This window comes from Mauremys mutica, chromosome 6 (genome assembly GCF_020497125.1).
Source record: "Mauremys mutica isolate MM-2020 ecotype Southern chromosome 6, ASM2049712v1, whole genome shotgun sequence".
NCBI classification, from domain to species: Eukaryota; Metazoa; Chordata; order Testudines; family Geoemydidae; genus Mauremys; species Mauremys mutica.
The window spans coordinates 89298400-89875115 of NC_059077.1; the positions used below are offsets into that span (position 1 = coordinate 89298400).

At 42.6% G+C, this 576716-nt stretch overlaps 1 protein-coding gene and 2 long non-coding RNA genes across 10 annotated transcripts; 2 read left to right on the forward strand and 1 right to left on the reverse strand.

Moving 5' to 3' along the window:
- Positions 1–137903: 137903 nt before the first annotated feature.
- LOC123372310 lies at positions 137904–158530 on the forward strand. Of its 2 annotated transcripts, none has more exons than XR_006580206.1 (3): positions 137904–138519; positions 138966–139184; positions 158164–158530. It is a non-coding gene; the product is annotated as an uncharacterized LOC123372310 (long non-coding RNA). The 2 variants fall into 2 exon arrangements; XR_006580205.1 differs by having other exon boundaries at positions 137909–138519; positions 158187–158530.
- A 33526-nt stretch (positions 158531–192056) lies between these two features.
- SMARCA2 (SWI/SNF related, matrix associated, actin dependent regulator of chromatin, subfamily a, member 2) lies at positions 192057–366454 on the reverse strand. Of its 5 annotated transcripts, none has more exons than XM_045020794.1 (34): positions 366319–366454; positions 349577–349837; positions 341606–341735; positions 328260–328589; positions 326651–326758; positions 323845–324094; positions 309195–309321; positions 307542–307715; positions 307107–307280; positions 303537–303707; positions 298164–298217; positions 296605–296735; positions 296342–296402; positions 294121–294221; positions 293793–293940; positions 290621–290784; positions 288798–288864; positions 288052–288162; positions 280619–280861; positions 280173–280286; positions 276166–276273; positions 275042–275128; positions 274301–274347; positions 269913–270079; positions 263924–264087; positions 260374–260601; positions 252829–252906; positions 239825–240043; positions 224719–224936; positions 202121–202226; positions 200932–201033; positions 195409–195541; positions 193761–193903; positions 192057–192991 (listed from the first exon to the last, which is right to left on the reverse strand). In XM_045020794.1, exons 2-34 carry the CDS (start codon positions 349799–349801, stop codon positions 192956–192958), a joined length of 4719 nt encoding a protein of 1572 aa, XP_044876729.1. In that variant the 5' UTR covers positions 349802–349837; positions 366319–366454; the 3' UTR covers positions 192057–192955. The 5 variants fall into 5 exon arrangements, with proteins under 5 accessions (XP_044876729.1, XP_044876730.1, XP_044876728.1 ...); XM_045020795.1 differs by lacking the exon at positions 366319–366454 and adding an exon at positions 364408–364575 and having other exon boundaries at positions 326651–326752; XM_045020793.1 differs by lacking the exon at positions 366319–366454 and adding an exon at positions 364408–364575.
- LOC123372591 lies at positions 342221–431147 on the forward strand. Of its 3 annotated transcripts, XR_006580358.1 has the most exons (5): positions 342221–342340; positions 343267–343393; positions 373991–374099; positions 427301–427494; positions 431021–431147. It is a non-coding gene; the product is annotated as an uncharacterized LOC123372591 (long non-coding RNA). The 3 variants fall into 3 exon arrangements; XR_006580357.1 differs by lacking the exons at positions 427301–427494; positions 431021–431147 and adding an exon at positions 375096–375528; XR_006580359.1 differs by lacking the exons at positions 427301–427494; positions 431021–431147 and adding an exon at positions 374924–375065.
- Positions 431148–576716: the final 145569 nt, after the last annotated feature.

The following is a 576716-nucleotide window of genomic DNA, read 5'->3' on the forward strand; positions in this document are numbered from 1 at the left end:
TGATGATGGAAGTTGTCCACTTTACTACAGATTAGGTACATCACAGGTAGTGACACTGCATACTTCCCTCACACTGCACTACTGCATGATCTGTAAGGAGCACATCCAGGGGTGAAGAGTAGTGCAATGCCATTCAGTCCTCGGGCTCCCTGCTGAGAAGGACGGCAGTTAATGTCTGTTGGATGCTGGTGTTTGTTATTAATCTTATGTGGAGACATTTCGATAGTGCTCATGACCATACTATACCTCACCAGTGTTAGTTAATTAAGGCTCACAAGCCTCCTGTGGACCAGAGTAGCATGTCTAGATAGGGAACTGAGGAGCAGACATGTTACTGAAGGTGTGTTGATTCTGAGGGAACAGGATACTGGTGCTTGCTTGGGGTGAGGGGTGGCCACTTTCTGCTGCATCACTGCCTCTCAAACTGCCCAGTATTATCTTATGTGTTCCCTCCCTCCTCACATTCTGGAAACCTCTTTAGGGTGAAGTTGGGGCAGCAGCTGGCAGGGGCTCCTTAGGGAACAGGCCTGGGAAGCAGAGTGAAGAAACAGGCCTTTTTACAAGTGCTCCAGGTCGCTATGGACACCCTGAAATTTGTGATTCTTCCCTGCCAATCTCAGGGTATCTGGGTTTTGAGGACCAAGCCTCATGCCTGCTTTGTGAGGGGGTGAGGTGGTAAGCTCCACCCACTGATGGAACAATATGAAGAAAACTGTGAGAGTTAATCCCTTATGTAAATGTTTCCTGGCCCTAGCTTACAACCTTGTTAAGAAACCATGCTATAGACCAGTGGTTCCCAAACTTGCGGCCACTGGGAGCCACGATCGGCCGAACCTGCGGACGCGGCAGGTAAACAAACCAGCCCAGCCTGCCAGGGGCTTTCCCTGCACAAGCGGCGGAACAAGTTTGGGAACCACTGCTATAGACAGTCAACAGCATGATTTTTGCTGCTGGTATGTTAGTTAACAACAAAAAACACACAAACCCCCAAACTGGTCAAAATTTTCAAACCTAGATGCTTAAAGTTAAGCTTCGAACGTCATATTTTGAATTCTAAATAAAAGTGTCCTGTGGCTCACAATGAAGGCCAAATAGGTTTAGGAGCCTAACTCTGGTTTGACAAATGTGTCCATATTCCCTATCCACCATGACAGTAACTCAGCTAGCGACAACTCCGTTCAGAATTGATTGTCAAATATTGTTTTTCCAAACTCATGCTTGGCAATTGAATATAGTTTGCAAGCATGGTTCTGCTCTCAGATTGGACAAGGCTGAAATGGCTGAAGGCTTTCTTCTCTGGGAAGCCTTAGTTATTTGCCAAAGGCATTATGTTAAACTCTGAGTTAGTAACTGAGGAAATAATCAAGTTGTCATTTTGTTAGCCGATTACAATTTTACAATAAACTTAAAAAGGGGGTTAGCAATGGCTTTAGACCATTATTTTAACAAAAAACTTGTAAGTATCAGTAAATTGAATCTTTGTGTAGGAGTAAAGCCAATAGCTGGTTGGTAAAATTCTCTTCAAATGATATAATATCAACTGTGCTGTATTATCAGGAGATGAATCAGCTAGACTGACTCCTTCATTTTTAAAGGGAACACTGCTAGTTTAGAATATCTTTTTCTTCATTGTTTGCAGTACTTCTTAGTGACTACATTCCCCATACTAATTTTGTTTGCATTTGGAAAACATTATTTCTTGTGTTTTCAATGGACCTGAAAAATAAATAAGCAAATTAGTATATTATGTTATTTATTTGTATTTGCTTATTTATTTGTTGTCTCTGTAGTGGCAAAGTACAAAACATATAGGTTCAAAAGTGAAACTCAGGTCTCTGCACAAAAATAAACATTCTTATAAACAATGGAAATTTGCACACAAATTATCTATTTGCATCAGACATTTTTATGAAGGTACTTAAATACCCTTTTGTCACCTTCTCCTGGTATGGTCTTTTGAGGAGGTCTCTACTTCTCCTGACTGATCCTCCTTAGTTTTCTCTCAGTTAGGGCAGTTCTTAGACACTCACCTTTAATCAAGTCTAGCCATCTGCTTCAGTCTCCTGGCTGTGTTCCTGGAGGGAGCCTGGTGCAAGGATGTCACCCCTCTGCTGTTCCAGACCTTTCTACCTCCCCTTCCATCTCTACTCTCCCCTTTATAGCAGGGCTTGTTTCCTCTATTGGCTGCAGCAGTGCGTGCCTGCTTCCAGTGCTGGATTAACACAGGGGCTTTAGGGGCTGCCTGCATACCGTGGCCCCATGCTGCTCCTGGAAGCAGCCGGCGGCTGGCACATCTCTGTGGCCCCTGGCAGGAACTGGCCAATGGGAACCGCGGGGGCGGCACTTGCGGGCGTGGGCAGTGCATGGAGACATGCTATCCTCCTCCCCCCTAGGGGCACATAGAGACATGTCAGAAGCCGTCCGCTTCTGGGAGAAGTGTGGGGCTATGGCTGGCAGGCAGGCAGCCTGCCTGAACCCTGCTGTGCCGCCGGCCAGGAGCCGCCTCTGGTAAGCGCCTCCCAGATGGAGCTTGCACCTCGCACTCCCCTCCTGCACCCCAACCCACTGCCACAGGTCAGAATCCCCTCCTGTACCCAAACTCCTTCCCCGACCCCGCACACCTCACCCTCTCCTGCACCCCAACACTGCCCCAGCCTGGAGCCCCCTCCTGCACCCAAACATCCTCCCAGAAAGAAACTAATATAACAACTATTCTACGGTAAGAAGTAGGCTATTTTAAATTAACTTAACTATATTCTACATGTTTTAAGACTGAAATGTAACCACAGAACAGCTTTATGTTAATTAAAAGGCAAGTGTAGTACAGCGTTAATAGCCTCAATGCCGTAATTGTGATCATTTTGTTTTAAATTAGGAAAAAGATTTTTATACAAGGGCCCCACAAAATCTAATAGCCCCAGGCCCACAGAAGAGGTAATCCGGCCCTGCCTGCCTCCATGATTGGCAACTCCGGCAGTTGCGTTGGGGTGTGATCAAGCTGATTGCTTGTGAACAGGAGAGACTCTCCTTCCCACTCCATCTGTGCTCAGCATGGGGTTTGTAGACTCCCTGACACCTTTTACATGATTTTGTTACAAAGGCCCCAGTTCAGCAAGCTGCACATGCCTAACTTTAAAGATGTGAGTAATCCTAGTGAAGTCAGTGTCACTACTCACACAATTAGTAGGCATGCACTGAAGTGCCTTGCTGCAGTGGGACCTAAGAAAGGAAAACAAAAGTTTGTAGGCCCTGTGGAAGACGTGTGTTTTAAGTAAGAGTTAAATGAGGAGAGGAACCAGAGACTCATAGACCTTGAGGCCAAAGGGGACCGTCATGATCATCTAATCAGACCTCCTGCACATCGCAGGCCACAGAACCTCACCCACCACTCTTGTAGTAGGCCCATAACCTCTAGCTGAGTTACTGAAGTCCTCAGATAATGATTTAAAGACTTCAAATTACAGAGAATCCAGCATTTACTCTAGTTCAAACCAGCAAGTGACCTTGGCCCCACGTGGCAGGGGAAGGCGAAAACCCCCAAGGGTCTCTGCCAAATCTCACCTGGGGAAAATTCCTTCCCAACCTCAAATATGGCGATCAGTTAGACACTGACGATGTGGGCAAGACGCACAAGCCAGGCACCTGGGAAAGAATTCTCTGTAGTAATTTGGAGCCCTCCCCATCTAGTGTCACATTTTAACTCAACAGATCTACTCCTTCTGGGTGAAATACACTGCATCATACCGGTAAAATTCACGGGGGAGCTGGGCGTGAAATCTACCACCCACACCCAACCTGGGGCCAGGGCGCAGTGCTTCTGTGATCGCAGTCTGGCTTATTGGCTGGAATAGCAGCATCTGTCGGTCCATGCTGTGTGTGCTCGCATGGTATTAGTCCCCTCTCCAGACTTGCTCCACCTGCAGCTCCCAACACAGCTGGGAGAGAGTGAGCTGAATTCTATTAATTGTTAACAGGTTTCAAATTCAGGGCAAAATTCTCCACTCCGTTACACCTGTGCAATTCTAGCAGCAGCGATGATGAAGTCATATGATAGTTGTTGTTGCAGGAAACTCATCAGCTCCTACATCACAATTTTGGGGGCGCTGGGTGGGACCTACATAATCACAGATGTACTACCCACATCCTATTTTACCACAAATCTCCTGCTGCACAGGACACCCTCAGGTGAGATGCGGAACCTCTTCAGAAGTTCCCCAAATCCTTCCCTCCACAATCAGTAGAACTGCCCCAGTTCCAAGTGGTTCAAGGTCCTTGTGGGGACAAGATTTTCTGTTAGAGTTCTTGAGCTTGCTCAAACTTGAGTATCCAAAACTGCATGTGCAGCTACTTGGCTGCACAGTTTTAAAGGCTAGATATGGAGGTCGCTAAAATGTAGTCCAATAAGTTCTCTTTTTTTTTTCCTCAGAAGGAATACCGAGTCTTTACTTTGGATGGCTAGTTGTGGTAGGGATGGTGAGTTAGGTCCTGGATGTACACATGCCTGCCCAAAGTTTTGCTTAGCAAAATTCATTATCAAGACAGTAGATTCCACCGTTACTGTGAATATTTTTATACTAAGAAGGAAATATTTCTGTCAGCACTTGACATTTTAAAATCGTGTGTTGTATTTACATTTCCTTTATTAGATAATTGGATGTAACAGTATAGCATTCTCTTTCAACCTGAATTGCACAGACTGTGTTATCAGTAATAGAATTGCACTGGAATGTATGTGATATGAGAACAATAGTTCCATTATGACCTACTAACATGCTAATCTAGTTTGAGTTTAAAAAAAACAAAAAAAACTTGTATAGTAAATGCAGCACAGTGAAATGGCTCAATTAGAGTTGAATTAGTTTCTGTAATACCAAAAACTGTGATCTGTGACCTCTTTCTTTTAAAAAGTAAAAGAATTCCAATAGTATTTATATTGCCATTTCTAATTAGCATAGAGTTTCAGTATCTTACTCAATTTTTTTTACTTGCATTGCTTAGCTTTTAAACTAGCCAGTTACAGAATATTCCGCCCCCACTCCTCCCTTTTGAACATTGAGGACAAGTCTTATGACATTTTAGTAACACCCTATTCACGTTAAGGAAATGTAGTGTGACTACAATGGTCAGTTCCCCCCCCCCAAATCACTGGGGCATCAGAGCACATCACAATCTTTTATGTATTTATCCTCTCCTTTGAAGTAGGGAAATGCTATTGTTCACATATGGGGAACCAAAGCACCAAGAGGCTGACTTGGCCAAGGTCATACAGGAAGTCTGTGGCAGAGCAAGGCATCAAACCTGAGCCTCATAAGTCCCAGGCTAGTACCTTAACCGCTCGACTGTCCTTCCTCTGTCAATGATGTAGCCAAAATGGCATCCAGCAGGGTTTACATCGATGCAGTTTATTCTGGTATGTTACCAGATGAACTATACTTCCATAAATCCTGCTTTGTGTTAATGCAGTGCATTTACATTAGGGATTTTCACAGGTGTAACTATATTGATGTATTTGCACTGATGTGAATTTCCTTAACATAGACAAGGCCTAAGAGTGCCTCTTAGTAAAAAATGCAATGGTACTGTGTGAACCTTGCAAGCAATATAAAGGATATGATGTAACATACGTACACACTCAGGACCTGATCTGGAGTCCATTGATTTCAGTGGGTCTTGGATTAGATCCACACTGTTTTAAGGCCTGATCCTTCTCTCATTGCCCCTTTACAGCCAAATTTTCAAAGATATTTAGGAGCCTAAAGATGCAGATAGATGTGTAGTAGGATTTTCAAAAGTCTCTAGGCAGGTTAGCTTAGCTCCCGTTGAAATCAGTATAGGCTCGTAAGTCACTTAGGCCCTTTAAAAATGTACTCCTTGTCTGTTTTAGTGAAAACTTAATACCTTTTCTTGCTAATTTAATGTATCAATTGCTGCTAGATCATATGTTATTTCCACTGTCAGAGAGAAAAAGATATTGATTGTTTCCTTTCCTCTACTGGATCCTGGGTAACTGAGCTGTCTCCTTCACTGCAGGGAAACCACATTTACTCATTAATTTCAGCTGCTTAATTAAATCAGTTGAAGGTTTCTAATTTCGTTGTGTCCATTCAAATGCTTAAATACATTTATTGTGCCAGTAGAATTGTTCCAGCTGTTTAAGGATACATTAGTATTGGCACTCTTAAAATAAAGAGTTTTTGCTTAGTATATCTGGTTTATGAGTCACACTTTCTAACTCAATTTAAAATAATTGGCATCACATTAAAAAGTAAGCATCTCTTAATATTGTATAGATACTGTGTAGGATATGTATAGCGTAGTTCCATAAATCGAGTGGAAAAGTTGTTGAACTTCATGAAGGCATATTGGATATGTATCTGTGAAATACACTTCGCACTCAAAAACAAAAGATATCATACACGAGAGTTGCCAGATAGACATGAGTTAACAAGAACACCTGTTTAGTTTTAAGATGTTGTATTCATAAACAGATGCTACATTGGTGTATCCATTTTCAGGTTTGTACCCAACCTATAAAAACAGTGGGCCTAGTTTGTCACTGCCTTGCATCTTCTGTAATCATTTAACACCTGTGCACAGTATGTGTAAAATACACCCATGTTGCTCTCAGCTTGCACAAGTACAAATGACTGCACAGGCAGTGAAGAATAAAGCCTTATCAATAGTGCTGGGAGGTAGAGAGACAGGGAAGTTAAATTCCAATCATACATAAAGAAATATAAGTAATAAAAATAAACCATTAGAGTATTGAAGGCCAAAAACCTCTACATTGAGAATTAAGTTTTAAAAATATATACAACAACTATGGTAATACATGTTTAAGGTTCTTCTAATCTTCCATGCACTCCATAAAGGAGTCACAGATTGTCAAGGATTCAAATAAATCATGTCAAATAACTCCAGAATTACCCATCTCTACTTTCCCAAAATATGCTCAGAGGAGAATATAAGTTATCACTCAGAACATCTGAAAAAACTAAACTTGGAGTCGACCAATCCATTTTTGACATATGACATTCTAAAAAAAAGGTTAGAAGCATTTCACATTCTCTACGTTTCCTAACTCCCAGGTCTCATGAATGCCTTTTCTGATAACCCTCAAACTTTCCTCCAAAAAATTCCTTTGGCAGAAGACCAAGTATGAGAAATATCAGTCAGCTGGATTCTGTTCTGAATTAAAAGGGAGTGTTTGTCCATATCAACTTTAACTGTGAGCTACTTCTGTGGTATCAAAAGTGCCTAGAGACTTCTGTTTAAGCCTGTTCCCTAATTCATGGGTATGCTAAGTGATATGCAAATCAGGCACCATATACTGTTACAATTACTATTACAATTGACAGAATAGGATTTAGTTCAATAAAAATATCCCTTGAGAAGTAGGAGATGAAGCAAAACTAGAATTTTTGTAGATTTTAGCTATAATTTATCTGTAAATAGGCTACTGATTAAAATGAAAAAAAAAGAGCACCTATTAAAGCTGCTGTCAATGTCAGTGGGAACAGAAATGGATCGTAGTTCTGTATAAACTCAAGAAGAATGAAATTTGCAACACATAGTAGCATCAGAGTAGTGTCCCAGATTCCATATCAGCATCAGTGCCCCAGATTCCACATCAGGTTCTTTTTCTAACTAGGTTTGAGTTTCTACTGTGATTCTCAATCTAATGTCATGTATATTTATAATACACTGAAGCAAAAAGACATGATTAGTCACGTGTATATGGATATTGATTTGTCTCAAGTAGCGAATCGGACTGACTCTGACAACCCTTGACATGCCCACATACATAAAAATACCTGGGGCCTGATTTTCATTTACATAAAGGGTAGGTCTGCAATGAAAAGAAAAATCCATGGTGCCATGTCTCAGAGCCTGGGTCAATTGACTTGGGCTCCTGTGGCTCAGGCTGAGGGGCTAAAAATAGCAATGTAGATGTTCCTGCTCAGGCTGGAGCGCAAGCTCTGGGACTCGGTGCTGTGGATTTTTCTTTGTGGTGTAGATATACCTTTAGGCCCCTTTACACGACTGTGACAGTGTAAAGTGTGTGTACATTACATTAAAAGTAAGGCTGTCAAGCGATTAAAAATATTAATTGTTTTTAACTGTGCTGTTAAATAATAGAATATCATTTATTTAAATATTTTAGAGGTTTTCTATATTTTCAAGTATATTAATTTCAATTACAACACAGAATACAAAGTGTACAGTGCTCACTTTGTATTTATTTTTTATTACAAATATTTGCACTGTAAAAAAAAAAGTATTTTTCAATTCACCTAATACAACTATTGTAGTACAAGCTCTTTATCCTTAAAGTTGAACTTATAAATGTAGTCTTATGTACAAAAAAAATGCATTAAAAAATAAAAACAAACTTTGGAGCCTACAAGTCCACTCAGTCCTACTTCTCGTTGAACCAATTGCTCAGACAAACAAGGTTGGTTACAATTTGCAGGGGATAATGCTGGCTGCTTCTTGTTTACAATGTCACCTGAAAATGAGAACAGGCGTTCACATGGGACTGTTGTAGCCAGCATCGCAAGATATTTCTGTGCCAGATGCACTAAAGATTCATATATCCCTTCATGCTTCAACCACCATTCCAGAGGACGTGTCCACACTGATGACAGGTTCTGCTCGATAACAATCCAAAGCAGAGCGAACCGACGCATGTTCATTTTCATCATCTGAGTCAGATGCCTCCAGAAGATTGATTTTCTTTTTGGTGGTTCGGGTTCTTTAGTTTCCGTATCTGAGTGTTGCTTTTTTAAGACTTCTGAAAGCATGCTCCACACCTCGTCCCTCTCAGATTTTGGACGGAACTTCAGATTCTTAAACCTTGGATTGACTGCTGAAGCGATTTTTAGAAATCTCACATTGGTACCTTCTTTGCCTTTTGTCAAATCTGCTGTGAAAGTGTTCTTAAAATGAACATGTGCTGGGTCATCATCCGAGACTGCTATAACATGAAATATATGGCAGAAAGTGGGTAAAACAGAGCAGGGGACATACAAGTCTCCCCTCAGAGTTCAGCCACAAATTTAATTAATGCATTATTTTTGTAATGAGCATCATCATCATGAAAGCATGTCCTCTGGAATGGTGGCCGAAGCATGAAGGGGCATATGAATGTTTAGCATATCTGGCATGCACATACCTTGCAGTGCTACAAAGGTGCCATGTGAATGCCTGTTCTCACTTTCAGGTGACATTGTAAACAAGAAGCAGCCAGCATTATCTCCTGTAAATATAAACAAACTTGTTTGTCTTAGCAATTGGCTGAACAAGAAGTAGGACTGAGTGGACTTGTAAAACTTTAGAGCCTACATTGTTTTGTTTTTGAGTGAAGTTATGTAACAAAAAAAATCTACATTTGTAAGTTATGCTTTCATGATAAAGAGATTGCACTACAGTACTTGTATTGAAAAATACTATTTTTTAATAATTTTTACAGTGCAAATATTTGTAATAAAAACAATAATATAAAGTGAGCACTGTACACTTTGTATTCTGTGTTGTAATAGAAATCAATATATTTGAAAATGCAAAAAAAAATCCAAAAATATGTAATAAATTTCAATAGGTATTATATTGTTTAACAGTGCAATTAATCATGATTAATTTTTTTAATCGCGATTACTTTTTTTGAGTTAATCACAAGAGTTAACTGCGATTAATTGACAGTCTTCATTTAAAGTTAATTAAATTACATTTACACGCATTTTAAGGCACATTTATGTTGCCAGAGCAGTGTAAAGAGGTCTTGGTTTGAAGAAGAATAAGGCTCACTGAGAAGAAATAAAATGCCCCAAAGGAAGGGGTGGAGAATGGGAGGGATATTAGCAATTGCCCACAACAACTAAAACACTGATTAATTTAGCAGTTAGACATTTGGTCAACACTTGGAACATGTACTGCATTAAGTTGCATACTGACCAATAGTGAGCTCATATCAAATTGAACTAAAAACAGTATCACAAACAGTAAACCTTAATTCTAATATCAAACACTATTGAAAAATCAGAAGGGAGAATGTAGAAGACTTTAAAAAAAACACTAAAGGTCTGATTCTACAGTGTTAAGCTTTGTTATTAGTTTAAGTGCAATGTTCTTTTATTGTCACAACATTTTGTTCCAGTATGGATTAATCAGAAAATATTTTGTACCTACCTAAAGTGCAGGCTATGCTTTCTACACAAGCAGTGTTGAAAATACGTCTAAGTCTACACATTTGATTAGAAAAATAATGATTAAAGGTCAAAATGCTGGCACTCTCCACTGGCTAAACATACACAATTTCTATTAAGATTAATGGGAGTTATGAAAGACCATTATGAATGAGGATGAGGAACTAGACCCTATAAAATGATTTTGTAAATATATATATAACTCCAGAGATCACATTCTGATGTGATGACTGCTAGGCAGGAAAAGGCATTGGTGACTAAACTCAGAGAATACACAGCAAAAATTTTAGATTACTAAAAGCTTTGAAAAATAACTATTTAGAACAAGCACATGAGATATAATCTTACTAGCATATATGTAGACATGTCATTCATAGTGTGGTCTTCAAAATCCAATGTAAAGTTTGAAATATAAGAACAGATGGTTTGATGTTCCACACTGGAATATTAGTTCAAATCTAGTGTCCAGCATTCAGCAATACTCAATGTCTGATGCTTTTGAGAAAGGTAACCACACTGGCCTACCAAAATGCATAGTTAATTGTGCAATATGTGTATATAGGAGGAAAAAGTCCTTCCTGAGCCACATGATAAGTTTATTCCGTGAAGCAAAAAATTTGATCACACTTATCATCATTTTAGCTTGCATGAACAATTTAGAGATTGCAATTTGGTGTTATCTCCCTGGAAGGAGAAGAGTAAGCTAAATAAAACCTATAACTAGCTTTATTACTATTCTTTAGTATCGGTATAGAAATAGAAAAAAAACAAACACTAAATAAGGGGCCTAATTCAAGTTGAGTTAAAGTCAATGGGAGTCTTTCCATTGAAACACCATATTAAATGTTCCACCAGGAGGCATTAAATGTTCCACCATCTCTGGAACAGACAATTAGATTGAGCTGGATAACTAAAATAATAATATTTTAATAGACAAATGTAAAATACATACTTTTTGTATTTAAGAACTCCACATGGTCTCCTCCCACCACCACCTTCACTACCACTCTCAAACAGGAAAAATACAAAGAATTTTCTCCTGTCTGTTGTATTTAATTCATCATCCCTTTTTTCTCCTTTGGTACAAGCTGATTCCATATTACTTTCAGGGGATGTGATTCTTCCACGAAACCCCTGGGGCATAGAATGGTTATGCAGGCTGAACCACTTTCATGTAGAATGATTGTTAAACTAGGAAACAGAGGAGTGAAAACAAACGCTGGCTTCCTTACTTTGGCTTTGAACTTGCACTGTGGTGACTATCTTGCTAGATGGAACCCACAGTTAATTGGGTGGTTGGCTTAGTGGCCTAAGCATCAAGTATGAAATACTTGCATTTAAAGAAACTCCAGATTTGAATGTTCCATAATCTTTCATTCTCCCAAGGTGATAAATTGAGTATCACAAAGTTTACTTAGTTGAGTCTTTTGGGCAATGGGGTTTTGCCTGCTGTCTTTGGACATTAAAGACTCTGAGGTATTTTAGTAAAAGCAGTAGCTTATCCTGATGTCCTTGCTCAAGAATTTCTCTTTCAACTTATTTTCTGTTCATCTTGGTGAGCACTGGGTGCCCATCCATCCATCTGCCTTTCTCCATCCCAAAGGTGGCTCCATTTTAGTGTTTCCTCCATGTATATAAAGGGCGAACTTCTGGTAGGATGACTGCCTGAAAATCCACGTACTTTGGAGAAGGATTAGAGCAACGGTTTCCACTCCCATTAAAAACCTACAACGAGGCTGCTCTAAAGGTCGTCTAACACAGGAACTAAGGAAGGGCATATCTGGCAGGGTTCTAGGATTTACTTGATGTATGTACTTCCCCTGGCCTGCAATAGAACCAATGCATACTGCCACACAAGCGGGATGATTCCTTCTCAGGGCAGGAATACTCTGCATGTGAGGACCTATCTGCCCAGAATACTGTTGAGATGAGTTCCTGTCTGCATCCTGTAGAACTTGCCCATTCCGGTATTGCCCTGGCCTCTTCTTTTGTCATTCAGTGTTGAACGCATTCTAAGACAATATGCATTTCCTCACCTTTTGGGGGCAAAGCCAGACTTTAAGGCACCTGCTCCCCTACATGGTGTTAACTTCGCTTGTGCCAATCAGAAACGAACACAAACAGGTTTTGGGCCCCGTCCCCTATGACACTTCTATGATGTCATAGTGGGTACTTTATGGCCTGCCTGCCATGTGCAGGCAGGGAGAGGAGAAAGAAAAACGAATCCTGTGTATACCCGTGTATCCTGTGTATACCCGTGTATCCTGTGTATGCCCGTAACCGAGCCTGATCACCTCGAAGCCTCTCTCTCAGCTCACGTGTTTCAAACAGAGCTTCTACATTTGCCGGTCGCTATGTGTTGGTTTGTATTTGTAAGAATCAGTTATTACTAAATGCTGCATCTTTGTTTATAAATATTGTTAGTAGATATTTTAGTCATTGTGTGTTTTAAGTTTCATTAACTCTATTAGCTAATCATACACTGCTCCCTTACCTCTTGTAATTATCCCCAATAAAACTTTTAAATTGATTAAGTTTAGTGTGTGTGTGTGTGTCTGCAGTTTGCATCGTGACCCACACTCTCCTTGCATCCCTTACCAATATAGTCTGTTGCCACGTGCAGCCTGGTAAATAACAGGCCTGCATTTTCTTTCGCCCCTGCGAGCCCGTGGCAATCCACAAATACATTCACACTTCATGGCTACTTTTGCAGTATATGGTGGCATTGATGCATTAGGCTGAAACTTGGTTCATGGTTTGTAAAATGCTTGTTATTTTTAGGGTAGAGGATACTATATACATTTAAGATGCTATCAGTACTGTTTATTACCTGTAACTTAAAGTCTCTGAATTTTTTCTTACACAGATCCTCGTCTTCACCGTGTCTCAAAGATCCAGAAGCTGTTAAAGCAGTTGACACTAAAAAAGGCTTGCAAACTTTTACATATTTGCCACAGTCATGCTGTGGTTCCATCAGTATGAGGCGGGGCTACTAATGAACTCGGCCTCAGAATTTATCCCCCGCACCTGCCTAGTAGTAGAGAGTTGTGAAAGCTCCTGAAGAGAAGGAAGAGGGAGAGCGTAACCATCCAGGAGAGAAATTCAGAGCTCTTATTGCAAGTGAGTAATAATAGTTTCTGTCACAAGCTACTTTGAACACAGCACATGACAAAGCAAGATAAAATATCGGTGCATGTTATGAATGCATGTGACTCTCTAGTCAACTCTTTCCTGAAGGATACCATCCCTGGGTTCATTCAATGATGTAAAATTATAAATTACTCATGTCCCCGGCTCACTGAATAGGCAGTGTGTATACCATCCACCTAGCAGACTTCGGCGCCATTATGACCTATGAAGTGAAAGTTGGTAACAAAATCAAAGTTTTTACAGTATGGCTAAAATCTTGGCACTAAATCTAGCCCAGGCCTATGCAAGTTGAAAGCAAATGTATATATCTTAAATGTATTTCTCCAACAGCAGTGTACATGGTGTTTGGGTTAATATAGGTTTGTTCACTCTGCAGAAACATTTATGCATGGGCTTAAAGACATAAGGTGAAATTCTGGCCCCCAGAAGTCAATGGGAGCTTTGCCATCAACTTCAATAGGGCCAGGATTTCACATTTGGTCACATGGGAAAGGGGAAAAATTACCCTAAAAGTGACCAGCAGCCACACCAACCACATGCAAGCTGCCATGAGAGAAGCTGCAGGAACTTGCATCATGCTGAATGATGTGATGACTCTGAGCCAGCCCAACTCATGTGGTCTTGGCCTATGACAACAGGATGTCTATTGCACTGGATACAGCTAATACAAAAGCAAAGTACATGTTGCTGCCTGCACCAAACAGGCTTTGTGCGATATTACCAGGATTTGGTGAGTAGCTGAGACAGTTGCATATTCAGTAAGTGACTTCATATTTAGACGAGTACTTGGTACTTACATCTCCCTCATTTAGGCCCAATTCAGCAAAGCGCTTAAGCACAGACTTAATGTTTACCTTTGTTGAATAGGGATGAGATTACTCAAATGCTAGAAGTCATGCATGTGTTTTAATTTACTTAGATTATAAGGTCTTTGGGGCCATGGCTGTATTTTTGTTCTGTGTTTGTACAGCACCTAGCACAATAGGGCCCTGCTCCATGACTAGAGCTCCTAGGCACTAGGGTAATAAAAATAATAAATAATATTAAAAATAATAATTTATAGGTGCTCTAGCTGAAGCATTCCACAGGGATAGAATCTCCAGGCAACAGGCCCCCACAGCAAGGGATAGGAGAGTCATCAGGATTGCCATAATTGAAATTAACTGTGTGTTGTTTCAATTAATTGTTCCAATTAGTTTCTGTTTCTTTTCAGTTATGCTTTCCTACAACAATGTCACCTGGGATGCTGCTGGAAATTGAAAATGCTTTAACGGCCAGGCGCTCTTCAATTAAAACTCTTACTATTGCTAATTAGCTCCCTGCCATGTTTTCATTGTAACACTGAGAAGTGTTATAGGTGGAATGGATGGGGAGTTGTCATCATTACAAGAATGGCATTGCATTTAGAAATTCCATTATTACAGTGGCAAAAAGGAAAAATTAATAGAAAAAAGAACTAAACTGGTGTGTTTTTAGCTGGTGAAACTTTCTGGCTCTCTTATATTATCTCAGCACAATGGTATGATATTTGGGTTGCAAACAATGCAGGAGAACTTTAAACCCTTGGTCCCTCCATCCACCCCAGCAAACAGCCAGCCAAACCAAACAAGTCCAAAAACTCTTTTCAGTAGTCCAGATCCTGAGATCCCATCTCAGTTTTTTACTCAAATAGACTGAGTAAGGGAAGGCAGGGTCTTCGCCCAGTTAAAATAAATCAGTGTTTACTAGATACTTATTTTTGTGTGTTTATGTACAAAATCTAAATTTGAGGACTACTTTCAAATTCAACTTTTTTTTTTCCTGCATCTCAAAGCAAATTTACACAGGAAATGGATACATTACTGAAATAGTTTTTAGTCAAGAGTCCCCCAGAGTTGATGCTGAAAATGGGAAAGAACAGAAAAACTTTGCCTAATGCTGTGGAAGCATGTGGTTGAAACTGGATGCTTTGAGCCAAAACTTACAGGTATTCATAAATCCAGGTATCCATTCCACAATGTCATTTACATTGCAAGGCCAAGAAGCACCAACATTTCAAGAGAATCTGACTTGTTGCTACATCTCATCTTCAAGTTCAGCAGACACCTCAGAACTAAGTTTAGTTCATGAAAGAATGTGTCTGCCTGAATGACAAGAGGTTGCTTTCAACTGCTAGCATTGCATAAGAAGCAGACATTTTTCTTCATCCTCTCCACTAGGAACCCAGACCCACATTCTCAAAGATAGTCAGGCACTTATCTCCCATTGAAACCAAGAGGAGTTAGTCGCTTAAACACCTTTGCGGGTCTGGGCCCCATGCTTTGGTCTTCTGTCCCTGCACCTTGATCTGAAATAGCCCATATCCATTGACCTTTAATCCATTGACATTATAAAGGTCACTTCTATTCCTATGCTTTTGGGCAGTTTAGGATGCATAGGGGCTGGGATTGGTGGTTTGGATGTCTTTTTTTCCCATCCTGGTATTGGGAAGGCTGCTGCATTTGTATGTTTGAGTGTGATTGTGTTTTTTAATATCTGGCAAAGGCATGGAGGTGTTTAACATTTTATATAAATTCAAATGAATAATAGTATTACAACATGAATGTGTGGTTGTGCAGAGCGTGTCGACAGCTGAGCTTTCTCAACCATGGGATGCTGTTCTGGGAAGGAGGACAGCTTAAAAGGGATGGTCTCCGCCTCACCATGAAAGAGAAGAACATCTGCACGTACCAACTCACCAACCTAGTGAGGAGTGTTTTAAACCAGGATCAAAGGGGGGCAGGTGACAAAATTCCATAGGTAAGCATAAAAAAAAGATGACCTTAACAGAGTGCTAAATATTGGGGAGGACATGGAAAATTACAGCAGGGTCGTAGGAGCAACAAGAGAGAAATCAGTGGAGGAATCGCCCCAACATTTTAGATGTCTATGCACCTTTGGAGGACACTTTGCATACACTTTGGAGGACAACACGAGAATTCAAAATGACCGTGACAAATTAGATAATTGGTCTGAAATCAATACGATGAAATTAAATAAAGACAAGTGCAAAGTACTAAGGAAAGAAAAATCAAATGCCCAGCTACCACATAGGGAATATCTGGCTAGGTGTTAGTATTGCTGAAAAGGATCCGGGGGTTATAGTGGATCACAAACGGAATATAAACCAATAATGAGTTGCAGTTCTCTAAAAGGCTAATATCATTCTGTGGTGTATTAACAGGAGTGTCATATGTAAGACCTGGGAGGTAATCCATCCTGCACTGCTTGGCACTGGTGAGGCCTCAGCTGGAGTACTGACCCCGATTCTGGGTGCCACAGTTCAGGAAAGATGTGGATAGTAGAGAGAGTCCAGAGGAGAGGAACAAAAATGATAAAAGTTTAGAAAACCTGATCTCTGAGTAAAGGTTAAATAAACTGGGCATGTTTAGTCTTGAGAAAAGAAGACAGAGGGGAAATGAAAATAATTGTCAAATATGTTAAAGGCTGTTATATAGAGAACTGTGATCAATGGTTCTCCATGTCCACGGTATGTAAGACAAGAAACAATGGACTTCATCTGCGCCAAGGGAGATTTAGGTTAGATATTAGGAAAAACTTTCTAATGATATGGGTAGTTAAACTCTGAAATAAGCTTACAAGGGAGTTGTGGAATCCCCATCATTGAAGGTTTATAAGAACAAGTTGAATAAACATCTCTTAGGGATGGTCTAAGTTTACTTGGTCCTGCCTCAGCACAGTGGTTGGACTAGATGATCTTTTGAGGTCCCTCCCGGCCCTACATTTGTATGGTATCCCTAGCCTCTGTTTGCCAGAAGCTGGGATTGGGTGACAGGTCATGGATCACTTGATGATAACCTGGGTGTTAAATCACTTTGGGGCCACTGTCAGAGGACAGGATACTGGACTTGATGGACCTTTTGTCTGACCCAGTATGGCCGTTCTTATGTTCTTATTATCCGTTTATGAATTAAACTAAAATTGGTACTGACACTATTCATTCACCACATGAACTGTTAAAAATGTATACACATGCATGAGAGTTAGGGGATGATCCTGAGAGGGGACTGAACATCTGCAGCTTCCCCTGACTTCTAAGAGAGTCACATGGCTTTGAATTCAGGGCATGATCATGTGAATTACACACCCTTAGAGTGAAGTGTACAACTCCAGGCAGCAGAATTCTGTGGGGCCAGTCAGCTAAGTTCTGTTTGAGCAAGGACAGAGCATCACCTCCATTTAGCTCAAGGCCAGAGGGTTGCCTGCAAGTTGTGGAGAGGGGTAGGGCTTGTGATCTCATTCCATTCAGTAGCTGCTTATATAACTCACTGCAGGGTGGGATGCTCAATAATGCTACCGTGCAGATCTTCAGGAATGATAGGAGAGGCAGCCTTTGTTACCCCTCCTTCTCATTCTCTGTCTGGTTATTGATGGCAACAGTAGCCACAACATATTGAAGCCCTAACTGAAGAACAACATTGGCTAAATATCCATATTATTTCCCTCACAGCCATTGCTTATGATGTTGTATCATAGCAACATTGTTTATGGCATTTATATAAACCCCAGTTAATCAACCTTCAGTTAACCAAAATTCCTGGTGAACTAAGGATCAGTCATGCTTCTCTATCCTAAACCCTTTTTCCCTAAAGGTTTCTCATGCCTCTGAAACCCTTAGGAAAAACAGGGCTATACTGTGCTTGAAATAAACAGTTTTTGCAGTTGATCAAACATCTGATCTTTGCTTTAATGAGCCTCAAGCACTGTTTATTGCTCTGTTTCAGTGCTGTTAATGTGATCCATGGAATAGCGTCAATCACTGATGAAACAGCAGCGTCAAAATGACCTTCGTCATGTGTTATCACAGTAAATAAGACTTTTTTTGGTCTTATTCATATTTCCAACACACTACCAAAATATTTTGGTTTTTTCCCATCCATTGAGGTGAAAAGAGCCTGTAGGCAAAAGTGCTCCAAAGGTTGAATGCTATAATGGGAATTTCCTGAGAGGAGGAGCTGTCCTATTGGTGAAGATATTTTTTAAGGGGATACCTTGCTGCCCGTGAGATATGTAGAAGACAACCCTACCACCCACTAGTCCAACATATACACCAGGAGTCAGCAACCTTTCAGAAGTGGTGTGCCGAGTCTTCATTTATTCACTCTAATTTAAGGTTTTGCGTGCCAGTAACACATTTTAACATTTTTAGAAGGTCTCTTTCTATAAGTCTATAATATATAACTAAACTATTGTTGTATGTAAAGTAAATAATGTTTTTAAAATGTTTAAGAAACTTCATTTAAAATTAAATTAAGATGCAGAGCCCCCCAGACCGGTGGCCAGGACCCAGGCAGTGTGAGTGCCACTGAAAATCAGCTTGTGTGCCGCCTTCGGCATGCGTGCCATAGGTTGCCTACCCCTGATATACACACATCACTTAGTAATTTTCTTGTCTTTGTGGAAAAGCCTGCAACAGGAAAAGGCAGTATTTGACAAATAATACACACTACCTGCACGCAAAACCATTGTCAACACCCCTCTATTTGCCTACAAACTACTCCTAGAAATACAGTACAGTGGTCCCATCAATAATTAGTGATAAGGATAAAAAATGAAAACTCTAACAGTAGAGAGAGCCAAATCTTCACTCAACTACTGTATTTGCAACATCTCCCATTCTCCCACCCTGTTGGCGAGTAGACGTTACAGAAAAAAAAAGCTGGACATGTGGTGTCTTATGTCACTAGATCCTGTTGTTCCCTTCCCATTTCATTTCCTTCCCTCACAATTCCTAAATGGATTTAATTGCCAGTGCTACTCCCACTCTGTGCAGAAGTTCCTCAACTGATCCTGCTGTTTCCTCTGTACCATGCTATCCATATCCTAAAGCTCTGATGGCTTCCATTACTCCAGGCTTCCATTGTTTCGTTCCTTCCTTGCCCTGAAATTCTTTCAGTTCCCACTCCATCTGCAGCTTCCATCCCTCACTGAACCTATTGCATGAAATGGGACTTGCCCAGCCGTCGTTATCAGGGATGGAGAAAAGGTGGGGTAAAACTTGTACAAGTCAGCATTCTATGGAAAATAAGTTCACGTGGGGGATGGGAAACAAAGGCTTCATGTAATGTAGAACTTCAAAACCTTAGATCTCTGCAAGTATTACAGATCAATGGCCAAAGTGCACACTGGTATGAGAGAGAAAGGGCAGAGATAACATCCTTTACCATAACAGTGTCTAGGTTCTTTGGTATACTTATTTACCATTGAGGTCTCCTTTAAACCTCACGTGCATGCCTCATTTAGAGATTGTGCTGTTTTGTACATGAGCTAGAGACCTTACAATGTGTACATTTTGATAAATCGTTAAATAAATACTGTTTCAAAAAGAAGTACTCATTATTTGCAGAATGTTTAGTATTGTGTGTCCTGATCCAAAACACTATAGACTAAAGCCCAGATCCTCAAAGGTATTTAGATACCTAACTCCCATGTAAATCAGTGGGAGTTAAGGGCCTAAATATCTTTCATAATCTGAGCCTAAAATGTCAAAAGACTCTCCTAAACTCCACCTGCAATAACCATACCCATAGAACAGTTCACTGCATGCATAATGCTTGTTTGTGTGCACCAAGCTGATCTTTTGTACATGCAGATGTAATACCATACGTGCCTTTCTCACAGCTCTTTGTCTCAGGTTGCTGGTGAGCTTGGTGTGCTGGAACACACTCATTATTTTTAAAATTCAAGGTTATATGGTGTCCCCTGGAGGCTCAGCATTGAGTAAGATCTTTCAGGGGACGTGATTCTTCCACGAAACCCTTGGGGCACAGAACGGTTGTGCAGGCTGAACCACTTTCATGTTGAGTGGGGCAATGGTTCTGCCTCCTAAACCTCTTTGGGATGATTTAGGGCACAGGTAGGGAACAGTCCCTGTGCTTCCTGGGTCAGACACTGCAATTGTGACTAGCCTGGGTGCAGAATATACAAAAATGGGAGGTTCCAAGAACCCTCCTATACACACGACACATGCTACCCTCCCAGCAGACATGAGCTAGATAATAATAAGAATCTAAGATATTTTTAAAATTAAACTGAACTAAATTTGTAATAAATTAGCAACATACACTAATAATTGCATTCATTAAGGTTTAAAATATAAGTTGACTCTTACAGTCACTCCATGTGCTGTGAAAGGGCCAGAGCTAAGTGCCACCCAAAAGCTTTTGCTGAGCAGCAGCACCATATGGTGGAAACTGGCTTCCTATTCCAAAGCACGTGGGGCCAAGTTCTGCTCTCAGTTACTCTGGTATCATTAAGATCAGTTTGGCTTACAGAAAAGCCACTCTGCAGACGTTCTGCAACAGGAGTCTTGGTTCTAATTCTAAGTTCTAATTAAATTTTAATACTTGGTCCTGCCACGAGTGCAGGGGACTGGACTAGAAGAGATCTTGAGGTCCCTTTCAGTCCTACGATTCTATGAGTCTATGATTCTTGGGGGCATTGGGTGAGGTTCTTAAGGGAATGTCTTTGGACTGAGCACTCGTCTCTGAGAATGCATCCAGGCATAGATTATTCCTGTGTGTTGGTGGGGAAAGGATGGGCTATGTGTGGGGCTGCTGTTGGCGAGGATACAGGACACATACTAATGCTGTTTTCACCATATACTGTTTGTGTGCCCGTTCTGAGCACCTTTTCATGTAGTTCCAGAAACTGCCCCTTGATTTAAAATATAAAAGTTGGCAAGTGATTATAACGTACTCTAATGGCTTTGAATATTTCCTTGGGAAGCAGCGGCCAAATTGCTTTAAATTATTTTACCCGTAATCTCGAGAACAGTACATCATTACAGTGAGTGCCTGATAATGCCTGTCTCAGCTAACCCAGGTGTTTCATTACAGCCTTCTCTTTTCACATCATAACTTTTTGAAAAACTCTCCTTCCTGGCTGGAAGTTTGCATGCTTGCTGTCAGCCCAAAGGAGAACTCTTTCTTTTCCTTTTTAAAATTTGTAGTAAATAAACTTTAATATGTGAAGTTGATACTTTTGGAATAAGGTTCTTAAGGCTTTCAACTTAGTCAGAGGACTTGGTATGGAGGCACACACTGGTATTCATTGCACATGCTGGACTTCAGCTAGCTCAAAGTTAAAAGTTCAACAATTCTTTGTTCAAGAAGAAGTGCAAATAGTGAGGCAGAAAGCAAAGATTCTAATTAAATTTTACAGAAGAGGTACTTGAAGAACTGGTATTGTGGCCACAACATGGCTGAGAAGGGTTACGGTATACCTACCTCAAACCAGAGCAAAGGAACCTGCACCAATGCCATTTTACCCTGCATTTCAGACTATACACATAGGCTGCCTGCATATCCAGTTTGGTCATATTGGCTACAGACTAAATGTTTCTTCTGAACTTGTTAATGTTTTTAGGAGCGCTGTAAAACTGCATTATTGCTCCTCAGCCCAAGACTGTGAAATCACCCCCGCTTTTAAAACTGGATCGTCCATGCACATCTCCCACCGAGGAGAAAGGGATGCCACAACTGCAGAAGCTAGTACTGACTTGGTTGTATTAGCAGTTGCAGAACAGCTCTGCTGAACCTAGCCCCAACCTCCTTGATCACAACTTACTCATCTTCTGCTGTTTGAAATGCACACAGTGCATTTATTCAGCTTGTGTGCAAAGACTAGGATTTGGCCCTGACTGAAGACTCAGGCTCTTTCTAAAATGAGAGAAGGCAGAAGAGGTTGGACCTTTGTAGAGGTTGTGATGAAGCCAGAGTTGGTTGGAGAATGTATTGTGGTGGGTGATCCTAGAGGCGGGGTAGGACTGTTTTAAAGTCATTGAACATGCTGGGTTATCTCAGCCATTGATTTTGCTGTTTTAATATTGGTTACAACTGTAGCAGGCTGCTGAGAGCAAACTGGCCATTTTTTTCAAACTATTAACTGAAGAAGAGAACACACCCCTCCTAATCTGTTGTCTTGAATATTCTTATCTCCATCAGACAACACTCTGAAAGAGTTCAGCACTAAGCATGTTAAAAACCTGGAAGAGAGCCATCTAAAACGGTCGTTCAAGAGTGAAAATATATACAGCACTCACCTAGGCCATTAGCTAGAGATCACTCATTCTTTGCAGATTCACATTTTTAATGTGCCTGCTGTATATCGGAACCGTTTGGGCCAGTTCCTCAGCCCCAGCTCCATACCCTTTGTACTGCTCCCATGATGCAAGAGGTATAGATATATGACCAAATAGAAGTAGGGACTCTTCTTGCATGGGAGAATCTCTGGATGGGGTATGGCTGATGTACCAGACTCTACACCCCACACTTTTAGCCTCCCTGGACTATAGGGTGTTCTTGGTTCGCCATGGGTAGAAGGGGGCATGGCCAGAACATGCTGCACTCTAGGTATCCTGGGCTAGCAGAAAATCACAAATTAGGGAAGCCTTCAGGGTACTTTAATTTGCACTGGGGTGGAGGTAAAAAGTGGGCCCCCACTGACCTCAGGATAGGGAGCAGGAGGAGAGTTGAGGAAAAACCAGCTATACTCTCTCCTTAGGTGCACCCAGTGGAGCATGGGTGCATCTGAGGATCTGGTCCATAGGATCTGATTCTCATGCATCTACTGGGCTAAATCCAGAGTTAAGTTCATGTATATTAACTGAGTTGGAGTGGCATGAAATTACTTTGTCTGAAAGGAGAATCAGGCCTAGACTCTTCACACTGTATTAAATATATTGCTCTGCGCGTTTGTGAATATATAAGAGTGGTGCTATTGCATCCATCCATTATAAACTGCTTTCAGGGGGTTATATACCAGACAAAGGTATATATTTCAGCTTGGAAGTTATTGGTCCTGCAAATTTTAGCTCCAGAATTTTGGTTTTAATTTTCTTTGTTTGTTTGGTATGGTGGTTTTTGTTTTATTTTGCTTTTAGTTAGAAGTAATCTTTAAAATTAAAATATTAAAAGTATTTAAAAGAACTTTGCTAGCAAGCTGTGAAAATTAGAGCCTGCAGGCACTGTGACTTTTTCATGACATTACTTAGTCTACATGTATTAACATCTTGCTGGCTGTGCAATGTGTTATGCACTGACGTAATACACAGTATGAGCTACAGCACTTGTTAGAATAGGAGATGGGCAGGATGGGAGAGTTTATAAAACACAATAATGGAAGCCTAAAGTCTTAACACAAGGAAAAAGACAGCACCAAGTCAAAATATAAGGAAACATTTAAAAAAATTGTGCTGAAGGAAGGGCAACTTGAAAGAATTGAAACAAAAATTAAATTGAAAATAGAAGAAAGGGGAGATTGGAAGGACTAGATATAGGCCAAGCACCAAGGAATGCGGACATACAAAAAGGGAGTTAAAAAAGCAAAAGGAAATAGTGCTAGCTAAGGAGTGAAAGGCAGAAAGAAAAGTAAAACATTCAGCTCCTGAGCACTCTGCTTCTAGATGTGCCATCTTGCACATGAGACGTAAAACCAAGGTCCTGACCACTCATGGCCATCAAAGATGCTATAGTTTGTAAGAGCAGGAGTGTGATGCAATATCAAATGCTTTTGTAACTTTTTTCTTTTTAATTGTATCTAGATTGAGAAATTAAATGTTACATCTAATTTGGTTTCTGATCTCAGACAAAGAGATATAAGGCTGAGCATAGGCCTTGGCAGGGGAGGTTTGGCTCCACTGTGGGGAAGGGGTTTCAGGTACCACCTCCACAGACATCTGACCAAGAAGATAGTGCTCTCAAGAAGTCTGACATTATCTCCGCCTCTAACTGTTGTGTAGCACCACTGAGTTTGTAACATGCAGACAGAAGGGCAAGAACTCCCTTAATGACAGGTCCCTGTCTGGGGCTTGAGATGAAAATTCTTTGTAGACTTCCTGGATGGACGGAGGAGACTGGCTTATGATGTAACCTTCCTCAAGCCCATGGAAAAGGTATCTACAGACTCCCTCATAAAGCTGTAAATGCCAGTTGAGGAATGTAAAAAGTCTGCCAGGTCAGGCAGTCAGGGGTTTGGACAATCTTACCCTGGAGAGAGCATAGGGCATAGCTTTGTAGAGTTAGGAATGTGAGTGGGGCAGGCCACCATCCTCAAGCATACCCCTTTGTGGCCCTGCAGGTTCACAGTCCTGAGCTCCCACTGGATGCTTACAGTCGTTTACTCAGACCCACATACTGAGAGCAAGATACTCTAGGTGGGGTGCCATTTATTAACTCTTTCTACGGAGTACAAAAAATGCTCCTCATTAGGCTGACAAGTATCCTCTTGACAAGTATCCTTGGACAAGTATCCAAGTTCAGCAGTCCCCAGCCTCCCACCCACCGCTATAATACAAACAAGCTCTTTCTCCTTAGCTCAGGAGTGCACAAGCTCAGGAGTGCTCCTGGAGCTGTGTTATAGTTCAAAAGACTCAATTCCTGACATCTGGAGCCTACTTTCTGGAGCTGGGCTATAATTCAGGCCAGCTGCACCCCAGCTCGCCCCTTTTAACTCAGTCCTTTCACCTACCAGTTTAGCCAGACCCCAGCTTCCTCCTGTTGTTGGTGTGTCTCTGTTATAAGGGAGGACGCAGCATATATGCTGTCTTCCACTTCAGGATTTGTCCCAGCTGTCTAGGAGAGAGAGAAGTACTGCACCCACTCTGCACTAAAAAGATCCTGGTCCTAGACCCTTAAAGGGACAGTATCATGGGTTTTCCCCCAAGCACTAATTATTCCCCTGGGACCACTTCCTCTCTCCTAGTATCTGCCTCTGTCCCTTCCTACAATTCATGTATATCCAAACCCTCAAAACCTTAAAGGGCATGGGCGGCAGGTTATATATGTTTGTGGTGCCCGGGCTCCATGAATATTCAGGACTGGGTGCCCTGCTCCAGCAATATTTGGAGCTGGGTCTCTCCCCCGGCCCTGCCTGGATCAGGCTCCGGCCCCCGCGGGTCTCCCCACCCCCTGTCGTGTCCCTGCCTGGAGCAGGTCCCAGCCCCTGCCTGCCACCCTCCCCCTGCGTGTCCCCCGCCCCCCGCCGCGCCCCGTCCCTGCCTGACAGAAAGCAGTGTGCGCCTCTCCCCTGCCTGCTTCCGCTGTCAGAGATCGGCCCTGAGCCCCCGCACATCCTCAGCCCCACAGCCTTCACCCCACACCCCAACCCTCTGCCCTAGCCCTGAGCCCTCTCCTGCATCATGAACCCCTCATCCTCAGCCCCACAGCCCTCACTCCTGTACTCCCTCCTATCCCCAAACTCCCTCCCAGAGCCTGCACCCCTCACCCCTTCCTATGCCCCCACCCCCAGCCCAGAGCCTGCACCCAAACTCCATCCCAAAGCCTGCACCCCTCACCCCCTCCTGCACACCCACCTCCTGCCCCAGCCCGGAGCCTGCACCCAGCACCCAAACTCCATTCCAAAGCCTGCACCCTGCACCCCTCCTGCACCCTAATCCCCAGCCCAGGACCTGCACCCCAGACCTCCCTGCCCCCGAAACCCCGCCCAGAGCCTTAGGCAGGTGGGGGCAGAGTTTGGGGGGGCGGATCCTGGGCACCACCAAAATTTCTACAAACTTGCCACCCATGTTAAAGGGCCATGCCATGGAACAGGGGTTGGCTGACCCTTAGTCCCCACTGGCCTTAAAGGGGATGGACCATCCCTGTCACAGTGAGATAAAAGGGTCAGAGTCAGTCACTATGAGTTACTCACACAGACTCCTGCATGTCTGCAAGCTCCTCAGGCTAGGATCTCTAAGAATCCTAATTCTTTTTGTGAAGAATAGCTCATGTGTTGCAAATGCATCCATTGTAAGGGTGTATCCACTCAGAGCATCTCCTAGCCCTAGAGGCACATTAGCCAAGAAACAACCTGCATTTTCTGGTTCAGTCCCATTAGCTGTGCAGATAGGAACTTAGTTGAGTCATAGATGTTGGCACATAGCTAAACCCTTGGTCTCAAGAAACTGTAGCAGAGGGGTGCTGTTGTGGGTGTCTCAAAGTTTTAGACTGCATCATAAGGCTGATCTTGCATGATACTGAGTGCCTTCAAGGCATAATATCTCAGAGGCTTGGCTCATATATTGGCTAGCCCTGGATGTTCAAACCACTGAGTATTGGGGCAAGGAGACTGTAACAATGTGCTAGATGTATCCCAATGTAGATAATTATATTCTACCCTCCTATATTTGTTCAGCCCTTCTAAAATTGTCCATGAAGTTTCAACTAGTCAGGTTTCCTTCCTGAAAAACCCCTGTAGTATTACTAGTACAAAATAGCTGCCACTTTCCATTTCAGAGGTGACGGCATTTTGGGATGTAAAGGGCTTTGGGATGTTTTTGAATGAAAGATGCTATATAAATATTAGGCCTAATTCTCATTTACACTAAGTGCATTTTATACCACTCTAGTAGTGAAGGTTTTGCAGTGTTGCCTAAAAGCGGTCAGTCTCTGGATTCACCTACCTTCTTCTGGCAATTTATTCCATAGCCAGATCTCCTCAGCTGAGAATGCTTTTCTCCCAGCTCTCACACACTTTCTCTTGGCCTTAGTGATCTGCATTGTCCTAGAGAAATGCGGCTATCTCAGAAGTTCAGAGACTGAAATTTGTTCTTTAATGAAGCTGGGGCTTGATCCATTAATTGCTTTGATACACAGGACCAAGGTCTTTAACTGGCACCTGAAACTGACTGGGATCCAATGGAGGGACTTGAGCATGGGCATGAGATGCTCACCGCAACCTAGACCATGAAGAAAGTGGGCAGCCACACTCTGTAGCAGCTGGAGCTGTGCATCGTCTTCATATTTGGCTTTAGATAGTGAATTACAGTAATCAGTCTGGAGGTGATACGTGCATGGATTATTGTGGGCAGGCCCTTGTCTGGGAAGAAGGGATAATGTTTCCTAGTGAGCTGGAAGTGAAAGAGGCATTTTTAGAAATTGATGCTACCTGGTCATTCAAGTGTAATGAGGAGTCAAACAGGACTCCAAGGCTTTGTTCTGCTTTGATGAATGGCAGCTTCGTGCCATCAGTGGAACAGTATCTTGGTTCATTTTTAAAAGCAGCACCCCTTTCTGACCAGCATCACCTGGGTTCAGCTTGAAGAGCTGGTCTCTTGCAGGCATTCTGACATCTTGGTAGAGGCGGCAGTTGCAAGTTGGTGAATGAGATATATAATTGGGGCGCATCTGCCAATGAGAATCAGGCCCATTTCGCTCAGTTGTTCCTTGGCCTATACAAAGGTGAATAAAAACACCTTGTGATGGGTTGTCACCCCCGGGATGCAGTCTGGGAGGTGGTGGAACTGTTGTGCCCTCTAACCATTCAGCTGGGCTGGCCTCTCTCACACTGCTCTGATGGTGACACAGCCAGCCTCACCAGGCCCTGTTATCACTCAACATGACAACAGGTGGTGCCCCACACTCAACTGAGCTACCTGAGAACTTTACCTAAGCCGCTCAAGGACAAACAGGAAACAACAGCCAATTTCCCAGCTTCCCAGCCTTGCACTCTTGCTGGAATATAAACCCAGAATTATACCGTCTTGCACTGCACAAGCATCTGTACAATACAAGCTCATTAATAGGTAGCTTTCCCCTCACTGGGGAAAGATATGCACACAAGCCTGTGTTAACCAAACGGAGATGTCCCAGACCCTGCACTTAAAGACACACTGATTAAGTTAAAACATAAAATAAGTTTATGAACTACAGAAAGATGGATTTTAAGTGATTATAAGTAAGGCTATATTTATGTGACGGAGGTCATGGAGGTCATGGAACCTATGACCTCCAGAGACTGCAGTGACATTCTCTGCTTCAGCCCCAGGGGCTGCAGGACTCTGGAGCTAACAGCCAATGGGGCCCTGGCAAGGTTCCAGCGACAGGCAACAGCAGCGACAATCAACAGGGGGCCCCCTGCAAAGTTCCAGCGACAGGTGACAGACTCCTGAAGGGACCCGCCTCACTAAGGATTCCAGCGATGGGCGACAGCCTTGTGGCGGGAGGAGGGGAAAGGGGGATGCCTTGGGCGAGGGGCTTGGGTGTCCCATTTTCTCTTTGGGAAATATGGTCACCCTGCAGCTCCCAGCCACCAGGGGCAGAGGGGGAACCCTGCAGCGGTGGTGGGGGAAAGCATGGAGCCGTAGCAGCAAAAGTCACAGACAGACCATGGCTTCCGTGAATTTTTGTTTATTGCCCATGACCTGTCCATGACTTTTACTAAAAATAACCATGACAAAATCTTAACCTTAATTATAAGTGATAGCAAACAGATCAAAGCAGATTACCTAGCAAATACACAAAAATGCAAACTAAGCCTAATATACTGGATAGATAAGATCTGAATTGGTAATCTCTCACCCTGACTGATGATATAAGCAGTCCACCAAGTTTTCATACACAGGCTAGAAATCCCTTTAGCCTGGGACCAGCACTTCCCCCAGTTCAGTCTTTATTCCTCAGGTATTTCCAGGCACTCTCTTGTGTGGGGAGTGAGGTCAAGAGATGATGTCACTCCCCACCTTATACAGTGTTATCACATGGTGGGAACCCTTTGTTCCAAGCTAAATTCCCAGGCCAGTTAATGGGAAAATGCAGGTACCAAAATGGAGTTCTGTGTCATGTGGTCTTACCTGCCCTTACATGCCCTTACCTGCCTTGTTGAGTCATAGCAATCATTATCTATAGGCTGTCTGGAGCATTATCGGGAAGGCTTACCAGGTGGGGGAAGCTTCTCCTAAGGCCTTTTGTTTCCCTTCACAACCAGCTGTCTAGACTGGAAGCATCTTGCCTAGTGGGTGTCACCCAGGTGTAACCACATTTGAAATACAGATACATAGTCAATATGATAACCAGATACAAAAATGATACATGCACAGAAATAGGATAAGCATATTCAGCAAATCATAACTTTTTCATAGACAGCTCACATGACACATTTTGCATAAAATGTATCATAATTAATTATATTATAATGATACCATTATGATGAATATGGGGTGCAGTGTCACACCTGCTTTGCTCCTGCTTGGGATACCCCAATCTTAGGCACACAGGGGGAAGCAGATACTGGATGATAGCGACTCCCCACAAAGCCCTGGTTCTGGCTCCTCCCAAACTGCTGGCCACTAGAGCAGATCAAGTTCAGATAGGGTAATAATTTGCTAGTGATCAGGACCAGCAGCAAAATACTATCCCCTGGAGCAAATAGGGAAAGCCTTGCTGAGACATGATTCCTTCCCTGTGGTGCTCCTAGGGCAGAGTAGCTCCATGGTGCCCCTTATGTTGGCCAGGTGGCAAAGCCACCATCTAGCATATTGACATTATTGGTTATAAAAATATATTTTAAAACAAATCATACTACACCATCATGTTCTCTCTCTCCCCTCATAAACATTATCTATAGATATATCTCACACATACAGTTGTAAGCATGAAAGGGGATCAATTTATCAATTTGCAACAGTGCCAGTTAGATTTTAAAGCTGAAATCTAACAAACTAGGTTAGCCAATACATAAGAGAATCCAATAGGATAACCCCTTTTTATTGAGTGTATGGAGCATTCACTTACTAGTTTTAACACTGGATTCTCCTCAGGGCATCTTTTAACTTGAACAGTATTTCTCAAATCAGAACATTTGCTTATTCTTACCCACCCAGCAATTTATTAATTCACTCAGAATCGCATTAATATATAAACACCAGTTCACCACTCAAATGTAGACACTGTCAATGTGTCTACAGTGTGACACTGTCAATGTCTCTCTCTCTCACACACACATACACACACGTCTTATCACAGATTAGAGTTGAGACTCAGCCGTTATATCAAGGTACAATGCAAATTACCAGGACTTATTACATTTACTTATGATGATCACTTTTCCATTCTTTAATACCTATCATATTCATCATACTTCCAAGGATGTACTTGTCTTCCAGGCACTTTGAAGAGTGAGGTTAGTACAGTTTGAATGGATTGGTCCAAAAGGGACAAGTTTAGAATATTAAAAGCAATTGGTTAAAACAATTATTTTCAATCTCTTAGACCAATTTTATTGGAGTTATAAAGGCACTAAAATCTAAAATACATAACTTGAGGTCTCCCTAAAGAGCATAGGCTCAGCAAAATAGCCTATTGTTATTTATATTAAAGAATAGAAGGGGAAATACAAGCTTTGAAATTAAATCTCACCACTCCTTATTATTATCTTAACCCTTGGATGAGGGAAAGTCCTTTCCACATAGCTGGTCCAGGCATCAGTTGCACTTAGGATTCTACAGCTTCTTGTTGGGTTCAGTTGATCAACTCTATTGCACACATGGTGACTTCAGTGTATATACCCTAGTTTCAGGACTTGTAGGAGGGGACCACCCTATTATTTCCATTGGACACATGCCAAGTGAGTGCTTAGGTTTTAGCTCTTTCAGTTTCACTGCTGCTTCCACTGGTACCCAATAAATGATATTGGTGTATAACAAATTTCTTCAATCCTTTTATTATCAGAGGCTTTTAAAGTTTGATTTGTTTCAAACACTGTATTTCATTATTTGCCCCTACTATCAAATGGGATCCCCCATTTTAAACCATTTCTCTTGATATCCCAAGGTTATACCCTGGTTTATATTTTTTAACATTTCTTCTTCCTTGTGCCAGATAATTCCTGTTACTTCTAGAGTGCAACAATTAACAAAAACCAACAAAATCCTTAGAATCTTCTAAATTTGGAGGACATATTCCATACCTTCTTTGGGTACATAAGCATTTCGCCTTATTTAGGACTTACAATAGAACAAGAGACATTTTTTTCACATATAGAATATGTAGATCTTACTGCCAAGGCCAACAAATGTGTAGATTCTAAGTTAGAGTGAAAGATTATTCAGTGTATATTTGATTTACAGGAACATAATATACAGTTTATACTTTGGGGGTGAAAACACTTCACATAAAAAAGCAGCATGTGACCCTTGCTTGGGAACTTGGGGTTCTTTTTTAGCTAGGTTGGGAGGGAGAAAGAGGTTTAATCCATATGCAAACTATGAGAGATTCTTGCCTAGGTGATTAACAGTACCCTCATTTAGCCATTTTAGTTTCTATAGTTTCTATTCTTGGGGAGAGGAACTCCCAACCTTGGCAGATCTGTAGTTCCTAAAAGTGTCTCATGTGAACCATTTTCTTACTGTCTTTATTTCTTAGGTGGATCCTATTTTGGGATAAACAGAGGTGAACAGCTTTTCTAATTTTACCTGGGCCAGTAGGAATCAGTAGCTATTAATCATTCAAGGCATATCTGTTTCATATAACCTTTACACAGCGGTGTCATCAGCATTTCAATATTCACCACCCCATGTACATACAGTTACCAGGGGTGCCATTCTGTACTTACGAAAGGCGCTAATGCAGGACAGTGATTATTGCAAATCTTGTGTTTTGAAGAGAGTTCACTGTGCAGTTCAGATCACTGGCATTCTGCAGTTGTTGCAGCACATGTTGCACCTTCTGCTGCTGGCTTGTATTGCAATACATTGTCTTTCAGCATATTTTTAGTAGTGATCTTCATAACACTGTTTTCGATTTTGGAGGTGAAGAGCTAAAAATGAAAATACTGGATTTCCCCAAAGAAAGTGGCAGATTTCCTCATTTCCAGGTAATATAATTTTTATTGTCATAGGACCTGCATGGCTGCTGGACAAAGAGAACTGATTCTAGCATGCAGAAAACAAAGGATATGAATGAAATATTAGATGTGGGAATGAAAGAATTATTCACCTAATAAAATCTGATTGCTAAAAAAGGTCTTCATTAAATCCTGTCCTAAAAAATTCATTTAAAAAACATATTTTGTAGCAAGTGGATGCCCTTTCATTAAACACATACAATTCTGTCTGAAGCATTTAACAAACCACTAAAACATACAATCAATATGTCTTAGAGAAACGCTGTCTTTCTTTTTTACCGAGAAGGTGGCATTTACTCATGTCTTTCAACTGTAACCAGAGGATCAAATACATGAAACAAATTTGATGATTTCAGCAAAATGTATTGATTCCTGCAGGTCCTTGGAAAAAGTGCATTGTTTTATTTTCCATACAGATGCTTCTTACTGCATATTACTGCAAGTTAGCATGAGCATCCTATGTATATGGTATGACTGCACTGCAGAAAAAAAAGGAGGAGAGGATTTTTGTTTTTCCCAAATATGGAAAAAAACCTAGGTCTCAAAACATTTACATTACACAACAAATGGAGTCAAAAAGGAAACTGGACAAAAGTATCTTTTCTATTTTGTAAAAGAATTATTACAATAAGGTGCCATTTAAGTAGTATTCTGTATGTTATATCTGTCTCTCTAGCAATGTCACATATAAAACATACAATCTATGATCCCCCACTTTATGTAACATCATATGTTTGGTAAGAATTGGACCTCATACAAAGGAGTCCAAAGATAATGAAAAATAACACAACAATGAAAGGGTAGATACATTTCTAAAATACTTCAATCCTGGACTTTCTCCCATCAGTTATCATGGCTTATTTCATGGAGGAGAAGGAGAGTGTTCATTACTGCTCCACAACTATTATCAACGCATTCCCCATCTGCCCAATGGGAGGGAATCACCACAGGGGAATCCTCACAGAGATTTCCTCACAGAAAGTCCCTCTTGCAGCTTTTAACACAGATGGAGACATTGTAGCCTGTTAAAAAATTGTCCTCCTGTTATATTTTTTCAACTGAAACTCCTAATTAAGAGGAAAAATAGGTCTCAGGGGAGTTAAATTTTGGTAATTCTTTATACAGCACAGGCTACATGCTGGATTATAATAAAGCTCCACCAAATATGTAAGACGGTACCAATATTAACACAATTACACCAACATCTATTGGAGGGCAAATCATATATATTCTCAATGGAGTCCCTAAGTGGCCCCTCAAGGATTGAACTCACAATGCTGGGTTTAGCAGGCAAATGCTCAAACCACTGAGCTATCCCTCCCCCAAAATCATAGGTGCCAACCTCCTCTGTTCCTGGGGGTGCTTGCCTCTGCTCTGCCCCAGGCCCTACACCTACCCCACCTCTTCCTGCCCCCATTCCACCCCCTCGCCCTACCTCCACTCCTCTTCTTCCTCCCCAGAGCTTCCTGCATGCTGCCAAACAGCTGATCATGGTGGGTGGGAGGTGCTGGGAGGGAGGAGGAGGCACTGATCCACAGGGTTGCCGGAGGTTGCTGAACACCCACTATTTTTCCCCTGGAGCACCCATGGAGTTGGTGCCTATGAGTCAAACGCGTAGATACATAAATGTATAATAGCTTTCCTGGATTAAAGAAGAGTTTGGTTTTCTCCATACAACTCTCCATTGTATATTTATGAATGGGGTTTCTAATTATGTATCCCATATATTAATATTTTTCTCTTTGTAGATTAGAAAACCTATAGTGGATATGATAATAGCATATTGTATCTTTGGGAGATTATTTTCTGCTAACTGGACTGAGGATCAACAGAGTTTCAAAATCACAGACACTTCTCTTAGCCTGAGAACAAATTTTAGGGTAATCTGATTATGATGAAAGATTTTGGCTTAACTTTTGCAAGTGATTGTGAGCGCCCAATTTGGGACACCTTAAATTGGGATTTTCAGACGGCAGGTACTTAGCATTTTCTGAAAACCAGGCCTCCCGAAGTTGTCTCAGGTTGGGCACTAAAAATCACTCATCACTGTTGCTGAACATTTATTTAGGTCTTTAAATCCAGAGAGGGAAATGTAATTTTAATAATTTCCTGAGGTGCAGAAAATCATGAATTTCCTATAAAAGTTTCCACTGATTTAGTCCCACCCTTTCCCAGAGTTTTTTACTTTAATATTCAATTCCTTGACTAATGCAGGAAGCAAGGGAGAGAGGTAGCCTTGCTCCACCCCTTAATACTCTTGGTAACCCAGTTAACCCTATTATGACCACTTTACTACAAGGAATATATTCTGAAAACTCACCTTTTGTACCAGTATAACTATCTAAGTCAGCAGTATGATTTTTTTTTTTAAATCAAAATAGTTATACCATACAATCTGTAGTGCGGCTGCAGTTATATTGGTATAAAGGTGCCTTATACCAGTATATTTTATTCCCATTCCCAAACAGGAATAGCTATACTGATATAAAGCTTCTTTATACCAATATAACTGCATCCACACTAGGTGGGTTGTACCATTTTAACTAATCTGGTATAATTAAAGCAGTGCACCTTTTGTGGGGTGTCAAGCCCTTACTTAATTTGATGAATGTGAAAGAAAAAGGAAATGTAGTGATGAGTCCTTTGATTGATGAGCCCTATTTATTCCACTGAAAGCCTGACTCCGATCAATGATTGTGTATATGATGAAGAGATGTATGGCTTTTTAGGAGCCCAAATCAAAGAATTTGAAAACACATCTCTTAAGGCATTATGTTCCATCTAAACCCAGGGAGTGTGGGAGTTTCACCTCCTGCCACAGAAAATCTTGTAGGGCTGGATCCTGGAGGAAGGAAACTCTGGAAGTTCTATTTGGTGGATGGGTTTGTTGTGTAAAAGTGCCTATTACATGTGTATATGTGCACTGGGATGCAGGGACGTAGTTTGCCTCTCCATGTCTGGGTTGCTCCTCCGTCTTAGCCAGCTGATTTGTCTCTGACTTCTTTATTGCCTACATGAGCCAGGCTGTTCTCTACGGACCCAATTTCTGAAGCAGAATGAATTTATGGAATAAAATAAGAACTGGCTTGAACTTTTGCCTGAAATTGACCCGAGCCTCAATTGTTTGAGCATTGAAAAACTGAGCATAGCTTTTAATTCCTTCCGTTTGCATGGGTTGACAATACATTGCACTTAATGAAAGTCTCAAAGTAAGGTGGGATTTGCAGCTGCTGTTTAAAGTCATTCTTATAAGAAAATGAAGATAGGGTAGTTAATTAGCCACAGTATGTAGCTTGACATTTCAAGAGAATTGTCCTTCATACCTACCCGGGAGGGTGATTGAGAAACTGAGAAACCCGAGAAAAAACCTGAAAGAAACTGAGAAACCTGAGAAAAAACAGACAAACAAAAAAACTTAGATTCATTAAAGGGTGAATAGGTCAGCTGGTGATTATGTAAATATTACTCACTGAAATTAAACATATTTAAGACAGTATATAAGCATGAAATTGTGTATTGAAGGCAGTGGAGATGGCGGTGGGGAATGTCAGGTCTGTAAAATAAATGATTAATTATGCATCCTCTTGCAGCCTGGTGATATGACCCAGGATATGAACCAAATGATTAAATCAAGTCACTTCTCACTAGACGGGAAACTGAAAATAAAACATATTGGCTCAGATCAACCGCTCATATGGAAAGAAATGCAGAAGGGAAACCACCACAATCATCCCATTTCCAGAGTTCCTCACATAGCTTCCTGTCAGAGGCTGCAGCGCTGTCCTCTCAAAGAATTGGCCTCAGTGCCCATCCACTAAACTGGCAGTCCCCCTGAGATCTGTGGAATCCCAGAGAGCCATCCATATGGAGGCTCTGTGACTCTGCGGCAGCTCTGCCATTCAATAGGCCTCCAATTCTAGGCACCACTGCTCCTGTGTTGTGGCTACCTCTTGGACACCCGGGAGCTCTTCAGAGAATATAGCAAAGGCTGTGGAGCTGGGGGTGGCTACCCCGGCTGTCGCCTGATCGCTTTTTGGCTGGGCCAAACCTGAGCTGTGCTGTGACTCCTTGTGCCAGGTCACATTACCATGCACACAATTTTTAAGGGGGTGGATGTATGGGCTCATGGGCCAGGGGGGACAGGCTGCACCTGGGAGAATGGGTGCATCTCACAGGGGAAGAGGAGGGTCAGGTGATGGGGGTTTCTGGCTGTGTTATCTTTTGGGAGGATTCTCCATAGGGGCAGAGGGAAGACAATATGCACCAGCCTCTCCCATTCCTGCCCTATATCTGCCCCTTCCCCATACATGGGCAGGACTCAGCTTATCTCACAAGGCAGGGTATTGTATTTACTAGTTAATTCTCTCAGTGCCATAGTGAAGTCTGGTTGAGCACAGATTAGGAGTGGAGAGGAAACGTTGTACCTATAACAAGAGAGTGGTAGGACTGGTCTACATGCAGATTTTGTACCAGTGTAGTTATTTCAGACAGTGGTGTGATTTTTTTTACTGAAATACCGAGAACCCAGACTGTGAATGCAATTACAGTAACTCCTCACTTGAAGTCGTCCCAGTTAATGTTGTTTTGTTGTTATGTTGCTGATCAATTAGGAACATGCTCATTTAAAGTTGTGCAATGTTCCCTTATAACGTTGAAGCAGCAAAGAATCCTGTGGCACCTTATAGACTAACAGACGTTTTGCAGCATGAGCTTTCGTGGGTGAATACCCACTTCTTCGGATGCCTTTTAGCCTTCGGATGCCATTTAGCCTTATAACGTTGTTTGGCAGCTGCCTGCTTTGTCCACTGCTTACAGAAAGAGCAGCCCGTTGGAGCTAGCTGGTGGGGGCTTGGAACCAGGGTGGACCGGCAGCCCCCCATCAGCTCCCTTAAGTTCCCTGTACAGCAGCCGCCCAGCAGGCTATCAATTACCGGCAGTTCAGGTATCCCTCCTCCCACTGCCGTGTGCTTCTCCTGCCCTCTGCCTTGAAGCTGCTCTCGGGAGCCTCCTGCTTGCTGTGCAGGGGGTGCAGCGGAAGAGGGGGGCTAATGTCAGGGTGTCCCCTTCCCCTTGCCCCCCACTCCTGTACCTTATCTTCACAGAGCAGGGGGGGACACGACAGGGCTCAGGACCGAGGGAGATTGCTGGCAGCAGCTGCTGTCTCAACTTGTTGATCTACTTAAAAAGGCAATGTACTTAGAGTGGGCTCAGAGTACTTAAAGGGGCAATGCTTGTCTCTCTCACACACACGGTGTGTCTCTCTGTCTCTCTTTGCCATGCTGTCTCCCCTCCCTCCATTCATGCTGCCTTGTAGAGTGTGAGGATACATTAACAACAATGTGTTAACCCTTGAGAGCTCAGCCGAGTGCTAGTTCATCATTTAGCAGTAAGGAATTCCCTGGGAAATATCCCAATCTCTTCCACCCTCTGACTTCACCACCTCAACCAAACTTCATAATCATCATTGCTGTGTACAGTATTAAATTGTTTGTTTAAAACTTATACTGTGTGTGTATATAATAGTCTTTTGTGTGGCAAAATTTTTTTCCCTGGAACCTAATTCCCCCTATTTACATTAATGCTTAGGGGGAAATTGGATTTGCTTAACATTGTTTTGCTTAAAGTAGCATTTTTCAGGAACATTAAGTGAGGAGTTCCTGTATAAGGGTATAAAGGTACCTTATTTTGCTATAGATTATTCCCTTTCCCATTTGGGAATAGCTATACCAATGTAAAGTCAATGGGACCCCTACCACAAGCGCGGCCGTGGTCCGCCTGACATTTGGGCAGTGCTGCGCCTGCACTGGTTGGTGCCCAGTGCTGCCCCCAGCACCCTTAGTTCCAGCACTCCTGAGTCAGGGCCCAGGATATGTGGTATCAAAAAGATGACCGCATGTACTTGAACCATGAGGCAGGTTCTAGAGTCATGAAGATGGTCTGATCTATCAGCCACCTACTACTTTGAAGGCAAATGTTAAAATTGGAACTGTTATTTTATGATTCTCAAATGAGGATTCATCCTGTATCATTGACTTCAATGATAATTTTACCAGTTAATTTGATGGAAGCAGTAACACACCACCAAAAAAGCACTCTTCTGCTGCTACCTTCAGTGATCATACATTACAGTGAACCCAGAACAATCAGGGAACTCATATTTTGAAGATGACATACTGCGTTCTATCTTTGTCAACAGGTCTGGCTCTACTGATGTGAAAAGCTACTGCCAAACAATTAAGTATACTGCAGAAAAAAAACATATTGGATATCACTTCTTTACCGCTGACTATTTAAGAGTCATAGAATGGGGTCCTGGCCCATACCTAGGGCTCCTAGACACAACAGTAACACCAATAAAATAATAATAATTGCTACCTCTTCACACTATAACCTTTAGTATTACCCTTGCACCTAAAAATTCTGCAGGAACTGTAAAACTCATTCTGTGTTTCAAAGCAATTTTATCTGAGCTGCATAATCACAGCAAAGGGAGTCAACTCTCTTCCTCCCTCCCACCCCAACCCTGCCCTTGTTACATCAACACCAAGTATGAACTTGCTCCTTGGAACCAGAGTGTCTCTTGATTTCAAGATTGTGCAATTAGCTTTTCTAAAAGGCCTGTTTCTCCCTTTCAAAGATGGTTTTATTGTCCAGAGTCACGAAATACAAACTCACTTATGCTCAGCTCTTCTAACAGACTTTCTAAAACTATCAGGTCTTTTCTCAAGCAATTTTTTTTTTAAACAAAAATCTGCATTGTGTTGTAATTAGAGGATTTGCAAGATAAAGACGATTTTGCCTGGAACTGAAGTTAGCTGCCTGCTCTTGAAACATACAAAAGAAAAAAAGAAAAAGAGTTAACCAGTCAGAAGCTGTTTTTCTCCCACTTTCTACCTAGTAGGGAAGGATATCTAATACCAGATGATACCAAGAAGGCTGAGGTGTTTCATGCCTATTTTTCTTCAGTCTTTTGCTATTAAAATTAATTGTAACTGAATGCTTAACAGCAAGGGGAAAGGAACACAAGTAGAATAAGGAAAGAACTGGTTAAATAATATGTAGAATATCTGTGTCAATCCCAGGATATTAGAGCGACAAGGTGGGTGAGGTAATATCTTTTATCTTTAATCAATAAAAGGTATTACCTCACCCACCTTATCTCTCAGGATAAATAACATGTAGATAAGTTAGATGAATTCTAGTTGGCAGGTCCTGATGAAATTCAGCCTAGGATACTTGAGGAACAAGCTGAAGTAATCTCGAAACCATTAGCAATTATCTCTGAGAACTCATGGAAGATGGGTGAGGTCCCAGAGGACTGGAGAAGGGCAAATATTGTATCTTTTAAAGGCAGCCTATCTTTTAAAAGGCAGACAAAGAGGGCCTGGGGAATTATAGACCAATCAGCCTAACTTTGCTTCCTGGAAAGACTGGAATAAATTATAAAACTATCAATTTGTAAGCACATAGAAGATAGCAGGGTGATAAGTAGGGCTGCAGATTTATCACAGCATTTTTAAATAAAAAAGCATGGAACAGTTGCAGTACATTTAATAAAAGTCACAGGTTTCATGGTTTTTGATAAAAATGCTATGACAAATGAAATTCAACTATACCTCATTAAAATCATAGGCCAGTGTCATCATCATCCTCTGCTGCTGACTTGTCCTTGCCCTGCCAAGGAAGCATGGACCACGGGGCCTGGCACCCAACCCTAATTCCAACCTGATGACAAGGAGAGGCCATGGGTGTGGGGTGCAAGCCCACCCCACACTCACATCATAGCAGAAGCTCCTGTGTCCCCAGGGGTTGCCCCAGGTCTCCCACTCCAGGCACTGCAACCTGGCACACCAAGTTGTGGTGCTGCTCAGAGTGGCTGGGCCAAAAATGAGTGAATGTTACTGTGACCCCATGCACAGGCTTGAAATTAGATAAAGAGTTCTTCTGATGGTTAGAAATAAGTTCTGGAACAGTCTTCCAAGGAGAGTAGTGGGGGCAAAAAATCTAACTTGTTTTAAGACTGAGCTTAATATGTTATGGAGGAGATGTTATGATGAGGTTGCCTACAATGGCATATGGCCCATGTGCAACTGCTATTAGCAAATATCTCCAGTGACTAAAGATGGGCACTAGATGGGGAAGGCTCTGAGTTACTACGGAGAAGTATTTCCCAGGTGTCTGGCTGCTGGGTCTTGACCGCATGTTCAAGGTCTAACTGATCACCACTTTTGGGTCGGAAAGTAATTTTTCCTCAGAGATCCTGAGAGGTTTTTTTCCCTTCTTCTGCAGTATGTGGTGCAGGTCACTTGCTGGTTTGAACTAGAGTAAATGGTGGAATCTCTGTAACTTGAAGTCTTTAAATCAAGATTTGAGGACTTCAGAGGTTATGGGCCTATTGCAAGAGTGGGTGGGTGAAGTTCTGTGGCCTGTGATGTGCAGGAGGTCAGACGAGATGATGGTCCCTTCTGGCCTTAAAGTCTGAGAGTCTATGTGATTAATCGTGCTTGTAGTAAAGCTTTTGTTACTGTCCCAAACTAGGGAAATGTGGTTAAGACGAAATTATTATGAGGTAGGTACTCAACTGGTTAAAAAAACATACCCAAAGAGTAGTGATCAATGGTTCACTGTCAGACTGGAAGGACATATCTAGAGGAATTGCACTGGGATCTGTTCTGGCTCCATTACTATTCAAAATTTTCATTTATTTCATGAGTATGCTTATAAAATTTGCTTATGACACTAAACTGGGAGGGGTTGGAGAATTGGCTTGAACTTTGTGACAGGTTGTCCCCTTTTAAGATGCTGTCTGATGTGCTGAGATACCACTGAGACTGCCTGTTCTGCCAGCCTGGGCCCCCTTTAAACTGTCTTGCTGAGACAGGATCTTAAACCCCCGCTATCACACAGGCAGTGCCATATCTCGCTGCAGAAAGACACAGACACTGAGATCAGCTCTGAGAAGACTCAGCTTAATTATAGATTCATAGACTCTAGGACTGGAAGGGACCTCGAGAGGTCATCGAGTCCAGTCCCCTGCCCTCATGGCAGGACCAAATACTGTCTAGACCATCCCTGATAGACATTTATCTAACCTACTCTTAAATATCTCCAGAGATGGAGATTCCACAACTTCCCTGGGCAGTTTATTCCAATGTTTAACCACCCTGACAGTTAGCAACTTTTTCCTAATGTCCAACCTAAACCTCCCTTGCTGCAGTTTAAGCCCATTGCTTCTTGTTCTATCCTTAGAGGCTAAAATGAACAAGTTTTCTCCCTCCTCCTTATGACACCCTTTTAGATACCTGAAAACTGCTATCACGTCCCCTCTCAGTCTTCTCTTTTCCAAACTAAACAAACCCAATTCTTTTAGCCTTCCTTCATAGGTCATGTTCTCTAGTCCTTTAATCATTCTTGTTGCTCTTCTCTGGAGCAATTCCTCCACATCTTTCTTGAAATGCGGTGCCCAGAACTGGACACAATACTCCAGCTGAGGCCTGACCAGCGCAAAGTAGAGCGGAAGAATGACTTCTCATGTCTTGCTCACAACACACCTGTTAATGCATCCCAGAATCACGTTTGCTTTTTTTGCAACAGCATCACACTGTTGACTCATATTTAGCTTGTGGTCCACTATAACCCCTAGATCCCTTTCTGCCGTACTCCTTCCTAGACAGTCTCTTCCCGTTCTGTATGTGTGAAACTGATTGTTCCTTCCTAAGTGGAGCACTTTGCATTTGTCTTTATTAAACATCATCCTGTTTATCTCAGACCATTTCTCCAATTTGTCCAGATAATTTTGAATTTTGACACTATCCTCCAAAGCAGTTGCAATCCCTCACAGTTTGGTATCATCTGCAAACTTAATAAGCGTACTTTCTATGCCAATATCTAAGTCGTTGATGAAGATATTGAACAGAGCCGGTCCCAAAACAGATCCCTGCAGAACCCCACTTGTTATACCTTTCCAGCAGGATTGGGAACTATTAATAACTACTCTCTGAGTACGGTTATCCAGCCAGTTATGCACCCACTTTATAGTAGCCCCATCTAAGTTGTATTTGCCTAGTTTATCAATAAGAATATCATGCTAGACCATATCAAATGCCTTACTAAAGTCTAGGTATACCACATCCACCGCTTCTCCCTTATCCACAAGACTTGTTATCCTATCAAAGAAAGCGATCAGATTGGTTTGACATGATTTGTTCTTTACAAAACCATGCTGGCTGTTCCCTATCACCTTACCACCTTCCAAGTGTTTGCAGATGATTTCCTTAATTACTTGCTCCATTATTACACAGTCCATATTCCTAACTTTTGATACAGAAATGATACATGCATACAAATTGGATAATCACATGCAGTAAATCATAACCTTTCCAATGATATCTCACATGAGCCATCTTGCATAAAGTATATCTCAGTTATGTCATATCCAAATCATAAGGATATTTCCATAAAGAATATGGAGTGTAACATCACAAACTTAGCAAGCTGAAATTCAATAAAGAAAAGTGAAAAGTACTTCACTTAGGATGGAAAAATCAAATGCACAGCTACAAAATGGAGAGTAACTGGCTAGGTGATAGTATTGCAGAAAAGCATCTGAGGATTATAATGGATCACAGTTTGTATATGAGCCAACAATGTTAATCAGTTGCAAAAAAGGCTATTATCCTTCAGTGGTATATTAACAGAAGTGCCATATATAAGGCCATGTCTACACTATCACTTATGCTGGCAAAGCTTATGTTGCTCAGGGGTGTGAAAAAACCACACCCTTGAGCAACATAAATTTTGTTGGCATAAGTGGCAGTGTGCACAGCGCTATGTGGTCAGGAAAGCTTCTCCTGATGACATAGCTACCACCACTCATTGGGGGTGGCTTAATTATGTCGATGGGAGAGCTCTCTCCTATCAGCATTGAGTGGCTACATGAGCGATGTTACAGCAGTAAGCTCATGAGTGTAGACATGGCCTAAGACATGGGAGGTGATTGTCCCGCTCTAATTGGCACTGGTGAGGCCTCAGCTGGATTATTGTATCCATTTTTGGGCACCACACTTTCAGAAAGATGTGGACAAATTGAAGAAAGTCCAGAGAAGAGCAATAACAATGATAGAGTTTACAAAACCTGACCTATGAGTAAAGGTTAAAAAACTAGATATGTTGAGTCTTGAAAAAAGAAGACTGAGGTGGGGACCTGATAACTGTCTTTAAATAGGATTTGTGGAATTAGATTTTTTATCATTTTGACAGATCGGATTAATGTTTATTTTTAAGCATTTTTATCATTTTTATTTATTTAAATTTTCATGGTTGTGCAAAATTATGGGAGGAGGGGAGATCAGATTATTATTTAATGTCTGTTGACATTGAGATTCAAGAAATTATTTTAGCTCATAAAACACAAATTGTCAACATCACAACATGTTTTATACACATTAAGGTGGGACTCAAGTTCTCAAGCAGCATTTTTCTTACTTTGCCTGTCTGTAAATGTTTATCATCAGTGGAAATATTTTTCATTGTTTTGTGTGTGTACAGTGAAATCAACATTAACCAGAAAAAATCAAATCTTTCTAAGCCTATCTTTAAATATGTTAAGGGCTTTATAAAAAGGATGATCAGTGGTTCTCCATGTCTACTGAAGGTTACGGGCTTCGTCTACAGCATGTGAAATTTAGGTTAGATATTAGGAAAAACTTTCTAACTAAAGATCGTTAAGTGCTGGAATAGGTTACCAAGGGAGGTTGTATAATCCCTGTTGTTGGAAGTTTTTAAGGACAGGTTAGATGAACACCTGCCAGAGATGGTTTTGGTATACTTTGTCCTGCCACAGTGCAGAGAAATGGACTAGATGATCTATTGAGGACCTGTCCAGTCCTACATGTCTATTATTCTGTGATTCCACCAAACACACCAGCACTACTTTACAGATCAAAATGAAGATGCAATCACTGATGGATAAGTGGTGAAAGGTACTCAGATATTGTGAAGGCAAGTGGAGGACCCAAATCCCAAGGCTTATCCATATTTAGAGCCTTGCATGGATACAAAATTTGTATTTGATCTGCGATTTGCAAAAATGGTTCATGGATATCCGCATCTGAGAATACGGATATCCACAGATATAAAGCAGATATCCACAGAATTGCAGGACTTTATCCATATGGTGTAAAGCTTCCACATCCAGCTATATGCAGAGAGGAGCCCAATGCAAAAAAGTAAACAAACCACTAAAGGAACTGGAAAAATTTTCTGAGGTGTAAGGGGAGACTAGCCAGAGAGAGTCCTGAGAAATGGAAGCAAGGAGCTGGAGGAGCTAGTCAAACTACTTGTAAATCAAAGACCATGGGGTGGTATGAAAACATGAGACCAACAGGCTCCAAAAGGAAGAAAGGTGCATTAAAATCATATTTGATTTGAATATGCACCCATGTCCTAATTGCTAAAAAGGATATTGTGATATAATGTACTGTAGGGTAATTTCATGAAGTTCTCTTTCTTTCTTTCTTTCAATCTGGGGGGGGAATTATATAATTTATATAATTATAATTATACAAGGAAAACTAGAAGGAGAAAATCTTTAAAAGGGACAAGTTGAAAAATCAAGTATTTAAAAACAAATTCCAGACGGTGTAACTAAAAAGAACATAGATTATTACAATGGAAAGCTTTTTATTTTTAAACTAATTTACTTTTCATGACTAATGTAGTTTGATTACTTTTTACCTTTCACTCAGCTCAAAAATGGATTAACCATTTTCACTTTTATAGGCAACAGTTTTCAGCATCACTTTCCAATTATGATGCATTAGCACAGTCCTGCCACATTTGGATTGTAAGCTTTTGCTTGCACTATAAACTCCCGGGGTATGGGCTGTCTTTTTATTGGGACTGCACAGAATCTAGCACAATGGGGCCACCAATTCCTTACTGGGGCCTCTAAGCACTATGGTAATACAAATAATGATTACCGGTAATAATACAAAGGGGAATATTTCAGTCCAAAACACAGAGGTTTTATTTACATTTTACTTAAATCCCAGGAAAATATTGTTTTAAAATTAGGATTTGGACTCCCCCAATTTTGAATATTTGGGGCAAAACTACCTCACGTTCTTCCTTTAACAGTCTTTACAATTACCTTTGTACATGTAAAACCCAAATGTGTTTAAGCTAAATGAGCAGCTAGATTTGCGCTGATGAGCTTTGCAGTCACAGAAAAGAGACAAGCTGAAAACTGATCCCCAGAGTTGTGGGTATTGTGTTTGTATGCTGCAGATTATATAATCCCGTTAAAAACTAAAATTTCATCAGCTTTATGGGAAACTGTAAAATAAACATAGTGGCCCAGAGTTGAAACAAATGCATTATCTTCTTTTCACTCTGTTGCCTTCTGGGCTTGCATACATACCACTATCAAGTACTGAGCCCAACTTTCAAACGTGACTGTCTAATTTGATTACATTTTCACATGCAGCCTGGCACTTCAGGAAGGTAAAATCAGTAATTACTTGCCTGAATGCCCAGTTGTATATATAAATCCCAGATTTGCATAATTTAGGCATCTGCTTTGGAGAATTGGGCCAATTATGTGTATCCCAAATACCTAAAAATCTAAGTGGGTGGGTATCAGTTTGGGGACTTGACATGGTACAGACTGGAGGATGGCACAAGGAGCCTCCATGCACCCTACGCAAGGGCAGCATAACTGGGGGAGTGCAGCGATGGCTCCTTTCATTCACTCCTAAGTGTATACATCAGCCCATTGGTAGCAGAGTGGACATGAGGGCCCATTCCTCCTCTCTGTTTTGGGTACACTGAGCGTTGGAGATGGGGAGGAATAGGTTGTACCTCTCCAAACTCCTTATGGCACAAACTGGCCAGATGTGAACAGCAGTTGGGTTTGGCTTCTGAGACTCTTTCTATGAGACCCAGACATATGGAAAGGGTATCTCCACACAAAAAGGGGCACTCGATGCTTGAAAGCATTTTGGATACTTATCACTCAATCCTGCCATTGTCATGTGTGCAGAACAGGGACCAAATCTTGCAGAGTGCTGAGCACCCTAAGTTCCCATTGCTTTTAATGGGAGTTGCAGTTGGTGTGCAGTATTTTACAGGATTATGTCCCTAATGTGTTCAGTAGGGATTATGGCTGAGGATTGATGGTAGTATCAGGATCAAATATTTGTGCAATAGGGAACCACCAAGGATTTCCCTCTTGCATCAGATTCAGCACTGGTGCCAGCAGCTCTGATTCCAATCACTAAACCCAAAGGCAGATTGATCTTGTCCTCCAGCTCCTCCTTCATTTGATAAGAGGTTTGTTTACTCAGTTTAATATCTTTAATTAGACTCCATTGTTACAGGACTGTTGCCATGGATTGCATTACAGATTCTCCAAGATTGGTAAGTGAATACATTTTCTTCAAGTGTTTACTGCTCTCTGTGCTTTGTATTACATTCACATCTCCTGGGGCTCTGCACAAAAATAACTGTCGAAGAATGAAGCCGAAGAATATTGGCTTTTAATTGGGCTCGGCACTTTGTTTCCATGATCAGTTTTGACCAGCTGCCTACTCCCCCCACCCCCCGTCTGCACGATCACAGTTCAGATATAGCTCACAGAAACAACTGCTTCCAGCAGTTTTATATTAATAATAAATTGAAAGGCATATCCGCATCTGATCTGCCCTTCTATTCTTAAGGAATAGGATTATTATAAACTTTGAGCATCCCTTTGATTCCACCAGTTTTTGAGCATGGGCCCTTGAGATATACAACCAAGACTTATAGGAATGTAGTAGCATTTTTCTGAGACAAATAAAAGTGCTTCTAGTTCTTCTATGAACCCCAAAGGAGTCTAGAAAATATTTCTTCTGTCTACCAAGCAAGCTCTACTTAAAAATAAAGTTTCCAGACTAACATTGTAGTCAGTGTATTAAAGAGGGAAATGTCTTTTTAGGTCAAGTAATTTAGACCAATGCAGTATTGTTACCAGCAATATATTTTTCAGCTTTTTTCCCTAGTCTAGGGATGAAGCTTCTACATTTCTTTTCGGAAACTATTCCACAGTAAGAAGAACAGGAGTACTTGTGGCACCTTAGAGACTAACAAATTTATTTCAGCATAAGCTTTCGTGGGCTACAGCCCACTTCTTCGGATGCATAGAATGGAACACACAGACAGGAGATATTTATACATACAGAGTCTGTCAACCCCTATAGACAGACTCCTAACTATTTTTGTTGTTCTTTGAATTCCATCCCAGCTAGTGAACATCTTTATGGCACTGGGCTGACCAGAACTAAACACAGTACTCTAGATTTGTGCTTCCTACAGCTGTATACAAAGAGGGACACTGATGTGTTTGGGAAGATGCTCGGCTTATGCATTCCCAAATTGTACAGGCTTTTGTTGTTGTTGTTGTCATATCCCATTGCAAACTTGCACCTAATTCACTGTAGCCACCCTTAGATCTCTTTCAGCATTACTGCTTTCCAGCTGCTTCCCATTAAACACAGTATCTGTATTCCAGATTATTTTTATCCTGATGAGTATTATTAGCTTTCATATTTCCAAACTGGATCTCATTTTACTTCCTGCCTGTACTTCTAATCTCTCTTGGTCCTATGCATTATTTTCTCTATCCTCACAACATCTGCCAATTTAGCATCAGCTGTGAACTCCCCTCCCTTTTGCAGTCCATTAATGCAAATGTTAAATGAGACTACTGGGTCTCCTGTTATCCCTGTTACATTTGACTGTATACCTCCCCACAAGATGATACACTGACATTTATCATTATCCTGGGTTTACAGTCCTTCAGCCAGTTTGCAATCCATTTGACAGCACTCATTTCCAAGCCAATTTGAATTAATTAATGTGTCTCTGTGTGGAGATGCTTCATAATACTTAACACAAAATTATCAAAATCAAAACAAAAGCTCCTAGGGTTGTTGAAAGTTCATTTTACATGGGAAAAAAGCAGGATGAGGTAGTTAATTATTCATAATAGCTCTTGAGAGATCAAGAGACTAACCCTTCACACCTGGTGAGGGAGACTGAAATGAGGAGCTGGGGAACCTGGTAAACAATTTAGGTCCACATCAAAGGAGTGAATAGGCCACATTTGCTGGAAATATCAATCTGATGTCTGCACTCAGAAAGGTTTCAGGTTGCATTCTGAGAAAGCATCTGCCTATAAACTCCACTACATGTTGAAGATACAATTGTAATCAAAGAGGTCAGGAATTTCTTCTGAAGTTCAAAGAGATTTAACATACAATACAATAGTCATGCAATTATGTGCGATGTGTTTGACTAGGGCAGGAGTTCTCAACCTTTAATCTTTCTGAGGTCCCACCTGTGCCACAACTGTTTTTCTGCATAAAAGCCAAGGCCGGCATTAGGGGGGTAGCAAGCAAGGCAATTGCCACAGGGGGGCCCACAAAGCCCCGGGCTTCAGCACCATGCGGTGGGGCTTTGGCGTTCTGCCCTGGACCCCAGGAAAACTAATGCCGGCCTTGCTTGGTGGACCCTCGGTAACCTGCTCGTGGCCTCCCAGGGTTCCCCAGGCCCCTGGCTGAGAACCACTGCACTTGGGAAAATGGTCTGATGTGTTGCATATTGGCAACTTAAGTAATGAACTACTATGGAAATTTAAGAACAACGGGTGCAATCTACAAAAGGACTCAGGTGTTGCAATGCTAAACGTCATAAGGATCTAGAAAATCACAGGAACAACACTATGATCCAAAAAGCTGGGTTAGGCATAGGGGCGGCTCTAAGTTTTTGGCCGCCCCAAGCAGTCATGCCCGGGAGGCGCCCTGGAGCCGCGGGAGCAGCGGACCTCCCGTGGGCATGACTGCGGAGGGTCCGCTGGTCGCGCGGCTCGGCTGGACCTCCCGCAGCTGCGGACGGTTCGCAGGTCCGGTGGCTCTGCTTGAGCTGCCGCAGGCATGCCTGCAGGAGGTCCAGCGGAGCCGCGGGACCAGCGAACCGTCCGCAGTCATGCCTGCGGCAGGTCCGGTCGTCCCGGGGCTCCGGTGGACCTCCCGCAGGCATGACTGCGGCAGGTCCGCCGGCCCAGCCTGCCGCCCCTCCCCCGGGAAAGGGCCGCCCCACGCGCGTGCTTGCCGCGCTGGGGTCTAGAGCCGGCCCTGGTTAGGCAGGAGGAATGAAGGAGGGGACAAACAGATTAGGGGAAGCAGAGATTAGGAACAGCATAGAGGAGCTAGTGGGACAAGGAACGGAGGCAGCATGGCTGTAGCAGAAACTTAGGGGAGATGATGGAGGGGAGAGAGAGTGTAGTGTGAAGGGATTTGGGGAGGGAGAGTTGACAGAGTCAGAAGGTTTTTGGGGAGGTAGAAAAGAGTGAGAGGAAAGAGGGGTTGGGATAGGGAAAAGAGATTAAGGATGGTTATCAGGGAGAGGTAGGAGATCCTGGGCTACTGGTGGGCAGCGAGGAGAGTGAGGTAGTTTCGGGAGGGAAAAGATACTGTGGGACTTGGTGGGGGAAGAAGAGAGTGATGGGATTTGGAGGACACATGGGAAGGAAGGCAGTGAGAGGAGGACAGTACGAGGGAAATTTAATGGATGTATTTATAATGACTGAGAAGAGAAGTTCTCAGAGACTATAAGCACCAGACAAATTCTGCCGCTGGGGAAGCCTGGGGGGAAGTGCCTGGGGGAACACAGAAGGGAATCTGTCCAGATATGACTAGGGAGCCTGAAGGGGTCAAAGCCAAACTAAGTCCCACCTACCCCTAAATTCAGATCAAAATGACTCCCCGCCCTGGTCTCCCCAAAAGTTTCTTGGTGACTGTGCCAATGGAGCTTTTCTCCTACCATGGTTGGCAGAAAGATACTGACTTGGCTAGATTAACAATAAACTATCAAAGGTATCCATCGGATAAATGGGTATATTACTAATGTTCAAACCATCAGACTTTGGGGTCATAAGTCAAATCAAAAACCTTACTTCAATGCTAGGAAAAAGTACATTTCAAATGACATACCAGGGCTTTGAACTTGCTGTAGTCTTGGAAGAGTTCAAGCCCGACTATTCACACATTCAGAGCCCCCTGTCAATACTGTAAATACTCTGAACAATCTGATAATTTTTGGATTTCTATTTTTAGGATTTCTTAAAGTCTGTTAGTATATTACATTCCATTGATATGATAATGAAACTTGATTTCTACAAACTATTGTTTGCCTGTAGATGCTGCCTGCTGTGAAAATGCAATTGTTAATTGTGTCAAAATAGTTTTTCAGGGGGAATAGGGGCTAAAGGAAAATACAATAGGTTTCCCTAAGAAAAACAACATAAGAAATTGTTCTGAAAGGAACTTTATTTCAGTTTGCCACAATCAAACCTCTTCATCTGGGGTGAAACTCACCCTGTTGCAGCAGAGAACCAGCATACCACTTAAATTACACTTATGCCCTACTTTGAAGATTGAAGTTGTACTATATCTCTAAACAGAACTTTACTCTAAGGGCTTAACTGCACTTGAGTGATGTATAGGAATTGAAGCTGGTCTTCTGCACAGGGGTGAATTTCACCTACTGATTTCTACGGATCACAGAAAGGAGTTTCCAAAAGCCTGGAGATTCCAATGCTAACCTTGTGTAAAGATCACCCATTTGGCTACACCTCTGCATTGCTGATGGGATTACTTCTGCAACAGGGTAAAAAGAGGTTTTAACTCTTGCGCATTTTGATTTTGTTTCAATTTCTAGGGACTTAGGTACCAAGACAACAAATGTCATTTCTAAACCTTGAAATAAAGAGGAAGTGTACACTGATCAGACTGCCTTTGGGAAGGCAAAAATGGATAGCTGGGAGATTTAGCTTCTTTTGACACTTGCTGTCTAATAGCTGTAAAGTAGATTATACAAATTGGTGTTAAAATCTTTAGATAATAAGAAGATAGTAGTTTTCTGTCTGGTGCCTTTTGCTGACTCTGTTCTGTGTGACTCTGTATGGCATTCCAGAAAGATTTACCAGCCTCTCTTGACATGATAAACTGGATCTGATAAGATTAATGTAGACTCTGACTACAAAACCCATCATGACTTAGCCCTCCTGAGACTTCAGATCCTTTTAAATAACAAATTATTGCTAATTTGGTTTTAAAAGGCCATCCAGCATTACTATTAATAATAAGGGAGCAAGAAATTAGGGCACCAATTCTGCAATTTGTTGCATATGGGTGGACTGTTGCATTTGTGCAGAGCCCAGTTTCTCTTGGTGGGGCTTAGTGGGGTGCAAGCAGTCTGTAAGTATGCAAAAAACTGCAGGATTGAGGCCTAGGTTTGGTTCATGGAGATTGAATTAATTGCTTTGGGCTGAGAAATGTGGGAAATTCCTTTTGCTGTGGTGGTAGGGTTTTTTGTAAATATGAACTAAAAAGACTTAATCAAGAACCTGACTTGTGCATTTCAACCCAGGAGAGCAGACTGGCAGAGAGGCATTGCCTCACGTCTTTCCCTCTATTTTCGGTGTTCTGATCTCATCAATGGTATTTTAAGAGACAGATGCAGTCCTTAAATTGTTTGGAAGGTTACACTGTAGTTATCAAAACCCACCCTGTATCACATGCAGGAGTGTCTGTATAAAGACTTATTATCACCAATATTCCACTGACTTATTTCAAAAGAGAAGGAGAAAAATGGTTAATGTTACTTCATCAAAATGAACAAGTATTGAAAAATACAGCACAGGGAATTCCCACTGTGCATGCAGCATGTCAGAATCTGTAGATGATTGCTACAAAATAAAATGAAGCTAGTTCCCCATGGTTACAGGTGTCCTAAAATATTGGCAGAGAGATGTCAATTACAGCAGATCTCTCTCAAAACCAATTTACCCTTTTCCTTTCCTCTCCATCTGCTCATTAATCTGCAGTAAACCCAGGGAAGAGCCCAGTGAGATTCAGCTGCCACTACTGTGGTATTTCAGCAAGGAATTACAGGTCAAAATATATTCAGCGCAAAAATCTATGTTAATGCAATGCTATGATTGAGGACTGAAGCACACAAGGACCCGATTCTCACTTACCCCAATGTCCCTTTACACTAACCAGAGTGATACAAAAGAACCTTAGTGTAAATGAGAATCAGGTCCACAAAAGTCAGGGAACTGAAAGTTATGATTCCCATTGCAATTTATCACATTGTGTTTATAAGAAACTAAGAGCAGCCATACTGGATCAGACCAGTGGTTCATCTGGCCCAGTATCCCGTCTTCTGACAGTGGCTAGTGCCAGATGCTTCAGAGGGAATGATCAGAGCACAATGATCAAGTGATTCATCCCCTGTCATCCAATCCCAGCTTTTGGCAGTCAGACTTAGGGACACCCAGAGCATAGGTTTATGTCCCTGACCATCTTGGGTAATAGCCGTTGATGGACCTGTCCTCCATGAACTTTTATCATTCTTTTTTGAACCCAGTTATACTTTTGGCCTTCACAACATCCTCTGGTAAGGAGTTCCACAGGCTGACTGTGTGTTTGTATGAAGAAATACTTCTTGTGTTTTGTTTTAAGCTTGCAGTCTATTAATTTTATTGGGTGCCCCCTGGTTCTCATGTTATGTGAAGTGCTAAATAACACTTCTTTATTCACTCTCTCCACACCATTCATGATTTTATAGATTTCTACCATATCTTATGTTAGTTGTCTTTTTTCTAAGCTGAGCAGCACCAAGTCTTTTTAAATCTCTTCTCATATGGAAGTGATTCCATGCCCCTAATAATTTTTGTTGCCCTTCTCTGTTATCTTTTCCAATTCTAATATTTTTTTTGAGATAGGGTGACCAGAACTGCATGCAGTATTCAATATGTTGGCATACCAGGGATTTAAATAGTGGCATTATGATATTTTCTGTCTTATCTATCCTTTTTCTAATAGTTCCTAACTTGCAGGGCCGGCCAGAGGATTCAGGGGGCCTGGGGCAAAGCAATTTTGGGGGGCCTCTTCCATTAAAAAAAAGTTGCAATATTATAGAATACTATATTCTCGTGGGGGGGCCCCTGCGGTGTCCAGGGCCTGGGGCAAATTGCCCCACTTCCCCGCCCCCCCACAGGCGGCCCTGCTAATTTGTTAGCTTTTTTTTACTGCCACTGCACATTGAGCAGATGTTTTCATAAAACTCTCCACAATGACTCCAAATTCACTTTCTTGAGTGGCACCAGCTAATTAGACCCCATCATTTTGTATATATAGTTGAGATTATGTTGTCCAATGTGCATTACTTTGCATTTATCAACCCTGAATTTCATCTGCCATTTTTTTGATGAGACGCCAGTTTTGTGAGATCTCTTTGTAAATCTTCTCAGTCAGCTTTCAACTTAACTATCTTGAATAATTGAGTGTTGTCTGCAAACTTTGCCACCTCACCGTTTACCCCTTTTTCCAGATCATTTATGAATATGTTGAACAGCACTGGTCCCAGTACAGATCCTTGGAGAACTCCTCTATTTACCTGTTTCCATTGTGAAAACTGACCATTTATTCCTACCCTTTGTTTCCTATCTTTTAACCAGTTACTGAGCCATGAGAGAATCTTTCCTCTTATCCCATGACAATTTTGTTTAAGAGCTTGTGGTGCGGAACCTTGTCAAAGGCTTTCTGAAAGTCCAAGTACTCTATATCCACTATATCACCCTTCTCCACATGCTTGTTGACAACCTCAGTGAATTCTAATAGATTGGTGAGGCATGATTTCTCTTTACAAAAGCTGTGTTGACCCTTCCCCAACATATTATGTTCATCTATGGATCATATATTCTTTCTTCACTATATCAAGGGGTAGCCATGTTAGTCTGTATCCACAAAAACAACGAGGAGTCCGGTGGCACCTTAAAGACTAACAGATTTATTTTGGCATAAGCTTTTGTGAGTAAAAAACATGAGTTAAGCCCAAAGCTTATGCCCAAATAAATCTGTTAGTCTTTAAGGTGCCACCAGACTCCTTGTTGTTCTTCACTATAGTTTGTCTGGTGCTGTAGTTAGGTTTACCAACCTGTAGTTGCAAGGATCACCTCTGGGCTCTTTAAAAAAAATTGGCTACCCTCCAGTCATCTGGTACCGAGGTTGTTTTAAGTGACAGGTTAGGAGTTCTGCAATTTCATATTTGAGTTCCCTCAGAACTCTTGGTTCCTGGTGGCTTATTACTGTTTAATTTATTAATTTGTTCCAAAATCTCCTCTACTGACACTCAGTCTGGGACAGTTCCTCAGATTGTCACCTAAAAAGAATGTCTCAGGTGTGGGAATCTCCCTTACATCCTCTGCAGTAAAGACTGAGGCAAAGAATTCATTTAAGCTTCTCCGCAACCGCCTTATCTTCCTTGAGTGCTCCTTTAGCACCTTGATTGTCCAGTGGCCCCACTGATTGTTTGGCAGACTTCCTGCTTCTGATGTATTGAAAACATTTTTTTGCTGTTAGTTTTTGTGTCTTTTGCTAGCTGCTCTTCAAATTATTGTTTGGCCTGCCTAATTATATCTTTACTCTTGACTTGCCAAAGTTTATGGTCCTTTTTATTTTCCTCAGTAGCATTGACTAATATATGCTGGCTTATATATATATATATATATTTATATATATATATATATATAAAATGTGTATTATCCTCACCATATAATTAGTATGCATTAAGCACCAATAACAGTAAGCACAAGTTCTGTAACAGTGATATAGCCTAAAATAGCTTATACCATAATCCTGTTCACTTATGCTAAGTACCCCATGACACCTTGCATTTGCTGAAGTAAACATTTGCCATAAGCAGATAGGAAACTTGTCAAAATCAAGATATATTCATTCTATATCTAAGTACAAGCTACGGAACTACCTTCACAGACCAGTACCTGAAATGCTAGTAACCAAAACAAAGATAAAGGAGGAACAGAACCAACAAGTTAGGGAACTGGGACAAACGGGTTGAATATCAGTGACATGTAAAGAGATGTGTAACTTGTAAAATCATCATATAAAAAGACCAGCTGAAATGTGTAACTTTGGGAGTACAACTACTGCATAAGGTGAATGTGACAATGCTGCTTGAGATGGCTTTCCAGATCATATGGAACCTTTTTCCTGTCCTCTATTATTATTGGCTCACAGCAATAAACCTGACTGAGATTAGTTATTTGGCCTCTTGAATATATTTCATAACAAACCTAAAGTGTGGCCAAGCAATTGACTATACAATTTATCAACAGTAGGATTTGACTTCCAATTTTTAAAGGATTTTTTTTTGCCTCTAACTTCCTCTTTTACTTTGCTGGTTAGCCATGATGGGATTTTTTTGGTCCTCTTGATTTTTTTTTTTTTTAATTTATTTGTAGTATACACCTCAGGAATGGAGTTGGTCTGTGACTCTGAAATGGTCCATAACTCTGAACAAGATGTTATGGACTTCAGCCATGGGTGAGTTGAGGCTGCAGCCATGGGGGTGGAGGGGCGGGTGTTAGGGCTCCAGGCGAGGGGGAGTTGGGGCTTCTGACCCTAGGGACCATCAGGACTCCCAGCAGGCGGTTCAGGCCTTCTGCCCCCTGGGAGCACCAGGGCTAGGGTGACTAGCTGTCCTGATTTTACAGGGACAGTCCAGATATTCAGGGTTTTGTCTTATATAGGTGCCTATTACTCCCCAGCCCTTGTCCCGATTTTTCACACTTGCCGTCTGGTCACCCTAACCAGGGCTCAGGGCTTTAGACCTGGGGGGAGCGCTGGGGCTTGGGGCTTCAGCCTCATGTCTCCGCTCCTGGTTTTAGTCTCACGGGGTGTGGGGCCAAGCCTGCTCCTGTCCATATCCCTTCTGTAGTGCGGGGACAAAAACTGGATGCAATACTCCAGGTGTAGCCTCACCAGTGTCAAATAGAGGGGAATAATCACTTCCCTCGATCTGCTGGCAATGTTCTACTAATACAGCCCAATATGCCATTGGCCTTCTTGGTAATGAGGGCACACTGTTGACTCATATCCAGCTTCTCATCCACTGTAACCCCTAGGTCCTTTTCTGCAGAACTGCTGCTTAGCCAGTCGGTCCCCAGCTTATAGCGGTGCATGGGATTCTTTCTTCCTAAGTGTAGGACTCTGCACTTGTCCTTGTTGAACCTCATCAGATTTCTTTTGGCCCAATCCTCCAATTTGTATAGGTCACTCTGGACCCTATCCCTACCCTCTAGCATATCTACCTCTCCCCCCAGCCTAGTGTCATTTGCAAACTTGCTGAGGGTGCAATTAATCCCATCATCCAGATAATAAATAAAGATGTTGAACAAAACTGGCCCCAGGACTGACCCCTGGGGCACACCACTTGACACCGGCTAGACATCAAGCCATTGATCACTACCCATTGAGCCCGACAATCTAGCTAGCTTTCTATCCACCTTATAGTCCATTCATCCAATCCATACTTTTTTAACTTGCTGGCAAGAATACTGTGGGAGACCATATCAAAAGCTTTGCTAAAGTCAAGATACATCATGTCCACTGCTTTTCCCATATCCACAGAGCCAGTTATCTCATCTTAGAAGGCAATCAGGTTGGTCAGGCATGACTTGCCCTTGGTGAATCCATGTGGACTATTCCTGATCACCTTCCTCTCCTCCAAGTGCTTCAAAATGGATTCCTTGAGTACCTGCTCCATGATTTTGCCAGGGACTGAAGTAAGGCTGACTGGTCTGTAGTTCCCCGGGTTCTCTTTCTTCCCTTTTTAAAATATGGCCACTATATTTGCCTTTTTCCAATTGTCCGGGATCTTCCCTGATCGCCACGAATTTTCAAAGATGGACCTTTGGTCTGGCCCAGTATGGCCATTCTTATGTACTCCCCTGTTTGCTAGCTCCTCTGGTTTCTTAAGGGGCTGACATTTTAAACTCCTGTTCTCCTTGAGTTGGCCCTGCCTCCTTATCAAGGGATCCTAAAGGGATTAGGAATCAAAAGATAGCAGGCTAGAACCTTGTTATATTAAAGTCTCAGCCTAGCCTAGCCTAGCAGGCCGCTTGCTTAGCACACAGCCCCCAGAACAGACCACAGTATAAACTTCAAGCAAGCACACAACCAACCAACAGACAACAAACTCACTCCCAGGGTCACATAGTTTTTCCTCCTTCCCCTGGAGAACTCCCTTGCAAAACTCTGGTTTGCTGCTCCTGTTTACTATACATAGCTTACGTATACAGAGAGATCACTTCATCCAACATGGAAATGCCTTGAAGGTGGAAGTTGGTGGCAGCCTTACAGAGCAACACTACACACCAGTCCAGGTTTAAAAGCATTTAATCCAAATTAAATTAGAAGAATTTTTAAGTAGGTAGATAGCAATCTGCTAGCTGGAGTTTAGCCAGGACACGGGGGCTGCCACTAATATATAAACAAAGTAGGCAAACAGTGCCATGGAACTGCAATGCAGGTATCACTTGACAGCACCATGTAACCCAAATGCACAGTAATATGAACATTGCTAGGTGTAAGTGATAAATACTGTAAACAAATGACCCCATAACTGTGTTTGAAAAAATGAACAGGCAAGAAAGATTGGATACTTGTTGAATTGCAGGTGCAAGTTTATATACAAAGTACTTTGCACGCACACACATAGTCTGAGGGTTTCCTTACACTTCAGATAAAAAAAATCAAATTCATAACAGTTAAAGTAATTAACCATTGCAAGAATTTACCGAGGGTCATGGTGGATTCTTCATCACTGACAATTTTAAAATCAAGAGTGGAGGTTTTTTCAAAAGATTGGCTCTAGGAATTATTTTGGGGAAGTTCTATGGCCTGTGTTATACAAGAGGTCAGACTAGATCAGTGGTCCCCAACCTTTTTGTGGCAAGTAGCACATTCATGTTTTCAGAAGAGTGTGGCGGGCGCCAACAATTACTCACATACAGGGCCGGCTCCAGGCACCAATGGAGCAAGCATGTGCCTAGGGCAGCACATGCTATGGGGCGGCATTCCGTCCATTCTGCAGAGTCAGAGCGGGTTTTTTTGTTTTTGTTTTTTGTTTTTTTTTGGCGCCAGTTCTGGGCAGTGCAGAGAGAAGCTGGAGAGAAGCCAGGAGGACAGAGAACACTGGCGCCCGCAGCCTGCAGCCCAGGAGTTCTCTGTCCCCGGCAGGCATGGGGCCGCGACTTCTCTCCAGCTTAAGCCACAGCCCCACGCCTGCCATTTGGACTCTATGGGGAAAAAAAACAGGGGCAGATCTTCAGCTAGTATAAATGGTCATAGCTCCATATCTGGATCTGCCCCCAAGATACGGAAGAGTGCATGAGCTAACCACGAGAACCTCCTTACACAATATGTTCACTGCCCATTAGCATTTGTCAGTGTGGCCATTTGCTCATGCAAATAGAATCTGAGCTCTCAAGAACACTGTTCTTGTAGAGTCTAGTGAGAGGTGACATAAGAAAACACATACCAACCATGGAAGAACTTGCTTGTCAAACTCTCTTTTGCAAAGAAATGCTAACCAAAGACGAGCTTTTAAAATCAGTCCTCAATAAAGAAACAGAGATAATAGGTTCTGGGTATTTAATTTTAGCTGAATAAATCAGCTTTCAATTGTTACCATACTTTAGTAAAATGCTGAGCATTCTAACGTAAGCAGAATTCAAACTATGGTGGAGATTTTCAAAGGCACAAAGGGCAGGTAGGTGTCCAGTTTCCACTGAAAGTATCTTTGTGCCTTTGACAATCCACATTCCCTCCTCCCCACTCTTACTTCTGTACTTTGAAACCGAAGGAATAAAACAGAATGTAATTTTATGGCTCATGTGTTTTCTTAAGGGTTTCCCAAAGCATTTAACAAACCAGTAAGGTGCATCCTGGTAGCATCGTAAGTAAATATGTAAGCCAATGTGGCCACTGATGATGTGCTCAGCAAAGGCTTTCTTGCAGCCACTGCTTTATTCCTTGCATTGCAATAGTAGACCCTAAGCATATCAACGTTCATCCTCCTAATGAGAAATTAAATTGAGGTCATTTCTGATTATCTCGGACTCCATGTGAAAGGTAAAGAGTCAATGATGCATTCTGTAGAGAAAAGGGGGGGTCTTTAACTTCCACCTGGGAAACTACAGCTTGACATTATGAAGAAACAAAAAACAGCACTAGAATACTTAGGGAAAAAAGATTGCTTTGAATGCTATGGAAATTACTGATACAGGAAGGCCCTAAAATTTTTCCTGCCTTGGCTGTATCTTGGTTTAATGCCTGTTCGAATACCTTGGCACCCCTATAGTTATTGTTGTTTATTGCTTATTTCTCTTTGTGCCCAATTATGCTACTGGGAGCTGCTTTCAATCAGAGAAGGGGTGGGAACCATCCTTACACTATGAAACTCAGATTGTAAAGGTTTGTACTGTATGGCTCAGTCAGCACGGAGCATGACACCAAGGTTTGGAAAAGGCTCTGACCTCTCACAGAATTTCCTGGCCCACAGGTGATAATGCTACCAAATAAATAATACCTAAAAAAAAAATGTGAACCTTTTTCTGTGCTCCCCCACTCCTAGCTGGAGACAGACAGGCCTGTCAGTCCAAGTTTCCATACGGAAACCTGTTTCCCAGTACTTCTTTCAAGCTGAGTGCTGCTCCTTTATCTCCCTCTTTAACTGACTTTTTCTGAGCCTGACCAGGAGCAGATTGGAATGCTTAATGATGATGAATCCAGAAGTCTTCCCCCTCTGCCCCCACCACACACAAGAGGGGAGTAATCCAAAGAACTCTAGCAAGTCAAAAGTCTCGTTTGCTTGGCTGAAGTTGTCAATGGCTTTTATTTAAGGGGACTGGAAGACTGCAGGGATTAAAGTTGGCATACAGACCCTTTGACCTCCAGTGATTAAACTCCAGCCTCTATCAATAGTTGTTGTCAGATGGCTGTTCAGTGGCTTGTGTGAAAAATGTGGTTGTTTTAGTCCAGTTCCTAGTGGACAAGGGTCAACATTACAAAAGCTGCCATCACTATTAGCATCTGTGTTAAGAGGCCAAGGAGTGAATGGGAATGGAAAGTGAACTACCCTGTCACTCCAGAGGTGATTCATTCAGGTCAGGATTGACATTTATTGGCAGGACAATGGAGGGAATCTTGTACTGCTTGTGTTTTACTTCTTCCATGGCTGAATAAAGGAATTTAGGTTCCAAGTCTGTAAATCCTGCAATCTTCAGACACACTAAATTCACCTAAAACAATAATAAAATCTCTCATTTCCAACCCATGTCTTAGCTTACATGTAATTCATAGAGCCCAGGAAGGATCACATGTATGAGAAAGCACAACATCAGAAAACAGACAGCAGCCTGAGCTGCTAATTGCTGTTTCTGTATAACTAAAAATAGGCAAGGATGGCAGTGAGCCACATTTGCACAAAATGACAGCCATGGTGCAACAATAATCACATAATAAGGAACACTTAAAAGTCAAACTGAGTTCTTACTTGAAGTAGGATTTTCTGGTTTGCCCTATACCCCTGGTGATATCCTCACCTGCTCACAAGTTTTAGTACAATTTTTTTTCTTTGTATTTCAGTAGTGCCAGGCAAGATCAATGCCCTGTTGTGCTAGGCGCTCTATGTACACAAAGTAAGATTGTAAACTCTTTGGGATAGGGGCTATTTAAATAGACAAGACAGAGAAAGTTTGTGAGAAAAGTATTATCCCCATTTTACAGATGGGGAATTGAGGCAGAGAGTGACTAAGGCCAAGATTTTTTTTTAAATGGTGCCTCAGGTTTGGCTATAAATCCTTTTTTAAATAACTAAATAAATGGCCTAATTTTCAAAAGTGCTGAGCGCCCAAGTGCTCCCATTAAAGTCAATAGTGCTTTTGAAAAGCTGGCCCTTTATTTAGATGCCTCAATAAGAATTAACTTAGTAGCCTGATTTTAGATACTCAGTTTTGAATATCAAAGCCCAAGCTGACACCGAAAGTCCATGCTGGAACTAAGAATTGGGCTAAGATCTCTTGTGCTGCAGACCAGCACCTTAATCGCAGGACCATCCTGTCATCTATTTGAGTTATAAAGCCTTGACTGTGAACAATATGATGTTTGCAAGAGTGATACACTCAAGTTGTCAAACATAAATCCAGAGGAAGCACTGTTGGGAATGAATTCAGAGATAACCCTGGTGTCTTCAGGTATCAGGCTGTGTAATCCCCCAAACAAATTGCATTTAAAAACCTGGAGTTTAAATAATAATAATAAATAATAATAATAATGATAAAATTTCTCCATCCCTCACCAAAAAGAATCTGGTGGGAAAGCAGCACAGAAGACAGAACTTCTGTGCATCAGCAGAAGATCTGACAGTAAAACATTATGCTTTTTTATTTTTTATTTCCTTCTCTCAAGATGGTTGCAGTCAAGATGGTTTATTTTCACTCTAGTATGAGTGAATTTTATGTCCTGGGACTCAGGCAATGCCCCCAAATAAGGATGTGGGGGCTTCCAGGAAATGGAAGTGAAAGTGGTTTTCTCCTCTACCCTGTTGAAAATGTAATCATTGCATTTTTTGCAGTAGCAAGAATCTTTTCTTCCTGCTGTTAGGCTGGCAGCAGTCTGAGTGGGAATAAGCTTTGCCAAGGTAATAATAATATATAGGTTGTTATGTCCATAGACATCACTCAGAGAGGTTCTTGGGAATCTATTCTGATTTCCCTCCCCCTAGTTTAGCTGCAATCTATCCATTACATAAACTTACATCTCATCTCTAAACTACACAGATAGTGGCTACTAGTTCCTCTTTTTTTACACACAATCATATGTTATTTCAGCACTGGCAACTTAGAGAGATAAATGCCAGCCAGAAGCAGGTCATTGGGGGTGGAAGTATGTGTGTGCATGTGCAGAACTGACTGGTAGGTTCTATGAATCCCATGGCCATGGGCCTCCCCTGTTTTGGAGGACTAAAATGTTAGGGCTAAATTTAGTTTTCATCAGATGAAGAATCAGTTTGTAGTTTCCCCCACCCTTGATGAGACAATATTGTACATGTAAACCTGATTTCTAGGGTTGAAAGTTAATCTTGCATTGAAATTTGCTGATTGAGTTTCTCATCTTCCCCTCCCCACATACAGCCTTTGGGGACCCACATAAACCTGTCAATTGATTTTGAGAGGCCCCTAGATCGATTTGCACCTATGGGGGGAATGCAGCTGGACTAGTAGACTCAGGGGCGGCTCTAGGCATTTTGCCGCCCCAAGCATGGCAGGCAGGCTGCCTTCGGCGGCTTGCCTGCGGGAGGTCCCTGGTCCCGCGAATTCGGCGGCAGCCTGCAGGAGGTCTGCCGAAGCCACGGGACCAGTGGACCCTCCGCAGGCATGCCGCTGAAGGCAGCCTGCCTGCTGCCCTCGCGGCGACTGGCAGAGCGCCCCCCGTGGCTTGCCGCCCCAAGCACACGCTTGGCGTGCTGGGGCCTGGAGCCGCCCCTGTGTAGACTAGACATGGGATTGAGAACAATGGACTCCCATTCTTATCCGGACCTTGACACTCCTTCCTTGGCCTTGGTCAAGGCACTTAAACATACATAGTAGTACAGTTACCACTGAAATCAGTACTGACTGTGCCTCAGAAATTAACTCTGGTGCGCTCTGTGGTTCATAGAGCACTGTGGAGATAAGGCTATACCATGAAGTTCTAAATATAATCCCTGTAATTTAGCCTACCTAGTACAAGTGCAAATATTCTGATTTGTATGTGTATTTCTTTTTTGGCATCTTGCTAAATTGCTTTTGCACAATAACATCTTGCAGAAATGCGTTCCACAAGTTATTTATACAGGCATTAGAAAAGTATTTAATTTTAAAGTACTTGCCTTTTAATCTAATCCAGTGCACATAAGAGCTCCCATGCTGGGTCAGACCATGGTTCACCTTGCCCAGTATTCAGTGTCTGATAGTGGCCTATATCAGAGCTTCACTGGCAGTGTACACAACAGGGCAATTATGGAGAAATCCACCCCTATCTTCCACTCTCAGCTTCTGGTAGCCAGAGGTTAGAGTCGCAACCCCTGACCACTGTGGCTAATAGCCATTGATGCACCCTAGTTCTTGAATCATGGAATGCTATTCTTCATTGCCAAGCTGACACCCTCAGCATCACCATTGTCACTGCAGTCCTGGAATATTTTCATTTGAAGATATCCTGAAGTAATACGGTACTGAACCCCATCATAATAATTCAGCCACCAGAGAAGAAATCCTTTTCCGAGGATACTGAGGAGGAACAGGAAAATGTCCTTTAGAGGTGGCTATGGCAGGGCCAGATCCCTGGCTGGCTCTACTGAAGTCAATAGATTTAAGATAACTACATCAAATGAGGATGTGGTCTGAGAAATGTGTCTAATTTTTACTACCAAAGAACCACTAACATGTATAAGGTTAATGCCTGTGAATATGAACTTTGTGTTTGATTTTTGTATGCTGCACTGGGCTATAGGTCACAAGAAATGTTCAACAGTTTTATTTGCATAGGCTGCTTAATCTTTTATAGAGCCTGCAAGAACCCACGTCTTCTCCCAATGAAATGAAGTGTTCTGACTCGGGTTCCAGCTGGTGAATGAAAGTCCTCACTAGAATTAGAAGAATTATTCATGGCATTTATCTTCACAAGCAATAAGCAGGTGGTCCTGTAACATACACAAAGCAATTACAGTATGTCTCTCTTCTGGGACGGGCTGAAAATAAACCATGTCACTTGTAATGCACTTGGAATTTTCTCTAATAGTTTGGGGGGAAATGCTTATTAAAACCACAGTTTCAATCTTAGAGGCTGCATACAGATTATTGCCTGTTTAAGAGTCAGGCATCTCCTCGTAGAGGGCTAAGACAAGTCAGTACAATGTGGCTTTCAATCTAGGTTGCATTCAGATGACCTAACTTCCACTCTTGGCTGATCTCGATCATAGAAATCTTCTCCTTTAACCATCAAGTTTTGTCCCCAACTAATCATAGTGTAATTCCAACACCAGTAATTACAAATATGTTAAAAGCAAATCTAGGCAACCCGCTCCGGATTAGTGAAAACCTTGGTTAAAAGATCATGAAACCTTCCTGGTTTTGAATGGTGCTCTTCCATTTTTTATCAGCTCTGATTTATCATTAAACGGGATTGTTTTGATAAATCTCTCAACACCTACATCTCAGATGTTTGCTCTGTAGAGGATTATAGCAGCAGCCCTATGCCTTGGATAGGTTTCACTTTTAGGTGACATGCTTAGCAATCTAGCACTTATCTTAGGTTCATCACTTCAGATCCCGGTCAAAAAAGCATTCAAGCATGTGGTTCCATTGCCAGAGAGTTTTGCCATTGACTTCAATAGGACCAGGACTAGGCCTTAAGCATTCGGTCCTGCAAACATTATGCACGTGAGTAGGGTTACTCACATAAGCTGTTGAATGGGACAGTTCATGTGAATAAGGTTATGAGCATAAAGGTTTTACAGTGTCAAGGCTTCATATACCTTTACTCTGCTCTCTACATCACAGAGGCCCTGGCCCTCTTCCATTCTGTTGCCAGCCTTAATAGCAGCGATCTCTATAAAAGCTTGTTTTTGAACTAACAAATTCAGGATGTGTCAAGACTCAGGCTTTTGCTGAATGACCAGTTCTTATAAATAGCATTCTAACTTCTTTGACCTCTCACTGAGACATAGGCCAGGTTAGTTCCAGAGTACTCAGCGGTACTACATTACCAATCAGTACCACTGTAAGGACAGGAAGAGGGTGTTCCCTTTTATCACCCCACCTTGTTCCCCAAATGATAACTGGGTTCTTAAATTGATTAGTTTACTTCTATAGCTCTGCAAATATCCTTCCATATATGTATATGCTATAGAAGAGGTTGAGCAAACACTCAGTCCAACTAGATTTCCAATATAGTATTTGATTAATTACATTCTGTGAACTACAGAAAGACTTCCCCAGCAGGAGCTCCTGGATACTATCCCTCAGCCAAGTTCATTGCAATCAGTATATAATATTTGGATGGGGTGAATGTGACAAAGGGACTAATAACGCATTAAAATGCAAGTAATAAACAAAATGGGAAATCCAAATTGAGAAGCAAATATGCTTGCTTGTAGTCTCTTAGGCCACGTCTACCCGTAGCTATGCCTCTGTAACCCTGAAACATAGACACACACTACAGCGACAAAAGGGTTTTTTCCATTGCTATAGGAACTCCACTTCCCTAAATGATTGTAGCTAGGTTGACGGAAGCATTCTTCCAGCAGCCTACCTGTGTCTGAACCAGAGGTTAGGTCAACATAGCTAGAGCATTCTGGGGTGTGGAATTCTCACACCCTTGAGCACCGTAACTATGTTGACATAAGTTTCAAGTGCAGACCAGGCCTTATACCTTATTTAATTACACTCCACCTTGCTCCAATGAGCCATACAATAATGCTCCAGTTAAATGAACAGGAGTGCTCTACAAGCGCGCACACTCATCCAAATAATGTGTTTGCATCTTTCTAATCTTTAGGTTGGAGGAAGAAGGATGTTCTTGTGGCTAAGGCACTGGGCTCGGGCGATTTAGGTTCAGTTCCAGACTCTGTTAGGCTTAGGGTGACCAGATGTCCCAATTTTATAGGGACAGTCCTGATTTTTGGGTCTTTTTCTTATATAGGCTCCTATTATCCCCCACCCTCATCCTAATTTTTCACATTTGCTCTCTAGTCACTCTAGTTAAGACTTCTTGTGAGAGCTTTGGGCAAATCTCTTAATCAGTCTGTGCCCAGTTTCCTACCTGTAAAATGTGGATAAGACTTTCACTCTCCCATCACTTTAAAGGTGTCCTTTTTAAAGGATATTCCTCTAATAAATTAGTATTTTAATGGAAGGAGAGATGAGGGGGATTTTTCTGCCTGTGATGGATTGTAGTTCGCTCTCTGGATACTACCAAAGCATCCCTGCCAGAGCTTACTCTTACCCCTGGCTCACACAGATCCTGGACTTCTAAAGAGAAACTTTTTTGTACTTAAAGTTCACAGATGGCTTATTTTAAAAAAAAACTATTTGCCCAAACATTTCCAGTGGGAGCCTTTTTTCCTGAGTAATGACTACAAAATGTGTAAAGGGGATTACTATCCTTCAAGGGGGTAGGCATTAAAAATTCTGCATTTACCAATAGCAAGACAAACGCCAAGACATTTTTCATCAATATTCAGTCAAAACTAGAACTGCACTCCCTACATGCTCCCTTTTTATGTTTTCTAAATAATATCCTAGTGCATGAGTTCATAGGCAGAAATTCATGGCAACAGCAAATTTTAACTGACTATATCAAAATTGGTTTTTGAACTTGTAAATGTATTTGTTCCAGAAACACCATCCCACAAGTTAACAGGAATAACAACATACATTCCATATGACCAATTAAAACCCAAACTTTTAATTTTGGATTTCCAATAGAGTAATTGTAAAAAACTGCTGCAGAACAATTTACACATCAATAAATACCTGAAGTAACTATTCAATAGATAATTTCAAATTCACCTAAGATATAAATATCTACAGATAACTTGTAAGTAGAGTGAGAGGCTAATTTTTTCATCTAGATGATTTCTTTGCTCAGCTCTGGGTACCACACAGTAGTATCTGAGATCCCAATGAGAGTTTTGCATGGCTTGGCCTTTAATATGTAGGAATCAGTCATTCACACTAAAATGCAGCCATTCCTGGAATGAAGTATAGCACCTGTTTAACAGCACCCAGAAACACTACCCAACATATTAGGGCAGAAAGTAAAGAACTCTGGGCTTGATTCTGATCTAATTTACTCTGGTGTAAATCAACTGTAACTCAACTGACATTATACCAGTGTAAAAATAGAAGTGAGATGAGAATAAGTCATAGGGTGTCCAGTACAAACTACATATGGAATTTTGGTGATCAGGTTCCAGCCTGCCTCTGTTATTGGGGCTAACACCCAACTCTCTTGCAAAAAGTGTCAGATCTTTAATCACCAAAGTAGTTTAGACCTCAGTTTTATATCTCACTTTGATGATGAAGGACCCATCACTTTGGCATCTCCTAACAGGAAGCTGAAGCACAGGCTAAGTACTAATTTAGAGAAAAGAGTGCCACCTACTGCGTCAACAATGCCACAAATAGATAAAAACATGTACACATAATTATATACTGAAACAGGATAATATAGTGATATGAACTGTGGACTCAGAAATGCATCTGCAGTTCCTGTGGCAATAAAAGCTATGCTTGCAAATCTGAGGGATGGATTTAACCCGCACATCATGGCATTTACTAAAGTGTGTATTGGTTACATAAGGAATGAATTTCCCTCTTCTCTCAGTTGTGTGCCTCCTTTCAGTTTCATACCTATAAGGTGCAATAATTGCATGTGTACATTTGCACCGGCGAATGTGGATTAATAGATGTGAATCATGCATACTCATTAGTTAAGTGCATGTGCAAATGAGTACTTGGGCACCTACCCATTGCTTTGTACACACAGTTACCTCATTTCCACATATAATTGTGGTAAATTTGTGTGCAGTTGCAGGGACACTTATGTATGTGGACTTCAGGTTCCCTTTTTTGGAACTGTGGTCCCGTAGCAAGAGACTATTTCAAACAGATGCTACGTTACATTCTGCTTCCATTGGGTAAAAATGTAATGGGCACTTATGCTGTAATCCTTATTCTTGTGAGTAGTCTACCTGTGTCAGTAAAGGCTATTGATTACTCACATGAGTAAGGGTTGTTTCATGGAGTTGAAAGCTAAATACAACACATTATAAAACTAGGCAGTCTTCCATCCTTCTTTACTTCTTGTGGGGGAGGGAGATGGGGAGGCAGGAAATCTAATGGGTTTTTTAAAATCTGTTTAAACTATTCACTCCCACTTCTTTACACCTAAAATACCCAGGTGACTTGGGTGTCGTTTTAAAGCTCAGAATCTAAATTTTAAAATGGTGCCTACCTGTTACAAGTGGCTGAAAGGAAATTGGGCGCTGGGGCAAGCCCAGTATGGTAGGTCTGAGGGTGCAACCTGCTTTCTCAACATGTCTGAGCTGTAGCCTGTGCACTATACACTACTAGGAGAACGCACAGGGTACAATTCAAGTATAGTGAGAAACTCCAGCACAGCTTTCTTGTGCCTATCCAGACACAATCCCTCCAGTGTTTGCCCCAGGGTCATGCTGTTCCATACTACCTTCTAGTTACAGCTGTGTGCAAATTGCACAATATGCCCCATCATTAACAAATGGATCATTCTTTGAAACGTGCTTTTACAAAAGTTAATTTTCATTTTATATAAACATATAAAAATAACTAGTCGGGTTCAATAATGAAACATTTCTTATTAATATTTCTAGTCATTCAAAAAGTTTCTGGCTAGTTCATCTATCTAGTCTATCTTCTGCATTTTCCATACTGCCTATCCCCGTGGTACATAGGCCAAAATTAATGAGTGCAAAAGCCCAGAACAGAGAGGCATCTTTCTCTTTCCATTCTTCTACAACACAAGCACTGGTGTGTGTGCAGCATTTCTTTAAGATCATCATTTCTGCTAACGGCTTTATTGAACAGGTGCATTGGGCACACTAAACCGAGCACTATAAGACTTGAAGAATTAATGATCAATAATTGCATGTTTTGTTTCAGGCCTGCGGAGTCTATTTTCTGTTAATACACTATGAGGAATACTTTTAGACTATATCAGAAAAATATGTAAGTGCCAGGCAAGGCAAGTGATTCAGGATACTATGCTATGCTTAGCTGCATCACCCCCAACTACACAATTTAAAATAAGTTTGTTGTTCAGTGAACAAACACAGGAAGGAGGGTCTGAGAAACAAATGAAGGAAGAGATGGAGAAACCAAGAATGAGTTTACAAGAAGGTAAATGCATGAAGGAGGAAAAAGGGATGAGATGGGAAGAAAGAGAGAAGACTGGGATAAAGAAGCCTAAGAAATCTGAATTTCTCCTGGCTTAGAAGTGATCACAACAGTCCTGCTCATGTTTAAGTCATGTTTGCTCATCGGGGTGTTTATATTGAGTCTTACAATATGCCTAATCCCTTTATCCTATGAGAGTAAAAGATTAGCTTTTCAGATCTAGCAAAGATTGATCCCTTCTGACAGACACATCACAATCCCTCCAGCAGAAGTAAACTCCTCTCCCCTACACAGACAGGTTTCATCTTGCAGTGACATCCTCTGGTAGCCTGGCCACAGAGCAGGTGAATCTCTCCCAGCCTGTATGAATAAAGATGGATCTGAGGTTGTGACTTGGCAGGCACTGAGTGGAGCAAAAGAAACTCACTGTGTTGCTGTTAACTCTTGGTCTGGCACCAAGATGTTTAACCTTCTCATTCAAAGAGAATTTGAAGGTCACAGCACAGAACAGCCTAGTGACATTGCATTTTGGCAAAATGAAACAAGAAAATAACATATTTGAAGAGAAATTCTGAGAGAGTGAAATCACTGAAAAATTTGAACTTTCAATCCACCCCTCCCTAAACTGGAGTTGGGAAGAATGTACCATACTTGGACCAGAAAGAAATAAAAAAAACATGTACATTGGCTGGAAGTTCTACAACACACCCTCTAGGGTCCTACCCTCCTCATTTTACAGGTCTTCACTTCATAGCAGTGTGCGTGCTGTGAAATCTGCTCTGGATGTAGTTGTCCAATGCACTACAACAGCCAAAATTTACATTAAACATCTGCATGTTTTGGTGATTGGATTAAACTTGTAAATGGCAAAGTTTTGGAAATATAGTTTTAATAGAAAATGTGAACTGAAGAAGAGTTTGGTGGAAGCTCGAAACCTTGTCTCTTTCACCAGCAGAAGTAAAAGACATTACCTCATCTACCTTGTTTTTCTCTTCTCACAAGATCACAGCCTAAATACATTAAAAACGCAAACTGCAAGATAAACATTATAAACAAGCTGCTTCTGGATAATGGTTAGAATTTTAATGCAACACATGTGATTTCTAAGAAATCAAACTACATTTACTAATTCTCTTGTGAACTGTTGAGCATGTTCTTTCTGGAAAATGTTTTCAAAATGTTTAGTCTTAATATTTTATGTGTATGTGTGTACACACACACACACACACACACACACACACACACACAGAGTATAAAGAATAATGGGGAGGTTTGTTATGAAGATGGTACAAACTTGTTGGACTAGTTCCTGCCAAGGCTGGCACCGAAAAGGGAGGCCATCAAAATAACAGAGAATTGAAACATTGAAAACAAACTGTTTAGAACATATCTTTGTGTCAATTTAATCAGGTCAAGTTGGCATCCTGGCAATTGTGAAGAAACAAAAATACTAAAATGTAGCAACAGCAGCATCAGGATTTGTCCACACTACAGAGCACTATATCACCATAGCTTTGCCAACATAACCCCACAGTGTAGACATAGACTACATCAACAGAAGGGTTTTTTCCCACTAGTGCAGGAACACCACCTCCCCAGTCAATGGAAGCTGTGTTAATGAAAAAATTCTTCTGCTGACATAGCTGCATCTACACTGCAGTTAGGTCAGCATAGCTTTGCTGATCAGGGGTGTAATTTTTTCATACCCCAGACCAACGTAGCTATGTCAACCTCATTTTTAAGTCTAGACCAAATTTCAGGCAGTGCAATGCTCTAAGTGCATTGAGCTTTTATCTTATCCATTTATTTTAGTGCCTAATCCTAAACATACAATTTGGCATATGGCTTACTGTCATGAGGACTGCCAGTGAGTTCAACAACAGTAGTCCTGCTAGTAAGAATTATGCCTAGTAACGTTTACTGGATTGGAGCCACTGATATTTATAAAGTGCCTATAAATATGGTGTCTAAGCACTAGTCCCACTGAAGTCAATGAGATTTCGCAATTGACTTGAGCGAGTCCAGGATTTGGCTCATTGCATGTATCTAAATGCTAGACACATACAGTTGTGCTGACTTGTATAAGTAGTAACTTTCCAGAGATATACATTATTTTTACTATCCCCAGTCAAAACACACTTTCTGCATTTATAACCTTGTTAGAATGATTCAGCTGAGCTGAGCAGACCTTGAACAGAGAGAAATGACAAAAATAAAATTATGCTGAAAAATTAAAAATTGCTCATGGCATACAGATTTGATGACTGGGGCACTCAGAACTATGATGTCAACATCTTACTTCAGGTAGCCTTTAAATGTATTTCTGTGTCTGTGGATCCCTTATTGGGAGTACAAGTCAGTTGGAAAATACACTCCAGTACTACTTTATCTCAAGAGACCTAGAATCATCTGGGTCCCTCTCTCTGGCCTGGTCTGGACATCTCTCAGGATCAGGACAGTGAAGGCACAATGCTGAATTCTGGGGTCCCAGGAGACGGTGGGCGTGGCAGCTATGAGAAGCTTGCTTCTTCCCCTTCTTTAAGTCAGCCAGTGTCATGATTATTTGCTGCTGGCATAAGCTTCAGAAAAATGCTAACCCCTCCCCACCTCTTAATGTGCTCCTGAAGCAAGGGGGAAGCAGAGAATGAATTGCGCTTCAGATGTGGGCCTCTAAGGATACATCTACATTTAATCTGGGAGGTGTGATTCCCAGCTTGCATAGACATACCCACGTTAGCTCTGCTCATGCTAGCACCTAAAAATAGCAGTGTCCATGGCAATATGGCTGGCATCTCCGGCTAGCCACTCGAGGATGTACCCAGGGATTGCACTCTGACAGTTAGCTCAAGCGGACAACCCGTGCCGCGGTGGACACACTTAGTTTTTAGACCTTAGCCCAAGCAGAGCTACAGCAGGTACATCTGTGAATGGGAACCACATCTCCCAGCTCAAATGTAGATGCATCATAGTCACAGTTCCTTCCTGAGTTATTCCTAGGTTGGTGGAACTCATTCACCATCCTGTGCTCAGGACTGGCCCAGAGGCACAAGGTAGTCCTTGTCACCTCCTTCTGTGTGTTTAATTTTCCATATTTGCATTAGGCAAATAATTTTAAACATAAAAATAGGAGTTATTCAGAAGAATCTATAGTAAGATTAAATAATATTTCTACTTGAACTTGAAGCCTTTTCATTTTTGGAAGACAGAGCAGCCATTTCTGGAAGCACTTGCCGCTTTAAATAATGATGGTTTCACCTTTTGACTTATTCCTTTGGAAACTTTTTTTTTAAAGCTACTGAATGGTTAGTACTAGAAAATGACAGGCATACTATCTCTTGTATTGCAGTGATTGTTCAATATCATTCATGTACAATATGCTGTCTTAAAAAAAGGAAACAAACCACTTGGGAACTATATACCAACCTAAAACAGCAATGTAGTGGATGAAACAGGAAAAAAGTTCATTTACAAGAACCGAAAGTGTGTCATAGGCTAGGCAACATAGAGAAACAAACCACCCCTCTCTGCTCAAATCCCATTATTCCTATTCTTTCAAATTACCTCATTAGTTTAGCAGACACCCTAATACCTTATTGGTTCATCTAGTAATAGGACAACGTGCTGGGATTTGACTTACTCTGTTACACTCTCAACCAGCTCAATCAGTTTGCTAATGAGATTTGGCATGAAAAAGAAAAGCAAAGAAACAAATGTAATTTTACATCACATGTGCAATTGGTAATTTACACACCAATAAGTGGCATGTGCCTATAGCAGCTGATAATCTATTTCTGACAATTATTTGAAACAGATAATTTTCTGCATTCGAGACAAGTGGATAGAAACGAGGTAACAAAGAGGGAAAGGTAGGGCAATGGACTGTCAGAAGGAGATAGCCATTCTTGGGAATCCACACATTGTACAGTATTGCCTTGATGTCACTCTGACCTTTTGCCTCTAGATTTTTTTTAAGTGTGGTTTAGCACAAAGCTGCCACAGATCATCCTTGTTCATTATAGCCAGAAGTGAAACAAGGTCACGTGTGCTGAAGAGCAGATATCCCCCAGTGCTTTAAGCCATCAAGAGCTGGGCTGTCAGAGCTTCGAACAAGAAATGCTTCTGTCATGTTTATACAGCTCAGCCCCAAGGCTTCTGTAAAGGAAAAAGCCATCACTTCATTCCCCTCCCACAACTCTGCCCGTTGGCATGTGAACAATACTTTTAAGGCTAAATTAATGCAAACACTGTGTGCAATGGCTTGCTATGAAATGTGGAAAACAACAAGAACTTACTGTACTACAGCTGTACTTTTATATGTAACAGACTTAAGGTGTACTGAAAGCACGTGAGAGAATATTGCTGTCTCCCATAAACAGTGTCCCATAAACTACTGCCAGTGTTGAGAATACTATAGATTGCAGTAAGCTTAGTTGTGTTTTTTTACTGTTACTATAGAATGCTGTAGCATCAATGTCTGGTAGGTAGGGCTCTGCACTAGGACTCAGGAGATGTGGATTCTGTTCCTGCCTCTGGCACTGAGCTGCTATGTGACCTAGGTAAGTCACTTCACCTCTTTGTACCTGTGCTTCCCCTCCCACTCTTACAATCTGAATAGACCAGGCAGACTACACTCATGAGCTGAGATTGCCTCACTGTACTCTGTGTGTACTCTGATCTCAGTTGGGGCCTCTAGGAGCTCTTGAAATACAAATAATTAATAGCTGTGAAGAACAATTATTCTCATGAGGTTCATAGGAATGGCTGCAGTCAAGCCCAAGGTAGCTTACAGACCCACCATAAAAAGTGATAGCCATATCTGTCCCCTGGCTTTAGAAATGCTTTCAGTACACAGAGCTGAAAGTCACTGCACTTAAGACCTTTCTTTGGGTGCAAGATCTGTCTGTCATTCCACAAGTGAGGAGGATTCCCTGGCAGCCTAATCCATACTACTGTTCTGCATAAAGGGGCAAGATTTGATGAGGAGACACACACCTCCAGCGCAGCATGCAATATACCCCTTTCCCACTGTGCCCATGTACAGCCACTCATTGATGGCATGGAGAATCTGTCTTTTATCGCACGGCATGCCACTGAAATCAGTTCGAGACATGGCATAATGAACCAGAGCTAAGGGGAAACATAGGATTTCTTTGCCCTTGTGAAAGTTAAGGTGTCCACTCTTTTTGGATGTTTCTCATACAGAGCACCCCAAACTGAGCCACCTGTAATTAGTGAAATTTGGGCTTACATCTTTTCTGTATTAATCTGACATTTCTACATCCCAACTGTCAACCTCCACTCTTCAGTAGGGGAGCCCTATGGCCAGTTTCACACCAGTAAAACTCTACAGTTACAGTCTGATTGTGAGGTCTCCCTGATATTTCAAACGCAGCAAGTTTGAATTCTGTATTTATCCAAGAGAAGTGGTAGTAGGCAACTCTCTTGCATTTGCAGGATAAAGGACAAGATGGCCTAATGCTGTAGATCTTTCCTATCTCTAATTACCACAGGAAAAACACAATTTTTTACTGCCAATAACTGTAGCATGACAGTGCTTTATTTTAATTTCTTAAATGTTAACTTGCTTCCTTTAACTAAGGCCTTGTCTACACTACAGGACTATTTCGAATCTACTTAATTCGAATTTGTGGATTCGACCTTATGAAGTCGAATTTGTGTATCCATACTAAATACACTAATTCGAACTTCTGAGTCCACATTAACGGGGCCGGCGTCGACTTTCGAAGCGGTGCACTGTGGGAAGCTATCCCACAGTTCCCGCAGTCCCCGCTGCCCATTGGAATGCTGGGTAGAGCCCCCAATGCCTGCTGGGGGAAAAAATGTGTCGAGGGTGGTTTTGGGTAACTGTCGTCATTGAACCGTCAATCACGCCCTCACTCCCTCCCTCCCTGAAAGCGCCTGCGGGCAATCTGTTCGTGCACTTTTCTGGTCAGTGACAGCGTGGACGCCACAGCACTGCAAGCATGGAGCCCGCTGCGATCCTCGCCGTTTTCTCCTCCTCGCACTTTATCGTCCACCTCTTCCACATTCAGCTGCTGAGAAATTGGGCTACTTTTCAATGGTTCTGCAAGCACTGGGGGACCATAGGGGCCTTTTTACCAACATGAACGTCGTATGGCCGGGCAAGGTTCCTGATGCGTGTGTTCTCAGGAACTGTGGGCTGCTCAGATGCCTGCTGGAAGGTAGTTTCTTCCCGTACCACGAAATAACTGTTGTGGATGTGCATTTGCCTATAGTGATCCTCGGTGACCCAGCCTGCCCGCTAATGCACTTGCTCATGAAGCCCTATACAGGCGCCTGGGACAGCGACAAGGAACTCTTTAAATACCAGCGAGCAGCGAGCAGCGTGACCTGTGACTGTTCAGTTTCTTTACAGAGAAGCTGAACCTGCCCCTGTTTCTTTACCCAGTTACTGTTGACTCTCTTCGGTTAAATACCCCGTTCTCCCCGTTTCCTCCACTTCCAAGACACGTGTAAAAATAAAATACATGTCACACTGTTACTGAGGAGAGGTTTCTTTATTCATGACTTTTCGTTAAAGGGTCGAAACTGGAACGCAGAAAAACGGTGGGTAGGGTGTGCGCTGATGTAAAGACCGCCTCTAAACTCAAGGAATGACAGGCTCCTGCTCCTACAGCGGTCCGCATTGCCGGACTGCTTGTTTCAACGGAGCCTGCCATCCCTCCTTTTTGGGATTCTGTGTGCGGGGGGCTATGTGGCCTTGTGGCGGAGGAGGACGGATACAGATTCCTCTGCTGCGTGACTCAGCGGTCCAGGACAAGGACCGCTGTATAAGATCTGTAACCGCCCTCCCCCGCTAAAAAGTCACATCCCCACCGCCCACACAGAACCTGGAAACCACCTCCCATACCGACCACGGTGCCTGCTGACTGCACTGTGTGTGTTACCCGCTGCTGATCCGGCCCCCGTGTCTGTACCCTGGGAAAGGTGCCTGTCCTATGCAATTAGCAACGCACTTCCCCACGCACCCCATTCAAACACAGTCTTCAGTGAAAAAAACATGACGGAAACAGTACTTAACAGCAAAGTATTTTTATTACTTAAGTACACAGTTATGGGATGGGACTGGGATTGGGACTTGTTTGAGTCCGGAAGGGAAGGACTTATGCAAACGTAGGGTATGAGAGCTTTTGGTTACTTGAGCACTCTGCTGGGGTGCAGTGACAGTATTCACGGCCCAGGGCGGGCATCCTCCTGGTTATTTAGGGTGAGGGGGGTATGTGACTTTGTGGCGGGGGAGGGCGGTTGCAGAGATACTGCCGGGGGCTCTGTCCTCCAGCGGTCCTGCAGAACATACACAAGTCGCCGGAGCGTGTCCGTTTGCTCCCTCACTAGTACAAGCATTGCTTGAGTCGCCTGCTTGTGTTCCTTACGCCACCTCTCCTCCCATTCGCTGTGTGAGCGCTGGTACAGAGAGACTTTCTCCCTCCACTGCCTCTGCTGGTCCGCCTCGGCTAGGTAGCAGCCCACACATTCATCGAAAATCGTGTCCCTTGTCTTTTTCTTTCGCCGCCTAATCTTCGCCAGCCTCTGCGAGGTGGATGCTGTGGAAGGTCTGGAGACAGTGGAAGCTATGAGATGGGAAACAGTTAGTGCATTCCTTGCAATGATACTTTTTTGCGAACAATTAACTGAGTCTAGGCTGTCTCTGTGAATTTTTTGTTGAGACCCCTGTGCCAGCTGTTGCACAAATCATTTGCGCGGTGGATTCTGGGTAAATGTCGCCAGTCATTCCTTCCTCCGGGAAAGCAACGGCAGACAATCATTTCGAGCACGTTTTCCATGAAATGCCCTGGCACACGCCATAGCGTGGCAACAATGGACCCTATTTTGCCTTTTGTGTATGTCACCGTATGTGTACTGGATGCTGCTGACAGAGGCGGACCAGCAGCGCTACACAGCAGCATGCTTTTGCTTTTGCATGACAGCAGCGATGGTTACCAGGCATACTGCACCGTCTACCATACCATGAACTGGTAAGAAGACGGTAATAAGATGGTCATGGTTACCTGTCCTTTTGCACTGCGCCATTTGGTGCTGTCATAAGTGCCCCTGGTCGATCAGCCAGGGGCGCAAAAGCAAAATTTGGGAATGACTCCCCGAGTCAATCCCTCCTTTTTGGGTATCTAAAAATAGAATCAGTCCTGCCTAGAATATGGGCAACTGTACTAGAGAACCACTGTATCATAGAACCAGAGACCACAGCTGCTCTCTGTCCAATCCTGCATAAATTTTTAGCTGAACGCTATTCACAGGGTGTGCTCCTGAAACAACCCCAGCTGTTCATTCCGTTCTTCCCCCAGCCTTCCTGGGTTCCAATACCATTGTCCCCCACTTGTGTGATGAAGTAATATAGAATGCATGAATAAGACACAGGTAGTCGTTTGTGAGAAATGAGTGGAAGGAAGCCTCCAGCTGCAATGATAGTCCAGAGATGACATTAAGGGGTGTGGAGGAGGGAGCCACTCATCCCTCTGCTAGTCCAGGGGCAATTGAATCTTTTCTTTACAATGAAGGGTGGGGGCTGATGGAGCTCAGCCCCCTGTTGCAATGATGAGGACGGTTACCAGCCATACTGCACCATCTACCATGAAAAATTAGCACCAGGCGGCCTTGACCGACCTGTCCCAAGCAAGTTGGTATGGTTGTTATGGTTACCAGTCCTTTTGCACTGCCCCATGTGCCAATAGGCTGATGATGAGGATGGATTTCCATCTTATTGTACCATCAGCCATCCATAGCGTGGGGGGAGCAAGGATGTTGGTGTTGAGTGCTGCACCATCGCGTCTATCTGCAGCATTCAGTACAGATACGGTGACATGTAAAAGAGTCAACATAGGATTGTTTTCCCTTTAACTTCTGGGGGTCGGGGGGGGGTGCGTAAATTGCCGAGCTATGCCCCGACCCACCGCGGACACTGTGTTTGACCCTAGAAGCATTTGGAGATCAGCCAAGAATGCAAATGCTTTTCGGAGACAGCAGGAACTGTGGGATACCTTGCGTCCTCGTTCCCCCCTCCCTCCATGAGCGTCCATTTGATTCTTTGGCTTTCCGTTACGCTCGTCACGCAGCTGCGTGCTGAGTCTGTGCTATGCCGTCTGTCCGTTTATTTATTAAAAATACTTTGGACCAGGCGTAACGTAACATTTCTTCCCTACTTAGATGCAGGAGTCTCCCAGCGAGATAACCGTGAGGACGGGCACTGAAGGAGATAGAGAGCGCATGCTGCGTGAAATCTAGCACGAACCACGGACCTATGCAGCCGTGCTCTGGGAGGCAGTGCTCCCTGAATACCGCATGAAAGCCTCGCGCGGAAAAGTGTGCTATCACGGAGCACCCAATAAGGCAGCTCTCCCCAGGAACCTCCTGCTGATGCTTATCGATTAACGGCAGGAGAGCTTCGTGGAGTTCTCCCAGGAGAATTTCTGTTCTATCACCATATATACAGAGACCTCCTTTTCACACACTTCAGATTCCTGTTATATTAAGAATAAAAGTTAACATGGTTAAAGCACTTACCGACTGATCCTACCCCTGATTCAGGATCCGGGTTCCTGGCCGGGGAGGGTTGGTAGGGGATCTCCGTGACGGTGATGAAGAGATCCTGGCTGTCGGGGAAACCAGCGTTGTAAGCGCTATCGCCTGCCTCATCCTCCACAAACCCTTCCTCATCTTCCCCGTCCGTGAACATCGTCGAGGAACTGTCCGTCGACACTGTCCCATCATCAGAGTCCATGGTCACTGGTGGGGCAGTGGTGGCAGGCTCCGTAGCGTCCGTTGGCCGCTTTGATTTTTTGGTAGGCTTGTCTGGGGTCCTTGATTTTCACGCGGCACTGCGTTGCATGACGGCTGTATCCTCTGTCTGTATCATGGCTTTGGAGACCTTCTTGTAGGTCTTTGCATTCCGTTTGTTGGAGCGCAGCTCCGAAAGCACAGACTACTCGCCCCCCACACCGATCAGATCAAATTGTTCCCGGTCTATGCCGGGTCCCTCTTTCTATTCAGAGATTACATGAACTCCTCTGCTGGAGAGCTCTGCATTGCTGCCGGTGCTGCTGAGCTCGCCCCGATGTCCAACCACAAAATGAGATTCTAACTGTCCAGAAAGGAAAAGGAATTCAAATTTTCCCGGGTCGTTTCCTGTGTGGCTGGTCAGAGCATCGAAGCTCGGACTGCTGTCCAGAGCGTCAACAGAGTGGTGCACTGTGGGATAGCTCCCGGAGCTACTAAGTTCGATTTGCATCCACACCTAGCCTAATTCGAGCTAGCCGTGTCGAATTTAGCGTTACTCCACCTGTCGGGGTGGAGTACCAAATTCGAACTAAAGAGCCCTCTAGTTCGAATTAAATGGTTTCCTGGTGTGGACGGTTGAGCGGTTAGTTCGAATTAACGCTGCTAAATTCGAATTAAAGTCCTAGTGTACCAGGCCTAAGAGGCAAGCATTTTCTGGAGGAACAGGATGGGAGGGAGGGGAATGGGACTCTCTTTCTATTTCATACTATTCTGGCTAGTAATCAGAGTCAGTCTGATAGAGAACAGCTGCTAACCTGCATTGCATCCAGGGCCGGCTCTAGGTTTTTTGCCGCCCCAAGCAAAAAATTTTTTGGCTGTCCTCCCCCCACCCCCAGACATGAGGCCCCCCGCCCACCAGTACCCCCCACTCACACCCCCTGTTGCCCCAGCACTGGCCTCCCCCCCAAATGTGGGATCCGCTACCAGCACACTGCAGCCGAGCCCTGGCCCAGCTGCGACTCTGTCCCCATGCGGGTGGAGCTGCTGGGCGGCGCGGAGCGGGAGTACTTCCAGGTGGTGGCACGGCTACGGGGTGGCGCAAAGAACACGGCCCCCTCCCTGGGCTTCGCAGCACTGCTGGTGGCCAAGGTGGATCAGTTCGTGCTCACCGCCCTCACCCTCGACATGCTGGCGGCCAAAGACCTGGAGAGCCCCCTGGACCTGCTGCTCTTCAGCCTCACGGTGCCCTGGCCCAGCCCTGGCAGGAGGGAAGGCAAGGATCTCCGGCTGCGGGGCTACCTGCTCAGCACCGACGAGCCCAGCCGGCCGCTCACCTCCTCACACACTCCAGGAGCCCCTCGCCACCATCGCAGCCCGGGCTTGGCTCCAGGGGACCCCGTTTCCCTCCCTCCCCGGCTCCTCACACACACTGGGTAGGGCCGCCCAGAGGATTCAGGGCAAAGCAATTTTGGGGGCCCCTTCCATAAAAAAAAGTTGCAATACTATAGTAACATGTATTTGGAAATGTAAAAAATAACTAGTGAAAATTAATTTGTAATAATTTGAAAATACACCAAATACATTATTTAAAAACATTAAATGCTTTACTGGTCTGTCTACATTTGCAATTACAAAATGGGCTGTTGCTGGGTGATGGTTGGTGCCAATGGGCTGTCACTGCCTGGAGGTGGTGCTGCTGTTGCCCAGGGCTGGGTGGGGAGCTGGGCTCTGGGGGGTGCCCAGCTCACAGGGGCTGGGCTCAGGACTGTGAGGAGATGGGGTCAGAGGTTGTCTGGCTCAGAGGGGCTCGCCTCAGAGCAGGGGGTCTGGGGTGGGGGGATGGAGCCGGAGGGTGCCCACCTCAGAGCAGCTGGGCTCAGAGCTGGGGGTCAGGGCAGTGGGGGATGGGGTCGGGGGTGTCCGGATCAGAGGGGCTGGGCTCAGAGCTAGGGGTCAGGGCTGTGGGGGGAATGGGGTCAGGGAGGTGTCCGGATCAGAGGGGCTGGGCTCGGAGCTGGGGGTCAGGGCTGTGAGGGGAATGGGGTGAGGGGGGTGTCTGGATCAGAGGGGCTGGGCTCGGAGCTGGGGGTCAGGGCTGTGGGGGGAATGGGGTGAGGGGGGTGTCTGGATCAGAGGGGCTGGGCTCAGAGCTGGGGGTCAGGGCTGTGGGGGGAATGGGGTCAGGGGGGTGCCCAGCTCAGAGGGGCTGGGCTCAGAGCTGGGGGTCAGGGCTGTGGGGGGAATGGGGTCAGGGGGGTGTCTGGATCAGAGGGGCTGGGCTCGGAGCTGGGAGTCAGGGCTGTGGGGGGAATGGGGTCAGGGGGGTGTCTGGATCAGAGGGGCTGGGCTCGGAGCTGGGGGTCAGGGCTGTGGGGGGAATGGGGTCAGGGGGGTGCCCAGCTCAGAGGGGCTGGGCTCAGAGCTGGGGGTCAGGGCTGTGGGGGGAATGGGGTCGGGGGGTGTCCGGATCAGAGGGGCTGGGCTCGGAGCTGGGAGTCAGGGCTGTGGAGGGAATGGGGTGAGGGGGGTGTCCGGATCAGAGGGGCTGGGCTCGGAGCTGGGGGTCAGGGCTGTGGGGGGAATGGGGTGAGGGGGGTGTCTGGATCAGAGGGGCTGGGCTCGGAGCTGGGAGTCAGGGCTGTGGAGGGAATGGGGTGAGGGGGGTGTCTGGATCAGAGGGGCTGGGCTCAGAGCTGGGGGTCAGGGCTGTGGGGGGAATGGGGTCAGGGGGGTGTCTGGATCAGAGGGGCTGGGCTTGGAGCTGGGGGTCAGGGCTGGGCCTGGGGGGTAATGGGGTCAGGGGGTGCCTGACAAACACCTCCCTGAGACCCCCCCAATCCAACCCCCCTTCCCTGGCCCCTGACCGCCCCCCCCCACAGAACCTGTGCCCCCTCCCTGCCCCCGGGACTCCCTGCCCCTTAGCCACCCCCGCCCCGGCTGCTTACCCCCGGCTCACCGCGCGGCAGCCGCATGGCTCCGGAGGGGGCTGAGCTCTTCCCCGCTCAGAGCCGCGTGGGGAGGGGGCGGGGCCGCGAGCTCCAGGCTGAGCTCAGCTGTCTCCGCTCGGCCCGGAGCTTGTAGCCCCGCCCCCTGACCACGCAGCTCTGAGCGGGGCGGGGCTCAGCCCCGCCCCCCCCCCCGCCAAGCTGCTGCCGAGCTGTTTAGGACCCGGGGAACAAGCGGAGGAGGAGCGGCCCGTCCCCTGCAGCCAGGCGGGGCCGCGCTACCGGTAAGGGGCCCCCCCTCTCCCCCAAGCGGAGCCGGTAGCGCGGCCCTGCCCGGCTGCAGGGGACGGGCCGCTCCTCGGCTCGCAGCGGCAGGATGAGCTGGGGCCCCAGCCCCAGCCTTTTGCCGCTCCCTATATTTTGCCGCCCTAGGCAGCAGCTTGTTTTGCTGGTGCCTAGAGCCGCCCCTGATTGCATCCTAGTAGTTCTGTGTCAAATACCTAGAAAAGCCCATGGAAATTAAAGGTCCTATTGTCAAGTTGAATAATGCTTTGCCTAATTAGGGAGAGGACAGCCAATCTTCAAAGTGAAAAACAATATTCACACTACAATCCAGAACAGTGGAGGTGATTTCCATTCTATTTAAGCTCTCATCATGCTGGATAGTTACACAATACAGTGTACTTAATGCTCCCTGCATGTGGCAATCCCCCTGCGGGTACTTCCAGACATTTTAGGGATGTAAACAGAAACTACTCCTCAGTGAATTTTTACTGTTTGTGCTTTTCTGGGATTGTGTTGCTTTATGCACAGTATCAGCAGCATCTCAGTGAGCAGCATAATGCTGTACCCTTCTTCTTTCTCTATTATTATAACAACCAGAGACTACCTGCTCTATTAACTGTGCAACAGGGGAGAACTGTTTCTGTGCATCTCACAACGTGCCAAGGCACTACCATGATACAAATATTAGCAGCCAACTGCCAAGCAAGAGGTTTTTTCCCTTCTCTCTCTCCTGTTGTTGGCTTTGCATTTGACCGAAAGAGTTATAGGCTTACAACGGAGTAATATGCCAGTCTTCCTCTGTCCAGCTGGCAGGATAGAGTGAGAGCATCACAGACCCATTGACAGGCCCTATTGCAAGCCAAATAACTGGTGCCCCTTTTGTCTGGTAAAAATGACAACTGGGATGAAGCAACATAAGCAGCTAAGACCAGAATACTGATCTACACTGATGACATTCGACTACTGCATTGTGCTCATCATGCCTACATAGTACAATACTTTGGTGAAATCTAGGGGGAATGCTAATACTGTAAAAATTAACTTGTAATAATATACTGGCTTCTTGACTTATGTGAAATGGAACAATGATCACAGTCTTGTTCCTAGTGGACAGGTGGTACAGGTTGGCCCTAACTGCCATCCTTAGCTGGCAGTGTCAGTAGAAAGTCTAATGAAATACACGGAAACTGAAATACCCTCTTAGCCCCAGAGGTGATCCCTCCAGATGAGGATCAAGACATTTTGTCAGGGGAAGCTTACACTGCCAGTGCCCAGGCTATCCCCTGTTCAGTCCTCAGTGTGCTCTGTCCTTCTCAAGCACTAACTTTTATTTTAAAATTGAATAAAATAAAGGGACATTTTCAGATTTTTTTTTTACACACTCCATTGCATGTAAAGTTGTGTTTTTCAGTTTCTAAGTACAAGTTAAGGCCAGATCCTGCAAACGGAACCATGTGTGGACCCCTGTGACAATGTGGGGACCCACTGCCTTCATTGGGTATCCATGCAGATGGATGCTTGTACGGACGTGGATCTGATGGCAGGACTGGGGCTCAAGGGCTCATTTGTCCCTTAGAGCTACAGCCTTGCACTGAGGGAAGTACAGAGCTGCACTGGTGGGTGCTCTAGGAGAGCACCTCTTGGAACCTCTCTGCATGCAGGGGGTGCATGGCTACTGCTACCTATCTTACGGGGTTATGAGATGCTCCCTCCATGTGGCCTGCCAGCTCTGGGTGCTCCGTAGCACAGTGCAGAATTGGGCTCTTGGTAAATTATATATTCAGGTGCAATTCAGCTCAGTCCACCTGTTTATATCCAAATAGTGTGAATGCGAACTCATGCACAATTGCACATTTTGTCATTTCAGAAGACGTCCCTTTTCAGATATTAATATAAATGTTATTGCTTGTAAATTAGCCTACGTGTGTTTTGTGATGTGTTTATAAATAATGGATTAAGGAATTCTCAAAAGGGAAAACAACATAATTTACCTAAAAGAATGCTGTCAAAATGTGGGATACCTTTAAGCTGTCTCCCTACCTTCCCCTCCTGTCTTATAGGGCTTATAGTCCTCATTTTTCCATTGTTGCTTGTCTGCAAACAAACCCTTCAAGGAACTAAAGATTTAAAATTAAGTAGGTAAACAAACATATTTGTGACTCACTTTAGATCTTAACATGCACCCAAACCATATGCATGGATGGTTTGCAAACTACTATGTGAAAATCTATTCTTGTGGTACTTCTGGGTCGACTAAAAACATTAAAAAATAAAAATCATAGAGAGCCTCTTGTGATGAAATGGTTAGAACACAGGACTTGGATTCTGTTTCCAGCGCGGTCACATATTTCCTGTATGACTTTAGGAAAGGCATTGAGCCTTTTGGTCCTCTGTTTCTACATATGTAAAATGAAAATAACGCTTCCCTCCTTTACAGGGATGTAGCGTAGGTTAAGCAATGTTAGATGGGGCAGTGTGGTCCAGCAAAAAGGCACTGATCTAGCACTTCGGAGACTTCACTTCTATTCCTGCCTCTGCTGTGTGATATAGGCACAGAGATTTGGCTAAAGTCTCTCTGCTGTGTCACTTCCAACATTTTTTCTATAAGCTTTTCGTGCCCGGGGCTATTACTATGTGTCTGTACAGTGTCTTTCACAATAGGAGCCCAACTTGTTTGATGTAACTAGGCAGTATAAATATTGTTTATTATTTGCATATCTGTGGTGTGGCCTGAGATCAAATGTAAGGTGGTGTAATAATCCAGAGTATTGTATTATGGCTATTTTCAACTGAAAACATACAGAGGTTTACACATTTAATTGTAAAGCAGAGCTGGAATTATAGCATATAAGGAACTGTGTGCTAGAAAAGAGATCACAGTTGTTCATTCAGAAATTTAGCTGTTAAGGCTAATTACAACCTGGGCTCAGGTCTAGCAAGGTTTAAAAAATCTTTACAGATATTTTGTAAAATATCTTTGAAAGCACTCAGACAAATAGATTCAATGTTATACAATAAAACATTCAAGAAAAACTGCCCTGTACCCCTGACAGCCTGGCCAGCGAGTGGCCGAAGGACTGGCTAAAACAGGGGTCGGCAACCTTTCAGAAGTGGTGTGCCGAGTCTTCATTTAATCACTCTAATTTAAGGTTTTGCGTGCCAGTAATACATTAATGTTTTTAGAAGGTCTCTTTCTATAAGTGTATAATATATAACTAAACTATTGTTGTATATAAAGTAAATAAGGATTTTAATTTTAAATGACGCTTCTTAAATATTTTAAATTAAAATGCAGAGCCCCTTGGACCGGTGGCCAGGACCTGGGCAGTGTGAGTGCCACTGAAAATCAGCTCGGTACCAGAACTTGGTACAATTTTTGCAGCACCCTGCAATGCTATTCTACAGTTTCAGACAGGAAGTGAAATAGAATATTGCATGCAACTGAAATTGCAGATAAATATTCATAGTAAGACAAAAGTTTTATGGTTCTTTTGTTAGGGGGAACAAAAATCACATTTACCTTAAAGCTGAACAAAAGGGCCCAGTTGTGAAATCACTGCGAGTTGTGCACATAGTGAAATGTCTAATAATATGATAAGCTGTTATAGAGAAGAAAAGCTGATAGAAAATTGTGCAAATTGGGGACATTGCAGAAAAAATAAGCCACTATATGCTATTTGTTCAGTCATCCATAAATCACTGCATGTCATTCCTCACATAGTTCCTCTGTTCTATGTCTGACATTGATCCCATACTAAGGGACAGCCCTTGGGTTTTTAAAAGCAAACAGAGGGTCCAGAATCCAACATCCCATTCATATTTAATTTGTTTATCTAGTAAAGTTAATAATAATTGGAGAACTGGAAGGGACCCTGAAGGGTCATTGAGTCCAGCCCCCTGCCTTCACTAGCAGGACCAAGTACTGATTTTGCCCCAGATCCCTAAGTGGTCCCCTCAAGGATTGAACTCACAGCCCTGGGTTTAGCAGGCCAATGCTCAAACCACTCATATTATATCGAAGTATAATGATTATACACTGCCTTGTTACTTCATATGTAATGTACAACATAGTAATTATGAGCATTTTCAGCCTTGCTAACAAAACTTAGCTAATGACAGAAGTGAAAAATCTGAGTAGCATTTATTATTTATTTATCATAAATACTTGCAAGATAAGTTAGAAGCAAATCATTATATCTGTTCCACCTATCCTGCGGTAGTAAAAATATTACTGAGAGAAACCAAAAGGATAAATGAACAGTCTGAAATCTGCACTTTCAGTACAAAATCTATTGTCTACGTAATGCACGAACATCAGGAGATGCTCTGTTTTCAGCATTAGCAAGCTGCATGTAGTCCTGTATCTCTACAAAATAATTGTGCTGGATTTATTCATCCCTGAACACAGTGCTTTTTTCATGATGGGATACCATGGTAGTTCAGTGAAAGGTTAATTTCATCTCACCCTGAAGCTGTGAAGCCCTAAAAAACTCCCATGTCAGTCAATGTCACCACGTTCACAGGAACTGCCTATTGTAAGGCATGTCTTCTACACAATAAGGCCAATGTCTGTGTTTTGCTAAATCTTACATAACAGACAGAAAAATCTCTAGCATGATTTCATTGATGACTGTTTTCTGTACCTCTAGTAGACATTTAATGATCCCCAGACTCATCATTCCTACTGTTCACCTCTCCCACTCCTGTGCTTGTGCCTTCTTCCATGCCATCCCCTGTTCCTAAAAGAACCTGCCAACCCCAGTGTGCCAGGCTCCCTCACTCCTTGCACTGAAATCTTTCTCAAGAGGTCACTTCTGAAAATGCTAGCCTTTGTCGACACTATCCCAGTTAAAAATAAAAGTGTGTCCTGCAATGTGAAATTCTGGCCTTACTGAAGTCAATGGGAGCTTTGTCATTCACCTCAGTAGGGCCAGGATTTCATCCTAAGTCTTTAGTTGTGTCTTGTACAATGCCAAGCTCAACATCAGTGTATACACAGTGCACAGCTTTGCTTTCTCTACATTCCACCCAAGCTACTTTCCTGACCTGTCCTTTCATTCAGTTTCCCACTGAGTTGCTCATTTCTGACTTGATGCCTCTTACATACCATGATGTATATGGCCAGGTAGGCACCTAAGTAACCCTTTGGTGTATGAAAATTACTGAATTCAGATACCCATTGGAAACTGTGACCCAATAGCAATAACTTACATTGATTAAAGTCGGGAGCGCCGCCAGCTTTTTTGCCGCCCTAGGTGGCAGAAGATCCCGCCCCCAAAATGCCGCCCCCAGCAGAGGCGGTGGAAGGTCTGGCTGCCGCGGTCACCACCCCCCAAATGTTAGCACCCTAGGCGACTGCCTAGGTCACCTAATGGGTTGCGCCAGCCCTGATTAAAGTATAGTGCCTTTCATCCAACAGGATCCCAAAGCACATCACCACCTTAACATATACAGGATTCATTTAATCATTGTGAAAAATAAGGTGTCCCTGGGATGGAAAGTGGCAACTCTTACTGGGTTCTGTTAAACCCTACACAACAGTTCAGAACAGGAGGTAAATATTGCATCCAAATTAAACGGCAGATAAATTTTGCAAGGTGGGCAGTGCCTTCTGCCAGTCAATGGCAGTTAAAGGTGCTGCGCTTTGCTTCATGCAGTACTGGGCCTCATAGATTTTATGGAGAACTAGGTGCCTAATTACCTTTGAGGATCTGGCTGTAAAGCCCAGTGAGTCTTAAACCCAGGCCTGCAGAATTGACAGGCAGGTAACATCTCCAACACTGCCACCCAGCAGCAGTTGTAACCAGCTCATGCTCCCCTACCCACAACCTGCTACAGGCACAGACCACAGGAAGTCTCATCTCAAGGGGTTCAACAAACTGCAGCCCTATGGTGCCTGGCTAACTCTCTGCCCTATATAAACCCAAGGGGCATTTCAGGAACTGTCCATACAACAACACGGATCACTAGCTAGCTGCCACGACCACCTTGCATTCTCTGTTCCTGAACTCCTGGTATTGACCTCAGCTCTGACTTGAACTTGACTCCCATTTGAACCCAAGGAATACCCACATGGACCCTGATACCTAGTATTAACTTAGCCTGATCCCCTACCTGCCCAGCTCTGCCCTTCAGCCTGATCATTGACTTTGATACTGACTCCAAACCTTGGTGTTTGTTCCTGCCACTAGTCCCAGCTCCCACCTACATTCACCCAGGATCCTGACACTGGGCCCTAACACACATTGAAGTCAATGGCAAAACTCACAGGCTTCATTCTTTGCAGAACTAGGCCTACATGAGGGAGACAAAACTGTTGCACTGAAATGCAAAACAAATCCTCAGAAGAGTTATTTTACCTTAACATTAGGAACAGGAAATAAGTGTGCATGGGGAAAAATTAAGGATCATGAGATAGGGACTCTCAACTATTTCTGCTGTATTCTAAATAGTCTATAAATGCTAAAGTTTCATTTTAAAAAAAAATTTGGCAAACATTTCCAGAAGTGGACACTGTTTCGGGGATGCCTCTCTCTGGCCCTAAATCTCTATCCTTCATTGTAATGGTGCAGTCATCGTAACATAAATCTAAAGCTGTCTCCAGCCAGATACTAGTAATAAAGATGAGAATTCACCTCTCTGTACCCCATTCATCTCAGGGAAGTCTGAATTTTGATGAGCAAAAACCATCTGAGATTTAACACTGCATCTGCTGTGACTCTTACCCCAGAAGCAGTTCAGTTATTCAGAGCTGAACAACTTTTATCCCAAATTGGAAAATATTTAAAAACAAGAAACACTTGCCTCTATTTCTGAGGTGAGGCAGGCTGGATTTACTAGGCAATCTCCTACCTGGAACGGTTCTGCTGATTGATACTGCTGGGACAGAAAAGAAAACTCTCTTTACCTCTATCACAGCCATGGCATGTTAAACCAACCCTGCCTGGGATTAATTTGATCCCTGGCTCTGGCTGTCTTTTATATTAATGTCCCCATTCGACCACGGAAAACTTTCATTTAAAAAAGTATTAGATTAGCAGTTTTGGTTGCTTTCATTGGAACAACTTTCACTAAGAATCGAAATGACTTGGGACTGCTGCAAAACATGCCAGCCACTTGTTAGCCATTGCAGAATCCATTTCTCTTCCTCTGAGTAGTCAGTGGACTACAACAACCAGATTTTTTGTGAGTGACAGTGCCTCTGCAGTACAGTGCAGTGACTGGCTTTAGGACAAGAGGAGTCAAGGTGTGGGTCCTTTCGCCTTTCCTGGCTCCCTTCACAAGCATCTCTCTCTCTCATTTTAAGTCCATGTGGCAATCCTCTTTAGTAGACAGGGACTAAAGAGATTTTTTCCCTCCAGTTTCGTGTCTAGATTTCGGCAGAGATTAACACCGTTTACTGTAGGTGTAATAAATAGCAACATTTTACTTTTCAAAATCTACCAGATTAAATCAAACGGCACATTATCAAAAAACCCTCTTGAGACATGGACATCCTGTACTCCACCTTCACAAAAAGGTGTTACACCCCACTTAGGTCCAAACACCTACCTGCCTCTCTTAGTATAGACTAGGGTTCACGTTCAAGATTGACTCAGGGCTAGGATTTGGATTCAGGTTCAACATCAGCAGCCTCTTTTTATGAGCAACCCATTTTGTGAGATTTTTGGCCGCATCAAAACCTGATCCAGGAAAGAGGCCCTTTTTGGATCCATTCAGAAAGTGAAGCTGCTGGTGCTGGTTGGATCTGGGGATTTGGATCTGAATTCCCCACATGCCCACCCACAAATCAAAGAGGTTTGGATTAGAGATTTCAGTAGTGGCCCATCACTAATTACATATTGTACAGAATCTTCAATCCAAAACTTTATTCCCCGTCAGGCAAAATTACTCAATGCACTCACTGACAAGAGAAACCAGACACTAAACATGCTGTTTGCCAACTGAGGAGGCGTTTACTCTGCACAGAAATCAATCGGACTACTTGCAGAGAAAGATGCTATCAAAGTGGGTAGGGTTACCAGAATCTCAATATGATTAGTTCCAGTGAAATACATGGGACCCTTTGTGGAGTCATAAGGAAACAATAAGTAGCCAGATTGTTAGTTGATAACACATATTAAGAAGACTGAGCTCCAGCCGGACAGACGAAGTTAGAGAGAGACAAGCTTTTGAGCTACACAGAGCTCTTCTCAGACCTGAAGAGCTCTGTGTAGCTCAAAAGCGTGTCTCTTTCACCAACAGAAGTTGGTCCAACAAAAGATATTAACCTCACCCTCCTTGTCTTTCTAATAGGAAGTTGGAGATGGAGCATCAGGAAAAGTCCATAGCTCTTTTTATTTATGTGCTGCATTTTTTCTATTTAATTAATTTGATTTAATTTCATTTGAACATTCATGTAGCACCTTTTTTGCCAGTTCCAGCTCTCTACAGGTATCCAAAACATCCCCTTTGTCTTTGGCTGCAGCTTCTTGTGTCTTTGGATGAAACTCTGATCATCCCTATAGCAACCTGCAGGGAACTTGGAGGGAGGAGCACAGGCTGCAGAAGGTAAGAGTTTGGAAGAGGCACCAGGAAGTTGGTCGTTATGTATATGGCTGGAATGCTAGCCCTAGCTGCAGCATCTTTGTAAATATTCTGTTAATAAAAGAGCTAGTTTAATTTTACAAGCATTCAGTTCTCTTGTTATTACCCAGCACACGGCACATGAAACCTTCATATACTACGATTGAGACATTTTGATGTGTCATAATTCTAAAAGGAAATTTGCCTAATCATTAAAATGCGGGTCCTCGGGGATCTCACAGCTGCCTAATTAATATCAAAGAACTTTTTTTAAAAATCAGGTATTTTGCAAATATACCTCATAAGTAAAATTACAGCAAAGCTTCATTTAAGATTTGAGTATTAAATATGAAATTGTTGCTGTCCACAAAGATCATATAGCTAAATAAATATGGACACCTCTGATGGCCAAACTAAAATTACACAGAGCATGTTATGTGCATATGTAAGTGTGAAAGTAATTTAATATATTTTAAAACTTTGAAGCATTTTGTAGCCCTCTCACTCTCCTCCCATTTTTTTTCTTTTTAACTATTTCATGCCATTTTCATACGCTTGGTTTATGCTCAGGACATTGGATTTTTATACATATCATACTCATGTATTACATTTTTTCTGTTATATAATCAGTTTAAAAGCCAATACAATATGGATCAAAAATGAGATTCCTACAGATATATGTGTTTTGTACAACTGGATACAATTTCCCCAAGTTATAACTAAAATCAATGTATTTTGCTAGGACATGGAACAGCGCCCCCCCCAGGGCTTTCTTGTAGGTAATATATTGAGAAAGACTGCAGTGCTTGGAATCAACTACTTATCCTGCTGGATATCATAATATCAGAGAGAGAGAGAGAGAGTCTATTTCAGTAGATAAACAAGCTTTCAAAGTACATCAAAGTAAAACTGAGGTAGAAGTAGGATGACCAGATAGCAAGTATGAAAAAATCAGGACAGAGTGTGGGGGGTAATAGGACCTATATAAGAAAAATCCTCAAATATCAGGACTGTCCCTATAAAATCGGGACATCTGGTCACCCTGGGTAGAAGATATAGTAAATAACTATCTCACCAGTCAGACCTGGTGGTAAACAAGAGACCTCAGTACTAGACTTAATTTTGTGGCAAAACGTGTGTATCCCTGAGGCCAAGTCTCTCATCAGAATTCCACAGACCAGCTGCTTTGATCCATGAGTTAAAGCCATGAAAGAAATGGACAAGCCAATTTAGATCACTGAACAACCCTTGAATATTCATCCTGCCAAATCCTGGCGCAATTATGGGGGCAGAAGAACAGGAGAAAGGAGATGCAGCATTGTCTATTAGTTAAAGTTGGGAGCTAATGGTCAAAATGCCTGGAATCCATACCCAGCTCATCTGGACTATGTCTCAGTTTATCTGTCAGTAAAATGACTATTTTATCTACCTCACAGGGATGTGTTAAGGCTTCATTTATTAATGTTTATGAAGTGCCTGAATCCTGAACACACTGGATGAAGATATGAATACCGTACCTTTTGTCAATGTGTTACTGCATAAAAAATAAGGCAATATGTAATGAGAAACCAAGTCTCTTGGTTCTTACCACAGGGAATATTGATATTTTACCTCATACTAGTTCTTGGAGTCTTTGTTGTCATTTCACTGCAGCTCAATGTCTGGCCCAAGCAGACAGCTTGAAAAACTGGTCTGTGCTCTGGGGAGATCTTTGGGGGAAGGAGGAAAGGAATCATTTCCCAAAGCCACTACTACAGCCTGTAATAGCCCCTGTGGCTGGTGTGTTTCAAAAGGGGGAACTATACAAAAATGAGGGGGTTAGTTAGACAAAAGTTAAAAGGTACAGTGACTAAAGTGAAATCCCTGCAAGTTGCGTGGGCCCTTTTTAAAGACACCATAATAGAGGCCCAACTTCAATGTATACCCCAAATTAAGAAAAACAGTAAAAGAACTAAAAAAGAGCCACCGTGGCTTAACAACCATGTAAAAGAAGCAGTGAGAGATAAAAAGACTTCCTTTAAAAGGTGGAAGTCAAATCCTAGTGAGGCAAATAGAGAGGAACACAAACACTGCCAACTTAAGTGCAAGAGTGTAATAAGAAAAGCCAAAGAGGAGTTTGAAGAATGACTAGCCAAAAACTCTAAAGGTAATAACAAAATGTTTTTAAGTACATCAGAAGCAGGAAGCCTGCTAAAAAAACAGTGGGGCCCCTTGACGATCAAAATACAAAAGGAGCGTTTAAAGACGATAAAGTCATTGCGGAGAAACTAAATGGATTCTTTGCTTCAGTCTTCACGGCTGAGGATGTTAGGGAGATTCCCAAACCTGAGCTGGCTTTTGTAGGTGACAAATCTGAGGAACTGTCACAGATTGAAGTGTCACTAGAGGAGGTTTTGGAATTAATTGATAAACTCAACATTAACAAGTCACCGGGACCAGATGGCATTCACCCAAGAGTTCTGAAAGAACTCAAATGTGAAGTTGCGGAACTATTAACTAAGGTTTGTAACCTGTCCTTTAAATCGGCTTCGGTACCCAATGACTGGAAGTTAGCTAATGTAACGCCAATATTTAAAAAGGGCTCTAGGGGTGATCCCAGCAATAACAGACCGGTAAGTCTAACGTCGGTACCAGGCAAATTAGTTGAAACAATAGTTAAGAATAAAATTGTCAGACACACAGAAAAACATAAACTGTTGAGCAATAGTCAACATGGTTTCTGTAAAGGGAAATCGTGTCTTACTAATCTATTAGAGTTCTTTGAAGGGGTCAACAAACATGTGGACAAGGGGGATCCGGTGGACATAGTGTACTTAGATTTCCAGAAAGCCTTTGACAAGGTCCCTCACCAAAGGCTCTTACGTAAATTAAGCTGTCATGGGATAAAAGGGAAGGTCCTTTCATGGACTGAGAACTGGTTAAAGGACAGGGAACAAAGGGTAGGAATTAATGGTAAATTCTCAGAATGGAGAGGGGTAACTAGTGGTGTTCCCCAGGGGTCAGTCCTAGGACCAATCCTATTCAATTTATTCATAAATGATCTGGAGAAAGGGGTAAACAGTGAGGTGGCCAAGTTTGCAGATGATACTAAACTGCTCAAGATAGTTAAGACCAAAGCAGATTGTGAAGAACTTCAAAAAGATCTCACAAAACTAACTGATTGGGCAACAAAATGACAAATGAAATTTAATGTGGATAAATGTAAAGTAATGCACATTGGAAAAAATAACCCCAACTATACATACAACATGATGGGGGCTAATTTAGCTACAACGAGTCAGGAAAAAGATCTTGGAGTCATCGTGGACAGTTCTCTGAAGATGTCCACGCAGTGTGCAGAGGCGGTCAAAAAAGCAAACAGGATGTTAGGAATCATTAAAAAGGGGATAGAAAATAAGACTGAGAATATATTATTGCCCTTATATAAATCCATGGTACGCCCACATCTCGAATACTGTGTACAGATGTGGTCTCCTCACCTCAAAAAAGATATTCTAGCACTAGAAAAGGTTCAGAAAAGGGCAACTAAAATGATTAGGGGTTTGGAGAGGGTCCCATACAAGGAAAGATTAAAGAGACTAGGACTCTTCAGCTTGGAAAAGAGAAGACTAAGCAGGGATATGATAGAGGTATATAAAATCATGAGTGATGTCGAGAAAGTGGATAAGGAAAAGTTATTTACTTATTCCCATAATACAAGAACTAGGGGTCACCAAATGAAATTAATAGGCAGCAGGTTTAAAACAAATAAAAGGAAGTTCTTCACGCAGCGCACAGTCAACTTGTGGAACTCCTTACCTGAGGAGGTTGTGAAGGCTAGGACTATAACAATGTTTAAAAGGGGACTGGATAAATTCATGGTGGCTAAGTCCATAAATGGCTATTAGCTAGGATGGGTAAAAATGGTGTCCCTAGCCTCTGTTCGTCAGAGGATGGAGATGGATGGCAGGAGAGAGATCACTTGATCATTGCCTGTTAGGTTCACTCCCTCTGGGGCACCTGGCATTGGCCACTGTCGGTAGACAGATACTGGGCTAGATGGACCTTTGGTCTGACCCGGTACGGCCATTCTTATGTTCTTATGTCCCCTCTGCAGGCAGAGATGGCCAGTAAGGCCAGATAGTCACACACCAACCAAGCTTTCCTCTGTGCTGCATGCAGGACGTTCCTGAAGAATTATGTTAGGTTGACATTCATCACTCGGCAGATGAGTCTAACAAATATTTATTAAGGTAAAACACCTATAAGTAATGGTCAGTTACTTACAAATGGGAAGCACATCAAGATGAACTCACCAGTCACCTTCAGCAGTGGACAATCCACAGTTTCAGCTTCCCTTTGTTAGGCTGACATACATATATCTTTTTTGTTATCTTTTCTTATAAATATGTATTAGTCTCTCATTTCCCTATCAATTCTCCACACCTGTCAGTACAAGGTTTGTGCTAACTCTAACTGTTTCTTTTTAGCTCTGTAATTTAGGGTTGTCAGCCCTTCAGGATTGTCCTGGAGCCTCCAGGTATTAAAGATTCACCTTTAATTAAAGATTATGTCATGTGATGAAACCTCCAGGAATACATCCAACCAAAATTAGCAACCCTACTGTAGTTGCTAGCATCTTCTGTTTTCCTCACAAACGTAATTGCTCTGCATCTTTCTTACATAACTCTGTGCAACACTACTTATGCTTAAGCTGTAAAAGTGTTAAATCACAGCAGGCTTCTGTCAGGCCTAACTATGCCTTTGCTCCCAACATATTTGCTCCCAAGTACATAATAGATTGTTACAAGGAGGAGGGAGAATAAATGTTCTTCGTAACCTCTGAGGATAGGACAAGAAGCAATGGGCTTAAACTGCAGCAAGGGAAGTTTAAGTTGGACATTAGGAAAAACTTCCTAACTGTCAAGGTGGTTAAGCACTGGAATAAATTGCTTAGAGAGGTTGCGGAATCTCCCTCATTGGGGATTTTTAAGAGCGGATTAGACAAACACCTGTCAGGGATGGTCTAGATAATACTCAGTTCTGCCTTGAGTGCAGGGGACCGGACTAGATGACCTCTCAAGGTCCCTTCCAGTCCTATGATTCTATGATATTGGATCCCGAGCACTCTGAAGAGTGCAAGTCCCATGGGCAGACATCTCACAAACTGTCCCACATCATTTCTGCTGTATGCAGTACCCAGCACACCTTGGAAGGGGGAGGAGCAGAATTTGCTCCACATGAGTAATTTACTCTCTACAGTTCAAACCTAGCTCTCAGTAGTCAGCGTTGGTAGTATTAATAATCCAGAATGAAAGGGATATTTCCAAGAGCCCAATATACACTTGTAGTTTGCATCTATCCATCAGTGTTTTCTCAGAGGAATGCATACAAGGCAGATTAGGCAGAAATACCAGCCACATCTGCGACATTTCCACTCATCCCATCTGCTTTTTATTTCCTCAGCTGGGAAAGCACAGCTCTAGTCATCTCACAAGACCATTTTATAGGGATTAGTGTGGATAATTTAGAACTGAGAGGAGGAAAAAATGTATCCTGCTTGGCCAGATGTTTTTAAAATGTATTTCTACTGGATTTAATTACAGTTTAAAGACTTGTTTATCATTGTTGCCAAGACATTGTAATAGATACAAGCTGCATTTAAGCATCCTCATACCTATTTTGCCTAAACCAGTTTTTTTAGACCACAATATTAATAAACATTAACAAAATCTGGATCTCTGTAATGTGACATGGGTCTAATTTCTTGCACTTCCACTTCAGGCCAATGAAAGTATCACTAGCAGATTGAGGAGGGAACCCAGGAGGGAAGGTGTATAAGGAGATAGAGTTTAGTGACATGTCTGTTATTTTTCTGTTTTAAATGGTGATGGCTCAAGCATATAAGGTAAAGAAGTTCAACAACCCAGAGACTCTCTGCCCCCACCATGCAACTGGAAAGAAAAATACTGTGAAGAGAGAAGGCCTAGAATCCAGACTGATTCCATGGAGGCCAACTTCATCACCTGAGAGCAGGAGGAAATACTACTGAGTTTCTCAGAGCAGGAGGGACACTGATCACATGATAAAAATACTAGGAGGGAGTGAAGAAGTATGTGGAAATTATGGCTTCACATTTGCTAAAGGTGATTTATTGTATGTTTTGTGAAATCATAACCAAAAATGTTAACTTCTAACTTACTAGTTTTATTAAATCTAAATGGCCACATCTCATTTCCTCCTTTGGCTATTATGACTGTGCAACAGTGAGATAACAATTGTTACAGAAAGTTATGGCAGAGCAGGGAGGGATACTCCTACATTGGATTAAGCTAATGGTACTCTCTAAATTGTCACTATATAGATTTAATTGTTCCCTTGCTTAATTTTTACCTGCATCCCCAAGACGAGGACTTTGATAGTTGGCCAATAGGTAAACTGTGTTTTTTAGATGGTATAATTCTATTTTTCTGTGAGATAAAAATTGAGGGATTCTAGTTATTGCACCTGCATCTGTCAGTCTAAGCTTATGGGTCATGTATAACTTGGAACCATAACTAAAATAGAGAGAGACAGATTGTCCCCTCCTCCTCTGCATGTGGAAGGGGAAAACCCCAGTGGATGCCTTGTGATATGGGACAGTGCTGCCTTTTCAGCACTATTCCAGGTTCTTCTGACCTTATTGAAGGTTCTGCAGGGATCTGTATCCAGGTGTGAGGAGGGAATGGGCAATTGGGGGAGGGAGTGCAGCAGAAATGGCTATTCGCCATGGCATTATATCACACAAGCCTGTGGAAATTCTACATCAAAATTAATGCTAGAGTTCACTTAGGTGTTGTCTCCCTATATATATGCTGTGGGATAAATCCATGTGTGGGTTTCAGAGACAACTGACTGGAGGGGAAGTCTTAAGACCGTGGCTTCATTGGAGCTATGCAGCTAAGGGGCTGGTGGAGGGCTATAAGGGTCTGGAAGGCCGCAAAGATGCTCAGGGCCTCTGTAGGATGTCTCTTGCAGATCATCCTCAAGATACATGGGATCTCAGGCAATCTACAGATAGGAGATGCAGCCTCTGCCCATTCCAGATGGTATCAAACATTATGGAGTTTCTTGACCCATACAACTTATTCTCATCGAGGGGATGATTTGGCCAAAGTTATGTAATACTTTAAAAAGTTTGTTTGTATACAGTGTACACACAGATCTGAACCCATTTGCTTACAGCTAAATAAATGAGTTGGTTAAAAACCCATAGATAACCAGTAAGAATTGTAGTCATCTTCTGCCACCATAGTTACTGGAGTTCAAACATGGCCTGAGGGAAAATGTACCTAGGCATCCATTAGGTCTATGTAATGATTCTGTATTTTTATAAGGACTCCGATACAGATTCTATAAATAGCATGTAATTTTAAGCAGTAGTGACTATGTAGTGGAATTTTACAGAGCTTTAGTTGAAGGAAACTAGGTGGGAATGGAAAGCCTTTTTTTTTTTTTTTAAGTATAGGTAGGTCATGAAGTGGGCAAAAGGGAAAAGGAATGTTTCTTGTTAACTGTTTGCCATTCAAGCTATATATAGAAATAAAACAAAATGGTACTGTATCCTGCAAAGACTCCGAGCTGCGGGGTGACTGGGTTCGTCTGTATTGACGTTAGTTAGCAGCTGCAATGAGAGCCTGCGGATTGTCAGCCGTAGGAAATACTTCGCAACTGGGGTACACACTGACAAAACACAAGTTTTAACAAGTACATAATTCAAAAACCAAATGCTGAAATGGGTCTGTTCTGCCTCTCAATTTGTTGCACTTTCGGCTGCTTTTCCAGAATTAAAGCACATCATTTCTATGGAAATGGGGGAACTTTTGGAAGTCAAAGCATGGAATCACAGTTTAAATCTATGCCTCACTCCTGCCTTCTGAAACATTAAAATTAACTACAGTGCTGACAGTCACTGCTATTTCACGGTTCTGGCTGCATAAGAGGATAAAACCTGTATTAGTTTAATCTCTAATGCTGAAGTCCTCCATATAATACAATTAATAGAATCCAATAGGATTTGGTTTTATATAGCTGCCAGAGAGAAACTGGGGAATCAGGATGGGGGGAAAGGTAATCCATGAAAGAATCTTCCTTAAGAAGTGATTCACAAAATGAAAGTGTTTAGAAACTACTGGCGATAATACTACACTCTACATAGCACCTTTCATAATAGGACCTTAAAGCCCTTTGCATTATAAATAGTATATTAAGCCTTACAAATCCCCTTTGAGGTACATATTTTATTCTACAAATGAGTAAACTGAGGCAGAAAAATATTAAGTGGCTGGCTGAAGGTCACTGCAGTGAGTCAGTTCCAGAGTCTGGGCTAGAACCCAGAAGTCTTGTTTTTCATTTTCTAGCTGTCACCACTAAACGACACTTTCTACATAATATTAATCACTGTAGTGGTCTGCAAGCGTGCACCATATTTTTACTGTAAAAGCAAACTGGTTATTGGCTCATCTATTTATCTGACAATTAGGTAAAAATCTTACTTTTTTCTTATCCTAAAACTTGCTTCAATAGCATTCCATTGGGATATTAACTACCCTAGTTTATATTTTGCCTCCCTTGTGTTTGCATTTCACTGTGTTTTAAGTATTTGATGAGTGAAACTCAGCAGTGGAGGAACCTCCAAAAGTTCAGATCCCTGCTTTGGATAGTGATTTAATATTATGATTTAATATTAAATTGTGCCTTTCCTCCCACAGGGTCTCCAAGCCTCTCACAAACTTAACACAGTCTGTACTTCATCCATCACTGGGGTGAAATGCAGCTACAGTTTACAGGAACATTATGTAAAGATTTCGGACAGGAAGAGGAGAATAGCTTTTCCGCCCCAAATTGTGGGAGAGGCTGGGAGTGAAGGCAGAGTTAGGTCTGATAGAAACTTGCAGTGATTTTTAAGGGTTTTATAGCTTAGCATATGTGGTGTTGCACATGTGAGAAATTGCAAAGGAATCATGTTTGTGGGGAAAACAAAAGATAAAGTAACCAGAAAGCTAAAAAAAAACAAAAAAAACAGCACCCAGTTTGAATTAGTTACAGGGGTGGAGAATTGATATGAAAATGAGAAACTAAGACACATGCATGAGAAAAGATGATAAAAGCTATAAATGAGTAACCTAATAAAAGGAAGCTGAAACCATGTATTGTCCAATACTGGAGGCAACTATGAGAGGCCCTCCCAATGAGCTTCCCACTTGTAAGTAACTGATCATTACTTGCTGAGTGTTTTGCCTTAATAAAGATTTGTTAGACCCATCTTCTGAGTGGTGAATTTCAGTCCATCATGGGAGGGTGGGGCTAAGTATGGAAAAATGTAATAATTCCTATCAAATGTGTTATGGGATCTTTAGTGACCAGTTTTACATCACATCTGATGGTACCTCAAAAACAGCTTTTTGTCAATGAGTGGGATATCTGTGCCTATATTGGGGGCAACTGGCACAAAAAGTAGTTTGATTTTATACAAATATGTTTGCTGATCATCCTGACTGAGATTTTCAAAGTCCCCTAAAGGTCTTTGATGTGCAGTTCTCACTAGCAATTAATGGGAATTGGACCCTCTAGGCAGCTTTGAAAATCCAGCTCTGCAGCCTTTAACTAAAGCACTTAACTTAACAGCTCCACTTTCTGCTAAGAGATTCTTTGAATTGTAAATCAACTAATATGCAGAGTAGGGCTGGAAGAATCCTTTGAATGAGCTGAGAACCTGACACTTCCTGAAGCACCAGCATTCTGGTTACTGAACCTAAACCGAGCTTTAGAGGTTTGGTTTGGTAGAGGTGTACATAGCTACATGAGTATGGCAGGATACAGCCAGCTGCATACATCCCCCTCCCTCCCAGTAGTTCCTCCTGCCCTGGAGCATAGCTGACAGGAGACAATTGTTTGGGGTGAGGGGGAGAGGAAGATCTTGTGCGTAAGGCATTGAACTGGCATTTAGGATATTTGGGTTCTATTCCTAACTCTGCCATGGACTTTCTGGTTCAAATTCATCAGTTCTGAATGTTCCCTTTGTGCCCGATGTACAGCAATCAAAGGGATAGCAGCCACCCCTCCTCCCTCCCGCCACACACACATGGATACCAAAAGTGCAGGGGGAATCTCAACTAGCTGCAGAGGTAACTATAAACTTCCCCCACAGGATTCCCTGTGGAGGGCATGGCCTGGTTTGCTGCTGCAAAACCTGTAGAAGCTGCCTCACCAGCCCCTTGTTTGTGCAGAGGTCAATTCAGCTGCCTGCATGACCTTGGGCATGTAACAATCTCCCTGTTACACAATCTAACGGCTGGAAGTTGAAGCTAGACTAATTCAGACTAGAAAAAAAGTATATATATTAATACTGAGAGCAATTGTCATTGGAATGATTTACAAGGGTTGATGTAGATTCTCCATCACTGACAATTGTTAACTCAAGATTGGATGGTTTTTCTAAAAGATCTGCTCAAGGAATTATTTTGGGGAAGCCCTATGGCCTGGGTTATACAGGAGGCCGAACGAAAGGACCACACTGATCACTTCTGGCCTTGAAATCCATTAATCTATGTATCTCAACTCCTAATATGTAAAATGAGGATAATACTGAGCTCCCTTGTGAAGTTAATGAGTGGTGATGAGTGCCATAGAAAAACTTCAAAGAGTCCTATGGCACCTTATAGACTAACAGATGTTTTGGAGCATGAGCTTTTGTGGGTGAATACCCACTTCGTATAGAAAAGCTTGTGACTGAAGCCCTTGCCTCTTCCCCATTCTTTTGAGGATTCTCTCCCCTTAGCATGCTCCGGGAGCCTATTCCTGGATGGCAGGAAGAAGCTGGCCCCGGAGAAGCAACTGGTCCTCTCCGTGGACCACAGGGAAGATTTCAGGTTTAGGCTGAGATTTATTGAATTTTATAGTGAACAGCCCAGTTTGTCCAGATTCCTCTATGAGTAATGCAGTGTCTTACTACTATTTTGCTTGCATAAACACATTGTGGCCAATATTGGCAGACCATCATGTAAAATATGTACACTGTGCTATGTTTTGTGGTGTGATAACAGCTGGAACGGAAGCTAATGCAACAAAACTTGATCAATTACAATGTTTCTACAAGGCTTTTCCAAACCCTAAATTTGGGAGTGGGAAATTTTGCCTGCTTAATAAACTGGAGTTAGCACTTGGTATAGTTAACTATCAGCATGGAGTTTTTGAGAAAAGCAGATATGAATAGGTTCAGCGGCTGTGAAGGGATACAATGGGAAACAAAGATCATTTTTGCAGTTTCAGTCTCTTTGCTTGTGTCTATGGTAGCTTAAAAAATGGCTTCAGTACAAACAGTGCAAAGTCCAAATAATATGCAGTCATTTAACACAGCCCTGATTTTTAGGATTTAATACCCTAGGCTCTGATCCTCAAAGGTATTAGGCTCCTATCTTCCATTGAAATCAACATGGAGAGTCGTGGCCTAACTTTAAGGTGCCTAGAAAAAAATCACAGGAACAACACTTCAATCCACAGAGCTGAGTTAGCATCTAGGCTCCTACACAATGGGAAGATATAGGTACCTCAGGAGGTACACCTAGGGTGACCAGATGTCCCAATTTTATAGGGACAGTCCCAATTTTGGGGGCTTTTTCTTATATAGGCACCTATTACCCCCCCCACCCCCTGTCCTGATTTTTTACACTTGCTATCTGGTCACCCTAGGTACACCTACACGGCGTGCTTTTTTCAGGGGTGAAGAGCATTCATACTTGTGTAGCCTCCTTTGTACAAGTATAAAAAATAGCAGTGTAGAACATGAGGCTCAATTTAGGAGAATAAAGCCATGCCTGAAGGGTGTGGGTATGCAATCGAGTACATACTCTCCATGTATCTCTACGTGCCCAAGCCATGCCTCCCCAGCTACACTGTTATTTTTAGCCGGGTGAGGTCTTCCTGCCTCCTCACTGATGCAGTCCTTTCCTGCTGCACAAAAAGGCTCCGGCAGCCGGGAGGCGGCAGAGGAAAAAGTGTCTACAGCTCCCTGCTGCTGGAGCCCAGGGAAAGCAGAGCCTTTTCCCCCTGCCAGGGCCCTAGGCGTGTCTGTTTGTCCCTTCTAGCAGGGGCTTGGCAGGCCAGCCAGCAAGCGAGCTCAAAACTCTAGTAGGATTCAACCAGAGTTTTCTCGCATAAAGAGAAGCTGAGCTCTGCTCTCCTTCCTGGGCAGCTATGAACTCCACCTTTTAATTCCACTCTCCAGGCCTGCTATTTGCTGTATGTTTAGCAAGGCGAGGCAAATTGGGGGTCTACAAGCTTTCATGAACCCTTTCATTGCCAGTGTGGGGCTTCTCACAAGGTTTTTCTGAACTATCCTATAGAGTTTATCAGAGAACTATATCCCAACAATAGAAGGACTCAAAAACTATACAAAGATCATTCTCTATTTATAAGTTCTATTGGTCTTTATTATACATTACAGATTCTTATTAAATGTCTATAGAACATTATGGGGTTCAGCCCTTTGGTACAGGATTTTTCCATAAAGAGCAAAGTTTCCAAGCCTGTGTAGTCAGCGCTAAGCCATTTGCTTTAGGATCTGGAATGGTGTTATGGATGCAGGATGCTACTCCCCACCCCTGTGACACAGCAAAGAGCCTCTCTGGAGATTTCCAGAGGCACAGAGGGTAGGACTCCCTCTCGGTCTCTGACCCAATGATTGCAAACATTTATCCACAATGGAACAGACACCGGGCTGGAGAGAGACTCTATAGTCCATTGGTTAGGGCATCTACCTGGGAGATGGGGGACCCTGGGTCCAGTCCCTCTTTTATTATTTATCCACAGTGGAATAGTTTCAACAGGCCAAACCGAGGGAGCTCTGCATCAGAATACCCCATAGGCCCAGTTGTTAGAGTACTCACCTGAGAAATGGGAGACTCTTGTTCAAATCCTTCCCCCACAGAGAAGAGAGTGTGGGGGAATTGATCCTAGGTCTCTCACATTCCAGGCATGTGCTCTAACCACTGGGCTACAAGTTAGAAGGTGGAAACTTCCTTCTCCTGCTGGATTTCAAATGAGACCCTATCCGGTATGTGGCTTCTGAGCACTTACCGGATCAGGCCCTGCACACAACTTAAGTAGCCCGAATAATTATCTTCCCTGGTTCGTGGATTGCTCTGGGGTTTAGAGGGGAGATAAGCATCTAGATGGAGACAGGACATGCCCAGAGGCAGAAACAATAGCATCTAGGGCACGTTTACTTTGAAAAGTTAGGCACTGAGTGAGTGTAGGTGCCTACAGGGTTTGGCAGGAGTTTTGTGGATCACAGTGGAGCCAAAACAGGGACTTAGCCACCTAAGTACCTTTTGGGATCTGGGCCAGAGTCTGTTTGCATGGGTTCTCTACTGCCTGGCTGACTACAGCAGCATGAATACACCATTTCTACCATGTTTGGGCTTTATGCAGATGCACCCTTCAGGCTTTTGTTCATTGGGAGCAGACAGTAGGAAGATGTTCTTGAACCTGTAATCCTATTTACATTCCTGTTCATTCATATTCATATTTCCTGCAAGGTCTGAGATCCTATAATCCTATGAGAGAGCTCTGCTGGTTTTCAGATTAAACAGCAACAAAACTATCTGAGATCCTTTCAAAACAAAAACAAACTACACAAGGTGCCATTTCTATCGTGCCACTTGTCTGATTATAACATCTAACCTGGAGTTTGCTTCAGGTAACCAACCCACCTGACCAAATTTGTGTGAATTTTTTTGGGTAAAAAAAAATCACACTGATAATTTTGCATCTAGTACTGCCTGGTACAGAAGTAGCATAAGAACAGCTTTGCTTAGGGTACTTTGACTTTTACATTTCACATCCTGGCCAAAACTAAGAAGTGCAAGATTGGAAAGGAGCGAACTAAACTTAACCAAAACTCAAAGAATAAAAAAGGTTTTGTTAATGGCTTGGGTGAAGGTTCAGGTGAGTCTTATGGATCGCTGATCCACTACAGGTAAAACAGCAGCTTTATTCTCTTTAGCATGGGTCATTGAGACTTTTGATATTTTAAAACAATGTTTTGAAATGGCAACAGTATATACTAACCTGCATTTACACAGAGCCTTTCATCCTGAAGGATTTCCAAATGCTACACTTCATTTATATGAGAACTTACCCACCACTGATATGCTACCACCTCTTGTGTATAATGCAGCATCAGTTTTGTACCAGTAATGCTACATTTATGGTGAAGGAGACTAGCTTCTGCAATTGAAAATACAAAGGGAATTTGAGATAGTGAGTATTAATTACCCAATTTGCAATATGGCTAGGTGCTAACCATTATTACTCTTGTTAAAAAGGTCACCGGATGTTATAGCCACAGGAAATTATGGCCTTGAGTTTATATTTCTTCTGAAAGGTGGTGAGGCAAATTCTGCTGTCAGTCACACCAGAGTAATTCCATTGTAGTTACTCTGGATTTATACCAATGTAACTGACGATAGAATTTAGGCCTGAACCTTCTTCAGAGTGCTCTCTAGCACAATGCTGGGACATTGATTAAGTACCTACTCAGAAAACGGTGCCAACAACCGTCAAAACTACATATAGTTCCTGTTTATATTCAGTTTCACATCCAAGTGGCCAAGCCTTAGCTCAGCTTATTTTGAACACAAAAAAAGATCACAACCCAGACTAGAATAGCTGCAGGCCATGTTTTTATTGTTACTAATTAATACCAGATTGCTATGCAATCATATGTCATAAAAATGTCTGTCTTATGAAATATGCAAAATCAGATTTAAATTAATAGAATACTTGAGTGCATGAAAAGGATGTTTGTTTCTCTTTATAACGCATGCTACATTCTGCTCCTTTATCCCCTCTGAAATGCACATGGACAGATCCCTGTTCCTTATGCTAGCTTTCATCTAAAACAGCAATACTCCCTAGAGAGGCCTTTCAGTTTTTTGAGCTACACCCATTCAGTTTACAGCTTGTCAACAGTTGTATTTGGTAGATGCTCATGATATTCAAGAAGAGAATTACCTGTATGTTTTTCAACTGGTTCTCTACAACAGCCACCATCCTTACAGCTAAGGGACTGGATGGGATGCTACTAAGAGTCCATGAACACTACTTTTCAACTAACTGAAGGTCACTGTTAAATAAGAGAAAACCTTCCCTCATACTAAAGGCTAAGCGTGGTGCTTCTTCAGTTCTCCCAAAAAACCCACCAGGAAACATCAATAAGAGATCAAATTAGGGCTGCATTGATTAACTGAATTATTGACATATTTTGTGACAAATGTTATATCAATTAGAAAATATCTAACAGTTGAACATTCAGGAAAGAATCCAAGATAACAAACCCTGCAGGAAATATTACTAAAAAGGACACAAAGATATCAAGCAAAAGATTTTTTTTTTAAATGAAGGGTGCAAGTGAAGGCCAATAGTTTTATACATCACAGGCCAATGATCAGCCAATTAATTGCTCTATTGCATACTAGTCCAATGGAGTATTGAAAGACAAATATTGCTGACCTTCACTATCTTTGCTGGCATTCATAATCTTTTTTTCAATGTTCGTTGTCAGTTTATGGTTGTCTCTTCCTCTGTCCTTTCCCTCCCTGCTACCCTCCTTTAATGCCTGAAGAAACTGAGGCGAACACAAATAATGTCAATGCTAATGTATGGAAAGGATCACACAAAAAGCTGCCCTAGTTAAGAGGGTGATTTGACTTGCAAACTCTGATGGCTAGACTCAGAGAGAAGATACAAGCCAGCACCCTTGTAGTCCTTTTGGCAGTTGCTAGCTGAGCAAGAGAGCCTGCCTATGGCTGAGCCAGTAGGTACTGACTGTGCTCAGCCAGGCCTTTCTCAGTAAGAAGCTGCTCTTTACATTTTTTTGTGCATAAATGTGTCATCCTTTCCCACTTCATAATGCTAGAACAGGCAGCTGAAGAAGAAACAATCTTGCTTTATTTTCAGAGCTGTGGAGGTAGCCATATTTTTAAACAAGCAGCCTTAGTTTGTAAAATCCTGAAGATCAAAATCAACGTACAAAACTAGTCCCATTAACTCTATTCACACGTTTTCATACCATGAGACCAGGTAACAAAAGAACAAAGTTACAGGATCTCACTCCATATTAACTAGAAAGGAAAGGTGGTTGCAACCCTCGGAAGCCTGTTTATTACCCGTGGGGGGTCATGCCTCCAGGATGAAAAGCAATGGATAAGTAAGACAAGCAGGCATCAGGGCCCACCATTCTCTCACAGAACCCAACAGCGGTTCCATCATTCACTTCAGTGGGAGTAATATCAGGACATCAACCTTCAGACGTTCAGCTGTTAGAAGTAGAAGAAGGTAATGTCCCATACAAACCTTTGCTTAGGGTGGCCACCTTTAATCTCTGTCAGAGGCTCCACAGGAGCAGCATCAACAAAGGAATCAGTGGATACACATTGAAACAGCATGTTCCCAACTGTCCTAGTTACACCTGTGACACTCTGTGCTTCAAAATAGCACCCTGGAACCCCCATATTCACCACTGCCATATAACTATGATATGTTTTGTACAAAATATGCCTTGTGAGGTGGTATTTTTAAAGTCTTGATCCATTGAACATTAATATCCTATTGGATTGTATGTGCTATCATTGTATGTGAAGTAATGAGGTTTGGCTTTGTATGTGTTACTGAAATATGCTGTGAGGTTAGGAACACCCACAACCAGCCTTTCAGGTACACTAATGGAGGAGCCAGATGCACTGACGGCCCATTCAAGGAATCTACACTTGCAAGGACTATCCCAGGAACTGGGACAATAGAGACTTCCCAGACATAGCAAAGGAGACTGCTTGACCCATGTCATAGCCAAGGATCTTTCCAGCACGGTCGAAGTGGCATCATTACTTGGCCTCACTCTCCCCACAACTCAACACCTGGAAACACATTTGGAGGACAAAGACTTTGAACTGGGGAAGTGGCCCCAGGCTGGAGGAGAGTTCCAGCCTGTGTATTGAAGATCTGTGACCTGTTTGTACTATCATGGTGAGACACTGCTTGATTCAAATCCTGTTTAGTTTATAGAACTTAGACTGCAAATTTATTTTATTTCTTAGGTGACCAACATTGATCTCTACACTCACTGCTTATAATCACTTAAAAATCTATCTTTCTGGAGTTAATAAATCTGTTTTATATTTTACCTAAAACAGTGTGTTTTGGTTGAAGTGCTTGGGAAATCTGTTCAGGTTACAAAGGCTGGTGCACGTCCACTTTCCTTTGTAGAGGGGGTGGTCTTAATGTACTTAATCTGGTCAGGCTTCTGACTAGTGCAAGATGGTACAGCTCTGGGGTACAAGGCTGAGGAGCTCGGGGAAATTGACTGGGGCTTCTCTATTGTTAGTTCATGAATGGCTGGGAGAAGCATTCATGTCACTCAGTTGGGTGTGTCCCTACCTGTGGATGTCTGTGTAAGTACAATTCCTGACAGAGGTTTGTGGCTTAGCAACAGCATCACAGTGTGAGAGGGAGCCCAGGTTGGTGGGACAGAGGGCTCAGCGGTCCCACAATTCAGGTTGCACCCTGGGAAAACCCATCACAACACCCCCTCCTCAATCAACACAGCCCACTTGTGGGGCAATGCTGTGCATCTGCAAATGGTACATTAAGGGTATCTTGTACTGCACCCATTGCCCTGAGCAAACTTTCTGCTGCTAGGGCCCTTCGCTAGTATCTACACTGGCATCAGCTCTAGGCTGCATTTGGTTCATTGTCTAAGGGATGCTGCAATAATTTTCCTTTTCATAAACGCAGGCACATTTCTAGGAAGTTAATGAACCTTATATTTAGGAACCCTGCAACCTCCCAAAATGACAAAATGAAGAGTTTATTCTGCAAATTATTTGCAGCACTGCTCAGTAACTGATAGTCATTAAGTACCGATCATTTCATTTAGGGCCATTCTGCCATTGTTCTGTGCACAGAATTCCCATTGAAATCAATGAACATTCTCGTAGATCAATGGCATTATATAGCCTTCAGAGCTTGACCCTATACCCACTGAAGTTAATGGAAAAACTCCTAATGACTTCAGTGGTGCAGAAGCAGGCCCTAGGTCAGCAATATAATCCGTTTGTGTGGGGCATTTATTGCCATCTTCTCATTAAAAACTCTAATGATTTTTCAATAAAAAAGGCATGTACAAAGACTAAGGATTCTAAACAGCCTGAGGCAATACAAAAAACAAATGTACAGAGCAAACTAACTTTTAAAAAAAGTCTAATTTATCATTTTTAAATATACAGATTTACACAATGGGCTGAATCAGCTCATTGGAAGACAAGACTTCAACCACTGAAGAAAATAATATAGAAACATATATTTCAGTGTGTTAGACCAAATACCCAGTCATGGACAGTAAGAAAAAAACTGGACTCATCCCATAGCCAGCATATCGATACAAAAAACATTTAAAATATGATCAATTCTAAATGAAGCTGTGACTCGTTCAGAAATGAGGAAGACATGAATATTTAATAGTTTCAGAATCATTTATCTGATCAAATGTTTATGGCACAAGTGAAATTTGAGAGGGTAGCTTAGAAGACAAAGCTTCATCATCATTTCAAAAGCTATAGATTTTTTAGAATTGTAAATAAGTGTGTGGCAAATTGAGCATCAGTTTTCATAACGTCTCTTTTCAAAGATTTAAATGGCTTGATGTCCTTGATATAAATTGAATGTTTTTTGCAATCACCAAGAAAATGAATGCAAATCAGAAGAATCCTACAGATTTCTTACTCTTGATACTTCCCTGTCTCAAAAGATTAGAAAGACACACAACTGAAAACCCCTTTGTATGGATAATTCAGGGTCAAAACGTTTCCACCTAACAAGTGGAATAATTTTGGCAATAAATAAAGATCATCATCTCCCCCAGCACCTCTTTTAACCCTATTACACAGAAGTTGGAGGCACTGGACTTATTTTCCAGAGTCTCCAAACAGCATTGCAATATGGCTTTACCTTGTAATGTTATTCAGTAATAATCAGCACTATTTAAATCCAGCTTATATTGATCTTGACCAATAATTATCTTTTTTTTTAATTCTTTTCCTTCTGTTCTACTGAAATGTCCAGCTTTTGACATTTAGCACAAATAGTATTCACCTTTTCAAGGATAGCTAGCCTAACAAATGTTTGTTAAGAGTGGATATAAAGTATTGAAAATGTTCTCTCCTGCTAACATACAGAAATCAAACTTACAGATGCACTAGATCTACATGGGAAAATCTGTCTCACAGGAAATGTTGGCCTCTGAGGAATGTCTGCTTTCCTTGCTAATGTTAGACATATATATGTGTCTCTAAGGTCCAGTTTGCAAGGTCCAGCTTTGCAAGGCCTAAGTGATATAGACGGCTAATTCACAGTTTCAGAAGTGACTTAGAAGCCTATGTCCCATTGATTTTCAACAAGACTTAGGTTCCTAGAAGCCAGACTTTCAAAGGTATTTAGGCACTTAAAGATGCAGATGGGCACGTAGTGCAATTTTCAAAAGCACCTAAGCATGTTAGGCACCTAAGATCCATTAGTTTCAATAGGAGTTAGAAAACTAGGTACTTCTAAAAATCCCAGTAGGCACCTGTCTGTACCTTTAGATGCATAAATACTTTGGAAATCTGGCTCTAACTACTTAAGTCACTTTTGAAAATGGGACTTAGGCCCAGATCCTCAAAAGTTATTGAAAGTGGGTGTCAGGAACCTGCATATCTTTGAGGACCATGGCCTTGCACGGCTGAGTGGAGCAATGCCTAAATTCCTTTAAAAACCTGGGCCTAAATCATTTCTGATGTCTTGAGCAACCTACATTTCTTTGCTTCCATGATATCGCAGAATCCAGTATTGAGAAGCATCACCCAAGAAGCTGCAAAACAATGCCTGGATAGAACACTAATAAAAATAATGGAATAGCCATATATTAAAAACATTTCCTAACAGTTGTGCTATGGAGATTTTTAAAAAATCATAAACCAGAACTTGTTACACATTACATTTTCAATTGATCAAAAAAAAGTTCATATTTATAGTTTCTCCTCCTGCTGCCTTCACCAAGATCATCATCAAGGTCAAGGCTCCAACCACAATGTCAGATTCCAGCTCTAAAGCTACTTTTGCAAAAAAAATGTTGCTCCCACAGGTGATGTCTGCAAGGGTGGGGGTCTTAGGAGCAGAGTTCCCAGGCAGCCCAAACGAGAAGTTTGATAGGAGACGAAGAGCAATGTTTATTCACAGGCATTGACAATTTCAGCAGTTTCATATGAGGATACAAAAAGAAGAGAATTTGAAAGAGGAAGAACACTAAATAAGAAAAATGGAATTAACTTTTGTATCTAAAACATGGATATCAAGTACTCTCAATTTTGTAATCTATATACTATTTTCTCATAGCTAGCTGTCTGTGTTAAGGGTATGACCCATTCTCTTTTTGCTGTCATTATTTCAAAATTCTGAAATTTATCCCTGATGTAACTATTAAAGACAGTGGAATTACTACAGGGGTGAATTTAGCCCTCAATAGCACTGCTTTATCAGCTATTAGACTTATTAATATTTATCCCTATATAATACAATACATGACTTTCCAGCTGTGGCCGAGTTTTTGCATCCGATATCCAGTGACATATGGCTATAGGGAGAAGTATCTCCTACACTTGGCTACACTTGAGAGTTACAGCGCTGGTGGTGGCTTTACAGCGCTGTAACTTACTCCCCGTCCACACTGGCAAGGCACATACAGCGCTGTATGTCCCTGGCTACAGTGCTGGCTGTACTCCACCTCAGCCTGGGGAATAATGACTATAGCGCTGCTCTTGCAGCACTAGGGTGCCAGTGTAAACAGTGATTAACTTTACTACGCTGTAACTGACCTCCGGAACCTTCCCATAATGCTTTTTAAGTAAAGATAACACTCTTTGTTTTGTTGTGATGCCTCTCTTTGTTTTGTTGTGAACTCGGGGCTCCCAGAGCTGCTTATCTAAAAAACAAACACAGCTACTGTTTGCTCCAGCAGAGGCAGGCACACTGCAGCGCTTTCCCTACACAGCTGTACGAAGACAGCTTTAACTCCCAGCGCTGTACAGCTGCTAGTGTAGCCAAACTCTTAGAAGTATCTGCCACTGAAGTATCCTCCTCTGATTTTCTGCAAGAGACATAGCAAGTACCTGATTTTGGGGACTATTCTACATTTGACCCTAATTACATTTCAGTCTCCTGAAATTGAGTCAATGATGTCTCATAAAAAGAAGACATCAGGGACATCACTGAAAATCAGTGAGTGGCAACTGAAGGGACACAAAGGAAGTTGACAGAGACCTGGAGAAACTATTGAAGAGAGGAGCTCAAAGGGGCTAGATAAGTGCCATTCTAGGCCTTGTCCTAATTAAAGGTTATGAGGGGAAAAATATGAATGTGGGGTTTTGCTTCTTTATGATGTATCAAGAAAGCCTGGATATCTATTTTAATTCTGCTCATTTTTCACCTAATAGCCTCAGCAGAGATTCAGGCTGATAAGGTGGAGAGAGGACTGCAAAGATGACGTTTAAGTCAACATTGCATCCCCCTGAGCTCATGTTGGCTGTGTGCCAATCCAGTCCCCCAGAGCAAGTTAGAACTGCTCTAAATTATACTACCTGCCATCACTCCCTTCAAATAAGGGAGATCCACGGTCTTTAAAACCAAAAGGTAACATGGACTTTATTACTTTTGTCAAGTAACTAAAAACTTAAAAGTAATTTCCAGAAATATTTATTCCTTTTTAAGAAATTGTTATTGAATAACAGCTTAACAATAATTACTAAAACAAAAATGAGCCATGTCATAGCTGAAGGCAAATTCTGGCTAATCTTCGAGGTGGGAGATCTATGTGTCCATTCCAATAGGGTGGTCCTGGAAACATGCACCCACATCAAGTGGTGTCAGTGTTCAGTCACTGTTTTGGCATTCAGATTTATTTCTCAGGGTGACCAGGGTAATCAAACCATCAGAACATGTGCTATAACAACAATTTGGAAACAGGTGATATTGAGGGATATTGTTATTGATAAAGGCAGTAAAGGAGAGGTAATGAATTTCTAAAGTAGATTATATATTCTTATTTTGAGTAGGGGTTGGAAAATATAGCTATAGGCCTCAGTTGGGGAGACTACTCCAAGATGCTCAGGGTTGGTGAAGGCATCCTGGCCTGCCTGGTAAATGGCTTGTGTTTGTGCCAGGTAGGGAACAATTATATTAATCATCTACTGCACATGCTTCTTCTACTCACTGATAGGTCCAACCCGCTCCTGCTGTCTGCCTCCTCTTTGTGCTGCCAGCATCCAGCATGCTACTGCACTGTGAGCTGTGGTGAGTGAGTGACTCCTTACGCTAAGCTGGGGTGGTGGAAGTATCCCACCCCCATCTGAGGAGGTGAGTGGATGGGGGTCTCTAAAGGGAGAAGGATCTATATTAAAGAGGAAAATCTACACAGAGGAGAAGGAAGAGAGGGGGCCGGAGGTCTGCACTGCAGAGAAGAATAGAAGTCTGCACTAGGGAAGAGGCACATCTGCTATGGACTGCGTTTGTCACATCAGATTCTAGTCTATAACCCACCCAGTCTGTTCCAGCAAAAGCATTTCATTATTGCTTTGGCTCCAGCTCTTGAATGCAAGCTCACCTTGTGGTGTTCTGCTGCTCATTGAAAGGTCAGATTCTGCCTTTTTTCTTTTTTTGGGGGGGGGGGGGCAGGATCCTTTCACAAGTTTATACAAGGTCATATACATTTTTCTGATTTTTATAACAACAACCAGTGCTTACACTGTGCTTTTCATTATAGCACTTTATAAAGGAAGTCACAATCATTATCCCCATTTTACAAGTGGGGAAACTGAGGCACAGAGAGGTGAAATGACTTGCCTGAGATCATCCAGCAATGGCAGAACTGGGACCAGGAATCCAGGTCTCCTGAGCCCCAGCCCAGCGCTCTATCCAGTAGGCAAAACTGTCTCCCCATTAAAAGTATCCTCTTTCCATTTCAGGTGGACTGTTGTAATCTCTTAACCAAATAATGAAGGGCCCAATTTTTTTAATCTTGTGTTCAGTAGTACTTTATTCTGTACACAGTCCCTCTGAGTTCAGTAAAGCTGCTTATGGCATAAAATACCGCTTGGTGGTAGAATGTGGCCCAAAGTTACTAACCCTCAGGTACCAACAGAAAAACACAAAGGGCTAGATTGAAAGTTTGTTCTTAGCCCTGTGTAATGGGCAGCATGTAGATGCAGCTGTCTAGAAGGAGCTCCAGAAAGGAATCATGAATCAGAGATATCCCTGAGTAAAAACTCCTCTGGAATGCCTGTTTTATGCAGGGTGGGGGAGTACGTTGCATTGGCCCATTACCAGACATAGCTACTCCCTGCTCATGTCCAGACAACTTTGCTGCACAGAACCATGGCTCTGCCAACTCCTTGCCTGTCTCAGACATCTCCCCACTCCCTGGGGGCAAGGGGGTGGGGTATCAGGCACCGCAGTTCTTGATCTTCCCCCTCCCTTATGTCCAAACACATGGGCCAGGAAAGCCATGGGCAGGGCTCAGCCACAACTGATCCATAAAGCAGCATTTATTAGATTGGCTAATAGACAAAATGGAGTAGCAAAGAGGACATGCAGATATTAAGGCATGTCTAAACTACAATCTTAAATCAACCTTGGTTAGGTTGACTTACAGCCACCACACTATTGATGTCCACACTATTCTCCTTCTATTGGTAATCCATGTGCCCACCAGGAGCACTTCCACCGACTGAAGAGAGGCAGTGTGGGGGGGCTGAAAGCCAGGGCTCTCAGTTCTGTGCAGCTTCCTGCTGGGATCCCACCTGCCCCCCAAAGCTTCTCGCCTTCCTGCTCCCAACTGGGAGCAGGGGGGAAGCCACCAGGGCTTCTTGCCTCTGGCGGGGAGACCTGTGCCGGGAGTCCACTCAGCTGCTGTGCTGCTGGGGGGGAACCGAGAGTCAGGGGGCGGGGCACAGTAGCCAGGCTCCGAGCTGGGAGCCTCAGTGCAGCCCAGCTCCTTGCCAGGAGCTGAGATCCTGGGGGAACAGAAAGGGGGCTGCAGGACTCCCAGTGGAGAGCCCAGGCAGCAGCCCAAGCTGGGAGCCTGCATGCCAGCCTGGCTTGGAGTGGAGACCTTGCAGCAGCCCAGCGGGGGAGCTGAGCTTTCTTGTTAATTTTATAATACATGTGGTCCTAGTGGTTTCTAGGTCCCCCAGTAGTGAATGGGTTAAAAATATTTATTTTCCTGTAACAATTATCAACAAACCCTAGAAACTGTGCGCCCATCTCAAGTCAATGCTTTAGCAGAAGCTTTAAATAGAAGCAAGCCAATAACAAACCACAACCTGTTCTGTAACAAGCTCTGCAGTAAAGCAGGAACAAGGATATACTAGTTAGAGCTAGTCAAAAAATTTCTGATGGGACTTTTTCAGTTGGAAAATGCTGTTTTTAAAACTTTCTGCAGGAAAGTGCTGATTGTGATAAAACTTTGTTTAGAAAGAAAATGAAAAGGCATTTTGTTGTGGTTGGAATAGAACACTGATTTTTCATTTTGAAAGGACTTTTGTTTCCAAGTCTACTCTATATTATAAATTAATATCAAATAAAAATTTGAAATGGTAACAAAATGTTTAGATTTTATAAAAACAGAACATTTTGATTGGCCTGAAATTAAAAAAAAATCAGAAGTTTTATTTAGCAGGAAATTTGAAGGTTTTTGTTCTCAAAAACAAAATTTTAAAATGACAGTAATGGGAAATTCTGAGTTTCCACCAGTTCTTATACTAGTATATTACTCATTTTTCCATTCAAACAGATACTATGGGCCTGGTCTTCATTTCAAATTGGTGTATGTAGCTGAATGGAAAATCAGGGCCACGGAGTCTTATTGGTATTACAGCTTTAAGTCTAAATGGGCTCAAACATGGAACTGTGTGGCAATGATTCAAAATGAGGAATGCTAACTACAAGAGAAGCCAATGGTACTTCAAGAACTAGGGCCTGATCCAGTTCCCATGAAGTCACTGGGAGCCCACTGACCTTAAAGGAATTGAATTAAGCTCTTAGTTGAGGAGAAAGAAAACTGGATGGAATTCTCTCAACACATCTAGCTGCTTTGCATTGCATACTTATTAACCTCAGAAGACACTCATTGGATCTAATTTAGAACCCTGCTTTCCCAGCTTCTGCTTTTCTAACCACACGAGTACAATTGGTAATGCTTTGGATGCTGAGTATATTTTATTGTATTTCCAGCCAGAGAGGTATGAAGCTAACTAAACGTTTTGTATCTGATGGGTGAAAGCATCATCATCATCCATATTCATATCTTTTAGCTGGGGTGCTCAACTGGGATTTGCAGAGATCTCCTGTTTGCAAGCACTTGAATTCTGGCAAAGGATGAATCCTGCAGAGAATAAATAGAGGCTGGAGTGGGGATTGGGAAAGAAACAAAACAGAGAGAACTCATTTTGGTAGTTTATACGCTGCTTTCTGGAGAATGGATACAGCCACATTTGAGCCAACTACAGCAGTCAAAATGTTAAAAAAAAAAAAAAAAAACACCCTGTGAGCTTTATTCACCAAAATGATTCCTCTTGTGGCATGTACAGCTCACATTAGAAACAAAGTTAGTACATAAATCAGGGCGGAAGGGTGGTCTTGTCACTAAAGCACAGGACTAGGACATAAGAATTTTGGATTCTGTTCCCAGCTCTGCAACAGACTTGCTGAGAGCCTTTAGCCAGGTCATTTAGGGCTTGATTGTGATTTGGACTAAATACACATGAACATAGGGTGACCAGATGACAAAGATGAAATATTGGGAAGCGGGGGAGGAGGGGGCCCGGCGGAGAAAAAAAAACAAAAAGTCACTGGAGTGCCCCCCTGCCGCCGCCGCCACTGCTGCCACAAGCCAGACTGGAGCAGTTCGCAGGGTGAGTGCTGGGCGGGGGCCACCCCCTCCCTCCAGGCTTGCGCTGATCAGCTGTATGGCGGCGGGAGGGAGGAGAAATGCTGCGTGCTTGGGGAAGGGGCGGGGTTAGGGCAGAGATTTGGGGAGGGATCCAATGGGGCAGTGAGGGGCCGGGGTCCAATGGGGGAAGGAGGGGGCGGGGTTGGGGGTGAGAGCCCCCCAGGGCTCTGTCTGTGCCGGAGCAGGGGGCAAAATTGCTTGTTTGTCCCGTGTCCAAACAAGCAAATGTCGGGACGTCTGGTCACCCTACGTGAGCATGAATAAGAATCTCCTTCCTTATACCTTGGATCCAGGCATGCCCACTTCTCCCTCCCTGGGGGAGTGAGAGAGCCAAGGAATGAGTGAAAACTTTACCCTCACCCCTATTTCCCCACACCAGCCAGCTTGCTGGAGCCACAGCCCAACAGAAAATGACATAGCAAGAGGAGGCAGAGAGGGGATTGTGTCTCGGAATGTTGTTGGATGCCGCCTCTGAGGGCTAGAGTGTAACCTACACTCCTTTGGATGCTCAGGGCTGTGCCTAAAGACCTAGCTCCCACAGAATGCAGGGGGTTTGCTCAGGCATTCTGAGAATCCCGCTCTTTATTTAGGTGTCTAAATTTAGGACAAAAGTTAGAAACTTGGTGTGACCGGGGTCCCAGTGGGGAGCCAGCCGAGGTCACTCAATTAGGGTCAACTGCAAAGAATGGGGCAGACAAACCCCAAAGATGGTGGATAATTCAATACTTAGATTTACTAAGCCAGCATAAACCAGCTTCTTTATTACCTCACTGGTTTTCCAAAAAAACAACCACACAGTTCCCTCAAAGCAACCCAGCCTCAGGCCTCCATCCAGGTACTCAAGTTAAATATGATGAAGATTCCTGAATATCTTATTTCATCATATAAAAGAAAAGTTTCTACTAATCCCAAAGGATCAGACACACTACATCCCAGGTTAATGAATATTCCAAATCTTACCCAATTACATGCATACAGCTAATTCTTATTAACTAAACTAAAATTTATTTAAAAAAAAAGAGAGTATTGTTAAAAGTTCAATATACATACAGACAGGAGTTCAATTCTTGAGGTTCAGATACATAGCAGAGATAGTGAGCTTTGTAGTTACAAAGAGTTCTTTCAGACATAGTTCATAGGTTATAGTCCAATGTCATTGCAGGGTGTTCTAGCTTAGTCTCAGCCCTTATGGCTTATGCTTCCCCAGTATGAAGCCTCAAGCAGATTTGAGATGACAAATCAGGACCCAATGGTCTTTTACACAGTTTTTTCTAGCATCCTCTTGACCCTATAGTCCCGGGTAAACAATAGGCTTTTGATGTAACTTTCTGTTTTCTAAACACCACCAGTAATTAGTTACACAAATTAACATAGGGCAATTTATCCATTAGGCAGTCAATTACAAACTTTAAAGAGACATATAGACAATGACATTACTTCACCCAAGATTCATCTAAATGTTAATATTCCCTTTTGATCGCTGAATTAGTAGTTATAGTGACAGACAGGAACTGTTTACATGGGTAGCATTTAAGATAGAAGTAATACTAATTGTGTGTAACGATATAGATTTGCATTTCAAAGTTCTAGCCTATTTAGCATGAATGGCCCCAATTACCATTAACATGACTTTAACTGTGGGCTTTGGGTCATTCAGCCTGCAAGCTGTTTAACCCTTTCTGGCCATGAGTTGTATTTTGTATAAGATTTGCTGCAAGTATACAGCAGTGGTAGCCACAATGGTTTGCATGGTTATACTTCAATTAGACAACATCACACTTGGGTGGCTTAAACTACTGTGCCACAATTTCCCCATGTGTAAGAAGGAAATAATACTGTGGGGAACTGTAAGTTTCTGATTTATTTTTATGAACAATGTGTGGCTCAGGTTTTCCCGTCTCACCTTATATTGCTGCCCATTGAGTGTGAAGGGGTTAATTTCTTTCTTGGACCAGATCAAGCAATGCAGTGTCTTGGGGAAGTCACCTAAGCATGGATGAAATTACAGGAACTAAATTCCCGGGGGGGGGGGGGGGAGAGAGAGTGTGTGTGTAATTTTTGTATAAAGAACCCAGCCTGATATAGAGGAGGAGTCACTCCCACTTGATCCAAGAACTGAGCGAGCCTGTAACCAGGAGGGACAGGCTCTGCTGAAAGGGTTTTTGGAGGACTTTGAAACATACCAGCATCTCTGTGCAGAAGGTGGGTAAGATGGGCATGCATAGAAGTGGTTTTGTTTTCAAGATAAAGTTCTCTGTCGTGCTTTTGTTCAGAATAAATACTGTGCTTTCTGAAGGCTGGCAGGTCACTGGTAAGCACTGTCATTGCTTCAGAGAGCTGCACAGCAGGTGCTGAACTAAACTCAGACTTACAAAGGTGATGACAGGCAGTGGCAAGAGGAATTGCAGCCTAAATCCCCAGTCTAGGGGGAAGAGGAATATAGGTTCTTGCCCCACAAGGGATGACAGCTAGAGGCCTGAGATCTGAGTGGGGATGTCTTCAAGGAGTACATCAATGCATCAGAGGTGCAATTACCTGGGATTTGTGAAACACTATTTGAGCTAGCCTGTGATGTGTATACTCATATTTATAAAGTGTTGTGGGAGCCTAAATCATGCCTAGTCAGTCTGATAGTATACTATGCTCCTAAACAAGTTAAGTACATCCACTGTCATTTAATCTCTTTCTGGGTGGGCTGAGGCAACTTTTCTTTAATGCAAATAGGTTACTGTTAAATGGCAATGTTTCTCTGACTCCTACTAATGATATGGTCTAGCTGATCAAACCATTGAGCTTTATGTATCCAACCTGGCCTCCTATTATCCACTTCTGGAGAAACCCTGCAGGAGGAGTAAGACTATTCAGGAAACTCCATGTATGGGGTTTTCACTGCATTATCCTCCCAAGGGAGAAGGGTGGGCAAATCTGACTGGTGGCATGGTCCTCTAGCTACACATATGCCCAAGTTCTACTGGCAATTTCTTTTCCATCCCTGCCTAATACTGAGGCACCTGCATGCAGACCCAGTCCTTCTGTGCCATGCCCTTTATTCCCCCAGTAGCATGTTTCCACTCTTCATATTGGCAGCATGTCTCCTTCCCTTCCAGTCCTTCTCCACTGGGAGACCAGCTGTGGCTCTGAAGTAACTGCTGCCTTCAGCAATAGTTAAAGATTTTCTGCTCTGATCAACATTAACTTCCAGTGGGATTTCTTTTGCAAACAGTGCAGATTTTCCAGAGGATAATGCTGGCACTCACACACAGGGCTTGGGGGAACAATTCTACCTTGGCTTCACTTCCACCTTCCAAATCTACCAGCATCATTTGACTAGTACCTATGCTTCCTCCCCTACCATTCCTCTCCATGAAGGGGATGACTTGGCCCAGTGTAGACAAAAGGGAATTGGAATGTAAGCTGATGTACCACAGATAATTGCCTAGCATGCCAATTCTTTCATCATTTCAAGAAGGAAGAGAGAGGGATCAAGAGAACAATGAAAAATGTAACTTCTAGCTACTATTTCATATTTGATTTGCAAGTGTCTGTCAACTGTGTGGAGAAAGCCAAATGGCTCCATTTTTCCAAGCACACATCATCTGTTAGTCTTTTATCAAACTTTAACACAAGTTAACAATCCCACAAGTTCATAGAGTGTCATTTTTAACAATACATCCCAGTCATCTGAGACCTAAACAACTTCCTGGGAATTCACAGCCTTTGTTAAGATGAAGAAAACATGAGTATCTGCATTGGCAGCAGGAGATGCTATTCAACATGAGGCCACTAAAACAATAAGAACAATATGTTGCCAGAAGTTGCTGCCGGCACCAAATAGCCAGAGCAAGAAACTCTATACACTGTTAATGTGTTGCTATTGATTCTCCATTTTGGAGCTAGAGATTAGTGCACGTGACATATATTATAACATCATCCACTGAGCTCCAGCCTTAGAAGCAAGTAACAGTTTGAATTAAGGGCAGAATTCACCTTCGTTTTTGAATTTCCTTGCTTTTGACGACAGCCTTAAGATTACTTAACCAATGGATTTATTTCCCTTCCCTTTGTTTGAAGTGAAGCAAACAAAGCACAACAAGTGCCCTCACTGGTTAGCTTGCTGCTGAACCGCCTCTCAGCCTTGGAGGGGGTACACAGAGAAGGCTCGACTATGCAATCTTTACTGTGCACAGTAGAGCTGGCTGGAATATTTTTGACCAGGCCTTTTTTGTTTGGTCTAAATATGCTGTTTTGTCCAAGCCTAAACAATTCACAGTGTTGACGAAGTTTTCAGTGGGAAGGTTTCTGAGGTCTAGGGTTGACTCTCCAGTGACAGAGACCTGAATCAATAGCAACATTGCTTCCATCCTTTCTCTCTCACGCTGATCTGCAGGGCAATGTAGCAGTAGGACCATGGTCTCTCACCTTAACTTCACCTTTCTGAATTACTTGCTTCCTGCCAACCAATACCTGCTCAAAAGGGATTGCTATAGTTATCTGCCCTTAGGTAGGCTGTAAAGGGGGGTGGGAATTCTCTGGCTCCCTTATTCTCCCTCCACACCTGCATAGGTCCAAGCCTGGTTCACAACACAGCTGGGTCTCATTGGAAGGGTATTACGAGTTTTACCAGTACTACATTTTAAAAGTCAATTTCAGAAAGGATCCCAATATTAGGGTTTTTTTAAAATTCTGGATAATTTGCAGAGCAGAGCATAAACTTGCTAAGCATGGATTATTGATACACTTGTTTAAATAAAGTTCCTCCCTGTGCACATTTAAGTGGATTTTTAAACATCCCTGGTTCAATACTTTCCTTTGTAGTCTTTTTTAAAGAAATGTCAGCAGAGCATGCATCTTACATGTGAAATAAGAGCAGACCTGATCTGAGCTATACATTAATGATCTGCACATTTTAATTTTAAAAGCAAAGGCTGTTTCTGAGCATTGCAAAACATCATTTAAAATAAGCACAAAAATGTATCTTTAGCACCAAAATATCTTCAGAAGAGAGAGTCACATTTTGGATTAAAAAACCCCCCAAAAATCACAGTTTCATCCAAACTGATCCAAATTTTCAGCTCAGTCATGTGTGCTCTCGACATGTGGAATTACCAATGAAAATCCTGCAACACAAGTGCAAGGCTTTTAGGATTGGTGCCTTAAACTCCAAGATCTAATTCTCCATTGTGTTAAACCAGTTTTATGTCAGTGGGGTTCCACTAGTCATACTAGCATAAAACTGGTGAAAGACAATATAGAATCCGGCCCAGAATCCAGCTGAAAATACAAATTGAGGCAATAGGGCCGTTAATGGGAGGACTCAGCACCTTGCAGGACTGGACCATGCACATAGAACTGTCACAACTATTTAAGTACACTTAATTCTAGTCGTTTAATGGTTCACTGGACTATGCTATAAATGCTATTCATAAAACAATAGGAAAGGGGATGTCTGATTCATTGATCTCCTGTTGAGGCATTTTCTCAATGAAGTGTTCTACAGTCAGCTTTAAGTGAAATGAATGCTAAGGACCAGAGTGCCATTCACTTAGCTGGGTATATTAGCACCTTACTCTAGTCTAAAGATGTCTACACTTCAGCTTGGGAGTTATAATTTTCAGTTTGTACAGACATACATGTGCTGCTAGCTCGGCTTGAGCTAATGTCTACAAATAGCAGCTTGGCCAAATGGCACAAGTGGCAGCTCAGTGCAGCTGCCCGAGTATATACCCCTGGGTTGGGCAAGATTTCTGCCCATGCTGCTGCTGCCACCACATTACTATTTTTAGTGTGCTAGCTTCAGCATGTCTGTCTATTCACACTGGGAATTACAATTCCCAGCTACCGTGCAGACCTACTCGAAGAGTAGTCCCATTTGTTTCACTAGTACTACTCAAGAAGTTAGGTACTATTCAATGTAGTGGATCAGAATCTGGCTTCAGGAATTCAGAAACAAATCAAAGCACTTTCACATCATCTAAAGTTCAGGGTTGGGGTGGGGAGAGGAAAGTATTTTATTAAAATGTTTGTTAAAGATGAATCACCAGGCAACACATTTTTGATTACCCTATTTCCCCAGAATGAGCAGAAGCATCCATTTCGATCGGCCCCTTCTGTGAACTGATCGTTCGTTCTAGTCACGGATTGCCCCATCAACAATCATGTTGCTGGCATTGCTCCTTGCTGTAGACTGCTGCAACATTAATATTTCATGGAGCAGTAATAAAGCAGAGCCAAATGCTGGCTTCTCTAGACAATTAGGGAAGTATTACATTAAACGGATCTGATGCTTAGAGGGAAGCTGATAAACACAGCTAATTCTCTCAGCAGCATTATACTGGGTGCGTGTGTAATGAATTTATTGCACAACTGCCTTTTTTATTTCTTCTATTTTTCCCTCCCTACCATGCAGGATGATTTTTTTTTTATAAAGTTCAGCAGTTTTATTCACACATTAAGGCACTCTTGTGTTCAAAACTGGCTGCTTGCCCATTTTTTCCTGACATTTTGGACTTGGAACATCTTAATCCAAAATCATTGCAGTAATTAATAGGAATAGTAGACTATAGAACAGCCTCTTTCCTGGAGATTTCTCTTTGGGTTTCTTTGCTAAATAAGGCTATGCGAATAGAGGGCCAGATTGTTGCATGTTTGCAATGGGAAGGTGTGTGTGTGGAGAGGGGGCACAGAGGCTACTCCCCACTTGTGCAACCCATGCAAAAGCTAAGGGCAAGCCAAGTCCTTGTACTCAGTGTCCTCAAATCTAAGATCAAACAGGAGGCAGTCTCAGACTTCAGATTATTCAACTTTAAATGTTCATTAAACTACTGAACCAATTTTCTCCAAATCTGACTTATTTTGTAAATCTCCAGCGAGGCATAATCAAGGCAAGACTGCAGACTGAAAGCACTGCACTATCATGTAGTATGTTCAAGTCGGTGTAAGAAATGCTAGCTCGTGTGTGTTGTACATATTAACTGACAAATTATTGGTCATTTAAAATACTATAGGAGAGGTATAAGCATAGAGCTGTCCCTTGGGTACGGCGAATCGGGGTGACCGCTCCTGGCCCCACATTTTCGGGGGCCCCACAGGCCAGTGATTGGCTGGTACGGTTGGTCCTGGAAGTGATGGGTTGGTCCCAGAAGTGACGGATTTGTCACTTCCACCCCGGGTCCTGCACCAGCACAAGGGAACTTTCAATCTTTACTCTGAGTACTCTTGAGTGCTTAGATTTTTCAACCTTAATGTTGCACATATAATAATCCCCTGCCATGGCCCTGCCCCCCAGAGTTAAATATAAATTTGTTATGGAAAGGGAGAACCTTGTAAGCTAGTGCATGACCTCAGTGAACTTTCTCCAGCAGAGATGACTGAGTTGCTAACATATATACAGAGTGACATAGTTTTCTATATTGAGCTCTCTGTAGTATTCTCCTGTGGTTTTACAGCCTAACATTAGTTATTCAAGCTCACTTTGCCTCTGGAATTATAGGCAGAATGGAGTAGCACTAGACATCTCATGTCATCTTAAAAATTGTAACTTTAAAACTTCATCAAACGGGGATGAAAAGATGTATGGTAGATTGCTCAGATAGGAGTCTCAGCATGTCTAAGGCCAGTGGAAAATTGTGTATACAAATTAAGACATCTTTTGGGGCCTCAACTTTTTACAGTCTGAAGGAATCTAAATCATCATCAACACCTTTCTAGCCAAGGCTACTAAAAGGTGGGAAAGAAATGGGTTACACCACATGGTTTGTGAGGCTTTAAAGAAACCCACATTCCCTACCAGGAAATGTGAGAAACCCTATTAAATCTCCAAAAGGTGAGGCATTGGGAGTGCGCCCTACTGCTCTGACACCACTGGCAACGAAGGACTTATTTTAGGCCGTTAACACTCCTCTCTCATGGCTGCCATGGAGAAGGAGGCTGAAAGCAACAGAGGGCAGAGATGGATAGAACTGGGAAAAGCACTGGGGGAAAACAAAGCAAGTGGCACGTAAATATGGATAAATGAGCTCCAAGATTTGCTACTTTTCCCCAGGTAAAGAAATTTTCTCTGTGGCAATTACAGAAGTCAGCTTCACTACACACATCAATGCACAATGAATCAATGTACAGTCAGTGAACAGTGAGATTAGTTCACGGATTCTGTGAAAACCGTCCTATGGAAAGCGTTAGACAAACTTTAGCCTTAGGAAAGGTATAATTATAAATGTGAATAAATGAAAGCATTAAAATGCAAATATTATTAAGATAAAAGGTTAGATCAATCACTTCTCTCCCACCACCCTCTTTTGGCTACTTTGATGTTCAGGCAGGAGTGCTAATAGGGCAGCTGGGGATTTTCCTTGCATTTACTTCAACAGAACTATGCTGATTTACAGCACTTGAGGATCTGGTCCCTTAGCATTATTATGGACAATTCAATGAAAACTTCTGCTCATGGCAATCAAAAATGTAAAAACAAGATATTTTAAGAAAGGGGGAGAGAGACAGTAGTGATGGCATCTTTATGTAGTGATACCATAGTACTGCCAACTCTCATGGATTTATTGTGAATCTGGCAATATTTGGCATTTGGTTTTGAAACCCCAGCTACTGAAAGGGAGAGATTGCATAAGAATCCCAGCTTTCATTTTAAAAAAAGTGAACTTCTAGATCTCATGGTTGCAGAAAATTCATGAAGTGAGTGCACCCTAAAGATTAAAAAAAAAAAAAAGTAGGCAAATAAAAGAACCCAACATTTAAAAACAAAACAAAAACTCCACCAATTGCATGATTTTGGGGGCCTGACATTACTTTTGAATGCTTCAGGTTGGCAATGCTGACTGATGTTGTCCATCCTGTTGTGTGATGAGCAGAACTAGGGAAAGAGGGTCAGGCTTCAGGAGAGATGTGGTTTGGTGTGGCTATAGAGATGCAGGATGCAAGCTGGCCCAGGTTGCTACTAGATAAGTGTGGGCCTCTCAGAACATCTGAGTGGCTTCTAAGCATGTTCAATAAAGATCTCCTTCCTACAGCTGTCTGCCTGCTGCATCGCTTATTACTAATAATGCAAACCCCTCTCCCTGCAGAGGTTGAAGGGAAAGTCTGAGGCGATTATTTTTTTTCTGGATTTATTGTTTGAGGGATTTTTGATTAGTTGGTTTGTTTTTTTCGGGGGGGGGGGAGAAGAGAAAGAGCGGGAGAAATGGTACTTGTTTCTAGACACATTTTACTTGTTTCTAATGGCCTTCTGTTGGGACCTCTTGCTTCCCACACACTCCAGGAACTGGCTGGCTGGATTTAGGCACTGAGATGATGGAAATTAGCAGTGTGCAGTACTAGTTTTTGTGGTTCCTTGTGCGCAGCTTAAAGCTATTTTATGTGTATTTTTGTAGTATTGTTTTACTGCCAATAAAGCCATTTATTAAAACTCAAACACAAACAGGAAGGGGGAAGATGGTATGCCCTCCTTTTGAATACTGTAGTCAGTCTTAGCATCACCCTATTTCAAAAAAGGATAAACAGCAGAAAAGGAAAGGTCCAGAGAAGAGCAATGAAAATAGAGTCCCAGAAAGACTTGTGTGAGCAGCGATTAAAAAGATTAGGATTAGAGAGGAAAAAAACGAGAGCTAACAAAATAGAGAATATAAAGTAATGAATGGTTTTGAGAAGGTTAGCAGGATGCACCTACTTAAGTCTCTCAAAGTGGACCCAGGGTCAACCAATGAAATTAAAAGGCAACAAGTTAAAAAGTGATAAAAGGGTTTATAAAAAATGCATAATTAACCTCTAGAACTCACTACCACAAGGTATCATTGAGTTTAGTAGAATTCAAGGTGGTTTTGGAATTTGTATGAATAAGTGAGAACATCCACAGTTACACTAGCTAAGATAAAAATGTATATACTTATAGTTCAGAGTATAAGATAGCCACCACCTGCCTGGAGTTAGGAAGAAACTTTCCCAATACGATTGTTATTGCATAATTGTTTATTATAGGGACTTCCTCTCAAGCATCTGGTACTGACCACAGTAAGGAGTTGGGACTCCATAAGCTATTGATAGTGGGTCAGACCACAACCCCTATGTTACTATGTTCCTAAAATGTAAATAGCATTTGAAGTGTCTTTTTAAGTTATTAATTTACATTTTCTATATTGGCTTCACCTTTGTTTGCTTCCACTGTACTAGCTGTTGCAGGTCAATGCTTTGTCCTGGGAGAAAGAAGGGCAGATGGAACAAAGCATCAGACCTTCCAGAGTCAGGTACTGTTTCTTTAATTCTGATAAAGTGGAGTCCTCCAAGGATGAGTCCAAGAGGGCCCTAAATGGCAAAATGCTTCTGGCTTGTAGATCAGTTAAGTGGCAAAGATGGAAAATACGAAAATAAGAAGATTGCGGTGGAGGGGGAAACAATAAGACAGTTATGGCCTTTCAGAAATTCAAACAAAGTACATAGGCACGAGGGGAGCCATGAACAACATAATTTATGTTTATAAAGTGTCCTTCATCCTCTTCAGCACTACATGAACCTCCAGATGCAGCAAATCTTGGAATCTCTCACACACACAGAAAGAAATACTGGGTAAAGGTTAAGGTGGACACATTTTTTGTTCTATTACTGAAGATCAGTACAAATTTAAAAGCCTTGGAAGCCAAGATGGATTAGCTGGCTATGGAAGTCCAAGACAGAATCTAGCCCATTAACTCTGTTTTGTGCCACGTGGCTTTACTGAGTAGTGGATTATTCTCCTTAGTAGAGGGAATCCAGCCTCCAGACCAATCTCCTATAACCCCCTTCTTCTGATTGCTGGCATAAGTTTCATGGCTAGAGAGAAGGAGACATAGCCAGGGCTCCTCTTCACCTGGCTGATCCCAGGCTGCCTTCTGTGGGCTACTGGCATCCAGTGTAAGTCAGTATCTTGTATTGAAGACTGGACCAGGGACCAGGCCATTGCCCGCTGGGCCCAGAATCAGAAAACCATGAAAGTCACTACCTTTGTCCCCATCTCTTCCAGACTTGCACTGTAAACAACTTGAATGATCTGGAAGATCTGAGACACAAGCTTGAACTGAGTTCATAGAGCAGAAATGTGACCACCACATATGAAGTATAGGCCCAAGCTATGACAGAAATCAGGTACAGCAATAAATTGTACCTGACTGTAAATTGTACCAATTATGAAAATAATGTTTGCATAATCATAATGAGTTATTAGAGAAACAAGCTTTGACACATTCTCATTCTTCTAGCTAGATGTCTATACTGTGCAAACTTTATGGTGTCTGGGTACCATTGTTCCTGATGTAGAAGGGGACCCCAATGTTTCTGAGCAATAGCTTACAGAAAACTTGAATTCAGACTCCCACTCACTGTAAGTTAATTCTGTCAGCTCTATCAGTTGTAAAAGCTCAAACATTAGAGGAAAAAACTATGATTTTAAAACTGGCTGAAACTGGGGCAGGGCAGAGGGGGAGATTTTAATGGCTGCCCTACCGTTCTGGGATAAAAAGGCCAAAAAGCCTCATCTTCCCCTATTTGGGGTCAACAGCTCATATCAAGAGGAAAGAGTTCCAGTCCATTTATGCATCCGACGAAGTGGATATTCACCCACGAAAGCTCATGCTCCAATACGTCTGTTAGTCTATAAGGTGCCACAGGACTCTTTGCTGCTTTTACAGTCCATTTAAAAACAACAATAAATAAATAAATAATAATAATAATAAAAGCATTCAAGGACCTGAATCACATATGTAGTACTTCTGTACCTGGCTAAGCTTCACATAAGATATAATGCAAAATAGTTAGGGCCTGATTCTCCTCATATCCCCACTTATAAGGAAGTCAATGGGATAGAGTTACTCCTGATATACTTCACTATAAGCCAGAGGAGAATTAAAAGTTTTAGTCTTTTGGGCTTATGAAATCAACTGAAGTGTTGCTGGGTAAAACTGTAGTAAAGAAACAATGCAGAAGAAAGGCTGAACCCATAATTATGGATGTTAATTCATAAGCTATATTTAACTTGTTTAACTTTCATTAATCAGGAGTTGGGGAAATTACACTTTTGTTGTGGAAGGACCCAAGGCAGTTAGATCTTAGTATTTTCTCCTCCCCCTCCATTGCATATGTATTTGCATGTACAATTTGATTTGGTCTGAACAATGTGTGTTACTGACACAGGAGGCAGAAATTAATAAATGAGACTGTTTTCAGAGAAGATTTTTAGCAGGAGACTGTCTTGGCATTGTGCCAGCCTTCCCCCATAAGCAGCAGGCTAACTGTGGAAAGGCATATATTCAAACACTGACAGAACTAGCAACTGGCTTGAGGCTTTTGATTTTTAAATGTGTAACACTAACATTTACAGACTTACAAAATGGATACCCCATTTTACCCAGCCCCACACCTCAAAATCCTACCCCCGTTTTCACTCTGAAAAGAGAGAAGAGCCAGAGGCTGCATAAAGTGCATTAGGGGCCCTTCCACTGCTAATTGATTTTTCCTGGAAGGAGCTCAGATACTTTGCTTTGTACTGCGGTCCATAAGAAAGAGAAGCCGGACAGGGTACTGGTACATATGGATTTCTGGCCTGTGATCTATGGTGAACAGGGTAAACAGTTAATGAGGGTATTGGTGAAATACAGCTGGGTCTCCAGTCTGTAGTGGGATGATGGTTAGAAGGATGTTTTTCTGGTTTACATGTACAGATTAAGATGCATGATGTGATCTCTTACTTTTAGAGAAAAGCTGGCCTGGTAGAGGTTCAGTTCTTTAGCCTGTAACTGGTGGGTTGTTGGTAGTTTTTAGGGCAGTATAGCATGTGAAGATTTGGTAGGGATACTGGGCAGCTGGGGGCTATACTGGAAAGTAAGCTAGTGATCAACATGGGGGGGGGTGGGCTGCTATAGGTAAAGGGTGGGCCAAATAAGCTCTGTGTTAGTATCTCAGTAGCTAATTTCCTGACTATAAAGTGTATTTTTTTAAATTATATATTTAGCTGTAACTGCCTTAAAGCTTTTCTTTGGGAAATTTCTAGGTTGTTGTTCTTCCTCCTCCTCCCTCAGAAAAACAACTGTGCTCAAGAATAGGCTCTGGGAAGGATCAGCTGGTTAGGCTCCAACTACTAATGTGTCAGGTTCAGACTATGTCACTTGTTATTGTGAATGGAAAGCTGGCCAGTAACTCATCATACTAGAGCTGTGGTTAGATTCTGGGAAGTGGTAAAATAGATTTTTGACCAGCATGAGGGGACTTGAATCCAGATAGATTTGTTGGTTTTGAGTGCAGTTACTTCTCCCAACTCTCCCTCATTCACACAACTTCCTCTTCCTGCTTTTTGGAAGTGGGAGGCAAGTTTTCTTGTGGGGTACAGAATTTATGGAGGAAGAGTTACTGGACCTCCAAGAGATCTGAACTTGCAGTCATGTAACCTGTGCTGGTCATCTTAGAATTCAGTCACCTTAGGAAGACACATAGGTAGGTTTGCACTGGGCCACTGGAAATCAGGCATTTACATCCTAGTGGAGCAGAGGGCCCGTTTTGTTTCTTAGGGTACGTCTTCACTACCCGCCGTATCGGCGGGTAGCAATCGATTTATCGGGGATCGATATATCGCGTCTCATCTAGACGCGATATATCGATCCCCGAACGCGCTCCTGTCGACTCCGGAACTCCACCAACCCGAACGGCGGTAGCGGAGTCGACATGGGGAGCCGCAGACATCGATCCCGCACCATGAGGATGGTAGGTAATTCGATATAAGATACTTCGACTTCAGCTACGTTATTCACGTAGCTGAAGTTGCGCATCTTATATCGATTTCCCCCCGTAGTGTAGACCTGCCCTTACAGAGGACGTACATAGACAGCTCGTCTCTGCTCAATTCTCCCTAGACACAACATATGCAGTATGACATCGCAGCACTCGGTTACTGCTCCCTGCTGCTAAGTGTCAGTGATGAGGGCTAACAGCCACGAGAGCAGGCATTTGTGGCCCCTAACCACTTCCACGTGTCTTCTGCATTGAGCTCATCTCACACCCCACTCAGCTATCCACGAGTCTCCCTGTACCATTACAATCTATAGTCACAGTCACCATTGCCTAATGAGGAGCAAGAATCACTCCCCAGGACTGAAGAAGGAATAAAGAGCACTATGGCTTGGATGACTTTTTTTTTTTTTTTTTTTTTTTTTTTAAAAGGAAGACTCCTGGAGTCATGGAGAACTCCTGGAACCAATTATGGGTAAGCAGCTCCTTCCAGTGCCCTGCCTTAGCAACTAAGGCACTTTGCACTGAAAGCAGCTACTAAATCCTCTCTTCACTCCATGGCTGGTAGAGTGAGTGACATGTGTGGGTGACTATGAGGGCATGAGTGAGAGAGTGGCTGTTGGGTAGATCTCAGACAGTGAAATAGATATGGAGTAGAAAAGGAGGAAGAGACTGGAAAAATAGTTAGAAAAAGAAGTAGTCAGAATAAAGCAGAGAAGTTAGGAGAAATTGTTGCAATGAGCAGATGCCAGGAGAGGGACGGAGCAGAAGGGAAAGATTAAAAAAATATGGAAAGGTAGGAGATAAAGAAAAATGCAAGCGAGGATGTGGCAGATGAAAACAGTGAACAAACAAACCCTGAAAGTTAGACTCGAAGAAAAAGTGACGGGAAGGAAGAGAAAGGTAGAAGAACAAAAGCAAGACATACGAAATTGTATTTAAAAATATTTCATAGGAAAATGAATGTCCTCCCCTCCCCAAAATTACATTTAAATCGATGTGATGTTGGATTATATGAAATTCATTCTTTCATTCTCCCCTCTCTGTGGATGCTTTGGACCAAAATATCTACACCATCAGATCAGAGGGGAATTTAAATAAAGGGGTATAGAATTTGGGGGAGCACAACAGACTTGATAAGCACCATCACTATAGTAAGTGAAGTTTGTAGCTTTGGTGAGCCCTGTATTCCCCCCAGATGGTGTTCACAACAGTTGTTGGCAGAATTTGTAACTTCTGCAAAGCTTCAAATGCTGTTTTCATCAGGAGAGCAGTGGAAATTGTCAACTCCACCTGCCTAGCAGGTAATATTACAATCCCCATTGAGGACTTGATGGAGACCTATCATTAGGGAAAACTGATGTTGAGTAGCTATAAAGTTTGGAAACCAAGGTTTGTGATGAAATAAGCATTTCTTTATACATGGATCACAATAATGTGTTTAATATGTGAGCAGAGTGAGATTATGATTCTTCTTTGTTTCTAGGTGCATGGGATTTGTAAATGAAGTACAGTCATCACTTACCAAAATTAACTGGGCTTTTACCTGAACGTGTGTGTTTTTAGATAAAGGGCCAGATTTTCAAGCACTTGACTTTCACAATGGGGGGAGGGGAGAGAGAGAGAAAACCAACCAACAAAAAAACCCTCAGCCACCAACATGCTCTTTTAAAAACCTGGCCCCATGTTGACTATTCTACTCCATTTCCCCCTCCAAATGGACATTGCTCTACAGATATTATGTTACACATACATTAAGCTACCGTATGTAAACAAAGATTTTTCCCCAATGAAAGTAAGTTTTGGGGAAAAAAAACAACCTCAGAATAAAAACAAATCTCCTGGCTAGTCCAATTAAGTTCATATTTTTGGCAAAAAGGCCTCTGGCCTGAACCTAAAGGGGAGATATTTCAGGTCAAAAGGTACTTTTGTGGGAAAATTAAACAGGGGTCTGAACTGAACTCCGAACGGAAATGTTCTCTAACTTCAACTACGTAGTCACTGAGAAATAAGCGTTAGCACGTTCCATCCATAAAGCTCCAAGGTGGGAAAAGAACATTCTTCCTATTTTATAGTTGGGGAAATTAAGGCACAGAGAGAGTAATGTGACTTTCCCCAAGGACACATAAGGCACAGGCAGAGCAAAGAATACCCCTGAGTAATAGCTAGTGGTGGATGTTGCTTTCTGCAACAGTCTAACATTAGACAATGAACATCTCTAGTTAGCACAAGTTGTGGAACTTTGCACTTCTGAAAAAGACTTCAGAGACTTAACTCTTCAGCTCTGCTTTTATTTCTGCACAATAAATCTTAGCTATCAATCTGAGCTAGTAGTGAAAGGCTCCTTATCCCCTTAATCTCCTTGGCTATCTAGTATCAAAAATTTAAAAAAAAAGTTTTACAATGTGAATAACCTATAAAATCTCTTATGCTTTAGTAATTAAGCCATGTCCTTCTGTAGAGATGTTAATTAAGCTGAGGAGTTGATGGCTTGACAGGCTGAAAGTTGTAGTAGTACATACTGTATTTGACCCAGTAACTCACTGCAAAGTGTTACTGACGGTGCTTAAGAGATTGGAAGTGACCTGGGAAACACCTATCTTTGATACATTTTGTATATTAATCAGAACTAAAATTAGCAAGAGCCTCAGGGTCATGCCATTGGTGACTGAGCTGAAAACATTGTGAACACAGATACCAGTACTCTTATTGGCTGAGAGGTAGCCTATCTGGGAACAATCTTCTCAGCAAGGACAACCACTTTGAGATGGTGATCGCACTGTAATGTACACTGCTTGTTTTAAGGTATATTACAGTTAGGGTGACCAGATGTTCTGATTTTATAGGGACAGTCCTGATTTTTGGGACTTTTTCTTATATAGGCTCCTATTACCCACCATCACCCCCTGTCCCAATTTTTCACATTTGCTGTCTGGTCACCCTAATTACAGTCTTCAGAGCCTCAGTGTAACAAATGTCTCCTGAACTAATGAGGGAATTAAGGCATTGGCCATATCCTAAAGGAGTGAATTTCTGTTTCTAATATGAAGCATATTTTGTAAATTGTAGGGTGTAAATTTATATAATCTTACATACATTTGCATAAATCCAGGCACAAGCCATTAGAAGCACGTGCCTTCCCACTTTATGTTGATACTAGAACAAAATTCACTGGTGTTAAATAAATTATTTGCAATAGTATTCCTATTTTACATTGCCAAATCCTTAGAAGGTGAGGGACAATTCTTTTCATGACAACAAATACAAGGAGGTGGGGAAATATAGTGTTTCTCCTGACACTTTTCCAACAGTAGTGTAGAGGTTACTATGATTTCAGTGAGGCTCTGTGTGGGCATAGAGCAGGCCTGCACAACTCGTAAAGCAGCGAGGGCCATATTACTCCAAAGAAAACAGCTGAGGGCCGAACCCCTCCCAGCCCCGCTGACCCCCCCCAGTGCCGCCAAGCCCCCCTGAAACACAACACCCCTCCAGCGCTGCCCAGCCCTCCTGAAATACTCCCCCCGCCCAGCACCACCAGCCCCACGGAAACAAACCTTCTTTCCCCAGTGCAGCCTCACCGAAACAGCGGTATTGAACCTTGGTAATGTGTTATAGTGGGCCCCTAAGGTAGTATAATAAGGTAAAAGAAAAATGTCTTTTTGCTAGAAGTAGAATAAGATCTTCCCCCAATTTTGTAATCAATTGCCCTGTTGAATGAATGAGGTGTGAATGAGGAAGGCGTGGAAAGCAGCACCTCCAGACAGCTGCAACCCTTGAAGAGAGGATGGGAGCCAGACCAGATCAGAAGAACAAGTCAGCCACTGACTCCTCACTCGCCTCCTCAGCCCCACACCCCCCGCAGCTCACCAACTCAGCCCCCACCACTGTCTGCCTGCCCGCTCGCCTCCTCAGCCCCCGCTGCCAACTCACCTGCCCCCACCGCCACTGCCCGCCTGCCTCCTCAGCCTCCCACCCCCTCCCAGCTTGCCTCCTCACCCCCCACAGGCCGCACAGTGAGCCCATGCAGGCCGCATGCGGCCCCCGGGCCACATATTGTGCAAGCCTGGATAAAGGTTTGCCTGAGCATACCTGCTGGCAGAAGCAGCTTTAATGATCACTTAACCTCAGAAATTTCAATGTCATGCCTTTAAAATAAAATACACTCCCCCCCCCCCCCGCGAACTACCTAGTGATATTGTTTAGAAGAAGCAGTAACAGCAGATAAAGTATCATGGAATAAACAGAGTCCAAGTAATTTTTTTTTTCTGCTGAAGAGTTTGTCTTCTCACCTCGGGGGGAAAAAAATCATTTTTTTTTAAATGGAAGAAAAAAAAGTTGTTAATATCAGGGTTCCTTCCCCAATCTGAACTCTAGGGTACAAATGTGGGGACCCAGATGAAAGCCCCCTAAGCTTATTTCTACCTGCTTAGGTTAAAACCTGGTATGTTAAATCATTTGGTAGTGACAGCAAGAAACAGGGAAAGGACCACTTGGAGTTCCTCTTCCCCAAAAATATCCCCCCAAGCCTTTACACCCTCTTTCCTGGGGAGGCTTGAGAATAATATCCTAACCAATTGGTTACAAAGTGATCAAAGACCCAAACCCCTGGGTCTTTGGACAATGGAAAAAAAAATCAGTCAGGTTCTTAAAAGGAGGATTTTATTAAAAAGAAAAGGTAAAAATCATCTCTGTAAAATCAGGATGGAAAATAACTTTACAGGGTAATCAGATTCAAAGAGCCCAGAGGAACCACTCTAGCCTTAGTTTCAAAGTTACAGCAAAACAGGGATACCCCCCTCTAGCAAAGGGGGCATTCACAAGTTGAGAAAAACAAAGATAAACTAATACGCCTTGCCTGGCTATTACTTACAAGTTTGAAATATGAGAGACTTGTTCAATACATGCTCTCCAAATCTTTCTGATGTCTGGTCCCTCTTAGTCCCAAGAGTGAACACCCACCAAAACAAAGAGCACAAACAAAAGCTCCCCCGCCAAGATTTGAAAGTATCTTGTCCCCTTATTGGTCCTTTGGGTCAGGTGTCACAGCCAGGTTACCTGAGCTTCTTAACCCTTTACAGGTAAAAGGATTTTGGTGTCTCTGGCCAGGAGGGATTTTATAGTATTGTACACAGGAGGGTTGTTACCCTTCCCTTTATAGTTATGACAGTTAACATAAGTGAAAATATACTCTGTCCTCACTCATATCCTTTTTCTCTATGCCTGCCTTAGACCAAGTTCCTTGGAGTAGAGATTGTGACTTCTATTTCCTTGGGCACCATGCAAACAGAAAGGAAGATGAGATAAGAAGCAATTCTAGGCCCAATCCAAAGCCCATTGAAATCAAAGACAAAGTGATACCTTCACACTTTGATTGGCTTTGGATCAGCACTCTCTGCCTTCAGATGAAAATTTCTTGATCTCTGCTCACAGCAACCATCACTAGGGAAAGCAACTGGAAAACCCAGTCAGACATGCAGAAAGATCCCAACAGCCATAATCTACTTGGCAGAACTGTAGACTTTGTAAATCTATGGCTGGTGCAGTTGGTTTGTTTTCAGAAAGCATTTCAGGCTTTTCACATTATACCCTTATCAGAGAAGCAGTGACTGAATCTCAGCTGCTTGCACTGATGAGGACTGAAAGATCATATTCAGTATTTGGGGTCGGGGGGGGGGTCCCTCTCTCTGCTGAGATCAGTAGTAAAAGATTTTCAGAGAATAACCTTGGAGTTTGTCTCTTGAAACCATGGCAACTAGCATTTCTTCCTGTAAAATAATTTCTTGTCTCACAGTCAGCCATTACGTCTCCTTCAAACTCTGAAGTTGATTTTCTTTAACAAAAAGCAAAACCTGCTATAGAAAGTAAATCCTCCATTGGTTATTCTTAATGCTAAAGCCTGAATTAATCAATTGAACAACATTACTTGCTAACAGCTAAATAATAAGACATAGACCAGCCTTTACACTATGGTCTCTCATTTTTTCCTAGATTACCATGATTAAGCCTGAAATAAATGCAGACATTCTTGGTGAATGACTGTTTGTCTTTTTAATTAGAATCTGACTGTAGATGGGAAACAGCATTCAAAGGTTACACTGGATGCTTTTGTTGTCTAGTTTGAAAATCATGAACACGGTTATTTCCCTTTTCTTGAAGGCATATGAAGGGGCCAAAGGTTATCTGTTCTTCAGTTAGTCAACCAGTGTAATTCCCAATAGCTTCCCAAACTAAGGGCCATATTGTGCCCTCAACCTATGTGAATAATTCCCATCAGCATCAACAAAGCAGTTGTGCAAGGAAAGAAGGGCCTTGTATGGCCCTAAAAGTTGAAAACTGAGTCTGCAGCAAAGACTCGATAAAGACTGGTACAGTCTAAGCAAGGGACCCGATACACACCACAGAAGGCCAATCTCCTTTCCTGTTTTGATGTACTGCACCTTGAAATGTAATGGAGTCTCCATACCTGCTGCAGGGCAATCTTTGAGGTGTCTGCCATTTTGTGTCACATGCAGAAAGTTACAAAGGAAATCACTGTGCTCTCATGAAGGTTTTATGTTTTTTTATTTCCTTAATCTGAAATAAAGAGTTGTCTAGTGTGAAAAATTACATATTTTGCACTGTTAGGTAAAGACCCTCTCCCCCCCCACCCCCCCCACCTCAAGCCACAGTTTCATACACTCCACATGCACCCAATCACAGTTTCAAACATGCCACCCTGGCCCTTTTGACTCTCACCTAAAATGTGTCTCCTAACCAGAGCAGCCTGTCTTTAATCCCACTCCTCCATGCCAGATGACTCTGCCCCTTGCCTCACCTCCCCACCCAGTTCACTATCTGGTTGGTCTGCCCATTTAACACATCCTAGTGGATGTTAGCCGAGTGGCCACTATCATCTTTGAATCTTCCATCTCCTCCTCCCCATGTAGGAAGGCTTAACAAGTTCTGCTTTGAGTCTTTCTCCACAACATTTGAAAATCCAACCCTTTCCCCAACTGCTAAGATACTTGTCCATGGTTATCTACCAGTTTGGTTACTGCAGCCACCTCCTCTTTGGCCTTCCCAATATTCCTCTTCTCGCTTCCCTATAATCCAGCCAAAGCTCAGGTGCTAAAACTATCTTCCTCACCCAGCCACCAGGTGACACCACTTTTCCCCTCACTCACTCCCTTTGCCAACCATCTCTTCTTTCAAAATGGTTAGGGCCTTGAAGGTAATCTCATTTCTTATTGTGTCCTCCTTTGCCCCTCAAGTCAGCTTGCCAGCACTCACCCTTTTCATTTCTTTTTCTTCTGCTGTCTTCTTTTATACTGCCTTCCAAGCATAGACTGACATGCCATTTCCAGCACACCAGAACCCCACCTGTTGTCATCCAAATCCCTTATGAAGAATCTCTCTAGCCACAAAGCCCATAAACACTAAACCAGGTCAGTCAAATGTCTTTTCCTTCCCAATGTTACCTAGTTGAAGACTGTGGGTTGAGAAGCGGGGGGGGGGGGGGAGAAGAAGAGAAGAGAAATACACTAGCTTAAGTTTTTCTGGGTCTCCCCAGTACATCTTGCCTTATCCATGTCTATCTTTTAGATTGCAAGCTCCTTGGGACAGGAGTTTTATATATTTTTTCCCTCTTGCCCCACTAAGCACATCTTTGGCACTTAAATAATAGTCTGTTAATCCCCTGTTCCAGTGGCCATCATAGGAGCTAGGCAGACAGATGGGACAGCGTCACTCAGAATTTGACATTCCTGCATGTTACCCCAGAATTTAACTGTACAGCAGTCAGCAATTTCGTATGGTTTTCAGCTGGCTGTGGCTGAACAAACATTGCAGACAGGAAAAAAAAAAAAATCTTAGGCCCTGCGAGGCAAGGCCAAACAACAAAACTGCAAACATGCACTTGTTATCCTGTCCTCCCATTCTGATAAGTGAGTGTACTGTGCGAATAGAAGGAATGTTTAGATGGCTGACCTTGGTCTTGAGCACTTCTGACATGTAAGATATTATTGTTTTAATGATAAGAGATAATGAGTAGTCAAAACATTTCTAGTTTTGCTGAAAGTAGAAGAATTGGTGACCTATTAGGGGTTACTATGGTGACTCACTAGGAGTCACTATAGGTTATGTGCTTTGTTTGAAGTTAACTATAAAAGATTAGGTCAAAGAATTTGCTTTGGACCAGTCGGAGGAAGCTTTCTTGGGGCAAGGATCTGACAGCTGAGTTCCCCAGCGGCTAGATGGAAGGTGAGTCCCTCCCTCCCCCACCTCAAAGACCAGCTGCTGAGGCCTTGCAACCATTTCCGAGTTTTTGGATAGCTATAAGTGTTTTGAAATGTTTTAGCCCTACTGTGACAACATGTGTGCCCTAAAATCTAATTAAAAAGTAGTTTTAGATAAATAATTTTGGTACAAGCAGAATGCTTTCATCAGACAAAACGAGCTGTGCCCCCATTGATTTATTCTTGGCAATGCCTGGAGAAAAACAGTAGCGTTGCCACTGCTTTGGGTTCTGAAGACCCTGGGTAACAACAGATGGGAAGTAAAGGTAGTGTCAGGAGCTACCTGACACCTTCTTCACTTCCTGATAGTAGTGGGAGTACTTCTGAAGTCTGGATAAGTGTTTGGACACTTGGTCCACCCAGCATTGCCTTCTTGCCTCATTTCTTCACTTCTACCCCTTTTCTCTGCAGGCCAATCAAAGATAAGAGGAAGGGACATTCCTCAGAGACAGTCTTCTTGCAGCAGCAGAAAAGCTTTTGCAGAACCTTCATACGTACCTGCGCACCACTGGAGTTGCTGACAGTGCCGAGATAAAAATGTATGTTCAGGAGTGCAAGCATGTTGCAAGATCCTTATGGATCAATTTAATTTGCTTTCTTTTATCAGAGAGAAACCTCTCCACAACAGACGTAAGTATGATTCACAGTATTATTAGTGACAATTAAATGCCGTACTTAGACAAAATAAACTTCCATTTTATTGCAAGTGTACCCTCCTGGTGGTTTGGCACTAGTGCTGACTTGTAATGATGATTTAATACAGAAAGGACAAGGCCCGCAGCTAAACAACAAGAGTTATTATCTCAGCACTGGGGCTCCTTATCAAACTTCCAGTGTCTTCAGAGAGAAATGCTATAAATATCCAGTTCTTCCTTCAGGAGGAGAGAAGGGACTAAGACATTAACAGAAAGAAAGAGGTTTGTAATCATTTTCAGGGACACTCGTGTGCTACTACATAATCTAGCCCTGCTTTGAATAGCTACATCGAAACTATTAGACCACCAAGCGACAGTTAAGGCAATGCTGTCAAAGTCACAGCAGCAAGGAGCCCACCAGCGCTCCTGTGATGTTTGCTGCTTGTGGTAGTGTACTGCATTGCGTGGAGAACGTACTGCCTTGTACAGACAGAGCTCTCTAGTGACAATTTTTGCTCTCCAGGGAACTGACCTGCCTCAGCATATATGGTGTCCTTGGCTGGAGCACACCACAGATTCATCCCTCCTCTTTAAACCAGGAGTCTCTCATTCACACCCTTCTCAACCCATCCTCCTTCCCCAGGCTCACATGGTAGGAGGAGAGTCACATGCTGAATCTTAGTTCTTTCCATCAGGGTGGCCTCAACTGAATGGCTTTGCAGAGGGACACAGATTGTTCCTAAGGGCTATTTCTAGCCAACTACGCTATGGTCAATACAGTGACATCAGTGTAAAACTAGCATCAGCAAGGGGAGAATCAGACCCATTGCCTGGACTGTTTGCCCTAGTGACTTTCAAGGAGGGGGATGACTGTTAGCTTATGAATGACACAAAGAGAATCACAAAACACAGTGAAGTCTTCAGGACGACAGATCAGGTAAACACATTTTACCTGGAACGATCACAAAATAAACATCCCCAACATTTTTGGGGTCACCTTAAATGGACTCCAGCAACACAATACTTGAAAATGAAACAGAGCTAGAAAAGAATTTAGAATAGTAGCATGTACAGATGGACGGGTAAAAAACCAAAAGGAGAGCGAGTCAAAAAATACAACATGCAGATATGAAATGAAAAATGGATGTTACAGTGTTATCATGGACAGGTAGAATAATAAAATAAAGATAAACATACGGAGATGAGTAGAATATGTTAAGGAGGGAATGAAGCCAATATGTTCTTTCCCTTGATATCTACTAATTACCAAAGCAGAACAATATAGTATAGTGTGGTTGGTAGGATTATTATGAGAGGTGACAAGAATGGATAAGAAATGGATATAGTAGACTAGGGAGTATGCAGGGGAAGGGGGGAAAAGAGATGAAAATAAATAGATTTAAACTCAAGAAACCAGACTTTACAACAAAAGGAATTATAGTGAATATAATAATAGAGACAGGAAAATATGCTATATTGACTAATCCCCTTCCCCCGCCCAATGTTTTAAAGCACTTTGAAATTATGGGGCGATACAAATATTAAATACAATACAGAATAAGAGAATATATGGGACGAAGCGAATAGGGTAGGTTTTGAGGAAGAGATGGTAAGATAACACAAAAAGAAGAATTTATGACAAGAGGAGAGATGGATGAAAGAACAATACAGCTATGGAGAGTTGACTTTAGTTTTCACATTTACTATCCACTTTTGACCAGCAAATCTTTAAGATGTACAGTGCCTAAAATAATCAGGTCAGTCATCTCTGGACACAGATCAAGCTCTGCTGCACCATATAGTATGTTTCACATGGAGGTCATGAGACTGTATGGCCACTACACGGTCACTGACAGAATTCAGGACAGACTGGGTTGAAATAAACTTCCATCTAGAGAGATGTGGCGCACCCTCAGATGCCACTGAAATTAATGGAAGATGAAAGCACTCGGCATCACCTTGCAGAATCTGATCCCAAGAATCCTCCTCTTATTCATATGAGTTGAGAATTACTGCAGAATTCCATTGACTTCAGTGGCCAACATAAGTTAAGTGTGGTACAATGAGCACTTAGGCCCATTCAAACATATACTCAAGTCCATGTTCAGCAAAGCACTTAAGCATGTTTTCCTTGCGACACAGGTGTAAGTCCCATTGACTTAAAGTTCATATGTCAGTGCTTCTCCGAATAGGGATGGACTGCTGAACCTAGTAATTCCTACCCCTTCCACAAAGCCAAAATATCATTATGTGTTCTTAAAAGAAAATCCTCCAGATTATGTGTCATGCTAAATAGTTTTCTATATATGGAGAAAAAGATTCTTTGGAATCTGCCCTGATTTAGACTGGTGTCAACAAAGAGCAACTCCTCTACAGTCAGTGGCATTATACCAGTGTAAGTAAGGCCTGGTCTACACTAGGACTTTAATTCGAATTTAGCAGCGTTAATTCGAACTAACCGCTCAACCGTCCACACCAGGAAGCCATTTAATTCGAACTAGAGGGCTCTTTAGTTCGAATTTGGTACTCCACCCCGACAGGTGGAGTAATGCTAAATTCGACATGGCTAGCTCGAATTAGGCTAGGTGTGGATGCTAATCGAACTTAGTAGCTCCGGGAGCTATCCCACAGTGCACCACTCTGTTGACACTCTGGACAGCAGTCCGAGCTTGGATGCTCTGACCAGCCACACAGGAAATGACCCGGGAAAATTTGAATTCATTTTCCTGTCTGGGCACTTTGAATCTGACGTCCTGGCTGGACATCGGGGCGAGCTCCGCAGCACCTGCAACGATGCAGAGCTCTCCAGCAGAGGAGTCCGGCCAATCCAAGAATAGAAAGAGGTCCCCAGCATGGACAGACCGGGAAGTCCTGGATCTGATCGGTGTGTGGGGCGAGGAGTCTGTGCTGTCGGAGCTGCGCTCCAGCAAGCGGAATGCAGAGACCTTCGAGAAGGTCTCCAAAGCAATGATAGAGAAAGGATACAGCCGGGATGCAATGCAGTGCCGCGTGAAAATCAAGGACCTGAGACAAGGCTACCAAAAAGTCAGAGCGGCAAACAGACGCTCCGGAGCCCTGCCGCAGACATGCCGCTTCTACGAGGCACTGCATGCCATTCTAGGTGGGTCTGCCACCACTGCCCCACCAGTGACCGTGGACTCAGTGGATGGCATAGTGAACCTGGACAGTTCCTCCTCGATGTTCGCCGATGTGGAAGATGAGGAACGGTCTGTGTAGGACGGCGCAGGCGACAGCGAACACAATACCGCTTTCCCTGACAGCCAGGATCTCTTCATCACCCTCACAGAGATCCCCTACCAACCCTCCCCGGCCGTTAACCCGGACTCTGAATCAGGGGAAGGATCAGGCGGTAAGTGCTATAAACATGTAAACATTCATTTTTTATAAAACAGGTATAAAAAAATAGAAATACTATATATAGTTTTTCATTGAAAATTTTATATGAAAAGTAGGTCCACACATATAGGGATTGAACAATAATCCTCCAGGGACAATTCAAGAAAGGTCTCATTTAGGTCCTCGAAAAGCCTCCGCAGGAGGTTCCTGGGGAGAGGTGCCTTATTGGGTGCTCCATGGAAGCACACTCTTCCGCGCCAGGACATCCTTATGTAGATGGGAATCATCGCCTCCACAAGCATGGCCGCATATGGTCCTGGTCTCTGCAGGGCTTCCCTTAGCATCCGCTCTTTGTGACTCCGAGGGACCCGCATCAGGGTGATCTCGTTCATGAACTGCTGCATCTAATTAGGGCAATTAATGTATTGTTACTGTTGTGAATGGTTGACTTTTACTTTGCATAACAATGACCCTCGCTTAACAGCCACGTGTTGTAGGCCACATAGGAAAAGCATACATTGATCTTTCCCATGCACTGGCGGGAGTGGCTGGAAAAGGGTCAGAGTATATGATTTCCAGATTGCCTTTAGCGGGAGGGCACAGCTATCCATTAACTGATAAGCAGAATGTACTGTAAGGCTTACCAGGACTGTCTGCTAGACGGATTCAGCTGTCTCTTCCCACTTGTCCGCTCTCCTGTGCAATGCCGCAGCCAATGAGAGCGTATTCCGAAATCTCGAACTTGTCCTGAGATCTCGTGAGACTTGTTGCCCTGTATGGTCTTGTTCAGAGAAACTGACTAGACTGTGTTCACTGTTCGCAAACATGTATCTGTTCAAGGAAATCAGTTACTTTTCCCATCACACAGCTTCGGCTCTTTCCCGGACTGCCCCGGCATCCCCCTCGCAGAGGCTGGCGCAGATTAGGCGGCGAAAGAAAAAGACTAGGGACGAGATGTTCGCGGAACTGATGGCTTGCTCCAGAGCCGAGGCGGCAGAGCAGAGACAGTGGAGGGAGACCCTATGTCAACAGCATCGCACACACATCGAACGGGAGGACAGGTGGCGGCAGGAAGACCAGCAGGCGACTCAAACGCTGCTTGGGCTAATGAGGGAGCAAACGGACACGCTCCGGCGCCTTGTTGATGTTATGCAGGACCGCAGGCAGGAGGACAGAGCCCCCCTGCAGTGTATCTGCAACCGCCCTCCCCCGCCAAGAAGTCCTGCCCCCCCCCCACCCAAAAGTACAAGACGGCGGGGCGGTAGGGGCCCTGAGAACTGTCACTGCACCACTGCATAGCGCTAATGTACCACACACCTCTCACGCTATAAATTTGTAGAAGTGCTTCCCTTACAGGCTCACCCAGTCCCAAATCCAAGTTTCATCCCCCCAGTGTGCATTAGATTATTAAAAGCTGTTTGCTGTTATTCACTGTTTCGGTCATGTCTTTCGTGTCAGAGGATTTTTTTGTGTATGGGGGGGGGAGGGGATTTATAATTGCACGGTATAGCCTACATTACCAGGGTACAGACTTGGGGCCATGATCAACTGCAGGGCACACACACACTGCAGTCAGTAGGCACCAGGGTCACTCTGTGTGGTGTATGCTGCCCCGGGTCATTCTGTGATGTGTATGCTTGTCCAGGGTCCTAGCGCCTGCCACCCCCTTAATGTTAAGGCACGCTGCCCTTACCATGCACTCCACCGTAGCAACGAGCCTCTCCGCTGCCCTGAGCCCCAACAAGAGCCCTCATCCACGGACAGATACTCACCCTTCCCCCACACCCCTCACCCCTTCCTTCCTACGCCCAAACCCGCAGCCCACTGCCGTCATCCAAACCCCTATCCAAAGAAGGCACCACTCGCCCCTTCCTGCAAACCCACCCCTTCCTGCAATCCCTCCCCTTCATGCACAACCACTTGCAACCGTCCCCCACCCCAGAGACCTATGTAGGAGCAGGAGGATGTCATTCCTCTATGGAACAAGCGGTCTGTACATCAGTGCACACCGTGCCCAGCACAGTATGCGTCCATGTTTCAACACCTGAACAGAAATGCAAAGTAAAACAAAGATTTATTAATAATGAGTGTTACAATTAATTTGCTTTAAAACGTGCTTTGGAAGTGGGGGAAACTTGGAGAACGGGGTATGTAACCGCAGATCGAAATCGACACATACAGACACAGGCCCAGGGTCAGTTTCTCTTGAAAGCAAGTGGAGAGTCATAGGTTACCCTGCTCTCTGAGGAAACTTGCTTTCAAAGCCTCCCGGATACACAGCGCTTCCCGCTGGGATATTCTCTCGGCACGGGTGTCTGGCTGAGCGTAAACTGCAGCCAGGCGATTTGCCTCAACCTCCCATCCGGACAAAAAGGTCTCGCCCTTGCTCTCACAGAGATTGTGTAGCACACAGCAAGCAGCAATAACTACGGGGATATTCTTTTCGCTGATGTCCGAGCGAGTCAGTAAGTTCCGCCATCTCCCCTTGAGACGTCCGAAAGCACACTCCACCACCATTCTGCACTTGCTCAGCCGGTAGTTGAAGAGTTCCTTCTCTCTGTCCAAGGCGCCTGTATAGGGCTTCATGAGCCAGGGCATTAGCGGGTAGGCTGGGTCCCCGAGGATCACTGTAGGCATCTGCACATCCCCAACCGTTATTTTGTGGTCCGGGAAGAAAGTACCTGCCTGGAGGCGTTTAAACAGACCAGAGTTCCTGAACACACGCGCGTCATGAACCTTGCCCGCCCACCCAACGAAGATGTTGGTAAAACGTCCCCTATGGTCTACCAGTGCTTGCAGCACCATTGAAAAGTAGCCCTTTCGGTTAATGTACTCGCTGGCCTGGTGGGCTGGTGCCAGGATAGGGATGTGAGTCCCATCTATAGCCCCACCGCAGTTTGGGAATCCCATCGCGGCGAAGCCATCTATGATGTCCTGGACGTTTCCGAGAGTCACTACCTTTGAGAGAAGTTGCTCAACGATTGTGTGGGCTACTTGAATCACAGCAACCCCCACGGTAGATTTGCCCACGCCAAAGTGGTTTGCTACTGACCGGTAGCTGTCTGGCGTTGCAAGTTTCCAGAGGGCTATGGCCACTCGCTTCTGCACACTCAGGGCTGCTCGCATCCAGGTGTCCTGGCGCTTCAGGGCAGGGGACAGCAAGTCACAGAGTTCAAGGAAAGTGCCCTTACGCATCCTGAAGTTTCGCAGCCACTGTGATTCATCCCAGACCTGCAGCACTATGCGGTCCCACCAGTCCGTGCTTGTTTCCCGGGCCCAGAATCGCCGTTCCACACCATGAACTGACCCATTGCCACCATGATCTCCACGGCGCGGCGTAACCTGCTTTGTGAGAGGTCTGCGCCACTCTGTGAATTCCTGTCCTCACCGCGCTGCCGGAGCCTCCTCGCCCGATTTCTCAGCAGCTGACTGTGGAAGAGGTGGACGATAAGGTGCGAGGAGTTGACAACGGCCATAAGTGCAGCGATGATCGCAGCGGGCTCCATGCTCGCAGTGCTGTGGCGTACGCGCTGTAACCGACAAGAGAAGGGCGCGAACAGATTTCCCGCCGGAGCTTTCAGGGAGGGAGGGCGTGATTGACGGTTCAATTACAACAGTTACCCAAAAGCACCCTCGACACATTTTTCCCCCAGGAGGCATTGGGAGCTCTACCCAGCATTCCAATGGGCAGCGGGGACTGCGGGATAGCTTCCCACAGTGCACCGCTTCCAAAGTCGACGCTAGCCCCGTTACTGTGGACTCAGAAATTCGAATTAGTGTATTTACTGTGGATACACAAATTCGACTTCATAAGGTCGAATCCACAAATTCGACTTAAGTAGATTCGAAATAGTCTTGTAGTGTAGACAAGGCCTAAGAAGCGAATCGGGCCCTTTCACCTACCGTCTGGAGGATTTGCCCAAGTACATGAATCAAAGGCAAACTGTCAGCCTCACAGATTCATTTTTTCATCCTGAAAGATAATTCAAATCTAGTAGAAGGAAGCAGGTTGAGTTAATATTGGCAGCAATTTTTATTAAAAAAAAAAATGCTGCTACTAGATTTTAAAAATCACTTCACAAAACAGCTACCTCCTGTTAGTGCTACCAGACACCACAAAGCAGCCAGCTACAACCTCCAGCTGCAGTGTCAGACAGCACAACATGGTCCTACTGAGGAGCAATACTATATATCCAGAGCCATCACAGAAACTGTTACTGAAAATAGAAGAGAAAACAATCAATTTTCATTCCCCCCCCACCACCACCATGCGAGATCTACAGGGTTGCCATGGTGTCACTGAGAATCAAGAGGGTTCCCCTGAACACATGGTACAGGACCTGCAGTAATTGGTGTATATGCATTTTTTCCAATGGCTTCATTCTTCTACTATATCAAGGGTGCATTTAAGCTCTGCATCATCGTCTCAGAAGCCACACCATTTATTTCTTCTTTGATTTAAAGTGAGAGGCGAGGAGACTTGCTAGGTAGCAGTAGCACAAAGCAACAGCATGAGTGGAATTTAGATGACGTTTGACACAAAATCATTTCTAAGGATGAACATTCACAGATTTTATCATCGCTATATAGACAGTCCTCTGGTCTTGGATGCAAATTACTCTGAACAAGCTCTATAACATTTATTGAATACAGTGGTCATGGTTAACATTTTCCAGTTTCACCTTAGATTGTGGTACCTCAGCATTTTATATCTTGTCTATTTCAAACATTTCTTAAAGTGCCTAGAGTCAAGGATAGGTGCTTAAATTATAAAATGAAACAAACAAAAAAATAGTATAGGAAATACCTCAGTAATTGCAGTATTTCTGAATTAACATTATTTAGTTATCTAAGACAATTGTCAAGTTTTTATGCTCAGCCTCTGTCATCTGCTTATTTAGAGGAGGGGAACAATATCATACTTTATTATTCACATTCTCCCCCCTCCCTGGTTTATATTAAATATATAAATACTAGTTGTTTAAACATCTTCACTTGTGATCTCAAAGAACTTTACAAAGATTAATAAATTATGCCTCTCAACCACCCTGCTTACTAGGTGAATTTACCTAGTCTGTGAGGTGTGGTAAGGCTGTTTTGAGATCACAAACTGCAGCCACCTCATGAGTGTAACATAACAGCTATTTAACAATGCAAAGCAAAACTACATGACAGTTTAGGACAATAATTGAAGGAGAATGTTGTATCTAACTAAAATCATAGGGGAATTTTGAAAGGTAAAAATGTAATTACCTGAGATGAGAACTTGCCACTACACGGGGGTTAACACCCCTACACATTCAGAATTTGCCATGGATACCTATCTAAAAGATAGCACCTCCAACCCCAGTACTGATTCAGAGGACGTTTGTCACCTACAGACTCACCAGCATTACTTCCTGCAGCAAATGGGTGTTCACTGGAGGTCTCAAAATACTGTTTAAAGATTTGCTGTACCCACTCTGGGACCAACTAGTACCAAAAAGTCTTTCTTGTCCATGAAGCCAGTGACAGATTAAATACCTGTTGTTTTATTTACCATCCATGCTACATAATACTTCATACACCACGGCATTTTTGTTTTAGACCTTAAAAATCATACACAATTGAAGACTAAATCTTCAAACTTGAATTTCAGTGTGATTTTTGAGGCTGCTATTGCAACACCTGATACAAGTAGAAACCAGAGCTTTCATGTAAGTAGAGCCCTGTGCAGATGCAAAATTTGGATCTGTATCCATTCGCAATCTGCAAACATGGTCCGTGGATGTCTGCAGATTTGCAGGGCTCGACATGCAAGATTCATATATTGCATAGTATCTCTACCAGTAACAGCTGGGCTAATGCTGTCTACTAAAATGTCAGAACTGAAGTAGAATAAACCAAGATGCTAAGCAGAGAGAACTAGTTTTTAAATCATGGCTATTCTCTAAATTATAGAAATTTCTTCAATTTGGTTTTTACATTTCAATAGTCCCACCAACAAACAAACAAAAAAAACCCACAACACAAACAATAGCTCAAGGAATGAAGACAATATCAGAGAAACAAAATCTCCCCTTACTTTCTTTGGACCATTACGGATAGTGTCAAGCCCTGACAAGGGAACAGCTTAAGAATTCAATACCTTGCAGGATTGGGGCCTTTATGGGCCCAGTCCCATAGCAGTTCTGTACTGGTGGATCCCTGCACCTATGCAGAGCCCCATCAACTTCAACAGGGTCTGTGAGAGTGCAGGGATTCATCTGCCTGGGGCAATTTGCAGGATTGAGGCCTAAACTAACAACAGAATGGGACTTAAGCAGCCTTTCAGATTTTGATGGGAGAGGGAACCACAGCAAAGACCCAAATATTGGTTATTTAACTTTAAAAAATGCTCAGTATTTCCACATTGTTTAAATAAAATTACTGGAAGTGATTTTGTCACCTGCTCTTGATGATTTGGAAACCCTTTGGTGGGAGCAGAACAAGTATTTGCAGCATGAGTACACTTCTCAAACCTGTGATCAGAAAGAACAAAAAACGATTCAATTATGCTTTCCAGGGCAATGGATGTTTGGTATCTTAACTATGGATCAGCAGGTTGAGGACAAGACAGAAAAATAAGTCATACACTTAAATACTAGGAGAAAAACAGAAATTGTTACCTATCCCTTGAATGCCTCTGCTATTTCTACCCTGAGAGGCTGTTATTAATCTCGCTTCAGTACCTATAAATTCCCTGCCCCTACTCTGCAGCAGGGCTGAAGCAAGGGGAGTAGCCAATCCAAATTTTTGAATTCAGCCCCCTCTGCTTGCAGGGCAGATGTCATGGAACAATTTTTGTGAGGTGTCCAACTGTCTTGCTGCTACCATGGTGCAGGGCTGATATTAACCTCACAGAGCTGTGCCCTATCATGGAGGGCAGCGGCAAAATGCCTTACAATCCATGGGAGCCTGGAAGGGACTTTAACATGCTTATTCACTTAAATTTAAGTCACACTGAACTTTCTGCTTTGGCAATTTGAAATCACATTTTTTCCCTTCAGCTCTGGACCCTGTTTCCAGCTAACCGTACCTTTAACCAAACCCCAAGATGAACAGGTATCTTTTCAACTAAGCAGCCAAATTGTATTGTGCTAGTGTGAGCAGGACTCAGATACTGCCTAAATTTGATGCATTTTCGTGCCTGCTTTGCATCTTACAACTACAAAACCATTATGAGGTATAGTCTCTTTTCGGAGGAAGACAAGTCATATAGGAAGCATAAAGACCCAGAAACGGCTGTAGGAGACTGGATGTGAAAGCAGCAGGCGCAGCTGCTCAGCACACCCAAGAGAGACTTTTAAATATTGTTTTAGGTTAACAGTTTGCTGCCAAAGTTGACAGCAATTTGCTTATATCATGCTAATAAGGGGTTAAGCCCCAGCACTGTTGTTCCCCAAGGTACCATAGCAAATTAGGTGGGCTGCATTTGCAAAGCTGCACATCAAGCATTGAGTTCTCCTGTGGACTTTCCCCTTTCATATAGAGTTATTGACTTTGTGTATTTGAACATCTCCTATTAATTAACTGAACACTCATGCCTGAAAGGGGGCCTCAGAGAGCTTTAACAGCAATCTGAGAGCTAGTCTGCCAAGAGGGTTTTGCCAATCTAGCGTTACTTTAACAATTCCAGGCAATCAAAGTCTAATGGAACTGACAGAAAAGAGTAGGGCTAGAAAAGAAACCCTGGGAGTAATGTACAGTAACTGGCCCCATTTCACTCCACTGCTAGAACCCAGACTGCAGCCCCGGGTGCTGCAATCCAGCCTAGAGGCAGTGAGTAGGGATTACAGCAGCTGGCTTTAGGCACTTGCAGGATGCACTGGAAAGCCTCTGCTAACAGGGCTCCACTGGAGCCCCAGGGGCAGTTTAAAGCTTCTTCCCTTGCAGTCGAATCCCTGGGAGACAGCAGTGAGTCTAGGGGTGCAAATTGAATGCACCTATGTGTGTGTGTGTGTGGGGGGGGAGGTGATAGGGAGGAGGATCAAGAGCTGGATATGGTAAACTGCATTCCTTCAGGCCATCCTGCCCTCTGATACTCATCCGCAACTCCTATCGACTTCAAATAGAAGTTTGAAGAAATTAGTTCAGTTCCCTAAATAAAAATAGTGTGTGAAAACGAAGAGAGAACAATCCACTCAGGGCCAGCTCCAGGCACCGGCTCAGCAAGCAGGTGCTTGAGGTGGCCAAGGGGAAGGGGTGGCAAGTCCCTCGGTCCCTCTTGGAGGGAAGGACCTGCCGCCGAAGAAGAAAGCAGTGTAGCGTAGCTGCCGCCGATCGCGAATTCCCCCCGCGCCGCTCGGGGCGGCAAAAACCCTGGAGCCGATCCTGAATCCACTACATCTTTAATCACAGTCAGACAATACTTAAAGGGTTATAGTGCAATACATTTTTTAAGCCAGAGCCTCAGAAGCTGGAGCATACTGGCATGGCATAGCTTCACTGCAGTCATTAGAAGTACTCTGATTTACATCAGCTGAGAGATTGTGGCCCATTATTTTCCATGTGTTAGAGACTGCTGATGTAAGTGCTAGTAGGTGAAATAAAGCCATAAATGGGACACACCATTTTTCACTCACAACAAGTGGATTATAACCAGCTCCCCTTCCCCAATTTATATAGGTATTCTACACCCCATACTAGAGCTGTAAGATCACACACTGTTATACACCTCACCAACATTTGTTAATAGCATACAAAGTTATTTAAATTTGTGTTCCATAATTTGAATGGAAGAGAATTTAGATTTTTAGAATAGCCCAACCTGTTCCCATTGAAGTCATTAAATTTAAATGGGAGCAGTATTGGGCCTACATTTTTCAAATTAAAAGGGTAGAGATCATGCTACAGTGATTGTACTAAAAACAAAGATTTAAAAAAAAACAAAAAAACCCCAGGGTAATAGCCACTGTCAGGTTATTAAAGTTTATAGACATATTTAGGAGATAATGTTAATAGAACATGCTAGATTAGCACAAAGGAAAAGCTGAAATGTTTATTTTCAAAGCATAAGACACAGATCCTGTGTTATCCAAGGACTGTATTTAAAGCTACAGTAACTTAAAATAGAATCAGTTTTCTGACAGATGCTAGTGCAGCTGAGGGAGATAGAGCATGGGGTGCATCAGACAATAGGGCTATCAGTTTAACCATCTCAGTAAAATCCTAGCACCAGCCAGTAACAATAGATTGTTTCATAGATGTGGTATCATCAGAAGGTTATGCATGAAATGGTGTTTTAATCAAACAAGAGTGCGGTGTGCAAATGGATTCATATTATATTCTGATTGTCAGAGTAGCTACTATTTCTCACCATCCACTAATGGCAATTCCATAAATATTGTGAACTCGAACTAACTATTCCTCCATCCTCTGTTCTTTGAGATGGTAGCATATGACGCTCTGTGTTGCATTGAACTCTGTTAGCCTATTTCATCCCTGATATAACTCAGGGTTTTATATAGTACAACTCAGCTAGTTCCACTCCAGCAAAGAATCTGGTCTAATATTTATCTCCACTTCTCAAAGTGCATATATTTTACATTTGAAAGATGGAAAAAACGTCTGGCTTAATGAAAATAGCATGAAAGTATTTTGGTGCTCCTTTTCATTTTGTTTATGATGGTGAAAATAAAGCATGTTAAATGGATTAAGAACTGACTCACTGACAGATCTCAAAAAGTATTGGGGAATCATCAAATTGGGGTTTTTCTAATGGGTTCTACAGGAATTGGTTCTAGGCCTGACACGATTCAACATTTTCCATCAATGACCTGTGAACAAATATAAAAAACACTGCTGATAAATTCTGCAGATGACCCAAAATTTGGTGGCGTGGTAAAGAATGAGCAGCACTGGTCACTGATGCAGAGTGATCTGGATCACCTGATACACCGGGCCCATTCAAACAAAATGCATTTCAATACAGACAAATGCAAGGTAATCTAGGAACAAAGAGTGCAGACCATACCTACAGAATGCAGGAATGTATCCTGCAAAGCAGTGACTCTGAAAAGCATTTAGAGGTCATAATGGACAAACAACTAAACAAGAGTGCCCAGATGTGATCCAGTGGCAAAAGAGGGGCTAATGCAATCTTTGGAAGTATAAAGAGGGGAATAGCCACTGGGAGGGGAAGAGGTGATTTTACCTATATAGCTTTGGTGAGATCGATACTGGAATACTGCACACAGTTCTGGTGTCCACATTTTTGGGAACGGGGGAGAGAAAAAGGAAAAAAAAAATAAAGGAAAATGTGCAAAGAAGAGACAAAAATTATTCAACAGGGGTAGGGGAAGCCTTACAGTGAAGGACTCTTACTTATACACAGTAATCAGATCACCCCTTTTAAAATGTGATAAGCTAACAGGTTTCAGAGTGGTAGCCATGTTAGTCTGTATCAGCAAAAACAATGAGGAGTGCCACTAGGACTCCTCATTGTTTTTGTGTACAAGTACTTTCACAAAGAGAAAATGCCAGGTACTAAAGGGGCTCCTTTATATAGGCATAACAAGAACGCATGGCTGCAAGTTAAGGCCAGACAATTCAAATTAGAAACCAGGCACATATTTGTAACAGTGAGAGTGGTTAACCATTGGAACAGACCACCAAGAGAAGTGGTCTTTAAATCAAGACTGGATGCCTTTCTGGAAGACATACTTAGTCAAAACACAAATTATTGGGCTCAATACAAAGATAACTGGATGAAATTCTATGGCCTGTGATTTACAGGAGATCAGACAAAATGGTCTCATGGTCCCTTCTGGGCTGAAAAGAAAACAACCTAACAACCCCCGCCCCACCCCCCACCACCCCTCACAAAAATATGAAAACCCTTGGATATCTACCAAAAAGCCATTTCTCCTACAAGGCCCACAAGCACCAATCCACATTGGCCAAATGCTTTCTGTGCCCTAACATCACAGAAGAGAAAAAGAAACAAAAATATCAAAGCTGACCCTCTTCCTCTAGGTCCCTGCCATGAATCTTGATTTATCTGGGTCTATCCTGAAGATTGTAAGCTATGGGAAGCAGGAACTGTGTTTTATTTGTGACCTGTAAAGACCATTCAAGGTACATAAATAAAAATAGCATACGAGTATGCGAGGTTGGCATTGCCATTACTGGACCAGGGACACTAAGAGGATACGAGCTCCCCTGCCCGACTTGTTTTACCTGGATATGTCAGAGATAAATGCACTTGCCAGCATCTGAATTAACTTGATTTATAAATTGGACCCAAACCACCTATAAACATAAAATGCATCAAGTTAATGTATTTTCAGCATGACTGGTGACCTTCAGCTTGCAAACAGAGGTGTGATGAAAACAGTTACTGGGGATTAGGGATCTCCGTGTGCCTGAGGAGCATGTATATGTTGGCCTTACCACTGTAAAGATTACAAAGAAAGGCTTTAGGAATGCATGCTTAGGCCAAATTTTCAAGAGAGGCCACTAATTTGGAATCCTCAGTTTCTGGATCCCCAACTTTAGACACGTGCAGCCTGATTTTCTCAGATACTGGGCACCTGCAGCTCCCACAGACTTCAGCTGGTGTTGGTAGCATCCAGCACCTCTCAGAATCAGGCCTTAAGGGCCAGGTTGTCAAAGGAATTGAGGCACCTAAGCATTCCTCATTTAAAAGATGCTAAGTGCATAACCTGCCTAAGCACTTCTAAAAATCCCATTCAGGACATCTACTCCTCTACAAATGCTAATAGAAATGTACCACCAGAATAAGTAACAAACAGAAAGCATGGCAGAATTTCTGTACTTTCATCTAACATGTAGATGGTATGGAGCTGTCAAAGTCAGTGTATAAATTGCACGATCAGGCATCAAGACACTCATACGAAAGAAACACTTATTGAATCTGTTACATACAGGAGAAGCTGAATTTGGTTTAACTTTCTTTCGTCAATGTTCTGAGCGATTATTTTCCAGCTTCTCTTTCCTCAGTACATGCATCATACAAAACATGCCCATGCCTATAACGTAGCTGACCCAGTGATACTTTAGATGGCTTGATACTCAACTAGAGGGGCTTCCTTGGAGCTCCAGGAATAGCTGAAACAGCCATATACAGGAATTAATCAGAATCAGGAAGCAGAGTAAGCATGGAATCTGATGAAGTTCTACAGGACCCCTGAGGGGAGGAGAGGGCCTGACAGATCTCATTCACACCAATGCAATTTCAATTTAATGATTCAATTCCAGATTTACACGGAAATAACAAATCTGACCTTAGAGGTTCAATGCCCACAACCATCTCTGTGCTTTCCAGCATCGTTCCCCATGCTTGGAACATCTTCCCTAATCAAATAATATCATTCGATCTCCCATTCCCTCCAACAGTGACTTACATGCTTATATCAGCCTAACAACATTTTAGTAATAATTAAAAAACAAAAACAAACAAAAAATCCCCACCTAATATGAACCTTGCAAAAACAACTGCAGGATGTTTTGTGTGAGCCTGGTATAGGGATAGGGGAGGGTTATCTTTATTATGCCACATGCAGCTTAGAATGTAAGCTCACCTTTATATCCGGTCTGATTAGTTGGGAGCTACATGCATTGTTGGGTTTGGGCTGACAGTGAACTTGCAGACATAGGGGACCTCTTCTTTCAACCTTCCATTGGGGTTGGACTCTGGGACAGATGGCATAAAATGGATGATTTTTGCCTAATTAAAAAAAAATGGAGAGAATGCTTAGAGGGATCAGAGGACATGGAAATAGTCTAGAGACATTGGGTCAAATTTACCCAATGCAAATACGAATGAACAAGTGCAATGCCCATTGATATCCTGGATTCAACATTAGTCACATTGGAAATAATAAGTCACACATCAGTTGTAAGGGAGTCAGTGGAGTGGTGTATCTCACAAAATAATGTAACCTGATCAATTTGGCATTCAGTGGGGGTTAACCTCCAAGAAAGGCAGGGATTTCTGGTCCAAGTCAAACCAAATTCTGGTCCCACAGAAGTGAGTGGAACAGGAGTTTATCTTCCCTCTAGCCTGCCTGCCTTCCTCAGGACAGGAAGGTTACCATGGCCTTATGGAATAGACTGACAAAATGCAATAGGGATGAAGACTAAGAACATATAGAGTTTAATAGATTACTAAGCCATCCTACAAAATTCAAATGTGGAGATATAATTCTACATTAAGTTCTATAGAATGTTTAAAAGAAACCTGGCTGAATCTAACCAGCCAACTAGAAGATAACACTGCTAACCCATGCTCTTTTAAATCTTAAAATCCTAAAAAGGACCTTTTCAGACACTGCCAAACTCCTCCAGGTAGCAGAGATAAAACATCGTGAAGATTGTGGTACAACTGAAAATGCCAAAAAATAGAAATCTAGCAGTGTAAGGCTGTTTGACTTTGCCACAGTGGAGGGGTTATTCCATCCTGCAGGACTGACTAAGAGGCAGTGCTCTGCAATGTGGAAAAGTCTAGTGATAGCTCTCCAAGGAGCTGGTGAACATTGAGTATGAAGCCTGATTGGTCACCAAATGCTGTGGTGGCCAAAGAAAAGTGACAATCCCCAAGACCTCTTCTCAGGAAAACCACATGGATGTATCAGAGTCAGAGTCAGGGCAAGGTGGAAGTGAGTCTAAGGGGCAGGGAGGGAAAATAAACTACTTATAACCGAACGCTCATTAGTAAGAAAACCAAGCCCCTACCTATAATACTGAATTGGAAAACCAAGCTTGCAGGAAAGATATGGTGCTACTGTGGGCCCCAGATGAGCTGGAGGGCAAACTCTTAACTGCATTTCTTAATCAGATAATACCTAAAGCTCTCTAGATAAACACCTAAGGCCAACTTTACAGTGAAAGAACCTACAGACCTCCAAGGAAGACTTTCACAGGCACTAAGGGATGGCCAAAACAAGCCACAGTGACTTGATGCAACCAGGAATACCAAAGAAATCCAAACATAAAAAAGAATGGATCTATTTCTTTCCAATAAAGACCACTTAGAGAAAAAGGAGGGCTCCCTTCCCAGTGTCAGCAAACTATTCCAGGAGCTGAATGGTAAGGCCATTTTATTATACCTGACTAAACCTAAAAATAACCTAATACTAAATGAGGCTCGGTGGGAATGCCAGGGTCTGCCTGCACAGATCCGTTGGCACAGTTGTGACCTTAGACAATTGTGTTCTCTTCAGGGTAGAAACTGTGTCTTCACATGTGGTTGCACAGCACCTAGCACAACCTGGCCCCAATTCTGATTGGGGCCTGTGGGCAAAACCACCAATAAACTACATATTATGTAATGTGAAATAAGCAGAGGCATTCAGGAGCAGCCTAGCCACATTAACCCCAAACGTATCAGCCACACTTAGAGAAAGAGCAGCTAGTAGCCTGAGACTAGCCTACGGTTGACATAAGCAGAATGTCTCCCAAATGACACAGGTTCCAAAAATTTGGCCTTTAGCTAAAGCCTGGATTTTAGGACTCTGGCAGCTCCCTACTGCCCACCCTTTCCCTGTCTTTATTTCCATAGAAACAGAAACTAAATCAGTGAACATAAATCATGGGCTTCTGAAAGCTGATGTATTAAAAACAGTGCTCACTTACCTAATTTTGTAGAAAAGAAATAGCTGAATGCAAAGCTCTCCACTATCAGATTCATCTACTTGTGTAGCTGTGAAAATGCTGGCTTCCAAAACTCAGTCTGTAGTTAAGTCTCTAGTATTCATTAAAGAGTTAATTAGGAAAAAGGCAGCTTTCATTAAGCTATTAGAAAGTGTCAGACCTCAAAGCATGATCAGCCAATGAGAGTTTATCACAAATTCTGATAATGCATGATTACTTCCTGCTTGTTTCATTGGTGTAATGTGTTGACACATGATATTCTATGGGGAGTTTGCTTTCTCTTGAAACTCAAATACCCTCCAGCTGTGCAGTTCAATTAAACTTATTAAACTCAGTTTTGTTTTCCCTTACTTCTGGATATATATAATTCTAGAGTAATTATAATTACTCCAACAAGAGCAAACCACCACTGAGGATGTGAGTGCCCAAGGGAGAGAGCTATACAAGGCTTAATGTCAAAAAGTATTTTAATTGTAAAAGTCCCAATGTAAAAAAGGGAAGGAGACCCCAAATGCAGGGTGCACAGAGTGTATTTTCTCCTTCTTCTTATTTCAGAAAGTAGAGACCTGCAAACTTTCTTATCTTGCCTCAGTTTTCGTTGAACCCAGAAGAAGTCAGCAAAGTTTGCTGAGGATCTCCATTTTAAGTCATGAATGAGAAAGCAAAGGCTTGGGAGTGTTGATATTTATATCCTCATACTGCACCAGCTAGTGACAATAATGAAGCACAGGTTTCAGAGGGGTAGCCATGTTAGTCTGTATCAGCAAAAACAATGAGGAGTCCTTGTGGCACCTTAAAGACTAACATTGATTTGGGCGTAAGCTTTAGTGGGCTATAACCCACTTCATCAGATGCGTGGAGTCAAAAATACAGTAGGCAGGTATAAGTATACAGCACATGAAAAAGATGGGAGTTGAAGCACTGCAACTTCTCATTGAGGAGTGGAAATGGCCCAGTACTACTTTGTGTTTTGTTTGTTTCAGCTCTGCTTTGTTCTGGTTTACAGGGGTGGTTGTTGGTGGTGGCTCCTTGACGTCTCACAGCAAGAAGTAGTGAGGTGAGCAAGTGTTTTTAAGTTACAACAAAAAATCAAATACAAAAATGAATGACTCAATCAGTCAATCAAGATCATCATGGTAAAGGACTAGCCAAATCCAAAGAGAAGTGGTATCCAGGGACTACAAAGCGGATCTCGAGCACCTAGGACCTCAGCTCACGTCTGTTGATGCTCTTTTAGACTTACAGCTGGGTCTTATGAAAGCCGTGACTTTATACCTATCTTTTGTTACTGGAAATTTATAAATCAAATTAATAAAGTTTTAAAATAAAGTCTCCCTTTCTTTATACTTAGAACAGACTGCTGTCTTCTTCCGATCCTTCCTTGCTGATTTTTAGACAGCCAACACCTCCGATGCCAGACTAGCAATGTCATGACTCAGTAGTACCTTATGTTCAGAGGTGGGGAAAATGAAAACACACATACAGAGGTTTATTACAAGTTTAATGATTTAAAGCAGGGCCGGCTCCGGCTTTTTTGCCGCCCCAAGGAAAAAAAAAGGGCGGGGCCACCGGAGCAGCAAAGCAGGGGGGGGAAAAAAAAAAGAACGTCGCAGCTGGAGTGGCAAAGCGGCGGGGGGGGGAGAGAAACACGGCATGGCTGGAGCGGCAAAGTCGGGGGGGCGGGGGGAGAAACAACGGTCTGGCCGGCAAAGCAGGGGAAAAACAAAACAAAAAACCCTACAGGGCAGCCGGAGCCAGGGGACTCCCTGTGCTGCAGAGTGCGCGCCGGGTCTAATGGGGGGAAGGGGAGGGAGCGGGGGGGAGAGAGAGAAGGGGGCGGCCAGCACTTCGGTGGGGTGCTCGCCATGCGGTCCCAACCACCACGCCTGCCGGGAGGGCTCCGCTTCGCTCCGGTCAGCGGGGAGGGAAGGACGCGGGCTGCCCTGCTGAGTTTGCTGCAGGGTGCTCCCCTCCTCTGTGCCGCCACCCCGTACAGGGCGGCCGGAGCAGCGAACAAAAAAAAAAAAAAAAAAAAAAAGCGGCCATGCCGCCCTAGGTTTGGGCGGAATGCTGCCCCGTAGAATCTGCCGCCCCAAGCACGAGGTTGCTCAGCTGGTGCCTGGAGCCAGCCCTGATTTAAAAGGAGAAAAAGAGTTCCAACCTGTAAATGTTATACTTCAGATCAGCAGAGCTCCTTTTCAGCTAATCAACTGCCTCCTTACACAATACCAATTATTTATTTAATCTCTTTTTGAGGTTATTGCTGTTTCCAGGTGCTGGGGTATACTGGGATTCAGATTACATTAACATACTTTCATGCACTCAAACAGCAAGAAATAACTCAATTGCTACAGCACGGGTGTGCGCACACGCACAGAACTCAGTAATGGGATAAAGAAAACTGTACAGTTTTGAGCTTCCAGAGAAGGGCTTTAGTTAGGACGTTGTTATAAGTTGTGAAGATTTGCAAATAGCAGTTATTGCTATTTGTATTACCATAGCACCTACAAGCCTTAATAAGGATCATGATTCCATTGTGCTAGGTGCTGTACAAATGCAAAACAAAAAGACAGTCTCTGCCCCAAAGAGTCAATGGCAGCTAACTTCAGGTAAAATGTGTTTCTAGTATTTATCATTTATATTATGGTAACACCCAATCAGGAGTGAGGGGGGCCCCACCAGGGCTAAGTGTTGTACACACATGTCAGAAGAAACACTCCCTGGTCTGCAGAATGCACAAGATAAAATAGATAAAAAACAGATGAAGGGTGAGGGAAGTGGGTAAAACATACAAGCGAAATGCTCACGGGGGTGACAGAAAACATCTTGGTTGTGTGAAAGTAGAATAAATTATATTGTAAAAATAAGAATGGATTAAAGAAATGTTGTATGTACCTTTAAGCAGAAATAAGAAATGTTGAAATACAGGTGCCAGGAAAAGAAACATTAGGCATAAACAATGGTGCTAATGGCAAAACATTAACAGAAGATGGGTAGTAGTTAGTAAGGGAATAAAATATGCATGCCTAACCCAGGTAAACTTATCTGATTCTGCTTCCTTTGTTATCTTGTTAAAATAAGATAGTTTGTGTCTTGCATGGGGCTCACATTATCTGGGTGTTATTAGCAGAAGCGCTGTGCTAATAAAACAGAGTGGTCTGACAAACTGTGAGTCCTGAGTCTAACTTTGACAATTTGGAGGTTCCACCGAGATGGCAACCGTCTTCACTGGGGCTGTGTGATTCCTGACTGTTTTTGTAGGACGACCGTGGAAGCCGGCACCTGGGCATTTGGCCCGAGCGGTCCTCCACCAGAACGGAAAGGTGCACGACCACAGTGAAGTCTACGCCATTGAACCTGTTGGTTCCCACTCTGTTCTGGTAGGGATCCCGGGATCTGACATCAGGAATCTGGTCAGGTAATTATTTCTGTGTTTTGTCCGGACTGAGGACTGTTCTGTCTCTGTGTCTATCCGTCTTCCTGTGGAGTGTTTGAGTCTGGGTGCCATCTCCGTCCGGGGATCGGCCAACCAAGGGGTTCCTGTCCCTGCGGTCTGAGTGAGTGGAATCTGCACAATTGCAGCCGCACCACACTTTGGGTAAATCCCTGGGTGTGAAAGCAAGGGCAATTGAGGCAGTAGCCTGTGGGCTCCTTTTGTGTGTTGCACTGGGCATTGCTCTGACAAACCCGAATTTCCTTCTTGTGCGATTGGTGTGTGAAGTCCTCCTGTATGGGTAACCAGATGTCTAAGTAGGGACAGTTCCCTAAACGAACGCCGGCTCATTTTATGTATTTAGGATGGGTCCGGACTCCTGTAAATTTCTGGAAAAATGGTCTAGGCTAACTCAGGGGGATCCCAAAACTCAGTGGCCACTGTTAAAATCTTGGAACAAAGACCGAGTGGACGTCTTAAAGGACAAACTCGGCCAACCTAAAACTAAATTGGCTAAAGAAGAGGTTAATTGTTTCATTCAGTGGTGGGAAGAGGCAAATCGTAGCTGGACAAAATCAAAAACTCGCCTCTCTCAAATATTCAAATAATAAGTTGAAAGCTTTATTAAAAGCCTCCTCTCCCACCACCAGACCGAGCGCTCCCCTTTACCCCGTTCTCAAAAAAAACCCACCCCGGATCGATCCAACCCCCTTAATACTCCCATCTCATTGTAAAAAGGACAAAAAGCAGGATCGGGCCCAGAAAAGCAGGCAAGCAACAGATAAAAAAAAAACCTGAAAAACAGGTTGGAAGCCCTAAGGGCATAGTGTAAGGAGTAAGAAAAGCAGTAAGTGCAGGCATGAACCCCTGGAACAATACTTAAAATGGTGAAATCTGAGGTGATAAAGGTGTTATTTTGGGAGATAAACGAGTGATTTAAGGAAAGAGAGTGAAAAGTTAACTCTACAAGGGCTGGAGAGAATTAAGCAGTTAAACTTTGTGAAAATGTTAAAAAGGACCACGTTAAAGAGAGAGAATTCTTGGTTTCTTTGCAGCCATTCTGAAGGGAAAATGGGCCCTTTTCCAAAAGAATGCCTGTAAATAATCCAAATATATATAGAGCTATGTAAAAACAAAGCAGTGCAAAGGAATGTTAAGGAAAAGAAAATGTGTATGTATCTAGTTGTCTGTGAAAATATGTAAAGTTCTAAGAATCTAAACCAGCACATCTGGTTTGTAAAACTCCTGTTTTGTAGGTGTAAGATAAATTAGTTTTGTTTTTGTTTTTAATGCCACTAAAAATTCATTTGACTCTTAATTCAAAGTTGCAAAACCGACAGACCTTTTTGCAAGACACAGGTAATTAGTGTTGTTTGGCTTTGGGATTTAGCATTTAACCCTTAAGGGGTAACTTGATTCTTTATAAAATTTAAAATGTTTTTTAAATAAAAACCAAGTCATGGCTGCAATAGGGCAGTCAAAATCAGGAGAATAGGGAGAGATTCTGGAGTCTTTTTGTTTGGTTGGTTGTTTTTGTTTTTTTTTGGTAACAATAGCAGATAAGAGCTGTAGTGAAAGAATTAAAAAAAAAAATATTTTAACAGTGCCCCTCTGAAGCAACAGCAGAGGTGAGGTGCACAAAACAAAAAGAAGCAATGTTAAAAACACTGAGCCTTAAAATGGCTCTGTGTAATCAGACTGTCACTTTTGATAAGGGTACATGAAAACTCTGTAAGAAAAAAAAACCAGTTACATCGTATGTAAAAATTGATATGGCTAATGTTTAAAAAAAAAAGTTGTAATATAGAAGGAATGTGCTTTTTCCCTAGGACATGTGCAGTGTATATTGTAAAAAGGGGTAAAAGAAATACAAATGAAATATGCTACTGAATTAAAATCCTATTAGGGCTCCAAAAAGAGCCGCAATAGACTGTTTTCTTTTTCAGATCTCTGTGTGTTTTGTAAGCAGGAGTTGAAAGTGGAAAGAAATTAAAACTCTGGTGGAAGTTAATTGTGTCCCTTTTAAGACAAAGTCTCTGAGCTCTGCTAATGGCTTTGAATCCACAAGCCAAGCCTGTGTTAATGCAAATTACCTAACTGATAAAGGAAGGTAAAAACTGCCAGCACAGAAGAAATTGCCTAAATAAAAGACATGGTATAACAAGATCCCTTTAAGAGATTTGATGCTAAATGTTATTGTTAATATTAAACATTGAAATAAATTTAATGTTAGTAAGTACCCCTGTAACAACGTATAGTGTGTATGATTTTTGAAAAAAACCTTGAAGGTAATATGGTAATAATGCTTCTCAGCTATTACCTGTGAATAAACTTAAAGCTTAACACAGCAGGAAAAACATTACAAACTTGGTCTGCTATATAAGAAGAAAAACTTTAGTTATTAAATTCATGAGGTGGTATACCTCAACAGTGGAATAATTTCCCCATAACTCTTAAAAAGTAGAACCCATTAAAACCTGGCCTGCCTATAGAACAAAAAAAAACCACAGGAAAATATGGGGGTAATTCCTCTGTTTTGCCTGCAATCAGCAAGGGTATTTGTAAAAGAAAGGAATATTTTAAGCAACAATCAATGCCACCCTGAAAGGGGTAGAAAAATGTTATTTTTGTCTTTCAGAAAATCAGAAAAAGCTAATACCAGCTACAGAACAACCTATTACAAAAACAAATAAGTTAAAAAAAAAAAACATACTGCAATAGCTATGAAATGTACTAAAATGCAGATATTTAGAACATAAGATGTTTTGGGTAATATCAGAAAATATTAAGGTTTTGATGCATCTGTTAAATCAAAGGAAAAGATTATTGTTTAATACCTATCAATATAACTGGATGCAGTATGTCTCCAGTACGGTAAGACAAAATTTGTTAAGTGAAGAAATTGTTGTTAAAATTGCACACCAACAGGCTCTGGAAGCAAAAAAAATGAAAAGTTAGCCCACTCCACAGATTGCACCTGGGATCCTTCTGGCTACCTCAAACCTCAAGCCAGTGGGCTGGGGAGGAAGGGAAACTATTGGACACTAGAGGTTGTACCAAGTGAACTCCTCAAAAGTGGGTATGCTTATCCATGCCTGTTGCTCCAAAGCCCTGTAGTAAAGGCATCTCACTAGGATCCTGTATGTGGGATACAATTAATAATTAGGCCAAAGTATTGTATAACGGGCAATGTGTGTGTTAATTCTTGGAAAGAAGTGTTTTAAAAGAATAAAAGTGTTAGCAACCCACCAGTAGACAAATGTACATGTAATGTAAGTACTGTGTTTACCAATAATCACATTTACTATTTGCCACAACCAAAAAGTCTCAGCTTACTGTAAGCACTGATTTAGCTGAGTTCTCTATCAGTCTTGGCATTAAATGGCAAACAGTTACCCATTATCTGTTTAAAAAGGTAACATAGTTCCTAAAAACAAACAAACAAAACAATGTGGGAAACAGAACCATTCATATTATCTGGATGGTCTCCCACAACTACTGGCATACTAATGTTACTACCCCTAATTGTTTTTGGTTTTAAATTGTATGTGTTTAATTAAAATGTTTAAAATATGCTGGTAAATAAAACAAATGTATGCAAAGCTAAAGCCACAGGCCCAAATCACCTCCCAGTATTTTACTACATAAGAAGTGACACTGGCGATTGATAATCTTAGTGTCAAAAGGGGGATATGTAGGAGCTGGACTTTATAATGTATAATTTGATTTCATCCTACCAGCCACCCTTTTTGAATAGCAGAAAGAAATGACCCTCTGGGACTATAAGATTCTGTTTTCCCATATGCATTACAAATTGGGCCCTCTCTAACTCTTTGTTTTAAGATTTAGGTAGTAAGAGACAGGATTCTCTATTGTGTCTATGTTAAGTAAATTAGAGAAACATTGAAGGCCTGGGTCTCAATGTAAATTGTCTTGGTTAATTGTAAAACTTAGCAAGGTTTAATTTGCAATGCCTTTTTGCTCAATATAAAATACTACTGTTTGTATTCTCAATCTGTTTGTGTGAATGAGGAATGAATGCATCAGGAAAAGATAAGGTGTGAAGGCCATTGTTATAGCCAGAGTCAAGAAAAGAAGCAAAAAGACTTAAAGAGTATCAAAGAATCATCAGGCACTGCTTACTACCCAAACTGCTGTTAAACTGTCTGGCATCCGCAGCATGAATACATGCTTTGCCGTGTAAGAATGCACCACCCCAGCGAACCAATCATCACCTCAGGACCACGCAGAGTCAATTTTGACTCCAGAAGATGACGTAGAGGAACAGCCTGCAATACCTTACAATCTACGTTCTCATAAGGGTTGCCAGAAGCAGACGACTACCTAAAGCAAGGCCCAAGAAAAAGCAGTAGTGAGCCTAGCGCCTGCTGCCTGGTGGACATAAAACTGACTACAGTTCCCTCAGTTGAGGTTGTCAGAACCAGAAGGGCCCTGCCTCCAACATGTGGTGCCTGTTCCTCGGCTGTTGGTGTCTGAAGGTCGGGGGAGTCCACAATGACAATTCTTTTATCCAGCAGCAAGTGTGGATAGCTCAGACCCTTAATATTTCTAAATGCTGGGTCTGCAGCCACATCCCAGCCCACTGTCAAACTGATGTTCCTGTCCTGGCTATCCCACTCAATTCCCCAGACTTCACTGGAGGACCTCGTCCGTTTAATACAATATGGAACAGTAATGACACCTGGGAAGAGACTATTGGCAGTTCCTTTAACCCACTTGGGGGAGTAATACACCGGGCAAAAAGGCTCCTGAGGTTAAAAGAAGTAGTTAAAATAATGGCAAATAAAACTGGAGAAAGTTTTAAGAGCCCTGGCCAAAGAAACAGGGGCGGTCCGACAGGTGGCCCTCCAAAAACGTCAGGCATTGTACATAGTGCTGGCGGCCAAAGGAGGGACCTGTGCTCTCATTAAAAAAAAACAATGTTGTGTGTTTATACCTGACGATACCAATAAGGTAATAGATCACGCTAGCCACTTAGAACAAATCGCATATATTCCCCATAAAAAGCCAAGTTCTTTATGGAAGTGGCTAAGTATTCTGTGGTATAGGAAACTGGTTGTTTCAGGAAGCCCTAACTATCCTGTTTGAAATCCTAATAATTTTTGTATGTTTTCAGTTAGTCTCCTGTTGTACCCAAAATTGTATAAGGCATGCTACTCAGGTAACTGCCCCAGAACAGAGTGCTAATACAATAATTTTAAATATTGCTAATGAACAAAGAGATTAAAAAAAAACGGTTAATATGTAAAACCCAGTAAAATTTTGGTCATGGCGTAAGCTTGACCAAAAGGAGGGATTGTGAAAGTAGAATAAATTATATTGTAAAAATAAGAATGGATTAAAGAAATGTTGTATGTACCTTTAAGCAGAAATAAGAAATGTTGAAATACAGGTGCCAGGAAAAGAAACATTAGGCATAAACAATGGTGCTAATGGCAAAACATTAACAGAAGATGGGTAGTAGTTAGTAAGGGAATAAAATATGCATGCCTAACCCAGGTAAACTTATCTGATTCTGCTTCCTTTGTTATCTTGTTAAAATAAGATAGTTTGTGTCTTGCATGGGGCTCACATTATCTGGGTGTTATTAGCAGAAGCGCTGTGCTAATAAAACAGAGTGGTCTGACAAACTGTGAGTCCTGAGTCTAACTTTGACAGTTGTTTTCCAGTGCATATAAAGCAACTGAAATGTAAATATCTTTTCTTTGCTCACAGGCTGACACTTGTGGTTTATTCCACATTTTCTAGTATTCATTCCCTTCTTGTTGTTGCAGTTCTGCCATGATTCTACTATTTTCTCTTCACCTCTGATAGTCCCTAGTAAGCTGACTTCAGGGCTTTAATATTATTGCATTAAGAAACTGAACTGTCTGACCTATTGATCTCTGTATCAGATCATCCTGGGCTATGGAGCCGCAAAGAATTTCTGGCTGCCTGGGAAAACCTGACACACTGAACCAGCACCTTGTTACCAACTGACTCATAAAGCTGAGAGAGAAAAGCAGATCAATAAACAGCATTAGCCAAGATTTTGACATTTGTAAAAAGTATATGGGAGCCTGAGAAAGGAAATTAAAGGAGAACAACAGGTGGAAGAAAAAAATGAAAGGGGAACCAAAAAGGGACTGTATCTCCTTATAAAGATCCACGATGCAACAGAATGATTCTATTGCTGGTAGACTTGAGAACTTAAAGTATCTTTAGGCAAACAAGTAAGCCAGCTTTCTATGTATGAAATGTAGTTAATATTTTCCTGTCAAAATTATAATAATGTCTTCATTCAGTTCCTTCCAAAAGTGGCTGGAGAGCAGTGCTTTTCCATGAATGCTTTTTCTAACTCTCCGAAAAATCCTGTTAATGCTTTCAAATGTTGAACAAACTTCGGACATGTGCAGAACTGGAGTTTTGGACCAGGCTATTTTAGAAACAAAAGCCAACTGCAAAATCTGGATCCTGATATGAACTACCTCCAACACGGGGTGAGTGTTCAGTAAGGTTTTGGGTTAGTCAGAGCTGGGTTTTGGAGTACATTTCCGGCATGGTTTGGCTGGCCAAACTGTTAGAATTGAGTTAGGCCAAAAGTCCGAACCTTGCCTAATCACAGTTGGTTTAAAAACTGTATATATGGGGCTATAAACAAATGATAAATCCCAAAGAAAGAAAAAAACTATACCTGACATAGCTGCTCAGGTGTGATGTGATTCAAAGAACTAGTAGCTCCACTTCTACATCTTGATACAGTGCCAGGTAGACAATTCTGTTGTGTTTGTCTAAGACCACTGTGCAAACCTGACAGATACAGAAGTTTAATATAAAAGTGTAAACTAGAGATTCAGCTATAGCAAAGTCTAAAAGTTGCAGAAATCCCTTTTAATGTTATAGTACATACTTATTTTGGAGGACTATAGTTGGTAGGCTTCATGGAAGAAGTGTATTTTCAGAAAGGATTTGAATGCATTCCATCTTTCTTCTTTTCCAACATTAGCCTAAGCAGCCCTCCCTTCATCTGTCTCAAGCCTGCCATCAGATCTAATTCTTATTGCTGCCAATACTGCAGAAGTCTTTCCAGCTGTGATGTTGAAGTCCAGACTCCGCCATGCTACATTACTAATGATGTCAGTGTGGAAGCAGCCATTAGGCTGAGAACTGGAGGAAACTATTGTTCAGTAAATACTAAAACAGGAGACTAGGTAGCTCAGAGGATTGGCAATAAGCTATGAAATCCATGACCTATAGGTTGCCAGTTCAAATTTAGCCCAAGTTAGAAGGGACAAAAGTTGAGCTCAGGCAATGCAGACAAGAGTTGTTACCACTGGACATCTGTTTTATCAGCTACATGACCTAACTTGCAGCATAATTGCAGCTTCTAGCGAACAAGTGTCCTCACCATGGACTGAGACAGCCTTGGCATTCTAAAAAGACCAGAGACTGAAGGGGCACAACGGATGTTCTACTCTTTTATCCTATGGGTATGGTTTCTCCAGGTCAGATTTCAGACTCTTTCGTAAAGTGACATGGAGAAGCTGGTTTCTTGACTACCCGTGCTGTACTTGCCAGTGAATAAACAAGATTTCAAGACAATCTGGCATCTTACACAAGCAAATACATTGTCTGCATTTTTTTTCTTTTCAGTAATCTATGCACGCACTATTAATACCTGAATAAACATGTCCCTAGATTTTATTTTGCATTATTTTTGTCCGCCAGTCTCTCAGCTTGGAGTCCCGCAGGCTTTGGAATTCATGCTGGGTTATCCAACAGCATGTGCTACCTGATCTGTCTGTTCCATGGCCTGTTGGATTTACTCCTACCCATCTCCACCCCTGCTATGATAACATAATTCCTTTCTCCAGCACAGAAAACACATAAGTGTGTCAAGAGGAGATGTCCTTTAGTCACTTTGGAGATTAACAGGATTCTTCAGAGGTCAGTGAAGGAATGCGTATTAAACTCATGATTGGTATGAAATAAATCAGTGCCTTACAGATAGTTTGAAATGCTTCAATACAGATTAAAAACAGGATTCTCAGTCATGTAAACAGATATACTATTCCAGTTGTAATATTTTTTTAAACTTCCCATGCATTGATTTTTGTTTTAGTTGAAAAGCCCCTCAGGACTTGCTCTTAAGAAGGTCACATTACCCTGGCCTTGTAAAGTCTTTAAGGCAAAATATACTCTTCAGAAAACAGGTGTCATTTAAGAAACATCTGAAAGGATACTGCTTTTGACATGATTTACTAAATTGTAACCCTTAGTATTGAACACTGAGCATTTCTAAGGCAGAGAGCTAACACATTTAAGTGAAGTAGAGTGGGTCTTGTATGGGTCCACACCACTGAATATGGAAATGCAATAGCTACTGAATGCGTGATCTTTACAAAGCCAGTGAATATTGCCTCCATAAAAGTACATTTTTAATCTCATATTTGAAGAGCAAAATCCACTTTGGTTAAAAATACCCCAAGTAAATCTTCCAGTTTCCTTCTCTTTTTCAGCTACACCCTATGGATGTATTATATATGTCCAACAATGCAACAATCAGATCTCCCTACTGATATCAAGCATATGCAGCCATGTCAACTTTCATGCCCTTTGAGGACACAATCACTTATTGTGTACTAGGTTCAACCTAAGCAGCTAACTAAAGAAGCTACTCTTGCAAATTCAACCGGTCATGACGCTTATTACACAAGTAGTCTCACTGAATTCAATGGGATTATGTACAGTAAAAAGTACTATGATCAGGTGTGTTTGCAGGACTGGATTACAAATGATATGGAATATGAGATGAAGTGGTATAAGGGTTTTACTGGTAAGTCTTAGGGTTAGTAACTTTATTTTGAGTGATGACACTTAGAGTCAGTCATATGAGTCTTCTCAAATGAGGAATCTCCTACTTCCAATGGGATAAAGGTCCCATTTGTGGGCTCACAGAGCTAAGAAAATGTGAACTTTAAAGCTGTGACATTTATATTTACAGAGAAGCTGTCACTCCCCAGGACCGCAGTTTGTTCATCCTGTGCCTGCATAAGTGTAATTGTTGAAGGAGAAGGGGGAAACACTTCTCTAGCAGGCTGATTCTTTTTAAAAATGAGTCTTAGAAGTTGCTCAGGTGTTTGCAATGTCCAAATAAGTCCATGGCTTAACAATTGGTGAGCAGAGGGCAGGTGATATGGTCAAAAGTGAGTAAAAGCATTATTTCATACGTCCCCAATAAATCACACACTTGTGCAATTTATCACTTTGTGACATTCCCCAGGGTACAATCTGGACTGTTGAATAGCTGTGTCCCCTCAATTCTCCAATCTGGGGTGCCTTTCACACTGCTTTGCTGTGAGAACAATCACTCCTGGCCTGTTCACACACAGCCTCTAGCGTGCAAAATCACTCCCAGCTGAATGATGTGAGTGCTCTAGCCAATTACTCCTGAATTATATTGCAGAATGACACCAGCAAATTCCCAGTCCCAGACTTGTCCCCAGAAATTTGTGCCTTGTATTGCCAAGCTCTTTCTCTCTGTGCAGTACAAGCTCATAGAAAGTCCGTCATTTCATTAGTAGAAAATGATATGCACAAACCCTGTTATCTCAAATGGAGTTTGCAGACACTTCAATCCACACACGCGTATTTAGATAAAACAAGTTAATTGACTACAGAAAAATTTTAAGTGATTACAAGTAATGAGGCATAAAATCAGAATTGGTTACAAAGAAATAAAAGGTAAAATGCAAACTAATACCTAACTCAACAAGATAAATGAATTTAAAGCAAAAAGGTTTTTCTCACCACATGATCACAGCAGTCTGGATGGATATTTCCACTATGGCCTACTCCCCCAGTTCGATGATGCTCCTTTTGTCTTTCAAAAGTTGTTGATACCATGATTAGAGATGAGTGGAGAGAGGTGATTTGTGTCCTCTATTCCTCATTTTTATATATTTCCCTCCTCTCTGAGAATCATCTCCAGCTGGGGTTCAGGTGACAGCCACAAGTCTGTCTGCCAAGATGTAAATTTCTCACTCACAGAATGGCTGCTTAACCTGGTAATAATCCACTTGATAATGTTGACACCTGGCTGAGGTGCTGACTAACCTTTTGCCTCTGAGAAACTGGTTGGAGCTGCTTTCCTAGCATGAAGCATGTCTCAGCAATGTCATACCGTAGAATCTTACAACTTTACATACAATGTTGCTACATACATTTTATCAAGACAATAATGTTCAGTAGATGATGAGTTTTCAAATGATACCTTACAAGGCATCCTTAGTACAATATTTATCATGGTCTGTTAAAGTGGTGAACATAAGGGTACAGTCTGTCACAAGTGTATCATGTTCACACGTTATATGTGTCTGTCATTCAAGACCCCAAGTCAGTGACTTAGCAATGCATTGGGGCCAGTAGTATCAAAGATTGCTTACATATTTAAAAGAATCATGAATATCTGTCTACTGTCCATCACAGACAGGAAGTTGCAGCTGTTCTTCTATAGCCCGTGCAAAAGGTAGAATCAAAGAAGTTAGACAGGTTACAAGAGTTGTCTCACCACAACCTTTTCAATAAGCTTTCCCTTTCAAAGGGAAACAATAGTAGTATGACATGTTAGTGCAATCTGTCAGACTTTTATATTTCCTGCTAGTCAATCTCAGTGAAGCTGCCTCTCACAATTTATCTAGGTGCCTATATAGCCCTCATTACTAGAGTATCTCTACATCTAACAGTCATTCCTGGATTGTGCTCTTGACACAGGGGGCATGGATCAGCATTCATGTCGTGCTCCCCATCAGTACCTAACTCAAGCTGGGGAAGCTAATGAGTAAACCAGTGGACCAAATTCGATGATGAATCCTGGTCACGTGCCACCTAAGATAGTTGCGCATACACTCAGAAGAAAACACTTGCAACACCCCTGTGAGATAGGGAAGTATTATCCCCCCTTTACAATTGGGGAACTGAGGTACAGGTCACACAGGAAGTCTGTAGCAAAATCAGGAATAAAACCCTCTTGAGTCCCCCCCGTTCAGTGTGTTATCCACTAGACCATCTCCGTAACCCGCAGCCCTTTACCACCGGTGACTGGATCTGGAAGAAAGCTTCATTAAGCTTTAAGAGGACAGGGGGGATCACACACAAAAAGTTAATGACCAGTGGGTCCCACCTTTCTAGATGCAGCAATGTCTGTGTAAATTGATTCAGTGTGGCCATCCAGTCAGGTCGAGTGTTTCTGCAGAAGTAAGGAGGTCATATTTTGATGAGAGTGTCCCTCATATACAATTGCAATGTATTGCAAAGTTTTAAAGACTTCTTTTAATTACAGTTTCTAAATGTTTATATGTACTGACAGGAGCACTTATAGTTCTACATGCATCTGCAGCATGTCAGACCTGCTCAGCTTCACGGCATTTTTCCTTGACCTTAAGATTTGTTGGAAGGCACTCATAGAACCATGAGTACTCAAGCCTCACTGGAGTTACATCCAACAGAAAGACATTACCACCAAAAGCAATGTGTGCTGGTCTCAGAAAAAAGACGGTTACTCACCGTAGTAACTGTTGTTCTTCGAGATGTGTTGCTCCTATCCATTCCAGTCAGGTGTGCGCGCCGCGCGTGCACGGCTCTTCGGAACATTTTTACCCTAGCAACTCCGGCGGGCCGGCTGGGCGCCCCCTGGAGTGGCGCCGCCATGGCGCTGGATATATACCCCAGCCGGCCCGTCCGCTCCTCAGTTCCTTCTTGCCGGCTACTCCGACAGTGGGGAAGGAGGGCGGGTCTGGAATGGATAGGAGCAACACATCTCGAAGAACAACAGTTACTACGGTGAGTAACCGTCTTTTCTTCTTCGAGTGATTGCTCCTATGCATTCCAGTCAGGTGATTCCCAAGCCTTACCTAGGCGGTGGGGTCGGAGTGAGACGTGGCAGAGTGTAGGACTGCGGAGCCGAAGGCCACATCGTCTCTAGATTGCTGCACCAACGCGTAGTGGGAAGCGAAGGTGTGTACAGAAGACCGGGTGGCCGCTCTACAGATGTCCTGGATAGGAATATGGGCCAGGAAGGCGGCAGACGAGGCCTGCGCTCTTGTCGAGTGAGCAGTGAGGCAGCATGCAGGCATGCGAGCAAGCTCGTAGCATGTCCAGATACATGCCATCACCCAGGAGGAAATCCACTGCGAGGAGACCGGCTCGCCTTTCATGCAGTCGGCAACTGCTACGAACAGCTGGTTCGAACGCCGGAAGGGCTTCGTCCGCTCGATATAAAAAGCGAGAGCCCTGCGGACGTCCAGGGTATGAACCTGTTGCTCCCGAGGGGAGGCGTGCGGCTTCGGGAAGAAGACCGGAAGGAAGATCTCCTGGTTGAGGTGGAAGGCCGACACCACCTTAGGGAGGAAGGCCGGGTGTGGTCGAAGCTACACTTTGTCTGCGTGGAAGACAGTATACGGCGGACCAACCGTGAGGGCACGGAGCTCGGACACCCGTCTTGCCGATGTTATAGTGACGAGGAAAGCCGTCTTCCACGAGAGGTAGAGCAGGGAGCACGTGGCCAAGGGCTCAAAGGGGGCTCCCATAAGCTTGGCCAGAACCAGGTTCAAATCCCAGGCCGGGGTAGGACGTCGTATCGGCGGGTACAACTGGTCCAAGCCCTTAAGGAAGCGGGAAACCATCTGGTTCGAGAAGATGGAACGACCTTCTATGGATGGACGAAAGGCGGACACGGCTGCCAGGTGCACCTTCAAGGAGGAGACCGTGAGTCCTTGTTCCTTAAGGTACCAGAGGTAGTCCAGGATTGTAGAGATAGGGACTAGGAAGGGATTAAGGCCGCGCTGGTCACACCAGAGTGCAAAGCGCTTCCATTTCGCGAGATAGGTGGAGCGAGTGGAAGGCTTTCTGCTTTCAAGCAGGACTTGCTGTACTGCCGCCGAACATTCCCTCTCTGCGTGGGTCAGCCACGCAGGTACCAAGCTGTAAGATGGAGGGACTGTAGGTCCGGGTGGCGGAGTCTGCCGAAGTCCTGCGTGATGAGGTCCGGCCATAATGGAAGGGGAATGGGGATCCCGAACGAGGAGCTCGAGCAGCAGGGTGTACCAATGCTGCCTCGGCCAGGCCGGAGCGACGAGTATTAGGTGGGCCCTGTCCCTCCGAAGCTTGAGTAGCACACGGTGTATGAGTGGGAACGGAGGGAAGGCGTAGAGGAGGTGATCCGTCCATGAGTAAAGGAATGCGTCCGACAGGGAGCCCGGAGAGCGACCCTGGTAGGAGCAGAACTGGTGGCACTTCCTGTTCTCCTTGGAGGCGAACAGGTCTATCTGGGGAAATCCCCACCTTTGGAAAATCGTGTGTACCACATCTGGACGAAGGGACCACTCATGGGCGAGGAACGACCTGCTGAGATGGTTGGCCAGCGTGTTCTGCACTCCTGGAAGAAATGACGCTTCCAGGTGAATCGAGTGGGTCATGCAGAAGTCCCACAGGAGCATCGCTTCCGTGCAGAGGAGGGAGGAGTGGGCTCCGCCCTGCTTGTTCACGTAGAACATTGCCATCGTGTTGTCCGTGAAGACTGCCACGCAGCGGCCCTGCAGACGGGCTCGGAAGGTGTGACACGCCAAACGGATCGCTCGCAGCTCCCGGACGTTGATGTGGAGAGCGAGCTCTTGGGGCGACCAGAGACCCTGGGTGTGAAGGTCGCCCAGGTGAGCCCCCCATCCCAACGCCGAGGCATCCGTGGTCAGGGTGACGGATGGGCGAGGAGGGCGGAACGGGACTCCTGCACACACGACCTCTGGGTTCAGCCACCAGCTGAGCGAAGCGAGTGTGGGTTTTGTGACAGTGACTACCATGTCTATCGAGTCGCGGTGCGGGCGGTATACCAACGCCAGCCAAGATTGAAAAGGGCGAAGGCAGAGCCTCGCGTACGCGGTGACGAACGTACAGGACGCCATGTGGCCCAGGAGGCGCAGGCAGGACCGAACCGTTGTCGTGGGAAAGGTGAGAAGGTCCTGGATGATGGAGACCATCGTCTGGTGCCGAGATCAAGGGAGGCAGGCCCTGGCCAAACTGGAGTCGAGGACCGCTCCAATGAACTCCACCCACTGCGATGGAGCTAGGGTGGACTTCTCGGCATTGATGAGAAGGCCAAGGAACCGAAATAGGGATAGTATCTCTGACATCTGGTCCTTTACCAGCTGTCGGGATGCTCCGCGAACCAGCCAGTCGTCAAGATACGGGTATACGTGTATGCGACGACGGCGGAGGGCTGCGGCAACCACTGCCATGCACTTGGTAAAGACCCTCGGCGCGGTGGACAGGCCGAATGGCAGCACTGCAAACTGGTAGTGCGCGTTGTTGACTACGAACCGCAGGTAGCGTCGATGGGGAGGGTAAATCGCGATATGGAAGTACGCGTCCTTCATATCGAGGGCGGCAAACCAGTCTCCCGGATCCAGGGAGGGAATGATGGTCCCCAGGGTGACCATGCGAAACTTGAGCTTGAGCAGGTACCTGTTGAGCTCCTGGAGGTCCAGTATAGGACGTAGACCTCCTTTCGCCTTGGGGATGAGAAAATATCGGGAATAGAATCCCCTGCCCCGCATGTCGTGAGGCACCTCCTCTATGGCACCCAAGCTCAACAGAGTCTCGACCTCTTGTAGGAGGAATTGCTCGTGAGAGGGGTCCCTGAAGAGGGACAGGGAAGGTGGGTGGGAAGGAGGGGGAGAAACAAATTGAAGGCGGTAACCAGACTGGATTGTACGAAGCACCCAGTTGTCCGTTGTTATTTGGGACCACGCCGGAAGGAAGTGGGAAAGGCGGATGTAAAATAATCGGGAAGGATCCAGTACAGAGTCTGATGGGCCGTCCTCGGGCGTCCCATCAAAAGGCCTGTTTGGGCCCTTGAGGGGCCTTGGAAGGCGCCTGGGTCTGGTTGCGCCTGTTGCCGGACGGTCTACGGCGATTCAGGCCGGGTCGCCGGCTATTATAGGGTCGTGACCTGGGCTGATTAAAGGGCCGGTAGGGTTGCTGCCGGAATGACTTTCGCTGGGTAGCTGGTGTGTGCATACCCAGAGTGCGAATGGCAATTCGACCGTCCTTGAGGGTCTGAATTCTGGAATCCGTCTTTTCCGAAAACAGACCCTGAGTGTCGAAGGGGAGGTCCTGTAAAGTGTACTGCACCTCCGGTGGCAGGGTGGAGGACTGCAGCCAGGAGATGCGCCTCATGGTCACTCCTGAGGCCAGGGTTCTGGCACCCGAGTCCGCCGAGTCCAGAGCGGCCTGGATGGAAGACCTGGAGGATTTCTTGCCCTCTTCCAGGAGGGCCAAGAATTCCTGGCGTGAGGCTGTTGGGATCAGCTCTGAGAACTTCGCCAGGGACACCATGATGTCGAAGGTGTATCGGGCGAGGAGGGCCATCTGGTTGGCGATCTGGAGCTGGAGACCCCCCGCTGAGTAGACCTTTCGGCCCAACAGATCCATGCACCTAGTTTCCTTGGATTTCGGCGCTGGAGCTGGCTGGCCATGTCTCTCCCTGTCGTTGACCGACTGGACCACGAGTGAGTCTGGTGCAGGATGGGTATACAAGTACTCGTACCCCGTGGGGGGAACGGAGTACTTCCTTTCTACACCGCGAGCGGTGGGAGGGACGGATGCCGGTGACTGCCAGATGGTAGTGGCGTTCTTTTGAATGGTGCGGATGAATGGTAAGGCCACCCGCACTGGGGCCTCAGCACCAATTACATTAGTCACCGGGTCATCATCCTCAGCGACCTCCGCCACGGGGAGGTCGATAGCCTTTGCCCCCCGGCGAAGAAGGTCTTGGTGGGCCCTCAAGTCAATAGGTGGAGGGTCCGCTGTCGACACCCCCGCCACAGCCTCATCTGGCGAGGATGACGAGGACCGACCTTGGACCACGGCCTCCGAAGGTGGTTCCTCAATGGGATGGGCAGCTGTCTCGGAGCGCGGATGCTCCGCAGGACCAGGAGGCGACTGGGCCTCACCTGGTGGTGATGGGGGCGGCCTGCTGACTGTGGCCTCCGGCACCCTACGTTCGGAGGCTGGAGTCCGCGGGGGGCAAGGGAGCCCTTGAGTTTCGTACTGGGCCCAGGGGACCCAAAAGCCCCCTGCTGCACACCGTGGACTTGTCCTTGCGGGGCAGCCTGAAGATGGCCATAGCTGTCTGCCCGCGAAGCGACCGAGGAGTGACGAGACGGCCACGGAGGGGCGGAGGCACTCACGGACTGCGCCGTCGATGCTGGCAATCTGTCCCCATACGGTGCCGAGGATCGGTGCCGGTCGTCGCGGTGCCGAGATGGAGAGTGGGACCATCGACTGCTGCGGTGCCGGGAGCTCGACCGGTGCCGGGAGCTCGACCGGGATCTCGACCGGCGGTGCCGGGAGCGGCTTCGGGAGTCACGGTGCCGGGAACGGTGCCGGGAATCGGACCTTCTGCGGTGCCGACGGGCTGGCGACCGGGACCGGGAGCGTCTCCGGGAGTGCGACCAGTACCGCGATGTTGAGCGGTACCGGGACTGCGACCAGCGCCGAGAAGGTGAACGGTACCGCGATGGTGAGCGGTGCCGGGACCTGGAGCGGCGTGACAGTGACCGTCTTCGGGACCGGGATAGAGACCGAGACCTGAAGCGCCGTCTATCCCGTCCGTCAGGGGAAGGAGTCCGCATCATAGCCGGCTTACCCGCTGACTTAACAGCCCGCACCGGCGGTGCCGGGGGCCGGAGGCTCGGTGCCTCTGTGAGCTCGATGAGCTCTCTCGCCGTCGAGAACGTCTCGGGCGTGGACGGGAGCTGTAGCTCGACCGCGGTTGGCACCGGGGAGCAGGGTGGTACCGGACTCAACGGCCCTTGTGGGGCCGGAGTCAACGGTACCGTGCACGGTCTGTGCACCGCCACAGCCGGTACCGGAGGCGTCGGTGGTGGCTGGGCTATTGGTCCCGGAGGATGCGGCTTCGAGGCCGTCTTCGCCGGCTTACATTTCCTCGTTGGGGAGAGGGAACGGTGCCGGGTCGCCGGTGTCGGTTGCAGAGGTCGAGGAGCCTCGGTACCAGAGTGGCTCGGGGCCGCCGGTGCGCTGCGCGCCGATGACGACTTCGGCGCCGCCGGGGTCGGTGCAGGAGGCTGGAGCGTTGCCTCCATAAGGAGCTGCTTTAAACAACTGTCCCGCTCCTTTCTTGTTCTAGGCTTAAAGGCCGTGCAGATAGGACACTTATCTGGACGGTGGGTTTCCCCGAGGCAGCGCAGGCAGGAGTCGTGCGGGTCCCCGACCGGCATGTGCCGCTGGCAAGTCGCACAGGGCTTAAAGCCCGGTGCCTTGGGCATGAGCCCGCACCGGTTGCGGAAGAAGAGGGGTAAACCCCCCTTATTCCCTTATTCTATACTATAGCTAACTAAACTTATTCAACTAAACTAACAACTAAGTAAACTAAACAACTACGTACACTCAAGAGTAGAGAAACGCTAGGGCTGTGGAGGAAAGGGAGCACTCCACTGTTCCAACTGGCCGTCACGGGCGGTAAGAAGGAACTGAGGAGCGGACGGGCCGGCTGGGGTATATATCCAGCGCCATGGCGGCGCCACTCCAGGGGGCGCCCAGCCGGCCCGCCGGAGTTGCTAGGGTAAAAATGTTCCGAAGAGCCGTGCACGCGCGGCACGCACACCTGACTGGAATGCATAGGAGCAATCACTCGAAGAAGAATGATAAATGTTAAGTGAATGGCAAATGGGGGGTGGAGGAGGGGATTTTTTTCCTTCCTCTTCTTCCATTCAGTGGACTGTTAAAAGGACACAGAGCTGCAGGTGTTGTGTGAGGCCGTGCTGAACATTTTGCAGTATTAGCTGTTTAATTTCCAGAAGAACAAAGAGAGTCTAACACCCTTTGACATGTCAGAAGATATGTCTGATAAAAACACACCTACTGTGCTGTTGAAAGTATCAGATATACCCTATGTGTCTCTGATTTCAGTGGATAGAACAAGAGAGAAAAGAACAACAATGCCTAGATCCCTGAAGAGAGAATCCTACAATACATAATAAATCCTACCAATATAACATGAATTGAAAAGGAAATTATTGAATAAAATCAGATTTAAATTGAGCTCAGCCAGAGACTGTTCCATCTGCTGAGAAAGAAAATGAACAGGAGCACTCAGCCAGTTTTATTTCCTTTGTAGTGGACATCACTAGCTATCTACCTGTCTATCTACTGTTTGCTTGTTTGCACTGTTATTGAAGCTGTGTTGGTCCCAGGATATGAGAGAGACAAAGTGGGTGAGGTAGTATCTTTTATTGGACCAACTTCTTTCATGGAAGGGACAAGCTTTAGAGTTTCACAGAGCTCTTCCTCAGGTCTGGAGAAGGCAACCAGTATGTCTAAACTAAGAACATAGTGGGACAGATTGTCAAGCATCAGGGGTTCACACATACCATAGGAGACCACTTAATATAAGTGAGCAGTAAGGGTTAGCAGGCAGTAAGTTGTGTTACGAATTGTTGTAATGAGCCATAAAGACCAGTGTCTCTGTTAAGTCCATGGTTTTTAGTGTCTAGGCAATCTTTAAGTGTGTAAGGTGTGTATCTTGGACATTCTTTTTGAGGTATATTCTGTGGTATCTGAGTGCCTGGCTATAGATAACAGATTTTTTGGTATGTCTGAGGTGGTTACTGGATCTGTGAAGGTAAGTGTTGTGATCCATGGCTTTTTTTGTAAATAGTCATTTGTAAGGTTTCATTATTGAAGCTAATCATGGTGGCCACGAAGATGCTGGAATGTTCTAGAAAGAGTTTGATGGATGGGTGGAGGTTGTTGAAGTTGTGGTGGGAATCTAAGAGGAAGTTGAAATAATCTGTCCAGAAGATGAAAATATCATCAATGTATTTCAGGTATATTGTTGGTTTTGTGGTATATTTTTCCAGAGATTCTTCCTCAAGGTGGCCCAGGAAGATGTTGGCATATTGGGGAGCCATCCTAGTCATAATGCGTGTTCATTTTCTTATCTCCATCTGTTAGTAGGAGGATATAACACCTATTGTCTGGACTGTCACATTTAGATGTGAGAGAAAATGCAACACAGCAGATAATTTGGGATGGCCAAACACAACAGTAGATAAAATAAAGCAACAACAGAGTGTATGCTGAAAGGCACCTGACACTGTATGAAATGGTGGCCTTGAATATCCAATACACATTCAGGCACCAGCTGTTCAGGTCTGGAACAAGTTATCATGGAAATCTATTCCTTCAAGCTGTGGTTTTCCAAACAGACTCTGACTCCTTTGAGGGCTGCAGGATTCCTACATGAGCTCCTTGTGGGTCATTCTTCTCCAACATGCATAGTATCAGGCTGTGTGAAAAAATAATTTGCGGTCTTCAAGCCGAGCAGAATTCTGTTCGCATCATCTCAGGTATGTGGACCCATAGATCAAATAGTTAATTGATAAAATAATAATAATGCAATATAAACATTAACTAATTAATACTCCCAACAAACCTATGAGGTTGGCATTCTGATCCCCTTTTACAGAGAATGTGAGGCACAAGATAAATGATCTTACCCAGCAACAGTGTCAGAGCCAGGCTGAGAATTCTGCTGTACCTTGTTCCTAGTCCAAAACTCAGCCGCCTGGAATATGTCTGTGTGTGTCACAGTATAATGGACATTATATTCTGGTCCGACTCCTACCTAGCTCCAAAAAGCAGTATCACTGGAATATGTAAATAGATTGTTCAAAATATGTTCTCATAACAAAGGGCTTTATGCTAAGTCAGCTATGGAAAAATTTATCAAAGCAGGAAAATTATGAACTGGCAATTGAATGTATCGTGGTCTTCTCTCATCCTGCAATGGAAGAGACACAAAGAGTTATGACTTCACCTAATGGAAGCAAGGAAGCAAAGATAGTTTATTTGTAAACAAGAGCACCTCCCCTTATGGCTCAGCTAATCAAACCCCCCACAAACATATATGTAAGGAAAGAGGCAGGAGATACAGAAGGGAGGACAGAAGAAGAGGGCCTCTGTTACTATATCCTACAATGAAATGGACAGAGACAGCCAGCGGGACAAGCAATAGGACAGAAAAGGGGAGATGAGTTTACCTGGGGCACAGATTGCAGCAGCATCTGGATTAAATCCTCTTGCGACATGAGTGACAGGTCTGCCCAGCAGTGGTTGATGAAGAAATAGGAGAGGTCCGAGTGTCAACACTCATGTTTCAGTTGGTGCCACAGCCCTCCCTGCCTGTGAGGTGTTCGTACCCCTCACAGTATGTCCTCTGATCACCAGAAAGATGATCCTGCAGGCTGTTTGTGTCCTTGATTAATATTGTCTTTGGCCCTATTGATCCTCGACATCTTGGAGCCTGTATCCCTTCTTAGGACCATAAAAGTGGAAAAATTCTTGACTCTCTTTGTTGAGTATGAGTCAAATGACTGCAAAGGTTCAGAATATGAAACCTGCTTGTGCTCAGGTTCCACCTCTTCTGAGTCACAAGTCTCAGAAAAATCCAGATCTGGGGAGTTTGCATTTAACTGCCTGTGACCAGAGACCTTTCACACTAGAATACAGCCTGTCAGGTGCTGAATGGTAAAGCAGATCTCTTGGAGGTGATGGAAGGTTTGACTAGCAGAAGCCACAGAGAATGCAGGAAAGGAGTCTGAGCAGGAAGGGTCTAACTATGGAGCACTGGGTGGTCAGCAACACCAGAGATGGAAAGAGAAGAGGCAAACCTTGCAAGACAGATTGCTTAGCAGCACGCTGAGAATTCAGAAACAGAATCATAGGACTGGAAAGGACCTCGAGAGGATTAAATATTATTTAGACCATTCCGGACAGGTGTTTGTCTAATCTGCTCTTTAAAATCTCCAATAATGGAGATTCCACAACCTTCCTAGGGAATTTATTCCTGACAGTTAGGAAGTATTCCTGACCACCCTGACAGTTAGGAAGTTTTTCCTAATGTCCAATCTAAACCTCCCTTGCTGCAATTTAAGCTGATTGTTTCTTGTCCTATCCTCAGAGGTTAAGAAAAACAAATTTTCTCCCTCCTGCTTGTAACATCCTTTTACGTACTTGAAAACTGTTATGTCCCCTCTCAGTCTTCTCTTTTCCAGTCTAAACAAACCCAATTTTTTCAATGTCCCCTTACAGGCCATGTTTTCTAGACCTTTAATCATTTTTGTTGCTCTTCTCCGGACTCTCTCCAATTTGTCCACATCCTTCCTGAAATGTGGCATCCAGAACTGGACATAATACTCCAGTTGAGGCCTAATCAGAGCAGAGTAGAGCGGAAGAAATTACTTCTCGTGTCTTGTTTACAACATTCCTGCTAATACATCATAGAAGGATGTTCGCTTTTTTTGCAACAGCGTTACACTGTTGGCTCATATTTAGCCTGTGGTCCATTATGACCCCCAGATCCCTTTCTGCAGTACTCCGTCCTAGACAGTCATTTCCCATTTTGTATGTGTGCAACTGATTGTTCCTTCCTAAATGGAGTATTTTGCATTTGTCCTTACTGAATTTCATCCTATTTACTTCAGACCATTTCTCCAGATCATTTTGAATATTAATCCTATCCTCCAAAGCACTTGCAACCCCTCCCAGCTTGGTATCATCTGTAAACTTTGTAAATATACACTCTATATCATTATCTAAATCACTGATGAAGATATAGAACAGAACCAGACCCAGAACTGATCCCTGCGGGACCCCACTCGTTATGTCCTTCCAGCATGACTGAACCACTGATAATTACTCTCTGGGAATGGTTTTCCAACCAGTTTTGTACCCACCTTATAGTAGCTCCATCTAGGTTTCATTTCCCTAATTTGTTTATGAGAAGGGCATGCGAGACAGTATCAAAAGCTTTACTAAAGTCAAGATATACCACATCTACCACTTCTCTCACATCCATAAGGCTTGTTATCCTGTCAAAGAAAGCTATTAGGTTGGTTTGACACTATTTGTTCTTGACAAATCCATGCTGACTGTTACTTACCACCTTATTATCTTCTAGATGTTTGCAAATTGATTGCTTAATTATTTTCTCCATTATCTTTTTGGGTACAGAAGTTAAGCTGACTGGTCTGTAATTCCCTGTCTTGTCCTTATTTCCCTTTTTATAGATGGGCACTATATTTGCCCTTTTCCAGTCTTCTGGAATCTCTTCTATCTTCCATGACTTTTCAAAGGTAATCGGTAATGGTTCAGATTTCTCCTCAGTCAGCTCCTTGAGAACGTGCCAAGCAAAAGCAGCTTAAGAGTGGGGAAGGGAAAGCAAGAGGGAAGTTCCTGAAGTGGCTCTGCCCTCTCTTGGCTAGGAGACAGCACTGTATTCTGGCACAATCCACGGTCCTGAGGGAAAACTGATCAGGGACCAAGAAAGAGGAGGACTCCAGGCTCCAAAGAAACTGCTTAGTTTGCTGGAACAAATACAAAACGTACATGAAGATGGATGGTCAAATGGATCCAGTACAATACTTGCTGTACTGGGCATACATCAGGCTCTCAGGAGTCTTTCTTCCCCACGACTGCGTGGTGCCAGCAGGCCAGACAAGCTAGGCTGCAAGCATTGGTTTCTTCCTCTCCTGCTAACTCTGTGGCTGCTGCCCGCTTCCTGGGAACAAGCAGACAGGTACAGTTTCAAACTAATGATTCCTTGCTTGTTACCTCCGCAAGGCAAACTGTCATGGGGATTTTGTAGTGAGGGAATACTCATCTTCAGTGACATTACACTGAGTATGAATATCATCCTTAATGTATAAAGACTAGAGTGTGAATTCTGGCTGTCCAGGTTCTCCTGCTTACTGTGGTGCCCAGCTCCCACCTCTTCGCTGTAAAGAGGAAAAATCAACTGTCCCGTTTTAATTAGTCCCAAATCATTTCCTTTTAGCTACAGCTTTCTTCTCACTTATTTCCCTTTCTACTTCCATCTAACAATGAGTTTCTGAGTGGGTGGCTTCTAAAGTGCTACAGGCTTTGGCTGCAATGAAATCAACACCACCTCCACCCCCCATGCATGCGTGCGTACACACACACACGCGCGCGCACACACACTTCCTGCCACTCTCCTGAATTTGAAAGGATCTGAATTGGGAGCCTTAAACCAGTGTGAACATAGGCCCTTACAGTAAATGCTAGGGACCTGAACTGGAGGGTGGTTAAAATTTTTTAGGAATTTCAGAAATTAAGTCAGCAGAGGGTGCACAGTCGGGAGGGAGAAAGACAGCTTTAAAATCTCTCCTGTGAACCTTTTCCTCTGTTTCCTCTGATCCTTCTGTTAGGAACTATTTTTAAGGCCCTCTGTTTTCAGTTTTTTTCAAATTTCTCCCCCAAATGACCAGCTTTTGAGAAAGCAACTATTTGGGGTTTGCCAATTTTAAGCTGCATTTTGCAAGAGCGGAAATTCTCCAGACTCAGCTCCCTGCTGGACAGCACAGCGCACCTGCGGGTAACACTGCTGGTTGGTGGCAGCTGCTGCTGCACAGTGTGGGAGCGAGACAGGCTGGGAGCTGGGTTCTGGCATATGAGGGGGACTCTCTGCCCATTCCATTCTCCCTTCACCCAGCTGACTGGGAGCCAGGTGATAGTCCTCATCTGCTTTCCCTGCAGGAGAGAGTCCCCTCCTGACCCTGCCTCTTCCACACTGTGCAGGGGAAGCAGACGGGGCAGTGCTGGAGTGAGATGGTTAGGGAGACCACCCAACTGCTGCAGTGTCAGGCCCACAGGGAGCAGAAGGCTCCCCTCGCCCCCCTCCTGCCACCTCCTGTGAGTACTGGGCACCCGCCCCCCGGCTGGTCCTTTGTTTTCAGTTTTCCTTGATTTTCTCTTTCTTTTTTTTTTTTTAACAATGAAAGCACTGGGAGATTTTAAACAAAATAAAAACTAAAACCCAAAGGGCTGTAACTATTCTGTGCAGCAGAAGGATGCATTACATAACTCCCTTCCCCACCACACAATTGTTCAGAAGATTTCTTTCCCCCATGAATGAGCCATACTCTACTAGTAGTAAATCCCACCTGAGCATACAGTGTGAATAAAGCCATTGGTGCACTTCTCAGGCAGCTGACAGCCTGAAGCAAAGGCATCGGAAGCATGCACCAATAGCCTACTAATTGCACACCATTTTGTGGCTTATTGCTGTATCAGCTGTGCCTTGTGCTTCATAGTGCATGCAAGCTGTCGCAGTATTCACTGTGACACACCCTGTCATGTCTCACCGCCCAAACCCTGTCATGTCTCACCGCCCAATCAACAATATACATTGCCAGCTAGTGAGGAGTAGTGAGTGGAGATTATACTTGGGGGACGTGGGAATCCTTGTAGTCTTAAAGAAAAAAAAAAGGATATAATGACAGAGAAAATGATTGTAGCAAATAGGTATGAAAATGCACATATGAGTCTGAAAAATAATCAAGACATTGCACAGGTGGCTGGACACATTTAAAAAGGAATCTGTTTACATGCATTAAAGCAAATGGTTTTGCATATTCTTTGTTTCTTTGAGAAGGTGTGAGAGAAAGGAGGAATATTAATCTAGGATCTGAAATTTATTAAAGCCTTAGAAACGTTATTCATCTGACCCACTTACCACACTGTCTAGCTCCCAGGAGAGGCAGATGCAAACAGCCAACCTCCTAGCAGTTCTTTCGCTTTGCTTGCCTGCCACAATGCCCAAGCCAAACTGCTTCCAGTTTTATTAAAAAGGTTTGTTTCATACGTTAGACATGGTAACTCAGGCAGGAAATCAGCTAACTTCCTGCCTTTATGGGCTATCTTCTGTGGAAGCAAATGTGTTCTGGATACATGTCTTGATTTCGTACGGGAAAAGGAATGTTACAGGAAGGGTAGACACTGACATGTTCAGCATGAGTTTTTGTTTACTACATACACAAATCAGATTTGCCTCCTCCCTTTTCTATAAAGAACTAGGAGTGTAATATTCGATTATGCTATCCCACGCTAAAACCGGGGCAACTCATTTAATATCTAATTTACTGATGAGAGTTGATTACAGAGAAAAGGTCAGGAGCTGAATAAAGATAATGGGACTTGCATAAAAAAATGGAGAGGTAAGGAGAGAAAAAAAAAACAATGCTGGGGAAAGCACGATCTCAAGTCCCCAGGAGAATGAGCAAGACCAACCCCAAAGGGGATATATGAATGGTTTAAAATGCCAGCAATAATTATGGGTTTTTCTTCAAAGTCCCGAGTGTGTGAAATGGAGATTACTTACTTGTAACGGGAAGTTCTTTGAGCTGTGTGGTCTCTATCTGTATTCCACACGTGGATATGCACGTCCTCCATGCGCCTGAGACTGGAGTTTTGTAGCAAAGTGTCAATTAGTTCAGGCCTGTGCAATTGCCCTCCTTGTGCTCTGAACCAAGGGCGGTCTCTCCAGCTTCTTCTCTTTGTGTGACTCGGATAAAATCTGAAGAAGAGGGGAAGGAGGGCAGGTATACAGATAGAGGCCACACATATTGAAGAACTTCCAATTACAGGTAAATAACCTCAATTTCTTCTTCCAGTACTGGCTCTTATGTAGTATTCAACAAGGGAAGAAAGTGAGCATGCAGTTAGTATGGATGTCTGTAAAACTGCTGTCCCCACAGTTGCATCTGCAGATGAGGTCTGGACTAGAGCGTAATGCTCCCTCAAGGTGTGGATGGAGCTTGAGAGAGCCACCTTACAAATGTCCAGTATAGAACTTCATGAAGAGATGCTGTAGTCCAGGGGTTCTCAATCTTTTTCTTTCTGAGGTCCCTCGAACATACTATAAAAACTCCATGGCCTACCTTTGCCACAATAACTGGTTTTCTGCATATAAAAGCATGGGCCACAGTTAAGGGGTAGCAAGCAGGGCAATTGCCTGGGGCACCATGAAGCTAAGTTGCTCAGGCTTCTGCTTCAGCCCCAGGTGGCAGGGCTCAGGTCCTCAGACTTCAACCCCATGCCGAGGGACTTGGTGTTAAGTTTGCAAATGAATTGTAGCTCTGCAGTTTCTCTTTGAAGTTTGTTTTTGAAGTCTTTTTGTTGAAGGATGGCTACTTTTAAATCTGTTATTGAATGTCCAGGGAGATTGAAGTCTTCTCCTACTGGCTTTACTATGTTACCATTCCTGATGTCTGATTTGTGTCCATTTATCCTTTTACATAGAGACTGTCCAGTTGGCTAATGTACATGGCAGAGGGGCATTGCTGGCACATGATGGCATATATCACATTAGTAGATGTGCAGGTGAATGAGCCTCTGATGGTGTGGCTGGGTCCTATGCAACACCATCAAAGAGAAACTGCAGAGCTACAATTCATTTGCAAACTTAACACCATTATTTTGGGCTTGAATAAGGACTGGGAGTGGCTGGCTCACTACAAAAGCAATTTTCCCTCTCTTGGTATTGACACCTCCTCATCAATTATTGGGAGTGGACCACATCCACCCTGACTGAATTGGCCTTCAACACTGGTTCTCCACTTGTAAGGTAACTCCCCTCGCTTCATGTGCCAATATATATTTATGCCTGTATCTGCATTTTTCACTCCATGCATCTGAAGAAGTGGGTTTTTTACCCACAAACATTTATGCCCAAATAAATCTGTTAGTCTTTAAAGGTGCCACCAGACTCCTCGTTGTTTTTATGGATACAGACTAACATGGCTACCCCTCTGATACTGGGCAGATAATGTTTGTCCACGAGATCGCTTAGCTATAGTGACAAATTGGTTCATGTGAGTCTCAGAAGTTACCGTGGGGATGAATTTTAGTTGGAGGAGAAGGGAGACTTTTTCTCTGTGAAACAGGATGTACAGTGGGCCAGCCATGATTGCTCCCAGTTCATTCACTCATCTTGCTGATGTAATGATGACCTAGACAGCAACCTTTATGGAGAGATACGACATGGAACATATGGCCATCGGTTCAAAGGGTGGTCTGGTAAGAACTAAGAATACCAGGTTGAGGTCCCACTGTGGTGTGGGTTTTGCTATTTGTGGGAAGCTCCTAATGAGATCTTTCAGGAAACAAACTGTGGTTGGGTGAGTGAAGACAGAATGACCTTTCACTGTGGGATGGAAGGCACTGACTGCTGCCAGATGAACCTGCAGTGAACTAAGTCCTGATGTCTTGAGGACAGGAGATAGTTTAAAATAGCAGGCACACCTGCCAATTCTGATAACTGTTTCTGTTGTGTCCAGGCAGAGAAATGCCTCTATTTAGCTATATAGTATTTCCTGGTGGAGAATTTTCTGCTGTTAAGGACATATGGACAACCTCTGAACGTGACCATTCCAGGTCTAATGCCCATCCAAATAACAGGCCGTGAGATGATGAGCGCTTGGGTTGGGTTATCCGATCCTGCCATTCTTTTGAGCTAACAGATCCAGAAAAGGTGAGATATTGATGAGAGGATAGGATGAAATTCATAGGTCTGGAAACCAAAATTGCCTGGTTTCAGGGTACCTTGGCCCTGTCATGGCAAATTTTCTGCAGAATCTGAGGTAGCAAGGGGATGGGAGGAAAGGTGAACCGTAGGTGGTCTGTTCAGGATAACAGAAGTCTTGGCCTAATGCTGCTCTGGAGCAAGAGGATGAATTTCTTGTTTGCTTTGGAGGCGAACAGGTTCCAAGATGGTGTTCCCCACCCAGTGAAAATTTCAATAAAGACAGAATTCTGTATTTCCCACTTGCCATCTGTGGAGTGGTGCCTGCTGAGATAGTCTGCCAGAGTATTCTGCATCCCTGGTAAGTATACTGCCAGGAGTGTATTTGGTTTCTGATGCACCAGTTCCATAAATTCACTGCCTCTATGCATAGAGGAAGAGATTTCACTCCACCCTGTTTATTTACATAAAAGATGGTTGTCATATCTGGAATGATGTGGCTATGACAGAACAGTATTCGGGTAAACTCCAGGAGACTGATATGCATTCTGGCCTCCTGGGAGACCAACTGCCTTGTGCAGTGTGATTGTCCATGTGGGCTCCTGATCTCATGAGGGATGCAGACATAAATATGGTTATGCTGGGTATGGGAAGAAGGAAAGGGCTTTGGGCTTGCACCTGTTCCGGTTCTGTTCACCATATGAGAGAGGTCCTGACCTTTTGGGGAATTGTTACTTTGGTATTCATAATGTCCCTGTGAGTAGTGAGTAGAAAGACTGGAGCCAGCTTTGCAGCAATGGAGACGAAGCCAGCGAACAGTGTTACATATATATATGCAGCCACATGGTCTACCAGAGAAAGGCAGACCTGGACTGTTGTGCAAAGTCTGAAGGTGACTTATGGACTGAAATCTGTCCATAAGATAGGCCTTTGCTGATAAGGAGTCTAACATCATGTTTATGAAATGTATAATTTTCGTGGAAGTCAAAAGTGGACTTTTCATTGTTGACACAGATCCCCAATTATGTCATAAGGTGGAGTAAGAATAGGGTCACTAACTGGGTCTCCTGGATGAAGGGCAGGTCGAAGCACATATGGAAAGACAGTGTAGCTGTTGCATCTCACCTGGGCCGACACCACTGCAATGACCTTTGTGAAGGCCCTGGATGCTGTCACCAGCACAAATGGGAGTACTCTGACCTGGTCGTGCTCTTGTCTTATCTTGAATCTGGGAAACCTTCTGTGTGACTGGGGACTATCCACAGGAAAGTAGGCATCTTTAATGTCAAGAGCTGCAAACCATGTGTTCTCCTCCAGGGAAGGAATTATTGATGCCAGCGTCACCAGGCAAAAATTTGCTTTGTGAATAAAGATATTTACTTGGTGTAGATCAAGACTTGATCTTCAATCTCTGTTTTTCTTGGGAACTATGAAATATGGGGAGTAAAATCTCTTCCCCTGATGTTGGGATGGCACTTATGCTATGGCCACTCACTGAAGGAGAGTCCACCTCTGGATGAAAGATTTCTTCATGACAGTGGTCCCTGAGAAAGGACCAGAAAGGGGGTTTGTGGTGGGGAGGCGAGATAAACTTGATTGTGTAGCCAGAATGGATGATTTTTAGTACACACTTGTCTGTTATTGCCCTGCAGTTGTGTGCAAAGTGGGCAAGATGGCCACCAAAGATTTGGAGGGCATTATGGCATTGCATCAAAACTGGTATGTGGTTCTCGAGAATCCCATCAAAATAAACCCCTGGGTGTTGGGTGGGATTGAGCAGCAGCAGTAGGGATGGAGGAAGCTGCATAAATGGGTCTTTGCATCCTTTGTTGTTTTCATGGGAGTTGGTAAAAAGTCTGGGGGGGAGGGGGAAATGGGGTCTGGACCTGTACATTTGTTTGTAGTGTTTTCTCTTCAAGAATGAGGTGTAAATGCCCACAGAGCAGAGGACTGTCCTAGCGCCCTTAAGAGAGCATAGTGATTCATTAATCTCGTCAGCGAGAAAACCAGACTCAAAGGGCAAGTCCTCGATGGTATTATAGACTTCCCTGGGGAACCTCAAAGAATGAAGTCACGATTTATACCTCACAACTATGGCTGCGATGATGGCTCTAGACACAGTATGGATGCGTCCACTGCTGCCAGGAGTGATGTCTTAACAACCAGACTCTCCGCATCGATAAGGGCTTGGAACTGAGCCCTGTCTGCCTGGGGAAGTTTGTCTCTGAATTCCACAAATTTGGAATCATTTGTGAAATCGGACTTTGCTAACAGTACTGATGATTGGCAATTCTGAACTAGAGGGCCATTCCTCACCAGAAGATCAAGGTGTTTGGCACCCTGGTCAGTTGGAGAAGTCTTATGGTGCTATATCCTGGACTTTTCTGTAGCCATCTGCACCAGTAAGGAGTTGGGTACTGAGTGGGTACATAGGAACTCTGCCCCTCTAGGTGGCATGAAATAGCATTTTTCAGCCCTTTTCAGGGTAGAGGCACAGGAGGCAGAGGTGTGACACATAATACTGGTAAAAACAACAAGGAGTCCTTGTGGCACCTTAGAAACTAACACATTTATTTGGGCATAAGCTTTTGTGGGCTATAACCTACTTCATCAGATTCATGGAGTGAAAAATACAGTAGGAAGGTATAAATATACAGCACATGAAAAGATGGGAGTTGCCTTACCAAGTGTGGGGGTCAGTGCTAATGAGGCCAATTCAATCAGGGTGGATATGGGTTGGGAATAGGCCAACAAGGACTCCTTGTTGCTTTTGCTGCTACAGACTAACACAACTACCACTCTGAAACATAATACTGGTGGGTTCCAAAATGTCCTTGTTCACTGGCAGAGCCACCCTACTAGGGCCAGAGGATTGCAGAATGTCCAAAAGACTATATTGCACATTATGGACTCTGAAGGCCAGCTGCCACCCTCTGCAAAAGAGACTGGTACTGCCAGTGGTCATGAGGTACTGAAGGGATGATGGAGAAACTGCGTCATCAGGTGATGAGGATGATATAACTGACAGAAACCTTGGGGCTGGCTCAAATTCCTCCTCTGCAGGCTCCGACCGAGTCAGCTGGTATCACTTGGGAGAAGAGAAGTGCTCTGATTCCTGCACAGATCCGGGAAGCATGTTTACAGATCCCATGAAGCCCAGTAGAAAGGACCAGACATCTTGGTACCCAATGCCTTGCCCTCCACCGTTTCCTGGGTAGGAGGGAAGCAGCTCCAAGGCCTCCTATGGGATCTGTCTGGGCTTCTTCTCCTTGGGGAACCAGTACCAGTGGAAGAATACTCTAGCTTGTGGCTGTTGTAGAAGAAGATCCTCTTCTTCTTATTTTTGAGGTGTTTTAGTCTGGTGTTGAAACATCTCTGAGGAGGATCAGCCCACACAGAAAAGGGGTGTGTGGATAGGGTAAGGTGAAAATATCCTCCAGTGAGGTAAAAGTTTCAGTCCTTCCCGGAGTTTGACATACGATCTTTAAACTCAAAATCCATAGCTGAAATCTCCAGGTAGTATATGGTGAAGAAAATGGAGAGACATCAACAACTGGATTGATTTCCTAGGAAATCAGCAAATTCTATTTGAACCCACTAGATGCAGGGACATTTTCTAAAAGAAAGGAAGCAGCGTTTTTATTTTATTGGGCAGTATCACTACAAGCTTTGTTGCTTGAGTCCTTGTTAGCGTTTTGAGTTACACTGATGTTTTAGGTTATGGTTTTTAATATACTGTATTTCTTTATACAGATATTTCTGCCTAATGCAAATAAGCGCTCCTGTTACCTGTTTAGAAAAGAGTAGCTTAGGTCTAAATACTAGAGCACTCGTGCAACCATAGTAAAAAGCAAAAAGTCTTGTGGTACCTTATAGACTAACAGACGTACTGGAGCATGAGCTCATGCTCCAGTACGTCTGTTAGTCTATAAGGTACCACAGGACTCTCTGCTGCTTTTACAGATCCAGACTAACACAGCTACCCCTCTGATACATAGTAAAAAGGTATTTTTATGGTTTCCTGCACTCATAACACAAGGCACATATTTACAGAGCTAAATTATTTCTTTATTATGAAAGCACCAACACCACATTCTTCAAAATTACTGGAATTTTATTTGCCTCAGGCTTATGACTTGCAACCAAAGACATTGTGCAAAGAAAGCAAAGATTAAGTACACTTTAGGGAAAAGGTGATAATCCACATTGGTAACATAAAAGGTCAGTTTGATGAAAGAAGCCATCCATTACACTATATAGATTGCAATATTCAATAGCATTTTTTCAACTCAACTTTTTTAAAAATCAAGAGAGAGAAAAGCAAAGTTTACAGTAGACATAAATTTTATAGAATTTGAAAAGCATTTTTTTCTGGAGATAGAGAATAAAGTGAAAAAAATGTATATGGACAGGGTGGGGTGGAGGCTAACTACTGTACATTTATAAGCTTTTAAACAATGTTGCATATATGTACCACAGTGTAAAAAAAAAAACACAGAACAAATAAAAACCTTGAAAACTGCCTGATGAAAAATAAAATAACCAGCAGCTTTTCATGGCTTCTCCTGGTTACCAATGCTACAAAAGACGTATTGTTTCGTCTTTCTGATGCCATTCAAAAGCATCTCATCAAATGATAAAACCAGGCACAATCAAACCATTACCAAGCTAAACCCAAACCCATAGAAATATACTATCAACCCACATTTTTCCATCAAAAGCTTTTTTTTTTTTTTTTAAATCTTTTGAGGCCCATTTGGTCACAATATGTTACAATTTTTTTTCCTTTTTTACACCATGATATCCATATGTTTGTCTGGCACTACCCTAAAGCTAGTTTATAGAAGATGAGACTACAGAAACAACCCAATGTCTATCTGACAAAATGAATTCACTGGGTATAAAATGACAGAAGGGAAGGGGAGAAGAGATTAAACCCTATGGATCACTCATCGTCACTTCCACTTGCTTCTGACTGGTCCTGGAAGCAAGAGACAAAAACAAAAAGGTTAGAGATTCTTTGCCAGTGATTCTTTGGATTGTAATACAATAGGAAGAAGAAAAACAATAGTTAAATGGACAAATCAGGATTGCCTTAGGAAAGGCGCCACAGTGTTTATATTTCTGCTCCATGACATTTCATGAGCATTGCTGTGAGTCTCTTCAGAAAAGGGAAGAGCTGGAGAAAGCACAGTGTCAGGAAACATTAGTTCCTTTCTGTCTGCCCAGCAAACTCGTTAAAAATATTCAGCAAATTTTGCCCTAGTGTGTTGGCATGAATAGAAATATCTATGGTAAATTCATAATACTTAGCATTTTGGGGGTAGCGGTGAAAATGAGAAAATCTTGTGTGCCCCATTTCTGAATTTTAGAAGTGCAAAGAAAGCTTGAACAGCTGAAAAATAAGTTCCGAAACAGCCAGTGTTAAGACACTTCTGTGCCTTCATTATTTAGCACTAACTCCTATTTCCAAAGGCTGGTTAAAAGAAAAGTTGTAAAGGTCTCCTTTGCAAGATTCACAGCAAAGTTCTTTTTCTCACTTCAGAGGTTTTAGTGCAAGTTCTTTGTGGATTTCTTTTAAGTCTTTTTAGCATTCAGGTGGCCCAATCTCTCTCTCTCAAGCACACTTTGATGCACAAGTTTGCTTAATATTTCTATACACAAAGAATCGAAAGTTGTGATTATGGGTAGAATGGGGGAGAAGTGCAATAGCTGCAACTATCTCCACTGCCATAGTGACTAAAACTTACATTTTCATCTTGATCCTCATCACTGTCATCATCGCTCACGACGGGCTTGGCTTTTACCCGGCTTTGTCGCTTCTTGCCTTTCCCTTTGTCCCGGCTTTTCTCATCCTTCTTATTCAGCTTGATTTTCACTTTCACAGATTTTGCTGCAAAAATTGACATGAATGTAACAGCTGTCCTTACAGTAGAACCTCAGAGTTACGAACATCAGAGTTATGAACCTCATTTGGAATTGAAAGTACGCAATCAGGTGAAGTTTAAAAAAAAAAACATTTGACAAAAATAAAGAAACTATTTCAGTGCTTTTTCATTCAAATTAAGATGGTTAAAAGCACCATTTTCTTCTGCATAGTAAAGTTTCAAAGCTGTATTTAGCCAATGTTCAGTAGTAAACTTTTGAAAGAACAACCATAATGTTTTGTTCAGAGTTACGAACAACCTCCATTCCCAAGGCGTTGGTAACACTGAGGTTTACTGTATTTTCTTCTCTCTCCCTTTTCTCAAACAATACAGAAATTAGCTGTCTAGGACCACAACACAGCTTCTTAACACAATCTCTCTGTTCATGAACATTCTCCTCCTGTAACAGCCTGAAAAGATCCCTTCCCCTCTGTGTTCTTTATCATGCCTTTGGAATATCTGAAGTAGAGATATTTGCTTGTACTTGTATTTTCCCTGATAGTTCAATAAAAAATGCCGTTTCCTTGAGCAGATTAGCGTCATCCTCGCTATGCAATTAAAGTGAGTGGGGTGGCTGCAGGCTGCATTTGGTTCTGGTCTCTGAGACCTCCTGTGCAACAAAATACATTTTATTTTCAAAATAATTTTTCTCTGTGGACAGGAAGTATCTGCTTTTAGTTAGAGCCAGGTAGTGCTGCTTTAAATTACACAAATACCAGATAGGGTAATTGGCCATCTTCAGGTAGGTAGCTTTCTGAATGGAGCACTAGGGTTTGACTCCAAAAGATCAGCTCATTTCCATTGTACTGTAAAGTAACTGGTTGTTGCTAAAGGCAATGTGTTCTAAGTAATAAGGGTCTTATATGCTTAGCAGAGCTGTGATTAGAACACGTGAGAAGAGGAGGTTTGTATGCAAGCAGTAGCCACAGGGACATGCCATTACAATGGTCTGCACCAGAAGCTGGCAGTTCACTAATCATTTTGGAAGTCATCCAAAAGTATTTCCGCTGAGAGTTTCAACTCTGCTTGGGTCTTCCAACAGAAGTTCTGGCAAGGAGCATATGTTTACAACCAACTAAACAGAGAAAGAAGAGCGCACAAGAAATACCACAAGGTGGTCAGTCAGTGGCAAGCTGGTTCACTGTATGGGTAAGTCCCCTATGGGCAGGTAGAAAAAAGGAACATTTCTATAATTTTTGTGGGTTTGGGGTTGGTTGGCTGTTGTTTTTTTTTTTTTTGGCCCAGAGATGCTTGAAGTCTTTGGCACAGTTCTAAGAGATGTGGCCAGAACAGAGCAGCCAGCCAACAAAGTCTGGGTTGAGAGAATATGGCAAATTTGGTAACAAACTGCTTGCGTTAAAATGGCCAATGGAAGAACAAAAGTCTGTAACCAGTTTCCACATACAAACTGGAGAGACTGAGTACCAAGTGAAACCCGCTTCCCTCTCTCAGATTTGAACAGGTGACTTACATTCTGACTCTGACTCATCTTCCTCATCATCTTCCTCATCGTCGTTGCTTTCATCCTCGCTCTCATCCTCTTTGGCAATCTTCTGTCGGGCACTCTTGAAGACTGACTGGAGAACAATAGAATCCTCATAAATCTGCAACATGAAAGCAAACCTATGTCAGAACTGAAAGTCAAGCTTCATCAAAAATTCACAGCATGAAACATTATTTTCTATGCAAACCCACAGAGAGGGTGGCCCTTTTTTTCATAACAAGTAACAAAGCTTGTTGCATGAATTTTACAAGAAATGCCAACGTTGAATTTTTCATGATCCAAATGAAGAAGCCTGCCGACAGTGCATCACAAAATGTAAGTCCCTCAATGTATTAACTTTTAAACATCCAATTAAAGGGGAAAAAGTCCATCCTAGCACGCATCCATTTCTCTTTTTATTGTATATTGTCATTACTACTCTAACTACAGTATATTTTCCATTAGATAATAACTATGTTGGGAAGCATTCAGAATGAGTCTTCAAATACAAGCTCCCTAACTATGATCTGGATTATAGTCTAACAGTATATTTAATGGTGACAAATGTACCATCCTGATACTAATTATCTTTAATGGTTAAGAAGTCCAAGCTGACTAATAGAAAGAATCTGTGCTAAGCAGTTTACTCCTTCCTATTGGATACAAAAAGACTAAAACATCAATGCTCATTTTCAAAAGGCTTCGTTATTAACATTTCTGAGGCTGCTAAGCATCTTTGGTCCATCAGCTTTCATCTTAACCTTGTCTAAAGAGCATCTAAGAAAGAGAGGAGTGCTTCTTACTTGTAATATATTGATCAGAGTAACACTACAGAAATATCAATCTAAATGGCTTGCAAAAGAAGCACTGAAACGTCATAATCATCTTTGCAAATGAACTCGTACATGCTGCTACACAGAACTTAGGAGTGATGTATTAGACAACTGAATGTTTATTTCTACACTAGCTTGGATTATTCAGATAGCTCAAAGGTACTTTAGAATCACAAACACATTTATCCTGACTAAACTTAATACCAATTACTATAAGATTATATATACAAACATGTATCGTATTGGATTTCCTAATCATAATGATTGAGAGCCTTAGCACTCTTACTAGTTCACTGTATTATTTAACAAGTCCCTCTGTATTGGACAGGGGCAATTTGCGAGCAAGACAAAGAGCAGACTTTGGCAGCCGTCACAACCTCTACTGTTTACGAACTGCATCACTGCACAAAAGATCACCAAAGCTAGAGAATTCTTCTCTGATGCTTCAAATGGTTCTGATGCCAAGTGGTAAGGATAACCTGGATCATAATCTGTTACATGGAAAGATAAAATTAACCTTGCTTCAAAACAAATGACTACCTTTGGGCCAAATTCTAAATCCCCTAAAGTCAATGGCAAAACTCCCAGGGAGAGAGGAACCAGATTGAGTGATTATAAAGCCAGAAAGGACCAATGTGATCATCTAGTCTGCCCTCTTGTATAACACAGGCCATAGGACTTCCCTGAATTAATTTGTGTTGGAACTAGAATGTATCTTTAGCAAAAGATCCAATTTAAGTATTTCCAGTGATGTAGCATCCACCACAATCCTTGGTAAGTTGTTCCAACAGTTGTCCTCGCTGTTCAAAATGTGTGACCTATTTCGAGTTTGAATACGTCTACCTTCAACATCCAGCCATTTGATTTAGTTTAGACCTGTGACTCCTAAACTGAGGAGCCTTCTATTATCAAATTTCTATTCCCCATGTAGGTGGTTACAAGCTGATCAATCACCCTTTGCCCAGCTCTTGGCTGAGCTCCTTGCGTCTATCATTACAAAGTATGTTTTCCAATACTTCAATCATTTTGGTGGCCCTTCTCTGGACTCTCTCCAATTTATCAACATCTTTCCTGAACTGTGGACACCAGAACTGGACACAGAATTCCAGCAGTGGCCGCATCAGTGCTAAATACAGAAAATACATAACCTTTCTACCCCTTCTCAATATTCCCCTGTTAATACATCCAAGGATCTCATTAGTCCTCTTAACCACAGTATTGCAGTGGGAGCTCATGTTCAGCTGATTCCCATGACCCTCAAATATGTTTTAGTTACTGCTTCCCAGGATAGAGTCCCCCCAACCTGTAAGTATGGCCTGCATTATTTGTTTCTAGATTTAACACTTTACATTTGGCTGTATGGAAATGTATATTGTTTGCTTATGCCCAGTTTACCAAGTGACTAGATCGCTCTGCATCAGTGACCTACCCTCTTCATTATTTATCACTCCCTTAAACCTTGGGCTATCTGCAAATTTTGTCAGTGATGCTTTTATGTTTTCTTCCACGTCACAGATAAAAGTATTAACTAGTGTAGGCCAAGAACTGATCTCTGCAGGACCCCAACTAGAAACATATCTGCTCAGTGGTGATTCCCCATTTACAATTATATTTTGAAACCCGTCAGGTAGCCAGTTTTTAATCCATTTAAAGCGTGCCAGGTTAGACACTACCAAGTCAAATGCCTAAGAGAAGTCTAAGGGCTTGTCTACACTGGCACTTTATAGCGCAGCAACTTTCTTGCTCAGGAGTGTGAAAAAACACCCCCCTGAGAGCTGCAAGTGTCAGTGTAGACAAGCCTTTAGGTAGCTATTCCCCTCGTGGAGGTGTTTTTTTTACAGCGCTGGGAGAGCTCTCTCCCAGCACTATGCCGCGACTACACAAGCCATGCGCTTTAACGTTGCTAGTGAAGATGTGCCCTGAGTGTATTTCATCAATACTATTCATCTTATCAGCCAAACTTGGAATCTCATCAAAAATATATCAGGTTAGTTTGATAAGACCTATTTTCCATAAACCCCTATTGATTTGCATTTATTATATTATATTATATTTATTTAATTCTTTTATTAGTTGAGTCCTGTATCAGCAGTTTCATTATTTTGCCCAAAATTGATGTTAGGCTGACAGGCCTTTAATTACACTGGTCACCCCATTTACCCTTTTAAAATATTGACATAATTTTCTTTCAGTCCTTTAGAACTTCCCCAATTTTCCAAGATTTATTGAAAGTCAACATTAACAGTCCAGGGAGCTCCTTGGCCAGCTCTTTTAAAACTCTTGTATGACAATTATATGGACCTGGTGATTTAAAAATATTTAACTTTAGTAGCTGCTGTTTAACATTCTCCTGAGTTATTGTTGAAATGGAGAGTATTTAATCATCATCGTGACATGAATACATCCTAATTTTTGCCAAAATACAGAACAGAAACATTTATTGAGCACCTTTTCTCTTTTTCTGCATTATTTATCATGGACATTTCTACCATTTCCATACTATTTATGGACCAATTCCATTGTTAGGATTTTGTTCATTCCCAATATACTTAAACTCCTCCTTATTGTCTTTAACTATGCTAGTCACTGAGTCTTCCTTGTGTCCTTTTTTCCATTTGTTGTTATATTATACACACTTTTCCTCTAAGCCAGGATGACTTTTTAACAGAGCAGCCTTCTTTCTTAATTATGGCTTTTTGGGCCTCAGGTAAAATATTCCTGAACAGTTCCCAATTTTTGTACTTTTCTATTTAGATTCTTTCTCCCAGACAATTTGGCACAAATCTGTTGTTAGCTTTGTGAAACTGGCCTTTTACATATATATATTATTGGTTTGGACTTTATTCTGTTTACACAAAACAAATGTCATCAAGTCATGATCACTAGCATCTAAGCACCACTAATGTTTAGATCCGAGATCAATTCCTATTAATTTGTCAAGAATAAGTCTAAGACAGAATTTCCCAGTATTGGATGCAACACTTCTGAGTTAGGAAATTGTCATAATTTTCAGAAATCCCAAGGACATTTTAATGCTGACAACACAAGACATGCAGCATTAGACCCTCACATTGTAATCCCCCATAACAACGCAGCATTCCTCCTTACACACTATAGAGCAGTGGTGGGCAACCTGCAACCCATCAGGGTAATCCACTGGGCAGGCTGCGAGACAGTTTGCGCCGCTTCCCGCAGCTCCCATTGGCCGGGAATGGCGAACCGCAGTCACTGGGAGCTGCGGGCGGCCATGCTAATGTAAACAAATTGTCTGGCAGCTCGTCAGCGTATTACCCGAACGGGCTGCAGAGTGCCCACCACTGTTTTAGACAGACGTTTAAGGAGCCGGTGTGAATTGGTGCCCGACAGCAGACACCAACTTGTACCCCATATTGTGCCTTATCTATTAGGACACTGATTCATAAGCATGCAAGATAATTTGCTTCTGAATTGTCAGTGACTTGGAAACAGGTAATGCTATTTTGACAGAATGCCCTTCTGTCTCCTTTTCTGCCCATTGGATCCTAAATAGGAAATAGCCAGTGATTAAATTTCAGTCATGCAACTCTTGCTGCTAGTTTCAATAATACCAAGAAGGTCAAATTTATGCTCACAAATGAGTAATTCCAGTTCCTCTTGTCTCTTACCCAGGGCCCTACAGTCGGTGTATAGGAGGGAATTAAAAATGTTCTTCTCTTTATGTCTCTTGGTGCCTGGGTTACTTTTCTTCTCAAGATCTTGATTTTGTTGTAAACGAGTGCTCATTTGTTCCCCCCGTTTGGCCCCCCCCCCCTTTGTTGTTTGTTTAATGCCCTCCTGACTAGTCTAGAAAGCCTTATCCCCTAGAAGATTTGGCCCTTATTGTTTTATAAGTGAATCTCACATAGACTTTCTGTATTCTTTCAACTAGGATCACCATTTACCTTTATGTCTTGCATTCATATGGCAGAACACAGACCTACGCATAAATCCACACCCAGCCAAATCCTGCATCCTACACCTGCCTGAGATGAGATACCCATAGAATTGACATAAATGATCTATTCTCTGAACTTTAGCAATTCAGGGGGAATTCATGAATACAATCTTTCAAAATGGATGTCCATCAACCAGCAATACCAGTAAGGGAATATCTACAAAGCACAAATTTACTGCAATGTACAGAGACCACAAAGCACATATCTCCAATGGCACTAAGTGGCCATAAACTGGATTTCCTCAGTAGAAGATTCTTCCACTGGAGGGGCAGGGGATGTAGTGCCAGCTGGCAATGAATCTGCTACTGTACCATTCCTCTGCATCCTCGCTGCACTCTAGTAATCCCAAGGTGATAAAAGGATCCTTAGGGCCACAGCCATTTAGTGTAGATTAGAACAGGCCTGTGACTGTTTTAAACTATGCCAGGGACAGCAAAGAACCATACCTAGAATCAGGGAGCTACAACCAACTCCTTTGTGGCCTTTTCCTCCAGTTGTGTCGAGTGCATACTATATGCAGAAGAGCATTTGGGCCTCTGTGTCTATCACAATTCAAACAGAATTTTAACAGAGGTCTTATACACAGAGTTATCACTGAACAACAATAGAAATTCCATGATAAAGCACTAAAGACAAAGGAAAATAAATGAAAAATACATTTATGCTTAATTTTAACACAAATGCACATGTGGTTTCAATCAGACCTGCGATCCCTCCAAGTTGAATGTCTGAGCATTGTGACACAGCAACATGACATCTTTCTCCAAGTCACCAAGGCTACGGTACTTATGGTTACGAATTCTTTCCTGTTGTGTTTTTTAAAAAGGGGAAGAAAAAGAGACAAACAAAAGACAGGACAATTGGTTAACACTGTGCTGTAATCTTGAATACAAATATGAATGCATTACTATTAGAAATCCCTACTAGAAATGTCATAACTATGTGGAATGACAGATATTGCCTGATTTTATTTATTTATTTTTAGAAAGAAATGTCTAAAACAGGGCACAGTTCTAAGTGTAAGGGCCAAAAGCAAAGTAAAGTTATTCAACTGCTGTGTGGAGCTGAAGGGACAAAAGCAGCAGAGACTCTGCACTGCTTTGTGTAAGAAAAGAGATTAATACCAGGTATTTTCAGCTCACTAGGGAGATGGTAAACAGGGAGGGAATTTGTGGAAGTGCCAGGGGCATGGGATACAGCATAAGGATACAACATGGATCCTCTTGGCCACAGAGGTTCAGTGGGTTGCATACACTATCTCCCCACATACCCAACAGTATCTGAACGTAGCCCAGCTACTCCAGAAGTTGATTCAGATTTAGAAGGATGATATTCCGGAAGGTTGCCAGTGTTCCAGAAGAGGAACAGAGATGGCTGAATGAGAAGGGATGCTGGCTGAGACTGCGAAGCTACAAGAAGCGGGATTATCAAAGAACCCTGAGAGGAGAGACTGTGAAACCCTAGGACAAAGGGTGATCTGAGGAATTGTTTTTGTCTGTAATAGGCTTACGTTTGGACAAATAAACCTACATATAGGAGACCGGGCTTATCAATGAGTGCTTGTTCATCTGAGGAGAAGCCCTGGTGCCTCATGTACGGTGGAGAACACAGGCACCTCAACTGGCCCCTGAAACAAGGGTGAGGTGGATCTTTGGTGCCCAAGGAAGAGGGGGGAACTGAGGAAGGGTGTTGCAGAGCTACCTTTGGCCACAAGGTTTTGGCTACTGTATTAGCTGGCAATTCCATGTTTAAAATCTAGGCCTCAGAACACATGCCAATTTGTAATGTCCAAAAAGATCACAATTTGGTGTTGATTAAATGGACAGCCCCAATATTTCTACGTCCAGAAAGAAAAGGTATGAAGAAACGCCCACTCCCAATTAAGATGTCTACCTTTATTTTTTTGAAGTCCACTGGTTTCCTAATTAACTCATAATATTCTGGTAATTCTTTTCTAGATGGGAGCTGAATGAAGACTTCACTTAGCTGCCGTCCTGAACTGTTGAGAAAAACAAATACACAATGCAGACAATTACTGTAGCTTTGTAGTGAAAGAAAATGTACACAATAGCGATCACCAACCATAAAAAATAAGCACGCTTACTTTTCTTTCAAAGGATCAAGGATAATTGTTCAGAATAATCACCCAGTTCAATCATCACGGATTTGTGATTTGTTACTGTCCAATTTTTAAGTTCTCAGCCATTGTGACTTTACAATTACAAGAGTCCCTGCCCATTGTGATATTAGAGGTAACTCAACCAATCAACACGCTTACTCTACAGCTAATTAAACAATTGAATTTGCTGTACGAGGGAGACTGCACAGATGGTAGATTATTATTTGGCTCAAATGCCTCACCCATGCAACATAAAATATCCTAAACACATGTAGCCCTTTGCCAGGGCCGGCTCCAGACCCCAGCGCGGCAAACACGCGCGTGGGGCGGCCCTTTCCCGGGGGGGCGGCAGGCTGGGCCGGCGGACCTGCCGCAGTCATGCCTGCTGGAGGTCCACCGGAGCCCCCGGACGTGCCGCAGGCATGACTGCGGAGGGGGCGCTCGTCCCGCGGCTCCAGTGGACCTCCCGCAGGCATGACTGCGGCAGCTCAAGCGGAGCCGCCGGACCCGCGAACCGTCCGCAGCTGCGGGAGGTCCAGCTGAGCCGCGCGACCAGCGGACCCTCCGCAGTCATGCCCGCGGGAGGTCCGCTGCTCCTGCGGCTCCGTGGCGCCTCCCGCGCATGACTGCTTGGGGCGGCCAAAAAGGTAGAGCCGCCCCTGCCCTTTGCCATAGCACACACCCTTCATTCGCCACCCACGCAAATCAACACTATCTCCCAGCATCACCCACCCTCACTCCTATTTTCCAGAAAGCCAGAAACTTGAGCAGCAAAGCTGCAAGTCATCACTACTATCTAGTAGCGCTTCTGTAGTTATCTGATAGTGAGGTCAGAGTGGAGCAGCTAGTCTCCATAGGACAGTCTTCTGCTAAACCTGTAGCTATATCCGTCAAACAAGTCCACTGCAAGTCATTCTGTCATGGACCTGGGGGAAGTGACCCAGGGAGGAGGATAGCTGGGGGAGGGGGGGAAGAGGGAAATATCAGGACACTCTCCTCCTGTGATGCCCTGTAACCAATACAGATATATGAACAACTAGGATATCTGTGTTTTTGGGGGTTAGAGGATAGAATCTGTTGGCTAGGGACCTCATGTTCTACAGGAATGATGAGGAGCAAAAAGTTTCTCACCTCTGCTTACTTTTACCACATGGTCCCAGATTTCTTAATCACAGTTTGCTTTCCTCACACCTACTACTCTTGTGTTGTTGCACTGTGACACCCCTCCTCTTTTATATGCTCATTTTGATAGCAAGAAAAAAATAAGAGATATTCCAAGCACTGCTTCTTATACCATGGAAGAGAAAAGAGACCAAGACTCCACCAAGTCTACTAGGAACTTTACCAAGCAGACCTAATTTACCTCAGAAGCACTTAGATACTGCGACAGGCACTACAGAAAATCTTAAAATGGACAGACAGATAATTCTATTCCAAAGTCTTGTTTTGACTTTGGAAGAATAACACTCCCAACAGTTGCATGCTAAAGGGTACTAGTCTCACTGTGATACTCAGGATGGGAGCTCACAGCTCCTAGTACTGACCAGATAATGCATGCACCATCCCCAGAGAGTGAAGGAACATGCTCCAGCCCAGCGGTATGAGGGTGCAGAAGGACATTCCCTGTAATGGCTGTTCCAGGCTGGGTGCTGGAACTGAGAGCAGGGAGGCTGTCCCTTTTGTTCTCTCAATGACCTTCCTGCAGGCACCCAGGCAGCACAGAGGAGGCAGCTGTCTGATTCAAATGCAGAGGGGACAAAAGCTGGACCAGAGGGGAGAGAAAGGAGTATATTGGGACAAGGAGTCTTGAGAGACTGGGAAGTGAATTGGTGGTGATGGTGGTGGGGGAATGGAAACTGCAACTGGGAGTTTGGGGTGTGGGGAAACTGACACTAGCTGGGCAAGGAGATTGGAGCTGGCATGGAAGGCAGGCTGGCTCGGCAAGGAGACTGGGCCTGGGAACTTGATGACCGGGAGGATGACACACTGACATTGGACAAAGAGCTGGAAATGGCTAAGGCAAAGAGACTGGGACAAGGAGCCAGGAAGAGGGAGGGGGAATGGGAGAGACAGATTTGATGAGGAGCGCAGGGAGGGACATTGGGAGCCAGCGTGGGGAAGGGGAAAGAGATTGGACAAGGTGCTTGGAGGAGGAACTAATACTGGGTGGGCAAGGAGACTGAGACAGGTTGGACAAGACAGAGCAAAAGGGGTCAAAGCTTGAGGGAGAATGGGCAGAAGAGTCTGTGCCCCCTAGAGCAGTGCTTCTCAAAGCGGTGGTCTGTGGACCGGTGCCGGTCCGCGAGCCATCAGCTGCTGGTCCGTGGCAAGTTTCCTCATAAGAGCATCGAATAGGATAATAATATGGCACCGGTCCTGGCACACTGGAAAAAAAAATTGCCGGTCCCCCACATCAGATAGCTTGAGAAGCACTGCCCGAGAGCACACTCTCCTCCAGAGCCTAGAATGGAACCCAAGATTCCTGAGTCTCACCAGTCATCTGCTGTGAGCAAGTATTTGTGAACTCCACAGTCAAAGTGACTCATTCCCTCTGGAGCTGGTCCAAACAGAGAATGACAAATTACTATTGCTGTCAGTTACTCCATTAGCTCAAGTGGTAAAGGTCTATGTGGAGGACCTAAAGGTTCCAGCCCTGGTGATGACCCACGGAGGTGTCATTATGATACCACATGATAGAATTTATATTGTTTCCAGTTTGTTTTTATACACATAGAGTACACACACGCAAACTAAGAAATCTTTACAAGTGGCCACAAAAAGTGTATTCCTCATTTTTTGAGTGCTTGACTTAAAATCCTGGTGTTTAATTTACAAAGTGCAAAGCACTCAAAGCTGCAAATGAAATTAGTAATCTTTGAACATATAAAATGCTGTATAATGCTAAATCATGAAAAATCATGACCTAGTGCAGGGATAGTCAATTATTTTTTGTTAAGGTCCAAATTTCTTGGTCAAGGTATAGTCAAAGTCCAGACTCCAGAAAAAAAAATAGCAAAAATGATAATAAGTAAATAAAAAGATTTTAAGGCCCATTCAAAAGCATCTGGCAGTCCAGATTTGGCCTGCGGTCCGCCTACTGACTACCCCTGTCCTAGTGTCTCAAATTGAGCACCCCAAATTAGTACATACTTTTGACCTTAATTAATCTGTGCCAAAAGTTCCCCGTATGTAAAATGGGATAATGCCACTCGTCTCACAGAAGTGTTGTGAAAATCCATTATGTTTGTGAAGCACTAAGATACTACAGTGATGAGCAGCATAGAAAAGCTCATGAAGAAATTAAGAATTCTGTCTTCAAAGCAGGGTTTGAATAGAGTGCAGTAAATAAGGCCTAAGGCCAGACATTAAACAATGAGGATAAAAACAAAATACTGAATAGCTAGCTCATTAATTGAGCATTATCCATCTGGTGCGGAAGAAAAAAAATAGTATATGATTACATAATCAAAGACTATAATAATGCATATGCAAAAGAGGGCTGAATTAAAGTTGCACAGGCAGCCTTAATACTGGCATGTGTGTGCGTGCATGTGTGTGTGCGTGCATGTGTGTATATATATATATCTATATGTGTGTGTGTGTAAAATATATATATATACTACACAGTAGGCTAATTTTCAGAGGATGCAACAAGTTGCTTGCAAAATGGCATGTACACCAGATAAAAAGCAAACAAAAACCTGCAGTTATATGTACAAAATTACTTATTTTGTGTAAACAAGTATGCGTTTTCACAAGCTAACAGATGTGTGCCATTTTACAGACATACTTGTTATATTCTTGTTTTAAAATCTAGCCTTTTCACTTAATTACTTACACAATACATATGGGGAGGGGGGGAGCAGATTCCTTGTTGCAAAACAGTGATAAAAAAGTTAGTAGCGTTAGCATCAGATGCTGTAGTTCACCACAGCCACACAATTACATCATACAGTGAAACACAGCCTTTTAAAGTGCTGAAAAAACCCAAACAGCTATTACTGCTAGCAAAGCATACCTGCTGTTCTGTCATTTAAAAGGTATTGCAATCCAAATTCACAATTCCTACCACTCCTCAAAACTGATTAGCTCCTCAGAAGGAGTGAGTCTCACTGCTATGTTTGAAACTTTAGAAGCTTGTACTTCAATAGAAAAAAAGTCTTTGAGCAGAGGCAATGCAGTCCCGAGTTCAAAGTGAAACATCAAGCTGTTTTCATTGTGGATTGGCCCCAACTGCACTTCAGATTCTGACAGCAATTAAAAACAATTAGTAGTGATATCCTTTAAATATAAAGCAAAAAACTACTGAATAATCTGTGTTCTGTTCCCACTGTAAACCACTCACACTTCTCTCTCTTGCTACTGTATATAAGAAAAGCCCTTCCATGCCTGCATAGCTTTTGTGTGTCATGGCTACACAAGTACACCTCTACCCAGATATAATGCTGTCCTCGGGAGCCAAAAAATCTTACCGCGTTATATCAAACTTGCTTTGATCCACCGGAGTGTGCAGCCCCGCCACCCTGGAGCACTGCTTTACCGCGTTATATCCGAATTCGTGTTATATCGGGGTAGAGGTGTATATACACAGACAGCCTAATATTCTCTAATTATGAAGCTAAATAGTAATACACTAAAATCCAGTATTTTGAAAAACAAGCTGGGGTAGAATTTTATCAATGGCTTTGGTCATAGACTCTATTTATCAAGCTAGAAATGCAACACAAACAATGAATTCCTTTGCAATTTGGCACAACTAATTACTGGCAATTATTTAAAGTTGTGAATAGGAAAAAGCATTAAGATTGGAATATGCAGCAGATACAAAAGACTAACATCTGACTTAGTCTACCTAGATCAATGAGAGCACAGAGTTTTACCGTTTTTTACTGAACCTCCTCTCATAGAAGGATTCCATCTCCTATTCCCTTTGTGCGTGTATATCCATACCATAAATGGACAGGGTTAGAATATATCACAAAACACTTCTTTTCTAGAGAAGTCTCAAATGTCTGTGCTGTGGGTAAACTGGAAGAAAATTGTTAATTACGAATGCGAGACTCCTGTTTTAATCCATATCCCCCCACTTTTATAATTAAAAATAATAACCACGAAGGCTTCCACATAAAAAGCCTGCCCGCAGTAAATCACTCCTGGTTGCCTAGCAACTAGCAGGATACATGCTGAAGAGGAAGAGGGACCTGCATACATTAACAGAATCGACTGTGACAGAAAGAGGAGTGATAGTTCACTACTACTGCACTAGGCCACCCATTTTTGTCCATGTGGACACGCATGCAGATATAGATCACAGATCATTAGAGAAGCGGTTCTCAGACTTCACTGAACCACAATCCCCTTCTGACAACAAACATTACTACATGACCCCATGGGAGGGGATCAAAGCCTGAGCCCGCCCAAGCCCACCCACCCCTGGTGGGGGGCCAAAGCTGAAGCCTAATGGCTTCACCTCCGGGTGTGGTGGACTCTAACCTGAGCCCTGCTGCCCAGGGCTGAAGCCCTCGGGCTTTGACTTTGGCCCTGTGTGGTGGGGCTTGGTCTTGAGTCCCAGGCAATGGGGCTCAGGCTTTGGCTTCAGCCCTGGGTCCCACCAAGTCTAATGCCAGCCCTGGTGACCCCACTTTGAGGTCCCGACCCACAGTTTGAGAATAAACTTTGGCTTAAAAAAAAAAAAGTCTTTCTGCTCACTGGTTGTTTTATTTCCATTTACCTTGGCAGGAGAGTAACCTCCCTTCATTTTTTAAATTGATTGGAGAGGTGTTTGTATGTTTATGTTTGCAGAGTTACATCAAGGAAGAATTCGGTCCTATTTGTATGCATATATTGTGCCAGTTTATTTCTCTTGGCAGTACGGGGTCAAAAGGAACAGGCAATCTCCCTTCACTGACATGAAAGCTAGAAATAGTAAGGTATTGACCTATCAAACTCCTCATCATTTCAGATATTTGAAGTTGAGGAAACCAGAAAGGAAAACAAAAAAGTTGAAACTGCTCATATTTCTTTGAAGAATTTCACACATTGTGACAGAACAGGACAATAATGACATTCTATTCATAGTTGGCAGAATGAGGAGTCCTGAATGCTTGCATTGTACCCTGGAAGACCTCAACATGCAGCACAATGTGATAATTACAGTTCCCTTTCAAGTGTAGCTCTGCTTACAGAGAAGCTGTCTTTATAAAAATAATACTTCATGGTAAGAGTGCTCCTCTGTATTTTATAAACTCCATGCATTAGTCCAGAGAAACAGACTATGCATTTTTGTGAAATATGTTTTAATTATTTCCTTGCAGACTTTGACTTTGCCAATAAACAGTGTGCTTTCATCTATTACCGAATCAGGAAGTACAATTTCTATTAATTTCCATTGTTGTCATTTGAATATTTGGACCACAATCTTGGTCAGAAGAACAGACAAAGTGGTTTGTATTGTATATTTAAAAACTTCAGAATCCAGCATGGCTGATTCTGATTGGCTGTTCACATTACAAAACAGCTATAATTCACTCAAAAACACGTAATTCAAGGAAACTCCTTAAGCGACATGCATGAAGTCTTTCAGTTTAAATACAAAAATTTCTTCTCTCCCTAAGCTGAGTCCTGCTAAAACTGGTGTGCTAAAAGCACTAGCAAATATTTAAATTTTTTTAAAATAAAAAGCGGCAGTGCTAAAATGTTTACCAGGTACCAAACATAGAAAGAGTCCCCAGCACAAGCAGAAACCATGGGCAGTGTGTAGAGACCCTACCTTCCAACTTTCAGATCAGTCTTGATAAATCTGCTTAACAACCCTCTGCTGAGAGAAGGAAGCACTATGAAACTGCCAGCTACAGCCCTGCACTCACTTCTGCCTGAACCGCACAGGCACATCATCAATCACAGGAGCCCACCACTTTATACAATGGATGTGCACTGTAGCAAGCCTTGGTAAGAGTCCATCCCTATTTTCTATGAATCTTCTCCTTCTCTAACATGCTAACACACAGTTTCTGTCCCATCACTAAGTGAACAAAACATCCTGATACAATCTGACAAAAGCAGAAGAAACAAAACAACTAATATCCTTAGCAAACCCCTCCAAAAGTTAATTTGTCTGTAACATGGGCCTGTTTTTCTTCAAGGACAGTCAATGTCAATAACAAGCTCATCATTAAAATGTAAAATAACAGCCCAGGGCAGAGTTTCAGATTCTCATATTTTTTGTTTGTTAATACATAGAACTCACCAACCTTTGCCATTGGCAAAGCAATGTAAGAAAAAAGGGAGAAAAATTGCTCTGAAGCTGTAGTTACTTCTTGGTGACAACACATTTGCGAGATTTTATACAGACTTCCCGTAATGGATCGCCACTTCAGGCACACATGCAAGTTACATAAGCTAGTAACAGATGTGACCAACTCTTAACCACTCAAGGCAGTTAGTGTGGCAGTGAGTTGGAGCATTCATTTTTCATTTGTGAAGATCACGGTTTAACTCTTGTTTTAGATAGCTGGTAAAAAGAAAACTGTAGAGATGTATTAATAAAATAATAATAGTTATAAATAGCAATGATAGGGATAGCCTATTTTCCATTCACCTATATCACGTTTCCACATAATTCAGCAAAACTGTCAGTCTTCATTCAGGCAGGGTCATTGCTGGAACAGGAGAGTGTTCCAGCCTGATAACACCTGTCCTGGGCCATGAGGTCCTCATTTTCAAAAGTTTTAACAGACATGATGGAAAAATTATTTTCTCATTAATACCAGTGTAAATATGGAGTATCTCAGCTGTTACAGTTGTCCTACTAAGAGTTAACTGGTACAACAATGCAGAATTCCCCCTCTCACACACACTTTTTTTTTAAAAAAAATACTCTCTCTGTAACACTAAAAACTAAACATCTTACACATATAATCCTTCATCAAAAGATAGATTAGCTCAAGGATCAGCCTTTCAAAGGTATATAAGTAACAAGTGGCAAAGAGAATGAGGCCTAAGTGAAAAAGGTTTGCCTAATGGCCCATTGCATGAAAAATCCACTTGCCCATAGCAAGAAGAAAGCTTCCCTTGGTGAGTGTCATCCACTTTAGAGAACACTTTCAATTCAAAATAAATAAATAAATAAATCTTCTAGCCCTTATGGTTGCAAAGAAAAAACATTTCAAATGTGAAAAGAGCAGAAACCAGTGCACTGCAATCGTTCCACATCTGCAGACAGACAGCAGCAATGCCTGTGCTGCTGTTCAGAGTCCTGCCAAGCTTCAACAGAGTGAAAAAAGACAGTTACCTTTTCCATAACTGGTGTTCTTCGAGATGTGTTGCTCATGTCTATTCCACAATAGGTGTGCATGCTCGCCACATGCACCGGTGCCGGAAGTTTTTCCTCTAGCAGTACCCGTAGGGGAGCGCCCTAGCGACCCCTGGAGTGGCACCTCCATGGCACGGTATAAGGGGCGCTGCATGCTCCCCCCACCCTAAGTTCCTCTTGCCAGACAATTCTGACAGAGGGGAAGGAGGGTGGGATGTAGAATAGACATGAGCAATATATCTCCAAGAACACCAGTTACGGAAAAAGGTAACTGTCTTTTCTTCTTCGAGTGATTGCTCATGTGTATTCCACAATAGGTGATTCCGAACTATATCTGTTGGAGGTAGGAAGGAGTTCATGAACTCTCAGGACGGAGAATGGCCATGCCAAACCCGGCGTCCTCCCTGGTCTGAGAGACAATTGCATAATACTAGGTGAACGTGTGAACTGAAGACCACATGGCAGCCCTACAAATGTCCTGAATGGGGATATAGGCCAAAAAGGCAGCCGACGAGACCTGTGCCCTAGTCGAGTGCGCCCTCACAATTGGTGGCAGGGGGATTCCCACCAGGTCATAACAGGTACGGCTGCACGAGGTGATCCAGTTGGAGAGCCGCTGAGTGGAGATCGGCCGACCTTTCACGTGCTCGGCTGAGGCGATGAACAGTTGCGAGGATTTTCTGAACGGCTTAGTCCGCTCCAAGTAAAAAGCCAGAGCACGTCGCACATCCAACACATATGAAAGACCGTGTACTGGGGCTCGGAGGTTAGGGCCCTGAGTTCTGATACCCGCCTAGCCGACGTGATCACAACCAGGAAGGCCACCTTCCACAAGAGATCTAACCAGGAGCACGTGGCTACCGGCTCAAATGGGGGCCCTGTGAGATGAGCCAACACCAGGTTTAGGTCCCACTGTGGGACTGGAGGCCTAACATATTTATCATAGATTCCCATAAAGCGTGTTCAGAAGTGATTTCACAATAACCTATAAATATTTTTAGTTGTTCCCTTCAATCTGTTCCCAATCAAATAAAGGCACTAGTCTTCAGTGACAACTATGTCCATGCAGAGTTTCCAACTTGAACTGTAATTTGCCATCGTAGTGTTAAAAAAGGGGGATGGGGGTTGGGAACGTACCTTTCTTACTTCACAGTCCTTCAAAAAACAGCAGAAACAAATTTGCTCAAACTTAACTCCACTGACTTCAGTGCAGTTATACAAGCTGAAATTTGACTCTCACGTGCACACACAAGCACAGGACAACTCAAATATGACATTTCTGTAACAATGCCAATTTTAAGAAATAATAATATTCTGTGTGTGTGGCTGTGATGGGAAGGAAGAGATATACAAATTCTTAAAGCAAGAACACCACAAAGAAAAACAAAAGCTACCTCACAGTTCATTTCTGTTTATGCCAACTGGACCCAGACTGGCTTCATATATTCAAAATACAACTGTACAATATATATGGGGGCTTATATTCAAAGGCTTCAAAATTACCCAGAGCACTTCTAGCCTCCTATTACATCTTTAGCAAGCTCCACTGGATAAGAGATCTGTTTTTTAATACTCTGTCAGGGGACCAATAACATTATTAGAATTTTATTATGCATAAAGCCAGAGGGGAGTATTTGTGCACTACTCACATCACTCATCACTGTAATTAAGATGTTCAAATTCTCAGTCCTGCTACTCTTATTTTGGTTTGGCAGAACGTACAGTGAAGGCAGTTGCCATTGATTCACTTCTGAGATGATACAGTTCATGGCAACTGGAAGCCATTTATATCCAAAGGGAATAATAATTAGAGATATTAAATCCTGCATCCACAGTGAAGAACATGGGGCTTAGTGGGTCTGAGTAGCACAAACATTGAGAACACATACCTGAAAATGTCAGTTGCTTACATGATCCATAACTGTATTGTTGAGTATCTGCCAATATTTTTCTAACAATTTTAAAGTTCAGATTACTCCAAATGGGAAACTATTTTAGATGACAAATACTGCAGTCTGTTACAGTATAGCCTTACTTACCTAGAGGATTTGGGAGACATGCAGTTCCCTTTGAAAAAACAGGGTTTCTGATAAGTTGGTAATGGTCAGAAAACCCAGAACTCAATGGACACGCATGCTCAACAGATAGCTTTATAGAGGTTGTGCTAGTTGCAACTCAATCCCTGTGAAGGCATTAGGCAAAACTTGACAGCACTCTTGTCCAAGTGTCTAAAATCTGTATATTTATACAGCCCCTATAACACAACTGGGATTTATTGGGTATTGGTTGCACAGTTAACTTAGTGAGGGTGCACGTAATGAGACATGGAAATTATGATAACCTGTGTATTCTCTGGTGTCACTTCTCTTCCTTAGCACTGCTCCCTATTGTCTATGTAGTTAAACCAACATTGAAGATGAAAACAGCAGCTCATTTTAGGGAGAATGGGGTGGTTAAAGAGGCACAGAAAGGGAAAAGCAAGTAAGCTAAAGCAACTGATACCTAGTTGTTTTGTAATTCATCTGAGGCTGGATCCCAGCTTTTTCACCCCAAATCCATTAACCGAAGAAAAGACTCTTGGATTATCTTGGGTAGTTAGGTTGCTGCCTGCTCTGGTTAGTTCCGGCTTAAGTGCCATGACTAGGCTTGGATAATGTAAAATAATTTATAGACACCCATAACAGAAGCTAAAGTACAAAACAGGATTTACTGTGTTGAAATTTTTCCAGGTTTTTCTAAATCAAAGAATTCATGCTAACATTTGCCTATGACTTCCACTAAACACTTTGTGTGTTTTGTTATGTAGCAACAGCTAAAATAAACAACAAAAACAAAACATCAAAATGATGTCACCAGGACCTTGAAACAGGAGATGGTGGGATGGTTCTGTCCCTGTATTCCTTCTCTTGGTAATAACGAATTGTTACTCTACATTCTAGATGTGAGAAGGGTTTTGTACATCTATCTCAAAAAATCCTATAGGTCCTGATAATTTCTTATGCCTCAACAGGAACCCAAAAGGGAGGATACACCTATATTGCTAGGTGGGTAAAGGAGTGCATTAGTGAGGCTTAAAGATTAAACCATTCCCTTAGCCATCAGGGCCCCAGCCCATACTACCAGAGCAACAGTGACATCATGGGCAGAAAGGAGATGAACATCCCCACTGGACATTTGTATGGTAGCAAGCTCAGTCTCCCTGTTTACTGTGCAAATCTCTCAAGATACCTTTGTGAAGAAGGCTCTGTATGCTGCACTCAAGTGAATTGTTTTACCACCCTCCAAAGTGCCTCTCAGGGCCTGCTGTGTTAAGTCTGGGGTAAGTTTTGCTTTGAGACGTCCTAGATACTGACCATAAGAAGGTGTATAATAAGAGAAAAGGGAATTTATCACAGATTTAATTTCTCCTAGTCCTTACCAAATCATCTTAGACAAACACCTGAGTAAGGAGGCTGCGAATCACACAACTGCTCCTCACCTGTAGGTTTTCTATTCCTTCCAACCCTCACTTAACCTGCCCTTTTGACTGTCTAGCTTTTAGGACATTTGAACAAGCAGGCAAACATCATAGGTGTTGGTTCCAAAACAAGGTAGGGGGGAAAAAGGCATGCTGCCTTCAATTTCAAAAAGAGGAATATGGCAGAGCAAAAAACAAACAAACAAACCAACCCCCCTGACCCCCAGAAAACCCAACTACAACCAAACCCTAAAATAAATGGCCCAAAGAATAGGAACAGTGTGTACCAAGCGATGAAAAGAGAAGGTGATGATACTGCAAACAATGGAGAGCAGCTTAAAAAACCCCAAACTGATATTTAAATAGCATTTGATAGTGTCTCTTTATTACTGTGGTACCTCTAAGGTGCCACAAGTACTCCTGTTATTTTTGCATTATACACTGCAACTGGCTGTTGTCCAGCTTAAAGAATTGCATTTATTTCCAATTAAGCTCTGCTAACAGCTAAACCTCTTCCCACAAATAGAAAGGTTGGAGAATGCATTCCCTGCAAGAATGGATGGCTGAAAGTAGAAAATTATGAAGACTGCATTTGGTTTGAAGCATAGCAGGCCAAAGGGCACCATTAAGTATTTATAATAGGTGAAGTAAGGGAAGTGACAAAAGAAATTACAGGTGCATGAATGGTATAATTTATGTTAGTATTTCCATTCTATAATCCTCTCACAAAACAGGTTTACAGAACTCAGCCATAAAAACAGTTCTAGGCTAGAAACTGGAATTAGCTGGCCAGTTATTAGTCCATGTGTTATTTAAAAAATAAATCACTTTTATAAAATACCACCCACTCCTTCAAGGAGTTATTGCACTGTGAAGCCTAGAAGAGCATAAGGATATCATTTGAAGTAAACATACTAACGTCTATTCACAATGCCAGCCACAGGTTAATACTGCCTTTCTCCAAATCTGGTAGGTAAATATGCAGAGGTTGGGAATCAGGGAAGGAATCTCAGAAGCCAGTTAATGAAGAGAGCAATAGCTGAAATGGAAAGTATTCTCAGGAAGTCACAGGTTTATCCTCTCAGTGCATATGCTTGACTGTTACTAAATACACTAAAGAAAGATGTATGTGTGGATAAGGCAGAAAACTGACCCTCCCCCCCTTCACTGCCCCACCCCCGTGTACATGCATTACAGTAACACCTAGTCTTGACTTGTTCAATGACATTAATAATATTGAAAAGCCAAACATCACCTTCATTCTGCCTTAACAACCTAAAACATTTTTCAACCTCTTGAAAATATTGTTTTAAAAAAAGATATGAACTACCAGTAAAGATGAATAGCTGAAAGAGAACAAATAATAAAAATTCTGAATTTGAGTTCTAGGGAAGTGTCAGCCACGTGTACAATGGAAGGCCTATTGAAGTAGTTATTACTTAAATACTGAAATTTATCCAAGTTCAGCCTGTTAACTATAGCTGAGGAGCTCTCTGAACCATGGAATAAGAAAAAGCTCATATATCATAAAAACAGCTTTGCAGTCCTGGTAAATGGAGGTACTCCCAAACTCTCCACCTATCTAAGCTGCAATCCTGAATCACAAGCACTGGGAATCAGAGAAGGGGGAAACTGAGAAACTGAGGGTACGTCTACACTACCCACCGATCCGGTGGGTAGTGATCGATCTATCGGGGATTGATTTATTGCGTCTAGTGTAGACGCGACTAGATGCAATAAATCGATCACCGATCGCTCTGCCGTCGAGTCCATAACTCCACCGCGGCGAGAGGCGGAAGCAGAGTCAATGGGGGAGCGGCAGCGGTCAACTCGCTGCCGTACTCACGCCCAGGTAAATCGACCTAAGATACGCTTATTCGCGTAGCTGAAGTTGCGTATCTTAGGACAGGTCCATACTCACTGCGCGGGTCGACGCGGTGAGTTCGACTTCTTGGAGTTCGAACTATCGCGTCTGATCTAGACGCGATAGTTCGAACTCCGGAAGCGCTGCGGTTGACTCCGGTACTCCACCACTGCAAACGGCGGTGGTGGAGTCGACGGGGGAGCCGCGGAGTTCGACCCCGCCACGTCCGGATGGGTGAGTAGTTCGAATTAGGGTACTTCGAATTCAGCTACGCTATTCCCGTAGCTGAATTTGCGTACCCTAATTTGAACCCCCTTTTTAGTGTGGACCAGGCCTCAGGTCAAACACCGCCACTCCACCCCAAGTGTAGACCTAGCCTGAGTGGCAGGTGGAGCAGTCGATTAGCTGGAGTTAGGAGCTGAAGCTGAGTGCTGGCCCACAGGGATTGTGAATGACAAGAAGAGAGGGAGAAGGATCAGAGAACGGTCTGGGTTGGTGCAAACCAAAATTTTTGCACTGAAGGAAACAGCACTACAGATTTAAAACTGACAATTCTTTTCTCTCTCTTTATAAGAGCCATATGAAAAAATGTAGTTAGAATGTCCATTTCAAAACCACTCCTGGAAAGCTCTACACCAAGTGAACCTCTTGTTTTCTTTTTGGGATGGAACTTTTCAACTCCCAGTGTTGAGGATTTATCACTTGTCAAATTTATTCAGAGGGATAAGTAAACTGATTTTGTTTTTCACATTTTAAACGAATGACACTCTTATTAGCAGTTATAAGTTTATAATAAAGTATAGTAACATCCTAAAAGCAACCAAAAGAGCCAGGGCCTGCAGGTGAGGTAAAGAGACAAATTTATTTTGACCCCTGCATGTGCAGATGGAGTTTGGGTGTGTAAACACTATTTGCCCAAATTGATTTGTGCATGCAAATGTTAAGATTTGTGTGCTGATGGAGAAGAACTGAACATTCAGAAATAAAAGCCAGGGTCTGTGAAATAGGTTTTTCATTCCACGCTTCTCTTCCCCTTACCTAGAATGGGGATGGCACTACTCACTTACTTACCCTAAACCCTCTGCAAGGTGGAGGTGCAGTAAAAAGCACCAGGCAGTGGGGGACAGCAAACATGATTCCTGTAACCTAGCTCTGGGGTATCTGACAAAGGCAGGGGGAACTCAACCCAACAGACACAAGACTGACAAAAGCAGTGCTTAATTTGTAATGAAAGAGGTGCGGGGGCTCAAGCAATTTTTTTACATTCATAATTGGTGCAGCAAGCCTAGGGGAGCCAGAGCTATGAACTGTCAAGCTTAGAGGTGCCAGGGCTCAGCCCTGGCACAAATTAAGCCCTGGACAAAGAAAGTATGGATTAGTGGGAGGAGTAGGAACAGGCCTACGGGCAACATTTATTTTGATAGGTTTCAGATGTCTCACTATCTGGAAGACACTAACCCTTCATTGTCCACAGTGAGGCCATGAGCAGAGGGGAGAGAGTAAGGAGCTGGTCAACCATTCATCTAGGGTTTCCTTCACCTTGTACAACAGATTATGCATGCAGTATGTGGATTATGAAAACTGTATGTGCACAGTGTGGTTTCCTGTTAGATGATGCTCCAGCATTAGTTCTTCTCCACCTCTCCCTGTCTAAGTGTTTTCTCCCAAAGGCAAGCAATACTCAAGCCCAGGAAAATCTAATGAAGTTAATATTAAAACCAGCTACCCAATTGGCCCATCCCCCATAGAAACCAATGCTTTCCTTTAGAAAGCAAAACAGACCATAAATGTCCACCTTGGTAGAGAGGAAGAGAGAGGGTATGAAGACAAAAATCAGAAAGAGGAACACATTTTTCTGACAAGTTGGTTAAATAAGTCCATTACACCACACCTCATCTTAAAAGTTGCTGCCACAGAACTAAATAAAAACAGCACACAATGCTACTACACAATCCTGTGACCACATCCACTCATTTTCACATTTCAACAAATAGCTCAAAATAGTTAATAGGAACAGCCAATTATTCTTTAATACTTGGGAGACTACTCATTTTCTCCCTGTTATGGTTCTGACCCAATGTTTCTCCTTATACATAGAGCTCTGTTGCAGGTTCAGATAAATTCTTCTGAGCTAAAACTGCCAAAGGTAATACAGCATGTCAAACTAGACAGGTAATTTTTTTTTATAAGAACAGTTATCCACTGGAAAACAAGCTGAGACTGTACTGTAATCTTAATAACCTTAAAACTATGTCCGATTGTTACCCAAGCAGAACTACACCCGATGCCCCCAAAATTCAGTTCATTTAATTTATCACAACATTGCAGCCCAGATGTTTCCCAAAATATTCATTTTACCATATGGGCATTATAATATACTGAAAATGGACCTCTTGGATAAGAAATTGACTTCTTCAATCTTCTAGTACTTTATTCTGGCTTTTCTATTTATATTTTTGAAAACGTAAGGGGACAATATTAAAGCTAGGCATACAGTGTTAGCCAGGTAGGATGACAGTGATGAATGATTATGAAACAGTGGGAGATTCACTGGATAACTTAACTGCACACTGCCAAACATTCTAAAAAAACACTTACCTGCCTGTACTGTAAACTGCTGTTCTTTGAAATGTGGGGGCTGATGTGTATTGCACTCAGGTGTGAATACACTCAGCACACTGAAGGTGGAGATCTTTGCTCTGCAGTACCCATGAGGAGGTACTTGTGCCCCTCTGGGCCTGTAGTCCCTCCCATAGTCATTTAAGGGCAGTGCTGCCCCATCCCACCTCAGCTCCTTCAGAACAATGTCAAGAGTTGAGACCCTGATGCAGAGGGGATGGATGGTGGGTCATGGAATATACATTTGCACTCACATCTCAAAGAACAACAGTTACAGTACAACCAGGTAACAGTTTGATTCTTTGAGTGGTTACAGACATGTATTCCATGCAGGGCCGCCCAGAGGATTCAGGGGGCCTGGGGCAAAGCGGGGGAGCTGCGGCACTTGTACTCACTCGGCAGTGGTCCGGGTCTTCGGTGGCATTTTGGTGGCAGTGGGCCCTTCAGTCTCTCCGCGTCTTCGGTAGCACTGACGGGACCCCTGCTGCCAAAACGCTGCCGCAGACCTGGAGTGACTGAAGGGCCCCCCGCCACCGAAATGCTGCTGAAGACCCAGCCCGCCACCGGGCCGGGGCTCACGGAGCCCGTGGGACCCGGGGCAAATTGCCCCACTTGCCCCTCCGCCCCCGGGCGGCCCTGATTCCACTCAGATGATTCACAAGCTGTAGTGGTAAGAGGTGGGGTTCAGAATCTACTTAAAGAATGGCAAAACTGCCTTTCCAAAATTTGCATCTGATTTAGACACAGCTGTAACAGCTTAGTGGCATAGAAAGGACAGAGAACAGGTTGCCAAGGGCTCAAACAGAGATCCCACAAGGGCAGCCAGCACAATATAGAGATCCCACCAAAGAACTGCCTCTTTCACTGGTGAAAAGAGACAAATGAATCTTCTGAGAAATCTCACTACCATTGAGTTGGAGAAAGGTGACTTCCCTTGGATTGGAGGATGGAATGCTAACATCGCTGTTATGTGGATCCTCACTGAGCTGAAAGACAGACCAGAGGACTGAAGATGTAACAGGTACTCCAAAACGTCCTGAATGCAGGCTAGTACTGGTTGAATTCCCCTGGCTACTAACCAAACTGAAAATCATTCCCTCTTGGCAAAATAGATAGTCCTAGTGGAGGGCTTTCTATTATTTAGTAGTACTTGTCAAACAGCTTCTGAACACCATTTCTCCTTATCTACCCATGCAGCATCCACACCGTGAGATACAGACTGCTCAGAACTGGATACCAATCTGCCTGTGGTGCTGAATCAATAGATCAGGATAAAGAGGAAGATATGGGAGGTCAAACAGATAGACTGAGAAGGCTGGAGAACCAACATTGTCTTGGTCAAGCTGGTGCAATGAGAATCAGTTTGTCATGATCCAGCTTCAGTTGAGAATAACCTGAGGAAAGAGCGGAAGGGGGGAGGGAGGAAGGCATACATCGGTGTCAATCCCCAATTCAGATAGAAGGCATTGGTTAAGGAGCCTAGACTGAGACCTGCTCGAGAGCAAAACTGATGGTACTTCTTGTTGTCTTTGGTTACTAACAGGTCAATAACCAGAACGCCCACTCTCCAAAAATGGAGCTCAACACACTGCTCTTCAGAAACCACTCATGATTCTGTGAGAAATTCTTGTTGAAGTTATTCACAGCAGGACCCCGACCCCCACCCCCACCAAGTGAGCAGCTGTGGGAATGTTGTTCTCTTTGATGCAGTACTGCCAAAATGTTACTGCCTCTTGACAAAGCTGGTTAAATTGGGCTCCTCCCGACTTGTTCACACAATACATTGAAGTGGTACGGCTGGCAAATACATGAACCACTGTGCCCATGATCTATGCTCAAAAAGCCCTGAATGCATTTAAATGGCTCAGAGCTCCAGGACACTGATATGAAGGGAAGGCTTCTTGTTCTGTCCCCAGATGTCTTCACAATATGTTGAGGAGCACATCGGTAAGTTCTGATCTGAACCAGTCATTGTGATTCAAAGCAGAAAGAACAGCAGCTAGGGTAACCACCTGGAATCCCATATTTCTGATGTACTTGTTGAGACCTTGATGATTAAGGCCTTCCCTTTGATTTGTGGGGGTCAAGAAATACTGTGAGTAGAATCTGTTTTCTCGATGTTGCAGGGGAACATCCTCTACAGCTCCTAAAGCCCACAGAGTCTGGTCCTGCTGGAGGAGCGGTGACTTGTGAGAGAGCTCCCTGAGAAGGGACAGAGTAGGATGGTGGAAAGGAGAGATGGACAGAAATTGAATGACATAACCTGATCCCACAGTGCTTAGGACCCACTTGTCTGCGGTTATCATTTTCCAAGCACTGTGGAAGTGAGACAGCCTGTCCCCAAAAGGTGGAGATATGGCCAGGAGGTTCACAGGTGGAATGCTACTCTCGATCTGCCCATCAAACTGGCTGCTTAGCCAAAGGACAGGCAGGCTGTTTAAAACTGGACCTAGAAGGCCATCCCGTCTGTGACTACTGTTCCTTCTTGGGGAAGTCTTGCTGCCTAGCAGGCTAGGATGACTGCCAAAAGTACTGTGGGAGTGGTACTGTTGCTGATCTCCAAAAGAGATGTCATTCATGGTTGAGGTGTAAACCCTCAATGAAGTTCTAGTGGCCCAGCAGTCCTTAAATGCATGTAATATCTCATCAGTTTTGTCAGAAAATAAAAACTGACCATTGAACGGTAAGTCCTTTATAATCCACTGGACTTCAGGAGCTATGCCAGAGTTCTGCAACTATGAGGCTATGACTGTACTAATGGAGGACATAATTCTGGAAGATGAGTCCAACACATTCAGTGCTGATTGCAATGACATCTTGGCCACAAGATGGCCTTCCTCAATGAATGCCTTAAACTTTTCCTTGAAGGATTTAAGCAAGTTATCCACAAATTTGGACATATCCTCCCAATTTACAAAATCATATTTAGATAACAGAACCTGCTGATTCGCAATAAGCATTTGTAATGACGAAGCTGAATTCATTTTTCTCTCCATCAAATTCAGCCTCTTAGATTCTTTGTCCTTAGGAATGGACTTGTATCTTCTCTGACAATCTCTCATTTGTTACTGTTACCACAGGAAAGTTTGGGGCAGGATGTGAGTAGAAGCTCTCAAAACCCTACATTGGGACATAATGCTGTTTATCATTACGTTTTGCTGTGAGTGGTAAGGAAGCTGGGATATGCCACGAAGTCTTTGTAGGTTCCAAAGGTGCTTCATTTATAGGGAAAGTTACTCTCCCAGAAGCAGAGGACTGGAGAATGTCCACCAATTTATTCTCTCTCACAAATGTGGCCTGAATGCCCAAGGCTGAGGACAAGCACTTCAGGACTGGGCTGAGGATTTGGGCTGTGCAGATCAAGGAACATTCCAGTGGTTCCAACGAGGCCAGTGAGAATAAAGATATGGCATTGATGGGCCATAAGCACTGGGACAAAAGACTCTATCCCTACTGTGGGAGCAGTGCTGATCTCTGTACTGGTGGTGATACCCAGGATGTCTCAATGACTGAAGAGCAGTCCCTCAAAGCCGATGGAGGGGAAAGATGTCCCCAAGCCTGACAAATCTAAGTTGTCCAGTGGCAATGAAGCTGCCATGACAGAAAGAGCAAGAAAATGTCCAGACTCATTGAAAAGTCAATAGGCAGGTTGCACTGGTGCCCAGGATGACACCCTGAGTACTGGAAGGGGCATTACACTCCCATTCGGCACCAGACCAGACCTCTGCATCAGAGCTGGTGCTGGTACTGATCCCACAGATGTGGTCTGCACCAAAATCAAAGTTGGTACCAAAGATATTACGTGTGCAGACAGGTCCCTCAGTACCAAGGAGGCGGCTGTCTTCAATTCTGCACTCAAAGTTTAGACAGTGTGAAAGATGGTGCTGATGAGAGAGAGAATTCTGTGACCAGTCCAGGAGGCACCAAAGACTCAGCAGAAAAGCCACAGCTGCTGAATGCTCCTGAATTATTGGAGAATCAGGAACAGAGAGGCAGAGCAAGTCTCATGATGCCTAGAATGCCAATGGTTTTGGAGACAGCTTGTGCACACTAATGTTGTCAGTACCGTATTCAATGGGCATCCCACAAATAGCACCAAAGTTGCTGGTATGGTGTCCAACTGATCCCACCTTGGAACCAGAGAGTGGTTACACAGCCCAAATCACAAGGTTATGGGATATTCTGGGATGGGTTTCTCTCAATCTTTCCTATTGAAGCTGTTCCAGTGCAGATAAATAATTAAAGAATCATTGGACTTGAACTTTTGTCTTCTAACAACTAGGCTAGAGAGTAATTCTCTGGCCCACTATTTAATACACAGTGGAATGGCTTCAACACAAGAGATTCACTCAAGAATATCTCATAGCCCTGTGAGGTAAGAGATCTGGATTCATTTCAGGCAGAAGAGGGACCGAAGCTAGGTTTCCCACACACTGGGTGAGTATGCTAGTCACTGGGCTAAAGGTTCTAAGTGCAGTGGTAGGATTTCCTTCATTTTTTCTGAGAACGGGCTTACACGCTTAGCTCCAGAAGAGGATTCATGGCTGTGAATCCCAAGTGGAGATAGGCCCCTAATACCCTTTGAAGAGCAGGGTGTAGCTCATAGCCCTCTCCTCAGCATTTCCTATTGGCTAGTGTAGGTAGCTCCCTGCTCAACATGCTGGGTTTTGTATATCTAATTCCTAGGTGCCTAATTCTCCCCAGGCACTGAACAGAGTGGCTGAGTGTCTAACTCAGGGCTGTAGATTCCATTAGGCAGCAGGGCACCAAAATATTAGGCATTGCAACAGTGAGTTGTGGAGCTAACCCTTTTAAATGAGTTTGACAGTGATTTATATTGCTATAGTTTAAGTTAAATTCCTTATAGATTTAGGATAAATTCATACAAAGCATTCAAATCGAAATCAGAGCATCTACACAAGAAGGCTGCACTGATTTAACCAAATCGCAAAACCCTTGGTTAAAATCCTCATACAGACACCATCTAAAACACAGTTTCTTTAAGCAATATGGCAAGACCGCTGGTTTTCCAATTCTCAGCCGAAGCCAGACAAAGGAAACAGAAAAAAACCCACTTCCTCTTTGCCTTAGGGCTCTTCCGCCTTTCTGTGCCTTCTATTCATATTGCTGCTCAAATTACTCTTTGTTAACCTCTTCTTCCCATTTTAGCATGCAGTTTATATTCAAAAGCTGTTTCTATTATAAATCTTTGTAATTTCACCTTAAAAACACTATACAAAATAAAACGACAACAAGTACAAATCTGGAGTCTGTAGGCAAAGCTAGTTTGAAAATCCAAATAAAAAGTGATTCTCATCTTAGGAGGAGGTTTCGTGTGAAATATCAGGGGCTTTAATTATTTGAGGAAGTTAAGAGAGGTGGCATACTGAATATTGGCTTATAATGACACGCTAGCTTCAACCTCACTGATGGTGGGTTATAGCACCATATAATATTTCTATAGCATATTCTTTGTCAGTTCAGATGCTCCTCATTCCATCCCTAAAGAGTCTGGAGAATATTTTTAAGTGCCAACATGAGAACTCGTACTAAAAAAACAGTAGCCATGTGTTGGAAAGATTTATAGCTAAATCATTAAGGCAAGGGGCTCCAATAGGCTAAAGGAATAGTCTGAGCCATCAGGAAGACTCTTCTTTAGAGCCCGTGGCTTCAGGTAGGAGTCAGGAAGTTAGGGCTGAAGAGATCAACAGAGATTAAGAGAAGGGAGAAGGTCAGGGATGTAAATGGAGTCTAGAAAATGAAAATATTTTGTATCTGGCTTGTGCTATTTGATTATTAAACAAACATACCAACCCCTGAGGTTTCGTTAGGATTATCTATATCTGGTTAATGGAGCGCATTGTACTAAGAAATACTTCTCTTGTACAGGGCAGTGGAATTTCCAAACAAAGAGGTTATATGCCTCTCTTGTAAATTAAATTCTCAACAAGTCCCAGTGTGTACCAATGGAAGTTATGTACGTGGAAGACCAGCTCCAAAGTGAGATAATTTTATTTACAGTTAAAAAACAACACGCCATTAAAATCCTAGAAATGGTTTGTCAGCAACCCAAAAAGACTGGGAAACAACAAAGAACCAATCTACAAAATTGAGAGCTCACCTGTCTTTGTAGTTTATCACAGTATCGATAATGGCGTTCATCTGTTTTGTCAGTTTAGGTGGGTTGGGTGACAATTTTTCTGCAGGAGGTCTTCCTCTTCTCTTCTTTGCCTTTTCTCCATCTTCTTTCCCAGAATCCTTATCCACATTTCTTCGTCTCTTTCGTTTTTTAAGCCGGACTTCCTCTTCCATTTCTTCCAAGTTGCCGTCTTCGATTGCCTGTGAACCATGGAGTCAGAAAAATTATATTTTTAAAAAAACAAAGATGCAAAGAAAAAAAATCACATTTTAAAAGACCAGCCAGATGTAGACAACTCAACACAGTAAGTCTATTTATAAACAAGAGTTCAAGAGAAAAATCAGTGAGTGGCAATCAATAAGACACTAAACTTAAAGTAATTATAAAAACACCTTCACCTCAGATGGACTCATATTAAATTTAACCCTCAGTTCCACCTTGCAAGTTACAAATCCATATCTCTGAGGGCCTGTGGCACTACGCTAGTAAGTACACTGCAAGACATGCATTAATTTCTTCGTTGTAGTAACAGTTATGTGCTAAAAAATATTTTAATGTGAGTGTTTGCAGACACGACAGTCCACATTAGGTATCAATGTAAGAAAGTAACACAGCTTTTCCTATACATTCCTTTTAAGTAGGAGCACACTAGATTCAGCCTTTTCTTCCAAAAGAGTTTTCAAATTTACAAATCACTTAAGAGTTAAAACCAGCTCTAAAATGTTGTGCAATTTTCATTCAGTATAATAACAAATGAAGAGGCAGAAGCAGTGACAATATGATGTTTTATAGTAAAGAACACTTGTATCATGGCATGGAAAAAGAAAAACAAAAGCACAATCACAAACAATAAACACTAGTTCCAATTACCTGCAAACGTGTGCTTTTAACCAGAGCCAGCAGCACTATGCAGAGAGATAATAAAGTGTCTACAAAAACAAACCAGGTACAAAAGGAACCTGCTCATATACTGACAGATCCATGTGACAAAACAAGAAGCTGAACTTTTTTTTGCTTTTGAAAAAATCTCAAAGCCCCCCAGAAAACAAACCCCCAATGGAGAGGGGGAGAGGGAGAAACAACTCCAAAATACCTAAACGCAAATTGGTTATAAGAAAACGGAAATTAATAAGGAAGTATAAAGAGAGACTACAAAAAATATTCAAAATCTTAAAATTAGACTTTAGGATTAATGCTCTCTCAGAATATAACTGATGTTGATATTTGTCTCTTGCCTCTCAATATTGCCTTGAGTAGATGCAAATGCTAATCAATCCTTTCTTGTAGCTGAAAGAGCTCTAATCATAAGGCAATTACCTTCATTTTTCCACAGCACCAAACATGGCTAATATTTATGATCATGTGAGTATAACAATCAATATAAAAAGAGTGATTACAGCCCAGACACAATTTCTTTCACTTGTGTACAATGTCTCTTGAAAAACGTTTTGTGAACAAAACCTGGTGCACAACACAAAACAACCTGGCATGTTAAAAATGCCAGTGGGATTTCAAAATCTGTTTCCTATGCATCCTCCGATGTGCAAATCCATAGAACAAACATGAACACAGAATCCTGAGGGACAGCCTGAAACTAGGCCTTAGTAATCAAAAGACAATTTCCATCATGCTTCCACAGCGTTCAGATAACCATTATGAAGGAGGCTTGATCTGATGAGTTAGGAAGAAAAAGGAAGGAAAAAAAATCTGCACACAAATTCATTAATATTCATTTGGCTAAAGCAGGACACCCACTATATACCACTGCAGCTAGCGAAGATTACGAAAAGGAAATTTCTCCGTAAATCTTGGAAGCTAGAAAATGCTAATAATAAATACAGCATGCAAGGCTGTCAACAGTTAATGTTATTGCTCTCCTTAAGCACTCAGTTGCACACAGAAATACGGAGAACACCGGCTTTTGATGTGTTACACACCTACACATGCCTGTGATGTAGTTCTACTGAATCTTCAAGACGGCAATGAAAAAGGATATTTACCTTACCACTATCAGCAGGCCGGCTATCGGAAATCACAGTTAGTGGGGATAAAATTAACAAGCCAGCAAAGCAGCGAGCTGCTAGTCTCTTCATCAGCTGATCAGGAAAAAAAAGAGAGCTGGGGAAAGGCTATGTTTTCATATACAAGTAATTTTATTTTACTGAAAATTTAATACTGAAAGAATTGTGGATACTCAAATCTGCTGTTTCATTCTACCTACTACAAGGCCCGAAGCCTTCTTCCTTCAGCCTGCTTTAATATTGACAACTACTTATCATATTTTCCCTTATTATTCCAGGCATCCAAATAGATTTTTAGCTGGGCAGTTATTGATTCTTGTAATAATTATAATGCTAACCACAAAACTGAACAATTTCATATATAATTTAAAAATGTGAGCATTTAAAAACTGTATTTATTACACAATGCAATTTTATTGTTCTCTTATGAACAGATAGGTTCAGGTTATTGAGAGATTACTATGAAAACTACTCTGAATTTAAAAAAAATAAAGAGGTAAATATTCTAATTTAATTTGCTTTAGAAAATGGATATATATTTGTTAAAAATGAATATTTTGCTTCTAAAACAGGACTTTGCTTCCAATCCTTTTTTTTTCTCTCTTAAAAACCCCCAAACAAAAGCACTACCTCCATCCCAGAACCTCCACATACCTTACTTACATTTGCGCCTTTAATTGTTGCTCAGGGTATCTACTGTTACTTTTTAGGGGCTGATATAAAGAGTAATGGTAAAAGAACATTTCAGTACATTTAAAGATACATTTTCAATCCCATCAAAACCAAAAAATAAAAACACAAATAAGCAAGCGGACATTTGCTCTTATGCTTTGTAAATCTGATTAGCAGACAAATGACAGCAAATTAATTGCCAGTACAGCACAAGTCTGCAAATGAATATTAAAAAGATGTACTTCAGTACTAATGTATAGAAAGCTGTTATTAAAATCATGTGCAAAGACATGTAAATTCAGACACTCTTTTCCTTAATTTAAAGCTGTAGTGCAGGCACCAGGAAACCAGTGTTACACTAATAACAGTCAAATACTGTAGTTAATGTACAAGTGACAGCTAACTTTAACAATAATTTACAAATGGTAAATTAATATCTTGGATTATACAGTAAAATTCAAAGCTAAAATTATGATTTATGCTTCCCAAAAGTTGAATACAACTACACGTAAGTCAAATATCAGAGGTATTTATAATCTTTTAAAATTATATATTATATATGAATGATATTAGATTGATTAAACCAGTGCAGCTGACTGAGCTCTGTGCTAGAAAACCTTACTACACAGGGCTAGAGTGCCAGACCAAACAGAATGCCCTTCCAAACCTTTACCAGCACGGTAATGAAACAAATCCCAGAAGCAAATCCCCAGTTTCTGACTGATGACGTGTTGCGCAAGAGTGCAAGACACAGCACAAAGACATCTCCCATGCTCAACTGCCTCTGGATTAGTGAGGTAAGTAGAAAGGGAGTCAGGAAAATAGTGTACAAATAAGAGTTTAACACTTTCCTTGCCTAAAGAAAACGAGATGTGTGACTACAATTAAGCTTGGACCCTATTATATTAAAAGAAAGCCCGACTCTGCAAAGAGCTGAGCACCTCCTGAAAGGCACAGAGTGCCCTCAATTCTCAATGAAGCCAACAGAAATTGTGAGGACCTCAGCAGCTGGGCTCATACAGAGGGAAAAACCTTTCACTGTTAATAACCATGTACTTATTACAGCAGGCAATACATTTCTGCAGTATATTGGTTCATTGCATACTTATTATATTAAGGCAAGAAACCTTTCCTTGCTTGGGAGCCAAGACCCTGAGACTGCTCAGGCACCAGAATTCTAAGGAGATATGATGATGTGGATGTTGAAAATGGATGAAAGGGAAAAAACTTAAAATGATCCTTTATGGAAAAAGTTTGGCCAGATACATCTTACAGTGTTTTCTAAAGGCAGCCAGACAGAAGTGAGTGCTAGAAGAGTGGGCCTGCCCACCAAAATGGCCTGCCCAATACTGTTTGAAATCTCATTTCTCTGATTAACAAGGGAATTTTTAATCTCCTCTTGGTGGAAAGAGCATACAAGCAAAATATGGAAGGTCAAATCAGTTTACATTTTGTTCCATCCCTTTGGACAATATGCACATTATGGATGTATCCTCAACATTCACTTTGTTGAGAGTCTGGAAATTTGAACATGTGAGTGTGCTGAGAAAAATGGGTGCACATGTTCACTTAAGGAATTATGGCACCAACAGCCAGTAACATATATAGTCCTGACCCCTTCCTCAGGTCACTCCCATAATATTCAAGGGAATCGTGCTATAACAAGATGCACACATCAGGCAAAATTAGACTTTAAAAAACAAAAACACACCATGGGGAGACTATCAAAGAAATTACATTAAACAAATTAAAAAGCTGTATCTTATAACAAGGTGGGTAATGACATACAATAAAATACTAAATACTCTGTATTTACATAGCACCATTCATGAAAGCCTCTCAAAGCACCATACAAATTAATTAAAATTTGGAGCAGTAATTTTAGGTAGTGGATACATTAGTTTTATGTCAAGCACAGATCCAGTAACTTGACCGAGATCCCACAGTGAATCAAAGGCAGAGTTGAGTATAAAACTCAGTAGCTTGACTTCCAATCCCTTTCTCTCATCATTAAAGGACACTACCTCATAAGAGATTTGTCATGGACCAAGATATACAGTAATTTCCTTTGCTCTGAGATCACCATTAGGCACAGTTACTTGAAAATTAAGTGGCACAAAACACCATGACCCTAACCTGAAATAGTGATAACCTGCAAACGTCTACTTCAGTCATGGCTTAGTACCACTGTGATAAGACTCCTTGATAATGCTGAACACACTGATCATCAGGCAGCCTTTTTTGGATTACATGAGAAAACTGCAGGGAACAAGTATCTCTTCTAAGGTCCCACTCTCATTCTCCCTTAACCCTAATCATTCTCTTCAAGGAATACTGCTATAGTTGGCTCCTTTACCTCCAGACATCAGTGCCTGACATCTCTAAAAGCCACATAAAGACATCCTGCTGCTATGCTAGAACATTAGTTGTCCAGTTAAATATTTTCATTGAAGGTGCCAAGTATCAGAGGGGTAGCCATGTTAGTCTGTATCCACAAAAACAACAAGGAGTCCAGTGGCACCTTAAAGACTAGCAGATTTATTTGGGCATAAGCTTTTGAGGGTAAAAAAATGACTCCTCGTTGTTTCACCGAAGATGTACCAAAGGACAAGCAAAACAGAAAAACTTCAGGTCCTCAGGCCAAAAACAAAAATCTAGCCTGGAAGCACAGGGAAACCCTTCTTTCCAAATATCGATATGCCAATGATTGACGGGTCCTAGAGATTCCTCTTCTGCTGTGGTCTTAAGGTGCTGCTTACGGCATTGTTTTTGTTTTCCTCCCACCCCACTAAAAGCTTCTTTTCTCATTTGTTTGTGGGTGGTTTTGGTAGGTAATAGTCCCATCAACCTCCAGGATGCCAGGAAGTAAGCTGGAGTACTAAAGAGGACGATCTGATCCAAGGTAAACCATTGCTGGCCAGGACACAGACCCCTCTCTTAGGGCGTGTGCATTGTCAAGTAACTAGAGAAACTCTTCATAGAACACTATTTTTAAAATAAAGCCTAAAAATTAAAACTTTTCAGAGGCCCATCAGAAATTTGATATGATCCTATGCTTCAATCAATAAGAAATTCTAGGGTTCTGAATTGGGACTTGGGAAAACTGAAGACATGACTGTTCAACAAAAAAAATGGGATATTCATGGAGAAATATCCCACTTGAAACCCTTCACTGGCTTCCCCTGTTTCTCCTTAAGTTTTCTAATTTATAATATTTTAAAACACAATAAGAAAAGAGTATACATGCAGAAAAATCAGCTATTCACGGATTATATACTTTGGTATATTCTGACAGTAAATGAAACATCCATCAGAAGAATGTTTCAGAGAAGGTATCCAAAATAGATATTTAAAATATAAATCAATAATCAGATAATATAAAGGAGGTAGGATCGTAAAACCATCTGAGCTTAAAGGGGTAAAATCCTTCATAAAAGCAGAGAGTGGCTTATCCAGGTATTGCACCACCTACTGGCATAGAGATACTAAGCACTTATGACAATGGTTTTAAAACACTTACTCAAAACCAGCATGACAGATGCCAGCATCAGGCATGACGGTACTGAACAAGAAGAAGTTGTTTCTTCAGATAACAGGACTCATTACCAATTTGGAAGAGGTGGCAGGAGAAGACGACCCTAGCTATGGGAACGCCCTGTGCCAAAGTATAAGACCACCTCTGTTTTTCCACATCAAGTTTAGATCATCTGTCTTATCTTCCACACCCAGTGCAGCTTTCCCAATGCCGACACCTCCACTTTTTCCCCATCAGCCCTTTCTCCTTCCCCTCTCCATTTTTGTCTTTGTTCATGTTGTCCTCTATGCCTGATGATGCTTCCAACTTATGTGCCAAATGGCTTCCTTCTCTTTAAAATCCACTTCTGTTCTTTGCTCTCCCAGATGATGTCTGCACCCTTTTCTGTGCTTAATGTAATTGTTTGTATATTTCTGAATTCATCTGTTAACTCCTTGGGGCAGTGCCCTTGTTTTAATTTTAACACAAGAAAAGTTTTAATGGATGAACCTAAGCTTTTCTTGCTTTTACTGCTGACCCCACCCTTTTGTGGATGAGCTAAACTGAGCAAACACCTCCCAGATCAAGGAATTGCTTAAGAAATCTCCTTTCAAAACTATGGTAGGTGGGGAGGAAAGAGTTTGAGGGTTTTTTTCCCCCTTCACAAAGGCAATATTGGTAAGCAAATGCATAAGCTATATCTGTAACCCACATCACCTTATTCCAGTATGTTGAACTTTCAGAGATCACGAAAGCTGAAATACTTCAACCAGGCTATACTCCACCATCAGGTTTTGCAGTTTCAAGACAATAGGACTTGCGCTTCTATGTTGTGTCTGGGGTTTGTTTTTTGGGTTTTTTTGCTTTTGAAAAGTCCACCAACAGGTGCCTAAATATGGGTTAAAATCTAACTTTAGGCTCCTAAATTTGGCTTGTGTGTACATAAAATTTCACAATAACGTTATTAGTGTACTGAAAGTCTAAATCATTTTCATTATTAATGCTGAAGCATTTTGCTTTGAAGTGACAAAGATTTTATGCCATGAAGAGGAAGTTTTTAACAGAGATACAATATTAGCCCTTGGTGCTCTAAACACTTATGCACATGCTTACCTTTAAGCATGAATGATCCCATTAAATCAGTGGGGTTATACCCACTTAAATGGTTGCAGGATCAGGGCCTTACATTTTCAATATTTTGGTTATGTCTAAAACAGTTTTGTAAACGTCAAACAACAAACCCTCTATTAGTTGTGGCACATTAAACAGCATTTGTAAGCTGGTTCATGATAAATGTTAATCTTAAATCGCAACAGCACAAGTTTTCAAGTTAATTTTACAAAGCTCAACCTAATTTGATTTTTTTCCATCACGATTTAAATCACTCTACCCGGATCTAGCAGCTGAAAGAGTCATGCAATAGCCATTTAAAATTTTGTCTGAGTTGGAGAGAAAGAATAAGGTCAACGCAAAACTGAGCACATTTTTAACCCCTTATTAAAAATAATAAAGTTAAACTCAATGGCCCATTTCATTCTCAAAGAGGAAATAGTAAGAGAGGAATTAATTTAACCACCTAATTGCAACATTCTGCAAAGTTATTTTTAGGGCAGTCAAGCGATTAAAAAATTAATCACAATTAATTGTACTGTTAAACAATACTAGAATACCATTTATTTAAATATGTGTGGGTGTTTTCTACATTTTCAAATATATTGATTTCAATTACAACACAGAATACAAAGTGTACAGTGCTCACTTTATATTTATTTTTGATTACAAGTATTTGCACTCTAAAAAACAAAAGAAATTGTGTTTTTCAATCCCCCTATTGCAAGTACTGTAATGCAATCTCTTTATCTTGAAAGTTGAACTTAAAAATGTAGAATTATGTACCAAAAAAAAAAACTGCATTCAAAAATAAAACCATGTAAAATTTTAAAGCCTGCAAGTCCACGCAGTCTACTATTTGTTGAGTCAATTGCTCAGACAAACAAGTTTGATACATTTGCAGGAGATAATGCTGCCCACTTCTTGTTTACAATATCACCTGAAAGCGAGAACAGGTGTTCTTGTGGCAATGTTGTAGCCGGCATCTAAAGATATTTACGTACTAGATGAGCTAAAGGTTCATATGTCCCTTCATGCTTCAACCACCATTCCAGAGGACATATGTCCATGCTGATGATGGGTTCTGCTCGATAACAATCCAAAACAGTGTGGACTGACACATGTTCATTTTCATTATCTGAGTCAGATGCCTCCAGAAGAAGGTTGATTTTCTTTTTTGGTGCTTCAGGTTCTGTAGTTTCCACATCGGAGTGTTGCTCTTTTAAGACTTCTGAAAGCATCCTCCACACCTTGTACCTTCAGATTTTGGAAGGCACTTCAGATTCTTAAACCTTGGGTCCAGTGCTGTAGCTATCTTTAAAAATCTCACATTGGTACCTTCTTTGCATTTTATCAAATCTGCAGTGAAAGTGTTCTTAAAATGAACAAGATGTGCTGGGTCATCATCCAAGACTGCTATAACATGAAAAATATGGCAGAATGCAAGTAAAACAGAGCAGGGGACATAAAATTCTCCCCCAAGGAGTTCAGTCACAAATTTAATTAACACATTATTTTTTTTAACAAGTGTCATCAGCATGGAAGCATGTCCTCTGGAATGGTGGCCGAAGCATGAAGGGGCATACAAATGTTCAGCACATCTGGCACATAAATACCCTGCAGCGCTGGCTACAAAAATGCCATGCAAATGCCTGTTCTCACTTTCTGGTGACATTGTAAATAAGGAGAGGGCAGCAATATCACCTGTAAATGTAAACAAACTTGTTTGTCTTAGCGATTAGCTGAACAAGTAGGACTACAAGTGGACTTGTAGGCGCTGAAGTTTTACATTGTTTTGTTTTTGAGTGCAGTTATGTAACAATAACAAAAATCTACATTTGTAAATTGCACTTTCATGACAAAGAGATTGTACTGGTATGACGTGAACTGAAAAACATAGTTCTTTGTTTATCATTTTTACAGTGCAAATATTTGTAATAAAAATTATATACACTGATTTCAATTACAACACAGAATACAATATATATGAAAAATGTAGAAAAACATCCAAAATATTTAATACATTTCAATTGGTATTCTATTGTTTAACAGTGTGATTAAAACTGCAATTAATCGTAATTAATTTTTTTTATCACCATTAATTTTTTTGAATTAATCGTGTGAGTTAACTGTGGTTAATTGACAACCACAGCTATTTTTTTATCAGTCAGATAGTGAGTTCCACGTTGCCAGACCCTTTCTACTGTTGTGTTTATCAATAAGGAACATTGAGAGAGGCAAAGTAGATCTTATTCCTTTAATGGTAGAAGTATCCAAAAGATCCTACCATTTTACAGTTAATCCAGTCAGGTGCTGGGTGAAGAAGAGACAGAGGAATCCAAGATGCCACAGGCTCAATGGCCTAAGAGGAGTTTAAATGGGGTTTCTTCTCAGAGGAACAGAAAGCACAGTGCGATGACAAGTCCAGTAGGAACAACAATGTCCTTGCAAAAAGCAGCAGAAAAGGAGCACCACAAGATGGAGCTCAAAACGTTGATGTCTCATTATGTTTAATCCAGAGGTAACTAAAATGAATGTCCAACACACTAGTCTTCCATTTCTCCACCATTTCTAAGATGTTAGAATTCTCTCCATTTTAATTACATTTAATTTGGAACTACTTGAGGAGAATTTTAATTCTTTATCAACAAAATCATATTTCCAGGGTACATTAGACAGAATATTCTATTCATTTTTAGTACTTCAAGGTGAGTTAGAGGTTACATTTTTAAGAGCTCTCCCAGTTTTTACTTTCCACCAGATGGTTTTGGCAATTGTATCCATCTTGATGAGTCCAGTTTTTAACAGTGTTTATGCATGTTTGTCCCAGTATATAACAATAAAACAAAACAAAACTGGAAAACAAATCTTGTTTATATTTCAATTACCCAGTAAGGCCCTGGTCCTGCAAAGTCTCAAGAATGTGCATAATTTTACAAATGTGTACTCCCACTGTTTTTATTTTTCAGGTTTCACTGAAGTCTATAGGGTTGTGCTTGTGCACAGAGTCCCACCCATATTTGCTGGATCAGGAGCCCATGTGTTCTGCTTGGAAAACAAAGGTATACTACTGCCTATTTTGGTCTGCTTTCAAGACACATCACATTAAAAAAAAAAGAAAGCCATTAAGTTGGTGCTAATGGTGAAGTAAAATATTGAACATTTCTCTTTTTGCTACAGACTGAGGCCTTGTCTTCACTGCTGAAAGAGTGAAGTTTTTTACCTCCAAGTAACTAATATGTATGAGCTACTCTGAGATAAAAAAAACATAGAGAAGACCAGGCACTTTAGTTTTACCATGAAATAAACTCAGTAAGGCCAAGTCTGGAGGGTTCTAGGGCTGTTTATCTTGGGGTAGCTCATGAGTGGCAGTTACCTCAAGGAGAAAAAACAAAACAAAACAAAAAACCACATCTCTCTTTTGTCAATGAAAACAAGGCCTGAATGAGTATTTGTGGCCAAAACACATGACAAGTTGCTTGGAAGGTTATATGTAACCTCTTTTACAAATTCAAATCCAGCCCAGGAAACCCAATACTACTCAATCACTGTTCAAAACCCTAAGAATCGGTGGTGACAGTTATAGTCCTACTACATTATAAAACCCACCGTCATAATTATCAATACTGTTTGCAATCTCAGAGAAGCAAAAAGATCCAATGATACAGAGAAAGAGGTAGCCCTCCAATATTGATCAAGGTCCATTAGCAGAGTGGGGCAGCTTGCATTGCCATTGCTTGTGCTGTCGTTATTCTGCAGGCACATCTTAATTTCCAATGCCATAAACCCAGCACTTTTCACAAGCACGAAAATGCACTAATTAAAAGATTTTTTTAGAAGAGTTTTGAACACGTATTGTGAAAATCTAGTTTTCAAGCGTTTGTTTTTTCTGACTCAGATCACAAAATACTATTCCATCTTTGTGTTTTTTGATGTTATAATGAGGATTTTCTCTTTATGGAAGTCTGGGAAAGGTTTAACAATAATTTGAGCACCACGGTTTCAGTAACTGTTTTGAATTTCAGTGTAAGCAATACCATCCCAGTTACCTAAATTGCAGGCTCAGATAACTGAGGGTTTCAAAATTTTGCCTAAGAAATGACATGAAAATCTTGTCTTTAAAACATAGAACTTGTAGTTTCAGTTCACGTTGGCTGGCTTTTAGAAACTCAACCTAGCAAAACAAGCTATCTTAAAAACCTTGTTCTAAATAGGTATGCAGCTCACTTTGGCTAAGGTCCTCAACATTGCTGCTCACAATGCTGTTGTTCAAAATACCAGAGGATGTTTGTTATTGCACATTCCTTACCCGAGCACCTCCCTGTGGCACTGTGCAGTGTAGCATCAGTTTCTCAGTTGCTCTTCCACGGCTCTGCCCAATTTCCAATGCCCTCTGGCTTTGCACAGATTTAGCCTTCCAGCTAGGCCTCTTACAGTGCTACCCTTTTTGGGGCACTCAAAATCAGAAACAAGTATGCAACAACACAAATGTAAACACTCTCCTTGCTCTGGAAGATGTTAGGCACTAGTTTTTCAGTTCCTAGCCCTAGCCAGCCTTCTCTCTCAGTAAACCCTCCACATCTGCTCTCTGCAGCTCCCCTCCAACTGGAGGGTGGCCTCTTATTTTTAAGCCCTTCCCTGGAAGCCTGCTTCCTGCTCCATGTGTCTTAATTTTGGTTAATTGGGCCTTTAGTAGCCCATTAACCCCTTCCTGCCTTGCATGGAGGCTTGTGTGCCCCATTACACATTTTTGTCACATTACTAGCCTAATGTTTCCTAGAGGAGAATGTATTCAAGGCACCAGTAGAAACTATAGTAATATTTGTTCAGATATTTTAAAAAAATCTTTGGAGAAACAGCCGAAAAAAAAATGAAAAAAAAAAATCCCTTTAACAAACCATAAAATGTTTTACTGCTTTTTGTTTCTCCTGAATGGTCACTCAGAACTTCTCTTTTCAAGACTTCTCTCCATAAGGGAACCAGTTTCTGGGACTCTGGAACTGTTTCCTGAGAGCACATCCTAAATACAAAGCAGTATTTCAAGGCTTGTTTGTTAAGTCCCAACACTGTACTTTTGGTACTGCCTCAAAATACTTACTGCGGAAGGTATCCAGCAGAGTAAGGGCAGTTTATTTGCTTAAAAATAAATACTGGGAGGATAAACTTCTCTGGTTCTCATTCATCCTTCAAACCTGCTATTTTCTAACGGACTCTTAAAGAAGGAAAGCTCCCTTCATCTAAAGTGTATCATTAGTTTTAATTTCATTGTAACTTAGAAGTAGCAGTCAGGACACCTCATTTCCTTTTATTTTCTGGAATTGTCACTCTGAATGGAATTTCTTTCAACTGCAGCTAGACTTCAATACAAGTAATAATAAATAACTACTCAGGCTCCATGCAAACTTGCAAGCCATGGGCTAGCTTAATTTCCTTCCTCAATGTGTTATCAGTCGAACCATAATGGGAGAAGACCTGCAGTACTCTCCACCAGAGGGAAGGCAATATTGTTCAATATTCCCTTCTGTCAGTGGGAAGTAACTTACACTCAATTTCTGCTGCTCTGACGGATTGCAGTCCCAGGCAAAAGGCTCAGTTTCCTATATTGTAAGGCAGGTTTGGTGCTTGTGATTTAGTGACCTCTATCATGGAGTAATTGGTATCCATGGATTCAGGACACTGGGGTCAGAGGAACACATTTTTGAAACAAGATAATTTTTTTGTAAAAAGGTTAATAAATTCAATCGGATATGCAATAAAGTACTTCACAGCACTCCATTTAGTTTGGAATGCACTTTTCTCCCAGTGCCCGGGGAAAATAATCACTTATTTGACTATTAAGTAGATATTCAGCAAGTCACTGAACTTTGTGATACAAAAGAAAGTTATGCACTGTAACCAGAAAGGGGAGAGGAATGAGGGAAGAATAGAAATCAGAAAAGATTCTTGTATAGCGTGTGAGAAGATTCTGCAGACAACAGCTTTTACCCAATTTTACAGATATCTATCTTTTATCTCCTATATCACAACCACCAACAAAGCTCGGGTAAAACATTAGGATTAGATAAACATTAGGATTAGATAAATATAAGAACCATTAGATGAAAAGCTAAACTGGAATGAATAATGAACAGAAGGCAGACACCTCACTGAGCAAATCTGTATTACCTAATCAAAACCACTATAAAATCAAATTAAGAGCCCTGGCTACAAAATGGCTGCTGGCCGCTGGCTACAAAATTATATCTTAAAAATATATCTTATTCTGACTGAATGTAAAAGTAACATATACAAAGTTCCCACATAAAAATAAGCCCTTACACAGCCTGATTTAAAGCAAGGGTGATCTTGGGGAGCCACACCCATTGGTGAGGCAGATAAACTGGAGGGAACTATGGGGCATTCTTCAGCTGTCAGTGATTGACAGGTCTAGTTCTGAAGTATTTATTATAACAGATCCGTGGGAGGGAAGAATGCTATGAATTAAAGACAAAATGTCTTTCTTAATTTAGAATTTACTGGATCGTGTATACTTTTGGAAAGCCTTAGTGTTATTTTAAAGCATCTTATTGTTTACAAGTTCTCATTAGCAAGGAACGGTTGATCTAAAATTTTTGTCCAATACGCATGTGATCATGTTACAGTGGCAATGCCTTGGGGGTAAAGCTAATTATAAACTCTGGTAGTTGTATATATTTAAAGATTGTCATATCATCTATAATCCCCTAGGTACTCCAATTAAAGGATGTAGGAAAACTTTATTGCTCAAAGTTGTGGAGAACACAACACATCTCTCCCTGCCATCCCCTCCACAATAAATAGTAACTAGTCAAATCAAAACTTCTAGTAATGAAACACTTGAGAAATAAAATGTATCAAATGTCAGATGATTCAATTTCCCAATATGCACGTTAATTGGTTAGCTTTTGAATATATGCTCATGCTGGCAGTGTCCATTGCTGCTCTTGTTAGTCACACAGGTGCACAATTTTGATACTTTAATAGATCACCACCTACTTACTCAAATACAGTAGGTATGTATATGCAGATTACTGACTAAAATATACATTTTATCAATCCTTTCTGGGAATTATAGTTGAGAAAAGAATGCTAAAAGTCTCTTACGTGGTTTTGGAAACACTTTCTGAAGATTAAACGTCAACTCCCTACCACCCTCTGACAAATAATAACCTACTGAAAGGCTATATGCACTGAAGATTATTAGGTGTGTGCATAGGATGCTAGGGAAATCTCAAAAGGATCAGAGGTGTGGTGTGAATAATCAGCCAAGTTTGGATTCTTGAGCCAAGGCTCTCTCGCCTGGAAATCCTGCAATAAACAGTCTCTTTTGGAAGTTTTCTGATCTCACTGGAACCAGGAAATGCACAGAAGTGTGAGAGAGAAGACTTTTCCAAAGTTTTCTGGATTTCTAATTAAGCTCAGTGTGTTTTTGTGTCTTGTTTTATCCCACAGTAATCAGTGGTTTGATAGACAACATGAAAAAGCATCTGCATTACTGAAACATTACAACAGTACGTGAGTGAAAACCAGCTAGATCTATGGCAACAGAATATTTGCAACACAGAGAGCAATACTGATTCCAGGTCTAGCAACAGTGCCTGGTTCCAGCAACTTAACTTATATTTTTAATTCCATACATTCCTCTAACTCCAACTTTGTAATCATCACTGACAACCCCCCTCCACCCAAAAAATCCCCAAACTCCCACAAACAACAAATACCAGCTGTCAGAAAGGAAAAATGTGGCACATACCCTGAGCCACTGTTTCTCTGTGAGAGCATCACTGTAATCCACATCTCTGCGCTGACGGGACCCCCTCCCAAATATTTTTTCTTCCTCTTCCTCACAGGTGAGCCTTTCTACTTCAGCATCGTCTTTAATAATCCAGGATGGCAGATCATCCTCCTCCATCAAGCGAGGCTTGCGCTTGGGATTTCGGGCATCCTCTCTGCGACGATCCATGTCCATACGCTGCAAGGGCAACCAATACAGTGGTTAAGACCAGTGGGGGAAAGCTGGGTATTTTATACTGCATTAAGTTTTACATAATGTTCTTTTAAAATCAGTCTGACTACATTTCCTCCCCAATTCTTCATACTTCTATGGAGTATTTATAACGAGGAATATCCATACATGATAATTGGTCATGAATCTTCAGTTCAGGTTTGTTATTACACAGTGGCTTCTATTTCTGAGGTACTGAGAACCTACAGTTCCCACTGAAGTAAATGGGAGGAACAGATACTTAGCGCCCCCGAAAATCAAGCCATAACAGTAGTGGGATAGTTACTGTTTAAAATGCTGTCTCTACTTTTGCACATATTTTATAGTGTATTATCACTGATATAAGTAATTTACAAACACTAAAATTGTTTGATAACAACCCTTTGAGGTGTTATTCCCATTTTACTGAAGGGAAAAACTATGTCCAAGCTGCAGAGGGAATTATCTGAGCTGGAATTAGAATAAAGAAGTTCCTAAGCCTCAATCCTATTCAAAGGACACCTTGTCTCTTTGTTATCAGAGCTAGAATGCTATCCACTTGAAATGTTGATAGCTGTTTACTGGAATACCAGGTATAAATTTTAACACCCCCTCCCCCAAACCCACCAGATTATGCTACTTAAAAAATGTAGGACTACTAGAAGTATCAGATTGTGTTACAGCACTAATATTTTTCTGACTCAGAGAAATGCCTGGTTTATTTTCATACTTGGCAAGTGCTTATTCCATAAAATAGAGTACACTGTTGAGATTATATAAAGCTGCATATAAGATTTGGATTTCCAATTCCAATTAACTAAGTAGTTGACCATTAAGTGGTTGCAAAATTTTTGGACTTCAAATTTTGAATAAACAATAAGGTATTGTAACACTGAAAGCCACTACAGCTGTGGTCACTGACTTGTTACAAACCTTTTTACTCACAAACAATCCATTCTTACCTCTGTTGTGGCTACACACTGTACTATATCTAATGCAAATTGAAGAGCATCATCCTTTCAACCTCTCTGGGATAACCAAAGCACAAGTGATCAAGTTGCCATCTTGAACCTCCTTACATTGCATGCATTTTAAATATAACTCAACATTACACAGACTTTTCTATTCGCCTTTTTAAATATGGCAATTTCTGTATTAACTAACTGGCAACCTAGCACAGGTTTCAACTGTTGGCAGGTCTGGCAAAGAATGTACAGCTATAATCAGAGAAAAGGCCTCAACAGGCCTGTTTTGATTACTTAGTAGCAAGGATTAGTAAAGTACACTATTCCCATAAGTTGCATAGATCAGCATCCCTTAAATAATTAACTTTTTACCCTTGTAGAAGTGCTTAGTTTGCTATTTGCAAGACATGGATTGAAAGGCTAAGTTAAAATGCATATTAATTATGCTTTTTTTTTCTGAGGGAAAACATGAGAGGAAAAAAGTTAAGCCACTCTCCTTGAGCCTGACTACAAAAGATTGCAAGTGAGGATTCTGCTCCCCCAAAGCTATTCATAAAGCCCTTGTATTACTGGGACACCTATGATCAAATCTTCCTATATGTCAGTGACAGACAGACAGAACCATTAATGGTTCTATCTGGTGTCACTGTAACTCTGGTACTATACAGAGGTTATACACATGCACCCACAGCAACCTCGGTTATGCCTGAAACTAACCTAGTGACTAAGGCCCCTGTGCTGCAAACACGTCCAGGTAATGTACTTGTTTGAATGATCATGGCCTAAAACCGTCAGCTTCAAAACCACCCTGTATTACTGACCTATGAAACAGGCAGTCTATTCCTTCTATATTACGACTGTGTTGGTCCTAAAAAGGAGCAACAAGGGGGATGACTCTCATCTAGAGCTTACAACTACCTATTTTTAGCATAAGGATAAATAATATACTGCCATTTTGGTTTTGAGAAGAAAAATTAATTAAAATAGCACAAATAAAGTATCAGCTCAAACCTTTTGGGTCCTAGGATCCTATTTCAAAGGATGATTTCAGATTAGGAGTCCTTACTTAAGTTAAAAAATAGCACTAGACATAGCTTTATTTATATTATACTTTAACTAGAAACAAGTTTATATTTTCCCTTATTTTGTTTATCAAGAAAGGCAGGAAAAGTTAAAGATTTGTTGAAACACACTAATAAACATTTCAATGACACAGCTAAGTCTCACTGATGATTTTTTCTATTCTTGCTAGTGGTGCAACCAGAAAATAAGGTTGCTATCCCTTGCAGCAAGTGACAAGAAAAGTCAATAACATATGTGGGTTAGAGGTTGTCCACAATATTCACAATTGTTAACTATCACTACGCATCCAGTGATACCATGCCACTGGGTGCCTGGGAAAAGGGAAGGAAAACACATAATTCTATCATTGTTGAGTCAGGGGACAGATGTGCTTGAAAGCACTTGATGGGGCCCGAGTTACTCAAGTTTAAGTAGAAAGCTTCCTTTCCCTCTGTGTTGTTTCTCCTCCCTAAATTCAAGGTAGGTTTTGATCAGATTTAGGAGCAGTTGTAGTGGGTGGGTAAGAGGGAGGGGAATGAATTTTGAATGTTAAATAACTGGAAATAACTGAAGGTGACCCTAGACAAGAGCTTATTGATAGTAACCTGAAACTGAAATAGAGAGAATGCAGAGATCCAGTCATTTAGTTTCACAGACACCTGTCTTGATGGCTGGACAGAACTCCAATCAGTACTACTTTGGCATTATTATTATTATTATTTTTTAAATAAAATTTCCAGCTGACGCCTTGCTGGCTATAAACTCCAGTTTAAGAATCGCTGCCCTAGGCAATTTCTTTAATATCTAATGCCATGTCTGAAAAGAAATCTGACAAAATGCTGGGATTTCTTTTTATTTGTTCATACATACAAGTCCTTTAAATACCGGTGTGTGCCTGAATTATAAGTAAGCACCCAAAAGCAAGAAAGAATTTCAATTTATTACTACCTTTCAAACACAAAGCAAGCATTTGCCTTGAAATCTGCCTATAAATCTTTACTCTGAACACTGAAGGAGGATTAAATGCAATACTTCTTGGCCTAGAAATGGGAAGTGCTTCCTGCTACTGACTAGAAGATAGGCTTATAGTAAATCTCAAAGACCCAACAGGTGGGTCTGTTTGGAATTCATGTGCTGAGCCTCTGGGCAGGCAGCGCTACCTGTGTGTGGAATAAGGAGTTGAAAAGATTCTAAAAGGATAGAATTATGGGATAAAAAGGAGGAGAGGCATTCCACTGATTATCGCAGCATACAGAAATGTTTATAAGACATGCTACAGTGATAGTATACTACGGAGAAGTATTTATGAATAAGGTAAGGTAAGAATATCTCAGCCACAAATATCTTGTTTCCTGGTGCTAATGACTTGGCTGTAAACGTGGCTGTATTCTTACTTAATACCAGTACAAAGAATATTTTCAACATAAAGGTCTGATACTGGGATGCAATGTGCTGGGCACAGATGTCCTGTTGTGTAACTGATTATGAGAGAATCACACCAATGCAAAGGGCTCATTTGGTTTGCTAAGTTGCTTCTATGACCCTGTGCACCACTGTCAGCACAGGAGGCATGGCCTGGAAAGTAATGTGGCTGCAGCTTCTTTACATCTCACTGATCACTAGCTGCCATATCAGCCCCTTCAGGTTTCTTTGAGTTATGCCGGAGGGCTTGCCTGGAACACAACTGGCCCTAATCAGGAAAGCAAAAGCCACTTTTGCACATCCTTTCCTGGATGGTTTTGTATGCTCTTCAGCTGCATATGAGGATTTAGGTCAAGGAACAGTTATAATCTGAAAATAGAGTGTACAAATGGTGCCTTCTTGCTAAATCAATCAGCTCCCATCTCTATTCAGTCTGCTAACTTTCATGACTAAAATACATTACTACCTTTTACTCCTCTTAGCTCAGCTAAGACAGGTAGTTAAATTCTATTCCTTCTTATGTATCAATATAGCAGTCTGTTAAATTCCACTTACACTTGTGCAACCCCACTGAAGGGAACAGGATTGTACAGGCATCAGTGAAAGCAGAATCTTTATTACTGGTGATGATGCTTCTCTGACTAGGGGTCCTATAAAGGTAGCCAGCCAGTCAGGCAGCAGCCCAGGAGCCAGCAAACAGAGCTGTAAACAGGGGAGTCTGAGTGGGAGTTTACAGGGGGAGTTTTGGGGAAGACTAAGAGATGCAGGCAGAAGAACACACAGGCTACTGAAGGGAGTGTGCCGTGTTCTAGCAGTGTCTTGGTGCTTGTGGAGGATTTGTTTTGCTGTGGGTGGTGGTGTTTTGGGTTGGTTTGTGTTTCTCAGATTTACAGGATTTAGGTGGGAAGCCTATGACAGATACAGAGGCAGCAGCTGTAGTGACCCAAGCAGTGGAAGACAATGAAGATGACTGGATGTGGAAGCTGCGGCATGTACATGATCCTGGAGGAGGTACCTGAAAAGAGTTTTGTCTGCATGAAGTGCCGCCTGATAGAGCTGATGGAAGAAAAGATCTGAGGATTGGAGATGCAGGTGGCAACTCGGTCAAGTTTAGAAAGAGGTTCGAGCGGATGATGGAGCAAAGACATGATGAGGCCCGCCAGACGAAAAGGTTGGGGACCACTGCAGTATATGACCTACTGTGCCATAAAAGCTTGACCTCAAAAATTGAATGTTTTCCCCCATATTCTTTCGTTATGTAGAAAAGCAGACTTCTATTCAAAGTTTTTGATAGAGGCTCAGGGATTCAGCATTTTTTTTTTATTTAAATGTTTTAAGAGGTTATAATAAGTTTAGACCAACAAATTTTGTATTAAATTCAGATTTAAGTTAAAGTTCATTTTTAAAAAGAAAAACTTTTAATTAAATTTATAATTTAAATAACAAAACCAAAAACGTGATTATCTTTTTCAAAAATTCATTAGTTTTTATCTGCTGTGAAGGAAAGTAAGGAGCTGACACTAAGGCCTGGTCCACAGTGGGGCATGGGGGAGGATCGATCTAAGATATGCAACTTCAGCTCTGAGAACAGCGTAGCTGAAGTCGACATATCTTAGATCGACTTAGAATAACTTACTTCGCGTCCTCGCGGCGTGGGATTGACGGCCGCCGCTCCCCTGTCGACTTTGCTTCCGCCTCTCGCCGAGCTGGACTTCAGCAGTCGACGGGAGAGCAATCGGGGATCCATTTATCGCGTCTACACTACACGCGATAAATCGATCCACGATAGATCGATGGCTACCCACCAGATCGGTGGGTAGTGTAGACATACCCTAAGCGTTAGAAGTCTGGAAATGAAGTTAACACATCCTTCAAAACCCAAGGAGTTAAGGCAAGCGTTAGTGGATAGGAAATGCTTTAATTGTTAATAAAATAACCTATTATAGGTAGACACATTAAAATGCAGTTTTAGTCTGAAAAGTTATGCTCATATTAGCATAATATGTGGGTTCCATGTTTGCTTTCTCAGTAATTTTAATATCAGGTATACTCTGTTAACAAGGAAAAAGTTTTTTGTTTTCTGTCAGCCAGCCCTGTATACTGAGCCTTGATATCTCAGTCAAGTTGGGAAGAAGATTTTCTTAATCATAGAATCATAGATTTTAAGGTCAGAAGGGACCATTATGATCATCTAGTCTGACCTCCTGCACAATGCAGGCCACAGAATCTCACCCACCCACTCCTGTATCAAACCTGTGTCTGAGCCATTGAAGTCCTCAAATCATGGTTTAAAGACTTCAAGGTGCATAGAACCTTCCAGCAAGTGACCTGTGCCCAAGGCTGCAGAGGAAGGCGAAAAACCCCAGGGCTTCTGACAATCTGCCCTGGAGGAAAATTCCTTCCCGACCCCAAATATGGCCATCAGCTAAACCCTGAGCACGTGGGCAAGACTCACCAGTCAGACACCCAGGAAAGAATTATCTGTAGTAACTCAGATCCCACCCCATCACAGACCATTGGACATATTTACCTGTTAATAATCCAAGATCAATTAATTGCCAAAATTAGGCTATCCCATTATACCATCCCCTCCAAAAACTTATCAAGCTTAGTCTTAAAGCCAGATATGTCTTTTGCCCCCACTACTTCAGTTGGAAGGCTGTTCCAGAACTTCACTCCTCTGATGGTTAGAAACCTTCGTCTAATTTCAAGTCTAAACTTCCTGATAGCCAGTTTATATCCATTTGTTTTTGTGTCCACAGTGGTATTGAGCTTAAATAATTCCTCTTCCTCCTTGGTATTTATTCCTCTGATATATTTATAGAGAGCAATCATATCTCCCCTCAGCCTTCTTTTGGTTAGGCTAAACAAGCCAAGCTCTTTGAGTCTCCTTTCATATGACAGGTTTTCCATTCCTGGATCATCCTAGTAGCCCTTCTCTGAACCTGTTACAGTTTGAATTCATCCTTCTTAAACATGGGAGACCAGAACTGCACACAGTATTCCAGATGAGGTCTCACCAGTGCCTTGTATAATTGTACTAACACCTCCTTATCTCTACTGGAAATACCTCGTCTGATGCATCCAAAGACCGCGTTAGCTTTTTTCACAGCCATATCACATTGATCATCCTGTGATCCGAGGTCCTTCTCCTTCTCTGTTACTTCCAACTGATGCCTCCCCAGTTTATAACAATAGTTCTTGCTATTAATCCCTAAATGCATGATCTTGCACTTTTCACTATTGAATTTCATCCTATTACTATTACTCCAGTTTACAAGGTCATCCAGATCTTCCTGTATGAGATCCCGGTCCTTTTCTGTATTGGCAATACCTCCCAGCTTTGTGTCATTCACAAACTTTATTAGCACATTCCCACTCTTTCTGCCAAGGTCAGTAATAAAAAGATTCAATAAGATTGGTCCCAAAACCGATCCCTGAAGAACTCCACTAGTAACCTCCCTCCAGCCTGACAGTTCACCTTTCAGTATGATGACCCGTTGTAGTCTCCCCTTTAACCAGTTCCTTATCCACCTTTCAATTTTCATATTGACCCCATCTTTTCCAAGTTAGCTAATAATTCCCCATGTGGAACCGTATCAAATGCCTTACTGAAATCAAGGTAAATTAGATCCACTGTGTTTCCTTTGTCTAAAAAATCTGTTACCTTCTCAAAGAAGGAGATTGGTTTGGCACGATCTCCCTTTTGTAAAACCATGTTGTATTTTGTCCCAATTACCACTGACCTCAATGTCCTTGACTACTTTTGCCTTCAACATTTTTTCCAAGACCTTGCATACTACAGATGTCAAACTGACAGGCCTGTAGTTGCCTGGATCACATATTTTCCCTTTCTTAAAGATAGGAACTATGTTAGCAATTCTCCAGTCAGATGGTACAACCCCTGAGTTTACAGATTCATTAAAAATTCTTGCTAATGGGCTTGCAATTTCATGTGCCAGTTTCTTTAATATTCTTGGAGGAAGATTATCTGGGCCCCCTGATTTCGTCCCATTAAGCTGTTCGAGTTTGGCTTCTACCTCGGATGTGGTAATACCTGCCTCCATATCCTCATTCCTATTTGTCATCTTACCATTATCCCTAAGCTCCTCATTAGCCTCATTAAAGACTGAGGCAAAGTATTTGTTTAGATATTGGGCCATGCCTAGATTATAACTTCCACTCCATCCTCAGTGTTTAGCAGTCCAACTTCTTCTTTCTTTGTTTTCTTCTTATTTATATGGCTATAGAACCTTTTACTATTGGTTTTAATTCCCTTTGCAAGGTCCAAGTCTACATGGCTTTTGGCCTTTCTCACTTTATCCCTAGATGTTCTGACCTCAATAAAGTAGCTTTCCTTGCTGATCACTCCCATCTTCCATTCCTTGTAGGCTTTCTGCTTTTTCTTAATCATCTCTCTGAGATGCTTGCTCATCCAGCTTGGTCTACAATTCCTGCCTATGAATTTTTCCCCTTTTTTGGGATGCAGGCTTCTGATAGTTTCTGCAACTTGGACTTGAAGTAATTCCAGGCTTCCTCCACCTTTAGATCCCCAAGTTCTTCAGTCCAATCCACATCCCTAACTAATTTCCTTAATTCTTTAAAATTAGCCCTTTTGAAATCAAAACTCTAGTCACAGATCTATTTTTGTTTATCCTTCCATTTAGTTTAAACTGAATTAGCTCATGATCACTCAAACCAAGGTTGTCCCCTACAACCATTTCTTCTATGAGGTCCTCACTACTCACCAAAACCAAATCTAAAATGGCATCCCCTCTTTTTGGTTCAGCAACTACTTGGTGAAGGAATCCATCAGCTATCACATCTAGGAAAATCTGAGCCCTATTATTACTACTAGCACTGTCCTCCAGTCTATATCTGGGAAGTTAAAGTCTCCCATGATCACACAATTCCCATTAGTATTTACTTCATTAAAAACATTAAAAAGGTCTCTATCCATATCCAGATCAGATCCCGGCGGTCTGTAGCACACCCCAAGCACTATCTCAGGGGAGGCTCTAGTAGCTTTCCTCCCCAATATGATTTTTGCCCAGACAGACTGTGTCTTATCCATTCCGACCCTTCTTATTTCTTTACAGTCTACCTCATCATTGATATACAATGCTACTCCACCACCTTTGCCTTTATTTCTGTCTTTCCTAAACAGCACATACCCTTCAATACCTGTACTCCAGTCATGACTACTATTCCACCATGTTTCTGTTATCCCTATAATATCCGGTTTCACTTCCTGCACCAGTAACTCTAGTTCCTCCATTTTGTTACCAAGGCTCCTCGCATTGGTGTACAAACATCTTAATTCTTGCTGTTTGGCTTCACTCACATTCTTTACCCGATTAGGCCCAGACATTCTACCGCCAGTATCACCTATTAGAATTGTATCTACAGTACCCTTCCTCCGTATGTCCATTCTCCTACCCACAACAGTATCCTTTCTTGCTTCGTTTTCTTCCCTCTCAATGTTAAAATCCGGCATGGAGATTACCTGGACATCTCCCAACCATCTCCCCCCAATTCCTAGTTTAAAGCTCTCTTAATCAATTGTGCCAGCCTCCATCCTGGAAGTCTATTTCCCTCCCTATTGAGGTGAAGTCCATCCCAAGAGAACAGTCCTCTGTCCATGAATGCCTCCCAGTGGCCATACATCCCAAAGCCCTCCTTATAGCACCACTGCCTGAGTCAGTGGTCCCCAACCTTTTCATCTGGCGGGTGCCAGATGAAGGACCGTGGCGGCGGTGGAGCACTCGCCAAAATGCCGCCCAATTTCTGCAGCATTTCGGCGTCGCCGCCTCTTGATGACGTTGCTTGTTGGCAAGTGACGTCATCGAGAGACGTCGCCGCCGAAACACCGCAGAAATTCGGCGGCATTTCGGCGGATGCTCTACCGCCAGCCAGGACGCGGGCGCATTTATATGCCCCCACGGGCGCCATGGCACCGCGTTGGGGACCCCTGTCCAGGACTGATGGACTTGTATGGAATGACTCTTGTGGCTCCACAAGGTAAAGGATCACCTGTGCCTGGGCCAGTGCCAGATTGACGGTCACTGCCACAGACCTGATCGTTGAGCTCACCTTCAAGTGAGATGAGGAGTGGGACTTCTGCAACTGAGGAGCATCCCACACATTCCATGGAGGCCACTGGCATGGATAGGGCATAGGTGGCCAGCAGGTGCCAGGCCAGGGCCCCTCAGCCCGAGCGCGAGACAAGCACCAATCCTGGTACCCATAGTTCTCCATGAACGGCCCCTGCTTCATATCAGGTGATGGAGAGCAAGAGGCAGAAGGTTCCATTCTGGACACCAAAGAGTCCTGGCCTTCAGGGGATAAAGGTGGAGCCAACCCTGAGCGTGTGAGCAACTGGTCTGACTCATTTGTAGCCCAGAATAACGAAGGAGCTGCTGCCGATGGTGGACACAGTTCCAGCGGCACCGAGTATGCCTCCGTTGTTTCTGGAGTTGGAAGCTGTGTCAGCTCTGAAGTTGGCAGCGGTACCAAGGTAACTGATGGAGTCTATGTTTAGCTGTAAATTCATACATTTTCATGGTTATATTAACCAATGAGAATGTACCTTTCTTTAGAAAGTAAGTGAAGTGGGAAAGTTGATTAAAATTGATGATTTAAATCGAGGCTTTTCATTTGGTGATTTAAATCAGTGATTTAAATAGCCTTGCATTAAATTAATTCACCCTACTTTCCTTTAGAGGTTTTCAGGTGCATTAATAGCATGATTTAAGCACAAATAATGTAAAAACTGTCATTACTCCTGATCCCCTCCTTATTGGTTGTTTTGTGATGATGCTCAAGCTTAATCCAAATAGAGAAAGCTTCAAAACCTTGTTGAAGTTAGCCATGAATTCAACAATGAGGTTCAACCTGCATTCTGGCTCCTTCCTTCTGGGCTGCTGGAATTAAGAAGCTGTTTCAGAGAACAAATCTGCTTGTGTTGCACAGTGAAAAATAGATATTTAAATTTCAGTCTTTATCTCTGATACAACAGCACCCACATCAATCACCATATATCTTGTAAAGTCAACTACTCAGCTTGAACACAACAGGAGCAGCAGGAAATTGCACCAGGTATACAAAAATGTGTATCTGTGATGGAGAGTGGGAAGGAGCCATTTAGTTTACTACCATGTTATGTAACTATAAACTTGACTAGCAGTGCTGGCAAATCAAACATTCTCCTCTTGGTTCCTGGCCTGCCAAACTCTTCACACCTGACTCCTATTGTGGGAATATTTAAATGACAGAGAACTCCTGAACAGACCCAGTCTCACATATATCACTTCTTTCAAGTCTTAAATGATTCTCTGGGTATGGCTACACTTGAGATTTGCAGCGCTGGTGGAGGCTTTCCAGCGCTGCTATTAGTAACTGTCCACACCTGCAGGGCACATCCAGCGCTGCAACTCCCTGGCTGCAGCGCTGGCCGTACACCTGGGTCTGCTTGGGGAATAAGCATTGCAGCGCTGGTGCTGCAGCGCTGGTCATTAAGTGTGGCCACACACCAGCGCTATTATTGGCCTCCAGGGTATAAGGATATATCCCAGAATGCTTTTAACTAAATTACTCCCTTTGTTTTGTTATGCTGCCTCTCTTTGTTTTGTTGTGAACTCGGGGCTCCGGGAGCTGCTTATCTAAAAAACAAACACAGCTCCTGTTTGCCGTGATCAATCTGTAACTGACTGAACAATCAAATGAGATAAACCCACTACCTTGCTGTGAATGAGGCAGGCACGGGGAAGAGTATTTGCTTGAGAGAAACAGCGGGGGGGAGGGAGAGAAAGGGAGTCTGTTGGAGCAGCTGCTTATCTGGTCTGCAGGCTGTTTGCAATTAAGAGTAAGGGGTCAGGAAAATTTTCTGATTTTGCAAGGCAGGGAGCTGATACACAGTGTCGGCTCCAAAAATCCACTCTCTCTCTCTCTCTCCCCCGCTCCCTGTGACACTCCACCCCATCCCCCTCTTTTGAAAAGCACGTTGCTGCCACTTGAACGCTGGGATAGCTGCCCATAATGCATCACTCCCAACAGCACTGCAAATGTGGCCACACTGCAGCGCTGGTAGCTGTGAGTGTGGCCACACACCAGCGCTTTCCCTACACAGCTGTACGACCAGCGCTGTAACTCCCAGCGCTGCAACTCTCAAGTGTAGCCATACCCTCAGGCAACGTTCAGTAGAGCATAGCAGGGCTGGGCTGGCAGTTTAATAGCAATATGATGCATTGCCACATGGGGGAAATGTTGCCTCTGCCATCTGAAGTTTGGTACAAGTGACAATTCACACTTTGTACATTGCTTTAAGGCACATCCCTGAGCAAGAGGTGGTGTGCAGCTGTACTACCCCAGGGATTGTCTCTCAAGCTACTACAGTCCCTCCCAGCTTTCCGGATATGTGTCTCTCTGTCTGTCATCATCTTAGAAAATGCAGTGGCCTGCTCGCTCCCCCAGTACAGGCGGGGCAGAGTGCAATGATTCCACCTCCACACTTCCCCCTTTTGGGTGTGTGCTCCAGGGGCTGCATGAACACAGGGTCTAGGATTGTGATAGGCCCTTGCGTGTGAAGGTGTGGAGGCTCCCTTCAGCAATCCCTGCCTTGGATGCTCACAAAATGGCAAATCCAATAGCTGTGCTTAGGCAGACTTCTTAGCAATTCTCCCAGCAGCACAGCTTCCCTGCTACTAACGATGATGGAAGTGCTAATGTAGACCAGATGCTGGCATTTGTACCTCTGTATTATCTAGTCCTGCTTAAAGAATTGCTAAACTTTCTCAGTGCAGACAAGGCAAACTGGACCCTTGACATCACTCTGTGGCAACCCCAACTAATGATAGAAGAAAAGAGCACCACCATAAGCTCCTAACATACCACTGGTTAAACTATTGTATTTGCCCCTGGCAGAAACCCAGTAGACCACAGCATGAGTAGAGCCATTTAAAAATCAATAATGTCAAAAAATCAGAGCCAGAAATAGTGACAAGCTGATATGCACTGTCTGAATTCTTCCAAGGCAACTCTGAATCCTCTTTTCCCTATAGTGTGTGAGTTAGAATGCAGTGGACACTACTTCACCTTACCACTCTTCAGGACTTACCCCTTTTTAGTCATCCAGTGAAGCTGCTCCCTTTTCAATGGAGATTACATTCTCTTTCAAATAGGGAGCAAAATAAGTAAATGCTCCTCCCTCTCTCAAAATACCATTCTATAGTTTGAATCCCAAGAGAGTAGCAGCTCTAGCAAGAAAGTGTTAACAGGAAAGGACTACGGAAGAAGCTGTACTACTTATTGTCAGAGTGCCCTTACCATGAAGAGATCAAATTCCTCTTCACGTCGCGCAATCATCTGATTCAGAGTCTCATCATCAGGAACTTCATCTTCTTCCTAGTGACAGAGAGAAAAAGATTTATGGACATGCAAAGCAGTGGCTGCTCTGACGCATCTGTTCTTACCAGGTCAGCGCTGCCGTGACCTTCCTTCTCCCCAAGGATGACACATGGGAAACACTCAAATTAAAACTAAAACTGAAAGCCTCTAGCTGATAGGCCACTCTGAGGAAACCGAGGCTTGACTTCATTAAAGACGCAAGTGGGACTTATTACCACCTTCATAAGTGTAGTATGAAGAAATGAGCAAACGTGCAACCAGGAAATTTTGGTTTGTGGTTTTCCTGGGTCACAGGCACAGCTTGTTTTTTCAGTTAATGTACATATTTCCCTTTTGCTAATGTACAATATTCTCTTCATGGACTCCCCAGAGATGTCACTTCTCTCCCATGCTCTCTTTGCTGCCTTAGCAAGGCTGAAGGAGGAGAATCCTAACACAACAGTATTGCTAATCACAGAAAAAGGAACTGGCCAAGCTTTATTTCTTTAATCCAATGCCCCATCACAAGTTCTAACTTAAAGTTTTGCCTTCTGCTACTTGACAAAGAAGTTCCTTTATAGAAACATACAAACCCAAACACTGTTCAGTGGTAAAATAAATCTAGAATCTAGTATTCCATTCAACACGTTCTACTTCTGTACAGTCACAACATCCACTTTCAGCATGATCAGGCTCTACAGTGCTCAGTTCTCTCTCTAAATGTATTTATTGTTGTGAAAGGTGTTGGTGTTCTAAGTCCACTTACTGGCTGACAAGTCTCCACATCAGAACTGGCAACCTTAATAGCAGTCTCAGAGGAGAGGCCACAGACTGAACAGGCTTGGAGCCCAAACTACCCTCTTACAGATGAAGATGGCTCCTCAGAGTCAAACTGGTAGAACATTCGCAGAACACTGTGAATGAAGCTTGCGCTTCCCCTGCTATACCTGTTCTCCAAAGAAACGACGTCATTCTCAAGAGCTTTCAACATGGTAGCTTTCAAAAGTGGTATGTTTAAAAATAAAATAAAAAAGTATGTTTACACCTTATGCACTTTCATGACTGAGCTGGTAACAACTGCAGAGTTCCTTCAACAGGAAGCAGGTTCAGTTTCCTTTCCGGACCTTGGAAATGCCAGTATTTAATCCAATGGCATTGCTATCAAAAATTGCACATTTAGCAACAACCCTTCCAGTCACAGTTTCCATCTGCAACATCCAGAACAAGGACACTAGCATAGATAAACACACTTGTATTGAATGTTAGTTTTGCCTACAATGTCACAGATTGGAAAATGAAGCTATGAAATACTGTTTGATTCCGATCTGTGACCTTAAACAGCTTTAAGACACTTCCTGCAGCTCCCGCTGGCCGGGAACGGCAAACTGCAGCCACTGGGAGCTGGGGGGGGGGGAGGAAGGGCAGGGCACGTGCCTGCAGATGATCAACATAGACAAAATGTCTCACGCTCCCCCAGCAGATTACCCTGATGGGCCGCATGCTGAAGGTTGATGACCCCTGTTCTAGGCACAAAATAGGAACCTAAAAGCACCACTGCCCATGGAAACTACCTCCATAAGCAAGGAAGTGTTAAGATGCAATAAATGCATCCCTTCTGCCATAATATATCCACATCCCTCAAATTTATCTTCTTTAAATCAGCAGTGATGTGAGCCCTACACTGTACTGAATAGGACCACAGAAGTGAAGGGCAATTAAAATACAAAATAGCTGTGGTGGTAAATTTAGGGATACCATTTATAGAAAATTACCACACACATGGAGCACAGTGCTACTACTGCAACTGAGAAAGGGTCCCACATATAGATGCTGTGTGCTTAGCTCTGGGAATATGAATTAGGTCACTCATATACATTAAGAAATTACTTGGTATTTGCATTTTATTAAGTCTTCAAATCCATATCTGCAAGACAAAATGGTTCTGGTGTTAACTATCATCTATATAAGTCTTTTTTTTTTTTGGGCAGTCTCAGCTGAAATAGGAAATAGATTGTCTTTTTTTAATTAAATGTTTCCAGGTAGTTACAATGGGAGATATGGTGACCAGTGCAGTGCATGTTGCCCAGTAGCTTCCATTCTCAGCTCAGTTTTAGTCACTCATAACTTTCCAAAACTTTCATCGTTTGGTCTGAAGTTCTCCATGCTTATTCTCTGCACAAAGGGAACTGTTAGTGCAAAGTCTGAGCAATTTGGGTGGCAGAGGAAGGGGGAGAGAAGAGAGGTTTGAGAGTTGGAAAAAGAAAAATCACAAAACAAAAAACCCAAACCATACACACAAACAAAGCCTTATGTTAAGATAACTATAAAGTTGCATAGTTAAGCACTCAAAAACTCAGGATCGACCAAAGACAAACCTTAACTCTGCTTCCATGTGTATATGTTACAATAGTTTTGAATTCTACAATGACATACTATTTCTCAAAGTTTTGTTTAATTTAATTGTAGTCCTCCCCCTCCCCTCTTCCCCCCCAATGTCTACAGATATACAGAACTACAAGATGGTTTAGGTAGATTCTGTGTATGACAGAAAGAGAATCCATGAAAGTGATTTATAAGAGAAGTATACAGTAAATGGTACTTAAACAACATATGCTACATTTTGGTGGAAGTTTTCCAAGGATAAGATTTTCAATGACCTATTGCTAGGAATTCCCAGACTACATCTCAGCTAGGCCCCAGTCTTGCCAACACTGTGTGTAATTTTATGCCTGGGAGGAGTGCCACTGAGTTTAATGTATTTCAGACCATGGAAGTTGTTGTATGAATATATGTAGTAAAATTTGAGAAACAGTGTGTGATCATATAATTCAAGTCTGTACTTATGTGAATATGCACAAGTGGCAGAATTTAAGTTGTGTACATAAACTTCAGCATTTCCTGACTTTTGAGTGTCTAATGATACAACCTTATGTTTGCTCAATATATTCTATGGTAGCATTTTGGGAACGGTCCTTGTGAAAATTTGATTAAATATAGTTAAGGTCAATATTTTAAAAAGATTATTACACACTGACTGAGAAATGCAGGAAGTTTAACACTTGTTATGACGTAAGCCAATTCATTATGCCATGATATTGACTTTGGGGGGGTCTGAGATTTGTATTCATAAGGAAACATTCAGTACCAGACTAAAAAGAGAAAAAGTTAAAGTCGATGTCCTACCCAAATGTTATTTTCTAAATCAGTGGTTTTCAATCTTTTTTCATTTGTGGACCCCTAAAGAAATTTCAGCTGGAGGTGCAGACCCTTTGGAAATTCAACCTGTGGTCCACAGCCCCTACCATAGAAGTCTCAGACTGAAAACTGACTCGACAGAATTTAACTATATATGTTGCGCATGCCTGGCATAGTGTTTGACACAGCATGAGAAAGGGCACTACACTGTGGGCTTCTATGGTAATGACAACACTTCTGAGTTTTGACCTGTAGGTGGGGGTATTCACATACCGGTACTTTTGATTGATTAGAAAAATGGAATGTCTTTTCTGGGATATAAAACTTTATTTTCATAAAAGTCACCTTTCACAGACACCTTAGAGATAGTCTGCGGACCCCCGGGGATCCGCTGACCACAGGTTGAAAACCACTGTTCTAAGTACTTACACAACCACTACTGTTAAGTATTGGACTGTAGTTTGGGCTCTTATTAAAACATCCATTCCCTGTACATTTTCCAGATATTACAGTAACAGTGTGGCAGGACGGCATCCACTGAGCATGCCTTCTCATAGCACAGCATAGCCCTGCAGGCATGGCAACCTCAGTCTCCTCTTGCTGTTCCCAAATTACTTGTTCGCAGCCAAAAGCGTTTAAACTAGTATTTCCTTTCCTAGGGTCCGATTCACTGAGACTTTATAAATATACAGTTTCCTTTGACCCCTGGGGCCCAAACCCTCCTCCCTCATTAAAATATCCCTTCTGGGGCTGTACAGTGTTTCAAGCCAGCTTCCCCAGCCCACAGTACCCAGGTTCCAGCTCTGCTTCATGGAGCCTCTCTTCTCTCTCCCCCAGAGTCAACTACCAGCGGGGTTTTTATCATGTCCAGGAGGTAGCTCCTTGATCACCACCTAACCACCATTCAACAGCTTGTCTGTTGCTCCCTTAAACACCTATTCCTTACAGGGGCCATGTCATGGAATAGGATGGATTAGACCTGACCCTCTTATTCTTTAAAAGGGACAGACTATACTTTGTTACATCAGATTATCATTTTCCTTCTTAATTATGTTAATACAGGGAAAGACAATTTACTGTTCTGCCCCCTACTCCACCTTCTTTATTAATTGTGAATTCATCTGAACTATTCATTCAATTAAAACAAGTATTTTTTTCATTATGATAACATACATATCTTCATTATGGACTCAGGTAACTACTTCTCATTCAGTTCTTTTTCTAAAGCTTGCTGGCACATTTTACAGTGTGTATGCACGCTAACTGCATTTGTCTAAGATTTCTGTTTATGTGCCAGACTCTTATCCCTGAGGGACTGGGCAGCTGGTGTGTACCTCACTCTTTTAGTACTAATGCCTAACAGCTGCAGGTTCCCTAGTCAAAGTGATTATTAATAAAATCAGAACCAACCAGAACTTCTTTACAGAAAAGGAATAATAATTTAGAACAAAACAAAACAAAAAGAATATTTGGAGGTAAGTTTGCAAAAAAAGAGTCCATGAGGCAGATGCTCAGCTGGTATAAATTGTCATAGCTCTATTGAAGCTAACGAAGCTATGACAGTTTACACCAGCTGAGGATATGCCCCCATATGTATCAGATGTTTGGCTACAGTCACATTAAGTTTAAGTCTGTATGGACAACTGCTATAGCAGTTATCTAACTGAACATGACTGTTTTCCAGCCTCCTTCCTCCTATGGTTGCAGCCTTTAAAAGTTTATCCTGCAAGACAAACTCATTGCATAAGCCAAATCGTAACATAATGATATTGTGCTGGGCCCAAACAATATTTTGTGAGATTACATCCACTACAAAAATAATTTCAACTGAAATTGCAATTCAATTTTTATCCCTCTGATTTTTATTCATAGGCAGCAAGAAAAAGCCTAAGAAAGGGGAAGGTTGGACAATCTTACAAAATTCACTTGAGGGAAGTCTTTGGCATGAGTGGTCAATGAGCAATTCTGATAAAGATTTCAGGTTACCCAGTTATGTTCTAAAGATTATAGACAACTCAACAAAATACTCTAGAAACACATTTGCAATCTTCATATCTGTAACTACATCATCAATAAACTAGATTATTTAAAAAAATCCATCAAAACTATAACCTAGCCAAGCATAGTCTTGTGAATGAACTTCTTTACAATTTCATCTCTCTTTTGGCTTTAGATCAATTGGTTCAAACAGTAAATTACACACCAGTAAAGACTGAAACTGAATACAACCTCACAGCAAGACTGACTTTATTCATCTCACGATACTGTCTATAACACAACATAAGCAGAGCCCAAGAAGTTCTAGCCTCCGTGCTATCAGACCTGGTTTCCTACCACAGTACTTTACAAACCTCAATTTTACTATTAAGCTTACCCGCTTTTTGAGTAATATTATAAACAGTTGCAGGTATGTGTTAATAGTTGCTGTTACATGACATGCAAGAGGTTATCATAATGAGAAAATGTATGTATTGTGGGATGGTTAAAAAGCTAACGCGCACACACACACACACAAAACTCGTACTGACTTTTGTCTCAAATTTCAGAATTAATAAGGACTTTAGAATTAGACTCATTATGGACAGTAATCTGAACAGTGGTGGATTACTAGTTACTAGAATTTCTGTTAGTAAAAGGAAGTAAGTGTAGCAAACACAGATGATATATAGTATCTTCACACAATAACATATTAGGTAGATCATTTTTAAAATAAGATATTGTTGACGGTAATTTTCTAGTATTAATTAGTTATTTTAAAAAATGACTCAGAGATACTGCAAGCAACCCTAGAACAAAGATGTACACAACTGTGCTTAATGAATAAGAAGGCGATTTTTATGTAATTGGTTGCTCCAAGGGTCATCTGTCAAAGGAAGCATATCCAGGAATGCCAGCTATGCAGCCAAACCCAAACCCCTACTATAAGATTTCTATTGATTTCAATCTACTCTACTCATATTAGTTTTAGCGTCTTTGGTGGATGCTATTGACTGGGTGACTACTATATTGTTACTTCACTGTGAGTTAAACCACTGTTGAGTTAAACCACTGTTGAGTTAAAAAAGAAAACAAAAGATTATTAATCAAAACAACGTCATTGTGTGCAACTCCTTTCACATCTGTTATGTAATCAGTTTGCTGACAACCCCCACAAAACCACTCCCGCTTAATGACATACTAGCTTTTTCCAAGTGGTATATAATCAATGTACCATTGATAACAGTTTATTAAACAAAGTCTAATTATTCAAGAAGTAATTTCCCTGACCTTTGAGAAAACATGAGGCCTCCTGGAGAACCATACTTGCATGTTAATGAAAGTAAAGACTATAGGAGATGCTCTTTACTCAAGTACAACCCATACTCAGAAGCTAGTAAGAATATTTAAAGGGACAGTTTAGGCTTTCAGAGCTCTACAGTCTCTGACCATGTAGGAGGTTGTTATTGTTTTTTGGTGGTGAAGAAGTCACTGCAGAATGGAATTATTTCAAAAAGTGTCACGGATCTAGTATTTGTACAGAGTTCTGTTAGTGTGCGCAGTGGTTACTAACCTACTTATAGGGAAGGGCGGAATAAGGTTTCCTCCACTTTGTTGCCACAATTCAAAAGGGTATGGGGTGGGAGCAGAGGCAACTTTCTTCTAATTTATTATTACACTTCTATCAATTAAAAGTAAAGTTGTGGAAGCTTTTTGTGGCAACCCATTGGCCCTTGTGGAGGCAATGCTGACAAGGAAATTTACAAAATGCTCTGGAATATGGAAGCTTCAATGTGACAAAGTATCACACTCTAGCGTCCTGCAGAAAGGAGGAGAGCTATTCTGCTGGCTCACCCTGGGAACACATGAAGGTAGGGTTTGTTACTTCTGTTCAGGAACACAGAAAACAGAAGCAGCTATGGGCAGAGGCAGGGTCCTGTATTCATGAACATGAAAAGCTGTTGGTTCTCAGCACTTTTGAAAATTAGGCTATTTAGGCACTTAACTATGGACACCTTAGACACCTACATTTGAAAAGCGTAGCCTATAGTTATAGGATGTCTACTTCTCTATCTTCATGAAGGAGGGGAAGGAATGTAAGTTACAATCTAATTCTGAACTGAAGTGCTCTGATTAGCATTATAGGTACCCATGTGATAATTTGACCACCCAAATGCAGCACTTGGAAGCCAAATTCGCAAACTGGGCCTGGTTTCTTTGAATATGCTTCATATTCTTACATTCTAGCCAATTTACTTTGAAAACAACCTCTCCCCTCTTTTGAGTACTTAAACAAAATTCCAAGTACAGTACCTCATTTTCTTCCTCATGTTCCAATATAGCCTGTAGAAAAGCCCTCCGTTCATGGCTTGAAGATTTTTGATCAAACATGCCGGCCTGAATAACTTTCTGATCCACATTCAGTTTATACTTGGCAGCAGCAAGTATCTTCTCCTCCACACTGTTAACAGTGCACAGCCTCAGAACTCGAACCTCATTCTGCTGACCTATTCGGTGAGCTCTGTCTTGTGCCTGCAAATCCTGTTTGAGAAAAATACACTGTGTTATATACAATGCCTCTGTCTGCTATGCAAACGAGCTGTCTTGTCAGAGAAAACTACTATCTTTAAAAATGTCTATGAGAATAAAATACATTAGTAGAAATGGGTCTGAACCAAAATCCTGAACTGAACAACGCTCTACCTGCCCCAAATTTTGGGTGCAAAAATGAGTGCAGAAGGGTGAGAGTGTGAAATCCAGGCAGGAATGTTCTATCTTAGAGAGAGAATATTGCTGAGACAATAATATGGGCACTAGTAAACAAACACAGTGATGACCAAAGTAGTGTGGTGGCTTAGGCCACCAGTCTTTTGCTTTTGGAAATGTGGGTTCAAATTGTCTAAATTTGGACTCAAGTGACATGAATTTCATGGTCTCAGATTAGAGATGCTGACAAATGTCTACTAAAAACTAAAGCAGCCTTTTGATTGGCAGCTCTACTCACTAGTCCCAGTCCCCGAGAGAAAACAGCAGGTCAAGGCTTGAGGTTAATTTTATTTATTTAGAACTCTATTAAGATACTGCAATCCTATCAGCTTTCCAGAAGTCATAATCTTACTACAGCGGAGTCAGATACAAACAGTACTAATGGAGGGCAGTTAATCTAAAAGTGCAAGCACTGTACTATCACAATGTAGTGGTTTTTTACATGAGCTAGGCCTCTTAAAATAAAGATTAAAAGTTTTTTTTTTAAAACCAGCCTGTTTCAATCCAGATGTTTGGGATTGCAAGCACAAAGCCCTGCCTAGGCATTTTTTGCTCTGGGCACTTTACAATTAATAGAATGTTTTGAATTAAAGGCATATTTGCAGCCAGCAGCAGATAAAAGTGAACATAAAGTCACAGTATGAACACATTCACGCAATTCATTTACAGACAGAGGATGTTAAAAAGAGGACAGTGGAAGCTTCCATTCCTACAAGTGCTATGCCTGGCTCTAACAAATATTATTAGTATCTTCCTTTTAGCACATGCCTCATTAAAGTTAACATATTGCTTCTATCCCCAAGAGAAAAACAGAAATTGAATGCTACTTCACAATTTAGCAGTTTGTTTACTTGGCACTCCAGCAAAATAATATTTACCGTTTGCACATATTGCTACCTGGTTGCTGCACATACAGTGATCTGTACTATAAATGTCACACAAATAACTCAATGGAAATGTGAAACCAGAATACAGTACATTTTGCGTTGCTTTCAGAAACCCCAAACCAGGGGTCTCAAAGTCCCAGCCCGCGGGCCATGTGCAGCTCGAGAACCACCCCAGTGCGGTCCACGGAGGAGAGACACATGCAGTAGGGTGACCAGATGTCCCGATTTTATAGGGACAGTCCTGATATTTGGGGATTTGTCTTATATAAGCACCTATTACCCCTAACCTCTGCCCCGATTTTTCACACTTGCTGTCTGGTCACCCTACCATGCAGACATGCTGCCGGCAGTGTCTGCTGCAGGCACCGCCCCCAGCAGCTCCCACTAGCTGGGGGAGAGGGACAGAGACACTAGTCGCTGGGCAGAGTCTGCCAAGGAGGCAGCATCACTTTTTTCCACAATGAATACAAACAGGTCAAAACACTGAACACAACTATTTGATGTACACCTGGCTGCAATTCTGAAGGTTTCAACTGCTCAGTCACTGAGGCCAAACATCAACAAACTGACAGAACGGAAGTGTTGCCAGGTGTCTGGCAAACATTAAAAACTCTCTGGCAGGCAAAGAATTGTATAAAGTTGTATGACAGTTTTATTATTTATAAGAAATTCAAAATAAAAAATACAATATAAACGTTTTCTTTTCTGAACACCATCTTCAGTGACATTACTGGCCCGCTGGGAGGATTTGAGGACTGGCACTGGCCCTAAGGTAAACTGAGTTTGAGACCCCTTCTCCAAACCAACACACACAAGCTGTGAATTGTTCCAAGTTCCTATTCAGGATCTTGAGGTCTCTGATCATCCTGATTTTGTGACAGTGTTGTTTTAAAGTTTTAAATAAACAAAATCTTTTCAGCCTCTCTCAAGGAATCCCTCCATTTAGTTCTGCATGGGGCACTTGACTAGCTAACTGTACATGTTATGAAAGTATAAATATAGGCTTGCGATTCCATTCATATACAAGCTCTACTTTAAAAAAATGTGTCACTAAGAGACAAGCACAGAACACACTTGCTTCTACTTGCTTTTTTGGCTAGCACGAGGTATTAGTTTGAACATCCTCTATCTGTACTCACTACTACCCATCTCTAGTTACTATGGCCACCCATGACAGGGTGTATAAACCCCACCCTGATGAGGAAGGTGCCAGATAGGCCCTGCACACAGGGCCAGTCCCACCGCTCTGGCCCCATCAATCGTGTATGGTAGGGAGGCGGACTTTAAAAAGGAGGAAACTGCAGTCAACTGGGGAGAGAGATCAGCCTGAGCAGGAGACTGCTGGAGCTACTCCTGGAGCCATGGGAAAACTCCCATCCAGAAGGAGATCTCCACCCCGACCCTACGGGGAGTGCGGTGAACTCCCAGAGAAAGCCTGACAGAGTGAGCCTGATTCAGCAGCCCAGCCAGAATGACTTCTCAAAAACTGCTATGCAGATGGCCTCTGAAGTAAGAAGGTACTGCTGGCCTTTTTTCCCCTTTGAGGGGCTCTGGGAAGAAGTTATTCTCCGGTGTGCTGGACATTTAACTTTCCTTTTGATTCCCTATGAGAAGGGACTTAAGAAGGTCCACAAAGGGAAGGGTCTCCCTTGCAAGAAATAAGGAACTGGGGCCTGTGTATAAGCCACCCGGAGTAAATAACTGGGCATGACCAGAGTCTCCCGCCATCTGGGAGGAAAACATAAGAGGACTCTTTCACACCACCCTTATTATGAAACTGCAAAATTGCTGTGGAAGTATTGCAATTAGCCTCTTGAGAGAGAGAATGCCTTGTACTATTCTACTGCCACACTTCTAGTTGTTTAAAAGACCAGGATTCATATGCTCCAAAGGGAACAATTTACTAGCTCCCTGAGTAAGAGGATGAGGATAGCTACACTGTGGGAGTAGGAGACAGAATCCACAGAGCTCTGGCATGGGGGGAGGAGGGGGCTCCATGGCAGATGGAAAAAACCATATCACTTTACTGCTTTAAAACAACTCATTATTTACAAGAAGTTGTTTGGTGACTGATTCTTTACCAAAGTGGCACTTGGAGGTACAGAGCCAATTTGTTTCACTATAAAATTTCCCAAATTAAATCAGGAAGCCCCCAAAGCATTTCCAATTCTCTTTGTACACTGCATCATTGATAAGTAAATAAAAATAACCTGGTGAGGATTCCAATCACTGTCAAAGATAATGACAGTGTCAGCAGCTTGAAGATTCAGGCCCAGGCCTCCCGCTCTTGTGCTCAACAAGAAGATAAAGTACTGTGACCCAGGCTCATTGAACTTCTTCAGCAGAGCAGCCCGATCCTCTGATTTTGTTGTACCTGAAAAGATATGCAAAGAAATCCCATGACACAGGTTTTGTTCAGAAGTAAGCTGCAAAAGACACAAGTTGATGAGGAATCACGTGGGAGGCAAACCACTTCACTTGTCCTCAGCCATCCTACCTGCACTTCACATTGTGTAGACTCATTACTGCGCACGTGCGCTTTGGCCAACTGTGTAAGTGCTAGGCTGCTGGACAAAGGTTTCCACAAATGAACAGTGAATTTAACTATACTATACATTTCAAAAGGAAGCTTCAACCAATCACCCAGTGTTTCATGGCTATGATAAACATAAATATACATATGTAAAATCATATATGTTTAGCTGTCCTCCCTCCACCACACTCTTTATACATTGCTTGAAACCAAAGATTGAGGAGGAGATTTTTATTTAGTTATCCAATACACACATATTAAGAGGAGAAAATCTGTCCCTCGTAAAGTCACAAACTGTTGACCAAAAATATTTGTCATTAAGAAACACAGCGTGGATGTGAAGAAGGTGATACAGGAAGAGCAGGGGAAGGAGAGAAAGATGATATTTACTTTTGAACCATATTTCAGCCTGCAATAATTTTTTGCCATGAAACTGAAAATGAAGGAAAACTGGAGTGTATAACAACATTGTAATCTTAAACCCAATGAGTATTAAACACAGCTTATTAAACAACATGAATAACAGACACAAAGTGAGTGTGGGAATATCTTTTATTGCACCAACTTCTGGTGGTGAAAAAAACACACTTGAGCACGCAGAGCTCTTCTTCAGGTTTGGGAAAGGTACTTAAACACATAGCTAAAGACAAGGTGGAACAGATTGTTTAACTTTAGTTAAAACATATTCTACGGGACAATTAACACCTCTACAGTCATAGGACCAAGAAAAAGGGTTTTAGTATGTTACAGATTCTTGTAATAAGCCATATATCTAGTGTCTTTATTAAGACCATGACTTTCAGTGTCTAGCAAAGTTATGAACTAAAGCTCCCAGGCTCGTCTTTTGGAAGTGTTGTGAGCTTTCCTTTGAAGATGAGGACTGAGAGGTCAGCTGTAGAGAAAGTTTTGGGGAAGCATTGGCCCATGGATGATTGTGTGTTTTATCATTTTTTTGTGAGAGTTCATTTGAGAGCGTAGTGATTGTCTGGTTTCACGCACACAGCTGTTATGGGGGAATTTATTGCGCTGGCTGAGGTACACCATGCGTTGTGATACGGTTGTATAGTAACCGGGGATCTTGAAAGGTGTGTTTTGGTGGGACCTGATCATCATAGCAGTGGAGATATGTTTCTATGTCCCGCATCTGTTGTTCTGGCAGGGTCTGCTGCCGTTTTAAGTTGGTGAGTCCTGGTCTGGGGAGCTTGCTTCTGATGATAAGCTTGGTAAAGTTGGGGGGATTGTTTGAAGGACAGAAGAGGGAGTTTAGGAAAGATTTCTTTCAGGATGTGGTCCCCACCAGGTATGAGTTGTAACTGTTTAATGATACCCTATATGGGTGTGGGGTGGTAGGTGACAACTAGGGGTGTACGGCCTGAGAAGGTTATATTTCTGTATTGAAGCAGGTTCTCTTGGGCTATTTGGATGACTCATTCCATTGTACGATCTACTTCTCTGGTGGAGTGTCCTTGTTTGGGAAAGTGTGTTAAGGTGTGTATCCCAGACTTCCTCCTCAGAGCATATTCTGTGATGTGCGTGCTTGGTTGTAGATAACAGATTTTTTGGTGTGTTTCAGGTGGTTACTGGATCTTGTGAAGGCAAATGTGGTGATCCATGGGATACCTGTATATAACTGTCTGTAGGATTCCATTGTTGCAGCTGATTGTAGTGTCCAAAAAGCTGGTGCTGGTGCAGGAGTGTTCTAGAGAGAGTTTGATGGATGGGTGGTGGATGTTGAAGTTGTAGTGGAAATCTGAATTAGTTTCAGTTGTCTGTCCAGAGGATGAAAATATCATCAATGTGTGTCAGGTATATCATATGTTTCGTGGTGCATTTGTCCAGAAATTCCTCCTCAAGGTGGTGCATTAAGAGGTTGGTATACTGGGGAGCCATCCTAGTCCCATAGCTGTTCCCATGGACAAAGTGTTTGTTGAAGTAAAATTGTTATGCATGAGGATGAAATGGATGAGTTTACCAATGTGAGCCTGGCCCTGAGGGAAGAGCATACCCTGCAAAGAGAAGGGTGAAGAAAAAAGCCTATGGGAAGTGAATAGGAAGCATCCCAGAGAGAGTAGCAAGGTTGGGGATTGAGCAGACCTTGGCTGTGTGTTGCATGGTCATTGGGCTGGAACCTGGAGTGGTGGATGGACTCAGGTTCCTCTATCAGCAACTGACAGAATGGCAGTGCCTGGACAATGGATCCGTGAGACTATATCCAGAGGAGGAAAACCCATAGTGAACTGGCTGGAGGACCAAGATATAAAGAGGAAGTTGCTGCTCCTGGAGTGAGATAGTGCCCACAGAGCAAGGGAGAGGACAACGTGGGAGAGACCACAACGGGAGGCCTTGGACCTGAAAGAGAGCTATTCCCCAGAGCAGCCAGAAGGAAGTGCCACCTGTGGTGAGTGAGTACTCCGTGACACTGTAATTGTGAGGGATGCTGGTGTATAGGGAGATGATATCCACAGTGGCCAGGAAGGTGTTTTCAGGGAGGCTATTCATGTTGCCAGGTTTCTGGAGGAAGCTGATTGTGTCCTGGAGGAAGCTGGCCCGGTGTGTGGTGAGTGTTTTGAGAAGGCTTTCTATGAGATATTCCTTCAGTAAGAATGTCATGGCCAGATATAGGGTAAGGCTACAATTTAGTTATGGGTATTTTTAGTAAAAGTAATGGACCGGTCACGGGCAATACACAAAATTTCACAGGCCATGACTGGTCTATGACTTTTACTATAAATACCCGACTACATTTTAAGGGGGTTGCTGCTGAAGGTGGGGTGTGGTAGGGTGGGTGGGCATCTGGAGGAGCCGCTGCTGGGGGGAGGCATCCTGGGCGGCTGCTACTGGGAGCAATGTGGGGCAGCCGCGGCACCAGCTGCTGGCAGTGGTTGCACCTGCCACCTGGGCACTGCTGCCCCGGGCCACCTGGGTATCATCAGCTGCAGCTGCACTGACCACCCCAGGACCACTGCTCAGGCAGTCCCCAGAGCCAGCCGCACCGTCCGCAGCTTGGGCGGCTCTGAGGTCAGTCACACTGGACCCCGCAGAAGTCACAGAGATTGTGCCAAGTCACAGAATCCGTGACTTCCGCAACCTCCATGACAAACATGGAGCCCTAGTAATGGGTCTGCCAGGGTTCCCTTATTTACATAACTTGGGAAACGTGAAGATCCTTGGGGGTGGGTTTCTGGGGGATGAGGTTATACAGTGTTTCTTGGAGTTGTCTGGGGAAGGACTTGATGATATCCTTAAATTCCTGGGTGAATTGTGGTGTGGAGTCTTCTTTAAGCAATGTAGTCTTGTATGTGCTGGAGAGACTGTAATGGATGTGATGTTCTCTAAGGATTACAGACATTCCGCCACACACCCCCATCTATCCCCCCACGCACGATGAAAATCAAGGTCATGATCAAGTGTGTGGTTCCATCCACTGTGGGTGTCCGGCCAGATGACTCTTTTTTCTTATGACTGCTGGTGGGGATGTTGTAGCTATGGGTGGTGCCTATCACAAAATGCTGTATACTTCATCCAGTGTACTAAATGCCCCAATAATAACTATGTGGGTGAAAGCAAACAATCACTACGCTTTCAAATGTGCTCACGCAGAAAAATGATAAAAGACAAAAACACCCCATCACCCACGGGTGAACACTATTCCCAACACGATCACTCCATATCTGACCTCCGAGTCCTTGTCCTCAGAGGAAACCTGCACAATACCTTCAAAAGATGAGTGTGGGAGCTTACATTCATAACTTTGCTAGACACTAAAAGTCATGGTCTTAATAAAGACACTGGATTTATGGTTTATTACAACAGTCTATAACCCACTAACCCCTCTCTTTTGTCCTATGACTGCAGGGGTGTTAACGGGCCACTTCACCTTGAAAGGTCCCTTAAAATGTGTGCGCTAAACCTTCTGTTCCACCTTGTATTTAGCTGTGACACTGTAAGCACCGTTCCCAGAGCTAAAGAAGACTTCTGTGTAGCTCTAAAGCTTGTCTCTTTCACCAACAGAAGTTGGTGTAATAAAAGATGTTTCCTCTCCCACCCTGTCTATCTAATATGCTGTCTACCACACTGAAAAATGACAGGAATAAGTGGTACTTACACATGTATGTATTTTCAGCAACATTCTAGCATAAGGAAGGATTAATTCTAAAGTAAGTAGTATACAGTGATGTAAAATGTCACAGCTAAGTCTGCTGTCTTGGATGGCCACAGTATTTTGTTGGGTTTTATTATGTCAAAGGTAAAACTGAAGTCAATTGTATAGAGAAAGGATAGTCCTGTAGTTAAAGCACAGAACTGAGTATCATTCCCAGCTTGCTGAAGATTTCCTGAGATGCTTTCGGCAAGTCAACTTTTGTGCCTAAATTTCCCTATATGTACAACATACCCTTACCCTGCAGGGTATCTTGAGGCCATGTTCATTAATGTATCATTAGATGGAAAGTACTAAAGAAGTGCTTGGTATTAATAATACTTAACCCACCTGAGGGATGAAAAGCTTTGAATCAACTTAAAATTTGATAATATGAGTACCCAAAAGTAACTTGAGCATTGTTGGCATTGTTCGTTATATTTCCCTATAATTGCTATCTTTTATTTGACTGAACACACTGCCCCATTAAATATTAGAGACACAAAATGGGTGAGGTAATCATTTGTTGGAATGGTGAGAAGAACAATAGATACTACACATCACTCATCCACTCTCTAAATCCTGGGCCAAACATGGCTGCAACACTGCATTAAATATTGTCACATTTGACACTGGAAGCAAGCAAGAGCCAACATTCAACTTGTTAGTAATAGACAGAGGTTGTTACTGCTGCAGAAGGTTGAAGATCACTCTAAACATCCTGAATATTGTCATATGCTATTGACAAAGAAATCATCTTTCAAATTCTAAATAATCTAAGTTGATTATTATGCATTTCATCCCCTGAGTGGGATAAAACAGGCAATTTTTAGTTTTATGCTCTTTTAATACTACTACATTACATTTCTGTAACAGCTTTCATTCAAGGATCATAAAACACTCACAGACATTAATTAATTAACCTTCCCAACTTTCCTATAAGTTAAAGTTATCTAGGTATCGCTTTACCTGTCACAAAAATACAGCATCCCAGTGAATAAACAGGAATGGGAATTTAAGTAGATAGAAAGTAATTACTTCAATTGGAATTTGGCCAGAACAGTGTAGTTAACACCCCTACTCATAAGAAAATTGCCACAGGGACTTCACTTCTGACAAATGGTGCAAACCTTCATTTTACATCTTATCTGAAAAACAGTGAATTAGACCAGACCTGATGGATCACTAGATCAACTGCATCCTGGTAATGGCCTCAAATATGTTCCAAGTGTAGTATTTTGAGTGTCTACAGACTAAGTATTTTAATATTTTACTATTAGGTTAGTGAGCAGAGGCACTACCCGAGACTGAAGCCCTTTAGCTTACAGGCCAAATAGATAAAACAAAAGAATGGAAGGAGAAAAAGAAGCACAGAGTGGTGAAATGATTTGCCCAAAGTCACACAGCAAGATGGCAGCAGAGCCAGGTAGAGAACCCAAATCTCCTGAATCCCAGTCCAGTGCCCTATCCCTTGAATCACACCACCTCCCAGTTTATTGTCTGTGCTTTGTTTCCTCTCTCAGCTTACCGTCAAGGCGAAGGTAAAGGAAATTTCGAAAAGCAAAATAGTCCTCCATAATGGTCATGAGGGATGTCATTTGACAGAAGAGAAGCACACGGTGATTAGTGGCTCGCAACTTTGGTAGAATACGATCAAGTAGTTCAAACTTCCCTGAGGCCCGATAAAGCTCGGCTCTGTTTAAGAGAAAAATAAAACAACACAATAAAAACCTTTGCAAGCCTACTTCTAAAACTGTTTTTCTAATAATGCTGGCAGGTGCTGAGTTGGAGAGATTCCTTTATTCTGCCAAAGCAGAATTAACAGTACTTTTCTCTCTCTAAAATTGTTATTGAAGGATCCCAATATATGTTTTCTAGCATTAGTTTTAAAATAGAAGGAGGGGGGAATTATGTGAATTTTTGGAAAAAAAGAAGTTTCCCTTTTTTAAAAATTCAAAGCTCATTAAAATTTCACCCAGATCCAGTATCGTCCTTTATATAAATCCAGTGCTCTGACTAATTTTTCTTCAAGCAAGAGACATTTCTAGAGTAGGTAATATAGTTTCAGAGGTAAATAAGTGCTTGCAGGATCTGCTTTCAGTCATTGACAAGCCTACAGCCATAGGTCAAATTCACAGGCAATGTGTAATGTCTCCCTTAGTCATCTTAATAGCAACATACCAATGTGTAATCAAGCATAAGTCCAAACTGGTGTAATTTACACTTGGAGGAGCTGGAAGAGGGCTGAGGAAGGTGTAAGTTAAAAAAGGGGGCAGACTCCTTTAACCTGAACATCCTTTCATTACTAGACTCCTTTTGTCAAGCCCCTCAGCAAGTGAGTTGCAAGTCAGATTCAGCAGGCTGAATCCAGAGTTTGTATAAGAAGGGTTTAAGCTACATCAGTAAGAGGGTGAGAGTCTAAGTAGGGAACCTAACTCTCTCTGTGTGTTCCATTCTATGCATCCGATGAAGTGGGCTGTAGCCCACGAAAGCTTATGCTGAAATAAATTTGTTAGTCTCTAAGGTGCCACAAGTACTCCTGTTCTTTTTTTAGCCAAATGATAGACAAAAATGATACACAACTCACCTCTAAATGTGCCATATAGCTTTAAAATAAAATTTGCCATTAGGATCTGCATCTTTATTAAGACCACAATGCAGACCACAAGTAACCAGGTCTTTTGAGGCCTGCATATTGGCCTGTTGCACAGCTCCTATCTATTTAGGAGGCAGATGAAACCAGTGTGCAAGACAGGAAAAGCCAAATGTCACTCAATGTGTAAGCAGGAATTACACATACTTTTTGGGACAGGGAGGGAGTCAAGTGGAAAATGTAAATGAGCTCTCCAACCCTTAGGCAGTACTAGACCATGTTCTGGGTCTGTTTCTCTGCTGGGGATAGGCCAGCCATAAACATTAGTATCCTCCTTGTGTTAGGATAAAGAACAGTTACTTATCCTAGCCCACTGTGGTTCTTCAAGACATTGTATTTGGTATGGATCCTACTGTAGGAGCCCACGCACCTCATGCATGCAAAACTGGAGGTTTTTTGAATAGCAGTGTCTGAGAGCCACACATGCACCCTGTACTGACTCATGATTCCATACGAGGGCATAAAGATGCCATCCTCCCTCAGTTCTTTGGCAATCCAAAGTCCCTATTGTTGAAAACTGAAAAGCAGGGATTGGGGGTTGGTCATGGGATCCACACTGACTACATCTCAAAGAACCAGCTATGGTAGGGTAAGGTAAGTAAACATTCATTCTTCAAGTATGTTTCAGTGTGGATCCCATTGTAGCCAACTGGAAAGCAGTATCTCCTCAGGAAAGTGGGCCCCAGGTATATCAGCTGAACAATGACTAAAATATTGTTTTCCCAAATTTGACATGCAGCCTGGTTGCCACATCAAGTGCAGTCTTGAAACCTGGCTGTGTGACAAGTGTTTAAAAGTTAGGGGGTTGCTCCATGTAGCTGCCTTGCAGATCTCAAGAAACAGATGGAAGATGCTGCTTCTTGCCCTGATGGTGTGCACCTCGATGTGTGGAGGGAAAGGTTCACAAGCCAGTTGATAGCAGGTGGAAATATGTGTGATCCATTTCCACTTAGCCTTTTGATGCACCAGATATGGCCACAGAGAAGTGGGGAGACAGCCTGAAAGACTTGGCCCCATTGCGGTAACAGAGAAATGCTCTGGAGATGTCCAAACTATGCATTGTTCAGTGCTGTTTTGGCAAAGTAATCAATTTATTTATGTGGCACTTCCAAGACCACCTTAGGGATGAACTTGGAGTGTGATTTCAGCACCACCTTATCCCAATTAAAGGGCTTCTCATAGACTAAGGCCAGAAGGGACTATCATGATAATCTAGTCTGACCTCCTGAACATCACAGGCCACAGATCCTCTCCCACCCACTCTTCTTATAGACCCATAACCTCTGGCAGAGATACCGAAGTCCTCAAATCTTGATTTAAAGACTTTAGTTTACAGAGAATCCACCATTTACTCTAGTTCACAGCTGTCAGCCCTCCAAAGGCAACTCCTCAATCATGGCCCGCACCTCTCTCATGATGCCCGACTCATGGAATCACAATGTTCAGCACATGATCATCAGAATGGCCAGTGTCCAACATTTTCATCATCACTTGCAAAGACATCTTGACACTAACTGGCCTTCCTTAATTATGTCCAAGCGTCTCTCTGCTGTCACGAGGGAGCTTTGTGAGGAGGAATGTTAGCCAAATATGACTTCTAACATGGGACAATGTAACATGATATGGCATGATATGGCAGTTAGCATGTAGCCATAGCAAAGCTGAGGAGTACAACAACCTCCCAAACATCCTCCCAAACAGATCATTCAGCTGCAGTCCTATCCCCTCCATGAGGCTAGGATCAAGGCTGAGGACTGCATCGCTGGTACCAGTGGTATTTGCTGCATCACAAGCTGCTCCTTCCCTGAGCCCTCAACACTGGGCAAGGATTGCTGGACTCCTCCCCAAAGGCTTTAATGTTTGCTCTTATGAGAGGATACTGAACTCCTTCTCAAGCTTCTGCTTAAAGCAGCCCCTCTGTGACTGAATTCAACACCAGAGGTGTCTGTTCTGGCTTCAGCATTAATGTTGGGATCAACTTTGATGTTGAAACATTCCTCGATGCCCTCTTCTCTGTGCTAGTAGGAGAGACTGCCTAGCAGGTTGATGGCACGCTCGATGATCCTAGCTTCTCCACTAGTAGGGTTCTGGAACTCATTTCCTAAGGGTCTGAGGAGACATGCATGGATTGTTGCAGAAGATGGGGTTTCAACCTCGCATCTCGTGATTTCTGTGTAAGCATCTGCTCAGAATATGCAATTCCCTCAGGCAAAAGAGATATCTACTATGTCCATCCCTCAGGAGTATTAGGCACTGCAGCATGGACAGGTTTTGAAGCTTGCAGGTTTTAAATCGGTCATAATGAGGAGCTCGGTACAGGGGGGTATGAACAGTAGCGTTCAGTCCAGATAGGTTGGATCAGTTCACGGCAGTTGAACATAGTAGATTAGAAGTGGTTCTGAAGGCTTTGGAAGATACCGAAGAAGTTTAGCCTGAGCTAAGAACTAGTGGGTTGCACATTTGCCAGGCCCTGTCTTGCTGCCACGGATGGTAAGAAAATTGAGGGAGGGTTATGGCTGCCCACTGTTCATGCCCTCACACAGAAGCACAAGGAGAGACAGTGTACGTGGATTCTGCTATCTCACTTTCATGAGGCATATATACAACCAGAGTAGATTCACACTGACACATACTCAAAGAAGAATGTTTGTAAACAGATACAGCAAGGAGTAGAAATCCTTTCCACCTTACTCAATCCTTGGGATTTTTGTGGAGGAAGAGATCCTACTCCCAATCACTTGTCTTAAGTCAATGGAAATCACACACACTCATTGCCATGAGGAGCTCCTCTTAATCATTTGTCAGGCTAAACTGCATCAAGTACCCAGCCACTGGAGTTATCTGCAAAACACAAGGCTCCTTTAAAGTCAGCCAAGGAAAAACCTGCTCCTTATTTAGATGTTGGAGTAGACATTGAGCCTGCCCTGACAGTCAAAAAAGCCAGATTGGAGCCTGGGAAGTCTCTAGTTACTACATGAGTACAAAAGCAGCTTTAAATTGCTGCTTCCAAGAAGGAAGCATCCCTTTGGAATAAGCAGCAGCCTCTGAGACTGCATAACTCCAGATGACATGAGGAACCATTTAGAGTACAGAGAAAGTTTTTAATTGACCAGGGTCTATAAGGTACATTACTTCTAACTGTAAGATTGAATTTGTTTTGCAAACTGCTTAGTTTTGATAATGCAACTATTGAAAATAACATAAAACATCCTGCACAATGGTTTCATTACAAATATACAATGAAGAGAAAAAAAAAGATTTACCCATTGATAACACCACTTGAATAGCCCAAGTGTTCAGCAAAGGACTCCTGCAAATAATATAAATGGATTATTAGACACTGAGATTATACAGTAATCCGAGAACAGTTATCTTTATATTGAGCCCTATAATTATGTGTTGAATGCTAGGGTTCAAGCCTCATTACCACTCATACACCTTGGAGTCTGCCTTATGGTACAAGGACGCTGTTTTTCCCACTGTTTCTTAAAATGCATGGCTTGTAGGAATGATTTCCCTCAGTGGGCACTTTACCAGATTACAACTATAGTAGAACTTAATTTGCACTAATTACTGGGAGACCCATTTGCAAATTACTGAATTTCGTGAATTAGCAAGTGAGCAAACAAAAAACCACAATAATCATGTATCACAAGATGTACTTTGTTCATGTACTTTGTGAATTGCCTAGCCATAGTGGTAACCAAATAAGTATATTCCCCAAACTTGCCACTTCCAGAAAAGTGACAGTGGCAGGGGCTTCTCCTACCACATATATCTCAAAATTAAGAGAGAAGAGTGTATTTATTCAGTAGTAAGCACCAAGTTTCAGAAAGTTTCAGAACCCCTCCTCCTTTAGTAAATTGCAAAGAATAGATAAAAATTAAGACTTGAATATGGCCTTGGTTAGACTTTCATACATGTGTAATTCTCTAACCCTGGTTTTCTATATCATTAGCGATCCATACAGAAAAGACTAAGCAAACTGAACATGACAGCCTTACCTCAATATGCTGAAACATATATGGGTGATTGCATATCTTTCTCAATTGCATGATAGTGTTCATAAGAGTTTTCGCCCCACCTTTTCCCTAAGGGAGGAAAAAATACAAGTCAAATGGCAAAACTGAAATGCTGGTAACTGAAGATTTTTAAAAATCTGAATTTTTAGGGAGGCATTCTATATTTCTACACCAAAGTTGAAGGCCATCTCATGCAATGAAATCTCAGAGTTGCACAGGAAACTCCCTGAAGAAGCTATGTAGTAAAATGAAGTTGGTTGTCCCCTCAAGTCCATGTGCAACCTCCATTGTCAGAGGTGGTTTGGTCTAAGAGAAAAACGTATGGAAGATCTGAAAAAAATCAATGGAAATGTACTGGGGCCTGGGGTTTGTATCTCATTACAGTGGTCGTGTTGGGAGGCAATGTCAGTCTGCCATCTAGATTTACGGGGCATATAGATTATGTGATGTCTAAACCCTACATGTAGGGCATGATTCTGTTCAGCTACTTTTCACTTCTACAGTGCCTTCCTTTGGCAGTTACCTGAATCTATCTGCTTCTCTGTCAACCACAAGAACAACACACGGTTCTAAGCAGCTAAAATGCTCTAGAGGTAGCTAATAAGGGATGATGAGTCTTAGGTGGGGAAGGGAAACTAGTACTGGAAGTTGGAGGGGGGAGATTAGCACTGACTGAACAAGGACCCTGGGAACCAGATGGGAAGCAGGAGGAATTAGAGAGTCCAGAGGAGTGAGAATAGGACTTTGGGTGTGCTTTTCAACACTTTTAATAAATAACCTGATGTAGCCAATGTGCCACAATCCCAGTTATTTTACACAGGATTCCATATTACGTTTCAGCCTCTTAGGGAGGTTTTGTAACACTGCGTTCAGAAATGCATCTTTACAATTATATATCAAAAACAAGGTCAGGTTTTGCATTGTGAATGTTTTTGCACAAACATTTCAGTTGTGGGCAAATTCTTACCCCAACTGACACATCTGCAGTAGGATATCCAAAAAAGTTTACTTGGTTTTTTAATAAGCAGGCTGGTGCGGACTGTCACACATTCAGTAAACACATCGCCATAATGTATTGTTGTTAAGTATTATAGTTCCCTTTGTACCTTTTTGTCTTTCTCAGAGCCATCTGTGAGGAGGATTCCCTTCGCTTGCATATGGCGGTAGAGAATCTTCTGAAGAGCTGACATGTCGCATTTGATCACATATTCAACCTAGTGTGAAAAATAGCAATAGATAAATGGAGCACACAGTTTTGCCAGTCTATAATCATGTTAGGATGATTTAACTGCAGGTCTTTCCCCTTATAGGAACACTTGTAACCCAGCAGTATCTATATCTCCCAGGGAGAAAGAGAGAATTGTAAAGTGGCCACCCACACTCTTGGAATCCAGATTCCCTCATTGTAATGGTTGTCTCCAAAGTTTATCTTTGGGTTCCATGTCTACTGTAAATTGCTTGGTTTCTCTGAGCATGAACATTCAATACTGTTCAGCAAAGCAGCCAAAAAGAGATATTTTTGTATTTTTTCTTTCTATAATTATACAAGCGCTCTCAAAATGAATGGTCAATAACTTGTGAATTTTCTTTATTACGCTTGCAAAACATTTTTAAAAGATCAGTTGTGGTTGTATACCTGTCACAAAACAAATGAGATTCACATTCAGCCCTAAATATCATGCCATTCACTAATGTTTGGTTGGAAATATGTATTTTTTTTTCTAAACATACAAATAAGAATGAGGGAACTGTTTGCAAATATAGTAAAGTATGTTGTAACCTCAAAAATTCAACTCACGTAACATTGGCTGAACTAACTTGTCTTTAGTTTGTTCTGATCACGTATCAGCCTCAAAGCCAGTAATACAGGGTGTTTTTTTCCTATATAATTTTAAACACACACACTTTTCTACAAATTAACTCATGCATAAAATCTGGCTTGGTATACCCTCTGTGTTTTTAATAATTAGACAAAAAATCATAATACACACACAAAGCCATATTAATAGCTAGAAATCTTGCAGGATGTGATTAAAAGTAAATCAGCAAGCCACCTAATGTTTAATAAACTGATTAAAATATGATTGAGTTATTTTAAGCTCAGAGGATCAGGAGGATGAGGTCACAGATGAGAGGGAACTGAATATTCATTTAGTAGCTTCTCTACCAAGAACCTGTCAGACAAGATGGAACTGTCATTAGCCATCTTGTGTCATCAATTCCAATGCATGACATTGGACTTGAACACTGTTTTTTTAAAAAAAATAGGGGAATACAACCACAACTCCCCTAAACTAATACTATTAAGCATTTTATCAATCCCTCTTTTTTAATAAAGCTACTGAATACAGTGGCTCTCATTGACAGTCAATGGGGAGAAATCTGAACTGCAATACAAATTTAAATAATGGGATTGTACTGGTAGCAATTCAGTCAAGTCTCAAATCTGAGTATGTTCCAAGCTAAAATTAATAAAAAATGTTGCAAAGGAGGCTGGTATGAACACTATATGTTGGGAGGGAGGAGGGCATAATGGCAATACAGTTCACAACACTTAATTAAAGATGTGTATTATATGTCCCTTTCATTAAATAAATTCTACTACTGAGCTGGTTTATATCTTTAAAATGCTGATCCAGGTCAATGTTAGTACAATGTCACAATAAAAATCATGTAACAAAATATCCCTATTACTACTTACCTCTAATTGTTTTGGGTTTAACTGGGGAGTCAAATATCCCCCAACTTCCATATTTGAAGCCAGAGCTGAATTTTACAATTGCCCCCTCTGTCTACAGTGGGAAAAATTAAAACCCCAGATGCCTTCTCCCCACAACTTTCATCTTGACTTGAATGCTGTGGTTCTCACCTATTTCTCTTTCAGCATTTGTACTGTTTGCATTTTGTTCGGATAAGACAGAGGAAAAGGATGCCTGAAACATCTTCCCCACTGTTGCACAGCACTGGCAAGCCCCAGTTAGTAGCCAGAGATCCATAAAGGCTCTGCCTATTTCTTGTAATTAACACAGTATGTACTGAAATAAGTGTGCCAAGAAATGTATCTAACATAACTAAATATAATGCCTCCTTGTTGCTGATTATTTGGGAACTAAGGTCAAGTCTTGCCAGTTTTTCCATGTACTTCAGTGGGAACAGAACTGGGTCCACAGTAAGCAAGGGCCCACTGTGTCACATTTACAACATGAGACACTGGCGGAATAACAAAGAAAATTAACAGAAAGACCTTTCCAAAATCTTCATGTTCTGTTTTGATTGAATTCAGCCTCTATATTTACAGAATTAAGTCTCAGGAGGCTGGAAAGCAATGTAAGCAAGAGTACCCCTCTTAGCATCTTGACCATGTCCTGGAGAACCTTGTGCCAGATGGTCACGCCAGAATGGGCAAGCAAAATGGGTGTAATTCAGGACTCCCTTATGCTCCCGGGCTACCTGGCACATATTTTGCCCTCCTGAAGGCTGGCTTCCAGGTCCTGGAGCTCTCTCATTCCCAGCACAGTATAACAGATTGCTAGGGTGAATTTTGTTCTGAATCACATCCTATATTTACAGGTTGCACATAGCATAGGAAGGCTTATATAGGAACTGCCTGTAACTTTTCTGCTTCTCAGGAGTTAGATCCACCTCCCGCATATTGCTACTTAGTTTTCTCTGTGTGTGAGATCATTACTGAGGAAGTAAATGGAGGATGTACACTCTACCTTGAAATGCCTTGGGTATTTTAATTATAAGAGCCTAAGATTCATGTTCTAATCAAATTAAGCCTTACATATTTTAAAAGAAACATGAGGAAGCAAAGCCAGCCTATAAATTGCTACTCTGTAATTAAGTCCAGGTTAGTTCTGTCTTCTCGGTAAGGTAATGGAGATACTAGGCCACAAATTGCTAACTGTTGTGAACTTTGGTTGTGACATATCCTCTGCTATCTGCCATCTGTCACATTGATCTTGTGTAATGCAGGAATAGCAAAATATAGTTTTCAAAGTTCACTTAATATCGGTGCAATGCTGTTCCTTTTGATCCATCGCTCTCCTCCATTGATTTGACTCCTGAATGTGCTTCAGAAAGCAGAATTTTTGTATATTTCCATCATCTGCTCACTCACACTGATAGAACAGGTTTAAGGGAAGGGAGAAAGTCAAGAGTAATTGTTTTCTTTTGCAATACATTACTTTTTAGGCTTGAATTTTAGCTGTATATAATTGAAAGGACAGAACCAGGATCAGTTTTTGGCACGGGCTTAGTGTGTCAGAAAGGTACAAATGGTTTGATTCCTGCATCCTCCAATTTCAGTTTGGGATTCTAACAGGGTGTAAACTTTGGCACTTTCACATTTATACACAGATAAAGTAACCTAGAGGGTTTATATATGTCTCTTGCAAAATGTGAAACAAACCCTTCCAAATGCAGAAGGAGCTAAATTGTATTTTTTTTTTGTTATCTGGCTCTGAAAAATTCTGAGATGCATGACAACCTGGTTAAAAGTTGTGCGTAAGATTAAAAAAATACCACAAGACACAGTGTTGGAAAGTTTCTGACTCCCAAAAGCAGAATCAGAGTCTGTTACCCTTACAAACATGGTACTTTATGAGTTTCAATTATTTCAATACAACTACTAGAGGGAGTAAAAGTACTATTCAGGAGAGTAAAGGTGGCAGAATCTGACCCTCAGTAATCAGTCAGGTTGGTTTTTATTAATGCCCTGAATATAAATACTGTGGAAATAAACATTTTATGTAAACCAGTTTTAGCAGACACAATTAGCTTTAAGCTGTACTAAAACTATATTATGGACTTTAGTACTGACACTTTTAGCAAAAATTGTCAAATACAGGATTTGGATGAAAGACTGAGCACACAGGAAACCTCTGCCAACTTCAGAAGTTCTCACTTATAGCTTTTTATTCTTTGTAAAGGAAAATCTTAGTTAATTTAAAGATTTTTCTTAAAAATCAACTGGTGGCTCTAGGAAGTTTCCTTCTGTAGGATAACCTGAACAGCTATATTGTATGGTGCTTTTAAAAAAGAAAAAAAAATGTACAAAAATCCCAGACACTGGGGAACACGTTTTTCATGAAATCCTTCCTCCACAAACCTTTTCTGGCAGTTGAGATTCAACCTCTTTCTTCAGTCTCCTCAGCAAGAAGGGTCGTAACACTTTGTGGAGACGTCTGATGATCAGAATAGTCTCTTCCTCGTTTAAGTCCACCTTCACAAATGTAATTATAAGAGTTACTACAAGAGAAATCTGTGAACTGTGTCATATTGTGACTATGTGGAAGATTATACCTCTTTACAAACACATGTGCAATATTTACCCCATGCTGTACTCTTGTATTTTATTATTAAACAGGACTCCGCGTCCAGAAAGAGAAATTTAAGTGAAGAATTGTAAAGCTGTAATGAAGGTGACTGTTACATTAGGATGATAATTCTGTGAGTACAAGGGACAGTTCAGATGCTATTCCTACATCATGGGTTCCATTTTGTTTTCATCCTACTGTTTATTTCTGATTAGATTTAAGCAAACCATTCCAGTACCCTTTCTCCAGTCATGGCAAATGGAGCATTAAACCACTGTTCAAAGGTGCTGCAGCTCTTGAAAATGGTGGGGAGGAGGAAGTTGAGGAGAGCCCAAAGTTCAGGCAACTTGTTCTGCAGTGGTGTCCCAGTCAACAGAATCCGTCTAGGAGCCACATAGTGGGTGTTCAAGACCTGAGTCAGCTTGCAGTGATGGTTCTTCATTCGATGGCCTTCATCTACTATCATGTACTTCCATCGAATCTGCAACAGGAAAAAAATCTGGCCAAGTTAGTGAACTCAGGGAAAAACGAACCTTTGACACAGAGATGAGACACTGCCAGAATTAGTGCTAAGTGCTTTCCACCAGCATTAAACAGGAAAGAGAGACTTGGGTCTTGGCTATTTTAGCTTTAAGAGTAGTGCTTGTTGGGGATCAAAGTCCAATACAGTGTTATCCAGGCAGCAATGACCTTGTACATAATGGAGGAGGAACAAACTGTGGCTAGGGTACAACTGTATCTGAGCGTGCAACTGCTAACAGCTCATTCCCCCCATTAGGATCTTTCACAGGGTGGTGTCCTTAGGAGACCTATTACTGTAGGGTCAGGATAGGAGTTATTAGGAGAATCGGAAAAACCAAGAACTCTAAATGAAGTTGTCACAAGTAAAAACTCAGAAGAAGCAAGTACACGTTTTCAAACAGGCACATAAGAAAACAACAATGCACATTCTTTTAGTTCAGCCAAATCCTTCCATCTAACTTAAATGTGAGGAAACAAAACAGGACAAGGTAACCAGGGCATTTCAGGCACTGCAACTTCTTAATGAAGGAAGCCAGCAACGGATATCACCCCAGGAATTTCAGCTCCCACCATGAAAGAATTAATTCAGTCAGAGCAGATGTTGAAACATGGAGACCAATGCCATCTACAGCCTAAGAGCTGAAGACAAGGAACAAGAGTGGGCAAAAACTAGGGGATAGAAAAATGCTGCAGACACAAAACAAACTGTTGGGATTTAGTATTAATTATTTTTTCATGCATTCAGAGATGTACTAGGTGCCTCCCCAAATGAGTCCAGGCAGCATCTATGCTCCAAAAAGCACGTAAACGACATTGAACATGACAAGTCAGAGTCTTGAACATACAAAAAGAGTGAAAGGAAGGGAAAGGAATGACAGGGTGACAATAAGATCACAAGGTCTCTCAGTGAGGCATTTATGCACCTTGTCAGTCTGCTTTATGTATATCAAGAGTACTACTGATACCTTAGTTGCACATTTAAAAAATACATCCACTACCACTGAGGCATCAATATTTGCATGTCACTTTGAGAGTTTTTAAATAGTAACACCACAAATACTTAGGAGACATTTAGATTAAGAAAACTGGATCCTTAGGTGATGTAAAGTTTTCTGGATATCAAATTTTAGGCATAAGTTATTATGTGGCCACAAATAAAAACCACCACATAACCAGAAATTTTGTAATAGGGTCAGTCTCTGCCCAGAAACACAGAACTGGAATAGTAGAGGTCACAGATTGAAGATCAGAATAAATACTATTACAAAGTGCAGAGAAGATCCAGGGATTCTGCTTTACAGAACAGAGGAACAAATATGATCGCAGCTTGGGGAAAAAAGAGTTCAGAGTTGGTAATTTTTTAAAGAGACGTTATTAAGGGTACTAGAGCTAACAATACCAATGTGTAGGAAAGATAGTAGTATGGTAAAAGGCCACCCTAACTTAATCAGGAGACCTAAAGCTCAAAAAAGAGACATACAGAAGGTGGAAACTAGGTCAAATTGTAAGGGATGAATACAAAAGAATTACACAAGCATGTAGGAACAAAATCAGAAAGGGAAAGGCACAAAACAAGATTAAACTAGCTAGGGATATAAAGGGTAACAAGAAAGCATTTTACAACCACATTGGGAAGCAAGAGTAAGACCAGGGACAGCGCAGTCCCATTACCAAATGAGGACGGAAGACAATATCAAAAAAATGCAGCAATGGCCGAAATGTTAGATGCCTTTTTTATTTCAGTTTTCACCAAAAAAGATAGCAGTGATTGAACAACTAACATAGTGAACATCAGTTTAAATGGGATAGAATCTGAGGCTAAAACAGGAAAAAAACCAGTTACCTACCTTTTCGTAACTGTTGTTCTTCGAGATGTGTTGTTCACATCCATTCCACATTAAGTGTGCACGTGCTGCGTGCACAAGCGTCGGAAACTTTTCCCTTAGCGGTACCTGTTGGGCCGGCGGGGCCCCGCCTGAGCGGTGCCACTGCACCATGCATATATACCCCCGCTGGCCCGACCCCCTCCAGTTCCTTCTTGCTGGTGACTCCGACAGAGGGGTAGGAGGGCGGGGGGTGGAATGGACGTGAACAACACATCTCGAAGAACAGTTACGAAAAGGCAGGTAACCGTTTTTTCTTCTTCGAGTGCTTGTTCACGTCCATTCCACACTAGGTGAACCACAAGCTTACCTTCGGCGGAGAGTAGTACTCAGAAACAATTGATCAGAGGACCGCCCTGGCAACCGCCGTGTCCTCTTGGGCCTGCTGGTTGACCACATAGTGGGTCGTAAAGGTATGCACCGACGACCAGGTGGCTCCTCTGCAGATCTCCTGGATCGGGACCTGTGTGAGGAACGCTGCTGAAGCTGCTTGCACCCTGGTCGAGTGGGCCGTGATCGTTGGGGCCGGAACACCTGCGAGATCATAACACGCCCAAATGCAGTCTGTAATCCAGGAGAAGATTCGCTGCGCCGAATCCGGGAGGCCTCTCATCCTTTCCGCCACGGCCACGAACAGCTGTGTGGATTTACGAAAGGGTTTGGTGCGCTCCAAGTAGAATGCCAAGGCTCGACGGACGTCCAGGGTGTGCGGTGACTCGGGTCCACATGAGGTTTGGGGAAAAACACCGGCAGACAAATGTCCTGGCCTAGACGGAATTGTGAGACCACCTTTGGGAGGAACTTGGGGTGTGGGCGGAGCTGCACCTTGTCTTTATGAAATACCATATATGTTGGCTCCGAGGTGAGTGCCCTCAGCTCAGATACCCTTCTGGCCGAGGTGATGGTCACCAGGAATGCCGCCTTCCAGGAAAGGTGGAGGAGGGAGCAGGTAGCAAGGGGCTTGAACGGGGGCCCCATGAGTTTAGAAAAGACTAAGTTGAGATTCCATGGAGGGACTGGGGGGCGTGAGTAAGGGAACACCCTCTCCAGCCGCTTAAGGAACCACCCCACCATTGGGTGGGAGAACACCGAGCCCCCTGAAAACCCCGGGTGGAAGGCAGAAATGGCCGCCAGATGCACCCTGATCGAGGACGGGGCCAGCCCCTGCTGCTCGAGATGCAGTAGGTACTCTAGAATGGTAGGCACCGGAGCCTGGCATGGCTGAACCTGTTGAGGCCCACACTAGCATGAGAACCTCTTCCACTTGGCCAGGTAAGTCGCCCTGGTAGAGGGCTTCCTACTAACAAGTAGAACCTGCTGCACAGGGAAGGAGCACTGGCTCTCCAAAGCGTTCAGCCACAGAGCTTCCACGTCGTTAGATGCAGTGATTGCAGGTCGGGGTGGAAGAGCCGCCCTCCATTCTGCGTGATGAGGTTCCGGGGTAGGAATAGAACCCTTTCCCTCTTAGGTCCTTCGGCACCAACTCTACCACCCCCGCCTTTAGGAGCATGCGAACCTCCTCTTTCAGGAGGTGCTTGTGAGAAGGGATCCTGAGGAGGGATGGGGAAGGGGGTGGGCGGTAGGCAGGGAGGAGAACTGCAGCATGTAACCGCCTCACACCATGCGTAACACCCAACAGTCCGATGTAATGCTGGACCACGCATGGGAGAAGCAGGACAGGCGATTCAGGAAACAAGGGGATGGATCCGGTGATTGGTCTGGTACGCTGTCCTCGAGCACACCTTCAAAAGCCTGGTTTAGGGCCGGGCTGAGACTTATGCTGGTCTTGGCCCTGGCCCGGCCTACTGGAGCTATTGTTATTATTATTATGCCACCTCCTGTTATCCCCATTTCGACTGCGGTAAGGCTCCTGCCTAGCACCATTGCCGGCTTTCCCTTCGACGGCACCACGGGCCCAGGTGCTGGAGGCTTCTCCCTGATCAGGACGGGGCTCACCGCCAACAACTCGATGAGGTCCTTCGCCGCCTCAAAGGTGTCAGACATGGAGGGCTGATCTATTACTCCCTCGAGCCCGCCGTCCTCACTGAGTTCACTTAGGGTTGGACTCAGTGGGACTTGTGGCACCGGTGCCATTGGTGCCAGCACTGGCACAATGTCCATCCTGCTCTTTCCGGTGCCTGGGCCCTTAGATGGCGCTGGTCTCCTTTGTGGGGAACGTCTGCGCCCTTCTTTTGGTTTGGCCTTGGGCCGCACCAGGGAGGATGAGTGGTACTGTGGTCTACTTTTCTCCGAGGCCGTCGGCTTGCAGTGCTTACCCGGCACCAGGTCTCTTGACGACTCTGGGGCACTCCGCACCGAGGAGGCTGGAGCCGGCGTCAGGCGCTCCGGGCCCGATGGCTGCAGCGCTGCCTCCATCAACAACTGCTTCAAGTGAAAGTCTCTCTCTTTTTTTGTTCTAGGCTTAAACGCCTTGCAAATCTTACACCTCTCTGTTTGGTGTGCTTCCCCCAGGCAACATAGACAGGAGTTGTGGGGGTCACTAACCGGCATGGGCTTGCGGCACATGGCACAAGCCTTAAACCTCTGGGCCTGTGGCATGCCCCACGGCCCAGGGTGGGTGCTGGAAGCCTCCAAGCACCTAATCTATTAAGTGCCCACAACAATAGAATGCTAACGAACTGATAGCAGCTAAGGGCTTGGCTACACTTGCAAGTTGCAGCGCTGGTAGAGGCTTTCCAGCGCTGCAATTACACCCTGTCCACACTTGCAGGGCACAACCAGCGCTGCAACTCCCTGGCTGCAGCGCTGGCCGTACACCCAGGTCTGCTTGGGGTATAAGGGTTGCAGCGCTGGTTCTGCAGCGCTGGTCATCAAGTGTGGACACTCACCAGCGCTGTTATTGGCCTCCAGGGTATAAGGAGTATCCCAGAATGCTTTTAACTAAATTATTCCCTTTGTTTTGTTATGCAGCCTCTCTTTGTTTTGTTGTCAATTCGGAGCTCCGGGCTCCGTGGAGCTGCTTCAAACATAGCTCCTGTTTGCTGTCATTAATCTGTAACTACTGTCAACAATGAAATGAGATAACCCCCTGCAGGGGTTGAGTGTTTGCTTTGCTTGAGAGAAACGGGGGAGGGGGCAGAGGGGGGAAATGGAGTATGTTGGATGCAGGCTGTTTGCAGTTAACAGTAAGGGGGTGGGAAAATTTTCTGATTTTGCACAGTGTCGGTTCCAAAAATCCACTCTCTCTCTCCCCCCCCCCCCGGTCCCTGTCACACTGCCCCACACCCCCCTCTTTTGAAAAGCACGTTGCTGCCACTTGAATGCTGGGATAGCTGCCCATAATTCATCACTCCCAACAGCACTGCAAATGCTGCAAATGTGGCCACACTGCAGCGCTGGTAGCTGTGAGTGTGGCCACACACCAGCGCTGGCCCTGCACAGCTGGACGACCAGCGCTGCAACTACCAGCGCTGCAGATTTGTAAGTGTAGCCATACACTAAGTACTCTAAAGCTGAGGGATTGCTTCTCATAGGAGAGCAAGAGGTTGTTCCAACGTCGCCACGGATGGTAAGAAGGAACTGGAGGGTGTCGGGCCAGCGGGGGTATATATGCACGGTGTAGTGGCGCCGCTCAGGCGGGACCCCGCCGGCCCGATGGGAGCTGCTAAGGGAAAAGTTTCCGACACTCGTGCACACGGCGTGCGCACACCTAATGTGGAATGGACGTGAACAAGCACTCAAAGAAGAAGAACAAGTTAAGAATTACTTCGACTAATTAGAAGTCTTCAAGTCAGCAGGGCCTCATGAAATGCATCCTAGAATACTTCAGGAACTGGTTGAAGAGATCTCTGAGCCATTAGGAATTATCTTTGAGAATTCATGGACAATGAGAGCGAGACATAAGAACTGGAAAAGGGAAAATATAGTACTTATCTATTAAAAGAGGAATAAGGACAACACAGAAGGAAACATGGAGCATTTAACACAGATTTATCAAGAACAAATCATGTCAAACCAACCTAGCATCCTTCTTGTGAGTGGTAGGAAACGGTATAAGTCACATATTTTGATTTTAGTAAAGCTTTGAAACCATGTCAGATGACCTTCTCATAAACAAAACTAGACAAACAAAGCCTAGATGAACCTACTATAAGGTGGGTGCACAATTAGCTGGAAAGAGTACTCAGTCTCGTTAGCAATGGTTCACAATTGAGCTGGAAGGGCACATTGAGTGGTTGAGTCTGGTTCTATTCAATATTTTCATAAATGACTTGGATAATGGCATAGACAGTACACTTATAAAGTCTGCTGACAATACCAGGTGGGGAGGGGCTGCAAGCACTTTGGAGGACAGGATTAGAATTCAAAATGATGTTAACAAAACTTGAGAAATGGTCTAAATTAAATACGATGAAATTCAATATGGACAAATGCAAAATACTACACTTAGGAAGGAATAATCAATTGCACAAATACAAAATGGAAAATGACTGCCTGAGAAGGCATACTGCAGAAAAGGATCTGGGGGTTAGAGTGGGTCACAAACTAAATATGGGTCACCAATGTAATACTGGTGGACAAAGCGAACATCATTCTGCGATGTATTAGCAGGAATGTTGAAAGCAAGACACGAAAAGTAATTCTCCCACTCTATTCAGCACTGATAAGGTCTCTACTGGAGAACTGTGTCCAGTTCTGGGCACCACACTTCAGGAAAGAGGTGGACAAATTGGAGAAAGTCTAGAGGGGAGCAACAAAAATTACTGAAGTCTAGAAAACATGACGTATGAGGAAAGATTGAAAAAAACTGGGTTTGTTTAGTCTGGAGAAGAGAAGACTGCGGGGGACAGTGGAGGGGGGGAGAGAGACACGCACACGGTAACAGTCTTTAAGTATGTAAAAGGCTGTTATATAAAGGAGGGTGATAAATTGTTCTGCTTATCCACTGAGGATGGGACAAGAATGGACTTAAATTGCAGCAAGGATGATTTAGGTTAGACATTAGGAAAATCTTCCTAGCTGTACATGTCATTAAGCACTGGAACAAATTATCTGGGAGGTTGTGGAATCTCCATCATTGAAGGTTTTTAAGAACAGGTTAGACAAACACCTGTCGGGGACAGTCTAGATAACACTTTGTCTGGCCTCTAGTGCAGGGGACTGGACTAGAAGAGCTTTCGAGGTCCCTTGCAGTCCTACATTTCTATGATTTCTATGGGCAACAGAATAAAAGTTTCATGCAAGACACAGTTTGGTGACATGGAGGAGGGTTTGCAGTTAAGAAGAGACCGAAATAAATTTTTACCTTAGCAAGAATGTGTTTATCCTTTATTATGTATTCATAAGTAGTTAAAAGAACATTAAATTTTCCACTTCGAAGCTGAGGAACAAGTGAACGACGCATGGCAGGTGTCCCCTGAAAGAGAAGAGAAAATAAAATAAAGGATGAAGAAAATAATTGTATATAGTCCTCTGCTATTTCTTACAATCATGGGTTAGCAGAGAAAAGGTGTTTGTATGAGTGTGCTAAAAAGCAAAATCAAACAATGTATTGACATATTACAGATCCCTTCAGAATGGTTTCCCAAATGAAGACCATGGGAGGGAGAAGAGAAGAGAAAAATTACAGTAACCTCATACCAGGAAACTAGCTGCTGGACTGCAAAGCTCTGTTTATATGGAAGTAGCAGCAGTCAGTCTATCTAGTCTCCTTGGTAACTGCTTGACTTTATAGGAACAATTGGAAACAAAGTAGCCTAACATTAAAGTATTCAGCAATATACAAAATGTGTCTTATTTATCATTTGTATTACTCTCATCAGAAACCTTGCAATATGATCATTAACAATTTTCTTCTGCATTTCACCATTTGAAAATAATTATGGTTTATTATGGTAATCTGTTTGGGATGATTAACTGTCACTGTTTAGTACATGATGCACATGACAAAACTTTACAGCCAGAGTCTACAGATTAGCTTGGGAAATGAGGAAGAGGAGGGTCTATTTATCACACTTTCAATTTTATACAAATAGAGAATGCAAATCAAACCTTGTAAGAAATTTTCACCACAGAAGGAGCCCATTTGTCAAATTCATATGTCCAGTTGGATAAAGTCCTAGGTAAGAGATAAGAATATGAACAATTTAGTATAATATCTAATTATCTGTTTAAATCTAAGGTATTATTTATAACTTTGTCACCTTAATACTTCTTTCATAATGAAAGCTGAATCCCCAACAAACTTCTCACTTACACCCACATCTTTGCCTTGAACATGTAGATTGAATATTAAAAAGAAAACATGCAGATTTATTTATGCTATATGAGCCATCTTCATTTGAGATGTGAGGGGAGAATTGATTTGGGGAAAATGTCTTTAAGTTTTATTTAGAAGTCTGTTTTGGCCCTGATTCAGCAAAGCACTTAAGCACATGCTTAACTTTAGGTTCATGTTTACACACCTACTAAAAAAGCTAGAATAGATGGATCTGCACAGAAAAGACATATCTGTCATCTCATGCTGCTCAGCTGTAAGACGAAAAACTTGCAACTTCTCAGATATAGCCCCACAAAGTCCAAGGTAAAAGGTATCAGTTCTGTTAACTTGTGATGATGCGCTATTAGCACCCAGCACCACTGCTGTGTCAGTAAGCCACTTATGTACCTTCATTTTTGCACTATGTGATTTCAACTGTACTAACACACTGAATAGTCTTAAAGAAAGGCTAAAGGAACTGGTAAAATACTTCAGGTCTCAGCTCCTCCCCTTTATAAAACTGAAAAAAAGACAATAAGTAATTTAAAAACATAAAGTTTCAAGTCTCCATTGTACTCTTGAAAAAAATCGATAGCACCACTTCCTTCCCCTTGGAAACACTGTTTTAATAACAGGGCTCTCTCTCCCATCATGCATTTCTTTTTATGTTTGAGCCCGGCATCACTAGTGTCAGTAGGATTGAACACAGCTCTGGAAGTTAGTTAATGGTTGCTGCAGCAGAGTGAGAAGGTGGGGCACTTCAAAGTAGACCACATAAGGTATAATAATAATTAATATAACTTGTATTGTGCTAACACCTACAGACACCACCAAGCCCCAGACAACTGGTAACTTTCTTGGTAACTTTCTTAGCCACCTTCTAATTAGAATGCCAAAGCCACTCCACAGCCAGCTGTAAGATAGGTATCACTTAGAGACAAAAAAACACGACAGAAGTTTTACAGCACTCGATAATGTCTCTTTAAAACAATCTGTTTCAAGAAACCAAAAACCAATTCCTGCAGAGACCAGAGCAGAGCACATTCAGAAAAATCACAATAAATAGAGGGGGCAAAATAAGACAAATAAAAATACACTGGGCAGAGGTTGGAGATCAATGGTTAGGGACAATAAGCAACTCCACATCAGACAGTTACTTTATACTATACTTACAAGAAATTCCAGTGTTGTTAAAGCACAATTACCTAATATTTGGTGGGGTGCCTTTTAAAGATCTAATAATAGGCTGCAAGTAGCACTTTAAAAATTGAACAGGGAAGACTGCAGCATGTAATATAAAAGAGAAGAAAGGTACATTTCCTCTTTTGTGGATCACGTCAGGAATAAGTTACATTGAATAAGAGATACCATACAGTTGCCTGCTGAGTGGACAGCAAAACTAATGGAACCAAGTGCTTTTATCATCCATCTGGTCATCCTCGCAATGCCAGACAATCAGTGTGACAAAATAATCAAGACTAGATTCAGAGTACATACTCAATGCAGTCCCACTGCCTGCTTCATCTCACCATTAAGTGAAAAACAAGTGAGTGCTGCTAATAAGCCAATTTGCAATGCATAGAAAGAGAACAGTGGAATGAATTTCTTTACTTACGAAAGGGGAACAATGATGAGATAGGGGCCATTGAGTCTTTTGTGCTCCATCAGATAAGTGATGAGTGCAATAGTCTGTATGGTCTTTCCTAGCCCCATTTCATCAGCTAAAATTCCATTCAAATTGTTATTATAAAGTGAAACCATCCATTCCAGGCCCTGGATCTGAAATGAAGAATAATCGCTTCAATTATCTGAGAGCTGCACATGTAATTAATTCTAGTATTACTGAAGTAAGGCTTTCACTTCACTTACTGCTTTGGTGCTGGGTTCCCTTCAACAGTGGATGCACTGGGAACCACCAGCACATAAGTAATATCCCATCATATCTGCATGAAAGTCACTGCTGATATTTAGGTCCAATATGGACCAAGCTTCAGAGTTCTATTTTGTACAATCAGAAGATTTTTTATTTTATAGGCAGAGTTGGTAGCAATGCCTATAGTTGAGGTTGCCTAATACTTTCCATTACAAGACTCTGTTTTTCATTTGCTTACAACTAGAGTTCTGTGATTTTTTGCAAATGTGAAATAACACAAAATAAAGAAAAACATATAAGATGAAAAAAGCCTCTAAAACTCACCTACAGCATCAGCTGCTGCCCTGTGCGGCAGGCCTGGCTCCCCACTCCAGGTGTTGTGACCCAGCACATGTCAAGCACCATTCAAGGTTTGTCCCGGCCACTCCTCCATCACAATGGCAGAGGGGAAGCTGGGCCAAATTGGAGTGAGCAACATGCACCAGGTCACAACACCTGTAGTGGGGAGCACAGGCGCTGGCTTCCTCCTTTTCCCTATGGGTGCTCAACCCTGCTCAGTCCCAGGCCCCTCCTCCTTTCCACCCCCTCCCCCGAGCATGCCCCGTCCTGGCTCCTCCCTTTCCCCCCATGCCTTGGAACAGCTGATCATGGCAGGTGGGAGGCGCTGGGAGGGAGGGGGACGAGTTGATCGGCGGGGCCACCAGCAGTGGGAGGCGCTGCGGGTGAGGAGGGAACTGACTGCCAGGTTTTTTTCCATGGGTGTTCTAGCCCTGGAGCACTCACAGAGTCAGAGCCTATGGTGGGGAGCCAGGCCCAGCCCTGCAGGACAGGATCTGCCACTGCGACGTGTGTGAGGAGGGCTCATTTTGCAATACCAACCCACAGGGCATCTCGCTCTCCTCCCCCAGGGGCTGGACCTAACTCTCCCACCACATGACTAAAATGGATAAAACAAAATCAAACAACATTCCCGAAAAATAAAATGAAAAATTATAAAAAATAAACAGTTTCCCAGGATTCTATTTATAACTTAGTCAAATCTGAACTGTTCAGGCTGACATATTTGCAAGACAGATTACAGAAAAATATACTGTGTTGTCCACAATAAAAAAATTCTTACAACTGCTTCATTGAGAAGTTCTACCATTCTCCATACTCTGGAGAGGTGACTTGAAATTTGGTAGAGCAAGGACTTAAAATTTGGTTACGGGGAGGGGGCTGTCACCCTAGGGTAGGGATGTGACTTTTGTTATCCCCATGAGAATTCATCAAAATGTGGCCAACTTGTAAGTCTCTGGGCGGGGGAAAAGTCACAGTTCACACATACTCAGTAGAGACTTAATGGAGTTTAATGGCTAAATTCTCAGTCTTTACTGATCCCAAGAGCTGCAAAGGTTGAGCAGAACTTTGTAATTTCTTTGCCCAGCTGCAGGTGGCTGCTGTGGCAGCAGAACGAAGAACAGGAAGAGTCACTCCTGTGTTATCCATGGCCCACAAGCAGCATGAAGAAAGAGGAAGTAGCCTGACTGGAATGCAGAGAGAGCAGGGGAGCAGGGAAATAGGAGCAGAGTGGTTCAGGGAGAGAGACAGAGAGGAGCATATGGGGAAAAAGAGGAGGGAGGAGGACTGGGGCAGAAGGCTCTATATCCACTAAGGCACACTCTCCTCAAGAGCCTGGGATTGAACCCAGGATTCCTGAGTCTGACCATTCCCCTATTGTCAGCAAATAGCTGTGAAACTCACTGGCAAAGTGTGCCTCATCCCCCACTTGTGCTTGCCCACATAGAAAATAACACCCTACCTGCTACAGCTGCCAGTGACACCATTAACTCAAGCAGTAGAGATCTGTGCTACGGATCTAGGCCCCAAGCTGATATGCTGGAATTTCTGGGGTTTTAATTTGCATTTTAAAAAAACTACAAAAAAAGAACGTTTGGGTTGCAAAGTTGATCACTGAAAAGTTAGGATGTGTAAGAATTGAGGTTGCCCTTCCTTCTAGTGTTCTATGAACACTTTAAAAAAGTGAGCTGTAGCTCACGAAAGCTCATGCTAAAATAAATTTGTTAGTCTTTAAGGTGCCACAAGTACTCCTGTTCTTTTTAAAAAATGTATGTATCTTCACATCATCTTTGCTGTTTAGATAAGAAAGTAATATTCTCTATTTTTCAGGCAAGGAAACTGAGAAAGAGCCAAGTGGTCAGATTGAAAACAATGCTGAGCACCTGCAGCTCTCAGTAATTTGCTAGGGAACTACCTAGGGAACAGATGCTCAGTGCCACCAAAAAATCAAGCCACAAATGACTTTTCAGAGGCCACAGGGAGTCAGTGGCCACAGACCATGCAAAGGTTCCCACCCCCCTGTCCTATCCTCAGAGCACAATTCTCTCAATAGCCAAGCCAACAGCATCCAGAATAAAGAGGTTTCTGGATTCAAATGGTTAGTGTACTGAAATATTAGAGTGGCATTTTATAAAAAGTATGTCACTAAAACAAGCAAAAACCCAAACTGGATCACTACTGTTCTCCAATGAAGATGATAATTACAAGTACACTTAGAGCTGATATTATTATACAGGTGACATGTGTGACATTTACATTCGGAAGGCAGAATACAATCTTCTTTTCCAAACAATCGTTTTCTACCCAAATGGATACCTTGTGATTCAGTGCAACACAAATCTGATCCACTCAGAGATTAAAGCATTTATTCCTACATACCTTCCTAATGTGCATAAACTTTTAAATATTATATTATAACATGCTTTACTCAATAAAAGCATATTATACAAATACCTGGCCATCATTATGCAACAGTGCAAAAGTCATGTATAAAGCAAGGGTTAACTGCAGGATTATAGCTGGCTATAAACTGGTTTTTACAACTTGAGAAGGAAATTCCAACTACGTTTCTTACCTGATAATGTTTTAGTGATCCATTAATAAGAAGAGCAGACTGTTTCTCCACCCTCTCAGCGATTGCATGAGCGACTGTATAGTAGGACTGAGACCCTCTAGCACTATATTGCATACTGTATTCATCATCCACATCTTGTTTGGCTGTCCTAGAAGATAGGTAAAGCAGAGTTATGATGCTATTTACACTATACCAATTTGTTCAGTGCTCTGAACCATCACTTCTTATTCAAGTGCTCTTCATAAAAATAGGTACGCAGCTAAAGTTAAAGATAGGGTGGAGAAATCAGCCTCCTACCACCAGAGAAGGCAGCCTAATGTACACTCACTCAATGATCTGCTTAGCATCCTTCTCAGAAACTTCTTCACTGTTAGGATCCAGGAGTATTTTCTCATCCACTTCTTGTCTACTTGATTCCTCATCATCATCCTACAGAGGAGACAACAGAAAAACAGGAGAGGGGACAGAAAAATAGGAAAGTAACATTTTTCTTGATCATAACATCAGCCAGACTTCATTCAGGTTTTTATCAACAGTTTTCATTGAACACTGCTTTACAACAAAAGAAATCCTAACAAGAAAGAGTTATTGACATCTCTTCTCTTCTGTCAACTGAAACCTTCTTGCTGTGATGTAAGTGAACCAAGGTAAAACTGTAAAACACTTAGAAAACGAATTTTCCCATTTTAATTCCACCATATTTGAAACATGTCTTCTTTTCCTGTTCATTGAGTAGATCATATATATACCCTTCTTCAAAACATACTGAAGATTCATAACATACATTCTATTCGCACAAAAAAGCCAATCAAACTGACAAGATCCACTAGGTCTGAGCTGTTTTAGTGTTTGATTTATTAAAATTGTCTTTAAATAGATTAAACTTTTTATTCCTTATTTATTATTTACCTTCTTTCCAATTAATATTGCAGATGATGATAAATGGATTGAAAGGTTTTCAGATCTTATTGTGGTTTCTCCAAGAATCTCTGTTCTCTTTGAAGTAATGCTATTTTGTAACAACTTAAATTCTTATCCATTAAAACAAATATCCCTATGCCTCCTGTAGGCAAACTACTTTTAGAATAATTTCTCCCTTTCTTTCTGCTTGTCACAAAACTGTACCGAAATTTTATAGGCACATCCCTTTCTACACAGAGAGTAGAAGATCTTATCTAATTCTACATCTATGTCTACACTACACTACACTCAAGGCCCAGTATTGGGAGGTGCTGACAGCCCTTACCACCTACTAAGGTCAATAGGCGTTATCACTTTCATCACCCCATAGAGTTAGGTTATTAGGTCTCTATCTTCAAAGTCTTACACACATGCTTAATTGGACATACTGTGATTTCAGTGGGACTACTCATAGTACATAAAACTAAACCGGTGTGCAAGCCTTTGCAGGAGCCACACCTTTAGTGTGTATTGTTAAATCAAATGTAAAACCCATACGCTATTTTAAAACGTACACAATGCAATTCTATTTGCAACATATGTAGGCTGAAGAAATATCAACTAAGCATAATCTTAGCATCTTGCAATATTTAATTCGGGACCCTGCCAATATTTTCTGATTCTAGATTAAAATAGGATAAAAACAATATTCAAACAACTAACATGCTGAGTGGTGAGTGAAAATTCCACCCTATCACCACTGCCTGCAACCCACAGAACTAAACAGAAAATATTTAGAATTGCCCCTCCAAACACAAGTGGCTTATTTTTAAGTCTTTAACTTAAATAACTAAATAAATAAAACTACTCTAAGGTGAATTTATCCCCACTACCATCATCACATTTGCAGTAACTGAAATTGCATTGGTCTCCTTATCCCTAGAGCACACCCAAGATCTAGTGATACAAGGTAGACAAATCAACATATACTGACATGTCATTGCTTTAATCAGCCCCCCTTTACAGTCTGTTGCCTGAAAGGTCACAGCCAACTACTCTCATTGAAAGATTACCAAGAAAAGAAAAACAACAACAAAATCAGGCTAAATTGAAAAAAGCTTACGTGTCTATAAAAAACAGATCTGTGTATGTGTTCTACCAAATGCTTTTAATACAATTTTGCTTATTACTGAATCAAACACTTGATTACCACAAACAGCAAATTTGCCTGTTCTGTCCTCCTCTCTGTAAATTGGTGGCTTTTTAATAATAGACGGATTAAGAAAGTATGTCTCTTAACAGAAATACAAATCTACGCATATGGAGATAAAATGGATTTGACAGATACAAGGTATCAGTTTATTCAGAACAGTCACCATATCTCCTGTCACAGAATATTGTTATCAAAAGGAATCTCCTTGTTTGTTCTGAATCATGATTATAAATAACCAGAAATGGAACACATACTCCTCTCGCCTCCTATGTTGCACTAAGGGCTAGTTTTTCTTGTTGGCACTATAGTCCCTCCAATTGTTTTCATGTGTTGCTCCTTTCCTTTATGAGATTTTCACCCCCCTCTTCTCACCAGAGAGAAAAACAAGGTTTCCCCCTCATATGCTCTTAGACATGCAATAAGTAAGTACACATACCTCTTCCTCATATTCAGAGTCACTCTCCTCCTCACTGTCAGACCTAGGAGCTACTTCATAGCTGGTCCAGGAAGCCAAAAGGATAGGAGTTTAGAAAAAAAAACCACCACTTAGATTCAATATGTTTCCAAATCATTTTATAAAGAGCCAAATAAATTAAACAAAGTAAGGTTGGGTAATGAAACAATGTTTCTCTTGTTACAAGTATCAACAGAAGTGAAAGTCGTTATTAAAAACCCTGTTACGTTTGTTTAGCTACTCACCCAGGATTCATTTCTAACCAAGCATCCAGCTGACTTGCTTTTGGAGCTTCTGGTCCAAGAAGAACTTTGCCTGTTTCAGTGTGAGTCACTTTGACTGGAAGGTCACTCATTTGACTGCTCTCATCAATGGGCTAAAAGTGAAAGCCAATGTCACAGTGTAAGACATCTGGACTCTCTTTCCCATAGAGACAATGACAGCAAACAACAGTTTGCAAAGTTAAAGCTTCAAAAGAAAAACAAAGAAACTGAAAACCACAGCAAAAGTTTCTTGGTCAGCAACCAAGCCAACAGTAGGTCACAATATCTCCACAAGTATCATCCAAAGGCATATCCCAATATTAAGTGTAACTGAATGAGGGGACTATGGAGCCAGAAGTATCTACTGGCCTCTCTGAAGAGTTTAGTGTCCAAAGAACATGATGGGAGAAGTTTTCATTTGCAATTATTTCTGACAGACAAAGGAGCCATCATGACATAGCACATTTTATCCCATACTAGGAAGGGAACGGGTGTGCTTGTCCAACGTAGGCTTATTTCCTACTGATGTGATAATATAATGTTTGCTTACAACCATAGTTGACAAATAAACTGTGTACTACACAGACTTGGATCTCAAGAAATCCACTTTTACACGTAGATGTGCACAAGCTGAAAGGGATTTTCAGAATACTTAGAGATATATACAATGCTCCAGAGACTAGGCTTCAGATCTTTTTTAAAAATGGCTTGTACGGGAGGATAGTTAAGCTGGATATATTTTCTACTGGTTATAAAAATGGATCTTTTTAGGCACTTCTGGGCATAATTTAAGAAGAAAGTTATAGTGACAGTGCATCCTACCTCACTGAAAATCCCTGCTCTAGGTACCTGAATGGAGTGGGCCTCAAGTCTAGAATACAGATTCATCTATTACTGCCAGTAGGAGCCATAGCAAACTTTGGGAAAAATACAGGAAATCAAATTACTTTATAATAAGTTAAATCCTCAAATAAATGCTTATTTTATATTTTGATGTTAATTTTATTTAAAATGACCAGATTGTATTTTATAAAGATAACCTGGGATGACATATTCATCATAATTCTATAGTATGAGTTCCAAATACACTTTACTTATACTGAGAAATATTATCAATTGTGTCAATGTGTACTCATAAACTACATCTGCAAATACACATGAGCCTGATCCTGTGACCCTTACCAATGCAAGTAGACCTCTACCCCGATATAACACGACCCGCTATAAAACAAATTTGGATATAACGCAGTAAAGCAGCGCTCCGGGGGGTGGGGGGGGCTGCGCACTCCGGCGGATCAAAGCAAGTTCAATATAACGCGGTTTCACCTATAACGCAGTAAGATTTTTTGGCTCTCAAGGACAGCGTTATATCAGGTTAGAGGTGTAGTTCCATTGTACTTAGTCCCTTGAAGTCAATGTGATTATTTGGGCAAGTAAAGGTTCTGGGATCTGGCTCCTTGATATTTAACAACCAGCAATAAATAATGTGATTTATTTAGTAGGATCTACTCCTTTGAGAAAAAGGCTTTTAAAATTTTTACCTCTCCATCAGGACCAAGATCAGATCCCATTCCCTCTGCATTCTCTTCTGCCTTCTGAAATGAAAACACAGACAAAAATGTTACGTTTGAACTGAGATGAGTATAACCAAGTATGAACTATAAAATAATTTTCATATGTTTTGCTGTTTGTTGTTCCTAAAACAGCTTTGGCTTCCATACTGGGATCTTAGCTATTTCACTCTGAAAAGTGACTAGAAATGGTATTGTGGGGTTTCTGTTAAATATGTCTCAATAATTCCAGATCAGAGTCACTCAGTTTACAGTAACAAGACTGTAGGGCTAACATAGAAAAACTGATTCCCAAGTCAAACTGGAATCTGCTCTTCCCATGCATCACCACCAGTAATAAGCATGCTGAACGTCAAATTATGCCTTAGGCTACCCCACTTAAGGCAACAGGGCAGCATGAGGGTCAGTGAAAGGCATGATTTGCCCCTGCACTTAGAACTTGGCTAACAATTCTATTCATGATGTGCAAGAAGAAACAGAATCCAGCTCCCCCTCCTGTTGCAGTGTTGGCTGTGCACTGCTAACTGGAGTATAATTTTACCTTTGTTACTACAGAAAGCAGATTTGACCTAAAATGCACAGGAAGAAGATCCTGTTAGTAAAAATGGGCTATTTTGACAGTCACTCTTTACAGGCTAGCACCTTATTTTAAGTAATATGTGTGTTTAGATGGCAATGTCGGCTAAAACAAGAAAAGCTAACTTTCCTTTTTATAATTGTAAAGACATTCAGGATTTATCTATCCTTCTGAACACTATGTTTGCCCATCCCAACCTCAAATTGAGCCTGTTTGTTCAGCAGATTCTGGTGTTTCAAAGGAGTAGGAACTTGGAAGAAAGAAAGAATGGTAGAAATACCTAGGTAATACCATGTGGGGCAAATTCTGCTCTCACACCAGTGTAAAGCCAAGGTAACTCCATTGACTTTAGTTTGAGGTATGTTAGGTCTGGAAAATCTACCCCCTAAATCCAGCTAGTCAGTGTGCTGACAGTAGACAAAGGAGATATATATGCACCAACTGGTGGGAATCACATTTTCTGCATACCTACATGCATTTCTTACACTTCAGCTTCTTCTCCCTTCTTTCCATAGAGAAAAATAATGTCATTGCTTTATTCGTCTCAATAAGGCAGAAGTACGGGAGCTGGGGGGGTGTCTCTTTCTGACAAACTATTTTTGTGGTGATTTATTTTCTGTAGTCTGCAAACAATTTTTTCCCTTTGGATCTCCATCTTTCTATACTATTTGAGGTTTTTGTTTTTTCATACTGTGACTGCCAGCAAGGTATCTGAATGTCTTCAGATTCACTTTTAACAGCTGATGTCTACATAAAATGCCCTAAAGTGAAAGTAGCAAAGCAAACTTATATAGATAAACTATTGGGGCAATTCTCTAAGAATCTTGCATATATTTAGGCTTGAAAGGATTAGTTTTTTATTGGTAAATGTCGTTAAACATCGATTTCAGCCTACACACAGAAACTGACAAAAAAGTATTTCCACTGATGATAACTGCAATTTACAGATAGGCAAAGTAAGAAAGCTCCTTGAGAACTTCTTAGAGTTTGATAAGTAGATCTACTTAGATAAGGATATCTACTTTGTATATTTTGACATATGATGTTGACAATTTGTGTTTTAACAGCTATAAAGCTTTAAGTTTTTGAATCTCAACTTCTACTGTCATTAAATCATTATTCTCTGACCCCCTCGCCCCCATAATTTCCTGAAACTGGGAACATTTAAATGAATAAAAATAGGAAAAAAGTGCTTAAAACCCATAATTTTGTGCAACTGTGAATACTTAAATTGGTAAAAAATGATTACAAATACACTGATGTTATCTGTCAATATTATAAAAAAAAATTGAATTCTGCCAAGCCTACATATATTTATTAAGTATGCTAAAATATTTGAGGCAGGGTAAGGAATGGCTGCAACCAAAGTAAAGTGTCTGTGTTGCTAAGCTTCATTTTGTCAGACCTATTTGTGAGTAGGATAACAAATTGTGTCAGTGCTGATGGTTGTTGCTTAAACAAACCAGCTGATTAACATTGATTTTGTATAATTTATACAAAGCTTAGGATATTAATATTTTTCTTAAAACTATGAACCTAAGCAATGATCCTAAAAGAGGGTATTCCACATTGGTTATTCAGTTATGCCACAGACAAACAGAGGATGACTTGAGGGGCGATGACAATTGTATGGAACTGAAGTATTTTTAATTCATATCTATGGCTGAGAACTTCAGTGGGTGAAGTGGGACTAGGAGAAGGACTTGGAAACAATGTCCAACCTTGACAGCCAGTGATATGGTCTGTTTATAAAGAGGTGCGTCTCAGCTGATCTCAGACACCAATATGCTTACAGAGCAGATGTCCCATTTACTATTTCATAAAGTAATGCCTCATCTTAGCTACGCTCCTGGTTATTCTGGCTCTACTCTACCTGCGTCTTCACAATACAAATGGAAAGCGGTGTACATGCAAACATATGAGAGGGTAAAACACTGCCACTCATGTACTTAATACTGAAGACATACTCTGTCTACATCACAGATGTGCTTGGAGTATTTGAGAAAGTCAGCTACAGTCCTAAACAAAAGACTACATCATGAACTTCTCCGTCTCTTTCCCTACCGCTTGTACAGTACAAACTATCTACAGAACTTGAAAAAATTTTGAGCTCCTATCAGAAGCAACTCCACTGAAAGTGAATGGTCCAATTCCGCACTTGTTCAACAGACCAGAGCAGTTCAAAAGGAGCTATTCCAGACAAGTGCAGAATTATAGCCAGAAAAAAAATCCCAAACCCTATTTCCCCAAGAGCACAAAATGGTTTATTTGTAACCAGTCTGGCCTCTTGGGTAAATAGGCTTCATTTCCTAATTATAAATAGTGAGGCTGAAAAGAAGCACTTCTGCACCATCCACTTCATCAGTGTACACCCTTGGGAGCAAGCCTAAAGGACCCTTGTCCTGCTCCTATGTAAGAATGGAATACTTAATTATGTTTTTAATTGATTAAACCATATTTTCAATTGATTAGGTAATACAAGAACAGAGGTATCCAAAGGATATGGCTGAGAAGCACAATGTCAACTTGCTGGCTGACTGTGGGTCAAACTTAAGTAACAAATGAAATCACAGTTATAAATCAAAGCACAAACACAGCCATATTTATTAGTACTCATCTCTTTCTTTATAGATGAGCAAAATGGCTTGATGCCAGAGTTCACTAGCATGAAGAAGCTGAAGATGATCAGGGTAAAGCACAAAATTTTACTGCTAATTTTCCTTTATGTTTTGAGCTGGGCAGAACTCATTGCATCAGATATTTATGGTCTGTCTGGACACGATTTTTCAGCATTAGAGACTTATGCATGCATTGACATCACCAGAAGATGCTCTCATGTGAGCACAGACTTACGCTAAGAAAATACTGAAATAGGTCCATTCACAGATACAAATGACACAAGAGTGTCAACAGAAATACTAGGAAACACTACGTTTATACCACTGTATAAGCCAAGTACAGTGATGCTGTGTGATATCTGTGGGGAGAATTAGGTGTGTTAAAATCAAATGCTGCTCTTGCCTTGACTGTAGGCCAAGTACTCTGAAATTTTTATTTTTAAGATATTGCCTCCTCATTTTGGAGGGCTGTGGGCCCTTTCTGTTTTACAGACGTATTTTTAAAGAGGCACAGCTGACATTTGGATGGAGGGGAGGAAAGGTACTTTTGAGGTCTATCCTCCTTAACATTGTCCAGTTATTATATTTTGGTGCTTGTTACTGTACTTAGCATGCTCTTACTCTATGTGGAGAAACCTAAGCAAGTATTTCAAATTCTGCAAGGTTAAATTGCCAGGAAAATTAGCAGGTGCACTCTTTGTTTATGCAGAACAAGCAAATAAAGTTCTGAGCCATTATTTCTTCTCTCTCATATTAAGCATACTCATACCATGAGAATTACAGATAGTCATCTAGAAGGTCATCTTGTCCATCCTTCAAGGAATTGAGGGGTCATGAAAATACCAAACTATTATTTAATGACTTCACTTACAGAATTATTTTTTTAAGTAAATAATATTGCTTAACTCCCAGCCATACCCTCTCTGACTAACAAAGAAATGTTTCATAACATCCAAAGTGAATTTTAAAAAGGCTTATACTAAATGGTCAGAATGCAGATAGCCTGGAAATAGTGTTGTTTTCTATCTATTTGCACAAAATGAGCATAAACAAAATGATCTCTCTCTGGCTCTGTCAACTATGTATAGGACTGAGCTGAGTTCAGAATTGGAAGGTTCAAGATAACTGTTTAGAGTGCAAACTGGCTGCAGGTATCAAGAAGGAATATTCACTTTTTGTGCCTCCAGGTGAAACACTGCACAATTAGCAAGCACTTCATGGTGCTGTTTTCAGTCTCTCTCTGAAGCACTGCTAAACCCACCTGATTTGATACACTAATGGTCTAGTAGTTCACTATGACAAATCCTATGTTACTATAAGAGACAAGGTGGGTACGGTAATATCTTTTATTGGACCAATTTCTGTTGGCATAAGATAGCCCTTCTCTCACCTTCCCAATCGATAGAATTTAAGAGACACACACTTTATTGCTAATTGATAGTAGGTTGGCTAATTTTTGCCTATTAAATATTTATTAATAAATCAAGTTTATAACCCAGTGAAATTTTCTAATCTTGTCCCCCTTCCAGTCTATGGAATTATTCATGTTGATTAGTAAACTGACACTTAAAGAGCTAATTCAGTATTTGTATAGCATAAACCACATGATTTCTTATGCCAGACTTTTGGAAATGTATACTCATTTAATGTTAGCAATTTCGTAGTTAATAAAATTTCAAGCAAGCTCGTATACATAAGACCAATGCAGAGTTTAGCTTAACAAAGAAGGTTCAGGGGCGACTTGATTCCAGTTTACAAGTACCTATATGGGGAACAAATATTTAAAAGTGGGCTTTTCAATCTCGCAGAGAAAGGTATAACATGATCCAATGATTAGAAGCCCAAGCTAGACAAATTCAGACTGCAAATAAGATGTGTATTTTTAATCATAAGAGTAATTAACCACTGGAACAATTTATCATGGGTTGTGATGGATTCTCCATCACTGACAGTTTTTAAATCAAGACTGAATGTTTTTCTAAAATGTGCTCTATTTCAAAAGGAATTATTTTGTGGAAGTTCTATGGCCTGTGCTATGCAGGAGATCAGACAAGATCATCACAGTGGTTTCTTCTGGTCTTACCCACCAACAGTTACATTAGGGGGTGGAGGGGGGAGATGTTAGTTGTAGCTCAGTTCTCTACTTGCCTTCTTTCTTCTCCTCCTCTTTTTCTTTTCTTTGGCAGCTTGTGCTTGCTTGTGCTCCCAAACCAGATTAGTCAGGTTGGCCACATACTCATCTGTCTGCTGCAGCAGGTATGCCAGACGTCTGTCTTTCTTCTGATCAATCAGCTTACGGTAGCCTTCTTCATCTTCAGCCTACCAACACAGAGAAAAACAACATTCATGGTCTAGACACTTACAGAGAAGAAACACCACCACTAGCACTGGAACTACAGAAGTGTATTTGAAATGTCTTTGACTCCCATTTTTGAGGTGCAGGATAACTTGAGGACCTTCTACGAAAGAAATGGGTCAGGAAGGGAAGAACTGTATACTTTTTGACACACTGAATGGGTAAGGCCCTAGGAAACTCACAGCCTTATATAAGACTGCAAAGGGGAAGATTTTCAAAGGCTCAAAGTGTAGTTAGGTACGCAACTCCTACTGAAAGGTAATAAGAGCAGGATGTCTAATTCTGATTCGTGCTTTGGAAATCTCACCCAATATAAATAATAATCTTTGAGTATTATGAATTAGGAGGAGGATTTCATGCTAGCATGTTTTCAAACATGACCATTTTCCTAATCTAGATGTGGTCTTTGAGGGGAGAAGAGACTTTTTAAAATATTTAGTTTTTAAAAGATAAACTTCTTAGTATATAGGGTAAAAGATAAATAAAAATGCCACTGAATTGGGTTACATTTCAAGAGAGGAATGAAATAACTACATAGCATAGGCCTGACTGACACTTAAACTTATATACATAGTTATGTTGGTCAGAGATGTGAAAAAAACCCAAACCCCCAGCAACACAGCTATGCTGACAAAAACCCCAGTGTGGAAACAGCTAGGTTGACAGAAGAGGGCCTCTCTTGGCATAGCTAACGTAATTTGGGGAGGCAGTCTTCCTACCCCGGCAGAACTCCTTCAGTCTCTGCGAGGTGGCTTTTCGGGTATAGCTATGCCAGCACAGGCTCTGTACTGCACACACAGACCAAGTGTGCTCAACATGGAGTTGTGTCCTCACAAGAATTCAACTGTGAATTTGGTAAGCACTGGGGTAGTAATACCTGAAGTGCCCCTGACAGCAAATCTGATTGAAGATGGCCCTCAAGTGATTTGTCTTTGAAAACAAAGATGACAACTCACAGTCCACAGGTAGATAGCCTCAGGGGCGAGCAGTGGATATTAGTGTTCTGGGCATGTCTGAGGGTACATCAAGATGGCCGCTGCCCCTCACTTTTATTAGCGATGACTTTGGACCTATGTGCTCCTAACATACAAACCCTGGACTGACATCAGCTCATTCACCTCAGGATGTAAAAATGTTTTTAAAACAGCAGGAGTACCTTTTTTCATCTACATGTTTTATTTCTGATAATTAACATGGCAACAGTTTGAGCAGCTAGTCTAAAGTATCTCTTTAATGTAGATTGGTATATAACAGGGGTGGCCAACCTGTGTCTCTGGAGCCACATGCGGCTCTTCATAGGTTAATATGCGGCTCCTTGCATAGGCACTCACTCCGGGGCTGGAGCTATAGATACTAACTTTCCAATGTGCTGGGGGGTGCTCACTGCTCAACCTCTGCTCTGCCCCAGGCCCTGCCCCCACTCCACCCCATTCTCCCGAGCCTGCCATGCCCTCACTCTTTCTCCCCTCCCCACCAGAGCCTCCTGCACACCGCGTAACAGCTGATCGTGGTGGGCAGGAGGCATGGGGAGGGAGTGGGAGGCACTGATTGGTGGGACTGCCGGCGGGCAGGAGCCACTGCAGGTTGGAGCTGACATATTACTGTGGCTCTTTAGCAATGTACGTTGTAAATTCTGGCTCCTTCTCAGGCTCAGGTTGGCTGCCCCTGGTATACAACCTTGAGAAAGGCCTCAGGGCCAAAAGATTTGTTCTTTTCCCCTGCAAATCCTTCATTTGTACTTTGCATGTACTTGTATTTTTCATTTAACAATTTAAAACCAATCTAGTCATCCCTTATAGTTGGTAGTGACAGATTTTGGACAAGCATTGAGGCTTTGCCCCATATCTGCATCCAAATTAGACATTTACTTGCTCTTTCACTAGTGTTGTGCCTTACAAAAAGTGTGTCACTCAAATGCTTGTAAAAATGGAGAATAACCAGTTTCCCAGTCATTAGATTTCCTGTTGGTAGACCTCAGTGAATCCTATTGTTAAATAGAATTAGATCACAAAGTTACCAGATTTCTATTAATATTAAAAAGAAAATATTAGCTTACTCTAAGGTGATAACCATGACCAGCTAACACACTTCTAAACACAACTTGCCTTGTCTACGTTAGGTGCAAAGTCCCATATAAAATTATCTTCGTTAAAATGTGTTAATTAAGATGTTATAAAAACACAAGCTATTTTCCTAATCTAGACATGCCTGCCAATCAGTTTGACAGCACTCTGAAGAGACATGGTCACATGGGAAGCCGTCCCATCACACTTTCCCCTCAAAAGAAACTATGAGTAGTATTATTGTGAGGTGGTGGGGAGGAGGGAAAGAAGAAGAAAGATACTCTTGCTGCTAGCTTTCTTTGGACCATAACTCTGGGGATTAATGGTCAGCTGGAATTAGTCACTAATTCCCAGAAAATGCTGTATTTATCATCATTGCTTAAATACATATATTTTAAAAAGCCAGAGTGGGCTAGAAGAAACAAGTGAAGAGAGGAGAGATAGTTACTGCTACTCACTGAAATAACCTTTTTCCCTTTAACTTTTTTACAAAAATAATTTACACAGCAAATGTATTCTTTGGCACATAAATCATAATCAAACTAAGTTCCTGATGAATATTGCAAAAAATAGAGGCATAAGTAGTTATTAGAACTATAATGGAAAGGTTAGAAAAAAATACATGGTCTTCATATGGTGAATATACTAATGGACTTTGCAATATACCTGCACTGTTGTAAAAAATGTTTGAAGTATGAAAGTAGAAAGATTAGGTGATTTAATGGAGGTTACAAAACAGCAGTTATACTGTCATGAGCAGATTACCAGTAATGAGGCTAGACAAATATACATAAGAGTAAATATGGCTCAAACAAAAGTAAATATGGCTCAAAGTGAACAAAGTCAAACAAATAATGTCACTACCACCACTATAAAGCACATACAACTAATCTCACAAGTATGTTTAGATTCATATTAGTTAAAATCTAATTGATCAGAGAGCCCTTATCATGCAAAGGAAATATATGAGTCCTTGAGAGTATATATCAGGTATCAAATAGATACTGAATTTATCTAATATATACTTAGCAAACAGGCTGTTTGGCAGTCAAATCTGAAGACTGCAACATTCAGTATTTGCAGCAAAGTTTGATCAGCAATGCCCAGTTACAAAGTAACTTACACAGTGGCCTTCCTAATGCTCAGGAGCCCATTAATTTGTTTTTCCTAATTCTTTCCAATAGTATAAAAATATGCTACATCTTAATACAACACATTACTATCTCCCCACTCTCATATCATTAAAAATTGTTACTATAGAGCATGCCAGCGTTGGCATTTTACCAAAAGACCCCTTACCATCAGTCTTCTCATTCTTTCTTTCTCAATTCGCTCAGTTTCCTTCTTCTGCTCACGCTCAGTATTGGCATGCCAAGTTGCCACAGCTTTAGAAAGTTTCTGAATTTTCCCAGCCACTGACCGGTGGTATTCTTTAAAATCTTTAGCATGCTGCAATATGCTGTTCAGATATTCCTAGAGAAAGAAAATAATAAATCAGCTGAGACATTGTAGTATAATTGACAGAACACAGGATTTAAAAACTCCGATCACCCAAATTCTGGACTCTTCCCTTGCTTACTGTATGGCCTCTGGTAAGACATATCTTTGTATTCTGGGATCCCTAAATATAAAACAGTGATAGCTGGCCAAGCAAAGCAAGGTCTAACACTTACCTCAATGGCATTTCTCTGTATCTGGAATACATTAATTTTGGAATAGCAGAGATTAAAATACCTGGTGCTTCTGTCTACGTTTTCTCTCCTGTTCGATTTTCTGCTGTTTCTCAAGCTTTTCTGTCATGCGGGCTTCCCTCAGAGTCTGGCGCTTGCTGCGCTTGTAAGCTTTGGAGTTCAGTGCTGTCTCCAGTGTTGTGTCACGGCGCATGCAGGCCACCACCTCTTGTCTTAGCTACCAGCAAGAAGAGACAAACTTTAAAAAACCACCATTCTGCACACAGAAAAACAATTTTAGTCACCAATACAGCATACGAAGGTAGAAAGTTAACTTTTTATGAGCTCTTCAATCCTGCTTCTCCCTTTCCCTTTCCATTGAGATACTGAAAATTTAGATCCTGTAATCCTCAGATGCAGCAAGAAGGTGAACATCATCCTAAAAAGCTCTTGATTCTTTGTAGGATCTTCCTCTTTCTATAGAGAAGTATGAACTCCACTTATATAAGCAGCTCCACAAGTGGTGCGTCTGATATTAGGTGTCAAACATGGCAGATGTCACACTCCTTCCTCCTTCACAAGCTAGTGTTGAAAATGATTGTCCTGCTGGCATGGAAGGGGCCAACCAAGATGAAAATCCATTTTAACAAAGCATGGTAGAACAAGATGACCTGTATTCTCTTTTAAATCTGATGTTGAGCTTGGTGGACTCCACACACATCGACAGGACATTCATTTTCAACATCAGATAGGGGGATGGCGGAAGCAGCAGGGAATTACTAAGGCTGAGAGAGAGACACGGACACACAATTCTAAATGCACAGAATGAATAACATGCTGCTCCTGAGAACTGGCCTCAGTCAAGGATCTACCGTAAAGGAATCACTAGGGCAGTGGGGAGGAGGATACACATAGCATGGTATACACACTGCTAAACTGTGCTAGTCCCAAAGATTTCTTCCAGGAACCAGTTTTGGCTGGCCAATAGGGGCAGGGTCAAGAGCAGCCAACTGACACCCCTGCTGCTCTCAGGCCAGCTGGGACAGCCAAATGGCAAGGGTCTAGGGAGTCTGGCACAGCAAAGCCCCTTTGCAAAATGCTTATGCTGTGTCTGCACCCAAGATCTGAGCAAACTTATATCTTGGACATGCTCTTGTTGGGCCTAGCTGCACAGCCTGCACATTACCACAGGCCTTTTGAAAACAGGGGTCACTGTGAGGAACACACAACAATCACACACATGTATCACTGAGAACATGCAACTGGTTCTTAGAAAAATTTGACCCACCAGGTTTTGAGACTATCAGAAAAGAGACCTCTATTATGATTTGTATTTGAACAAGGGGTTGTGAACTCTCAGCCTATCCTGTCCTCCTTTTTGATCTGTTTGTGCCATCCTCATGATCTCCCTGAAAGACTACAGCATAAATCTAGGATTTTAAGGACTACACTGCAGGATTAAACGGGTGTGGGGGGGGGGGGGGGGGGAGAGAGAGAACACATGCATCTTCAGTAATAAAGGAAACAAAAAGATACTGATCATGTACATTTGATATTTCTATGGATAGTGTTTTTCAGTTAAGTTTGCTCAAATATTGACATTCCTCTTTAAACTCAGTACTTTCATAAATGTCTATTGCCAATATATCCTGTGCTGAAGAAAGATCACTTTCGATTGTGATCACTGCAAAAATTTCCCTTCAGCAAAAGACATTACCTGGCGCTGAAAATTCAGTAACCTAAGTGCCTTCAGCTCAACTGTAGCTTTGGTTCGCAGATCAGGAGGCAGAGAGCCAGGTAAATTCTCCAGTTCCTGGATTCTGTGAGCAATTCGAGCCTGAAGTCTAAGATGATAAAGGATGTGGGAAAGATATCAGGAAAGATCTGTTAGTAGTTATCAATATTATATGGCAACATAAGCAATAGATCTCAGACACCCAGTCAATTTCTAATACCCAACTATTCTGAATGAACATGCATTTCTAGGAATGGAGAGAAAAATCCGACTTACATTTACTCTGCAGGAATACCCTTGATAGCAAACAATGAAGACTCTCTCTCTTCTCTCCTCCCCTTCATTTTATCTATTAGTTGTATAGGAACAGCAACTCAGCAGATTTATTCTACTCATGCTTTCAAGCATTTTGTGTTTGCAGGCCAGTTTGTTAAGCACGAAGAAAAAAATGTTATAAAACGATTGGGTATTATTTTAGGTCTCTTTAAAGTGTGATTGCAGTCAGAATAGTGATTGTGTAAGAATGGAACATTCTTATTTAGCAGAACTGTGTCTTGCTGGTGATCAAAATCCTATGTGCTTTTTCTACTGACAAAGTTTAAGTTTTCACTTTCTTTATTCTTTAAACAAACTGTTGGCATTGCAAAGCTATTACAGTACAAGCTGGATTCTATTCCAGCTCACTCAGCCCCCACAGAATTAATTTCCAGTTGCAAACTCTTTTAAGACCAACCATGGTGCACAAGCCAGAAAGAACACACCTTCACTTTCAAATTCCAAACTGAGTTTGTAGTGCTAGTAGTTATATAATCTTTGTAAAGAGCCGTTTTGTTTTACTTGTAATTCAGCATATTTGATCAGGCAGTGAATGACAGACAAACATGGACCCCAAAATGCTACTTTTAATAACACTATGTATATGTGGTTTAATATTCCTTTTGGCTTTTTGGCACTTTTACAAATACAGTGCAGTCTAACTTCAGTGTAATTTCAACCACGGAATTCTTTCAACTAGATAAACATGGATCATAACCAATAACCAGTGAGAATTTCTGAATGAATTCTAAGTGGTCCAGTCGTTAAAAATTTTGGGCCATGATCTGCATTGCAATGCAAGTGAATCAACAACAGGAGCCAGAGGAGAGAATTTCTGTCCCCATTTTTTACAAAGCTGTGGAGATGAGAATGTATCTAGTCTACTCATGCTACATATGACATACACACTTCTGGAGATTTATAAGGGAAGTCTGATTACATAAATTAAAAGGCTGATCCTACTCCCTCCTGAAAAGGATAACAGACTCATAGCCAAACCTATGCAATCATTCATCTTCTCTCCATCACAATATAACACAGGTAAGAAATTGATAATAGCATTAATAGAGTAGTTGGCAACCTGGTAAATGAATTTACTAACAAAGCAAAACGTCACACCAACCAAACTAGAGAACTGCTCACACCTAAAAAGACAATTGTAACTTATGCTTTTTAAAGCCACATACACCACCCATTCCTACTCTACAACATCACCCCTGCTCCAAAATAATACATAAAAACAGCCATCCTGGGTCAGACCAATGGTCCAGCTAACCCAGTATCTTGTCTTCAGACAGTGGCCAATGCCATGTGCTTCAGAGGGAATGGACAGAACAGGCAATCATCAAGGGATCCATTCCCTGTCATCCACTCCCAGCTTCTGGCAAAGAGATGAACTAGATAAAAATGGATTATAATCAATAACCAGCAAGATTTTCTAAATGAATTCTAAGTGGTCCGGTCGTTAAATATTTTGGACCACAAGCTGCATAATAGATGGTGCAACCAGCCCCACATATAATACTTTAAAGGCACACTGATGTAAAAAGGCAAAACACTAGCTCCAATTCTGGTGCCACTAAAGTCAGTGGCAGTTTTACCAGAGACTTCAATGAGAGCAGGATTGGACATATTGACAGGTCAATTTTCTGCAGGCTCCAGTTTCCATGAAACTTAAGCAAAGCAAAGCAAAAATACACATTTTTTTTTTCATGAAAGGTTTTTAAGGAAAAAATATTCTGCTGACGTGTATACAATCCAAACACTGTAATATTTTGCTAATACAAAAAAACGCAACTGAGTAAATCTCCTCCCCCCCCCTTTTTTGGGGGGGAGGGTCATATAATAGTTGGTTGGGCAATCTTTCGTTGTAGTAGTACTATACAACACTATGTATATGTCTATGTTAAATAAAAATGGAAACAATGAAAAAAGTATTGACTAAGGTAGCAGATTCAGTGGCGATATAAGTTAATTCTCTGTTGAAGAATGCATTTACAGAATGAATAATCTATTAAGGGTACTGTAGCAGGATGGTCACCCGCTCCTGCCTGGAAGGGCTTAAAACGGCCCTGGAGAGGGCTGGGGTAGGGGGAAAAGCTGGGCTGATCGGGAAGCAGCCGCAGCTGGGGCCACGCCCCAAACAGACCCAGCTGGCCCTATAAAGGCCAGGGAGGCCAGGAGCAGAAAGATACTCTCTCTCTCTTGCCTTTGAAGAGGGAGGGCCCAGGCTGCCTGGGGAGCTGAGGAAGGTATCGAGGGTGGAGCAGTGCTGGGGAAGGGCCAGGGAGCTCCACCCTAGCAGAGCTGCAGGCCAAAGTAAGGGCCCACTACGGGGTACTAGGGCGGCAGAGGGGCAGCTCCGCTATAGGTAGAGGCAGCGGGTCCAAACCCAACCTTGCCTGCGAAGAGTGGCTTATACTACAGTCTGCCCCAGTGAGCGGGGGCTAGTAGCCTATGACTGAAGTGAGGCGGGGATAGTGCAGGGGGCGTTTCCTGGGAGGGGAAACCCAGAGACTCAGGGGTGTACTGCCAGAGGGCAGTACTCTGGCGTGCAAGGGGCACTGGGTCGTGAGGGACACGGGGGGCCAGGGAAAGTGGGAAACCAGCCTGCAGAGGGTGCGCCGATGGCTGGAGAGCTCATTCCCAGAAGATACCAGCAGGAGGTGCTGCAGGGGTGAGTCATCGCAACGGTTACAGGTACAGTTCTGCGTTATCATGCTATAAAACTGCCATTCATAATGTCACCAGAGAAGTTTTTTTTAAAATCCCTTTAAGAGATCTTAACTAGTCTCTTTGCTGTACCTTGTGTTAAATTAGAGTGGAAGACAATCACTGAACCCTAACATTACATAGGGAAGTAGTAAGATATTTTGAGGGCCTTGAACATGGTCTGGTGTTAAATTTACCTTTTGTTACAGTAAATTACCACAATCCACAGAGTTCACTGACCATTAATCTTGCACTTTCATTTCTGTGGTATAGTGAACCAACCCTGGTAGTCTGTCCATTACAACAGGAGGGCAGATGTCTCAGTTTGGAAGGCCTGAAAACAAGTAACCTGTTAGACTACTGGGGCTATTGGGATATACAAGAGCAATGATGACCCCAAAATACCTGCTTCTATATGAAATGGACTAGAATCACACAAATGCTGACTGAGGGCATGTGAAATTAAAGTGGCCCTGGCAAAAGCACTCTGTGCAAAGCACTACTGCAGGTACATTCCTTAAAGAAGTTATCAGTTAGAACAGTGATGGTGGAAAAGGTGGGAGCCGCAAAGGAAAATTGGGAATCATATTGCACATGGATATATTTGGGTCATCCTCAGAAAGGGCTGGACTACATTAGAATTTACCAGATACAGAAATGATCATACTCAGGTGAGTTTAATGTTGAGGGGTTTTTTGTGCTTAATATCTGTATTTTAAGCACTGCTTCTCTGCATACTATTTTGTCTCAAAATCAATAGGCTACAATAGGTAGTGTGATAAAGAGATACAAGATTTGAAACTTCCTGAAACAACAAAAAGGCTGGATTACTGCATAACTGCAGGAGACTCATTTAGTGTCCTCAAGAGTACAGAAAATTGAAGCAGAATTAGGTCAGTCAGGTTTTTCATACAGATTGAACAGTAAATCAAGAGGAGTTACTGTTCTGGCAAGAACGAGTTCCATTAACGGCAACAGATATTTGTTCAGGTCCAGAGGAGAAGTTTATGATTCCTACAGGAGAGTTATTTGTTCAGAAAATAACACTGGGAGATTTTGTTCTTTCAATTAACTATATGACACTACAAAAATCCACATTTTGTACAACTCTAGCTCTGACTGGACTTAGTGATTGCGAGGGAATTTCAGTGCTGTTACAGCTGAAAAACAAATTGAAAAGTCTAGTGGCTTCCCTACCTCCTGCCCTTATAAAGGAGGATTCGATTGACTATTGCACATCCACACAGACTAGCAGCTGACAGATGCATAAAGAGACTTAGGGTTCATCTACACTTATAACGCTGCAACACTGCTGCTGCAGCACTGTAGCACTTCAGTGAAGATGCTGCCTACGTTGATGGGTAGGTAATCCACCTCCCCAAGAGCTGATAGCTAAGTCAATGGCAGAATTCGCCCACTGACCTAGCGCTGTCTAATCTAGGGTTTAGGTCAGTTTAACTGCATCGCCAAAGAGTGTGGATTTTTCACACCCTGGAATGGCATAATTATATTGACCTAATTTCCTTGTGTGGACCAGGTCTACAGTTCTGAGATGTTCACAGATGCCTGGTGCTTATCCTCATACTGATGAGTCCAGATCATAGCTATGATTTTTCTCAATCTTCTAGTCCCAAAATAGCTGGAATGTTTCTGCTGACGCCTCAGCTATGAAACAGTTAAAGTACTTACTCTCTTTGGAGTCAATATGACTTCCGCTATGTGTGCAATGACACCTCCCCAAGCTAGTGTTTTGACTTACTCAGTAAGGCATCTGAACAGTGTTTGCAGCCATAAGGGCTAAGGGCTTGATCCAATGGTCACTGAAGTCAATGGAAAAACTCCTACTGAGTTTGCTGCTGCTGGATCAGGCCCCAGATGCTTAACTTTTAGTTTAAACCACAAGTTTAAAACTATAGGGACAACAGAGAACTGATACCACAGAGTATTGATATGCATCAGCTTAGCCAGACCCCTGGACGCATCTTCAATTTACTGAAAGGTAAATACTAATCTGCTAAATCTTTGAGAGTATTTTGGACTACTGCCCTGCTTTCTGACAAGTGAGACCCAGAAATGGGGCCAGCCAGGGCACTTAGGTGGAAACACAGAATTTTTCAAAAAATGGTTTGAACAGTTATCAATGGATGCCACCCAATGCACCTTCTCTGGAAGGGATATAGTAACCCACATCTCAAGTAGGACATAAGAATACCATATTGGATCAGACAAGTGGTCCATCTAGTCCAGTACCCTATTTCCAAAAGTGGCCAGTATCAGATGCTTCAGAAAGAGTTTATAGATCTCTTGTATATTTAAAAAAACAAACAAACAATCCTATCTAATGTAACTGTGAATGTTTTCATTTCCATACCATCTTCTTTTTCTTGCATCCCACTAAGTTCTTGGCCTCACTGATATTTTGTGGCAATGAATTCCACAGGCTGGGGATTTCTTGGTGGCTTTTTGATTCTGTTTGTTTTTTGGGGGGTGTTTATTTAAAAAAAATACATAATTTATTTCCTTTTATTAGTTTTAAATCTGTTCTCTTTTAGCTGCATTGACTGTCCCTTGTTCTTGCATTACATGAGAGGGTGAACAAAAAACACTGGCTTACCTTCACTATATATCACTAATTATTTTGTATAACTGCAACTGGTTGGCAGGGTTTCTCTGACTTTCCCAGTGACCAGGTTGCTGGAACTGTAGTGAGACACTGATTGACTCAGACCAATTCTTTCTGCCAGGCCTGGCTTGTTAGCTGCACCCTAGATATAAAGGAGGTGGGCCTGGCTCTTTGGACATTTGCTGATAACTTTCTTCAATGCTCTCTGGGCCTGATCCTATTTTTATATATTCTGTATATTTAGGCTGAACAGACTGAACTTATTCCAGGTAAGGTGTGCTATTATATAAATTAATGGTTTTATAATATTTTCTTCATTTTCTATCCATTCTTTAAATATTCTAATGCCATCTGCTTAAGGTGGTGAAGTTTAAGAAACTTTCACTGAGCTGTTCACAATGATACCCAGGTCCTTTCCCAATCTCTAGGAGTAGTGAAGGGGTGGGGGGGAGAGAGAGAGAGTGGCAGTTTGCTGGTAATTATTTTTGCATGTACAGCAATATTAACTTTTAAAAGAATTTTATGACCACCAGTTTTCACCTAAAGCAAATGCATCAGACTTTTCTGGACCATGCTCATCCTCTAATCCCTCGAACTGATAAAAATATGTTGGACTATTCATCTTTTCAGGGGAAGATGCTAAAGGCTATTAAGTTGTAAGAGGGTCAAGAAGAAAACAGCCTTTTTCAAGTGCTTGGAGTACTTACTAACCCTGTTTAAAGGATACATTTAATTAATCTCTGCAGTTCAGCATTTTATCTTCATCTCTACAGAACATGGATATTGCATTACAAACTGAAGATAGAGATCTCCTTACAAAGTAGGTGATTCTCACCTTTCCCTCACCAACTGGGGGTAATGGCAGAAATTGTGCCAGAGCACTGCAGGCGGTATGAAATGGATGCCAGGTAGCAAGCAAGAAAGCTTTATAAAAGGGAGACGCTTTTCAAGTAATAACATGAATCAATTTGACATAGTTTGCAGTGATCATAAATTAAAAATGCTGGAAAGTGCCATTTTTTTAATTAATGCTGGTGGGGAGGAGAGCCATTCCACCTAGTGGAATAATGTTAAATTACAGTACACATTATTAGTTTTAGACATTCATTAAGGTTAAAGCAGCACTTTATTTCCAAGAAAGTATTAAAATGGAGTTTTATAAAAGCATGTCAAGAATTTACAACTTTGGCCATATTTCAAGTAGCACAGCAAATTTAACAGCTCAATACATAGTAGTAATTTAAACTTTTTATAGCAATGGATATTTTAAATATCCAAGTTTCTTTTCATCTACCATTAGTCACATAGGGATTAACAACAATTATACCCCTAATTTCATCTCACAGCAACATATGCTGCAAGAGCTGCTGAATTCACCAAGTGAATTCAGTGGCAACATAAACTCCAATTTTCTTGCTTTTTTGTTGATTTAAGCCAACGCTTTTTAATGTCAAAATGTGGTCCTCTTGAGGGAGGAAGGGGGAAATCTATTAAAAGTAGAAAGTCTCCCCTTGACATGTCATCGGTTTCAAGGCTTCTTCAGTCTCAATAATATGCTAATGAATCTATCACTGCTCCTCCATCTGTAGTGGTCCATTTAACAAATGGCTAATGGAGAAGAATGCCACACTGCACCTTTACGTGCATTCTTTGAGGAACTGTCAAATCAACTGTATAGCTTCCTACTTGAAAGGAAGTCCAAGACACAGGAATTCCAGTCACTGGGCAGATTAGATGAATTTCTTCAATGCAACAGCAAATATTAAAGGAATGTTTCATGTTTACATCATCCATAAAAAGATGACATTAACTTTTAGTTGCAGTTAAGCACTCACAGCAAGAAAGATGTGCGCAGCAGTACATACCCTATCCTGTGCAACTTTGGACATCTGAAAAAGCACTCCATCAACTTCTTACAGGGTGCACACGTGCTGAAGTTTACTGCCCACACATACTTTCAGGTCACTTTTCAGTAGGCAGTTACATCAGCCATGCATGCAGGTGCAGTATGACGTTCCTTAGTGTTACACTTCACAATCTAAGCAAGGAGAGCCTGTACCTGAGGCTACTGCACATACACAGTAGGCAATTTTCAAAGCTTATAACTTGGTTACACCACAGGCACATATCCTGTAGGGATATATTACTGACTAGGATGGTGATAGTGACAGTGAAATGATCGGGGAGATGAGAGGCTATTAAAATAAACTCATTAATAATGGGAGATTTCAACTATCCGCATATTGACTGGGTACAGGTCACCTCAGGATAGGATGCAGAGATGAAGCTGCTTGACACCTTAAATGGCTGCTTCTTGGAGCAGCTAGTCCTGGAACCCACAAGAGGAGAGGAAATTCTTGATTTAGTCCTAAGTGGAGCACAGGATCTGGGCCAAGAGGTGAATATAGCTGGACTGCTTGGTAATAGTGACCATAATATAATTAAATTTAACATCCCTGTGAAGGAGAAAACACCACAGCAAGCCAACACTGTAGCATTTAATTTCAGAAAGGGAGACTACACAAAAATGAGGAAATTAGTTAAAGAGAAATTAAAAAGTACAGTGCAAAAAGTGAAATCTCTGCAAGCTGCATGGAAACTTTTTAAAGACACCATAATAGAGGCTCAACTTAAATGTATACTCCAAATTAAAGAAACATAGTAAGAGAACCAAAGAAGTGCCACTGTGGCCAAACAACAAAGTAAAAAAGCAGCGAGAGACAAAAAGACATCCTTTAAAAAGTGGAAATTAAATCCTAGTGAGAAAAATAGAAAGGAGCATAAACTCTGGCAAATGAAGTGTAAAAATATAATTAGGAAGGCCAAAAAAGAATTTGAAGAACAGCTAGCCAAAGACTCAAAGTAATAGCAATTTTTTTTTTTTTAAGTACATCAGATGCAGGAAGCCTGCTAAACAACCAGTGGGGCCTCTGGACGATCAAGATGCTAAAGAGCACTCAAGGAAGATAAGGCCACTGTCGAGAAACTAAATGAATTATTTGCATCGGTCTTCACAGTTGAGGATGTGAAGGAGATTCCCAAACCTGAGCCATTCGTTTTAGGTGACAGATCTGAGGAACTGTCCCAGACTGAGGTGTCATTAGAGGTGGTTTTGGAACAAACTGCTAAACTAAACACTATTAAGCCACCAGGACCAGATGGGATTCATCCAAGAGTTCGAAAGGAACTCAAATGTGAAACTGCGGAACTACTAACTGTAGTTTGTAACCTATCGTTTAAATCAGCTTCTGTACCAAATGAGTGGAGGATAGCTACTGTGACACCAATTTTTAAAAAGGGCTCCAGCGGTGATACTGGCACTTACAGGCTAGTAAGCCTGATTTCAGAACCAGGCAAACTGGTTGAAACTATCGTAAAGAACAAAATTGTCAGACACATAGATGAACATAATTTGATAGAGAAGAGTCAACCTGGTTTTTGTAAAGGGAAATCATGCCTCACCAGTCTACTAAAATTCTTTGAGGGGGTCAACAAGCATGTGGAGGGGATCCAGTGCATGCGGTGGTCTTAAATTGTCAGCAAGCCTTTGAAAGGTTCCCCACCAAAGGCTCTTAAGCAAAGCAAGTTGTCATGGGATAAGAAGGAAGGTACCCTCATGGACTGGTAAATGGTTAAAAGATAGGAAACAAAGGGTAGGAATAAATGGTCAGTTCTCAGAATGGAGAGAGGTAAACAGTGGGGTCCCCAAAGGGTCTGTACTGGGACCAATGCTATTCAACATTCATAAATGATCTGGAAAAGGGGGTAAACAGTGAGGTGGCAAAATTTGCAGATGATACAAAACTACTCAAGATACTTAAGTCCCAAGCAGACAGCGAAGAGTTACAAAAGGATCTCACAAAACTGGGTGACTGGGCACCAAAATGGCAGATGACATTTGATGTTTTTAAATGCAAAGTAATGCACATTGGAAAACATAATCCATATTATACATATAAAATGACAGGGTCTAAATTAGCTGTTACCACTCAAGAAAGAGATCTTGGAGTCATTGTGGATAGTTCTCTGAAAATAGCAGTGGCAGTTTAAAAAAAGCTAACAGAATGTTGGGAATCATTAAGAAAGGGATAGATAATAAGACAGAAAATATCATATTGCCTCTATATAAATCCATGGCATGCCGACATCTTGAATACTGGGTGCAGATGTGGTCGCCGCATCTCAAAAAGGATATACTGGAATTGGAAAAGGTTCAGAAAAGGGTAACAAAAATGATTAGAGGTATGAAGCATCTGCCATATGAGGAGAGATTAATAAGACTGGGACTTTTCAGTTTGGAAACTGTTATGTAAAACCTTCGCTCAAATGCGATTGTAAAATCTGTAACTTGTGTCATTAAGTTCTGCAAACTTTTTGCAGACTTTGTAAATTCAGTGATTGTTAGCATAGCCTTTGAAGTTTTGTAACCTTTGCAAGCTCTGCAACCTTTTCAAGTTATCACTTGTATGAACTTCCAAGCTTTGTAATATCCCATCATAAAATCCAAGAGAGTGTGAACAAGGGAGTGTGGGGGGAAGATAAGGGAATGTATGTGGGACTGGGCGGAAAGGAACTGCAAGGAGAAGAGAGCCTGGGAGACAGGAGACAGGTGTGCCTGATGAAGGTAATCCTGGAGTGCTGTAAAGAAAAGAGGCATGAAAGGAACAGGGCCTGGCAATGCTTCTCGGTGACGGACACAGAAGAAAAACTCAGTGTACGTGACAGGAGCGCCCAGTTCCAAAATAAAAGGAAGCAGCCACGCACACAAGTGGCTGCTCCTTGACTTGCTCAGCAACCTGGATTCGTGACCACAGGCAGACACACCAGATCTACCACGTTTTGGCTTCTCGGCCTCCATGCTGTCTCCGGTAACTCTCCGCCTGTGTAGTGTGTGGGTGCATGAGGGTATGAATGCAGTGAATATGTGCATGTCTGAATAAGCTCCATCTCCTTTCTATCTGACCTAACAGCGGCATTGTAATAAAACTAATACAAGTGTGACCCTGGGTTGGTTCTTAGGGGAACAGAGGTAACAGAAACGAGATGACTAAGGGGGCTATGATAGAAGTCTATAAAATCATGATTGGTGTGGAGAAAGGAAATAAGGAAGTGTTATTTACTCCTTCTAATAACACAAGAAATTAAAAGGCAGTAGGTTTAAAACAAACAAAAGGAAGTATTTCTTGTAGAAATACTTGCAGATGTCAACTTGTAGAACTCCTTACCAGAGGGCTGTTGTGAAGGCCAAGACTATAACAGGATTCAAAAAAAGAATTAAATAGGTCCAACAATGGCTATTAGCCAGAACAGGCAAGGATGGTGCCTCTAGCTTCTGTTTTCCAGAAGCTGGGAATGGGCGACAGAGAATGGATCACTTGATGATTACCTGTTCTGTTCATTCCCTCTGGGGTACCTGGTATTGGCCACTGTCAGAAGACAGGATACTGGGCTAGATGAACCTTTGGTCTGACCCATTATGGTCGTTCTTATGTTATGTTCCACTGAAATATTCAGATACTTTTCTACAATGAGGGCTAGATGCCAAATTTTAAGTTTTGGTACTTGATGTCTGGAGTGTAAAACTGGTAAAGAAGTGGCAAGAATATTTTTTTATGATGAGGAAAGCCTTCTTCCTTTCTCTTATTACCAAAAAAAGATGGATGAACTGGCTTTTACTCAAACGTTTAACAAAACATTTAAACTTCAGGCACAGACCAAACTCAATACCTGACCATTTCAGAGACATATCAGCAACTACGATGGGTTCTGAGAAGGGGAATGCTTACACTACCTTAACTATAGCTGTCATGTCCTGCTCCCATTGTGCAAAAAGGCACATTCACTTTATCTAACAATATCAAATTTATCAACAAATTTAGTACAACAAAACAAAATCCCCAGCAGCATTCAAGAAAAAAAAATACACAACTCAGCCAGCCTGCCACCTACAAAAAAAAAAAAAATTCTTTCCAACCCCTCCTCATTCAGGGCAGCATACCCTCAGCCCTCTCCAAAAACCTACAACATATGTCTTTGCAGATTAACCAAAAGATACAAAGTGAGGCTATTTCAAACCAAGCAGCCTTACAATGAAGATGAAGCAGTTGTTCAAGGTTCCTAACACACTCTTCTGTCCCTTGCACAAGGACTAGTCGCAGTCATATTCCTTGCATTCCAAGCTTAAAAACTGGGGAGCTAGAACTACCAGCCACCCCAAAAGCAGAGAATGGGGTCAGGCCCCCTCTTCCGAACTTGGACCAGCCAACATTGTTGACTAGCTGTGAAGAATGCATGCCACATTTTTCACATCTTCCCATTCACACTGGGGAGTTCCCAAGGCACAATGCCTCTCTGAGGTGTTGCTGGGGTTGTGTGACTATGCAGCACCTTCAAGACAGGCCAGAGTCTTAAAGTCATGGTTTGAATCCAAAGAACACTATACACTAGCCTCTAGGTGAACACAGTCTGTTAATGCACTGCTAAGAGATCCACATTCAAATCCTGGATTAATTCAGGAACAAGAACAGCTATGTGATCTCCTGTAGGTCCCCATTTGTATACATCCCTAAGCCATACAATCTGGCACAAATAGCAATCTCTGCTCCTGGAAGAAGCAGGGTTCGAAGAGAAGAACCAGTTACAGATGAAGGCTGAGGGGCACCATCACTGATACATTAAAGTGTGTGTGGCACTGGCCCATAGGATTCCTGGCTCATGTCATAGCTATATCCCCTTCCATAAGAACAAAGTTAAATTGTACTAAGCTTTGTATATCATATATGTTTTCTGAAAATGCTGTTACACTTCAATAACCCTACACAATGAAACAGGTAAGGCCGTTCCTAGTTAAGGTAAAAGTGATGCTAGTCACTAGGCACTCAATCCAGCAAAGCACTTAATTGCACACTTAATTTAAGCAAAAGCTTGACTGTTTTGCTGGATCAGGACCTGAAAAAACAGTTTCAAAAGCAGTACAGAGTGTACCGTTAGGCTTGTTCTTAATCATTAGTAAGATACTTTTTGCTTAGCATCATTACAAATGTCATATTATGCGAAGTACTACAGATACTAAGTAGATCTTTGAGCAGCATCATAACTCTTAGTTGACAGGGCAGTTCTGTTTTATAAGTTTATATACAGCATTCTGAAGTACCTCTAAACAACCTTCAAGGCAGTTAAGATGCAATAATGCAGAATCATGCCAGATATATTGTCCTCTGCGGGGTATTCCTAGGGAAGACCTTCCCTATCTCTGCTCTGTTTTCTAGTTTTGCTTAGGATACTGTAATCACACTAGCCTTGCCCACCAAAACTGGGCTTTTTCATCATTGTGTCTCTCAGAAAACAAAGCTTGGAATAAAGCAAATCCTGGAACTGCATCACAAAAGAGGAGTTATGACACTCTAGATAAAACGAAGTTATCTACGCTGTAATGGTCTCTTCTAAGCAGAACATTAGAGTCCAAATCATTTTATTGTGGACACCTCACCCACTCACTAGCCCTCCTTCCTAGCACATTGCTGCTAAACATTTCATATTCCATAAAAGTTCATCTCAATCATCCTCCCTTAGATATCTGTAAAGTTTGAGCACATTCCTAAAACAAATGTCATTAGATCCTGCTTTCCATTTTTATTTCCTTAGGCCTTTACCCTTTCAGTAATTGGAACATAGGCACTGCCATTCCAGATCAGACAAATGGAACATCTAGTCTGTAGCTTGTCACTGACAGTGACAAATATGAGAGGTTTAAGAAAAAGGTGCCTATAAATGGGCAACTGTAGTACGAACACCTTCCCGAAGGGGAAGTTTATTCTTAACCCTAGGTAGGCCCTGAAGACACCTGCCTATCATGCTGACCAATACCGCCATATTGTTTCCTTGTACTCCCCTGTATGTTGCTCTGTCTGCACCTGTGGTCTCTTGTCTTAGATTGTAAGCATTCGGGGCAGGGGACAACTTTTTATTATGTATTTGTACAGAACCTAGCACAACTGGGTCCTGGTCCATGACTGGGGTTCATTGGTGCTACAGTAACACAAACAATTAAATACTAATAATTAAGTATGAAGGTTGATATGCTATTATAACAGACACTCCTGGATCCTCAGTACTTTTTAGTCAGGACACTTTTATTTAAGAGCCTAAATATGAACATAAGGATCTCATTTTTGGTATTTTTTTAAATCTTCGTTTTGGCTTGCTTGCTTGTGCTCTTTACTCCCTGGTGGATCAGCCAACCCACATTCCATTGGACAAACTTCCTGTTTTTTATTGACTTTTTGTTTTTTGACTTCCACCCTGGCCCTCCTAATTTCCATTTTACATTTCATCTGTTAAACCAGGGGTTCTCAAATGGGGGGTCGTGATCCCTCAGGGGGCCGCAAAGTTATTACATGTGGGGTTGCGAGCTGTCAGCCTCCAACCCAGACTCCAGCATTTACAATAGTGTTAAATATTTTTTTTAAGTGTTTTTAATTTATAAGGGGGGGTCGCACTCGGAGGCTTAATGTGTGAAAGGGGTTTGAGAACCCCTGTGTTAAACCTTGTTCCTTTCTATTGGAATCACTTGGGCTGAATGCTCACTTATTGGAAGACATACTTGAGTCCTTGGCATTTAAGGATCCCCCTCCCCCACCCCTGGATTCCAGCTGTCTTTTTTTCCTTTGTTTATAATTCTGAATACTTTTTGTGATTGTAACCTTTGCTAAAATAACCTCCATGTTGAGTCTAAGGATTTTAGTTTCATAACCTGAGTCCTTTCAGTCCTGATCCAGCAAAGCACTTGAGCACATGTTTAACTTTAAACTTTAGAATCACTCTTTAGTTTGACGTCCCTATATTAGTTTTTACTATGGCCCCTCTCAAACGAATTATTTTAATTATGACCTTTATGAGCTACAATTGCAAGAGAGACTAGCTAGTGTCCACAAACACAACTCTGAAGCATGTACGGTTTAAGTCTCATGTATCCCTCTTTACCTGTATTCACGCTCCTGGAGTATTTCAACAGGATCCAATCCTTGTGGCTTCTGGATGGGGCTGATACGGTTCTGTTTTTGCTGCAGCTGGACGATAGGTGAAGGCTGTCCAGGTGTTGGCTGTGGTACAGAAGGACCAGGCATGGCTGCAGAAGGCTGAGCAGCAGGAGGGGCAGGTGAAGGCCTTCCACTAGGAGGTGGTACAGCAAGCTTTTGTGGTGTACTGGCAACATTCATATCTGGGCCTTGACCTGCAAAACAAGTAATGTGGCCATGTGAAAAACAGAGCAGCTTTATTTTGAACACAAAAATCTGCAGCTAGGCACCAAAGACAAACTTTCAGAGATAACAAAAATACACACTGAGATAGGAAGAATATACTGTAGTGGACATTACAGAAAGTAATCCAAAAATAGCAATTGCAACTGACAATTTACTAGGGCTATATTTTCATTTCGTCTTTGGGGTTTTTTTAAGTGTAGAGTTTGTATCAGCAAGAGATTTCTAGCACTGGGTAGATCTAGGCAGAGGATCAAACTCTGCTCTCTTATGTGGGCACTGTCTCCGTGTCAATTATGAAAATACACCCAGGAGCAGAATTTGGCTAGTACCAAGAGCAAGCTTCTTTCCACAGCTCTGCCAGAAAAAATGTCAGCAGTATTCACTTTATTAAAACAACTACTTTTATATACTTTACAATATTTTAATATACACCTCTACCCCCATATAAAGCGGACCTCGAGAGACAAAAAAATCTCACCGCATTATAGGTGAGACCGCGTTATATCAAACTTGCTTTGCCCCCCCCCGCCCCAGTTCCTTGTTCCCTGACCACCCCCTCCACAGACCCCCATCCCTAATCACCCCCAGGATCCCACCCCCTATCCCCTGACTGCTCTGACCCCTATCCACCCCTCCCCGCCCCCTGACAGGCACTCACCAGCAGCGGCAGAAGCGGAGCAGCCCGGCCCCAGTCCATTCCACCCTGCCAGCTCCCAGCCACGGTGCTCCGCTTCCCGCTGCAGGTGAGAGCGGGGAGGTTGGGGAAAGGACGCCCCCCATACTCACCTGTGGCGGGAAGTGGACTGCTGCGGCTGGGAGCTGGCAGGGTGGAGTAGACTGGAGCCGGGCTGCTCCGCTTCTGCCGCTGCTGGTGAGTGCGGGGGGATCCCTTCCCCCAAGCCCCCTCCCCCGAGCGACGCGGCTGGGGCCGGGGCAAGGGAAGCAGAGTGGGCTGCTCCCGGCCCCCCGCTAATCCCCCAGGCCACTCTGAGACTACAGGGCCCCCAAAAGTGCCCTCCCACAGCTCCTGCCCCCCAGATTCTGCCCCTGACCGCCCCCGAGACCCTCTGTCCCTTATCAAACCCCTCAGCCCCAGCCTGGCCGACACCCTTAACACGCTGCTCAGAGCAGAGAGTCAGAGCTTTACCGTGTTGTATGCGAACCCGCGTTCTATCGGGTCGTATTATATCGGGGTAGAGGTGTACTTGTAAAATTACATTTAAAAAAACCCACACACTACCCCAGATTAAGATAGTAATATAAGTAAATAAATATTTCAAGTATTGGGTGCTTGATTTTTCTTCTAAACTGTAGCACTCTCCTCATTTCAAAAGTTTAATGCATCACTTAACATGAAAGTAGCATCCAATAGGAGATAGATAGGGAAGTGCTGCAGTTTATGGCCCTCTGTGCATGGACGAGTAGTTACTGATTTGATGGAGATGTGGGAGAGAGACATTGAAAACAACAGATATCTGCAACAATAAAGCCGTATTTTTTGAAGGGGTGCGGGGGTTGGCATATAATAATTCAATTGATGAAACACAATCTCAGAATCTGTCCTCAATCCCAGGATCAGTTTACTTCAGATCCAGGACCCGAAACCCATCTGGAGAAGATGGCTCATCTTCGGAGCTCAGTTTGTTGGAGCATGCGAAGGAACGTAATGCTACAACTGACCAGACAGCGGTATTTTGTCTCTTTTTTAAAGAGAGTGATAAGTGTCATCTGACAACATTTCTTTTTAGGATAGTGAACCATCATTTAGTCCCCATTTCCTCCAAGATGTAATTCCCTTTAAGTACTGACACAGAATAAGGAGCTTTTTAATAGGAGAAATCTGTACCACATCAGTGTCTGCATTAAAAAAAAATTTTAATTTTTGAACAAAAATGTTCCAGACAAAGGAACATTTACTATTAAACTGATATTCTTCATTCGCCCATCACCTTGCTTCTTTTGCTCCATTTTCAAGTAGGTGGGGACCAAAAAAAACCCAACAATAGTTTTTAAATGTATTCCCAGATTATCAGATTATAAAGCAGGTTATCTAGCAGAACAATGTAACATTGTTCTTAATCCTTGAAGACTTTAAAATTTAGTACATTTTTTTTTAAAAGCAAGCCGAATTTTACCCATTGCATGAAAACTTTTGTTTACAGTAGCCAGAAAAATGGTCTGAACAGCTTTCTGCAATTAAGCATGCTCAGACTGTAACTACCTGTTTATTAGGTTTTATGCTTGTCCCTCAAACAGCTTATATATTTCATTCTGACTGTAGAAAGCAGCTTCATGTTCAGGCTGCCTAACAGCAACAATAATTTCATCCGCCCAAGTCATTCACAGTCTGATCATTTGTAGGACACTCCTTGATATTTGTGTGTGAGGCAAAGTAAAGGTTGCACTATTTCTTCTTTATGCCGTTTTATCTCCCCACTTCCTTTCCTGTCCCTACTCCCAAAGCCCTGCCGACACAGTTTAACCTTAACTGTGTAGTACAAAATTATTGTTGTACTCTCTTCTACCTTCTGCCCAAGATTTAGGAGTCATGGCGGCTGCATGTCCTGGCACTCCTGAAGCAGGTCCTGGCCCAGTTGGGGGACCAGGAATTGAATGCACCCCAATACCTGCAACTCGACAGAGGAAAGAAACGTATTAAAATACACAGCATTTCTATGCATTCAGAAATCACTCCACTTTCTGCCACACAAGTCTATATATGCAAATACAATTTGGGGCATTAAATACAGATTTAAGTGGATTCTGCTGTGTGAAATATAAATGTAATGAAGTGCATTTAAATCAAATCTACTAAAAAAAGACTGGAAGACAAAGCCATGTACACTGAAATAAAGCGACCAGCAGTGTTATTAAAACTGTTATTAACAAGAAAAAGAGAATCATTTTAACCCCCAATTTTTAACTATAGAAAAGTGATTTGGGATCAATTTTACTTGACTAGCACGTAAGGCAAACACAAACATATTTCATCCACAGATAGTTCATAGAAATCTTTAACTTTAAAAAATTTGCATATTTTGAAATCTGTTCTTGCTGCTTATTCCCTGCTTAAAATCATAATCCTCTGTTTGGTAGATACTATGACGTCACCAACAGAGGATAACTTCTTAATGTGGGTAATAAACAGCAGGAGGAGATTAACTGTTAAAAACAAAGATTAAATTTTCATAGCCCCTAGTAACAGAGACACACACAAAAGTAATAGATAAATGATACTTAAAACTGTCTCTAAATAATTTTGGTATTTTCTTTTTCATAAGGCATCATCAAGTCTTAAGGGCTTCTAAACCCAAAAAGTGATGTAAAGCTAAAATTACATACAGGTTACTTCCTTAAGGATACAGCTATTATGAAAAAAATGCACATAAACTTGGATGGATAAACTTTTTTCCAGGGGATGAGGATGGGAAGGGTGGTGATGATGGACCGTCACCACACGGTGTTTCTGTATGTGAATTACAAACAAAACAAAAGGATCCACACCCCCAAGCTTGAGGCGTTTTAAACAAAGACCTGTTCAGAAAATGCAAAGGGTTTTTCTGCAGTAAGTGTATTTAAAAGTTCACAGTTTAAGAAACAAAAAGCATGCTTCTGTCTAAAAAGTGTTTACCTACTATGTTGCTTGTAATATCTAAGATCACTATGACAGAAAAAAAGAAAAAAATATTTACATTTTTCAGTTTACTTAGGTCACTTCTCAGTACTCTGCATATAGTCAGTTTCACTGTTTCCCTTACAGAGTCAATTTCTCCTGTTTTTTTGTTAGTCAATAAGGGTGGAATATAAGCACTTAAAAGAGAATAGTAAAAATGTGATTATTTTTTAACACCACAAAAAAGATAGAGGGTACCCAGGGCAACTGAAGTACATAAAAATACTTTTGTCTCCATTTTTTTTTAAATGAACTAGATTTCAAGTTTACAGTGTATTTTTAATGCAGTGGTTTTATGCCACTCTTAGTCCAACTTATATAAAGCTGAAGCTCGTTGCTCATACTGAGGCCACAATCTGGCCCTCACATGCATGCACACACCACCACCGATCCTGATAGTTTTGCATTGGTGTAACTGATGGCAGAATATGACCCACGCTTCATAGCCCACACGTACTTACCAGGTAGTCTGCTGTAGTTAGCAGGAGCCTGTTGCTGTTGAATCCCAGGCAACGTCCTCTTCCCTTGAACAGCAAGTTGCAGGTTTTCAGGTAAAGGCTGGCCTCTAGCTAACATTTTGTAAGCTAGAATCTGAGCCCGGAGCTGGTGCAGCTGGACAGGACTAAAAGGTGAAGGACCCCTGCTGGGCTGGCTCATGACCTGTGGATCTCCTGGTATCATGGGTCCTGGCTGACTTGGTGGCATGTGGGGTGGAGTTGGGCCTCCTCCAGACATTGGGCTGGACACATGTTCTGGTGCTCCCAAAGGAGATGGGTGAGGAGACATATAACCTGGAATAGTTAGGAGGATCACAAATTTACTTTCCCAATTAACTAAGTCTTATGAGCTACAGAACTTCTGTTACCTTTATGAATACCCAAATCATACATATTTTCTCATTAGGTATTATAGTGATAATATTTTTTGTAAAGATAGAAATGGAGATCTGGAGTTCCTTGGGACAACTAGAAGGCTACCAGAACTTAATCTTGCACCAGATATCATGGTTCTTTTAAAATAATAACCCCTCATGTTTTTTGGGTAAGGCATCTAAAACCAAACTGTCCATCTTAAACACAGTGCTTCCAAACAGGATGGGAACTCTGACCACCATGATGAGGCACTGGCTCACGGAAGAGGTGGGGGAAATTTTCATCTGGAAGATTTTTGAAGCTTGCCTACTATACAGTTTATGCAGATTGCACAATGTTTATTTATTTTGTTGAATACATATCTTCTCTGAAAAGAAGCACTTGCCCATTACTCTAGGCATTCCTTGACAATATCTTCAAAATAAAGCTATAAAAACAGGCAGTTTGTAAGTCACCCTTCAGTAATTAGGTACAATTGTGCCACCTTATGCTGATTAATGGCTAAAGTTTAGAATCACAGAATAACAGGGTTGGAAGGGATCTCAGGAGGTCATCTAGTCCAACCCCCTGCTCAAAGCAGGACCAATCCCCAGACAGATTTTTGCCCCAGATCCCTAAATGGCTCCCTCAAGGATTGAACTCACAACTCTGGGTTTAGCAGGCCAATGCTCAAACCACTGAGCTATCCCTCCCCCCAATAGTGACTAAATACTCAATATCGTTCACTATCTGGACATTGGAGAAATTGTAAGAGCCATTTCTGAACAAATTTTTTTTTTGAAAAAGCCAATTGAGGTGTTGGTGCTCTGTGAAAGATCTGGTAGAAAAAGCACAGGGCTAGGGAAAAGGGGTAGAACTTGTGTATTCTAGTCCCATCTCTGACTTTATCAGTGTGAATTTTGATTGCACTGTACAAATATTATTTATTTACATCTCAGATCATCTGTGCAAAGTGTAAAAGTACCACTAAACCCCAGCCTTCCCATATGTAAAACAATGAGTGGCAGAGTTTGCTTGATTTCATGGGAGTGAGGCACTTACCCTGCTTATGCACTTTTGAAAATCCCACTGGGCTCCTATCTGCATCTTTAGGCACCTAAATACCTTTCAAAATCTGGCCCACGATGACCAGAAACAATTTGCCGATTCTCTAACTACCATTAATACTTGGTGTTATAGGGTGTGTTGCATATGGGCTGGAACGCCTGGGGCTAAGCCAGCCCAGATTATAAAATGCCACCTGAGAGGAATCAGGTGATTCCAATATAAAATAATATAAAAGGCAGCAGAAAGCAACCAGGGAGAGGGGCAGAGAGACTGCCAGAAGCAAGCAGTCTGGCAGCGAGTTGGGGAAGCTCAGGATAGGAGTCTGGTGGAAGCAGCAGCAGCAGCTCTGATGGGCAAGTCTGGTACTTCCAGAGCCCTAGCCAGGTAAAACCTGTGACTGGATTTAAAGAAGGGAAGATGAGCAGTGTGTTTGTTTTGAACTTCTGAGTTCTATTTTTGACAAACTCTCTTGCCACCCTGAGGAGAACTGGTGAAGAGTGAATCAAAGGATTTGAGCTTAGAAGGTCACTGGAGACAGTTCTTAAAGAGACCTGGATGAAAGGGAAGTAAAGATGGGATGACCCCAGGATGGGGTGCTCAGGAGGCAGTAAGTAGTCAAACTGCTAGACTTCCTTCCTTTAATAAATTGGTTACCTATAAATGCAAACCAGGTTTTGCTAAACTCATTTTTTTCCTTATGTATTAGTACATTTAAAGAACACAAGAAGTTTAAAATGCTGGTATTGTACATTTTAATTGAATTCCAAATTTCTATCCAAATGCAGCTTGACACAAACCCTGAGGAAAAATATATTCTAGTAAATAAAAAGCTTCCTTCACCATTTAAAAACGTAAAAACTAAGACTCTGAATAAATGCATATTAAACTTTGTTTAAATAACCGCATATGGCTGTAGAGTATCCTGCTGCTTATCAAAAAGAAGTACCAAATCTAATGTTAAGACTATAGTTGGTTGCAAATCAAGCTCTTTTAATGGTTATACCAACCAATGAGAACGAACCATTCTTTAGAAAAATCACTAAAGTACAAATGTGCAAAACAAGATTAAAAAAAAAAAATCAATGATTTCCTACTTGCCGATTTAAATTGTCAATTTAAAATCAATGCATCCTACCTGTATCCAATTAACAATAACGTAGTAATACAAAGAAATGTAATAGTCCAGAGAGACAGACTTTGAGGAAAGTATGGATGAACTGAATACACAGCTTATCTATATTACAAGTAAAAGAAAGATACAACAGATATGTAAAAGGTGCCAATACCGAAGGAAGGAAAGAATTCAGTATGGGCTGAGGCTGTTTCTACACTGAGTTCTTTCTTAAAGTTTCCCATTGTCATTCTAATATCTGTGTAACTCCACTAGTTGTAGCAATGGTGGACACATCAGTGTACACTGGCCTAGGCATTGTTACCACTGTGTCACCAACATAACATGGTGAGGGAAATGCTTCTGGGCCATTGATGCTAGCCCTCCCACCATGGCTATCTCTGATGGAACTGCATCAGTGCTACAGCAATGGCAGATTTTTACAAAAAAGCTCACTGTAGGCAAGGCTTGGGGAAAAGGGGGTGTTGATCTTGGAGTAATATGATTAACTTCAAATAAAGGGTTAACTTAGAATGAATAACACTTCACTCACCACTGAAATGCAGCCACCATGGGGAAGAAAACGTGTGTTTCACAATGCACAGCAATACTACCTAACAGCTTAGAACATGTGGTGAAGAACTAAAGTTACAAAGAGAATTTTTGGTCAGCAACATATAAAAGTTTTCCCAACTGGAATGTGGCCAGGATGCTGGTGCTAACACTGACTCTTATGAAACTGCTGAAGGACAGGGGTGGAAGTGCATGAGTCATTCAAAACTATGACTGAAGAAATATACTGTAGGGGATAATCTTACATTGGGAGGCAGATGGATAATGTGACCTAATAGCTCTTTTCCTATCTCTATGTAAGAGATAAAAGGGTCACAAAAGAAAAATGTAGCTAATTTAAGAACAATAGGGCTGGTGAATATCAGTATTCTCTGAAGTGCAGGTAACTTGGTGAATTGTGTAAATTGTTCTAAATCTACCCAAATTTAGGTTAACAAAAAGACCAGCACATTCTATGTAGTGACTAAAAATGTAGATAAGTCCCAGCACCTTAAAAACCCTTTGGTGCTTGTGACCTAGGCGATCCTCTGCTGGCAGCAAAGAGGGGCTAAACAGTTACAAATCTATTCCCAGGAACTTGCTTAGGCATGCCCAGATGGGCATGTTTCCCCTGCGATCACCATCTTCATGGCATTTCGCTGAAGGGGGCCATATGTGGTTTCAGCCAATAGCTAAGAACTCGCCGGTTGTCGTGGCTATTGTGGTATGTACAGAAAATATTTGAAGAGTTATGTAACGTAAAATATTGTTAGAAACCTGCTGGAGGTGGGTATCAAAGCTAACTCAATCAAGAGAGGGAACACCTGACCTCTTCCAACCCCTCCAGCCAAGTGTTCACAGTCTAGACAATGTGTGAGCTTGGACCTTTATAAAGCACAAAAGACACCAAGACCAAGATCTTAAATTGTGGAAAAGTCAAGGCGAACTGAAGTTAACAAAACACCCTCGTTATGAAGGACACATGGTAGTGTCCTTTAAGAAAATGATACTCTGCCAGCATGGGTGTCATGGAAAGTGGATCTCTGCTCTCTTGAGTGTACAAGCACCGTATGGAGTGACTATTGGTTGAGAAATACCTTATTAGACAGGAAAGGAACTTGTTAATAAGTATAGGCTCTACACTGCATTTTGTATTTATCTGTAACCATATGTTTCCAATCCTTATACTTCTATTTTCATCTTAAGATCTGTCAAATAAACTTCTATTTGGGTTTACGATAAACATGACTAAGTGCTGTATGCTAAGGAGAGTGTTGAACTGAGGTGAAGCTAGTGAACTGGGGGGCACTGCTTCCATGGAGGCAGCAAATCTGTGTGCTGAGTGGGTGTCCAGAAGATGAGGGGCTGGGCACTCCAGCGTAATGAAGTGGTCTGTACAGACAAGTGGAAGGGACATGTGCCCCAGGGCAAGAGCAGAACTCTAAGGGAAAACTACCTCTGTAAAACTTAGCCACGGGTTATCTCTGCTCTGACCCAAGGACTCAGGGAGCCTAAGGGCTGGGGTATGCAAACTGCTAGCCTGCACAGGGAAAGACAGGGGCTTGAAGAGTCTGGAGTGGGGTCCTTATATTGCCAGCAGCTGGCATCTTTGGGCAAGTTCCTTCCAGTATGCACAGACAAGGCTCCCTTGCATTATAAGCAGACAGTAGTGATTCACCTTGTATGCCTTGGGTAATGTCAGAAGTGTCACAGTGCTTATGTTTGCACTTGAGTTATTTAATCAGCAGTGAGCAGGGCACTTGAGAAATATTCTCTTCTACTGGCCTAGCTTTCACTGACACCAGGATAATTTTGTATATGGTGTTCAAAATCCAAGGCATGCATAGTTTGTGTGTTTCAGTCCATTCTTAGCCTTTTGATTTCTCTCCTATCAAAAAACCACAACAATTTGAGTCCTCTGGTTGTCTTCAGGTTTCCCCGACTCCTGAGGGGGAAGGGATGGAGAAGAGGTAGGATTGGGATGACTTAATTTTGATTCTTCACGTACCTCTGCTTAGCAGTTTAACAATCTGCAGCAAAATCCAGTACATCTAATGCTAATATGAATACTGTCTGCTTACATTAACATACTGTGCTGAATGTTGTTGCTAATGCAGTCTAAATTCAGTTAAATGTAGCTGTTTATACAATTTCATTTAATATGAAGCAAGAGAAATTTATTTTCCCTGTTATATTAATAAGTTAAATAGAACAAAAACAAAGCTACTGAGATTAAACAGGAGCATCATGTAATCACTGTAAATTCAAACCTTCAAGAGCAAATCAGTCATTTGAGATACTAAGGCCTGGTCTACACTAGTCTGTTATTTCGGAATTAGCTGAGTTAATTAGAAAAAAAAATGATTCCGTCCACATGACCAAACTGGCTTTTTCGATTTAAAGAGCTCTTTAAATCGATTTCTGTACTCCACCTTGGCAAGTGGAGTAGTGCTTAAATCGAGATCACAATCCCGGGTTAAAACTATTGTGGACGCAATTCAACGTTATTGGCCTCCGGGAGCTATCCCAGAATGCTCCCTTGTGACCGCTCTGGACGACGCTTTCAACTCCGATGCACTAGCCAGGTAGACAGGAAAAGCCCCGGGAACTTTTCAATTTCATTTCCTGTTTGGTCACCATCAGCACAGGTGACCGTCAGCACAGTCCACCATCACAGACGACCGTGCAGAGTCCACCATCACAAGAGATCACACAGTCCTGGATTCGCAGACAAGCTCCAGCATGGTCCGAACGGGAGGTACTGGATTTCATTGGCATGCACCTTTCCCAGAACACCCACTTCATCAGACGCATGGGGACATGCACCTTTCCCAGCCGTCCCACGTTGACGTCGGTGAAACATTCCTTGTGATCCACCAGTGCTTGCAGCACCATGGAAAAGTAACCCTTGTGGTTTATGTATTGGCCGTCCCAGTGTGCCAGGGCCAAGATAGGGATATGCGTCCCATCTATTGCCCCGCCGCAGTTAGGGAACCCCGGCGCATTAAAGCCATCCACTATGACCTGCACATTTCCCAGAGTCACTACCCTTGGTAGCAGCAGCTCAGTGATTGCTTTGGCTATTTGCAGCACTGCAGCCCCCACAGTAGATCTGCCCACTCCAAACTGATTCCCGACTGACCGGTAGCGTTGCAAGCTTCCACAGTGCTATGGCCACTCGCTTCTCAACTGTGAGGGCTGCTCTCATTTTGGTGTCTTTGTGCTTCAGTGCAGGGGACAGCAAGTCACAAAGTTCCATGAAAGTGGCCCTACGCATACGAAAGTTTTGCAGCCACTGGGAATCATCCCAGACCTGCAACACTATGCGGTCCCACCAGTCTTTGCTTGTTTCCCAGGCCCATAATTGGCGTTCCACGGCATGAACCAGGCCCAATGCCACCATGATCTCCCAATCGCCACATGCTGTGCTTCTAGGAATGTCTGTGTCCATCTCCTCATCAGTATAATAATTGCGTTGTCGTCGCTTCCTCGCCCGGTTTTGCAGGTACTGCAAAACATAGTGCTGCATAATGTGTGAGGTATTTACAATGGTCAAAACTGCAGCGGAGATCTGAATGGGCTCCATGCTTGCCATGCTATGGTGCCTGCACAGGCAATCCTGGAAAAAGGGCACAAAACAAGCTGTTCGGTTCAAGATGGCCGATAAAAGGCAGTAAATAGTTGTCTTCTGTAACTTTCACGGAGTCAGGAAGCTCATTAGATCTGCAAGAGCGGGAGAGCAGAGTTTGCAGCGGAAACGTGAGCAGAGTTTGCGGTGGAAGCTGTGCGGCTCTGTTCATGATGGCCGAAAAACGGCAGGGAATTGTTGCCTTCTGTAGCTTCCACGGGAGCCCAGGACAGACAACAAGGAAAAAGCAGCGGAAGCTGTGTGGCTGTTCATGGTAGCCGAAAAAGGTGGGAAATGGTTAGATGAAAGAGTAGATAGAACGACGAGAGGACATGCGAGGTGGATTCACAGTACCAGGAGACAGGTGGTGCACCGTGCTGCAACGTCTGCTGGTAGTATGGCGTCTGCCGTAGCTTTCACGGAGGGAGGAGCGAGTGACAGCACACACCCAGAAACACCTGCGAGAATGTTTTTGCCCCATCATGCACTGGGAGCTTAACCCACAATTCCAATGGGCGGCAGAAACTGTGGGAACTGTGGGATAGCTACCACAGTGCACCGCTCCGACATTTGATGCTAGCCTCGGTACTGTGGACGCACTCCGCTGAATTCACGTGCTTTAGTGGGGACAAAACACCGAATGTATAAAATTGCTTCCGGAAATTCAAATAAAATAAGTTCGAATTAATTTCGTACTGTAGACGTACCCTTAGGAAATAAACTTAACTTTTGATAGCAAGAGAGGAAGGGGGAACTGTGGAGGAAACAGAAACCAATTCAAGAGTCTTTTTCCCACCAAATTAATGTCAGATTTTTGTAAAATCATCCTGTCGCAGTATGATTGCATTAAAAATGTGAGAGTCTGTCTCAGCTAGTGAGAGATTCTTTCTGCATGACTAGCATTCCACTAAATCTAAGGAAAAACAGAAGCTAAATATGAAGCTGCATAACTTATTTTTGTAATTATCTTTAGTTTAAAACCCCCCAGAAGAGCAAATGCCTTTGAGACAGTGGATAGACGTTTATCAGCAGGATGACAAAGTAGTTGCAGATTTGGCTTTTGAGAATGGTTTTGATTTGCTCATCAGAAATAAGCAAAAAAGGCAGTTTTCCTTGTTTCCTATTCCAAGAAATGTTCCTCCCATGATACTGTACCGAGCTGCCTTGAAAATAATCTTACTGGCCAATAAATACTCTGGACTTCATTTCAAGACCTTGCGTGCAATTACATGCTTGCATTAGGTATATAATTGCCACAACTGCATATGCAAGCAACCTGTTATGTTTCTAAGAGTATGTTTATACTACCCGCCGGATTGGCAGGTAGCGATCGATCTATCAGGGATTGATTTATCGCATGTAGTGTAGACGTGATAAATCGATCCCTGATCACTCTCCCCTCGACTGCTGAACTCCAGCAGCGCGAGAGGCGGATGCAAAGTTGACGGGGGAGCTGCAGCCGTCGATCCAGCACCGCGAGGATGCAAAGTAAGTAACTTTAACTCGATATAAGATACGTCGACTTCAGCTACGCTATTCTCGTAGCTGAAGTTGCGTATCTTAGATCGATTTCCCCCGCCCCCATTCCCTCCGTGTAGACCAGGCCTAACTGTCCTAACCTAATTACTTACACAATTCTACCAATTGCATACTATAATTCAGTGCAGAATTATATATCCATTTTTGAAATTCTGACCTTCTCTCCATCCCCCATTGTCATATTTTCTGAAAGGCTTTTCAACTAACAAAATACATTTTTTTAAAAATAAATCCCCTGTATTACTTGACATTTGGACATTTTAAACTAGTCTAGTTTGAAATAAATGGTCTGTGTGATATTTGATTGTAAACTCCTTGGGATAAGGACCACATCTTACGCGTTTGTCACTGTTGACACTCAACAAATACAGTAATTGTTGGAGAGGAGGAACACTGGATAAAATCTATTTATTTTTCACTTTCAAAAACTAAAACATATGGTATATGCCTATGTCTGAACACTTACTCTCCTACACTCCCAGTTTATAGTTATAGATTAAGGCCAGAAGGGACCACTATGCTCATTTTAGTTGGACCACATGCATATAGCACAAACCAAAAACCTCATCTTATAATTTCTGCAACCCCATGACTTCTGTTTGGGCTACTGAATATTTCTGAGTGACATCCAAGTCTTAATTTAAAGAGTAATTAATGGAGAATCCATCACATCCCTCAACAAGGTCTTTCAATGGCTAATTACCCTCACTGTTAAAAAAAAATTGTGCCTTATTCACAGTAAGGCTTGGAAGAATTAGATTTATCAGTAAATGTCAGTAAACTTCATCTTCACTATACACACAAACTGATATTTCCACTGATGATAGAAATTTACAGATAAGCAAAGAAATGCTGCTTAAGATCTTAGTTTTGATGATGAAGTGGGTGTTCACCCACAGAAGCTTATGCTCCAATACTTCTGTTAGTCTATAAGGTGCCACAGGACTCTTTGTTACTTTTTACAGATCCGGACTAACATGGCTACCCCTCTGATAATTGATATGTCAATTATTTAAAAAAAATTATAATTCTGCCAATCCTATTTACAGTATGAATTTGTTTACTTTTAGCTTTCAACCACTGAATCTCATTATGCCTTTTTCCAGTAAATTAAAGAGCCATTGACTAGAAGAAATCTCTTCCCCAGGTAAGTACTTGTAAACTATGATCAAGTCACCTCTTAGCCTTCTCATACATAATGTAGTTTAAGTTTTTTTCCAAGTATAAAGGCATGTTTTTCAGCCTTCAGTTCATTCTTGCAGTTCTTTTCTGAACCCCTTCCAATGTCTCAACATCTTTTTTGAAGTGCTGACTTCAGAACTGAACAGTGTTGGTCACACCAATGTTGTATACAAAGGTATACCTTATCCTTTATATTCCCTGTTTATATATCCCAGGATTGTTTCTGCCCTATACTTAGCTACAGCAGAGCTCAATTTCAACTGGGTGCTCACCATAACCAATCACTTTATTCCAGGATACAGCTCCCCGCCCCAACCCCTCACTCCCCCCATCTCATATCCCCCTACATTGACCTGCTTTGTTCCTTGATTCAGATAGCCACGTGCAAGGTCACATGTTGTTCAAATAAGCTCACCTTACCAAGCAATTCAGATCAGCCTGTACCACTAACCTCTTCCCATCATTATTTATCACACCACTATTTTCAAATTTTACTAGCAATAATATTTTCTTCCAGATCATTGATGAAGATAGTGAATAGCATTGGGCTGAGAACAGATCACTGGGAGTCCCCACTAGAAACAACCCATTAGAGGACAACTACCCATAAGAACAGTCATACTGGGTCTGATCAATGCTCAATCTAGCACTGTATCCCGTCTTCCGACAGTAGCCAATGCCAGGTGCTTCAGAGGGAATGAACAGAACAGGCAATCATTGTGTGATCCATCCCGTCATCCACTCCCAGCTTCTCACAATCGGAGGCTAGGGACACCCAGAGCATGGGGATGCATTTACAATTAATTTTTATGAGCTAGCAATTAGTTAGTTTTTGTTTTTATTTTGTGTAGATTTTTTTAAATCAATGTCATGTGGAACTAAGCCAAACTTTTGATCTCATAAAAACATCAAGTTTGCTTGACAACACCTATTTTCCATAAAACCATGTTGACTGGCATTAATTATGCTACAAACCTTTACTTCTTTGCTGACTATACCACATATCAGCCTTTCCATGGTTTTGCCTGGGATCAGTGTCAAGATAACCTGCCTATAGTTACCTGGGTTCATTTTGTTTGCCCTCTTCTAAATATCAGCATGACATTAGCTTTTTTCCAGTCCTTGAACTTCCCCTGCCTTCCAAGATTTGTTAGAAGTCAACATTAATGGTTCAGATAGCTTCTCTGCCAATTTTTAATGCTCTTGGGTGCAAGTTATCACCTCAAATGCCCACTAACTTCAATGGGCATTTTGAGTAAAACAATACATCAGGTCACATAATGTATGGAGTAGGTGGCCTGCAGTATTTCAGGGACCAAGGCTAGAAAATGATGAAGGAAAGTGAACACACTTGCTTCAGAACCCTTAAAATGTCCTCAGAGGAAAGTACAAAGAATATGGACAATCTTCAGATCACTTTAACTGCAGTATTAGGACCAAGTATAGAAATGTAAGACTGGAAGGGACCTCAAGAAGTCATCAAGACCAGCCCGCTAGGCAGAGGCAGGACTAAGTAAATCTAGACCACCCTTGACAGGTCCAACCTGTTCTTAAAAACCTCCAATGATGGGGATTCCACAACAAACACTTCCACGTGTTTTAACGGTTCCTGTTGACTTCAGTGGTACTTGTGCTTAAACAAATGTCTACATGGTTTTCAGGATTGGGTCTCTATTTGGGAGGATACCAAACTAATTCTAACTTAACCAGCTATTTACAACACAACTTCTGGATAAAATGCTATTCGCTAATACATATATTTTTACTGCCTACTTAAGTTCAAAGCCTGCAGCCAAATGGTCAATGGAAAAAAGAGATCATTCCCCTGCTACTTGTCAGCTTCCAAAAAGCTTACTGTGTCACCCATCTGGAATCCTTCCCCCACAGATATATGAGGCACTTTCTACCACCACAATATTCTTTTTGTGGCGGTGAAGAGAGAGGACAATCAAGCAAAGAAAGTTAAAGAAGTTCATAGTAACAGATTTAAAGAGGATTTCTGAAATAAAGATGGAGTGAACCTCTTAAACGGCCGAGACTAGAAGTTCAGCATTCTGTTTCCCCTGCGACATACACCAAAAAGAGCAGAAGATTCAGTCTGACTTAGCTACTAGTAATGGGGTCATCTGTTGTAGAGCAAGCACGGTCCTGAACTCAGGCTCTAACAAGTGGATGAAAGAGGAAAATGACTTTCAGCTATTTAGATGCAAAATATCTGTAGTTTAACCATGTTATGTTTAGATCTAGCAGCTTTGATTTTAGAAACAACTTTTCTATTCATTTTAAGGGGCAAGCTTCTTTAAGGGGCAAGCCAACAATGTGACAGCATGCATCTTTGGGGGAAATTTTTCTCTCAGATATGCATTCTTGGGTTCCACTGAGATCAGTGGAAACTGTGCATCTGAAGCAAAATCTGGCCTGTAGAAGGCCCATTCTATTTTGTTTTATGGTAGTTACTCACTCAAGGGTAAAACTGGGAGACAAGTGTTGTCCAGTGGACAAGGCATTGGCCTTGCATGCAAGAGACTAGAGTTCTATTCTCAACTCCCCCAAAGTCACATAGCAGGTCCTCAGCAAAATTACTTCCCTAATCGTTTGTTTGTCTTATCCATTTGGTCTATAAGCCCTTCAGCACAGGGACCATCTCCTATGTTTGTGCATTGACTAGCAAAATGGGTCCCCAATCCTGATCTTGAGGTGCTATTGTAATACAAGTAGTTGTATGACACATTATTAAGCAGCTAAGGTCCTAAAAGGTGTTGTCAACTAAATCATTGCATACAGTTGCTTATAAAATACATCCCCCTTTAACATGTAAGCAGAGTCTCCTTTCTCTGCTACAAGTCGATGGGATGGAGGAGTTGGCAGGGCTGAGGGAAGCCACCACAAAAGCCTCTAAAATCAAATGTTGGTGATACCAGGCCAAACACTAACAAAAGGGCAAAATGGCCCCCCAAGCAATTTCATGAGCACTGCAAAAAAAGCAAAAAAAAAAAAATCAATAGGGTGTGCACCCACTTTCTGATCAAGTACAATTCATGGGGTATTTAGGTAGGACCACTGCCAGATTAGAAGGGAGAGGTGGGTGTACAAAACACACCAACCATGTTTTCTGACCCTTGGCTCTTTTCCTAGCACTACTCATGATGCAGTGCTTCTGCAGGACTTGGGTGAAGCTAACTTCCATCCTACATGCCCGTTGTTGGACACAGGTTTTCTGGCAATTGCCTATAATAATAATAGGAGATATACCTATCTCCAAGAACTGGAAGGGACCTTGAAAGGTCATTGAGTCCAGCCCCCTGCCTTCACTAGCAGGACCAAGTACTGATTTTTGCCCCAGATCCCTAAGTGACCCCCTCAAGGGTTGAACTCACAACCCTGGGTTTAGCAGGCCAATGCTCAAACCACTGAGCTATCCCTCCCTATAACCAGGTCTTGCCAGAATTTGGCTTCATCTGGTAGATATTAAAAATTGTTCCATCTCTCTCAGATATTATACAGCACCCATTACCTAAGCATCTTAGAACCTACCAATCTCCATGAGATAGGAAAGTAATACTACCCTGCTTTCCAGAGGGGAAGCTGAGGCACAGAGCCCTAGGGACAGGCTCAAGGTCACACAGGAAGTTGTGGCAGAGTAGGGAATTGAACCCAGATCTCCCAAATTCCAGGGCTGTATCCTAACCACTAGACCACAGTAGGTATCTTAGGTGAGCATTCAAGGGAACAAGAATTTTAAGTAGTTTTCAAAAGGTCATAATTCATCATGTCAAAACTGGTAAAAAGAAAACTGGGAAACCTATCACAAAGGAGTTGTGGCTCTGAAGGTCTTCTACGGAGCTGAAAAACACATCACATGAATAACATATCAACCTTGGCTATGCTGATCCATTGGACTCTGTGGTGGGCCCATTCCAGGGTGAGGCGGTCTCATACTTGCACTCTTCATGGAGCTACAATGCATGTCTTCAACCATTCCTTTTTCATGCAAGCCATCAATGGACTGCAAAATTAAAAAGAGATTTATACAAAGATATTGCTTTATGAACTTTCAAACTAGTGAGAGAAGTTAAAAGCTTACACAAATATATAAAAATAGACTAAAATGAGTAAAAACCTCTACATCTTCTTACTGCAAAAGGGTACAGTGGGACTCTTCCCCTTCGCTCTCTAGTCTATTCTAGAGTTAGACCTCTTGAGACAACTTTGGGATGCTGGTCTTTGAAAGATCCCTCCCTTCCTCTCTCTCTTTCCCCTTTCAAGTATTCATTGAGACATCTGGGCAGTTCCAAGTACTACAAAGTGAAGGCAAATAGTACTTGGTACATCCAATCAGAGTTGATCTGGGTGGTCCTCGTTTATAAAGCTGTGAAACATAGGCCACTTATGAGAGTAAACTCTGCAGCTCTGGATGGAATAAGACCAGTTATTTTAACCCACTCTCTTCCTATTAGTCACTGCTGTAATGGAATATCCCAAATGCCGTTTCTCTTTGAACATGAAGATTCCACTGCAGGAGGCAACCTCTTCTTGGCGTTCAAACGCTGGCGCCCTCAAGAATCAGTCACTCACTCACCCTTCACAACACTTCTCACCTGTATTTGAAGGGTGAGCATGGCCAGGGTTCTGGCCCCATCGCAAACTGGCCACGGCAGGGAAGTCAACTAAGGGTCAGAGAGATAATGCTGGGGGAGAGACTGGAATGGGGAATAGAAGAGAAACATCCCTCTTTTTTTTATGCTCAATGTCCTGGTAGAAAGGCCAAATCAGAGATAAGGGGCTTAGGAACAAATTAGACACTTGAAAGCCGGAAATCCGACAGGTCACAAATCGAAAAGATGTATTCCAATCATTAACTGCATGTGCAGGGCTTGGGGTGAGCAAAGAAAAAGTTGGCACCTTGCTCTGTTCCCCACCTCCCACCCCCCGGAAGAAGAGAGAGGCTCTCTTTCCTCATGGGGCTGAACTCCTGCAATTCTTGTAGGAGCCACCCTGGACACAGCACTTGCCATCTGCAATTTTTAACTCTCAAAATGCATATGGATTTGTGAGTTGGGTTTTTTTTTGTTTTGTTTTGTTTTTTGAGAAAAATTAGCCTTAGGGAAAACAGACTACTGAAAAAGAATGTAAGAAAAAAGTGCTGTAAGTTATAAAGAGAGAAAAAGGAAAGAAAAAGATAGCGGAAGCATTTCTTTATAGAAAATCTGCTTTATACACAATGTGTTTAATAGAGCTGGCCAAAACAGTAATATTTTCTGCACAAAAAATGCAAAGGAAATGAAGCCACTTTCATTTCACTTAAATTTTCACAAAATTAACCCTCACCAGAAAATGAGATTTTAGAAAAAATGGCAAAAGGGAAGGGGAGAAGGGGAATTTTTTTTTTTTTCATTTTGAATCAAATCTCTTCATTTTGAATGAGGCAAATATCTCTTGCAAAAAAATTAGTAGTTAAAGCTATTTTTCATTAAAAAAAGCTTGGGAAAAAATTCAACTAATCTTTAAGTCTAAAAATGAGTTTGGGCTGTTTCTAGCAGAAGAAGTTAAAACACAAAGCCCCTTTCCATCCTGAAGCATGCAGCCCCTTCCCATGCTATGGGGCACCCTCTTCTGGTTTTGGAGCATTCACCAACATTGAAGAGGACACAGTTCTTGTTGCAGGTTGTTCACATGTTGCATACAGTTGCTACATTGACACGTGTAGAGTTGGGGCCAAATTCATTTCTGGTGCAACTACATTAGAGTCAGAGTCACACCGTGGTTGAATTTGAGCTACAGCTTTTGAAGCTAAAGAATCAAAGCTCTAGTCCCAGCTTTTCGGGTGGACACAGGGTGATTTATACTGGAAATTGGTCTCATCTGCAACACTTGGGTCCATTATAACATATGCTCTGGCGTGACTAGAGTGATTTCACTGTATTATACTAACAGGCTGCAGCAAGGAAGGTTCCGTGACAGTTGGTAGGTCAGTTAAGAAGAGACAGCAAAACCAAAGGCCCTTTGAACAGGTTCCCTCCCCACTCCCTAATTTAAAAAAAACAAAAAAACAAACAAACAAACACAGAAAGAGAGGATTGGTACCAGGGGAGAGCCCCTATGTCAATTACGGAGTGAGGGATTCACTTGCGGAACTGCAAAGCAACTTCACAGTTAAAAGGATGCTTTCGGGGCAAAGTGACCCAAAGAATTTTTTTGTTTGTAAAAGAAAAGCTTTTACAAAACCTAAGGCCAATACAAATATTTCCACACCTTTTAAACACGTGGGGCGGGGTGGGGGGGGAGAGGAGAGTCTATAAACGACAGAGGGTTTGACAAATGACAAGTGTAAGCAACTCAAGCATTATGAAAGTGAAATGTACTAGAAACTCATTACCAACACAGGTGAATCTGATTGATCTATTTTTTTAATTGTCCAAGATATGAGAAGTTAAGATTAAAACAGCATGAACATTTTTAAAGGTTAGTTTCAATTATGGTGTTCCTAACTTATGAGAGAAATTTGTGCTTTTAAGTATAGTTTTCAACCTGACAGCCTCTATTTATAGAACAACCCCTAAGAAAAAGTCCTAGAAAATGTAACAGGAGCAGAACCCAATAGGGGTCTACAAAAATTAAATTGAGTTACATATCTTTTCTATAGAAACATTGTATAGTTACATAGGAGGAATATAACCAACTCCATATAATGGTTAAAAAAATCTTACAAAAAGGATCTCTAACCCTACCTCACTCCTACTGGTCCCATACCTATTAAATTATATAAAAACTCTTTTTTCCCATAAAGAATTTGTTGGGGAAAAGAGTATATCCTATAATGATGCAATGGTGTATGAACATAATATTGGGGTATGAACATAATATTTCACTTAAGTACTAATTAGCATAGAAAATAATGAGCATTAGAGTTTAAGGCTTTTATTAAATGATCCTTTTTAAACACAGTTCCTTTCCATTGTTCTATATAAATAAGCATTTGTGGGGACAGGCTGTATGTCATAAATTGTGTTTTTGGAAAATTGGGGGAGGCTCCAATTACATGCAGAGCCACATGACATTCTCATTTACAGAATTCATATTTTAGGCAGCAGCTAAGCTTATGGAATATATCCTTTAACTACACTGCCTTTATTGTATGTTTAAGTAACCACATTAATTCACAAGTTGCATTGCATCACAATTACTTGAAGATCAAATCTCCTTAGTTTATAAATGAAGAATTTTTTTTTCCTAACAGACCTGCAGCCTCAGCCTGGGATCTGAGAGTCAAGCTGGGTTATTTCTATTTATACACGGTCACTAATGAATAAAATTTCTGCAGGCCAAATGTTGTTCAGTTATATACGTGCCATCAATGTAATTGCACTGGAATAATTGAGGGCATAACTGTAGGACAAGGGAGATGCACATGTAGCCCTGGCAACTGGGTCTTTGCCAACAATTCTGTTGATCATACGTGAGCCAAAGGAGAATCCATTTCACTCTTCCAGAAGTCTGATTCTTCAAGGTTGACAGTAATAAGTTGTTTTTCCCCCACTGGTCCAGAAAAGTTAGTTTACTGTATTAGTTTAAACCAGGGGTGGGCAAACTACGGCCCGCGGGCCACATCCGGCCCGCGGGACTGTCCTGCCCGGCCCCCGAGCTCCTGACCCAGCCCGCCCGCGCTGCACGGAGACACGGGAAATCGCAGCGCCTGTCCCGGGTGCAGCGGCCCCGATCGGGACCTGGGCAGCTCGCAGGGCTCGCGAGAAGCAGGACACCGCCCCGCCGCCGCTGGCTGGGCCCCCCGGCTCTGCAATCAGAGATGCAGCGCTCGGCTGCTCCTCTGCCCTAAAATCCAGCCTCCCTCCCGGCACGGGCTTGTCCCTCCTCCGCACACAAAGGCTGGTGCGGGAGGCAAAGTCTCGGGAAAGGGTGGGGCCGGGGAGGCCGCAGGAGCAGGGGGCAGCGAGATCCCACCCGGGGCCGGGAGAGCCCCGCAAAGGAGGCACAGACACCGCCCCCCCCTGCAGCTGCCATAAGCGCCAGTGAACAAACCGGAGCGCTCCCCCCTTGGTGTGGGACACACTCACTGCCGGCCCGAGCCGCTTCCTCCTTCCTCCGCTGCACTCAGGGGCGGGAGGTTTCGGGTTACAGCGCCCCGGACCCACCACAGCTGCCGCCAAGCGAGAGGCCCGGAGCAACTGCCCGACCCTCCTCCCTCCATCCCTCCTCCTAACCTTCTCCTTCTAGCCCCCTTTCCATATCTCCTCCTAATCTCCACCATCCATTTCCCTTTCACATTTTTTCCATCCAGCCTCCTTTTCACATCCTACTTTTTCCACCACCTCTATCCATCTCTTTCCATCCCCTTCCTCTTCCCCTGTCAGGGGATGGGGAACTGGGGGGGGAGGGTTGGATAAGCATGGGAGTCCCAGGTGGCCTGTCAGGGGGCGGGGGTGTGGATAAGGGTTGGGGGGTAGTCAGGGGACTAGGAGAAGGGGGGTTGAATAGGGGGTGGGGTTTTGGGGGGCAGTTAGGGGTGGGGGTCCTGGGAGGGAGTGGTTAGGGGACAAGGAGCACCGGGGGTTGGATGGGTCAGGGGTCCTGAGGGGGCAGTCAGGAGGCGGGAAGTGAGAGGGGGTGGATGGGGGCAGGGGTCAAGCTGTTTGGGGAGGCACAGCCTTTGCTATCCGGCCCTCCATACAGTTTTGCAACCCCAATGTGGCCCTCAGGTCAAAAAGTTTGCCCACCCCTGGTTTAAACTATAAGCATTATATGTATATTATTGATTTATAGAAAGAATAAGTTTTCTTGGCGGGAGGATTTCCAGTTGTTGGAATCCATAACTGTTATTTTTCACATCAGGATTGTTGTTAAATATACGAACTGTAAGAGTTATGCTTTTTTAACACCAGCGTAAATAACTGATAAATATTGACATGTGCTTTAATACGTTCTTTTTAATTTTGTATAAGGGTTCTATTATTCACTGCAAGTTAATGACGTGTCCAAATGGCAAGTGCATTTTTATATTTCATGTGTATAAGTACTTTTTTTTTAAAAACTCCACATATTGATGGGCCAGGCACACGTTCTCCAGCAGCACACTTCTATGGCACTTTTTCTCACTAGTAACGTATTGTTGCGTTTGATCATAACTGTGAGGAGTCATGTTAGCTTACACAATACCAACCACTACTGACTGGTATCACAAACAGGTGACGTGATGCTGAATTAACTGGCACAATGCTGGATAGGATATTCTTCTGGAAGTTTTACCCCAGGTCCTAAGTGCCTAAGAAGCCCAAATCCCATTGGCTTGCAATGAGACTCAGGATATGTAAACAAATCGAGAACTGTATACGGGCTAGCAGCCTACCCAAGCTAGCTTAAATCTAGCCAGCATGAGTAACAATAACAGTGAACACAGTGCAAGATTCAGAACAGGTTAGTGAGCCAACTATGTAGCCAGGAGACATGCCAGGCTTACACTACCCATGCTGAAACCCGTACAGTATTATCTGTACTGCTATTGTTACCAAAGTTAGCAGGATTTAAGCTAGCTCAGATAGGACAATCTTTGCTGCTTAGACATCTGCTACAGCTCCCAAGTGCCTAAGTCACTTTTGAAAAATGAAACTTAGATGCTTCTGAAAGTTTTACCTCTGGTCTATACTAATCAGTCACCATTGTGTCAGCTATCTAGACTCTCCACAATCAAACACAATAAGATTTTCTAGCAAAGACAAGCCTAAAGATGCCCGGGACAGCAGATCTGCTACTGTGGTCCACAAGAGAAAAAACAGCAGAGCCTCCTTCCTCTCCTGTGAAGTTCATAAGCTCTATAGGAGAGGAGAGCATGGAGTTTGTGTGGTAAATGCTCTTTCAGCATTTTAAAAAGGCACTACTAGGCGACCAGGAAGGGGTTGGGGCAAATTTAGAAGCTAGAGACACATTGTGAACCAAAAAAGACTATGTAAATGGAATCTGTAGCTGCTCTTCTGCTGAATTGCTGATGCTTTCCCTCTTTTGCGTGCCTCAGGACCTCTCAGGAGACAAGCAGCAGTCAGAGATGGGGGGAGGCTAGGCAAGCAGCCCAGGAGCCCTTTGGAGTTCAGCAGGGCACTGACAGCAAGGGGCACTATATTGACACTACAGTCACTGACACTACAGACACAAGATTGTAAGCAGTGTTTGTGGAGAAAAACAGATTAGAGCTCAGCTAATTTAATGCTTCAAGTTTTATGTGCATAAAATGTAAGCACTGAACTGACTAAGCCCTACATCAGCTTGCCTCTTCAAACATGAAGATTTCAGAAGTTTTTACAATCAAGGACACTCCAGCAACCAGTGACCTGCCATGCTCTTAAACTCCACAGGGCCCTGGCCCCAGGCTTCTCTGCCCCCCAGGTGGTGTTTGTTTTACGAATGTTTTAATGACAGTTTTTCATGCCAAAGATTTTAGCCAATGTCATGTCCTCATTGATAACTTTAAATGGCATCCTCACTGACAATCCAGTCAGCGTGAAAGCTGATAATTTCGCTTCAAAATGTTTTTCCTTCAAAACTATCACATGCACGATCAAGAGCATCCAAACATGGAAATTGGGGCAGCTGAAGGAGAATTTAAAAAAAAAAAAAAAGTTTACTTTAAAGGGGTAACTTTTTAAGTTGTAATTTGAAAACTGTTCTATCTACCCCTTATTGGGAGCACAATTCTAATTCCCCTTAGAAACAGTCACCAAAGTAAGTCATACTTAAAACATTTTACAGGAGCAAGACATGGGGTGCCTATATGGGAAACTAAGCCTGACAGGTGAAGCTTTATTGCAACCTTAATGCCATAATAACTTTGCTGCATAATTAGAGATTGGAACACATGGGAGAAAGTTTCAGGAAGAAATCCCAGACACAAATATTTTCAGACAGCAATGATTGAGCAAGGTATTTAAGCACACGTATAACTGTAAGCACACACATAACTATAAGCTCATAAGCCCCACTGAGGTCAGACTAGTCACCTGCTTTAAGTTACATATACATTCAAGTGTTTTAATGAGCTGGGGCTTATGTAAGTTAACTTGGAAATAAAAATTTTCATCAGTATGGAAGTTCTTTAAGCATAAGCCTTTAAGAGGCAAGAATTCCATTTTCATGAAGTTTCCTTCTGCAATAATAAAACAAGAAGGGAGAAAAATCCATTAAAATGCATTATGGAAGCAGAACATTTCCAAATGGACTTTTAAAAAAGGAGCCTGCCCTAAGATGTAATGTGTGGTATAATCAGAAAGATTGCCAGGCTGCCCATGTGATGCTCCATATTTATTCTCTAGTGAGGACTTTACCATGTCAAAATGTGTGCAGTTTACATGTCAGGTGATGACTTGTTTAACTGCCAGCAACTGCAGGCTTGAACTGATGTCTGAAAAAAAATAAAAACATGGTCTGCACAATCTGAATTGTGCATCATCTCCAGTAATTTCCAGAAATTGGTAGTTTCACTGGTGAGCCACAAAATAGAATACAGGGCTGCAGGGGAGGACAATATAAAAGTATGCTTTTATCAGAAGATATCTGATATCCCACAGGTCTCCACTGCAGTGGTGGAACTCTACAATTCCGTCCTGACCACCCACACCACTCTGGAGCACTCAGATTGTTCTTTCATGGTGGACAATGAGGCCATTTATGAAATCTGCAACCAGAACCTTGATACTGAGTGTCCCACATACACCAACTTGAACAGGCTGATAAGACAGATAGTGTCATCTGTGACTGCTTCCCTGAGATTTAATGGTGTATTAAATGTTGGAATTCTATCAGATCAATCTGAGAAACATAGCGCTCACTTGCAGATACAATTACCTTGTGCATTTGGTGCATGCCTTCCTGTGGATAATCAGTGGGCCCCATACTGGGCATTGAATGTGGAACACTAGGGGGTCCAGGACTTGGTCCCATCATGCTGTGTACTGAACCTGGAGAGGGTCCTGGTCCTGGGCTAGGTCCTAGAATTGGTCCAGGCGATGGGCCTGGCCCCGGGGAAGGGCCAGGATGAGGCATTGCGCCAGGATCTGTTGGCGTGGACATCTATTTTCCGTCTCTTTTCCGATCAACAGAGCAGCTCTAATTTCAAAAAGAAACAAAACAGTATTTCTTACATAACATGAGGGTTAGTGGAGTATAGTCAGTAAGAAACTATGCTTGATAAAACAATTTTTTTCACTAGCATCACACACACAGGTGACTTATCAGCAAAAAATGCTTCAATGATCCTTAGTGTGATGCATCAATTTGCCCATCCTTCAAAAAAGGTCATTGGAAGACTAGAAAAATGAGACAGTTCAGGCAGGTTCTGGATATATTTATAAATCATCCACAAAAGCAGGGTGGATAAAAATAAGCAATTTTTAAATTAAAATTTGGATTTTATTTATTTAAATTAAATACATGTTTATTAAAATGAACCGATTTACAATTTAATTTAAATTGATAATTACAATCATTTAAATACAAAAATATTAAGCAGTTCATGTTTGCTGCCAACATTTTAAAAAAGTAAAACTACTGAACTGGTCAAAGTCACTGGCTAAGCACCCAGAGCCAGAGTTTGTTGAAGTGCTAAACCAGCTTCTGACAGCAGTAGCCTCTTCTTCATGTGCAGAGAGAATATTTTCTTCAGTTTATTCAACTAGTTCAGTTCAATGACTAGTTCCTTCAAAATTAAGAAACCAGTTGGGAGTTGAAAAATTAAGAGAACTTGTTTTCTCCTTCCGTTCTATAAATAAAACTGAGTGTGAAAGGATGAGATCTACTAGTTCTAAAATTTTCAAGGACAAAGTGACCAGAAACAATCAGTTTAATTCACAAACTACAGATAAGTTTTGTTTAATAAATCAGTTAATTTTAAATGCAAAACATATTTTCATAAACTGTTCTTCTTATGGCATCCAGCACATTTAAGGTAGTTTATGTAATGAAAAAAATATGCATTTTAAATTATTTGGATGGAAATTCAAATTTAAAGCTTGACACAAAATGATTAACTTTTTATTTACAGTGATTTACTAGATACTGCATCATTCACTATTTTCTAATAAATATAAAAATTGTAAAAATAATGTTAAGCAACATAATTGTTCAACTAAATGTGTATAGATATAGATTTATCCTCCTGATTAGCAGAAAAAAGCACTAAATTCAGTGTAAAAGTCATACTTAGTTGTAAATCAACATGTTTGAATGGTTATCAAACAATAAGAATCAACCTTTCTTTAGGAAAATACTGAAAAGTACAAATGCAAAACACGATTAAAACTGATAAATTAAATCAATGTTTCCTGCTTGCTGATTTAAATCATGATTAAAATCAGTGACTTAAATCAAAATGACTTAAATCATTCCCCACTGCACAGAACAGCATATCTGACAGGCTACAAGAAACAACACCTGGAGAATATGAATGTAAATAACTTAACTCATTAACACCAAATTATATCACATGGAGTTAGAGGGAAGATTGTTAAAGGCAGGAAGAACACTTAGAGCTAGTCTATACTAGAATCACTCCCTCTCTCCCATCGGCAGAGTAACTCCACCTCCCGCAACTGCAAAGAGCTTCTCCCACCAAAATAGCACCAGCCACACTGATGCTTAGGTCAGTCTAACTTACATCACTGGCAGTGGGGGGCGGGGCGGGGGGAGGGGGTATTTGCACCTCTGAGCAACATAGTTCTAATGAGGCCTTGGCTACACTGGCGCTTTACAGTGCTGCAACTTTCTCGCTCAGAGGTGTGAAAAAACACCCCCCTGAGCGCAGCATGTTACAGCGCTGTAAAGCACCAGTGTAAACAGTGCCCCAGCGCTGGGAGTGCGGCTCCCAGCGCTGTAAACTAATCCCCACGGGGAGGTGGAGTACGTGCAGCGCTCGGAGAGCTCTCTCCCAGCGCTGGCGCCGTGACCACACTCGCACTTCAAAGCGCTGCCGCGGGAGCGCTCCCACAGCAGCGCTGTACAGCTGCAAGTGTAGCCACACCCTGAAGTGCTACTATGTACAAGCTCTTAGGCATCTAACTCACATCTGTGAGTTTTAAAAATCTCTCCCTATGTGCCTCAGTGCCTCAGAGGTGATTGGAGTAAGCATTTTATTAATATAAAATCTTTACATTAGATAGAATTTAAAAAAAAAAAACCCACAAGACATTCATTTAGAACTTTTATTACCTCGGTATGCAACAGTGATATCAAGTGAAATACACAAAGGACAAACTGCTCTGGAGCCAACAGAGAGTTGTAATTCACTTGAGGGGTTCTGCTGATGTCAGAAACCATGAGAATGCAGCTCATGTGACTTATAAAATGACAAGAGCCCAGAGAATGAATTAGAAGCCCTCAAACTCACTGGAGAGCCAACTATCTTATTTATTTCTGTGTACTTAACAAAACAAATGGAAGCAGGATACAAGCTGGGATCATTCTTCATCTCTCTCACACTTAACAGTTTTGTCAGTGACTAACATTTAGAACTTTTAGTTCACTAGTGTCAATGAAAGACTCTTGTAATGCAAGAGAACATGGATGTCCTCTAAGTCAATGAAAGGAAATGATTAGGTCATTCCCTGTCATGGTTTGCCAAGAAATAATAATAATAATTAACTTATCTAAGAATACAACAAAAAAATTACTTATTTCTAAATCAGGTGCTTTAAAAATAATAATTCTAGTTTTACCATCAAAATATAGTAGAGTTAACAGAGTTCTGCAGGAAGAGTGGACATGTCAGGGGACTGATAATGGCACACAGAAATGTTCATCTCCCAGATCTAGAGCCAAAGACATGCAAATTAAGCTGTAACACAACCACATTATCCTCTAGTGGCTGTTCAGTGACGTATATGAAATAAGTCATTAGAGGACAGGTGTAAACCATCATCGTAATTTGTCTACTGGTTCTGCTAGTTGGTTGCCAAGGACTGAATGGACATAAAAAAGAAAACTACCCTACAGTCATTCCACTAGGTTAGACAGGAGGCCCGTAGGCAAGGCAGGATGGGGATGGTTACACTGCTGGCTGTTCCCTAGTGCTTCTGTTCTGTGCACATGGAATTTGAAGTTTACAGTATTTACAACCTTGCTCCTTTCAACAAGCTGTGTGTTCATAAAACCAAATATTTCAAATAAGAAAAAAGGTCTACTACATTGGGAGCATTCCCTGATTTCTCCCCATTATCTAGGTGTTGTCAGGAGTCAAAAAAAGTTTTCAAAAGCTTTTATTTAAAAACTCTCTACTGTTATGTTTTATTATTTATTTCTCTACTTTGATTCAAAGCAACAAATTGGAACAAGTGCTGTTGAACTCACTTAAAATAAACTATCTTGGGAGCCCACTCCTTGCAGAGTGAGACATAGTGATACCTCTGAAGCTTTACTCTTCAAAACAAAAGATAACAACAGAACACCACAGGGCCTAATTAGTCCCCCTGCAATCCCATGGCATCCCCACAAAAGGAATCATGTTTTTAAATGATCACAACTGTATACAGCTTCTTAGAGGCCTGCAATAAGACTGTTCTTGGAATCAAAGACATTTCCACACAGCAAAAAAGAGTTTTTAAGGGATATTCACCATGCCGAAATGTACAGCAGCATTACAAGGACCCTTTTATAGTTGTCCCTGTATGTCATGGAAGTCAAACACATTTTAACAAGGTAAAACCTAGCAGCACCACCAGCATTAAGGCTGCATTTAACAGAAACTATGCAATCAATGTGAAAGTACAATAACTATTTTCATTGCACAGCATCCTGAAATCCAATATCTCATGCATTACTTGTACCTAAACCTGTCCATTAGAAGAGATATCGAACACTCCCTTTATATGAACATTTATTTCAAACTTAATTCTGAGTTTTCATAAAAATTAACTGGCTTCAGTTACAGCTTCATGTAAACTGTAAGATAATTTATATGTACATTAGAAAGTTCATATAAGCGAACTTGGAAGATTTAACATTCATTTCTAATGAGGTACCAACTGCCTAAGCTGTAAAAACAATCACTACTGGGGTGAATCCTGCATGCCTTATTCCAGATCAAGTCCTTTAGTTTTATTTCTGTTGAGAGGGATAAACTCACTCAGTCTTGTAGGATAACATTGTGGAATCTTAAACCAATTTATATTCAGAGATTTTATTTTACAAAGAACACAATTCTTCTATACCAAGCAGTAAATTATAAGAGCTAACTTATTGGAGGAATATAAAAAAAATTCAGTGACTATGGCTATGAGCCACCAGCAAGTTCTGCCTGAGGGTCCACAGGATTTAATAGAGGTGGGGGTCCGAATTACTTTCTCCAACAGAAGTGGTCTGCAAAATGAAAAAGCAGTGTGCCACTCTATAAACCAGAGGAGTTTATACACAGTTCTACCAAACGAGGAGCCGTTGATAAGGCAGAACTGTTAAAAAGATTATGGCTTAATAGGTTTCAAGAATATGTGGGGTATATGTTTACTGGGATCATCAAAGAGACTTAGGTGGCCAACTTTTGATTTTCAAGGGGAGTTGAGTGCATAACTACTTTAAACTCCTCTGAAAAATCTCAGCCTCAATTCAAATGCAAAATTTCACCAAGAGATACCAACTACAATGTTGGCAGAGTGTGGGTCAAATTCTGTCCAGATTACACCATCATATCTCTGGCTAGCATCTGGCCCTGTGTACTTAGATAAGTAAACAAAAGAACACTGTCATAGTCAGTCTTGGTCCATTAGTTTGGACTGGGAATTTACTTTGTTACAGATATGAGAAGAGTATTTCCAATAGTGAGCATTGGCTTGCTAAACCCAGGGTTGAGTGTTCAATCCTTAAGGGGGCCAATTGAGGATTGGTCCTGCTCTGAGCAGGGAGTTGGACTAGATGATCTCCTGAGGTCTCTTCCAACCCGTATATTTATGATTATACTAAAAAAAAAAACACATTTCTCCTGACCCATACAGTCAGGACTAAATGCCCAATCTTGCAGTCCTCACAAGACTTCGTTGAAGCCAAAAATATTACAGTGGCTTCAAAGAAAGTTTGCATCTGTTTTTTAATTGAATCCTGAATTACATTCTAGAACCCCTTTATATCAAAGGGAAAGTTCCCGAGCCAATGGCTCATCAGGTGGAGATGGTTTAGGCACTTCAGTTTCATAGCCAACAGTACACCAACAAGTGATGTGGCCAGCATCACGTCCAACTGCCTTTGACTACCTTAATGAATCAGGTACCTAGTTTGCAGCTATGTGAACTGGAAGTGGCCTTTCAGTGTGAGACTGAGCAAGAAACAAACCCACAATCTTCAGGATTGAAGTCAAGCACCTTAACCACACAGCCACCACACCTTGGTACCTTTATATCAGGGTCCTCAAATTCCTACCAGGGAGAGCACTAAATTGCATGGACTGCAGACACAGGAAGGGCTCTCCTGGGTCCATGTGTGTGGGGGAGAGAGAGAGAGTCCCCCTTGTGTATGGAAGAGAATAGAAAGGCATGTGGTATATCTCTGTGTGTGGACTGAGAGAGAAAGCAACCTGGCTTTCTTTCCCACACCTATATGGGCCCAGGGGATCCTTTTCTGTGTCTGCAGTCTATACTGGGGGAGCAGGTGGTGACTGGGTAGGGTGACCAGATGTCCCGATTTTATAGGGACAGTCCCAATTTTTGGGTCTTTTTCTTATATAGGCTCCTATTACCCCCCACCCCCGTCCCGATTTTTCACACTTGCTGTCTGGTCACCCTATGACTGGGCTCACCCTGGGGATGCATGCTATCCTCCCTCCTGATCTTACATTATCTGGATCTCCCACACTATCATAGGCCAGATCCAGGAAGGAGCTAATGTCAGTGTGGCTCCAGTTAAGCTACATAGGGACGGGAGATGAGGAAAAGCCCATAGGATACAGAACGAAGGCAAAAGGCCTCCTGGGGATCTGCCAGTTTTGTGGCCAGATCCTACAGCCTTTTCTAGACCAGTCATTGTTGAGTGGGATGCAGAATGTTCGTATTCCATAGAATTTGAATGAGTTATCAGAGCCAGATAAATACCTTGACCACAAAATGTTTGACCCTACTGCTTTGTGTGTGTCCAGAAGATTTCACTGAGGTGCTTGTATCAGGGTGGCTGGGAAAGCCTAGGGCAGGAGTAGTCAATTATTTTTTTCAAGGTCCAAATTTCTTGGTCAAGGTACAGTCAAGGTCCAGAGAACATCATAATAATGATAATAAGTAAATAAAAAGATTTCGGGATCTGTTCAAAATTGTCTGGCGGTCTGAATTTGGCCTGTAGTCTGCCTCTTGACTACGCCTGGCTTGATTACAGGACACCTAGGTTGAGTCAGGTGATCCCAATGCAAAAGGCAGCAGGAAGCCACAGGGGTGGCCATTCCTGCAGACAGGGACAGGGCCGCCCAGAGGATTCCGGGGGCCCGGGGTCTTCGGCGGCGGGGGGCCGTTCCTGGACCTGCCGCCGAAGTGCCCGAAGACCCGCGGCGGGGGCCCCCCGCCGCCGAATTACCGCCGGAGCGGGACCCGCCGCCGAAGCGCAGCCCGGTCTTCGGCGGTAATTCGGCGGCGGGGGGGCCCCCGCCGCGGGTCTTCGGGGCACTTCGGCGGCGGGTCCCAAAACGGAAGGGCCCCCCGCCGCCGAATTACCGCCGAAGACCGAGCTGAACTTCGGCAGCGGGTCCCACTCCGTCTTCGGCGGTAATTCGCCGGCGGGGGGTCGTTCCGCTCCGGGGCGGAAGGACCCCGCGCCGGCGAAGACCGGGAGCGAAGAAGCTCCTGCGCCCAGCCCCGCAAGAGTTTTCCGGGCCCCCTGGAGCGAGTGAGGGACCCCGCTCCAGGGGCCCGAAAAACTCTCATGGGGGCCCCTGTGGGGCTCGGGGCCTGGGGCAAATTGCCCCTCTTGCCCCCCCCTCTGGGCGGCCCTGGACAGGGAACTGCAGAGTGAAGCTGCAGAGAAAGAGGGTCTTCCTGCAGTGGTCCCTGAGGTAAAGACAGTTCCTCAGGAAGAAGGGGCTGTGCCCAGCTTAAGCCTGGGTTGAAGATTTTGTGCGTGTGTGAACTTTGTTAATTTAATAAAACATCCAGGCCTTAAGAAGGGCTGTGACTGAAAGAGAGATTGTGGAGTTTGTTGCAGGAGCAAGGGAAAACAAGGGCAGGGCACAGCAGAGGCACCTCTAGCCACGAGGGGGTACGCGGTCATCCCTGTTACAAGTGCTCTTGGTTGCTAAATACTACTAAACAATACATAAAGAACAATGCAGCAGTTTTACTGGCATTTGGGTGCCCACTGGTTTGATTTTTAAACACCAATAGCAGCTGAGCACACTACAGAATACATTCAGCACCACATTAAGTTAGATCAGTGGTCCCCAACCTTTTTGTGGCCAGTAGCACATTCATGTTTTCACAAGAGTGTGGCGGGCGCCAACAATCAAGCCTGGTCTACACTAGGCGTTTAAACCGGTTTTAGGAGCGTAAAACCGATTTAACGCCACAACCGTCCACACTAGGAGGCACCATATATCGATTTTAATGGCTCTTTAAACCGGTTTCTGTACTCCTCCCTAACGAGAGGAGTAACGCTAGTATTGGTATTAACATATCGGATTAGGGTTAGTGTGGACGCTGATCGACGGTATTGGCCTCCGGGAGCTATCCCACAGTGCAGCAGTGACCGCTCTGGACCGCAATCTGAACTCGGATGCAGTGCTCAGGTAGACAGGAAAAGCCCCGCGAACTTTTGAATATTTCCTGTTTGCCCAGCGTGGAGCTCCGATCAGCACGGGTGGCGATGCAGTCCGAAATCAAAATAAAAAAAGAGCTCCAGCACGGACCATGCGGATGTGATCGCTGTAAGGGCAGGCAAATCCGTTCTATCAGCGCTCCGTTACAGAAGATGAAATTCAGAATCCTTTTTTAAAAATCTCCAGACAGATGCCATAGCAGGGACTCAGCGCACTGCAGCGTGACAAGCGTAACGGAAAGCCAAAGAATCAAATGGACGCTCATGGACTGGAGGACTGAAGCTATCCCACAGTTCCTGCAGCCTCCGAAAAGTATTTGCATTCTTGGCTGAGCTCCAAATGCTTCTAGGGTCAAACACAGTGTCCACGGTGGGTCAGGGCATAGCTTGGCAATCTACTCACCCCCCCCCCACCCACCCCCAAAAGCGAAAGGGAAAACAATCCTCTGACTCTTTTACATGTCACCCTATCTTTACTGAATGCTGCAGATAGACACGATGCTGCAGCCGTCAACACCAACATCCTCACTCCCCCCCTGCCATGGGTGGCTGATGGTACAAAAGGACTGGTAACCGTCCTCGTCATCAGCCTATTGGCACATGGGGCAGTAACCATGCTGACTAGCATCCGTCAGGTCGATCAAGGGCTCCTGGCCCTAATTTTTTCTGGTGGATGGTGGATGGTGCAGTATGGCTGGTAACCATCGTCATCATAGCAACAGGGGGCTGAGCTCCATCAGCCCCCACCCTTCATGTGTAAAGAACAGATTCAGTTGCCCCTGGACTAGCAGAGGGATGCTGGGCTTCTCTCCTACACACTGCTTAATGTCCTGTCTGGACTATCATAGCAGCTGGAGGCTGCCTTCCACTCATTTCTCACTAACAAGTCACCATGTCTTTTTATTCCTGCATTCTTTATTACTTCATCACACAAGTGGGGGGACAATGCTACGGTAGCCCAGAAAGGCTGGGGGAAGAACGGAATCAACAGGTGGGGTTGTTACAGGAGCACCCCCTGTGAATAGCATACAGCTCATAATTTCTGCAGGATCTGACACAGAGCAGCTGTGCTCTCTGGTTCTATGATACAGTGGTTATCTAGTACACTTGCCTATATTCTAGGCAGGACTGATTCTATTTTTAGATACCAAAAAGGAGGGATTGACTCAGGGAGTCATTCCCAATTTTGGCTTTTGCGCCCCTGGCTAAGAGCAGCCAGGGGCACTTATGACAGCAGCAAATGGTACAAAAGGACTGGTAGCCATAATCATCCTCACCAGTTCCAATTTATGGAAGGGTTTGGATGGTGCAGTATGACTGGTAACCATCTCTGCTGTCATGCAAAAGCAAAAGCATGCTTCTGTGTAGCGCTGCTGAATCGCCTCTGTGAGCGGCATCTAGTACACATACGGTGAGAGTCACAACAAAAGGCAAAACAAGCTCCATGATTGCCATGCTATGGCATCTGCCAGGGCAATCCAGGGGAAAAAGGCGCGAAATGCTTGTCTGCCGTTGCTTTCCCAGAGGAAGGAGTGACTAACGACATTTACCCAGAACCACCCGCGACAATGATTTTTGCACCATCAGGCACTGGGATCTCAACCCGGAAGTTCCAAGGGGCGGGGGAGGCTGCGGGAACTATGGGATAGCTAGGGAATAGCTACCCACAGTGCAACGCTCCAGAATCCGACGCTAGCCTCGGACCGCGGACGCACACCACCGAATTAATGTGTTTACTGTGGCCGCGCGCACTCGATTTTATAAAATCTGTTTTACAAAACCGGTTTATGCAAATTCGGAATAGTCCCGTAGTGTAGACGTACCCAATTACTCACATACAGGGCCAGCTCCAGGCACCAGTGGAGCAAGCACATGCCTGGGCAGCACATGCTATGGGGCGGCATTCCGTCCATTCTGCAGAGTCAGAGCGGGTTGTTTTTGGTTTTTTTGTTTTGGGGGTTTTTTTGCGCCAGTTCTGGGCAGTGCAGAGAGAAGCTGGAGAGAAGCCAGGAGGACAGAGAACACTGGCGCCCGCAGCCCCGGAGTACTCTGTCCCCAGCAGGCACGGGGACGCGGCTTCTCTCCAGCTTAAGCCGCGGCCCCGCGCCTGCCAGGGACCGAGAACACCGGCGCCCGCAGCCTGCAGCCCCAGAGTTCTCTGTCCCCAGCAGGTGTGGGGCTGCGGCTTCTCTCCCCTGCTGGGCATTAGGCGGGCACACATAAATGCCGCGGCGGGCGCCATGGTGCCCGTGGGCACCACGTTGGGGACCACTGAGTTAGATAGTCCACACTGAATGTCACAAATAGCTCTCACCCACTAGTGCCCTAACCAAGCATAAACCTGGAGTTACTCATATTAAGCAAGTAGTTGACCAACATAGGGGTGTTTCATTATGCTCTGAAGGTCAAAATCTGGTGGACCAAAGAAAAAAAATCCTTAGCCAGGAATGCCTCTACTTCCGAATCCTCAACATGTCTGTCAGCTGATCTCATTTGGAATGATGGCCTTTGAGGTAGCCAGATCTAAACCATTTAGGGCTTTATCTATTAGAAACAACCCTGAATTGCTCCAGAAGCAGAGCAGAAGCTTCCCGGCTCTATAAGCTAAGAGGTGAAAACATTATCTAAAAGTTGTATCTGTTTACACTCTAAGGGCTTGTAAGGTGTAATATGCAATCCACTCTAAGGGCTTGTCTACACATGAACTTATACTGGGATAAGGTAGGGTATGAATTTAAACCACTAATTGTTATACTGGTGTACCTTCCCAGGTAGACACTATTATTCTTGAACAAAAAAGCCTTTTTCCAGTTCAGCTTATGTGGCTTTCTAAGCAGTTTAAGCTAAACCAGAAAAAGCCACTCAGATCAGAATAAGTGTCCACCTTGGAAGTTATAACATCCTGGGCAGACAAGCGCAAAGGCGGCATGCTTCTGTATTCTACCCTAGGTGACGCTCTGAGGTGGCCTTTAACGTTAACCATAGATACTGAACAAAGTAGTATTACCACCTAGAGTTAACAGATGCATGGATACTTGTTGCTGTTCCATATCAGGGAAAGGCTGTAACATCTTGGCTAGATCCAAACAAAATAAGCAGAGCAAGCCACCGCTATTACCTGGGTATCCAAGAACATTTGGGCACCCCAAAGGACCCTGAGACTGCAGACTGCTTTTTCATGGGACAGATATACTCTAGCACCAGACAGAGCAACCACACATATTTTCAGTTACTCTAGTAGTTGCCCCTCGCCAGCAAACAGAACCTTGATTTTTTCCAGACCGAGTCAACCTAGATTGGGTCTCAGCCAGATAACGCAAAGCAAGGAAACTGCACCATGAGGATCTCATGGAAAGGCAATGCAGAGCTGAGTGCCAGCAACATTCTGACAGCACTGCAGCCCAGAGTGCCTCACAATGTTATGATGTTACAATATTCTGATGTTATCTATTGGGAAATAATGACCATTCAACCCATCTCCAGACTGAAGTCATGGCCAGCAAGTGTTTTTAAAAGATACAGCAGAAAATCAGGATACTTTGTTACTGAAAGCAGAAAACAGGGGTGCTTTCTGTGTCAACACGGAAAATAAGAATTGCATTACTAACTTTTCATAACATTTGCTTAATTTTTAAAGTAAAAAAGTCACACTGTATAACTGAAACCAAAAAATTCTGAAAGTTCAAATCAGAAAGTAATGAAGGCAACTCATTATATAATAAAATGAATGAACCACATTTACAAATAATTCCAATATCGCTTCTCGGCTCTTTGAGCTCAGATCAAGTGTTGTATCTGTTAAATTCTTATAAAATACCACAGCATTAGACAACATCTATTAGAACACTAATGTTGTTGTTTAATCACAAGTGAGCAATTCTGTGAAAAAAAGGGTACACAGAACATTAGAAACCAGTAAAGGTGAAGGACCAGATCATCAACTCATGTAAACAAGTGTACTTCCATTTATATCAATGGTACTAGACACATTTACACCAGCTGAGGAGCTGGCTTCACATATTTAAGGAATTCATGATAAGGATCACTTTTGGAAGGCAACTTGCAGTAGTACAAACTAGAGGACTTAGAAATAAGTCCACTGAACTGACTATCCTGATAATAACTAAGATCAAGTCCTCTCCCCAACAAGTCTGCATGTGGAGTTAGTAGCACTTCTCAGTGCTACACGTGTGGATTGTACTCTGCTTAGGGGGGACTGAAGACTGAGACTTTGCTGATTGGTTAGGGATTAAATTACTACACTGTGACCTTTTCTACAGGCATTAATCACGGTTATTGAATGTCCTCTTCATGTCAGATTCTGAAGAACACAAGCCCATCCATTAGGGTGTGGGAGAGGGAAAACAAATCATTGTATTATTTAGGGGCACAAATTGACTTTGTCTTCACAAGGGGGAAAAAAGGTGTGTTCTTAACCCAAGTTAGCTAATTCAAGGTAAAATCCAAGTGAAGACAAGTTTTGTAGTTTTCACATGAATATCTAACTCACACACCTTGAGCTACCTAAATCAGGTTAAGAACACACCTTCTTTCCTAGTGAAGACACAAACTGTATGAGGTGATGTGTACTCCCCCAAATCTATTTCTAACATTATAGTTGGATACCCCACCCTTTGAAAATCTTGTTTTGCAATAGCCCCTTCTGCCCTACAAAGATTAAAAAAGAAAGATGATGGAGGGGGAAGAGAGAGACTTTGAATGGGAAGAGGGGACTTTAAATTTGTCAGACAAAAAAAATTCCATTCACATCCCCAATTTCATTGTCATCTCATGTTTGCAAACTACCCAACTTGTGTGTTAAAATGAGGGCTTGTTCCCTCAATGTTCCATTCTCTATTTTATCTTGCTAATGAGTCATAAACTTCTGCCTGCCACCATTTTCATGACAAGTCATCTTTATGTCACAATCCTGTGTTTATTACTTCAGTGGGGGAATCAATCAGAAAGAAGAAATTGCGCTGAGGTGCATGGAGGTCTAGGAGGCTTTCTTTACATGCAATCATCATCAACAGCAGCAAAAAATACACAAAGAAGTGTTTTAATAATTTGTGGAAGGCATTCTCATTTGCTCCCTAGTGACAATTCCCCTTTAAAAAGGGATCACATCAATATTATTAATTGGGACCATAATGTGAGAAAGAGTCCAGACATTTTTTTTAAAGTTATTACTGTGCACCTTCTGATCTTAACTTCAAACAAAAACTGAAAATAAGATATTTGCAGGTGTTAATTTTAGTTACACTTCTGTCAAGAATATATTAAATAGAATTCCAACATTCACAATATAAAAGTGCTAGCTGGGTCACTTTTTTCTTGTCAATCTCAAGCTTAGGTATTGGTCAAAGCACTTTTCAGATTTGCCAAGAAATGCTCACAGACCACTTTAGAAATGAATAAAAGAAAAAGATCTAAGACTGCTTTGAACACATTCTTGTGGTGCATATTTTTTATGAAACACCATAGTAATGCCAGTCCTGAAGCTGAGGCATAACTCATAAGAGAGATACTGTATTTAACAAAGCATTACCTTCACCTCTGTCAAGTCCATATGTGTTACACGATATGCCTAACTTTGAATTTATTTAAAAATGCTCATTACTGGTATGATCTTTTTGCCTCATACTGCTGATGTGTTACATATGAGCATAAAACCGGTCTCTAATCCTGTCCTTTTGGTACATCATTTTTTTTCTTTGATTAACAAAGGGACTCAGAGAAAAAAAAGTCAATGAGAATAATAGGGCAATTAGGTTCCCAAAGAGAAAGTGTGCCTTGATTTGCATAACAATACACTAACTCACACAGCAAAAGCTGCCCCACCTCCTAACGTGTAATTGGTATATACTACTAAAGGAATGGGATTCTGGCTTAATATTCATTGTCCTACTCTAGACCTCCGGGGTTAGTGGCTGGAATTAAAGGATACTAAAGTAAAGGATTTTTTTTTTTAATGCAAAGAGAAGAATGCTGTACATGATATACCTGGAATATGCCTTTTTAAGAAAAAAAATAACCTTACTATTTAGTTTGCTATAATTTTCAAACCTTTGTGTCTAACTCTTTATGCAAATTACTAACCAGTTATCTAAAATCTTAATCAAAATAATTATAAGCGAATGGAACCCTCTCAAACGTTTGCAAATTGTGATAAGTAAAAATGAAGGGTAGAACTGCAAGCACAAAGGAAAACCAGCTCAAATACACTCTACAGAACCACTAAGATTTAATCAAAATAAGCATTTAATAATATAGTGGCATTGATTCTTTTTCAACCTAATTATTTATTGTAGTAAAAACCTAATTCACCAACATCTCTTTGCTGTTCCTTAGTATTTTTTGTTACATTATCATTCTGTTTGGAAAAAACAACAACATTATAAATTTCCTCTCCTGTTTGCAAAGTAAAAGCTTTCAAGAGTTAATCTAACGTGGAGCGGGGGGGGGGGGGGGGGGGAACAACCAAGCATTATACACACATACAAACTTCTGATTAAAAATATGAAAAGGAATCCAAACTGAACTGTCCCCAACCCTAGAGTCTGAGATAGTTGGAGAACAGAAGTTTTCTCACCCGGGTTTTCTTCATTAAATTATAAGCTTTTGCCTTTAAAACCCCACAGTGAATCTTCCGGGAGTTTTGCATAGGCCTCAAGTTTCTATCTAGCAACACACCCTGGTGCTTCAAGCCACACACACAGAAAAAACACTGGCACTAGCAAGCACATTTAGTAGAGCCATATTTTCCCTCCTCCCTTTCTGGAAAGTTTTAGACCCGATCGACAAGACCTAAAAATCCATTTTGCAGGAGCCACCCCATTTCCTTCTCTTACTTTACAGAGCAATGGCTGCAGTCAGAGCGTTCCCCTGCTGAGTTAAGAGACCTTTACCTTAATGAAGTGGCACCAAACAACAGATCTAGGCACGTACAAGGGGGTTTAGAAGCCAGATGCACGGACTGAGAGCATGTTTCATAGCAAAGCTAGGCCTGTCTCTCCCCTTCTTCCCACCGTCATCATGTCATGCTGATCAAACATGTCTGTGTGTGTGAGAGCCAGCGAGAGTCTGTATTTGGCGGCTGTGACTTCCTGATTCTCTGCTGCTGATCACACACACAGGGAAAAAAAAATCCCCAACCACCACTAAACCTCGCCTCTTCCTCTCTCCAAGCAGACACAGAGAAGCTAGCTCAAAGCTGCCCTCCTTCTCCTCCAGACTCACTCAAACGCACAGCGACCAGCAACAAACTGCAACATTTGCTGCAAGCCCCCCTCTTCTCCTCTCCTTCACTTAATCATCAACAGAAAACTTTTTTTTTTGGTAACCAAAAAAAAAATGCCCCCTCCCATGGTGTGGCGATGAGGCTCCCGTCTCCCTACACAATACAAATCTACGCGAACATGAATGTGTATACACAACCCCCCCGCCCCGCAACACCTCCCCCAAAAATGACTGACGGATTTTTCTGTGCATACCGGAAATAAAATGCTTTTTGCTTTGACGGTGATTATAAAAATTGGAAGCGCATGTTATTCCACTCTCTGCTTCCTAGGCTGCTGCAAAAGGATGGGGGGGGGGGCTGCAGGAGAAGGGGGGAGAGAGAAGCTATTTTAGGAAGTGAATCGCGACACCTTTCAGCAGAAGAGGAGCGACTGACTAAAGCGCTGATGTTTTGTTTTTAATTGCATAGAGACCCTGTGACTAAACTGTAAGGCAACAGGACCTGCAGCCCCGGTTCGTGAAGTCCCGGCCCCCACCTTCTTTTTCTCTCTTCTCCCCGCCCTCCCGGGTGTGTGTGTGGGTAATGTTTGTGACAGTCAGACAGGGAGATTATCCGGATCATGGCCTCCTTGGCTTTGCTGGTTAACGTTGCTACTCTAACAAGCACACACACCCCCATACCTCCCATCTTTTTCCTCCTCCACCCCACCCCCTTCCCCAGCCACGTCTATTTAAATATTTGCATTAGAAGAAAAGGACCCCCCAGGCAACAAAGCCCCTGCAAAACACCTACAAACTGCAACGCTTGCCCTCCCCTTCCCCAGGGCAGGACACACTGAACTTCAACATGCACCACTCAGCAGCAGCCAGGCTGCTGCCGCCCTCGCCACATGCGCCAAATCTACCCCTTTGGCCGCTGCCGGATGGGGCGGGGGGGAATCTCCCTTCCCCCACCCCCTCTTTATAGCCACCAAAACACAGCCAGAGCCGTCAATGGGCAGTGGAAGAGGCGACCAGCCTAGCCTACCGGCCCCATCGCAGCCACTGAGCTGCTCCCGGAGGGGCTGTTGCTTCTTGGGATCTATTTCTGTCTCTGCTGCTGCTTGCCCGGAGCCTTTTTAAACGCTCGCTTCAGCAGCACCACCAAAGGTTGCGAGAGCAGCTGATTACTGTTATTTATTGCCGGCTCGGTTCGCCAGTCGCCTCCTCTAAAATGCATAGATTGCAAGCAACGTCCCCTGTCCCCTCCTCTGCCAGGCTCCCTCTCGGTGCAGCTGACTCCGAAGTCAGGAGCCGGGCTTAGGAAAGGTTTTAATTATTATTTCCGAATTATTTTGATCGAAAACTTTCTTCGCTCCTCTGGGGAAAGGGAGGGGGGTCGCGACTGGTCTCTGGGGATAGTAGCGATGATATTTTTTTTAACGAGGGAGGGAAGGTGGCTCGGTGCGTGCGTGTCATCGAATAATAACACATTCTTTCCCCAGGAGCCTGGCTAATGGTGCAGGTTCCCAGTACGTTGCAGGGGGCGGCGGGGGTGCAGGGAGAAATGGGGTCAGAGAGGAGCTATAAGTTAGATTTACCTTGCTCCAGAAGCGTGGCGTGCGGGAGGTCTCCCCTCTCCCTCTCTGAGTCACCCGGAGTACAGCACCAGAGAGAGAGGGACTAGATTATGAATATGACTTCATTGATGACAGCCATTCCCTCCTCTTCCTAAACTCCTGCCCCTGGCTCCGCCCCCTGCTTCCCCCAGCCCTGCACCACCGCTCAGGAAGCGGCTCTGCTACTGGCTCCGCGCGGAGCGAGCTCCCGCCTCGTCTGCAGAAAGGCCGAGCGCATTGGAGGCTGGGGCCTGTCACTCAGCCTGCTGCCGGAGGAGGAGGAGGAGGAGATGTACAAGAATGTGGGGAGAGAGAGAGAGAGAGAAAGTGATGCGTGTGTGTGTCTATAAATGTGCATGCTACAGCCCCCCCCCTCTGTTTGTGCATGTCTCAATGGGTGTGCAGGAGCAGGATGAGTTTCTTGCACCCTTTCCCTTCGCTTGTTCTGTTGGCATGTGTTTGGGTTGGAGCAGAAAAGACTGACGGGCCCCAGTGTGAGAGACAGGGACTGTGTAGTAGCAATCGTGATGATAGTAGTTTGGGGGTAGGTGAAGAAGGTGCTGGAATTTAACTATGCCTGTGCCTGTGCCTGCCAGTGCACGCCTGCAGAGAGCGAGGGGGAGGTGAGGGTTGGGAGGAGAGATCTGAAGGCTATTTGTTGTACCTGGTGTTTGTTTGTTTTTAAAGGGCACCGCCAGGCATTGTCATGCATGCTGAAACTTTTTATTCCCTTCCTAATCTGTGATCATAGACCCTCCTTTTGTGAAAGAAGGAAGGCTGCAGAGAACATTCCAGCTAAATCTGTCTGTCAATCAGTTGGGCTTTCAACTTCCAAATGCTTGTTAATGAAGATGTAGCACCAGCCGTGATATACTATTCTTTACTAAATATTCCTTCAAGATGACCAGGGGGTTGTTTTGTCATTGGTCTGGAAAAAGCTATTAAACTATTCATCAGATGTAATCTGCATGTAAAAAGGCTGCAACTGTACAAGGAGGGAAGTTGGGGGTGGATCTGTTTTTTAGAGCTAGGAAGAGTAAATTATGTAGTTCTGTTAACTCCCCTCTCTCTACCTGACTTTCACCCTTAAAACTTGCAATACTTGCTCACTTACATGCTGGTGAGATAACTTAATTATGTAGGTATTGATTCCCCTTCCCCACACTTACCTGGTCTGATGTCTAGTGCAAACCTACAGATCTATCACAATATTTCTAGAGAAAATAACTTTTTATGCAGTGTTAGTAGTGAATACATTAAAAGGTTGTTTATTTATTTGTCAAATTGTCTGGCCTATTATTATAAACCCTGACTAATGTGGATGCTTGACTCTTAAAGCTGATCCTATTTGATGATATTAAAAGTATGATTTATTCCTTATTTTGTAATGTAATAGGCTGAATTAGGCATTCCAATTGCAGTCCAACTGTTTTGTTGGGGACATTATTTTCTGTCCTGAAGTAAAATCTTATGTTAAGAGAAATTTCACAATTAAAATTACTGACTATGTATTCGAGCAATGGTATTTGAAAGGCAGGTCCTTTACTGGTCTTAGCGACCAACTGTAGTAGTTAAGAACATGAAACAATAGGACTGTACCAAGTGCTCCATATGGATTAAGTGACAGGTATTGTTTACATGGGTGGACTTTTGCTTTTAGTATTCAGATCAGTAATGGCCCGCCTGATTATAATGCTGGGTATACAATGCTAATTATCGCTGATTCTGTGGTTTTTTCCAAGATCTTATTACTTGATCATTAACTTCAGCTCCTTAGCTATTCATGAGTATCAAAATGATAAAAGATAACTGCACCAAAGAGAATCAGTATTAAGCTCCAAGCAGCCAATAAAAAAGTTGTTCCTCAGAAGAGGAAACTAGTATTGTCATAAGCTTCAACATTGCCTATATGGAAAAGACCCGGGAACAAAATTAGTGAAATGGTAGTGCAGAATGCAAATATAACTAGGTAGGAGAAAAGCAATGATAAAATATTCAATAAATGTACTTGTTAACATTATTTTAATCTAATTAGAATGGGACATTGAAGTCTTAGCTTTGTGTCTCTGACCATGATTTACAATCCAGCATTTTAGAGATAACAAAATTAACACCTTTGTGAGGAGGAGAAAAACACAAATGCAGTGAATTGGTGTTTTGCACATCCCTCACCTCCATTATACAGCCCCCTCTTTTGTTCAGGGCTAATGTGCAGGCCTTCTGCCCTTTATCTCTGCAGAGGAGAAAACAAGTCTTGCCTGGGGGGGAAGCTCACATAAAGACAGCTCACCTGCATTGGCCTTGAACTCAGCAGAAATCAAAACAAATGGTCATTCCTTTCAGTAAAAACGATACAAAGAGGGCAAATAATATTAAATTAATCTTCCAGGCACAATAAAATGTTCAACTGATGTTAGGGATAAATGCACTGATTACTTTTGTTTGCAGGAATTCACACAGCAGCAGATTTTATTTGAGATTGTGGGGACTCCAGTATGTTGGATGGATACCTGATACCGTATTAACATGTGGAGAATTAAAATAATTCTTCTGATGATTCTGCCTCTAAGAATTCTTTCACAACAGTGATGACACCACTCACAATTACCATGTCTCCACCAATACTCATAAGAGAAAAGAGTCATCTGACTGGACACCCCACAGTAGACAAAACTACACTCGTGATCCTTACATTGGTTGCTTCAAGAAAAAAATTGACTGAAATCCTTAACAAACATCACATCTACCACAATCTCTCCACTGCTGAGAGGATAGCTATACAGTGCCTGAAATCCAACCACCAGACAGTGATCAAACCAGTGGATGCGGGGGCGCCATCACAGTCCTTAACCACGATATCTACATTAACGCAGTCAACTGACAATTCTCTGACACCCCCAACTATCCAAGCTCATCATCAGAAGCACACTCCACACAGACTAGAACCCAACAACTCACAGCAGCACCAGATCCTGCCAGAACAACAGATGCAAAACCTGTAGACGTATTTCAACTGCTATGATCTGCACCTACCCCATCTCGACACACCTTTCAAGATCCATGAGTCCTACATATGCCTGTCACAGCATGTGCTGAATCTCATCCAGTATGGATGGCCTAAATGGCCCAATAACAACCATGTATGTGAAACAAACAATCACTACATTCTCAAATGAACTCAAACAGAAAAATAAGACAAAAACAGCACATCACCTGTGGGTGAACACTTTTAACAAAGCGATCACTCTATATCTGACCTCTCTGTCCTCATCATCAAAGGAAACGTTCACAACACCTTCAAAAGATGAGCCTGGGAGCTCAAATTCATAACTGTGCTAGACACTAAAGATCATGGATGAACTAGAGACACTGGATTTATGGCTTACTACAACAATAACCAACTAACTTCCCCCCCAGCCCTGATTTTTCCTCCCACCACCACCAGCACTCCATCTGCCCCAGGACTAGAAAGGTTTTAACAGGCCATTTCATCTTGAATGGTCCATTGAAATATATGTTAACTACTTATGCTAAACAATCTGTTCCATCTTGTTTTTAGTTGTGACACTCTGAGTACATTTCCCAGACTGGAAGAAGAGCTCTGTGTAACTCAGAAGCTCATCTCTCATCTACAGAAGGTGGTCCAATTTCAACATCACCAATGGTAATCTGCCAGTTGGGAAAAAAAATCCCTGCTGGTAGCTTTCTGAACAGTCCTGAGTTTTTAAAGATACAAGCATCAGGCACCTTCTCTGACCAAGCAACATTAACGTCAGTGAAGCATCCGGTGACCCACCAATGTTTGCACAACCAGATAGAGAAGTAGCCATTTCTTTTGATAGACTCTGGGGCAAGGTGGTCTTGTGTCAAAATAGGTGCATGCATGGCATCTATTGCTCCACTGCAGTTTGGGAACCCCATTTCTGCAAATCAATCCACTATGTCCTGCATATGACTGAAAGTCACAGTCCTGTGTAGCAGGAGATGATTACTCTGCATACGTGCATGACAACAGTCCCCAGAGTGGATTTTTCAACTCCCAAATTATTTCCCACTGACCAATAGCAATCCAGCATTGCAGGTTTCCACAGTGTGATTGCCACTTGCTTCTCACTGTCAGTACTGCTCTCACTCTGGTGTCCCTGCGCAGGAGGGCTGGGGAAAGCTCAGCACACAGATCCAGGAATGAGGCCTTTCACATCCAAAAGATCTGTAGCCACTGTTCACTGTCCCAAACCTGCTTTACGATGCAATCCCACCAGTTAGTGTTTGTTTCTTGGGCCCAGAAGTGGCATTCCACCATCTGCTACTGCTTAATGAATGTCACTGACAACACTGAATTGGTTTTTGCTATGTCCTACAGCAATCTGTCCTCCACAAAATAATCATGTCCCGCACTACTGCGGTTCTTCCTGCAGCTCAGCAAATACCAGAGGACCATGTGTCCTGTGCTTACAATGCTCCATAGTACAGAGTTGTGCAGGTTCCACGAGTCTGTCAGAGATGGCAGACAGCAGGGGAGGCTGTGTAGATTCATGGGATTTTTTAAAAAGGTATGAAAATTATGGGACATGGATGACATTATAAGATGGAGAAAGTCACATGATGGGAACTTGACCCCTTGCTCCTCGTCACCCCTGTGTGATTTGTTTCTGCCCCACATGCATTGCCAAAACTTACCAAAAAATAGTGCACTAGACAGTGTCGAGTTGCCCACTGGGATACCTACCCATGGTGCACTGCACTGTGTATCGACACAAGAACTCCTGGTGAGTATGCGCAACACCAACGCTAGGAGCCAAGCATGCATGTGCACCAGTGGCTTTACGCTGATGTAACTTGTGGTGGCTAACATTTGTATTGTTGACATGGCCTAACACTGTGCTTCCTGTGAATAAAAGGGAACAAGCAAAACTGAGGGCTGGTCTACACATAACCTGGCACCAAAATATCTAAATCTGTTTTAATTCACACTTTCTGTAATTTTCTTGCAAGTCTGTCTGTGGACACTCTTATTTCTGATTAAAAATAACGGAAAGAACAAAAGGCATGAATTAAAATTGATTTAGTTAGTTCAGTGTAAGTTTGTGTGTAGGCAAAGCCTGAGCAGAAGAGCTTAAAATTTGGCCTGTGGAAATGGAGGAGATTTCTGACTGTTGATTGCTGTTTTAAAAGCTGAAGTTTATATTCACTGAGGTAAAAAAGCCATGAAAAACTTGCTACACAGTCAACTTCAGAGGTACCATCTGCTTGCAACTTGCTTTTCATGCTCTGTAAATTGCTTACAAGTAACACTATTTTTTTTTCAAGTGGGACATCAGTTCTAGAGGAAAGAGTCTCTTGTCACCCAAGAGATTATTGTTATGGAAGTAGTAAACCTATTAAAAACAGTGAATCTAGAGCCTCTGTAAGCTGGTGCAATGCCTTTGACTTTAATGTAGAGATGGTCAGAATTTCTTTTTCTAATGAAAGTTTTGACTTCTGGGTTTAAAATAAAAACCTGAACTGTTTTGGCCAAAAGCTGAAATAGTTCAGTTCCAAAATGCCACTATGGTACCTCATGGGAGTTATAGTTTAGGTGCCTTATGCTCCCATTCTCCTTTATAGGCTGAGCTTGCTGGTTGAGCAGTATCTCTCGCGATGCACCTTTCAGTGAGGTGAATCAGTGCATCATGGGATTCAGCCATAGTGCATCATAGCAGATAAAGTCAAGTTCAAGAGCCAGCCCATAGAGGAAAATGAGGACATGAGGCAACCAAACTACAATTCCCATGAGGCACTGAGATGGCATGTCTAAATCATGTTTGGGTTCTGATTAAAAAAAACTGAATTTTTTCTTCAAAAGCAGATATTTCTCATAAAAAATTCATTTAATAAAAAACCTAATTTTCCACTGAAAAATAATTTCAATGGAAAATTTTCAACCAGCCCCACTCTAACAAAGTTACACATATTTGCATCAGGCTTGAATTTTGCTCTATGGACAAGATCATCCCTAGTGTAACTCTTTGGCCCAACAAGTCTGGGAGGAGCATAAAGTCATTTTTTGCTATGAGTTACCAAATGACATTTTGGTATCCAGCTGGCACCCATCATTTGTTACATTTTTACAGAGTTCTACTTTTTGCTAATTATAATTAAGTAATTCCACTCTCCCACTACTCCCCAGACTTAATGAGCAGATCTCAAAAACAGTTAAGGTGCCAGACAGCTATAAGCTAAAACTTAATTCAGAAAACTTCTACCGAGCTGGGACCAATGCATGATAGGAAAACACAGTGAAAGCACTTCCTACTTAGTGGGGTAAACACAACTATTCTTCATCTACACTGGCAATTCTTGGGCAATCTCCCATCATTGTTCTAGCACTTATGCAGGAAGCAGTAGGAGTTCTAATGTGTCAGGCCACTAACCTTTCAATCACAGTGTCTTCTAACACCGCTCAGAGCAGAGTTAGAAGAAACAACACTAAAAATGCTAGTGCTTGGTTAACAGGAGCGCTCTCATTGTTGCTAGCACAATTAGAACTGCACTGATTGTACTGCAACAATGGAAGATTTAAAATGGCCAGTGTACACAGTTTCCTCATCTGGCAGAAAAAGGGCACGACTGTTGGACTGGGAGGGAAGAAAAAACAATGAATTCGTATTGTATGCCTACAATGGATATGATGATTAAACGTACACAAGGCAAAGATGAAACACTGAAGGTCTAGTTCTCCCCTGAGTTACACCTGAATTCAGTGGGGCCCAACTCTACCAATGAAGGGAGAATCAGGCCAGTAATGTTTGAATTAAATAAATCAATTTGCAATTCAGAATTATGAAATGAGATGGATTTACTTGAATTAAGTGGCTATTGTGGGCTTTGGAAAGGGTGACAGGCAGCTTAAATCTGCATAGATCAACGTTACACATGACCTGGCCTCCTGATATGTGGCAGTTTTGTGACTGTTCTGCACATCAGGGTGACATTCAAACAAATACACAACATAGAAAAGTTAGATGGATTGCTACACACTAAAGGCACTAGAATGTGCGATATACTGCACTTTTGTTTTGCATACATTTCACCCTTCTTCCAAACTGCCTTTGGGAGTCATGTGCTATGCATGTTTGCTCATCTAGGTTTAATGGCTGGGTTTTCAGCACTTGCTTTTGTCCTTGTATAGTTTCTTATCTGTGTGTGTTTTTCTCCACATTGTGCCTCCTTCTAGTTTTCAAGTATGAATCCATTTACACAGTAAGATCTGTACCTTCATCAGCATTGTCTATGTCATTGTTACTATTATTATATATTTCTGATGGTAACTCCCAAAGTGGATCTAGTATTATTTAATAACTAATGTTCAGCTTATTAGCAGTCTAACGCTTGTCATTCACATAAGAATCTGGGCCCCAAAAGAATATTGTTTCTAGTTCTGAGACATGCAGCTAAATTTATCCTAGGTATAAACCTGGTTAAGCCAATAGATTTAAACTAGAAATTGACTTGGCCCATAATATATAACCTTTGATCAGGATGGCTCACTAATTATTAGGTAACACAGGTCTCACAAACAGTGTGTGATGCTGCTGGTCCTCTCAAACAACAATCAGTTGCCAATGCAGACATGAAATGTATACCTGCTAAGTGTGTATTTTCTCCTACTTAGTCCACAGCATCAAAGGATGAGACATCCTCCTATTGGGAGCCTGGAAACAACAACAACAACACTACAGGGAGAAAAATTGCTCCAAATCCTGCTGACTGAAGAGAAGAGGGTGAGATAAAGATATCTTTGTGTGTATACCTTATCATTTTGGGGGACCATCATAATCTACAGTGACAGGCACTCTATAACCTAGATCAATAAGTGGTAAACTACAAAGAAACCTATCAATAGGACAGGGAATTTCCAACATTCTTCCCAAGAATTTCTTGAGCCAACAGTAGGATTTGTTTACCATCTTCCAACCTCACCATCTTTTTTCAATGTGTACAACACAATAAATCAAAGATAGGCCAGAAACTGTGTTTGGAAGATTTATTGGCACATTCTCCCCAAACCAGGTCAAGAAAAATGTTTTATGTTAAGAGGCAGAGTTTGCTTACCTGTGGACCTCTCCCACATAAAAGATTTATATCAGCATAGAACTTTAGAGGAGTTACACTGGTTTAACTATGTCTTCATTGGCAACGTTAAAATGTGGCTTGTGTAGTTGTGGCAGCGCTCTAAAAAAAACACCTCTATGAGGGGTGTAGCTACCAGTGCTGGGAGTGCGGCTGGTGCACTGTCTACACTGGCACTTTACAGCGCTGAAACTTGCAGCGCTCAGGGGTTGTTGTTTTTTCACACCCCTGAGTGAGAAAGTTGCAGTGCTGTAAAGTGCCATTATAGACAAGCCCTATATCACGCTTTTAGTTAAACCAGTGCAACTCTTCATGTAGACAAGGTGTCAGCAATGCTTCTGTGACATTTGGAGAAGTCACTCAGCCCTCTGCCTCATCTCTCATCTTGAGTAAAATTTGAATACTACTACTTTACCTCATTATGGGTTTTGTGTTGATTAATTAGTGCATGGACTTTTTCTTCTTTTCTATGTAGAATGTCTTGGGGCAAGGACTGGTTCTTCCTCTACTCTCTTGTACAGTGACACATATACTGATTGTGCTCAATAAATAAAAATATTTGTGAATTGCTACATAAATACAAGGCATTATAATCTTCAGGAGTTAGCCACTGGGGTGTAAGCCATAATTCTGTGTTTGAATCTAAGCATTAAAATGGCGAGGAGAGAACAAGCATTGATCAGATTCTGTGTCTACTCAACATAAAAGCTATCCAGACTACTAAGGGAAAAGGAGAAGTTTTGAAACACATATAGACACTCAGAAACCTGAACAGACCAGTAGAAGACCAAAATGAATGGCTGAAACTGGTAGAAAATAGTGGAAACTGAGGATGTAGAAGAAGAAAGAAGTTCTGTATTACATAGCACATCTGAGGAAGGTTTATTCCAATAAATATCTTTATAAGAGAAAGGATGGTGTTGTGATGAAGGCATGGAAATGGGAGATGTGGATTCTACTGCCAGCATTGACACAGACCTCCTGTGAGAAGTTACTAAACTCTTCTCCACCTCAGTAGAATGGGAATGGTATTCCTCTGTGTCACAGCTTTGCTAAGTTGTAAATCTTTCCAAAGTGTAAAACACTTTGTGAGCTTCAGATGGAAGAGACTATATATGATAAAATTATCATATTCAAAATATTGGCTCTTGATCCACCTGTTTCATATAGCAGAATATACTAGATTTCCAAATGTAGAAGTCTACAGCCTTTTTGCTCCCCATTTTGGTAGATTTCCTATCACAAATATGGAATACATGAATTTGTGACCTGATGCCCTTTTTTGGAATATAGCAGAATACTGTCAGAGCAACAGTTTAATGCAAAAAACTGCTCTTAATGTTTTTGATACATGGATTATTACACTTTGTGGAGCTGAAAGAGCAGAATCTGGTCCCTAGTTTGTACAACCTTGAAATAATCCAAAAAACAACAGAGCAAGATGGAACTAGAAAACTACAGGTATTTTTAAATGGTTCTGTTAGAAACTATCAGGATTAAATTTAGTGCTCTGCTAAAAGTGGAAAGGATTTTCTTGATTTTCCTAGTTTGTGTGAGGTAGATACTGTTAGGGAAAAACTTCTTACATTTGAGAATGTTACTGATTCCTGGAAATGCCTGACTTTAAGATTCCTGGTTCAGATGAACTTCAGTGAAGATTTTAGTCTGAGTTATGTGTAGAATAGATTGCCAAGGGCAGCAACAAAGAAATGAAGCTATGAACCCAGTGGTTTCCCCAGGAATTGAAATTAGGGGGGGTATTTGACTTTATGGGGGGGGGTGTAAGGGCCAATGAGGGGTGAGATTCTGAGGGTGAAGGAGGGCTGTATGGCACCATAGTAAAAACTGAAAAATGTTTCATGACCAATAGGTCATACTGGTGGTACTGTGTCCCTACCAAATTGGGTAACAAAGGTGAGAGAAGCCAAACAGCAAAAATTAGGATGTTTGTTCACCAATGCGAGAAGCCTAGGTAACAAAATGGAGGAATTGGAGCTCCTGGTCCGAGAATTGAAACCGGATATCGTAGGAATAACCGAAACATGGTGGAACGGTAGTCATGACTGGAGTACAGGTATGGAAGGGTATGTGCTGTTTAGGAAAGACCGAAACAAAGGTAAAGGTGGGGGAGTAGCATTGTATGTCAATAATGAGGTAAACTGTAATGAAATAACTAGTAATGGAATGGATAATACGGAGTCTGTTTGGGCAATGGTCACATTAGGGAAGAAAACTACTAGAGCCTCCCCTGGGATAGTGATTGGGGTGTGCTATAGACTGCCGGGATCTACCCTGGATATGGATAGAGAACTCTTTAATGTTCTTAAGGAGGTAAATACCAATAGGAACTGTATGATCATGGGAGACTTTAACTTCCCGGATATAGAACAAATGCTAGTAATAATATTAGGGCTCAGCTTTTCCTAGACGTGATAGCTGATGAATTCCTTCATCAAGTAGCTGCAGAACCAACGAGGGGGGATGACATTTTAGATTTGGTTTTGGTGAGTAGTGAGGACCTTGCTGAGGAAATGGTCATAGGGGACAACCTTGGCTCGAGTGATCATGAGCTAATTCAGTTCAAAATAAATGGAAGGATAAACAAAATTGCATCTGAGACTAAGGTTTACGATTTCAAAAGGGCTAACTTTACTAAATTAAGGCGACTAGTTAGGGAAGTGGATTGGACTAACATATTTAGGAATCTAAAGGCGGAAGACGCCTGGGATTATTTCAGGTTGAAGTTGCAGGAGCTGTCAGAGGCCTGTATCCCGAGAAAGGGAAAACGGTCCGTAGGTAGCAGTTTTAGACCGAGCTGGATGAGCAAGTGTCTCAGAGGGGTGATTAAGAAAAAACAGAAAACGTAGTGGAAGATGGGAGGGATCAGCAAAGAAACCTACCTTATTGAGGTCAGAGGGTGTAGGGATGCAGTGAGAAAGGCCAACAGCCGGGTAGAGATGGACCTTGCGAAGGGAATTAAAACCAATAGTAAAAGGTTTTTTAGCCATATAAATAGGAAGAAAACCAAAAAAGAAGAAGTGGGACCGCTTAAAACTGTAAACGGAGTGGAGATTAAGGATAAGCTAGGCATGGCACAATATCTAAACGAATATTTTGCCTCGGTCTTTAATGAGGCTAATGAAGGGTTTAGGAATAGTGGCAGAGTGACTGATGGGAATGAAGGTGCGGGGTTGGAAATTACAGTATCCAAGGTAGAAGCCAAACTTGAATAGCTTAATGGTAGTAAATCAGGCAGCCCGCATAATCTTCATCCTAGAATATTAAAGGAATTGGCGAGTGAAATTGCAAGCCCGTTAGCGATAATTTTTAATGAATCTCTAAACTTGGGGGTTGTACCGTGTCGGATTGTTTTGCATAAGAGTGTGGGAAACTGACATGCAAGTCTCAAGGATGAGGCTCGTTCTTATTTGCTGGGAGGCAATAACAGGATAATAAATTAGAGGGTTGGCCAGGATGTTTAAATAGCCAATGAAGTTACAGCTGTGCTTGTCTGTACCTTATTAACCAATTAGCAATTGCTTGATTGCTTGCTTTAAGTGTATAAAGATGTATGCTGGAGAGAAATAAAATGACTTTGCTTTCAATCATATTGATGGTCGAGCTCTGTCCACGCACGCCTGCGCTGCAACAGTACCGTTTGACTGGAGATTAGCTAATATAGTTCTTATTTTCAAGAAGGGGAAAAAAAGTGACCCGGGTAACTACAGGCCTGTTAGTTTAACATCTGTAGTATGTAAAGTCATGGGAAAAATATTAAAGGAGAGAGTAGTTACGGACCTTGAGGTCAGTGGCAATTGGGACAAATTACAACATGGTTTTACGAAAGGTAGATCGTGCCAAACCAACCTGATCTCCTTCTTTGAGAAAGTAACAGATTTTTTAGACAAGGGAAATGCGGTGGATCTAATATATCTTGATTTCAGTAAGGCGTTTGATACGGTACCGCATGAAGAATTACTGGTTAAATTGGAAAAGATGGGGATCAAAATGAAAATCCAGAGGTGGATAAAGAACTGGTTAAAGGGGAGACTGCAGCGGATCGTATTGAAAGGTGAGCTGTCGGGTTGGAGGGAGGTTACCAGTGGAGTTCCTCAAGGTTCGGTTTTGGGTCCGATCTTATTCAATCTATTTATCACTGACCTCAGAACCAAAAGTAGGAGTGGGCTGATAAAGTTTGCGGATGACACGAAGTTGGGAGGTATTGCCAATTCGGAGAAGGACCGGGATATCCTCCAGGGAGATTTGGATGACCTTGTAAACTGGAGTATTAGTAATAGGATGAAATTCAATAATGAGAAGTGTAAGGTTATGCATTTAGGGATGACTAACAGGAATTTTAGTTATAAGCTGGGGACGCACCAGTTGGAAGTAACGGACGAGAAGGACCTCGGAGTCTTGGTTGATCGCAGGATGACTATGAGTTGCCAATGTGATGTGGCCGTTAAAAAAGCTAATGCGATCTTGGGATGCATTAGGCGAGGTATTTCTAGTAGAGATAAGGAGGTGCTAGTCCCATTATACAAGGCGTTGGTGAGACCTCATTTGGAGTACTGTGTGCAGTTTTGGTCTCCCATGTTTAAGAAGGATGAATTCAAACTGGAACGGGTACAAAGAAGGGCCACTAGAATGATCCGAGGAATGGAAAGCCTGTCGTATGAAAGGAGACTTGAGGAGCTCGGTTTGTTTTCCTTAACCAAAAGAAGGTTGAGAGGAGATATGATTGCTCTCTTTAAATATATCAGAGGGATAAATACCAGGGAGGGAGAGGAATTATTTCAGCTCAGTACTAATGTGGACACCAGAACAAATGGATATAAATTGGCAGTCGGGAAGTTTAGGCTTGAAATTAGACGAAGGTTTCTAACCATCAGGGGAGTGAAATTCTGGAACAGCCTACCGAGGGAAACAGTGGGGGCGAAGGACCTCTCTGGCTTTAAGATTAAGCTTGATAAGTTTATGGAGGGAATGGTTTGATAGGATAACGTGATTTAGTCAATAGCTCAATAACGTGCCGCCACTGGTAATTAGTACCGAGGGTCAATGTTGGGATATTGAAAGTCTTTTTCCTGAGTGTCTGGCTCGAGAGTCTTGCCCACATGCTTGGGGTTCAGCTGATCGCCATATTTGGGGTCGGGAAGGAATTTTCCTCCAGGGTAGATTGGCAGTGGCCCTGGAGGTTTTTCGCCTTCCTCCGCAGCATGGGGCAGGGGTTGCTTCCTGGAGGATTATCTGCTACTTGAAGTCTTTAAATCAGGATTTGGGGACTTCAACATCTGAGTCAAGGGAGAGAATTATTTCAGGAGTGGGTGGGTCAGCTTTTGTGGCCTGCATCTTGCGGGAGGTCAGACTAGATGATCATAATGGTCCCTTCTGATCTTAAGTTCTATGATTCTATGATTAGATTTAACTCATGTTTTGAAATCATCACACAAATCAAAGTTGGCTACTCAAGCCTTCTATGAAGCACTACATCTACATCCTTCTTGGTTTCTTGTTATAATTTTGCACAACTCTGTTAATGAACTTCTTGAATGCAATGCGTTCATCTTTGGTGGCTTCTCGTGTGTCCGTTATTTCCATTCCTTCAATTGATATGCTCATTAGTTCATTCACATGATCAGGCAGAAGGCGACTTCTTTCAGAACACAAAATTCTATTAAATGATGAAAAAGAACGTTCAACTGTAGCTGTTGTGACTGGGAGTAGCAAGAGATGAATTCCTACTTCTTTCATCCCAGGAAACAGAACACAAAGATAGGGTCGAGCCACTAGTGATGATAAAAAAGAAAGTTGAAGTCAAATCTTCATTCATTAGTCATATGATATTCCACTCTGTGTTCAAATTCTCTATTCTGTCCTGATCACATGGCAGCCCCATTGCTGGTACTGCCTCACTCCACTCAACTGTTGGTGTTTTATAGGACAGGGATCTGTAAAAGCTACATAGAGGTTGAGTAGAATCTAGAAGTCGCTGTTGTAGATTTTTAAGAATCAAGTCTGTGTACTTTTTCAGTTGTCTTAACAAACACTTCTTGCCTTCTTCACTTAAGGATTCAATATAAATGCTTTCATTAGTCAACTTCTGGACTGAAGTCTTTGCTTCTTCCAGTACTTTTTAAATGGAGAGCTCTGATTGATCCAAATGTAGCTTCTGTTGCCTGACAAAGATCTACTACTGTTGTAGCAGATGCCTGGATGGCATTATTTAATGACCCAAGTGGTTTCAACAGTAGGCTTACGAGAGAGAGAATGGCGATAGTCTTCTCTGAACGTAGTAGCGAAAGTAATCTACCAGCCTCACTACTTAGATCCATCCTATCTTGGTAGATGCTTTCCAAAGCCAGTAATAACGGCTGGAGTAATTTTAAGACAACAGCCAAGGACTGCTCATGAGAAAGCCAGCGGGTTTTCCCAGGTTGGACTAATTTGAACTTCAGACCCAGTGTATCTTCTATATTTTCCAAGATATTCAGTCTTTTTGGACTCTTGCTGAAAAAAGAATATAATGAAGACATTAAATGTATAGCTTTTTAAATGTCTTTTGAAGATTCTGCAGCTTGTACTAGTGCTAGTTGGAGTAGACGGCCTCTGCAGTGTGTATAGGAGAGATTAGAGTTACACTTTTCTCTGAGCAACGCTTGTACTCCACCATGTCTTCCAGAGAAGTTTGCAGCTCCATCAAATGCACAAACAGCCATCTGTTTGGGGTCCAATTTGACAAGCATTTAACTCTTCTAAGATGTGGGTTGTCACAGATGCAGCCGATGTGTCTTCTATAACTTGAACATCAAGAAATGCATCTACTGGCCTACCCTGACATCAAGATAACATACACAATGACGTAATGCACCGATGCAAATGGGCATCAAGTATTCATCAGCCATGTTTGCAAATTTTTTTAATGTGGTGACAGAGTTCTTCACTTTTTCAACTGTTGAGTCTTTCACTGTTGCACCGCATGCTTCTAGCCAGTCAGTTGAGTTTCTTGCAGAAAGATAGTGAGCATTTGCTGATCTTGTTCGGAACCAGTGTTCAACTTCAGGATGAACAAGTGACAATGCACTTAACATTGGCCTCCAGTTTGTAGTATGTGGTATCTCTTGCTTAAATAGAAAGTAGGATGCCACAGCCATGTTTGTTTGCATGAACTATGTTGTGTCTCCAGCATTCTTAACAGCCTCATTAAGTACTTCTAAAATTGGCTTTGAAAGTGGGCTTATAAGACTTTCTGCATGTTGATGCACTCCAGAGGCCTGGCAGCCTTTTCACGTAGTTTGTCAGCATTGGCTTTGCTGATAAGTTTGGCAAACCAAGCTCCTCCACTTTTACCAATGATAGCATTGGGAAGCTTTCCTTCTTCGTAAGCTTTTTTGCAAGAGGTGCACCAGTAGCCATCTTTTGTAACTTCAATAAATGGGAACACTTTGACCGACAAACATCAGGAACTGCCTTTAGGTTTTGGGGACACCATTTCTTCAGTAGGTAGCTGTATTTGTGCTTCGGGCTGGTCGGATGTAGATATACCACTTGAACCTTCAGATGACATGTTGATATATTCTTGGTTCTTGATGTGTTCTTCACCTTGGTTAGTTTTTGAGGCCTTTGAGTGGAAAAATTGTTGTATTGTTTTTTGTCTTTTCATTTTCACTTTGACCTGCAACATATAGAAGAGATATGAATAAAGTAAATGTTTTGTTAGGATAATTCAAGTTACACCAAAACACAGGTCTAGATTTCTAAAAATATATAATTTTTTTAAAAAATGTATTTAATTTAAATTGACTTTTGAAACGTAATCCATCATGAGATAAGAGGGAAGTCCTCTCATGGATCCGTAACTGGTTAAAAGATAGGAAACAAAGGGTAGGAATAAATTATCAGTTTTCAGAATGTAGAGAGATAAATAGTGGTATCCCTGAGGGATTGGTACTGGGACCATTACTTTTCAACGTATTCATAAATGATCTTGAAAAATGGGTAAACAGTGAGGTGGGAAAATTTGCAGATGATACAAAACTATTCAAGATAGTTAAGGTCCCAGGCAAACTGCGAAGAGTTACAAAGGGATCTCACAAAACTAGGTGACTGGGCAACAAAATGGCAGATGAAATTCAATGCTGATAAATGCAAAGTAATGCACATTGTAAAACAATCTCAACTATACATACAAAATGATGGAGTCTGAATTAGCTGTTAACACTCAAGAAAGAGATCTTGGAATCATTGTGGATAGTTCTCTGAAAACATCAACATCAATGTGCAGCAGCAGTCAAAAAAGCAAACAGAATGTTGGGAATCATTCAGAAAGGGATAGATAATAAGATATATAAATCCATGGTACGTGCACACCTTGAATACTGTGTGCAGATCTGGTCACCCCATCCCAAAAAAGATATATTGGAATTGGAAAAGGTACAGAGATGGGTAACTAAAATGATTAGGGGTATGAAACAGGAGGAGAGATTAAAATGACTGGGAATTTTCAGCTTAGAAAAGGGACAACTAAGGGGGGATATGATAGAGGTCTATAAAATCTTGACTGGTGTGAAGAAAGTGAATAAGGAAATGTTATTTAATCCTTCACATAACACAAGAACTAGCAGTCACCCAATGAAATTAATAGGCAGGAGATTTTTTAAAAACGAAAGGAAGTACTTCTTCACACAACATAAAGTCAACTCAGGGAACTCTTTGCCAGGGGATGCTGTGAAGACCAAAACTATAACAGGATTAAAAAAAAGAACTAGATAAATTCCTGGAGAATAGGTCCATCAGTGGCTATTAGCCAGAATGGGGAGGGGTGCAACACTATGCTCTGAGTGTCCCTAGCCTGTTTGCCAGAAGCTGGGAATGGGCAACAAGGGATGGATCACTTGATGATTACCTCTTCTGTTCATTCCCTTTGAAGCACCTGGCCTTGACCACTGTTGGAAGACAGGATACTGGGCTATATGGACCATTGGTCTGACCCAGTTTGACCATTCTTATGTAAAAATTAATTATAATAATAAAAATGTTTAGTACAGAAACTCCCCAACGTAACGACCTCTCAAGATAGCAACGATGTGAGATAACAACCTTGGCAAATAATGCATTTTAAAAATCTTGGCCTACTAGGAAACATATTTATATAAGTTTCCATTCCCAGTCACAAATCTAGCATTCTGTAGCCAAGTCACTAAAATATAGTCCAACAAACAAATGTTTATTTAATGTGCCCCTCACTTTTCCCTCCATTGCACCCCACTCACCGGTGTTGTCCTTAGTCAGTGGAGACTCAGAGTTCAGAGGTGCTTTCATGTGAGTACACCTCCTAGGTGGGGGGCAAGAAGGCACCTTGCTCGTTCCTCCAGCTGCTCACTGTTCATTCTGGCCACTGCTGTTTGTTGTGCCACTGTTCACTCCACCACTCTGTTGCCAATGGCCCTGCGCAGTCACCTTCTGCTGCCACTTGCCACTGTGACCTCTGCAAGTTGGTCTCTTGAGGTTCCACCAGCTCTCAGTGATTTCAGCTGAGCTCTCAGTGGGGGAACCTCACTGCTAGTGCAGTCTGGGCTGTCTCTTACACAAAAACACTCTACCCACAGGAACACTGTCTCCACAGCAGGACTAAGCACTTAGACCTGATTATCAGTGATTTCAGCTGCAGTGGTCACTTAACAGAACAAAAGACTATCTATGGAGCCTAATAAGATCTGTCTTTAAACAGTGGAGAGGGACAGGTCCCCACCCTCTCTCCTGATGCCCTCAATCAGCACAGGCTAAGTACAGTTCTACTGCCCTTTACTCATACAATAAGAACAACAACATTTCATTTGCCCCCACCCCCACCCCCACATTCAAGTGATTTGTAATCCAACCCCAGCCAAAATCTATCACTTGGGCAACACAGCTCTGTTTGCTGGATACCTAGGTAGATTAGGTGTGAATGTAAATACAATCTGGTTCTGAAGCCTTTCCTCCCAGCCCCAGCTCATCACTAGCTGTCAGGGAGAGCTCATTTAGACTTTGCTTACAAATTATATTTTGAAATTATTAGGTTGGCCAACATCACTGAAATGAATGCACTGACCCTGTCATAAAAAACAACTGCTGTATAAGGAAGCTAGTCTATGTTCATATTTTTCAAATCTATTATACTTTTTCAGATACATGTATTTTATCATACACTGTATATGCTTTTAAAGTGTGTATTAATGTTTCAATTTCAATTCAAATGTCCAAACAGTCACTAAATTGGCATGTAACTAGTTCACAAAACTGGGGGTGGGGGCATAGGGAAATCACTGTATGAATCTATTCAAAAACAGGCCAGAAAACAGGATCTGGGAAATATACATTGTAAGTTTGTTACACAATGCAGTTGTGGTCCTCCAGTTTTTAAAAGACCATTCAAGTATTGGGAGAGAATTTAGAAAAAGGCAACAGCATTCCTGTGAGGTATGAAGGGGAGATGACAAAGTGTCTTAATGATAACATGCAAATATCTAAGGAGGTGGGGGTGTTATACAAAGACCCTGGAATTAATTTGTTTAGGTTAAAAGATAAAAGCATGACTCATTGCCATGAACTAAAATAGACTAAGAACAGATTGTGGTTAGATATTGGAAAGGGCTTCATCAGCTAGAGATTTAAATATAGTGGTGCCTGCTAACATCAATAAAAATAAGAGAAGGATAGATTTAAAAAAAAACTATTTATTTATTTAGGAAGTATTAATTAACAGGTTTACAACTCCTAGCCATGCAAATATCAGATACAAAACGATAATCATTTCAACAGTGAGCATTTGTTTAAAGAGACATACAGTAATATATTCATCAGAACTCTGCGTATCAGGATATTACAATATTGCAGAGTGAGCATCATTACAACACTGATCTGTAGTTTCTAGTGATTTTATTAAACCAAGATAAATCTCTGATTACACGTTTAACACACCAGGCATGTCTATTAAAATGGACAGGTGTGCTGTTTTCTTTTTTTCTTCTTTCTTTTTTCCCAGATGAATGTGCTTCGTCTGAGTATTGAATAAATGGTAACCAAATATATATGTATCCGTTTGCCCTCTACTTTGCTGAATAGGTAATCAGTGCTTTAATTTTTCTGTAACAACAACCTCCCATATTTTTGTAATAATTCCTTAGATAGATGTACTTTTAGAAACATCATTTCTGGATACAGTGTTCAAATGTGCCATGAGGCAGTTTGTGAATTCATTGTTTCATTTACTATAGTATATATACACATATAAATATATATTATTCTCACAGCAAATAAGTTAATAACTTAGTGCAAGTTGATAACTTAATTGGTTAATAACATAGGGAAATCATCCTGATTGGTTAATTATTACATCACACAGTGTTTTAATATCCTGTGCTGCAAAGAGCCATAGGAGACACATTAAAGAGCCACTTGCAGCTCAGATAACTTCTTTCTACAACTCTTCCATGACGTGCCTTCTATATCTTGTTAAATATAAAGGTCCAGAATTATGTCATCTATATACACTAGTCTTCACTTCAAACATTGACACTGAAATGCTGGTCAAGGTCATGGATGCTACAACAGATACAATATGTTACACTGTCAATTGTTCAGCAAGAAGAAATAGACCTGATAAGTGTCCATCCCTATTATATCAATAGTCCAGATGCAGAAGTGGAAGTGTTAAACCTGTACTGTTAAACCCACAAGTTACATTGTCAAGGGTATAATTTCAAGTGTGACAATGTGGTACAGAGCTTGCAAATATAACCTAGGTACAATACAAGTCCTAACCACCAATGAGAGGGGAGCAGAAAGATGGGATGAGCAGGCTAGAAATTTTGCACAAACCAGCTTGCACAGTGTAGTAATGAACCTGATCACAAGCACAGCAGAAAGTGCTTGTGACAGGCAGGGAGATAAACTCAGAGGAAACAAGGCAGAAAGAGAAAAGGGAATCCTGACAACTGCTGAGGTCACTACCAGCAGGAACCTATAGAGAATCACACAGAGCAACACAGACATATGGGATAGATAACAAATATGTTGTTGCCATTGAAAATACATTATATAACTGAATCATTTTCATGTTAAATACACAGACTCCATTGAAAAAGATACATTAATCATAGGACAAACCCTGAGTTCTTCACTCTGGCCCTCATTCTGCAAGTGTATCTGCACAGGCAGACCCTCACATACATAGCTCCAGTGAATTCAATGTGGTGGGGAGGAGTCTGCTCACATGTATCAGTTTCCTGGTTCCGTTTGTATTGCACTCAGTCCTTAAATCATGCAAGCCCCCACTTAGGCCAATGGCCCGGCTTGAACTTGCTCAGAGCCCGGGGGAAGACAGGTCTAAAAGAGGCAGATACCCCAACAGTATATAGAGATACATTTTCACCACCACTGTTTTTTCTGCTGCTTACCGCTAGAAGCAGCTACGGTGCACAGGTGGGTAGTTACTACATTCTTCTTTGTCCTTCCTTCCCCTAGAGTCTAGCAAACCTGTGGGAAAAGGTAGTGATGGGGCCATACTGAATGAGAAAGAATGGCACTGTAGATTGTTCCCCACTCAACACACCTCAAGTACCCACCATTTCTCTCTCCTCTGCCTGAAGTCCCCACACCACTTTGACCTTTCCTCAAACATACAGTTAGTGTCATTCTGTGTGTCTCTTTGATTTGGTGCCACCACTTAGGTCTGCTGGCTGAGGTCTCTTGCTCCAGTCAAAGAGAGCAGGACCTGGAGGTGACCTGTCTGGTGTTCCACGACCGGGGCCCAGGATAACTAAAAGATTGACTAAAGCTCTGGGTTGAAGACTATGGTCAACAATTTGACTCCTCTGGCACAATGGAAGTTTCTACAGTAAGGATAGCGCTCATCAGTAGAGGAGACAGAAGTTTCCTGAGGGGTGGTCTGAGACAGTGGAATGAACTCCTACAGGAACTAAGGACCATCAAAAACTTCACCACCTTCTACTCCAAGTGGAAGGTGCATTTTACTGGATCTTGCCTTCTATAACATAAATGCATAACAGGTATATTTTAAAAAACAACTCCCCTCCTCCCCAAAAAATCCTCAACCAATCCAAACAAAATCTTCAAACAAAAATAACCTACCAAAACAAGCCACTCCACAGCACACACTTTTCCCTGTAATGAAAGGATGAGAGAACAAACAACATATGACAGATGTTAGTCATGTTGCTTAATGCACTACTGGAAGGTGCTCAGCTACTACAGTTATGAGCACAGTCTAAGAACCTATATAGGATACAACAGAATCTAGCCTAGGTGCCATGACAAGTAAGACTAGTTCTGCATTTCTGTTCAGGTCCTAGCACTGGCCTTCTTTCACACATTTCTAGGACCAATGTGGCCAGGTTGACACAAGAAGGTGAAATTTGCCACTTCCAGTAAGGGTAAATGTAGACCCTAAGTGTTTCTATGTGTATATAGTATGTGAAGAATAATACTTTGTATTTACAAAGTGCCATTCAACCAAGGCACTCAAAGTGCTTTATATCATTAATTAAACCCACAAATCCCTGTGAGGTTGATCGGTATTATCCCAAGTTTAAAGGCACAGAGAGGTTAAGGAACTTGTTAAGGAGACAGGTATAGAATCCAGAAGTCCATCCTAAGTCCTGTGCTCTAACCACTAGAGACATGAGATCTTTGTTGATATCTTCCTGGCAAATATCTTCTTGGCAACTGTTATAATTGCATGAAATGTGTTGCTATTGGAAGAGGGTGTTTTTATGCCAGATGGTTGTAGCGTATTCCACAATATAGCCACTTTGAACAAATGAAGTAACAGAGATTATGACATGTATGTTTTACATATTGATTTTCCTCACTTGCACTGTTCAGGGTAGCGTTAGCAAAAACTTTCTGCACCTGTTAAAAGGGATATCTTCAAGACATTTAACCCAGAGATAAAGCTGTTTCCCATTGTTAAGAATGAATGTGTGTTTTTAAATTCTGTTGATGTCACTCATCTATTTCCATTTTAGTAAGGTATTCTTCTGTTTCAAACCACACAGGACTGAATAATGAAAATAAATGAGTTCTGTTTTTAACTTATCCTGCAAACACCTTGTTGAATAACTTCACATGTGTATGTTAAGTGTTTGTAGGATGATGGCCTTTAAATTCCAAATATAAACAATAATATTATGAATGGTATTCAGATAATTTTGTACATAACAGCTTTGTTTATGGATAGAACCTATATCAAGACTGGTTTATAAGTAACCGAAGGAGGAAGCTCATTTTTTACAACTAAAATACTGTACAACCAACTACTTTAAAGGTATGTCAAACTGAGACAATTTCCTTTTAAATTACATGGAAATTGTTACATACCTTCCAGCTGCATTAAATTTTGCATTAAAAAGTTGCAATAGGCCCGCCTCCAAACTAGCTATGGCTGCAGTGTCAATTTGTGCCCATTTGGCATGGCAGCTGAATTGCTGATCAGAGAAATCTGACTATTTGTCCTGTTCCATGAAAGTCAATTTTAGTTTTCAATCTGTACCTTTGACTATCACTCATGATCCACTGCCTTCAGTCAATCACAACTGCTCTTGGCATAATCTAAGCCTAAAAACAAGAGACCAAATAATGGCTGAGTCACCTCTGTTGTGAGCCAGCAAATCACTCTTTTGCTGATTGGCCACCTGCTTTAGGTTCAGATTATGTCAGACCAGGAGCTGCTCCAGCTGGCCAGACATTGGGGAATATGAGCTGTAGTCAAGGATACCTGCAAAGCATTGGGAGCTGCAATGAAGAGATTTTTAAGAGAGAGAGACAGAAAAAGACAAATCATGAAGAAGAGGAAAGAAAAAAATAGAGGCCCAATGCTAGTTTCTGATCTCAGTGACACTGGTGTCACAGATCAGAATCTGGCCCAGGGATTGCTGATGAAAGGACAATAGAAACACATCAGAGGAGAAGGTGAGAGACAAGCAGAGGTGAAAGAGAGGGGAAGAGATAAGTAATCATGTCTCAAATGCAGTCTTAATGACTGCTCTGCTATAACACTTTTAATGCCTCTTACTCACTCAAGAGTGCAAAATTAATAAAATCCTTCAAACAAGGGACAAGCATTTCTGGCATAGCCACTGTGCTAGTGTTTTTCTGTAGTGGCACACTCATGTGCAGGTCCACCGAAAGAGTAGCCGGCATAAGTCTAATGCAGAACTGGAAAAGATTTGTCTCTCCTTGTCCTTGGCATGAAAATTTACAATAGTGGAGTTTCTCTGCTCAATCTCTAAAGATTTTCAAGGTTGCTTAACTTAATGTCCACTAGACATGGATAATTTCTACAAAACATTCCTGCAAAACATTCGTACACATTTTTCATCTTATTCATTTCAAACATATGTGTGTTCCTTCTGAGACAAGGTTTTCTGTGAATATTCATGCATTTGAGCTCTAGTGGCAGGAAATTTTAGGAAACAAAGTGTATGGTTGCGTATGTTAGTATTCATGGAACCCACATTTTTAATTCACCAGTATTTTCACTAGAAGTGCTTGTGCTCCATCCAGTCATGGTGAATAACAAATACATGTGAGGAAATCTGAATCTGCTTGTGGATATCCTGCGAACCAAAATAGCAGTTAAATTTGTTAAGTTATTTGTTGCAAATTATTCACCTAGACTGGCTGTATACCACATTCTTCAGTTACATGAACGTTTATCCCCAATGAGCTTATTCAGCTGTAGGCAGGCTATCAGAGTGGCTTGAAGATGCAAACTCCAATTTACATTGTAAGGGTTAAACCAATGGCCAACTTTGTGTCCGTGGACACAGTTAAAGGAAAACTGAAGAGCAATATAATACTCTAGTCACTATAGTGAAGTAGGAAGGCCATGGTTCTCTAAAATGGGGCTTAAAGTTTGTCTTATTTAGGCATGTGAATAAGTGGCCTGATTTTCAAAAGTGCTGGACACCTAGAATTTCCCATTGAAATCAGTGAAAATCAGACCTCTTATCTCATTTCAGTAATTTTGGTGCATGAGGACCTGATTCTGAAAACACTTATGCATGTAACTGTATTATTGCTTATATTACAATAACACCTAGAGACCTCAGCCCATTGGTCTAGGCACTGTACAAATACATAGTAAGAGATTGACCAAAATGCACAAAATAAACAAATTGGAACAGCTGATCTCTTTTTCTAATAATTTCTGAGTTGACAATCTTAGATGTTACTGAAACCATAATAGGAACAACCTTTTCATACAGACGTCCTTTTTTTAATTAAGTGTCTTTTTAGCTCACCTTTTGTTTTCTTTTTAAGTTATGGAACTTGCATTTAAAAGAAGTTTGGAATACCCTGATTTCCAGTGGTTATTGATGGGATTTGGACTTTCTTAGTCCTAGTCTGCCTCTTTAGACTGAGTTTCCAGGTGGGAAGCACGTCACTAAGGCCCCAGTCCTGAGAAGACTTGAGCATGTGCTTAACTTTGTATGCTGACTAGTCCTATTGACTTCAGTACGATTACTCGCAGTGTGAAAAGTTAAACACATGCATAATACTGTACTTTGCCGGATTAGGGTTAGAATCTAAATGAAGCAATTCCACACTTAGAAAAACAGGAAACCCAATGGCTAATTGTTTGAATATATGGTACAAAAATATAGGTATGAATATAGGGCTCAATTCAACTCCTATTGAAGGGTCTGATTCTGTTCTCACACCAGTGTAAATTAGGAATAACTCCATTGAAGTCAATGGAATTATACAGATGCAAAAACTGATGTGAGACGAGAATGAGTCTTTTCATTGATTTGGGGCCTTCCACTGACTTTGGTGGGAGTTGGATCAGGCCCAAATCAATTAGTAAATATTTATCTAGGTACCATATTGTGCCTTTAGTATTATTACTGATCATTGCTGTTTCCCTTTGTGTATTCAAGTTGTGCAAAGAAAGTTGTCCAGCTTTACAGACACAAAATAAGCTGTCTAGCCATTCTGTTGCCTGAAATTGTAAACTGACATAGAATATCAAGGTCGGAAGGGACCTTAGGAGGTTATCTAGTCTAACCCCCTGCTTAAAGCAGGACTAATCCCCAGACAGATTTTTTGCCCCAGATCCCTAAATGGTTCTCTCAAGAATTGAACTCACAAGCCTAGGTTTAGCAGGCCAATACTCAAACCACTGAGCTACCTCTCCCCTAAACTTTTCTAATTTGGAACTATGTACATTTCATATTTCTAATGAAAGACCAGGGTCCGCAAGGAATCCTAAGAATAAAATGTTTTATTATTGTGCATTTAAAATATTTTTTTAAATGTTAATGTGATTCTTTTGAGCCAAGTGTTATAAAAAGTGATTGCTTTTTTGTGTTGGTTTGTTTGCTTCTGATTTATCTGTGCTTATCTTACCACAGATAGTGCTGTTTCCCTTTAAAAAAGATAAAACACTGAGGCAGAGTTATGCTGCACCTGTATTGTTTGTACAGAAACTTGTCCAGGTATCATCCTTAGATATAGAAGTTTGCACTAAGGTATCAGTATTAGCACCAAGTTGTCATACATATTGCTAGTCAGCTTCCTAATAATCTCCATTACAGAAGGCTGTTCTTGCAGTGAGTGTCACTATGGCCTCTATTCTTCTCCTATTGAAGTTAACAGCATTTTTTAATTTACTTACATGAGAATAGCATCAAACCCAGTATCTGATCATGAGAGGTGCTGAATACTTTCAAGCCCCATTAAGTCACTGGGAGTTTGCTGGTCCTCACTTAGGCAAAAGTCTCACTGAATGCAAGTGTGGTGTTTTTTTTTATCAGACTAACATGTGCATTTTTGGGGCACTATGCAGAACCCTTCCCTCCCATATTTTGAAGTGTATCATCAGAAGCACATACCTCAGCAAGTTCTGAGTTGGAGATGAAGTCTATTTAGCACCACTTCAGTCCAACACACCCCTCTTAAATCAATTCCAGAGATAAGCAGCAGGAACAAAGCTGATTATACAGTTTCACCTGTAAAATGCTGGTGTTTTCTAGGCTGTCAGCCATATGAATGCCTAAGAGGATGCATATCAATGATATATGTCCATAGTTTCCAAATGGTTACATTCACTGACAAATACTCTGGCAAATCCACCTATGTCTCTGATTAAGCATTCTTTGATATGTTGCTCTAGTGTGAAGATCCCATATACACAGATTGCAGCCAGTGATCATGATGCTATATAAAGAGCTCTTAGGATACGTGATGAAACCTTCTGTCATTACTGAGATCAGAAAAATCCTGCCACTGATGTAACAGCAGCAGATTTTCTCAAGTGTAATGCAGATTTGTTTATTATGCATTACATTATATAATCCTGTGCAGATTAATTTGCTGCTTCTCAAACAGAACCTGAAAAAGACGGTTACTCACCTGTAGTAACTGGTGTTCTTCGAGATGTGTTGCTCCTATCCATTCCATTGTAGGTGTGCGCGCCGCGTGTGCATGGTTCTTCGGAACATTTTTACCCTAGCAACTCCGGCGGGCCGGCTGGCGCCCCCTGGAGTGGCGCCGCCATGGCGGCTGATATATACCCCAGCCGGCCCGTCCGCTCCTCAGTTCCTTCTTGCCGGCTATTCCGACAGTGGGGAAGGAGGGCGGGTCTGGAATGGATAGGAGCAACACATCTTGAAGAACACCAGTTACTACAGGTGAGTAACCGTCTTTTCTTCTTCGAGTGATTGCTCCTATGCATTCCATTGTAGGTGATTCCCAAGCCTTACCTAGGCGGTGGGGTCGGAATGAGACGTGGCGGAGTGTAATACCGCAGAGCCGAAGGCTGCGTCGTCTCGAGACTGCTGCACCAGCGCGTAGTGGGAAGCGAAGGTGTGGACTGAAGACCATGTGGCCGCTCTACAAATGTCCTGGATGGGAACATGGGCCAGGAAGGCGGCCGACGAGGCGTGCGCCCTCGTCGAGTGTGCGGTGAGACGGCACGGGGGGACGCGAGCAAGCTCGTAGCATGTTCGTATGCAGGCCGTCACCCAGGAGGAAATCCGCTGTGAAGAAACCGGCTCGCCTTTCATGCGGTCTGCGATTGCTACAAACAGCTGGGTCGAACGCCGGAAGGCCTTCGTCCAGTCAATGTAGAAAGCGAGGGCCCTGCGGACGTCCAGGGCGTGGAGCTGCTGCTCACGAGGTGATGCGTGTGGCTTCGGGAAGAAGACCGGGAGAAAGATCTCCTGGTTGAGGTGAAAGGCCGAGACCACCTTGGGGAGGAAGGCCGGGTGTGGTCGAAGCTGCACCTTGTCCTTGTGGAAGACGGTATACGGGGGACCGACCGTCAGGGCGCGGAGTTCCGAGACTCGCCTGGCGGATGTAACTGCCACGAGAAAGGCCGTCTTCCAGGTGAGATAGAGCAGAGAGCACGAGGCTAAGGGCTCGAAGGGTGGGCCCATCAGCTGGGCGAGAACCAGGTTCAGATCCCACGTCGGAGCAGGAGGACGCACCTGAGGGTAGAGACGGTCTAACCCCTTGAGGAAGCGGGCTACCATTGGGATGGAGAAGATGGAGCGGCCTCCTATAGCGGGTCGAAAGGCCGACAGAGCCGCCAGGTGCACCCTGAGGGATGAGATCGCGAGACCTTGACCTTTCAGGTACCAGAGGTAATCGAGGACGGTCTGGATGGGGGCTGAGAAGGGGTTGAGACTTTGCTGGTCACACCATAGCGCAAAGCGTTTCCACTTCGCGAGGTAAGTAGAGCGCGTGGAAGGTTTTCTGCTTTCCAGCAGAACCTGTTGCACCGCCGCCGAACATCCTCTCTCTGCATCGGTCAACCACTCAGGAACCAAGCTGTAAGATGCAGCGACTGCAGGTTCGGGTGACAAAGCCTGCCGAGGTCCTGAGTGATGAGGTCCGGCCATTGCGGGAGGGGAATTGGATCCCGAACCGACAGCTCGAGCAGCATGGTGTACCAATGTTGCCTCGGCCAGGCCGGAGCGACGAGTATTACGCGAGCCCTGTCTCTCCGAAGCTTGAGCAGCACTCGGTGGACGAGCGGGAACGGAGGGAACGCGTAAAGGAGGGACTCTGTCCACGGCAGGAGAAACGCATCCGAGAGGGAGCCTGGAGCTTGACCTTGGAAGGAGCAGAACCTGTGGCACTTCCTGTTGGCCCGGGAGGCGAAGAGGTCTATTTGGGGAAATCCCCACCTCTGGAAGATTGCGTAAGCCACATCTGGGCGGAGGGACCACTCGTGGGAGGCGAAGGACCTGCTCAGACGGTCGGCCAGCATGTTCTGTACTCCTGGCAGAAAAAACGCTTCGAGGCGAATCGAGTGGGTCACGCAAAGGTCCCAGAGGAGAATCGCCTCCTTGCAGAGGGGGGAGGATCGAGCTCCGCCCTGTTTGTTGACATAGAACATGGCTGTGGTGTTGTCCATGTACACCGCTACACAGCGGTCCTGAAGGTGAGTCAGAAAGGCGAGACACGCCAGACGGATCGCTCTCAACTCCCGAACGTTGATATGGAGGGAGAGCTCCTGAGCTGACCAGAGGCCCTGGGTGTGCAGGTCTGCCATGTGCGCCCCCCATCCAAGGGCCGACGCGTCCGTGGTCAGGGTGATCGACGGCCGAGGAGGGCGGAAGGGAACCCCTGCGCAGACCGTCTCCGGATCCAGCCACCAGGTGAGCGACCGGAGAGCGGAACTTGGCACCACCACCACCATCTCCAGTGGATCGCGCTGCGGGCGGTACACCGATGCCAGCCACAGCTGGAACTGGCGAAGGCGCAGCCTTGTGTGTGCGGTCACAAACGTACACGCCGCCATGTGGCCTAGGAGACGTAGGCAGCACCGCACTGTTGTCGTTGGAAAGGCCTGTAGCGACCGTATCAGGGAGGCCAACGTCTCGTGCCGATCCCGAGGGAGACAGGCTCTGGCCAGAGTGGAGTCGAGGACGGCTCCTATGAATTCCACTCTTTGTGTCGGAACTAAGTTGGATTTGTCGGCGTTGACAAGCAGGCCGAGAGACCGAAACAGATGCAGTATCTCGGACACCTGAGCCGCTACCAGGGCTTGGCTGCGACCACGAATTAGCCAGTCGTCGAGGTACGGGTACACATGGATTCGGCGACGACGGAGGGCTGCGGCCACGACCGCCATGCATTTGGTGAATACCCTCGGTGCGGTGGAGAGGCCGAAGGGCAACACCGCAAACTGGTAGTGGGTCTCGTTGACGAGAAAGCGCAGGTAGCGTCTGTGGGGGGGGGTAAATTGCCACATGAAAGTAAGCGTCCTTCATGTCGAGGGCGGCAAACCAGTCTCCCGGATCCAAGGAAGGGATAATGGTCCCCAAGGTTACCATCCGAAACTTGAGCTTGCAGAGGTATCTGTTTAGCTCCCTGAGGTCTAAGATGGGACGAAGACCTCCTTTCGCCTTGGGGATGAGAAAATACCTGGAGTAGAATCCCCTGCCCCGCCTGCAGGGGGGCACCTCCTCGATGGCACCCACGCCCAACAGAGTCTGGACCTCCCGTAAGAGGACTTGCTCGTGAGAGGGGTCCCTGAAGAGGGACGGGGAAGGTGGGTGGGAGGGAGGGGGCGAAATAAACTGTAGGCGGTATCCGTGCTGCACGGTGTTGAGCACCCAGCTGTCTGATGTTACCGAACACCACGCCTGAAGGAAGCGGGAAAGACGACTTGAAAACAAAGGGGATGGATCCTGGGGTGAGAGTGGTGCGCCGTCCTCGGGCGTCCCATCAAAAGGCCGTCTTGGGACTGTGAGGGGCCTTGGACGAGCCTTGGGACTGGTTACGCCGCCCGCCTGATGGTCTGCGGCGGAATGGGGCCCTGCGGTTATTAAATGGCCGAGACCTGGCCTGTGGCCCGGGCCGATAGGGCTGCTGCCGGAAGGGACGCCTCTGAGTGGCCGGAGTATGCATCCCCAACGTGCGGATTGCCACTCGTCCGTCCTTCAGGGTCTGAATACGTGTGTCCGTTTTCTCGGAGAACAGGCCCTGCATTTCAAAAGGGAGGTCCTGGAGGGTATATTGTACCTCCGGCGGCAAAGTGGACGACTGCAGCCACGCGATGCGTCGCATGGTTACACCGGACGCCACCGTCCTGGCCCCCGAGTCCGCTGAGTCGACCGCTGCCTTAATCAAGGTCCTGGAGGCCAGCTTGCACTCTTCTAGGAGGGCCGAGAATTCCCGGCGGGAGTCTTGTGGGGTCAGCTCCGCGAACTTCCCCAGGCATCCCAGGATGTTAAACGTGTACCTGGACAGCAAGGCCATTTGATTCGCGATGCGAAGTTGTAGGCCGCCCGCCGAGTAAATCTTGCGTCCCAGCAAGTCCATGCGTTTGGACAGCTTAGACTTGGGCGCAGCTGCCGGCTGTCCATTATGCTCCCGGTCGTTCACAGATTGCACCACTAAGGAGTCCGGCGTGGGGTGCACGTAAAGGTACTCGTACCCCTTAGGTGGCACGGAATACTTCCTCTCCACGCCGCGTGCCGTGGGAGGGACGGAGGATGGCGACTGCCAAATAGCGGCATTGTTCCGCTGAATCGTGCGGATGAACGGTAGCGCCACTCTCACGGGGGCGTCAGCTCCCACGACATCCGTGATGGGGTCATCCACCTCCTGGACCTCTTCAACAGGTAAGTTGATGGCTTTTGCCACCCTCCGCAGAAGGTCCTGATGCGCCTTCAGGTCAATTGGTGGGGGTTCCGATGGTGACCCCCCTGCCACAGCCTCATCGGGAGAGGAGGACGAGGATTGACCTGGAAGCACCTCTTCAGGTGCCTGCTCTGCCTCCGGGCGATCAGGTGCCAGCGTCTCCTGCCCCAACGGCGTGCCATGAGTGGCGGTCTGTGGCGTTGGAGACAGGGGTGGCCTGCTGACCGTGGCCACCCGGCTGTCTCGGAGGAAGGGGAGCTCCCTGTTCATGGAGAGCCCAGGGCACCCAAAATCCCCACTGCTGGGATCCATGGTCCTGTGGCAGAGACCCTGCTCTAAAGTCTACTGCGCTGCCCTCAGGGGAAGCAACTGAGGGCTCCCTGGAAGGCCAGGGAGGAGCCGTTGCAGGTCCCGGGCGGACGTCCGGTGCCGGAGTAAGCTGCCGTTCCGGTGCCGACGGACGGTGCCGGTCGTCATGCGGTCTGACGGGCGAGCGGGACCTGTGCGAAGTGCGGTGCCGGGATCCCGACCGACGGTGCCGGGAGCTTGACCTACGGCGCCGGGAGCTCGACCGGCGGCGCCGGGAGCTCGACCGGCGGTGCCGGGAATCAGACCTGGATCGAGATCGACGTCGCCGTGAGCGGCTGCGAGAGTCTCGATATCGCCCGCGGTGCCTGGAGCCGGACCTGGTGCGGTGCCGGCAACTTGGCGACCGGGACCTAGAGCGCCGCCGGGAGTGCGACCGGTACCGCGATTGCGAGCGGTACCGGGACTGCGACCGGTGACGAGATGGGGAGCGGCGTCTCGACGTTGACCGTCGTGCGGCTCGGCCCCGGTGTGTTGGCGACTGCCGTCTAGAGGGGGAACGGGAGCGAGAGCGGATCATGGTGCTCCGATCGCCTCGGACGCCCGGAGAAGGAGGGCGCATCATCAACGGCTTTCCGATGGACCTCACTGTCCGCACCGGCGGTGCCGGAAGCTGACGGCCCGTATCAGCCGTGAGGTCGATCAGCTCCCTCGCCGTCGCGAACGCCTCCGGCGTGGACGGGAGCCTCAGCTCTTCCTCGGTCGGTACCGGGGAGCTGGGTGGTGCCGGACTCGACGGCCCTTGCGGCGCCGGAGTCGACGGCCCGGTGCACTTCTGGTGCACTGTCTCAGCCTGTACTGTTTTGGTCAGTGGTGGCTGGACTAACGGCTTTTGCTGCTTAGCAGTGGCCGTCTTCGGCACCTTTTGCTTCTTCTTCGGAGAGAGTGAGCGGTGCCGGGTCTTTGGAGCAGGGTGCCGAGACGTGTCGGTACCGGAGCGGCTCGGTGCTGCCGGTGCGCTGCTCACGGAGGCCGGTTTCGGTGCCGAAGGAGCTGGTGCCGGCGGTTGGAGAGCCGACTCCATAAGGAGCTGTTTTAAACGAGAGTCTCGCTCCTTCCTCGTACGAGGCTTAAAAGCCACACAAATGGGGCACTTATCTGTCCTGTGCGACTCTCCAAGGCAGCGGAGGCAGGAGTCGTGCGGGTCACTCACTGGCATCGGCCGCTGGCAAGCCACGCAGGGCTTGAATCCCGGTGCTCCGGGCATAAGCCCGCACCGGGGCGGAAGAAGAGGGCTAACCCCTCTAATTCCCTAACTATTACACTATACAACTAACTGAACAACTATAACAGTAAACTGTAACGAAATACTAACAACTATATTACACTAAACTATGGAGAAACGCTAGGGCTGTGGAGGTAAGGGAGCACTCCACTGTTCCTACTAGCCGTCACGGGCGGAAAGAAGGAACTGAGGAGCGGACGGGCCGGCTGGGGTATATATCAGCCGCCATGGCGGCGCCACTCCAGGGGGCGCCAGCCGGCCCGCCGGAGTTGCTAGGGTAAAAATGTTCCGAAGAACCGTGCACGCGCGGCGCGCACACCTACAATGGAATGCATAGGAGCAATCACTCGAAGAAGAAGTTACCATACTATATGCTGAGGTAAGGGGATTGTATCAGAAGAACCTGGAGGGCATGAACCAGAAATACCTCCTTAAAGATTCTCTGCTCAAGACTTTGGTTGTGTTTGACCTGCTACAAAGAATGGAATTTAGCATCTCCAGGACAGAAACTCCCCTGTAGAAAGTGCCTAATATCCTGAAGAACAGACTGAGGAAGTGTTCATATTATGACACTTCCATTGAGCTGTCTGCTCAAACGTGCATTCTCTCTCTCTCTGAAAAATAAAAATGGATACATTCTTACACCAAGCTTCCTATCTGGCAGAGCCAGTCACTGAACAACCACAGTTCAGACTGCTGCCACAGGTAGAAAGATATGCTTTACTTCTCCCACATAATAATGCTTTCTATGCAAGCATATTCAGCATTGTCAGAAAGTGCCACATGAAGTCCACAGTTCCATGGGAAAACGAATGGAGAGGCATATTGTCTGCAGTGCTTATGTAGATCAAGCTGGTGTCAGAAACAACCCTCTACTGCGATGGCAGCAAAATTCGGGGCACATCTACACTGGCAAAGTTACAGCACAGGCAGTTACAGTGCCATGGTAGAGTGCTAGGGTTACCAAACAGCAAGTGTGAAAAATCGGGACAGGGGGTGAGGGGTAATAGGAGCCTATATAAGAAAAAGACCCAAAAATCAGGACTGTCCCTATAAAATAGGGACATCTGGTCACCTTAGAGAGTGCAGAAGGGAACCCGTTGTTGTGTATTCACAATGACAGCTGCCTGCTCAATAGCATGTTCACACTTGCGGCACTTGCAGCAGTATTTGGAGTGGTGCACTCTGGGCAGCTATCCCACAGAGCACCTCTTTCTCTTTTGCTGCTAAGACTTGTGGGAAGGTGGGGGCGGGGAGTGTCAAGGGGCATCTTGGGTCCTGTCCCAATGCCCCATGATGCATTGCTTCACATCCCAGCAATCCCTGTGCTTCCATCCGAATTTGGCACCATCTTTCAACAGTTGGTGTACTGTGCGCCCTGCCTCTTCGGGCTGTAGGAATGGGTCCTGAACTGCTGACCAGTATGCTGCTCGCTTTGACCAACATGTCATGAGTGGCAGTGGAGTTATTCCTTAAACTACAAAGGCAAGAGGAGTGCAACATTGATCTCGCCATGCGTAGTAGCTATGACACTAGATTGCTTGTGGCATTCATGGAGGTGCTGACCACAGTGGAACGCCTCTTTTGGGCTCAGGAAACAAGCACTGAGTGGTGGGATCACATCGTGATGCATGTCTGGGATGACGAGCAGTGGCTGCAGAACTTTAGCATGAGGAAAGCCACATTCATAGGACTGTGCGAAGAACTCGCCCCAGCCTTGCTGCACAAGGACACGAGAATGAGAGCTACCCTGTCATTGGAGAAGCGTGTGGCAATTGCACTGTGGAAGCTGGCAACTCCAGACTGCTGCCGATCGGTCGCTAACCAGTTTGGAGAGAGGAAAGTCGACTGTTGGAGTTGTGTTGATGGAAGTGTGCAGGGCCATTAATAGAATCCTGCTTCAAAAGACTGTGACTCTGGGCAATGTGCGTGACATTGTGGATGGCTTTGCACAAATGGGCTTCCCTAACTGCGGAGGGGTGATAGATGGCATGCACATTCCAATTCTGGCACCAGACCACCTAGCCACCAAGTACATTAATTGCAAGGGGTATTTCTCAATGGTTCTCCAGGCGCTTGTGGATCACTATGGGCATTTCATGGACGTTGACGCAGGTTGGTCCAGAAAAGTGCATGATGCACGCATCTTTCAGAACACTGGCCTGTTCAAGAAGTTACAAGCAGGAACTTTCTTCCCAGACCAGAAGATTACCGTAGGAGAAGTCAAAATGCCCATTGTGATCCTGGAAGACCCCGCCTACCCCTTAATGCCATGGCTTATGAAGCCATACATGGGGCAACTTGTCAGCAGCAAGGAGCAGTTCAACAATAGGCTGAGCAAGTGCAGAATGACTGTTGAGTTTGCATTTGACCATTTAAAAGCCCGCTGGCGATGCCTGTATGGGAAGCTGAACCTTGCCGGTGACAATATTCTTATAGCCACGTGATGTACGGTCCATAATATTTGTGAAGGGAAGGGTGAAAGCTTCACTCAGGGCTGGACTGCAGAGGCTCAGTACCTGGAGGCTGAGTTTGAACAGCCAGAGACCAGGGCTATTAGAGGGGCAAAGCGTGGGGCCGTAAGGACCAGGGATGACTTGAGGCAGCAATTTGAAGCTGAAAGCCACTAATATTTGTTCCTATGCTCAGAATTGCAGTGCTTGTAATGCTAGGAGGTGATTTTTGCACAAGATGCAAGAAGGGGGCTTAACATAATTGTGTGTTGCTTTGCAGTGCTCTTTTTGCTTTCACTTAATAGAATAAAGATTGCTTTCAAACCAACACATTTCTTTTATTAAAAGACAACAGCCAGAGGAGCAAGTCAAATGAAAAAATTCATCAGCAGGGAGGGAGAGGGGGAGGCTGAAGGGAAGGTCTCAATAGGCAGAGGGGTCCTGGGATGGCCACAAATTTGTGTATGTCCAGGGATCATACCCAACCTTCTCCTTTGGAGTACAATGCAGTGGGTGCTATACTTCAGCAGGGCCAAACTGCAGAGGGATGAGTGTTGAGTGCAGTGAGAGTCCACACTGCCGGACTGTGAGGAGGGAGGAGTGGAATGCTGCGGGTAGAGAATGGAGCCAGGAGGTTGATAACAGTGTATTGGCAGTGTGGGGGGGGCACATGAGGAAGAGTTTTGCGACAGCGGCTGCAGGAGAGGGCGGGCGCAGAGCTGCTCGGTTTGAAGAGCTAGTATTGCCTAGAGTGTGTCCACTTGGCGCTCCATAATGTTTAAGAGCCGCTCCGTGGCTTCTTTCTGGTGTGCTGTGTTCTCCTTTCAGTCCCTCTTCTTGCTGTCCCAATACTCCTTCAATTCCTGTTGGCGGTGGAGTGCATCATAATCTCACAGAGAAAGTCCTCCTTAGTTCTTCTTGGCCTTTCTAATTCGGCGTAGCCGTTCTGCCGCCGATAACAAAGAGGGAGGCTGGGCTCCCAAAGTCATCTCTGTGAAGTTTAAATGCCACATTTTACAGAAGCAGTATTGTTTGCAACACAGACAACACTGATTCAGTGCTTTAAAACACAGCCAGTACTCACACACCTGTCACTAACTGGCTGACCCCAGGCAAGCACACATGTGGCACAGACCCCCAAAATGGTGAGTAACCGCAGGGGCAGGGTAAATCATTCTTTCCGGACCTTGCTGTACACTGGGCATGTGGCTCTTGGGGAGAGCCAGCACTATATGGGGGGCCTGATAATCATTCCTGTCCCCACACTTTCCACAGGATGTGATCATTATGAAGATATCTCGCTGCTGAAGGTGAGCAGGGAAACAAGGGAGGGTCTTCTCCAAGCGTGCGGCTTCCGCCCTCGCCCCTATGCGGCTCCCCTGTGTGCAGCAATGATCCGTCCCCCCCGCTCCTCGTGACGGCACAGTGGCGTGGGAAAATTACCGTTAATGGGGCAAGAAACAAAGCGGCTCTGCTGATATATATATAAAATGCAGCCAGTTCCATGTGTTCATCTCTCCATGGCTTGATCCAAAAGGAAAAATCAACAGCATATAAAAGTTTGTCCTTTCATGCACTGTAAAATTCTCTTTGATTTCATTGCTGGTATTGTTACAAATAAAGTTCGTTTAGCTAGTCACTCTGGTCATCATAGCATTTTGATTTAATATGCTGCAAAGTTGATCAAATATTATTTGGAGCCCAGAAAGCCAACCATGCTGAAGCCTTTCTACTCCCAACTTCACTCTGATTGGAAATAAGCAAGAACAGTTTGCCTTTTGGAATTTATCAACTACAGGTTCCCAGAAAAAAGTGCAAGATGCTTATGATGTACGACATATGTTTATACAGCTCCCAGACATCTCCAGGCAGTAGATTTATGTACTAACATTCATAAATAAACTGACCATGAGCCACAACTCACTGGTTATTTGTAGCTCCTTTGGCTTATCCAGGACTTGATTTGCAGAGAGTGTAAGTTCACTTATGCAGGTCAGACTATTTTGTTATTTTAGTGATCTGTAAAGCATTCTGTGTCCCATTAAGGAGTTGTGTGACTTGTATTAGTGGAAAATGATTACTGTTGTTTTATAAACCAAGACCAAAGTACTTGTATGATTTAAATAATTCTAATTCCTCTTCTAGGAACAATAATAGTTTGACTACAACAAGGTCATATTTAAATTGTTGTAGGAATCCCACTATTAACAATGTTGCAATATAAACTGCTGTACAAGATGTCCTGTATATATCCTACAACTTGAAGACCTTAATGTTTTCAACTTTGCCCCTCTCAGACGGATTTGAAAGTCAGAATATATCATATGCGTATGTGTTGTTCTTTCCTCAGTGCATACATGCCGCTCCTATTAACACCTGACAGTTCGGTGTGAAAAGCAGAAAGCCCACTGTGCCTAACACTATAATTTTAGTGTAAGGCACACTACTATAAGACGTAAATTCTCTTTTGTTACCTGCCTGTTACTGTCTGTGAAGAGAGTCCAGACCATCCTTCTTTCTGAATGTCTCCTGCTTTTGACACCTGTTTAGCTTCACCTAGTATAGCAATGGTTGGGAATGCTAGTACAGACAAGGCCTCCAAGGGTTAACAGTGTTAAAGCACCATGTTGCTGAAAGGCGTTCAGAGTAGGTATATACAAAATGGTGGCAAGGCAAGACAAGACCACCAGAAGGCATTGATGCCTTGTCCACCTTAAGGCCTGATCTACACCTAAAACTTAAGTCTTCTGTTGACCTAGCTACTGCCTCTCAGAGGAGTGGATGAAATACTGCAATGGAAAAATCCCTTCTGTAGTTGTGTAAAAAGTATGTGCTAGAGCAGGACAGCTGCAGCACCGTACCCAGGCCACTGTTGTGTTTGTAGGGTAAACATAGCCTAGCACTACCACTGTTGCTCCCACCCATGTTAGCAAGGCTGGGACATTTGTCAGAAAAAAGCCTCATTTAGACAGGTTTAAGTGCAAGCAGATTGGCAGCAGCAGCATGAGGAAAACAGTGCTTACCTTTTACAGCTAATACAGTACAGCAGTGCGGTATTATAAAATGGAGACTTTTGTGTTGAATTACTATAACTGGTGATTGCTGAGTCCGGAATAGTTTGTTGTTATAATAAAATAACAGCACAATATTTATTAAGATAGCACTTGGTCTTTCATTCTGCCCTTCTTGAAATAGCAAAATTCTGCTATTTTGTCTGTGGATATGCAATCTGTGGCATGTATGATTATCCATAAATGTGTTGCACTTGTATTTTCTTGGTCGCTCCATGTTGTCACAGGGGTTTCTTTTAATTTCTGTGCTCCAAAATGAGAGAAAGGAGGAGCGTGCTTGCTTTCTTCTCATTAGGAAAAGCACAGAATACAGATTGAATTTAAGATTGCAGGTTCACAACAGCACCGAGATGCTGGCAATAACTATCCAGGTGCTGCAGAGTCAAGGCTTGCTTTTGTACAGTATGTACAGCAGAGTGATTCAGTATTATTCATAAAACGAACTTCTAATATTGCAGAACTGCGAAGGTCAGAGCATGAAAAACCAGGTGGTGCTAAAAGAAAGCTGCAACATTTTGTTGTGAATCTAACGGAGCCCATTTTGTGTTCTAAAAAATATGTCAAATGAATGACCAGTTGCTGAACAATTGACAAATAATACATTATCCGAGTAACCCAAGCCACCGGCTTTATATCCTCAATAACCGAGAACAATACAGTTTTCTTGATTTTTAAAATGGGAATATATTGATAATGAAACTATAGGGTCCAATCCTAAAACTTCATGCAAGTAGAAATGTTGGTTCTAATAACACTACTTACAGGAATAAGTGCAGAAGGGTGCTGCTCTCAGTTACATTGGTCTAAATTGGAGAAACTGGCATGCCTAGAATAGACTTTGATCTCCAGGATCAGACCCATAATGTGCTTGAAAATTTTCCTGCTTTTTTCCCCACACCTAAATATAAATCTCCTGGAAATATGAATAATAATTTGCTGAACTCTTGCACAAAAGTTCTGCTACCACCAACTGGTTAAAGTTTTTTTTTTCCTTTAGCAATAGCAGCAGAGAATTCTGGAGTTCTGTCATATTGGCATCTGATTCTGAAAAAGGGAGAGTGGAGAGCAAGGGATTCTATTGCCTAAAAAGCAGAAACATCTGCTGGAGTTATTAACAGCTTTTTGGCTGAGTTCAGCAGCAGGGCACCTTGTGGTTGATAGATTCTTCCCTCAGCAATTCAAAACAATGCAGTTAAAGCAAATTTTTCATCTTCAGAGAAGCAGCCTAATGAAGCACAAACTAATTTTAAAATAGTTTCACTTAAAAAAAATGGTCAATTGCAATACGGGAAATCAGTGGACACTTTTGTTACCATAATTAGTTGTTAGTTTGCCTGTGTTAGCTGCCCTTAGGTTTATTTGTGGCTGTGTAGCTAAGCCACATTTTAACTCACTTCACATTATTTATGTTGTTTACACAGATTGTCACTCTGTAGATATTGGCAAATTTCTTCAATGCCCCCATTTCTCCCTCCTCCCCTCCCCACGCCCAAAAAAAGAGAGATGTTTGAGCTCAGAACAGAAGTGCAAATTCATGAGAGGCTCTGGGGGCAATCATTGCTGGTTTAAGGCCTCTCTCCTGAGAACCTGTTTAAGCTGAGCTGGCAAACTATTCAGATGAAAACCTGTAGACTATGATTCTTTCATCTCCTTTCTGTTGTTTGCGGCAGTTTGGGTGGTACTCAGGGGAACATGCACAAATGGTACATGCACAAACAAGCTGTAAGGTAAAACACTGGCAAGTCTGGGGGTGGCACGAAATAGTTGTACTGCATGCTGCAATGCATCCTCAACAGAGATTCGGATTGAAAAGAAGTCTCAAATAATGGCTAAGGTGTTTGAAAATGAACAGTGATTTTGGGTGCCCAGCTTGAGATGCTTTCCCATAGGGTCAGCATTGACCAGCTAGATTGAAGTAAAATGTGTTAACCTGCATCTACACTAGGTAAAAGCTCTAAGGTGGGTTGGATTCACTAAAATGTGTTAGCTAAGCACAGCCTAACCTAAACCAGTTTCCGAATCTAGAAAAACCCCAGGGATGTGGCCTGTTAGTATTCTTGTACTGAGTCATATCTAGTATTTGTTTCCCATTAGAGTTCAGTCCCGATCTCTGGAGAGCAGGAAAGACACTTTAAGAAGGTATGTGTCACACAATACCTACGTACATATGGTATCTTCGGTGATGTGACTGAATCTCACATACCAGGGACTCCAGCCAGTAGCAACAGCTACAGAAGCAAATAAAGCAGGGACAGCTGCACTGGAGAGGAGGGGGTAAAATGAGGCCCAGCTGTCCCCACTCTCCCCAGCAGCACCCTCAGACCCAGAACCTTATGGAGAAGGACCCCCCAACACACACATTCTGGGAAAACTAGGACTCAGCTGGTCGCCCCTCCCATCCCCTGTGGCTTTGGAGAGAAACTGCAGAGATGAGACAGCCAATGACTCCAGCTGGTAGGAGCAGCTGCAGAAGCAGCAAAGCTTTGGACATTTTCAGAGAACCGTCTACAGTTCTAACGGGACTTTCTCTGCCCTGTGCTGATTGGCTGTTTGCCCCAACCCTCCCACACAGTGTCAAGTTTCACTCCACACCTACCCTTCTTATGCTCTTCTTCCCTGCCATGCCCCCCTCATTCTTCCCTTCAATGGCCCTTCTTTCACTTTTCTTTCCATTTAGTTTATCCCCTCCCAACTAAGCACTGTTCCCCCTCCCTGAAAAAAATGTGGAACTAATATGACACTTGCTGTGTGTTCCCTTTGTTTATGAGTTACACCTCTGCCCATACCCTGTGTCTGTCTTGTCCAGTTAGCCTGTAAGCTCTTTGGGACAGGGACTGTCTACCACTCTATGTCTGTACACACCTAGCACAATGGGATCCCATACTTGATTCATCCCTAGGCACTACCACAGCAAACATGATTCATAATAATACAGCAGGGCATAAAATAGTGTGCACTTCAGCATATTTTGTGTACTAATAGACATACATGTGTAGTAATTTGTTGAACACGTGCAGTCATAATATTAATTTACTGCTTTTGCAAAATCTCACTCATGGATTATAGAGTACGTATAATACATAACGGTTTTAATAGTTTTCTTTATTTTTCTTCTTTCTTTTAATTCCTATGGGGTAGGTATTATCCCTATTATGCAGATGGAAAACTGAGGCACAAAAAAGTTAAAAGACTCGCCCAATGTCATATAGCACATCGGCAGCAGAATGAGGAATAGAACCCACAAGACCTACTCCCAGTCCTGTGGTCTAATTATTAGACATCACTTCCTCACAAAGCAAACCTCTACACTCAACACCAGCGGCGGCTCCAGGCACCAGTGCTCCAAGCGTGTGCCTGTGGCGGCAAGCCATGGGGGGCACTCTGCTGGTCCCTGCGAGGGCGGCAGTCAGGCAGCCTTTGGCGGCTTGCCTGTGGGAGGTCCGCCGGTCCTCCGGATTTGGCGGCAATTCAGCGGTGGGTACGCCGAAGCCATGGGACCGGCGGATCTCCTGCAGGCATGCCACTGAAGGCAGCCTGCCTGCCGTGCTTGGGGCAGCAAAAAAGCTAGAGCCAACCCTGCTTAACGCAGTGACAGTCCTTCTGAATTTCCCCAGTCTTAGGCCTTTTTGATTCCCAGTACTGCACATGACTAGCTTACATAAGCAAAGCTGCTATCTGTCCAGGTGGAAGTTAGCCTGTTTCAAGTAGGTACAAATAGCAGCTTTGCTATATCTACAGTAGGGGTTTGCACTGGCACAGCTATACCAGGGACTGAAATCAGTGGGCCGTATTTCTATAGATGAGTTGTCGGAGTACATTTTTTAAAAAACAAATCTTGGAAAAGTGTGTAAAGTGTGTAAAATCCCAGCGAACAGATTGTGGACAGGGGAAAATATGATCCAACAGCACATACTTGAGGGATAAAATACTCAGTCCCCAATCCAGTAATACTTTGCAAATGGGCCACAATTCCCATTACAGAGTGTGGAGTGGGAAAGGGGAGGATGGGGTGTGGCCCACAACCCCCTTCATATAGGTTCATGTGGATCCACACCATCATGTCCTTTCCATTCCCTCCCTGTTCCAGCACAGAGAGCACCTCTGGTTCTCTGCTGCCTAATTTATATTGTATTTTGATCCAAAAAGCCACTCAGCTCATGGAGAAGAGGATAAATTTGTGACTGCATTTGTCAAAAGCTAAATAGTCTTAAATCTGAGAGGTGAAAGATGATAGGTAGAAAATGTGTTTTTCTAAATGTAGTGTGGTTACATTGGTAATAAAATTCATTTAGAGTTGAAGGTAAATAATGCAGAAACCTACTCCAAAACTCTCAGGGCTATTCAGTCACACTATTAGATGGGCCCAAACATAAAATAGTATGTGCCTGTATCTTGAGCCACTTTAACCCCAGCACAGTGTACCCAGGAAAAGTGGATACATGCAGGTCATGTCCCAGTCCTGCTATATGGGATGTGCATCTCCTCTGAACATGTTAACACTTACTTTCCTTCTTCAAGAAATCATGGGCTTTTCATGAAGACTGATTTTAGATGGCAACTATTGACAAAATATTTTAGATAAAATCAAAACTTTGGGGTTAGTGTGTCTCAGCATGCATTTTTTTTAAATTGGAAGTCTTTATGTAGATTATTATAACATGGAATAGACAAATCATGCAACTCATTTGATTAGAGACCTACCGACCCTCATAGTTCATGAAAGCTGGTGGGTTGAATACCCTGCAGACAAAAATCCTTTATTTATCCACAGAACAGGGTACTGCACTGGCAGTAGCCCTGTAAGCATCTGCACGCTGTCCTACCAATATGGTTCTACTCTGGCTCCGAAACTCATCTCAAGAAGTGAAAATGTAGCTTAGACTCTATGTCTATTCTGGGCTTGGCCTCTCTAGTAAGGCTGCCAACAAGGTTGCCTTTTAATGCGAATTATAGACTTTAAAGCCAGCAGGGACCATCATGATCATCTAGTCTGACCTCCTGTAACAGTGTTTTTATGATGTCCATTAGAAATTGGACTGAGACTTCCAAAATCATTTCACGTGTGTCCCTGAACAGCTATCAGATGGCAGCAACTCACAATACTGACCTGGGCTAGATTCAGACTAGTAGCTCAGCAACAAAAGGCTGACTGATGGTGCTCAGATCCCACAGCAATGGGAATTTTATAAATAGACAGGTAGCTAACCAAGCCCCTGAGCTGTCCAGTTGCCCAAAGTTATTGATGCTTTGAACATTTTGGTAAACATTATGGAGTAGATTTAGGCTTGTTGTAAACAGTAGGAATAATTTCACTGACGGGGACAGTGGGCCAAACACCTTTAAAGTAATTGGAACTGCATCTGAGTACAAACATTTAGAGAGAAGCTATTAGGTAGAACTAAACTGGACAAGTTAAACCTGTTTGTTGCAGTTATGATAAATGAACTGGAGACATAAAGCTCTCTAACTTTACTGTTTTATTAGGGTGTGAAAGTTGAAAATGGCTTGGGCACTGGTGAATCCCTGATGAAAGCTGCAGTTGGTTAAAGAAAAGAGTCCAAAACAGGAAAGAAGGGTCAAACCAAATTAAAACCAATTACAAGCTATTGGCATCTACCAGTTCCTAAAAAAAAACGGTTACTCACCTTTTTGTAATTGTTGTTCTTTGAGATATGTTGTTCATGTCCATTCCAATCAGGTGTGTGCGTGCTATGTGCATGCCAGCCGGAAGACTTTTCCCTTAGCAGCATCTGTAGGGTCGGCCTGAGCACCCCCTGGATTTGCACCTTCATGGCGTCCAATATAGAGCCCTGCCGACCCCCCTTAACTTTAGCACTTAACTTTAAGCATGTGCTTAAAGCTCTTAAAAATCGTTAGGATTTAAGCACATACATAAGTGCTTTCCTGGATTGGGGCTTTTATGCATTCACTGTGGAAGTGATAAGCTAGTTGAGCTATAAGCCAATACTTAATTTACTTGTGCAAACATAGAACTTTTAGCAGTTTAATAGGATCTACCTTTCTCTTGGAGTGCACTGCAGAGCAAGGCAGTTCCAAAAAATCCCTGCACTCCCTGGCTCCCTTATTTCTCATCACCTGTAGGTGGTGAATGATAAGTCAGTCTTCACACTGCACATTCATTGACAGAGATCCCATTAGGAGTGAGGGAAAATGTTAATCGTTTTTTTTGTTTCAAATCCATCCTCGGTGAGAGGGGGCTGAAAAATCATGAGACGATTTGTGAAGAATTTTAAAAGTAGTAATTTCGAATTGCAAATACCTTGAAAACTATTTGCTAAACTTAGCCCCCCCGCCAAAAAAAGACTTGCTCTCCCCAACATTGTACACGTGTTTTCAGAGAGAAATGCTTAAGGGAGGAGAAAATACCATTATTATTATATATATATATCAATTATGTTAGTACTCACAGGTCCCGGTTCTTTAATTGGAGCCAAGCAGTTGAACCTCTGTACTTGGGTGGAACCCTACTGAAGTCAATGCCTTAGTGGATCTGGCTGCAGGGTCAAGAACCAAATGTGCTAAGCTCTGTACAGATGTATAGGAAGACATTCCCTGACCCAAAATACTTACAGTCTACAGCCCCAAACACATATGTATATGCTTAACTTTAAACCTGTGACCGGGTGATGTCAATGGAGTTACTCAGAAAGTCACATGCATAGAGTTTGCAGGATTGAGGCCTAAAGAGACAAACAACAGAGGAGAGGTGCAATATTCAAACAAACTGATCAGGGTGAGGATTGGCAGGCCATCTTAGTTCCATTTTATATCTCTGTAGATATGTATAGACACCCTCTCACACACATGAATTATTCCTCACCTTGCTTTCCAGTTAGCCATCATTACTTTTGTGTGTGAACTTTTTTCCAGAAAAAAGCATAGTTGCAAGTTTAACTATTGAGTTGTGTCCAACACGTCCATAATGACAGTGTGTGATAACAATTATATTTCTACTGGACTGAAATTCTACAATATTCAGGGCACTAACACATTTACATTATTAAAGCCTTTTAATATTTTACCACTTATTGACATCTACCACTCGGTGGAAAAAAAGTAGCTGGGAAAACAAACACTCCTTGCCCTCCCCTTTTTGAAAACAAAGCCAGGAATTTTTTTACTCTAATTTATTATAAGACGCAATTGCTGAATGAGCAAATTCTGGGATTTAACTACCTTCTTCAAGTTCTGGAGAGAAGCCAGTGGTATTTACTTTAAGTACAGTGCAATCTTACCATAATAAAGTACTGTATAAGAAACATTTCCGAATAACTGCTTACATTAGTGTGTTACGCAGTTAGCCATTAATGCACTACCTTGGGTGCACTATATCATAGAAAACATTAACATTTAACTATTTCCTTCTTGGGGAAGCTAAGAGATCATTTTACCCTTATTCTGCTTCTTGGATTAATGTGCTTTAGTCTACATTCTGTCAAATTGCCACTGAATGCAGATAATACTGGCACATAAGTACAGTAAATATGCATTTCAGTACACTAAAGGAAAGGTAATGTATGAATAGTTAAGCATGGACTACAAATATTAAGTACAGGAAATACCTCTTCAGAGCTGCAGACATCGCTTTGTTAATATCTGTGATTATTTTCATATGGTGTGCTAGGGTTGCTAAAGCACAGCTGCCACATATCAGACAGTACTAGAAACAATCTTAGGACAACAGTGTGGTTAAATGGCAGGTAAATGAATTATAGCAATACACCAGTGACGCTGGATGGCTTTCATCATGTAATTCGAGTTCAGAGTGTGGAAAATAGATCAGGAAAAAATTAGAAGCAGTTTGATAGTCACTGGTTTTAAATCATGTGTTCAGAAAGGAACTGGAAATATAGGGAATGTCTGAGCTACAACTGGGGTGTGTGATTGCAGCACATGTGGGCATACCCAAGCTAGCTTTCATTTAGCTGGCGTGGATACCAATAGCAGTGAAGCTGCGGCAGCACAAACTTCATGCAGACTAGGTGTCCAAGTACATAGCTGGGCTCCCTGGATAGTCTGTACTCAGGCGGTTCACCTGTGCTAAGCCCAGGCTGCCACAGCTCCAAGCTAACTGCATTGTAGACATACCTACAGATGGAGTTTAAGGTTTTTCTTTTGACCTATAAAGCCCCAAATGGCCGGAGACCTGCCTACCTGAGAGATGAATCTTCCCCTATGCCATACTGCTGCAGCTGAGATCAGCTGAGGCACTTGCATTGAATTTGCTTTATAAGAGACAGGGCTGCTGGCAGAGTGATTTCCACTTTGCTTTCAGTCCCAGCTCCCTTGGCCTCTAAGTCTGTAAAATCACTTCTTTCTGATTACTGTCTTGCTCTCTTAGCCTCACACTTCATTCTTGACATACTGTGATTTTAGCAGCCACCCTTTATTAAACAGCTTGAGCTAAAATCAGTGCTAGTGTGAAAATTTGGAACAGCAGCTTCAAAATTCCTCCCTGTTGAAAGCAGACACTTTCTATTCTGATAAAGATATGTCTGCTTACTTCAGGGGTAGATTTGAAACTGTGGCCCTATTCAGGAAAGCATTTAAGCACATTCTTAACCTTAAGTATGTGCTTACATCTTACTTAAGTCAACTTCTGAAACCAGCTGCTAAAATTATGTTACAAGTGTAGTGGAAATAGGCAAGATAGATTTGGAATGAAGTCATTTTAAGGATTGACACTGTGCAACCTACCATGGTTATAAATGCTGTGGTAAAACAATACAAATATTTTCAGAACCAGTTCATTTTTCTAAGCATTGTTTGAGGGCCAGAAAAAGAGATTAGTGTTGGATCAGGCAAACCAGTGCTTCCTTGGTAATTCTGCTTATAGACAATGAGCTAGACTGTGCCCCTGGCAATCCCACCAGCATTGTTCATGAGGGTCAAGTGGAGGGTTCATGCCTGAGGGTCAGATCGCCAGTAATGGCAGCCAGCTCAGCCAGAATTCCTCTTAGGGACTCCTAGGCAGCACATACCTGCATGACAGCCACAACACAGGGCGCAGGGGGTGTCCTCACTGATGTGAGGCCAGCTGTGCTGGAGAGCAAGAGGGCATAGACTTGCCCTCAGCTGCTTTGCTTCAGGCAGCTAGCACCGATGAGGGCACTAGGGTAGAGCAGGGCCTGCATTCCTAACCACACAGTGGCTGGACCCCGAGCACCTTCCCCTCCTTGTGCATTCACAGAGCAACCAGACCTAAATCTGGCCCCTGGTCTTGTGAGTTTTAGTTTAAGATGAGCTTTTCCTGCCAATTCATTATTGGATATGCATAATGTATTATAAAATGTCAGGACGGTATTTGAAGACACTTTATGAGTAATAAACCATGTTGGGTTTTTTTTTAAGGATAATAATAATATAAACCTTTTCTGTTAGCATCCTTTCTCTTTATTACATTTCATTGGGTTAATTCACAATGGTGCCTCATGATTGCTTTATATTCCTAACATTTTAAAATACAGCACACCGGATCAGCTATGACTCTCACAGTGTGATAGGTGCCTGTGTTGCAATTCCTTCTGTATTTACACCACCCACAAAATGATCTATTCCTATAAGTGAACTCTGCAATGCTAGATTTTCTATCAGCACACCCATACCTGATAATGTATTGTACAACTGCTTTGGATATGATAACAGTTCATGCAGAAAGTACTGGATTAACTTAATCATATCCACAATGAGGAGGGACAACATAAACGTGTGCTGGATATTATTACCAGTAATTATAGTGGTACATGCAGTACATTTTGCCTGCTGCTCAATCAGTTATTCCCACAGTACAGGTTTTAACAAAAAGAAACTCAAATTGTCTGAAGATAACCATAAATGAAGCAGTGCTATCAACAAAGAACTTGCTGAACATTAATTAATATTTAGAGTAAACAGCAGGAGGGATTTTTCCACATAGAGTTACTATCATACATTTTCTTTCTATTTCCATTCCAGCTTCTCTTTTCCCTTTGGAATGGTACTGGCATCATTCCCTATAATATATTTTCTCTCTATTATTGTGTCCTTGGCCTTATTAATCCATCATTTTATGTGGCCCTGCTTTTCAAATGTTAGAAATGAGCTGTGATATTTGTCTTGGCTATCAAAATAAATAGGTTCTGAAGAATCAGTCAAAATGCTTTATTCATGGATCCTTCTACCTCTTGAAGAGTAACCTGGTATAGCTGCCTTCTCTCTGATTTAATTGTTCTTTTCATTTTTCCTTCATCTACAGTTCTTACAGAAACATACTGAAGGATGTTTAATTGTTTCCATATTTGTGAAGGAGGGAAGACTCTTGGGATGTAGTGAAGGGATCTACCAAGTAAAGAATGTCAACATGTAGGCTGTGTGAATGCACATGAGCGCAAACACACGTGCACACACACATACACAAAGGGTGGCAGTTCATGCTGGTCATAGACAATGGACCATATTCTTCTCTCAATTCAACAGGGATAAATCTCCACTCAGTCAGCTGAGTTACTCCAGATTTATATTGCTGTGTAACTAAGAGAAGAATCTGTCCCAATATAATATTAAAAGCAATATTTCAGTCATGAGGTTTTCTTACAGCTGTTGAAACTGATCTGATAGTATTTCATCTTACACCCCAAAGAAGGGCTTATGGCCAGAAATGACAAGTCCCAAAGGCTGTTATTAAGATGATGACCATAGAGTAATAGAAATAGCAACATTGTTCATTACTGAACTACGGAGAGATAATTGACATTATTTTTGCAGACTAAACCAAAAAGTTATGCTTATATCTATTACATCCTGTGGTAAGAAAGAAGTAGACCATTTCAGAATTAGTCTGAAACCTCCCATTAAATTGGGACTAGGATTCCCTGGTCATTAATTGATAGGAATGTTATTGTAAATAAAATAAAATAAAGACCCAGGTGATAGCTGCTGCATCTTTTTGCAAGGCAAACTGATTCATGCAACTCACTCATGGTGGGGCTGGGAGTGAAGTTAATTGTACAATGTGATTTTCATTGCCAAGAAAAGAAGCCTGCAAGTGCCTACTTCAGCTACACAAAAATAGGGTAGGTAGTAGAAAAATATTAAAATACATGGAAATAGTGTATCCAAACTAAGGTTACAAGTCATTTTTGCAAGGCTTGGGAATCAACACAATTACAGTGTTGATCCATGCTGTAAGTTTAACAGTGAGGCAAACAGATGGACATGAGCTTACATCTGGAGAGGGAAGCTAAAATAACCACTTTCAAATATAATCCAGACCAGGAAAATGGACCTGGAAGTTTGAGCTAGACCCCATATTAAGAATTAGGTATCCCAAATGAACAGTGCACCCATAAATAAAATAACAAGATTTTTGGAGAGTCAGAGGAGACAGGGAAATAAAATGTACAATGATGAAATATTCATAGCCTTACATTTTTTAGAGCTCCAATATTTCTTCCATGATTTACACTATTTTTTGCATGCAAAAGTATGGGATCTGCTGCAAAATAATAAAGGCTGTATTAGAATGCAACTGCTTCTGTGTCATAGAGCAGGGAGGATTAATCAGAACTCCACAATAACTGTAAACAGCTGAGAATACCAGTAAATATAGGTAAGAAGCACTGTTTTATGCACTCCATCAAAGACATATTGAAATGGGAAAGCTGAGGAATAATTACAAAAATGACAATGACCATCAGAATTCAGCATCTTATACAGACCAATGATTACCCCAAAGGTTCTTGTCTGTCGAAGCTATCTGCAAGTGTGAACAATGGAAAAATCAGTCTGGCGCATGGAGAACAATGTTGCAATGCTGAAGATAAATAAGAATTGGACTCTAAGATCTTTGTCTTAAAATACTATTTAAACACTTATGTGTCTTAAAACACTATTTAAAGTTATTGTACCGTATAAATGTTAAATTAATAATGGGCACCTTAGGAATGCATGTAATAATAAATAATAATAATAAAACATTTTCATGACAGTAACTGTACTAGCCAAGTCTCTTGCCTATCTGACCTTAGCACACTAAGGATGGTGGTTTACTGAAAATACATAACTATAAGACAACAGCACACAAGACAGTGTGGAGCGTACTGGGAAACTCACATGGCTTTGGGAGGACTGTGAATGAATGAATAAGCTGCATTTCAAGCCAAGCTGAGTTTCCTTCTGAATTTCAATTCCTGGAGAAATGTGGCTACATATAACTGTACTTCTTCAATATGTTGTTGTTTTTTATAAAATTATTTGATATGTGTATGTAACAATTGCCACCTAAAGTCTGAGTTGTTCCATCATATTGAATATTATGCACGGGGGGCCAGATTCTGCCCCTTTACTCACACTAAATAGTATCTTCTTAGATAGTCCCATTGGTTTCAGCATAAATAGCAGGGGACAGAATCAGGCTGATAAATGCTAAGGTGATGGGCACATTATACTTTTGATAAGACAGACTTGCATTTCCTCAGCATTGGTCAACCAATGAGTTGGCACCCTCTCCAATGTCTTCTTAGTTAATGCAATTATTAATGTTAATCAGTCATTATGAGGTATCGCTGATATATAATAACAATTATTTAACTTCTATGGTGCCTACTGTGCAAGAATGCCAAGGTGCTTAAAAAAAACCGTTAGCCAATGAAGATAAACTGAGGTACATATAAGGTATGTGAACTTGCTCAAAATCAGAAAGAAAATCTGAGGCAGAGCCAGGAATGGAACCCACAAGTGTCACTTCCCAGTCCTATTACTTAAGTACAAGAACACTGTAGCCTGAGTAATATGTAGACTAAAATCCAGGAGGCAGATTCTAACACCTTTACACTGAATAGTACCTCCAATACAGTCAATACAGTAAGGTGCTACTAATAAGAATAGGGATATCAGAATCTGGTCCCATGAATTCACTTTTTAATACTTAATTCAATTTATCTTAATTCACTTTTTCATCTAAATCAAATTAAGGCCACTGTAATTCTGAATAAGAATAGCTACACAGGGATTTCATACAGTTCAACTAATCAACTTTAAAATTAATTTGGATTAATTTTTCTGAGTGTTCCCATGTAGAGGAGTCCTAAAAACCTTTACTTTTCCATGGGTTGCAGAATTAGGGACATACAGACACTCCCCGACTTATGCAAGCGTTCTGTTCCAGAACACCTTGTGTAAGTCGAATTTCGCATAAGTCGGGAATGTATCTCCGACAATTACGCAAAAAAAAACAAAAAAACAACTTACGGAACTTACAGAACTTTTTCCGTAAGTGCGGATTTCCCTAAGTCAGGTTTGCGTAACCCGGGGAGTGTCTGTATTTAACTTACATCAGTATATAGTCCCACTGAAGGCAATGGGATCACTCATGGATAAGTGTTTGCAGAAGCAGATCCTTACTGTCAAATGTTCACAGAGTTTACCTGTGATGTTTTTTAATCATTAAATGTAAGGTCCCATTCATTCCTGTTAGTTATACAAATATATTTTCATCTGTCATTTTAAAAAAAATCTAAACATTTATATTCTTCAGAGTCACGAAAGCATCATTCCTGGTCTCTAAGTGAACTTTTCAAAGGAAATAAATGTGAAACAGTAAGTTTTCCCTTGTTCTATCATTCCCATTGATGTCCTAGGCCTAGTTTATCACATCATTGGCCAGATTGTATCTAAACAGTATCTTTCTGAGGAATGCATGTTGCTGATGAAAGAAGATTTGAACTGTACGTACTGTACTGTGGTGTGCTCAGACTGGAAGTGTGAAATCAGCTAATCTCAGTGCTTAATTTGTGCCAGGGCTTGCAAGGGCAGAGCACCGGCACCTCTAGCCGTGGCCGTGCAGAGCCCCGGCACCTCTGGGCTTGCTGCATCAGTTATGAATGTAAAAAAATTACTTGAATCCCAGCATCTAATTGCTTGAGCCTTGGCACCTCTTTCATTACAAATTAAGCACTGACTTATCTTCATCATACTTTGATTTGGGGTCATAAATAAAATTCCTTATTACTGAAAGTGACTATGCTGTTTTCAATCATCTGCAGAAATAATATATGGAGCCGCCTGATCCTGCAAGAGACGGAGCCTGACCTCAGTGGGAATGAAGAGCACTCAGAGATCAAACCAGTAATTCCCAAATAAGGGCACAGATCTATTCCTTAGACTCTTCATCCAGCCCACACTGTTGTTTTCCTCGTCCTTTAAAATTTTAGCATTATTCCTCTCCTATCTAATTTAGATTTTTCTCAGTAGCCTTCTTTAGCTACTGTGTGATGTTAAATGCAGCATTATAAGTTCTCTCAATTTTGTCAGAAATCCTGCAATATTTGATAATTTCCCTGAAAGCCCCTGCTCCTGGAGTCCTTTCTCAGCTTTCATTTAAAATTAAAATGTAGTTTCTAGCCTGCACAGTTGTGTGAAAATCTTGAAAACATGACCCAGCTGCACCCTAAAGTCTCAAAACCCAAATGGCAAGTAAAAAAATCTCCTTATTATTATTAAATCTCATAATCTTTAAGACAGTGTCATGATTTTTGAGGCCTGACTCAATCTTTGACTGCTTGGGGCTGGCACTATTGTAAATGCAATGAAGGCCAAATCCTTCTGTCTTTACCCAGGGAAAACTCCCTCTGACTTTAGGCCCAGTCCTGCTCCTGCTGAAGACAATGTTAGGGCTTGTCTATACTACTCGCTGGATCGGCGGGCAGCAATCGATCCAGTGAGGGGTCGACCGCTGAGTGCTCTCCCATCGACTCTGGTACTCCACCAGAACGAGAAGCGCAAGTACAGTTGATGGGAGAGCGTCAGCTGTCGACTTATCGCAGTGAAGACACCGCAGTAAGTAGATCTTCAGCTATGCTATTCATGTAGCTGAAATTGCGTATCTTAGATCGATACCACATGGTAGGGTAGACAAGCACAGTGTTGCTAAGAAGTGACTTGGCCCAGAAGCAATACAAGAGGGTTTATGGCTCCAAAGTTTGCCTGTAGTCCTAATTATTAATTCTAAATGCAGACTGGATTGGATTATGTAGGTAAATAAATGAACAAACAATTTACTATTCCTCCCGATACCTAGATCAAAATATGTGAGGGGAGCACTTCACATAAAGGAAAATGATGAAGCCACAAATTTCAACTCTGTTGGAAATCAGTAGAAGAACTTAGAAGAGTATAACACAACAGGAAAAAACCCATGGTAGTTGTGATGGAATAGGGACTGTCTGTGTGGTTGATAGGTGAGAGCAGGGACTGTCTGTGTGGTTGATAGGTGAGAGCAGGGACTGTCTGTGTGCTTGGTAGGCAGAGACAGGTCTGCAGCTGTAACATGAGCCTGGCCTGGGGGAGGGGAGGTCTCACCTCCGGCTGTAGCTAGACAAAGGGAGGGGGGAAGTGGAATCAGTTTTCGGTTGGGAGCTGGGAGGTGGGTTTCAGGGGATCCTAGGCTGGGATCCAAGCACCCTGAACCCCCCAGAAAGGCCAGATTGAGGGGTCCTGGCTCTGAACCCAAGCTGGGCTGTATCCTGTGTTCCTGTTGTTCAATAAACCTTCTGTTTTACTCGCTGGCTGAGAGTCACTGTGAGCCCAGGAAGAGGGGTGCAGGGCCGGACTCCCCCACACTCCGTGACAACTGGTGGCAGCGGTGGGATCGGCGGCACCCCGTGGACGGCGCTTCCTGCAGTAAGTGACTGGGGAGCAGTAAAACGAAGGGGCGATTCACCCCTGGGAGAGTGTGGCCAGAGAGCAGGACTTTGCAGTAACAGGGTCCCCCGGGGGATCACAGCGAGCGATCCCAGGGGCGGAGGAGTCTGCAGCTCGACCCTGGCAGAGGGGTGGTGACCTCAAGGACTGGCACACTAGGGGTCCCCTGGAACCCGTGGGGAGCGGCGAACACCCCGGCCTGCGAGCGGCCAGCAGGAAGATGTATTCCCAGCAGCGCAAGTGGGAGCTGGTGGAGCTGTGCAAGCAGAGGGGGCTGCGCCATGGGAAGCTTACCAAGGCCCAGCTGATTGCCCGGCTGGAGGAGAGAGATCGAGTCAATGAACCGGTCCCTGTCTCTGAGGGAAGCAGCCCGGCAGATGCAGCGCAGGCACCAGTGTCTGTCCCCACTGGGAGTGGTCAGCCGGCCGCTGAGGGCTCCCCGAGACCCCCCACCCCTAGGCGTAGGGGGAGGGGGAGCCCAGCGACTACCGAGGGCTCGGTGGCCAGCAGGGGATCGTCCCGGCGGAGCTCCCTGTCCCTGGAGCGGATGCGGATGGAACATGACAGGGAGCTGAGACGGGAAGAGCTCGAGTTAAGGAGGCAAGAACTGAAGGAGCGGGAGAACCAGCGTAAACACGAGGAGAACCAGCGCCAGCAGGAGCTGGAAGAGAAGGAGAAGCAGCGTGAACATGAGCTGGCCATGGCCCAGCTGAAAAGCAGGGAGGCCCCGGCTGCGGTGAGTGAGGGGGGGCCCAAGCCTACAAAGGGCTACTGGCAAGTGCCGCTGGACGCAGATGCCAGGCTGAAATCGGCCTTCATCACTCCCCTGGGGCTCTATGAGTTTCTGACCCTGCCCTTTGGCCTCAAGGGAGCGCCGGCCACCTTCCAGCGCCTGGTGGATCAGCTACTGAGGGGGATGGAGAGTTTTGCTGTGGCGTATATTGATGACATCTGCGTCTTCAGCCAGACCTGGGAGGACCACGTACTCCAGGTTAGACAAGTGCTGGACCGACTCCGGGAGGCGGGGTTAACCGTAAAGGCTGAGAAGTGCAAGGTGGGGATGGCTGAAGTATCTTACCTGGGCCATCGGGTGGGGAGCGGCTGCCTAAAGCCGGAACCAGCCAAGGTGGAGGCGATCAGAGACTGGCCCGCTCCCCAGACCAAAAAGCAGGTCCAGGCCTTTATTGGGATGGCGGGGTACTATCGGAGGTTCGTGCCCCACTTTAGTGCCATAGCTGCCCCCATCACTGAGCTGTGCAAGAAGGGGAAGCCAGACAAGGTGGTCTGGACCGAGCAGTGCCAGGAGGCTCTCCAGGCACTGAAGGAGGCTCTGCTCAAAGGCCCAGTTTTGGCAAACCCAAACTTTGACAAGCCCTTTATGGTGTTTACCGACGCCTCCGACATGGGCCTGGGGGCGGTGTTGATGCAGGAGGATGAAAAGGGGGAGAGACACCCCATCGTGTACCTGAGCAAGAAGTTGCTACCCCGGGAGCAGAACTACGCGGCCATCGAGAAGGAATGCCTGGCCATGGTGTGGGCCCTGAAGAAACTGGAGCCATATCTCTTTGGGCGCCACTTCACCGTGTACACCGACCACTCTCCCCTGACCTGGCTGCACCAGATGAAAGGAGCCAACGCCAAGCTCCTGAGGTGGAGCCTGCTCCTGCAGGACTATGACATGGACGTGGTCCACGTGAAGGGAAGCGCCAACCTGATAGCGGATGCGCTGTCCCGGAGAGGAGGCCCTGAACTTCCCCAGGTCACTGGGCAGAGTGACCCCGCTCAGTTCAATCTCGGAGGGGGGAGAGGTGTGATGGAATAGGGACTGTCTGTGTGGTTGATAGGTGAGAGCAGGGACTGTCTGTGTGGTTGATAGGTGAGAGCAGGGACTGTCTGTGTGCTTGGTAGGCAGAGACAGGTCTGCAGCTGTAACATGAGCCTGGCCTGGGGGAGGGGAGGTCTCACCTCCGGCTGTAGCTAGACAAAGGGAGGGGGGAAGTGGAATCAGTTTTCGGTTGGGAGCTGGGAGGTGGGTTTCAGGGGATCCTAGGCTGGGATCCAAGCACCCTGAACCCCCCAGAAAGGCCAGATTGAGGGGTCCTGGCTCTGAACCCAAGCTGGGCTGTATCCTGTGTTCCTGTTGTTCAATAAACCTTCTGTTTTACTCGCTGGCTGAGAGTCACTGTGAGCCCAGGAAGAGGGGTGCAGGGCCGGACTCCCCCACACTCCGTGACAGTAGTAATCTGTGGCATCTCTGTTAAATGCAATGAAAGTTTATGGGGAAAAATCAGTATCTAGGAAAGGGAGTAGGGGGAGACAATAACCCCTAAAATAGAAATACATAATATTTTGTCCTTTGTCCAGTAGTTGAGCAAAAGACTGGGTGTCTGGAAACCTAGAAACTGATCCTGTGACGAGATGACCATTTCCTGTACAATGTTCAGCTCATATAGGCTGCTGGGCTTTATGCAACAGCCAGCCTGTGCATTATCTTCCTGACTCTGCCACTGTTTCATAATCAGTAAATGATGCTGGGCAAATCACATAGGGCCAGTGACATTAGGAAGCAGCTATTTCTACAAACAATCCCATGGAAGTCAGTTGGACTCTTCCTGTAACTACTCACTCATGTGGGTCAGGGGTTCACAATCTGAACCTTAACCTTTCTGGGCCTCAATTTTCCCATCTGTAAAATAAGGGAATAATACTACTTACCTGCCTGCATAAAGTGCATGAAAGATAGTATAAAAGTGCAACACACGATTTACATATTTAGCCTTAAGAGTGTGAAGTTTTGTATAATTTATAGGGAAAATGTCCAACCCTTTAGGCTCCAAATGTAAGTTTTGGTTAGAAAAAGCAGATGCAGGAGGACAAACCATCATATGAATAGAAATGTTTTTGAGATTTAAAATAAAAATTGAATATAGTTTTTTTTTCTATTTAAAATTGAAAATAATCAGTTTAATTCACCATCCAAGCTCAGTGGAAAGCAAAAGGTAAACAAACAGTATTAATGGTGATATGCATGTAACTTATTGGTCCAGGAGATGTGTGTCTGTTAGCACCTCTAGCTTGTAGCATTTGGCTTTTGTAGCTCAAGCTGTAGAGACTTATGCTTTCTACCTCTGTAGTTCCCTGCTTCACCCTTCAGTGTGGCCAAGATGGTGGCTGTCACATAAGTAGGGGGCTCTTATGTGATTGAATTGCTTTGGCCCTCAGATCCTTGGGTTGATCTTCCTATGTCCACAGGAAGTATATAACCTACTGGCTGGTGTACATAATGTGTCTCCTCCCTCCCTCCCACCGTGCCTGATCCACTAGGGATATAGGTCTCTTTTAGTTAGATAACCTCCTAAAGCCATAAAGTTTCTTGGAAAATCTCCCAGTCAATTATTGTTGCATTGACCAAGATGATAACCCTCACATAGACATTTGTTTTTTAACATGCATTTCAGTTTTAATAAATTCAGTGGAATATGTTGTCAATAAAGTAGGTACTGAAGTTTTTACAACACAGGCTTCTTTTTCCCCAGCAGTGTCCTTTTAAACAATAACTGTTGTATAAATAGTGTATGGAGATCATCTTAATATGTTAGACGGAGTGATTACATAGATAATGTAATTCATTTTATCTTGGGATAGAAACAAGGATTAACTGATTCCTCCCATGATAATTTTAATTAAGAAACCTATATCCCACTAGAGTCTCTCAAATAATTTAATCTTCTTGCATTTAGTATAAGTCATATAAATCAATCCTATAATATTTATAATTGTCTCTTTACTGTTTTAGATCCCATATTTTCTTCTCTTATCTCCCAGCTTGTGTTTGGGGACAAGATAAAACCAAAGTGAAAAGGCAGAAGGAATGTTGTTGCTTTGTTGTGTTGTATAAAGATGTAGGGATATGATATGGAGATTTTCATCTGTTGCACAAGTTTAAAAGCAGACATCATATTTTGACGGTGGGTTTCTAAGCTTTAAAGCAAAAAAACTTTTTTTTTATAACTACTGGCTCATCATGCATTGAAGCAAGAAAGTTATGCATCCCACTGGGCTTCCAGTGAATGCGATAATAAATTGTGAACTAAGCTGACCCATACATTAGCATCTTGTGGAAGGTTCATCTTACTTGCAAACAAAGACATAAGCTGATTTCTAACAGTGAGCCCTAACATCTAATAAGTTTAGATATATATATATATATATAGAACATTTTTGAAACACAGTAAAATATTCATACACTGGAAAGAGCTTGTCATTTCTCTCAGTATTGAAGGTGCCCATCTTCTACTCCTACAAAAGTTGTTCTGTTCATTCATTTACTCCTGTCAGAGGGAAAACTTAAGATAAGAGACTCACTTTATTTGCAAGTCGTACAAGGGGAATTTTCTTCTGAGCAGGAAATTGCCAAACATTATTTCTCTCATGTAAGTTGCCCATTGCCTAAATAGTGTATAGAGAATGTATGAACAGAAGTGTTGAAGTAGAGTTATGATGGGCACGGAAAAATGGCAGGTTTGGTTATGGTGGTAAAAAAGAGTTATATTCCCAGTTCTCATTGCCATTCTTATGTGGGCAGAGTAAAGGCTGTGTGGCTGTATTTTGGGGCAGTGTAACCTTAACACCAAATCAGATTCAAGCCTAATATTTGCCAATCTCCTGCTTTTTCTAACATTTGTAGCTTATTTTTCTTTTAATGTTAATGATTGTAGGGATAAGTAAGGACTTTAATATTGTATTTCCTGGCTTTGCAACATTTGAGTTTTGGGAATTACACTCTTCTGTACTGAAAGGTATGAGGAACACAGGGCAATGTTGAGCATCCACACCTTTAATGCTACATTAATGAATTTTTTTCGTATGTATGTGACTAGCAAGTCAGCCCATGATACATGAAACAGTAAAGAGAGACCTAGGATATTAAGCAAGGAAGGGGGACATAAGGAGAGATGGAGTGTGGACAAACTGGAGGGATTTACCATCAAAATAAGATTCTGTTATGTGTCCCTTGATTGATGGAATTTTCCCCTAAAATGACCCATGTCAATTAAGCTTAAAACCATGGGCCCAAAATTTGATTCCAAAATCAACCAAACAAAGAGCTTTGCTTCAAAAAACATTTCAAGTTGCTCAGTGACAACATCTTTTACAAAACCCAAGCACTTCAAAGCAAGGAAATGAATAGTTAAAGGACATCAAAAATCCTAACCAGATCAGCCACACCATCACCGGTTCAATCACCTGCACGTCCACCAATGTAATATACGCCATCATATGCCAGCAATGCCCCTCTGCTATGTACATCGGCCAAACTGGACAGTCTCTAAGGAAAAGGATAAATGGACACAAATCAGATATCAGGAATGGCAATATACAAAAACCTATAGGAGAACACTTCAACCTCCCTGGCCACACAATAGCAGATCTTAAGGTGGCCATTCTGCAGCAAAAAAACTTTAGGACCAGACTTCAAAGAGAAAATGCTGAGCTTCAGTTCATCTGCAAATTTGACACCATCAGCTCAGGATTAAACAAAGACTGTGAATGGCTTGCCAACTACAGAACCAGTTTCTCCTCCCTTGGTTTTCACACCTCAACTGCTAGAACAGGGCCTCATCCTCCCTGATTGAACTAACCTCGTTATCTCTAGCTTGCTTCTTGCTTGCATATATATACCTGCCCCTGGAAATTTCCACTACTTGCATCCGATGAAGTGGGTATTCACCCACGAAAGCTCATGCTGCAAAACGTCTGTTAGTCTATAAGGTGCCACAGGATTCTTTGCTGCTTTTACAGATCCAGACTAACACGGCTACCCCTCTGATATCAAAAATCTTACATGGACTACAATAAAAAAACCCATAGACGTTGTTGTTATATATTGCAGCACAGTGTGAAGACACACATTTTAAAACCTGTACATAAACTGAATGGTCAGATCACCAGATAATTAAATTAAAAGAATGATTGCCTATACCTTGACAACTGGCCTCCCCCAGGTTCACATCTGGAGGGTTATCTTTACAATCATAAGACTGCTCTCTGCCTCAGCCTAGGTACTTGAAATGGAGTCTCTGGGCTGCATGCTGTTTTGTTACCAGTTATCTGATCTCAAACCAGCATTAATTCAAAGTAACGCTACTGAATCACTCCAGTCTCACCGAGAACAGAACTCCTCCTTCCCGTTCCTTCCCGTTCCTTCCCCCTCCTCTTTCTCTCTTTGACACTTTTGTTGGAAGTGTGCCCCTGTCTGCCTCAGCACTTGTCTGGATTAAAGAAACTAGCACTGTTGTAACTATGCTGATGAAGTACTCTGGGACAAACTCCTCATGTTGACAATGCCTCACCAATGCAAAATGGAGCTTGCCAGTAATTTACCAGGGTAATTTGCGCCAGTGCAACACATCTCGGATCATTGGTGCAAACCCTCCCTGTACACACAAGGTCCCATTCATCCCCATTCTATCTTTACATGGGCATATCGGGACTCAGACTCCCAAGTGCATACTAGACTTTGATTAGAACCCAGCCCAGTTGGTTAACAGTTTTTTCCCCCCTTAGGCTATTTTCCCATCAACATAATTAAACCACCCCAACAAGCAGCGGTAGCTATGTCTGCAGAAACTCTCCCACAGACATAGTGCTGTGCACACTACCGCTTATGCCAGCAAAACTTATGTCGGTCGGGGGGGAGGGTATTTTCACACCCCTGAGCAATGTAAGTTTTGCGGAAATAAGTGATAGTGTAGACATAGGCCTTAAATAGTCAAACAGGCAGAAAAAACTGTGTGTAAACCAGCCTTGAGGTGTGCTGTCACCTGGGAATAGTTTTGTTTCTTCTCCGGGATTCAGAGTAATTATGTGAGGAGGACCCTCCTCTTTCCATTTCATTTCAAGAACCATTGTCATATACTATCTCTGTTTACTCCCTCATTTGATTCTTCAGGAGGTAATACCTAGGTCTGCAGAAGAACTGATGAAACTGGTCTTCCTAAGAACAATTAGCATTCAAATAACCTCATATTGCTTACAGCCTGGAAAAATCCTGTCACACATCGACCTCACAGAGGTATCGAATTTGTAAATCCTCCTTCCTAGACAATACAGATTATCATTTCTACTGCTAAAAATCCTAAACACAGATACATTGTGGAAAGAGTCCCCAGTGCCCCCCACCCCCACCCCCACCCCAGGGCTGGTTTGCAAATGAGTGTGTGAGAGAGGCTAGGGAATGGGAATTGAAACAAAATTATTTTGGGTGAGTGAGGCTTCCTGTCACTAGGTCTGGGGGAGGCAGGTACTGGTATGGGGACTCAGGCTGCATTTTGGTAGAAGGTTTAACACAATGTGGTCTTGCCTCATTCTTTCAGATATCCCCGATGTGACAATATATTTGTAGCAGTCATCCAAGAAAGAAGGGCAGAAACAGTACAAGCGGGATGAAATTCTGGAAGATAGATTCATAGGGCTGTTGGATAGGTATCTATATGGCAGCAGGAGAAGGGATATCATCGTCTTGCAACAAATGAATTCAAATCCATGGTCCAGGATGTGTAACTGACAGGTAAGGGAACGTGATGGCTGTGGCATGAGTATATGGGCAACAGTGGACCTCAATCAGCATTGTACACCATATCCAGAGCCACTTGAACTCCAGGCAAGTATCCATGATTGCCTCTGCAAGGAGAGTGATAGAACTTGCTATCCATCACTGTGCAGGCAGTATCACTACAAGTCTCAACAGATCACTGATAGTCACTATGGATCATACCAAATGGCGATCGCAGAAAGCAAGCATGGATGCTGTCCCAAATTACAGCATAACTCTATGGGCAAAGGACACACCAATGAAAGCAGATAAGCACCAGCTTTTGGTGCACAGAATGAGTCAATTATAGATCACACTGATTGCTGTCTGGGAGGCAGTAGCCATGAAATGGAGTTGAGTCCACTGCTTCAAAGGGAGTGGTGGTGCACATCATCACTGCATGCACCTGCATAACTCTGCCTCAGTTTTTTCACAGGCTCAGGTGTGCTTTGACTCTTATGCTAGTCCATATGGTTTCTGCTATTAGAGTCACTTCTGCAGGTCTGCTATTCATTTGCGGAACTTTCCCCCTGTATTTGTAAATTATGTTGGGAAGAAAGGGATTGTACCCTGCATTTCTAATACATCCATCACCCTAGTAGCCAGGTGAAAGATGCTACATCAGTGATTTTTATTGTTTATTAATAATAATAATTAAAGCAGGTGTTTCCAATAGCTGACTGGGCTAACTGGATTAAATCAATTGAGGAGGAGTGGTCTAGTGGACAGATATTCCAAAGACCCAGGTTCAATTGCCATCTCAGCCACAGATTTATTTCGTGACCCTGGGCAAGTCACTTAATCCACCTGTCCCTCAGCTCCCCATTTGTAAAGTAGGGATAATGCCTCCTGACCTCACAGAGGTATTGCTAGAAGTAATTCCTGTTATGCTTGTGAGGCACTCAGATACTACAGTGATGATGGCTATATAAGCACCTAGATAAATAGACACTAAGATGATTTAAAAGGGTTTTTTGAAGGAGACTCACAGCAGAAAAGCCTGTAAGAATCCTTCATCCAACAATCAGTGCATCCTATTTGGGCGCAAAATAGATTCAAGCAAGATTTTTCCCAAATAATCTCCTTTTCTCCATGTATGGAACTTGAATGCCTGTATTTTTGGTTCTTAGACACTTTATAAATAGGGCACGATGCAGGCAAGAAGTTATTTTTCCTACCTACCAGACTGGAATCCCAAAATAAGGTGAGTTTATCAGCCTCCGTGCCATCCCCAGTGAACAGTGCAGGCCTACAAAGACAGAAAACAAACATGTAATTGTGCATGGTATGGCATGATTAAGATTATCTCCATCTTGTCTTGTGCCCCTGGAGGAACTGACTTTTGTTAGGGGCAAGAGATAATTCGCTCTCCATGCCGGCTCACTCCTGGGCCTTAACTGAGGAGAAGCTGTAAACTGTGTCAACCTGTAGTGAATTATTCATGATGGGTTTTTTGTGGACTACAGTAGTTCAGTGGGGACTGAGGCTGGAAAACTTGTTTGCACTTAGGATGGATTGTACTCTTAGCAAAAGCCAGTGCTTTGTCTGCTAAGCCACCAATATCTTCTTTTCTCCTCCCCATGCCACAGTCCCACATCTAGGTACTTGATATAAACTAAACTACCTCATTTTTTTCCCTGCCTACAAAGAATTTGTTCCATTGCAGTGGGAAGCCACAACATTTATTACATCTCTATCTAAAATGAACCTCAAAGCAAGCATTTCATCCTCTCTCATGTAATCATCATAAGGTAGAAAAATGAAATTTCCCAAACCTAAAAGCATGCTGCAGAGAGCTTCAGGGCACTGCATGTCAGTTTTTACTTTGATGTATGCTAAGTTAAAAAAAAAAGAGAGAGAGAAAAGATGCTCTAAGTCTCTTCCTTGAAATTTCCTCAGTATTACTTAACTCTTTAGGTGGCTGCCGGACAGATTGATGAAGGAAGGAAAATAATCTCTCTCCACTGGATAGTTTAAGAGTTGAAGTATTCCAAAGATTCACTGTAAGAACTTTATTTAACTACATGGATGGGTTCACACTCCCATCTTGAACCACATGCCATCCCAGGATAGCAATGCAGGTATAACATTTTCAAGACAGGATGCCAGGATCAAGCAATAATGCCAGCAAGTGTGTTTTATGACACAATTAAAAAAATAAGTGCCCGAGTCAGACTAGTGACTGAAAGGTAAGAAGGAGTCTCAGGAGCAATGTATTTAGCTATGGTTCTGAAATCTCTATTGCTGTTTATTTTCTAAGAGAGCAGAGTGGCACTCCTAAGGGCAAGTGCAGTTGAACATATTGATCTCTCTTCCTCTCTCTGGCCTGTTTAATAAGATGTTAAACACACACTGTACCATGCTCAAGAGGCAAAACTGGATGTTTTTCTCCCACTGCTCCTCTGTGGCATTGAATCCTCCTCACCTTCTTTCATCTTCTGGTTGCATTTTCAAAATAAAAGCTCCTTTTTCATACACTGGTTTCCTAGGGCAATCCTAAATCTCTCCCTCCTCCCCTCCGCCATCTCCTATTTACACTTACTACTACTGTCACTGTCAGCTGTGCCTACCATCTGCTTCCAGAATATTACAATCCTGAGATCAGATGACATTTTGTGATTTATTCATACAAGTCATAAGACTTTTCGTTGTTGTTGGATTTAGGGTTTGTGAAAGCGAGGGTCTCACAGCAGAGGCTTTCTGAACCAAGCAAAGCACAGGGAAGATGCTGAGCTAAATTCCCCAGCCTGCTTGGCCAGCTCATCTCAACCCTGACCTGCAGGACTTCTGCTATTCTGCACGTAGGCCTCTATTGAGCAGGGCGGCTAATCATGCCAGATTATTTGTGATTTAGTCAGGGGCTTCTGCGTGGGCCAGGATGAGACCAAAGTAATTTTTTACTTGTTAGCTGAGTCACAATTTGTACGCAGTGTGGAGAGAGCAATGACTGCAATAGTCACCTCCCCATTGTCTAGTCCCCTAAATAATGAGGTTTTAGCTGCAGCAAATTCTTTCTTCGCCCTCTTTGGTATAGGGACTGTCTTCTTATACGTGTCTACAGCACCAAAAATAATTGTTTGGGTCTCTAGGTGTGTCTGGGATACAACAATAATAATAATTTTACAGTGTAAAATGGGGTGTTAGCCAGATTTCTCTTATGCTACCTGTGCAGTACTAGTTCCCCGCCTCCTTCAAACTCCCAATACAGTAGCATTGGATGTTGTAAAGCACTATCCCCTGAAATGTGGGATGTCAGTTCTTCCTCCTTTAACCCTCCTTCTCTGTCCCTTTTCCCTGTCCATTTCCCCTGTCGTCCCCACTTTTCTTTCTGTGCCCTCCCCCCCTTTGTTCTTTCTCTCTTCCTTATCTTTGTATCTCTTTTTCTTCCTTCTGTCTTTGTCCCCTTCGCTCCTGTCACCGCCACCTCTCTCTCCTTGTTCCTGCCCTCTCTTTCCCCCACTGTGTGAAAGCCTGGTATTCATGCTGCGCTCTCACACTGCAGGCATGCTGTATTCCACCTCTGACCTTGGCCCATAAAGTGGCAGCAGAGTGGGAGAAGGAGCGCAAAAGCAGTCCTGAACACTGTGGGGGGAGCACATTCACAATCTGGAATTTAGTGACTGGATGGTGGGACGTGGCCAGAAATGGAATGTGTCACCAAATACAGGACTTTTGGATGTTTCACTGTAAGTATGTTGAACAAATGTTGAACATTGATGTCATTTCTGGAAGAATCAGTACTTGAACCGATGTTACCATGCCATTTAATCAACATCACCAACACTACAATATCAGTCTCAGTAGTACAACCAATGGAGATGGTTCTTATAGGAACTGTCCATATCATGATGTGGCAGAACATTGCTCAGAAAGGGTATTAGTAGTACAACTATCGCTCTGAATTTTTAATTCAAATTTATGGGCCATATTCTGTCATTGCGTATAGAACACAGCAAACCTAATGGTTTTTGAGGTAAATAATTTAAATAAAAGGAACCCATAATGTATCACTTGTAAATATTTCCAAATCAGTATTCTGCCATTTTGGCAGTCCCATGCATCTTAAAATACATAAAAATTAGGCAAGTTGGAGAGTAAGGTATATTCAGGAAAGAGACCAGGGATCTCATTCAAAAGGATATTATAGTGAACTCATTCATATTCTGCTTTCCATAAACAAGCAACAGTGTAAAACAAGTACTACATAATCTGTGTACTGATATTACCTTTTTTTCCACATACCACATCACACAGAACACCCTAAGCCCTGAGATCAAGTACCCAGCTGTGTTCTCAGGCGAGGTTCAAGCCAATGTTATGAACCATGAAACCAAGTGAAACTTTCTCAGTTTCAGGTTCAAATACAAAACCAAAATTCTCATCAAAACGAAGAGTAACTTTTTGCTGTATCTAGTTAGGCACTGATTTTTGGAACTTGAGCATGTTGGGTTCATTACAAAACTTCATGCTAAAAATCACATGGTACAGGCGACATGCTGGCTGATTGGCCTACCCAACGCTTCTCCATTAGGGAGACATAGTCAAGATACCATTTGCAATACAATTCTCACAGGAAATCTGTTTAGCTGATCTTTGTAAACTTTCTAAGACTCACTTATTTAGTGTGAAATTCATGCAGTTGGGATTAATTTTAAAACAGCTTTAAAAGATTTTACTCTTACAATGGAAGATATTGTACTGTGTTTCTGTGAGACATTTACAACACCACCACCACTTGATCCTCAATTTCCAACAGCAACCCAAAATATGTAAAAAGTTTTATAAAAGATCTCACATGGAATCATTATCTTTGTGTTTTTAGGGAGATCAGCAGAGACAGAAGACGAGTTTTTTCTTATATAACTTAGGAAAAACTCCCAACATTCATTTCTTCTTGAATGAAAGGTTTTGTATAAGTGTAATCTACTAGATAAGTAGTAACTGTAGGCAAGCCTGAGGGCTATGAAAGTGTAGTATTTCAAGCCTACTGTTATTTTTTTAATCTAGGGGGAGATTTTCAAATTCATTAATGAGAGTTAGGCACGATACATTCTGCAAAGAGAAACATTTCCAAGGGGCAGGGTGTATAGTTAGAGACAATAGCGTCTTCATAATTGCCTATCCGCCCACTAGCTGGTTCCACAGTACTGCTAGTATTATACTGAAAATATAAGACAGCTGACACAGCAAAGTTTAATTTGAGTTTAAAATCCCTGCCAAGGACAAAGAGTAAGTCAGGAAAGCAAGGGTGAGAGTCAAGCTGGTGCACTGGTTGAGATAGATGCTGCTCATGGTACTATATCACCTAAGGATGACAATGAAGCTGATGAAAGAGCAGACATGGAAAGGATCAGTGATGGCAATAACAACGAGAAGGAAATATCAGAGACTGCAGAGAGGCTACAAAATATTACTATCCAAGATGAAGAGACTGAACCTTTGTCCCATGATCAGTTAGTCATCTTTATTGTCCTGTTGTATGGAACAGCAGCCTACATATGGAAATGCTGGAGGAAAAGGTGATAATGACTGTAGGATTGTGAGCTGAGGGGAAGCAGGTAGGGCAATGGAGGATGGTGAAGGGGAGACTGATTCCTTGTGTTATGCTTCCGTGAGGAGACTGCTGTGAGTGAACTGCACTGGAGTGGGAGGTGGAACTTGCCAATACCCTACCTCAGCATCAGGGAACATTCCAGATCACAGACATTATGTGTGCATGTGTATGTGTGTGTGCATGCAGATGTTCTTTTGTAATGCTGATTCAAATGATCCCACAAAAGCGAGTTGCTTATATTTGCAGTAGGTTAGCCAAGGTCTAGAGCAAAGCATGCAAGCAGCTCTGCTTTAGCCAACCACCACCAAGGCAGATGAGCCTTATTATGGCTCTAGCCTGGGACTCAAGAGACCTTGGTTGAATTTTCTTCTCCACCACAGACTTCCTATGTGACCTTGAGCAAGTCAGTTAGCCTCTCTGTGCCTCAGTTCCTCATCTGTAAAATGGGGATAATAGTACTACACTACTTCACAGGGGTATTGTGAGGATAAATACATTAAGGATTGTGAGGTGCTCAGATACAATTAAAAGGGTGACCATATACGTACATAGGATAGATGCCTTTGCATGTACAGATTCATGGATTCTAAGGCCAGAAGGGATCACTATGATCATCTGACCTCCTGTAGCGGAGCCTCCTGGCCCTCCCGCCTAGGGACTGGACTTTCTGGCTGCTTCCTGGGCACAGCATGGGGCCAGGAAAGGTAGGGACTAGCCTGCCTTGGACTCACAGCACCGCCAACTGGACTTTTAATGGTGCACTGCTGACTGGGAGCCACCCAAGGAAAGCCTGCTCCCCAACCCTGAGACCCAACCCCCTCCCCCAGCCCTGAGCCCAACCCCCCAAATCCAGAGCCCCCTCCTCCCCTGCCCAACCCAGAGCCTGCACCCCCAGCCAGAGCCCTCACTCCCCTGCACCCAACCCCCCGCCACAGCCCTGATCCCCCTCCCACCCTCCAAACCCTTCGATCCCAGTCTAGAGCACCCTCCTGCACCCAATACCCCTCATCCCCAGACCCACCCTAGAGCCCACACTCCCAGTCAGAGCCCTCACCACTCTTGCACCCCAACCCCCTGCCCCAGCCTGGAGCCCCCTCCTGCACGCCGAACTCCTAATTTCTGGCCCCACCCCAGAACCCTCACCCCAGCCCAGAGCCCGTACCCTTTCCCACACCCCAACCCCCTGCCTCAGCCCACAGCCCCTTCCCGTACTCTGAAACCTTTGGCTACACCCCTGCAGCCCCCTCCTGCACCCCAAACCCTTCAGCCCTGGCCCCACCCCACAGTCCACACCCCTAGCTGGAGCCCTCACCCCTTCTCGCATCTCAATCCACTGCCTCAGCCCAGACTCCCCTCTCTGGCATCTTGAACTCCTCATTTCTGGTCCCACCCTCAGCCAGAGCCCTCACCCTCTCCCAGACCCGAACCCCCTGAGCCAGCCCAGTGAAAATGAGCGAGTGAGTGAGGGTGGGGAGAGTGAACCATCTCCCATTTAGCAATACCCTTCTAAAATTGTGTGCGCCAGAAGACACAGTATTTTCCAAAGAAATGGAGCTTTATATATGCACCATGCAGGTTCTGGGGTGGCTGAGGAGGCGGTGAGATTACTGATGAACCCAGGAAGCTGAAAAACACATACTGCTGCCTCAGCCGCCCCAGAACCTGCATGGTGCATAATTATAAGCAAAAACTTCCCCCACAAACCTCGCAACCAGCAGCCACAGCTGAACCTGGGCAGGCTTTGCCTGCTGTGGCCTATTATACCCACCACCTATGGCTGGGACACACTATTTAAGCCAGAAAGGAGGGACATGAAGTTGGCTGAACAACTACATGAAACCCTGACTGCTACTACTATGGACCTTGCCTACTTCTCTGACTTCTGAGCCATGCTTCCCAGCCTGTTATGGGTTCCTGCCCGCCTTATCCCAGATCTCTGTTTGTTTCAGTTTTTGCTTTCCTGCCTTGCTCCAGGTCTCTGCTCCTAGGTCCTGCCCCTGACACTGATTCTGGCTGTGGTCCCTGGCTTGACTTCTGACTCTGTCTTCAGCTCTGGCCCCTGGCTTGACTCCTGACTCTGAACCAGGCTCCAGTTCCTGGCTCCTGACTGCAATCATTAGGCATGACTACCCATGCCTCATTCTCCCAATTTTTGTGTTATCTGCAAACTTGATCAGTGAGGATTTTGTTGTCTTCCAAGCCATTGATAAAAATGTTAAATAGCATAGGGTCAAGAACGGATTCCTGTAGGACCTCATTAGAAACACACCCTCTTGATGACTATTTCCCGTTTACAATTACATTTTTTGACCTACCAGTTAGCCAGTTTTTAATCCACTCAGTTTGTGCCATGTTAATTTTATATCATTCTACTTTTTTAATCAAAATATTGTGTGGTACCAAGTCAAACACTTTACAGAAGTCTAAGCATATTACCTCAACACTATACCTATATCAACCAAACCCATAGTCTCATCAGAAAAAGATGTCAGGTTAGTTTGACAGGTTCTATTTTCCATATTCTCATGTTGATTGGCATTAATTATTTTACCCTCCTTTAATCATTATCAATTGAATCCTGTATCAGCTGCTCCATTATCTTACCTGTGATTGATAACAGGCTTATAGGTCTATAACTACCTGGGTCATCCCATTTATCCTTTTAAAATATTACCACAACATTAGCTTTTTTTCAGTCTTCTGGAACTTCCCCAGTGTTTCAAGACTTATTGAAAATAAACATTAACAGTCCAGTTAGCTCCTCAGCCAGCTCTTTTAAAACTCATTGATGCAAGTTATCTGGACCTGCTGATTTAAAAATGTCTTTTTTTAGTGGCGTTTGTTTAACATCCTCCTGATATACTAATGGAATGGAAAGACTGTTATCATCAGATGATGACATCATCTTTTTTTCCACAAATACAGAACAGAAATAATTATTGAACACTTCTGCCTTTTCTGGATTATTATTGATAATTCTATCATTCCCATCTAGTAATGGACCAATATCATGTCAGGATTTTTTTTGTTCCTAATATACTTACAAAAACCAAAACCAAAACCCAGCCCCTCCTACAGGAATATTAGAGAGAAAGCAGAGCCTAGTGGAGCAGACTCTCTGGAAGGACTAGCAGTGTATATTCTTATCGTCCAAGTGCAAAAAAGGTGATTTTTTAGAAAATGTGTTGGGTAACATGATTTATACATAGCTTTGTACCAATTGTAGACAGGGTTTTAAACCTTTAAAATGTGTTGGCTGGCCATGCTCTACCATAGACTCCTCCAAGTATAAACCAATGTGAAACAGAGCCAAAAACCAGCTGTCAAACTCCCTATGAATGTAAACTACTGGTTTTCACACAGCCTCAATTCAGTTGTTCCTTACACTTGTATCGGTAAGTGAAGACATCACTTGAAGTGATTATTGCTCTGCACTGTGAAATGCAATTTCCCATTAGGAACATGATGGAAATAATTTCTTATGCACATAATGCAGAGAAACACTGGTACAGCTCTTTGGGTCGCATAACCATAGCTGTGGCTCATAGGATGTAATGAGATATGTAACCATTCACATATGAGCTGGTGGTTCAAATCCATCCAGGCCAGATACCAGGGAGTGTGACTGAAAATTATTACCAACTGCTGGCTGTTCAGTGGCTTAGGTGAAATGATTTGGTGTTCTCAATACAGTTCTTACTAGACAGAGGTCCACAGGGCCCCCCAATTTCCAACAGCACTAATCACCTATGTCAACACAGCAGCAGAGGAGTGAACAGACTTAGAGACCAAATTACTCTTTCAATCCTGGAGCTAGACGCTCCAGGTCACAACGAAGGTGCAGGAGTGGGACTGGGGTACAGCTTGTATTGCTACAGCCTATGATGCAATCTATTCTATACAGAGGATTTAATATTTCAGAAATAGATTATTTAATTTCTTTCAGCGTTGTCTGTCCAGTATTTTCATGCCTGCTACATGCAATTTTTAAAGATGCAATTAAAGAAAGTAAAGGAACGCCACTTGTATGCTGAGTAGCAAAGATCAGAAAGGGCAAAAATATTAAATCACAATACAGTCAATGACAGCTGCCATACAGAGACAGCATAAAAGCAGAGCTTTGTATGGGGAATCTTCTTTGATTTAAAGTCAGAAGCTGACAATAACATGGTACCAAGATAAGATTTTTCAAGAGGCTTCTTCTTGGGAGTCTCAGATCAAGTTTACTGTCTCTCCTTTGTATACAAAAGATAGGGGGATTTTTTTAAAAGAGTAAATCTTCAGTATCCCAAGGGCAGATTCCTGTAGCTAAATGCCTTCTGTTTCAGCAGGCTCTCCTGACATTAAAAGTGCTTGTAAATTACAGTCTAAATTGCAATTTCATGCCCTTTTAGAGACCACTCCCATCCAGGCATGCCAAGTTATCTGGAGTCATTGAGCCAGTTGGCAGGGTGATGCCTGTCAGTTCACTAACACTGCAGGCATGTAACCTGTTCTCCCTGCCTCCATCTGCCACATCCATTTTGGGTTGAGTAGGCATTATGCAAAGTAATAGCCTCTGTCCTTTCAAAAATCAGTGTCATTCCCCCCTTCAGTCTACAATTGTTTGTATCACATTCTATTGTATCAAGTTTTTGATACCACACACATAACGCTTTAATGAGTTATATGAAAAGGGAGGTAAAATATAAAGAGAGTCGCCATCAGTTTAGGTGGGAACATTATGGACCATGAGAAAGCTATAGACCAGATGGTCTATTAAATGTTTGCCCTTTACAGACCAGCAAATATTAGTTACATACTGAAAATCTAGGCATCAGACCTCCCTTCATACGGAAAAACGCAGGAGAGAAAAAGTCCATAGAAAATTCTGCAAGGTCATACTTCTGGAGTTTCTGCTGAAAGCTTCCCCCGGGCAGGGGCCTGAAGCTCCGTGAATCAAGGAGGGGCTGGAGTCCCTAAACTCTGGGCAGGCAAATTCTTTGAATCCCAAGGCTTTTGTGGGAAACCTAGTCCCCTCCAGAGTTCTGCCCAGCCTTCTTCTCTCACCTGGCAGAAGAATTCTCTTAGGATCTCTGTTCCACTGACCACCCTGGCCATACTTGTGTAGAACACCTTCTGATGAGGGTGCAGGAGTTCAATCATCTGCATTGATTTCCTCTGAAAAATCAAGGGACTCCAGCAGCGAATATGACATTAAGCACTGGCTTTGACCACTTCCCCCAAATCTTACAGAACCCAGATTGCACATCACATATAGAGAGGGGCTTCTGCAGTCTCTTTAGGCAGGGTGGAGCACAGGATGGCCAGATTTTCAAAGTGACAAATCAGGGATTTTTTACAAGGGGAACAAATGATGTGGGTGGTCAAGCAGGTATGCATGGGAGTGATCAGGAAGTGTGGGGAGGGAGAGAGAGAAGAGAAAAAGGGGTGTCCCTTCAATCACCCTCTCCAGAAGAAAAATGAGAACATTGAATAATAAAGGGCAGATTGGAAGAAAAATTATTGCCTGTATTCTTTAATGTTTTCTCCCAGTCCCAGATGCTTCTAGAAACCTCAGATTTGAGTATGGTTTTATTTTTTATTCTTCTCCATTGGCCATTAGGCTCTCTTCCACCGCTAGGGTTTTCTCTCTTTTTATCTTTTCCAGGCTTTTGTCTTCTTTTCTCCTTCTCCTCTACTGGTTTCTCTCTCCCTGTCCTCCCTCGATCACTTGCTCTGTGTCTCTCTGTCAGTTACACTGGCTCAGACTTTTGGTGGCTCTTTCAAGTGACCAGTCTGCAGGATTTATGAAACCGGGAACAAATAGTTTCTTAAGAAAATCAGCAAGACAGGCCCCGTAAACTGAGACTTTCCCTCTTTTCTAGGACATATTGTCACTCTGTGTGGAACTGGCTCTCTTTCACTTCTGCAGCTAATGGGACATTGCCTCTCCATATTACTTTGCTGTGCTCCCCTCAGCTCCTTCCAGCGAGGAAAGCACCTGTGTACTACTCAGCTTGTACCCTATTGCACTCCTCTTAAAATAATGGGCCTGATTTTCATTTATATTAAAGCAGCTTAAATTGCTCTCTCACCCATTTTAAGGCCTCTTTAATCTGCCAGAGTAAAGGGCCTTGGTGTGAGCGAAAAATCAAGGCTACTGTGGCCATTACCTACCTTTTGAAATGACCCAGAGATACTTACTTCTCTTTCTGAAAGAGGTGCTCTCAGTGATATAAGAGAGGAAGGATGTTCTTGTTGCTAAATCACAATGCTGAGACTCGGAAGATTTCAAATATCTTCCCATTTTTCCCAATTACTTACTGTGAGATCTTGTGCCTTAGTTTTCCCCTCTCTAAAATATGGAAAATAGAATTTCCCTAGCTGATCGGAGTATTGTAAGGATTAATTCATACTATTTGTATAGGACTTACGTACCTCAGCTGGAAGGTGCTATAGACTGCTATGTTGTATATTTAGGAAATTGATCTAATTTGTATATTTAAAAAACAATAATTGTACATGCATCCAGAGCTGTGGAAAGGTGTATTTTTAAACAACTAAAATAAATAAGTGCCAGGTGTTTGTATTTTGTATTTCTTCTACATTTCCTGTCAAGAAATTCTCTGAATTGCTTACTTCCCAGGCATCTCCTCAACTTCAGCACTTATTGTCCTCATATTTTGTGGCAACTTTAGCTTAAATATTTGCCTCTGTCAGTTTCTTCCATCTTTGGCTCATGTCGGCTTTCCATTAGGTCTTCCCTTTAATTCCCATTTTTCCTACATGCAAAAGGATTAAATTTGATTCTTCTTCATAATTATAACCTCCCTCATGCCCTCCCCTCAAAAGTACCTGTTACATTATCCCAGAGTGAGTGATAAGCATGAGCTTACAGACAGCTGGGACTAGACAATTGCAACCCTTTCTCTCAGAGGTCTTTATATGTTAGGATTTTTCAGATCCGTAATTTCCAATAAGTGCCACTATACCAGGGACTACAAAGTGGCAAAAATCCCTGAGCCTTGGCTACATTATAGTCAAGGTCCCATGTACTCCACTTCAAACTAGCCCTAAATTCTGTTGCAAGGCCCTGTAAAACACTGCTGAAGATTCTGAAAATTCTGCTGCAGCCTCAGATGAGTTATTTTTAAAACACATTTATTGAATTAAATGTGAAATGAGTAATACAGTCAGCACAATAACCTGTGTTATTTATTTTGATATTATATTATTATATTCAATTTATTTTATGATGCCCCTTCATTTTCAGGTTCCTGTAAGCTGAAGACTGTCATCTTTAGGTTTCAGAATTAACAATCCCTCAAAATGGATGTGGAGGTTCACTCCTTTGGCTGCTTTTTCAGACTGTCTGCAACCTCAGAAAGGCATTGTTGTTTACGCACAGTTCATCTTTTCATAGTTATCTCTGCAACCATTAGGGCTAGAAACAGAATTTTGCTTTTAAATGAAAGCTGAGATTCTGAAACACAATTCTGAAGAAAATGAATTCTGAAGCAAAATTCTCTTATTTATGTAGTATTTATTTATTTAGATGTAAATACTTATTTCATAAAAAGAATGACTATACTTTGCTGTAGGTGCTTCTTGACACATTTTAAGCACCCCCCAGCCCCAAACCTAAAAACCTCAAGATGCCACAAAAGCTATAAGTAGTGAGACGGAGCTTAATAGGTGACAACAGTTATTCCATCACTGGCATCAAGTATGAAAGCATCTCAGTTGAGTCTAACATTAAAAAAGTGTAACAGAACCATCAAAATATGAATGTGCCTTCCTGGTTAACAACATTATTGTCACCCTTGTGATTTTTCTCCCTTTCCCCCACTGAGACTGTATGCTGTTAAATCAAGATGGTATGCTCTTCAGGGAGGGATCATCAGTGAAATCTTGGTCCCAGTGAAATTAATGACAAAGCTCCCATTGATTTCTATAGAGCCATGTCCTTTACTTGTTTTCTGAAATCTTTGGGTGCTCCAAAAATATAAAGAATAAGTTCTGCTATTTTGAGGTTAGTATTTCTCTAAATGTTTTAAACAAACAATGTAGGTTTACATGTGATTTCTCCACAGAATATTCCAGGTCTAGATATTTAGGGAAATACTCTCTGCTGGTGTAACTCTACTGAAGTCAATGGCCCTTAAGTGTATAGCTTTTGTCAATTTGGAATCCATGGTCACAAAGTATTTGGTGTCTTAATGGTGGGGACTCCTCAAACACTCAACTCCAATCAGATCTAGACATGCCACCTCTGCCAGTTCCCATTCACCCCTATAGCAACCTTGCTATTGCCCAGCTACTGTCAACGTGTATAGAAGCAGTTTGGAATATTCTGCTTCCGTGATATCTAGTTGTTATCACAGTGGTGATCACTGATAAGCTTGATTCAAGAAAGATTAATAGATTTTAAGGCCAGAAGGGACCATTACAAATGTCTAATCTGACCTCCTGCATAACACAGGCCATAGCACCTCACCAAATAATTTCTGCATCAAGCTCATAACTTCTGTTTAAGCTACGTTCCAGGTGCCATCTTCTCCACAAAGCAAGGTCTTATATCAGAAAGGGGGTAGTCAGTCTTTTTTTTTTCTCTCATTATACAAAATATTGCTAATTGCTACAGTGGTTAACATACTAAAGCAAAGATTAGGGGATCTACTGCTATTCAGAAGAATCAGAACTGGATTCCTTTTTATGAGAATCAAGTTTGGAAATCTTTGGTATGTGTTATCCATGAAGAACAGGACACATAGAATGACCTTCCATGGCAAGTGGAAAAAAGAGCTAGCACTTTGATCATTATTAATGGTTTTGTACAAAACTCTAAGTATGTATCTTCTAGTGAACATTATACACTGGCTCCTGAGGGATGGACTAAGTGCCTTAACAGAGCTTTTCCAGCTCTCCCATCTATTACACATTTGTATCACATACACTTTACTTGCAGCTTCATAAAAGTAGAATTCATGCTTTACTACTAAGCGTAGGAACCCATGATATTTTTTCTAATAAAGAAATATACAATTTCCAAAATGATTTTATATTAAAGGACCATGTCATGTTAGAGTGGAAGTGGTATTAGCTGGTCTTTTCAAAATTCCTCCTTCAATACAAGAGAAATATGAAATTAACAGACATCAAACAAATCAGATTTTCTTCCTCGCTAATACACATCAGTTCAAAACATGTAGTTGGGAGCTCCACAGTGTTTCTGCTTCTGTTTAGACTATTTTCATTTTTACTTAGAAATGGTGTTTGTATAGAAAGCTGGTTCCACTGGAAATTTAACTATTCTGTTGCTGCAGTAATGACCAATGGAGAGACCATTTTCTAGCAATTAATGAACAACTGGAGGAGTTGAGGGCCCTTAACACAGGTGGTCATTAACTGCCAGGAAATACCTGACCCAAAAGTCATTATTTATTGGTGATAAGTGTCCAACCAGAAGGTCATTATATAAAGGACAAAATAATGTAATTACCTTTTTATGTGTTGAAAAGTTAAAAGTTGAATTGCATGTTGCCATAGATACAGCATTCTCTTCACATACTGTATTGGACACTTCCTAGCAACCAAAGGTTGATACATTACCCAACAGAAGCAGGACTTCACTGTCAGTGTTCCATTGCATTTTTGTTTACCCATAAGCCAGTAGGGAGGGCAATCATATTGCAAACACACTTCTCCTCACTCTGCTTTCAAAGGCTTTGCCCTGGACTCTGAGGAAACAACTTTCACATGACTTAGGTTTGACTAGGGTGACCATCCGTCCTGTTTTTAAAGGGATAGTCCTGGTTTTGGGGACTTTTTCTTATTTAAAAAGCAACAAAGAGTCCTGTGGCACCTCATAGGGTGCCAAAGGATTCTTTGGGTACGTCTATACTTACCGTCCGGGTCGGCGGCTAGCGTTCGACTTCTCGGAGTTCGATATATCGCGTCTAATCTAGACGCGATATATCGAACTCCGAACGCGCTCCCGTTGACTCCGGAACTCCACCACCGTGAACGGCGGTGGCGGAGTCGACGGGGGAGCTGCGGACTTCGATCCCGCGGCGTCTGGACGGGTGAGTACTTCGAACTAAGGTAGTTCGAGTTCAGCTACGCGACTTGCGTACCTTAGTTCGACCCCCCCCCTTAGTGTAGACCAGGCCTTTGTTGACTTTTACAGATCCAGACTAACATGGCTACCCCTCTGATACTTTCTTATTTAGGTGCCTATAACCCCCCACCCCCTGTCCCGTTTTTTCACATTTGCTATCTGGTAACCCTAGGTTTGACCAAGTTTGGGGTTCAAGTTTAGAAGGATTCTTGTTTTAGAAGATGTTGTAGAAGCATCTCCTAGAAATTCTGAGAACCCTTTGGGCTTTCTATGAAGCAATATATGGTCCACACATAATGCTGACGCATTGATCCACGCAGTCAAACACTGCCACCAAAGAACTGTTTAAAGAAAAGTGTCTTCAAAGAACTTAAAGGTTCTGAAAGGTTAACATTAATGGTTTTACATTGTACTTCCATTGAAATGGCTTAAGCAAGATGCCCCAGCCATTCATCCTGATTTGGTATAATCATCAATTAATAGAACGCACTATTTTAATGGTGATGTCTAGGGAGTTGCAGAGCTTCCACAAGTCTGTTATCCAACTGGACAGGCCCATGAATTTTAGAGGAAGTACCATCTGGATGGAGCTTGTTGCTTGCCCAGCAATGGTAACAGGGTAGTTGTGAGATGCCTGGAATCTGCACCAAGCAGTGGTGAAGTATTTCATATACTGTCTGCATGTATGACAGCTACGCAGGGACTGGAAGCAGTTAGAGGAGCAGACAGAAGAAACAGAACACTGAGACCTGTAGAGGTGTAAACAATATTGCTAAATCATCTTAAGGTATGTCCATTATACAGAATTACTGTCCCCATTAACAACATATTCACTAAGCATCATTAGGCTTCAACTGGTTCTTTGGGTCATGTTTTGATTAAGACAATTTCCTGATAAAACATCTGCCTGATTAAGTGAACTATACTGCATTAAAAATTATCACCTTCCTTTTTTCCTAAGAAAGAAAATGCCTCATAAAGACTCAGATGCATTAAAATAAATAAATAGATAGATAAAATGCTTGCAGTTCTCCTTGAAATGCATAAACCTTCTGACATTTTCTCCAGGTCAGAGATACTGCATGCAAATACCTGTCTGTCTATTTATGTTCTGCCATTCAGTCAGTGAGGCAAAAAAAGCTGGAATCAATCCCTGACTTGGGATAATTGCTCATCAAATAGGATACACATAATCCATTTTCATTCTTAATACTTCAGTTAGGAGTCAGGTACTGCATTTTATTTCTTATAATGAGCACTGTGTTATAACAGATTTGTAGAATTTGCAGTACGTGACATCACTGACATCTGTAGAATTCCTGTCACATGTACCAGAGTGGGATTAAATATAAGTACATTTCTGTAAGAGAGTGGGTATAAAAATATAATATTGCAATATATTCCTATTTTACTGTAGATGCTATTACACAATAAATTTTGCCTATATCTCAGTTTCCCTATTAATTCTTCTGGTGGCTATATTTGTTACTGTTTTATTTATCAATGAATCTTTATTCGTTCTGTTGTGTTACACCTCTGTCAGTTACAGCAGGTTGCTGTACTGTGAGTTCCCACTCTGGTGATTGTGCTCAAGGTCCCCCTGCAGCCTCACCCCCAATCCCGCTGATTTGACAAAGTCAGTTCTAATGGCATGCAGTAACGGTGAAGTGTTGGGGTTATCAGGGGATGAAATGAATAACTTAAATCCTGTTGTACACTATAGCACAAGAAAAATCTTAGCTTCTGTACTATTCAGGAAGCAACATGGCTGATCTATGGAAATCATGATTTGCCTTGATCCATGGGTGTATCCTCCGGGAGAGCAACTCAGGGATGAAAATGTCATTTAAATAAATCTCTCCACCCTCTATGTAGTTTACATTCAGACTTTGAAGCACATAGAAACTAAATTTTCTGATTTAAATAAAGATTCATTCATAATTGGCATGATTCTCCTGAATGCTAGACTGCTGGCTTGCAGCGGCAGCTGACTAGGAACTGTCCTCATAAATACTTTTAAAATACAAGTTTTAAGCTGCTGATCTGCCTTCAATCAGGAAAGCACTCTGTCCTGGGAAGGGTGTTTCAAAGACTGGATTTAAAACCTTTAACCTCAAGAACATTGGTCCCCATTCAACCCAATCAGTAATGATAAAGTATTTCTATCTGAGGTGGTCTGTGTGAAATGAGTGTGGAGCACACTGAGCTCCTGGTGAACAGATCTCCACCCTCCAAAAATCATCATCAAAACTAGCACTTAATTGGCATTCTCAGCAGGTAAGACGAGAATTGAATAGCCTTGAATGTGCAACTACTTTTCTCACATCTAGAACAGTCCTTTCAGGTCAGGACTAGGACTTGTGTAGGGCAGCATTGGGAAGGTGATTCTGCTGAGCCTGTCTTGAATTTATCCAGTAGATAGAGATATTCATGCTCTTTTCACATGCACTAAAAACCTTGTAAAAATGTATTTGGGAAAGCAAAATGAAACAATAAGAAAAAACCCATTATGCCCTGGTCCAAATTTCAGGATGAAAATGCTGTATTAATCTTTTTATCTCATGTTTTAAGGCTTCCTGTCATTTCTGGATGAGGGTTGTTGCCAATCAGCCTCACAAAGCTATGTGCTTGTATTGATCTTAATGGAACCTATTGAACATGTTCCATGGGTTCCATGTGAAAAAGTCCCAGTGGCTATCATCAAAATATAGGGAAGTGGGAAAGGCCAATATTTAGATTATCCTTTGGTTCAGATATATTGATATGAGGCTCAAAGACTGAGCTCCCTAGCTGAAGTAGGAAGATGTTTGCCTCCCCTGAATTGGTTCAAGGTTCCATGCCAATCGCCAGAGCCCTCCACAATGCAAATGGGGACATTCCACATTTCTGTCTAAATAGCAGAGCCCATGCAGTGATAGAAGAACAGCACAAACATTTATTTGAACCATACAGAAATCTAGAAAGTACGAAGTGCACTTATTTAAATCCAAGTACTTCCCAATCAGCTTGGTACAAAAAGAAAACAGGATGATTATGAGATTATTGTTCTCTCATGGTAGGGAAACCTGTTTCATCTCCAATAACCTGCTGTTCATTAGCAAAACTAAATATCCTGATCCAGCCACTCTAAAGCAGCGGGCTTTTCATAGTGAGAAACAATAATAAGAGAAGTTGTGTATATGAAAGCATGTTTCCCTCACTATGTGACTGAAAAAAAGAAGGAAGGGAAAAGTGTTTAGCAGCTGAACTAAATCATCCTTAGCACAACTTTCATCAGCAAGACACTTCTTCTGTTACAGGAGGCTCTAAGAAGCATTAGACCATATAAGAAGAAGGGTTCTTTGCTAGCAGCATTTGCAAACAAGAAGCAACAGGGTAAAATATAAAGTAGTTGAGAGAGTGAATTTAGGAATATATGTTAAAAATTGCTCTGCTCCTAAATTCTTAGCAGCCCAGTTCCCCAGCTTGCAAGAGTGTGGGGGGAGGGAGGCGGGGGGGAAGGGGTAATGTGCTTTCTCATATTTTTGGATGGTGTAGCCCACCTCCCTGCTGGCACATGCAGCCTGCTTCACCAGCACATGCAGAGGAGGATGGAACAATGGCACTGCCTACTCTCCATCCCATTGAGGGGATACGCAAGAGTAGTACCTGTGCTCAGAGATGTACAGGGTACAGCTATTGTGGCTGGGCCTTGAACAAAGGCTAAAAGGGGGAGACCCTCCCTCCCCTACACACAAACATGTGAGTGCACACTCAATGGCCAAGCACAAACTTGCCCCTAATGGAGCAAGATAAAGAGTGTGTAACCTGCCAGTAAATTTCTTCAGTAAAAGGTGTTCTCCTTGCTGCAATGCTCTGGTGTGCTAGCTTCTGCTTCTCTCTCTATATTGATGATCATTACAGAAACCCTCCAGTCAAGGAAGGTGGAGGCAGCAAAAGGACAATAGCAAGATGATTTCTCTACACAGTAGTAATCAATGTGACCAGTGCTCAGTGGAGTTTAAAGCATGCAAGGGCCAGGGTTATGTTATCTTAGGCTTTGGCTACACTTACACTTCAAAGCGCTGCCGCGGCAGCGCTTTGAAGCGCTAAGTGTAGTCAAAGCGCCAGCGCTGGGAGAAAGCTCTCCCAGCGCTGTCCGTACTCCACCTCCCCGTGGGGAATAACGGACAGTGCTGGGAGCCACGCTCCCAGCGCTGGGGCTTTGACTACACTGGCGCTTTGCAGCGCCGCAATTTGCAGCGCTGCAGAGGGTGTGTTTTCACACCCTGCTGCAGCGCTGCAAATTTGTAAGTGTAGCCAAGCCCATAGGAATGAGTCTGTGAAGGAGCAAGGTTGGGAGGAATCAGTTGCTTTAGTCCAGACAGACCCAAGAGTTTGGATCTGAGGTTGTCTGTGATTCAGTGAGAGCAGGAGCAGCCAATGTATCTCTCTGTTTTGCTAACCTCTCGGCTCTGTCTTGACTGCCCAGTGGGATAAAGATTTTTAAATTCAGTAAGTCAACAGGGAGTTCGTAGTAGAGAGATTCACCTTCTGCATAGAAAGTCAAGTAATTCAGGCAGTTCAGATGCCTTTATATAAACAGAAATAGCTGCATGCTCTCTAGGCAGCATAAGGAGCCTATTCACCATCTCTCCTCAGCTTTAGAGAACCACACATTCATCCTCTGCCCATACAATTGGAGGCATGACCAAGGGTTCAGCTAAAATGGCCAGTCAGCCAAGCTGGCCAACAAGTGCACTAAGGTGGACGTTTGAGGCAGGCTCCCTGAAGTAACTTACAGCTTGCTCCCACACATTTCAAACTTTGCACCAGACAGAAGCCGTCAGGCCTCAATCACATCTGCATGCAGCCGGCACTTTTGCTCCGCAACCATGCACCCCCTGCTAGAGGTGGGGGCACACAGCTGCACTGAGATATTACACAGTGCTGACACTGCTACACCGCAGTTCACAGCCACCCCAGGCATGTAGGTAAGTGTTCTGCCACAATGCTTCCACTCCAAGAACTAAGTCAGTGTGTTATCCAGGGAGTCTGGCAGACCACTTGGCTAAATAAATGAGCACGGCATTGGCCAGGGCTTGTACCGTACTTATGTACATATTGATCAAAAGATCTCATATCTCTCTGCCCATATTTGAAACCCCTTTTCAGTTATCTGTTGATAAACCCCACTCTGGTTTTTCAATTATGGATGATGTGCCGAGAGCCCATCTGACCAGTTCCATTCATGGGTCACATCAAAATGCCTTTGGCAACATAGAGTTGATCTGGATTCTATTCCTAGCTCTGCTACTGACCGTTGAGTGACCTTGGGCAAGTCACTTATGTGTCACTGTGTCCTCTCCTACTCTTTGTCTGTCTTGTCTATACAGATTGTAAGCTTTTTAGGGCAGGGACTGGCTCTTTCTATTTGTTAGTACAGTGCGTAGCATACAGGGCCACAAACCTCTAAGCACCACAGTAAAACAAAATAATAATCAAATAATAATTAAGAAACAGTATGAAGAACAATAGTATTCCAGAGAGTTTTCTGATGTTAACTCATTGCAGACCAACATTTCAGAATAAGGGTCTTTCAGCTATAGGTACAGTACAGTATGGGCTAGAATTTCCAAAGAGCCAAAGGACAGATTTTAAAGTGCTCAGCATCCACAATTGGGCCAGATTTTCAAGAGAGCTCAGCTCCTATTTAGGCACCTAAATAAGAGCCAGATTTTTTACAATCGCTCAGTGCCCAGTGGTTCCCATAATGACATTTATGGCCTGAAGGGCTGAGCACTTTTGAAAATCTGCTCACTTATTTTGGTGCCTAAAGGAAAGCTGGGTTCTTTTGAAAATCTGGCCCTAAGTGTCCTTTCACATCAGGTCATTAGCTTTAGTGACTCCAATCCAGCTGCATTGACAGTATTAAATCCTGGACTTTTCCCCTCTCTCTCCGAGTTTTGATATGATTCGGATGCTGTGTATTATCAGATTACTTTTTTTTATTATGTTTTCAGGGAATGTAGAGACAGTTTCAGGGAATGTTGCACAGCAAACTGCCCTACTCAGCTCTGCCAATTTACCCTTCCAGATTGTCCTGCAAGATCCAGCAGTCTGCCTCAGACTACCAGTCATGCTGACTCATGTCAAATGCTAGAAAAATCCACTAAAACTAGGTTGAGACCTCCAAACTCATTGTCACGTGTGATGGAAGTCAGTCCTCCCCGCTCCCACCCCAAATTTGCAGGCCAGCTGAAAAGAAATGAAAAGGCAGTGGTTTGAGGAAGGCTAGTCATCAAGTGGTGCAAAAGGTTGCCCCAAAATTCAGTCTTTCTATCTGCTGTATCACCATGTTAAAGCAAAACCTATTGATCCTGCATGCTACTTGTATTGCACAGGTGCACACAGACTCCGTTTATAGTAGGCGATGAAGATCAGAAAGTCTCAAAGGGTGTGTGAAGGCATGATGGTCCCAAAGAAAATGTGGATGATTGTTTTTTCTTAATGAAAACTGAGGTGATGTACAGAATGCAGGAAACAAATTTATTTAATGGCAATACCGAATACAAAAATGAAGCCCAGTGGGCAAGATGATCTGGCACAGATTTCAAAACAACCTGCACTACAACAGTTAAGCTCTGAGCTTTATTGTTGTTGCTTGGGTTGAAAAACTCCAGAGTATTTGGTTCCTTGCTACAGATGGGGCCAAACCAAAACTCTGGAAATGTGTGTGGCTTTGGAAGCTCAGTTAGAAGTTAGCCCCTTGGGAAGGTTTTTTTGTTGTTGTTCATTCTGTTATAGGAGAGGGATGCGTCTTCAAAACAGAAGTATCCTACTATGCCATTCCTTCATCTCATTTCCTCAAGCCCCCTTGCTGTGTGACCGTGTGACACACAGTCATTCGATGAGAATTGAGATGGATATTGGCAGTTGGGGAGCTGTTGTTCCTGCTTATGTATGCAAAGAACATAATTGCTAAATGCATCATCTGTTGTAATTTACACATCCACACACAGCATAGATAAGGGCATTCTTCTTATGTGGACACAATGCCTGACTTCTTCTTTATTGTTTGTATTGCAGTAGCCCCTAGGTCTCAACTCAGATCGGGCCCCATTGTCCTACGTGCTGTACAAGCAGTTAGTAAGAGATGATTCCTGCCCCAACTAGCTTACAATCTAATTAAACAAGAAAGACTAAGGGTGGGAGCAAGAAATTATTTTTCCATCATTCTCCTATTACAAATAGGGAATGGAGTCACATAGATTTAATGACGTGGCCAAGGTCATATTGGAAGTCTGTAGCAGAGCTGGGAATTGAACCATTCTGTATCCTAGCCTTAACCACAAAACCATCATTTTCCTAAATTACAAATAGGGCCAAGCAAGTGCTTTGCTGTTCCAAAATAATTTGTCTGGAATAAAACAAGGGAGAAGGTCTTTTACTTAAGACAGAACATGAGTAGTGTTTCCATTCATAGTTTCCCCACTGAGTATTTTGACTTTTAATATCAAGGGCAATTGACTTCTCATAATCTGTGGGGATCAGAATACAAGCAAAGATTTCCCCTTTTCTTTACTTTCTTCTTTTATCTAGACACCATTTTAATTTCCTTCATCCTACCAGGATGTATCCCTTGTATTTACCCACTGATGACATTTTAGTATCTTAAGCAATAGCATCCCATGTGGCTAGGAGAGGCTTCATGAATATTTCCCAGTTTGTGGAGAATATTGCAGCCCTAAAAAGATTTAATTTTGTGGCCTTTATTATTGGGCCACTGGCTATGTCTGCCTAATGGCTGAACATGGCCCCTTTTTCTTCTTCTCTGGAGCCGTGTATGCTAAACCTCCCTTAAAAATTCAGAAGAGAAAATTGCCCTTTACACTGTGGTTTCTTGTATAAGATCCTGTCCTGGGAAAACCAGCATGGTGCCAGCTTTGCCTCCACTGTCACTAGTATGCCATTTCTCTTCCTGGTTCTGTGTTCTGCTCTGTGAAGCAGAAAGCTGGCCGTTGTGTATTACATTGCATACATTACAGATAAGAGGAGGAGAGTAGGGGGCTTTTAGCATGCATAAAGAATTTTCTGACAAGTTTTCAGAGAATACTTGGCTTCTTCATTCAAAGTGCTTCAATAATGTAAGTGCTCATGTTATTCTTTGAAAAGCAGCTCCCATGCAGAACTTCAGCCACTAGAGGGCATTTGAAGGACACAAGATCAATGGGTAGCAGACCTCCTGTGGTCAACTGAAGGCAGCACATTTTGTGTGACCCACTGTGCTAAACTATGGCCTACTGTAAACTATTTCATCCTGCTAATTTTTTTTATTTTTGTCTTTTTCCTATTGCTGCTCAGCTTTTCCAGTTAGTAGTTCATAGCAGGCAGTGTATACATTGTTCTCATGCTTTGTCTGGAACTGCTGCTACAAATGGATATTATCCTTTAGTGGGACAATGCTATTGAGCAAACTACTGCTGAATAATACATTTTACTCAATCAGACTGTTTAAAATAATGAAGGCTAAGAATATCAGGCATATATTTGATCTCCTTCAACATCACCCATCTATCCCCCGCCCCCCAGCCCTGCCGTGACTTCCAGTCCATCAAAGCCCACAATTTTTCTGCCATGTTCAGCCCCCTCTTCCCTACTCTTCCTCCCATGACTCATTTATCAAGTCACCCACTTTCTCTCTCTCTCGGCTTTCAATTCCTTTGTCTCCCTTCGGCTCTGCAAAACCGTTCTCTCTAACTCCAGCTCACCCCCTACCATCAGCCCTTCCTCTCCATCCCCCAGGCTTCTGAATGCCCCTGCAGAAAGGCCAAAGTGACACTGACTTCCTTCACTATACATTTGTTCCCTCCTTCGGGTCTGCCATCTTCCACATCAAATGCCACTATTCCTCCAACAAATATGTTATGTTTTATAAGTTACACTTTGCAAAGCAGCTATCATGTGGACTAATCCCTTATGGTATAAAGTAAAATGCCAGGATATTGAGGTTTTAAAAGTTGCTCTATGCACATACCATAACATTGCCTAAGGATTTGTACAGCACATTTGAAGCGGCAGACATAGTGCCTATTTTGTTGTGTGCAGTGTGTGTTTAGCAACGCAACACTGCTGATGTTTAAATCCTGTTTCTAAGGAGTGTTCAACGGTAGCTAAAGAAAACTGGAGTTAGAAGGGGAACTCACCAATTCACATTATTTTATAAAAGCAGCAAAGAATCCTGTGGCACTTTATAGACTAACAGACGTTTTGAAGCATGAGCTTTCGTGGGTGAATACCCACTTCGTCGGATGCATGTAGTGGAAATTTCCAGGGGCAGGTATATATATGCAAGACAAACCCAAGAAAGAAACCAACAGAACTCCACTGGCCATCACATCATCCCCTCCAACGCATCATCAGGGATCTACAACACATCCTGGACAATGATCCCACACTTTCACAGACCTTGGGAGGCAGGCCAGTCTTCGCCCACAGACAACCTGCCAACCTGAAGCATATTCTCACCAGCAACTGCACACCGCACCATAGTAACTCTAGCTCAGGAACCAATCCATGCAACAAACCTCGATGCCAACTCTGCCCACATATCTACACCAGCGACACCATCACAGGACCTAACCAGATCAGCCACACCATCACCGGTTCATTCACCTGCACATCCACCAATGTAATATACGCCATCATATCCCAGCAATGCCCCTCTGCTATGTACATCGGCCAAACTGGACAGTCTCTACGGAAAAGGATAAATGGACACAAATCAGATATTAGGAATGGCAATATACAAAAACCTGTAGGAGAACACTTCAACCTCCCTGGCCACACAATAGCAGATCTTAAGGTGGCCATCCTGCAGCAAAAAAACTTCAGGACCAGACTTCAGAGAGAAACTGCTGAGCTTCAGTTCATCTGCAAATTTGACACCATCAGCTCAGGATTAAACAAAGACTGTGAATGGCTTGCCAACTACAGAACCAGTTTCTCCTCCCTTGGTTTTCACACCTCAACTGCTAGAACAGGGCCTCATCCTCCCTGATTGAACTAACCTCGTTATCTCTAGCTTGCTTCTTGCTTGCATATATATACCTGCCCCTGGAAATTTCCACTACATGCATCCGACGAAGTGGGTATTCACCCACGAAAGCTCATGCTGCAAAAACGTCTGTTAGTCTATAAGGTGCCACAGGATTCTTTGCTGCTTTTACAGATCCAGACTAACACGGCTACCCCTCTGATACTTGACATTATTTTATGTCATCACAGGTGATGGTCCCATGGGGTGAAGGGACGTTGTGTCCTCCAGCATGATGGGACCTTGCCTGGGGAAAGAAAGAGAATAAATGCATGTGAAGGGAGTCCATGTCTCCAGGCAAGTCTATTATGGAGTGCTACGAGGGAAAGGAAGTTGACAGGGCCATTCCTTGTCCCCAGAGTTCTTGCTGGGAGTGTGCCCTCTCAAAGGGAGAGGAAACCAGCATGGGATCTTCCTGTTGAAACATGAAGACAGATAGGGGACTCCCAACTTGGACTATTCTTCTGCAGTGAGAAATTGAAGTTGCTTCACTTACGGTAGGAAGGCCTGGAGCCCCATAAACTCCCCAGCCAGGCACCAGCAACTCTTGCGGCTCCCACTTCAAGATACTCTTGCCTGATGTGTCCTCATTTCACTTGCAGTGGAAGGGGAGGAAAAGGAGGAACTCGCCCAAATCCAGGAAATGGAGAGGAGGGGGAAGTCTTCTGTATTTAGCAGAGGAAGAGGAATTTCACCCCCTGAGACTCCCCCTTACTTTAACCCTCTGAGATTTAAAATTTACTTTTGTAACCTTCACATTTGTTTATAACAGCAGGTTGCAGTTTTGCTTTAATAGTTGCATCACTGCCACTAGTAATGGTGTGAACAAACCATTGCAAGCTGCAGTGTTGCAGCACCCCTGCACTGGTCATTCTGTTTTGGATACAAAAAGGCCCCATATCCAGACCCAGCATTCGCTACAAACACTGCTGGGCCTACCCCATTATGCCTGGCACAGCTCTATAATGCTTATGGGCTATCAGGTACATTTGCACCATTTCACATTTTACCTTTTCCTCCAAATGGATGCTTTGAATGGGTCTGTCCTGCATGAGGAATCATACAGGTGCATGCCATGAGGGGCAGGGACGATGCCCACTAAGCACTCAGACTTGCAAATGCCACGAGAGAATCACCAGCCCCCCCTTGAGCTGCTGCCAGACTGATTCTGGGCCTGGAGGCCAAGGCACTATAGTAATAATAACCAAGGTCACCTCCACACAGCGGGGAGATAAGGAACTGGGCTTTGTTATTTTCATTCATGAATTTAAGTCATTTTTTTAAATTTAAATCTTGTGATGGTTTTTTTTTTATGTTGCTTTGTAGCTGAACTAACCCTGTCCTCCTCTCTTGCATTTTCCCCTTGGAGTGAGAGATGGGAGTGATCCAAGCTCAGGCCCAAAAGGAGAACAACCCTTTAGGCTCCTCCATGTAGCTCAGCAAATTACCACTCCCTCTCCACATGCAGTATAGTGACGACATCAGGGATACATTGCTCCTTGGTTGGAAGTTTCAGGGGTGATGAGTCAGGGCTGGAGAACCATGGTGAGGTATGTGGATTTGCCTGGGGATGAGGTGGGGTGGACAGGTAGCCTTGCAGTGTAACAGACGACCCCATTTGCTTTCTCCTTTTCTTACCATGTGACTAGAGGATGGGTAATGCTACAGAGGTAGCAAGTGGCTTCCTGTGATAGGGTGTGTGTGCTTGGATATGTTAACAAACCTTTGATTTTTGTTCTGCTGAATCCACATGGCATAAATTTCTTTTAAAAAAAAGTTGAAGGTTTGTAAAATGTGTAATAAAGTTATATTTTTCATTCTATTTCCATATCCCTCTTTGCTGATCTGAAGGCTGGGAGGTGACTCTTGTTTGGGTGGTGAGGGGATTAGGCTAAACCAAGTCCAGATAAATACTGCTTTGGTTTTCCTTTGGTCTGCTCTGGCCAGGGAGTCTGGGACTTCAGGAAGGACTGAAACTAGCTGAGTACCATCGACGTCCGCGGCTCCCCCGTCGACTCCGCCACCGCCGTTCGCGGTGGTGGAGTTCTGGAGTCGACGGGAGCGCGTTCGGAGTTTGATATATCGCGGCTAGATGAGACGCGATATGTCGAACTCTGAGAAATCGATTGCTACCCGCCGATATGGCGGGTAGTGAAGACGTACCCTTAGATTAGCATGCAGTCAGCAGATAACAGAACCAGTGCACCAAGCTGTGCTAAACCAATACCTGTTGTCCACACTGGCACCGTAATGAGGCAGTAATGTGGTGGTGCACAACAGTGGGCTCAGTCTTGCTCAGCGCAAATGCAACCCCAACAGTAGCGTAAACACTTGTCCAGAGCTGGAACAATTGGATGTGTGGTATGTTATTGGCATGCTTGGGGCCGGCAACTGGGGAGCAACATCAACATCCTTCCGTGTAGACATGATCTTATACTTGGGATCTGATCCTGAGTGATGCTGAACACACTAAACTCTCCAGTCAATGGAGGCACCTTTACAAACATTCATTAAGGTCTGCTCTACACCAGGAAATTAGGTCAGTGTAGCTACATTGCTCAGGGGTGTGAACAATTTAACCAATCTAACCCCCAATGTAGACAGCACTTGTTTATGGGAGAATTCTCCCATTAACCTAGCTACTGCCTTTTTGGGAGATGGATACTTATGCTGTTGGGAGCACTCCTCCCGTTTTGTAGGTAGTGTCTTCACTGAAGCGCTACATGGGACAGCTGTGCCATTGCAGTGTGTTAAGTGTAGACAAATCTTAACTGTTTCGACTCCCAGACCTTTGCTCTGAGAAGTCCAGCAGCCTACTCACTACATATAACAAAATAGTACAGATCAATTTTTATAGAGGCTAAACTATGTCGCCTTTAAGTAATAAAGCACATTTATACCACACACCAAAATGACTTTGAAGTACACTGTAAGGATGGGCTATTTTTTTTTAAACAGAAGAGAAAACTGCCCTATTAGAGATACATGAATGGTACATTCCTTCAGGAAGAAAACAAACTACTTCTCCACCAGCCAATCTCAATTCCCTAAGATTCTGACAGCAGCATGAGATGACACTTTTTTGCTTCATACTGCTGGGGATTTGAGAACACTGATTGACTGGTAAGGAAGTAACAGGTAAAATCCACAGCAGGTTTTTTATATGACAATCACACAACAGCTGCTGAATAGGCTTCTTCAGAGTCATTATAGAAGATGCTTTGAATGCATATTACAATTCATACACAAAATGCAGGTACTGTAAGTCTTGACAGGTCCATCCATTGATACAATATTGGGTTCGGAGAAGCCAAAGCAGATCAATAAGACACTTTTTTTTTTTTTTTGGCCACAGTGTAAAGCACCACTTGGAAGGATAACTGCATTAGGTTTTTGAGCAGGAGTTTTCAGAGAAGACACATGGATTACAGAGCAAGGATTCACTAGGGCAGAGGTTCTCAAACGGTGGTCCGCGGATCACCAGTGGTCCACAAGCTCCATTCAGATGGTCTGCAGATAGTTCCCTCTAAGGTGCGTGCCTGGGCAGCCACACATGAAAGAATGAAGGGCCACTCACCTAATTAGTGGAGCTGTGCAGGTGTAGCTCCACTAATTATGTGCCTGGACCTTGGAGAAGATGCACATGTAAGGTGAGCTGGTGGCCCTGGGGCCAATAGGGGATAGGTGGGAGGGGGCAGTGGGGTGAGAAGAGGGGGGAGGGAATTTGGGATGTGCAGGGCTACAGCGGCCAGAGAAAGAAGCGACTTTCCCCAGCTCCAGAGCTGCAGCTGCTGGGGAGAGATGGCCCTCCCTCCCAGCCTCATCTCTGTGGTGGGGGAGAGACCCCCCCACTTCTTCCCAGCCCCAGATTGGGGGCTGCTGTGACTGGGAAGAGAGGGCACATCCATTGCATTAGAAAGGTAAGACTACTGATACTAAAATATGAGTTGTGTGCTTTTATTTGTAGAACAAAAAAAGTATTTTTTTTATATAGTGCTTTTATCCAAAGTGCTTTACAATAGTTACCTAATGGTACAAACAACATTTGGAAAGATCATTAAGTAGTCCACCGAGACCCTCAGCAATTTTCAAGTGATCTGCGAAAAAAAAAAGTTTGAGAACCACTGCTCTAGGGTGACGGCCAGTAGAGCTAAGAGCAGGTTGTTGGTCTAAGGGAACTTCTTTTCGTCGTAGGGGTGTTTGGACTGTAAGAGGTGCTGCTGAGAGGCAGAAAAGTTAATGTTGCCACAAGCCTGAAAATCCCAAGATGTTTGTGGTACTGTTATTACTTAAATTTCACTAGTCTCCAAATACAGATGAAGATAGTCCCAGCCCTGAAGAGCATACTCTCTAGTCATTCATGGGTTTGCCTACTTTCTTTAAGCCTAGCTTACTGGAACAACCAACGTTTTATTGTCTCTCAACATTCTGATGATTTATCATGATATGGGAATGCAATGTTGCAATGACCGTATTTGGTGACAGCATAAAGAATCTAACTTTGCAATATCGCAGTGGAATGCCACAATGCTATTAGTTGCCCCACAGCACAGATGCAAAGATAGCCCTGTTTCTGAGATAGCTGTCTCCTCCCAAGTCCCGGTGTGAGAGCTGGAAGCCCTGTAATAGTGGAGAACCTAAGGCAAAGGAAGACTGGATTCTGCAAGTTTGGATTTTCCTCAACTTTTTGATGCTCTGCAGAACTTAAATGAGTTACCAATATTTCTTGGGATGTCCCTGTCCTGTGGTAAGTATGTGTCTCAAATATAGCCATGTTCAGTATTAGTTGGAAATACTTTCCGAACCAAGGGGATACCAATGTGACAGAATGATCTATGGCAAAGTTATAGCAAATTAAATTTCCCATGGGACTATTCATTATAATATTTATATTAAAACAACAGGGAGTCTGGTGTCACCTTAAAGACTAACAAATGTATTTGGGCATAAGCTTTCGTGGGTAAAAAACCCACTTCTTCAGATGCATGGAGTGAAAATTACAGATGCAGGCATTATTATACTGACACATGAAGAGAAGGGAAGAAGTGGATTTTTTACCCACGAAAGTTTATGCCCAAATAAATTTGTTAGTCTTTAAGTTGCCACTGGACTCCTCGTTGTTTTTGTGGATACAGACTAACATGACTACCCCTCTCATACTTGAATATTTATATTGGAATTCTTAGAGATAGAAGCAATTGTAACGTAAGGAATAATAGATTGGGTGAATGTTGATCAGTCAGCTTATACAGAGATGAGCATACTGGTACACTAACTGCTGAACATACACCTTGGAGTGTGTTATTGTGGTTATACAATCATAATTTGGGCCCATATTTTCAAACAGATGAATGTTGTTTGGATGTATAAATCAGGGTTGCGTGATGGGCACAGCTGGTATTATTTGTGAAAAATTTCAAAGGAAATTAATATTTTAAATTTTTTGTAAAGGCCATGTTTCATCAAAAATATTTTAACCAAAAAATGTTGACCAGCTGTAGCATCAAGGATTTGTCTGCCTGAAATTGGTGCGCACAGAAGTGTATGCAAACATTTGCATTCGCCTGTTTGAACAGTTGGGCCTTCATTTAGTTTTTAAATTACACAGTTAACTGCAACAAAAGGAAAAGAAAACAATGGGAGGTGTTTTTGTGTGCTGGTTGAAAAGATATTTCTTTTATATGTGACCTTATAAACATAAACATTCAAATCAACAGTTTTTCTTTTTTCTAGGACTGCTGAAGCCACTTCAGGGAATGGGGATATATGTTTTTGCTTAGCCTACTAGTAAAGAGTCGGTGCTGTATTCTTTACGCAGTCCAAATTCTTACTGGGAGACTCATCTCAATGGAAGATTTGAGCACTCAAGAACTGCACACTTTGGCCTTAAGTTTTGAAGCCACTTTCAGCCTAGATTTGCCTCCTGTTTACTTGTCTTAATTCCTATCCCCTACACTGTATATTTTTGGGCAAGCAACTCAGTTTCTAAAGCATTTCATGTATCCTGGTCTGAGACTCAACTGCACAAAGACATTTTAACACTGGACAGTGAGCTAGCTAGGGCCTAATAATGACACGTCTCAGTGACCATAGCATTAGCTAAACACATCATTTTATTTTTCAAGGTTATAATCATGGTAACCTCTGATGGCCTCTTGTTGGGAAGAGTAATTTGCAGGCAGTATAGTTTATTGAGTAGAAACAGGCATTTTCTGCTATCCCCATCCACAGAAACAAATAACGGCTAATAACTTTAATATAGCAAATCTCTAACATAGTCAGCTGAAGCGAGTATTTGTCTTCTGTCGCACGCCTTCTGTTGCGCTCTGCAAGCACAAGCTGCTATAATGACCTCAGCACTTTTTTAGCTTTTATTCAAAGTCACTGAGTTGTTTATGATTCAGTTTCCTCTCTCATCTCAGCAATAAATACAACACAGTGCAGACCAGTAAATCTGCCAGTCAAGCAGCAAAAACAACATGCCAATCCAATGAATGATTCTCTCGCACCATTTTTATTACACAATGAGGGCTTTTTCCTTGCTTTGCCAGAGAATGTCATCCTTCAGGAGTTATTTTACAAAAAACTAGAGAGCCCAACAGGAGATGGCCAACAGTTTGCTTTTGTATGTACAGTAGAGCAGGGCGGAGAGTTGGAATGATTGTTCATAAACTTTTTCCTGAATTCTGATTCAGTCACATTCACATCCTGTTTTTATTCACTTTTCTGCAAACAGACTTTTGTTTTCTTGGATGTGGAAATATACATATTCATATGAGAATAAGGCACATAAACACTGGTATTCGCTGTTTGCTGTTCATGCTGGAAGTATTTGCCCCCTCTTAATATAACTGTAGTTATCCAATCCAGAAATTGAAATGTTTACCTGTAGTTCTTTGGTGACCAATCACACACTAGGAATAATGAATAGTGAATAGTCAGTGATATAGTTGAAGAGAATAGTTTGCAAACAACTCATAAACTTAAACATTGGTCTAGTTTGTCTAAAAAAATTATGAACAATCCAACCTCTACAAATCAAAATCTGTGCACAGATAATTTGTAAACAGAAGAAATGCCTAAATTCATTGGCTACATTGCTCACTATAAATAACTTGTCCTGTTCCAGTGTACGCTATAAAGCAAGAGGAACACAAATTTCTTATGCCTTTCGCTAGTCATACAAAAATAGTATCTGCAAAGTGGCAGAAAGAATCTTGCACCAATATTCTTCTACAGAGCTAAGCTCTAAAGAAAATGTTGTCTGTCGGCATTTTTGCCAATGAGATACTTTTCCAGCATTGGTTTTACCATGCGGTCATCTCTAGATCTGAGAGAAACACTTGCAGGGGAGAAACTAACAAACAGTCAGCTACAAAGAGATTGGCTCAAAGGTTTATCATCCTTTTGGATATGATTCTATTCCACATTCCAGAGCATATGCAGAGCATCTGGGTACTGGCATCAAAACATTCTCATCCTCTGAGTAAAACCAGGTTACACTGCTGCACAGAGTTATGTTCAGATGCTTTACTTTCCCCTGTAGAAATACAACACTCAAAAGAGGAAGAAACAGTTTCAAGTCGTTTGCTAAGATGGACAGGGATGAGGCAGGGCACAACATCCTTGCTTTAATAGAGAACTTCTTTTTAAACCTGATGCTCAAGAGAAGAAAATGAAATGATAGAATCAGGACTATGAAAGCAGAGAGATAGAGAGAACAGAAAACAGACCAGGCCAGTGGAAGGATTCTGAAGGAAGACAGAAGGAACCTAGCTGAATAAAGAAGGGAGCTGTAACCCTGAAAATAGAGGGAGTGGCAGCAGGATCCTGGAAATCAGAGGGAAGGAGACAGGAGCCTGAATGCAGAGAAGGCAATATTGAAAGCAGAGGAGAAACCTTGAAATCTGGAGAGAGAGAGATAGATGAAAGGGATACTGAAAGTAGAGACAGGGAGAAAACCTTGAAAGTATAGAAAGGCATGGCCAAGAAAGCAGAAATGTTGCAGCAAGATAAAGGAAAGAGGGGAGCTTAGTTCTTCTGGACATACATATATTTAAATGTGTGTGGAGGTGGGGGGTGGGGGGTGGGGGTGGGGGTGGAAATGGATATGAATGTGGAGGGGAGTGGGGAACAGCACCACCACAGTGCAGAGTGCATAGTGTAACTGCACTGCAGCTAGCAAAGAAGGGTAGCCTCAATAATAAAGCAGGAATGACAGACACACAGCAGAGGTGCTGCATCTGCTATGTTTATTAGATTTTATAATAGGGGCTTCATTCCATTATACAACCAAACATCAGTTTATCAGGATATATCACATCCTATTGTCCTTCTGCTTCTGTTTCCCCTGCAGCTGATGCAGTGTGTTGATAACTCCTATCCTAATATAGACTACATTATAATGATACTGCAGTGCACTAAATATCAAAGAAAGAAGCAGCAGCAAGAACTTGACTTTGATAGTGATGTTGCTGCTGCAACAGTAGGAACAAAAGCCCTTCAAAAATAATAAGAGAAAAGGGAGGCATAGCACATCGTATGGCTGCTCCTAATTAGGGTGGTCAATACATTTTGCCAAGAAACCGGATAAAATACTGAAGGAACCCATTGGGAAAAGCAAAAAGTCAGAGATACAATGGGAAACAAGGTTACAGAACAAAGGGTGCCTCTCTTTTCCTAGCTTCCTTGTTATTGGCTGTAGTGTTGTAATGATAGCACCTTGCTGTTATATATGCTCCTTTGTGATACCCACTGTGTGGGAATCAAGGAGGAATCGATGGACCCCGGACCCTCTAGCAAGCTTGGTGGCAGACCTCTCTGCTAATGCATAGCCCAGGCCTTGAGACACATCGCTTTGCTAGCACAATTGTGCAGACCTAGCAAGTGTGGTAAAAAATGGGAATACGGAAAGGCCTTTCCCCATATTCCCTATGGAGGTTAAACAGAGAACTCTGGGAAGCAATAAAATGAGAACTTTCTAAAGATAAGGAACATCACAACTGGGAGAAAGAGTGGGCAGAGATAAAGTAACAGCTTGATGCCCTGTCCTTTTAATTCACACAATTGCACCACTCTGCCACAACCCAGGATATAAACCCAATTTTAGCAGATCTGGTCTAGGGCTGAAAAAGGCATTATCTGCAGAAGGTTCACCTGAGATGTCCACCTCACATGTTTATAAAACCCTGAGAGACCTTTATCTGACAGAGAGTCTGAGATATCTGATGCACTGGGAATGGAATTCAGGGATGAATATATTGCAGGGGAGCGGACAAAAAGAATGATACAGCAATGCAAGCCTTCCTGTTCTTATACCTTCAAGGAAACACAGAGCCAGATAATCCTAAGTATTCAGATTGTATTCAATTTACATATTGTGCGTCTGACTCAAACTATAAAGGATGAGATGGCTGAGGCTCTGTTACACATTGGTGATGGAACTGCAGGCATAAACAGCCATTCTGAAAAAAGATATAAAGAAAGATGCCTACAAATGTCCTTATCATAATCCACTTATAATAAGGACATTTGTGGGCATCTTATATTTGTATAAAAAAGGAAAAACCCTTTTCTGGAAGAGAGATTTTTCCTATTTGGAGCTAGCATACACCCAGAAGTATGTTTAATTATGACATCTACAAGCATTTTATTCTTCAGTATGGTAAAGAGCTAGAGGATATATAAAAATAATATCATCAGAGGATCATCAATTACTGTACAAACAAAAATAATCCTTCGCATATTTACTTCCTGCAACCCAGTCATGAAGCAGAGAACGCAGTGTTCTCAGTTCCCATAATTTTGTCACAATTCTCATAATTATTATTGTTTTCCTTAAAGCCCCAGCTCCTGGATTTAAGCCTTCATTCGTAAAGAAAAAGTAGGTTTCTAGCCCTTGTGGCTGTGGAGAACGCTTCAAAATATGACCCCCGTGCATCCTGGGGAAGTTCTACCCAAATTATTACATGCAAGAGAGGTTGGTAAAACAGAGTTCCGCAGAATGAGAATGCAGTAGCAACCAAAGTCATCTGGGCAAGTTAAATCATTTCAAATGAGTCTTGCTGGGACCTTTGTGTCCTTCCTTGAGCCATTAGCCAGCAGTCCACGAATGCACTCACTCAGTGAAATGCATAAAAGTACGTGTACATGTTCCCTGAGGACACTGAAAAGAGGATATAAATTATAGTACTAGTGCTGTTCATCTAGCTGACTGTCCACAGATTCCAGGCTGACATGCTTATTATTGTTGAGACAGATATGCTTATATATTCACTTTCCTTATTGAGCTACTCTTGACTCGCTTTTTACTCAGGCAAATTCCCAGTGAGACTCTGAGTAAAACCTTAGTAAGGACTTCGGGATTTGGCCCAGGGATTTTATTTCCTCTCTTATCACAATGGCGGCAGAGATTTTGGTTTGCTCAAAGAATTCTAAAATGTTTTCAAGAACATCTATAGTAGGGATGTTTGCTGGTTTTCCCATCCCAATTTCTTGGCCATAATAGCTTTCTTGCATTTTTAAGTGACTATTTTTTAGCTTCGGGATGCCAGTAAATAAAGACATGCTCAGTCCCCTGCTAAAGTTTTCTGCATTTCCATCATAACAAGTCATAGGATCCCAACTGCACTACATGCTGGTATTTGCTGCATTCTTTGTTAACAGTGGGGGAAACCATGGCACATAAATCTTCCTTGTGTTTAATTTTGCATGCAAAATTGTTTCTACAGTACTTAGCCAGCACTTAAGCTCATTGCTGCAACAGTTTCAATCATAGTTACTTGTTTGTTAAACACATAACACGGAATTTTCATTGTTCTGCATAGGGAGTTACACCCACAGTGCTTGTATAATAACAGAACAGAATATCTCCAATGGCCGGAGATGGGGCACTTGATGGGGAGGGCTCTGAGTTACTACAGAGAATTCTTTCCTAGGTATCCGGCTGGTGGGTCTTGCCCACATGCTCAGGGTCTAACTGATTGCAATATTTGGGGTTGGGAAGAAATTTCCCCCCAGCTCTGATTGACAAAGACCCTGAGGTGTTTCACCTTCCTCTATAGCATGTGGCACAGGTCACTTGCTGGTTTGAATTAGAATAAGTGGTGGAATCTGTCTAAGTGGCAGTCTTTAAATCAATATTTGAGGATTTCAGTAACTCAACCAGAGGTTATACGCCGATTGAAGAAGGGAGCAGGTGAGGTTCTGTGGCCTGCTATGTCCAAGAGGTCAGACTAGATGATCATGATGATCCCTTTTGGTCTTAAAGTCTATGAGAAGAAGCTGTAGGCACAGGCTATCACAAACTGAAATCATCCTTGTGCACAGGACCAGCACATGGCCTATGCACTAAAATCCTTATGGTAGTCCTCTGCATCGGGTGGAATTCACCCATAGGGACCCACTCTTCCAGAGTCCCACATACACAAACCTAAGCCGTGGCACAATTAGTAGCACCACCAGCCACACAGCCCACTGTCTCTAATGACTCTCCTTCCCTTTAACTTGTCCTTTTCTGACGCTAACATCAGAATTGCCTCTCTAGTGGATCACTGCTAGCACCTACTGGTTACGAAGGGTTGTGCGCCTGACACTGACAAGCATATCGGGAGCCTCAGGGAGATGAAGCAGTCAGCTGCAGCAGTCTTCAACAGAGTTGAGCCCTAGTAAGCTCTAGGGGCTTGTCTACATGGGGAAGTTAGTGCACACTAAGCTAAGGTGTACATTTAAAACCCACTAGCTACTCTGCACTAACCCTCCGGGTGGATGCTCGCAGCTGATTAAGCTTAGTTCACTTCCAAAGTGCATTAAGCTGTGTAAAAAGGCTTAGTGTGAAGTAAGAATATCCTTACAGGGAGCTAGGGCAGGGTAACTAAAGCACACCAGCTACTGTTGGCTTTTTCCACATGTTGATGAGCCCCTAGATCCTAGACCAACTGCAAGATTTCAGACAAAGGCTAAACCTTTCCGAGCTGATACAAACATGATACAAACATGATTAGGTATTAAAGAAATGATTCAGTGACAGCATTCCGGCTATGATATAAAGCCCTGGCTTCACCCTAAATCAACCTTAAGAAACACCCAAAATTATATATTCTTATGCACACTGTGCTTAAGAGCCATTGTTGATTGCTTTATATTTTGAAATAACTCTACAGAACAAGGATAAGGGATTTTTAAAAAAAATCTTCCCTGCCCTGTTTTCTGTTGAAAGTAACAGAAACACTTTTGCATTAGCTCACAACACAGTGATCAGAGAGGAGATGGATGCCAGCCATAAAGTTTAGTTTTCTTAGGTATGTTTACACAAAGGAATAACTATTATCTATAGGTCTACTCTGTCCTCTATAAATGTTTCATGCAGTATTATGAAGGAATACGCTGGCTGTTTACTCATCGTGTCATCATTATGTAAAATGTTTGTTATAAAGAAGGCCTTTAACTTCACACTCAGATTTGATAACTAATGAGGCTCCAAAACCTGTTCAAGGCAAAACAAACACAAGTCTCTTCTGGAGAGAGAGGGTTATGTTGGCATGAAGGCACCATGGGTAGGCATAATTCTTGTATCAGGAAAACATAATGAGCGTCATGACAGATTTACTTCCTTATAAAGACAACTATGCTTGGTCAGAAATGCCAATGTAGAGGAAAGGGAGTGAAACTAGTATAACAGGGCTCTCTGATTTCTGCTTTAAGGCATAAACCAAACAATCAGACCTTCTTTCTGCCCCTCCCACCCCCTTTTCACAAGTCAAGGACAGTATACTAAGATTCAACTTAAGAGAGGAATGGATCCTGGAGCTTCCAGACACCTGCTACTTTGCCTCTTTGTGGGGTCCACCTTACATCTGTCACTGGTTAGTGAGTAAGGAGGTGTGGAACCTTCTCTATCCTCTCCACTTTCTCCCTTTGGGGGCATCATGCACCATGAGGTTAAAAGGGACTCATCAGCTCCTGCACTGTCACCTGGCACTTATTTGGACCGTGCAAAGAAAAGATGCAACATACTCTCCTCCCCACTACACATCCAAATAAAGGCCAGCCAGGCCCCACTTCTAAGTGACTGATTTGGTAAAGATGCACTGAAATCAAGTGAATTCTCTTCAGATAGATTCCTTATGTAATTGAATAGAGCTGGTTAGAAAAGAAGGGAATTAATTTCATGAAAATTTTTCCTGATTTTTTAAAAATTCAAAATGTGGACAGCTCTGTGAGGGATCAAACAGGTAGAAAATTGCACAGAAGTTTTGTTAAAGGACTTCCCTGTTTTTTTAAATTTTGAAATCTCATCAAAAAGTTCTAATTTGAAAAACTGTGACAAGCTCTGTCACAGAATTAAAGCTCTCCTCTAGATGCTCCTCTGGAAATGGCAGAGGTGCTTAATGACTTCTTTGTTTTGGTTTTCACCAAGAAGGTTAGTGGTGATTGGACGTCTAACATAATGCCAGTGAAAATGAGGTAGGATCAGAAGAGGCTAAAATAGGGAAAGAACAAGTTAAAAATTACTTAGACAAATTAGATGTCTTCAAGTCACCAGGGCCTGATGAAATGCATCCTAGAATACTCAAGGAGCTGACTGAGGAGATATCTGAGCCATTAGCGATTATCTTTGAAAAGTCATGGAAGACGGGAGAGATTCCAGAAGACTGGAAAAGGGCAAATATAATGCCAATCTATAAAAAGGGAAATAAGGACAACCCAGGGAATTACAGACCCTCAGCTTAATTTCTGTACCTGGAAAGATAATGGAACAAATAATTAAGCAATCAATTTGCAAACATCTAGAAGATAATAAGGTGACAAGTGACAGTCAGCATGGATTTGTCAAAAACAAATTCTGTCAACCCAACCTGATAGCTTTCTTTGACAGAGTAACAAGCCTTGTGGATGGGGGGAAGCGGTAGATGTGGTATATCTTGATTTTAGTAAAGCTTTTGATACTATCTCGCATACCCTTCTCATAAACAAACTCGGGAAATGCAACCTAGATGGAGCTACTATAAGATGGGTGCAAAACTGGTTGGAAACCTGTTCCCAGAGAGTAGTTTTCAATGGTTAACAGTCATGCTGGAAGGACATAATGAGTGGGGTCCCACAGGGATCAGTTCTGGTTCTGTTCAATATCTTCATAAATGATTTGGATAATTGCATAGAGAGTATACTTATAAAGTTTGTGGATGATACCAAGCTGGGAGGGGTTGCAAGTGCTTTTGGAGGATAGGATTAAAATTCAAAATGATCTAGACAAACTGAAAAAATGGTCTGAAGTAAATAGGATGAAATTCAATAAGGACAAATGCAAAGTACTCCATTTAGGAAGGAACAATCAGTTGCACACATACAAAATGGGACATGACTGTCTAGGAAGGAGTACAGTGGAAAGGGATCTGGGGGTCACAGTGGACCACAAGCTAAATATGAATCAATAGTGTAACACTGTTGCAAAAAAAGTGAACATCATTCTGGGATGTGTTAGCAGAAGTGTTGTAAGTAAGTAATTCTTTCGCTCTACTCCACGCTGATTAGTCCTCAACTGGAGTATTGTGTCCAGTTCTGGGCACCACATTTCAGAAAGGATGTGCACAAATTGGAAAGAGTCCAGAGAAGAGCAACAAAAATGATTAAAGGTCTAGAAAACATGACCTACGAGGGAAGATTGAAAAAATTGCATTTGTTTAGTCTGGAAAAGAGAAGACTGATGGCGGGGACAGTTTTCAAGTACATAAAAGCTTGTTACAAGGAGGAGGGAGATTTTTTTTTCTTAATCTCTGAGGATAGGACAAGAAGCAATGGGCATAAATTGCAGCACGGGAGGTTTAGGTTGGACATTAGGAAAAACTTCCTATTAAGCACTGGAATAAATTGCCTAGGGAGGGTATGGAGATTTTTTAAGAGCAGGTTAGACAAACACCTGTCAGGAATGGTCTAGATAATACTTAGTCTTGCCATGAGGCAGGGGACTGGACTAGATGACCTCCCATGGTCCCTTCCAGTCCTACGATTCTATGTTATTTCCCTTGTAAAACAAGTAATCATTGGCCATAATTTTCAAAAATAGACTTCAGTGACTTATAAGCACAAGGGCCACTGAAGGGTGGGATATTCAAAGGAGGATAAATGCCTAAATATGGACATAGGAGCCTAAATGTTATTAACTTTGATATTTTTTAGTCAGAAATACAAATGAGTAAAGGTCAGCAGTCTGAGGGCATTTGAGGGGAACAGGCAGGCAGACAGCTGTGTGGGAAAGAGGACAACATTGTTGCATGTAAAAAGAGGAGGTGGTCCCCTCACAAATGGGGAAGAGTATGAATAGTGCTCCATATTTTGACGGAGCAGTATTGCTTTTATACTATGTATTTTCTACTGTTTTGTCCAGTCAAGCTGTAAATGACTTAGGTAATGGGATTTCTACCACTTTACTTGGGAGATAGACCTTATCCTGTTACTCTCAGATATGCCCCATTTGGCCACTCCTCCCCATCTTACTGTTTGTATCCCTCATATACTTTCAGAGGATCATATATTTAATCAATATTATTTGTTTTATAGTAAGGCCCACAGGCCCTAACCAAAACCAGGACCCCATGTGCTAGGCACTATATAGCTACATAGTCGGAGACTTTCTCTGAGTTTGAAGTGTAAATAACCTAGGGTAGGCAGGGAAACAGAATCGCAGAAAGAGGAAGTGTCTTGCCCAAGGTCATACTGCAGCTCAATGGCAGAGCTAGGAATAGAAGCCAGGTCCCCCGAGCCATACTCAAGTCCCTTATATATTAGACCATGCTACCTCAAACTATGTCCTTTTAGTCATGTAGCCAAACTATAGCTGTTTTATGGCTAATCCCTGAGCTGCTCCAGGCACAGAACTCCCATAGACTGCAGTGAGAATTCAGTGCAAGAAGGAAGCATTGCAAAGTTCAGCCCTTAGTTTAGTCTTTCTCAGAAACTACAGATGAATGAAAAAATTAGTTATAAACCCTGCTGAATCTTCCCATGTCTGGAATCCAACTCATTTGTCTTTTGAACTTGGGGAAAACTTGAATAATCGTTGATCCCTGCTCCCTCCCTTTTTGAAGATAGGATCAGTTTCTATATATACACCTGCAACTGGGTACTTTTTTGTTTTTAAACACTACACAGCAAATCTTAATGGATACAAATACCTACCCCCTCTCCCCCATAAGCAATTGATTTCTAAACCTACTACTGTTATATTCATAAAACTTTTTAAAGCTACAAGTTGACAAGTCAGTTACCATTGGCTAAGAGAAAACATCCTCCCCCCTTTTTTTTGTTTCAGATTTGAATTAACGACAGAGCCATTTTCTTACTCAGAGATGTTTTCGCCATGGAAATGTGCCATCTGGGAATGCAAATAGTCCACACAATGTATTAGGCAACCATAAACAAATGAAGATTTGCACAGATGTAATTAAGGACATAAAATACAAACCTCTGTGCAGAACCGTGATTTACAGTCAAATTTACCTGCCTTGAAAACTCAGATTAGATTGCATATTGTTTGATTACCAAGCTGGTGTTCCAATGCAAAACATATGCTGCTAGATCACCAGATCCATGGGACTGTATGAATTAGCTAATAACTTTGGAGTCAACCTTTTAAGGGAGGATTAGTTTACACTCTGACAGGGTAATATGTAAAAAAATAAAATTTTGCAAGAACTAGTTATTTTAATCGAAAAGGCAAACACAACAATATTTTTATAGCAACAATTTCCGATTGCATGGTAGTTTAACTCTGCCAAAAGTTGCATAAATAATTAGTGACATTCTTAACTGTGCAGTGCTTACCCTGTGACATAGTGGCCATACAGAATTTATGAGTTTATATGGACATAAGATAACAGAAAGTTGTGCAAAGTACATAGGAGCCAACTTGAACTCTAATATGGACCTATGCAGTTATATCCCTTTCATTGTTAATGGCAAGAGCTCAACACTGGGGACTGCCATACCAGTTTGGATATAATAAGAACTAACTCAAACCGTATCTCATACCAAAACTCTTTGCAGCTTGGAAAGTTTGGCCAATTTCTCTCTCTCCCAAACACTGTTTTTCATTTCTTCATGTCTCTGTACTTTCCCTTTCCAGCCAGGGCCAGAAGTGGAAGTGACAAAATGTTGAGAAAAAGCTAGTCTCATATTTCCAGCTAATGGGAAGCAGGAAGTGCCAGAAATCTCACGAGAATACATAGTTTCATGAAATTTCAGGAAGTGCAGATGGTTCCGAGAGGCATCCAAATGTAAGGTTAGAGCCTTTTGAGATTTCCCTATCATGAATTAATATTCAAAATGTATATCAACCAGCAGATGTCTCTGCAGTCACTTGATAAACAGTGATGGTGCACGGGCGTGGGAGAGGGGAAGGAATAAAAAGTGGCTAGTTCTCTTAAAATACACTACTCTAAATGTCAATTTCTCATAGAAATCTGAAAAAGCCTTCTGCAGTTACTGACACCATTACCAGAGTATGTTTTTTTTCTAAAGAGTAAAAAGTTTCTTAGTCAGTTTTACAAGCAGTACCTCTGGATGCAAAGAACAATCTGTAAATAAGCTGAAAGAGCAAGATCCTGGGTTTGGCAGGTTTGCCTAGATTTTGAAGGCAATTTTCTTCATCAAATATTCTATAGGATAAAGTTTGTCTGTGCAGGAAACAGAGTTTTCTGTGGTGCTCATCTAAGACTGTTTAATGAACTCTCCCAAGTAGTAAGGACCATCATAAATCTCACCACCTTCCACTCCAAGTGCAAGACACATTTTTTCAGTCTTGTCTCCTCATTAACATAAGGACGTAGAAACATGCAAATAATTAAAAAGTCCCCAGAACAACACACTCTATTCTATTGCTTACACAATTCTCGCACTCAGGTGTGGATGAGAGGGAAAATAAACCATAGGTGATAGGTGTCAGTCATATTGCTTAATGTACTACTGGAAGTTGCTCAGGCCTGGTCTACACTAGGACTTTAATTCGAATTTATCAGCGTTAATTCGAACTAACCGCTCAACCGTCCACACCAGGAAGCCATTTAATTCGAACTAGAGGGCTCTTTAGTTCGAATTTGGTACTCCACCCCGGCAGGTGGAGTAACGCTAAATTCGCACTTGCTAGCTCGAATTAGGCTTGGTGTGGATGCTAATCGAACTTAGCAGCTCCGGGAGCTATCCCACAGTGCACCACTCTGTTGACGCTCTGGACAGCAGTCCGAGCTTGGATTCTCTGGCCAGCCACACAGGAAATGACCCGCGAAAATTTGAATTCATTTTCCTGTCTGGGCGGTTTGAATCTGACGTTCTGGTTGCACATCGGGGCGAGCTCCGCAGCACCTGCAACGATGCAGAGCTCTCCAGCAGAGGAGTCCGGGCAATCCCAGACTAGAAAGAGGTCCCCAGCATGGACTGACCGGGAAGTCCAGGATCTGATCGCTGTGTGGGGCGAGGAGTCTGTGCTCTCGGAGCTGCGCTCCAACAAGCGGAACGCGAAGACCTTCGAGAAGGTCTCTAAAGCCATGAAAGACAAAGGATACAGACTAGTTCTGAGATCTCCTGAGACTTGGTTCCCTCTTTGGTCTTGTTAACTGAAACTGACTAGACTGTGTTTACTGTTGGCAAACATGTATGTGTTCAAGGAAATCACCTACTTTTTCACATCACACAGCTTCGGCTCCTTCCCGGACTGCCCCGCTATCCCCTCGCAGAGGCTGGCTCGGATTAGACGCCGAAAGAAAAAGACAAGGGACGACATGTTCCAGGAACTGATGGCCAGCTCCAGAGCGGAGGCGGCAGAGCAGAGACAGTCGAGGGAGAGCCTGTGTCAGCAGCATCGCACACACCTGGAACGGGAGGATAGGTGGCGGCAGGAAGACCAGCAGGCGACTCAAACGCTGCTTGGTCTAATGAGGGAGCAAACGGAGACGCTCCGGCGCCTTGTAGATGTTCTGCAAGACCGCAGTCAGGAGGAGAGAGCCCCCCTGCAGTGCATCTGCAACCGCCCTCCAACGCCAAGAAGTCCTGTCCCCCCCTCACCCAAAGTGACAAGACGGAGGGGCGGTAGGGGCCGTGAGAACTGTCCCTGCACCGCAGCACACCGATAATGTTAGAGACAACTGTCGCGCTGTAAATTTGTACAAGCTCTTTCTTTACAGCATCAACCAGTCCCAACTCCAAGTTCAAACCCCCCACTGTGTATTACATTATTAAAAGCGGTTTGGTGTTACTGACTGTTTCCGTCACGTTTCTGGTGTCAGAAGACTGTCTGTTGTTCTGTGGGGGGGGGGGGGGAATTGTAATGTCACTGCATAGCCCACAGTGCCATGCTACAGACTTGGCTGCAGGGTCAACTGCAGGGCACACACAGACTGCAGTCACTAGGCACCAGGGACAGTCTGTGTGGTGTATGCTGCCCCGGGTCTTTCCTTGATGTGTATGCTTGTGCAGGGTCCTGGTGCCTGACATCCCCGAATGTAAAGGCAGGCTTCCCTTCACATGCATTTGGACCGTAGTCACGATCCTCCCCGGTGCCACGAGCCCCAAAAAGAGACCTCATCCAGGGGCAGATACTCACCCTTCCCCCACACCCCACCCCCCGTCCAACGCCCAAACCCACAGCCGGCAGGGTAACCCCAATCCCAGGACAGCCCCCCACGCCCCTTCCTGCAAACCCACCCATCAGTGCACACCTTAACCAGCACAGAATGCTTCCATGTTTCAACGAATAAACAGAAATGCAAAGTCAACGAAAGATTTATTATTAATTACTAAAACATGTCCTTAGTTTTAAAACGTCCTTGGGAAGTGGGGAAAACTTGGTTTATGATCAGGCTCTCTTAAAATCAAGTGGACAGTCACAGGTTACCCTGCTCTGCGAGGAAACTCGCTTTCAAAGCCTCCCTGATGCATATCGCTTCCCGCTGGGATATTCTCTCAGCACGGGTGTCTGGCTGATCGTAAACAGCAGCCAGGCGATTTGCCTCAACCTCCCAAGCGGCCAAAAAGGTCTCGCCCTTGCTCTCACAGAGATTGTGGAGCACACAGCAAGCAGCAATAACTACGGGGATATTCTTTTCGCTGATGTCCGAGCGAGTCAGTAAGGTCCGCCATCTCCCCTTGAGACGTCCGAAAGCACACTCCACCACCATTCTGCACTTGCTCAGCCGGTAGTTGAAGAGTTCCTTTTCAGTGTCCAAGGCGCCTGTATAGGGCTTCATGAGCCAGGGCATTAGCGGGTAGGCCGGGTCCCCGAGGATCACTGTAGGCATCTGCACATCCCCAACCGTTATTTTGTGGTCCGGGAAGAAAGTGCCTGCCTGGAGGCGTCTAAACAGACCAGAGTTCCTGAACACACGCGCATCATGAACCTTGCCCGCCCACCCGACGTTGATGTTGGTAAAACGTCCCCTATGGTCCACCACAGCTTGCAGCACCATTGAAAAGTAGCCCTTTCGGTTAATGTACTCGCTGGCCTGGTGGGCTGGTGCCAGGATAGGGATGTGAGTCCCATCTATAGCCCCACCGCAGTTTGGGAATCCCATCGCGGCGAAGCCATCTATGATGGCCTGGACATTTCCGACAGTCACTACCTTTGAGAGCAGTTGCTCAACGATTGCGTGGGCTACTTGAATGACAGCAATCCCCACGGTAGATTTGCCCACGCCAAAGTGGTTCGCTACTGACCGGTAGCTGTCTGGCGTGGCAAGTTTCCAGAGGGCTATGGCCACTCGCTTCTGCACAGTCAGGGCTGCTCGCATCCTTGTGTCCTGGCGCTTCAGGGCAGGGGACAGCAAGTCACACAGTTCAAGGAAAGTGCCCTTACGCATCCTGAAGTTTCGCAGCCACTCTGTGTCATCCCAGACCTGCAGCACTATGCGGTCCCACCAGTCTGTGCTTGTTTCCCGGGCCCAGAATCGCCGTTCCACACCATGAACTTGACCCATTGCCACCATGATCTCCACTGCCCGGCGTACCCTGCTTTGTGAGAGGTCTGCGCCACTCTCCTCACCGTGCTGCCGGAGCCTCCTCGCCCGGTTTCTCAGCATCTGACTGTGGAAGAGGTGGACGATAATGTGCGAGGAGTTGACAACGGCCATAAGTGCAGCGATGATCGCAGCGGGCTCCATGCTCGCAGTGCTGTGGCGTCCACGCTGTAACCGACCAGAGAAGGGCGCGAACAGATTTCCCGCCGGCGCTTTCAAGGAAGACAGGGAGGGCGGGATTGACGGTTCAATGACGACACATTTTTCCCCCCAGCATGCATTGGGGGGAAATCCCACAATTCAAATGGGCAGCGGGGAGTGCGGGAACTGTGGGATAGGTTCCCACAGTGCACCGCTTCCAAAGTCGAAGCTGGCCCCGTGAATGTGGACTAAGAAGTTCGAATTTGTGTATTTAGTATGGATACACAAATTCGACTTATTAAGGTCGAATCCACAAATTCGACTTAAGTAGATTCGAAATAGTCCTGTAGTGTAGACAAGCCCTCAGATATTGTGTTGATATGGAGTAGAATAGAAATGCATCTAAGCGCACATAATATCTACCCACAATAAACTAATGTCTAGGTCTTGGAAGGTGACATTGTAACAGTGATTGGTTCATAAAAACAGTGCTCTCCTGTTTGCGTCTTACTGGTTGTACCCTGGTGGAATTCAGATATTTCTCATACCTAAATATGGATGGGACATGTGCTCTGAGACTGTGCTGGTCTCTATTACCACTACCACACACTTGGTTACATTTGGAGGGCCAGATTCTGAGCGGAGCATCTCAGGAAACATAGTCCATGTGGGAGGAGGGCAAATGTGCCTTTATGCCATTTTTGTGCCTCCCAAATTCTGGACTGGTCCAGGGGCCATTGTGGTCCCTAGCATAACTTTCAGCTGTTTCCCGTAGCTTCCAGTGTAGCCAACCAACATATCACAATAACTGTAGCACCTCAATCCACAGACATCAGACTCTGACCTCACTCTTGGCATCCTCCTACACAGGGTGCTGAGAGGGAGTTGGTAGTGGTACTGGGATGACTATACTGCCCCTGCATGACCCCTGTGCCACAAGAATTCCCAGTGTGGGGGTTGCGTGGGGGAGGGGAGAGGACTGCCTGGGTTCCAACCCCTTGTTTCTAAGAGTCAGTCCAGCCCTTTGGCATAATTTGACTGAAGCCCAGAATCAAGGGCAGAGGACCTGCTCCTGAGAGCTTGCAAGTGCCCTTAACTGATGTCAGTGGGAGTGGAGAGCAGAGCACCCACAAAATTCTCCCTGAGTTATGGGACTATGTGCAGGCTAATGACTATGTACTAGAAACTACAGCATTTACCCAAGTTACATACTTCTAAGTTATTTCACAGAAAAAAATAGCACATAACTCACTGGTCTTGATACTGTTCTCAGAAGGCTATAGGTGCATATGGCCACATAATCTCCAGTTCAACAACCTTCTCTTGAACTGCTGCTAATTATTAAAATAAAAAAAACCTCATCTGGTTCAGGTAATGGAATAGAAACATCCTATTCCTCTTCTGACACTCATTTCAAAATACATAAAGTAGATTCTTTCCCTCCTCCCCACTCTCTCTCTCCAAGCGAAGTGGCAGATCATTCGGTTTTGCATAGGAAAAAAGCCAAATGGCAGTAGAAATCTTTATGAAATGAAGTATGTTTGTGTAAAAGGTTTTATTCTCCCTTTCTTTAATTTCCTTGGACCACATTTTATTCTCCCTCTTTATATTTACACCAGGAAAGTAGCAAAATTTGTATAAGTTTTTCAACCATTTTATGAAAATGTTGCATTTGATACCTGTGATATATGATGCTGCCACAGGAAAACTAGCTAGTGTGGCTATAGAACTTCATCTTAATTATGAAAATTTTTAATTTAAATGTAGGGCTGAGCATACAAAATATAGTACAAGGCCATCTGTTAGTTTTCCATCTGGGCTCATTTGCAAAATACATTCTGTTTCCCCCTCCCTTTCCCCCGCTATTTATAATCTTCCCTGGAAAACAAATATGACTAATCTATGGCACACTAAAGATAGCTATTTACATGTGGTTTTTAATAAAAGTGGCTATCTGGTTCAAAGTAGTAACAGACAAACATATTTGGCTTTGACTACAGGTGTAACAACTCAGGTGGCTTCTAGCCGTAGAAAAGTCTTCACTTGGGGCAGGTTTGTAACCAACAATAAATGAAAATCCAAAAGGCATCTCAGCACATCATCCAAAGTGAGGTCACCCTCAGGGTCATGCTGAAGAGTTAGTATTTTAAAGCCTATGTCTACGATTTTCCAAAGAGACTAGTGATTTGTGGCTGCCCAGCTTGAGACACCTTAGAGGGGCCTGATTTTCAGACAGTTTGGGCTCTGCGCTTCCTGAAAGATCAGGCTCTTTTAAAGGTTCCTGAAGTTGAGCACCAAAAAATTAAGACATAACAAAATCACATGCATCCGACGCAGTGGGTATTCATCCACGAAAGCTCATGCTCCAGTACGTCTGTTAGTCTATAAGGTGCCACAGGACTCTTTGCTGCTTTTACAGATCCAGACTAACACAGCTACCCCTCTGATACCAAAATCACTAGTCTCTTTAGAACATCTTGGCCCATATCTAAAACCCCAAATCAATAGAAGCAATAATAATGGGTCATGTCATGCCTTCATGATGAACTCATTCTATGGGGAGCTTAATAAATGGAGTTCTGCTTAAAACTGATGGCATAGTATAACCCAGTAATTCCCAATTCAGACAGTGCTTTGCAGCCAAGGATCACAAAACACTTTACTAAGGTAAGTACTGTCCCCCATTTTACAGGTAGGAAAACTGAGGCAGGGTGGAAAACATGTAAGCTCAGTCTTGAGGAACTAAGGAAAACAAACAATGAGCTAAAATAAAATCTCCAGAAAGCAGAGTGTCTCTCTCATTGTAAAATCACCCATCTTGAATCCTTTCAGAGCCCATCCCCAGCAGACAGGAAGAATCCCTGGGCTGGTTCTCTCCTGCCTTGCACCTTCTATACTCGATTACATCTGTGACACCAACGGCGTCAAGCAAGGGTGTGTTTTAGCACCCACTTTGTTTAGCATGATATTCTCTGCCACTCTGACTGATGCCTTTCAACACTGCACTGAAGGAGTAGGCCTGAAGTACAGAACCGATGGGAAACTATTCAATCTGAGGCGACTGCGTGCCATCACCAAGGTGAAGGAAACTGTACTTTGAGACTTTCTCTTTGCCAATGATTGTGCTCTGAATGCTAGTACAGAGCCAGAAATGCAAGCCAGTATGGACAAGTTTTCAACTGCATGCAACAACTTCAGCCTCACCATTAACATCAAGAAGACTGAGGTCATGCACCAGCCAGCTCCCCACACTCTGTACTCAGAACCGTCCATCACTGTAAATGGACAGAGACTTCAGGCAGTGGACCACTTCACGTACCTGGGCAGTACCCTTTCTCGAGCAGTGTCAATCGATGATGAAGTAAAGTGCAGAATTGCTAAAGCCAGCTCTGCATTTGGCCGATTGCGCTCCAACGTCTGGGAACGTCGAGGGATCAGCCTACCAACGAGGCTGAAGGTCTACCGAGCAGTGGTGCTTCCAACTCTGCTGTACGCCTGCGAGACGTGGACTGTCTATCGGAGTCATGCACGAAGGCTCAATCATTTCCACATTTCCTGTCTGCGAAAGCTTCTAAAAATCAGATGGCAGGACAAAGTGCCCGATACTGAAGTCCTTATCAGAGCCAGTCTGCCGTCAGTTCACACACTGCTGATGAGAGCCCAGACCAGATGGGCCGGACATGTCGTGAGAATGTCAGACGAGCGCATTCCTAAACAGCTCTTCTACGGAGAACTCGCCCAGGGAAAGCGCTCCCACGGAGGACAAAAGAAGCGGTTCAAGGACACGCTGAAGACCTCTCTGAAGTCCCTTGAGATTAACACCGCCACATGGGAAACCCTCGCACTGAACCGTCCAGCATGGCGCAGCCTCATTCACATAGGCAGTAATACCTCTGAGGCGAGGCGTACTGCTGAGGCTGAAAGAAAGCGTGAGCTGCGCAGGTCCAGAGCTGCCCACACATCATCGACAGTGCCATCACATGTCTGCCCGACGTGTGACAGGACGTTCCATGCCCGAATCGGACTGGTCAGTCATCTTCGGATGCACAGAGTCCGGTCATCGAACGAATGAGTTGTTGAGGTCTTCATCGACAACGATGGACAAACATCATCATCACATCTGTGAAAAGGGGGTGACAATGCTACTATTCTGATCTAGAAAGGGCGGGACAGAGCACCACCCTTCCCCACTCATCTCCACTTCAGCACAGCTGAGGAATGAGCCCCTCTTTCTCTTTTCTGTTGCTAATTTCTTACTTACTTTCTTGGTCTCCAGCAATTTACACCTCTCTTGTCTCTTTCTAAGTCTTAATATTGGGAAAATACCATGACACTTGTTTTCATGTCTGCCTTTTGAGGTATGTCTACACTGCAATTAGAAACCTGCGGCTGGCCCATGCCAGCTGACTTGGGCTAAGGGGCAGTTTAACTGCAATATAGATGTTCGGGCTTGGACTGGAGCCTTGGTTCTACGATCCTGAGAGGCCAGAGGGTCCCAGAGCTCAAGCTGCAGCCTGAGCCCAAATATCTGCTCTGCAATTAAACAAGCCAGAGTCAGCTGGCATGAGCCAGCGCCGGGTGTCTAATTGCAGTGTGCACATATCCTGGGAGGCCCAATCCTGCTAGCCCTTTTTGGGCTGCTATCTTGTTGGGAGTTCTGAGAGGAGAGGGCTTCAGGGCTTAAGATGGATAACTTCTTAACAATCCTGCCAAACTGCCAGGTTCAGTATTGACTGTATTATACTTGCTTGCTTTCCTTTCTGCCTCTTATTGTCTTCTGCTCAACATACTAAAAGTGAGAACAATTTGTTTGTAAATGGGCATCGCCGAGGCTGTGGTCGACTACATGTGACTGGAGCCCATGCTGAGTTCTGAATACCTCCTTTCCAGCTGTTTTTAAAATGTTTCCTTCTATGACAGAAACAATTGCTGTAGTTCTAAAAAAAGCTACAAAACACAAAGGAAATTGTAGAACAAGTCAGCTGGTGTGCAGAGACTACTGACTATCATGCTGGTCAATATTGTCTCATTGTGCTCCCCTAGGTCTGTATCCACCTGTTGTCTCTTGTCTTATTCTTTCATTGTAAACTCTTTGGGACAGGGACTGTCTTTTTGTTCTGTGTTTGTACAGCAGCTAGCACAGTGGGATCCTGGTCCATGAGTTTAGCTCCTAGGTGTGACTGCCATATAAATAAATAATAATAAATCAATCTTTGCCAAAAAGCGTGGTCCTATGAACCCGGAATTGAATTGTACTTTGACAAGTACAATATTCCATACCCAGCATACTGAGAAGAACATCTTGTTGCCTCTACAAGGGCTGAAAATACTGCATTTACTGTATATCATTTCTTTGATGCAAATATAATTTATACAAAATGAGTCTCAGAAAACAGAACTGTGTCTTTATTTTCCCCCCAGAAAGATAAACAACACTTGGAGGCATGGCAGCTTGTGTACATTCATAACAAAACGGAAAATCAGAACAGATGCAGGAGATATAAAAGAGAGATAGCATACTGAGTTTAAGTGCCTATAATACAAACATTTGTAGCTATTTACTAACAATTTAATTAACTTTTTCCCCCCCTTGTGCTACCTTAATTTCAGATTGTTCAATAGCATATGGCAATTGTGGAGTACATTTTGAAAACATTTCCAAAAAAATGTTTTGATACTTAAGGCTAAATGATGGCTTCAAGCCACAGCCCACACTATGGAGGTATGGTGGATGGAGGCACCCAGCAGCAGACCTAGGAAGCACTGGGCCGGAGGTAGGCACTACACCTTGGGGGAGCATTACAGTACCATCCATTTTTGCACACTTTCTACCTGCTGTAGACGAGCCCTGCCCCTTCTTTCCTCTCCCCTCCCTGCAATAAAGGATCAGTTCTGCTGGCCAGAGTGCTGGTGGGTGGTTGTGGCAATTACACCAATCTTCTCTTTTTCTAGCATTGCAGTTCTGAGACTGCCTGTTCTTGTGCTGGGAACGCAAGGGCCAAAGTTGTGCCTTGCCTTTCTTCAAGGGCACAGGAGGAGGGGAAGGGCCACATGTGCCTACAATTTAGTCCTTTAGATCAAAAATCAAGAAGAATCAAGAAAATCTGACCAAATTGGGACCAGTTAGAAGCAAGCTTTGCTATATCAGCCTTTGAACTGGGGAAGGAGTCTCTTGAGATTAGGTTTTCTGGTTGATTTGTCATGTAAAACTGATCGGGGTAATTTAGCATATGATAAGATTTCATTGGGGGAACTGGATGCCTCAGAGGATTGGGTTAGAGCTGCCGATTTCTGTTTGTCAGATGAATGACCTCATGACTTCACTTAACAACTGCTCTGGAGATACGCCCTTCTTTAGTTCAGTAGGGTATCTCTGTTAAAATGTGAGAGTATGCACTGACACATCACTAGGCTGAGTCTTTTTTTATACCTGATCTACCTCCGACTTATATAGGCTACCCCACATTCTTTGCTTACAACAGTAATTCTCAAAGCTGGTCCGACGCTTGTTCAGGGAAAGCCCCTGGCAGGCCGGGCCGGTTTTTTTACCTGCCGCATCCACAGGTTTGGCCGATTGCGGCTCCCACTGGCCGCGGTTCGCCGCTCCAGGCCAATGGGGGCTGCGGGAAGCAGCGGCAAGCACATCCCTTGGCCCGCGACGCTTCCCGCAGCCCCCATTGGCCTAGAGTGGCAAACCGCAGCCAGTGGGAGCCGCGATTGGCCGAACCTGCAGATGCGGCAGGTAAACAAACTGGCCTGGCCCGCCAAGGGCTTTTCCTGAACAAGCGTCGGACCGGCTTTGAGAACCACTGGCTTACAGGATATTTGTTAACTAATATCAGCCTACTGGAGCTGAGATGATGTCACCTCAGGGGAAACCCTGACAGATGCTATTACAGTATCACACCTGAAAATGCCTTTGGCACCAATCTTGCAAACTAGTCCCTTGGAGCCCACTTGACTTCAGTGGGGCTGTGCAGGCTCTGCAGTTTCACACAGAGCATCTTGCAGGCTTGGGGCCTTTGCTCTGTGTCTCTCATGTCTAGTAGCACAAATTGTGTGGTTGTTTTAAAAAAAGAATAAGTATGTTTTTGACCCACAAGAGCACATGATTTGTCATATCATATTAGTCCCATATGGGCCCCAGCCTACACTCGGGATTCATATATTCCCAGGCCAGAAGGGACCACTATGATCATCTGTCTGACCTCCAGTATAACAGACCACACAACTTCCCCAAGTAATTCCTAAAGCGTATTTTTTAGAAAAACATCCCATCTGAGCATCCCCACACTTTGGGATATATGGAGGTTAGGATGTGAATTTTGTGATTTGTTCCTATTACTAGGGTATGCCATTGGTCCAATCAAGCCAGGTATGCTGTTTCTATGGAAGTCAAAGGGCACATAGTTTTTAATACTTGTCATGATGACTTTTCCCCAGCGCTTCTGAGCCTCCACTCCAGTGGGTAAGAGCTAAGGATTGAATGTCCACTTTTCCATTATCCTGGTTCTGACATTTTAAGGGGTGGTCTACACTACAGTTACAACCAGGTTAGGGAACACAATTGTGTGCTAAACATGTTAGAAGGTTTGGCCTTGTAAGTGCAGACCAGACTAAAATGTGTTCTAAGCATATTCAGGGAATAATGTTACAACAATAGTAGAATGATACTCGAACATAACACCAAAATTTCACCTGGCCTACATAGGCAAAACTAAACCATGTTAAAACCATATTAGGACTCAACTATGTTATAGCTGGCTTCCCTACATAGATGTAAATTAGTATAGACAAAAGCTTAAGTGAGACCTATAAAACTATTTAAACCTTTTTGTGTGCGTGTTTGTAATGTAAAAAGTCAGGTTGTAGATTCATGCAACTCTTCTCTTTTTTGTGTAACATGTCCTTTAGGGCTGAAGGAAAACCTTCCGGGGGATATAAAAATGATCAGGCATCCATTAAGGAAGAAGAAAAACGTAGTCTTTTTTTTATTATATGCAGGTTTAATTTCATTTTTCAATATGTCTGTTTCACATAATTTACCACTTGACATTATTTGTAGACATTTTGGCTGCTTATATATAAATATTCATTAATGCCAAATGAATCCGTATCCCATTATTAACTTTACACAAGCTGAAATACTGGTTACTCTTTTTAGGATGTGCAGCACCTGTCTAGAGAATTAAAAAACTGGCTTTTTAAAAAAATCTTTGCTAAATAGAAACACTTAAATGGGGACAATGATTTTCAGAGGAGCATTATGCAGGTGTGGATTATGCATTCTATTTGGAATTTAATCTTGAAATAATTTGAATAGTGATTTTAAAAAATGGTTCTCTGAACCTATTAGAGGTTATCCAGTAGCACCCAAGCTTTGTGATTAGACCATATATATTACATATGATTTATTTCTTATTAAAAGCAGCATCAATTTGACAAGGATCTTTAAAAACAGCACCAAGGTAAATGTCTCAGCAATTAATCACACAGGGCCTGACAAGTGTTTACTAGTGATTGTGAACTCTGCTTTAACAGGCCCATCTAGGCTTGTTTTTGAGCCTGGTTAGTCTCAGCATGAAAATCAAGACCCTAAATCATGACTGATTCTGTGTTTTGTTTAGTAGTCTTTTTTGTACATATGTTTGCCATTGCGCAGTATTTCAATGTTGTGATGTTAAAGTCAGTTGCAATTGTACACTACACACAAGAGAATCACACACAACCATGCATTGTTGTCAGCATTTCCAGTATTTAGGAAGACCCAGTCTAGAGCCACTAGGCAAAACAAGCTGTATTGTTCAGAGAGTTAGAGAGAACTATAAAGTCTATGTCCTGTAGCCTCAATAATAATACAAAAAACTTTATATCTAGTACTATTCAATATTTTCATTAATGATTTGGATAATGTACTGGAAAATACATTTATAGACTTTGCAGATGACACCAAGTTAGGAGGGTTTCCAAGCACTTTCAGGGGCAGGATTAGAATTCAAAAGGACCTTGATAAATTGGAGAATTGGTCTGAAATCAACAAGATGAAATTCAATAAAGACAAGTACAAAGTACCTCACTTATGAAGGAAAAATCAAATGCACAACTACAAAATGGGAAGTAACTGGCTAGGTAGTAAATAGCATGTCAGAAAAAGATTTGGGGCTACAGGGGATTACAAATTGAATAAGAGCCAACACAATGTAATGTAGTTACAAAAAAGCTAAAATCATTTGGGGGGGGTGTTAAGGGGAGTGTTATATGCAATACAAGGGAGGTAATTGTCCCTCTCTACTCGGCACTAGTGAGGCCTCAGGTGGGGTACTGTGTCCAGTTTTGGGAGCCATATTTTAAGAGACAGTCCAGAGGAGAGAAACAAATGATAAAAGATTCAGAAAACTTGACCGGTTTAAAAAATTGAGTATGTTTAGTCTTGAGAAAAGGAGATAGAGGCGGGACCTGATAACAGTCTTCAAATTTGTTAAGGACTGTTACAAAGAGGGCAGTGTTCAATTGTGTTCATGTCCACTGAAGGTAGGACAATAAGTAAATGGCTCAATCTTTGCAAGGGAGACTTATATTAAGTAATAGGAAAATTTGTCTGTATAAGGATAGTTATATACTGGAATAAGTTACCATGGGAGATTGCAGAATCCCCATCCTGGGAGGTTTTTAAGAACAGGTTAGACAGACACCTGCCAGGGATGGTCTAGGTATACTTAATCCTATCTCAGCACAGTTGGGCTGGCCTAGACTAGATGACCTCTCAGGGTCCCTTCCAGCCCTACATTTCTACAATTACAAGCGAGACCTGTCTCTTCTCTACCATAAGGGACACTACAAACAGCTGGACAATTGAGGACCCCAGTACATTTCCCCCTTTAAAGATGCCAACAGAAGTGACTTGATGTTTGTTGGAGATTGGATTTCTTGGAATCCCTTACGCATGATCTCTTCACTTTTAAGGCTCAGTATTGTGTGCACAATAGGGCATGGCTGGACTAGGTTCAGGAGGTGATGGGACAGAGCTCCAGAATTTGATAGTCCCCCACAAACCCATTGGAAAATAACTGTGGGTATTTGTGGCTGAAGTTATCCCTGTATAAATAATCATTGAATAAAGTATGCCTTGTGAGATAGCATTTGAAAACTAATAACTCACTGGTCAATAATATGGTGAAATGTATGTAGCAACATTGTATGTAAAGTTATACACAAGCTGAAATTGGGCTACCAGACAAGTCTAGGGAGTGGAAAAACCTGTTTTTCAAAAGACAAGCTGACACCTCCAGCCAGATGTCAAAGCTGACGGACAATCATGTGCCCAGTGTCCATTCTTTCACAAAGGGAGTCAAAACCAAACTGATCTGCATTTTAGCAAACAGCATAGAACCTCTTTCACCACAAGCTGCCTCCGTCCTCACAGAGGAAATGAACTTTATTTAGGGTAAGCCTCAGGAAAATGCATTTCAGGGGACTGGACTACAAAGTGCAGGGCAAAAACACCACAAGCTCCCTATCCATCCCTCTCTCTCTTGCTCTTTCACCTAAGATGACAAAGGAAGCAGCCGTTTAATTTTGGGGGAGATCCTGACTTGAAGTTTGGTCAGTCCTGTTGTTGGGAGCATGTGGTAAGAATTTCTCCTTGAACCAAGTCTAATTTGTTGTTTTAATTACTAGAAAGCATTATATCTTTATTTCTCTTGTAACCATAGTTTGTACATTCAATTCTCACATTGCTTGTACTTTCTCAGAGCTAGGGCTGATTCTATATTTGTTTATTGTCTGTCCCAAAAAAACAGAATTGTGGGTAAATGGGAAATGCATTTTCCCTTGTTTAGCTTCAGTCCAGACTGACTGATTAGGCTTAGGACTTCCTTTGAGGGTTTTGATGTGTTCTTCCATCAAAGATCCAGATATCTGAATATTGTCCATGAAAACTACAACTCCATTTGCGTTCCTTAACATGCCATCTTTCTTTGGAAAATTTTAAGTTCACTGGTACAGAAGACCCCGTCTCATGATTCCCTTGCCCCCCCTCCTCCCAGAAGGGAATCATCCCTTCCTCATACACACTTTCTAGACAAGCAGATTTTCTCTCCTCCCAACCCCCAAGTTTTCACAGCTCCTCTCTACTATGATTTTAAATGTAACTCTTCCCTCGGGCAGAACCTGAGCCTATATTTCAGAGCTGATACCCATAAACATGCTTGTATTAAAATCTTCTCCGTTTGTAATGCTCTGATTTAGCTATAGATCTTTATTTTTGGGTAGAGTGCCTTTTTACAGCTTTCTAAATTTATATAAAACATTTGTTTAGGGTGTCAACACATTTTTAATTTTAATTACTGTGTATCATGCCTCTGGGTGTAAAACTGTCAGATCAATCTGAGTTTCTACATAAACATGTGGGGAACTGTGTGTGTTATCACTCAACAATTGCTAGTGGGCACTTAGCAAATTCTTGTCTAGTTTTTTGTTCAGGATAGCATTGGTAGAAAGAATTGCTGATTTGTCATGTAGTAATGTCCTTGATTCTTTCAAAAATGGCAAGTCAGTGTGATTGAATAGCCCTTTGGCCATAGGATGTACAGTTTCGATCTATTTCTAAAGCACTGCAGACTGTCAGTTAGATCCAGGTTGCTCAATTGGCAGAATATTTTACCCTTCCCCCACTTTTTAAAGGGACATTATCTGATGTAATAGAATGGCCAGCAGACTGCTCCATTATCACTATTATGCAGAGGGTGCGGGATTTTGTGTGGGTGCACTTTCATTTAAAATAAAACCCTTTTCTTAATAAAGTTGTAATTAATTGGCCAGTGTACCACTGTGTCACAGGTGCTGTACTACTCACAGCCAAGGCAGCAGAGTCTTATGTAGTTATTTACATTAGTGCAAAGGAGCTGTAAACAACTATCAAATCAGAAAGGAAACATTTTACTCCCATTTTGCACAGGTGTACCTGACTACACAAAGTGCAGAACACCAGTAAACCAGATCCAGGATCTGTGCCTTTGGAGTAGGAGAACCTAAATTCTGTATTCACTGTTGTAATGAATTTCCAACTGTCTTTGATGTGTGGAACAGTGACAATCAGGAAGTCCTATGTAGGATTTTTTTCAGTGTATCTGTAAGGTCTCCCCATCATTGTCTGGCACTTTAAAGTACTTTCACTTTCTGTTTGGGTGATACCAAGCCCTGGTTGCATACAGCTGGTAGTATTCGAGGTCTGAGGAGGGCATTTCTGAATACTAGAAAGAGCCAGGCAGAGGGGCCCTTCTCACGTACAGCACAATAACCTCATTGTTACCTGGCACTTCCCTCTTCATCTGTTGTGTCTTCCAGTGGTCTCATCTTAGATTTAGATTATGAGCTCTTTGGGGCAGGGGCTGTTTTTTGTGTATGTGTACTGCACTTAGCGCAGTGGGACTGGGGCCTGTAGGCACTACTGCAATACAAATAATACATAACTTACATTTATTACTGTAATGGGGTGCACTCACCTCTTATGAGCATGCCTTGGCCAAGTGTGTGCACCTACGTGTGCGCTCTCTCTCTCTCTCTGTGATGTGTCTTTGGTGACTCAACCCTCCAGCCGAGTCACACATACAGTCTGTCTGTGTGATGAAAGCAAAGCTAAACCCCTTCCAGGGTACAAGTCCAACAGGGGTCTCCCTCAGTGCCCCCTGTAATGTCTCCCACAAGTTGTCCCTGCTCAGGGATCGAGGTGTACCCCAGGGCTCCCTCCCTGGCGACAAAGGCCTTGCCCTCTTAGGGCCTTTCTGGCCACAACTCTCCAGCTGGGCTGTTGCAGTTCAGTTCCCACCTCTGGGGGCACCTCAATATCCAGGCCCCTTCTCCCAGTGGCTAATAGGGGTTGGGGGAGCCACAGGCCCACTAAGTACTTCAGGTCCCAGCCCAGGGACACTGTAGATAACAGCTGTCTGCTGCATCCCTTTATCTAAGTCACACTGCTGCTCTAATTCCCTGGGCCACTTCCTTATGGCCCTGCCCTGTCTTCACCCTTACCTCAGGGCCTTGTCCTAATGGAGTCCCTGCAACAAGTTCAGGGCTCCTTCTTGCTCTCCCTGGCTTCCAGCAGCACTACCTCATCCAAGGTCCTGCAGTTCCCTCAGCCAGCCACACACCATCCATGCTCCTCCAGCTCTAGCAAGGAACTGAACTCACGCTGGCCCTGCAGCTCTTCTTATACTAGCCTGCTGGGCCCTGATTGGCTGCTTCCCACACAGCCGATCTAGGTAGCTCAGAGGACCTCTCTACTGCCCTTTTCAGGGGTGGGGTGTAGGGTTGCCAGGCATCTGGTTTTCAACCGGTACTGACCGGGCCATTAAAAGTCTGGCTGGCAGTTCAGTGGGGCTAAGGCAGGCTCCCTACCTGCCCTGGCTCTGTGCAGGTCCCAGAAGTGGCCTGCATGTCCCTACAGCCCCTAGGTACAGGGGCAATCATCAGGGAAGCTCTGTCTGCTCCCCCCTTCCCCAGCGCTGGCTCTGCAGCTCCCATTGGACGCAACACACACTGCTCAGAGCTGCCTGGCCACGCCGCCACCTCAGGGCCGGACATGCCAGCCGCTTCCGGGAACGGCACAGAGTCAGGGCAGGAAGGCAGGGAGCCTACCTTAGCCCCGCTGCACCGCCAACTGGGAGCCACCTGAGATAAGCGCCATCTGGATGGAGCCCACACCCCACACCTCAAACCCCCTCCTGTATCCCAGCTCCCAGCCACAGGTCAGAATCCTAACTCCCTCCCAGATCCCACACCCCCATCTGCACCCCAACCCCCTGCCCAAGCCCTGAGCCCTCTCCCGCACTCCAAACCCCTTGACCCCAGCCTGGAGCCCCCTCCTTTACCCCAAACCTATCATCCCCAGCCCCACCACAGACCACACATCCCTGGCCAGAGTCCTTACCCCTTCCCGCACCCCAACCCCAGTCCCAGCCCAGTGAAAGTGAGTGAGGGTGTGAGAGAGTGAGCGACTAAGGGAAAGGGGCTGGAATCAGTGGGGGTGGGCCCCAGAGAAGGGGCAGGACAGGAGCGGGGGCAGAGGGCGGGGCAAGGGTGTTTGGTTTTGTGCAATTAGAAAGTTGGCAACCCTAGTGGAGTGTGGGGGGCCACAAGGCCTCCAGCAAGGGGGCTCGGGGCCTAGTCCACCCCGTCACAATTACTTATGGATAAAAGAGGGAATCTGATGGGTGAACAAGGGGCCAGATCTTGAAATCAATGGATCTGCGCTGATTTACACCAGTGAGGATCTGGCCTAAGGTTTCTAAAACAACTAAATGGATTAGGACCAATTAACCACAATTTATGTTAAATTATACTTTGTGCAAAACAGCACACTGAAGAGCCATTGTCTCTTTATTAAACCTGAAGAAACTTCACTTCTCTCCCATTTCTTTTATTTCTCACTTGGCCCATCCTGTTTATTTCTCTTTCTGATATTTCATTTCCCATTAAAGGTATATTGTTTCACTTTATGAGGAACAGCTTCAGTGAAGTAGTGGGAGAAGTGTGCTGCACTTTTGATATATACATTATTAGCTTTTGATTTTCTGCCTCAGGTGCTTGTACTGAATGAACTTTACTGCCATCTGGAGATGTATTTTTATTTCTGTTTGTCATTCTACCTTTGAATTCACAAATATCTCATTAAAGACCCTTATTCTGTGGTAAAAGAAAACCCCCATGTTTTATTTTATTTACTTATTTTAATGTGGAGCCAACTCCATAGTATTAAACGATTGAAAAACAACAGGTCATAAAACTGTCTCAGAATAAGCCTATAAAATTAACAAAATAGGGACAGATCCCCATGTCAATTGAAGTCAATAAGCTACACCAATTTACACCACTGATGATGTGGCCTGTCAGATGGTTAATCAAAGGCCTATGTAAAGGCCTGGATTTGGCACAATTTGATTTTTATAATGTTGATAGACAATATCAATGTTTATTTGTAAGCATTTTTTCTAGTTTTTTTTTAATTTATGTTTCTACAGTTGTGCAAAATTAAGCAGTTTCCCCTGTTTGTTTATTTTTTTGAATTTTCTCTGTTGCAGGAAATTATGGAGAGTGGGGGGTGGTCAGACAATAGGAGAGTGAAAAATAATTATTTAATGACAGTAGACTGAGACGCAAAAAAATTAAAGCTTTATAACCATTAAAACACAAATTGTCAACATCACATGTCCAAATATTCAAAGTAAATATCCTTAAATCAAACTCTATTAAGTTCACAGGCAGCATTTTTCTCACTTTGCCTATCTGTGAATTTGGATTGTCATTGATGGAAATATTACTCGTTGGTTTGTGCGTGTACAGTGAAATCAATGTTTACTGACATTTATCATAAAAATCTAAACCTTCCAAGCCCAGCTATACCTTATATTGTATCCTAAAGGCATTAAAAGTAGGCAGTGGTCAACTGCGAGAGGGAGCAAATTTCATAGGTGGAGAGTCCTCTACTGAAAACTGCTGGTCTTATTCTCTGCAGCCCTGCTGCAGTCATTTATGCCATGGCTCGGTGAGGCTAAGTGTGTATAAAATGCTACCATTCTGGTATGGCAGCACTTTAAACCCTCTTTGCACAGGTGTAAATGACTGCACAAATAGCAGGATAATGTTGACTTGGTCTTTGGAGAGGAAACCTATTTTAACTACTTGGAAACTGTGATAATACAGTGTAGGAAAGACAAGAGAAAACAAAACCTCTGTCATTTAAAAAAAAATTAAGATTACTAAGTGGCAACAATGTACTTGCCCACCACATTTATAAAATCCAAGTACTTTAAATCACGGTAACGAATAGCTAAGGACATCACAAATCTGATTGATATAAGCCTTAGATTGCAAGCTCTCTGGGGCAGGGACTGCCTTTTTGTTGTGTTTGTACAATGGGGTTCTGGTGCCTGCCCAGGGCTCTTAGGCACCATGGTAATAGAAATAATAAAAATAATAAGCCAACATAATAAACAATTTTTCCAATCAAGCATAATGCAATGCATTTTGTCACAGCACAACCTTAACTCTGACCACAATTTAAATACATTTTCCTCTGTAATCTCCTGCTACTTGCATCATTACATTGAACATATATGCATATAATGGAGACATGCCTATATCTCATAGAGCTGGAAGGGACCTGAAAGGTCATTGGGTCCAGCCCCCTGCCTTCACTAGCAGGACCAACTACTGATTTTTGCCCCAGATCCCTAAGTGGCCCCCTCAATGATTAAACTCTCAACCCTGGCTTTAGCAGGCCAACGCTCAAACCACTGAGCTATCCCATACCCCATACATATAAAACTGTATGTTCTTTTTCAAAAAAAGGTTTTGTGTTTATACTTTGAGATTGCTGGGGAAAGAATAGTATGAGTGTGGAGTCAGCATTAAGGCTGATGTATTGTGATGAAATATGCACTGCTTTATACTTGATGAGAATAATTTATTACATGGTCAATGTATGATGTAGGATATCCAACCTTAAGTATTCACCCCCCACCTCCTGTTTAGGATTCTGGTTCTCACCTGTGGTGTTTCAAATGTTGTGTACTGGCTTGGAACAAATTCAGATCTCTAGGACCTTGTCTACACTAGGGACACTTTTTAAAAAGTTTCCCACTGTTTCTAACACTGGTTCAGCTCCATCAGCATATGACCTTAATGTTCACTGTGCACTCTTGCCTTGTCTCCTGACCCAATTGTGGTCAGTTATTAGGCAACAGAACCCATGTCAACAGGGATTAATTGTAACTAACTGTTAGTTTCCAATTACTAGTTGTTCAAGGTTTATCAAGCATTGTGTCTTTAATTAGGGAACTAAAATGTAAACTGCAGTGTCCTTTGCAAAGTCAATCCAATGGGAATAATTTCAAGAGCCAATTGCTGTTGTATAGTAATTGGGAACCAAAAAGGGATTCACATATGAATAGTAAATTAAGATGCACAGTGGTAGCAGGGATTTATACCTGGAACATTAGAGTTCTTAATGATCCCATTAAAAGGAATAAGGTCATTTGTTATTTCAAGGATCATAAGATACTGCATTTTATAAGGATACAAAGCATGCACAAGGTTAAGGCATACATGGTGTGCCAGGTTTCTTCTGCATTTATGAGTCAGAAGAGTTAGTCCTTTTCTGTAATAAAACTCAAATTTTAAAACACCAAACAGCATCTCCAAAATCCCAGGGTTATCTGCTAGTAGAGCATTCTACAGGAAGTTAGACAACCTGCAGGCAATTTCTGTAAATGTTTCACATCCCTGAATCTCACATAGTCAAATTCAGAGATGATGTGTAAGGGGATAAGATTTACATCTCAGTGAAGAGGATTAAGGGAATCTAAGTGGATGAAGTTTACAGACTGAAGAGCCAGAAGTTTTAAGTTTATACTAATTTAGACTCCACTTTGAATTTGGCCCACAGAGTTTACACTGAATTCTCTGTTCCATACTAATTTAAGAATGAAACTATTCAATTTCCAGGGCCATGTTATGATACTGTATGGAGCAGGGATGAACAGTGAGTAAGGAGTCAAGTCAAATAGATTTCATGTTCTTTATGGACACTCATCCAGAGGACTTCAAGTCAAACTACAAACAATGCAAAGGACTAACAATAAGATTTCACAAGATCACAGCCCAAGGTAGATTGAGTGAAAACTAGATATTATTAACTAGGGAATAATCAGAATTTTGTGGAGCGGTAAACCCATGGACCTGCACCCACCCCTCTAATTTTTGTTCCTAATGAATACAGGGCCGCCCGGGGGAGGGGGGGTAAGAGGGGCAATTTGCCCCAGGCCCTGGGCCCTGCAGGGGCCCCCACAAGAGTTTTAGGGGCCCCTAGAGCGGGGTCCTTCACTCGCTCCAGGGCCCTGGAAAACTCTCGCAGGGCCCGGGCCCCTCGAGCTTCTTCCACTCCGGGTCTTTGGCGGCAATTCGGCGGCGGGGAGGTCCTTCCGCCCCGGGACCCACCACCAAAGTGCCCCGAAGACCTGTGGCGGAGAGTCCTTCTGCCCCAGGACCTGCCGCCAAAGTGCCGGGTCTTCGGCGGCAATTCGGCAGTGGGAAGACCCCAGGCCCCCTGAATCCTCTGGGCAGCCCCGAACGAATAACAAAATTGGAAGGGGTCTGTTTTCTGGATCTGGTTCACATGTGACTCAGAATGGCAGAAATCGCAACAGAACAGCTGTGAGAGAGTGCATCATGGTCACATTCAAATTCAAAACAGCCCTGGATGGGCCTCAAACCAGAACTCCAAACTCTCACCTAAACCTAATCCAGATCTGGGGTCAGAGCAGAATGCCACCTTCTTGGCTAGGCATGCCTTTACCGCTCAGGTGCACAAATTTAAAATTGCTTTGTAAGAGCTCAGGCCAGAAAAGGATTAGCTGAGTACTCACCATGTGAAGAAAAATCAGGCAAAAAGCATACAAATCCAAATTTCCCAGCAGTGACTGTGGAACCAAACAAAGAGCTGCTTCCTCAGTGTGGGTCTCAGCAGTGAGGGATGAAGTGGAAATCGGCACCCGTCAGTGGGATGGCCATACTAGTAGAAGGGCAATTGGATATTTTGTGACAAAATTATATAGTTCTGAGCAGCCCTGGGCTGTCAAGGTGCTCAGACAGAATGCTTTTCCCTAGGCCACATTTCTCAAACTGAGGTTGTGGACTGCTGGGGGTTTGCTAGAGTACTCCAGGGGGTCTGCTGGCCTCGCTGATCAACTCCTTCCCCTCCCTCCCAGTGCCTCCTGCATGCTGGGGAACAGCTGTTCAGTGGCATGCAGGAGGTGCTGGGAGGGAGGGGGATGAGTGGGGATGGGTCACGCTCAGGGGAGGGGGTGGAAAGAGGCAGGGAAGAGGAGGGGTAGGGGTGGAGTGGGGGCGGGAAGAGGTGGGGCAAGGGTGAGGCCTTGGGGGGAGGAATGGATTGGGGGTGGGGCCTGGTGCTGAGTGGGGGACTTGGGGGGTCCACAAAAAAAATGAAATCAAAATGGGGATCTTCGAGTTGCTAAAAGTTTGAGAACCGCTGGCCTAGACAAAGACTCTAGTTTCTCTAAAGATCTGCTCACATTTTGGAAGTTGTCTCCTTCATATCCTCTTTTCACATACCTGATTTTCCTTCCCTTTTCTGGTGACCTAGTCGTAGAAGTGCCAATGAAATTATAGAGAGAGAGCTACATGGCAGGCAGCATATGTCTGGTTCACACATGACTGTAAATAATGTTAGCTTACTTGCTTTGTTGTATAAATTGCTGCTGCTCCTTGTACACTCACACGATGTAATTAGGAGCCAGATTGCAATGGTCCCCACGAGTGTGCGGCAGGCAGAGCTTACATGGAGTCTCTCCCAGTGTGGCCCATGCCTGGGCCTGTCCCAGCTGCAGTTCCTATACAACAGAATGCAGAGCTCGCTGAAGGAGCAGTCCCAAGTTTTGCCATGCGGAGAAGACAAGGCATAACCCTTCCAGGCCTCTTTCTCACTGACCCACAGAGCAGGCTGGCTTCCCCCCACTTCACCATCCCAAAGGGCAGCCCAGCTTGCACAGCTCAGAGACCCAGGCTACTGCTCAGGGAGAGTTTGGGCCCAGTCCATCTCCATGCACCTCCAGGAAGGAATGAGGCTCTGGCCCACTGGTCCTCACAGGCCAGTGGCTAAATCCTACAATTTGTTTCTAACTGTCATGAGATTCTGTAGTGGGATCACAAGATACAGCTGAACTCTAGGGCTTTGGGGACATTAGTGTGACAGGTGCCAGAAATTTTGACTATCTTTCCTTGGAGCATCAGTTTTTCCAGATTTCTTAGCTGCTGCTAGGTAAATATAACAAAACAGCTGTTTTCATCTTAAAAACACATGGCTCCCTTTCATTACCAACTTCCTTTCCCAATAATTGTTTAATCCTAGGCTTGGATGGATTATATTTTAGCAGTATAATGTTGATGAATGATAATAGTCAACTCTTCCTTCCACACAAGAACTGATGGACAAAAATGCCGCCATTAATATTTGAAATCTAGAGAGAGTACAAGTTAAATATACATGATACATTTGCTGTCAGACCTATCTAGAAAACCATGAAGAAAAGTCATATTATAAAATATTACAATTATTTTCAAATTCAGTTTACTTCCTTTCTAACTTTTCTACATTACTTTAAAAATGTTCACTCATCTAAATTACCTTTTATTGAATAAAACATCCTTCAGCTTATTAGCCTCTTTGTTTCAATAGCATTGCTTTTCAGAAGGTAAATCAATACTTTTTAACAGCTACGCACAGTGATCAACATACAGTACATTCATTGATTTAACAAATGTTTTCATCAATAAGGCACCAATTATTATGTTAACTGAATTATGCCATGTTAGTAATTCTCATACGGTGGAACCACTCTCTGATTACTTAAAGTATTTCAGTGATTGAATCAAAGTAGGCTTACATTGTGATGTTAATTCCTGCTCCACCCAGCACTGCATCTGATTCATTAAAGAAATAGTCAGTGGATGTTCATTGTTTGTAATGTTAATTTACAAACCTGTCTGGCTCTGTAAAGGGGTCAAAGGGTACGTCCACACTACCCGCCGGATAGGTGGGTAGCGATCGATCTATCGGGGATCGATTTATCATGTCCCGTCTAGCTGCGATAAATCGATCCCTGCCCTGCTCCCTGTCAACTCTGGAACTCCATCAGGGCGAGAGGCGGAAGCGGAGTCGACGGGGGAGCCACGGCCATCGATCCCACACCGTGAGGATAGGAGGTAAGTTGAAATAAGATACGTCAACTTCAGCTATGCTATTCTCGTAGCTGAAGTTGCGTATCTTACATCGAACCCCCCTCCCGCCCTCCCCAGTGTAGACCGGCCCTTAAAGTGGATCTAAAGGTGCAATGGGGCCTTGGTGTAAATGAGAATCAGGCCACAGGGTGCCTGCTCCAAAGAGCTTTAAATCTTCAATAGTTAATGAAAAATGTCATTTCTGGACTCATGTTTCCACTGCAGATATTAATAGACACCAGCAGTGATGTATTAAAAATAAATCAAGTCATTCTTGGATTTTTTAAAGTAGAAAAACAATGCTTGATGCATACAGAACCTTCCTATTTCCTGCTGTGCACGCTACCTACTGACTCTTCACATTTGGATTTAGTATGAGATTAGGGCCTGAACCCATCCCTACAGAAATCAGTGTCAAACTCTTCTTTACTTCAGATGGAGCAGCTTTGAGTACAATCCTGAAAGTTTCTTTATGACTGCAGATGCCTGGAAGAGCTTCACTGACTTTGACGGAGCAACATGGGTCTCCTCATGCGGAACCGGACTGAAGTTAATGAGGTCTGGCAGCCCTCTGGCCATGTGGGACAGCTTGTGTGATTGAGACCATTATGCTGGTGCCAAATTTAAATGAAGGGCCCCCTGAAAATGTGCCCCCTCATTCCATGATGCATGCAACATTCCCTGGTGAAATACTCTTCTCAACCCAAAAGTCCATCAGGTACATCTTTTCCCCCTTCCTCTGCCAACAACATCAACAACAATCCATTATTGCATACTTCCTCACAACAGCAGCAGCCAGGCTTTCCTGTGTCCTCTGCTAGCAAAAGTGGTGAGCAAATCATCTTGTAGTCTCTGGCTGTGGCTGTGATTGGTCAGGTGAGGCGTGGGTCCCCCCTGGTGGTGGACTGGGTGGTCAGTTGGGAATGGGTCTTCTTTGGTTCTTGACACTGACAGATTTCCCTTGACTGCAAGGGGGTCTTCCTTAGCTGGGAGAGAAGGTGTCCCCAAATTGGAGGAGTCACAGGGTTCCAGGCTTCCTTCCAGTGCGGGTTTGTCCAACCCTGAGTTGGTCCTAGGCAGGCTGCAGTGATTGCAAGACTGCCACTCAAAGCAGCTTGTCCCGGTCTCCTCTTTTTCTCCTCAAAAGCACTGCTGGAGCGTTGGTAGCACTTGCAGGGGCTTCATTTTATACTCAGCAGTAATGGATGCACTCAGACAGAGCTGAACCTGTTAATGTGCAGAACCAAATACAGCATTTTTGGGGGAGTTGTGAAATAACTCTTTGCTGTCTCCCTCCTAAATTTCTGTCTAGGGTTATCACATAAATACGAACAGGCCTAGCTTGAGTGTTATGGGGTGGTTATTGAGATGATTCTTTGGGATACACCCAAATTTAACTGTCCTGTTTTATATGGAGGATTATTAGTCATTATTTGTATTACTATAGCACCAAAAGGCCCCACCAAGATCCGGACCCCACTGTGCTGGGCACTGTGCATACCCATAGTGAGAGACAGTTCCTGCCCCATAGAACTTATAGTCTAAACAAGGCAGACAAAGCACTGAAGGGGAAGCAGAGGACAAGTGACTTGCCTAAGATCACACAGCGGGTCAGGATGAACCCAGGTCTCCTGCGTCCCAGGCCAGTCCTTATCCATTACTGTACTATGTCGTCTTTCCAATGTGTATATGAGTCTCCCCTCTCTCCTGCTGCAGAAGTAGAACTCAACTACTGGGATGCTTACCAGGGGTACCCAGGGTTGTGAGGCACTTCATGACCTCTTGCCCTTAGCATGAGGAAGCCTTGCCTGTGCCTGCTATGGGTCAGCTCCTTGAAACCACCAGCCTCTGGCAACACAAGCCCTTCCAGGCCTCCAGAGGCCTTACTCTCTCTGTACAGGTTAGCAACAATCACAGATCAAACCCCAAGTCCTCCAAGGGTTCCCTGCACCATGTAGGCCCTCATCCATTCACACTCACAGAATTACTAGGCCTGCCATTTCCAAAGGAACGGGATACTGCAGTTTATTAGTTATACCTTTGATCACAACTCAGCTGAACACACAGCACTTAGACATATTTATAGTGAAATCAAGAATAAGTTTATTACCAAAGAACAGATTCAAGTGATAGCGAGTAAAAATACTGGAAACAAGTGGTTACATATAAAATAAAATCATAACACGTTTTCTAGAGACTAAACTTAGCTAACAAGGCATTCCTTTGACTTTTACAATAAAGGTTACCTCAGGTTCTTTCCCCAGCATCTTCAACCACTTTAGTTGAGACCTCTTCTCAAAAGATTAAGTCCGCTGGCAGGTTATCCTCACAGACTAAAGGAATACCTAGGAGTTTATCTGCATCCCAGATATTGTTTCAAAAGTTCATTGTATTACCCCCTAAACAGGACTCCTCTTCCGGTTAATTTCCCCTTTTTGAAGATTTCACAATCCTTCATTAGCATTTGGTTCAGACTTGTGAGTGAAGCCCATTGTTAACCGTACAATACTTATTTACATGTAAACACATAAACATTTTTTGCTTAAAAGAAAACCTGCTTTTCACCTTTTCTAATGCTCAGTCCTTAGAGACTTTAATGACATAATTTTCAATCCTTACACAACATCTGTACATGCATGTTGCAATGATATTGATGATCGGTGTGACACAGACTTTCAGCAAAGATCTCACATGAGGCTATTTGGTGAATTAGATTGTAAGTACCAGATACAGGGGATTACTGTTACCTTTATGTACCCTTTATGCCCTTTGCCAAGTGGCATCAAGAGATCCCTGGGTCACAGTTACATATTCTTTTGTCTTAGCAACTGGTTTATATCGGTTTACATTTTCAAGGCTATCTTTGCAAGGAAAAAGACTAAAAACATTTTCTTTAAATAAGATTTGCTTGGACAGGCTCCAAAGGCCCCTTCTCTGGAATGTAGCTAAAAAAGTCACAATAGGGTTCTTGGATATTGTTTTAGATGCTTAAACAGGAACACCTTCAAATTATTATCTAATGACCAAATTCTGTTTTTGTTGTACATTTAAATGGGGACTAGAAGCTCATACGATTCACTCTAGGAAAATTTAAAAAATATTTCCTTCACATATTCTACATCAGTCCACCAACTGAACTTACAGCACAACTGGAAATCAATGTAATGACAGCAAGAGAATTTTTATGCGGTTGTCAAGTGAATCATTCCCACAGTTTTTGAGCCAGCTTGAGAAAACATTAAAACCGATTATTCCACAATCCCTATCCTGGTGGAGCAAACTGCAGTCTGATCACTTCTGAATACTATGTATGACACAGACCAGATGGTACATACATACTCCCTTCTCCACATGTTCCTCTTTTCTCAGTGAAATAGCTACTAACAACCACCACCACCACAGTAAGGTCTAACTACAAGCACCACCCCTTCAGTTTTAGAAATGTATTCCAATTCCTTGCGTATCCATGAGGCACCCTTAGCCAGAGCCAAAACATCTTGCATGCTAAAACTACCTGCAACATTCTTAATGTTAATGTTACTCTGATGAGCCTCAAATACTTTCATTACATGTACACATTTATAGAGCATTGTGATCTGCAAATGGACAAGTCAGATGTGCTACTGCTGTACTTTCAGGGATTTCAGTAAAATATTAAAAGGCTCAACACAGCTTAGCCAGAGGAATGCCTTTTGCTGCCTATCAGCTCAGCACCTCCACCTTTATTCTCTTTCCTTCCTTCCCTTCTAGGCTCAGTTGTGTGATCACAGGTATCTTGAATCACGTGGCCTGACCTGAGGAGTATGGAAAAGAGAACTGCCAGCTCTGTGGAATTACCCCATCCTTTCCCTGAGCCCAAAGAAGCCCTTTGCTGGGTGTACTGCTCTGCAGATTGGGCCGGGGTAGGAGTTTCCCTCCTACCCAAAATCTCCAGATAAGATCATGCTGAGCCCATTTCCACTATATTATGCAGATTCTTCCCTTTGTCAAGTGAAGTCTCATTCTGGGATGGGACTATCAAGATCAGTAGCCAGTGGAGTGTCATGCTGCCAAACAGAATAAGAATGGACTAGGAAACAATTCGGAAGTGCTGGCCTCTGTTTTTCTACCAGACATCCACAGGTCTCAGGAAATCCTGGAGCTTAGACATGAAACCCTTGCCTGTTCCCTAGGAACAGCTCAGAGGAAACCCACAAGTGGAAACTTGTAAAGTTTCCTGTTCCCTAAGTGCGTTTTTTGTATGTAGATGATGGGATGAACCTGAGGGTGCAAGAACCTTGTGACAAACTTTGGTGGTCTTTGTTATGGAGTGGTTCAGCCCCAGGCTTTTCTGCCTTTTTCATGAATACTGGATCATACAGTGAAACGATGTGTGAGAATGTGCCATTTCCTCAGCCATAAGAAAAAGTAAACGGGCACTTACCAGCTGGAAGAAGAACAGATGCAACCAGCAGAAACCAGCTACAAAACAGCCTCTTTCGGGCTATAAGTGCTTGTCTTGGCCATATTGAAAGAGGCCAGAACCAAAAGGCATGCTAGGAAATAAGTTCCTGTAAGAATGGGCAGCCCAGAACTAAGGAGAATTAAAAGGCGACAGGAAGACAATGAGTCAGCTCACAGGCAACCTTAATTCTGGCATTTCCTCACTTTTGAATGCTTGACTTTGCAAGCTTAACTTTTTAAATGTGTTGTTTTGGTTTTTCTGTTTTGTTTGCTTGTTTTGGATGTGATTTCCTATTTTTTTTTAAAAAACTAAAAACTGAAAAAGTATCCTGTGGAACCAAATTGTTCCTTTATACATGTCATCGGTAGGGTTGGGATCTTTAGAGCCACAACAGTCTTCTACTACGTGAGATAATAGAGAAACTGATAGCAGTAGAAGGTTGTTATCCTCTATGTGAACCTGCCACTAGAAGGGGATGGAGATGCACTGCCAGTGGGTATCACAGCTATTTGCTAGATACCAAAGGAGTGTTGAAACTTAGGAATAATGGGTTCATTTCCTGGGTTTAGAGGAGAGGTATCAAATGATTAAACCCTTTTGCCCCTGTCCCTCTCTGTTCTTATCCTCCACTCCAGCTTCTGTACCTTCTGTACTTCTGCTAAATCAGAATCTTCAGATAATTTAGCTGCCAAATTCTAACAAGTCTCTATTGAACACATGTGAATAGAGATTTTTCAGAATCTTATAATTTGAACAAATTTTCATGGGGACAGCAAAGGGCATATCTTTTACACCTGGTCAGACCCCTCCCCCTGCCAAATTTCAAGCCCTTGTTTCAAGTCATGGAAGTGCTAGAGCAGGGGTCGGCAACCTTTCAGCAGCGGTGTACCGAGTCTTCATTTATTCACTCTAATTTAAGTTTTCATGTGCTGGTAATACATTTTAATGTTTTAGAAGGTCTCTTTCTATAAGTCTATAATATATAACTAAACTATTGTTGTATGTAAAGTAAATAAGGCTTTAAAAATGTTTAAGAAGTGTCATTTAAAATTAAATTAAAATGCAGAGTCCCCCAGACTGGTGGCCAGGAACCGGGCAGTGTGAGTGCCACTGAAAATCAGCTCGCGTGCCGCCTTCAGCACAAAGAAATGGTGAAAGAATTTTAAAACATGGGCATAAAGTATTTTACCCTATTTTCATTCTTAGAAATTGCCAGATCATTTTAGCTGAAATATTCAAAAAAAAAATTCAGCTTGAGGCAGACACTCAGCATGGAAAAGTTCAGCCTGAACAGTTAAAATTTGGCAAAAAGTCATAATAAATTGAAAACAGGGTATTCGAATCGATAGTGTCAGGCTATCTTAATTATAGGTATTGCTACCAACTCCACCTACAATTAGATCTAAATATTATGGGCCAGATTTTTCACTACCCTATACTTTGTGTAGCCATATATACATCTGTGCAAAGTGGATGTAAACCATTCCCATTCTGATCTGGAAGTGTTTCACACTCAGTTTGAACAGGTGTAAATTACTATCCAAGATGTAAAACAATGGAGAATCAGGCCCATTGGTTTTAGGAAATACTATACACAGCATCCACATATATTTCTTTTAAATATCTCTGATATTTCTTCAGTAATAATTTCAATACTGGTAACCATTCTGCACCAAATATATGAGATATCCAATATTCCATAATATCAGTAATGCCTCCTTCCTACATTCCATGAAAATATATTAAATACTAAGTATGGAGATGTATGAAATTGTTAATGTGAATTATCTGATGGAGGTATTTGAGAAAGAGTTAAGTTTACCTGCATTGTATTTTGCCCACAAGCTTATTTATATATAGTAGCAAGTTCTTTCAATAATGATGTTATGCTGTAGCTGATGTATACCATTATGTCCTCGCTTATCCATGAAGTAATTACTTTTAAACGAAAAAGATTTGTTATCATTTCTGTGGACATTGATCTAGAGAGAGAGAGGACTTTAACAACTGATGTCATATAGCATCAGTCAATCAGCTGGGTTTTTTTCTTTAAACTAATGACCTAATCATCATGAATTCCATTGGTATTTTATATTAACAACATTAATCACAATGAACTCATTTGCTATGAATAAGGATGACATAAGCACTTCTCCAGGATTTCAACTGTAATTCAACATTCATTACCTGGATCATTATGGTAAAGTCTTACTGCATTTTCTGACACTGCAGTGTCATTACTAGAAGTACTGTAGCACTTTCCAAAGATAATATATTCTGGGATGAAAGAAAGCTATATAGAAATGCCAGTAGCTGGTAGGAAGTGGCATTAGTATAAATACTTTGGTAGAATGACAGTTATATATTTAGCATATTTACATGGATTAAAAGGTCAGAACCTAGCTATGAAATGGGTACCTGAAATTTGCTGAATGGATTTTGCTCATCTGTGTTTATAGTCCCAATAGAAGATTAAGGTACAGTAACTCCTCACTGAACATTGTAGTTATGTTCCTGAAAAATGCAATTTTAAGTGAAACACTCTTAAACAAATCCAGTTTTCCTATAAGATTTAATATAAATATGGGGGGTTAGGTTCCAGGGAAATTTTTTGGAGGCAGACAAAAGGCATTATATACTGTACAGTACTGTACTATACTGTGGTGGGGAGGTGCCCCTGGCTTACCCCTGGGGCTCAGGGCTGGAGGTGCAGGGTCTGGGAGGGAGTTAGGGTGTGGGAGGGCGCTCAGGGTGTGGGTGCGGGGGTCTGGGAGGGAGTTAGGGTGCGGGAGGGGGCTCAGGGTGGGGGTGGGGGAGGAGGCTCAGGGCTGGGGGAGGCAGGAGGTGCAGAGCACTTACCTGGGGCAGCTCCTGTTTGGTGCAGGGGGTGTACAGGTGGTTCTGCGCAGCGCAACACCACCCCCATGGCCGCAATTCTGGGAGCCACGATTCTGGAAGTTGCCCCTCATCCCCACCCCCAGCAGGCAGGGCCAGCTGGAACGCAGGGGCTTTAGGGGCTGCAGGGCCCTGGCCTGCAGCTCTAAAGCCCCTTTCGTAATGCGACCCTGTGAGCACGGGCCGGAGGACTCAGGAGGAGTAGGGGCAGCCACACAGCCAGTGGCTGGAGAGAAGCAGCGCTTTCCCCTTCAAAGCCGGCCGGAGAGAAGTGGCGCTTTTAAGGGGAAAGCACCGCTTCTCTCCGGCCGCTGGCTGTGCAGCTGCCCCTGCTCCTCCTGAGTCCTCCGGCCCGTGCTCGCAGGGCCGCATTACGAAAGGGGCTTTAGAGCTGCAGGCCAGAGCTCCGGGACCCCCTTAGCCTAGGGCCCTGCAGCCCCTAAAGACCCTGCATTCCAGGTGGCCCTGCCTGCGGGGGAGTGGGGTAGCTTCCCCACTCGCTCTCCAGGGCCACCCAGAGGATTCGGGGGGCCTAGGGTCTTCGGCGGCGGGGGCCCCCCGCTGCCAAATTGCCGACAATGACCCGGCACTTCAGTGGTGGGTCCTGGGGCGGAAGGACCCCCTGCCACCGAATTGCCGCCGAAGACCCGGAGCGGAAGAAGCTCCGGGGGCCCGGGCCCCGCGAGAGTTTTCCGAGGCCCCCGGAGCGGATGAAGGACCCCACTCCAGGGCCCCCGAAAAACTCTCGTGGGGGCCCCTGTGGGGCCCGGGGCCTAGGGCAAATTGCCCCTCTTGCCCCCCACTCTGGGCGGCCCTGTCGCTCGCTCCCTCCCAGAAAGTCCTAAGCACTGGGAGGGAAGAGGAGGAGGCAGAGGAGAGGAACTTGTGCAATGCTCCCTTGTAAAGTCAGCCAAACGACATTATAAGGGAGCATTGCACAGCTTTAAACGAGTATGTTCCCTAATGGAGCAGTGACATAACTTCGAAACAACGTTAAACGGGAGGACGTTAAGTGAGGAGTTACTGTATCTAATCATGATTTTTTTTTATCATCACATGGTTTTACAGGGGTTTCAAAAATGGGAGTCGCATGCTCGTTACATAGGAATTGTTACACGTAAGTCTGCTGCTTTGACAAATGATCGTTGTGATCCTGTGTTATTAGCTGTACCCTAAAAGTAAGGTATTTTGTATAATTAGTCTGTCTCATCTATGATGCCCACACATGTGCACTAGCCTGATTTCTCAGGCCTGTCAAGCTCTGCTCAGCACAGGACCATGCAGGTGAGAGAAAGTGATGCTTTAATCTACGATTTTACTTTCCCTGTTGTGGGGGCCTGCTGCTAGCCCAGGATGTTATAGTCACATAGAGGAATGTTGAACAGTGTAAAGGGGCTGTAACACAAAAAGAATCTGGCCCATATGTGTATGGAGGTTATGTCCATGTGATAGGCTGGAGATTTGTGATGAATTACACAGACGTGTAAAATTGCATAGGTATTCCCTGATCACATGGTGATGACCACATGACCGGTCCACTAACTCACTTCACAGGACTTTAATATCCCAGAGCCCTGAGCACCTTCAAACAGCTGAGTCCCCTCCCCGTCCCATCAATTTGATAGACATACTTCTTTTTTCTCTCCTCCCAGCCCCAGATTACCCATCGTCCAGGCCCACGGTGGGGCAAGATTAATCTCTGGACTAATAAAAACTTTTCACTTTATAAAAATAAGTTTAAGGGCATAACCCTGCAGTGCCAGAAATAGAAGCTGTATGCCACTGGAAAGGGGAGATCCCTAGCCTCCAATGAACCTGGCAGTACTCATTCACTGGAAGGACCTATGAATGAGATCAGCCTTAATGTAATGGCATTTTTAGCTATAAAAAGGCTGTTTTAGAGGGTTTTCTTTGGTTCTCTAGGAGCCCTGTACAACTGGACTCATGGTAACCAAGGCAGCTGGCTTTACAGGCAGAAAGCTACAAGGAACAGGCTCAATAGACTTTTCTCTGTACCATATCTGGCATACACACAATACACCATGCTACACCATACAGCACATGTCCAGACCAACCTCGCTAACTCATTCCTGGATTTGCCAGTCATACGTTTTTGTGGGTAAATTAAAAGATCCACTAATTAAGTTTCATTTGATAATGGTTTTGACAATATTTTTGATTTTATAAAATGGAAAATTTCATTAACAAGATTTAAAAAAGCCAACAGTTTTACACATTATTCCTTGTTTTTGAAAAAAAAGGGCCATTTTCAACAAAATTCTTTTCATTCTAGATATGTTGACCGACTCTTTTCGTGAGAAATGTGACCATGAGAAATGTGGCCATAAGATAATCTTTTCACCATCCCCCACCAGTTAGTACTCCCTGTGTGAAAGATTTATTTGTCTGTATTTAAAAAAAAAACCAACCTGGCAGAAATCCAGTGAGAGAAGATTTTCATTGATCTCGCAGTTTAATTACATCGCTGGTGAGAATTGTCATGTGGTCTCGTTAGGCATCTGTTCTCTCTCTACTCACAAGGAAAAAGTTTCAATTAGAGTAAAAACCAAAAGATTAGGGCACCATACTTTTCAATTCAGATTTCACATAATAAAACAGTGGGCTAAATTCTCTTTTCACTTAAATGATATGTGTGCACAATAGTACTATGTCCAAAGTGTGGTATAGATTGTAAAAGAACTCAGGAGTTCTAGACCAGTGCTTCTCAACCAGGGGTCCAGGGCCCCCAGGGGAGCTGCAAGCAGGTTTCAGGAGGTCTGTCAAGAAGGGCCAAAATCAGACTCACTGGGGCCCAGGGCAGAAAGCTGAAGCCCCATTGCATGGGGCTGAAGCCTGAGGCCATGAAGCCTGAGGCCAGCTTAGCTTCATGGGGCTCCCTGTAGCATGGGGCCCCAAGCAATTTCCCTGTTTGCTACCCCCCTAACGCTGGCGCCCTGGCTTTTATATGCAGAAAATTATTCGTTGTGACGCAGGTGAGCTGTGGAGGTTTTATAGCCTGCTGGGGGCCTCAGAAAGAAAAAGGTTGAGAACCCCCGTTCTAGCCATTGCTATGAAATATGTGGCCTCCAGGGGCACTACTGCCTTCTCCTTCCCAAAATTCCTAATTACAAATGCATATATGAAAGTGGCTTTTTAAAAATTTCTTCCCCTGCTATCTTTAATCTTCAAAAATTTTGGGGACAATATAAGTATGTTGGATTACTGAATCACAAATGAAGAAGTGGAAAATACTGCATGAATTCTCATGCAAAATTTTGCTCCAATTTTGCCCACGGCGCATGCTCAACCTGTGGAAGTCACAGTTGCAGGAAGTTGTTGAGATGAACAGTGTGATTTATACAAGTGATTAGACCATTTTGATAGGCATGTATTAATATTTAAAGCTAGAAGGGAAATCAATCCTCATATTTCAGGGCATAAACTGATCACTTGTGAGTGTCAGAATGATATCCCCCCCCTCACTCCCCATCCCCATGTACAGCATTATGCAATTGCCTACGTGCCTTATTGTGAAAAGAATGGGTCAACTTCGTCTGAAATATAAGGTATTGCCTATGATAACCAGGATATTGTACTAGATGGAACTATGATTTAACCTGCCAAGTCAATTTTTATGTGTTTGTGTTCGGTATTCATCTTCTGACTTGAGTGCAAAGATGAATTATGGCTTCCCTTGGACTAGCTCAGCATTTAAAAAGTGGTATACCAAACCTGCATACAGAGGGGTGGAAAGGGCCATCGTATCTACTTTACTTTATCTAGTTGGTGAGGGAGTAGGAATAGTGTTTATATATAATTTGTGGTGGAGGGGCCTGGTTAGGGTTGCCAACTTTCTAGTTGCACAAAACCGAACACCCTTGCTCCGCTCCTCCTCTGCAGGGGCGGCTCTAGGATTTGCGCCGCCCCAGGCAGGGTGGCACACCGCGGGGGGCGCTCTGGCAGTCGCCGGTCTGGTGGACCTCCTGCAGACGTGCCTGCAGAGGGTCCGCTGGTCCCGCGGCTCCAGTGGACCTCCCACAGGCACGCCTGCGGATGCTCCACCGGAGCTGCGGGACCATCGGACCCTCCGCAGGCACGTCTGCAGGAGGTCCATCGGAGCCGCGGGACCAGCGGACCCTCCACAGGCATGCCTGCGGGAGGTCCACCGGAGCCGCCTGCCGCCCTAAGCGCGCGCTTGGCGCGCTGGGGTCTGGAGCCGGCCCTGCTCCTCCGACACCCCGCTCATTCCATCCCACCACCTCTGTTGCTCGCTTTCCCCACCCTCACTCACTTATTTTCCCTGGGCTGGGGCAGAGGGTTGGGGTGTAGGAGGGGATGAGGGCTCTGTCTGGGGGTGCGGGTTCTGGGGTTGGGCCAGAAATGAGGAATTCAGGCTGCAGGAGTGGGCTTCAGACTGAGGCCGAGGGGTTTGGAGTGAGGGGTGTGTGTGAGGACTCTGGCTGGGAGTGCAGACTTTGGGGTGGGGCTGGAGATGAATGATTTGGGGTACAGGAGGGTGCTCCGGGCTGAGACCAAGGGGTTCGGAGGGCGAGAGGGGGATCAGGGCTGGGGCAGGGAGCAGGGATGTGGGAGGTGGGCAGGGATGCAGGCGCTTACCTCAAGCAGCTCCCGGAAGCAGCAGCATGTCCCCTCTCTGGCTCCTACAAGGAGGCGTGGCCAGGGGGCTCTGCGTGCTGCCCTATCTGCAGGCGCCTTCCCCACAGCTCCCATTGGTCACAGTTCCAGGCCAATGAGAGCTGTGGGGGCGACACATATGGACAGTACAGCATGCAGAGCCACCTGGCTACCCCAGGCATAGAAGCTGGAGGGGGGACATGCTGCTGGTTCTAAGAGCCACAGGGAGCCTGCCTGAGCTCCTCTGTGCCACAGACCAGACTTAACGACTGGGAGTTTGGGTAGAACACTGGACACCTGGAAACCCTAGGCCTGGTAGTGTTAGGGAATTCCCCATGGAGATCAGATCCTCTCTCAGCCAATCAGCTCAAACCTCACCACACTGAACAATTTCAGGGAGGTTTCCTTTACACTCATCCTATCTACTTGGCCCTTAGAGGCCCTTAGGCAAATATCATCCTATATTTCAGTGATGTCCACAGTACTTTGATACACTCTGCTTCCTCACCCGGACCTGAAGAAAAGCTCGGTATAGCTCTAAAGCTTGTTTCTTCCAAATAAAAGATATTACCTCATCCACCGTGTCTCTCTCATATACTGGGACCAACATGGCTACAACTACACTGCAAACAATATTTATTATATAGATATTGTTGCTTTGTTACCATGTCTGCTCCTCCTGTATTCTGAAGGATTTCATTTTCAGATCCAGTATTGATTTCCAGATTCTCCAAAACGTGCCCTGCTGTATGCACTGCGAAACAATATTCTTTTAACTGCTTCAACCAAAGACAGAGTCCAAGGGCCAAATTCTGATTGGTGCAAACCCAGAATACCTTCACTCAAATTAAGATATTTATTCTGGATTTAGGCCTGCATCAGTGAGATGAGAATCTGTCCCTGAGTATCCTGGCTTCCTGGAGGGTAATTTAATAAAAAATGGTTTTGAAATACAATTGAACTATAAACTAGCTGAAAAATAGAGGTTGTGTGTGTCTTTTAAGTGATTACACTTTATTGAATTATTTGAGACTGATGTATTATGGTGGCCTCAATGCAACATGGTCCCAACTGATTGCAGTGGCTTAGTGCATTCATGTGGCTGTCATTTTGATTGCTTGCACCAAAAACTTGACCCAGGAAATGTGAGCAAAAATGATAACATTTTTGATCAAAGAGAGAACTCTTCTCAACTTCTTACTGCTACACAAACCATCTACACTTTGTTTTGGGATATAGCGCCTTTCACGTTTATGGTAGCCACCTAACTGGTCTATATTAGAACAGATGTGCCCTACATTCATTTCCATGTGGTTGCTGTTCAGTGGCTAGTATGAAAAGGGTTGGCAGTCTCAGTCCAATTCCTAATGGACAAGTGGTTACGTTACAAAAGTTACCCTTATAATTGAAATGAACAGTCACTCTTAAAGGAGTCTCAGTATAGTGTCCATGGATTGAATGGCTAAGGAAAATGACGTGCCCTGTCACCCCTAAAGGTGGCCTTTTGAGGTCAGGGTTAAGACACATTGGCAGGACAGCGTGAAGAAATTCACACTGGTATTAGTCCGGTTACATCTGTTCCATGGATGAAGGAATTCAGGCTATAGGCTTTCAGCCTGGCACCCTCTCTATGACAATGGGGGGTTCTGGGGTCTGAACCCTCTTGAAGGGAAAAACTAAGGCCTAAATTGTGGTTTTGCCATGAATCCCATGTACATGGCAGTGCATTGTTGGGCATGGCCTGAGAAATTAGATTGTGACTCAGGAAGATACAATCAGCCTCCCAATTCTCAATGCATGTTTGGAGAGTGGGTGGAGCTGAGGGGAGGGGATGTACACTTCAGCTTCCTTTTATTTGGAACAACCTACGTCCCTTGGCACGTTGCACAGTTGTGCTACCCAGTGCATTAGTGTGGGGGTGGGAGCTGAGGCTGAGCCAAAGCTCTGTTCATTTCTCCACCCCACTTACTCCCCACCTACTTGCATGAGATGGGGTATAGCAGCTAGGTGGAGGCTGCTTGCCCTCCCTTGCTGGTATCCATGATGTGGGTAGCCAGGGCAATGGAGAAGGGAGCGCCTTACTCTCCCTGACCTCCCCATGCAGGATGGGGCATGAGTTGGCTTTTAGGCAGGTACATGTAGCCCAGATGTTATCATCTTTATCTAAATCTAAACCAGCCTCTGATTCCCTTCAAAGTGGAGGGATGGGATGCAGGGGCTTATGAACGTTAAATTGTTTTTATTTTTTGAGCAGAAGTTCCTAATATATTAATATTATCCACACAAAAAATGGGCAAACCAAAACCAAAGCCCAGACCCCAGCTGAACTGCAAAATGCTAGTAGTAAGAACCAGCACATTATTTTGATTTTATTATGGCTCATTCTGTCTTCACTGAACTGTGACAAGCCTGGGCATGTTGTTTAAATAGACTTTGTCAAAATGTAACACTAGCTTGCTAACACCTGTTTGCATTTTCATAGAGACTAACATAGGAAGGAAATTTGTCCTAAATCAGACCGCACACACAGTACTGTCTCAGATTGCATCCTTGTTGTGGACAAGAGGTTTTTCCACTTGTTCTTCATCTGCTTCCTTTTGCATAAATACAGTCTGGCTCTCCTGCCCAATTCCCATCCACACATTCACTGCTGCTATGGTCCCATAAGGGCTATGAAGCAAATAATTTCCTGATTATTTAATATCATCAGCCTGTAAGAAGATGGTAGATTTTATTATTACAGAAGCAATTAGAGGCTGTACCTGAAACAGGGGCTCCATTACCTTAGGCACTATGCAAACATGTAGTAGAAGATAGTCCCTGCCCTTATGGTCTTAGACTCTAAATAGACCTGACAGATTAAATGTGGGAGAGGAAACAATCACAGAGAGGAGACGTGAAGTGACTTGCCCAAGGTCACACAACAGTGAGTGGGAGGGATAGCTCAGTGGTTTGAGCATTGGCCTGCTAAACCCAGGGTTGTGAGTTCAATCCTTGAGGAGGCCACTTAGGGATCGGGGGCAAAAATTGGTCCTGCTAGTGAAGGCAGGGGGCTGGACTCAATGACCTTTCAAGGTCCCTTCCAGTTCTAGGAGATTGGTATATCTCCAATTATTACCTTACCTATAACAGGTCAGTGGCAGTGCACAGACTAGAACTTAGGGCATTGGGCCATGCATCAGGAGACCCATCCTCTCCATTGCAGCATCCTGATGTCTGGTATATGTACCCTGAAATAGAGATGCTGTTCTATTTTTACTTTGAAAATTTAATTGGACACACCTGCTCTCTGACCTCTAGGGGTAGGAGTGTCTCTGAATGAGAGAGAACCAGAGGCAGAGAGGTCTCAAGAGGAAAAGTTTATGAACAGACAACCTTTTTTGGGGGAGGGGGAGCTTAAACTGAGGTTTAGGTTCCATTATTATTGTTTGAATTATGAATAAAGACACAGCCCAAGAAAGGAGTTAGTTTGGACTCTAGAGAGTATTTGTTCGCTTTCCTCAGAGCAGGATGAGAGCATCACATGCATCTCTCTCTCTCTCAGGATGGGTGAACAAGCTGAAACTGGTGTTTGAGAGATGTTTCATTTCATATGTATCAGGACACACAAATACCAGTATCATTTAAAGGGAAGTATCAGCATAGTCACTCCTCTTTAGCTTGTTTTCTTCTTTGCAGCTGAAGGGATAGTCTGTTCATCCAAAGAAAAATGAACCTTGCACTGTAGTGCACATGATGGTGATAAAAGATTAGATTAAGACTGGAAAAAACACAGATAAAATAAGATCTGAGTGAACATTGGCCCTAAATGCAAATCAAATTGGATTGTGAACTATTTTTTAAGTTAGAGAAAATTGTCTTTCTTCCCCCATTTTGCATGCCTGTGCCCCTTCTGATTTTGAGTGGGACTAGAATCTAACAGGAAGCATTGCAAACTTCATGAGAGAGCCTGTTTACCTGATGTCTCAAATTCATTTCCAGACCAAAGTGTTTTGAATATGTTTGCATAAAGCACCCAAAGTTGGCTTGTCATTAAATAAAAGGTGGTTTTGTATTTATGTTATAGGATTATAAGATCATTAAATCAGGAGGGGGAGGGAAGAAATCCATCGGTGGCAACTTTAGATATTTATCTGGATGAAAGTTTCTTAATTGCTTTAGTCACTTATAATGTACTTAGGATCCTTCTTTTACACACACACACACACACACACACACACACACACACACACACACACAGTGTTACAGAAGACTCATCTAAATTATATCCTAGTCTATGTGACATTGTCCCACATTATGTTTTAAATTAGCAAAGGCTACAGAAATTCAATCTGGATGCAAAGACCAACTCTGCTTTGTCAATTAGATCAGTACAGCCTGTAATAAATTAAAGGGAATGTATTCCTTGTTTATACTGAGAGATAATTTAGTGTGTTGGGGAAGGTCCTGGAGGTCATATGATGATGTAGATATGAAGTTGCAAAGGCTTTTAGCAAAGTAAACAAATGATTTCTGCCTCACAAATAATTGGTCCAATGCAAAGGCAGATGTCTGTACTGAAGTCAAAATGGTTTGAGCCCCTCTAAAAATGGAAGACAGATAAAATGTAAAAAAATTAAAAAAAATAGGGGGGGAGCAAAACAAAAAATAGCTTGAAAAAGGAGAGCTGTGAAAGGTGAAGAGAGAATTTACTACAAAGCATTTCTATTTGCATTAGAAGTTAGCCAAATTAAAAATGTATGTAATGCACCAGAATGAATTAAAGTGAGCCATGAATGATGCACAAGGCTGTGTTATGCTAGTGATGGTGCAATGATGTCTGTGTTTCTGGTTATTTTCCCAAGTTTTCTAGCCAAGTGTATACCTATAGCAGGTAAACAGTGAGTAACACAAAAAAAGAGGGATCCAAGTAAAGTAGCACACTCTTGTTTGTTCTCCTGTGAGGTATAATGGTAAGCTCATATAACAATATACCATAAGTATTTATGAAGACCACATGTTGGGCATCTTTGAAGATCAGGCCTCTTATTTAGGTTCTTAAGAACAGATTTAGGCAGTTAACTGTACACACCCAGGTTTGAAAATTTTCAGCCTGCAGATATTGTCCAGGAAATTTACATCCAGATCTGGGTGCAGATTATGATGCCCCCACCATAACCAAAATTCAGGAGGTTTGCCCCTGTGGCTTTGGGCTGGCAGGCCCATCACTATTTTAGAATCTCAGGATATGTTTCTTGCACGTGGCTTACTTGAAGAGATTGTTTCAAAGACTGGTCCACATTTTGTTTGTGAAAATATCTGCTCCTGGGATGAGCTTCTCTTTATGTGCAAAATTAATCCCCGAGTGAATTTTTATAGCTGGGTCACCAACTAGAGACCTCTGGGCAATAGGCTTGGTAGTGAAATTGAAGCCTACCCCTGGTTCAGATGTTATTTTCTAACAAGTCATATTTTGTGATACTCTGTGGGGTATCATATCACAAACCCGTAACTCAAGGCACTGCACCAATGTATTCAATATTAAAGTGTCTTCCATTCCGGAATGAATTTTTAGGCTTAAATTGTCTCTTGGATGAAATACTCAAGGGTCAGAGGACCTGGCTGAAAATTGAAAACCTGCTAACACAGCCCAAGAATGCTGGAGGAAGGTTAGTGTGGTCATAAGCAGTATCACCCATCCCAGTCCTCCCTTAGAATCTAACGATGCCCTTCCAGGCCAACCCTGTGCATTTGGAGCTCTGTGGCTTGAGGAAGCTGCCCCTGAGTGCAGCAGGAGTGGAACTAAGTGACAAACTTTCTCTGTGGAACAGCCCCAGCCTATGAATCCAAGAGAGTGCTCAAAGTTACCATCCTCTGTTTCTGATTGGCCTGCATGGACAGGGGCTGAGTAAGGCACATCGGGGGTTACCAGAGGGAGGGAGAAAACCAACAAACATTGATAAATCTCCATCCCGACTGCAGAAAGCTCTTTCTAGGGGACAGAAAAAGCAGCTGGTAGCTCCAGTGAAGTCTCCTGCTTCTCACCTAGCTCCTACTGTCGTGACCTGCAAGTGTAGTATGTATGGAAAGGGAGCTACCCACCCAAAATAGGAGCACACAGTGAGAGCAACCTCTTTTGAAAATCACCTGTGGAACTGGGCAGAGATATTAGAAGTGAAGAGAGGGAGAGGTGAAGAGAGGGAATGGAAAAAGCCACTTGGGAGGGGATTGTAGAACCAGCAGGTGGGGTGAGAAGGAGTACTTCAAAATGGTGTAGGGAGATCACTCTGAATCTGTGCTTGACACCCTTCAGAACATTGTTATGGCTCTGCCTGCTGCACCCTTCACCAGAAAGTCCATGGGGATAGCCTGTCAGCATTCATTCCCTCTGAACACCTGTCTGCACATTCAAGCCTTCAATAGAGAGAGACTAATGCCAGCTGCTGGTAAGGATGCATTGTCTGTGCTAGATGGAGAGGTTCTGTCAGAGGAGATAAGGATACCAGGGAGTACTGAAGGTGATGTTAGCCTTTGCATATACACCAGAGCCACCTGCAAGTGTCTAGAATAGAGCTACATGTAATTTTTCAAATAAAACTTTTTACGGGGGGGGGGGAGAGCAGATTCAGGTCAAACATTTTGCAAATTCATGTTGATTTCATGGAATCAGTTTGGCCAAAAATACCTTAAAAAATTCTGAAGAAGTCAAAACATTTTATTTTGTTTTTTTTAAAACAAACATTTTGACTTTTCAGTTCAAAGTTTCCTTTTATTTTATTTTTTAAAAATTTAAAAAAGTGTAAACAATGCTTAAAATCAAAACAAAACATTGTGTTTCAGGTCAAATGAAACCTTTTGTTCAAGCCAAAATGATTTAAAAAAATATTTTGGAATTGCCAGTGGACCAAAATGTCCATTATTAACCCATCTCTAGCCTAGTCTAGAGCTTGAGGATCTCCCTGAGGGTCTCAGGACCTCTGCAGGTTACAAGAACCATGCACCCTGCCTGCTCTGTAGTTTTCAACTTCCCCTCACACATGCATCATTATTTATTGTGTGTTCTGTGGGAGTGCCTAGAAGCCCCCAGTCATGGTGCAGGACCCCATCATGCTTGGCACTATACAAACGAAGAGACAGTCCTTTCCCCATAGAGCTTACCGCCTAAGTATAAGACAGCAGGCCACAGATGCATGATGTGGTGAAACCCTCACAGCTTCCAAACCAGGGAATTGTGGCTGCCCCACCTTTTTATTCCCCCATCAAATACATGAACTGGGCTACTGTCTTTATGACACAGCCATTGTAGTACTATCAGTGACAGCCACATTAAAATAGTATCACTCCAGTCCCATATTTCCAACACTTCCATGTTACCACAGCAGCATTAGGAAAGTTTTTGTAAGCTCACAGCAGTGTATTCACTTTAACAACAAGAGCAGCTTTCATACAAAAGTGAATACAGCCAACATATACTCACTTAGTGACTCTCACGGCAAGTTCCATTCCTCTGGATTTCAAAAGCAAAGAACAATATACTGCATGCTGTCAAGTAGGAAGGGACAAACCTTATGCAATTTAAGTTTCAATTTATTGAAACTTCATTTACATAAAGGGTCTGATTCTCCTCTGACTTACACTGGTATAAGTCCACTGACTTCAATGATTTAGAGTGGTGTAAATGTGTGTGTGTTTGGGGGGTGGGGGTGAATCAGGGCCCCAGAATGAAGGACCTTCTTTCAAATCATCGTATATACTATTTTTAATGGCAAATGAAGGAAGTGGTGGCTGGAAAAGGCAAATATGCTCCAAAATGTCACATCCTAGAATACAGTAAGAGGAAGAAATTAAAATGACTATAAATAAAAATGCTTCCCTGGATGCTGTTGATCATACTTGGGTATAACTGTATATCTGCTCCTGGATTTCATTGCCACAGCCACACAGCATCATCTGCACAATTTTTTGTTACAAGTTAGAAAAGAGACAACTAAGGGGGATATGATAGAAATGAGTGGTGTGGAGAAAGTGAATACAATACAAAAACCAGGGGTTCCCTGATGAAATCAATAGGCATCAGGTTTAATACAAACAAGAGGAAGTACTTTTTCACTCAATGCATAACTAATCTGTTGAACTTATTGCCATGGGATGTTGTGATGGCCAAATGTATAACTGGGTTAAAAATGAACTGGATAAGTTCATGGAGGCTAGGTCTATCGATGGCTATTAGCCAAGATGATCAGGGATGCAACCCCATACTTGGAGCGACCCTAAATCTCTGTCTACCAGAATCCAGGAGTGGAAACCAAGGGTGGAATCACTCCAGAATTGTCATCTTTTGTATACTTCCCCGTAAGCTTTGGTACTGGCCACTGAATACTGGGCAAGATGGACCATGGTCTGACCCAGTATGGCAGCTCTTATGTTCTTCAGTTAGTCATTTCTTTTGCTTCTTAGACAAACTCGTACGATTCCTCCTTCCTTTTCTGAAGCCCCTGCTCATGTAAGTGAAACTGATGATTGTGCTGGGGTCTGGGTTACCTTTCCACATGGGATTGCCAAACACGGATGGTTGCCCACAATCAAAGCTTGTAGCTTGTTTACAATTTGTTTGCCAAACAGTTCTCACATCTGAAGTTCACATTAAGGAATAGTGGTGAGTAGTGGATTTAAAGTTAAAATAAAATGGGTTTGGCCCTCCCCTTCCATCATTAGAAGGATCACATTTCCCAGCAGTCCAAACAGAAGTGGTCTTAGAGTGATGTAAACGTGACAAGCATATGGATACTATCAACCATTTTCACTGACCATAAACGTAATAATAAAACAAGGATATGATCCTCGGCTATACCACGATCAATTGGGTGTGAGGTGAACATAGTTTAAGAGCACCCATTATTCACACTAATGACTTCAAGTACCAGCTTTGAAGCTCTAAAGGTACAAGTCTCTGTTTCACCCCCAAGGGGAGGGCAAGCCGAGGCATGCCTCCCATAATTGGCAGGGGCACAGAACCTCTCTAGCCACGGGGCTGCAGCGGGAGCTGACAACTCCTTCAGCACGGGGCAGTGGCAGGGGCAGTGAAATTTAAATTCCTGTGCACACCTTTGTTCACCTGTGACGATCCAGAGAAGCTCAAAGGCTGAACATAACCTGATGCGCCTTTGACTTGCTATATAACATAATAAAGCTTTAGAGTAGCAGCCGTGTCAGTCTGTATCTGCAAAAAGAACAGGAGTACTTGTGACACCTTAGAGACTAACAAATTTATTTGAGCATAAGCTTTTGTGGGCTACAGCTCACTTCATCGGATGCATCTTTGAAGATCTGTGCTGTAGTGTCAGAGTGTGGCCTAGAACTCAGAATGATTCAATACCCAGGCCTGCATGTAGATCACACCTCCCTCCTGTAGTAGTGCTGCAATATAAATACTTTCTCCTTTGCATATGCCTGGTGGGAGCTGGGGCAGCAGCAGCATTTCCTCATTCTCAGGTGTTCTAGTAGATGTGGTCATGCCACTGTCAAGGTAATTTAACAGGTACAGAAGCTTGTTCTTACAGTGTTGATATGATATGACATAGCAAAGGCTTATTAAAGACTAAGCCACACTAATAAAATGCAAAGGTTGTCATTTAGAGTGAAAAATCCTGTGATTTAAAGGCATTGACCAAATATTGGACCATCTTATAAATTGTTAATAAATCAAAACAAGCAGGGTGCAGAATGCCTGGTGTAAAAGTTAAAACTCGTATCCAACTCACTGGAGTAAGAACTTCAAGTTTGCTGTACTTGGCAAATCTTAACATTTGTACAAATACTTCCCTCATATACATTGGCTGTTTCCTTCTGGCAGCGAGAGGGTCCGGGGACTGTATTTTTCCAAAAAGTTTATTTTGACTATCTTATTTCCTAGCTTTATCCTGTAATCTCTTTGGACAAATACCAGCCTTAGAATTCTTACCCTCTATAGGCTGAATTTGGCAATGATTTACATTCAACGCAACCCCATTGGTCAATGAGATTGCAAGGGCTGTAAGTGAGCAGAGAATTTCCCTGACTCTTAATAAATCTTAACCTTAGACTAGGGTGATTCAGCAGAGGAGTCTGGATTCCTACACAGGGGCTTAGAGCCCTCTACATGATTACATGCACCCAAGTGGAGGAGAGAGTGAAGGTGAATTTGTCTCTCCAGGATGCAGATCACCCTCTTGCTCACATGCATGCTTAACTTTATGTATGTGAGAAGCCCCATTGACCTCAATAGGACTAGTTGTGTGTAAAGTTAAAAACATACGCTTGCAGGACGGAGACCTTGGACACTGTAATTGTGATTACCAGTAAGTGAGCATTCCAGCACTTGATGTTTGTTTACTCACATACTAGATCACTAGGTTCCACCATACCAAAGGGGCAGGTGATGACAACCTTCTGATGGTCTGCCCTGTTATATGCTAAGGCACAACCAATATCATAAAATCGGCATCTGAACATCGCTCAGCTAAATCCTGGATTGAACAGCAACGGAAGTAGCAAAAAGAAGCCTCATAGAGCCACATTAAGAGAACTGTAGACCCAGTCTACGAACTTACCAGTTGAACATTGAAGGTATAGCCTTATCTAAAAGCAGCTACCTAGTGCACAGCATGAGCATCATTGCCCTGCAAATCACCCATGTCAAAGATGACACAAGAATCTCACTGCTGATTGCCAACTACGATCTTGTCATTTCCATCCATTGTCCCAAAGGCAGCACTGCCACATGCTTGAAGGGTTATGACATAATAGATGCCAGGAGCAATTCTGGAGTCTTTACCATACCAAAAAGGCAGCCATTTGCTTGAGCAACAGCCTTAACATAGACCTTGGAAATGTTCTGTTAATGTAGCATTTTAGCAGATGTCAGAGAACTTTATGTATCAGAGGGGTAGCCGTGTTAGTCTGGTTCTGTAGAAGCAGCAAAGAATCCTGTGGCACCTTATAGACTAACAGACGTTTTGCAGCATGAGCTTTCGTGGGTGAATACCCACTTCTTCAGATGCAAGAAGATTCTTTGCTGCTTCTAGAGAACTTTATGCGGGCCCTGAAATTCCCATTCAGTGCCTTCAAACCACAAGCTGAGCTAGTTAAAAGTTTTCTAGAAAGGCAAAATGCGTAGGATTTATTTCACTCCATGACAAAACCCCACAATGCCCTCCAGCACTCCTCATGAATGAAAGAATATTCCTTTCTTCCCTTTCAACCTACTTAAGCTAGTGAGGCTATAGAGTTGCACAATCCAAGAATATGAAACAAACAAAAAGACCAAGAGGTGTTATTTGTTGTATTAAAACAGAGTAAGTGGAAGAGCGGCAACAGGCTAAGATTGCTCTGCTATCTTTCAGAATAGCAGAAATTCAGGCCCTGATTCTCCAAACACTTATGCACATGAGTAACTTTACATACGTGAATAGACCCTTTTATATGTTCTACAGGATTATTCACATGCATTAAGTTAGTCAAGTGTAGAAATTAAGTGTTAGCAGGATCAGGGCCTTAATGAACCTGTCAGACCAATGCAACCCCATTGTAACCGAGAAAAGAATTTGACACATGAATAATAAATACCATCACTTAACATTTATGTATATCACCTTGTATCCTGGGATCTCATTTGTAAATGAACAAATCACAGGACCTAACAAGATCAGCCACAACATCACCAGTTCATTCACCTGCATGTCCACCAATGTAATATACTCCATCATGTGCCAGCAATGCCCCCCTGCTATGTACATCGGCCAAACTGGACAGTCCCTACATAAAAGGATAAATGGACACAAGTCAGAGATCTTAGGAATGGCAATATACAAAAACCTGTAGGAGAACACTTCAATCTCCCTGGACACACAATAGCAGATTTAAAGGTAGCCATCCTGCAGCAAAAAAAACTTCAGGACCAGACTTCAAAGAGAAACTGCTGAGCTTCAGTTCATTTACAAATTTGACACTATCAGCTCAGGATTAAACAAAGACTGTGAATAGCTAGCCAACTACAAAAGCAGCTTCTCCTCCCTTGGTGTTCACACCTCAACTGCTAGAAGAGGGCCTCATCCTCCCTAATTGAACTAACCTTGTTATCTCTAGACTGATTCTTGCCTGCATATTTATACTTGCCTCTGGAAATTTCCACTACATGCATCTGACAAAGTGTGTATTCACCCACAAAAGTTTATGCTCCAATACGTCTGTTAGTCTATATGGTGCCACAGGACTCTTTGTCACTTTAAGAAGGAGTTCTGCGGTAAGGGATCTGGGGGTCATAGTGAACCACAAGCTAAATATGAGTCAACAGTCAAACACTGTTGCAAAAAAAGCAAACATCATTGTGAGATGTATAAGCAGGAGTGTTGTAAGCAAGACATGAGAAGTAATTCTTACACTCTACTCCACGCTGATTAGGCCTCAGCTGGAGTATTTTGTCCTGAAACGTGGCACCCAGAATTGGAAAGACGTGGACAAATTGGAGAAAGTCCAGAGAAGAGCAACAAAAAGGATTAAAGGTCTAGAAAACATGACCTATGAGGGAAGATTGAAAAAAAATGGGTTTATTTTGTCTGGAAAAGAGAAGACTGAGAGGGGACATGATAACAGTTTTCAAGTACTTAAAAAGTTGTTGCAAGCAGGCGGGAGAAGAGTGTTCTTCTTAACCTCTGAGGATACGACAAGAAGCAATGGGCTTAAATTGCAGCAAGGGAGGTTCAGGTTGGACATTAGGAAAAACTTCCGAACTGTCAGGGTGGTTAAGAACTGGAATAAATTGCCTAGGGAGGTTGTGGCATCTTCATCACTTGAAATTTTTTAGAGCAGGTGAGAAACACATGTCAGGAGTGGTCTAGAATGGATAATACTTAGTCCTGCCATGAGTGCAGGGAACTGGACTAGATGACCTTTCGAGGTCCCTTCCAGTCCTATGATTCTATGATTATTCTTATCCAGCCTTCTTTCAAAGTAAATAGTAAGTTCCCCACTTTTCTCACTAAAAAATAAAAACAGTCTTAATCCTACATTGGAATCATGACTGTATAATGATTATTGACATAGTAAAAGCAAACATTGGGGAAAGCTATTTGCAGTGTAGCAAATTATGGGTAATACAGTGTCTTTGCCTAAGGGTATCTTTACAGTATGTATTGAAAGTAGGTAAGGGTGTGTTTGTGTGGTTACACTTTAGAATACATTATTTTTTAGAATATTATTTATAGTTATGTTAAACATTGTCGTTACAAACTTACAGAAAGTCATTTGCAGTGGTGTTACCTGCACATAGCCCAGGGATTTAAGAAAAACATAGAACTGATTCTCTGTAGATACTCAACATACAGGCTACCTTTAAAATATTAATAGCAAGAGACATTACAAAAGGTGTTAGAAAGAAGTCTCCATAATCCAGTAATTTGTTTTTACCAGTGGAGAAAGGTGGGAGTGGGATTATCTCTCTTGAACTGTTCAATTACTCTGAATTTATAACATGCCAGCTGCTTTAACACACCATCTAGAGAGATGAACAACAAGAAAATAGTTGTGGCAGGTCCAGACTTGTCATCAACAGCAGTATCCATGTTTCAGACATGTAGATGGCTCCCCTTCAGACTATGTCATGAAATCCTGAGGTACTTTTCTGGTGATTTGCTTAGAATCTAAACAGTTCTTGGCTGCATGAAAAACTTGCTATGGGCCAAATTCATCCCTGCCCAGGGATACAACAGGGCAGTTTGTGTTCCTGAAACTGCAAATCCTGAGGCTGGCTGTGGCTAGTTCAGTCCTAATAGCTGCTTGAACTTGCATCTGACTGAACAATGCCCCATGGGCCTCATGGTAGCTAGCAAATAGCCCGGGTATAGGAACACTCCACAATGCCCCTTCTCCCAGGGTTTTGTAGAAGGTGGTCTACCTGCTACCTGGAGTACTCGTAGGAAGGAGTGCTGCAGCTATGAATCAGGCCCTGCATTCTCTTTCAGAACAGATGGAGAGGGCAGGACACTGCCACATCTGTTTGTTGGGCTGTGGAAATAATGGCACCCCCCACCCCCCATCCTCCGACCAGATAAAGGAAGGAGAGACCAGATCCTCATAGAAAACATCACAGACACTTAGGGAGTGAAGAGAAGTTTCATGTATGTGGGTAGACATGATATGAGGAGAGATATTAGTAGATATGAGGAAAGATTAATAAAACTGGCACTTTTCAGCTTGGAAAAGAGACGGCTAAGAGGAGATATGATTGAGGTCTATAAAATCATGACTGGTGTAGAGAAAGTAGATAAGGAAGTATTGTTTACTACTTCTCATAACATAAAAAAAAAGGGAGTCACCAAATGAAATTAATAGGCAGCAGGTTTAAAACAAATAAAAGGAAGTATTTCTTCACACAACGCAGTCACCCTGTGAAACTCCTTGCCAAAGGATGTTGTGAAGGCCAAGACCATAACAGGGTTCAAAAAAGAACTAGATAAATTCATGGAGGATGGGTCCATTAGTGGCTATTAGCCAGGATGGACAGGAATGGTGTCCCTAGCCTCTGTTTGCCAGAAGCTGGGAATGAGCGGCAGAGGATGGATCACTTGATGATTACCTGTTCTGTTCATTCCCTCTGGGGTATCTGGCACTGGCCACTGCTGGAAGACAGGATACTGGGCTAGATGGACCTTTGCTCTGACCCCGTAGGGTCATTTTTATGTTTTTAGACAGAATTCTGACCTGGGTTTAAAGAGATGGAATTGTATACATTGTATGTCTTAAGTTTACCCTTTTCCTGGGCTTTGGCTTTATTAATAACTTAAATAACAGCAATAAATTGAACCGAAACTTACTTTCCCTACTTAGCTGTGGCTAGGGTGTTTCCTGGAAAAACTCCCATCCAAGCAACTCCAACTACTCTAGTATCCTCATTGGAGCTAATGGACTCCGAGTACTAGCTAATGGACTCCGAGTACTAGTATGACTCATCAGCAATTACACTTCATCTTCATGCTTCATGTTAACAAATAATAGAAGACAAATCTTGAATCATATGTAGGGTCCTAAAGGTTGCCAGCCACACTGCCAAAGTCAAACACCCCAGTGGTTTTGAATAAAACCTTGCATGCCATAGGCTTTTTTAGACATCCTTGCTAAACAATACAGAGTAAAGTGGGTCTTGCTTTTACTGTAACATTTATCATGTTTACACAACACTAAGTCACAGTGATCTTTAATCACTTTGGATAGCATGAACTTTTCCATCATGGCAATCATGTTACACAAAATACAATAACTTCTGGAAATAAAAGGTCATTGGAAAATCTTTGTCTCTTCCAAGTCCTTTTGACTATAAGGATTATTCTCTTTACTGTTGGAATAATAAGGATTATATTTCACCAAAGTCTGCAGCACATTATCTATTTCCTTCTTTTATGCCCCAAGAGAGGTTATTCCAGATTTCGTAGATTTCTAAGACCAAAGAGGAGAAATGTAGATTCAAATCTGTAGGCTATGTGTTTAAGTTTGTATGAAATGAAATGAGCAGGAGACAGCTCAGGACAATAAGTCTGAGAGGTAACGCTAAGGTTGGCTCTCATGAGGTTACTAGAAACTCTCAGTGTAAGTCTAGTAAAATCTTGCTAATCCTCACTTTGGGTAAACTTCTGTAAATCCACATGAAAAGCAGATTTGCAGGTGTGTGAGTATCACTGAAGCATGTGCTTCCTGTGCAGGTGCTGTCATTTTCCCTGTGTGTTGTATCTCCCTTGGCTTTCAGGACCTGAATCAGTGCTAGAATGCTTAGGGCACAAGCCTTCAAACACCTAATGACATGGGTATTCAGGTGAATCACATGCTTAAGAATTTGCACGAACAAGCCTTAATGAGTGTATACAGGAGTATGTCAAAGCACACTATGGACATTTTAGCAGGGTCCACAGGGGCATTTAGTGCATGGCAGGCTAGTGCACTGTAGATTCACACCCCAGCTTGTCATGCACTGACCACATAGATAGGCCCTCACTGTGTAGACAAGCTCTGAGATTTTTCTCTTCATCCCACCTGACTCCTCTTTCCACTGCTGCTTTGGTACTGCTGGAGATAGGAGTGACATCAGTCTACCACTGTTTCCATGGCTCTGTAAAAGAAATGAAGCCACTGGTCTGGAGTGGGATGAGAATCTCATATGGCACTTTAACATTTGTAGATCTCAGAGAGCTCTACAACGGTGGGTAAAGTATTTTACATATGGGGGGAAAAGAGGCTCAGACCAATGTAGTGACTTCTTCGAGGTCACACAAAAAAGGAATTCGCAATAATCTCCACCCTCATGTTGAGAAGGGGTGTGTGTATGGAGGAGAGACCTTAGCAACAGAGCAGTGCAATCTTACCCCACTACTTCCAATCCCTTACTCCTTTAGCAGAAGCACCAGCAGGCAGGAGGAATCATCTGGGAAGAAGAAGAGAACATTCATAGAATCATAGAAGATTAGGGTTGGAAGAGACCTCAGGAGGTCATCTAGTCCAACTCCCTGCTCAAAGCAGGACCAACACCAACTAAATCATCCTAGCCAGGGCTTTGTCAAGCCAGGCCTTAAAAACCTCTAAAGGATGGAGATCCCACAACTTCCCTAGGTAACCCATTCCAGTGCTTCACCGCCCTCCTAGTGAAATAGTGTTTCCTAATATCCAACCTAGACCTCTCCAACTGCAACTTGAGACCATTGCTCCTTGTTCTGTCATCTACCACCACTGAGAACAGCCGAGCTCCATCCTTTTTGGAACCCCCCCCTTCAGGTAGTTGAAGGCTGCTATCAAATCCCCCCTCACTCCTCTCTTCTGCAGACTAAACAAGCCCAGTTCCCTCATCCAGTCTTCGTAAGTCATGAGCCCCAGCCCCCTGATCATTTTCCTCTGCTGGACTCTCTCCAATTTGTCCACATCCTTTCTGTAGTGGGGGGCCCAAAACTGGATGCAATACTCCAGATGTGGCCTCACCAGTGCCGAACAGAGGGGAATAATCACTTCCCTCGATCTGATGGTAATGTTCCTGCTAATGCAGCACAATATGCCATTAGCCTTCTGGGCAACAAGGGCACACTGCTGACCCATATCCAGCATCTCATCCCCTGTAATCCCCTGGTCCTTTCCTCCATAACTGCTGCTTAGCCAGTCGGTCCCAAGCCTGCAGCAGTACATGGGATTCTTCTGTCCTAAGTGTAGGACTCTACACTTGTCCTTGTTGCACCTCATCAGATTTCTTTTGGCCCAATCCTCCAATTTGTCTAGGTCACTCTGGACCCTATCCAGCATATCTACCTCTCCCCCCAGCTTAGTGTCATCTGCGAACTTGCTGAGGGTGCAATCCATCCCATCATCCAGATCATTAATAAAGATGCTGAACAAAAGCGGCCTCAGGACCGACCCCTGGGGTACTCCGCTTGATATCAGTGGCCAGCTAGACATCGAGCCATTGATTATTATCCGTTGAGCCCAAAAATCTAGCCAGCTTTCTATCCACCTTATAGTCCATTCATCCAATCCATACTTCAACTTGCTGGCAAGAATACTGTGGGAGACTGTATCAAAAGCTTTGCTAAAGTCAAGATATATCACGTCCACTGCTTTCCCCATAGCCACAGAGCCAGTTATCTTATCATAGAAGGCAATCAGATTGGTCAGGCATGACTTGCCTTTGGTGAATCCATGTTGACTGTTCCTTATTACCTTCCTCTCCTCCAAGTGCTTCAAAATGGTTTCCTTGAGGACCTGCTCCATGATTTTTCCAGGGACTGAGGTGGGGCTGACGGGTCTGTAGTCCCCCGGGTTTTCCTTCTTCCCTTTTATAAAGATGGGCACTATATTTGCCTCATAAGAACCATAAGTGAGCTCAGAGCAGTGTACTGCAGGAGGACAGTTTGAGAACTACTAGGAAGAATGGTGCTGATGTCTAAGTGAGTTAGACTGCAGATTTGTTCTCTGTCATTCACTGGAAACATCTTTTTTTGTTTAATAAAAGTCAAACAGAATTTTGTTAAGGAAATCCAAGTGGGTGCTTTGTGATTCTTCAGCACACGATATAGTGAATTAGTGTTAAGGGTGGAATCCAGTGATGAACAGTATAGTGGATTTCCAGTACTCTCAGATTATCTCAGATCCACCTCTCACATACACCAGGTTTATATTAGCATAATTCTACTGAATTCTATGAAGATACTCCTGATCTACACATGAGAGAATTGAGACACTGGGTCTCTAAAATGTGGCAGGAAATCTCGCAGCAATAGCATTTCTCAAGAGACTTCTGATACAGCCTCCTTCCAGATGGGTTGGAACCAGGAATTACCAGGTACATGAAAATGAAAAATAATGGGAAATGAAGTTACATTAAATGAACAGCTCATAATCTTGAAAAGATTAGATTCAGGTCCCAATCTGCAATGAGCTAAGCCTCAAGGTGGAGGAGAACAGTGGCTCTTATTTTGCTGAACCTTTGCAAATTTAATTATTGTCTTAGATTCAGAGATTTTTTTTTCCAAAATCAAAACATAGGAAGAATAATAATCTGTGAGTGTGGCAGTAAACCCAGGCCCTTCCTTTGGGTTTGTTTCTGGATTGTAGGGTGGGTGGAGTAGAGAGTGTTAATTCTCTCTTGGACAGTTTTCCTGTCCGCTTGACCCTATCTCCAAATCTATCACTGGTAGGACTTCAGTGTGTTATTTCTGAGGTCCTATTCTCTGAAGCTTAACTTTACAGCCCTCAAAGTTCTCCATATACTGTGTTCTACTGTTTGCCATCCTGTCGTCTTGCTCATCTGTAAAAATCTCTAAATCTTCAGTCCTGTGGCTTCTGTGAAAATCTGGACACCCAGTGCTCCTGTGACAGTGACGCCCATGTCCAGCTGCCTTAAGATGTCAGCAAGAGGCACTCATACAGAAAAACTGCTATTCTCCTTCTCTTCCCAAGATCCCAGGAGTCACTTTTCTGTGAAGTGCCTGAATTTCTCAAGCCCGGGTACTGTACGAGTGAGGGGAAGTCCCAAAGATGCTTTTAAAGCCAAGTCTCCAATGTGATCATACTGCATCTATTAGAAAGTGGATGGGGGCTGGGACTGGGGATTGAATTGTTCTGCAGTAATAGTAGCTGAGACTGTGTCACAATGGGGTGCAGAGACATGTGATACTCTGTGATTATTGGAGTTTAGAAGCTTCCTTTTTAGACCATGACATTTTTCATTCTTTTGGAAAACAGTATTGCATTACAGGTGTTATAACTTTTCTTCAGAATCAGACTGGCCAGGGAACTGTAAATCTAAATCATAGCTGCCCCCAGGAAACCTGCCAGCCAGTAAACACAATGAAATGAGTGAGATGAAAGCATCTGAGTGAGAAAATGAATTTTAGGCATTCCACTGAAGTCTATTTAGTTTTTAGAGTCTGGCTCAGCATCTCAGAGGTAGCAGCTGGGAGGGACATACTGGCTTCCAGTGACTAACACTGAGAAGTCTTGAAATCTTTGCTTGGGGGTTCAATACCAAAGGGAAGGCTCCTCTTGAAATATCCCTCACACTTTTTTTCATGCTGCACAGATCCAGAGAGCTGCCTAAATAGTAATTTCTTCCTTTCCTGGAGGCTAATCTAACCACATTTACCATGCTTGTAATGAAGACTTCATATCAAAAGGCAAGATGCTTCTATGAAGGAGAAAGGTGGCAAAAGGAGTGACCATTCAGGAATGTTATGTGGCCAGCAAAGTATTGTCACTATTGGGCAGAATATTCTGCCCATTTGACTTCTTGCCCTTAGAAAGCTGCTTATGATCATGTAAGAGGGGATTAGCTCATGGCCCCATCATGCCAGAGGTAGGCAAACGAGTTCAAACAACATGGGAGCCATTCAGAACCTTTTGCCCATTGCTTAGACGGAATCTGAACAAAGCCATTTTGAGGTTCAAAATACCGGAGTTTGGTTAACTTGTTTCCTTCTCTTCCCATTTTGTCCGCTCCCTCCCCGCATTATTTTTCATTTGTGCACATTCCTCTGTGTGGCCTGAGTGCAGTGGAAAAGCCAAAATACCACAAGAGTTTCCCCTGCCCAGCCAGTAACAGACTCTGAGTCTCATGCTAGAGCCTGTTCTCTCAAAATTTCCAGAGCAGTTTTACAGATTTGAGAGGCTGGATAAATGTTCCTAAAAATGCCAACTTCTGGAAAGGGAATCAAATACAATGTTACTTTTGCCAAACATTACTGGCAATTTGGCCATCTGGAAGTCACCTGGATGCTTTAATCAGTTTCCAAATAATATCCATACCTCAAATAGTACAGTAGGTTTATCATACCCTCACTTCCCACTACCTTCAACTGCAGATTCAATCCCATCTCCCCAAACACCTGAAAACCCTCCTAATATACCTCCCAGCTGCTATTTCCTTCCTGCTCTGTACCAAGATCAGTGGCACTGGAGGTCGAGGGCCAGTATTCCCTGGAGGGAGCGTTATTGGGGTACACCAGTGGAACTCTGAATGCAAGGAGTTTGGCTGGAAGCAGCTCAGCCATATGGACAGGGCAGTGCACAGGGTTTAATGAAGTTTCACTTGTTCAACTTAAAGTGCATTCAGGTTCACACTTGGTGAATGAAACATGCGCCGTGAAAAGTTCCTTGTGAACGGGACCTAGAGGCTTTGTAAAGAAGGGAGAGGAGCAGCTGGCAGGCAGGCAAAAAAGGAAAAGTGAATAGACTAATAATTATATATGGGAGTCTATTTCCCAGAAAGACCCTCTCATGCCTTTCCTCCCTCCACCAGGAGTCAATGGAGCCCCCTCACCACCAGCTTCTCCTTCCCTCACTCAGACCCTCACCAGTTCCTGCATATCTGCCTCGCCACAGGAAAGAGCTTGCACTATACAGCTCCCAAACAGGGAAGAAAGGCGGAGCCAAACCAGGGTCAGGGAGTTGCTCCCCAAGTTCTTGCCATTTCTGGGTTTAAGAGGAAAAAGTTGCCTCCTGCATCCTCTTTTAGCTCCACTAAAGCATGTTGTGCCGGACACACATTCAGGCACCCCCCGGGGCCTGTCTCCTTTTAACATTCCAGGGTCAGGAAGCAGCTTGGGAAACTGTTCTGGAGCTGGAACTGGCTCCTGTCTTCTTCCCTGCTCTGGATATGGGCTAACCAGGTGGGGAACCAGAGCCAGCTCCTCTCAGCTGGGAGGAGATGGGAGGGAAAGCGCAGCTGGCGAGTAGGTAGGAACATGATGTGGATACTTCAAGGAGGAGAAGGAAAGAAAGTATAAGTGAACAAACTGGTCTTCATATTTCGGTGTCCCAGATAATAGAGTGCCCAAATACTGGGCCAGCTACTCAGCTACACCTCTTTATATCAGCCAAGCATGTGGCCCTCAAACATCCCCCAGAACTGAATTTCACCCTATTGTATTTGTCCATCACTGCTTTTGAGTTCTATATCATCATCAAACCAACCTCTAAACCTCCACCCATGACTACCCTAATGTTACAGATTTCACGGCAGTCATGAGGTGCAGGCAACATTCATTTTTCACCTAATAACGGAAAGAGGCAAAGGCAAGGAATCTGAATAGAGGTTCGGACTCTGTTTGCTATAAATATGTCCTAGATACAAGACTACACCATGAGAGCGTATGATTATAAACCTGTTGTGCGCTAAGGATTCTGAATGTGGGTCTGTAATATTTCCAGAATAGGGCAGCATGTTACACGGTGTATTTCAGCTTTCAGTGTCATACAACATGCCACAGATTGTTATACACCTCAACCCATCATGAAAGCAAGAGCTTTAAAAAAAGAAAATCCAGCCAAGCACTACACACTCAGAGAGTATTTTTAGTAGCCAGTGCAAATTTCAGATCTGACAATCGTTCCCCCTGACACCACGATAATAGCAACAGATTCTAAGAGTCAGTCAGTGGGGAAGAGGTTGTGGCAGCTCAAAGGGGTAATAGGGCAAGTGTAAGGTTCTCCCTCGTGGTGAAAAGCATCAGCCCATGGGAACTAATACCGCACATATTGAACGGATTAAAAACTAGCTAACAGATACATCTCAAAATGTAACTGTAAACAGGGAATCATCATTAAGGCTAAGAAAATTCACAGAAACCGTGACCTGTCCGTGACTTTTACTAAAAATATCCATGACAAAATGGGGATCTGCGGGTCCCTACACCACCTGAAGCAGGGCAGCTACGCAGAGGCTAGGAGCCGCCTGCAGCAGCTGGGGACTGCGGGGTACCCCTGCCACCTGCAGCTCTGTGAGTCCCTGCTGCCTGTGGGGGCAGGGAGATGTGGGGTGTCCCCACCTCCTGTGTCAGCCGGGAGCTGCAGGGTACCCCGCCGACTGCAGCTGGTGACCAGAAGCTCAGGGGTTTCCCCACCACACATGAACTTGGGGGTTCCCCGCTGCCTGGGGTGGCCGAGAGCTCAGGGGGTTCCCCTGCTGCCCACAACGGCCAGGAGTTGGGGCAGGGTACTCTGCAGCTCCCGGCCCCCTCAGGCAGCAGGGGACCCTGCAGCTCCCAGCCTGTGTGACTAAATCATAGCCTTAATCATCATCAGGCAGATCAATTTCCAATGGAGTTCCACAAGGATCAGTTCTTGGCCTTATGTTATTTAACATTTTTTATCAATGACCTGGAAGAAAACATCAGATCATCACTGATAAAGTTTGCAGACGACACAAAAATTGGGGAAAAGGTAAATAATGAAGAGGACAGGTCACTGATTCAGAGTGATCTAGTTTACTTGGTAAACTGGGTGCAAGCAAACCACATGCATTTTAATACAGCTAAATGTAACTGTATACATCTAGGAACAAAGACTGTAGGCCATACTTACTAAATGGGGGACTCTATCCTAGCAAGCAGTGACTCTGAAAAAGATTTGATGGTCAGCTGAACATAAGCTCTCAAGAGCTGCTGTGCTCAAAAGAGCATAAACAGGGGAATCTCAGGGTGGAGTAGAGAAGTTATTCTACCTGTGTATTTGGCACTGGTGAGACGATAGCTGGAATACCCTGTCCAGTTATGCTGCTCTGTAACAGGGTGGTTTCCTGCTCCTGCCCTTCAGGGTGGAAAACAGCCCAGGAGAGGGCTGTGGCTGGGACAAGAAGCCTCGGCTGATTAGGGAAGGTAGCCTCAGCTGTGGCCAAGCCCCAATCAGGCCCAGCTGGCCCCTATAAGAGGCAGTGAGCCAGGTGCCCTATCCGTCTCCCTCTGCCTGTAAAGGGAGAAGGACCTGGCTGCAGGGAGTTAGACACAGGGTACCTGAGTGGAGTAGGGATTGAGTTCCTACATAGGATCAGAATGTACTCTCCTTGGTGGATTTCAGTTTGATTCTTAATGTCACCTAACAATGTATCAAAACAAATCACAAAATAGGTTTCCCTTGTACTCCACCTGTTTTGAGAAGAGGAGATGCTATCCAATTGTCACTTCAGCAGTCGAACCCACAGTATGACCTGTTAATCAGCCCCTGAGGTAGACAGCTGAGCTTTCAACTTTAATAACTTAGTTCCTTCCAGTCAACTCAGCAGATGAGCCAGGGACTTCACCTCTCTGCTCAATTAGGTGGCTTGGTACTATCCTGATGAGCATAGCATAAATATTATACAGAGAGGGATGAAGGAGGGGGAGAGAGACGGACACTGAAGCAGAGAATTCACCCTGACTGCCCATACCTTTTATTTTCCCTTCAGGAAATGTCTAGAATGTGCCTCTTGTGAGTTTGTTTGGAGTCTGCATAACATTTGGTGACACATGCCCATTAAACTTAACAACATAATACCAATAATAGAAATGCTAATAGTAAACATGTATCTATTTACCTATATTGTGAACATCAATATTTACGCACAAGTCAGGAACATTTTGACCCACACCCCAGGCCAAATATTTACCTTCTAGGACAATAAATCTTATGTAGATTGAAACAAGAAGTCAGTCAACATATATATATTGTAAATGTAACATGCATTCTCAATGCTTCCACCAGAAGTATCTGGAAAGCTTTCCTTTTAAACAGACATCCTTAAAGGAAGTTTGTTAGAGTGCCAGAAAAAACTATGGTTCACCTCTCATGAGATGGTCCGGAAGCATATATTTGCATATACCCTTTCTTTGGCTCACAGTTAAATAGTCTTCACTGAATTTAGTTGTGTCTAGTCAGGATGTAGCTATTTACATAAGTGATCGCAGACGTTAGCATTGCTCCAAATCTCTTTATTCAATACACACAAGGTACGTACATTTATTTTAAACAAAAAGGTCTGCATTATACTAGTAATTTCTCTATAAACCTGCATCCTTTATTTACCTGAAACAATATGATCATGTGAATAAGCCCTCTTTGCAGATCGGTCTCCTTTTCTGCTGATTGCTGCATGTCTCATTTTCAGATGATTGAAACAAGGGAAGCTGGGCAGGTGTGTTTGTTTGAGAGTGACATTTTCTAAGCTGACCTTGGCTAGCAGCCTTGCCAGGATACTGTACTTACTACCATGATGGCCAGTCTCCTGATTGTTTCTAACATGTAACAAGCCATTTAGTCTGATAAACAACAAGCTGAGTTGAGTTTGGAAATGTGAACAAGTCCATTCCAAACATTCCAGCCATACCGACCGTGCACTTTTCTTTCACTCAGGCTCTCCAGCACTTCTGTGCTCAGAGAGAACAAACAGACAGATCCATTTCAGACAGGCTCCATGACAAGGAAACTTACTGCCACCTCCAGCACTCTGGAGGAAATATGCACATCAAGTATACATTTATTGTTAATTACATACAAGACTGTTATGGGGAAGGCCGGTCTTGTGACTAAAGCACCAAACTTGGAGTCAAGAGAGCTGGGTTAACGTTCCCAGCTTAGATACAAACTGACTTTGTGCTCTTGGGCAAGTCACTTACTTAGGCCTTGTCTACATTCAGGGGCAGCTCCAGGCACCAGCATGCCAAGCGCATGCCTGGGGCAGCAAGCCACGGGGGGTGCTCTACCAGTCGCCACGAGGGCAGCGGTCAGGCTGCCTTCGGCGGCATGCCTGCGGAGGGTCCGCTGGTCCCGTGGCTTCGGTGGACCTCCCGCAGGCGTGCCACTGAATCCGTGGAACTGGGGACCTCCCGCAGGCAAGCTGCCGAAGGCAGGCTGCCTGCCATGCTTGGGGCGGCAAAATACCTAGAGCCGCCCCTGTCTACATTGCCACTTTACAGCACTGCAACTTTCTCGCTCAGGGGTGTGAAAAAACTCCCCCCGTGGGCTGCAAGTTTCAGCGCTGTAAAGTGGCAGTGTAGACAGTGCATCAGCGCTGGGAGCTACTCCCCTCGTGGGGGTGGTTTTTTACAGCACTGGGAGCTCTCTCCCAGCACTGGTGCCGCGACTGCGCAGCCACGTTTAATGTTGCTAGTGAAGACATTCCCTTGCTGTGTCTCAGTGTCCCCGTCTGTTAAACGGAGAAAATAATAGCTCTCTAACCCACAAAGGTTCTGTAAAGATTGATCTGTTATTCTTGTTTATTATTTGCACTGCAGTGCCCAAAGGTCTCAGTCAGGATTGGGGTCCAATTGTACTAGGTGATGTACACATATAAGGTAAGACAGGTCATCCTCTAAATAGCCTACAAAGTAGTTGAAGGAAAGATGCACTAAAGGCAAGTTTACACTACAAATTTAAGTCAACCAAAGTTACATCGACGTACAGCCACTGCAGTAATTAAATCGCTTTTGCATGTCCTCACTATGCTCCTTGTATCGGCAGGACGTTCCCTTACCAGGAGTGCTTGCACCGATTTAACTGTCAGTGAGGGAAAGCTTCTGAAAGGCAGCAACAGTCAATGTGAGCAATGCAGTGTCTACACTGATGCTGCATCGACCAACTACATCAACTTAAGTGCCAGGCCTCTCACGGAGGTGGAGTTGTTAAGTCGATGTAGTGGGCGAGTTACATCAGTGGGAACTACATTTTAGCATAGATACTTACAGAGTTAGATTGATGTAAGCTGCCTTACATCGACCTAACTCTGTAGTGTAGACCAAGCCTAAGTGAGGATAATAAACTTCCAGAGGGATTGTTAGATGGGGGGATAGTGACAGGGACATGGGGTTGCTGGTGACATGCCACTGAGGCTGGAAATCACTCAAAAACAGGCTTTAATGTAAGATTTCCAGTTTCTGATGGTTTTGGCTGTCTTGGAAATACTGGCGGAATATATCTTCTTACAGTATTTTTATATTTATGTGACATCTCCCAGCTGAAAGCAAGCAGAGGAAAGGAATGTGAAAAAATTCTAGCAATAGTAACCACATTTTAATCAAATCTCAGAAAAGACCTAGTTCAAGTTTTGGTTGTTGGTTTGTTCATCCTTCTTGAATTGAGATACTGTATAGATGACAGTTCTCAGAGACACTTGTGCAAACCGAGGATAAGGGTGCAGGGGTGTGATTTATTTACTTAAGTGTTTCATTTTCAAATACCATGGATATAGATTTATTGCCTCGGAGGAATCACACTTCCCAATTATATGCTTCCTGTTTTGCAATACTTACCCGTGAATGCCCAATGGCTGTCTGCTAAATCATTTACTTGCGTGTTGCACAAAAAACTAAAGTGACTTCCCAAACCCGGCCCCTTAGAACAACTAAAACTTAAAAAGCAACGCCCATGGTAAATACAAGGCATTGGTTATAACAGGTGGGTTTTCATCAGATCATCTTTTGTGCTCACTTTGAGACACTTAAGATCATTTATGTTGGTTACCTGAAAACTGAGGCATCTGAAGTGAGGGGACACTTAAGAAAGTGTGGGGTTAAATCTCTTGTTTAAATTATTCAGGGTCACTTCTGATAAAAACCACAAGATGGCACTACATACTACATTACCTTCTACTACTCCTTGCAACTATCATGTAATAACTAATACAGAGAGGAGGCTGTCACAGATAAATGGTTACGTTTGTATTTGTGTTACTTGTTCATTAAAATAAAGTGTTGTTGGGGTTTTGTTTATGTTTTTTTTAATTTAAAACAGCATTTGCTTCCTGGCCTGGGGGTGGCACAACTTCACTGCATTGTGTTATGAGTCAGGAAAGGAAGCTAGGGGATTGGTCTCAGATCAGAAGGCTGGGTTTTGATTTTGCTTATTTTACAATATCTCATCCATTGGCTTTTGGAAACCAATAGTACTCCAGTTCTGGGCATCATTGATCTGATCTGTCTATCTAAGGTACTTATATGGTCCTTATTACTGTAGTATCTGAGTGCCCCACAATCTTGAATACATTTCCTCACAAAGGCAGCACATTATTATTTACAGCATGTATTGCATGTTCTCATCTCTGTGATGCTGTTCAGTAGATAAATCGAGCAACGTAAACTGATTTGGAATGTGTCAGAATCACTACTAACCTGTTTCGACAACAAACGGAAATAATATTTATTTCATAGGCATTTCTATGGTGACACAGTATAGAGTTTAGATTCCTCTCAAAGTATAGGTATTTTTGCAAGTATTGCCAATTAACAGAAGTGGGACATCATTTACTGACAATATATATATAACCTAGGAAAAAATCCTTAGCTGGTAGAGGACTACATTAAATCTAGGGTTGGCAAACTTTATTATGGTGCATGGACTCCCTGCCATTTGCTTTCTCATAAAATCACTGTGGCAACTAAGCAGCTGCTTATATAGAACAAATATTAAGAAACTATTCATGAATGTTTAGCTGCCCTGTGTTTTGTCCTTTAATTCTTCACTTTGGCTCTCCTTCATATTTGCTCGTCCTAGCTGGAACAAAGGAGCCAGTACCATGTAACTGGCCAGCATCCCCCATGCCCACAGCAAGTGTTTCATGGACCACCGGTAGTCCATGGAGCACAGTTTAAGACCTGTTCTACAAGATGACCTAGTAGGTCTTTTCCATCTTCATTTTATATGATTCTGTGATCACTATGACTAAGTATCAATGGGGTTATTATCTAAGAAGAGGTACTGTACAATATTTGCTTAAAATCTTAAAAGGTATGCCTATAAACCACACTGGTGACACACATGTGAAGAGCATACAGTCCAAATAAAAAGGTGAGATATTCAATTCTATGCACATGGCATGAGAACAGAATCCCCAGCCCCAATCTGTTGGAGCCAGCGTGACTGCTACCCACAGGGATGGGCAGGAATTTTGGTTACTTCTCCCCAGATATACCATTTGTGGGCCAATCAATATTTGCAAGTTCACAGACTCTTTGGTCATGCCCTCAGCCTGCATCGTTATGGAGAATTCTGTTCTGCAGATGTGCACAGATTTTCTGTGAGAGCGTTCCATGGCATGGTTCCCATACAGTTGAAATATACTATCTCTGCTGCGCTTGAGTTTTTCTGCAGCAGAAAGGAGTGGGGATAGGGCCTGGCTCTGTGGAATTTGTACATAAGCATAAAGGTTTAAGGAGAAACCTGTGCACACACCCCCACACACCCATTTTTGTTCTTAGAAACAATCCACTTCAGGTTTTGTTCTGATTGGTGCTCATGGCTATTGCTGAATTTTATAAAACATATATTTCAGAATGATTCCATTTTAAGCAATTCTTTACATAGTGAACTCCAAGAGCATGCAATAGAATTAACACCAATATTAGCTGCACACTTGTTTTCATTGGTACTGGTTTTTGAATGTCATTGTTACCTGACCTGTTACCAGAAAATGTACATTAAAACTGGGAAACAATTATTTTATACAATAGGAATAAATCTGTCTTTTCTGCTTGTACTGTTTTTTTCCCTCCTGCCAATTAACTCAGTCATATTATTACACAGCTATGGTCACACTTCTCACTTTTCTTTTTGTTTCCTTTCTTAATGGATCTGGTTTATTAGCCAAGCACTTTTATTCCTGCAGCTCAGTATTTTTGGCTTTTGATGACAATGACATAGTAAAGAAGCTAAACTGAGCTGAAATAAGTGAGATCTATTACATTCATTCTGATTTATCTGGCTCCTTTGCTGATTTGCCAGCCTGAAATCTCTGGCACTGTTTCAGACCATGTTGCTGGCAGAGAAGGCGTCTTTTTAAAAAAAAAATTCTTGCTCTGTTTTTGTTACAGTTGATATGGTTCCAACTAAAAGTGCCACAAAGTAAAATCTGTATATTAAATCTGATTAGTTTTTTTCCCTTGAGACCATAAAAATGGAAACAAAAGCAGCTTGAGGAGGTATTTGTAGTTCATTTCAATCTCCTGATATATGTGTATGTGTGTGTGTGTGTGTGTGTAAATATACACACCCAAACACAAAAGTATATTAGGTCAGTTCAATTTATTTTCATTCTTTGTACTTTAGGCATCAGAATGCATCAATAGTTGTGTATGGTTGTGTAGCTATAGCTCTTCAAGGAAACAGATGTGTTCACTACAGTAATGATCTGACGCCAGGACATTGCTTACCCCTCAACAAAATTATGCACCTTGCCACACAAGCAGAAGGAAGAGGGAGAAGACAAATGGCACCATTCTGCACCATCCACTCTGAGTTTGTGGATGGAAGCTCAGACACCCACTAAAAACCTAGGGTCCCCATCAGTTGTGTATATGCAATCCCCACTACATTTTTTAATCAAGTCAATAGAAGTTATATGCATAAGAGTGATGGGAGGGGTGATCAGACCCCACTTTTGGAGGATTGTCATCCATGCACAGAGTTCTGGGGGTCGGTAGAAGATACAGACTAGTGAGCAGTCAGTTTCTGAAGACTTAAATTACTGTAAGGAAGAAACATATTTTGGTCCCATTGTACGGCACAGCAGAATTCCACTACACTGGGGCGAAGCTACTGTGGACAGGTATGGCAGCTATGGATGGTCAAATGGGAGGATGGCTAGCTTTGACTCTAGGAGGCCTACGTTCAATTCCCTACTCTGCCATGGACTTGCTGTATGACAAGTTACTTAGGACTAGATTTTTAAAGGTATTAGGTACCTAAATATCTGTAATTAGTCTCATCTGTGAAATGGGGATAATAGCACTTTCCTACATCACAGGGGTGCTGTGGGAATAAATACATTAAATATTTTGAGGTACAGTAACTCCTCACTTAACGTTGTAGTTATGTTCCTGAAAAATGCGACTTTAAGTGAAACAATGTTAAGCAAATCCAATTTCCCCATAAGAATTAATGTAAATGAGGGGGTTAGGTTCCAGGGAAATGTTTTTCACCAGACAAAAGACTATATTATATACACACACACACACACACAGAGTATAAGTTTTAAACAAACAATTTAATACTGGTACACAGTGTTGATGATTGTGAAGCTTGGTTGAGGTGGAGGAGTCAGAGGATGGGATATTTCCCTTACTGCTAAATGATGAACTAGCAATTGGCTGAGCCCTCAAGGGTTAACTCTCTCTCTACACAAGGCAGCAGGAATGGTGGGAGATATGCGCATTTCCCTTAAATACACTGCCTTGTTAATTAGATCAGCTTGCTGAGACTGCAGCTGCTGCCAGCTCCCTCCCTCCTGAGCCTTGCTCTATGGAAGATGGGGTAAGTGGTGTGCAGGAGAAGGGGGGAGGGGGACACCCTGACATTAGCCCCCCTCTTCCTTCCCTCCCCCCCAGCACAGCAAGCAGGAGTCTTGGGGAGCAGCTCCAAGGCAGAGGGTAGGAACAGCACATGGCAGTGGGGGGGAGGGACATAGCTGAACTGCAGGCAGCTGCTGCACAGGGAACTTAAGGGACCTGATGCGGGGGCTGCTGGTCCACCCTGGTTCCAAGCCCCCACCAGCTAGCTGCAAGGGGCTGCTCTTCCTGCAAGCAGTAGACAAAGCAGGCGGCTGCCAAACGACGTTATAAGGGGGCATTGCACAACTTTAAATGAGCATGTTCCCTAATTGATCAGCTGCGTAACAATGTTAACCAGGATGACTTTAAGTGAGGAGTTACTGTAATCCAATAGTATGGTGATGGGGGTCATAGAAGTACCTGGAATAGATTTCCAGTTTTATGCCCCAAGAGTCAGACTGTTTAACATCATTGTGAATCATGCTCAGAGCAGTTGCGTGCCTGGGCAGTACTATAGTGATTGTTAAACAGTTCACATTATAACCTGCATGTTTAAGCAGCTAGCTGAGCTTTGTAGCGAACATGCTAGCCCAAACAACATTCCAAATGAGCCAGAGAAACCTCCTCCCTCTTTCTGCTTTACCCACCAAACCAAAATGCCTACTTTGCTTAGGGTAATGTACACAAGACTGAGAACTAGTAGGGTAAGAGATCAATTGCATTCCATATCCGCCGAGGACAGGAGAAGATGCAATTGGCTTAATTGTCAGCAAGGGAGATTTAAATTAGGTAGTAGGAAAAAATGAAGTATAAGGGTAGTTAAGCTCTGGAATAGACTTCCAAGGGAGGTTGTGGAATCCCCATCACTAGAGGTTTTTAAGAACAGATTAGACAAACACTTGTCAGGATGGTCTAGATATACTTAGTTCGGTCTCAGTGCAGGAGGATTAATTAGGAGACCTCTCAAGGTCCCTACATTTCTATGATACATTCTCCTTCCCAGGGTTGCTTTATTAATTCCCCAAATTTCACAATTCCTTCTTCTTTTAACTGACATCAAAGATCAATAGTACAATTAAATCAGTTGTAATAATCTACAGTATATATAAATCTGCTTGAAGCCACGTAGATGTCACATAGGTCACCTTAGGCTAACCCAGGGGTGGGCAAACTATGGCCCACGGGCCCCATCCAGCCCGGGGGACCATCCTGCCCGGCCCCTGAGCTCCTGGCCCGGGAGGCTAGGCCCCAGCCCCTCCCCCGCTGTTCCCCTCTCCTGCAGCATCAGCTCACTCACTCCACCACCGGCTCCAGCTGGGCAGCACGGCTGTAGCGCAGCCAGTCACTGGTGCTCCAGGCAGTATGGTAAGGGGAGAGGGAGCAGGGGGGGTTGGATAGAGGGCAGAGGAGTTCGGGGTGGTGGTTGGGGGTGTGGATGGTGGTCGAGGGGAAACAGGGGGCTGAATGGGGGCAGCGGTCCCAGGGGGCAGTCAGGAAGGAGGGGAGGGTTGGATGGGGCGGCGAGGGTCCAGGGGCATTCAGGTGACAGGGAGCGGGGGTGTGTGGATGGGGCAGGGGTCCCAGAGGCACCGTCAGGGAACATAGGGGGGTTGGATGGGGTAGGAGTCCCGGGGGGGCAGATAGGAGTGGGGGCTGGGCCACAACCTCCTCCCCTAAGTGGCCCTCCATACAATTTATGAAACCCGATGTGGCCCTCAGGCCAAAAAGTTTGCCCCTAGGCTAACCAATAGAGATGAAAGATCAAGATAATGTTAATAAGGAACAAGCACCATGTAGATTTACCACATTGTGATAAAATAGAACAGCAACAAAGTAACCTCAGTAAGGAGAAAAACAAAGCTGGCTTCTTACGCCTGCTCTACACTGGGGGGGGGGGAGGTTCGATCTAAGGTACCCAACTTCAGCTATGCATATAGCGTAGCTGAAGTTGAAGTACCTTAGTTCGAATTACTTACCCATCCTCACGGCGCGGGATCGACGTCCGCGGCTCCCCCGTTGACTCCGCCACCGCCGTTCACGGTGATGGAGTTCCGGAGTCGACGGGAGCGCGTTTGGAGTTTGATATATCGCGTCTAGATGAGACGCGATATATCGAACTCCGAGAAATCGATTGCTACCCGCCGATATGGCGGGTAGTGAAGACGTACCCTTAGACCAACTGTTTTTCTCAATGTATAGAATGAAAAGGAGCCAAGCATACAAATATTTGGTATATGAGTCATCTCTTAGACTAGTCTTTTTTTTTTCCCCATGGACAATACTTCCAATATTTCTGGAAGCCATCTGTCCAAAGTGGGGGCATTGATTTTTCCCCTCTATTCAGTAGCAATTGTAATATGTGAAGCTAATAATAAAGTCATACCTCTGCCCTGATATCCATGCATAGAGAGGACAGTGGATTTTAATTTTCTTATATATGATCAACTAGAAATATACGTATACTTTTTCAGTTCAGTAATGAACAAGGGTAAATTCTGTACAGAAATTCTAAGCTAAAAAAACCCAAACAGTTTAACACTTTAAAGACAATATATCCAGTACCAGGAGAAAGTAATATCTGATCTTTATTAAGCCAGTTTAAGCATAAGTCAAAAGAAAAAAATAACAATGAGATATTCTTCTAAGGAAAAGAACCATAATAAAACTAGAAATGATAATAAACATAGGGCTGAGACAAATCTCATTACATTGCTCTGAAAAATAGCTTGTAGTTGGCCTTTGTTGCACCTGCCTCTGGGCTTTGGTGAAAAATCTAGCTAATTTCTGTCAGCAAGCCTCCCTAATGAGTGAGCTATATTTTGGGGGTATTACTGAAAGGAGAAAGGGTGAGAGGCTTACTTTAAAAAAAACAAACCCAAACTCCTAGGTCTTAAGCAGCCATTTGATGTTCTGTACTAAGGTTTCCAGAAGTGAGGCTCAATAATGACATTGCAAATTCAATGTTTCAAATAATTTTTAACTGATTTCATTCAAGTAAACATTGATTCTGGGTGGTAAATGTCAATAAGGGCTGTCCAGTAAAATACATTTTATCTTGTTTCTTCTGACTATTTTGTTACCAAAAAAAAAAAAAAAATTAAATTAGATTCCTCTCCCACTACTTTGAATCCTTCTATATTTAATTTGTTCTAATTCAGGGGCTTCTTTTCTAACTCACTTCAAAATTGGTAGAAAAAAGGAAAATTCTACCTCAGCCCCAGAACTAACCTCCCACGTTAACCTGCCAATTTTGAAGCTGATATGATTCTGTGTGTGTGTGTGTGTGTGTGTGTGTGTGTCTTATAACAAAAACACAATTACAATATTAACTACGGACTGACTTCTGTGTCTCCATAATTGGCACTTTAATTCTTGTAGCAGTTTTTTTTTACATTTCCCCTGCAGTTGACAGATATACAATAGTCTCTGACCATCAAGACATTTTTCTCATTGCTCTGTTTCAGCTGATTTTTATATCATGGTGTATTAACTATAATTCAGTCAGAGCTATCTGGCTACTACAGGCTGGAGCATGTGTTTTCTGTGCCGATGAGCATACCTGAACAGCCTGCCATTCCATTAATTTCAGTGGAATGCAGCAGCAGCAGCAGGGAGTTGCAGTGAAGGATCAGCAAACAGGAGGTTAAAGTCTACCGAGGTTTTTTGATAATGGTTAACAGTCCATATAATTTTGGGCTTGATCTAAAATCCATTGAAGTCAATGGAGGAACTCCCAATTATTTTACTAGATTAATAATTGTTTAAAAATCAAGACACCCAGAATTATCATTTTAAGGCTTGATTCTACATCATTCAAGTCAATGGAAGTTTTCCCTTTGAGTTCAATAGGGTTGCAATCATGCCATTAGTGACTACAGCCATGATCCTGTAAAGCACTTAAGCATGTGCTCAACTTAAACATGAGTAGTCTCATTGAAGGCAACAGGACTAGTCACCTGCTTAAAGTTATGTACCTGCTTAAGTATTTTGTTGGGATCAGACCCTAAGGACTTGGTCCAAAGTCCATTGAAGAAAGCCAGAAAGTGAAATGGACTAAAAACAAAATGGAAATTGTCTAGGTTAGTTTCATTGACTAAACTGAATGAAATGCAAAAGTAAACAAACAGCCTAGATGATGAAAAGTAAAATAGTCTTAACATTATTTCAGTTTTAATAATCACAGTAGTTATTAGTGTCAGAAAATGACATTTTAAAGACATTTTAGGCCAAATTCATTCTTGGTGTAACTCCACTGGTGGACCATTTTATAACCACATGAAATCATATTTAATGCTAGTCACCCAATTAATTATTCCATTTTCATTAAGGATTGTTGCTGAAGACTGCCAATATTATATAATGATGACTTCATGAGCCTTGTGGATTGGGATTGTATCCTTGTTCTGAATTAATTATATTACTGTTGTTTATATGACCTCTGTTTAGAGTTAATAATTTTTTGTCCCTTTCTGTTAGTAGTTTTCCTTTTGCTCTCTTTTTTTTTTTTTCAAAAATTGTTCCAAGTGATTGTTAAAATCTGGGGATTGTGTCTGCTGCAACAAAACACAGAAGAACACAGATTTAAGATGGACTGGATATTTCATTCCAGTTTTTCTTGTTGCCAAAATCTAGCCATTTTACATGGAGCTTTCAATACAAATTATTTTGAATATAAACCGAACTGGAACAGAAATCTTTTTAGAAATTCCTAAGAGGAACAAATTGTCTAGTTGGTCCTAATTCAGAAAGTACTTAATCATCTCCCTCAGTGCTTTGCATAGTCAGGGCCTTTATCAGATTTATTTTGACTCCTACTGTTAATTTGGATTATAATTTCTCTTTCATTAAACTAGGCCAATTTAAAAAATGGCCTTGAATTGTATAGGAAAAGAACAAATTCACATTTCTTTTGATATAAATGTTTCCTCAGGAAATACACTGGACAGGTTCATAAAAATATTGAGACAATTGCACTGGACAGTTACTTTTGGCACATGAACTTTATGGAAAAAGACATTGTTTAGTGGTCTAGATAAAACTCTTAGGTGCAAACTTGCTTCATCAGCTCACTCCACTCCCAATTTAGAGGGCTACTGCTTACCTGGACAACAATAACAACTGCTAGGAAAATGGGCTAAACATCAAGCAAGGAAAACTTTCCCCAAGTTGCTGAGGGAATCTGAGGAAGACAGGTACAATGTTTAAATGAAAGAAAGTCAGTGTGTTCTACTGGGACATACACTGGACTTGCTCAAAAAATAATTCCCTCTTGTCCCCATGAGAATATAATGTTTAAGTGCTAAAGAAACGCAACACATTCTTGTTGCCCTAAATACATTCTTTGAAATTGATGGAAGGCTAATGTGTGTTCCAATTCCAGGCAAACATTTTTATTGGGCCAGGGGGAGCACATGATGAAGTATCACCTGAAAAACTTCAATAAAATAAAAAAATAAAAGAAGAAGAAAGAGAAAGGGTCAAATCTTCACTTGAAAGAAAAGCAAGAAAAAGTTGCACTCCAGTACGCTGAACAGATTTTGAGTTTCCATACAAAGAAGTTTCCCACCTTTTCAAAATTAAATTTTAACAAATTAAATTAAAATGAACTTTGTTTTAAATTACACCTCAGCACACCCATGCAGATCTATTGCAACTGACCCCAATCTTACAAGGATTTATGCACATACTTCATTGTATATGCTGTAAGTAATCCCAATGAAGTCAATGCAGGATTGAAGCCCTAGACCTTTTGTTTAGGAAGCATCATGAAGTGCACTCATTGACTAATTCACAAAGATTACATGAAAATTAACAAGTTCTGAGTTGCCCTGAGTTAATATCACACAGTAAAATTGATTCTATTTGATGGAACACCTCCCCATGCCCGAAACGCTATTTTCTCAACTTGAAAATGAATGTTGGTTTATAGGAAGTTTTTATGATCTATTCTCTTATATTCCATCTGAAGTCACCTGCTAGGGTATTTTACTATATATATATATATCTTTTATTCCAAGAATTTTCCAATTGTCATCCTGTAGTAACAAAGATTAAGTAGAGAGTTCATAGCTTTTTATAATCCACTTGAACCTTGATTTGAGTCAGATATAGTGGTTAAAATTGGAAAAAGCCCACTGCCATGTAAACGTAGGTTTTATTCTACATATAGGGCCCACTCCTGTAATCCTTGCTCACTCAGCTCCCACTGACATCAAAGGACTTGGCCCAAAGAGGTCAAATATATTGCTGAGAGTTTTATTCTCGATAGTTCATTTGCTGTTTTATTATTTGGTGTGACTTTTTTTTATCAGGGATAGACTCAGCACTCTTACTCCTTTTGGTAGCAATTAGTTATCTGAATAGTCCCATTGGCATCAATGTACTACTCAAAGCAAGCACCGGAGAATTTGTCTCTGAATGCTGTGATTGAAGTTTAATTTTGTCAGTTCCCCTTGACTGAAAGAGGGAATGGACTGCAAAGTGTTCTTTGTCTTCACAATTAAATAATGACATTAAAAACTTGAAACAATTTAGAAAGTTGCAATGGAAGAACTTGCAAAAAGGTGTCAAATATTCAGATGTCTAAGTTTCTCTTGGCATCTCTCTCTATTGCTCATCATTTAGAGCTAGACATCTAGGAAGTTCAGGGCCTTCCTCAGGGTGCATTAGTATCAAAGGGACCCCTGTTCAGCAGCAGCAGCAGCAGAATTTATCCTGGGAACGCAGTCTGGGACTCAAATCACTTTGGGAATTGGGCTGCTCACCCAGCAAAGATAAGTGAGTGATGCAGAAGTTCAAAGGAACGCCAGGGAGAAAGACAGGGACATAAGGAAAAGGGAAACAGGAGAACAGAAAGAGGGAAGTCTAAGCTGAAAGCAGCCTTCACACTTAATTCTGCCAAAAGACCCACTCCCTCAGTCCCTTGGAATTGCAACATCAGAAGCTCCAGTACCAGGAAGAAAAAATAGAAAAACCCACCTGTATCAGGTATTTTAAACATTTACCCTTATTAAAATACATCATATATCTTTCTAAACATTGTGACATAGGGCAATAGGACAATTCTGCACAGCACCTTGTCCTATGGAGCCCTGATCCATGACTGGGACTACTAGGTGGTTTTACAGTACAAACAAGAATTATTAATAATGATAGTAAAGAGGTTTTGCAATCCTGGCTGATACATTCCTTGGGAGAGAACCTCTTTCAGCCAGGCACATTGCAGCTCTTCCCCCACACCCATTAGTAGAAAGAGTATACAACACTCAGCCTTCTCAAACGGCTAGTTTATTGTATAGCTTTGATTTGATATTATTGTTTGTATGTAGTAGGCTCTTTGCTCTCCCAGTCATCTTCCTTCCTTTCCTGGCCTTATTTTCTTGCATATTTCTTTGTATTAATTCCCTTCTTTTGGTAATATCTTCTCATCAACATTTTTAGGAATGGATGGAAATCTATGATCTTGGATAACTGTGCAGGGGAAAGGCAAAGTACTGTCAAACCAGTATGAATGGTTTGTAAAAAAATCTAGAGATGACAGGACTTGTTTTTAAGGCAATAACTGGGGGGAAAATGCTGTGTGTCAGACACAGTATGTCAGACAGACCATATAGTTATTGTAGAAGCCATTGTTAACAAGTTGAAGTCACATATCACTTTTCAGTTTAAAGTGGGGGGTATCAAATGAACAGCCAGAAACAAAACTTGTCAGTTTTGTCCGGAAAGCCGTTGTTCAACACACACTAAATAAAACAGTGATTTGTTTTCAAAGAGATGGGCTTTCATTAAAAAGAATACCATCTAGTCCCTTCAACCCCATAAAATCACCATGTGCATTGAAAAGAGCAGTCTGCTCTAACACAGTGTTCTGTCAGAAGATAACTTTCTTTTTTAAAGGACTAGGAGTGCAGAGTTTTGAGCCCTCCTTAGGGAATCTCTAGCTGCCTCTTTCTAAAGTATCCTAGCCATGTCCTCAGCTTGGCCGTGTTTGCAGAAATGCCAATTTTATGACATCTTGTTGCTTTTACCAAGTGGGATGTTAATAGTTCTGTAGCTCACTTGTGTTCAGTAACACTTACTCTAGCCAGATGGTAGAAAGGTTATGAGCAAGACTACAGTGTCTATCATTCAGCAAAAGACCTGAACAGATAGTACCTCTTACATAGAAAAGTATTTTTAACATAACACAAAAAACAATTTCATGATTTTGGGAATTGCAAGTTACTGCGAAGATGCTACCCATCACCTACAGTAAGTCAGACAAACCACTTATGATGTTGATCCTATAGCTTTCATCCAGCACTGTCCCCTGAAGTTTCCATGCAGTGACTTCTGAAAGTTCAACAACTATTCTGCTATGTAATAAAGATCTGACACACAGGAATGCTGGTTAAGAGAATGGATAGTATTTATTGGCCTCACTTACATGAGTTGTCTCAAAGTTATAAAGGTTAACACCACTGTCACATGAAGTAGAAGAGGCTCTACAGGGTTAGCATATGGTTAGGGTGAAGGCTTAGACAGGGTGAGATGAGGAGCAGAAAGAAATGAGAGAAGAGATGCAGGCAGAAGCATATCCTGAGACTAGCAGAATCATCTTGGCTGTGTCAGAGCAATCCTGCAAGCACTCTATTGATGTTCATTGGCCTTGAAATTGCACTTGGGGACAGTGACATTTCCTGATGTCACAAGTGACATAATATCACAGTGTAAAGACATTGTTGCAACATCATTGTCACAGAGAGATGGTGACTCTTGACACAACTACATCAAAAGGTCAGAGAGGCACTGTCGCAGGTGTGGGGGTGCTGTGGAATAATCTAATACTAATAGGTAATAATTGCTGTAATGGATGTGGAATCACTAATATCATGCTGTATGCACTGCAGAAGACCCAACACAAATGGAACGTGGCATCGGAATCCTGTGTATTCTAGCTGATGCTAGCAGAGCAATCCATCTGCAAAGAGGTGGTGTCCTCTCTGCTTCTCTACAGGCCAAGGAGTAGGGGACATGTGCACACCTTTGTGCTCATGTAGCACTCTAGACTGCAGTCATTAGAGGGTAACAGCCTCAGGTGCTTGAACCAGGCTGCGAATAGGGAAGGCAGGCAAATAACATCACTTCAAGGGTATGTTTCCTCTCTTGCCTCTGCCTATTAAGGGTCTCTGGGCTGGAGCTGAAGACCAGGCTCAGTGTAGGGGTGACCAGGTGAAATTCTATGGGCTATATTTTACACAGGGAAAGAGGGGAGTTTGAGTAGTTTTCCAAATGGGAGTGAGGAGATTAGTCTTATTCATGGACTCTCCTCTTAGTCTCTTGGTGCATTGCTGTTACTCAAAGCAGAGTGGAGAGGGACTCATGAGTTCCAGAAATTTTGGAAATCAGGCCTCACACTTACAAGAAGTTGAGAAACTAGTAAGATCTCGTGGGAGGTTTTTTTTTTGTTGAAATTTCATCTGTTCCTTTTAATTGTCAAAAAATTTCAACCAGCATTTCTAGAACTGTTCAAAAAGGTATTATTTTGTCAGATTTGTATTGTTTATTCCTAAAATAAGTTCGATGAAAAAAATTTATGCAAGTTTCAGAAAATTTCAACCAACTCAGCTCACAATGTCTTGCTCATACCCACTTTTTTAATGTTTCAAAACCAGCAACAGGCACTCAGTGCAGAAATTACAAGCTGGTGCAAAGTCTCAGCAGAGAAAAAAAGGGGTTGCAGTCAGCCAGAGCTTTTCCTCAAAGGGTTGCTTTTATAAAGAAGAAGAAACTAAGAATAAATTAAACAATCAGAAAAACTATCCAAACTCACTCTACCATCCCCAGTGCATTCCTACCACTATGCTCAAGCGGCCACTTTCCTAACCTTTTCTTGAGCACATGTAAGGAGAGGCTAGATCTGGTGTAAAAGTAACTCACTGAAGTGTTTCCTACCATAAAGCTAATTTCTCCTTCTCTTTTTCCATAGAGTTTTTTGTCTAGAGAAATGCATTATCTAGGTAAGATTGTCTAGTCTCTAAGCTTGAGGCTCACAAGTAGCTTCTCAGAATTCTACAGTACTTTAACTAGACTAGTCAGCACAAGGGAACCATTATAAGCATAGCCCATGGTTAAATAAGCCACTCAGAGGAATGCATGCAATCCATTTACAATAAAGGGATCCACTTCTCATGAACATTCTTACATACATAGTAATATTTACATCACTATAAGGGGAAGGAATCTAAACTCATTTTAAAGCTTCAGAGCACTCAGTTCTTGAGTGTTCCTCTCCTCCTCCATTCTACTGGCAATACCTGGGAATGGGCTTTTATTGCTTGATTCAGGTTGCTGGCACTACTCGACTCTCTACACCTGTGTAGCTCTGACTCTTTAAAAGGTCCACATGGCAGCCTAGTTAATTTCTAAAGCAGCAGCTTTCTGTCAGATGTGCTGTGGGAGTTTTATTAGAATAACTTTGTTTTTGTTTATTTAAACAAAAAGAACATTATATGATAGATAGGGAAGGGATGCAATCTTGCAGGAAAATAAAGAAAAGCAGTTAGTGTTTGCTAGCTAGTAGAAGAGGTTTGTGTCACAAGGGTTGGAGAAATTTCTATGGGAGATTAGTCTTTCCCCTTCACCCTCATTATCTCTGATGACTTTTATAGAGTATCATAGCATGCTTCTATCCAAGCATTTTAAGCTATGCTTTTCACAGCTGACCAAGGGAGTCAAAATGTAGACAACTTCCTTGTTTATGTGGCTGATAATTGCACTAGATTTCAGTTTTTGGTACAACATTTAGATATGAGTAAGAATAAATACAAATGTGTTCAGAGGCCAAAATAACTAAGCAACACCTAGGCTTTACAGGCCTCTCAGGTTGGAGGCTGTAGGAAATAATTTTCCAAGGAACATTGGCCTGGCATTTCGCAGATCTTATTCTAGGTTCAGAGGCCTGAAAATTCCCTGCTGGTTTTATGAAGAGTCTGTTTGGTTAGTGACCCAATTATCATATTCAATCAAGTTTGTTTAAATGTTTAAAAAATTGCATTTGTGTGAGGCTGATGAGAGTGACAAACAAGCCTTAGCATAGCAGTCTCTAGGCAGATAGAGGGATCCTGACATTAGGAAGCACCCAAATGTGGTATTTGTTCTCACGCCCCGACACATAGACTGTTAGGTATTTATTAGGGGAGTCTCCCGAGTCTAAAAGTCCAACTAGGCTACCAAGCTACTTCAGACGAGAGCTCAAAGTTAGTGATATGACACTGCATTTATTCCAGTGCATTTAATAGCATGATGAAAAAGTCTCCCAGTCCCACAGTAAGAATTCTATAAAACTTTATGCAGTAGAGCACATCATGGAGGCTACAGGTTTTCATGCAGTAATTTTTCTTGTATCCAATTTTACAATGAATGCTGGCCCAGATTTGGCAATTCCTACTGTGCAAGGGTTCTGCTGTATCAGTCTCCATCATTGATGCTATTGACTGCAACATCCATATTTTGTACTCCTCAATTGATTTCCCCTTCCCCTGGCAACTTGAGCTTTTCTTCCAATGCTATAGTTTTGAGGTTAAAAATGCTTTAACAGTGGGCATTGCTGAATTAAGACTTAAGTTAACTGTTGTTTTTCCATGTGAGTCCATCTTTTAACAGTTGCACTCATGCTGCCCTAACGCTGTTGCTGCTGGGAAAGCGTTTACTTATTCAAATGTAAAGCACACAGGGCTATTCTTCTGTCTTTCCTTTCAATTTTGGCATTGACACTGAAAAGCTGAAAGTTAACCTAGCACAGTGATGTGTTCAAAATTGCTCTTCAGACAATGGCATGGGGGAGTCGCACCTTCTCCCCCACCCCCACCCCCATGTCATCTTTTTTTAAAATCTCTGGCAATTGTAATGCAAGATGGGAGATTAAATGGTGTTTGTCATAATCAACGCAGACATGAAAGAACTTTTTCACCCTCGTGCTATGCCTGCAGGAACTTGCACTGTATTTGCAACAACTTCAGGGTTTTTATTAAACTTTGAATAAATATGTATAAGGTCAATGTGTTAACTGTTTAGGAGCTATAGTTCTTTGCTGCATGGTGAAGTTATAGAAGAGACAGATTTGCTTTGGGTGGGCTTAGGTGTGAATATATCTGTGCTAGTAAGTGTTAAGGAATTTAGGAGCCCTGGTCATGGGCCAGACTTCTTTTTATGTTAGGTGTTGTACAAACACAAAGCAAAAAGATGGTCCCATGTTAAATAAATCATTAGCAGCCTAGATTTTTTTTTTTTGGTTCCAAGTGCTTGCTGCTCAGCTTTTGACACCTTTTTAACAAGATTCTGTAGTCCACTGTATAACTAAGAAATGCCAAAGTGAAGAATACTTTAGCCTGGCATGATCCGTATTCCCTTTCCAATGGAGAAGCTTCAATAGACTTTGCTTTACTATACACCCCGGTGGCTTGAGTGCTACTCATATCTGATTGCTCTCTGTGAAGCATCAAGAATAAATCTTAATATCTGGGGATAATTTGTGCTTTACTTTAGTTTTAATTTGCTTTACAGTTCTTTAACAGCTCCACTGGACCCAAGCAGTTTGGATAGGCATGTAGCATTATTCAGTGCCTGGCACTCTTGTTTTCTTAAACCCAATATTATAAAAAAAAAAAAGAGCAGACTGTTCATGTTTATCATTAAATGGGGTGGGCATTCTAACCCAAAAAAGCAATGTCATAAGAGCTACCGTATTATCAGGAATTTGGTCTATGCAGTCCAGTAGACTCTGTCCAAGAGTAGCAATTTAGTAATACTTCAGATAAGTCGGGGGAGGGAAAAGGGATAACATACTTAACTAATTATGCAGTGTTTTATAACATGTGGAAGGGAAGAAGAGGGTTCCCTTCTAATCCTTGCAAGCAAACAGATTATGTCCTGAATATTATTGTTTTAGCTGGCATAGCCACATATGCTATTTTGGCAATCAAATTACCATTCCTTAAAAAACCTCCATGCTATTTATTTCATGTGACCATGAGTTTCACAAGCTAACAGTATTTCTTCCATTTACATGTGTTCAGTTTACTCACCATTAATTTAATTGAGTGTCCTCTTGTGGGATATGGTAAAAAGAAAACAATGTCTTTGTCTCCTCACAAATTTAAGCCTTCTAGAGATCACCTCAGTAAACACACTACTAATTTTTTTTCCTGCAATACCAGGTGGCCATGATAGGGCATGTTACTGAGTTTGATTTATTTTCCTCTGATGATTTCTCAGCTTCCTTCTCTTGATAAGGTCTTTCAGGATCATCATGCAAAACACTCATGATCTGTATGTAACTCAAGCTCTTTTCTCATTGCACTTTTTATGGAAAATAAACTCTAGTCTCAGGAGAACCTTACAGAGACTACGACTACTAAACTGAGGTTTCCAAAAATTAAAATTACAACCATATTGTAGTGTTAAAGCTAATTAAAGGTATTGTACTAATAACAATAGCCTTGTTTTCTTTCATGAAATAACATGTCTTTCTCTGTGCATGCACACTCAAGCACTCATAAGCACAAGACTGAGGAGAATGAAAGTCATTGTACAGTAGGGATATTATAGAAAAGTGATAGACCAATTTGTGTTGACAAACTAACTCAGTGATGGAAGATTTGTTGTTGGCATAAAAATTTGTCATAGTCTTGGGACCTCTAGGTTATATCTCCTTATTCCCATCAACTTGATACTGTGAGTCTGAGACCACAAAACTTCAAGCTTTATGCCCCAAATGAACACACAGGACCATTGCAGTTCCTTGTTATGATCCATAGGAAGAATGAGCCCTGCCATATTGAGACTAGTGTATCTCCCATGCAGAGGTGAAGGTAAGCTGGTAAGGCATACCAGCAAGAGCCGGCATACAGTCAACCATACTGGCAAGGCCACTGAGGGAGGGAGGGAAAGGGGCAGCTTCCCTGGGGCTTGGGGCTCCCGACAGCGGCTGGAGTCCCTGGCCCTTTAAATCGCCGCCAGAGCCCTGGGGCTTCCATATGCCACCACTGCTACTGCTACCATGGGGCTCCAGCAGTGATTTAAAGGGCCCAGGGCTTCAAGCCACTGCTACCGCAGCTGGAGCCCCAGGGTAGTGGTAACGGCTGGGAGCCCCAGGGCACTGGTGGTGATTTAAAGGGCTCGGGGCTCTGGCCCTTTAAATCACCGGTGGAGCCCTGGGGTAGCCTAGTGGCAGCCTGGACCCCAGGGACCTTTAAATTGGCCCCAGGCCACGCTGACAGGCTGACTGGAGGAGATTGACCCTATCCCCACCCCTTCAGCCCAAGGACCCCCCCACCCCCTTGCTCAGGACCCTGGCCGCCCTGCCTACCAGTATGTGCCTTAAGTTACTTTCACCCCTGCTCCCAGGAACCACTGTTCTTTGCTTCCTTTGCAATCTGATGCCCTAGAGCAGCTGCCAAGGATGGACATTACAAACTGCTCAAGGAAACTAGGCTGAGCTAGCTCTATTTCACACATTTTCAATCATTTCCAGAAGGCTTATACCAGCATGCCTCTGCTATAGTTACAGTAGTAAGCATTTATAAATGGAAATAATATCCTTCATTTTGTTCATTAGGCTGGCAAGATTTTTCTTGACACAAATCTTAAAACTTCTTTCTTTTGGAGAGGTGATGCTGAACTGAATCACTGGTCAGATTTGAGATATCATTTTTTTCTTTTAAAATGGAACATACTAACTCTCATTTCTAATAAAGTGGATAGCGTTTGTCATGTGAATGAATAAAATATAGTTCAGTCCTTGTTTATTTCTAATTAATACATAGGAACTCACAAGAAGCCTCCCATTCAATGGGGAATAAAGTAGGCACTGTGGCAAATCTAGGACTATGATCTTTCATCATTGTGTGCCATATCTCATACAGAAAGTGAGGTGTGAATCATACCAAAAGAGAAGAGATTCCTGCAGAATCTTCGGGCATAAACCTGGAGCAAGCATGTGTTTTGTCCTGATATGTAGCAGATAACTTGTTAACCAGATAATGTGAACACTTTTCTGAATTGTAGCCAGCATTTTGTAAGCACATGTACACAAGACCTATTTTCCCACTATATATATCTATAGTAGCTACCTTACTGACATAGCACATTTATTTAGATTTTTAAAACATGAGAAAACACACATCCTGTGATCTGGGTGCCCTTCTGTTTAATTCCACAATAAAATGTCACAATTGAGAATCGCCACTCCAAGAATAAATATACCCAATGAATCCCACCCTTTCCAAATGCCTGGGAGAAAGGGTGCATGACAGCAAGGTTAATAAATTGAGGCTCAGACAGACCGAGTGTGGGGAGCGAATTCCAAAGTCGAGGAGAATGCCCTGCTAACTGCTGTAAATATCAAGGGGGGGGCAAATAAAATATTTCTGATGTCAGCTGTGGTACCATGGAGGGCTGCATTTAAGACAGCCAAGTTCCCAAGACCCATGGCAACAGGGGGATCCCAGGACTTCATCCCTGAAACATGACTCTGCCCTCCATTGATATGTAGTATTTAGGCTTCTAATTTCCATTGTGGCTCTGGCCCATAGTGCCTATTCTGTAATCAGGTCCTGGCAGTGTCACTGGGAGGTAGTCTCCTCTATATAGGCAGGTCCCCAGCCATTTGGAATTCTATCCAGGAACTTATTGCAACTAGTGTAGATCCCGGAGCACATGTATCACTTTGATCAACTTCTGCTTCATCATGGAACAAGTGGAAAGCAACTGATTTGCTCTTGGAAATAATACACTTCCTGTTGATTATTGATTGAATAACTATGGTATATACACAAAATGACCTGTCACTGGAGTAGCTAACCTCAAGTGGCTTCCCAGGAGATAATGTAGTAACAGTCATTAGAATCAAATTACTTTGTTAGCTATTGACAGTAGAGGGCAGTCTGTCTCTCTAGCATTATATATAGAAAAAAATTCTCCCAAACAACAGGCAAACCCAATTCAAAATCAAAATAAATAAGAAGCAGTTAAAAGCCATAACAGATATTCATTGTATATATTGTACTATAAATACAGGAGCAGATTTGCAAATTTGTACAAACAGAAGTCAGGAAATCTTACACATTTGTTTTAAATGCAAATGATGTATTTCAGATGTAAATGCCAAGAGTAAAATAAATATTTTCCTCTCCTCTTTTACTTCTCTTTTTAGCAAGAAGAGCAAAGCCTGCTTCAAAAACTACAGATTCTGTAGCTCATAGTAGCTAGTAAGGATATGCTGTCACTGGTCAGACTTCTCTCTCTCCAGTCTTGGAGCATCACTGGACAAATCAATGCTAATAAATGTTTTATGTCCCTTAGTCATGTATAATCATTGGTTCTAAACACTGACTGCAGCGAGGAGCTCTCCTCTTATGTTATGGATGAAATCAGGAAAATACAATAGAAGCAGAACAAATTATTTATCAATCCACCACCCCTGACAGAACTTGGTCCCATCAACCTTGCTGAAGCTTAAGAACTCCTAAGAAATATACAGATCACTACATGTGAAGTAGATCTGTACCAGTCCTGAATGACAGCTAATGGAAATGATCACAACCTCCTATATAGAAGTAAACCTCCTTGAAAAATGCAATAATCTTCCCAGTCCTCAAAAAGGCAACACAACACTCAATGCGGCAGATATTTCTATTATCCTCTCTCCATCCTCCTGTTTTGAGACAAAATCACTGAGAAAATAAAGCTACGCCAAGCTCAACAAATGACATCTTCCAACATTCAGGATTCTTCACAGGCAAGCTTCTGAGCAGAGCACAACGGTGTGGACATTGAACAAAGAGGACTTTTGTGGCAATGAATAGAGGTTGTATCTCTTTGCAGGTTTAAGTACAGCCAAACACAAGATGTTGTTGACCCACTTAAATGGCATGTCTGGAGTAGACTATACATCTCCACAATAGTTTCTATCATTCTTGTCCAGCAAGACGTGCTGGGTAAATGCTCATCTTCAAGAGCCATCACCTGCAGGGTCCCTCAGGGATCCATCTTGTCTCATCTCTCCTTTAACTTCTACCTGAAACCTCTTGGACTCTATGTGCTCCACTGCTAACAGTATGCCAGTGACACCCAGCTCCAAACAACACTCACTCAGATGCCTACAAGTGATCAGTTTCTGGATGAAAAGCAGCTGGCTACAGTTAGTCCATATCAGTACTGAAATGATGCTGATCAGGAGGAAGAACAGCTTTAAAGAACTAGCTGGGACACTTGCCATTGATGACAACTGTACCCCATTCATCAAAGAGAGGTACAGGACTGTAAGCTTATCACTAACCTTGGATAATTAGGTAGCATCGGTGTTGAAAAAAACCTTCTTCCACCTCCAACTTGCAAGGAAACGTCACTTTTCTCTCAAACAAGACTCTAATCAGTGACTCATACATTTGTTACCTCTAGTCTGGATTACCGTAACTCACTGTATTTGGGGGTAAATGCGGAAGAAATGGCCTCTCCACTGGATTTGTCGATTTTTGCTGCCAGTTCAAAGCATTAGTTTTGGCCCTATTGAAGTCAATGGGAGCTTTGTCATTGATTTCAGTGGGCCAGGATTTCACTCAGGGTTCTCATCTGAAAGCATTTGGCTGTAGATTGAACTTCAGAGGAGATTAATCTAAAATCTAACATTTTAGGACACATAGTAAGGGCCTCCTCTTAGATATTTTTTACCATAATTGAAATGAGTTAGACACATGCTTACAAACCCTCCTCCAAAACCAATCTCAGGCAGAGCATCTTGCAACCAGGGAAGAGAGTAGAGCAGAAAACTCTATAAAATCTACTAAGAATGATTCTCTACATGAATCTAATTTGTCCGGGAAGTGCTTATACTACAGGGATGGGGCTGCCGTAGAAAACATATTCATAGTATGTCGGTGCATGGTATAATACACTGAGCTGCTGCTGCTGTTTGAATCAGGAGCATACATCTCAGTGGCTTAAATTTGGCAAAATTTTAAATTACTATTTGTACGGCCATAGTACCCCAGAGCCCTAGTCGTGTACCATGACCTCATTGTGCTAGGTGTTGTACAAATACAGAACAAAAATGTGGTTCTTTCCCAAAGAGCTTATCTGAGTGAAATGAGCATTTTCCATGCTGGTGTTTGCAGAAATGCAAAAGCTTAGCAGGTTTGGCGAAAACATGAAAGTGACCACAACAAAGAAATGAAATGCGGATTTTTCTGGAAACAAAATAAGTATTTTGCATAATAGAATTTTAGTATTTCAGTGCAATATCATTTAAGGAGCACAGCAAAGAAAAGTCCTCTGAAAGAAACAAGGATTGTCAGGTGTGTAATATATTCACTCCTGTCAAGGGACCTGTTAAACATCTGGTCTTCCAGAAAGGCTCTACCATCCACAGACAATGACCTCTCTGACATTCTACTCTGATACCCATGTCATTCTCTTATTCTAAGGTTCTTGTTTTCTGATGTTCTATCAATGTATCAGGGAATCTGTGTCAGGCCAAAGGAAACCTTTTGTGGATCTCCCACCTTAAATGGGTTTCATCAGAAAAGAAGGGCTAAAAAAAGCAGGGGAAGCTTTTCTGCTTTGTTTGTTGGCAATGTTGTCAGATTTTGTCATTTAAAATGGAAGCTTCACAACATGAAGAAGGAAGTCATACTAAACAGCAACATCTGCTGAGCCTGAAGAAGAGTGCTTGCCAAACCCATTGGCTTTAACCAGGTCTGTGATTGTCTTTTAATTAGACTCCCCCTGTCATTAGCACCTTTCAATATAAGTCACCATTATGATCATGTTTCCAGCGCAAACAAATAGGGAAGGATGGAAACATACTTTACCTCTGCCTGTCAAAGGAAGCTAACATTCAACACTTACCAGTGGCCCAGGGAGGGCAAAAGGGGCAATGAAGTTAAAATGCTGCCTCAGCAGTGCTTTAAGGCCGGCTGCGTATGGGCTGGTACTGGCGGCTAGTTTTTACTGGTACACTGTACCGGCCCATACCAGCTTACTTTCACCTCTGTTGACAGGGTAACAAGCCTTGTGGATGGGGGAAAGCAGTAGACGTGGTATATGTTGATTTTAGTAAGGCTCTTGATATTGTCTAGGGAAATGCAACGTGGATGGAACTACTGAAAGGTGGGTGCATAACTAGTTGGAATACCATTCCCAGTTATCAGTGGTTCACAGTCAAGCTGGAAGGACATATCAAGTGGGGTCCCACAGGGATCAGTTCTGGGTCTGGTTCTGTTCAATATCTTCATCAATGATTTAGATAATTAATCCTATCCTCCAAAGCACAGAGAGCACTTATAAAGTTTGTGGATGATACCAAGCTGGGAGGGGTTGCAAGTGCTTTGGAGGATAGGATTAATATTCAAAATGATCTGGACAAACTGGTGAAATGGTCTGAAATAAATAGGATGAAATTCAGTAAGGATGAATGTTAAGTACTCCACTTAGGAAGGAACAATCAGTTGCGCACGTACAAAATGGGAAATGACTGCCTAGGATGGAGTACTGTGGAAAGGGATCTGGGGGTCATAGTGAACCACAAGCTAAATATGAGTCAACAGTGAAACACTGTTGCAAAAAAAGCGAACATCATTCTGGGATGTATAAGCAGGAGTGCTACAGGAAGTAAGACACAAGAAATAATTCTTCCGCTCTGCACTGTTTAGACCTCATCTGGAGTATTGTGCCCAGTGCTGGGCACCACATTTCAGGAAAGACGTGGACAAATTGGAGAAAGTCCAGAGAAGAGAAACAAAAATGATTAGAAATCTATAAAACATGACCTATGAGGGAAAATTGAAAAAAACTGGTTTTGTTTAGTCTGGAGAAGAGAAGACTGAGAGGGGACATAATAGTTTTCAAGTACATAAAAGGTTGTTACAAAGAGGAGGGACAAAAAAATTCTATTTAACCTCTGAGGTTAGGACAAGAAGCAATGGGCTTAAATTGCAGCAATGGCTGTTTATGTTGTACATTAGGAAAAGCTTCCTGTCAGAGTGGTTAAGCACTGGAATAAATTGCCTAGGGAGGTTGTGGAATCTGTCATTGTTTTGCCTGCTCTTAAAAATCTCCAATCACGTCAGGGATGGTCAGATAGTGGCCAGGCCTTGAGTGGAGGGGACTGGACTAGAAGACCTCTTGTGGTCCCTTCCAGTTCTAGGACTTTGACAGTAAGTATAACACCTCATCTAAGGTTATGTAGAAAATAAAATTCAGGCCAGGATTAATACAGCAATAATAAAAGTTAAACAATGAAAACAACATGGGTAACTGCAGAGCCAAGAATATGTACCAGTACAATCGTGTCACGTTTATTTAGTCAGGTGCTAATGAGGCTGTATTTTTCTCAAGTAAGAGCTTTACTTAGTTTTATGTTGGTTCTAAAATTTGTTTAGAATTGATATGACACATTTTTCTCCAAGTAAGCTGCAGCCTTTTCCTCCCTCTAGAAGGCAGCAGCCTTTGTTTTTAGCAGCATGAAATATATTTTGTATCTTTGTTTTTTTTATATCCATTAATATGCCAAGTATTAACTAATTGAGAGCAAGAAAACAAATCTATGGCTGAGCTGGGAGAGATGCATTGGTAGGTATGGAGAGGCTGAAATATAACGGGACAAACGTCACATGGGTTCTGCTGTCTAGCTTTTGATAGAGCAGCAGTTAAGCAGAAGAGAGATGCATGACTTGAACATGGAGGGCCTCCCAGAATAACCTTATGAGGGATCTCTTTGGCAAGCAAATGACAGGTCTCAGGCTCACCAGAAATGGTGGTTTGCAGTCTTTCACATTTCTTCTACTGTTCCTCTGATATTCCCTCACTCTCATTCTAGCATTGATAGGAGTTACACTTGCATTCCATGGGGATTTTAATATACGGTATTCCTTAGTTGCGAGGCTTATAAGAAAACACAATGGCAGCTGCAGATTTTTTAATGTCAATTTTGCATCAACAGTGGCAATGTACTTATATTTTAACATCCAAAGAATAATGTTGGGGTGTTTAGATATTTTCCAGAGCTCTGTGTGTTTGTTTAGCCATGTGGAAGTTGCAAGGCTTGCATTGAGGAACCAGGAGCGTTGCAAAAATATTGCGTTGTCTGGAACTGATTCTCTTTAACTTTCCATTGTTCTGTAGCACATCTCCCATTCTTTGAACCAGGACGTTGTTCTTTCCATATGTCACTCCTGATTCATTTACGCTTAATTATTTCCACCAGCAGTTACTAGAGCTCTCATTTAAATGGGAAAATCCAGTGCCAAAGTATTTTAAATTATAAGAATATTGTTTTACAAGATCCCACTGATGTTCATAGCCAGTGCTATACCTGATCTGAGTCAGAAAACATATTGTATAGTGTATCTTATCATGCATTCCCATGTCCAGGGTGAGATACTGGCTTTAGCAAATCTCAGTGTAACAGAGGGGAGTTTACTGTCGCCTACCTGTAATTTCTAAGCAGTATTTCTTCCTTTCTTCTATTTTTATGGTCAAGAAGGTGATACAATATTCAGTACATAAGGATAATTTCCACCATAGTATAAGTATTACCAATACCACCACCAGTTCTCATCTCCTCCTTGGTATTTCATCTTTTCCCCTAATGTTCACCTGCTGCAGTCTGATGGCAACAGAACTCACTAGAATAGGACACCTGTGTCTGCGCCTCTCAACTCAGACTTAGTGAAGGGTGCAGATAACCTGTTTACCCTTCAGCACCTCTCCTCTGGAGGTTTGTCTTCTCTTCTCCCTGGGGACATCTGTGTGAAGTTACTCATATATCTGTAATCTCAACAAAAAACAGATTTATAAAAAATAGAATGAAAACAGAAGAAAGTTTACACTTCACATAAACTAAACTAGATGGGCATTTTCAGCTTAGTTACACAGAGAAAAAGAAAAGTGAATAGCTTACTTCTTGAAGCAATGCTGTCTCCAAGACCTTTGGTCAGCCTGTCAGCATTGCTTGCTATCTAGATACCAACAACCATGCCCTGCTTTCCAAATCCCTACAAATGGGACAGCTTGCTTGTCCCGATATGCCTCTCATGGCTGCCTATGCATTGGTCAGGTGTTAGAGACATGTTAGACTTGTTAGACTCATGATTCAGACAACCATTGGATAATCACACATTTGTTATGACAGCTATGGACGTGAAGGGAGAATTTGCCCATAGAGAAGGGCACTGAACCAATTGCTCTCCCAGCTCCAACAGAAGTTTCAGTTTAAAACACTAAAGGTGATGCATTTATATAGTGCATATTTTATCATCCTCTCCTCTTCATGATGTAAATACTGGTAGTAAACATTGCAAAGCACAGACTAATTCTGCTGCACCACTATCACATGCAATAGCAGCTGGGAGGCAGATCCCTTCTGTGGACCAGGGGCATGCTTCTGAAAGGAGAGGTGCACACGTATGCAGTGGGGATAGCATTATGGGCTGGAGAGGGGTTATGTGGTATCACTAGTGTCTCTGGCTCCATCCTCTGTTCGATTCCAATTGGAAGGACACCAACACTACAAGCCTTACTGTATATACTTGACAAAGCTGAGTCAGCCAGCAGTGACCTCTCCTCTTATACACCACAATGCTGCCACAACTAACCGGCTCTCAGATAAGGAAAGGTCAGTTCAGTGTTCCACCTACCTCGTTAGGCCAGGTCTTCAATGGGTTAGATCTTCCCAAAGAGTCCAAAACAGGCATTAATTCCACATTGTTCTTGGAGATGAGGTCACCACCTCATTGATAATGACAATCATTAAGACCTTAAGTATCAGAGGGGTAGCCGTATTTCCACTGCTTGCATCCGAAGAAGTGGGTATTCACCCACGAAAGCTCATGCTGCAAAACGTCTGTTAGTCTATAAGGTGCCACAGGATTCTTTATTAAGACCTTAGTTGTCCATATTATCTCCACTAACCACTCCACAAATGAAACCATGTTCTGAAATGACAGACTAAATATTTTCATATAATTGTCCCAAATATGCACCCTATTAGGATGGCACATGATTATATGCACCCATCTCACTTCTCCTTGCCTATTTTAAAAATGCCTGTGAATGTTTCCCTCTCTATTTTCCCTCCTACAATGATTTGCTGCTTTTGCATTCGTACCTTGACTTCAAACCCCTGTGGAGTCATACTATTGCAGAAGGCCACTGAAGTTCTGTTCTACAATGTCATATGTAAGAAATCTTGCTGGCTCCAAATGATAACATTCCCAACTTTTTCTTTTGTAAACTCTCCCAGGTGTACCACCAGCACATCAAGTGTTGCTGGTCCCTCTGATATGCTCGAAGGAGTGTTTGCATCAGTTCATACTTCACTGTTTCTCTTCTTGCTATCTGGTGCATCTTGTCATCTTTTATCCAAGAAGCCAGCTGTTCACTCTGGCTTCTGGCATTTGCTTTTGTCTTTACACCAAAAAATATACAAATGTTCTCATAGCTGCACATATTTGGGTGCCTTTGGACCATCTGCTCTCATCTCAAAATAAAAATAAAACACAAATAATCCTTAGCACTGTAGAAATGTGGAAAAAGCAGATCATCTAGGTCATCTAATCTATCCTGTGTCAATTCAGAAACGTTATTAATTATTATTGGTTATGAATATGCATGGCAGTTTGCAAGACAGACAAAGATGGTTTCTTTGCCTCCAAGAGCTTATCCTGATCTAACCTGAGAACAACAGAAAGAAGCAACACCACAATAATTTTACCTACTAAGTGGAGTCAAGTTTTAAATATCTCAAGAGCTGGGGCTTTCCACTATCTCCCTTTTGGAGATAATTTTATAATTTTTTGCCTGGAATTTTCTCCAGATAATCCATCACAGTTTTCCTTTTGTTACCTCCTGTCATTCCTACTTACAACTCCTTGTATTTTTCTTTTCTAAATTTACTGTTTGAAAAATTCATAATTTCATTAAGAAAGGTAGTTTTTTTTACCTGGAAAAAAGTCAACTTCTCAAATATTCTGACTTTCAAAACTATGATCAAAACAGTTTCATTTTTGGCAGTTTTAACAAATCATTTTTTTTCATAGCTCTTATCACCAGTTTGTCTGTTATAAAGGCTACATGTACAAAGTGAATGTATATTTTGAGCTAAATAAAGAGCCTGTGAAAGAATTTGGCCTGTTTTTACCAGAACTTTATAGAAGAAGCTGCCTGCAAAAATAGGTAAGGTAAAAGACAGAAGATAATCTACATGTTAGAGCCTAAATTTAAACCAAACATTAGCATGTTGCTGTTTGAAGACAGTTCCATTGAGCTGCTGGTGCTAGCTGCTGCAGAAATAAGTGCTTGGTGGTTGTGAGATTGGATGGAGTACTATTGAGCCCTCTGACTAACCAGCCTGGGCTCCCTCTCTCACCATGCTGCTGTGACAAGCCGCAGACCTGCTCCCGATCCTACACCTCCACCAGCAATCACACAGGCAAGGACACACCCAGCTTCAGTTACATGCAGGGTCTCTCATAGAGAGGCTACAGCCAAGATAACCCCAGCTCTCCAGGCACACACACACCCTCTGGAGTATAAACCCAAAATTATACCGTCTTGTGTTGCACAGGGAACTCTGCAGCATAAGCTCATAGAGTTTGCTCCTCCCTCAATGTGGAGAGGAAATGCAACAGCCCCTTGAGCTAAGATTCCCAAGCACTTCACTCCAAACTTACTGGTTTAGATTAAAATATAAAATAAGTTTATTAACTACAAAAAGATAGATTTTAAGTGATTATAAGTGATAGCAAACTGATCAAAGCAGATTACCTAGTAAATAAAAAAATGCAAACTAAGCTTAACATACTAGATAGATTGGTTATGAATTGGCAGTTTCTCATCCTGACTGATGATACAAGCAGGCTGCAGATTCTCAAGGCACAAGCTGCACTTACTTTGCATCTTGGGATCCCCACCCCCATTCCAAATCCTTTTCTTTTGGAGCTTCTCTTAATTCCTCAGTTGTGGGGGAATGAAGAACAACCGATGTCACTCCCTGTGTTATATGGCTTTAGCATATGGTGGGAACCCTTTGTCCCCAACTCAGTTTGTGGAAAAACACTGGTATCCAAGATGGAGTTCCGTGTCATGTGGCCTGGTCACATGCCCTTGCATACCTTGCTGAATCATAGCAGCCATTACTTACAAGCTGTCTGGAGCATTCTCAGGAAGGTTCACTCGGTGAGGGATAAGCTTCTCCTAAGGCCTATTGTTTTTCTCAATGGCCAATTACCTTGAATAGGCCCTTCACTGTGGCTGTCTAGACTGGATGCATTTTGCCTAGTGGGTGTCACCCAGGTGTGACGACATTTGAAATACAGGTACATAGTCAATATTCATAACTTCAGATACAAAAATGATACATGCATACAAATAAGACAATCATATTCAGCAAATCATAACTTTTCCAATGACTCCTTACATGACCCATCTAGTACAAAATGCATCATAATTATGTCATAATCATACAACTATGAAGAGTATGAGGTGCAGTGACACATCCTCCTCCACCTTTTCCAGAGCCTGCCCCATCACCAAATCCCTCTCCATTAGTGGAAAAGGCACTCCCATGGATTAGTTTTCTGTAGCACACAGTGGTTCAGATCCCCTGTTCAGTTTTCCTGAATAAACAGCATCTCCTCTAGTGCCTTTAGTTGGGTATAGATATCACAGATTCTTAGATTCCAAGGCCAGAAGGGACCTTTGTGATCATCTAGTCTGACCTCCTGTATAACACAGGCCATACAACTTCGCCCAAATAATTCCTAGAGTGGATCTTTTAGAAAAAACATCTTGATTTAAAAATTGTTGCTGATGGAGAAGCCACCATGACTCTTGGTAAATTGTTCCAATGATTAATTGCTCTCACTGTTAAGAATGTATGCCTCATTTCCAGTCTAAATTTGTCTAGGCTCAACTTCCAGATGTTTGATCTTCTTATAGCTTTTTTTGCTAGAGTGACGAGCCCATTACTAAATACTTGTTCCCCATGTAGGTACTTAGAGATTGTAATCAAGATTGTAACCTTCTTAGTTAAACTAAACAGATTGAGCTCCTTGAGCCAATCACTATAAGGCATGTTTTCTAATCCTTTAATCTTTCTTGTAACTCTTCTCTGAACCCTCCCCAATTTAGCAACATCCTTGAATTATGGGCACCAGACCTGAACACAGCACTCCAGCATTGGTTACACCAGTGCCAAATATAGAGATTAAATAAGCTCTCTACTTCTACACAAGATTCCTCTGTTTATGTATCTCTGCATCGCATTAATTCTTTTGGCATTAATTTACATTGGTAGGTCATGTTCAGCTGATTATTCACCACAGCCCTCAAATCTCATTCAGTCACTGCTTCCCAGCATAGTCTGGCCTACATTCTTTGTTACTAGATGTATGTGTTTGCATTTGCTTTTTAATAAAGCATATTGTTGCCTTGTGCCCAGTTTATGCTCCCAAGAAGCATAGAGCCAGATCCTTAAAGGTATTTAGGAACCTAATTTGCATTGAAGTGAATGGAAGATAGGAACCTAAATACCTTTATGGATCTGGGCAACAGACAGTAGTGTCCAATGGGTAGGCAGATCATTGCTTTACTGCAAAGATTACAGTACATACTAGTGGAGGTTTTGAGCTTCACCAACATCATTTAACCCTTGCAATCATTCTAGTTACTTTACATGTAAATATTATTAACATCAACTTCAGTCATGTGGTATTTGAAAAATTTGTACACCATGGGCAGAAGAGGCAATACTTTTAATGCATACTTGTAATACAGATCCTATCTACTTACTCTCTCTCTGGCAATTAATTCTTCCACAAGGCATGTTACTGCACTAAACAGCAAATGTTCTAATCCAAGATTTACTAATGAGGATATATTTTTAATTATAGACAGTTTTAATTATAGCTGTGGGATTAAACTAGCTTTCTCCAGTTTGACTACAACCAAGATAAAGTTCAAGATCTTTGTTTGGGTATAAACAGGAAAGTAATAAATACATCTTTGAGAACGGACACACAGCTCCCTGGGGAGCAGAGCTAGTCAATGGGAAACTTAAAACTAACAAGGCAGGGCCACATTTTCCAAAACACCTAGGTGATTTAGGAGCCTAAGCCCCATGAAATTCATTGGGACTTAGGCTTTGAAGTAACTTAGATGGTCTTGAAATTTTTATGCACAGACTATAATAATGGCCTATGTTTTCAAAAGTGACTGTTGGTGCCCAAGTATATGGATACCCAAATGAGACATTTTAAGAGGTTGATTTTCAGAAAGTGTTGAACAGCTGCCCCCTGGAAAATCAAGCCTCTTGAAAGTGTGTCAAGGTGGGCACCAAAAAGCATAAATACTTTCAATATCAATAATACAAATATTTAGTATTCAAGTACTATAATTCCCAGCCTTTGCAAGGAGCTGCCCAAGATTTGAACCTAGCACCACTTGTACTTAAAGCAAGGCTCATACCTAGACCAACAAGTCATTTTGTAGAGGTTTTGGTTAGAATTGAGGGTTTTAGCTGGATCTGTGGGTTTTTTCACCTGCTCCCTACTTGGAGGAGAAGCTTCTGTCTAACTAAAGAACTTGGATTACCAAGGACAAAAAGATACTTAAATTCAGTTTTATTTCTGTTTTGAGCTCACAAAATCTTTCATGTCCAGAAAAGATTAGCCCATCAAGAAATAAGAGATAAGCATGTGCATTTTTGTCCTGTCTCACATTGTCTTTTATTGTCCCCTGACAAGACTTAAAATAACATTTAATACAATAAACAAAGTCACATTTGCAGCTCCCCTTCCTTTGCTGCACACTATGGAAGGACTTGAGGCCATTGAACTTTGTGCTCAAAATGATTGTACTAACCAATTAATCCTCACCCTGCTCTTGGTGAAGCAGGCCAGTAAGCACTGCCATCTCCATTTTTAGATGCAGAAACTGTCCCAAGGCCACATGGTAACTCCATGGCAGAACTGAGGTCACTACCACCTGCTTCTGACCTCTGAGCTCAGTACTCTATTCCATGCTGTGTCTCCACTCAGAACGTAACAGTAGCACCCAGGGGCGGCTCCAGGCACCAGCGCTCCAAGCGCGTGCTGGGGGTGGCAAGCCGCGGGGGGCGCTCTGCCGGTCGCCGCTAGGGTGGCAGGCAGGGTACCTTCGGCAGCTTGCCTGCGGAGGCTCCGCTGGTCCCGCGGCTTCGGTGGAAGAAACTGCGGGACCAGCGGACCCTCCGTGCTTGGGGCAGCAAAATGTCTAGAGCCGCCCCTGGTAGCACCAACTGAAGAAACTGCAGTGTGAAAATAGAAAGGAAAAGGAGCCTAAAGCAGCAGTTTTCCCCACCTCTCATATTTTAGGCCTTCCTGGGATGTAGGTTTAATACTGACTCACAAGGAAGAGTGCCACCAATGACTCAGTAATATTTTTTTAATCTCCGGAGGTTTTGCCATTCATGTAATGACAAGGCCTAATCTTTCTCACTTAAGAAGAGTTGAAAAGTCACAGCCTAATGTAGTACTGTTAAATCAACACCTGCTACCAAAGTCTTTCCCTCAGTAATTTGTGGAGCAAGTAAGCAGGAACTCACCCAGATTTAAGCAGATGTTATACCACTGTGTTTAGCCTCTCAGAGGTACCCTAGCCTTCTCATGCTAAGTGTGCCCTTCGTTTTGCAGGCTGTTCATTCTTTTGTATGTAACTTAGAACTTGAATATTTTTATTTCCTGGGGATTTTATTGCAAACAATATATTAAATCTCAGATAGTGAAATGTTATCATATTTATCCGTGTTGAATTATTTCAGGTACATAGACTTGGCATCTAATCAAGTGTTTAACTTCCCCACCTCCCTTTCTCTTCTTGCTGATACAGGAGTTTTCTACTGTTTCAGTTCCTCGTACTTTTGATCATCCTTTGCTTGATTTCCTCTCTGCACAAAGCTGCACTCTGCATTTTTAATTCAAAATGGTCTCCGTCCACTTGTAGTAAGTTTAAGTTATAAGACACACACACTCCAGGAGTATTGAATTGTGGACCATTGTAAGGGCACAGTAGCATGCAAAACATCTACTTCATGTAAATTTTAAAAATATAGGGCCAAATTCCAAAGCCCTGGTTGAGGCAGAATTCCCATGGGCTAAAATGAAAGTCTTGACTGAGTAAAGACTGAGTAAAAGCTGAGGCTGAGGGTAGAGCTCTGTGCCAGACTATTTTTAATTCTGCTGCCATTCCGCCCTGCAATTCCCACCCGCTCCTGCTATTATGGCAGCGGGTCCTGCAGGACCTGTGGGATCCTGGTCCTGCTGCAGGGCTCTATGCTAATTCCAAGCATGGCTGTGAAGAGGGGTGGGGATGGGAACTAAAAACAGGCAATATCCAAATTGTTCTCTGAATTTTCCTCCCTGCTTACTCCATTTGGGGCTGGGGACAGTACAGTTTGCCCCTGAAGAAAAGGACATGGATACAGTCCCAAACCCTGCTGATTTCCAGATCCATCTGTATCTGAGTCCTTGTGTCTCTGTATCCTCCATCCATCCATATACTTCCTGAAAGTGTGGGCCTCACTGGTGATTGGCCAGGCACCTCACTGTGGAGAGGAAGGGTGAAACCCCCCTACATCCTGGGTCTGTTAGCTTTCCATGAGGAAGTCCACAGGACTGCTAGAGTGGAGGATGCATGGTCTCCTAGCCCCATACCTAGTCTTCCCTCTCACATGCACCCCTTCATTCTGCAGAGCCCCTCACTCTCACAGAGAGCCCTCCATGGAATGGAGCTAATGCTATGGAGATAGGGATCTGCTTTCTCCTCCATGTGGGAGGGATCATAACCTTCCATGGAAGAGTCCCTTCTGCTTGTTGATCAGGGAGCCCAACTGAGGCCTGAGACAGGATTGTGGGACTTGGCCCACCTTGGTGTAGTTTTTTTAAACATAATTGAATTCAACGATCATAAAAGTTCTTAGATTGACAGCCACACAAACCGTTGGCCTCCGCTGATCACAGACCAGATATGGCATGGACAGTGGCAATAGCCTCACAAGCATCCTTGTCTGTGTACCTTGATGCTCTTTAACATCCCTCACTGGTGGAGCAGTTTGGCCTCCATGTCCTTGGAATCACTGGCCTTTCTGCTAAGATTGCCAGCAAGCGTGCTGGTGCTTGTGGATGTGGATACTCATCGCTAGGAACAGGAAGGAGTTCACTAGTTCCCTTCAAATAAACTATTAAATGGTAATGGCTTTCGATAACTGCCACTGTGGGTTGGATGTAAACTGGGATCCCACATCCAGAACCCTAACCCTCTTGACACTTACTTCCCAGACATGGTAAACCTTGACACACTTTATTGCATATCCTGATGCAGAAACCCTGCTAAACAGCTACTGCTGGTTCCATGACAGATCCCCAGATAACTCAGCATTGTGAATGAGCAGGTGCTATTTAATGCCGAGGATACATAAACTTTCCTTCCTTTTTATCCTGTCAGAACCCCTGAACATTAATCATCTTCAAATGGCACACTGATCAGCTGTATTTCTCACTGTTAACAAGCTTATGCAAGCAGGATTGTTTGGCTGTAGTTGGTTGTGAGTGAAGTTGTTAGTAACCCGTGACACAGTGCTTTATTTTTTAATATTTCTCCTTTCAGAAGGTGTTGAAAGGTTCCCCTTCACTTGTGACACTGCCTGCATTGTTCCTCCTTCAGAAAGTTCTGCATCTGTCAACCTTGAGAGATCTTTTTATTCCCCCCCGACCCCCCTCCCAACTCCCCGATACCACATTCTGTGGCCACCTGTAATAGAGAATGGCAAACAACAGTCTAGACTCTAAACTGCAGTACCTTTCCTTACACCCCCACAAAATAACTTGTCATAGTCATGAGAAACTCAACAACAACAGAAAAAAGCTGTGACCACAGAACTGTGACTAATATTGGAATTTAGCAAGAAGTCAGCTCCGGTTTCAAGAGGCTACATTGCAAGTTTGGGAACAATTTTGCCACTAAAGCTCTTGATGAATGACTGCAGGAAGAATAAGTTAGTTTTTCTTATTTCATCTTCCCTTTCAGTGCTTCTTTTGCACAGACGATAATGAGGAGTGTCAGGCAAGCATGTAGCAAACTGTTTCCCTTCTCTTGACATAGCTAAGCTATCACTGTGTCAGCCCTGACAGGGAGAAGCTGCTTCACTTCTGCTATAATTAGATTTGGAAAGAGAGAGCAGAGCAGAAGAAAATTATAACTTACTTTGCTCTCTTTTTAGAGCTGAACCAATTGCGATGTCTCTCAGCGCTGTGTGAGTCACTTCTCCCCTCCCCCTTTTTCTTTTTCTTGTTTAAGATTGGGGTTAAAAAGTGATAAATTCTACATGAAGCTTAAAAAAAACCCCTCTGTTCTTTTCATGTTCTTTTCAGCAATTTAACCCTGCTCTTTGTATCTGTGATTATGGTAACCATGTAAAAAATGATATGAAGACACTATGAGCTAGATTCTGAGTGGCTCATGTTGAGTGGCACTTTACTACTGGAGCAGACATGTTGAGAACAAAACGTAATATATTACGCAATGTAAAGGAATCAGAATCCGGCCCTTTGCCTGAAGTCACTAAGGCCATTTTGAAACATGAGTGGTAAAAATTAGGCACTAAAATCCAGATAAAGCTTCTAAATAAATGGCCTGGTTTCCAGAGCTGCTGAGCACCAACAGCTCCCAGTACAGGCCCAATATTCCTATCCCTACAAACACTGAGGGAAACCTTACTCTGTTAGTAGTTCCATTTTTGTCCACATTTGAGAAGTTTGGCCTAACCCTCCCTCTACCTCAGTTTTTCCATGCATTCTTACCTCACAGAAGTGTTGTGAGGGGCTGGATCCCTTCTTATGCATAAATCCCTTTGCCATCCTCAGATGAAAGATGCTATAAGTGCAAAGTGGTCTTTTTATTGCTGTTAAGCTTTCTCATGCCAACGCTTACATATGGAATGAGTTGGGGTCCAAAGGTCAGGGACTGAAAAGCTGGTTTATTAAAATGAAAACATTTGGAACTACAAGTGGCCTAAACATACTTTAGGGGCTGTACCTCTTTATTTCCTCCTTAGTCAAGAGTCGTGGTACCTCTTCAGGTCTATATGCAGGGGAGAGGGGCTCATATCCTGTCTTTAGTGGGGTTTTCATATCACTTAGGTGAAAAAAGCTGTTGAAAGAAAAGTAACTCTCATGTGGTAAAGCCAGAGCCCAATACTATTTCCTTCAAATTTATGAAAAAAGTGACATTTTTGAAATTTTGGAGCTGAATTTTATGCTAATTTCTATAGCTACAAAATGATTTCCCTAACTTCTATCCTATACCTTGGGGGAAACCAATGTGAAGTTTGGGCTTTGTAGAGCTATTTGAACCCTGCAGGATTTGGTTCTTATGTGGTTTATGCAATGAACACTACAAGGTCTGCTTGCAGGGGTGGAATTGGACCATCTTTGCAATGAACAACACCTTTCTCTGCTCCAGGATTTAGGCCCCAATTCTCCTTATATAATCTCATCTCCAGAGAGGTCAGTGGTCTGACCCCTCCTTTCTGCTCTGTTCACCTGGGGTCAGCTGGTCCTTTCAGCCATCTCCACCATGTAGAGGAGAGGCATTGCAGTCTTGAAGAATTGTGGTAAAATCAGTTTCTTCTCTCTTCCAATTGTTTTCATGTATTATGTAGTCTCCTTGAGAGGTAAACTAGAACTTACACTGCTTGCAGATGTGCTGAGACCCTGGAAACTGTGTTGAAGGAACCAAAATACCTTGAGAGATCAACTTTCCACCATTTCAAAGCATGTGTTCCCTAATCTTGTTAATGTTGACAGACATGCCCCTTCATGAGGCCCGGTGTCCACACCTCAATTACTTGTATTGAAAGAGGAACTTGTACAAGAATTCACCAAATTAACACTTATTTCATCTGGCTCATAATTCCGATGTTGAACTTGCTGGAGTGGTGCTTTCAATGTTAACATTAAATAGAAAATATTCAGTCTATCCTGAACCTCAAAATGCACATAAGAAAAGATGGATCTGAATGTTTCACCACACTCACTATTCTTCTTCTCCTTTATTTTTGTAATATAGCACTCACACCACGCTAGGTGCTTTATATATATATGAAAAGAAACAGTCCCTGTTTGTCCTCAGCTGAGTGGCGGTCTGGCAGGGCTTTGCAGCAGGTCAGTTTCCACTGATGGAGAGAAATTTGTCGCTGAGCCAGTCCTGTTGTAATTAGTTTATGTGCACTAATGTATGTTTTCTTATCTAAACTATGCTGATGAGCTCTGTTGTTGTTTAACCAAGATAAATTCAAGTGCACACAGATGACTCTGGAAACCTCAGCTCAGCCACCCTGGGATTCCACTGTTTCATTTAAAGAGAGGTGATGAAAGACTATTCCACTTTTTCAAAGTATTAACAGCATATATTCCATAGATTGATTTTAATTTCTATTCGCTTTAATACATCTTCACCATAGTGGAATTAATGCTGACCATCCTGCTGTCTCTTTTGGGTTTTCTAAAACATTAGGCAGTCTTCATCAGTCATTCTTAAACATTCTTTCTTGATTTAATAACAACAGACATTTTAATTTCCTGATAAAACATCATTAAATCTGCCTTGCTTCAAATCTTGAATATTTAAAACTGCTTGCCAAGCTCCACCCAATAGATGTTCCATAGTCGCTCTGCCCAGCCCAGGTTTGATATGCTCTGCATTCAATTGCTTGGTATCTTGTGATAAGATAGATGCTACTTATCTCAACGCCTAAGGGGAAAAGATTATAGGAGACTCGGAAGTGTTGAGATTCCTCAACAATGCGGTATATAGGGTGGTGTTCTGCCCTTGGCAAAGCAGGACCTGTTTCTACACGGTACAAAGGATATCTGTAATTAGGTGCAACAAACGAGGACACTTATTTTGACTATCTACCTTCCTTAGTATGCATGCACCCATTGCATGCTCAAATTGTGTTGGCCCTAAGAGATGCTGACATTCTTGGCCAAGTGCAATAGTCTTTTGGCTTGGCATACTTCCAAATCTAATGTTGGAATGAATTAAATGAATTATTAGTTAAAATTTAAAAATTGCATTGCATGTTTTTGGGTCTGATGCTTCATACTCACTGTACATAACTGTAACTTCACTGATTGCACTAATTTACACTAATGGAAGAGATCAGAATCAGGCTCACTGTTTAGAAACCTGTAGGCTGGTCCAAAGCAAACACTCCCACTGACTTTGGACTTAAGAAAGCAAATTGTGCTCCGATTGTCAACCCTCGAATACTGTGTGTAACAGTGTCATTCAGTGAACACTTATTGTTATGTTTTAGATATGTCATAACTTCAGGACATACAACTATAGTAAATATTCATTTTATCAAATGAATCTGCATCAGCACATGCAATGTTCTCATCCAAAAGCTGAGAGGCATCATAAAAGAATGTTTCCTTTTATCACAGTGTGATTTAAAACGAAGGACTGTAAGAACTTGTGGATCCAGTTACTTGAAAAGCTCTCTGCATTAACAGTTGAGTGAATAATTGGATTCAAAGAAGCATCTTGTTGTAAAAAAAAATTATCTGTGTTGTTGAAACCCAAGAGTAAAAGTCCCTCCTGACACAGTCCCTACTGCACAACAGCACATTACCAAACTCTGGGAGACCCCACTCACAAAGAGATGGAGTCACAAGACTCGGGCAACTTGCAAGTAGGCAGCCGAATGCTGATTGCTTTGGTAGTGTCATGTCAAGACAGCTGGCAATAGATGTCGCTGAATGGGAAAATTCCAAATTCAAAGCAGTGACTAGCACACATTCACCTCACTATCCTAGCAATATTATAGTGCAAATTCCTGTGGTAATTCTGGCACTAAGTTCTGAAGACCATTGCCATAATCACATCGTACATTGTCTTCAAACAGCACAACTGATTTGACAGAAGACCACCTTCTAATTCTGTATATGGAAGACTTACAGGATGCAAAATTGAAAGGTGATGCATAAGTCAGACCATAAACTAACTCAGACTCCCTTAACCTTACCCAAACACACTTTTCGGATGTGTAAGGGATTAACAGATTTAATTTACATGCTATAGAAGGTGCAAGTTAAAGTAGCCCAACCTTCTTTTAATTTACACCTTTTGTCAGTTCCTTGACATGCATGCTACACTTCCTGAGACTCCCTCACACATCATCAGAATGAGTTTTAAGTAGGTGAAAGTCTAACTTACACCACCTTAGGTATCCCCATTGAATTTAGCCTAATTTTTCTTTTTTTGCTGAATTTGAAGCAAATTGTTGCACATCCTATGGCTGGTCAGACCAATATTCATTTCCTCACCTGGACATGAACTTCCCTGCACAGCCTTGCTTGGGGGACAAATGACAGCATGGTTCAGGAACTGGCCTCTTGAGGTAGATGCCTGCAGGCCACATGTAGGCACATTTACTCCGAATTTGTCCCGAATGATCTCACAGATTTAACACGGTGTATTCCATAGATCTCAAGCTTGAACAGCTTCTCCTTCCAATTCCACAAGGTTGCAAAGCCTGCTTCATCAAGGGGTCGGTGAGGGAGGATCACTGCCACGAGATGCTCATGGTATTTTTGCAGTAAGCTTCCCCTTTCTGCCATTGTTTCAATGGAAGGGAACTCTCTAGGTCCAGGTATGTTTCTCAATTTCACTCCGTCTAAAAAAAGTACTTGTGGCACCTTAGAGATTAACAAATTTATTTGGGCATAAGCTTTCGTTGTTAGTCTCTAAGGTGCCACAAGGACTCCTCATTGTTTTTGCTGATTCAGACTAATGTGGCTACCCTTTTGAAATTCCCTCTAAATGTATTCTGGTATAGTCTTTTGGCTAATTCAAAATACAAAAAAGAGTTCCAGCAAACGCATAGAATATTGAGGTATATTGTTTTTTTAGGCAGAAAACTGCATGAAAAAATGTCCTGGTTTCAGAAGGATAAGAGGTTTATGTGTAACACTGGCAGTAAAATATCTTGTCACAAGTTGGAAAGCAGATGTGTGGCTTCATCCAAGGAATTGAAAATGAGCTAAGTACAGCTTGGCAATCATTAGAATTATTCATATTTGAATTCCGTACCTTACACTTCAAGTCTGAATAGCTCAGCTCATGTTGCTTATAACCTGTTAATTCTGAACTTTAACTCATATTTTACCAGCGTTTTGATCACCAAGCTTGCTAAGTTTCTAAGCATAGACCACGAAACATGAGTGAATTTTGATTGGTCATTAGCAAAGACCTAACTGTCACATTAAAAGGCATTCCTGTTGTGTTTAACAGCGCTGACTCCCCTAGCCACTGTCTTGTAAACAGAATCTGTTTATCAACCAAAATGAACAGGAAGCTTTAAAAAAACCCTCCCTCTAAATAAACAGAATGCCACAAGTGAATGGACACTCTGGACCTGAAGAAGAGGGAGCACAGGAACTACTGGTGTAACTGTATGTGTAAAATAGTGGTGCATGTTCGGGGGAAAGTCTGGGCTTGTAGTTAAAACAGAGTCAAGAGGGTTAAGTGCTATTCCTGGTTATACCATGGACTTCATCTGTTGTCTTAGGTAAGTCACTTAACCTCTCTATTTCTCAGTCTTTTTATTCATAAAATGTGGATAATAGTTGCCTACTACATGTGGGACTAATAAGGCTGAACTGACTGATGCTTGCAAAGTGCTTTGAGTTCCTTGAAAGGAGCATGTTGTACAAATGCAAAGTATCGTCACACTTTATGTTAAGGTTACACTTATAAATGGTTTATGAAATGATGATAAATGATTAACAGATGTTATAGGAAGGTTACAGGCAGGAATAGTATGTGTTCTAGATGATTATAATCCATGGTTATAAGAAACCTATTGATTTGTTGGATGCTCTAACAATCTATAGCAGTTGATTAAGCATTTATTAAAACATTTTTAATGTAAAGTATGACCAATGGTGTTTCACTGGAGTGATATAGTAATGAATCAGGCCCATTATTTCACTGTTTTGGACTAGATACATGGAGAGAGAGAAGTATATTTGTGCACTGCTTGATCTATACTACAGTACTCTATAATGAGACTATTATTTTGTTGCTTCAAAAGCAATTAATTTAATGGAAGTTACACGTGTTGAAACACATCTCTCCCTAGGTTGAGAGGAGACTAGACCTCTTATGTATATGGACTTGAACTAGCCATATACATATGAGATTAATTTGAGCTTTATTTTAAAGGATTGGATGCTTTAGTCTTTTCCCATATTGCCACTAAAAGGTGTCCCTTAAGTAATTCTCTTTAAAAAGTTACGTGGAATGAAAATGAAATAAATATAAGGATACAAAAATCCTAAACTTCAGATCTTTCAGCTCCCCAGTGATCTTACATTAGTGGATCTAATAAATAAAGTAGTAGCAGAAGCAGTCTTTATATAGTTAGTTACCTAATTATATCTGTGTATAGCCAGTATTTGTCAACATTACTTCTCCATCTCAATAATTACTACTTAAACACATCTTCCTTCTAATATTTGTAAACACTTTCATGAGAATAATTATCCCTGGATTGTCATTCATTTTGAGTTTTTTAGGTTCCTGCCAAAATGCATTGCATTAGCAGCTGTGCTAAATCATACCAGTGATTAGCCTCTTGCGTAGACAGGTGGAAATCAAGAATGATTCCGAGTTATGCTGCTGCTAGAGGAGAATGAAGACAATGGCTACATGTTCTGACTTACTCTTAAACAGCCACATAAATCCTCTCTTCTGCATGTTTGCCATACACGTGGCTGCTACTTGTTTTTATCAATCATCACCATACTGATCATCCCAGAATGTTATGGTTGGTTTGTGCTTTAAATCAGATTGTCCACTATCTCTTCTTGTCCACTGGTCTAACAAACTGAGCAGTCTGAAATTCTCTCTTTCATGACTGTTCATTAACCTCTTTTATTATTCACGGAGACTGTAAATCTGGAAGGGAAATAGCCTCCACTTCTCTTTCGGGGATAAAATAGTAGAATTTAGAAATAGAAAAGATCTATTATAGCTAACACAGTCTATAGTGCCAGGAGCCACTAAGTGGTAACTCTTGGTAAACAATGCAGACCACTGTAGAGCATTTAATCCAGCTCCATCCACAGTGTTCTCTCTCAAGTATAAACTGTTAAATAACATCACCTTCTGTTTTCAGTGAAAGTAATCCTGGTCCATTAAATAAAAACAAAAATGGGACATTACAGTTTCTTTGGTCTCACAGCACTTCCAGTATGTTGCAGGATTTTCTGAGAAATTTGATCGCACATACAGTAATGCTTAGGACTGCAATGGGACTCTGTTAAAGGATCTCTGAATTCAGAATTTTCTAGCTTTGCTGTGCTTCTGAGGATGTTTCATTATTTTCTCACAACACCTAAGTATGCTTTCTTAGAAATCTCAATATTAGTGCAAATGGCTTCTTCCCCCCATCCCCTGTTGTTTACCTCATTTTACATGTGCATTTTATTTCATGCTTGTATTAATCTAGGTCTTCCCATCCCCAGGCCCCCCATTTCAGAAGTAAGAAAAGAAACTATCCAATCAATAAACTTGTAGTTGAGAGGCCAGCTCCATCTAAGCCTTTCAACCCACTGGGCATTGGTTTGCTGAGTGTAACCTGACATCTTAAAACACTTTCTAGATGAACATTAAGGTACAAATGAGGGCTGGTTTGTCTCTCAAGTCAACACTTAAAATGAAAAAGCTGATGATGTTTTCATTGAGGTGGAGAGAGTGACAGACAGCCTCTTGACAGAGGATTACCAGGAGAAAGAAAACAGAACTAAGATTCTGTTTTCACTTTCCAACTGCAGAATGAAGGAGAGAGGTTGGGGGAAGGGAGATTAGTAGTGAGGAATTGCATTTTTCTAGCTCTTTTTTGGGAGGGGGAGAGGGGCTCAA

What these genes read in the sequence shown, in the direction of transcription:
- SMARCA2 (XM_045020794.1), bottom strand. Translation starts at nt 349,801, where the DNA reads ATGTCCACGCCAACAGATCCTGGCGCAATGCCTCATCCTGGCCCTTCC. An exon ending in CTCCAGGAGCGTGAATACAG is followed by an intron (nt 309,322 to 323,844) that starts GTAAAGAGGGAT and finishes TTATCATCTTAG; the next exon opens with ACTTCAGGCTCGAATTGCTC. An exon ending in TGGACTTCAAAAAAATAAAG is followed by an intron (nt 201,034 to 202,120) that starts GTAGACATCTTA and finishes AAAACACAACAG; the next exon opens with GAAAGAATTCGTAACCATAA.